This window comes from Camponotus floridanus, unplaced genomic scaffold, assembly GCF_003227725.1.
Source record: "Camponotus floridanus strain SB8 unplaced genomic scaffold, Cflo_v7.5 scaffold68, whole genome shotgun sequence".
NCBI lineage: Eukaryota > Metazoa > Arthropoda > Insecta > Hymenoptera > Formicidae > Camponotus > Camponotus floridanus.
In genome coordinates, this window is record NW_020229836.1 from 622,144 (window position 1) to 1,123,027 (window position 500,884).

The 500,884-nt window shown below is 35.8% G+C and overlaps 28 protein-coding genes across 41 annotated transcripts; 13 read left to right on the plus strand and 15 right to left on the minus strand.

The window, feature by feature from the left end:
* Window positions 1–6,487: 6,487 nt before the first annotated feature.
* LOC105258560 (lipase member H) lies at window positions 6,488–9,260 on the minus strand. 2 transcript variants are annotated; one of them, XR_003123534.1, is made up of 7 exons: window positions 9,072–9,260; window positions 8,932–8,986; window positions 8,700–8,845; window positions 8,373–8,615; window positions 7,405–7,602; window positions 6,905–7,051; window positions 6,488–6,800 (listed from the first exon to the last, which is right to left on the minus strand). XR_003123534.1 is itself a non-coding variant. In XM_011269890.3 (7 exons), exons 1-7 carry the CDS (start codon window positions 9,151–9,153, stop codon window positions 6,764–6,766), a joined length of 918 nt encoding a protein of 305 aa, XP_011268192.1. In that variant the 5' UTR covers window positions 9,154–9,260; the 3' UTR covers window positions 6,488–6,763. The 2 variants fall into 2 exon arrangements, 1 of the variants encoding a protein (XP_011268192.1); XM_011269890.3 differs by having other exon boundaries at window positions 6,905–7,061.
* A 111,302-nt stretch (window positions 9,261–120,562) lies between these two features.
* Window positions 120,563–227,788, plus strand: LOC105258561 (zinc finger CCCH domain-containing protein 13). The gene is made up of 8 exons (XM_011269891.3): window positions 120,563–121,215; window positions 128,445–128,792; window positions 141,004–144,542; window positions 223,269–223,484; window positions 225,531–225,691; window positions 225,923–226,134; window positions 226,755–227,030; window positions 227,376–227,788. The coding sequence occupies exons 2-8, from the start codon at window positions 128,630–128,632 to the stop codon at window positions 227,561–227,563; spliced, it is 4,755 nt and encodes a 1,584-aa protein (XP_011268193.1). The 5' UTR covers window positions 120,563–121,215; window positions 128,445–128,629; the 3' UTR covers window positions 227,564–227,788.
* A 1,397-nt stretch (window positions 227,789–229,185) lies between these two features.
* On the minus strand, window positions 229,186–230,805 carry LOC105258562 (transmembrane protein 234 homolog). The gene is made up of 5 exons (XM_011269899.3): window positions 230,660–230,805; window positions 230,063–230,166; window positions 229,790–229,941; window positions 229,540–229,699; window positions 229,186–229,466 (listed from the first exon to the last, which is right to left on the minus strand). The coding sequence occupies exons 2-5, from the start codon at window positions 230,076–230,078 to the stop codon at window positions 229,384–229,386; spliced, it is 411 nt and encodes a 136-aa protein (XP_011268201.1). The 5' UTR covers window positions 230,079–230,166; window positions 230,660–230,805; the 3' UTR covers window positions 229,186–229,383.
* A 2,467-nt stretch (window positions 230,806–233,272) lies between these two features.
* Window positions 233,273–234,394, minus strand: LOC105258564 (intraflagellar transport protein 20 homolog). The gene is made up of 3 exons (XM_011269903.3): window positions 234,246–234,394; window positions 233,562–233,716; window positions 233,273–233,477 (listed from the first exon to the last, which is right to left on the minus strand). The coding sequence occupies exons 1-3, from the start codon at window positions 234,367–234,369 to the stop codon at window positions 233,364–233,366; spliced, it is 393 nt and encodes a 130-aa protein (XP_011268205.1). The 5' UTR covers window positions 234,370–234,394; the 3' UTR covers window positions 233,273–233,363.
* Window positions 234,395–234,606: 212 nt separating this feature from the next.
* Window positions 234,607–236,481, plus strand: LOC105258563 (BTB/POZ domain-containing adapter for CUL3-mediated RhoA degradation protein 3). Its single transcript, XM_011269902.1, has 4 exons — window positions 234,607–235,097; window positions 235,332–235,644; window positions 235,933–236,131; window positions 236,209–236,481. Exons 1-4 carry the CDS (start codon window positions 234,935–234,937, stop codon window positions 236,398–236,400), a joined length of 867 nt encoding a protein of 288 aa, XP_011268204.1. The 5' UTR covers window positions 234,607–234,934; the 3' UTR covers window positions 236,401–236,481.
* A 1,490-nt stretch (window positions 236,482–237,971) lies between these two features.
* Window positions 237,972–248,583, minus strand: LOC105258567 (probable protein phosphatase CG10417). 2 transcript variants are annotated; one of them, XR_002192895.2, is made up of 7 exons: window positions 245,394–248,583; window positions 244,407–244,683; window positions 243,431–244,244; window positions 243,217–243,334; window positions 242,540–242,995; window positions 241,906–242,200; window positions 237,972–238,060 (listed from the first exon to the last, which is right to left on the minus strand). XR_002192895.2 is itself a non-coding variant. In XM_011269904.3 (6 exons), exons 1-6 carry the CDS (start codon window positions 245,502–245,504, stop codon window positions 241,958–241,960), a joined length of 2,019 nt encoding a protein of 672 aa, XP_011268206.1. In that variant the 5' UTR covers window positions 245,505–248,583; the 3' UTR covers window positions 241,185–241,957. The 2 variants fall into 2 exon arrangements, 1 of the variants encoding a protein (XP_011268206.1); XM_011269904.3 differs by lacking the exon at window positions 237,972–238,060 and having other exon boundaries at window positions 241,185–242,200.
* A 206-nt stretch (window positions 248,584–248,789) lies between these two features.
* Window positions 248,790–249,734, minus strand: LOC105258569 (chitin-binding domain protein cbd-1). Its single transcript, XM_011269908.2, has 2 exons — window positions 249,669–249,734; window positions 248,790–249,462 (listed from the first exon to the last, which is right to left on the minus strand). Exons 1-2 carry the CDS (start codon window positions 249,673–249,675, stop codon window positions 248,969–248,971), a joined length of 501 nt encoding a protein of 166 aa, XP_011268210.1. The 5' UTR covers window positions 249,676–249,734; the 3' UTR covers window positions 248,790–248,968.
* A 9,982-nt stretch (window positions 249,735–259,716) lies between these two features.
* On the plus strand, window positions 259,717–278,931 carry LOC105258568 (heparan sulfate glucosamine 3-O-sulfotransferase 5). Its single transcript, XM_020029784.2, has 5 exons — window positions 259,717–260,108; window positions 261,512–261,604; window positions 272,357–272,450; window positions 274,860–275,076; window positions 275,169–278,931. The coding sequence occupies exons 3-5, from the start codon at window positions 272,392–272,394 to the stop codon at window positions 276,042–276,044; spliced, it is 1,152 nt and encodes a 383-aa protein (XP_019885343.1). The 5' UTR covers window positions 259,717–260,108; window positions 261,512–261,604; window positions 272,357–272,391; the 3' UTR covers window positions 276,045–278,931.
* A 12,079-nt stretch (window positions 278,932–291,010) lies between these two features.
* On the plus strand, window positions 291,011–300,973 carry LOC105258570 (rotatin). The gene is made up of 28 exons (XM_011269909.3): window positions 291,011–291,464; window positions 291,547–291,731; window positions 291,836–292,006; window positions 292,075–292,220; window positions 292,354–292,612; window positions 292,723–292,881; window positions 293,036–293,140; window positions 293,232–293,753; window positions 293,835–294,293; window positions 294,373–294,582; window positions 294,657–294,863; window positions 295,035–295,208; window positions 295,285–295,420; window positions 295,602–295,832; window positions 295,981–296,242; window positions 296,382–296,557; window positions 296,656–296,898; window positions 297,019–297,242; window positions 297,380–297,667; window positions 297,774–298,011; window positions 298,091–298,259; window positions 298,339–298,535; window positions 298,614–299,338; window positions 299,420–299,624; window positions 299,749–299,960; window positions 300,077–300,217; window positions 300,282–300,411; window positions 300,484–300,973. The coding sequence occupies exons 1-28, from the start codon at window positions 291,416–291,418 to the stop codon at window positions 300,756–300,758; spliced, it is 6,498 nt and encodes a 2,165-aa protein (XP_011268211.1). The 5' UTR covers window positions 291,011–291,415; the 3' UTR covers window positions 300,759–300,973.
* A 583-nt stretch (window positions 300,974–301,556) lies between these two features.
* Window positions 301,557–309,313, plus strand: LOC105258571 (active breakpoint cluster region-related protein). The gene is made up of 13 exons (XM_011269910.3): window positions 301,557–302,048; window positions 303,551–304,025; window positions 304,394–304,628; window positions 304,823–305,102; window positions 305,178–305,357; window positions 305,432–305,647; window positions 305,815–305,934; window positions 306,044–306,288; window positions 306,637–306,901; window positions 307,077–307,359; window positions 307,534–307,804; window positions 308,103–308,274; window positions 308,363–309,313. Exons 1-13 carry the CDS (start codon window positions 301,935–301,937, stop codon window positions 308,783–308,785), a joined length of 3,279 nt encoding a protein of 1,092 aa, XP_011268212.1. The 5' UTR covers window positions 301,557–301,934; the 3' UTR covers window positions 308,786–309,313.
* Window positions 309,314–312,186: 2,873 nt separating this feature from the next.
* Window positions 312,187–315,954, minus strand: LOC105258572 (tyramine beta-hydroxylase). The gene is made up of 10 exons (XM_011269911.3): window positions 315,612–315,954; window positions 315,391–315,544; window positions 315,157–315,303; window positions 314,607–314,854; window positions 314,227–314,380; window positions 313,681–313,944; window positions 313,334–313,564; window positions 312,920–313,048; window positions 312,643–312,817; window positions 312,187–312,369 (listed from the first exon to the last, which is right to left on the minus strand). The coding sequence occupies exons 1-10, from the start codon at window positions 315,752–315,754 to the stop codon at window positions 312,224–312,226; spliced, it is 1,791 nt and encodes a 596-aa protein (XP_011268213.1). The 5' UTR covers window positions 315,755–315,954; the 3' UTR covers window positions 312,187–312,223.
* A 3,743-nt stretch (window positions 315,955–319,697) lies between these two features.
* Window positions 319,698–326,541, plus strand: LOC105258573 (putative phospholipase B-like lamina ancestor). The gene is made up of 7 exons (XM_011269912.3): window positions 319,698–319,876; window positions 322,838–323,099; window positions 323,229–323,378; window positions 324,030–324,276; window positions 324,545–324,801; window positions 325,147–325,393; window positions 325,583–326,541. Exons 2-7 carry the CDS (start codon window positions 322,984–322,986, stop codon window positions 326,201–326,203), a joined length of 1,638 nt encoding a protein of 545 aa, XP_011268214.1. The 5' UTR covers window positions 319,698–319,876; window positions 322,838–322,983; the 3' UTR covers window positions 326,204–326,541.
* A 1,760-nt stretch (window positions 326,542–328,301) lies between these two features.
* LOC112639483 (formin-like protein 20) lies at window positions 328,302–329,797 on the plus strand. Its single transcript, XM_025413540.1, has 2 exons — window positions 328,302–328,325; window positions 328,397–329,797. The coding sequence occupies exons 1-2, from the start codon at window positions 328,302–328,304 to the stop codon at window positions 329,795–329,797; spliced, it is 1,425 nt and encodes a 474-aa protein (XP_025269325.1).
* Window positions 329,798–330,388: 591 nt separating this feature from the next.
* On the minus strand, window positions 330,389–338,016 carry LOC105258574 (glutamate [NMDA] receptor subunit 1). Of its 3 annotated transcripts, none has more exons than XM_011269913.3 (17): window positions 337,823–338,015; window positions 336,856–337,042; window positions 336,191–336,442; window positions 335,628–335,822; window positions 335,458–335,558; window positions 334,956–335,129; window positions 334,618–334,731; window positions 334,316–334,475; window positions 333,865–334,081; window positions 333,562–333,696; window positions 333,209–333,366; window positions 332,594–332,828; window positions 332,263–332,411; window positions 332,005–332,162; window positions 331,590–331,762; window positions 331,105–331,358; window positions 330,389–330,828 (listed from the first exon to the last, which is right to left on the minus strand). In XM_011269913.3, exons 2-17 carry the CDS (start codon window positions 337,030–337,032, stop codon window positions 330,583–330,585), a joined length of 2,898 nt encoding a protein of 965 aa, XP_011268215.1. In that variant the 5' UTR covers window positions 337,033–337,042; window positions 337,823–338,015; the 3' UTR covers window positions 330,389–330,582. The 3 variants fall into 3 exon arrangements, with proteins under 3 accessions (XP_011268215.1, XP_011268216.1, XP_011268217.1); XM_011269914.3 differs by having other exon boundaries at window positions 337,839–338,004; XM_011269915.3 differs by having other exon boundaries at window positions 330,740–330,831; window positions 337,823–338,016.
* A 1,644-nt stretch (window positions 338,017–339,660) lies between these two features.
* On the plus strand, window positions 339,661–344,982 carry LOC105258576 (monocarboxylate transporter 12). Of its 2 annotated transcripts, none has more exons than XM_011269916.3 (7): window positions 339,661–340,524; window positions 340,947–341,209; window positions 341,675–341,818; window positions 341,898–342,193; window positions 342,503–343,161; window positions 343,605–343,825; window positions 344,704–344,982. In XM_011269916.3, the coding sequence occupies exons 1-7, from the start codon at window positions 340,109–340,111 to the stop codon at window positions 344,880–344,882; spliced, it is 2,178 nt and encodes a 725-aa protein (XP_011268218.1). In that variant the 5' UTR covers window positions 339,661–340,108; the 3' UTR covers window positions 344,883–344,982. The 2 variants fall into 2 exon arrangements, with proteins under 2 accessions (XP_011268218.1, XP_011268219.1); XM_011269917.3 differs by having other exon boundaries at window positions 342,506–343,161.
* LOC105258588 (UPF0547 protein C16orf87) lies at window positions 343,671–347,651 on the minus strand. Of its 3 annotated transcripts, none has more exons than XR_003123528.1 (4): window positions 347,456–347,651; window positions 346,534–346,722; window positions 346,002–346,342; window positions 343,671–343,836 (listed from the first exon to the last, which is right to left on the minus strand). XR_003123528.1 is itself a non-coding variant. In XM_025413529.1 (3 exons), exons 1-3 carry the CDS (start codon window positions 347,504–347,506, stop codon window positions 346,112–346,114), a joined length of 471 nt encoding a protein of 156 aa, XP_025269314.1. In that variant the 5' UTR covers window positions 347,507–347,651; the 3' UTR covers window positions 345,358–346,111. The 3 variants fall into 3 exon arrangements, 1 of the variants encoding a protein (XP_025269314.1); XR_003123529.1 differs by having other exon boundaries at window positions 343,826–343,844; XM_025413529.1 differs by lacking the exon at window positions 343,671–343,836 and having other exon boundaries at window positions 345,358–346,342.
* A 394-nt stretch (window positions 347,652–348,045) lies between these two features.
* LOC105258577 (40S ribosomal protein S15Aa) lies at window positions 348,046–349,665 on the minus strand. Its single transcript, XM_011269919.3, has 4 exons — window positions 349,558–349,665; window positions 348,874–349,008; window positions 348,470–348,635; window positions 348,046–348,195 (listed from the first exon to the last, which is right to left on the minus strand). The coding sequence occupies exons 2-4, from the start codon at window positions 349,004–349,006 to the stop codon at window positions 348,102–348,104; spliced, it is 393 nt and encodes a 130-aa protein (XP_011268221.1). The 5' UTR covers window positions 349,007–349,008; window positions 349,558–349,665; the 3' UTR covers window positions 348,046–348,101.
* A 475-nt stretch (window positions 349,666–350,140) lies between these two features.
* LOC105258579 (E3 ubiquitin-protein ligase Ubr3) lies at window positions 350,141–375,681 on the plus strand. Its single transcript, XM_011269923.3, has 28 exons — window positions 350,141–351,096; window positions 352,591–352,804; window positions 353,024–353,152; window positions 353,630–353,892; window positions 354,037–354,281; window positions 354,591–354,708; window positions 354,802–355,208; window positions 355,288–355,443; window positions 366,945–367,126; window positions 367,376–367,515; window positions 367,640–367,782; window positions 367,996–368,162; window positions 368,240–368,483; window positions 368,693–368,849; window positions 369,102–369,350; window positions 369,644–369,796; window positions 369,938–370,098; window positions 370,244–370,724; window positions 370,904–371,049; window positions 371,194–371,340; window positions 371,567–371,875; window positions 372,014–372,242; window positions 372,399–372,611; window positions 372,856–373,124; window positions 373,351–373,707; window positions 373,946–374,077; window positions 374,198–374,337; window positions 374,529–375,681. Exons 1-28 carry the CDS (start codon window positions 350,853–350,855, stop codon window positions 374,644–374,646), a joined length of 5,913 nt encoding a protein of 1,970 aa, XP_011268225.2. The 5' UTR covers window positions 350,141–350,852; the 3' UTR covers window positions 374,647–375,681.
* On the minus strand, window positions 357,376–365,809 carry LOC105258578. Of its 3 annotated transcripts, none has more exons than XM_011269922.3 (9): window positions 362,516–362,778; window positions 360,516–361,132; window positions 359,931–360,072; window positions 359,471–359,611; window positions 359,171–359,388; window positions 358,663–358,883; window positions 358,323–358,561; window positions 358,035–358,164; window positions 357,572–357,905 (listed from the first exon to the last, which is right to left on the minus strand). In XM_011269922.3, exons 2-9 carry the CDS (start codon window positions 361,026–361,028, stop codon window positions 357,572–357,574), a joined length of 1,938 nt encoding a protein of 645 aa, XP_011268224.1. In that variant the 5' UTR covers window positions 361,029–361,132; window positions 362,516–362,778. The 3 variants fall into 3 exon arrangements, with proteins under 3 accessions (XP_011268222.1, XP_011268224.1, XP_011268223.1); XM_011269921.3 differs by having other exon boundaries at window positions 362,637–362,777; XM_011269920.2 differs by lacking the exons at window positions 360,516–361,132; window positions 362,516–362,778 and adding an exon at window positions 365,228–365,809 and having other exon boundaries at window positions 357,376–357,905.
* Window positions 375,682–378,246: 2,565 nt separating the features above from the next.
* Window positions 378,247–379,968, minus strand: LOC105258580 (small ubiquitin-related modifier). The gene is made up of 5 exons (XM_011269924.3): window positions 379,767–379,968; window positions 379,539–379,607; window positions 379,378–379,455; window positions 378,884–378,955; window positions 378,247–378,537 (listed from the first exon to the last, which is right to left on the minus strand). The coding sequence occupies exons 1-5, from the start codon at window positions 379,779–379,781 to the stop codon at window positions 378,478–378,480; spliced, it is 294 nt and encodes a 97-aa protein (XP_011268226.1). The 5' UTR covers window positions 379,782–379,968; the 3' UTR covers window positions 378,247–378,477.
* An 8,520-nt stretch (window positions 379,969–388,488) lies between these two features.
* LOC105250839 (protein AATF) lies at window positions 388,489–390,360 on the plus strand. Its single transcript, XM_011257152.3, has 2 exons — window positions 388,489–388,786; window positions 388,888–390,360. Exons 1-2 carry the CDS (start codon window positions 388,590–388,592, stop codon window positions 390,218–390,220), a joined length of 1,530 nt encoding a protein of 509 aa, XP_011255454.1. The 5' UTR covers window positions 388,489–388,589; the 3' UTR covers window positions 390,221–390,360.
* Window positions 390,361–394,201: 3,841 nt separating this feature from the next.
* On the plus strand, window positions 394,202–396,388 carry LOC105248411. Its single transcript, XM_025413567.1, has 3 exons — window positions 394,202–394,777; window positions 395,322–395,462; window positions 395,600–396,388. The coding sequence occupies exons 1-3, from the start codon at window positions 394,711–394,713 to the stop codon at window positions 395,731–395,733; spliced, it is 342 nt and encodes a 113-aa protein (XP_025269352.1). The 5' UTR covers window positions 394,202–394,710; the 3' UTR covers window positions 395,734–396,388.
* A 2,994-nt stretch (window positions 396,389–399,382) lies between these two features.
* Window positions 399,383–406,544, plus strand: LOC105250841 (gonadotropin-releasing hormone II receptor). Of its 5 annotated transcripts, none has more exons than XM_011257156.3 (9): window positions 399,383–399,937; window positions 403,073–403,349; window positions 403,465–403,613; window positions 403,812–403,917; window positions 404,002–404,209; window positions 404,403–404,526; window positions 404,796–404,928; window positions 405,459–405,621; window positions 405,848–406,543. In XM_011257156.3, exons 2-9 carry the CDS (start codon window positions 403,101–403,103, stop codon window positions 405,958–405,960), a joined length of 1,245 nt encoding a protein of 414 aa, XP_011255458.1. In that variant the 5' UTR covers window positions 399,383–399,937; window positions 403,073–403,100; the 3' UTR covers window positions 405,961–406,543. The 5 variants fall into 5 exon arrangements, with proteins under 5 accessions (XP_011255458.1, XP_019882946.1, XP_011255461.1 ...); XM_020027387.2 differs by having other exon boundaries at window positions 405,730–405,862; XM_011257158.3 differs by lacking the exon at window positions 399,383–399,937 and adding an exon at window positions 401,463–401,730 and having other exon boundaries at window positions 405,848–406,544.
* Window positions 406,545–408,498: 1,954 nt separating this feature from the next.
* On the plus strand, window positions 408,499–417,681 carry LOC105250842 (cartilage oligomeric matrix protein). The gene is made up of 15 exons (XM_011257160.3): window positions 408,499–408,819; window positions 409,366–409,539; window positions 409,623–409,858; window positions 410,586–411,534; window positions 411,608–411,693; window positions 412,027–412,090; window positions 412,929–413,136; window positions 413,336–413,464; window positions 413,755–414,031; window positions 414,135–414,287; window positions 414,590–414,962; window positions 415,155–415,508; window positions 416,078–416,305; window positions 416,526–417,038; window positions 417,319–417,681. Exons 1-15 carry the CDS (start codon window positions 408,744–408,746, stop codon window positions 417,435–417,437), a joined length of 3,939 nt encoding a protein of 1,312 aa, XP_011255462.1. The 5' UTR covers window positions 408,499–408,743; the 3' UTR covers window positions 417,438–417,681.
* A 304-nt stretch (window positions 417,682–417,985) lies between these two features.
* LOC105250843 (C-Maf-inducing protein) lies at window positions 417,986–447,107 on the minus strand. The gene is made up of 9 exons (XM_011257161.3): window positions 444,979–447,107; window positions 425,599–425,784; window positions 424,012–424,434; window positions 423,687–423,835; window positions 423,521–423,610; window positions 423,191–423,443; window positions 422,008–422,265; window positions 421,541–421,841; window positions 417,986–421,107 (listed from the first exon to the last, which is right to left on the minus strand). Exons 1-9 carry the CDS (start codon window positions 446,305–446,307, stop codon window positions 420,983–420,985), a joined length of 3,114 nt encoding a protein of 1,037 aa, XP_011255463.1. The 5' UTR covers window positions 446,308–447,107; the 3' UTR covers window positions 417,986–420,982.
* A 5,146-nt stretch (window positions 447,108–452,253) lies between these two features.
* On the minus strand, window positions 452,254–472,043 carry LOC105250844 (xaa-Pro dipeptidase). Its single transcript, XM_011257162.3, has 9 exons — window positions 471,774–472,043; window positions 467,876–468,074; window positions 462,462–462,701; window positions 456,620–456,681; window positions 456,485–456,529; window positions 453,322–453,591; window positions 452,770–453,214; window positions 452,538–452,689; window positions 452,254–452,457 (listed from the first exon to the last, which is right to left on the minus strand). Exons 1-9 carry the CDS (start codon window positions 471,797–471,799, stop codon window positions 452,415–452,417), a joined length of 1,482 nt encoding a protein of 493 aa, XP_011255464.1. The 5' UTR covers window positions 471,800–472,043; the 3' UTR covers window positions 452,254–452,414.
* A 3,899-nt stretch (window positions 472,044–475,942) lies between these two features.
* Window positions 475,943–487,411, minus strand: LOC105250846 (HAUS augmin-like complex subunit 3). Its single transcript, XM_011257165.3, has 11 exons — window positions 486,981–487,411; window positions 486,705–486,905; window positions 486,412–486,630; window positions 486,151–486,337; window positions 485,865–486,079; window positions 485,659–485,787; window positions 485,178–485,517; window positions 484,868–485,097; window positions 484,617–484,785; window positions 484,397–484,532; window positions 475,943–476,706 (listed from the first exon to the last, which is right to left on the minus strand). Exons 2-11 carry the CDS (start codon window positions 486,884–486,886, stop codon window positions 476,690–476,692), a joined length of 1,824 nt encoding a protein of 607 aa, XP_011255467.1. The 5' UTR covers window positions 486,887–486,905; window positions 486,981–487,411; the 3' UTR covers window positions 475,943–476,689.
* LOC105250845 (GSK-3-binding protein) lies at window positions 480,329–484,316 on the minus strand. Its single transcript, XM_020027388.2, has one exon. It carries the CDS (start codon window positions 481,831–481,833, stop codon window positions 481,258–481,260), a length of 576 nt encoding a protein of 191 aa, XP_019882947.1. The 5' UTR covers window positions 481,834–484,316; the 3' UTR covers window positions 480,329–481,257.
* Window positions 487,412–500,884: the final 13,473 nt, after the last annotated feature.

Genomic DNA, 500,884 nt, shown 5'->3' on the forward strand with positions numbered 1-500,884 from the left:
TTTAACAAACTTTAATTCGACTTAATAAAAAATTTAATTTTATTTTAATTACCAATATGCAAATAATAGATATTAAAGAATATCATAAAAATCCTCAAGTTCTTTAAGGTTAGACATTCTTAAGAAGATGTGTCATTGCGTACAATAGAATTCATTGACCGTTAAGCCGACTCTACGAAATGTCGCAATTTTTACGAGGCGGTCGTTTAATGCGGAAAAAAATCTCATCGCTGGTCTCAGAGATTGCATTCGCGTCGCGAGATGTCAAAACGTCACGCGACATGCGCGACGTTCGCAAGTGCTTTTGCAACAAAGTGCACTTCGTCAATGCTTTCTAGCGGCCTACACGTCACTGACCTTGGAAAAGGTCCACTTTGAGAAGTGGACTGGTGGTTCGCGCGCGTGGGTCGGTATCGAGAACGATCCGTGAAAAATGTCCAAGTCAACTCGGAGTGTCGGACAGGTTTTGGTGACCGCCGAGAGTATAAGAGAGCTACATTGCCCAGTCGTTTATCCCTAGATGGTGATCCTGAACATGCTCGTTGTTCCACCATGAGAAGTAGCATGTGTCTCTCGCGAATGAATGCATATCAGTGCAACTAAATTATGCGCGCTTCTAGGGCTCGTTTAAACTCGGGACACTGCTAGCGCTTGACAGATGCGCGTGTCCCTTTTATGCGTTCACGTCTCTTATCCTCGTGCAACGACAGAGTTTGTGATTATAACATACATAACAAACTAAGATTTCATCAATTTTTTCTGCATATTATTATTACAATAACTCGATTGTGAATCTCCGATTAATGTTTAGATTCGTGCGTCGAAATTCCTCTCAAAGCAAAATGTTTGGAATATAATTATAATGTCAATATTGTGTGAAATTAAATTGCTACGTCAATTATGTCAATATTGTAGAAAATTAAATTGCTACATCAATTAGATGTATCGAAATAAACGAAAATATTATAAATCAGGAAATCTAATGTAACAAGAGCGATTGATCTATAAGTAAAATGTTATTCCTTGTTCAATTTAAATTGTGATAATGATTTATTATTTCCACCGTGTTTCGGCTATATTTTATTACATTTTGTAGAATAAGATAACTTTACGATAACGCAACAAGATTTTAGAGCAATCAACAGTTTCATTCGGTGGCTGGACACGGCGTTCGTTTTAACAAGATTCCGCCGTGCCTGCGCTATCCTTGGGGGCAAAACGCAACGGTGTTACGCACAGAGAATAAATTTACATTCACGAACGGCGGCGGCTTTCAACGAGTTCGCTAGATAAAGGCGGTTCATTATGTGCCGCATTTATTACCCAATGGCGGTTCTTGATCGCCTCACGATTGCCTTTAATCCCATCGTCGAGATCGGATCGCGCCGGGATCTCGCGTAATCGCGTTACCGACTTCCAAGGACCAAAACACGTAAGTATCCTATCCTCGTCCTCGCACATATTCTCGTTAAAGCGCATCGAGCATTACAATGTTTGTCATTTTGTACAAAACTCAGGTCAGGGATGCAAAAATCAATGTGTCCATGAACAGAAAGTATAATGCATGCATCGCTTATTGATGAAGTGCATGATAGAGTCGCGTTATTTGTAATCGCGTGTTTTTTTTTAAGGGAAATGAGATACTTTTAATAGTAAAAATATGCTTGTATTATAAAAAAAATATATAGCTTGTATCTATTTCATTAGCTTCTTTACATATGGCATTTATAATCTGCGATAAAATTTAAGATATAGCATATATATTATATAGAAACGGACTGATATGACGTATATACGTATAATACTTTATATAAAATTTAAAAATTTAGTAATGATGTTATTAAATAACCGTTATTATAATTGCAAGAAAACATATAAAAATAGATATAGAATCTATTATTGGCTGCAAATTGCTGGCGATGAAAAATGCGATTGAAAAAGTATATACCTGCTTAATCACATAATCACATAAATGCGATTAAAGCCGCGACTTTGTAAAACGCAATAGTGGGATTGTAAGAAAGGGCCTTTCCACGGGAAGTCGCGCGAAGCTGTCTAGATGCGCGTGAAATTTTTGCACCCCGCGTATACACCTATCAATACGATACACACGCATATGTGTCTATATATGTGTATGTGTGTGTGTATATCTATCTGCTCGGGCTCAAAGTTAATCTGGATTAACCGGTCTTGAGCTCTTCACGGTTGAAGGGAGAGAGGGGTGAAAGGGGTGGCAAGAGGCGGGACAAAAATCGAGATCAAAGAAATATACCCTCTGGAGAAGAGAGACTAGTCCTCTTTCATTTTCTCTTTCTCCCTCTCTTTTTCTTTCTCTCTCTCTATCGATCTATCTATCTATCTATCTATCTATCTTTCTCTCGGTTGCACCAGGCTTGGAGTCGCGGCGGTAGGCACATCAGAGTCGAAGCGCATTGTCGTGCGGTGCAATGGAGAACTCTATTTCTCTCTAAATCTCTCTCTTTTTCTCTTGCTCTCTCTATTTCTGCGCGTCTCTCGCGATGATCAACTCGGCGATTATTCCGACAACGACCACGCGCAGTTAAAGCTATATCGCTCTGGAACAGACACGCGAAATATTTTGAATCGCACGAATAGTCTTGAAAAAAAATGCGATTGTAATTTTGAAAATAAATTAAATTACAAATAGTCTTGAAAAGTAGTTTAATCATTTCTTAAGTTGTATCTTCTTATCTCGTGATTTTAAGGAAAAATTTTTCACTTTTGAGTTAAGATATTATCTTAGTTTATAGAACCATCTCTATTTTTCGAGTATTATGTAAAAGAGTAAAGAAAATGTTTATATGTAAATAATTCAGAATTAGATATATTGAAAACTTATTATGTACTTATTTAAATAGATTTAAAAAATGCAAAATTTTTAAATTCGGAATTTGATTAAAGATATTATATTTCGCGTTATATAAAAGTCACGACAAATGATGGTTTCGCTTAAAAATTTCTTTACACACTCGTTTGTATGTACACGACGCCCAATTTTTTTATTATCAGAAAGAAAGTATTAGTGGAATATTACAAATACGATCGTTAACGCAAGCGCTCCATGTTTCAACGACGATATCTCATAGTAAGCATGACTTATACCATTCTTATCCCAATCGCGCGAAGCAGATGGCCGATCTCGTGCACGTCCAAGCGATTTAAACCCTTTTCTTTTTAATTATTGCTTCTTGATGGACATCATGTGAGGCGCCGCGATGCGCAGTCCGATAATGCTCAAGCATAATGTGTAATAAATCACGAGGGGATGATCTTCGTACAACGTGTGATATATCGTGCTACGCTTGTTATAGCAGATGTTCGACACGATCTTCATTATGAGACGAGTGCAATGAAAAAGAAGATTCCGACTTTATTCTGTCATATTTTATCTCAAAGTATAATATTTTCTGCACAATATCTGCAGCTTCGAAAGCTGACAAATTATTAGATCTATTTAATCTATCGAACAATGAGCTCAGTCAAATTTACAACTCGTAAATTGAATTAAAATGTAAGACTTTATATAAGTGCAAACTGGGATAATTAAAATATAATTATTTTTTTATTATAATTAAAAGACAATTTTAAGAAAGATCGAAATAAATTCATTGAACAATTCTTTTTTCTTCTCTATGCATGTATAAATTATATAATAACTTATATATAAAGTTAAAAGACACAAAATTGGAAGTATAAAACATTTTTGAAGTAAATATATTCCCTTGTTTCATATTGTTAAAGATTACATAGCCTATTGTCACTTTTATTTAGCACATAATAATTTATATACAAAGTTAAAAAAAAAACAAAATTGGAATTAAGTAAAACATCCTCGAAATAAATATATTCCCTTGTTTCATATTGTTAAAAATTATACAGCCTACTGCCACTTTTATTTAGCGCAAAATCTGATATTATTCGTCGGAAATGAAGATGGAGATTCAAAGTTAACAAGGCGCGAAGATCATCAATACGTTGCACGGTTAAGGATAACACCGCGAGCATCCCGCGTTCCTTTTCCAAGCATTTCATCGACTTACAATTAGAATTCGTTTGCGTGCGTAACGCGCCTTTGAGGGCCGGCTTTTAATTTACCGCCAATGATACTAAAGTCGAAAGGCATCGTCCGTTCACGCGATTTCCAACTTGAAGTCATTTCACCTTCATTCGCCGAACTGGAAATTTTCTATAGGACGATACACGGCTGGATTGAAAAATTTTGCTCGAAACTAATGTGATCACATCAGAGGTAATTTTTCTATTTATATAAAATAGAACAAAAATGCAGACAAAGCAAAGAGCAATAAAACGGGGGATTCTAATAATGCTTATATGATATTCGTAAGGGATTCTAATAATGCTTATGTGATATTCTTAATCTTATAGGACATTTTTCATGATATAATTTAAAAAATTAATGTATTAATTTATTATTATGTAATTGCTATTTATTTTATACATTGAACATTATGTTAACAATTACAAATTTATAAGAAGGAAAATGTTCAAAACGATTAAAAAAGACTTTTAGTTTGCAATGCTTTAAACAACTTTTCAAACAACGTATCGCTAAATTTATTAGAGTTTATACATATATATATATATATATATATATATATATACATATATATATACATATATATATGTATTTGCATATATAGTTTTCCAATCGAAACCTGGATCATTCTATAAATATTCCATTAAATTTTATTTTCCCTCGTTGGTCGTGATTAAACGCGACCACAAGTGCGTTAAAATTATATAGTCGAGTTCTACCTATGTACATCTCTTCCTTTTCTTTCCGCCTTCTTCCGTTGCGTTTCTTTAAATGAAATCCGCTTTACAACGATGCAGCTGCACGCGACGTTCTCAGTAAGAATTGACACAATCAGTTTCTAAAAGAAACGTTCATAAGGCAACCGAAAAAAGAAATGGAATAGATAAAAAACGCAAACAAGCACTAACCACTTTCTGTATCAAGCGTAATTATATTTAGTAGACTAGTTAGAATGGAAACAAAACGAATAGCAGACGCGATAATTTTACGGCAAAGATTCCCTCAACATTTGATCTTCGAAGATGACGTCAACATAATATATATATTTACATATATATTTTCAATATATATGTATTTTATTTAGCAATTCTTTAATATAGAGGATAACTCGAATTTTTAATGTTAGTATCTTCTATTTTGCGATGGTAACTTGTGCATATTCAAATTTATACAGTACTTTAAAAGCTTCGACTCAACATTTGCAATCATAATAGTGATACATATCTTTCGAGGATGTCTGCGGAATGCGTGCGAGCACTCGATAAAAGGATTGTCCGTCGAGGGATGGAAACAATTTGTATCAATTATTCATGACGATCGGTGTTCAATATGAAATTATAATCGGTCGTTCGTGCGTCAGTCAACCATATGTATAAATTGGCTCTTAGTTCCTCATATACGTGCGCGCAATATATGTGGGCGGAAGTGCCATTTATGTATCCGAAACAAAGGCAATATATTTGATCGTGGCAGACAAAGGAATGCATACAACTATTTGCGTCCAATGCCATAGTTTATTCGGAGAAGCCGACACTTTTATCCTACGTAATTGCGTCTTTTAAAAACTGCATTAATGCCGTGCCTTGCATATATATTTTAAAATTATGAATGTAATTATTTTTCCTCTCTCAATAGCAATAATATTTATAAACTCAAAATTTTTGTCATACTGTATCACAATAGTGCGATATACTTATAGTATTTTACAATAATATCAATTATTAATTGATCATCTCATGTTCTTTTATATGGAGTGATAATGTTTGTCATAGAACGAAGTAAATGAATGAATGATTCTGTTAGAATTTTGAATAAAATCTCAATATTTAAATGACCGGAAGCAATGACAAGAATCTGTTTATATTGCAATGCATTTAATGCGTTCAATGCGATGCATTTCTCTCTTGTGCGAATAATATAACACTCATATGACGTAAGCACTTAACCGAGCAAAAATCGTTTAAGAGTTATCTTTGTTCTATTTTGTAAATTATACTCTTTTCTCTCCAAAAAGAGAAAAGAAAGAAAACGAGATGTTCTTCGTCGTTCAACTGCCATGGTTTATTTTATGTGATTCTAATGTACGTCTCCCGCCAGTAATCAATGTCTCCCTTAGCTCTCATTAAGCCGGAATTAGTAGCGATATTCCTTATTGAAAGCGCCGAGTATATTTATGCGATGCGGCTTTGGATTTAGTAACTAGCTGAGAAATTGCGTACGACGGAAAAAATAATTATGATGGATTAATATAATCTGCGACTCATAACATCTTGTTCGGTTAAATATACGATTTGTACACAATTTTGTAATTATATGTATAAATATAGCTGTGGAAAAAAATTGTAGATAAGTGCTCGAGTGATAGATATTAAGATGCTTCATTTTTAGAATATTATATTTATTGTGCTGTATATTGCGCTACTTTCTTATTTCTTATTTAAAGAAACAGATTAAGACAAACATTCGAATATCAAAGCTGTTGAATAATTGTCTCGAAAGAAGGCTGATACGTTGATGCAGGTGATTGTTCAGATCGTGCTGTTTTATTTTACGATCCAACACAAATTAACATAAATACGAGGGCATTTCGTGAAAGTAGTTTCGGTGCCTATGATTAGCTCATAGAACTATTACAGATTATGTCACATTTAATGTCGAACTAAAAAAATGCATGAATAATTTTTATTATATAATTCCCGTAGAGAAATAAAATGATCCGTGTCTGCAAAAAAATATTGTAGATTAATATTTTTTATTATATAAAAATAATTTTTAATTTTTACGCTTACTAAATATAAATAAGTAAAATATTAATTATTATCTTACACATTCGATGCAGCATATCCAACGTTAGTCTGCAGGTTGTCTTTGCAGTCATTCTTTTTATAATTAATATAGGAAGAACAATTTACCGCAATAAATTCTGTAGGATGACGTTTCGATTCTGCATACAGTTTAACTGATTTTTGATGACTGCAAAAATCTAATAATAATAAAATAAATTTCTATATCGAGATATATTGGTTTAATTTAAATTTTTGTAGATTTATATCGAATGAATTGCAACATCGATAATTCTTCGAAAATTAATTTTCAAAATACTTCAAACAGTAATTGATCTTAGTTGATTAATTATATTTGAAATGTTAGTTGATTAAACATATTTGAAATTAATTATATTTAAAATATAATTACATATGAAATTATCTTGTTTTTAGTTTTATAAAATGTTTTAAATATTAAAATTTGTTTGTATAATATATTAGGCGGCAAATGTTAATTTATAAAGAATTAACGATAACATATTTTAAGACATTGGTTCTCACCAGTTTTGCTTAATGGGAGACCAAGTTTGCAACCAGGCTGAAAACGTGTGCCACCGTTTACATAATACTCCGCTGTTCCCATATGTCTAAGAGTGCCATATCCTCCGCTATCTGTATGAATGATATCGATCCATGTCGCATCTTTAGGTGTGAGATAGCATCCGAAAGGATAAAATAAAGGATTTGCAGGATCTAATCCTATACAAGATAAAAAATTTTACAATAATTTAAAAATAAAATGTTACTACAGATTCTTCCATGGATTTCTTTTCTTATTTTTTTTATTAGCAAAGATCTAAAAAATCTAAAAAAATCTATAAATTACTTAACCATTGATTATTTACATAAAAAGATTTATAATTATTTAAGTTGAGAATTATTAAAATAAAATAAATAATTTGCTAATATACATGTTGATAATATTATGTATATGTGTGTATATTTATATACATATTTTTTCTACTAATACTTTATATATGTATAATAAAAATATATAATATAAAATATACATAACTTATTAGTAAAAAATATTATTACATTATTTTCGGGCAAAGATTTTACTTCGGACAAAAGTCTTACTTTTTATTTTCATAATTTACTTTCTTTTATTTTTCATAAGATTACTATTATAAATTAATACTTTTATAAATACTCTTTTTGATATTTTTTTTACAAGTGGAACAAAAATATCTCAACAAATTTAAGCAAAAAATTGTAAATAGAATATATACATATTATCATCAAATAATTAACGCTTAAATATTTAATGTTGAGGATGAGCAATTATAATAAATAATAATATTAAATAATCACGATTAAACAGACTGAAACGTAGCGGATATTAAGTTAAAATATCTTTAAATTTATATATGCAGATTCTCCATTCTAATTATCATTTATCATCTCTTCTATCAATCAAGAAAGATTCCAGATGCTCTAAAAATTTCAAATTTAATTTAATTACATACCTGTGATGCGAGGTATTATGAAGTCATTGCATTTACCAACAAAACCAGCTATGTGAACACCCAAAGAGTGTGCGACAATATATATTTTCGTACTATCGAGGCCGCTATTTACAAGTAATCGCATACTTCGAGCGAATAAACTGCCCACTTTTTCGCCCTTTTGGAAGGTTTTTGTATAAAAACCGTCCGAATGTTTACTCCAATCGAGTAACACAACATTGTCCGTTCTTTCATAACAAAGTGCTGATGTGAAAAAAGTACTTTATTGTGTATTTCGCTTTCATTTAATAATAATCCATCATATACTCTATCATATAAATACGATACCTTCCATCATTACTTGGACATTTGCAACTTCCGGAGTTTCTCGATATCCAAAGACGTAAAAGATTGTTCGTTTATTTTCTAACACTTTTAACAACTTTTGTGGCGCTGTGATAGGGTAAGCAATCGTTGCTGGGGTCTCATTATTACTATATAGCGCAAAAATATTTATTTTAATTATTATTGATAATTATAAGACAAATAATGTTAAGGCACTCTTCTTATCAATACGAACCATTTATAATAAATGAGATTGACACCAGTCGCAAAATTTGAATCCGGCTGACTACCTATAAAAAATAATATACACACATAATACACACTTTTGATATTCACGTAATGCCAAGAAATGTAGAAAATAGAATACGTATTTACAGGAACATGAATTTCCTTCGCTGTACATTATCTTTGTCACGAGAAATGATAGAAGATAAAGATGTATATTAGACGTTAACATTTTGAAAATATTCTGCGAAAAAAATGCGTCTTTATATAGACTCTTTATCGTACGGATCTACTCGATATGGGAGAATGCCGATGTTAACGCAATATATACTAGTGCCCTCTCCACAGATATTAAAGATATATATCAGATATTAAAGATATATAAGTAAAAATGAATAAATAAAAGAACTCACCTCATTTATTCGCGCACACTTGTTAATTAATAATACATCGCCAATTGGGTAACAAAACACCATTTACGCATTTATATAATCTTTATTTAACTTTTTCATGTTCTTGTTACAATCATACCATATTTTCATAATTCATATATAATTTGCACATCAAAAGAAATGTATGTACAAAAAAATGTATTGCCGGAATAGAATTTCAAACTTATACAAATGAAAAATTATCAGGCATAATTTTTTATTTTTTCATAATTCATGAAAAATTATTATGTCATATTATGTCATATTAAGTATAAATTTTGAAGATTATCATGATTTATCTTAATTATTTCAATTTCAAAACAAAATTTCTATATGTTTCCTGCTTGCTTTATCTTTACTATAAAATTGGCCATAAAATTTATTTTCTTTTATTAAAAATAAAAGATATAATAAATATATTTTAATGTCTTTGTATCTTAATGTCTATTTTAAAATATAGACAAGAATTAAAGTTTCTATTGAACATAATTTTAAACTTACAAATTATAAATAAATAAATAACAATAAATAATAATTTAACAGTGTATATTTGAAATTCTTACATGTACATAATACGAAAAAATTAATATTTATTAATAATTAATCATTATTCGTTAATTAATGCAAATAAATATATATATATATATATATATATATATATAAAATTAATAAACAATATGATTTTATATGATTATATAACATAAAAAATTACTGTAATTGCCGAGACTCATTTTAACTTTATTTAATCAATCAAAGAATTATATTATTTGTATGACTCATCATATGGCTCATCTGTTTTTAAATCTTTTTTAACATTCTCTCTTTCAATACTTTTACAGCTGATTGATGTTATCTGAATTGATGCTGCACGGAGCAATGATATTGTAGATTTGCTAATAAATAAACTGCTGTATGGGAAAACGAGTGAAAACGCAAAAATAACAAGAAAGATTAATAGAAAAATAAAATTCTTCTCGTATTCTGACATTTTCACAAATTTAAATTGCATCGCGCGTGTCATGTATGTATATTGCATAACATAAAGAGAACCATTTACATTTATATAATTTACCTTAACCTTCTTTTTACTTTTGTTAAAATCATGCCATATTTTCATATGTAATGTGCACATTGAAAAAATCGTTATAAAAAAATATTGCATTACTAGAACAAAATTTCAAATATGTACAATATATAATTAATACAAATATCAAATACGAAATATTTTCAATTGAATTTTCAAGAATAATTATACATTTTACATACTTACTTATGTGCAAGTATTTTATATTAAAGACATATATTTTTTATTTTAAAGTAACCATATACTACTCCTCAATGTCTATCTAAAAATGTAAAATAAGAATAGATAAAAAAAAACTTTCGTGTATTGTACTTGTTAAAATGTTACAACAATTAATTCATCTAAAAACATATCAAACGTTTATTGCGTTTATTCGATATTACTAATGAAAGAAAAAGAAAACGATATAGTATCCGCTCTAGAAATTTATGACACAATAATTCTAAAGCGAATCTTCTAAGCTATCTTGATAGCTTACACGCGCAAACGGAAGAATTATCTGTCGCGCTTCCGTTGGTACTAACAATTACGTTAATTAACTCTGTCGCGTCTGGTCTTCTATACAGATATGTAAAAGCTTTCCTGTAGGCGTTGGCAGGCTTAACTAACATAGGAATATGTTCCTTGTCGTAGATACATCACGTATATTAATAATAGTGCGTAACGAATACACTTTAAATCCGGAGTATCAGCGCATCTTTCACTCTTACCGGCTTATACTCTGATAGGCTTGAATATCTGCAACCCGATGTTGTGATATCACGCCAGTTTCTCGTCCATTTACGGGGTGTTTCATCGGCTGAGGAAATTCACTCTTTGATTATGAATAGAAATGTCATTATAAAAAATCGAGAGTAACCCTACATTATAACGATCGTCTATCGCAACAATTTTCAATTTAATTTTAATAAATCTCCTATATATGCGTTAATACTTTCTTCAGTTTTCAATTGATAATATTTTTGGAGTGATAATCAATATCACTATGTCAATAACGAATTAATTAATATTTTAATTCTATCATCTTTTATTTGGAAAATAATTTTGATATTATTCCAATGTTTATTATCAGGATCTCAATTTTTAATAATTTAAAGAAAATCTATAAATACCGAGATACCAGTGGAGCACCTTGTATACGCGTATACAAATAGGCGAATACGTGGACAGTGCATATGTGATGAGTGGCGTGCAAGTTGCAAGTTGCAATCCGTTCAGCTTACATGTGGCGTGCTAGAGATTAAGTCGATCGTTTTTATCGCGCTTCAACGTGTTGCGACCAAAATTATGATCGATATCATCGGATAAGCACGAGAATTAACACGCTGCTCGCATGTTCTCGTAATGCATTCTTTCGGAATTGCAATTGCACCGCGACCGTCTCGTCGATGTACTCTGGTAGCATCTGCGAATAGCGTGCAATCGTGGCTAATGTGATCTACGCTCGCGAACAAGATCTTGGGAGAACAGGCATAAGCGTTTTTACAAACAGAGGATCTATTAAAAAAAACTCTTTTCACAAACAAGAGACAATCTTATCTTATCAATTATTATATCTTTGGTATCAGGAATTGAAATTTCTAGCATAATTTTAATAAATTTAATTCACGTTTTTCTAATTCTCTGATGTAGATATGAAAAATTTAGCCAGTGAAAATATTGGAGAAAATATTGTATAAATATTGTTTTTTGTATTGTTAAAAAGAATAATTATTTTAATATATGTATACATTAAAATATACATGATGAAATATGAAATGCTTCTTTTAATAATTTCCTATTTTACAAGCATAGAAAAAAGTAATAGATATAATCGAGATTTTTTCTGAAAAACTCATTTTATTTCTTACACTGATGAAATCTTATATAATTTTTTTATATAATCAAACTATCGTGTTTTTGGAGGATTATAAATTATATTGAATGTATTCCAAATTTAAACTAGTTACAATTATTTTAGCAATAGTAATTATTCTTTGTTATAATTGCATTTATTAATTTTTCCGTTAATTCTACAGAATGCATTTGTATCGGATGTTGAAACAATTTATAAATTAAATATTTAATATACATATAACTTAATACATTCATTTATCCGCTTTTTGTTACGTGTTTCGTGTGCGAAATGTAAGAAATTTCTGAAAAATAATTTTTGTACATAAATTTTACACCTAGAAAACATTTCAATCATACGTTTAAATCTTTTTAGAGTTTCATACGCGTACACGCCGTGCATTCTGTACTAAATAAATAATCCTTCCAGCCCGCCAGCACCTGGTCTCGTCGCGTCGCGCAGGAGCCAGGTCGAGTCCGAGGCCGGAGTCGGAGTCGGAGTCGCATCTGCGTGCGTGTCGCGCGGACGAGATTAATAAATCGCGCGCGGAGGCCTCTCCACCTTTCTCTCGCGCCGACGCGCGTGCTACCCGCGCAAAAATCTATGGGTAAGCCCATTTGCCGTAGGACCGCGTAAATCACCGTCATTGTCTTGTTGCTTTATTACCCTCCCCCTTGTCCAGTGGACTCTCATGGACGCGCAGTCGCTGCCACCGCGAGGGACGCGTCCACCAGCACAAGCGTGCGAGACGCGACGCACATCAGTGCGAGCACACGCGTATGCGAGCGTACGCACACGCTTATATACTCGCACGGTGCGGCAAACGAGGCGTTAGGGTTAAGTTAATTCAACCGGCTCGCCTCCCAAGTAGCCGCGCCGCGGAAAACGTGAATCGCTCGTCGGAAGTGCACGGATCGTTTCTGTATTACCCCACGGCGCGATGCGGCAGTGCAGAAGAAACTGCGCACAGTGTGGTGGCGGCCGCGGTGCCGCCAACAGTCGGGGATCTTTGATCATCAGAAAGGGATTAGGTGGATGAATATAAGTCAGTCTTCTCCTCCTTCGTACCCCCCTTTTCCCTTCTTCTGCTCCTTGTCTCTCTCTCTCTCTCTCTGTCTCTCTTTTCTTTCTCCCTTTTCCCTCCACCATCGTCGCCGCCGCCGCCGCCGCCGCCCTGCCCTTTCCACCCTACGCGAAAATGACTAATGCGTTTCGCGTACCCGAGAATTACCGCGGGGATAATGCGAAGGTATGGGAGCCCCGTCTGTCGGTGGTGCGCCTCGGGACGCATTATGTATGGTAGCCTAATTTTATTGCGCCATTCAGAGGGAACGCCGTGCGTTCCCATCGCGCGCGCGGGATTCTTTTCGCTATGGAGATTACGACGCGACTCCCAAGTAATATCGAAAATTATGGCCGGAGCGCATAGTCTCCTCAGAGACTGTCGCGAAGCGAAAATTCCGCCTCTTCGTCGAGATTGGCGCGGTTATTGTCGCGAAAAAGTGAGTCTACATACTTACAGCTTGCATTATATCTGAATTTATATCATATACATCGTTGCTAGAATGTTTATGCAAAAACTTTAGAGGCACATTGTGTGCATTAAAAAATGTAAAAAAGATAGTTTATATATACAAATATGTTAGGTTACTCATTGATTTTTAATTACAATTGAAAAATTATTCTAAGTATCTTAATAAGCAAGAAAAAGAATGTAATAATTCTAGTTTTAATTAAAATTTAATATAGTTATAATATTTTCTAATTTGTCTTAAATTATTAAATTTTCATTAAATTACGATTTAATAAATATCTGAAATATTTACCCTGTATAAATTAATATATCTATTTATATAGATTATTATTTTTTTAAATTTAGAAGTAAAAAACATTTAACAAAGATAAATATTAATCGCTCTAATAATAGTCCTGCATTGAATCTTTAGTCTTATTGATAACACTTATCGAATGCAATAATATATGTATTGTACCAGTCTTTAAAGAAAACTATAAGTTTATTACATATTTATGAGTCTTTTTGATCTGTATATGTAAATAGTTTGTTTGAAATATATCGGAAAAGTATTCTAACATATTTGAAACATTTTTTCATTTTTTCTTTAAAAGCTGATATTTAAATTTTAACGAAAAATTTTAAAGAAAAAGTGAAAAAAAATTATGCGTTAATTTTGTCCAGGAGTATATTTACAAAATGTATATACGCGAGATGCTGCCGCAACATCGCTGTCGAAACACAATGAACGGCTTTTTTTATGCGGTGTGCGTTTTCGCGACATATCCTGCGTTGTTACACCGGCCATCACCCTACACATTCGGACAATTTAGCGACCTTTTACGGTTGCAGCCTTACTCCGAGAAGAGTACAGCATCGACACACGGTATATGCACCGTTAACTCAAGCCGAGCTGAGTTCCGCCCCCGGGAGAGGAAGGTCGCGAACGATATCCACGACATACCGATTCCGCATGAGCGGACAGAAAATACGATACCGCATCTCTTCCTTTCCCCCGATCAACCCCTTCTCTTCTCTTCTTTCCCTCTTCGTCCGACATTCCCTCTCATCGCGTCTCCCTTTCTCTTTTTCCTTCTCTCGCTCTCGTTCGACCGTCTCGTTCGCTTCGAGAGTATATTTACGATCCAGGAAACGAAATGGCAAGTGCACGGTGTGAAGGCTCTCTCATTTGCAACATCACCTAAATCTTTAACTTACGAATATGGTTACCGTGAAATGGACTTGGACCGCTTTCGAATGACGATTTTGCCCATCTGCGCTCCTGAAAATCATCGGTTTCATTTGTTGTTGAAATGCATATCTTCTCGTCATTATTATCTTTCATCATTCTATGATTTATTTTAGATAATAGATTGTGATTGATAATAGATAATTGTTGTTGGGAAATCATTTTTAGATCTATCGACTTTATCAACTAGAAATTATAACTTAACTCATAAAAATCTCGATACGAAATACGTTGACAATTAATATTGTGGTTTTTACATAACATAGTGAAGATATCCTTATAAATTTTAAATGTTAAGATATGAAAAACTTAATCGTAACTGAAGAGATTTAAATTTGTGAAAAAATGCGATAGATATTTTAAGATTAATTTTAGAAACAATATTCAACTATATATAATAAAAATATGATAAATTAAAATGATAATGAATAATAAAATGACATGTTTTCATTTCACTTCGCAACAGATGATTTATCAGCACGTGGCATACCAAGCGCAATCGTCTTTGCTAAAACTGTTTTTCAGCCAGATGTTTGCAATTATATTTGAGATTACATTCAAAGCTAACTCTGCAAGCTTAATGAATTGACAAACATTTTATATTTTGTCAAAAAAACTTAAAGAAATTTTTATTGACTGGCTGAGATTTTATTCAAGTTATTTCATAATTGTTTTATTGTAAATTTATTTATATGTTATACAACTAATTAATATGTTATTAATTATAATATAATAATATGTTATTAATTAATTCTCCGCTAATGATTTTTATACAATAATAAAGAAGCCACAATTTTCTAATTTAATCAAGCCAAGAAACGATAACATAAAACTACAAGAGAGGATCCATCATTGTCTCCATGAAAGAAAGAATATATTTTTTAAATTTAATATGTTTATATTGTTATTATCACGTACACACATTTCATGATTTTTATGAGATTTTTATAAAGATAATTATAAACAAATTTAAAAATCATATAAATATATGAGACTTATAGTAAATATGATAATAAATGAAAAAAAAACGATAATAATATATTTTATATTTCTTTCTAATTTTGCTTATTATTAGAATAATATAAACTCAGAATATAATAAACAACTATTATTATTAAGCAATAGAACTTATACAATGAAATATACTTTGTTGAAAGAAGAGTTGTCGAAAGCATGCGGTTTCTTTCGTTCTTCTTCTCGCACGTTGGCGACGTTTCGCCCTCGTTGCTGAACATCTTAACCGGTTGCAGTTATAGTAATGACTATTCGAAATAGACACAAACCGACTCACACCGATATTCTTGCGCCTACAGCACGTGTCTGCAAGTAAATCGTCTCGTCAGCTGCGCGATTTTTTTGAAAATGTTACTGTAGCTTGAAGCTACTAAATGTGCAAACTGCGTTAATGGTGCAATGAGAGATTAACTAACAGTATAGTTATACCTCCTGTTCTGACGAAAACTTTTAACGATCTACGAATCATAACAAATGTGAGAATATGTTTAAGAAATTATAAATAGATATTAAATAATCAGATTCTGCGTTCTAATAACTTCAGTCTAATTAACATATCCGATTAGTTATATAATTTGAAAAAGCCATTTAAGATTATGCGATATTGAACTTTATCCACTATTCATCGCGATAAATTTAACAGGTATAAGATATGATAGGTAAACCGTAACATTAAGCCTCACAATATTTTAATTTAATTAATTTTTTATGTACTTTGCATATTTGAAATTTAATTTGAAACATATATATTATAATTTTAGTTAACGAAGTGTCAGAAAATGTTAAAGTTGATCAAATGTATTAAATGATCTGAATATTTGATCTGAATATTTAATCTGATATCGATTGAACCAAGATTACTATAATGTTGTTAGATAGCAAAATATTAAGACTGATCAAATAATGACGTATGATATTATAATCAATTTCAAACATTTTAATTCACTTGCTTAGCATATTGTACGAATCTGTCAAAATTAATTTTCGTCAAAATATGCATTTCACAAATTTTGTTAGAATGAATTATATAAACATATAAGTATACTAACTTATAAATCTTTATTGTAGACATTGATCTGTCAAAACAAATTTTTATTATCAAATATCTTCTATCCTCAGTGAAAAAATCAAATCAAATTATTACTGCTATTAAATTACCTACATTTAATCATATATTTCATCTAAACATTTTAAAAAGTCTAATGCAGCTAAATTTAGCCACCAATATACACTGATGGTGCGAAAAAAGGGATGTCAGGAAGTGCAATCTGTTGGTCCCACGAGAGCCGCGGCGATTTACAATCAGCAGCGGCGACAATGTCACCAGCAAACATTGACGACATAGTAGTCAGTACCACAGCATCCCCAGCGTTCTTACACGTCGCTCGGGATGCGCGTACATGCGTGCTCCGGCTTCCACACATGTCGCCGATGCCGACGTGAGAACACGAGCGACGAGGTCTAGGCGAACTCATGTAGATGCACTATTCGCGTGTAGTAAGGACATTCGGTCGGTCGGCCGAGTCGGTCGCATCGAGAGAAAACGAAGGTAGATTGGCGCAAGTGAAGCGAACAAAAGAGAGAGAGAGAGTATGTATGTGCATGTGTCCGATGCGAGACAAAGAGAGAGGAAAGAACGAGGGATACATCTAGCCGGAGAGCGAACGACTCAGCCAAGACTACAGAAAGAGGGAGAGCTGATCTCCGCGTAGACTAATATTAGTAGTAGTGGTAGAAGTAGTACTCTAGCGACTGTAGTGGTGAAGTAGTAGGGTGTACCTTACCTTACCTTCGGTGAGCGGAGGCCGCTGTCAGTTCTCCCGAGACCATAGGCTCGAGCCATCGCGAGATCTCCCTCTTGACGAACTTCCCACTGCACGACGAACGATTCGTAGCGTCTCGTCAAGGTGATACCTTGAGCGTCATCGGGAGCCCCGGTTGGTTCTCTTCGCGATCGCAAGATTCCACGAGGAGAAGGAGAAGGAAGAAAGAATAAAAAAACAAGTGGGTATCGAGGACATAGAGAAAAAAAATAGGAGAAGAAAGAGAAAGACAGAGAGATATGGAAACACGTCTTCGGGGGGGTGTCATCTTAAAAGTTACGTGAATTCTTGCGAAATTAACAAACGGTTAGAGCGTGATCAATTCGAATTCTTATTTTTTTTTAGGGAATATTTCAATAAATATTTTGACACTTTATTCGCATTCGATAATTAAATCATCTTAAAAAAACCGACTCGATTGAATAAGTCACGTGAGTCAAGCAACTGAGCCGGAAAGCATCGTTAGTTCATAGCAAATACTTCGCACGGTGGAAGTGACAGTGGAACTTTGCGCGTAAACTCAAGCAAGGACTACCGCTTCCGAATTGATCAGTGTCGAGAAGTGTCAAGTGGTAACGCGACGAATTTTTCAATAGGAGTCTTCAAAACTGGCGTTTTTCTACTTAAGGTAGGAATCATCATCAAGATTATTACGATAACATTCATTCAATTCAAGATCTACCTGTCATCAATCTATTCCACAAGTAATAAAAAAATAATTATTCTACATATATACAGTTTATTTCATTACTAGTATTTATTGTTAAACATGCCTTATTGTTAAATATCTCCTTCCAGTTAGATTATGTCATTCTTCTATTACTATGTTGGCCTCAAAAAAACGAAAGGTAAAAGTCCCACCTTTGAAATATCGTTTTCAAATAGAATGACAGCTGATACGTGGTAATGCTCTGTTGGCTTAATTATAATCTCGAGCGAAAGTGAATACAGTGAATGTTTTCAAACATGTGTTACGTAACATGCATGCTTGTTTCTTTTTTTTTTTACATTTACAGAGAAAATTATATACTTAGAAAATGACTTTCGTCTGTCTGATTTGTTCAAACGCTTGATCTGGCTGAGAAAACACGTATAGAATCGATTCGAGGTAATTTAACATACAGAGTTCCTTTATGGAAATGACGGAGCGTCGACTGACATTAGAGATTTTACTCTCTCTTTCGGTCAGCATCCGCGTGCACGAGCATGTGTACGCGCGCGTGTATACGTGTGCGAGCGTGCCGGAGTAGGACGATTTGTCAGTCAATTCCTTATCGGATTAGAGGCACTTAATGTACGATTATACCAGCGCCGGGCGCAGGTGCACCGGCCCTAATCTTGCTTCCTCCAGCTCGTGTTGCCCCTTGCTGCGTGCCGGCGTTTCCAGCGCCGTTCTAACACCAAACGCGTTCCCCGGCCTATCGAGATAGATTAACGCGGGGTACTCCTTATACAACGGCTCCGATAGCGATTTACTATAGCGATTTGCCGCGGTATTCTCCGACGATCGTTAACCTGCGGTAGTGACCTACGCTCTACGTGAATCCTGCTCTCTTTTCAGTTACATCTCTTTACGTTTTCTGCCTTTAAGATAGCGCAATACATATTCATTCTTTTGAAAGACGAAAATTATACGCTACAGGAAAAAATATTATATATTAAATAATATATATTAAGTATTATATATTAAATACAATTTTTTAAAAATTTTAATTGAAGAGAAATTTTAATTGCTTAATTAAAAGAGGAATAAAAAGTTGAAATTTATTTCATGTATATTTTCGCATAACACAAAGCGAGAAAAATGATACAATAAACAGCAATATATATATCCGTTCTTTTCTGAAAGAGAAAAAAATAATATACTGTAAAAACGATAGATAGAGAATATACATCTTTAAAAAGTTTGTCTAACAATAATTGTTTTGAATTATTTTACGTATAATTTTTACAAAATGCTAAATGTTAACAAAATTTATTCAAAATCTCTTCAATCGACACGCGTTGCACAGTGATGAAAGAGACTGCACTTAACTTGGAAAATAGATTGCTTTGCATTACATGAGCGAGCTATAGTTAATGCCGCGTAATTGTCGTGATGTTATGTACTGTATGTTTAAGCAAGTAACCTGGTGACATCTTTGCGGTATTATTACCGCAGTGATGCTAACTCGATGTACAACGTCTATGTAAGCGACCTCAACCTCAAAATTACACGCACGTTCGGTACAATTTATAACACAAAGGAAGGCTGTAAGCAGCTTATTTGTTAACGATTTATACAACTTATATAATCATTGTAATTTATTTTGAAATTTGAATTAATAATAGCATCATATATACGTAATAGAACTCTGAAGAATGAAAATCGAGAAGGTAAATGCTGCGTATTTTGTATTAATACATTTCAAAAAGAAGATGTAAATCATGAAGAAGACTTATTACGCAAGAATTTTATTTGTAATGGGGTTACTGCAGCTCTGCTTCGTTTGACACCAACTACTAACTAAATCACTTTCAGTAATCGTTTATTCATTTAAATCTAGAGTGCAATTAGTATCGAAATACGCTCACTCTCGCTTTCAACGATAAATCGTCAGTTTGCAATCACAAAACTGTCATCGGAAAGTAATAAGGATGATGGCGAGGAATCTCGCTGCCTCGCTCGGCTGGATAAACTCAGCGACTTTTTTAAGGCGAGTATTTCTTTGTTTTGTTTGTGTCCTTGTAAAGAGTATGGGTTTAATAGCTTTGCAAGAAGCATCAATGTGTATCTTTCTAATCGCTTTGCATTCTTGATGTGAATCCCATTTTGTCATAGATACAGACGTGGTAGTCTTTGTACAACAGAAGGCAATCTCTGTCGAGAATTCTCTTGTCATCCTTTTTTCGAATTGGTATTTTCTTCTCACTCCTTGCTTACTTACGTAAGCGTACAAAATGATCATAATAATATAAAATAACCATATTTATTGTTTATCTTTTGTATAAACAGTTTTTTATATTTTATTTAGAAATAAAATTAATTTCAAAATGTAGAGAAAAACAAGAGTGGAAAATATATATTCCATTTATATACACGAAAAATATCTATTATAATTTATTAATTGTTGTAATTAATAATTATTAATTGCTGTTTCTTTAATATTTGTATAACAGTTATCTCTTTTTATACTTCAAATTTGCAAGATAGAATTATGCTTCCATTTTATAAGTTTTCTTAAATATGTATATTGAGAACACATTGCATTAAAATACTAATTTTGATTGGAATAAAATCAGCACCTTTGATAAAGTCTAATGATGAAATTCCGAAAGAGGTCGTAGGTTCACGGGCGGCACCTATTTCTAACTGGATTGCACTCAGGTGGGCAATCAACAGACCGGCCAGCCGGTCGTTATCTGATATAGCTAATCTGGAATCTCGCAAAGAGCACGCGGTAAGAGACGCTCCATCGAATAGCGTGAGCATCGCGATTCCAAAACCCGCGTGTCACATCGTCAAGTGGTTTCCAGGAAACATCGGATTCCTTGCCTTAATGCGAACCTGTTCACTCGAAACGGCCCTCCTACGCCGAACAATGGTTGTGGGCATAGGCGTGGGTGATAAACGAAGGATACAAAGCAGATCTGACCTTATACGATTCGGCAGGGAGATAAAGTTAGGCTCCGTATAGCGAAGCATGTCCGGCACGACTTTGATTATTTCATTTTAGCAATTTTATGATTTTAGAGAAACGTAGATGTTCTTACATCGAAGTGTTTATTATTAAAATAAAATACCATAAGAAATTTTATAAATTTTGGAAACTTACTTTATTTGTATTCGTGCGTTTTTATTGATTTATGTGATTTTCTCGTATGGTTTTTTGCATACAAAAAATATCACATATGAAGATTTCTTTTCAAATAGAGTAATCATTCTCAATTAATTAAAGTTTATTTTAATAAATTCTTCATTTAATTTGCGAGATTTAAACAAATGACGTATGATTATACAAGGTAACTTGTAGGAGCTTCAAATTTGTCTGACCATTGTCTACCGTAACTACTTATAACGACTGCTGTTTTATAGACTCGCGTAAGACGCAGGTTCGTATCCCATGCATTTAACTTCCAAGCAAGATGTAAGTAGCGTGCAGAGGTATAACGAGAAGCGTCGAACAATTCTACACGTGAAACACCGCGAGAAAAGTCGGGTCGAGTCAGTCTTTAAGACTAGACGCGCGGTAGAACGTTTAATCGGCGGCATTTTAGTCCATCTTTTTCTCCACTTGCGTGGTCCTTCCAGGAGCAACCTCGTAATTTAACCTCGTGTTAGGTTGATTTTACAACCTGTCAGCAGACTTGGAAACATAGTTTACGCTTCGAAGAAAAGAGAGAGAAAAGAGGATCTTTATTCTCGTTGGTTGATACGCACGCTCTTAAGAGAAAAGGCTTGTGATTAGAATTAACAGATTAAAGGATTAGCATGTATAATTACATTTGTATATCTCATTATGTATATATATTTATTTTGTGCTGGTGCCGAAAAAAAGGAGCGCACGATGAGAAGAAAGAAACGGCAGAAAAATTTAAACAAAGAGACTGAATAAAGGATAAAGAAGAAGAAAAGATTTCAGGAGAAGACGGAAAAAATGTGAGTCCGAAATGACTTCGCTGTTCTTCAAGAATTCTTACAACCTATCGATTGTCAGGCAGCCCTTTAGCTAGGATAGGTTTTTTAGATACTGTAGTTTTACTATTTTTACGTTTAACCGACTATTAGCGATGATTCTTGGCAAATTCTGAACTATCTCTGTTTTCTGCTCTCCTTCTTTTTTTCCTGAAATTATTTTATGTTCTACTGATCCCTGCTTGTGTCTCTCTTTGTTCGCGCGTCAACTGAGTGCAAATATATACTACTTTTAATTTTGGCTAACTCGAGGAACGGTCAAATTAACTGGGGCTAAGATAAGGCTGCTTGTAAGTGGAGATTAATATAATCTCGACATCATTAACATTAAAATTAACAAAATTAAGAAAATATATTTAAAATATGTATTATATTATAACGTGAAAAAATATAAACTACAATCGATAGAGTTTATAAATAGGAATAATTTAAAATTTTATTTGTTGATTTTAATGTAATTTTTCTAGTAAATGTATTATGTAGTTTATTAGTGTCTTAAAATATTTGTGTACTATGTTAAATATAATAAATATTGAATTGACACATTAGAAGGTGATTTATACAAGCCTCAAGAATTTAATGATATGAAAATTGCTTAGAAGTTAAGGCTCTAAATTTAGAAAAAAAATTCGTAAGGAAATTTAGAATAATTTAAGAGAATTTAACAGAAATATATATTTTAGGACATATTGCCAAGTTTAAGCAATTTAATAATTAATGAGTGTTGTGCATTTGACAACTTTTATCAGATTTTTATAGCTTAATTTGTATCTACAATACGAAATACTACTCTTTCTCCCTCTTTCTTGTATGAGCGAGAAACTTGTTGCTTGAAATGTTATGAAACGAATTCCTAAACAAGAATTTAAAGGAGTGTGAACAAATGTCATTCATAAAATATGCGACGTCTTATTCTACATATTATCTAAACATGACCAAATTCGAAATATCACGCATAATGAATATTTTTTTTCACAAAAAATGCTAATATTTTTATGTAAATGTTTTATTTCTTTTTCAATAGAAATGGAGAATTTTTAATAAATTAAAGTTAATATGAAGGATTTAGCAAAAAAAATTTTTTCAGAAATATTTTAATTATGATTAAGTATACATGTTTTTATATAATGAATAAATAAATTTATCTCCCACTATTAACAGAAAATTGTATTTATATTTTTTTAAAGTTACTTATATATATCATAAGAAAGAAGAAGAGAGATTAATTATTTGCATAAAATTTAAATATGAAGAGATCTTACAAAATTATTTTGCAAGAAAAGAAAAGAAATTATTTGTCAATATTATAAAGTCACATATTTTTATCTGTGTCACTTTTATTACAATTTATGACGTAAAATATATAAGTGCCTTTTATAACACCTTTTCGCTTGATCTCCACGAAAAAGACCATAAAAATTGGTTCCTTACATTCTGTATATTCCTTCTGTCTTATTTTTATATTTCATTACGTCTCGACCTCTGGTCGGGGAGCGATTGCGAGGGAGAGAAAAAGAAAGTGCCGCAGGAAAAGAACTGCGTTCCCGCGAGGCGGGCGCCGGGTCTCTGATGTTTTGAGAGTCATCACCCGTCCAGCTGGCTTTTTGTCTCCCCGTGGAAGTGTACGCTAAGTAAAGGTTACTCGGCGTCGTGGTGCGCCACGTTGCGCCGCGAGACGACGAATGAAGCGGCGAAAAAGGAGCATCGCAACCGGAGCGGAGACCGTTGCCAATCTTCCGCTGCTTCTTCGAGAGCAAGTGTGACCGCGACGAACAGCGTGAACCATCGACGATGGATACGAGCACGCTTGGAGCGTGCGAAGGTGAGAAGGACGGAGTCACCGCCGTCGAGGAAAATGCGAAACGTGACGTCCTCTTTTTTTTTCTCTCTTTCTCTCTTTCTCTCTTTCCTTCTCCTTCTGGCCACCGTTAAACCTACGGCTACTACCGAGCGACATTGTCTCGATGCGCCGAAGCCAACCGTGAAAGCGTCGCTTTCGTCTCGCTCACAAACCCGACACGGAAGACTCGTTCCTGGGGCTGATCGTTAAGTGAATACAGACATGATGGTCAGACTTGACAATACGTTTGCTCTTTTTGAGTGAACTCAATTTTTATCATTTTTTTCTTTCTATTTTTTTTCTTTCAAGTCTAAAAGTATACGTTTTATTTGTTTACTCTAAACAAAAAATTTCAAAAAACAGGTTTATTAGACCTAACAGTTTTATTCCCCCTTATAATGAGATATTTCTATGGTTAATTAGTTTCTTATTTTACTATAAATCTCTTAATCTTCAATATAATTATAATGATATTCAAATTCCGATGCCAAATATTTCATAAAGCATTCAAAAATATAAAAATCTATTTTATAATCTTTATAATATTATTATAATTCTGTGTACGTGACTATTTTTCTTTTCTATTAAAAGGAGTTTTCTATCTATTTTATCTAAAATTGGCATCGCTTTGCATCAAAATAATTTAAAACACATTTATATTTAATTATCTAGTTACTGATCATGTTATAGTTGTCTAAATTTGTGGCAGCCAGAAAAGTAGACATTCCAATTTAGTGGAGGATATGTTCTCATTCGAGAACGTCTGAGCAAAAAATAAAGAGTGCACTCTACTTTTTTAACCTTGCAATCGGATTTTTTATTGATAAATCGAATCTTGTGGTCATGGTTGATTTTGAACGAACGAAATTCTTAATATTAATTTTTTTGTTTCGCTTCTTCTCGTCCTAACATTCAATCTCTACCAGAATACTATCCTCGGGATGGCAATGCATCGTTGCTACATATCATGCTTCTATATTATCACGAAATTTGATTTTATCCGATATACTTGAAATTATAATCAATGTTAATTTCATATATAACGAAATAATTCAAATATTGAGGACTCAAATATTTGCTACGTCTATTAATATTACAGTTAAATAGTTATAGGCATTTGAATCCTAATTAAAAATCGCAAAATATACTTTAGCTATTCATAAAGGAGAAATTAAGCCGTTAAAGTCGAATTAATCAAGACTAAAATAACCTTCTCTTATTAAGGATATCTAATATTTCAGTATTTATGGAGATCGAGTCGTATCTTTAGCTATATCTATCTGGCGCCAAACTTGCGCGGGCGGCCACTATTAGTTCTTGGAGAAAAGAAAGGGATCAAAAGATCGCGTAGCGACAGAACAGATTTACGAGCCATAAAGACGCCGTTCTACAATGGATGTCTTATGTACGCGAGTGGGTCACCATCATGGGCGCCGACAAAATTTATCTGAAAAAATTGCACATGACGCTAATAAATTTTATAAAAATTGTATTAACAAAATAATCGTCATTAGTCATGTGTTAATTTTATTTTGAAATTATTTATATTCGATCTTAATATTATAATGTATTTATATTATAAATACTATAAATATTACAATATATTTATATTATATAATAATAAATATTTCTCTCATAAAAAATAAATTGAAAAGAGCGAGGATTATAATATCCTCAAATTTTTTTTCTCTTTGAAAATTACATAAAGTAATTACTTTCAAGTGCAAATGTTCCAGAATTTGTTGCACATTATTAATAATATTTTTAGAAATATGTATGAATATCAGAAAAAAATGTCTTTCTTATATAGAAAAATTTATAAAAATATTTCATACTAATAAGTTATTTTTTTATAGAAAAATTCGCGATGTATTGTTTTTTTGCTATTTGCATTGCGACGCATATGGGGTCGGCGGTGTCTCGGTTTTGAGAAAATAATATCCTAAAACGATGGATTTCCATAACGATGCGTGATATCGGATTCAGCACTAAGTTTCTACGAGTTTCTACCAATATCTTTTTAATGGCTCGAAGACGGAAATTAAATGACTACTAAACAAATTTATGAACGAAAAGGTCCCGATCTGTCATCAGTGTCTGCTATACATACTCCTAGTTGGATGATCGTGGTGTAAAGGTAAATAGCTAAGAAATGGAAGTCATTATGCGAGTTTCTCGGAATTGATGTAGCTTTTGACATCTAAATTAAGTCCCTACTGTTCTCATCAGCATGTAAATTTCAAAGGAACCCAGATTATATTTGCTTGAATTAAAATTTATTTAGTAAATGAAGAAAAATCCAATTACGTTGTTCGGATAAAATTTTTATCCTTTTATGTAATAATGTTTTGTTTGAAAATAGCATTGTTTAAAAAATTCTCGTGAAGTAAAAAATCCTCTTATTTTTAATAGTTCATGAATCGCAATCTCTTTTAATTAACTTGTTAATATATTTGACATATTTTTAAATAAACCTCTACAAAGAAATAAATTACGTATTTATTATAAAATTTAAATCTCAACATAATTAGTATTAGTGTTTAGTAGAATTAAAAACTTTATTTCGATTTATGATTAGATCCTTAGCAACAAGAGTTACATTACGCGTTCTTAGCTTTGAATTGATAATACATCAAGCAGCCATCAGACGATTCTAATTTAAATATGTTCATGTGAAGGTAAAAATTTTCACGATAAGTAATCGTGTCGTGTATGTACTTGGTAACTGCTGTTACATCGTAATAGCCAAAGTGCTGTCTATATCAGTGTCATTGAGATGCAGCGTAATTGCATTTCTACAATCTGTCTCAGAGAATCTTCATTCTAATGATGGATTCTTTAATGAATCCTTGGAAGAATCATGTTACAATTTATTCAGATTAATAGCAAGTGCAACATAAATTTATATCACGTATAATGTTTCTGATTGCAAAGGAAAATAGATAAATATATGACAAAGTTTATGCAAGATTAAATCTCCTCGAAAGATTAATAGTTTTTCTTACACGAATACAATTTAAATTTCTATACTTGTGCTTATAATATTGTTTATAATTTTATAATTTATCGTTTCTGTCAATTTTGAAAATTTTTTACTTTGAATATTGACATTTATATTTCTGCAATCTGATATTTTTGCAGATGCAAATAGATAAATGATACACCGTATCATCATCTCTTTAAATTCAGACTCTTCGCGCGTCGTGTAAATCGCATGGTCGGAAGATGCGAGGAGGAACAAAAAGCGGTCTCAGCACGTCGCGTCGCGGTGCGGCCTTAAGCCTTTCAGGACTGAGAAGACGAGTGAAAAGAATCGCCTTCGGAGCGGGTAACCGAGCGAGCGGGCAGGTAGGAGGTCCATTTGCTGAAATAATGATAACCGTAATGACGAGACGGCCACGTCGCGGCGGCTGAGAGACAGCCGGAATTATTAGCCGCGTTTCCCGGTATCGAGGCGAGGAAACGTTTCCTGTCGCCGTTTGTGCGTCCCGTGCAAACGAGTGTCATCGGCACACATAGCTCTAAAAACAAAGCGCGCGCGCAGAAAAAGAGCTAATGCCGGGAGATTCCTGAGATAGAGGAGGATTCCGTCGACGCGGCCGGAACCTCACGAAACTGGTATATCATCACATTCTTTCCGCGTGCGCGCGAGCAACGAGTGAACGTAAATTTCTGCGCTTCTTTATGCTCGACAGGATGTTTAAAATCCACTTTGGCCTGCCCGGTTGCGTACAATGAGACCACCCAGCGTAAGAGTAATTCGCGAGTGAAGCTCTCAGCTGATCAATGTCAAAAGTGGCAACACATAGTGTCGCGCGATAGCTCGATAAGCGATTGAGGGTCTCTGTTTCAAAAAATTTTCTCTTCATTATTCTTTTAATAAATAGAATATTTAATAAATAGCATATTGCAGGAAGAAGAAAATTTAGACTTTTAGATGTTACTGTTATCTCTTGCCAAACATGACAAAAATATTTTTGAACGTTAGCATCACCGCATATATTAATTGTATAGGAATTTGAAAAACTACCCTTAGAAAATTATTTAAATTTAGAATAAAATTTTCTTAATTTTGTAAAAAGAAATAGAGATAAACTTTTCTGAATATGCTACATATTATACGACTGCTCTCTGAATAAGAATGTTAAGATTTTAGTAGTGCATTTACTGTATATGCAACTGATTACAGGTGGCAGGCTCGATCTACATTTGTCTATATTTGTCATGTCCCCGAGCGCGGCGAAAAGTCCTTGGGACGGCGCGATGGGGCTGCATTTTCTTCGATGAAGGGCAGTGGAGTATCCCGCAAGAGCGAAGAAATAGGACGGTGGGGGGAGGGAACGGGAGATAACGCGTTTTTAATGCGCATCGTCGGGCATTACGATCTCAAACGCAATAATAGAGGGACCTCCGTGAACGGAATGCTTATTCTTGTTAGGACATACTTGGCTCGACGTTCGTGTACGTTTTGCATCCCGTTTGTAATGCGCGTTTAATTGTGCGCGCGGAGGCCGCGACTTAATGAAGGGAATCAATCTTGCTCGCGCCGCATTCATCTCAATTCCGAGCACTGCGCGTCTGCTACGTTTTGTTCTCGATTTCAATCAACGGGACGATTCAACCGAGCCGCTCGACATCTAATCGTTCAATGGACCATTTAAGATCCATTGGAGGATTCAATGGAAAAATTTAGAAAATCGATTTTATTTATGTCCAAGAAAAATCAAGAATCATATAATTAAGAGAAGTAGAACCGATGAAAATTAAACGACCGATCTTTTCTTATTGAAATTTATATCGAAACAATATTGACAATTATTTTCCATAATAGAGAATATACTTTTCAGTGTGTACTTTTAGTTTATGCAATCTATTTCTTCCCAAACTGGCTCTTATGCCAATTTTGATTTAATTTTTGTTTATTTATTTGATCCAAATTCCTAATTATTAATTTTAATTTTTCTGATTACAATATATTTACCGATGAAGAATTATCGAGTTACTCGGTATGCATACATCTGCAAGGCTATTGGAGAGACAGGCGTATTGTACCTGCGAAATCGATCTGGACAGCCTTCGCCGACGCGTTTTCGCAACGCGTATACGCGTGGGTCTCGTTTCATGTAACGGCGATAATGCGGAGAAGGTGAAAGGAGGTGCAGCCAGACAAGGTAGAAGAAGAATTTCCATCTGCTGCTAGCGGGCCACTTTCGGCGCGTTATCACTTTCATTTCCAAAGTATGACATTTGTATTTCTACACGTGCTGATTGGCATTAATTCGCGTTAATTAGATAAGAATTTTATATGCATATACGTGCAGCACACATTTCGTAATATTAATTTTAAAGAAATTAATGATGATAAAATTCGCAATTTGCATAAATTATATCTTACCTTAAAAAAAAAAAGGTGTCAAATTTCATACCGCGGATAAATGATCGATGTTACGAGGTCAAAAGTCTTTGTACATAAAATGTTATCGGCGAGGAAGTATTAATAGCTCATGACACCTCTTTCGGATACCTTTTAAAGTTAATGCTATTTTCATGTAAACCTACGAGAGAAGATGAAGTACACGAACATTATTCGACTCGATCAAGAGTAATTGCAAGATGCGTTATAATACCGATCGCGTATTGAAGAAATACACCGCGCCTGTCGCCGCGACGATGAACGAGTTTATCAACTGCTTCACAATTAGCCGCTCTTCATGGAGGCATTTCAGCGTGGGCATCGTCGTTCTAGTAGGCCGTGTATCGCGAAGGTGAGAGATGATAGATAGGAACGAGATAATAGGAAGAGAAAGGGAGAATTCGCATGGGGAGTGCAGCGGAGGAGGACGAGGAGGCGGACGTCTCTCCGGACGGATATTTCTGTGACATCGAGACGTCCATAAGCTACTTATTGTTAGGACTTTAGCTGAGCCACGGTCATCCGTAGGTGTGTACGCGGTTTTATTCTGTAACGACGTCCTTGCACCTTCCCACACGGAGGACGTTTTATAGCGCCAACGTGCACCATGCTCGTTACGCTTTCGCTCGACGATAATGCACCGTGTCGCGTTATTGGGAACGAAAATCAAAGGGGTGAACCTGTTCGCGCTACTTGATGACACTATCGAAAGAATGATAAAGATGCAATATTTAAAAAAATATAAATGCATTTATTTAAATATCTTTAGGAATCAAACTTGAATACATGAAATAGTTTTTATTTTAAACAAAGATTTTAAATGTGTATTTATTTGATTTTAATAACTGAATATCGCGAAATTATTTATTCTAAAATTCTATTCAAAATTCTATTCCTCAATATATAATTAAAATATGTAATAAAATATTAGTAATATACATATATTTTAATATTCTGGTTATACGTCTAAAAAAATAAGGATGCATAGTTAATAATTACGAGAAAAATAAAGTTAATAATCCCGTAAATTACTTAAATAACCGATTAAAATTGAAGATAAGAAATCCGAGATAGGATGAAAACTTGAGACATATAATTTTGATGTTTTTTTTAGGAAAACATGAAAAGAAATAAAAAAAATGCAACTAGTTTTTGATGAGAAATGGCGTTATGCAATCCGTATATGCGCGCGATATAATCATTGATATATCATCGCGACACGTATCATTATGGGACATGCTCTCTTTGCGAACTTACGTAATCGCGCCGCTGCAAAGCGAGACGGGATCAGTTTTTGCGAGTTTCGCGAGCATTTCGCGCGATCCTCGCTTATAGCACGGTAATTTGGAATCGCGACGGTATAAAAACAGTCATATACTTCTAGACCCACATATTGAAACGGCTGTAAAGTACTGAGGGACTACTGCCGCATCGGCGCTATTGACGGTTTTAAAATGTTGTCCTGATGACTTAACTGGAAACTTTAAAACCAGTTTCCCTAATGACTTTTTGCGACCGAACGGGGCGATCGACGACAAAGACAGGAAAAAAGCACGGTCTATCACGAGTAAAGCACGAAGATGCTGTGTTTATTATGCGCAAGTGCTTGAATTATTAAGGAACATCTCGACATATCAAAAGCTAGACAGGCTACCTCGATCAAGAGGGTGGATAGTTGCCAAGAGAGGCAACTATTCACAGACTATTTTCACATTTCAAACAAATTTATCGAATAGCTGAGATATACATTATTGCATAGAGCAAACTTTTTCACAGACCAAACAATATTTTGCCACGACATTCGCATTTCGGCATTAATCGGTAATTTTAATCGGTAATGTACGCATTTTATTTTAATAATTGTATTATATTTATCGTACTATATAATGTATTAATTTAGTTGTATCATAAAATACGCAATACAACACTTTTAAACCTTTTTAATTTTTCTAAAATCAACAAAAAGAAGAAAAGATAAATAAAGAAAAAAAAGTTTGTAATTATATATATATATATATATATATATAATTTTTTAAATGTAAATTATCTGATTAAATATATAACATTCTGGTATTTCTGACGATATACATATTTTCTTATGCACCAATCTTAACAAACTATTTCGTGGCAGAAAGATCGAAGGACAAGTACTTTTTGTTTTTGTTTAAAATGATTGAACGTCGTTGATTTCTTCCAAATTGGCTATAATTTTGTTAATTATCAGGGCCGAAGGTCAGATCGTGCATAAAATATTTCTTTTTAAGCAGTATCACGAAGTGGTTTCGTTGCATATATAATCTTGCTGATAGTATAAATTTTTACGACAAACCGATGAAAGGCGAAATTTGCATTTTTGTAGACTTGTTCCACATTAATGTGTCTTAAGTATTATAGAATTTGCAAATTACCTCATTAGCAAAATAATTTAAATATTTCCACTTGTATGATTCTCTGTTCGCTGCTTTAAATTTGTTAGATGTTCACTTTATTCAGTAAATATTTAGACAGAGCGCAAAGTCAGTTCTTGCATCATAATTTTCCGCGCATAATTCAACGTATTCCGCATAATATTTTAATATGATATTTTAACGCGTTAATTTCTCGAAATGAGAAAGTTATCGTTATGATCTCGGAGATAATTTTCGTTGCGTTAGAGACATTAGAAACCGGAGAAAATTCACGACAGTTCGCGGAGATCATCGTCGAAGGTTAGCAAAGACGGCGAAAGCTCAAGGAAGCGGAACATCGACGCTGCAATCTCATACACGAGTTATCTTCGCGCGATGTGGAAGGTCGAGGGTCGTTCTCGACGAAAAGTGAGCCATTCGCCGGTTCATGCATCCGCGTGCAAAGACACAGAAACAGCAGCTGATTTGATACTACCACACTCGTAAGGTCAAAGATCGCCGCGATAGTTGTAGAGTTACTCCCCTTCTGAATTCGCGCTTTCGTCTCGAAAGGATGACGGTTGCTTCTTCGCGTCGACGAAATTTTGTATCACGGAATAGAAATAAAGTTCCTCTCCAAGCTACTACATTTCGATAAAATTAATGAAATCAATTCTATTAAAAAATCACTATAAAATATACTGAATAATTAATATCACATTTTTTCCAATTCTCTAATGTATTATTATTTTATCGAAACTATACTTGTCATCGCTCCTTTGAATGATTGAATAGCTAAGGTCAAAAGTAAGATAGTCGAGTGCGAATCGCGCGGCGGAAATGGTCGTTCCACTCGCGAGAACGACAGTGGCCGTAGACAGCGTCGAAGGTCAAAGGTGACGACGACTCCTTACCGTACGCCCACTTCTAGATTGTGCGTCCCGGAGGTGAATATCGCTGCATGATTGATAGGTCGTGTGTCTCGCCCCGGGCCGGTGCCTCAACACGGGCGCGTGCAGAGATGACGAGAAGAGGGTCCCTCCTGCCTCCCTCCTTTTAAAGAGAAAGGGGGAAGAGGCCTCTTGGCGCGCGAAGTCATAAGGTTAACCATTGTGGTGTACACGCCGCGGAGACACGACTACCACGCGAACGTGTGGCAGGGTGAAAGTTTATACGTCGCGTATTTCTCTCTCCCTCTCGAGCGAACGCGCGTGTGCGCGATGCGGTCCAAGATGATGCATCTCTGACGTGGTTTGTGGTTTCGCGCCGGACTTCGTGATTTCTAAGCATACTTAAGTCGAAAGTTTCGTATTTATTGAATTTTAATTTACTTTTTATAAATCATCAACATTTATTCGTGTAAACATTTCTAATTTCGATAATAACTCATATAATTGATATAGTTAAATCATTAAATTATATAATTTTCTCAATCTAAAATTAGACGTCAATTTTTTTATGTGTGAATTCTCCTCAAGCATAAAATAGATTTAACGAACTTTAATAGTTCCTCCTTTGAAAGGATGCTGAATCGTTATAAAATGTGCTATAAATCATAAATCACAGACAATTATTACTCTGTATAATTATTTACAATATAAATTCTGACTTTATGAAAAAAAGTAATAATTAATAAATTTATTAGAGACTATAAAACTACAAATATAACTTCTTTTATTTCTTAAATACATTATTAAAATAATAATAAAACGTCTTAATAGGTCTTTAAAAAAGTGATTGCGGCATATATGATTATACTATACAAGAATTCTGACGGCATCCACGAACTCGGCGCATAATTTAATGCGCGATTACGCGACACGGAGACTACGTTCGCCATGCGATCGCATTAATTTCATAATTCAAATGCCGCCTATATCACGACCTTCTTCGGACCCCTGCCCTCTCTCGACATCGTGGTCAATTCATAGCAAGAATCCCCGCGGCGGATTACAATAGCGGCTCCAATTTCCAGCGTAAAGTCGCTTGTATTCACGTGGCTATAATTAATAGCTACGACGGAGACATTTGGAATATCAGAAGGACGTTCGCCAACTTTAAGGTGAATTTACACGGCTAATTCTTGATTATTCTTTGAGACAAAAATTATTTACCTTTAAAATATAAAAATTGAAGAATATTATATTCTAGATCTTTGGAATTAATTAATTTAATTTAAAATTATTAAACATTAATTAATTAGAATAATGCAACATATGCCCTTCCGTTCGCGATTCCTCGAGATGTTCAGAATGTGAGATATAAAGAACTCTCGTAAATATACCGCAGGTATTTCTCCTTACAACTGGCAAAATAAATCAAACTGTAATAAAACAAAGAATATTCCAGCATCAATATACTATTACATTTATTAGTCTCTTTCGCAAACTAAACCGCGTGAATGCGCTTTTAGCGCGACGAGGCGGAATCGAGCGAGTCGAATAGCGACTCGCGCTGAAGCGGTACTTATACGCGCGCTTTAATCTTACTTATATACCAGGATTCGATGGAATTAATGGCCACGCCTCGTGCGAGCGCGATCTCTCCGATTTCCGGGGCCGCGGTCCCGGAAGAAGGAGAGATCTCCACGCGTGTGCGCGCGCGCGCGCGGTGCCGACGCACTCTTGCGATGCAACTTGCGGGATGTATCCGGGCTCTGGAATGTAGCGGGGACCTGACGTGGCGAGGATACTCGCCGAACGGAGCTTCCCCGAGAACGCGGAGGGGAAGTCGGGGCTTCGATAGAGTCGGGAGGCCAGTCTCGCCCGTGGAAGAAGGTCAGAAAAGTTAAGAGCGAAGTTAATTAGCGACCTCGTCGAAACTACCGGCGTTCGCCGTGGTCATCTAAGAGAATCGCCGCCCGACTTTACGTTTCTCCCCTCGGTAGGGATAGATTCTCTCTCTGTATCTAATCGAGACCTACAAAAAAGTCTAATTATACGGATATCTTTTTGCGAATGAGTTCGCAAAGGGACTTTTAGGAACATTATGTTCGGATGAAACTTAACGTTCCGTGAAATCATTCGGTCACTAATGTGACTATTGGGACATTTGATGAATTTAAATTCTCGTTGAAAAATTAAGGATACTCATTTCAAACAGATTACTTAAAGAATTTTGATTATTGATTTTTAAGAGCTATTATTTGAATAATTTGAAATAAGGTTTTTGATTCTCGACTTTCCAGGATTTTATTAATATACATAATTTATTAATAGTAATGAGTTAATGATTTATAATACATGGTTTCAAGAAGAAACTGGCATTTGGAGAAAAATATGAGTTTTTTTTCCATCAGAGAGTATATTTTTCGGTGTGATATAATGGTTAAATAATCAAGCGATTTTCTGAGATATAATCTCTGGGCACATGATTTCATGGATGAATTTATAACGTGTTGGCCATTTAAATTGGAAAGTAGTTTCGACCAGTTGAAGAAGCGTTATACAATCAGTCAGATTAATGATGCAACAGGAACCGTGATATTTAGTGGCAATAACGCAACAACGTCTCGTCGATTTGCGAGAGACGTTCGGGAAAGAATTTTAGATATCATTTTTTTAAAACATTGGATATTTTGCACATATCTTACGTTCGAATCTTTTAATTAATTTAGAGTACGTTATGTTGTAATTACACACAAATTGTAATATTAATAATTCTCTGCTTCTCGTTTTTTTTCTCTAAAAATAGTTCCTTTAAATACATAGCGTACATAATAATAGATAAATATATAGTTAAAATCTCGGTTAAATTATTTCGAGTTTGATCTTTCAATATATTGCTAAATTATGTAACGTTCGTTGCAGATCGTGCTAAAGTTGATTTATGATCGATTCTTTATTAGATCTTTAAGAGTCTTCATGTTAAAAATATATTTATTATAAATCAAAGGTTACTTATTTTTTTATAATTACTTAGTTGCATTTCAAATTATTTAAAAGGAACTTTTGCAATATTAAAGGACACCATTCGATAATCTGAACTGATTTATGTGGTTTGTGTCGCACACAATTGTCATCTCTTCACGAATGTTAAGTCGAAGACGAGAGACTGATAAGAATCTTAGTCTGCCGGGAACGAGAAGAGCATTATATAATCCTTCGTAATGCAGGGAATTCGAAGTCATCAAAGTATTCGTCTGCATCCACAAAGGTCCAACTTTCTCCTTCTCGGCGCAAATTTAACGGCCGTGGCACATTAACGAGGTCGAGGAGAAATCTTCGAGATGAAAATTTATGTACTTTGAAAATTATATTAAATCTTGATTAATTGATATATCGTATCAGTATTGCAGGTAATTCGCAAGTTTACTGTGCGCGATTCTGATTTATTCTCATCTAGAAAGCGTATAACTTTGTTCACACAGATTAAGCTAGCGAAATGCCGCAGATTATTGAACAATGCAAAGCAAATCATATTTCTCGCTGCACTGTCAGTAATTGCCATCTCAATGTGCAGTTTTCAGAGATCACCTCTACAATCGGCGGCATATGACGATGCGCGTCATTAATTCTGCAAATGCTCCCGAGGATGACCTTAATAATCGTGAAAAGCCACCAGCAATATACATAGTTTAATTTTATCACGAGAAGTATTAAATAAAGGTTTTCTATTGTCTGCGGAAAGATAAAGTTTAAAAGTACTTGAAACCAATATTCGTTAGTGTGAATTATCGCTGAATGCGATATTTTAATTAAAATTGGATTATGACGTTAACTTTAATAATGGCAATAATTTATAAATTCATTATTTTAATGTAAGATCAATGCAATTATCTATAATTATTAATATGTATTTTTACAATTTTAATAATTTTGAAAAGAATGTATCTTTTTTCGTTTCGAATCACTCTTAGATAATAAATATATAATTTAAAGTTGAAGTAGAATGCTATTATATATTATTTGAAAAATAATTTATATCGTGTAATGTTTTCATTTATTTGGAACAAATATTTTTTATGTGCATAGTTTTATAATTTGCTTCTTGATAGAAAATAAAAAATCTCTGAATTTTGAAAAAGTATGAGGACGATTTGTTCGGAAATGGAAACATAGCTGCATTTTGTATGTGAAATGGGTGCTCTTACGTTGGTGGTCTCAAAGTTCGCTCACAATTAATACTACAGGAAGTACAGTCATGGAGCGCGTGTACCGCGCGTGCGAATCCTTAAGGGCTTCGGAGATAATATGTGTTTCAGATAACAAGCACTGCACTACTGTACGCGACTTAACTCTATTTACATGTAAAGACATTAATTACAATATTATAGTTTAGCGAAACACGTTGCTCTCTTTCTTTTTCCTCCTCTTACTTCCTCTTTGCTTCTTCATTCTGTTTCTTCTCTTCGTTTTTTTCGTAAGTGGCCTTGGAAGGATATCATTTAAATGCGAAAGTATTCTGAGCATTTCGAAAGAAATCCTAGTAAAATTATAAAGATCCTAGCGGAACTAATTTTCGCAAAAAAGTATAATCTATTATGCAAAGTGTTAAAATAATAATCATAAAGAAAGGATCTCCTTTTCTTTCTATCTTTTTAGGATATTGAATATATATAATTCATTAATGTAAAATTTTAAAAATGATACCGCCGAAAAATATGCAATAAAGAAGTATCTTGCTTCCACGGAGAAAGAATTTTAATCAATTTTAGCCAATATTTTGAAAAATTTTTGGAATGAAAATTTTTTAAAAATTTTATAATTGAAATATATTTTAAAACACTTTTTAAAGGGAAATTTCTAAAAAATTTTATAATTAAAATATATATACATGTATAAACATATTAATACAATATTTAATGGAATTAGAATTATTAAAACATCAAAAATAATTATAGAGCGCTCTCTGATTATCGTATCTCTGAAATTATCGTATGATACTGTATAATTTTTTATAAGCTAAAATTTTATTAAACTATATAAGCCGTACATACCGTTAGCCGCGTTGTAAAATTTAATTTTTGTGTGCTTCTTTCTTTCCTTTTTTCCCCTATGGCTTTTGATACAAAATTATGCAAGCGTAAAACTTCCTCTAAAAAAATTACCACCCGTCGAATAGTACGTTGCTTTTCAAATCTATTACAGCCACAAAACACCAAGTGAGGTATAATATTATTGATACGGTATAATATTTCTGTAACGATCGCGTAGGAATCAACTGCAGTCAATGGACAGATCGATTCGCGAATTACTGAGTCTCATTATTGAACACTTCTTTTCCACTCTCATAATTTTTTCGGTTCCCATTATCATCTCGTTCAACAAATACGAATGACGCTTGAGCGTTATCGAATAATCATCCGCAAAATCATTGCACAGCTGTCTCTGATCAAAACGAAAGAAATTGCTTAATTCTAGCAAAAAGGATTTGACTTTCCGAAAGTCTTTTACTTTATAATCATTTACTTTATAAAATTTTTATTTATATTTTTTGTAAACAAGAATAATATTTTACAAATCATGAAATTAATTGCGTATATATTATCTTTACATTTTAAATTTTATGTAAGTTTTCCATATAATATATATATGATTTTTTATATAAAACGCATTATTCTTCTTTCAAATTTTTATATTTATTTAAGTCAAAATTGAAGTATCTTAGTCTCAAATATCGTATTTCTTTATAATTTAAAATTATCGTGATACGAGAATATTTGCAAGAGAGTTCTTAAATCCAATTTTTGGAGTCTGTTCGCGGTTTTTTATTATTTGCGAAAAAAATTATAAGATTTTACGATTCTTTCTTTCTTTTCGTGTGAGAAAAACAGCGATCGCGATGAATAAAGTCCTATTCCCCAACGAGGAATCCCCCCCGTTGTCAATTTTAACGAGATTACGGTGCCGTTGATTATACTAACGTCTCGTAAAACGCGTTAAATACGTGGATCACGATTATTCGAGTGGTGCGAATCGAAAAACGGGGAAGAAGACGCGCGCGATGTCAACGACCTTTCCGGCGCGCGATGATGTTCGACGGTTGTTACGTCGACGAGAAGCACCGAACGTATGTACGAACTGCGAGCTTGACCGCTGGTCGATCTCTGGCGAGGTCATTGGACCAAGGCCGGTCCTACCTGTCGTCCTTATACATGTAGCGATGCTTATACGCCTCCTATCCCCAACCGCGATCATAAGACGCCCGCAAAGTGCAGCCAATGCCGACTCGATGTTTAAAGATTGTTTTTTCATGTGCTCTGAGAAAAACGGGTAAAGAGAGAAGAAAAGAGAGAGAGAGAGAAAGAGAATCAGGTTATTACTTTGTGCAGCGAATATTGGTTCATGTTTATAGGAAATGTTCAAGTAGCAGCTTACAGAGATGATGAGATCGTAAGTAACCGTTCATCGTCACTGATCATTTTAGGTACGAACATTAATTCGACTATCTCGTTTCGTGAATACGTGGCTATAGCATCTATAGGAAATCTAATTGGTTACGGCCATAAATTGGCAAATTATTAATGACTTGCAATGTTTTTTGTCAAAATTATATTGTTAATTGAAAAGTAATGTTTCCAAGGATGGATTTCTATTCAAAATTACTTGATGACCTTCGCAAAAAATATCGATAATTATCTCAATAATATGCCAATTTACGTCTGTGGTAAATTAAATCTGGCCTTTCAAGAGTTGATCGCCAGGGAAATAAGATGAACACGAATCTTCCTAGCGATTATCGTTTAAATAAATCTCTCTTAATTGAGAATATCTCAAATCCTTCGCTTCCTTATCCACGTTTTCTATAAGATATTATTCGGGTAAAGACGTCCCGCGACGCAACGGGAATGCATGAAAGGAGATAAAAAAATTAAAAAAAAGTTTATATCACGTAAAACTTGACATCGTCACGAGTATTTTCTGGTCCTGAATCTGCCGTAATGTTAACGAGCGTATCGGGCTTATCGTTTCACAAAGCGAGAATAAAGTTCCTACGAAAACGATCGCAGACGCGCCCGCAAAATTTATTGCGGTGCTTTCACCGCGATGAGTTATTGGCTTTTACAAAATGATCTTTAGACGAGGTCCCCCCCGTCGTACCAGTCAACGTCCGCTCGTGTGCGCTTTACGTGCCAGGTTTCCAGCCGGTGATACCTGTTCCGGATACGTTTGGAGCAGAGGCGTAACGAGGGCATGAGGAGAAAATTTGGAAGTAATTACGCATCTGTTAATATCGTTGACAAATCTTGTAATCATCATGATTAATTTATCATGTGGTCAGTATCTCTATTATTAATAAATAATTTGTAGCAATTTTACATGGAAGGAAAAGAAAAAGACTGGTGATATTTGAACCGGTCATTCTGAGTACATGTATTGTTACGCCACTGGTCCTGGAATATCATCACGAGTTTATGCAATACGAAGGAAGCGAACGCGATGCAAGGTTCGTCAAGTTTGACAACGTGGTGCAACGTCGCATCTGCATCGAATGCCTAGCATTATAATATACAAACGTGGATTCGAGAACAAAGTCTAAGAGTAAAGAGAAAGAGATAGAGGAAGGCTCCCGTTGTTGTATCGAGGTGCAATGCCACCATTACTCTTCCCCGATGCACTTCCTGCTCAACGTTGGGTAGCTTGACGTCAATGCGTTCATTCATTCGTCATTGCAATTAACATGCATTAATGCACGATGATGTCCTATTTATGCAACGCGTCGGTAACTTGTACATTTCGCAAACGGATGTATATATTATATTTATCTCTCAACTAATAATAACTTTAATCATATAAGATAACAATTCTGTAAAAGATTTTCATTAAAAAATTTTATTTAATTTATTTTTTCTAATTTTGAAATTTATTCTCTCGGATACCTAAATTTTAATTAAACCTTTAATTAAAATTTAATTTTAATAAAATCTTAATATTTTGTATAAGATTTATTTACAAAATATTTAGTGAAATTTTTAATGATTAACTTTATCAAATGATTAAATTTTATTTCTAAAATATTATATTTTGAAATAATATATCAATATTTAATTCATGTAATAAGAATAAATTGAATATACTCGTATATATATATAAATTTTACAAAGGGATTTTAAAAAACTGTGAAAATTTATTATAAAAAAATTACAAAAGAAATCAAATTTTAATTGGATTCTGAAACTTTAAAAAGCTTTCTCTTTCTTTCTCTTTCTTTTTCTTTGTTAACTCTGTATAACTAATTGTAAGCATTCGTGCCAGTAATGAATTTGACTCGCGTGATAATGCGATGGTACTCTCGTAAACATAATTAGCCGGTGTAACTACGGATTGTGTAATTGCTCGGCAAAGGCTCTCGAGTATTCCAGCGACTCGTACAATTTGCGAAGCTAGACGCGCAGATTACGCCAATCTCTCCTAATGGGGAACACAACAATAAAATTGTCGAACATTGCTTGATTGCCAAGTCTGCGTTTCTCATCTTTTCTTTCTTTACGGTTGGCTTTTTATTTTCGCTAATCATTTGTCACTTTCCGCGAATGCACATTATTTTCTACCTCCCTTATGATTGCAAGAAATTTATTTTTCATAAGAATTATTTTTCCCACAGAACAGATCCCTTACTCTCTTTTATTTTTTCCTCTATCAAATCAAAGAATATAATAACGTTGCGAACCAAATTTTTCTCGAAATAAATTATACATTTCAATATCATATTGTATGCAAAAATTTCGTAATAATATTACGCGAGAGAAATGATACCATTAACGCTCATCGATTCTTCGATCACTCATAAATAATATTAATAATTTTAATTTCGACATTTTGAAGAAAAATCGGCTACAAGTCAGTATAAATGAAAAGAGTGATTTTCTATAATTTTGATATATCTAGTAGAATTAGACCCGATAGACTCCGATTATTTGAACGCGGAACGTTGATGAGCACGAAGATGGAAAAAGTAAATAACTTTATTAACGGTCGTGTGCGTCGCGTATAAACCCTGAGACTCGTTACCAAGTATAACCTTGTCGATTACTTTCAATTCCGTCTCCTTGGGCAAAATCGATTAGCGTTAATGACAAAAATGAGAAAGTCATTTATTTAATGGTATCGTGCCCTCACCCAGTTATCCCCCCTGAGAAAGAGCGGAGCCGACTCCTGTTACGGAACCTACTCTTACTACGCGTCGTGGAACCCTGTCCCTTCCTTCGATCGCTCATACCGGCACGATGTCGATGATCGAAAGCGTGGGGCCCGATCCCTCGCGGGACTTGTATCCGTGCAACTTCCTACACGCGAGCGCGCGCGGCGTGTTGTAAATAATCGACATCCGCTCGCAATAAACTCGTTGTAATCGCGACTCAATGGCCGTATGCCGATCGGCTCCCTATAAGATTCTACGGCTCCAATCGTGGACGCAGGCTGCGTGGCAGCTAATCGATTCCGCAATGCAATTTGAGTATCGAGCCGAGTGCTATTCAAAGTATCCAGAGATGCTATCAACAGATGTTGTACTTATTCACAGGGAAATTAAGTCCGTTTTCTCAAGTATTTCTCGCTGATAATGAATTATTGACAAAAATCAATACGCAAATTTTCGCTTTATTTTATATTACATATACAAAGATAAAAAATTATATATGAATAAATAAATAAATAAATATATATATATATATATAAATATATAAATAATTATATATATATATATATATATATATATATATTACGCCCCAATATAATGTACTGTCGATAAATGGAACAATTCTTCAAGTAAATTCCACGCGACCATAGCTTCAAGCACCGTTAAACAGCTAAATCTTTAATATAATAGGTATCTTTTTGCCAAAAAAAAAATTACTTAAACGTAATCACTGTTTAGAAAATGCACATTATTTTTAAAATTTATAACAATGTTGTGTATAATTGCTACGTTCAAAGATAATTATACGAAAAGTGAGACGAAAGCGATAATTTTTCAAGACAGAGTGAATTGTGACGGCTCAAAATACAACAAAAGTATGTGAGTTAAAACAATCTGTAAAATTTAATATCGAACAATTATTTCGGTAACGCTATTTATCTCGATTCATTTTTTCGACAATTTTTAGTATGAAGTTTTTGTGCGAGAATTATTGTATTTGAAACGAAAACGTAGCAACAATGTTAACGATCCATCGCTCTTTAAGGCGCAGGATAAGCGCATTTACTTCACTAGTCTCAAGTAGTTCGCGTGCAGGAAACCTTAATTGATCTATCGCTTTAAAGAGAACAAGGATTATTCTGCGGGCTTTAATGGTGTGGAAATCAACATGATCACAATACAGAGTATAAACACCAAGAGTATGTAGTGACAGATAAGAAACAAGTAATTACGAAAAAAATTTAGTAAATTTTACTAATGAACAACTATCACGCTGGTAATACATCTTCAATATATCACAGTGAAATAATTAACTGTAAAATAATTAACTGTATAATATAACATTGATGACAAGATTATTGTCACTGATAGTAATTTCTTCAGCATATTATGCTTAATAATTTTTCTGACACGATTTCATCATTGATAAAACCATCCTCTCGCTTAATATTTCTTTGGAATATTATAATCTATCAATATTGATAACGAGATTATTGATTCTAATATTATTAAACTTATTTTCTGTATAAATATAAAGTAACAATCTAAAAAAATAATTTGAAAACAATCTAAAAAATGCAAGCTTATTATTAAAATATTGATCAATTGACCGATCAAGCGGCGTCAAGACATACTAACGATTCACTCGCTATTTTTCCTCTATCATCGCATAGATCTACGAAAAATGTCTCAAGGAAATCACGTCATTTCCGGCGGCGACTGTTCGCCTTCCGGCGATAGTCACGTTCGTGAGATTCGAGATAATGTCGACGCCCCTTGAGCGGACGCCGGGCGTGTCTTTAAAATCGTAGTTTACACTTCGGCCGATCTGCAATTATCGAGTATCGTATCATATATATCGAAAGATCGTCAATCTCTCTTCTCCCCTGACATCTTACTAAATTGTTCCACTTTACTATCGCGTGAGAAAAGTATATTCTTCGCTGAGATATTGAAATAATAAGTTGTAAATACAAGAGCTTGCAACAAGGGTGGTACAAATCCTTTAAATTATGTTGTATATAGTTATTATCATTGTTACTGAAATACCGTTATTATTATTGTTACTGAAATACCGTTTGTTTGTGAATAAATTTAATTTAATTAAAGCGAAAATTTATTAGCAAAAGCTTTAGTTAAATGCTTAAAATTGTATCTGATTTTATTTTCATCGAATCGATTTTTTTAATCAAAATTGAACGTAAATTTTACATCAGAAAACTATTAGCGATTATAATAGAAATTTTTATTTTGTATTTGCAATCATGTATAAATGAAATTTCGGACTATAATGAGTCTTTCTGAGCGGACTTTTAATAAACTATTTATATTTTTCATCATGCATTTTAAATATATGATATTTGCATTTTCAGCATAAAACGCGCGGACAGAATCACAAAAAATTATAACCATATATATGTATATGCATATAAGCGAAATATTTTTATAAGTTTGACACATGTGTATTTTTTAGCTTTTTTCTTAAATTTATTTAATTGTTTCAATAAAAATTGCTAACACTTATTTTTTTACTCAGCGTGCATAATTGGTCATTTGTCAGTTGACAAAAGTAATAAAGTTTCTCTTCACATCATTTCTCTGTTTGACTCTATCCAGAAAGCAAATTGTGCAGTCGACATTTCTGGCTATTGGACAAAAATCATGATGAGATCAAAGCTAAACCTAATGGATAGTTGAGTCATCAAGCGCCATATAGCATTGTCTAACCCACAATTTGTAATTTTTCATTTAAACAAGGAAAATGTAGGTTTGGCAGGTATAATCGTGCCTAGAGTGAAATGATATCGCTCTAGGTCACTGAAATATTAGATAGCGTGGACTAAGCTCATTTATTTCAAAAGGAACCAGACTTCTTTATTATTTTTTAATATCTTCATATTTTTATATGTGTGGTTATTTTCTCCTATCATATAGGAAATAATGAAGATTAAATTAACGATGCTAATAATTAAATCATCTAAATATAAAAAATGCTACTCTGATTTTCAAATGTGTTTAAATATGTTCTGGAATTTGATCGTTAATAAGATTTGGATCGTTCTTCTTGGAGTACAATTAAATTTTGTTATATATATGTATATATATCGCAGACTTTTTAATTTTATAAATTTAACTTCTTTATAAGAATATTAAATTCTCTATAAAACAGTCTATGATGTTTTGAAAATGATTACGCCTTACAAAAATACATTATACAAAAAAATCTGCAATATTTTTAATATCATTTCTCTTTGTAATATATTTGATATTATTTTTATAAATCTATCATTTCGAGATTATAAAATGGATAAGAAAGAATTTAGTACTCACAGATACAGATGCAACAGACTTATAGAGCAGTACGATGTTGATCTATGAAAAAGTACAAATGTATATATTAGCCTATAAAAATATATATTATTTTAAATATAATTACTATTAAAAAAATTGTGTACAATTAAATATTGTTGATTTATCTTTTAAACAAATATTTAAAAGAAAAATTATACAAATTTTGAAAAAAAAAATTTGTTTACGAAGATCTAAATATTAATATATAATTCTCTTTTATATAATATATATAATTTTCTTATATATTATCTAAATTATGAATTTTACAATATTTATTATATCAATATTATTTACATGTCAATCTATTAATTATTGCAGCTATTTTGCGAAATATTTCAAATATTTCAAAATAAATCTATAAACAAATAATTCTACAAAAGTAATAAATAATATGTTAAGTAAATTATCAATTACTTACTCCACGATTGCTCCGCTATCGCCCGATGTTTCCTCAGGCTTCCTCTTCCTCTCTTATTCATCTTTTGTTGCTTCAGGGCACTCACTCATAGTTAATTATGATTGCTTTACATTCTCGATATTAATTGCGTATTTCATATTGCGATAGTCGAGTAAAACAATAATTATGTTAGCACAAAGTTACAATGCGTTTGAAATTTATGTCACTCACCGCGATATATACTGTCATCAATACATATATCGTCAATTAATATACGTTCTCGTTTAGAAACTATTATATCTCACATGTTGTAAATAAAAATCAATACACACACGCAATAGATAACATAATAGACACACACTTGTGATATCTACTTTGTCACTTGCGCGATATAAATAAATTATATAAATATACGTATATATCTCATATTTTAATAAACCGATATTCAACTTCTCTGAATTTTTATTATATGTAATTGACAGATATTAAACTAAGATGATTGATGAAATATACATTGTAGATCACATTTAACAATTAAAGATATTCTAGCGCGTTCGATTTGTCTTATAACCTTGACATAACATTTTATTAACGATTGAAGAATTCAAAACTTGATATCGCAAAATATATTAATGGTTAATTATTGCAGTAAATCTTCCAAAAGTACAGAAAAACTTCTCTGTATTGTATTATTATATTACTATATCCGCGAATACGTAAAAAGAAATTAATATACTATTCCTACTTACAGCACAAATAAAGTATGCAGGATGTTTCGATAAATAATCGTTATTTCATTGCGAATCTTTAATTGTTAAACGTGTAATAACCGTAGAGAATAATCGCGCTCCATGAAAAATAATCGACGACAAACGGATCACCTCACTACACACTCGAATCTCGCCGCGTGAATAATAACAAAGTGATCGCGCGTAAACACAGACGCCGCCGAATTTTGTGACGTATGTCATGACGCGCCGTGACCTCGCGCTGTGTATACGTCATGACATTTGCGCTGTATGCCTCGAACGAGGAGCAACGACGTGAAGTGCTCCCTGCGTCGTGTCGCGTCGCGTTAAATTACTGCGACAAATTACGTGATTATTACCCACGATAATTACAATTAACGAATCATAAGCGTGTCGGAACGACAGTTGTTTATCGAGGCAGGTATTTTATGTGATTTATTTACTCGAAACAAATAATATATTAGTTTCACGGATCATGTATTTGCCGGTCATTCTTGACTCATATGCGTAGTCGTTGCGGTAAGTGTACGAAGTTCGAATGTATTTGAATCATTGTAAAATCACGATTTTTCGCGTTGTTCTACCGTTATGATGTTAATAAAGAATACGTCGCGTACGATTAACGTCGAGAGTGCTATACGAGACATCGGGCGATCGTAATTAATCGTGTGATTCGCGAGTGAGTGCCAGCAACAAAGGGTAGAGAGAAGGAGGAGGAGGCAAGCATCGGGAGGAACAATTGTGAGGTTAGTAATATATATATATATATTTACTTACTTTATTACTTATTACTTGTAAAATTTCTTATCTGTACTTTAAATTTATTTCAAAATATTTGACATATTTAATAAATTATTTACATTAATTTATATATATATATATATATATATATATATATATATATAACCTGATTTTTGTATAAATACTAATAAATTTTAAACAGTCGAAAAATAAATAATATAAATTATTTTATATAAATCATTTTCATATATATATATATATGAAAATGATTTATATAAAATAATTTATATTATTTATTTTTCGACTGTTTAAAATTTATTAGTATTTATACAAAAATCAGGTTTTTTTCTTGTAATTTAAATTTTGTCAAAAATATATTTAAATCTTCATAACTATAATTATTCTTCATAAATATATTTAAATCTTCATAAACAAATTTTCTGTCAAAATTTATATAATTTTCCCTTTAAATATTTGTTTAAAAGATAAATCAACATTATTTAATTGTGCACAATTTATAAAAATAATATCAAATATATTACAGATAAGAATAATATTAAAAATATTGCAGATTTTTTGTATAATGTTTAATTTTTTGTATAATGTTTTTTCGAAGGTGTAATCATTTTCAAAACATCGTTTATAGACTGTTTTATAGAATTTAATATTCTTATAACCTAAATTTATAAAATTAAAAAATCTGCGATATATATAACAAAATTTAATTGTACTCCAAGAACGTTTCCAAATCTTATATTTTAAAAAGATATCTATTTGTAATATAATTCCAGAACATATTTAAACACATTTGAAAATCGGAATAACATTTTTTACATTTAGATAATTTAATTATTAGCAACGTTAATTTTAATCTTCATTATTTCCGTATATGAGAGAAGAAGGTAACCACGCATATAAAAATATGAAGATATTAAAAAATAATATTAAAGAAGTCTGATTCCTTCTGAAATAAATGAGTGCTCAACCCACGGTATCTAATATTTCAGTGGCCCAGAGCGATATCATTATACCCCGGGCACGATTATACCTGCCAAACCTACATTTTCCTCGTTTAAATGAAATATTACAAATTGTGGGTTGGGCAACGCTATATGGCGCTTGGTGACTCAACTATCCCCATTAAATTCAGCTTTGACCTCGTCATGATGTTTGTTCGATAGCCAGAAATGTCGACTGCACAATTTGCTTTCTGGATAGAGTCGAACAGAGAAATGATGTGAAGAGAAACTTCATTACTCTTGTCAACTGACGAATGACCAATTATCGCCGACACTTTCCCGCCTAGCATTCGCGAATACACATACTTCCTGCGGTCGGATAAGCATTCGCGACATAATAAAGTGACGCTTTCGATTCTCGTATCCCGTGGCACGTGGGTGCGGTACACATCGTGCATTAGGCGCGAAATGCCGTTGTATATCATAATGCTTGCGCGACCAACGACCTGGTCGACTGATTGTAAGTTGCATCGGGATCGTATAAAGGCGAATTTGCACGGTTCATTTTTTTTTTTAATTGTCATGAACAAATATTTCAAGCGACAGCAACGCAAATCGTGTAAACATCGTTTTCATAAATTCGATCATTTCTATTATTATTTTTGAGGGATTAATTTAATCACGGTGTTTATCAAAACTTTATGTGTGTATATTTGTTTGCATATGTTTTTTTAATTACATGATCAAATCGTAACTCAGAAATGTACAATTATTTTTGCGCGAATATGTTTCTTAAATTTATTTTTATTCTTTCCTTTCTTTAAACGATTTAGGAATGATTTCTGAAGAAGTGCAAATAACATGTAAATTGGTCTTTATAAATATTTCAGTACCATCAAGTTGACACAATGGTGTCACAGCCAATATTTAAAATGAATTTTAAAGATTGTAGACATAGTATACTTTGCTTTAAAAAGGACTAAGAAGATACATTCTCTACTTTGTTACTGAGTTGTGACGTGATTGTATCAACTTATCAAGTGTACAGAAACGAAAAGAAATTCACATGATTTCGTTCTAAAAATAAATCCATTTTTGAAATGCGACAACACAGCGATACATGCAAACAATACCTGCACACAAAAAGTTTCAAGTGTGAAATGATTATAACAATTTACGTACAAAATCATATTTACACTCTTAATTCTTTTACATTGTCTAAAATAATCTAACCGCTCGTGAAACGTACAAATACACATTGTTTCTATAAAATTTATTATTTTCAATAACTAATCAAAAAATAGAATCACATTTTTCACATGCTTAATTGTGTCTAAAAGATAAACTTGCCATTCTATGAGGAGCAAACCGTATAAATACGCCTTAAGGAGTTTGCTGTCGTGTGCGATGTGTGGTACGGCCTCTGGCCACTCGTACAGTACTTCTCAATGATGCATTTCCGGTTTGGTAGCTTGGCATCATGCTCGCGTAGCAGCGCGTGCTGCTATTCTTCGTCGTCGTCGTCGATGTCGTGGTCGTTTTCGTCGTCATCGTCGTCGACGTACTCACTGCTTACAACGGTTATTGCGCGATAGACACGTTAGCTTCCATTGAATTTATGTTCTATGTACTTCGACGTATTTATGAGCACTTCGTCAATGATCGATTTTTTTCTACCTAACCAGTCTCTCTTTCTCTCGTCTTCTTCCGCCGGCGACAGCATGCAACCGGATAATAAAATTAACGAGAGAATTAGTCTTATATTAAAATAAAATACGAGTGACTTGATGCTAATTTACAATATCAAATAAATGGAGAAAATAATGGATTTGTCTTTGATAATTAAAATTATTGTCGTTTTATAGTATACACACATACTAAACTTAATGAATGTATCATAAACTGGAAGCTGGATGTTTTATGCTACTTATTATAGCATATTACTTTTAATTATACAGAAGATCTCGAGAAAAATTTGAAAAAATTTAATAGCACTTATTTAATTTTGAATTTCAATCGTATCTTTTTAAATCTATTATTTGCCAATATAATCATATGCCTTAAACCAGTCCTGATCTCATCTGTTGATTGTATTAATCGGATTATATTAATCGTACTATTTAATCGTACGCTATCGAACCTTGGAATAAAAATAATTCACAATTGAAAAGAACATTACACATCGCGTCTTCGTGAATTATTTGCTCGAGCAGAAATGCAGTGGCGATTACTATGGGTAATGTCAGCTATGAATGTCAGCCCAATGTAACAAATGTCAATGACGTTATACGCTTTCATGACGTATCGTAGCGAGCGTTGATTGCACGTATGAGCACATGTGCAAGTGTATGATTTAATGGTACGACCTTTTATTGTGTATTTTTATCCAAAAGATTGAAATTCAATTAAATATAAATTTTCCTTCCATTTATCTGATAAAGTAAAATAAAAGGATTTTTAAATGCTAAATTCTCGTCATATTTATGTACATACGTATCAATTAAAGAAAATTAAAGATAAATATAATCTCAGAAAATAATATTAATTTTTCGAGCTGCTCAAATTACCGATAAAATATAAAAAGAATAATTCTATGGGATACAAGTTATATAATAATTAATATATATAAAAATTCTCTATGTTGTTTACCAAAAGAGTTTTCAATTATTTCTCGTCCTTCCATAGGATACAATTTTAGCTTTAGAGAGACGACGCAGGTTGATGACATAACTGTATCTGCGTTCGCGCGACTTCGGTGGTCCTTTTTTCATTTCGTTCGAAAATGTTACCAATGGACGTGCGTGATTGTAATTTCGGCAATACGAAGAATTCGACGCAGGAAGTCTCTTTCGTTTTCTGTTTTCTCTCTCCGTGTCTTTCTCTCTCGCGCGCGTGTTGAAAACCGCATCGACATTAAATGTAATTTGCCAGACTTTCCGGATCTCTTTCTAGTCGCCATAAGAACGGATCGGTATCGTCGCCGCTCTTTTGATCAGGCAAGACCTTGTCTCGACTTCTGCGAATCTTGCGATCTGTTAGCGATTAAAGTGATCTGTCAGCAATCTTGCGAAATCTGTAATAAAAGAGAGAAAGAATTAATTAATCCAGGAATTTATATGTCGCACAAAATTATTAAAAATATTTAATAAAAATATTTCTGAAAATAATTCAGCCAAATATTTTAACTGTAATACAGATCTAATTTAGAGCAACAATTAGAATTTATGGATCAAGCAGTCCTTGATCTTGATATCGAGACATGACGATTAACTGGTATTTGCATTTTCATTATGCGCATTCCAGATACATGCTCTCTAATCTTGGTAGTTACATAACGCACCGTGTATATGATGAATTACGCAACTCTCGATACTGCGGATAGACATTGGACAGCAGCGTGACAAGGTGTTCCGCAAATATAGACTTTTATTCTTATTATCAGCTCTAACGGATCGCGAAAAGTTAATAACTTGATATCTATATGTAGCTGAGAAATTAAATTTTGCAAAATACAAGAAAAAAAAATGAAAGAAACGATATTCATACGGTACATGTGAAAATTAATTATTTCATTACTTTATGGTTTTTCGAATAGCAGATATAATTGTTGAAACATTTTTTTATACTAAAAAAAATTATACTATTAACTATCGCTTAATGGAAAAACCGAATCCTTTCTTAAAAATATGATAATTACTTTCTCATAGGAAATGTGAATAATACTATATTATTTTATAAATATATTATTTAATGATGATTTATATATTCGTTAAAATGCTTTATCTTATATTTCGGTTTATCATGATAATTCTATTTAGTATTGTTCCATGGTTGTTCCATGTTTTCCGGTATTCTTTAATTGTTTTTCATTTTCCGGTTGGAAATTTTCTCTAGAAATTAATTCCGAAATTAATTAGTCATTATATCTAGTCATTATAAAAAAATTGGATTTGTCAATTTTCTTTTAAAAATATAATTATTCTTTATTCATTTAATTATATTAAATGAATAAAGAAAAATTAATTATTTCTTTCCTAGAAAAAGTAATTTTTTTCTGTTCTAAGTATCATATTTAGAATTATGCAATCGCTAAAATGAAATTGCAATAGGACCTTTTCTTTCACATTTGTAACGTTTCATCGCATAGATTCTTGCAATGATCGATTCAATTTCGAGCCATCTAGATGCACGCGCACGCGAATGCCTCGTCAACGTTTAACTGTGTTTTCATTTCCTGTCAGGAATAGGAGAGGAAAAAAAACGAAAGGCCGCGCAACGCGGAATGCCCACGCCCTTCCGACAGAAACGATCTCTACTATCGGGCAAGTATGCAAACTCCGATTTACGTGTCGGCGGATGGACAGCCTTCCGCAATAAGGAAGCGCTCGTTATGATCGATCTCGCGGATCCGACAATGCTCGGCAGATTATTCGAAATGAACATTGCAATAGTTTCTCTTCCTCTTTCAAGCCGGGATCTATGAATATTTTCTCACTAGCTGACGTAGTTTGCGTTTTAGCGTTTTTAAACTTAATACAAAAAATTAATAAAAATTAATAAATTAATAAAAATTAATAATTGTCGTCTTTATATACATATATCTACTTGCGACATTCGTGATTATTACTTTGCCCCTAAATAAAAATAAGTTGTATATTTATTGTTTACTATGATAAAAGTTAGATAGAATATTAACATATTCTATGTTAGATTTTTTTCACGTAATAGTAATATTTTTTATCATTCACGTGTTTGGGACGCTACACTTGATAAATTCGCAACTAGCCTATCTATCTGAACGAGAAGGGAAAAATGCAGCGGAGCGAAACGATCAACGTTACATTGCCTGGCGTCGAACGTTACGATTGTGACGATAACGTTAACTAGATGCCGAGGTGCTCTTCTATTTTGATGGAACGAAACATTCTCTTCCGAGAGAGCCGCGGTCCCAAGAGCGGCGATTAATCATCAATATTAGATCTAACATTCCGGTGCCGACGATTTATTGCGCGCACTATCGGTGAAAGAAAAGGAGGAAGGGGGGGAAAAATATCGATTTTTCCGAGTGTAATGCACGTATATACATATGCAAGTCCGGGTAATCTATGAACGAATATCAAATCAACGTCGAACATGCTCCAACATTTTGCGATAAATATTCCTTACATTTGTACAAGACTACGTTGTAGGGCAATACGCGATTTCCGGTGAGGCTTGTTCTAAGATTAAAAATTGTAATAAAGTTAGATAAATGATAGTTTGTGGAAGTCAGAGAGAGAGAGAGAGAGAGAGAGAGAGAACGCGAATTTATCTTAAAATTAATTAATTATCCTATAAATTATAATAAGGAAAAGCACGTGGAACGGTTATTTCCACGATCCGTTACACTTGTTCTGAGATAGAAATTGTTTTATTTTAATGACTGTTTTCGTTCATTCCTTTCATTCTAAAAAAATATAAAAGAAAATATTCATAAATTAAATATTATATAATTTTTTTAGGAGAAATTTTTATTATGAAATATATTACATTTTATTGTATATAATATATAATATTTTCACACAAATTACATATCAATTAGTCTCTCTGTCAAACATGTTATTAGACCGAGAAGAATTAATTTATTATCTGAATATTGTCCAATTTCAAATAATTGTCTAAAATCATCCTTGTCACTCAGTCATTTTATACGAAAAATTTTGATTACATGATATCATTATACTAAATGTATTTTAAAAATTATATATTAAAATATATTAAAAAAATAGATTTAAAATTATATATTAAATATATTAAAAATATATACATCAAAAATATATTTTTGTTATAAAAAGTAATCCTTATATCGAGGATGAAGGATACAAAGTAAATTGCCTTCTTTATACATGCACGTGAGATCATTTGCGTTTCATTAGTTCACGATCGTAATCTCAGAAACATTCCTGCGTTACGAACGAATAAATTTTGCGACGAGTCACATCGCACAGAACGCGCGAAAGCGCATCCCCCGAGGGGTTAATAACCACACAGGCCGTGCACCGGGCAAAAATGCGCCGTACATCCAGGAAGAATCTCGAGGATCATCTCGGCGCGTTCCGAATTACTTCGCGAGCCGGCTCGGAGCGACGTGTTATCGAGATCACGGTCGCTGATAATCGTTTCGAGTACAGCATCCGACGGTGAGGAGAAGGAGAAAGAGAGAGAGAGAAATAAGGGAAAAGAGAAGAGAGAGAGAGAGAGAGATAGAAGGAAGAGGGAAAGACAGGGAGAGAGCGGTCCACGTCGTGTCCACGGGGCGTGCACAGTTATCCGGATGATCCTCCGGTGGAGGATCTTCTACGGCGGTGCATTACGTACGGTACGATGCACCGAGCTAGCGAGGGCGCGGATATATAAGAGTTACGTCAGATGCATTCAGGAAGAGCTCGCGAGAGATGCACCGCGTTGCGCAACCGCGGAAAAAGCGCGCGCTTGGGAACGCGCCGCGATACATCGTGTGTGCGTGCGTACAAAAAAGGTGAGAAGGAATCCGTGTGCGTGTGCGTTCGTACGTGTATATACGCATCCGAACGAATGTGGGTGCCGTGGGCCGTGTAAACGGCACGCGCACACATGCACGTATATAAGTGCGGGGGCGGGTGGACGAGTACACACACGCCGGAGAAGTAACGTGAGAACTTCTCCTCTCGATTTCGTCGACGGTATTTCGACTTGGATAGATTACTTTGCGATCGATGTGTGTAGGAAGTATGGCGAGTATGCGTGTAGGGAGCCTTAGGTCAGGCACGATTTTTATCGCGCGTCTAGCGTAGAACTATGTATGTAGGAGAATGTATAGGGGACGAGGATTGATTGAAGGAGGAAAAATTATAGTTTGAGGAATTAGATGCCCCTCCCCGCAGAAATATGCGAAGAGTGATGTAAGCGAAAAGGAAAGTAAATAATGTGTGCGCTGTTATCCGTTCTCAAAAACAATAATTTATACAAATTAAATATAAGAGTGTAATATTAAATAATTTTTCCAATTATATAAATAATCAGATTTTTATCAATTTTGTCAATAATAAAATAACGAAAAACAATTACATGTTTATTGGAATTACATTGAAACTTGATTGACTAGATTCACGATTTCAGGGAAAAATTTTACCGTTTTTTTTTTAAATGTATATTCTTTCCAATTTTTTAAGTGATCAAATTTGTCATGATAAAATAACGGAATAATTGCATATTTATCAGAGTTGCAGTTGCGACTTGATTGACTTGTAAAGTCATTATTTCGGGGAGAATATTTTACCGTTTAATTTTTAAATTTAAATGAAAAAGACTAGAAGTTTAAAGGCGCGCCTGTAGATAAATAAGGCATGTGGGAGCGGATTTATTAAAATCAGCAACGTGGCGAAACGTAATCTACGACACGCTCGTATTTCTCATGCATTTATGTATGTCGAGCTCCAGCCTGAAGCCGAGCGACGCGTGCGGAGACTTTGTCTGCGATTCCATCTCGCTTCCGTTTCGGTTCGTCCGCGCGTAGCGGGATTTAACGATTTATACATACGGGTTTCTTTATCTTATGAAAAAATTAGTAACGTGCGCACACGAGAGGAACGCGGCGCATAATATATACGTGTCCTAAATGCACGTGGGCGTGCAAAGTTCATTGCGGACGACATGTACGAGTAACGTGAGAGCTAATCCGTCATTCCACACGTTGATTGAGATCATGCTGAGTACCTAGAGACAATTTCACTGTCAAAGCTTAGAATTGTAAGTGTGAAAATCGCTTATCCCTCAGTTCATCGAATATAAAACCTTATTATTATTTTTAAAATTTGTTGTTAGATAAGCAATGCAAAAATAAATTATAATTGTATACGTTGAAATTATAAAATGAAATATTATGCAATAATTCATAGGAAAAATAATATGTTGTAATAAATATTCAATTGCAATAGCACGTGTGTAATCTCTGTTAATTACATATGGATAGATTCATTTTATAAATGTTTCGAAATGTTTACTCACATGACATAAATATATATATTCCAGTTTTTAATTTAGAATATTCTAAATTATCTGTAGAAACATTTTGCTTCGTGCAATTATCTTTATTACAGCGGGTTTCTTGGCGATTAGGTCAGATTAGTGTAGCGTGCAGCTCATTACAAATTTAACGAACGCGCACACAAGGTGCGTTCCCACGAACGGTACATCTGCTTGTTTTTAGTAGTTTCACTGAGCGAGAATTCAGAGTGTGTTTTATTATGCTCTTTGCTTGTATCCTGAATCGTCCTCAATCGTGCGTCGCTATAACATCATCACTTCCGACATAGTGAATTAAAACGGTATCGTTTTAATCAAAGTCGATCGAGACTTAATGTCACTTTACATGTTCTTTATAATATGTTTACTCTTTATGATATTGCATGCAATTTATCGCGTAAAAATAAGACAAAGCAAATTTCAGAAAATATCCCGAGTCAAAATTTTGCTCTTATTTTCAATCTTTATTTTTTCGTGTTTATAGATTCTGGAGGATTTTTAGCTTTTATTTAGAAATTATATCTAGCTCTTATTTTACATTTAAATAGCAAACGAACAGTTTCCCATTTAAAGGTTTAAAAAAGGAACTTTTGAAAAAATTTTTTAAAATATAGAGTGATCTGACTGCTTAAAATATCAAAGTAAATAATTAGATTTCGAATATTGAGGTTAAAAAGAGGAGAAAAATTTCGATTTGGAATAGCATCTAATTATGTTCATATCTCTAATTATCTAGAACGTTTAATATTAAGTAGAGAATTATTATTTTAATAACTTTTAAATTAAAATCAGACTGTTTATAGAGAAAAATAAGAGATCAAAAATAATATCTTAACATACACAAACACACAAAATAATACAAGTATAATACGCGAAAAGTAAAATTTAATAAAATATAAATAAAAAAAATTCAAGGCAGTCTCTCTCATTTTTGTCGTTTGAGCAATTCTCGATGATCCTTCGAAGTGATCATCTGAATTTCGTTAATACGATCGCTCCATCAAGGCCAAACTCTAAAAATAAGGCACTTTATATTCCTATCAAATGAATCGCGCTAACAGCCACATAAAATAACAATCGGAAATGCCGGAAGGCATTTTACGATGTGAGTAAAAATGATATTATTCAAAAAATTAACCGTGAAAATGACTTTCATGTTCATGATTAATATTGCAATTATATTTCTTAATTGTCATTGCACATTAAAAAATGTCTAATAATTATTTGACATAAATAATACGTAGGAATGTCAAGTATCTTTTATGATTTTTGCATACATAAAATTAGATACTTTTTTTAAATGTATAAGTTTGCAAATTGTATTAAAAATTATATACATTAAAGTATATATTGAGAAACGTTAAAAATCCTCCTCAAGTGTTTCAATTTAGTATATATTTTTCTGTGTTTTTTATATATGTATTACTATAATTGTAATACATATATAAAAAAATGTAATAAAAAAAAATTATGTAATATAATTATAATTGTTCTACTCTTTTTATCAGAATAGTCAGTTTAAAATCAAATAACGATGCTTTCATTTGTAAGCATTTTAACTAGGATCGCGAAATTATAGTCCAACGAGCGAGATGACATTGTGATTCCTCCGATGACATATCCTTGAATGCAACAGTTACGTGCAATTTTTCCCGTCCACAAAAGGTCAGCAAAGAGAAGACAATGGTTCGTTTTACGTGCCCCGTCGAGATCTTATGTAATTTTTTTTTGTCCATTGTACTCTCGCGATATCGACCAAGGTGTTTCTGTATACTAGCACGAAGGAAATGTCGTAATATAGGATGACGTCGGTGTCCTTGCTGTGCTGTCATTACACGTGACTTTTAATGTCAATTTGCTTTGACTCCGGATACGTCATTCTGTAGGAATCACTTTGGAATTACCGATAAATTAAAAGCATGAAATTTTTAATTTTTAATTTCCTTCGGCAGTTTGATAATTAAGGAACTTGATGCAAAAAAATGTAAATTGTATGTATATTTATGTATTATATACATATGTATATATTCCAAATACATCGGACATGTATTTATTTTTATTTAGCTTATTTCTTGCATGCATATATATATTTTTCATCAAATATACTTATTTTATATAGATCTTTATTATGCACTTATAAAATGTTATAAAAAATTATTTCTTTAATTGCAAATATTTAAATAAAACACAAAATCAGTTTTGTACAATTTAAAAAATATAACTAAAGATTTATTAAATATAAAAATTTGAAGAAAAAGAAAAAATAAACTAGTTATATTTTTTTATAAATCCAATAATAGAAAAGAGAAATTACGATAAAATTTAATATCTTTTAAGACATAATATTAGCTCTTAGGGTTATTATTTCTAAAATTACTGCAACATATTTCTATTAAATATTTATCAATTTTTAAATTACTTTTCAAGAGATACTCCATGCTTTGGTAAGCATTCAAGAGATACTCCATGCTATACCAAACACATACATAATAATAAAATTAAATTATGTGAAGGTTGTTCATTCTTAATTAATTTTTCCTTAGTATTTATTCTTAATTAATTTCGACGGGGGCAAAATTTGCGAAATTAGATCGCTCAGCCAAAGAAATATTGCGACAAGAATAAACGCGATAGCGAGAGTTACCGATATATGAGATAGATTTAATTATGGGCTGAGGCTTTTTACGCGAATTATCGGTCCCCGGTCTCCCCAGGGGGAATGGAAATTGCGAGGCCGGACGCGCGCACGTGTGTGTGGGCGTTATCGATCGGATCCACGGGGCATTCCGGGTTTTTACGGCGGCTATTACTCCGGCCGTATTTCATTCGACGTATTTGCGGTTGTCGTTGATAAACGATACAGTTGTATTAACTCTCTTAAAATACAGGGGAGGCTATATGGTATCACAACCGCGCTCGCGATGCGGCGATATTAATAACTGGTTGCGTGTGCATCGAGCTGCATGTCTGCACGGACGCGTAACGATTGCGTAATTCCGCGCGGAAACAGATGTAAACGGTGCGTGATAAAGCGCGTATCTCCCGTGTATGCTTGCATACATCTCAATGATGCAATTATGGGGATGGCTTTTGTACGGAGTGCTCGGTAATTGCTTAAATCAAATCGGAAAGTTGATAAAAATTTATAATTAAGAAAAATTTGAAGAAAACTGTACAAACAGAAGTCTATTTATAATTTAAACAAAAGATATATGGAATAAATAAATATATACTAAGAATAAATATATACTATATTCATATTCGCATATAAATGCCAAGGTTAAGTGCATCTTGTAAATCACTTCACTTATATAATAATTTTCTGATGCCACGTGCTTATTTTTTTAAAGATATTAATCAAGAGATTTTTATTTTAATCTTCACTATTTAATATTACTGAAACTCTTTATTTAATAAATTTTATTTATTAAACTTCACACACACTATTTAATATTTAATTTAAATATATATTTATTTATTTCTATATTATAACAAATTGCATATAAAATATAATTCTATCTCATTTATCATTTAAAAAGTGATTTAAATAGTATAGAATTTTAAACAATACAATGCTGACTGCTTTTCAATGACTCATTGTTAGACTGAAAGTCGCCCATACGTATTCTATTCATAGTACCTGTCACAACCTGTGACCTGATCAGGCCCAATCAAGTGGGCAGGAAGTATTAGCGCACGCACGATCGCACAATGACACATTAATATACTAACGATATACGTACACATGTTCGATGCTGTTCAAGCGTCAAGCCACCGTAATAATAATTGTTCTGGCACACCTGACCCTCGTTAAATGCATTGCTTAATCGCTCGTTATTCCTTGAGAACGGCCCTTCACCTACTTTTTATTCGTCCCACGCATGCTGCTCGCTCGTATTCGCCTTGACGTTAGTTAGCTGAATTTGCAAAAGTTACTAAAATTATTTATCAACGCGCCTTTACGTGGATAATTAATGATCCCTTTTTATATAATTATTATTCAATTATTATTGTTTAATTGTTTTATATATATATATATATATATATATATATATATAAATTTTATTTTATAACATAGTTTATTTAATACACAATATATTTGATTAATTTTAATTCAATCTTAATTATAATTTTTAATATTTTATATCAAATAAAATTTTAATATTCGAAAATCACAATTTATTTAAAATATATATCACACATACAAATACACGAAATAATTACAATTACATTAAGATATGAAATGTTATTATTAAATTTCTCGATTTTGATTTAAAACACATTAATTTTAACTTCTATAAAAAATATCTTAAGAAAAATCAATATCAAATCTATCGGAAAATTGTTGTATACTAAACATATATTAATATACACTATACGGTTTGCAAGTGATATATCTCACTAGAAATATTCTCAGCACGAAAATGCGTATATATTCATACTATTACACAAGCTGAATTCCTATAAAAAAACATTTAAATATTCTCACAAAGAACTGAACTTTGAGCAACTTGAATTCGACGGATAATTATTCTCGCATATGATTTTCGCTAAATGGCTCGCAGGAATTTTCACCTTTGTATCCATTGCTTAATGATCGATTATTATATGCAGTTGCTTGAAATTCTGAATCGTTGAAATCGTAATGCGCGCAACGAAATGATGGACGCTTTAGATTAAAAGCTTACGCCATCTAATTACTTCCATGCAATTAACAACAGAATAGCGCGATTTTCTTTAATCACCGTGGATTCTGTTTTCACAGTTTATTTCTAGCACAGTTTATTTCAAGAAAGCAAGTCATTAAATAATATAAATATAAAGTGTAATACTGTACACATATTCTGAGAATTACGAATAATAAATTTTAAGCATAAATACAAATAATAAGATGCAAAATAATATGTGCAATTTAGAATTTTGTAAAATAGACAATAATTTTTAATATTCTCTCGTATAAAATTCGATTACTTTATTTTACAATTTTTTTGAAACAATGGAATGTAATTGTAATATTTCTTTACATCTTATTTTTTATCTAAATTATTTAATTAGCTTTAATATAAGATTTATTAAAAAAGAGATTAATGTGTACTCTAAGTAACATTTTGAGAGAGATATCGTATATTTTATAAATACTATACATTTCTTTTCTTTGTAATTTGCGATTACTTCTGAGACTACTGATGGCTGCAACGATAAAACATATCGTATTTTCAATCAATGACACCGACAATCAATGTTGTAGCAGATAAATGCTTCGATTGTGGCAGAAATAAATTGGCAAATATTAATTTTTGCCGAAGGTCATCGAGAGTCGGCGTCGGAATTCGCCAGGATTTTTTGTCGCACATGTTGCACGATTCAGTCGGGATACATCTCACGTGAGAAAATTCCCGTGCTCGATCGGGACTCTTCGATCTCGCGGAGGCCATGCAAACGCAATTTTACGCTCGTTAGGTAGCCAGGAGCAGGGGGAGAGAGGGGGGGTTAATGCATCCGCAAGGCAGAAACGCAACTTCGCCTCGTCTCGCAAAAGTCAAGGTCGCGGCGTGCGTGCAACGCGTGCGGCGCGTAATATCGGACGCGGAGCCGTTTCGCGACCGTTTTCCCGGACGTATATCCTGTCAAGGTCGTGCCACTTCCGAGAAAGGCCGCGGTTCGTTCGTGCCGCGCTGGCTCGTTTCCGCCGATCGCCGCCCGATCGATAGACCGCCGGGGTCTCTCCGTTTGAGTCTCTCGTTGCAAGCAAGAGAGGCACAAAACTATACTTAACCCGCCGGGTTAAAGGCAGAACCCTCTCCGGTTCGAGCGCGTGTCTCTGATTACGGTGCACGAGAACGTGGCTGTCGACCTCCGATGCCGCCGCCGCATCTCGGTCGTCGGTTTCGCGGAATGCGCCTCTCCTCGTGTCGAGGAAGTCTATCCCTGCGGTTGATCGCGCTTTCTCCACGAGACGAGAAAGTCGCAACACACGATTCCCCGAGGAATTTTTTTTGAAAACGATGACTGTTAAAATAAAAGATTTTCATTTTCAAGCCGTAAACTACCCCGGGAATTGTTACGGGAGATTTATGGAACTCGTAGAATACAAATTAAATAAACATCACGAAAAAGGAAAAATTATTGATTGATTGTATGTCAGTTTGGCTTAAATTTGCGGTACGTGTGATTGAAAAAAATCTATGAAAAAAATTGAATGATTTAATGACAACACTGATTCAATCTATCTATTTTAGAAAAAAGAGAAGAAGAGAATGTTTTTCGTCTAACATAAGTATAATTTAAAATTAATTTTTTCTCATATTTTTAAATAGTTTTAAAAAATAAATAGGTTGAAAAATACTTATTCTTAGATCTATCATTAAAAAAATATGTTATTCTCTATAAGTATTTTGTATGAATAAATTGATATTATGTTCATCAAGATTCTTTTAAACTTTTGTACAAAAAAATAATAAAAGAAAATTTGAACTTCGCAGGCTTCCTCAACTTTATATTTCTTCTCGATCTTCTTTTATTGTTCTTTTTTCGATTTACTTTAATCTCGAATTGTTGGTCGGATTATTAGCGATCGATAGTTGGACAAACTCTCGTGGAAAGGATTAATTCTGCCGTTCGGCCTTCTTTGCCTTCCTTGCTAAGGAATTAAATGGAATCGTCAATCATCGGATTTATTGGGATACCTCGTTAATTCCCTAAATTATCGTGCCGCGCCTCATTGTAGCTGTGGGTTTTCGACGGTTTCCTTTTTTTTACTGAGATGATACACGGGTTCTTTTTATCGGAGTATATTTAAGTGCTGCCCCTGAAAGACGTAAAAAAAATTTGAGATCATTTCCGGCTACGGCCAATCGACCTGTAGTTCGTGAAATTCGGCACTTACGATTTTCAAGAACGATTAAGATGACCTAGGAATTAATCGTGATTGATGATTGCATTTTGGGGCGCTAATTCAAATCGAATTAACGACTCGTGGAAATTGCCTACGGGTTAGACAGGTTCGAAAAATTGTCGGTTGTCATCAGTTAAACAATTACAGCTAATCAGATAGTTTCTCGACTTCTCAAATATGATAGATAAAATAATGATAGATAAAAAGCGTGTCGCATTCTTTATTTTAAAGATTTGAACAGCCATTTTTCACAAGCTTTTTAAAATTATAAAAATAAGTATAATAAATAAAACAGCTCTAGTTGGCAAATTATTTATATTTATATTTATATTATATAATTATTTATATTTATTATTATTAAATTAATAATCAAAGTCAAAGTTTATTTTTACGAAAACAGAAAGAATATTTTTATTTATATTAATTGTATAAACCATTAGATTACAATAGTGCAATATTAATTTTAATACGGGTATATCTTTGCATCGGCTTGTTTGATGTGTAAAATACCATAAGCTTTTAGAGTCGGAAAGATTTTTTGCAAAACGCCGACGTATGTTCTCGTGCGGTGTATTGTGAATTCTAACGAAGTCTCATACAAACTAACGAGAGAACGAAGCATCTAAGGGTACGTTCCGGTCCAGCCTTAGACACAAAAAGTGTTCAAAAACGGTTGCAGCCGCGGTTAGCGCTTTAATAGTTCCCCATCCGGCCCATCCGTGTGGCTCAGGATCTTAAGTGGCGGCATAGGTGCCTATAATAGGGCCCCTATGTCTGGCCCTTCGGGCTATTCTAGGTTCCTCTGTGAATTCCGAGAGACTGCCCGTAGATTCCACGATACGTCATCGTAATTCTTTCGTTCCCTGTATTCGAGGAACCGATCGAGGACGATTGATTTATCAGCCAAATTATGAAATCTCAGATATCGGCAGCTTTACGACGCGCAATTAACGATTTTATATATTTCCAAAAATAATAATCAAAAAAAGAGAGATAATTATATGGATTTACAACAGATTTATAATGGATTCTCGGGCATAAAGTAGGGAAGTGCATCGTTACGTCAATGTAACTGGAAACGTTACTGTCACGTAACGTAACATTGAGGTCGTTGAATAACCGCTGAAAATCAATTTAACCTAAATTGGCAAAACCGGTTTAGCTGAAAATTCTTAAATCGGTTAAGAACTCGCATTAATGCGCGATCATTAAAATTCGAGGAGAAAGGAGCGGGGAGATGAGTCTGGCAGATATAACCAATCCAACCAGGCGAACCTATACATCACTATAGTGACCAATTTAGGAGCACTGTTCCTAATTCTGCGAAGGCTGAATTTGTTTAGCGAGAAGGACCATCGCAAGCAAGAAAGGAGAAATTGGTCAGTAGAGAAAGCCAAATATGCACGGACTGCGGAGAGACCATTCATCGAATTTTTCAAACTTGATGAGAACGTAACATGCAAAGTGGCGTGTAAGAGCGTGATTTACAAATTCACATATTTTTCTGTTTCTGTAGACTATAGATGTATGGAAATATTTAAATTAAATTTTTTACTGTGTAATTTACGTAATTTGTTCTCGTTTGTTCCAATCCTAAATTATGCCGCATAATTTTATGTAGCTAAATATTTTTTATCTATTTTATAGCGATTATTTATTATAAAATTGCCGATATTTAGAGTGAATTTTAATTGATGCTTAACTTATTATTCGCCTCATAGGATGATGCTATGCTCTCTTTAGAATCAAAATGATCGATATATCGATGTGTATTAATATTACAATTTTTCTCTAACAATATATATTGTAAACAATAATAGTATATAAAATATTACAATATTATATAATATAATATATTATATTGTATTATATTATTGTCGTGCTTAGATGTGTATATATTAATATTTATATTAACTATAATCGACATTTACATTTACTCAATGCGTTCGCTCTCTTCACTGGCTCCGATGTACATATATCTCCCAGAATATAAAAGTTGGGACGTGATTCCGGGTCTCGTAACTTCATTGAAAATCAGAACCACTTTTCATCGCGCGGCAGCGAGCGTTAAATAAACGGCGTTAAAAAGGCATCACGCACATTCGTGCACGCAACCACCTGGAACGGCTCCCTCGTACTTAGATGCGAATTCACCTGCGGGACAAACACAGACTCGCTCGCAGACACGTACATATATATACATTTTGCAGCCGCGAATTCGCATGTACAAACTCACACGTACGCAAGCGAGATAATGTTGCGTGCCCCTCTCCCTTCTCGTCCCTCGAGAAGATGCGTGGCTCGCACCGCTTATAAACGTGCGTTTGTGTCGGTGTAGTCCACGGTGGCCTTGGCTCAATGTCGCATACTTGCCGACCCGGGGCTGCCAGGCCGGCCATGTGTGCCTACGGACACTGGGCAACCTTTATGTACGCGCGCGAAATGGCTTGTCGCGACGTGAGGGGACGTACTCGTGGAACGCGCGGTATACCCAGGGGTCAGCCGGGGTCAATATACGTGAAACAAACTTGACCGCGGTGGCAGATGGACTGTAATCGCCATTTGTCATGGCCGTCGCGAGAGCCGAGGAAGCACGTTGCTTAGATCCATTTATTAACCCTGGGAATGTGCTCGCTTCCTCTTACTCGTCTTCTTTTTCTTCTCGGTTACACGCTTCGCTTTTGTGTACGTGTAACTGGAGCAGACTTTTCTCGCGAGACTTTTATTGCCTCGGTTTAGGTTTTATCTGGAGAAGTAGTACATATCTTAATTTCTTTAATAAGCAGAAGTAGTCTTCGCTAATGATTATAATATTCCTTGCTCGATTGTCACTCTTGTTACAATGTATAATAAAATTGATAAATATGCATAATAACTGTATGAGTCTTTACAAGGAGTTTAGAATGTTTATCTAAGACCTGATTATCAAAATATATTTAATTAAATTTATCTTGATTAGGTCTCGGATAAAAAAGTAAAATAGATTTATTTCGCAAGAAGTAACATCGACATAAAATTTTACCGTTTCTTGTAGCCATCTTTTCTTGTAAGCGACAATATAAAAAAATGCAATTTACGCGTCACATTAAAAAGTATCAAAAATATTCAGCTTCCTCTATCAAATTCTTCCGCAGGTGCTTGTGCAGAAGAGTGATTATTTTACGCATAGATAAGATGCTACGATGTACAAGACGATGTATAAAGCGGTGCATTAGCGGTTAATTTTAGCGAGAGGACGTTTATCGTCAAAGCGCGTTTTTTTCTATCAACGTTCGAGGAAGCATTACTTATATCATTCATTACGATGGCATCGATCATTCTAAATAATAGCCGGTAGAGATTGGGCAGTAGCTGAAGAACACGCGAGCTTTTTCCTGGGAAAAAGAAACTTAGGCCTGGGACTTCTCTTCGTAAATCTATGTGATTTATTCCTGATCTCCTCCGTGGCTTTGATTTTACGAGCAAAAGATTTAGATTTTATACATCTGCGCGTGAATACACATAGTGCGCGCTCAAGAGCACCTAGAACCTGTATATGCAAGCGTATATTCGAAGGAAAGCGAAGCTGGACCACCGACGTACATCATTAACATACCAATCGCCAAACTCATGCGCAAAGTCAAAATAATGTAGTGCACGATAATTAAACATAAACGTAGCGAGAGAGGAAAGAGAAAGGAATTTTTATTAATTGTTAATTTTATGTCGATGGCAAGAAGAAGTTTATGAAACACAAATGACATACCTCCGATTCGAGTCGCCGAACGATAGGAATAACGGTGCAAAAATATCAGCGGTCCCCGAGCCGATGAAGACAATAATCGAACAATGCCTCGTTGACATATCTGAACAGAGAGAAATTTCACATTAACAGATATTAATCTTCAAATATATTTATCAATATTATTTTTAGTTTATAAAAACATTAATTTTATAGTGAAAAACAACATATTTTTTATAATATTATGGATTATAATGGACTGCAAATTTTATAGATGATGTAGCATTTTTTGGAGGTTGTTTTTCTGTTTATTCGAAAATGTGGCTATTTAATCTTATTTATGTAATAAAGATACAAGTAATATCTTTAAAGTATCAATACACCATTCTCATAAACATTGACGTACTTGACTTGGAAATGAGAAGTGAGTATCGCTACGGGGTTATTACTACTGTATGTATTTCACGAGACCGTCCCGTTCTACGTACCCGCAATTGTACCGGATATGAAGAGCGTGAAATGATTATAGATCTGTCGCTTTGGGCCTGCCAAATTACAGGCCTCGGAGTGAAAGGCGTATGCGTGAAGAAACGCCGCGATATATTTGCGAACGGTTACATCCGCGTGCCGCATATTGTGCGTACGCGTGCAAATACGCATGAGTAAGATTGAACGGAAACGGTAGTGCGCGGATTAGAGTACGAGTTTGTTTTGCGTCGGAATAAATTGCGCCCGACACAAAAGCGAGAAAATGTTTCATTCGTCCTTTCGGATCGTCTAAGATCATCTGATTATTATCGTTCACGCGATAGATTAAAGAGAAATTTATTTCGGAACATAAATTAAAATCTTATATATATAGCTTTAGTTTAGTTGAACTGAAAACATACTGGTTTTTTTTAAATAATTAAGCGAAAATTTTAAATTACTTTTTTAAAATGTCGTCGATGATGATTTTTATTGAAGATATTTCACTTATTCTTAAAAAAGTAATATCAGTGACAATATCTTATAAAATATAGAAAGTCGCACATTATTTGTCAGAAAATTAGATAATTATCAGTAAAATTGATATATTATCAAAAAAAATAAAAAACTCTATATACTATATTATTTTACATATAAATCGTATATATTATATAATGCATCAAATTAATTAAATAATTTGCAAAATTAAAATATTAACGGGAAATTTCCTTAGCTTTGCATATTCTTAGTTTTCGATGGTTTTTTCCCCTCTCTTGCCACTATTAACATACATCCGCTATTGTTGAATGATGTGTAGGTGAATAGGGAACCGGCACACACGGGAGGGAACTTCCATAGCTCCGTTTCCATCGGCGTAGATCACCGTTTCACCGCAACCTAATAATAGCGGAAGATAAAGACCCGCGATATATTGGTAAGAGAGACGCATAGACACGACGACTTCCGCATAAGGAGTTATTAATTGCGGCCCTCGTTAACGGCATCGCGATTGTACGAACAAGCGTGTGCAAAAAGAGTGGAAGTCGGGCAAACGGGTACGAGTTGCGTCACAAGCCGCGATTGTACCGATCTGTGACGTGGTGACGTGTGAGAACCGCTTTCGGTGAAACGCTCGTTTATCCGAAAATCGGCGATTGTTTGTCGACAATTGACATGTAACAGTAGATTACAGGAAGTACGAGTGCGATACTTTGTCACATTTTAAAATGCTAATTTTTCACGATTGTTTTAGATTGCATTTTGAGATATTATTATGATAGATCCTTATAAAAAGCACGCAATAAAACGGACTAATGAGCCAACCGTAGAGCACGTAAATAAATATCTTCTAAAATTTCTATAATTAAATTTTTATTAATTAATATTTATTAATTTTATATTATTTATTAATATAAAATATATATAATTTATTTAATTTATGTATAATTTATATAATTTATTTTTGATTTTTAATTGAAAGATTTTTTGCGAAAATATTAATACATAATTTGCATGTTGCTTTCTACGCTCCAGCCTGTTTTTCACTACGTGTTTTTTATATTATTTATTAGAGCTTCTTTTTGAAACTAATAATTTATTTATTAGACTTTTATAATTATTCTATTTAAAATTTTACAGTAAATTTTTATCACACACACACACAGAGATGGCATAACAGTAATTTTCAGTTATAAATATTAAATTATATTTTCGATTAAATTATACGATCATGCACTTATTTTTATTTATTCACATTATTCATTATTTATTATGCCATTTTTTCTCCGACAAGAAAGAAGGAACTTTTAATCATTAGATAGCACGTGCGTGTATATGTGCAAAGAGGTTCGGATACCAATGAAAATCATCTAACTCTTTAGTCATAATTTCCGTTAACGATAACGATAATTTAACAACATTACACACGGCATTATTAATCCAAGTATCGAGATGATAGCGAATGTTGGGACGATAAGTATTCTCAGGCACCAAGACGGCCGCGTACTCTCGTTGGAATGTGGAAGGGCCTTTAACTATTAATTAAATTAACGCTCGAGTAAGCAGGACATACGAGGAAGCAAAATGTAGAATGGTTCTCTCATCCTCCATTCTCGCTCGTTCAATCGGCTAAACGAAAGAATGGGCAAATAAACGATGGCCAGTCATGCAAACGTAAAGCAGGCAAATCTGATGTGCAAATCGTTTCTCATTAACTATAAGAGGAATTACATAGAAAATAAGTAAACCTCTCCACAACTATTTACTATAATATAAACAAGAATATATTTCTCACATATATGTTATAATGTAAAAAGGTTTCGCTAATCTTTTTCTGAGCGAGAATTTCATTAAAAAAATATAATGTAAAGTAGAATATAAATTATCGCAAATTCTGAACATTCAATGATAAATAGTTTAAGTAATTAAATGTAAATTAAATGTGTGTGCATATTGCAGAATAAGTTCAAGATTTTATCTGCTATTTATTTTTCTTTACAGTAATTCAGAAAATTGCTATCATTTTCGTTATTAAATATTAGCGTATCTATTATGAAAAATCTTAACGAATCGAAGTTGTTATTAATTTATAAGTATATTTATCATATTTAGATCGCTAAACGTATCTGTATCTATATGCAAATTTAATATGTAGATCTAAATTGCTTCGTTTAAATTCATCCACCGATGAAATTCTTCTTTTTACATTATGATCATTAAACTACAACGATCTAAAATTAATGATAAGCGTACACAGATACTTTCTCTGCCTCCTTATCTCATTGTGTACGTATCTTTCTATTATTTGACTATTGAGAAAACAAGGAAATAAAATTATTAGCATGTATCTAGCACGATTTTCACCGATAAAGTGCATGAAATAGCGACGGAATTTGCCGGAAATTACGTGAGACATAGATTATTATCGATGAGATAAACGATGACGATCAGCGCCAACGGAGTGAAAGTCGACCTGTATCCCTATCTTTAATTCCGCCAATTCATCATTCATCATACATTCTTTTTCTTTCGGCCGTCGATATTTTTTCGCGAATAAAATTACTTGCAAAATCATAAAGATGGATAAGACAGATTTGTTTAATTTATAAAGTACATACAAATCCTTCTAATATTTTGCTATTCCCTATCAATATATCATATAAGAATATTTCATTTTTATTTAATTTATAAACTTACAAAATACATATTGTGTCTGAATTTAAGTATGGTTTCAAAAATCAACTGCGATTATAAGATGAAGTAATTTTATGATTTTTAAAATTGTGTTTGCTGTAGCAACATAGTGATTTCCCGAAAGGTCTGATCTCTGAGAGTGCAATGTAATTGTTTATTCTCTGATTCTGTTGGCTTGCATTCATCCAACAATCGAATCTTGAACTAAAATTACAACTTTGCAAAGTCGAGCAACGCTTATTGGATCTGCCGGAAACCCTTTTGCAATTGCCGAAAAGATCGACATAAGTGCACCTTGCTACAGCTCGCTGCAACATGTTCGTAGCTCGATCGGGGTCTCGTTTCTGCGGCAGACGTGATAAGTGAATCGAGCCGAGTTGCACAACCTCTCCCTCTCTCCTTGTTCTCCCCCTTCCTCGAGTCATCTGTTGCATCGAGCGACGGAGAAGAGGAGAGCACAACCACGAGAATACAACCTGCACTCCCGTCTAATGAATAGTTGGGTCAGGCTGCTGCCTCGGTAAATGCTGAGAATTAACCGTCTGCTTCTTGACATTTCGCTCGGAAGAAGATCCTCTCCTCTCGCGGAGAGTCTTTCTCGCGATCTGTCTAGTCTTGCCACGTATATACTGTCTTTAATCCTTTCCTCTTTCCTTTATTGCCGGTTGTTAGATCGTACGAAACGATAACGGTTTAAGAACGTCAAGCAAACTCGCGCGAATCCAAAAGCCAAATTATCTTTTCAATAAGAACCAAAATTTAAAAATTACCACTAAAGCGGCTTCACCGAAAAATACATCTTGTTATGACATGCTTAATATCATCTGCAATATATTTTCAGTTTCAGGGTTTTTCAAATTCTTAAAGAGATATTATTAAAACAAATATTAATGAATTAAATTAATTAACAGAGAAAAATATATGTCCATGAATTATTATATATTCAAGTTGCAAGAAATCATATGCGAAAGTATTTCTTTATTTATTCATCAAGATAATTTTATAATAATTAATTTTATAATTATATTACATATTACATTTTGCGTTTGCTACCTATTTTTAATTAAATATTAATTGCCCAATTTTAATTGAATATTAATTACTAAATTTCAGTAAATTATATTTCTTTCAAACACATTAGTCAAAATTGTTTGTGGATTATTCTAGGTATCTCATTTGAATATATGCTATATTTAGCTTGTTTGAATAGCAAATGGCTTAATAAATAACGAAATAGTAGTCGCGCTGAAGGAGATATATGAAATATGAATAAAGATGGATATTTCTCTGAATTATACGTTAATCCACTATCCTTTTTCTCCTACATTCGCGAATATTATACGACAATAACACTAACAGCCAAAACTTTCGCTTAACGATTCTAATAAAAACTAAAATTCATTTACTGCGAATCGAGCACGAAAAAAAGAAACCTCTGCTCGATCTCGCTTCTCTTCGTAGTTCACCACTTTTCGTCTCATTTATCGTAGGTCGTTAGATATAGCGACCATAGATAATGGAAGAAAAGACGCCGATACGCGTTTTACCTGAAGTGGTTCAAGATTAAACGCAGAATCGGTCTCTTAATAGCCGAATCTCTTTTTCTCGTGATGGAAGCAAAACGCATATAGTCGCGATATATAAATGGTTTCTCAAAAAAACAATCGTGTTCCACGTGCATCTAATTCCCGGAATCTCATCGGTGTCGAATGCAAAATGATCAATATGCCTCTTGGTTCGCGTGCTCCTCTCTCTCTCTCCTTCTCTCTCTCAAGCATCTGTTATTCGCGCATTATGCATACATATGTATATGTTTTGCACACCATGCTGAATACGCAAATCTAGCATCTTGATTTAATACCATATCAGACCTTTGAATTAGCATAACTCGGACGAGAATCGCAGTCAAGGCGCAAAACAGCCCGAAATAAAACCAAAGACTAAACGTGATCGTGATCTAACGGCCTTGGTATTTTATGTGAGCGAGAGTGGCACTTTGTATGGTATCTCAAATTGCGGAATATCGCAATAATCAATTTTCATAACGCGCAATTCGTTCGAGCAGTTTTACGCTCACCCGATTGCGAAATTTTATGAATATGCATGATGACTCGGAATGACACTCTGCTTCAACTAGTTTAACGTTGCAAAAAGTTTATGAAATTTTTTAAATCATACCTGAGCAGACAGCTTGTTAAGAAAAAATAAAATATATGCAAATTTTTAATAAATTTAATTAAGGTATAAATTTTTAATTTATAAATCCATAATATTTAATTTATAAATCTTTTAATAAATCACATTTGCATGTTTTTAAGTACGATACGTATACGATCGAGTCTGAAATGATGATAGCGAAACGACAGGCTGTGTTTCACGTTGTATGCACAATCACACACCTCCTACGCGAGACCTATAAAAACTTATATTGGTTATATCGGACGCATTTCAACAAGCGAAAGGCGGTCATCATGATTGTACGTTGTCGAACAAATAACTCAATAACGAAAATACGTCCTACACACGTGCCATTAACCTTTTTAAAAGTTCGTCACGACAAACGTTTTGCAATTCAAGCCAGTATGTAATATGGACCAGTCAAGTGAAAGCGCTCTTTTGTTGTACAAATAATTCTATCAGCTACCTCCTTTTCTTCTCGTCTATTTACATCAGAAAAAGATGACAAATATATGATAACGTAATTTTTGCTTTATGATTATTTAACAAAATTAAAAATTTTGTTACAGATATTAATATACGTATAACAAATATTTAAATCTAAAATACATGTATATTGGCGCAAAAAATGTAAATTTATTTTACTATTTAACGATTGCTTTTATTCAATTACTAGATAAAAAGTTCATTTATTTCGACATATTAAAATGATAAACAGAATAATCGTCTTATATTACATGTAAGAAAAGAAATGTTAAAAAGAAATGTTAAAAAGAAATTAGTACTATTTTAAAGATAAATAAATAAATAATTCCAAATAATACATATAGTTTCATAAGAAAAATAAAATATAAAATATTTAAGAAAAAAAATACAAACAAGTATTTTGATTGAAAAAATTATTCAACAGAGAAATTAAAAATCCAGTAACTTTTTAGTTCGCTAATTAAAATGCTCATGCAAATTTTTATTCCCATTGATGCCATATGACAAGTGAATTATTATATAAATCACAGCAATTGAGCATAATTAATATCTTGTAAAATTCACGATGGCACGTCACGCTGATTCATTCGAGTGCACGAGGTCGCTTTCACGTGTGGGCACCATCTGCGTAACGAGATTAAGGCCGGTGTCATGCTCTTCGTGTGCTCTTAAGTTGCGTACATTACAGTGCATAATTCAACTGGTACATGTATATCAAATGAAATATTCTTCGTTGTCTATTTAAATCAAAAAGCATACTCTCAATAATTCGAGTACATTAATATATTATTCATTGAAAGTGTGGATGCTTTTTCGTCAAGTCCATATATAATTCTAATATATAATTTGGAGAGTACATCGTGTCAAAAATACAAAAACAAAAAAAAGGTTAAAAAATTAAAAATTTCTCATCTTTTTTACTTTAGTTTAGCAGATAATTGAGAATGCGCAATTTTATTACAATATAAATGTTGTAAATAACATAATTTACATATTGCAAAAGATGAAAGAATATATTATCAAATTTTACATAATATAAAATTTTTACATTTTTAATTAAATTAAACCAACCGTCTCTCTTTTACAATATTATTAAAATCTTTGTAGATAATAATTTTCATCGAACAAGTAAGCTTTAGTTAGCATATCTCATTTTTTATCCGTCATCTCTCTTGGGATAAAGCATTCAAATCTTACGTATTCTGTGTAAATGGTGGCAGTAGGCTTTGGTTCCGCTTTTCAAAGAGACAGCGAGGTCTCGGCCATCGACCATGATTTTCGCTCGCTCCTGTAATTTACGGTGGAACGTTCGTTATCGTCAAGAAAATGTTTTCTCCCCTCGTACGCATTTAATTACTCTTTCGTGCGCGTGCACACGTGGCAGGTAGTGAGATTAGCATGCCGACGATCAGCGTTGTGTCAGATAGTCCCGGGGAGAACGGCAGGGACGCGACTTCTCTCTTAACGTGGAATTATATAATAATGAATGAGGGAGCGCGAGTAGATACGTCTCTATCGCGGCCTTCGTCGTTACTCATTAATTGCGGACCGATCAACGAGATTAAGAAGAGCTCAAGCAAAAAATCACGTTGAAATATTAGAAATGGGGAACAATCGTACTTTTTTATTTGCCTCGTTAATGCTCTCAATAGGTAAATTTTTTCATCTAGTATGAATATAAACGGAACAGCGAAACGAAATGACTTTCAAAGCAATTTGAGATTAAACGATTTTGCATAAATTTTATTTGGAATAAGTAAAAAATTCGGATTTGATACCAACATTATGTTACATAACTCATGTTTATTTTATATCCTAATTAAAAAGACCAAATAGGAACATCCTACGATGACTTGATTAATTAAATTCATATGAGTTTGGGAGATGGGTAGAGGGATTGAAAAAAGCACCTGAGAATAAAATCTATAAATTAATCATTGTTTCCTTCTTCTTAGTAGAAATTAGTAGAAATGGGGAACAATCGTACTTTTTATATTTATCTCGTTAACGAAGAGGCTCGCAATAGATAAACTTTTTCATCTAGTATGAATAGAAACAGCGAAACGAAATGATTTTCAAAGCAATTTGAGATTAAACATATTTTGGATAAATTTAACTTAGAATAAATATAAGATTCCAATTTGATATACTAACATTATGTTACATATCTCATGTTTATTTTATATCCTAATTAAAAAGACCAAATAGGAACATCCTTTGATGACTTGATTAATTAAATTCATATGAGGTTGAGAGGGAAAAAAGCACCTGAGAATAAAATCTATAAATTAATCATTGTTTCCTTCTTTTGAGTAGAAAAGTTAGTAAAAATGTTAGTAAAAATTAGTAAAAATGGGGAACAATCGTACTTTTTTATTCACCTCGTTAACGAAGGGGCTCGCAGGTAGTTTTTCATCTAGTACGAATATAAACGCGAACGGCGAAATGAAATAACTTTTAAAGCAATATAAGAATATTAAATGATTTTGCATAAATTTAACTTGGAATACGTAAAAGATTTGATACCAACATTATGTTACATAACTCATGTTTATTTTATATCCTAATTAAAAAGACCAAATAGGAACATCCTTTGATAACTTGATTAATTAAATTCATATGGGTTTGAGAGGTGGATAGAGGGATTGAAAAAAGCACCTGAGAATAAAATCTATAAATTAATCATTGTTTCCTTCTTCTTTTAACTTTCTCGAGAAAGGATGGGTCTCATTCGCTTATAACTCGCGTTTAAATAGTGTGGGCAAATTATTATAATCTCGTGACGCACTGCTGCTCGCGTAATCGCCAATCGCGTCGGACAGACTACTACGACGACGACAACGACGACGACGACGACAACGAATCAACAAAGACCACGACGAGTCGAGGCGGCGTTATCATCGGAGGAATACATACTTTGATTAATGCAACATCAATTCTCGGTACGTACGAGATAGGAAATCCAGCCGGACGAAATTACAGCAATAACAATCTCGTTCTCGCGCGCGCTCCCGCGGAGGGACAGAGACAGAGAGAGAGAGAGAGAGAGGGATGAAAAGAGACGAATAAAAGAAGGTGGAAGAGAGAAAGAGAGCCGGTCGCAGAAATGGATGAGTCCGGCACGCAAATGCAACGCTACGTCGCGAAGCACGAGGCGGTATAAGAACGAGCGCAAACGTAGATAAAGGATCGCGCTCGCGCGCGCTACGCCGGGAACTATCATCGGTCGTATCGGACGTTCGCCGCCGTTGATTTAAGACGCTTGTCGCGGCGCCCGGTTGTTGCGATCGTTAATCGACGTTTCGTAGCTTAGTCGCAATTAAGCCCGACGGGCGCGCCAATCGAACGCATTAACGCACGCAATGCCCCCCCGCTCACCCCCCCCCCGCCCCCTCTCCCTCCCTCTCTCACTTTCCCCCGTAGCGTGCGAGCGTTCCCTCGTAATCGTCATAATTATCGATGATGACGGATCGTTCCGTCACACGCGCTAATTATCGCCAGCCAGGGCGGTCGGCGTCGCTGTGGGCGTAAATCGCACGGTGAACGAGCTCGCAGGACTTTTATCCCTGTCCCTTCGGGGATGTCTCGCGCATTTATATCCTACGGGCGGTTTTTCGCCGCTCGATTTAAAAAAGCGAAGATCGTAAGATCGATATATTTGCCCCCGTTATCCATCATGCGCACGTATGACGTAACGATCGCGCAAATCGGTCTCGGTGTCCCAGGACTCGTCTCGGGACGTCGTGGCTGGTCTCTCGCGTGTCTCGTGCACGCGATTCATATATTTGTATACATTATGCTCGGTAACGCAATGTATGGTCGACAACTGTTTGTAGATTCTTCGGGGCGAGTTTACGACACGCGTTTCTGAGGGGTTAATTGTTATGTAAATGACACTTTAATGTCGCCGTGATGGGATGATGAGGCGTTTCGTTCTGAATATCACGCGTCACGCGAGCCCTTGCTCCGATCAATGCGCTCTCTCGGTCGGTTGCACGCGCGCCGAGACTCTTTATTCGCTAATTATTTTATTGCCGCCCGAGGCAATAGTCGTCGTCTTCGCGAGTCGCGAGTACGACGGAGAAAAGGAGAAGAAGGAACGCGTCCGGCGTAAAAAGGAATCAAAAGACGGCGGGGTTGTTTGCGTAAGGCGACGCGGGCGCGTAATCATTACAATTATCGACACTGACAGATTATTCCGTCACTGCCGGTGAATCGTAATTATCGATCAGTCCGGTTAGCAGCGATCGGACGCATGGAAACGAGGAGTTCATGTTCCGTTACGAACGCTTAAGAACACTTTGAAATTGCGCCGGATTGAAATTACTCGGCGAATAATCCGCGATTAACGGTACCGTGATTTGTCTAATAAATAACTTGCGGAAATTCCATCTCAGCCCTCCCCCCTCCTCTCTCTCAATATATATATATATATATATATATTTATTATATTTATTTATTTATTTATTTATTTATTATATTTATTGATTTATTTGTTAATTAATTTATTTACATTTACTAATGGAAATTCCTTTGCTAGAGATGGCTAGAATAAACGCGGTCTTTTCTAAAGTGAAACTCAACAAATTATATGCAAATTACACTTGTCACGCGGTATTATTGCACGTGGTAGAAATACGTGGTATGGATACGATGGTGGTGGTGTGTATGTGTAGCGAGTGTGTTATTATATACATATCTTTGCGACGCAATATATGTATCGCCGTATGTCGCATTTTAGGTAATAACACATCCCCCCTTCCCTCTTCGCTCTATTCGTTCACATCCGCCTTTTGTAATAATTATACGAAATGCATATAATTTAGCATAGATATTGCATAGGTATTGCAACACCGATGTGTATACCGTATGTACAATGTCTGTGCCGGATAATAATACGTTGCGACTTGAAAATGGCGATTTACTGACAAGAGCCAAGGGGATTAATTTCTTCTCTCGATCACGTAAGCTGAGGTAGATACTCGCGCGATCCATTTTTGCCAAAACGAGGGCCACGCGTGCCACACCAACGTGAAATTAATTCTCAAGCCGGATTAATCGGAGGCAGGGCGGTCTCCGAGCTGATATTTCGAGGTCTTTAACCTGCCCTGCCCTGCCCTATTCGCCGCAACATGCGCGCGTGACGTCATCGAAGATATAAGAAGATGACGCGATCGGTCGATCGTGTGTGATGTGTGTGTGTGTGTGTGTATGTGTGTGTGGGTTAACCTGCTGAGTTGGCGCCGCTTTTCGATCCTTGTCGAGCATATCTAGCGATGCGTGTACACGTATATATTTGTCGGTTATCCGGGGAGAAGCTTGTCACGCATACGGGAACATGTTAGATTTACCGCGTTATCATGTCAGAGCGACAGGTTGTCTGGAGTCGTGTGTTCGAGATTGATGAGGCCAAACCTTTTTCATATCGCTGTAAATTTCATTTTATTAGACTCGTCGCAAATTTTTAACATGCAAGAATACAGATGCGGAGATTGGATGACACAAGTGATTTTGATTAGAGCAAAATATTTGCGATAAACTGAGAAGTAAGATTTTATAATGTGTCCTGTACACAGCTTTATTCATTCACTTGTCAAAACCAATGCCGTAGAAGCATAAAATAATTAATGTTTTAATATATAATTCTTTATTTACCTATGAACTTGAAGATTCATTTATATCCAATGGAGCATAATTGCAATGTCTCGCAATGAATGAAATTATGTAGAATAACATTCTTAAATAGAGATTTCTTTTGGAAAATATTTTGAAAGAAAACAAACGTCATTATTATGAGAATCTTTATACGATAGCTGCTGCAAATGCACTTGGAACTAGATAGGCTTTATGCTGCAATAACAACGTCTTGATACGAGAGCTAGAGCGAACGAGCGGCCGCGCATTGCTTTACATTCTGACTTGGCCGTCGTGTTTTAATGATACAATGGGGCCGAACTCGCGCGCGGCGAAGCCAGTCTAACCCGAGGCAACCCCCAATGCGACTAAATAGGTATCGGCGAATGAGAGATGCGTGGGAAGCCGGGGTCCGGCGACGATGGTGGGCGATCTGCCTACGTCCCGCTGGATAATAAATCTGGACCGGGGGGAGGGAAGAGGCGTCCGGGGGTCCGTTCTCAGTCGCGATCCAAATACATTTGTGAACGATGCCATTTACACCGACGTCGCGTTAACTCTTCGAGAAATCTCTCGCCTCTCTAATTGGCGCCCACCTGATCAGCAAATACTTGGGTGTATCTTCGTTGGATTATACGTAGATAAAAACGAAGCAAATATTTCTAACAGAAGGCATAAAAGAGAAACATTTTTCTTATTAAACATACATGTAGAATTCTAATATATATGTATTTTAAAATTATATTTAAAAAAATTGATTGCTTTTCTTATATCTTTATTGGCTTGATAATTAAAACAGCGATTTTTTGTCAATATTATTTATGCTATTCATATTTTTCATAGTTTATATTTTTTTTCGAGACATTCGTGTTATTAACAAAAATAAAAGAAAGGCAAACATTTTATTATTTTTATCCGTCGAAACATTTATCTCGTTAAACGTCAAAAGAACTTGTTTTTATGACTCATCATGAGTAATGCCAAATTCTTATTATGGGAGGAGTAAAATTGCTGGTCATTCACACGCCTACAAATCTACATGATATCAATTACACAGCAATAATATCAGAAAAAGGCGAAATTCTACATTGTATTTAGTCAGGTTATCAAAGATCAGCTACCCAGTGCCAGAGATCGAATTAAGATAGATTTTTATGAATTGTATGAGATATAACTGTAAATACATGTAATTTACATAGTGTTATTAAGTCGCTATTATTCCAGGACGATATTTCATATCGGACACCATTTGATTCTTTATGACTCGACATTCAAATATTTAAAACGCCCATTGCGGCTTTTCCTATCGGTTTATTTGCTATGCACCTTCTCAAAAATCATAAACGGTTAATTATCGAATCTAATAATATACCTTAAGCCCACAGAGCAATCATAACTTTATCAATTGCTAACGGTTGTTTCGTATGATTATGCTCAAGCTTTAGACAGATTTATTTCATGCTATCGTCTTCGATTGTATTTAAACTTGCATCTAATTGTTCGACAAGTTCGCGATTATGCATCCAGGATAATTTACCATTATAAGATTAATGAAATTATACTTTTTAAATACGTCATAATTACATAATAATTATCTTCTAATTCAACAAAATCCTTTAAGATCTTCTTCAATATTCATTATTCCTTATCCCAGAAATTTTTTGAACTTTTAAATGACTCGCACATATTAACTAAAGCAATTAACTTATACATAAAAATTCTAATTATATCTATCTAGGTACAGTGAGATATCTAAGTTATCGATGTTTACTAGTGAAGGTAATTTCGAGTCACATCAAGTAGCTTGTTAATTAGGTGTCCCGCGATAAGAACTAATCTCGCTGATCGTGCTGTTTAGAAAGCGCGCACGACACTTTTCCCTTTCGACGGTTGACAGGCGTAAAGTGATTTTTACGCATCGCTAGCGAAACGAAATCCACATGCAATTAATTCTTATCTCGAACTAATCGGTACTTCATTATATTACCGAGCGCAAGAACAATCGTTTGCGCACGGCAAATTTATAATACGCGTTAGTTTCGACGAGAGACAGAGAATGAGAGCAAGAAAAAGAGACAGATAGATAGATAGATAGATAGATAGAGAGAGAGAGAGAGAGAGAGGGAGAAGGAGAGGATGTGTGCATGATAATATATTGTCGTGCACAATTATACGAGGGACGCATCTCATAATCGACAAATTGCACTTTCGCTCTGCCTGTCAGCAAAAGACTTTGGTGCATGGACACATACAAGTCTTTTGTGGATTTAATTGGATCGCATAGAAAATAAAGCACTAATTTCAAACAAAATCATGAAAAATTTATTATGAAGAATTCAAATAAAAAAACACAAAAAACGATCGTATCTAAATTTTAATAAAAAAAAAAATTTGTAATTTTGTAAATGTTATCACGAAAAAATACGTTTGCAATGATTTAATCAAGTCGATTTTGGAATGAATAAAAAAGTGCTATAACTTTCATAATAAAATTTTATAACAAAATATTCGAGACTATAGATGTTAGAAATGAAACATATATAATACACTTGCATAATGCATAATGCTTTTCGTAGAATACATTAAAATAATTAAGTCTTATACGGAAACATTTCTTTGTCATCAGACAATCTTGCAATAAAAGAGAGATGCATAAATAATGTTAAATTAATTCTATAATAAAAATGCACTACAAGTAAAATTTTTGAACATGCGATAGATTAAAAAATATTACATATTAGTAAATATTATATATGTAAAAAGGAAAATTAAATCGCGATTTGTAAACGCTCCACAAATTTTCTCATCGCTACTACGCGACTGGCGAGTTCGATGTTATGTCATAGGTTGCATCATCGCCTTCTATTACTAAAGGTTGACAATGAGATACTGCCGTTAAAGTGGATGCTATTTGCATGTAAATTGGATCGACTGATGACTAGATCTTTAAACAGCCGCGGAAAAGCTTGGGCTAAGTACATAAATCGCAATATTTCTACCGAGACACTTTTTACCTTGCCCTAATTGACGTAGAGATTGTGCAAGAAGTCGGATTACGTAAGGTATAAGAATGATTCTCTTGAAGATGTAATACCGAGCATTTATACAAAATATTTGATTCGCCTGGCGGATGATAAACGTCATTTGTCTCTTTCGCGGAAAATAATTTAACGCCTCCGTAAAATAAAGCTAAATGATTCCCAGGATTCAAACAAGACACGTGCATCTTTAATACTTTAGCTGGAATAAATAATTCATAGTTACGTTATAAATTAGCTGAACACACACACTGAATTTTTTATATATTTCTTCTAGAAATATATATAAAATTTATATAATTAAAATCCATATATTTTATATAAAATAATAAAATAATTTTAATTTCCTTATAATAATTCTTACAATAAATTGTCCATTTGTCTACTTTTTTATGATTTATTTACATAATGGCTAAAAGTAACAGAGCGAATTTAAAAAATGATAATACCATTTAAGATTATGCAAAAGTGAAACTACGCATGCAACTATCGCACAAAAACAGTTATCGATTAAGTATTATACATGTCGACAAAAGTTGGCTTTAGCATCATTTCTACCATTTGTACGCTACAATAACGTGCATGCAAAATACATGCAGCGAAAAAATACGACCTATTTTTGCTTTTTGCTTCGATTATCCGTAAAATAAGCTGGAGTTTCTCTTGAGTAAAAAAGAATGGCCAAAATTTTTAAGCTTCTTTCGAACAGCATGTAATTATAATTATATAAAACAGCATATAATTATATAAAATATAATTAAAATATATAAAAATGTCGATATAAAATTTTGGAGATTCAGTTTTGATTATAAAAGTTTGAAACTTCATTTGCTCTTTAATCACTCCAGAAGAGAAAATCGCGACCAAGTCGGCTGACTTGTAGATTATCATTCCGCACGATTTGACTAACTGACTGTATTAGCATCTGACGACCGACCGGGACTATGATTAATTCGGACGGGAGACGTCGATATCGACGTGCATGCTCACGCTTGTCCCTCCGTAATGCGTTTCTCCCGTCCTCGATTCTTGTTTCCATCCACCAGCCGATAATACGGCCATTAGATATTTCCTCTGTTCACGTCGCCGGATGATGAGAGCTCACGAACGGCTGAGCATGGATTTCCTTTTCGCTCTTTTTCTTCGAAAGAGGATTAAAGATGACGGACGTGCGAGTTGTAGTTGCATCGACAAGCTTGTTGATTACTTTCTCGGAGACTTAGGTGTGAATTACGCTTGGCAGCCTTTAACCAACTTCGACCGACGATGTCTCTCTACTTAGATTACGTCGATCATGCTTTGCGACGCAAATAGAAGAAAAATTTAATTACGCGTGATTAATATTAATACACGGTGATTTTATACGTACATATACAAAATTGGAAAAACGTTGCTTATTAAGTGCTTGAATTGGTTCCGCTAGAACGATCGCGCAAAAATAAATTACTCCAAGAATGAGGAAATGCTAACTTTAATTATCATTCAAGTATGATTGAGTACGCGTTTTCTCAAACGTAATAATCATGTTGCATCTATTGTCAGGAGAAGAAGTTAATCAAAGATACTTGGCGTGCATTATATTGACTTTTTCATTTTTTTATACGTGTCAAATATCGAAAGGAGATTATGTTGTGATCGTGGATTAAATAATTGACGTGAGGTATCAAGTCATCTTCCTGTCAAATTTGTTCTTCCATCAGACTTCATCAATTTCCGTGTACAATTTCTCAAACTTTCATCAAGCAGTCGATAATTATTAAAAAACTTACACGCGGACTTGCATAACGCATTATCACTCTTTTAAAACATTATCTAGTTTGTCAGTTGAGTTGTGCAAGCGATAATAAAACTCCAGTGTCATCACTTGTTTGTACAGTGATAATATTCCCAGAATCATGGACAAGAGTTAATTTTACCATAAATGCTGTTGGCGTAAAAGGGACAAGTGACAATATTTCCACAGAGATAGAAAAATACTCGAATGATTATTATTAATCAAAAGAACTTGAGAGAAAAGAATCAAGTGCTAAATTATATTAATTATGCTACTAATATTCATATGCGGGCATAAATATTAAATTATTACCAATAATTAATTGAGTGATTAATAAAACCAAAATTAATGACAATGATAATCATCGCGGATATCATATAGGTTTTTAATGACACTTTTCAAATGTTAGCATATTTTTAGCATATTTTTTTATTTATTTCACAACCAAGAATCTGACTCGAGTCATCTCTGTTAGAAGAATTATATAACTGTTCTCCAAATATTGACAAGCGAAATGCATGTCAGCGGAAGAGCTTTCTATCGGACATGTCCGATGATTCTCCCGGACTTTCACGCGGGGAAGAGCCACTCGAGAAACTGAAAGTCATGTCGCGAACGATCACGATTTTCTCACGGCGGCTCTCGGAGTTATGCACTCGTCGTTTACACTGCCCGATTTGAGATAAGAATAGTTTATACACGAGTATCGATCTTCCGGCTTTTCCCCTCACCGTAACAAGTTGTTTACGAAGAACGCATGATCCTTTCAACAATATAAAAATTATTATAATCATTCATTTAATACTTGTTAATAATTGTTTATTGACCATTGCCTCGAAACATATTAATGCTAGATTGAAAAAAATTCACAAATATGCGATAATCGTAAAGTAATAATTCTCAATAGCGCGATTAACCGCTCCACGCTCAACCATATATCCGCCATAATTGCCAAGGCAGAAAGATTACGCAAGACTTCGCCGTGTATAAGCGATTCTTTGAAATATAAAAAGGATGTAAATTACTATCGTCGATTAAACGATTTATTTTACCCTTAATTAGATGCGTTAGAAATGTCGGCCAATTAAAGCAAATGTTTTATTACGTACAAACATCCGCTTCTGGGTCGCGTTCGTGTCACGGGAAGCCTCCTCTTATCTGCCTGTCAAGGTCGATTCTACGCCTCGTCGAAAATGCGACAAGTCAACGGTCGCGACAGGCTGCGCGTAAAGATAGAACGTATGTGTGGTATGTGTGAATGTACGGATGTTGCACAATACGACTGAGAAAATAAAGCGACAACAGATTAACGTATATCGTAGTGAGAGATGGATGCGTACTCGCATCGAGAGGAGAGATAAGATGCATCCAACGATGTTCGTGGAGAGAAGAGTGTCGATCTCCAGAGAGGACACTATTTACGATAATAATATAATATATGAAAAAGCTGTAGACATACAGAGAAAGACTTGGATGAATGAAACATGAGACTGAGAGTCGCCAATAAAGAAAAAATTTTAACAAAATCGTATATTATTTGCATATGCTTGTCATTTAAATTCTTCGTTTATAATTCATGCTTTTTGTGTATAATATTGTTTGAAATTCTGTTGAGATCTTCTACGATATTTAGATTTTCCACATGTGTGATATACGCTTTATATTTATATACTAAATTTATATACTAAATTTATATACAAAACTATATCAATAGTTGAAAAAGGGAGCAGGAGAACATGGGTGTGTAAGGACAGTTTTAGTGACATGCGCAAAGCGTGACGGGAATTCTATGTTTGGCGGTATCCGAATATCGTGAACATTCTTGAAAGAATAAAAAATATTTTGCGACATAAAAAAATAAAATTATAACGGAAAAGTACCTAGTGTTATCCTTATCACGACGACCAGCTAAGTCAACATCAAACGCTACGACCTGTACGAGGTAGAACATGTGGTTTATAGCGGTGAGATAGTTAAGAATAAAAGATAAATACGTAGAGAGAGAGAGAGAGAGAAAGAGAGAGAGAAAGAGAGAAAGATATCCAGTCTTCCCCCATTCGATCTACAACAACCCTTCTCCCTTTCCGTACATTTCCTCCTCGATCCTGCGTTTGACGCGGATATCGACGAGGCGGTCGCAAATAGTACCGCGGGAATTTAATGACCATTGCAATCGCAATGAATTATGTGTATGTGTGTGAGTGGAGATTCGTGTTAATTAGGATAAAGCCTCGTGTTTTTCATGAATGAATCAAGCGCCGTCCAACCGATGCGATGGCAGCCGGATACTATTCCCGGTGGTGATTCTTGACTGGTCGATCGCGTATATACACGCGCCTTCTTTAAGCTCCGCTCATACAAGACTTGACGGAATGATATTTTACTCGATTAACCTGTAACATTCTTTTAACTAAAATGTCAATGTCATCATTGCCATCGATTTCATATTTCTTCTTCCATTTTTAAAATGCTTCCTTATTTTTCAAGTTGCCTAAACATTCTGATTATTATCTATTTTCCTATATTTCTTTACATTTTATTTTCAACACCAAGATGTTTATATATAATATTTATAGATGTTTATATATATATTATATTATAATAAAATTATTTCTACATATTTTTAATAAAATAATACTTGATGAAATAAAAAAAAACTGCTAAGAAAATATGGATATAATGATGAAAATTTCGGGTTAAATCGATTAAAAATCTTATTTAATTAAATAATTTAATTAAATCTTATTTAATTTTCTACGTAAACAAAATGAAATTTCTAAATTCCGAATGATTTGATGCGACTGTCAAAAATGACAAATTTTTATAGTTTTGTGCAAATGCATTATTCCGATCACTACAATCGCGCATAATGGATCTTATATTTATGCGACGTATGAAGGACGATCTCCTGAAAATCTGTTGGCCATACTTCGCTGATGGACCTTCGTCTCGCGTATCAAGAAGGGAGACGTTACAGCTGGAGAACCACTGATCGCCCACGCTTCTCGCTACATTCATTCACTTCTGCATCGATCCCCCTCTTACTCTCGTCTCGCGCGCGGCATCGCGCGATTCGCCTTCGACTCGCGAGCGTGTTCGCATCGCGTGTCCGTGTGCTCACGGTTGCCTTCGGCCTCGCGGGCGTCTGTGCACGAGTAGGACGTCTCGGCAGGTGACGTCATCTGTCTCGTACGCGTTATCTGCGAGCGCGCGCGTGTCCTCGTCCGGTCGCGCGAAACGATCATTAATAAGGTTTATTACGCGTCGTCGCATCCACGATTCGTCAGCGCTCCGACAACGCTATCTCCTCTTTCGGCGACGAGATACGCGACACACGGGAGTACCGCATGTTGCGAGAGGCAGCGACGTCCTTTTCATTTTGTTATTTTTATTTTCATTTAATTTTTTTTTTTTTTTTTTTGCGAAAAATAGAGCAAACTATGCGTTCTGCTAAAAGGTGCCTACGTCTCGTGGAGCGGTTGTACGCGTAAACAGGAAACTTTTCACGGCGATTATTTCTGGAGTTATAGTTGTTAAATACCCTGTTCCCTTAGATTTATTAGCCTTAATTATCGAACAACTTCAGGAAATTAATAGTAGTTATCTTCATTATTTAATGGTGACTTCTCTCCATCATCACAGCCATTACTCCAATGAGCAAAACTATTTGTAACAATTTTTGTTATATTTAAAATTCTGGAAAATTGATCCTAATTTTATTAATAAGCTATAGACAACGTTTAATGAATATAATAAAAAATCTTTTTTGGGGAAAAAAAATTTTTAACGAGGACGAAAAAGTATACATTGAACTTTTCAATTCTTTTTAACAATAAATCACGTAACAAGCAACGTCAGCTGAGTACCAAGATATTATCTAGTCTACGATGTATAACACAATTGCGGCGGCTCGAAAAAATGGCGCTTGACCAATAACCTGGCTGTTGGTCCGAGCCTGGCAAGGAACATGCGGATGCACGTAGGTAGCCGACTTGTGGTTAATGATGCCCGCGCAAATCGATGATTCGTCAATGTCCGCCGCGAAATTGGAATTATCCGACGAAAGGGTGGGAAGGGGCCCAGACTTCACGCACGGGCCCGTCCTCCTGTCGGGAACTTAGCTGAATATTAAATGTCCCGCTGACGTGGATCTACCCCCTCACTTTCGAATGTGGGAAAAATCGAGACGAGCTAATCGGCGAGGGTTTCTCGCGTGTCGCTGCTCCTCTCTCTCTCGGGAGATGGACAAATCTCGGTGAAAAGAGACCGTAGCATAATTAAGGGCTTGAAAGCTAAAGCGGACGAGGTCTGTAATTTGTAAAGGCCTGCTTTGAGTACTTGAAGTCGTATGTAAAGTGGATCTTATAAATTATGGACTTGGTACATTTTTGCTCTTAGCCCTTTAATTATTAACCGTCTACGCGATGTAATTGGAATTAAGCGAAGAGTGGAAACATCAAGCAAAGCTTAATGCCACGATACTCTGTGCATTTAAAGATATGCTCGCACATGCTTAAATCTATCTTTTCTATATAGACATATTTATTTATAATATGCATTCATGCATTTCGATTGCAATTTTTTACAATTTTCCGCGCTTTTATTTATCACATTATTTGTAATATTTATAATTGAAAATAGTATATATATTTAATCTACAAGAGTAATATTTTAGAGAAGTAGAATTAGAGAAAAATTTTATGAATTTACATTCACTCAACGCTTACAAGATCGATAGATTTTTATTACTATCAATTGTGCGATCGAGCATCCTCTATTTTTTTGGATATTCATCATTTCGCGCGAGTTGTAGATGACATTTTCGCGGGAAACCAAGTCTGTCCGAAATGCGCGGCATCTCGCACGACTCCTAAACTTTACGGACATTGGGATATCATCTCCGTGATCAATGGCGCGCCGAGAGACAGAGGATGCGCTCTTATGGACTCCTCAGGGCTATAACTGTATCCACTCGGATAGCACGCTCGGATTATGGATGCACCGTTGCACGGTTGCGGAACAATGCGACTTAATGGCGGCGACCTGCGCCACAAGTAATATACCTCTACACGCGTGCGCTTATTTATTATTATATAAGAATGGAAGGCAGCGCGGGCCAACTACGCGGGCCCTCTTCTAAAATCTGAACGTGACGTTGCGCACACGTATACCGTTGTCATAATAGCATCTCCCCGGCTCGAGAGAGATAACTGGGAGGCGTTGCTCGAGAGCATTTCGATTCGATTCGAGGAGTTTGTTCAAACGGGCCACGTCGGGTCCATCTGGTCCTCCGAGAGCGAGTCCCTTTTCGCTAAATCACGGGTTGCCGACCTTTTTCGATTCACTGTTCGTCTTTCGGATACAGTCTCGGCCGCGTTCGAGTTCATTGCCCGCTCTTCGTATTAACCCCCTACAGTCATTTTTCATTTTGTGCAAACGCTGAGGACAGAAGCACTGTCACTAAAGTGACGTGAGAAAGCGTCCAAGAGATTGGTCGAAAATTTATAAATGAATACTCAGAGCCAAAACGTACTAGAGACATCAATCTTGAGAAGACTAATTTGTGATCCATAAGTAGAGAATTATATTGCGCAAAAAGAATTAAATTTGAACTTGACGAGATTAATTTGTTATTTAACTCCGCGCTGGATTAATGACTTTTATTTTCAAGTGCTTCTAGCCATATTAAACTAACATTGAGATGGTTATTATATACTCGAGCGCCAAAACATACTAGAGAGTCTTCCGAAGATCATAATGATAGTTCGTTGAGTCATTTGAAGTAGCCTTTTTTGAAATACACCATATGTCAACAATCTTTCCGCGGAACTTAACGGCCGTCATTCGTTTATTTAGACTCGAGGGAGCGTCGGCGATAGCCGATAACATCGTACATCCGAAAGTCGTAACGTGGCCACACCCGTTGTAATTTCAAGCCATCGCCGCTACACCTTGTGCGATACGGTAACTCGCGCGGCCCTGCATCATCTTCGTCCTCAATAGCACCAGAGCCCCTCCGAGTGTTGCACACATACGTACACGTGTACAAACCAGTCGCCTCGGCCAATCCAATCGGCCGGTTCGGACTCGCGAATGAATATATTGGTCCGATCGGGGAGATGCCCGATCGAGAAACGAAGTGTCCCATTTATCGCCGGGCACGCAACTCCATTTCGCGCATCCAACCGCGTATGAACGATTAAGCTGGCCGCGGAATGCAATACAAGGTAGTCGGTGGCAGAGAGAGAGAGAGACAGGGACACAGAAAGATCATGAGCGGGAAGGACCAGCAGACGAGAGAGGGAAAGAGAGAGAAGAACGCAAAGAGCCGAAGCGCGTGTGGTGCATCTCTCGGGGATCGGTGGACACCATACGTGCGAACTGGTGCGACCGGTGTTCATCGCGAGCAATCATTGCGTCGATCCGGCGGCGCGCTCGCGTCCAGAATGGTCGCACTAAATTATTTCGCTGTGCGATTGCGGTGCGATCGCTGTCGTATCGAGGCGCGATCACGATGGGAAAAAAGCGGCGCGAGCAACAGCGGGGTGAATAACGGCGGTTTCATTAATTGGCTGGATCTGTCGTTAAATACACAGAGAAAAACATCGTTCTACTGTCAAGAAAAGTCGATTGCTCAGTTTATTTTATTTTTTTAAGTAATAGTTTTCTTCAACAAAGAATACATTCTTGATAATAATCTTAAAATATGCTCATCATAAGTGTTAGAAAATCTCATTATCATGTACTCGAAAAAAGAATTTATTTTCTCTTCAAGAATATTGTAAAGTTGTATCAAAGAAAAATCAAACTTTATAGTAAATCAAATTTTTGTTTTAATTTAATATTCTTGATTGAAATACTGCACTTATTAAAATTCAGAATATATTCAATTAAATTTAATCCTCGTATACTTAAAATAAATAATGTTTACTTGAATACAGTACATTTTTCTCTGTGTATCCTCATCGGCCTCACGCGCTGAGGAATTAATAAAAAATAGGCTGTCTCCGCGGAATCCATTGCTAATCTATTCTACTCTATGACTCTACTCTTTCTCGAATTTCTCTGAGACGCGGAACCCTGAATCGAGGAAATAAAAAAGTATTGAATAAATAGCGTATCTCCGCTACTAATTATCCAAAGTATTCGCGATTAAGGCTTGGAATGTTCTCTACAACATGGAACTAACTAACGACTGCGCGGATATAATCTTGTTGAAACTCTTTCTTTTTTTCTTTCATTTTCTTTTCATTTATTTTATTTCTAATATTCTTTATAAGCTTATACACATTCTATTTTATAAATATCCTGTATGTAGCAAAAAAACATACTAACGTCGCGCAGAAGCTTAAGAATAAATTGGGCGCAAAAACTGGTCTTTATCGAATAAAATGTCTTTAGGTATAATATATTGCGATGAGAGATAATACTCGCAAATCTGAGGATTCATTAAACTTAAATCAACAGGGTATTAGCCCTCCGCGAATACGCTAATGAGAGTCTTAATCTACAAACTCGAACCTTTTACGATGGATATTTAGAGAATATCCGACGAAAAATATTTAGAGGTATTTGGCCACGTTATGCAACAAACAAATTGTGCAGAATTAAATATCTCTCACGAAAGATGACAGATGATTTCCGGGTGTCCGCGGGGAGTTAATTGGCCCCCGTGACTGGAATAAAAAGTTAACTCTTTTTTGTGACCCTCGACTGCATTTAATTATTTGCATAGAATTCATGTCATTTCATAAAAAAATGTATAGAAAATAATGTGTATATCTTTTAAATATTTATATGCTTAATTTAACAAGTGCATTTTTTCATTTTGTTTATTATTGTGTGTATAATTACTTTTATAAATTAATTTTTTCAGATTTTCAGACATTTTTTCTTTAATATTTTTTGCGAATTTTCGATATTTTTTTGAAGTGTATAAATTTTATATACATGTAACGTGTAAATATTTGACAAGATACAACATAAATCAATTTGCAAAACTTATACATCTTAATCATTATAATCAATCTCTAATATTTATCACAGAATTATGATATTAATGTAAAAGTCTTTAGCTGCATCTCATGTTTATGACAATCAATATCTACACAAATTTATTTATCTATGTAATCTGCGCGATAATTTACAACTAGCATAAAAATTGTTTGATACAACAGAAAGTCGATAGATAAGATGACAATTCTTTGCGCGATTCCAATCGATTTTTAAACACGCGGAAGTTCAACTTTTAATAGAAAAAAAAATAGTACCGCTAGAATTTCTAGATTCAAATCGTCTTTCTGTCATTATTATTTATTACTCCATACAACATGGTTTTTATTATTATGCACGCGTATCGCGTTACACGAACCGCTATCGATAGTGATCGCAACTTCGACGCGTCAGAATCATCGTCGTCCGTATTTCCGTAAAGGAGTTACGAATTCGTTAATAAAATTCACGATGGAAGCACATCGTCCAGTGCGTCGCGAGAAAACGCACAACCATCTGGACGAGAAATACTTCCTGGTGCGATCGTGCGATTCCATCGAAACTCATAATAGAAATCGCTATCCTTTACACCTACATAGCGAATCTCTTGACGAATCCTACGTGTCGCTAATTAAATGAGATATCGCTCTTCAATTTGTAGAATCTTTGAAATAAAGACTCATAATATAACGAAAACTTTATTTCATATATAAAATCGAAGTTATTTTAAAAACAGATTTTAAAGTCGTAGAATTATAGACAATCCTTTTTTGTAATTATTAATATTTTTCTAAATTTTGAAAGTTTGGTATATTTTAAATTTTATACATATATGAAAATATAAAAATTTATTTGAATGGATTTTTATTTTATTAGCATTCTTTCGCCGATTTTATTCATCGGTATTCTTGCTAGTGATAGACAAATGTCTGACATCATTAGAAATTTCACGCACGTTGCTGAATCAATCTATGAAATTCTTGGTAGCGATGGACAAGCATATAAAAAAATCTCCCTCGCATTTAATTCCTGAAGTTTTACATATTTCACTGAAATAAAAGATTAAATATAGCTTTAAAACTATAGTTGAAATTTGAACATGGAACACTTTTATTTAACAAATTTAACAAAGAAATTTAGATAAAAATTCAAGCAATAATAATTTGAAAATATAATATATAAAATTATATATATAATAAACATTTATAATACTGCATTACTTTTAAAGAACTTTTATTTAAATATACTTTAATATAATATAATATTTTTTTTAATAAGAAAAGAAATGTGAATCTCATATTGTATGCTTATAAAACTTCTTTGAAGAGAATCATTTGAGTTTTTCATTTTTTTTTTAAATTTATGTTTTTTGAATTTCAATTAATTTTTTTTTAAGTTATTCGTGTGATTCGAAATGTGTGATTTTCGGCATGCCCGTGTGTAAGGGGCTTGACTAATCGCCCGTAAATACGCATCCGATGTCCTCACAACTCGCCTCGCGTATTCGTAAACCATAAAGTGCTCTCGAGTTGAATATCAATCAGTCTGCATGGTTTCTTAAGATCTTATCGAATGATGAACACGAGCATCACGGACTTAACTCTCACGAGAAGATACGTGTTCGTACTTTCGGATCCTTTCGACGAAAACGAACGAGTAGGTCGGTACGAGAAATCGGTCGCGAGATTTCTCGTTCTCCTTTAGATGCGATGCAAGTATTAAATTCCTCGGATGTATTCAATCTTTTTATTTTCAAGACAATATGTAGCGGCGTCCTAAATACTTAAAATAAAAAATCATAGTGCAATTTTATGAACTTAATCACAAAATTTGTAAAATAACTAGATTTTATATTATTATTATATATTTATTTAATAATTAGATCTTTTATTATTATTATATATTTATTTAATAATTAGATCTTATTATTTATATCTTATATAATAATTGGATCTTATTATTTATATTATTGGATGATAATAATATAAGCGAGAAGACGTGAAAACGATATATTACGTAACACATTTAAAAATGATTTAAAAAGGATACGCGATTAATGTATGTATCAAATTTTAACAAAATAAGGATTAGCGTTTACATAACATACGAATAATCGAGCACGTTTAAATAAAAATACAGTAATAGCCAAATCGTAAATCCCGTAACAAAATCTCATTGAAGCCCACCCGTACATCCATTAATTTAAAGACTTCATTCCATTCGCGCGAAACGGGACACCGCTAAAAAGATCCTACATCGTAAATAGGTATAATCCTTTGCCGCGACATCCGCATGTCTCGTGACGAAGGAACGAAATCAAATCTGACAGATACGGCATTCTATTCTGGTTAACCCGTTTATATCGACGAGGTAAACGTCTTCCTGGTACGTTACCACCGAGGCGGGGGCGGCAGGAGAACGTCGGAATGACGATGGTGAGTCGATCGGATGCGTGGGACGTGGCCCAGGGCCTTCTCGGCCTTACCGGGAGATGCTGTTATCCTGTCCTCGCGGTCCAAGGTGTTACTTACCGCAAGGACACGAAACTGGCGCTTTTTGTCGACGCGAGAGCATGTCGGGGCCGCGCTTTTCAAGAGGACGACGCTGACCCCGAGTCTCTTGCTCGGCCACGGCGTATTACTGCATCGATAAAGACGCCCACGCCGGTCCCTCGCCGGTCTCTCCGCTGCAGGCGCCGTTCTATCTATTATAACGAAGCGGAATCGAAGCGGCGGCAGGCGAGGATATACCGAGAGGAAGAAGATGGACGCATTGTAACGTCACGCGCGCGCTTCATCCCGCGCGTATCTCGAGTCGGGTCGATGATACGCGCGCGAACCGGCCGCATAAATCATCCTCTAATCTCCGCTCTTACGTCGCCTCGCGATTATTGAGATGATCCCCCTCGACGTTTCAGGATAAATTTGCCGTTTATATTACGGAAGCATGCGCATTCAGAGATACGCGCTGTATATAAATTTCTCGACTCGGCATTTACGATTCGCGATAATTTCATTTCGCTTGAGTAAAGGGTAAATTAATATACTGTCGTTCCTCGTATCGTCGATTGAAATTAACGAAGAGCGACATCCATTTAATTGGAGTTTATAAAAGCAAATTTTTCTCACAATTATCTGTCTCCTCGAAATAATTGTAACAAATTTTAAATACATCGATTAAACTTGAAATTAAATATAATTAATATCCTTAAATGTAATGATGTTTTCATTATCAGGAAACGTATTCTAATATATCGAAAATAGTTATCGATAAAATAGCAATCGATGTCTCATTTTATAACGTAAAAAGAGCAGCTTATTTTAGAGCAATAAAAGGGTAATAATAAGGCGCTAATCTCTTGTCTAATTTGCACTATAATATATATGTTTATCAAAAATCGAAGTGCGCATAGGCGCAAAAATGGCGAGAGGTGGACGTAGTGCAGAGTGAGGTGAGGCATGGACGCGTGCCCTCGCGGTGATATGTCTCCGTACACGAGCATTCTCAAAGAGTGCTATTTATATCTCCTGACTGCATGAGCTAAAAGAATGGCCGAGGAGCGGGTTCCTCAATATGGCAGCAGGTAGGCCGCGCGCAGTGATTCAGAGCCGATTTTTCTGGCTGGACCAGACGGTGGCTCTATTCTCTGCCGTCTGCCGTCCGCGAGAGCGAGAGACCGTCATCTCCTTCATGTCTTCGTACTCGCGCTTCCCTCTTCATCTCGCGCCCTCGTTGACAGTTCACTTGCGCGAGAAACGCTGGATCGATTTATCGTCACTTTTCGCGAAGACGCGAAACAATATTTGTCTGACCACATTCAATCATTTTTCCCTCGTATTCTGAATTATTCAGAAAACAGTAGTAATTTAGCTAATTTTTTTTCAATTGAAAAGTATCAATTTTTATTTCAAATCTTATTAATTTTTGTTTTAAATTGTGCGAAGAAATTTAATCTTCTTCACTTTTACAAAATATTAGTGTTCTTCGTATTGATATGCTTGCTCACAGAATCATTTTTTAATAAAATTCGTGTAATAACATGTTTATAAACAATATAATTTTTGATATCGTTTCTCTTGATCTATTCTCTCATTATTTATCTATTATCGAGATATAAAAAATGATATAATTAATGTACGATGATCTCGTTGAATGAATTACCACGAGAATTTGAAACGTTTAATCGATATGATCGAGTTAATAATCGATACTGACGATTATCAGGCTGATCGCGAGCACATCGTGCGTCGTGGGTGTTAAGCACCTCAATTAATATTGGAGTGGCATCGGCGTAGATTTTACGTAGGCGTTCGGCATGCCAGACACGTATCCGTTAGCACGTTTTGCAGTCGTCGTGACAAGTAATGTCCCTTCGATCGACGATGTACAATCGAGATTCTTGAAAAGCCCGAATTTATGCGCGTTTATTTTTCGACGTGGACGCTTCCGAAATATTTTACCCTTGCAATTTGCACCCTATTGGACGAACGAAACTTAACAACACGCGAATATTTCATGGCGATCACGTATTCGTTGTAAATAAGATTTATAACGTTTAAGTGATCAGATAAGGTAAATTATTTTTCCTGCTCACGAAAAATAACAGAACTATAAATACCTTCTTATGAGTAGTCTCAAGTTGTAGCGTTACTGTATTTATACAGAATGTTTTAAGAAATCTGTTTTATCTTAATTTTAGCAAGAGATTCTTAATGTTAAAACTTATTTTTCCTTGAATCGATAATCTTTCCAATAAGCTTATAAGCTTCCCGAAAGAAGAAAAATGTCAAATTCGGTCCTTTCCCCTATCCTTCATCTCTTTAATTTCCAATGCTTCATCCCAAAATCCCATACTTCCATCAGCGAAGATTGATTCTATCCGTTTAAGTGATCAGATAAGGTAAACCATTTTTCCTGCTCACGAAAAATAACAGAGCTATAAATACATTCTAATAAGTAGTCTCAAGCTGTAGCGTTACTGTATTTATACAGAATGTTTTAAGAAATCTTTTTTATCTTAATTTTCGCAAGAGATTCTTAATGTTAAAACTTATTTTTCCTTGAATTGATAATCTTTCCAATAAGCTTATAAGCTTCCCGAAAGAAGAAAAATGTCATATTCGATCCTTTCCCCTATCCTTCATCCCCCAATTAATTTCCGACGTGTCACCCAGAAATCTCGTACTTCCATGGCGAAGATTGATCCGTTTAAATGATCAGATAAGGTAAATTACTTTTCCTGCTCACGAAAAATAACAGAACTACAAATACCTTCTTATGAGTAGTCTCAAGCTGTAGCGTTACTGTATTTATACAGTATTTATACAGAATGTTTAAGGAATTAATCTTTTTATCTTAATTTTAGCAAGAGATTCTTAATGTCAAAACTTACTTTTCCTTGAATCGATAATCTTTATAATAAGCTTATAAGCTTCCCGAAAGAAGAAAAATGTCATATTCGGTCCTATCCTTCATCCCCAATTAATTGCCGACGTTTCAGCCAGAAATCCCGTACTTTGATCGACGAAGATCGATTCTATCCTCCGTCCCGCGTTTGTAACCCCGAACCGGCGCGGCAAGTGAGCTTTCCGGCCTGCGGAAAAATCGCTTGCGCGCGGCTCGAGAGGAGGATATCCGATCGCTTCGCGGGATCGTTTGCGGACCGCTTACACCGACAGATGGGATTATCTGATCTTGAATCTAGCCGGGATGGCTCCGGCGCGTATAATTGCCATCGTCGGGCGAACGAGCGTAGCCTGGTGAGCGCGCTAGAGAGAGGGCCCCCCATCTCCTCCTTTTCCCTCTCTATCTACGACTCTCGTCGACTGAGTCTCGCGCGAGCTAGTCCGTCCAGCCGACGTTCCTCCTCGTTCAACAGCCGTTCGTTGTTGCTGCCACCGCCGGTCGCTGCCTCTCTAGTCGACTCGTTCGCCACCAGAGTCAAGGCTGTGAACCGGGAATGTGCGTGCAACTATGCTACCTGGACCTTTTATTCCTCCTGATATCCGCCGTCGCCGCCGCTGTTGCCTTCCCTTAATGTGGCTTATACGTTTTTAGCCGCCTATGCCTAGTAATAGTGTACGCGTTCGTATGAATCTCCACCGCGCGCATAGAATCCTCTCCTGTTCGATCCCGGTTTGATTTCCCAGCAGTAGAGCACCCTCTCTCTTTTTTCCCTCTTCCGTTTCCCCCGTTTCTCTTCCCGTTGATAACGATCTTCCGACGAGAAAGAGAGAGAATGCTAAATCCCCTTAGCACCTGTCCAAGTAGATAATAACGCCGCGCAACCTGATTGCCTGACTGTTACCTACCTATCTACCTACCAACCTACCTATCTAACTAATCCACCCACTTATCTCTCTTCATCTCCGCGCTATCTGCTCTCTCTTTCGCCGTTGATTCTCCCCATATCGCCTACATTGACCGCGTATTGACTTATGTCAAGGAAATTTGCTCGCGATTTTTTTTGAGGCTCGATCATGGGAACATTTCTTGCAAATGTAATCCTTGTGAATGCTCTTTTAAATCACTTGCGATTCAATCGTATTACGATTGATTTAAGTTTACTTAGTCCTCTTTCATTATGCACTTATTCAATATAATGAGAGAATATCTTGTTTATCAATTTAGTTGTATCTCACGGTATACTCGAGTCAAGATTTTATCCCACATAAGACGTAGTATAAGCTGATTCTCTTTAACTCTGTTTTTCTGCTAATCTCCATTTCGTATCGATATTTACTCTATTCGTGTCTAAGAGAGTCGCCGGGAGCGTGGTTTCTCAGCGACGCGATGGTTAAGCAACCGCTTCGTTGGAAATCATTGTCTCACAAGCCAAGTGGTCGTTTCTATCGCGCCGCGTGGGCCGTTCTTGCAGGGCCTGACCATTGTAAATAATAACGGGAACGCATATTAAAAAATTACAATACATTTATTCGAGTGCTCTCCATGGCCAAGAATGCCTCGCAATTATTATGAGAACTCGTTAAATGTTTTGCAAATATATATCTCACTTTCTTTATATACTGTAACAATATCTATGCATGAGTATCAAAGTTAGCGTATTTATTTTATAACATATTTTTTATATTTCTGTTACAGATAAGAGAACGTCAATGGATATTTAGGTATGTAATTTATCATATTTTATTGCATTTTATCATTGCTCTACGTATTATTCACAAGAAAGAGCAAATTAAAAATTGCTAGATTAAAGATATCATTAACTTTTTTTCTACATAATCATCATTAATACTAATTATCAATACGCGATTGATAGTAAAATCATACACATAGTATCAAAGATTAATTAAAATAAATAATAATAATAATAATTATTATTATTATTAATTTTTATTAATTAATAATTTGAGTTCCATATATATATTTATATATAAAAATGTTGAGGCATAAGAATTTTGCAGTATAAAAAATTAGTCTTCAGAGAAAATAAGGAATAAATGTATTTAATATACACACAATAAAACTCAACGACTATAAATCATCCTTACACTTAAGCCGACACGCCTCGGACAATCTAATCGCTTGGTATCTGTCACTATTCACTCGACGTGATGGAATTAAAACGTTTGCATCGATCATTAAATCGGCCCCTCGGCAGCTGCGGGATACCTTGTATGTACGGAAGTGGTCGAATATTTTGATGGCTGACAAGACGCGCGCTCGTCCTTCTTGAAATCGCCGTGATCGGGGCTTCGCGTGAATTATCCTCTTTGTCACTTGACAAACGCGGGCCACACGAAGAGATCGCAAAATAGCGCGACCTCGACGAAAGGACTCGCTCCTTTCTTTTATACTTTATTACTGTTTTATGCGATTTTTTGTCGCGCTCGTCTCATTGTCCGGCGCTTTTGTAAGTGCGCAATCGTACTGAATTATTCAGCCGATGCCGCCGTTGAAAGGGCCGATGATCAATGAACTTTGTGCCGCCGTTAAATTGTTAACACGCGCTTCCTCTCTATACGAGAGAGAAATACCGTTAAGATAATATCGATTATCACGCTCGAAATCTCCTCGCGAGGAGCAGGAGAAGAAATAATCGCTATTAGATTTTAATGAAAGTAAATGATGCGCACAGATATATCGATCTCGATGAGAGCTTGAGTTCTATGCAATTACAGCCTTACATTTTTTTTTCCTGGCGAGAATTGTTAGAGAGATAGAATACTTCGCTTCATTAAATTATCTTCATTCATCATCTTAGCAAAGATGATCAACATCCTCGAATTTTTTTTTTTAATTAGTGTAAAACGCTGCATCATCCAAGTATTAATCTGCAATAACGCGATTTTTAGGGATATATTTTAATTTCACCGATTAGTTCTGTGAAGAAAAAAAAAGAGTATATCTAATGTTGTATCAATTGTACAAATAGATACAGGTATTTGATTCGGAGTGTGAGAGCAAAAGAAATATCCGAGTTGAAATGTGCGATCGCATTCATGGAAAGAATTAATCGAGCCTCCGCGTATAATGTCGGTCACGTCTCACACACGATCTCAAAACGTCGTTATTATTTCGCGCAAGAAACGCGGAACGCGGAACCGGCCAGTGCGCGAATACTCAGAAACCATGTAATCCATGTGACGCATAGGTTCGCGGACACCCTTAATGGTACATATCCTGGTAATCTCGCATGCCGCGACTTTCGCGGGAGAACGAATAGCCGCGACGAGACAAGGAGAGCAGGATCTCTGAATAAAAAACGTCAAGGTCTCCGCCGCGTTGTGTCGTTGAAAAGAAACGTCAAGAGCCATTGGGCATGAATGCGTGGTCATTAACGAGCACCGCTCGAAAGTATCTCCTGCTACCGATTGATGAATAATATTTTTCGTCTTCTATAGTAAAACGAAATTTGTTCGACATAAAAGGAGATTCGTAAGATAAATTTTCATTGTATGATCACATTGATATTTTTTTTCTCGATTTCTAATATCATTTTGATTAAGATTATCAAACTTTTATTAATATTAATGACGTTAATATCGCAATAATAAATAAAATAAATTGCCACATTCTAATTAAAGTAATATTTATAAATTAATATGTAATAATAAAACTCAGATAATCATCATTAGTATCTCGGGTTTAAGTTTGAATGCAAAGATCGTCGTTAAATTACATCAAAGTGTAATTAACATCGCGATTACCGGTTCATTTGCAAAACTCTCCGTTGGCCAATTATGTTCATTAGATTTCCCGATGCGCGGTGACGCAATTCGTGGCGAACGCCGCCTCTTCGTTAATTATCCCTACGGGATTACAGGTTTTGCGAGTTCGATTCGGGAAAGTTGCCGCGCGTCTGATTTCCACGTAAGTCTCTCGAATCTGGTTCGTTCCTGATCAATTTCCCCATTGAGGACCGAATCTCCGAGACGATTTTTTTTTGACCTCATTTCTCTTGAATCAACAGACTAAACCTGAATGCGGTTTATTTCCATGCGAATATTGCGTAATCCGGCAATCATACCCGGAAAATATCGCCGGTTATTCACGCAACCACGTGTGTACTTTCACTGTCGTGGACCTCTTTTCGTGCCACCGTTTCAAATACACGGCGATTTCTCCCTTCCTCCTTAGTGGAATCGATGAATGTGTATATCGTGCTTTAACTCCATCAATCGATCCCGTTTAATCGGAACAGGTGCTCGGTAGAAATTAATGCCATCTTTTCAGCTCGCTCGATAATACTCTCTCAGCTTGTGATGTAATTTTTCGTGTGATACGAGCTATTCAGATCGATCATTTAACGATGCAGTAACATGCGATTATTGTGCATTAATACGTATAGCACCGTGCATGTTTGGGATTTTCAGAGTCATACAATAGCGTGACGATAAAAGATACGGTACACGTAATCTCAGCAAGGTAATGCTAGTTGAAAGTGATATTACGGTCCGATAGATTGTTGAGCTACGGAAGTTGAGATCGCTGTTGTGTTTGCACGTTATACAAATGCCGCATGGATTCTCTCTCTTTTTCTCTCTTTCTGTTTTTCCATCCGATCCAAAGTGCAACTACCAATTTGGTGCACCGACTTAAATTGGATATCTATGAAATGAAATTCTCCTGCATCGATAGATAGATAGACTCGTGCGGAGGAAAATAATAATGCTGCTTGGAGTGCCATTCTGATGTCAGGCATGACATCACGATTTCGGGCAACATTATTATATCAGCGATACCGTTAATATGATCACGATCACGGGGGTCAAATCATTGGGAACGTGACTGCGAGAGATCTCATTAGCAAATTCAATAATGTGCGTAGATCAAAATCGCGACCTACATTATTCAGATACGGAATGATTTCGACAAGTGTGGAAGGCGCTTTGCAAATGCGAGATTTCGGCCACAGAACAACGATGTTTCTAATCTTCGAAATGATGTCTGACAAATACGAGATGAACCCAAGACGAGGACGACGAGGGCGACGTTCCCGAGGAGAGGAGACGATAAGAGGATGGAATAGTCGAACCGGTAAAGAAATCGTGACGCGTATCGTAGAGAAAGGAGGATCCTACAACGGGTAGAGACCTTTAAGATCGCGAAGGAGCAAAGGTATGCTACATCTACATACATAAGCGTACACTTGCGTGTTTGACCCATTGTCCCAACTCGAGAAGACCTTACACGGTTCAGGAACACGTGTATAACATGAACATCATGAAATCGTACTAAATTATCGATTTTCCAGCGCGTAATCGACGATACGCTCTACTTATAGATCAAAATACGGCATTAGATCAGAATATTCTTAAATCCATAAAGAGATGAAAAAGGAGGAAACTTTCGCGAGTACGCAACGCACTTCTTGTCGAGACATTCCATTAAAGTTTCTCTATTTCTCTCACAAATTTAAATTTAAATTTAAATAATAATTATAAAAGTTAATTAAATTATGATCATAAAAAATTTAACTCTATTAAACACATTGAAATCAATCAAGTCATGATATTTTAATTATAACTCTCTCGATTAATTAACTGCGTCAGGACAAAATAAAATTAATTAAAATTGAAGAGATTCACTCAATTGACATTTTATGATTCATAATGATTGGATAAAATAAAAACATTCTTATTAAAAAAGAAAATTAACGTGAAAAAAATTTGTGCAATTAAATTATAATATGCATCTCTCTTTTTCACATATGATAGAATATAAAACAAAGTATAATCTCTATATTAAGAAGCAAAATGGATATATGTAATTAAATTTCAAATAAATATTATATACATACATATATAATTTTTAATGTTTAAATTATATAAAATTTTTTAACAAAAAAAGTAATAAAAAAATAATAATAATAATAAATTTTTTAAATTATTATAATGGTAATAAAATTTTTTAATTATTATAATGTTTTATTTGAAGAATATGTATGTTCATTTTATATCTTGACGTAGATTATACTAGAAAAATTAGATTACATTAGCAATGAAATTACAGCTACCGTATTATTGGCACATTGGAAAGTTAAGAGTCTCATTGTATCGTAATAACTACATTTATGTATTTATGACTTGGATACAAGCCCAAGATAATCGGTACATAGTTAACACCTGTAGTCAGACTTGGATAGAGTGATTGTTCGCTTTGTTAATGTGAAAACGCGTGCGAACAATTGCGACGGGCAAAACCACCCGGCTACTTTCGCCGATCTAACATCGACACAAAATACAGAAATATACTACGCGCGTGTACCACAATTTTCTTAATATCGCCTGCAACATACCGATTACGTTCGCGGTTGCACGAACTAGGTCAATTTGATTGACGGGTAAATTTTCGCGCTGCAACTGCAAAGAATTCTTAGGGTGGACGCACCCTTAAACCGAGGTTGTTGCCGGGTATATTTTATTACGAAATCTTGTATTTTTGCAGAAAATTTTTGATAAATTTGCAAGATGTTCCATTATTGATTGTAAGGATTGTATTTTTTTTATATATTTGAGGCCGATTTTCCCTTACTCAATTGTCATTTTATGATCCATAATGATTGGATAAAGTAAAAATATTCTTATTAAAAAAGAAAATCAGCACGAAAAATTTGTAGAATTAAATTATAATATGCATTTCTTTTTTCACATATGATAGAATATAAAACAAAGTATAATCTCTACATTAAGAAGTAAAATAGTAATTAAATTTCAAATAAATATTATATACATATTTATTTATATAATTTAATTAAAACATTTTTTAATTAAATTATATACAATTTTTTAATTATTACAATGTTTTATTAATTTTTGACGGTACTTGACTTCAAGATGGAGAAATGACGGGATTCCAATAAGAGGAGTAATCAAGTTTACGTCTTTGACGACGATTCTCGCGCCATTAGAAGGGATACCGGAACACAAATCCGAGACATGAACATTAGAGCAGAACTTTGCGAAATTTCACGAGAGAGCCGAGACGTGCTTTCAATTAACCGTCCGGCCGTCATTATCCTCTGAAAGTGCCCCATCTTCCTGCCTGTTACGTGTGTCGGCGTAGAATTGTAACCCGTCTGAGATCGCCTGCCAAAGATCACGGTAATTTGTAATAATTAGAGCCGCTCTTCCCTCTCCTCTGCCTTTCCTCTTCGGTCTCATTCTTCTCGTGCTTCTCTCTCTCTCTCTCTTTTTTACCGCTCTCCGCTCGTTCCCTCTCTCCCTTTCCTCCGTTCTCGGCTCAACGGCTCATACAGTGCCGACACCTTCCTCTCAAGCGTACACTGATATTACCGGTAAGATTGTAGGTAAGAAAAAGAGAGTGTACTTAGAGCCTCTATCATTTGTCCGACACGGTACTGCGCGTTTGCTCGAACGAGCATTCGACGACGATACGGGGCGTAAGATGAGAACGAAAGATTCGAAATTTGGTGTCGCAACGAGCAACGTTACAAGCATCTTCCTCAGTCCGGCGCAACGCTAATAGCGGCGAACCACAATTCTTAATTACGATTAGACCGACGCGTTTACGAGAGGACGCGGTCGAGAATCAGGCAGGAAATGATGCGGCAGTTAATCGTATTACGTCGGAATTCATTCCGGACGATGACGCGACTCTTATTTTTCACGAACGTGACAATTAACCTTACCATATACTTTGCTTCCTCCAGAATTAACTTAAAATCAACAAACGTATAAAACCTCGATCGCACTATCAAAACATGAATTACGTCGACTCGAGAAGTCTGGCTCGTGTATTATGTCATATACGCAAGGGCGCACTTTCGACTGCTGATAATAGATTTACGACGCGCTCTCGCGATGACGACGACGGATTTTACCCGGTGGACGAATGTCCCGCGGCGCAGAGTACGAGAGAGTGGTCGGACAAATTAAGTGTTGCCCCGACAACGGGGCTGAAACACGCGTCCGCACTAGAATTACATTCCCAGATACGGATCTACATGGGATTTGAATAATGTACATAGTTCTCTCCCTCCCTCCCTTCCCCTCCTCCGGCCGCTCGCGATTCCCTTCCCTCGCTTTATCCTCGAGCCAGGAATAACCAGTCCTCGCTAAGCGCACCATCGGTAAAAGAGCCGGGATGCTGCGCGTTCCGGAATACCTCTCGGTCGTTTTGGCGCGTCCTCCGCGACCCCGTCTAAACAATTTAAAAGCCGGCGGAGATCGGAGAACGGATAGCGGAGGTAAACGACGATGATCTCTCGGCAACAATGCGAGAGAAGGAGGGGAAAAGGACGGCCGGAGTAAGAGAGCTTCTTGGAATGATCTTTAATACGTTATACGCTAATGAGGCAACGGTGTACAGGAAACACGCGGCGAACGTCTCCGGCCGAGAAAGGTTCGTTTGCCTCTCCGGTCGGCGATCATTAATCCTCGGTTTGACCTTCGCGAATTTTAAACGCCGGGCCTCGTGTTCGCGGGCTGCACTTTCGTAATGTCTTCATTGTTACGGCCGAACGGCCGCGCTCCGGTCATGACACGGCTTTTACGAAATTTCAGCGGCCGCTGACGCTCAATTAACACACTGACGGTCAATGGACCGCGTTGTCATCGTCGTGGTATCTTAAAAAAAGGCAACTGCCGTCTCGATCGCCTAAGGTCATCGTTGAAGATCGCAGCGATTTAGAGATTACTTAATCCAGGAAATTATTTCGAAGCGCGAATCACAATCCGAAATATAATATTAAAAATCTCGATTTAATCCCTTTTTAATTCTAATCTTTATTTCTCGATTCTAGCATCCGTGAAAATCAACGCGAATCCTTTGATCTTTAGTGATATAAATATTTTAATCAAATAAAAAATGAGAATCTGAAATTAATTTCAGATTCTCATTTTTATTTGATTAAAATATATATCAAAGGATTCGCGTTGATTTTCACGGATGCTAGAATCGAAATAAAGAGTAGAATTCGAAGCTACGAGAAATCGACGCTCAAAGCATCACGCAGAAAATCACGCGTAAAGCGAGAATGCGTGCAATTATTGACGCTCGAGTTGGGTGGAATTTTATTCCAGGAAATCGGGAATCGAGAATTCAACTGGAACTGGAAACCTTACAGAAAGTCGGCAATTCTGCCATCGCGCGCAAAATTGCGCGAAGCGAGAAACAGCGCACTAATAACAAGAATCCGCGACCGATTATGCGGGAAACGGCGAATCGATCGGAATGATCATCGGTGCGCACAGGTGTGACTCGCGTGCGTTTCCAGGGGCATACTTAAACTCAACGCGGACTCGAACTCGCTGATTAACGCTAGGTGCCGAGAGCATATAAAATTGCTGGGAACAGGACGGCAAAGGGAGCAATCGGCCGATTCGCGCTGACCTTGCGTTTCCTTCTCGAATGTAGAATTTAGACGCGGCTGCAACCGAGTAGGGCGACGAAGCAAATGAAACGAAAGAGGAGGGAAGAAGAGCGGGAAAAAGGGAGCGCTGAATGTAAACCCGGAGGGAGCGAGAGAAAGGAAGGGGGAGATTCGACGTGAGGAAATAGGGGATGAGGCCTTGGCCGTAACATTACAGAGAGAAGCCCGCTGAGTGAGATATTACTGCCGTCATAATCTCTAATAACTACACAGAGCCCTTTATAACGCTTTCCAGTGCTTCATTGTGCCGCGGTAGCGAGCATAGTCTCTCTCTCTCCCTCCCCCCCCTCTCTCTTTCTTTCTCTCCGTCTCTTCTCGCATAATGTAAATGGTTTAGGGGAAGATCCGCGCTCTCGAGACAAGACGAGACTGTATCGCGTTGTGTTATCCGAAAAGAAACAGCAGGACTAGCTTTTATTGTCGAGGATGCTGAAGAAGGAAGCGAAAGAAGAGTGTCGAAATCGGTGTATAGTATCTCTCTCTCCCTCTCTTTCTTTCTCTCAGTCTCTTCTCGCATAATGTAAATGGTTAGGCCCAGGATCTAGGGGAAGATCCGCGCTCTCGAGAGAAGACCAGACTGTATCGCGTTGTGTTACCCGAGAAGAAACAGCAGGGTTAGCTTTTAGTGTTGACGAGGATGCTGAAGAAGGAAGCGAAGGGAGAGTGTCGAAATCGGTGCATAGTCTCTCTCTCTCCCTCTCTTTCTTTCTCTCAGTCTCTTCTCGCATAATGTAAATGGTTAGGCCCAGGATCTAGGGGAAGATCCGCGCTCTCGAGAGAAGACCAGACTGTATCGCGTTGTGTTACCCGAGAAGAAACAGCAGGGTTAGTTTTTAGTGACGAGGATGCTGAAGAAGGAAGCGAAGGGAGAGTGTCGAAATCGGTGTAAAAACGATTCACGAATCCGTGCACGAGACAGCTTACTACGTCATGCCAGAATTTAATTAGCTTCTGATCTGCTCAATAATGTGCACCGGACGTCTGGCTGGTTTCCCTTCGGTTTGACGTTCTTTACTGCCGCTCGAGCAAATTGCCGATAGCCTTCGGTTGTTTTCTCAAGTATCTCTCTCTTTCTCGTATACATCTATTTGCGCAGGTATTCCATCACGCGTCTCCGGCGCAATTTTATCGCCGTTTAACGCGATGTAATTGAAATTACGAAATCTCAGGTCTACTTATCTTCGCGCGCAGTGATGAGCGTGTCTCTTCGTTGCCTTCGTGGGAATATAATTCCTATATAAAGTATTAAACCTTTTTGATTTGTAGCTGTTATAAGAGGAAGAAAATGAATAAAGTATAGTATATTAAAGAAAGGATGGGTATGATGAAAAAGCGTATATATGCATTCATCTCATAGAGATATTTTTGTTTTAAAAATATACATACCATATTATCCATGCATCATTTCTGCCACAAAAATATTGTGGCAGAAATGATGCATGGATAAATATGAAAAATAGCTATGGATATAGGTATTTTTAATCAATCCATCATATGTTCCTTATAATCTGCCTTCTTAAAAATAGATCTTATCATTGAGGAAACATATTTATAATCTTTTAAAAATATAGTTCACATTAGATGTGTTAAATTTTTATTTATAACTATTTTTATAGAAACATTTGAGAAAACGAAGATACGTTACATTTACGTTAAATGGCACATTTTATCATTTATCTCAATTGAAAATTATTTTTCGAAAGTATCAGATTTGCAGTCCATGAAATTAAACAGGACTTACATCAGGATCAAAAATGAAAATTGTATTCTTTCGAAAACATACATATTTTTAAATCAAAAATCAGCATTTGTAGAAATTAGGAAAATAAACATATGTGTAATGAAATCCGCTCAGCTTTTGCGTTGTTTTTCGCTATGTCTGCGTGTATAGAACGAAGGTAAACGTATCTTCAAAATAACCGGAAAGTCCGTGTAGTCTATATGTATCGTCGACATTTAATTACCTTTGTATATGCAAGTATCGCAAACCCTTCGCGTGATTTTATTACCTACCGCGACTCAGATGCACATCCTGCTTTATAGAACACCAGGATACATCGGCTCCAATAGAGGCAGTAACATTTCCTCTTCCTTTTTCTAGCCTTTACATTTCCGCGTCCACCTTCCTTCGTACGTTGAAACCGAGTTCGTCCTCAAATAACGCCTCTGGCGTCGTCATGAGTGCTATTTACTTTATTTCTTTTATCAAGATTTGCCTTCCGTGCGATGAAATTGATATTCCGAGACGTAAGGGAGAGAAAGAGAGGGAGAGAGAAACGATTTAAATACCGGAAGCGCGCGCGCGCGCTGGAACTCGCATCGATCGTAGAATGATAATACATAGATTCTGAAATGATATGGACATTCTAATTTGTCGACTATTGAAGAAAATCGTTGTAACGGCACAATCGTTCGTAATAAAATAATAGATGTAATTGAAGAGAATAGTTCTAGGCAATTTAAATCTGTATATTCATTGTATCGCACGAAATAAAATAAATGATATCAGAGTGCAAATCGTGCGGATATTACGGTGATTTATGCCTTTGAAAACATTTGAATGTTAAATTTAAATTTTACATTTCTCCAAGCTATAATACAAGATATCCTATCTTCATTCCATCCGTATAAAGATCGACAAGAGAATTGTCTAAACGTGTCTTTCAAAGCAAAAATCAAAATTCCCGTTATATTATAAATGTAAAACTTATTATGTATAAGATTAATATAATTCTCAAACAGAGAGAGAAGTGACTAAGAAGTATCCTATAAAATTGGAATCGAAATCTCGAGATAAAACGTTCAATAGTTTAAAAATATTGAAATTAAATTTTTGAATAATTATATTACTTCTTGATTATCTCTTCCCATTATTTCCTATTATTAATGTACTACTTAATAATGTATCAATATTATATATGAAAATCAAATCACATCAAAATGACGTATCTAGAGTTTCCTGCCTTGTCCAGGAAGTAATAATACGGATATTGAGATACACACGCATTCGTCATCGAATGGAAAAAGAAATGCCAAGACTGGAACACTCTATCGAAGCTGGCGTGAAAACGATTCGTGAATCGGCCGCTGGCAAAGTGCACCTCCTTCGGTCACGCCAAAATTTAATTAACCTTTGATCTATGGTTGCAACGTTCGTTGCGTTTCATCGCGAGTCGCCCTCCTTCTCGAGCTGCAAACGTTTTCTTCTTTCGCTTCGACGTTTCACATAATCGATATAGATCAGTCATTACATGAACATTCACTTTATTCCCTTCGTCACACTAGCTTTGAGCGCTCTTTTCTTTGATCGAAAATATGAGAGTACAAGGTTTCCTTATAATTAATCCTAACCCGATAAATAATATTTTGCGCTAGAATAGTTTTTTCTTTAATCAAAATTATCACAGATTCGTCAACGAGATATCAAATAAAATTAAAATATTAAAATAATCCTTTCTAAAAAAAACTGTGGTGTATATTCTTAACACACATAGTCGCATTTGCATATAATTATTGATCACAAAGAAATAAAACACAAACGTGAAGAATATTGACACGCGAGATTAATGCAGCGATACGGGGTGTTCGCGGCAAAGTCGATCTCCTCTCACGGATGGCTCGGATCCTCGTGATCGGAGGTTCAGTGTGTTAGCGGTGTATCCGCGGCAACGATGTCGAGCCGTTTAACCAACTTACGAAGAAACCAGCGAGTGTCCCTCGCACGTTGCACCGTGCACGGGTATCCGCTGCATCCCGACCTATGTGCATCGGCGGCGGCGGCAGCTTACGGGTGTAATGATGTTATTTTCTTGTAGCCAGTAACTCCGGTGCCGGCGCAAAAAGAGGGCCCCACGGCAGTTACATGTTTGTATCACTTCGCATACCTGCCTCTCTCTCTCTCTCTCTCTCTCGATTTTAACTCTACCTCCCCTTCGCATACGCATTCCGCGCTCCGCGATGTGCTCCGTTACCGTAGTTACGCGTCTGGATGTCATTTAGGTCGGGGGAGGAGCTCTGTATTTTTGCTTATTTTTTGCTGGTACGCTAGATCGAAGACAAACGATCCACCACCGTCGTCGTACTTGATTATACGTCGCCCGGTTAATACGATGCACCTGCGCGTCCTCGTCGCGTCGCGTTGCGTCGGTGTAGCAATTAAAGATGTTTCGGAATGCCGCGAGGCAGAGGCGTCGTTCCAGAAACGCGTGCAACTAGAAATCGTTGCGACAAACGTTCCCCTAGGCCGTCTCGCATTCCTGAGGTGGACCTTCGTTCCGACGCGCTAGCCTGGATGCCAGCGGATACCCGGTGCGCATAGTGACCCTGAGCGCAATTTTCTTTTAATGGCCAACAACACGTTAGGAACCGACTAGAATCATGTTTGAGGAAATATAATCGAAACGTGATTATTTTTTAATTGTCTATTAATATAGAAAATTAATTACGCTGCATTTAATTAGAAATACAATGTACGATATATGAGAAATTCCCTCCATATTTCTCGCTTATAATATCTCGGAGATGGAAGATAGAGCGTAATCGTTAATAGTAATGTTTAATCAACTTTATATCTTTAAGTTTGAATTTTTAGGAGCGGCTTTTGAATAAAAAACAACGCTTGCGGGTTTCAATCAACTGTTACATCGAATCGCTATCGCATCAAACGCTCGCGCGATTTCAAACGCGTACAATAATTGCGTAAAAGTCAATTAATATCTTCAATGACCCACTTCGATCGTCTTTCGCTTAAAAAAGCAGATTCACGAGATATCGCGCGAGGAGGCGTTTTTCTCAACCGATGACACAGCAGTCTGTCGTTAAAAGGAAGTCGGCGATTGGTCAGGGACACCCCGTATGTATATCGACGAGAGAAAAGATTTCGATCGACCGCATTACGCGACAGGCTACTCGAGGTCGTGGAAAAAAGCGTCGCGCATTTCACGCACACGCACGCACACGCACATAATCTCTTTGTCGCTCTTCCTCCGGCGATGTAAATTCATGCCGATGTATATTTAATTTCCATAAGAATAATTTAGCGGCGCATAATGAGCGTTACGTTCAACAGCGTCCGGTTGTGACTCCGTTATTAAATCCTCGATAGAAAGTGAATCGATAAAGAAATACCGATCCACGATGTCCACCTGTCTACGATGCGTCATTCGCGATTAATGTACCTTGTTTTAGGGATTAGGGATATCCCGCAGGCTTTCCATACTTGTGCATTGTCGCTAAAAATGAGAAATCTTTGAGAACCAGTTGCTCAAACACCAATCGATTAATTTCAATTTGATATAATTTTTTTTTTATTGTCATGCGTAGTAGAATCTACTTTTTCCGCTTCTTTTTTTTAATCCTAAGGCAATCAAAAATTGATTCGTTAGATTATATAATAATCTCGTAAATAACTTTCGAACAACGTTGATGAAACGTACCAAGCAGAATTTAATTCTCTCGCTTGCGTGCACTATGCAACACGCCGAGACGTGAAAAACTATCGAACTTCTGGTGTACATGGTTTAGTATAGTGATTATACTGGAGGCGGCAGAACGCACCGCGGGCTACAATCGTCTGGCGCATAATTTTGAGCGCGCTTTTTGCGCCCAACTCGACTGTAATTTATTCGCTCGATATATTCGAAGTTGGAGAAGTACATATCGATTTTCATATGCTCCACTAGAGGCGTGCGATAGTTCACGCGCGCGTTGTTACGTGTATTATTATTTACACGTCCGTTACGTTCGAGAAATAACGAGAGGGACGATTACGGCAAATGCATGTGTGAGCGAATTACAAAACTGCATAAATATGCTTGCGAAAGTAAAAAAGAGAGATATTTGATTTTCATATGCTGCATATATTAATTTATAATTGATTACAGTGTAATTTACGCGTGATTTGAAAGATGTATATCTTAATGAAATATTCAAGAATAAAATTGCGCTTTTTTTACAATATTTAGAATCGAGATGGATGGTAAAATTTTCATTCCCGCCACTGCAATAATAATGTAAATCGATGATCGTGAAACGAGTCGGTCGAAAAAATGGTCTATCCTTGCAACGATGAGATCATGGTTGGAGGTCCGGAGATTTTTGTCTCGAGACTCGTTACAGCGCATCAGAGAATCGAACGGTAACCTCGGCGAGAAGGACCGTTTCGCGGATACGGTGTTGCTGTGCAACGGGGGGGGGGGGGGGGAAAGACGCGTATCTCCCAAGTCTGATCGCGAGTACTGATGTTCCTCTTACCTTGCCGCGAGGCACACTCGAATCTATAAGCGCCGAGAGAGTTCTTTCTCTCTCTCTCTTTCTCTCTCGGTATCGGGGGTATAACGGTGATCGCACGAACTCACGATTTCCATATTTCACCGGCGAGTCAATGGTATAGCCGAGTGTTTGATTTACGTAGTCCCGCGACCGCGTGATCGATGAATCTTTTCCCCGCCGATTAAACGTAAATTACGCCGGCTATGAAATCGTTATTGGATCCGACGATCGATTTCCCGCGAGAATTAATTTATCGGAAGAGAGGGAGAAAAAGAGGAAGACGGAGATCGGTTTGATCGCGGAGAATATCTGACGTTGCGGGCTCAGCCTGTCGGTTGAGATAATAATCGATCGATCTCCGAAGAAAACTTTGTAATTTAATTACGAAAGTTTAATGATCCTTTTTTTTATCTCGCACATAAGCTTTCTTAAAGTGCTCCTAATAGATTTATTTATTCTTTGACTTTTGTGATAGGTATATCGTATATCGATGCGAAATATTAAATGTTATTTCAAAATTAAATGTTATATCATAGAAGATTAAATGAGACCGTAGAATCATATTTCTTTTCTGTCAAAATTATAATTATCCATCAAGATTTTTCTCTTCATTTTTTAAAATAAAAAACACTATTTCAGGGGAAATCTTCTAGAATCTCCTACGAATCTAAAAAGAGAACAAGAGAGAAAAATAAAAACAAAACAGCGACGACTGGACTCCCTAAGGTCTGCGAGAGTGTCACGGATTGAGATATAAAACGGGGTCGGTCGGGGAACCAGGTCGAGAGCTATCCTCGATAAATGGCCGAGCGTAATTCACGGACACCGATTGCGATGAGAACGCGTGATTGATGATGGAAACGTAAGCAGATACACGACCGATTTCGCCTCGGCCATAGATTTAATGGATTTTTCAGACGAGTCCCAAAAGCGCGAAGGGAAAAAGGAGGAAGGAAGGGCAAAGGGTGAAGCAATTTATGGAGCGTTTCCCCCCCGAAAAGTCGGGTCCCAAATCTCTCCTCCCTTTCTCTCTCTCTCTTTTCGCGGAACAAATAGCTATCCGATTTTAGGTCCGGTCGATAATTTTTCGCGGCGTGGGCGATACGCCTGCTTCCTGCCGTCTCCGAGATGCTGCGCGAAACTTTTTCGGGCCCGGCACGCGATAGAATCCAAGAATCATCCAAGGATCGGTTTGCCCGAATTTGGTTTTCGGCGTAGATACTCGTAAATTCGTAGCTCTTACTCGTAAATTTTCTGCGTAGTCGCGCCGGATCATTATTTATGTGGCGCGCGACTAAAGGGATTCCGCTGATGCATAAAGTCCGGTCTCTCGCGACGGTCATTTTAATTTTTCTCTCTCGTGTCCGCGAGCGAATGCTTTCGAGTCACGTAAAGGCTCCAATAAACGCGATGACGACGTCAAAAAAGAGTCTCGTTTGAAAAATTAAGAGCTGATGTAATTCTATATGAAACTGCAATTTGTTTTTTATACAGTGATTTATTTTCATGCCACCCAAGAAGGAACGATTAATATCCGTGCACGAGGACTCGTTTCGTTCTTGTTACATTGTTCTTTACGATATAAAAACATTCTCGCGTCACGTAAGGAGTATTCAACTCGAGACTGCATTAAAGTCTTTCTTAAAAGTTACGAAATAATGCCGCTCTCCGTGTGTGAAGCTAGACAATACAACCTGTTCTTGATATCATGATTTATTTCCACATCGCTCAAGATACGAAGATCCAAATAATAGTATCGCGATCTAAGATTCCGGTGATAAAACGCAACTTTATACGGTACAATACGCTTTCGCGAAATATGAAGGATTCGATGCAAATATAATTACCACGCAATCGCGATATTTGAGAGACACTAGAAAGTGGGAAAATGATTGTTGGCAAATCGACATTCGCGAGACGTTTTGTGCAAATTCCCGGATGCATTAAATCTCGAGACACGCTTTTCATCATTGTTGACGATAATTGAGCTCGTTCTTCAACCAGCAATATAATAAAAAAATTTTCTTGCGCTTTCTCTAAAGCTATTCTTTTACATTCTTTACTGTTAGTTTCTATTCTAAAGTTTCCAACATCTCTTTGATCCCTATACTACTTGTATATAATTTATTGATAAAGAAAATCAATTATTTAAGAAACAAGAATCTTAAAAAACTAATTTCTTCTTTTACTTTATTTATCTTATTTATATTTTACATTATTTCTTGTCGCGCTTGCTTTCATGTATCTATTTTAGCTATATTTGATTTTCAATTGACATAATCATTTCTTAGTTTACTCTTTTTCTTGGTCGTGTTTGTCATATCCGCTATCCGTACGTGACTTGATCAGAGAAAGTGTACAGGTAATGACACTCGTTGCTCGTACGTGTAACACACACACCTGCATTTACTTATACAGAGCTCATTGACCGTTTGTTTATTTTTTTCCTTCTCTTCTAGTCGCAAAGTGTCGAGCATAATTATTAAGACTATTAAATCACGAGAAATCAACATGGTAACTTTCACTCTCTTCGCGTTTAATATAAAGCAACTTAGTCTATAAAATATTAAAATATTAAAATTGCCTTACATTTTCTATTTTTTATGCTTAAATAATTTAATTAATAAACATTTTTGGCATCGTTAATTTCCTCAGAAGGAATTAGAAATATCTTAATAGAAAAGAAATACATATAAAATATATATTTATATTTATTTATAAAAAAATGTTTGTCTCGAAAGCAGCTAACTTTGTTGCGCCCGTGAAAACGAAAGTATCATTTCTTATCTGTGTTCGATTTCTTGCGTTGCGCCATTCGTTACGTCACGGATTTTAGCACTCCACGACGGAGCGATTCAACGTCGTAATTAACTCCGGCTGAGAGAGGAGGCTGAGTTTCGCGAGCGTACACGTGCTCCGACTTACGCTCTCGGCTCGAGACGGAGCGGCGATGACGGAGAAAGTGAAAATAATTTCTTCATCGAAACCCGTCGCCCCTTTCGCCGTGGCCTGCCGGCATCAGATAGCGGGAACGCGGCTAGTTAAGACCGTCGCGGCTGTCCACCGTGAGCAAAGGACCTTCGTTGGCGCTCTTCATTAGCACGGCGGCAAGTTCAAGGCCGGCACGTTCCAAACCGAGACGGAGAAAGAGAGAAAAAAAGGACGGCGTCGTGCTCAGCCTTGAATGCTCTTTCATTTTAGTCACCATCATCATCGTCGTCATCATCATCATTATCGCCATCATCATCATTATCATCATCATCTCGAAAATCCCGTGGCTTCCACCCAAGTCTGTCTAGTCGTCACCCATTTACGCACGCCAATCACGGTGTGAGAACCGAGCTCGCGGTCTACCACGGAAGGGAAATCTCCTGACCCGCGAGTTCGCTTCTCTCCTAGAATCGTCGATCGTAAATCATGCGGACATGCGGACATTCCCCCGCTTTTCTCACTGACCGCCGATCAGGTGCAATCACGCTATCGCGCGGTTAGAATCTTTTCATCTCGCAGCATCTATAGATATACATACGTCGCCGACCTGGAAACGGGCCTCCGATCCGATCGATCCGATTATACATTATACTCTATTTTGAGCCGTTGCAAAATTGCGCGTTAATTTTTCTAAATATATAAATATTGTTGTAATTATATTGTTGTATTATTATTATAATAATATTAGACATAATAATATTATTATAATTAAAATGTTAATTAAATTAAATTAACTGTGAAAACGTTACGGAAAATGTAAAAAAATATCATATTTAATTTTTGTCACAGTGAAAAGAGTTATAATTACAAAACTTATATTTACCGCTACATTTTTTATCGAGATTATGTAAAATAATGAAACGTAAAATAATTAACAGATTATAAATAGAATATAAACAGAAACAGAAACAGAATATAAACAAAAATAGAAACAGAATATAAAGAGATTATGTAAAATAATAAAATAATCTCGAGATAACAAGATTTTAATCGAATAGAAAGCTATGAGTGAAATAGCGAAATTATGCATTCGAGCTTCGAGTCTTGTTACATTATCCGTCGCGACACATTACGTTTTTTGCATATGTAAATGAGGCAGGGCGAGTGCCGCGGAAGGAATTAATCAAAGTATTGTAACGGACGTAATCCGTGTAACTCAATAAGCCCGGCAGCGTTGATTGAGTAGTAACCCGGGGACATTTATTAGACCGGCGCTTTGCATAAACGCATTTTTCCGGGGGACGGACGGCGATGCTGCATCGAGGGTGCGCATCTTAACGATCCGCCTTGCTGCCCCATCATCATGCTACGCAATAACTCTCCTCTTAGTGGCGGCATGTCCAATGTGGAGCACCGTCCATCCGTCCGTCCACCCCTCATCAGCTAGATCCGCGGCACGTAGGCCGACTTTAAGGCTCAATTATTTATGTAGCCGAGAGTGAGTGCCGTTGATTCGCCCATGCGATGATTACGCCAATCATAATAGGTCTGTACCCCGGTGAGAAAGAGAGAGAGAGAAGGAGAGCGAGAGGGAGAATCGACATTGTGATTGGGCTTGCCACACTGGGATCAGGGCTAACTACCCACAGAAATCAAGCAAAATAGAAACAAGACCGATCCTCAATCACGTGTAATTGTACTCTGTCTGTTCTACTGCACACCAGTATATACCTCTCCTTGATACTTATATTTAGTGGCGCACAATTTTCTCTCGGTAACCCGCCTGCTGCGTGTCTGCTGCTCTCGGCCGGCAGTCCAGCCGCAGCAGCCCCCGGTAGCCTCTCTCCTCGTTATTTTCTTTATTTATAGTCATATTCGCTGAAACGCCGCGTATCATCTCAACGCCGCGCGCCGATACGCCGCACGGGGCCCCGCATAAAGTCCGAGGCCGAGATCTCTAACGTAAACACGCTTATCCGCCAAATCGATCGTAAAATATCCTGTTATTATCGGGGCATGCTACCGTCCGATCGTCGATGATCGCGAGTCTGCGCTCCATCGAGACTATAAACATTTATTCCCTCAATTATTTGTAACAATCTATAGAAACTTGGCCAAAGGACTAACGTCGACGGACCCTTTCTGCGCGCGCGTACTTTATTACACGTAAAAAGAATCGAGAAAGTGACTTTTCCTCACGTTTCTCTATAATGTTCAAAAGACATTCACAGGACATCCTGAAGATACCCAGAAGACATCGTTGGACTCCAATCCATCGATGCTCAAGGGCTAAAAAATGTCTTCTGAATACCTTCCGGATGTCTTTTGGGTATGCATGCTATGTAGGATGAATATGATCGCACACTTATATATTCGTTTTCGGCACATTTAGAGAATCGAACACAGAATACATATATATTTTTTAAATGACAGTTTTGTTGCTCTCTTATATTTAATGAGAACAATTATTTCTCGTTTTTCTCTTTGATTATACATAGTATCAAGCAATTTTGAACAGGTCAAATACACTACCGTCAAAAAGTTTAAAACCAAAGAAATTTATAAATTTCAATTTTATTTATATTTTCTTCCCAAAAAATAATGCAAACTATTTTTACTTTTGCAGTGTTAACATAATCCTTTAGCTATTAATTAAAAAAAAACAATCAGCATTTGTTTATAATTTGAATTATAATTTGCATTTTTATTTTGTATTTTTTCCGTGATCTTTATTTATTACTTTGGTCTGAAACTTTTTGACGGTAGTGAAGATGTCGAATATAACTTTGAGATTACATTTTACTACGTGGCTATCTTTGTTATTGAGCGCAAAGTGACGCATCGACCGAAAAGATTGCACTCAATTTCAATAACCAGACAGCCGCATTTAGCGCAAAACGTGTGATGAACACATCGAGGCCGAGGTCCATATCTCTGTTCGGTCTCTTAGCACCGTATCGAGCGCGAAAGCGTCATCGAGGACAGCTTCACCCTCGTCTAAACGGCCTCGCGCGATCGCCGGTTCACACCAAGTATAGCATTGTCCGTGGACCAAGTCGACCGTGGCAGGACGAAGCGAAGCGGCGAGCGTCGGCGATAGTCAGCGCTGTTGCTGCAGGTTTTTGGTGGGGGACCTTGACCGAGTGACGTTCACCAGCGGCAGCCTGCAATCGCGCAGGTAGGGAGAGACAGGTAGGTAGGTAGGGAAGAGTGATCTCCGAGAAGAGAGAGAGAAAGAGAGAAAGCGTTGGCTAGACCTGGTCGCTGGTGACGACACTGATATGTTTGCACGAGACATCGAACGCTTGACATCGTGTATCTTTCATCATCAGTCAACATCAATCGACATCAATTTTTTGAGCAAAATATTAATGAAGCGGAGATATCGCGAAACGATCGAGTCATCGAAGCGTTTTGAACGCGGTATCGAGTAGAATCTTACGATACACAACTGACAGATAGAGAGAAAGACGGGAAGCTTGCAGAAACAATGGTCAGCTCGAGTGACTAGCGCCAGCTGGACTTTGCCGATAGTGATGACACTGATATACTTTTTCATTATCGATCAATATAAGTCAAGACATCAAATTTTTGACAGAAATATTAATCAAACGGACATATCGTAGAATCATTGAATTTTTTTTAGGTGTATCGAGTGAAATTTATTGATACTTAATGATTAAGTATCAATATGTCAAAATACAGATATTTATGGACACATGCATTGTTCAAGTACACCGATAGAATATTGAAATTTCGAAAAATGCGCAATAAAATTTTTAGAATAAGCTTTAATCTCCTTCGATATATTTGCAGTTGGTTTCTTGAAGATCACTGAGAAAAGCGTATAAAGCAAATGTCAAAGTGCATTTATACGGATTTACTTTCTGTGTATTTTCTTTTTTATTCAGAATAAAGATATAGAATAATATTAACTTTCAATGTGAATACAAAACAATCGTTATAAAACAATCATTTATTATAATTTGTAATTATTTAGTAGCAATTTTATTTTAGCTACGTTTCTTGAAAATTTCTCATTTAGACAAACTTAATATTGATAAAAGATTCTCAATTTTAACAATGTATCTTTATTCCATTCATAATTTCTTTCATTTTCATTTAAGTTCTCTTCAAGGTTAGGAGAAATCTTGTTGAAAAAATGTTTAGAAAATTGGATAAACTTTAATAAATTAAAAGATTATATTACTTTTAATTAAAATGTTGTAATTAAAACTCTGCAATTCGAATAAAAATCTAAACCGGTAGTTCCTTTTAATATTGAAATTATGTGAGAATGTTAACTTAAACGATACATCGAACAATCACACAACATAACAAAATATATTTTCATTTAGAAAACCGATTAAATCGTCTAATATTTACCCTAATAATCGATGAAATTAATCTAAAAATTCGTCCTAGGCCACTATTTATCTACCACTAGTCGCGCTTCCCGGTGTGCGTACTCCTTGAAATCACTCTGTGTACGTCCGTGCTGTGTCCGTCCGTACCTACTCTCCTGCCTGTCTCTGTCGGTGCTTGGGCCCAGTGGGATAGGACGGTGTGCCGCGGTGGAAGGAGTAGTAAGCGGCCTACGCAGTTTCAAGCTGGGTCCCAGCTTTTATTAGTTCTTCGGCGCTCGGCGGAGAACGAACGGAAAACGAACGACGTGCGTGGTGCGGCGGCGGTCTGTGCACCTCTGGCTCGGACCCCTCATCATCCCCGAGTCGACCTCTGCAGCTCTGAGACACGCAGTGTCTCTTACGAATCCTCGGAGACGAGCCGCGCGAGGAGATACGAATAACAACCGTGTTATCGGCGACGAGCGAGTTCATCGCGAGGGATCGCGTAATATTGAGTGACTCCGAATACATGTCAGTGCGAGACAATTTAAAGGACCGAATTGCCGGTATTCGATCCTGGGTGTTAGACAACGTCTACAACGTCGACGAGTGTGTCGAAAATTGAAAGCAAAACGAGAGACAACAACGCGGTCGTTGATCGATGATAATTGGTGAATTAATCCCTCGAATCGATCTCGCGCGATCTACTCGCGGCCCGGTGATAATAGTGACAGTTGCCGAACGTGAGAGTGTTGAATTCGAATATCGCCACGAAGTCTCTCTCTAAAAAAACGAGAAAGAGAGATAGAATCCTCCTTCTTCTTCTCCCTCTTCTGATCCCGCTCGGGGAACCGATCGTACCTGAAGGGGTGTAACCTTAGGAGAATATCGGATATCTAAACGATCGGAATGCTACTGTGTCACTGAAGGTAAATCTAATATCGTTAGGAGCAAAATTTAACATCGCCTCGTATCGACAATGACAATGACGACGATGACGACTTGCTGCGACAAATCGATCGGCAGGATCGAATCGGGAGATGCGCTCGGTTTGATTCCTCGTCGGATCGCCGCGAATGTTAATCGAAAGGGAAACGGTGGTGAAGCGTGTCTTCGGCAGGTCGGGTAGGTAGGAGAGGTTCTGCTGCGTGCGTTCGCGAAGCCGAATAGATTATAGAGGGTCCCCCGAGAGCGAGAGCGAGAGTGCGCGAGTTATTTCGCGCGCAGATTGGATCTGCCGGCCGCTCTGCTCGACTCGGCGCTGGGCAGCCCAGCGGAAGGGTAATATCCCATTAACTGAAAGATCAATTAACTCGCGTTAACGGACACTTTAATCACCGATGTGCAGCTAGAGGCCTCTCTCGCGGTGCGCGCGCGAGCGCGAATCTAAGCGTTTAATCTGCCCGACTCCGAGATCGAGTCGACCGATCATACGCGCGAGCTCCCCGAGCTCCTACGAGGAGCGATCGCGATATAACACGCGGGGAGATCTTCTCTCTCGGAGAGGCGGTGGGACGAACAGGATATCGAGGAAAGGAATACGTATTATTCATTGACGCGGCATTAATATATCCGTGCGGATTGAGAATAAACATTTATGGAAATGTTGCCGAGCTTGTGTCTGTCCTCGAGGATCACTCGATCAGGATCTCCGAATTAATACGTCGAGAGATTTATGATTGCGACAAGTCGAGTTAACGCGTCTCTAAATCGTCGGCTCTCTTTCTCTCTCTCTCTCTGTCGCGCGTGTCAGATGACTTTTTTAATATGGATTTATAATATGACACGTGGACAAAATTTATATACCATCGCATTAGTCGATTAAAAATTCCTCGACAGTTTATTTCTTTAAAAAATGTGATACAAAAATCCCAATTATACGAAACAATTTTGCTCGTATAATAAAAATTATAAAATGTGATTAATTATGTACAATAAATTGTTTATTTTATTTTATTTTATTGTTAAAAGTACTTTAAACAGTTTAATGAATGAATATTTAGAAGACCTTTTTCTCTTCTTTTAGCCTCTGCTAAAATAATTTTATTTGAAAACATGTTTTAATCTTATTTGTAAAAAATTATATATATATATATTACGTGGGCACGACACATCCTATCAAGTATCGTTCACCGTAAATAGACTGGATGCGCAAAGGTCGATTGCTCCTTTTCTCCTGTTTTTCTCTCGCCCTCTCGCCTGTCCGCACTCACGAGATGAAGATTGCGCCCATCAGCCCGAGGTGCAAATCCCCTCGCTGAATCTCCGATACGGTTTTATCGCACGTTTCAGCGTACGGCGGGCGGGCGTGCGTCGCGTGTAACCACCGTGATAGAGACGTAAGGGTTTAAAGAAGACGAATACACGAGACGGTGCAACGATAAGCACCGGGAGGAACTTTCGGCCTTGACGTGTACAAAGTGTGTCAGTGTTACTCGCGCGCGAGCGAACGAGCAAGAGAGAAAGAGAAGGAGAAAGAGAGGAACGCTTTCGATGGGAATCACCGTTGCTGGTTCCATTCACCATAATGCATAACGCGTAACGTGACCCTTCGCGTCCAGATTTCTCCCGCTGTCCAGGACGGCCGCCTCGCATAATCGGGACGTGTGCAAATAAAGTAATCGCGCCTGATTCTTTTTCTCACGAGTCACGAGTACGACTTATATGTACGTATGATTTCCATTTCCATTTCTGGTATCCGCGTCATGCTAGCGCCGTACGTGTTCTATTAGTTTTGAGTCATATTTCCGCGGTTAAACCGACGATGACGGTTCGTTGAGAGGATATTTATTATCGCTTGTTAGAGATCGAATACACAAATCAATTACATTAATTTCATTATTACAGACATCATTTAGAAGGATTCACGTGTTGTAAGAAAAAACTGTGAAGTTATTTAACATCACGGATAATTATAAGTCTTGGTGAATCGAAAAAATTACAGTCAGTTAAAGTCACTACTAGTTCTTGTACCGAATCACGATCGGACAATCATGTTTACGACGATGTCCGATTTCTCGTGTTGAAACTTTATACAGGTAATTCTTTCTGTGTGATGTGGCAGTAATTTATGATAATTTCGCCCATCTCTTCAAACAACCGAAACACCAAATGAGATTGTGAATTCGTTAACTTGTAGACATTTTTAATGCCATAATGAAGTGCTGCAAATGCTGGAAGCTTGTTTTATGGTAATCGATGATGTTTCAACATAAAGGAACCGAGTATATTTCATAAATATAAATTCATTTTTGAAAATTTTATATTCACGATGTCGATAACCAGGTAACGATTTTTTTAACGAAGACCTCCTTATATCCGTGCGAGTGAAAGCGTGAAAAAATATGGAGCAACAGAAAGCCACGATGAATTTCATGATCGCGGGATGAACGACCCCAGGTAAAGAAGCCGAGATACGATTTACAGGCAAATTGTGTCGAGTGTAAGCGCGGGGATTCGTCCTGAGCGGAGTAGGCTCGATAGGTCGTTAGAGATAAAGTTCGTAGGCGAATCTATGTAGAGTGGGAAGAGCAGGAATTTTATAAGTGGTGCCCCATTCCGGAGAAATACGCGCGAAGGATCCTCCCGGCTTTTGCACGAGCGCGGCGCGATATCCTCTCCTGCCGCGCGCGATCTAAATTAAAATCTTTCCTCGGCCTCTCGTCGATTCTCCGACTGCTCGGCGTAACGGGTGACGGCTAAAAACGAAAGGTATGGGTTTGCGTGAGCGTCGAGAAAAATAAACAGGCGGAATCGCACGCGGAAACGCTGACGCTCGTGTAACGAGCTCGAGAAGCTCGAGAAGTATTTTTCTTTCAGTCACGGTATACGACGTTTGCGTAAATTTATCGGTCTGGCAATATTAACTGTAAAGTGCACCCTTCCATGGTAAAGAAAGAAAAAAACAAATCTCAGCATCTTATTTTCATGGACAAAGTTTGAGAAACAAGGAACCCATAAGAAGAAGAAAATAATTTTAATTTATATAAATTTACAGAAAGTCTTACAAGAAATTTTTATTATAAAATAGAATGTGTGTTATTATAATAATAAAATGTTATATCAATTGATTTAAAAAATTTATTAAGAATTAATTGTCGTCGATTAAAGTTTCTAATCCAGAGGGCTCAAAATTGAGAAAATAATAATAATTAAAGATACTATTTAAATACGAGAGATTGCATATAGAAAATAATTTCTTTTATTGAGTGAGGCATAAAATTATGAAAAGTGAAATCAGATTTTTGATTATGTATAGAGAAATTGATGTATAAATTTTTCTCTAAAACCCATGCGCGGACAAAAGTATAGTGTACAAGATGTAATCTAGAAATCTCCTGGATTTCAAGGCTGTTATTAAGCTACTGAAACTACATAGAGAGAATCTTCCAGAACACCGTGTATAAACCGGCTATGATTCTCGCTCCATTTGGATCCACTCGTGCTCTATAATCCAGCAGCAGCTTTCTAATAGCGGTTTGATCGCGATTGCAGACGCGAGCCTTCGCACCTTCGAGAGCCGGACGGATGCCCTTCGCGTCCGGGCGTTTCGCACTGATTTTATTATCAGCCACCTTCAATAAAAGTCAATGAAGAAGGTGCTAAACGTTTCGCGCGCGCGAAAAACGGGAGTGTTTATTACATCTTGGTGTTTGGATCCCTAGCTCGCGTAGGACTCCTAGAAAATAGCGTGGTATAATCGGCGTGAGTCTCGGTTGTTGCTTTTATTGCCGGCGCGCGTTTTTGATTTTCGCACTATTATCCCGTAACGAATGTGAAATATCTAAAGGAGAGGCGGGCAGCGGACCGTTAGAGGATTCGGGACGACGATGCCGATGACTTTGTACGCTTTTATAACACGTTCTGTCCTTCTATTCTTATTTTTCTACACTCTCGTGGGGATTCTAATTCTAACACGTAGGAGAACGAATTTTGACCGTGCTTTTGTCACGATCTCGCCGCTAATGACCAACGTCGGAAATGTCCGCGATATGATATCATCGCGAAATTCAAAACATGAACATTGTCGCGCTCTCTGACAGAGAAGGCTACGTTTTTATTATTCCCGCTCGGGCTGTTATGCAACACGAGGAAGCGACAAATAACATGTATTAAAGAATCCTACCGTGTATGTGTAACAGTATGCCCGAGGAAAGCAGATTTCTCATCGTCAATATTTGCTTGATAATAGTAGAGATGTACAATAAATAAAACCATTAGGTTTAATTTTACACACATTTAGAGAAATTAATAAAGATACTGCACGAAGTGCGATACTGCTAAAGTATAATTAATGTATATTATCTCTTATATAAATTGTACTGCGAAATTTGCAGACTGAGGAATACGATGTTGTACATTTTGTAATTTTGATTTTTATATATCTATATATTACTTACATTTTTATTTATACAAAAAGATTTTATTTACAAAAAATGAAAATTTACAGAAGAAAATTTATAAGAAATTAAAATTATCGTGCACTTTTATCGAAAGTAATTTTCCTTGTCAATTGATTCGATCAAAAAATGTATATAAAGAAATATATAAAATTTATATAAAGAGAAATATAACATAATATTATTCTTATACAATAGTAATAGTTTATATAGAAAAATAATATAAAATAATCTTATCATTTTTCGATTATGCTTTAACTGCGAAAAATATGATAATGTTCTCGCACGACTCTTCTTTGCTCTCCGTTAGCTATCTTAATTCCCGACTACTCTCGTAAGGAAGAAAAAATATTCGACGGGGAATGCGCGCAAGGTGGAATTAAAATCGTGAGAATATAGCGCCGTGTTTCGCTGCACTTAGCGATGTTTTTTATCCTTCCCCTTACTGTTATCCAGCCCCATGGAGAGTAAGGACGCATTATGGGATCCCCTCGTACATTAGACGCGGTCCTGGAGACCTGCGCTCCTTTTTCTCTTTCTGCATCCTGGATCGAATCGAACGTTTATTTGCGCGTTTAGGCGACTAGAAGACCCGTGGGAGTCGACACGCGAAAAAGGCCCCAAAGGTTGTAAACACTTTCGTCCCGAAAAAAAATATATTAACGTCAATTTTTATAGCGTTGATTCTCACTGAAGGTGAGCACGACGGGAGATTCTGCGATCTTGTTCGCCAAATATGGCCACCGAGCCTACCGCGAGTATCTTAATCCTCCGATCGGTCTCATTTGGAGCTAGCGTTTCCTCCCTCGCGCTAATAAAGCCGTTGAATGACGCGCAACCCCGTACACACGTCACTCGAGTGCGAGAACTCGCCAAGATGTATCACTCGGGTCAATTGATAGCCTTGAGAGATAAATGCGCGCACGCACAGGGTCACCTTTATTTCTTACAAGGGCAGATGCCGATCAGTAGACAAAAGCGCACTATGAATGTTAATTTCTGTTTCGGCGACTCATCTGAGAATCTTTTTGTGGTCAACAGTTCGTATGGCCTATTTAATAATTGAAGATATTCTCTAAAATAATGTAGTTTAATCTTTTATTATTGCAAATAATTTACTTGATTTTATTATGGTTTTTATATTTAAAATAAAACTAATTTCTTGAATTATACTATTTTGGGGAAATAAAAGATTTCAGGTGAAATTGTTGAAAAAATACAGTGGACTTAAAATTGTAAAATAAATGATAAATTTTTGGAGCACAAGATTTTTTCGCGATTTAAGTAAATTTTATTAAATTTCATGACATTGAAATCTCCATATTCAATAAAACACAACGTGACAAAGGCCAACTTGTTGAAAAAACAAAGTTGTTTTTACACGATAGCGCGAAAAACATCAGTGAAATAAAGCGCTTATGACGATAATGATCAGTCCCCTGACGCTTCCGCCTGTGTCGTCCGAGTGACTGTCGTCAGCGGTATTTTTAGAATCGTTTTTATATCGAGATGACCATGTCCTTTTGCTTTTATGCGTCGTAGTCTGGGATTGATTGCTTTATCAATTTACGTAAACTCACGAAAACGAATAACCTAACGTTTCGCGTGCGGTTAATGGAGCGATGATTTGGTATGTTTGATATTCTCTTGTTTTTCATTTCCAAGAAAAAGATTCTATTCCATATAGATGATATGCATAATTTCACACATTTCGTTTCTACTTCTCAGAACGTTATAAAATAACATACAAACAACCGCATGACGAGATGAATTATTCTTAAGAAAATAATTTCTAAAAATTAAGAGAATTGCTGGACTGAAAATTAGCAAAATATTATTGACAGCTAAATAATGTTTTTCATATAAAATAATATTTAAATGCGACGCAATACGACAAAATCGAAATGAGACAGTATAATTTATTCGCGTCGTTCGAGTCGGTGACGCGACGCTTTATTACTTCTGCTTCTATGAAATTTAAATTAAATGTCATTACATTTGCAGTATCGAAAAGAAAATCGCAATTCTGTTCAGACTATGACTAATTATGTAGCATAATTACGACAATACTTGATATAGACGGTATAGGAAAAACAAGTAAAAAAGACGAGGGAGAGGGAAGGAGGCCTTATCGCATAATCGTTCCTATTAGCAATGTTTTCATCAGCAAATCCATTGCCCGTATTGTGCACTGTCACCGTCATCCCTGTCACTGTCATTATATCGTTGCACGTATCTCGAGTATCTCATCTGCTTGCATGACGACAAAGAGAACTATTATCACTCGTTGCACGTTTATCATCGTCTACCTATAGTTGGCATGCGCCAGTATAGACACGTCGCAGAGAACATCACGATGCTATCACTTGTCTCTCTCTCTCATAATTCCACATGCGCACGTAGGAATAGCGTATATAGCAAGCGCAAACATATTCTCCTACATAAACTGCACTCTCATGACAACTGAGGAACAATTGTTCGGTCGGTTGAAAGTAGAATAAGTCTAAGAGAGCTCTCGTTACAATTGATACAGCCCGTCAGTTTATGCAATTATATTGTTTAACATTTGTTGTACGCTCAGTCGATATTCTGATACTCTAAAACATCCTGTTATTTGCATCCTTTTCAAACAGATGCTTTCGATCGAATAAACGGACAGTTTCATGAAGTAACGGTCGACAGGAGAATTAAACGCGCAAATCTTCGTCGATGAATTTATCCGTAGAATTAAGAGCGCAGCTTTTTTGCTTGGCTTACAGGTCGGTGATCGGGTCTACGGATGCGAAGGGAGATAAGAGCGAAAGAAAATTTCGGGGGTGAGGGGTTCTGGAGTGGGGTAGTAAAAGTGTAAACACCGGGAGCGTGTGACGGGGGGCAAACAAAGCGGGAAACGTGTCCTTAGCCGGTCGCGTGGCATGCTCGGGAAAAAAGGCGAAAAGGCAAGATGCTTACGATACAGCGTTCGGGATCATTGAGAAGGGCGGAAGGCTGCAATCTTCCCGGCACGCATTTGCTACCCCCCGTTGGGACCGGGGCTTCCGTCTCCGGGTGGAAGCCCGCCGAGAGGAGCGTCTCCTTCAATCGAGACGTCCACGTGAAGAGGATCGGTGAGTCCAGGCAATATCACACACCACATAAACTACCGATATCCTGCATATGTAGAGCGAGAGAGATCGAGAGAAATGGTGCTGCTTGATTTTTCGGGCCCGACGCGTACATCGGCTATAAAATAATAAATTCATATTTTTCTCGCGTATTTATATATTAATTAAATTTTGTAGATGTTTTTAAATCTCAGATAAATAAATGGATAAATAACGCGAAAAAATGTCAATCATTTTGTGCATAAGAAGTTTTATTTTTTTATTCAATTTTACGCGAGAAATGTAAAAGCCTATATTCAAGTCTAGATTTTAAATATATAGGCGATAAGCTATAGTTAAATTTACTTGTCGGCCTTTCGTGAAGGCCAGCCCTTCGGATTTCTTCTAACAGTATCCGCGCGCGTGAGGGCAGGATACCGTTTTGTCGAATTAAAATCTGATAAATTGCAAAGACGACGTGTTTGTAAGGACAATCTTCCGGAACGATTCATGCATACGCGGTCAGAATTTAATGCATTATAAAAGTGCACACGTGATGCCAGTTCAGAGAGAAAGAATGGGAGAGGAGATTGCGATTTTATTTTGCGATTTCGTGATGTCTTGAATTTCAAAAAAAAAATTACGGCCCAGCCGCAGAGGGCGATCCCAGATTATGGAAATTATTCGCGACGCGACTCTCGTTCTCACAGCAAACTCGTCTCTCGGAGATGCAACTCGTTGTTTCTGAGAAACACGGAAAATTATAAGGCGCGATCGTGCGAAATTCTACCGAAATAAAAATCCTTCATTTTTTTAAATTTCATCAAGATGAAAGTACGTGACATAGAGATGCGAGATTTCGAAATTTTTAACATATTTAATTAAAATGTTCGTGCTTTGTGAATTCATTTCCGTTGATTTTTTTCTCATTCGAATTTATTTCGGATTTCGAGTGGTATTTTGATAGGAATTCTAGATATTTTCTAGATACATTTATTTCAATTTATTAACATCAATTTTAATTAAAATTTTATAAATGTACTACAATCACTTATGAAAATAGTAGTCGAAAAAGTTCGTAATTTATCTTAATAAAAATCTTTTGCTACAAACTTAGTTTCTATGGATTCTTATTTGCAACATTTACAATTAACTCTGTGATAAATACGAATCATGCAGATTGTACGCAAAGATTGATAACAGCTACAAAAAATCAAACAATAATTCCTTATTAGTAACGTATGTTTAATAAACGTTATGTCTTTTATGCCAGCGTGATTTATATACAAATATGAGGAAAGATTCTCGGATTTCTCGAGTAGGAGTAAATCGCGCGACCGGCCAAGACCGAGATGTCAAGCAGTGCCATAGCGCTAAGAGCTATGTAATTCGCCTAACTTGTGTCTAACTTCCGCAATATCCCTCGATATCAATGTGTAACATACTTAATCAGAGCCTGCCGCGGACTAACGGCACGAAAATAATCATTACGCTATGCGATCGGCTAGTTTTCTCTTGCGTATTACCTAATATCGATTTTATTTAATCGTAGCTAATATCGATCGCGTAACAATAATTTTAACGACGACACTCTCTTCTTCCCAGAGAAAATGGTAAAAGACTCGATGACCTTGACATCGAGGTCGAGGTCGAGGTCGATGAGATCGTCGCTATCTTGAATCCGAGGAGAGACGATTTCATTGAAGGACGCGCGCCTCCTCTGTCTCTCGCAGTTCTCTTAATGCAATATGTAGGATTGTAATGGTATTGGTGTGTGCCTAGGACTCAACCATTCTTTCTATATCATTAGCTAATTATTAATCGTATTAATAATTCCCCTCTTACGCGTCGCGAAGTAAGCGTTGATTCATATTACTCCCGCTAAACTCCCAAACTTTTTGTCGAATTTTTAACACATGTTAAAGGATATGATACAAAATGCATTGTAATTTGCTGGAATCACTAATAAGACTGTATGTTAGCATAGATTAATTTTGTTAATGACTTAAAATCATTAATTAAAACTTTCGAAAATTCTATATTTAATATATATCGAATTAATATAAATCGAATGAAAAATTAAATGAACATAAAATTAAATAACATAAAATTCATCAAAAATAAATTACGTTTCGGTCTACTTTTGCGATACGTTCTACATAAATTGGCTCTAAAATTAAAATCTAAAAAGAAGACTTAAAAATAATTTAGTAAAAATTGATCGCAAATGATCTATTATAAGCCTCCAGAGTCCACACGATCATTATATTAACGCTCACGTAGATACACTAAAAGCAATGTATACGAAGATGTTTATACGCAGTTTCAGGGAAGCAACTTAATATGCCACACACTACGAGCCGTGGCCAAGTACGGGATAAGCACAGTAGATAAAGCTAAACGCAACGAACCGTCGCAAGTTACGAGCGTTTCCGCTTTCTGTGTATCGCCAACACGCGGCGATCGAAATTCATTTACATTCTCAACATCTCTTACTTGTTTTGACAGTTCGAATTATACCGGCGCAAGGGTAAAATTAATGGCTACCAAATCGAGGCAATTATCTTAGGATTCGACGGGAGTTTTATTTCAATTTATAGGTGGCATTATATTTTATAGTTGGCATCTCCGTTGGGCGGGGCTGTACGTAATTACATGCGCTGTATATTAATTTCGAAATGTCATGGAACACGTGCGTAATATTTTCGAAATATACCTTCATACGCGCGCACACATTGACAGTTTCTTAAAATATTAAATTTAATCATATACATTATTTTATTTCATATTATTATTTATTTAAATATTTATAGCTTCACTCGCGAAAGAGAGAGTCTGCATACATATATTTCATAAGTGATTTGTAATTCAAAAGTTATTATTTTGCAAAATATATATGCAATGAGATATTTTCAATAGAAAAAAATTGAATTGATTTCAAGCTCGTAATTTAATTATACATTGAACTGCATTATTATTATTATTCTATTAATTAGACCTTTAATGATATTGATTAGCATTGCAAACTGTTTCTAGAAATATTGAGAATATTCTTTCTCAATGATCTCTTTCTTCTTTTAGAATCGAAAGAAATATCTCGATCAGCAAGGTCGAGTGTCAATCGCACGATCGGATACGCTCGAAGAATTCTCACCAGTTCCATTCGCTTGTTATGATAACGCGGACGATAAAAATATGCAAAAGATGCTTCGTTCAATACGATTTAATGCGATCGACTCGAATCGGGAATCGAGACGTAATTAAATTTGAATATTCATCATCGTGCTCGCTTAATTCTTGATGTCGTCTCTGATCAAAGGTTATCTTTATTCTCAAAAGATATTCTAAATATTTCCGATTGATCGAATCTCAATCGAAATTATTTTCCATTTCCTATTATCTATTTTAAAGATTATTCTAGCACTGTATAGTGTACTTCCATATAATAATTAATTAATAATTAAAAAAGTAAAATAAAATGAAACATAAATATAATAAATTCGTTGTGATGTTATAATAATTCTTTATCGATCGGAAGATGATCTACGATCTACATCGTCCAGAAAGTGATATATTCTAAAATTAAGGGAAGATTTTGCACCGCGATAAAAAGTCGAATCGGCGTGATCGTACCGCATTTCTTCTTATACCAGTGTGAAGAATATGTTTCTTATTATCCTCCCTTTTTCTCGTTTTCTTTATTTTTTCGTCTTTCTCTCCGTTTCCCTTCTCGTCAATGCGGGCGGTCTCGGGAAGTCAACCTAGTTGGGCGCAGCATTGCGTTCGCGCATGTGCCCCTCGTCCAAGCTTGTTAAGGGCCCCTTGTATCGTTCGCATTATCCCGCCTGTTGGCGTTTCCTGGATCGTCGCGTGCTCCGCGATCGCAGAGTCCGACCTTAACCCGCCCGCTGCATCGGTGTACGCAGGTGTATGTATGTGTGTAACGAGGTAACGTGTGTAATACGTTTCGCGTTACGATCTTTGTTAGATCGCTAATGGATGCTGCACGGAAATCGCCCCGAGATATAATGCGGCTTGTGGAAAAAGTAGCTCTATCACTGCACAGGAAGTTACTACGGTCGAGTCTCCTTCTGTTCTAAACGATTATTTCTAGAGCGTGATCGTGCATCTCGTTTAATTTCGAGTCATTAAATCTGGCATTAGTTCTCTGAATTTCTTCTCTGTATTATCTTTCCTTGCACGTAGATGGTTGGAAAACAACGACGCGTAGCGACTTTGATGATAATGCGGCAAATCTACGTAGCGATCAGATTGCACGAGATGCAGGCAGCAATGTAAAAGTAGATACTCGAAGCACTCGCGAATGGACCGGTATCATGAGTCAACAGTATAGAGATCACATATTAGATACCTCGCATGTAAACCGCTATCATTAATGCTGTATGATCGCGTTAATCATCTTTTTTTTGTGGAGAAATGCCAATACGATTGCGAATTAATAGTCCTAGGCGTAAAAAGTGACATTAAGAAAAACACGGCATATTAATCTTCACTTCTCGTGAGATAATTTGTTTCAATTCTTTACGACACATCTATCATAGTTATTAAAGTTCTCTTGTCTTATCAAATATATATTTTTAAATTTGATATGTATATTTTGAAATTTATATGTATATTTTGAAATTTATATGTATATTTTGAAATTTCGAAATTTATTATAATTATTATAAAATTTCACCAAATCATATTTAATTCATATTTGAATTAATATGTCGAGCTTAATTTGTGCTCCTTGTAAATTCTATATTATAATAAATTTTTTAAATATTATAATAAATTTCAAAATTTCAAAATATATATTTTTAAATTTGATATATATATATTTGATATATATATTTTTTTTTGAAATTTATTATAATTATTATGAAATTTCAAATCATATTTAATTCATATTTAAATTAATATGATCTTAATATGTGCTCTTTATAAATTCTATCGTTTCATATTTTTGTCGTTCATTTCATCGTTACATTTCATTTGCATTGCTGTTACATTCGAATTCTTGTTTTCGTCGGTTGCGTAGCTTAAGTTTGCAAACAACCTGTAAAAGCGAGGAAATAACAGGATATTGGATAGACCGGTAAAGTTGAGAGCGTAGGGTTCGTTCTGACATCACTTTTGTAAAACGCATGCTTAATAGAAGTAAGAAATGGAGAAAAAGGGCAACGTGTAGCAAGGATGAGAGGTTACAGAGGTGAAACACACGGATTATGGGAATCCAAATTAACGGAATCCGGCCGTGAGCATCTATCCCGTGCACTTGACGCAATTTACAAAAAGCAACTCGACAAAATTGTACCAAATAAATGAAGCACTCGCTGCAAAGAGATTTTCATTGGAATGAATTTTTGTTTGCTGGAACGAATGGAGAGACTCGCAAAGATTCAGAACGAGTTCGAAACTCAACGAGGAAGCTCGTTGTAACGAGATTTTCTCATAGTTCCTTTGCTAGCAAGATCCGCGATTCGCGGAAGACACGTTGATCGCGACTAGTCGTCAGTGTATTACGACGGAGAAAACATATTCCTCTCGCAATTATGACATCATGCGCTAAAATCATTCATCAGTGTCAACGCTACGTGCTTTCTCAGATGCTTACTCGCTCAAGTGTTCGCGTTCGTCGCCGGTAATCAATCTTCGGAAATTAGCTTTCGCTTGTGCACAAACTTCTTCCTCGATAAAATCCCAAAGGTAAGAGATAATACGAAAAAGATAATGTAAAATGTAAAATTAACAGGAAATAATGCGAGGTAACGAAGATGTTGCGCAACGGTACAATTTTATACGACCTTATTCCGCGAAAAGGCCAGCTAACGAGAAAATGCTCGCGTGTTAAAAAAAATCAAGCGAAGATGTTTCAAGGAGATCCAAGAGAGATTTCCGCGGAGGAATCAAGTCGTTGCACTTTATGGTTCCGTTGCAGCTCGAAGCCGAAGTCTCGTATCGATTCACGCGACGAACTGACCGATACGAGGTGCTGCACGAAGTGTTTATGGCGTTTGCGGCCCTCGAAGCAGTAGGTCAGCTTCGCGATCCGCGTGAACTTTGACCCCGCGCAAGCGAGATTTGCACTTCCGGCAATTCTTTCACCCGCTTGCTATTCTTACCATACGTCATTCGAGAGCGATGGATTCGCGAAATAGTAACCTACATTCCATTTGACTAAATAATAGATGATAAAATGATGAGAATAATAGATGAGAAATGAAATGATATGAATTATATGAAACGATTGTAAATTTTTTATTCGGAAAATAATATTGCATAATATTGGGTTATATATTATTTAGATTTATTCATGTTTCCATATATCTTCTAATATTGCCAATGAATGTGAACATTTAATTTACATTTTTCATGCTATACTTTACATTATTTTACACTTCCGTGATTTACACTTTCTATGTTTCATAGATATAAATTGTATTCGTGAAATCCAGAATGCGGAATCTCGACATAATCGTCTATCGTATAATCGTCATTTACGCGAGCAGGTTGGACACGTCGAATAATAATTAATTCACGTTCGCGATCGATCGGATTACGCTAGCACGTAAATTCATCATTTCCGGAATCCCAACTGAGTTACATGTGTGCGCCGCAATTGAAAACGCAGTAGGAAGATATTATATATGAAGGAAATCGCCCAATAATTTTATAGCTCGAGAGCTTCCGTTAGCTTGAAACTACATATTGTAAACTACATATTAAAGTTTATTACAATGATATAACAATATAATAGTAAATAAGCGTTCAACGCACCCGTTTTTCATATTTTATTTGTTACTTTCATCAGAAATATTAAAGCAAATGAGGTAACAAAAATCAAAACGTTAAACATTTGAATTCAGAGATTTTTAATTTAATTATAAAATTTCTAGAAAATATTACAAATAATTTACGTACGTGCGTTCTTTTGTCTTTTAATAATACATTACGTATATTACATATATTTAATGTTTATAAATTTATATAAAAATATAACTATCTTTTATTGACTGTACAACGTTCCCAGAATATTGTCGAGAGAATGGCGACAGTGCACGGTCCTAAAAGATAACAATTCGTGAGAATGTCAAGCACGGTCTAGAGAACCGACTACGGCGGTGGTTCAGTGCGACATACATATGGTGAGTGAATTTATTTCAATGGAAAACGTTCACATTGTTGGCATGAATAATTTACTTCGGATCGATTCAGATAGGAGAAGTACTAAACGCGACTTTCACGTGTACAGCTTTTTCTTTTCTGTGAAGAAATTAAAGACACGATTAATACAAGTATAAGCTATTAATTAGTCAGCACTTTAATTTGCACAAGAATATGTAATTACACTTTATATATAATATGAAGGAAAAAGTAAATTAGAAAATAGCTTATTGAATATTTTAATTTAACAGAACACGCAAAAATTATCTCGAGAATATAGTAATCAGTAATCCATTTGCTTGATATAAGAATATGAAAGTCTAAGAATTTAAGAACAATTAATTATCGTCATAATAATAATTATCTACAAAATTTAAAAAATTAAAATTTAGCAATTTGGAAGAATGTTCTGATATTTTAAAAATCTAAAAATTTAACTAACTTTAAGTAGAGTTCAATTCAGAGGATCTAGAGAAATTTAATGGACCTAGCAAAATCTCGGAGAAGATGGGAATTTAAATAATTAAAAAACTTGAAGCTTTCTAATTGATATTTTGTAAATACGAAATTCTGAAAACTTTAAATTCTTTACAAACTTTAAATTCTAAATTCCACGTGAAAATTTTAAATTCTGCGCGATTTAAGATTTCACAATCTTGTGAATTTGAAAAGATGATTTTAACAATCTTCAAGGTTTCGAAAATTTTAAGAGCTTGAAAAATTCAATAATCTCGATGATTTGAAAATTCAACAATTTAAACTGTACTTAGATTTGATGATCTGACGACTAGAATGTCCTATATTCACGGTGGGAACTTGAACGATGGCTAACAACGCGATACCGTCGTAATGATATGTCTCATGCAAAATGACGCGCGTACGCGTCGATCTCCATCATGAATTCATCGAACGTACATGTAACGTGCCTCTAGTGCAAAATCTCGGCGCTAATGCCGTGATAATTAAATCGACTTTACGACTTACGATGCGCCTGAATATCAATCGGTCAGTCGAGCACAATGATTACATCTCGTTAACGGTCGCTCGTGGTATTGCATTAAATGACATTAGCAATGCTGAATGTTGCGAACAGAAACGCATCCTATGGGATAACCATAGGAGGAAACATAAACAATCTTGAACCGGTAAATAATAAGCTGATATTATGGCAAATTTACAAGTCCGTAATTGAAAGCATTTGAGTATAATCAGGGAGATGTGCCCATATATCAGTGCTTGGATTTATCACAGTGGTTTTCATGTTTTTAAGATCTATTTCTCATCTAGACAGAGCAGTTGCAACTCTATACCTCTTGACTTGACCCTTGTTTACAATTCAAATTTTATAGAGATATTCTGTAAAATGTTTATAAATATTTCTAATATTTAAACAATTTATATTTAAACAATTTTCATGAGAACTGACAATATTAACTTTTCTTGATTTTCTTGATTTTCCTAATTTACTTTATTGCTCGAAATATATATTTTGGATACAAGATTTAAATGCATTTATAAACTTTAATTTTACAGGAGCATATTTTTATTTTAAATTATAAAAAAATGAAGATTTTATTAAGAACTGAAAAGAATGAAGTCATTAAATACGACAAGGTGAAGCAAAAAAGTTTGAAAACCACTGAACAATTTTGCGCATCGCAGCCCGTTGAATCAATCATACGCTGTTCATGATCAGTTTTCTAAGCGCATCAATTCTCGCTACGTGCGCCACATTCTGAGGCACCATCTTCTTTCTCTTCCTCGTTTCTTTTTGCGCTAAAATCGCAAGTATGTTTGTGTTGTGCACGTTCGCGAAATATTTCTGCCGCACACAACCGAGGGATAATTAGTCTTCGGGGGAGCAGGATCGAACCGAGAATCGCCGCTCTCTTCCGCTCGTTTTAACCCGCATTCCCGGTGCTGGTGATGCGCATTCCGCGGTATCAGCGTGAGCTATACGCCTTATTAATCTCGATCCGCGGCAGATACGTCCGCTTATATACGGGTACACGATACTACACGACGGAAGCCCGCGAGCTGGAAACGCGTGTCCTTCGCCCGAGCTTGTCGTGTAATCCCGCGGGACTTGAACTCGCTGCGCGCAATTAAATCCAACGATATCTCAGGAGATTACATTCCCGCGTATGACAGTCGCGCGGAGTTCGCGCCACTGAATCTCGTAAATGACGCAAAGTTTGTCGTCTTAGTTAACGATTTACAACGAGCTCTATACGCTCAACAAGCCCCGGCGTCAGCTGATAATAGTTTCGGGAGGGAAAGCTTAAGGGAAGCGTTGTCTTCTTCAATATACATTCTTGTAAGAGAGTTCTCTTCGTCTTACGGGAGGATAATATCCTTAGTTATAATGAATACTAAATTTTCGACGGAACTTGTATAAAGCTTTCATGCGTTTATGCTTAAAAGACAGCTACTTCTTGGAATAGTTTCTTTCTCTCTCTCCCTCTGTTTCTCTGCCTCTTCTAACTTTTTTTATACGAGAAGTATATGGGAGAGCACGTTCGAGTATGTATAGAGTTCAATGGACACGTCCGACTAGACTGGTCGCGAGGAAATCGCGTTCTAAGTCTCTCTCCTTTTCTTCCTCGAGATGATGTTTCCCCGAAAGCAGTATAACTTAGCTAAACGCGAAGAAGCCCGTTAGACAGGACAAACCTTTAGGAGACAAAGCTTCGCGAGAGGCTGTTAATTGCGTGTTTGTGGAAACCGAGCGACTGGGTCGTAAAAGCACTTTCGTGTGGCGGCGTTTTAAATAACGATTGATGACAAGTTCTCAGGGACAGAGAGAGAAATACAACTTTCTGGAAATAGTATATTCTCCTCACGAAACGCTAGAAGAAGTAAGAAAGACCGATATAAATAATTAAATGCATTTGTATTGATGTGTAATTAATTAGTAATTGCAGATATCGTCGAAAATATAAAACGGAGAAAATCAAATATTTTAATTCATTTCGGAATAATTTTTTAGAGAATTTTAAAGAAGATTCAAGATTAGGCATTTTGCAATACTTGCAGTTACTGTAATTAATATTTAGAATTGCTTCTAGGTTGTCAGTTCTTCTCTTATTATTATTATTATTTTATATTGCAAAAGAATCATCTTCTTCTTTCATTCTATTGACTTTTTATTATGTGTTACACATCGTAGATTTTGTTATTTGGTACGAATGCGTTGAACGAGCGCGAAAATAGAATGAACGTGGGCGGCGGAGTAAACCATTAAATGTATTCGGGATTAAAGAAATGAATGCAATTCTGTGCAACGACGACAAGGACGACAAGGATATGCTACGAGATCAATAAATCAATTTTCATCTAATGTCGATTAACGTCTACCACGTAAGGCATGATGAGATCCGAGGTCGTCCGGCGTGGGAAGATGTCCACGGTCGCGGTGCTTTCTCCTTACGTAAGATAAAACGTCCGCGCGAATAAAAATGATAAATCGAGCATGTCGGGCCGCATGTGTAGATTGATTTTATCTGCAGTGAAAATTTCGTGGGAGACCTAATTAATGTCGAGGAATGTTCAAGGAATACAAAGCGATAAATTTGCTTTCAAAAGTATGTAACTGGATGTGAAGATATATTTCACTTTTAAATTAAATTCACACACCGAGCTGAGGAAACTTTCATCTGAATTATCGTCAGAATAATTTGGGTTCAACTGAAAAGATCCAGTATAAAAATGGAATACGTCTAATTCGTGTATAAGATCTCTTTAAATATAAAATTACTTTGAATATAAAAAGAAATAAACACGCGCGCTATGGAACTTTAGATAAATATAATGAGCTTTAGATAATATAATAAATCATTTAACGAGGCAAAGTGAAAGAATTAAATTTTAAGCTAAAGTACAACTTAATAAGATTTATCGATTTTATTTTTATTCGATTTTTTTTAATTGTCAGAAATGATTTATTGTTACGTTCGCAATACTAGCTTTTAATTTAAAATAGCATCCAATCTTGTTCAGCTGTCATTACTAATAGGTCCTTTATCTCTCTATGTTACTTATGATTATCATTTAAAAAGAAAAAGGAGGAATTTTAGTTATCTTTTAAATTAGCGCGCACCAATCTCGAGAAAGCCGACACAACCGTTAACGAGCTGTTAACGAACTGTTGATTAAGCGGCCCATTTATAAATATGACAGTGTTAATTACAAACATTATATCAATCGCGGATCGGACGACGCGGCGAATTAATGGCGGTCCCGATTCAGCCGAAGTAGCGCTGAGATGGAAAGATGGCAATTTCTTACGCGTCGGAATCTAGCTTCTAACGTGAACCAGCCGCTTCTACCGGACGCTTAATTAAACTCGATTAACATCTAACGATCATTTGCTCACTCGCTTACCATAAAGCGCTGATTTACAGACCCAACAATACCAAGTATCGTCACGATGCAATTTATTAACTTATCGAATATTCGCCAACTGTCAACTTAATAACACTTTTTTGTCGTTTTATTTGAAATTTCGAAATTGCATACCCAATTTCTATGCAAAATCAGAAGAACGATTGTTCAAAAAGAAATAAAAAATATTCATTTTTATTATTTATTGTCAATTTATTGGTCAACTACGGCGATATGCTACGGCCAATCTTCATCCATTTATTTATTACTCTTTATCATATTTTATTATTCTTTATCTCGCTATATGTGCTCATCAATTTTTTTATATCTACCGAAAATCCAAGTGGACGTTGCGTTGAAACATTTCAATTTACAAAGAAATCATTCTAAGCTTTTTTTATTTTTCGGGCATTTTTTTTCTCCATAATTTATACTATTTTCTCCATTTTATAAATGAACGGTATTATGCAAAAATAATCCAACAATAATATTTTAAAATATACCGAGTTGCAAAGAATTTTTGTTATTCATTGAAGAACAAAAATGTGCAAAAAAAAAATACACGATTCATTTCACTCGGATGAACCCCATCAAAAAATACACAATGCATTATTCGTATAATATTATTGAAATATTAATTAGGTACGAGACTAAAGGCCGCTGCGTACGGTGCGTGTTGCAGGACGTGGTGCACCGCGCGTAACCGCGGCTCTCGTGAGCGATGGAGAAGGTAGGTTGATCGCCACCCCGATTCACAAGGAGAGCATCACCGCGAGGAGCAAGGAGGATCTCGCGCAGGAGGCGGCCCTGGTCCTGCAGCAAGCGGGCAGTCTTCACTGCGTGGCGCGCGACAACCGACGCAGTCTGCCCGGTCGCTTCAGCACCCTCCCGGCGCGTCGTAACAAGAAACGCCCGGAGCTGCCGATCGATGTGAGATCTCGCCGCGGCAGCGACGAGAGTGCCGCGGACCTCGGCACCCCGCGGGCCAAGAAGAAGCCGCTGCTGGAGCGAAGCGTCAGCGATGCCGGCGCGAAGAAGCTAAAGAGCCCGCTCGCGCGCTTCTTCTCGCCCAAGTTGGAAAGGCGGCGGCAGCCGGTCGGTCGGAGTGTCAGCGACGCCGGCACCTGGACCCGTAACGGCGCTCAGCGCAAGCGGAGCGGCAGCGAGAGCGAGGGCTCGCACCTGAGCACCGTCAGCCAGCGAGCGAAGAAACAGCTGTCACCGATAATCGAGGCGTCGCCGCAGCACGTTGATCAGCAACCGTTTCACTTTGACACTTCGGCGTACGCGGACCGCGAAAACAATAACCGACCGAAGGAGCCTAAGAAGGGAAGAGAGGAGAAAGAGGAGCGGGCGAGCTCGACTATCGATGTTGACGACGTGACATCAGCGCAGGAATTTGAGACGAGAAAGACGATCGAAGGAGCAACGACAGCCGAGACGTGCGACGACGAACCCGATAGATCGTCCAGCCGAGAGGCGAAGGTGATCGAGCATCATATATTCGTCGAAGGTAGGGACGACGAAGAGAAAAGGGAGATCGCAGGAACTAGCCGTACTCCCTCACCTCCAAAGGACCGCAAACGCGGGGAAGACGAGGTCGATAAAGCGAGCGCGGATAGTATGCTACATAGCAGCCGCTACGATCTTCAGCAACGTAACCAGCAAGAGTCTACTATTCATAAGATGATTCACCGATTGTCCAACGACCGCTCGCCGCCACCGCAGCTGACCAGAACGATGATGTCACCGTCACCAGGATTCAGCCACAACAACAACCGGCCGTTCTCTTACACGAGACCGAACGAATCTTGCAGCCCGCCACCACCGCCGCAAACCAATGTCATCTACGCGCAGGTGCAACCGGACAAGAAGAAGGCGCAGCGAAGCCATTCCGATAGCGACGAGGGCCTCGGTCTCGAGAGGAAGGACTCCTCGCGCGAGAATAGTCCTGCGGAGAAAGAATATCGTAGGACCGAATACTCGTACAGCAGCGATCTGCGTCGCAACAATGAGATTAACGCCTTTAAATCGAGATACGAGGAGGATCGGAAGAACGGCGGCCTCTTCGGCAAACATTTGGATAGCACGAAGGACTTTAGCTCTAGAACGAACGAGATGACGAAACGTTACGAGTTCAATGATATCGATAGGCGTCTCTACGACAAGCCCGAGAAATACACGTCGACCGTGTTCGTGGATACTTCCGGCCGCGGCAGGGCCGACGGTATGGATTCCAAACGAAGAGATAGCGGCGAGCTGTCGTCGAGGCAGAACGAGAGCGGGATCTCGCACAAGACGTCCGAGTTGAGCGCGCGGCGGGATTTACTGGAATCCAGAATCAAGTCCAGGCTGCTTGCCGATGAGATGTTCGCCGCCAAGAACAGCATTAACGTGCCGGTGAAAAAGTCGAGCGAGCACGAGATAATCGACAAGCCGATCGTGCCGTCGCCAGTTACGCCGAATCGTATCGCGTCACCAAAACGATACATGGACACGTACATCACGGAGAAACGTACAAACAGTAATGGCGAGAAGTACATCTTCGAGAAGGAGATACACGAGGATAACGGCAAGGTTTATGGTTACGAGAAGAAGATCACCAATAAGATTCCGACCAACAGCTACCTCAACGCGAAACCGAAGGACGGCTACACCGTGGAAACCAAGACGGACAAATACGGCGACAAGTACATCGTGGAGACGCGCACGCACGAAGGTTACACCGATATCAATCCATTCCTTGGCGATCGTAATCGGAGCAGTCCGGAAGAGAGATTTCAGGCTGTCAGAAACGGTGGCAGCTCTTACAAGCCGTCGCATTATCTATCCGAGAATATCGACGCAACGACGAATCACTTTCGCAGCGAATCGCGGGAAAACGAGCTATCGTCGCCAATTATCGCCAAGAAACTGAACGAGCGCAAGTTTTCCAAGAGCGATGACTTCCTGGATCGCGAGAACCGGCCGATCGGACGCGTGCTGCCGAAGAAGAAGCCGTTCGAGTCGATCCGCGGCATCAGCAAGTCGACGCAGCGACTGGACGAGGTCGCCGGGGAGAACGCGAGGGTGCGGGCCCTGAGGAGCGAGTACACCACAAGGTCGCACGAGAACCTGACCAGCCACGCGGGATACGTGAACGCGAGACGACCGACCGACAGCCCGACGATGAACGGACGCAGGACGAGGTCGCCGTTCGCGAAGCGGCACCTGGATAGTTTGCGCGAGGGTCCGAACGACGACTACGACACCGATATCTCGCAGATGACCAGCAGTCAACTCGAGTCGAAATATTACAAGGAAACGCGCACCACGCAGAGATACACGAGCGGCGGGCAACATCCGATTCACGATGATTACGACAGCTCGCCGCCGAGGATACGCACCGATCGCGGGGGCTACAACTCTAGCCGATACGATTCGGACACCACCGCCAGGGACTCGATTCGCTGCGAGACGCGCTACGACGAGACATCGCGCACTCTGCGAAAGGAGCACCGCAAGCTGGACGACGATCCGAAGAAGCCGCTGAGGCGATCGCGCAACCGGCTCGACTACTTCGACGATTCCGATGATCCCCGAGGGAAGGTGTCCTCGGTCAGTCGGTTGGAGACCTTTGACGAGAGCCCGACTAGACCACCCAGAACTTATCACGAGGGCAAATCGAGGCACGCGCGGCAGGAGGCGCGGGGACATATCGAGCGCCGTCATCGTGAGACTCAGCTGAGCGATCCGGATCGCAAAGATCGACTGGCCGATTCCGGGATCGAGAACGATTATAGGAGAGACTCGCAGGAGGCGGACAGGCGCGAGCAACTCGAATCCGAGGACGAGGGTTTCGTCAGCCGACAGTTTATCAAGCACGAACGACGGCATACGGATCGCAACATGAATTTGACGTCTACTTCCGAGCAGCGTAAATACGACAAATACGTAAACGACTCGAAACCGCCGCTGGTCACCGCGAAGCCGCCTACCGGTGCCGCCGACAAGAAGTACGAGAAGAAGGTAGCAAAGAAGAGCGGCACCATGAGCAAGGTCAAGCAGCTGTTCAGCAAGAAGGAGAAGAAGACGAAGGAGGAGAAGGACAAGAAGAACGCGAGGAGCGGCAGCAGCGGTGCCTTGACCGACGACGAAGTGACGATGAGGTATCGAGAGTATCGCGGCGATCAGCTGAGGAGCGCCAAAAGCGCGCGGGATTTGGGCAGCGACATCAATCAGGTAAGAGAATCTTTTTTTTCTCTCTTCTACGGTCACCGTACGCGCGAGATTAACTACCTCGAGGTTAAGACGCGAAGCACATTAGGATTACGTCAACGATGACGGTTGATGATTGATCGATTTTCTCAGTTATCTGGGTCAATGGACGTTAAGCACGGTCAGCAGAATCGCATACGGATGCTTTAGGGTGTATCGTTATGCGTTATATTTCATTATATTTAACGTTTATTTAATGCTCCGGATTTAATTATTAAATTATTATTTAATTATTTAATATATTTAATATATTATTTAATATATTTGATTCATTAATATATTCAAAAATTGTTGTCGATTCATAATTGAATCGTAAAATGTCAGAGAGCTTAAGAGAGATGTATACCTGTTTATTTTATTTTATGAATATTTAATATTTTCAAACGATCATAACGAAATAATGTATATATCTTTGCGGAAGAAATACATCTTTTCGAGAAGGAAAAAATCTGAATACATGGATTATAAACTCAATCAGTTCAAGGTAATACATTATCGTGTTTCCGGGATTTTCCAAGTTCTCCATGCTGTTCGCAGGAAGAGAACATGCACGATAATATATCAAAATGATCGCGCGCGACCGCAAGTGATAGCGTTTCCAACATCATCTCCGTTACTCTGAAAAAAAAGAGGAGATAAGGCTCATGTGATATTAATCAGGATGATCATCGTGCGCGAGAATCATAGGGCGTTTAGCACCAGAGATTCCTGTTCCGTTCACGCCATATTTACGCGATTGTCGCGGATTAAAGGCAAGAGGGGCCGTTTCCACGTGCGATTTTGCTTTCGTGATCGTGGGATAATTTTCTCGCGATTTTTCCGCCGATTTTAATCTGTCGATGACACCCTCGATGTTCGATACGCATCGCGAACCGGAAGTTACCGGGTAATTGGGCCCCGAGCCGACTGCCGTTGCAATTGCGTCATGTCTAACTGTACACTTAGCCGGCCTTTAACCACCCAGTCGCGCTTTTCAGCAACTTAACGGGCGACCACGCGGCAGGATTACACCGTCGCCCACGCTCGCGTAGAAATATGTCCTTTTCGGAATATCTATCATGCAAACGTACGCGCACACACATACAAGCCGTGACAAGATAATGCGACTCCGCAAAACTAGATAGACTCTGACACGTTGAATCGAGTTGATTCGCATCGCACGTGTGACACAATTTTAATTTTTTAATTTCAGTTTGCATGATTTTCCATATGAAACAGATAAAAACATCATACGATATATAAAAATATAATAGTTACAACATAATAGTCATGTAACTTCTTTGCTAAATGTAGATATAATAATTTGATAAAAAATTAAAATGTGATAAAAGGTGCAGTAAATTTTGATTATATATAAACTTTAAATATTTTAATGTTGAAAGAAGAAAAGAAAAATTGGATACATATCGTTGATGCAAAAAAAATAATAATTTGAGAAAATTAAAATGCGATAAAAGGTGTAGTAAATTTTGATTATATATAAACTTTAAATATTTTAATGTTGAAAGAAAAAAAGAAGAATTAGATACATATCGGTGACTCAAAAAGAAATAATAATTTGATAGAAAATTAAAGTGTGAAAATTAAAGTGTAAAAGGTGCAGTAAATTTTGATTATATAAACTTGAAATATTTTAATGTTGAAAGACGAAGAGAAGAATTAGTCCATAGTTGGTCCAAAAAGAAGAAAAACTTAAAAACTTGGGAAAATATTATGAATTATGAATATTCATGCATGTACGAGACTTGTATACATGAAAAGTGAACTCATTTTTCTTTCTTAACACAATTGAGAATCTGAGAATTACCGAGTTTGGTTCATTTATCAATGGACAGTTACGAATGTTATGGTAGGCTCGAGAATCCTGTATACGAGGCGCACGATATGTTCGTCGATCTCGCGAGTTAAGCGGGATAGACGTTACCCCGTAACGGAGCTTTCGCTGTCGGACGTCGCCGGGATCCCGTATGAAGAGTAATGATACAGCGTCCGCGAGCGATCATCGACATGAAAGTCCACTGCCTCCTCTCTTGGGAAATAAGCCCGAGTCCCGCGCGCGGAGACTCGCCGGACGTAACATTTAACCCGAATGATAGATAATTCTCTCCGCTCGCGCACCGTGGCCCCAGGTGATTTTTCCTCGCAGTAAATCTCAGAACGATCGTTATTCCTCGATTGCGCAACTCGTCAAGCCGCTCGCCCACCAGGTATTCAATTTCGCGACGATCCGACAGCGCGCGATAAATAGAATACACGCACACAGATAGTATACTCGATGCAAACGTACGTAAAAAAATGGAGCGTCTCTTACATTCACGCTCTGATTAATCGATCATTTAATATTCCGATTACCACCGTTGTCCTCTGTTCACGGTGTAGTGACTCGGTCAATCTCGGCCGAGTGCTCTCCGCTCTAATTTCCCTTCGGCGAGTCCCTAACTCGATTACGCGCGCGAGCACGTGTTATTAACACGCGTTCCTGCCGCCGCGCTCATCCAAGTCGATTTACTGCGCGTTACAGCCGTAAACGATTTGCAGCGAAGGTCGCGATCGCTGCCGGCCGGGTGCTGTAATGCGTCATGCAAACGCACGAATATAAAATATCGAAGCCATTATCTAATTAGACGAACACGCCGTAAATAAGGACGCTTATGTGGTATATGCACAGAAAAAAAGGATATTCTTGTTTCGAAAATATATTTAGTTTTAACATGGAAATCTTGAAATGAGATTATATCGTGTTAATGAAAGAAAAATATATATATTATATTATAATTGCTTGAATAATTGTTTACTTGAATGAAGCCATTTTATATAGTTGAATCAAGAAAAATATATTCTTACGATTTAAGATTTAATTTTCTTGAATAGAAAAGAAATAGAAAATAACATTTTTAAATCAGAGATTATAATTTTCTTGAGGTGACAATTACAATATTAAAATAAGACTATAATATTGTTAAAATTTTAAATTATTAAATTATGAAATTAATTCTTCGAAGAAGATTATAAATTGTTGCGTATATACGAAACAATGAACGCGTTAATTTAAGTATATAAATTTTGATTTGACACTTATTTTTTTCTGTGTATATATCGCACTGCCTCTGCCGGCGTGGAAAGGGAGACAAAATTGCTCGCTCGTTCGCGAATGTTTCCAACGCGAGAATCGTGAGAGTTGATTGTGATGATGACTCTCGAAAGGACCCACGGTCCTCGAGCGAAACGTATTTATTGCCGCAAATGTCGGAGGAGAATCAAACGCTACGACTATCCATTTCATCAATCATTCGCAAATTCTCGGCGATAAATCTCTAATTTTTGCCTCAGGTAACAAATCTAATATAATTTACACTTCACAGCCGTAATTACTTTTTTTCACCTACTTTTAAGGAAAAATCTCTTTATACTTGATTAACAGTTTCGAAGCGGATGAAAAGTAGCAGAGGTAAATTTTAAGATTCGACGCGATCTAAAAGAATTGGCCTGGACAGCAGAATAATTCTCCGGAGATTGATACACATGCTGCGCAAGGCGTTGAATAGCTCTCGTAGATGCGATCACGCTAGTTCCATCGATGAGAGATTAATGGGCCACAGCGTGTCGTCGGCCGTTGGACCGAAAGCTGCCAACTCTAAAAAGAAGGCAGGCCGGTAAAGAAGAGGGCGAGCGTGAAACGCGTCCACGAAACGAGTCTCACGGCGAGTCGTTACACAACTCGTTACACACGACGCGTGACAGGTGTTCGTACGACGCGAGCGAATTGAACTAAGACGGCGTTTTGAATTTTACGCACTCCACTTGCGCGGAGATGATCGTAAACTAACGATCGTCGCCTATCTACGCGTGACCCGAGATGTACCTGGACTATAAGCTCGTTATCGGATAATTTATCTCATCGGACGATCTATTTGTTGAATCCGATTCAACGGCGACCATTATCCCCTTCGTCCGCATTTCGCGCGTCCCATTTTCTGTCATTCCGCCTCCGTTAATCTCCGGTGCTTTCGCACTTTGTCATTAATCGCGGCCACGTCGCCCTGGGACACGACGGAACATTTGCCTCTCCCCGCTGTTCGCCGATCATCGAAACCGTGCCCCTTCTTCTTCCTCCTCCTCATCACCCTTACCCTTCGTCTCTCCTCTTGCCGAACGAGTTACGCGACTGAGAGCAAACAAACCGCGGCGCATGCACCGACGAAGGTGCCTGCTCATTCTCGGCGGAGACTTCGTTTTCTCACGCGGCGGGACTTGGTTGCGCAATTTGCATGGCGCGAAATTATAAGGCGCTAAGTATCATTTTTCAAACGTGAAAGTTCCGAGGTCTTATTGGCCAATTTTATTACGGCTATATAACTCTGTGATATAAGCTCGGCTCGTTTCGAGAAATATAACATAACATTGCTATTTTTATAATAATATATATGTAAAATAATATTATTTTAAAAATACAGTTTTATATATTTACATATATTTCCCAACAATCTAACTTCAATGATTATAAATAGAACTAAAAAACATATTTTATTACATTCATAAAAATCATCATCTAGGTTCGTCAGAATTTTACTTTGTCTAAATAAAATAAATAATACAAGTTTAATAAATTAATTAATATTCAATTTAGAATAAATCAATTTTATATTATATAATAGTATAATAATTTGTCGAAGACAAAATATTAATTTCGATAACCCTCTCACCTGCGCGCACGTCGCGTCCCTCCTCGCAGGTGTTTGCGCGCGCGAATCGAGTAGCGTGTAAAGCTGGACCGGCTCGGTTGCGGCTGGAGGCTGCGCGCGCGAGATGATCGAGCATTATCGTATCTCGGAACACCCACGCGCGCGGCCGCCACGTCGCACGGCGACGAGGGAAAGAACGGGCATTGGTGTCGCGGTCGACCGATCCACGCCCAGGTGCAAAGACACATGCTCTTGCACGGAGGCGCGATGGTGCTTTCGCAACGATCGCCGGCGTAAAAGGAACCAGCGATGTCGGTAGCGAAAGGGAGAAACAGACGGGACGCTGATGGCGCGAGAGAGAAAGAGAGAGAGAGGGGGACGCGGGGGAGGCGGAGGAAGGGGTGTCGAAGAGGGCACGCGCAAAAAAGGCCCATTAACTTCACCGTAACCTGGCAGGAGAGGTGCGGATCCCCGCGGTGTGGCTTGCCTTATATTGCGCTAATTAATAATAAATGGCCGCAAAACGAAAAGAGTATCCTTTATTTTCTACCGCCGCCGCATGAAGTCCTCCCCCGCCTCTTTCTTCTTCTTCTTCTGGTTTTTTCTAGCCGCGTTTTTTTAAGGCAGCTCGCGTTTCTAGCTCCAGAGTCTCGTCCGCTTTACACTCGAAATGTTGAATGTCTTCGTTTCTCGCTTATGTAATGATCCGATAATCGTGAATCATTTCAATGTCTCACTTTCGTCACGCTTATTCGAAGAACTTGCGCGTTATCGCGTCGCATTCGCAGCCCTAACGTTATAAATCGTATCGCAGCGCGCTGTATATGTGTATATATTGAGTTGTAAGTTATGTTACTTCGCATAATCTCCGATTGTCCGTAGGGGATTTATCCAAGGATAGAATAAATCTGTCTATCTACGTATCTATCTGCCTACCTTGCTCGCCGATTAATACCACCGTTTCGCGGTAGCCACACTCGGGACAATTGCTTACGCATACTGTATCCACTGTCGGCGATGATAGAGTGTCGCGAGTGTATATTATTCAATCGTATAATTTTTCTTAAACGTTCAGCATCGATCATAATTTTGCGAACACGGTCTATTCGATAGAGAAATAAAAGCAATTTTTGACTTATGACTTATCCTTTTACTGCAAATTAAGATGTACAATAAATACACAAAAAGATTATAAAAATTTTTATGTCGAGATATAGATCCAGAGTTATATATCTAACAATAAATAAAATCGGGCTCTCAATAATATAAATTATAATAATGTGGATTAATAATAGAGGAAAACAAAAGATTGATTAAAGAATTAAAATAATTATTTTAATTTTAATTTTAAAATTATTAAAGTATATCTAAACTCATCTGATCAGCTGATCGCTGTTTACATAAAACTAATAATATTACTATAGATGATATCTTTACATGATAATTATATCATCAGTATATTTTCTCTTGACCATGTTTCTTCAATATAATGTAATCTATCATCAATTTAAAATCAGCAGCAAAATTATTAATTAATCTTTAAGCAAATAGATATTAATTTACGCTGTATTAATAATAAACCTTCATATCAAATTGTCGAAAAATATGCAAGAAGATTGTCCGAATAAAATATGTGAAAAATCGCGATGAAATGAACTCGCGATCGTGTCACGCATCCATCGCGAACACTTTCGATGTGGAAATTCCAATCGCGGATTGATCAGAAATCGGATTTCGTGGAGAGGTGAACGTACGAAGAGATGCATGCTCGAAAGGATCGGCGTCTATCGACGGGGGAGATCCCTGGTATGCACCGAGGCACCTCTTTCACCATGCGCACCACGTTGCAGCCACGAGCTGTGACCTACACACGGACGCGCACCCACCCATCCGTGACGCGAACGCCGCCGTCGAGAGAACCGTATCCCATTTCCATCGAAAGTTCACACTAATGGCATTTGCTCTACACATATCGCGCGCGCTGTGCGAGACCGCCAATCGCGGCCAATTACAATTTATTAGCTGGTGCGGGCGTGTTCGCGGCTTTCCAACGACTCGATATACCGGACTGAGCTGGCCGATATCGGTCATTTTTTATCCGCGTCTGCACGCATCATAACTCGATCACGTTCGATTTGTTATTGACGGGGGTTCAAGAAAATATCAAAATAAAATACAACACGTTGCGCGATAAAGCGTGAGGTGTGGAGAGATCGATGTAATTCGATCCTCTGTATTTTATTATGAACACTAAAATAGAAGTGCCCATAAAATAAAAGATAATTAAAATATAATATTAAGAGAGACTGAAAAAGAGGAAGTAATTCATTTAAGATATATGTAATAAACTACTAATATGATTTTTTTTATTGATATTAAAATAACAAGGCCAGATAGTACAAGATTAGATTCGACGATCAGATTAAGAGATTCTAATGACTCCGGTCGCATCATTCGTGTGGAAAATGACCGATGAGGGTGATGATAAAGAATAAATCGGAGCTAGGTAACGAGATGCTAAATTCCTGCGAATCATCGAAGATCGAAGCGTTATGCAGCGCGATATCGCGAGAGTATGAGAAAGATAGAAGCGATAGCAGGCGGGAAAACGAGGAGGGAAAAGGATCCCTAGAATATTCACGTTCGCGAGAGAGCATGCTTTGGAAGCTAGATGCACTTTATGGTAGGCGGATCATTCACACCTCCACTCCAGCGGAGACCAGGCCGGTTATTGCGCCTGAGTTAAAGGAAAGGACCGGGACTGGATAGGACATAGGAACTGGATCGCATTCCCCGCTCCGTGGGGCATAAAACCGCTGAGATAATATTGCCCGATAGGTTATTTATCTCGGGCTTAGGCTGCCACGATGCTCTATGCCCGGTGTGCCATCACGGAAACCTTCCGCGAGATTGCAGGAATGCCCTGCCACGTTAACTTGGCTCTCTCCTCTTCTATGCTGCTATATACGAAACTGCTATATCCGTGTAACATCCTGCTGGGGAGTTGGGGTACCGTTGATAGCCCTGAGAGATACTTGTCTCGGTAAAACCTCATCAAGAACTGCGGCTTCGATACGCGAGCGACGACGTCTCCTCAAATAGTACTCTTCTTTATATTTTTCCGAGGAAATAAAATGTTATGATAAAAAAGATTGCAGATGCGAAGAGAAATTATAAGTATTCTACATGAAAAATTTTCAGAAATATTACAAATTTTATTTTTAATCTCCGCATCATCCCGATAGATTTCATTAATAAAAATATAGAGACAAAATAAAATTAATTCATCGTCTCTCTTTTATCATTCATTAAAATAAAATTTGAAATTAATAAGAGATTTAAAGCTCTGAAATAAAAACTTTCTTTCTTCAATCGTGACACAAGGATTCTCGATAAGGACAAGTCGGTCCAAAATTAATTTAAAAAATCTATAGACGATAAAAAACTCAATTCCACTCGAGACGAGATTGAAAAACACTCTGAATACGCGACGTGTAGGTTTCAGTGTAGGTGTTGGGACGTAGGCGCGATATATCTCTCTTGTATCACACGCGGAATCGTATCCGCGAGGATCTGCGACGGTTCGTTCGTCGGCTGATTCGTGCGTCAGTTGAAGTGCCTATAAACGCGACAGACAAGGCGAGATATTCACTTTCCAATTTCTGTATTCCGCCTTCTTCGCGCCGTTTTAAGCAGGTTCGCCCGTCGTCCAGATCGGCCGCGATCGCGATTTGCATATTCAACGAGATCCGCCGATAGCTCCGCACGCCTCCGACTGCTTTTTCCGACGCTTACGTGTACGGGCTACGCGCATATTTCGCGATATCCGTCGGGCATTAAGCTAACTCGCGCACCGTTATGAAATACTTATATAGCAGGCGCCAAGAAAGTGGCGATCGGTCGCTTCTCGGAATTTTAAATCGCGATTGAAAACGTGGCGCGACGACGAGGCGCGATCTCGAATATAATAACAATTCGAAGAGAGAGGAAACGGTACCGGGGAATTTTTCACGCCGCTAATAAGCTTGCAAAGTACCGCGATTCCCCGTTAATGTAATTCTTAATCAGTCTCGATTCCCTCCAGCCTTATGAATCTTTCTCCCGCTCCTTTCTCCCTGCCCTGATTATAGCATTGTAGCGTAAGATGTTCCCACAGCGGCGAAAAAGTGTAGACCGGAGGTCAGTGAGACTCCAGGCGAGAGATCCGCGAAGGCAGACGTCGGCGAGAAACGAAAGAACGACGCGAGCAGGTTGCAGCCAAGATTTCCCTCGGCGGGGCGCACGCAGCACGGTTTCGTGCCAATCGTTGCACCGGTTAGAAGTAATTAATTACGCGAACGAGCGATTAATGATGCCTCGGAGCTGCTCGCGGTCGAGCGGCTCGCTCGCGAAACGTCATCCTTCAAAGCGCGGCTCGCTCGATCGACTGGATCCACTTTCGCGGGGACGCGATTTTTCCGAAACGCTCGATACCGTGCACGTCAGAGCTTCTCTTGACTTATCGTAAACGATAAACGCGGAGGAAATCGCATATGCATATGTAAATGTATTACGAAACGAAACGGTGAACATGCAGAAAGATTGTTGAGATTTCCCGATGATGATTTGCTTGAAATCGAAAGAGATGTAACGGTTCTCGATTGATCTTCTGTCTCGATTTCACGTGTCAAAATGTCCTCGTCAGGTGATGGAATCATCATTCGACTGAGAACTTTACCTTTCAAATTATTATTTCAATTTGAAAAATGATTATATGCGCATTTTGTAAGCTGTCACAATTATTTCAAGAGCTTCATCTTTCAAATTATTATTTCAATTTGAAAAATGATTATGTGCGCATTTTGCAAGCTGTCACAATTTCATGCACATGATAATTATTTATTTATTTTCTTAAATACGAATGCGATTTGGAAACGCACTTTTTAACAATTATAAATAGAAAAAGATGCAAAGGGATTTTATTTTTATTTTTTGCGGCTGACGTAGGTAAAAACAAAGCGATGCATTAACTTTGATCACGGCTTCGAAAAAATAGCCGCGTCACGTGGCACACTTTCCATACACGACGTTTAACATAAACAGCCGCGCTTAGAACACGGCGCGTCAGGTGCGACAAGATTCCCCCATCGTTGCATCGTTGCATCGATTGCGCAGGTGTAGTATGCCATTGCCGCCTCGAGAGCCAAATAGGGAACGGTGAGGTGAGGTCACGGTGGTCGAGTCGGGTAGAGAGCCAGCGCAGAAGTGGCTGATTATCCTCGAGAGGAGGTGTCGTCCGGATGTTTTTGGTATTAACGAGGGTGGCGATCTGCATAATTATGCAACGGTCCGCCTGCAGCCCCGTCGCTTCTCCACATGCTGCGGGGCTGGAAGTGCAGACCAGTGCAAACGATAATCCGCATAATTACGCAATCATCGACATAAAGTGAGATTTTAATCATCGGCGCCGCTCGCGATAACATCGCGCGTGAACTCGTTAAAAGGGACGTGCATAATATCTCGCCGCGTATTTTGGATTTTACGACACTCGTCGTGTCAGGAAGTGACGTAAATCACTCTCCGATTCGCAATCGCCATGTTTACAACGTATATAACGCCGGATTTTACGATCTAAATTTGGCGAAACATTAAATGCACGCCTCTCGCGATTATCAATTTATTCAAAATTTATCATCTTGTTCTTTAAAAGCTAATTGTCTTTGAAACATTCTCCAATAAAGGATAATTAATTTTGAAAATTATCTTAAACCTTTTTCACAACAAACAAATTTATTAATCAAGAATATTAAATAAATTATTTTTTAATCGTTTTTAATATCAATATTTTAAATCGATTAATTATAAAATAAAATTGATTAAACATACTTGTCATACGTGTTTCACGGAAAGCTTGACTAATATAAAATTCCAATAAATTACGTATATTGTCATACGCATGAGAATGATAAATATTTTTGCAAATTTCCTCAAAGACATTCGCTATAAGGACGTGTCTACATAATGTATATAACGAGAAAACTATGTGCGAACGTGAGACGAATGCTTTGTCGTGCTGAATGGCCGGCGACATTATTCATCTCTTTCCAGAGGTAGTTCATCAATACGCCTCCGGTTGGAGGAAGGTCGAGTGGGTTGCTTATGTAATTATTAGCTTAGTTAGTTACGACAACTTCGCGTATTACGTGCGGGTGGTCCGTTTCGAGTGCTGCTGGCGAACGGTGGCACAATACCAACCTATACATTACTACACGTCGATACCTCGATCGGCGCGCTTTGCTCGCCACTTCCTTACACGTCGCGTACACTTTCTTGCGAGAGCCGTCGACTAATCCGGACATTAACATTCAATGCTTGACTCGTTCCAGTGTGTACCAGAGCAAATCGGGCAACCGTTTTTTCGCGACAGGTAGCAGTTATTTATATTAGCGATATATATACGTCAAGATATTTCCTTTAATCATATAAAATGTTTTTTTTTCTGTTTTTACTATTTTATTTCATTTTTTTATTTGTACGAGTTGATCAAGAACCTTAAGTATTCACTTGTTTTACAACTTGTTTTACAAACATACGATAAAATATTAATTGAGATACACTTGTTGGAAAATAAAATTGGTACCTGGATAAATATTAATATTCTTATTTTATCCTCCCAAATCATCTTGAAATATATTTCTCATTAAATTATATTATATTTCTATTATATATAACCAGTCTAATAATTTTCTTAATAATTTAATTAAGAGATTATCGAGGTATCATTCGAAAAATAATAACATTAAACAGATAATAGATTTTTTCTAAATTATTTCCATCAATAAGAAAAAAGATCCAATAAGAGAGAAAGAGTATTTTCTCTCAATTTATTATAATAATAAATGTAGATATCTTGTTTATTCATGTAATATATACAAATTAATATTCAAAATAATGACATTCAACTAATTGTCGTTCAATTAAATAACAAAATTTCATTCTTTTTTATATTTTTTAATGATAACGCGTATTGATAACCTTTTATTCAAAATTTCGATATCTTTAGAAAGAAAGAAACCTAGAACTTTGAAGCTTTCAATGGAATATATTATCTATCACTACCGTGTTTTAAGAATAATATTATTTGAAATTTTTCTACATCCTCTGCTTTAATAAAGAAAAAATTGGAGACGATAATTTAAAATTAAGATTAAGAGAATGCCATTAGTCTCCTTGCTGGCAGTTATTTACTCTCCCTAGCGAAATCACCGACATTCTCCAGTATCATTTACCAAGCATGCGCCTAGTTTGTCTAGATGCAAGATAGACTCCGGTCGCGAGAGTGTCTTGAGAGCTCGTTATCCGATTTCCCATTGGCTCTCGCGATGCCGCCGACGAAGATTGCCCGGATGTTTTGCATACTTCTGATTACGCGTTATCGATCCCGGTGAGCGAGAACCGAGCCTTGTCTCCTCGGGGTTACACGCCGGGTTTATTAACTCCCGTGTCAGTGTCCCGTGTCGCACTTTGTTACTACGTCTGACAACGTAATCTCGGTACATGCCGCCCTGATGCACGCTCGATAATCGATACGCCGATCGCCAGTGTCGTTGTCCAGAAGAAACATTGTGCGTAAAGACCAGTTTACCATCGACATGACTTTCGACACGATATCGCGGTATCCAATTCGACCATTCGATAAAATGCGCCGACCACATCTTCGTTATTTTGGAGAAAGAAAAATGTCTACATGAGAACACGTAATGGAAATTTCAGTTAATTAATTTATTATATCGATTTTTATTATGTCGTAAAAAGAAAATTTTATAAATCTAATATCTGAAATACAAATTATCATTATCAGACATTTTGTTCATAAATATAGCTATATTTATATTTTTATTAAATATAGCTATATCTATATTTATAAATATAGCTATATCTATATTTTTATTAAAATCTCGATTTTTCCAAGATTGTTAAAAACTCTTGCAAGACTGTAAAAATTGATATATCTCTTGATCTGAATTGAATTGAATTGGAAAAGGAAGAAAGATAAAATCTACTTGCCGTTGGAAAAAAATCGCGGATTAAAAGGATTAAATGCAACGATCAATTTCATACGAACAATGCTGAGTGTGGGAATGAAATGAATTAAAATTACTATGACTTACACCTGTGGGACGCATACGCGGAGCCATATGCCGAAAAAAAAGAACGTTCTCGCGTACAGCTTTCGAATCTCATACGTTGCATTGTGTATTGTGAAAGTGTCGTAAAAAGGCTGAAATTTATCCTTTAGCGCCAGCGTGCACGTACGAGACATACGCAGAGTCCGCGGGGTCACGCAGGTACAAAACCCCACGCCGTCATTTTGTTCCGTATATGTTAAGTATGTTACACGTAGATTATGCCCGAGCACATGTTTTAACTCGACATAATCGTATCCTTCCCCGTTGCGCGACCTACTTTGCAAGGTCGTGGGATCAAGCATCAAGCAGGTGCAGACAGTACCGTTTATTGTTTTTTAACGAAATTGCACGCCACCATATATTATATTCGGGACGCTTAATATATACATCTTGCGGTATTAAGCCGATCAATGTAATCAATGTAATCTTCGACGTTTACATCGTGGATTATTCGCCACGAGTCGGACAGACGGCGAGAGCTTTATTAGTGAAACCAGTTAGCGCAATTTTTGATAAATTTATTCTCATTCATGCATACCTCAAGTTAGAAGCTACAAGATGATTTATCTCAAATTTTATTTAAAATCAATAAATATTTTTAAGAGTAGAAAATAGAGATGTAAATAAAAAGTCTTATTTATTGAAAAAAAAATTAAATTAAATTAAATTAATTAACGTCAATATTGAAGAATCTACAGTAATAAAAGATAAATATTTCCCAAATATTCTAATTTGAATTATTAATGATATAATTCTTACATATAATTATCAATGATAAATAGTGTGAAAAGCTATATTTTATTATTATATATTCCATGATCGCGTTTACAGAGTGACAGAATCAAATTTTTTTCAATAATAACCTACTCAATACAAAAATGTGATAAAAAATACAAAATCACAGAATTATCCTGATTGACGTATGCAATATTCAAGATAGTAATTTGCGCGACGAGCATACCTACCTACTTCAATAATCTCCGACGATGTTCCCACGGAGAGAACAAAGCTCCGCAGCAACAGGAGCGACGCGCACTTGTCGACAGAGTTGCGAGTTCCGAGTCCCGACGACGACTACTCCAAGTAGACAAGCAGCACGCTGTTGCGCCATATTGCGAGGCGTATTGTACAAATACAGCTCTCGGTTGCGAAAGACAAACGATCGAACATGTCTAGGAAAGCCTAGATAAGTACCGTGTATGTAGGGAAAAATTCTATATAAATGACATTACCTGAGTCTACTTTTCCCTAATAAAATTCCTAATTTCCGCGATAAATAGTACATTTAAATATCAGTTATTTTTATAAAATCTCTAATGTTTCATCTCTTATTTGAAACGCATAAATACGCATTTCGTAATATCTTATGTCTTGTTCAAATAAAGCCGTCTAATAGATTCGTCCCGTAAGATTGACGATCTTGGTCAAGGAATCGCTTTCAAACCTGGCGAGGAGGAACGAGTCGATCGGCATGAAACAGTTCGTTTCACTTATACTTATTCGATATATAAAATGAAGGTCCCTCGAATGGTTCATGCCCGGTCGTTACCTCGTTTACTCAAACAGGAACGCGGCACCGATCGACCCGCTGCCCGATGCATACGGATCGATAGTCATCGAAAATTCGCGGCCGGCGATCGGTACCCGCACGATTCAGCCACTCGCGGAGCGTGCCAGAAAAAAAAATCCGTCCCCTAAGCCTTGCACGAATTCGCGTATTGTAGCGTACGATGGAGAAACTAGAAAGGCGCCCGCGCTCGCGGCCTGTTTCCGGCTCTGCAGACACGTGCATCTCGCGATTGCATCTGACGATTGGCATTCTGGAAATTTCCTGGAGACGAGAACGAAGGGGGAAGGAAAAAAGAATGAGATATCCTGGGAGAAATATCCGTTAACGCGAGTATTCCGCGGATCTTTTTACAAACCGTCGGCCTCGGCATACATTTCGTTTGTTTTCTTTTTCTTCCCTTTTCGTATGCGTCGCGCAGATATCGCGGAATGCGACGGTAACCGTCTTTTTCTCACATCATCAGCTGATTATCGGGTGTACGGGAGATCTCGCGACGCGCAACGTATCATTACAACGTCCGCATATGTCTGTAATGACATCGTCGACATCTTTCGCGCTCGATTGAACACCGGCGAATGAATGTCCCTCGTAGAAAACGACAGCGCAACGATTTTCCGTGAATGCAGCTTGCAAATTGCAATGTTGCACGATATGCGACGCGTTGATCTCCGCCAGCCTCCGTAAGAGGTTGCCGACTGCAAAACGCGACTGTGATTCACAATCGCAAGGCGAAATTTGCGCTCGAAACCTTTTCAACTTCTCGTTTTCTCGCGGATCGCAAACGCGATTTTCGCGCTGCTCATTTTTCCGCGGCTCGTTTGTAACCGCAAAGCATTACGACGACACGTACAAAGTGTTTCATCAAGGTTTCTCGTAGGACATCTCTTAAAACATTTTTGTTTCACACCGACGCAATTTAGAGAAAAAAAAAGAGAAAAAAGTGGGATAAGATGACGCAGTGGAAGTTTTTATTGAAACATGCTAAAGTATCTTTTTTTCCAATGGATAGGTTAATTAGCATTCAGTATTCATTGAATAGCCGTCAGTGATTGTTGCATGTGTAAACTAATCACATATTTACAGCGCATGAATAAAGTACATTTGAATTTAAATCGAAAAATTAAATTTAAAATTAAGTTCTGGAAATATGAATTCTCGTAAATAATTAAATTATAATTTATATGGTATTAATCACTAATTTAAAAAATAGAATAGAAGTTTGCAAAACATAGAAAGCAAATATTTAATAAAATTTAAATATATATTTTTCATAATTTTATTTTTAATATAACATTAAATAAAAATACATATATTATACATTTTTCAAAATCTCAAAAATTGATATTGATGAAGACATTAATTCTAATTTTTTATATTATTTTCTAACTTACAAACAAATTAATTTGCAAGCAACAATCGAAGAGGTTAATTAAAAAAAGATTGCGATTAATAATTACAAATATTTTCTCGTGTGTACGCAAAACATTATAACCGTCATTTCAACAGCTCGTTGACGCAACACTAGTTATTGTTGTGGCGTAGGCTCGCACGATAAATTATGAACACGCATCACATTGTATTCTCGTCGTCGTCGTCGACCTTCTGTCGTGCGTCCGCGAACGCGCGCGCGGTTCCCTACATTTTTACCCTATCGATATCCTATCATTATGACTAAAAGGGAAATAGCGGTAGGTATTATTATTGAAATGTCACGCGATCATGTTATTAAGCTGTCTCGTAAAGCATCCATTCGCACAACAAATACCGTCACGCGAAATCTCTCGTCGCACGCTCTCGCTCTATCAAGACGCATACATTGAGATAATGAATTGTATGCCCGACCGCGCACAGGTTTCCGTCACTTATGATAGTTAACGTGACACTTATGTTGGCAAGTATACATGTAACGTCAACTTTCTACATCTCTTTATTTATCTCTTTATTTATCTACGATATGATTATGTTACCGCCACCTGAAAGCACGAAGAGATTCTCGATTGATTATCGAACAGTTTTAAAGCGACGGAAATTATTAAATTATTTTCAATAGAAAGAAGAATAATTATCTTTTATGACACACGCTGTATATTTTTGTAGACATAATAATTTATTTAATAATATATTTGCTGTATAAGAATTACTTTCTGTTTTATGTACAACTTTTTGGTTTTTTCTTCGATTTCAAATTTCTTTTTAAAGTTCTTTTTTTAATGATTATTAATTTTTAATGATTATGAAATTTATTATGTCGCTTATCTATTGAGAATAGTATAAAATCTGTGAAAAATAGGCTATTATTACATTAGGCTATTATTATAAAAAATGCATCATCTCGAAAAAAACTTCACCAAATAATATCTATTGATTATTTTTCAAATTGATTATTTTTAAAAAGTTATTTCTCTTTCTTCTATAAATATTTTAATAAAAATTATTAGCATAAATATGACTAAATATCAATCATATTTATGATAATTGTAAAAAAGAGATTATTGAAATAATAGTTGAAAGTGCGATAAATGCCATTAATAATTTGTACAATATCTCAAACGTTATCTCGAACATCCGGTATAGTAAATATCAAAATCCCCTCGATCTCGCTCTTTATAGATACCTAACATAGCATTCCGATATTTCTCGTCGGGAAAAAATACAAAGGAGCAAGACTCTAGGCGTGATCGGCGATTAAGCAAGGGACACCTGCCAACCTGCCTGCCACGAGCTTTGCGAAATCCCGCGCCTCTGCGAATTGTTATTGACTGCGCCGACTCGCCTCGCCGAGAGGTTGCGCTCTGACAACCACCGACATATTCTGGGGGAGGTGTCAGGTCCGATTTACGATACGACACGAATGCCAATAGCCTGGCAGTGAACATAACTCATTTTGCCCCGTGATAGTGTGCAACGTGTTATGTACGTACTCTTGTACGTATCTAGGCGTGGTAGATTGTACCCTCTCTCCCTTATGTAGCTCACATATTCGATGTTTTACGGGTCCAGACTCGTATTGTTCTCCTCGTTTGTGCGAAAATATCGCGCTCCGTTAATGGAATAATTGCACGCGAATCTTAGTTATCCTAAGCTACTCTTTTAGCGTGCGAGCAGTCGGCTTAACGAATCCCCGGCATTGTTCTCGCGTGGAAATGATAATACGACTTGACAACCGAAAACATGCTCTGCGCGTTGCGAGATAAACGTTACTCCGGATTATGCAATAGAGAAGGATCAACTAATTTAAAACGCACTTAAGAAACTCGGAATGAGAACTAGATATTTTTATAATTGTGATTGTTTACGCAACATGCGATATCAAGAAAAATTTAGAAATTGTAGGATAAACAAAATTTGTTATTATCTGTATATTAATTACTTTATAAGTGATATTTTCGGTGAATAAAATTTCGTTAGACACGTTTGTTTCCGTATTCTTGGAATGTTACTCAAAATCGCGATGCATATTTAGAGTTTTTCTTCCGGATTCTTTGATTATTCTCAGAGAAGATAAAGAGAAGCGAGGTGTGGCAGGTTGAATGGGGCAACGTATACGCCTGTGCATTCGCATTGTTCTCCGTGTCTACGTAAAAGCATTAAGATCAGCCTATCAGCGCAAAAGGGTACGATAGAAATAATCATAAATTCTATTAGGTAACAAATGTTTATCGCAATCGTTTTACGCAGCTCTCCGCATGATATCCGCGTCGTGTTCCGACAAAAGAGATCTATTTTCGATAATTGTGAAAAAAATTTTTTCTCACAATTATCGAAAATAGATCTAATTTTTTTACGATATAAAATTGTAAAAAAGACGACTCGTAATGATATTTTAACGATAAATGTTGGAAATTACAACGAAATATTTAATAAAGCTTTTAAGAACCTCGTGTATTCATCATTAAATTTAAATTAGAACGAATGTTAAGATGGATCTTTTTTCTCGATCACTTTCGCGAATTATAAAACTGCGACACGACGTTACGCAAACCAATCGAAAACATTGTTTTTCCCAACCGGACGCTTATTATATATTAAGGCGTGGTAGATGAAATCGATATCGGACGACCGACAGGTACCGCAACAAAGATATAGTCCAGATAATCCTAACGATAAATCGACAAGCCATAAGTTTCGCCACGCTCTGGCACTTACGATTATTTCGTTATCGCTGAAAATGTATGCGCACAATTCCCTTTCTCATAGGCTCCAGCTCCATAGGGAAAAGAAAACAAACATGGGGTGGGAAAAACTGGAAAACAAATCGTTGCATCTTTCATCGAGATAGAGCCCGCAAATCCGCCACAGATTCAAAAGTCGATCTTTCTCGCGATCAGGTTTGTATTTAGGTGTGGTAGATCACGCTCATGTAAACCACTCGCATTTACTTGCGCCTGGCAAATCTGTTCGCATTGTGCTTCGCGTCGAAAAAAGTTACACCGTACATTTCAAGTCATGCATAAAAAGGAATGACTATTAATTAGGAAAAATTTTATCAAAGTTTATTATACGTTATAAAGATTGGGTGGAAAAAGTAAACACATTAATAAACACGAGTAATAATAAGAATATTATAAAGCTATTTGTGTCATATAAAATGTCATAAATATCGATATATTCAAAATTTAATTTTCTTGCTACACAAAAATAATTTAAATATAAAAAATATCTAGACTATAATCGTAGAAGAAAATTATTCAAATTATACAAAGGAACTAAAACTTTTAATTTATCTTGAAATTTTTGCAATACATGTCTTCCTGATGATTGCTCAGGTGCGTATGTGACATACACACGTAATAGATTCACGTTGTTTATTTCTGTACGCAAAGAAACACACGTGTCGCACGTTGCAGGTGCATAAATTCAACGTTCTTGGAACCAGGTTGCCAGATAAAAGATAAAGATACCTATCGCCGAGAATGAACGAGACAAAGAAAAGGAAGAAAAGTTTTTCGTAGAACTATGGTCCACCGCAAAAAGTGCCCGATGAAAGATAAGAGCGAGACATTTCGGAGCAATGTCGAAAGACGATAAAGTTCTTAGCTGTCGCGATCATTTGTCGGGACTACGATGGGTAGAAAGGAGTAAGGAGAAAAAAACCTTACGCGATTTACGACTCGCTGATACACGAATTGCTCGAAATCTAGTAGGGACAGACGAACGTGATCAGCCGCGTATCAACCTTCTCTACTAACCGCATGTCAGAAGAATTACAATCTACATAAAAAAAACAAAAAAATATTTAAAAAATTAATTATTACTAATAATTGTATTCTTGATTATTCTTTACTATTTTAATTACATAAATATAATATTGAAAAAAATTAATTACATGTATACTTAAAAATATAATATAGAAAATAATATTGAAAAAATTAATTACATACATAGAAAGTATTGAGAAAATTATTAATAATACAAATGTATACGTATAAATAATATATATTAATTTGTAAATACTTTATTAAGGATAAAATACATCGTAAATAATTAATTTAATTTTCAAGCGGTCTAAAAATTGTCACTTTTAAACATATTTTTAGAATTGCTCTTCTAAAACAAATATGCAATGGAAAAATGATTTGATGTGTTCGTGACTGAAAAATGTCATGTTCCATTTAAAAAAACGCGTGATATTCTTTCTTCGCACGGCGTTAACATGTGAATTGGTCGCGCTTACCGTATAATTAGTCAATACCACTTGCGTGCAAACCGATATATTCGGACTCGCCGGCGGTTTGATCGATAGACTGGACCCAGTTACAAGCAGCGTGTGCAAAACGAGAACAGGATGAAGATGCGAAAGAGGAAAAAGAAACGAAAAAGGAACGAAAACGAGGTCAAGTCATACACGTGAATTTCAAGGATACGATCAATTTCAGGTGAACCACTTTATTGAGCACTAAATAATATTTGGTTAAAAGTCATTATTTAACAGTGTTAACAATTATTAAAAGAAATAAACTACAATATTAAGTATATACTTAAAAAAATAGAGACACGAGATTTTGAGCTCTTTTCTAGTAAAGCTTATTTTTCAGAAATAGTCTCATCATCAGAAATTCATTGTCAGAGATTTTCACGTTTTATTGTTTAACACTCTCAGAATTTAGAAAGCTATAATCGTAAAAGTTATTAAAGATTGAGATGCATTTGTGATTGTAATATAATTAAAATACAATTGTCCCATTACGAATGTGAAATCAGTCATGTTAAAATTCTCATTAATTAACATCTAATTATCGAATTGCTGAATTATCGAATTGCTAAGTCTTGCGACCTAGTATACTTTAATTGGACAACTATAATCAAATAATAACGGAGAATTAATAATTCCATAAAAGAAGAGAGGAGAAAAGGGAATTCTCTTTTTCGACGGAGAGAAGCAATAATAATTACATTGAAATTAATGATGATACTAATTTTATTTCACTTTAGTAATAAATATAAAAGACAATGAGAAATAAATAATGCTTGAATAACTTTAAATGGATTTTATTTTAAACAAGATATTTTAAAAATCTATATGGTTTCGTGATCAAGTATTATTAATCGCGTTCGCGTTCCAAAAAATACATCTCAATACATCAATCATAATACAATGAATACGTGCTTTTACGAACGTACACATTTCAATCAAGCTGAATGATAGAAACATGTGAAGAACACGGAGAAAAAAAGACGAGGAGTAAAGAAGGATGATCAAACAAACAAAAGTAGAGAGAGAAAAAGGCAGGAAAAGAGAAGAAAATCGCGATCACGCAAACGAAGAATTGCGAAGGATAATACGTACGAGTATATACTCACGATTGTGAGGGAGGCGGACAGAAAGAGAAAGAGAGAAAAAGAGAGAGAGAGAGAGGGAGAGAGAGACTCTTCGGTCAGCTCTCACTTTCACAAAGTCACCGTGACCGAGATAAAGATGGTAGCGGGCGCGTCACTACCACCACATACGGTGAACTGACCACTAACGTCTCTGCACCATATATGGCTGTCATGTGTATGTACGCGATGAAGAGAAACATACACGTATCATATGTAACGTATATTACACATACACGTGCATCGCGCGCGGCACGGGTAGCCGTTCCGCATGTCGACAGATCCGAAAGGATCGATAGATCAGTCCTTTAATTATACGACCTGTACGCGAACAACCTGTACGGCCTCGACGATGCCCGATCGGATCACCGCGTGTGCCCTACTGGTACACATGACGCGTCACCGAACACGTCGACTGGATGTTAATCAAGGTGCAGCTCGTATTTGATAATACGTCAATCATCTGATACATGCATTACAGCTCGTCACGTAAATTTATCAATGTGCTAAAATCTCTCTACTAGAATTCGAACTTTTTATTGTAACTTTATCGTAGTTTATTTTTAATATATTTTTATCATCTTATTCTATTATATTTATAATAATCTATGTAATTCCTATTAATAAGTTTTTTTTTTCATGTTTTCTTATATCAATTACATTTTTAATTCCGCGATTTTCGATACAGTTAAAAATTTATATTAATATTTAAATTATAATTTAGTGAAATTGCGTTAAAATAAGCTAAAATTAAAATAAATTACGTTTTTATATGATATACGTGTAACAGACTCTCTTAAGTAGTATAATATATATATTAATCAAAGTTCAGATTAAAATGAAAATTTTATAATTAAATTAAGAATACAATTTTTTATGTAAACTTTATTAATAACAGAACCTTTGTTTTACCATTGAATAATATACATAAGAATAATAAACTAAGATACAAAATTTATTTAAAAGATTGTTGCACCTATTTATTCTTATAATTGATAATATAATTAAAGAGATTAATTTTAGAGCTGTTGAAGAAATAATTTATAATACAAGGTGATGTAATTTCGGGCTAAGATTCGCGATAATTTTTCATCACATGTTTTATGTTGACATTTTGGTGCAACGATAAACGATTTAAAATTCATTAAACTGCCAATTTAACGATGATGAATGCCCGATCCCTATAATTATATGCGTTAGGTTGTAAATTTGCCAAACTGTCGGACCGTGAGAGAAGCACAAATCGGACGTAATAGAATATTACTGTGAATCTCGTCCTCCCTCTGAACAAAAAATAAGGAGCGCACCTTCCCCGATTTATTATCCCTGCCAGTACTAAATAAGAGAAAGAGAGAGAGAAAAAGAGAAACAGAGAGAGAAAAAGAGATACATACGGCCAATAAGGGACGGTAAATAAGAGACACGAAGAAGCAACGAAGCACCGTTCGACACGATTAATCCGCGGATTTACGCGGGCCTTATTGGCATGCACGTTGGAATCTCAGAATACAGGAGGTGGCGGATGCAGGCAAGCAAGCAGGCGCGATTCGAGAGAAGAGGGAAGGGAAGGGCATTATTTCAAGAAGGAAACCTGACTCCTACGGTGAGCAATAAAAGATGCTGAATTTCGTAATATCTCATCGAGAGAAGCGATGGTGGAGCGCCGAGGAGGAGGCCCTTTGCTCCCGCATAAAGAATCTAGTATAGCCGCAAAAGAGATCGCGAACCTCTATTCTCTCTCCTTTTCCTTCCTTCTTCCTCTCTTTAGATGCGCACATATGTCACGACTCGATATATACGTCGCCAGATTCTGTTTATGAGTGACCACGTCCGTAGAAATCGAAAGTAGAATCTCGAAAGATTCGCCATAAGTGGCGCCGATTGCTCGCTCTCGAAAGACCTGTCCTCTCGTACCCTATATGGATTCATAGATCTAGCCTCTGATCTATTCTCGATTATGACTCACACATCTAGCGTTATTTTTCTCGCCACTTTTCTCCTAACGATTAAAGAAAAATAAGATTTTTTTCTGAAATCTTTTTCCTCCTCTTTCTTATTTCCTCGCATATGTACGATGCATGATTCGATGTTTAAAAACACATATTTTACAGGTTTATATCCTTACAAATTTTTATATATTTTTGATATTTTATATATATAATATTTTAAAAGTTTACATTTTTATAATTATTCTGCAATTATATCGCACATTTTATATTATTTTTAACATTTTTAATATTTCTAATATATCTAAAGAAACTCTGAAAGTAATGTCTTAAAAATGCAGACTTTGAAAAATATAATAGTGCATAGAAATCATCTGGAAGATATCAAAATACGAAATATCTTTCAAGTGACGAAAAATTTGCATGATAAAAACAGTTCTATTTGTCATAGATCCTGCATTGTACGACCAAGGACGGTACGAGTTAATATATTCCTCTGGTGTCTTTACAGTCTTCATTCATTTCGTCCTCGTGTTTTATCTCTTTAGTCGAACAAACGTTTCCGTTTTATCGTGCGAAAAAAAGGAGAAACGTGTCCGCGACTAATTTGCAGTGACAATTCGTAATTTTGTTACGCGTGTTTTACATGATTTAGCTTTCAAGGCTCCCGATAGTATTTAGTACATATTCTTAAATTATAATTTACAACTTTTATCTTAAAATACTTTAATCAATTTGGAATTAAGTCTTTCTTAAAATAAAAACCTATAGAGACATTGACAGATTTTTTATAAATAATATATACATATGTGTTTGATGATTATTAATTATTATCTTCAGTTTGATAATTATCACGTATTATCTTCATATTAAAAAAATAATTAGAAAATACATCACATGTGATATGTTATGGATAAAAGTTTTTTAATTGATTGTCAAGTGGACTTTGCTATAATAATTTAATCTTAATTTAAAATTAAATTATCAAAACGCTTAGTGTTATATTCAGAATGATTTGTCACATTTAGGTAGCATAATCGAAATTAGTCAGATAATCCCCAGAGGAAAAAAAAGTTGCGATAATTTTCATCGGAGAAACCTGTGGTTATAATTCATGGATTGTTATGCTGATTCGATGGCGTGCATATTGTCAACGAAAAAAATGCGAGATTTACGAGAGTCGTACGGGAAACCCGCGTCATCCGATTATAAGCTACTTAATGCTGGATTAACTATGCTCGTCTGAACAACATCGCGTCTGTTGTATGATGCGAATTAGCGCGAACAACTTATTCTGCCATTCATCTTTTCATTTTATTCAAAAGATATGTCTCTATCGGCAAAGAGTTGGCAAAAAAGTATAAACTTTAAGCGTTTTATATTGATCCCCAAATTTCCAAAAAAAGATATTAAAAATACTTAAATGTATAATTAATAATATTTAAATATATAATTAAGAAAATATATGCCTCGAAACAAAATTAAACATATGATGTATCCACTTGGATTTTTCTCTACTGATTAAAAAATAACATTCTATTTTAAAAGTATCGATATAATTATAGTCGTGATTTTATATTTCCTTTTTCCTTACAAACACTAAAAGTTGATTCCTCTTTTTATAATTTTATATTTTTTTAATATCTTTGTAATTTCTATAGTTCTCATATGGTATGTCTAGGAGCTTTTTTATCGAAGGATCGAATGCAATCTATCTATATTTATCTATGTATAATTTATTTCTATTACAAGATTCTGTCATTTTCGTTTTTTCTACGATTGCCTGATTATCATACGTCTGACTTTCTGACAGCTGGGATATTTGCATCAATTGCGACGTAGTCGTTCCCTCTTCCTCCGCGGAGAAACTTCACATTTAACCGAAAGGAATTCAGGACAATGACTACTATAAGGTCTTATCGTTACGGCCGAGTGTTTCTATTCTCGCTCGGACTATACCGTGGATATTATTATGCCAACCGCATAAATTACGATATCGACAACGCCATAGGTGTTTTGCCGAATGTTCAGCTTAGGGAAAGTAAAACTGCCGACGGTATATTTTCATTTGCTTGGCGTGCCAACGCGACGGGCATATATATTACGTAATAAACGTCACACGATTTTCGTGAACAGGCTCAAGATAAACATGCGGAGAATAAAATGTTAATTTTATTCGAAGGGCGGGTTTATATTAACATGACACGCCGCGAGTCGGAACTCGTGAATGAGCGTTCGCACGGTACGAATTCGCTGAGAATATTATCAAATGCTGTGATCTCTGCATAATTTATCGATCGCGTAAGCCACTTAATGACAGATTAAACGCCAGCAATAGATTACAGGATAGCCCTTTGCCTTTCTCGTGTCCACCTTCGCTTCTCTCTTTGCTATTTTGTTTTAAAATGCACGTCGCAATATTTTTATAATCAATCGCGAGGCGTTACTTGTATCGAAGAAGATCGTCCGACGTGCTGAACAATCGCCATTTTTTCGAAATTTCAGCATTTGATCTAATCGGTAGAAATTTAGTGGAAGAGTTATATTTATCCGAGATCGTGTCATAGATCGATGCTGTCGAATGCAGCTCTGGGTTCGGCTCGCGTTCACACGGTACGAATTCGCGGAGAACAAAACGGAACCGTACTTTCAATATCGCCTTCACCTGTGAGGCGGTCCGTTCGCCAGCACCCGCGCATACACTTGCACCTGCTCGCGCGTGAATACACGTTAGGTGGTACCGCTATCACATATAGGTATCACGCGCGTCCCACGTCGATTATAATAGCGACGAGCACACTGCTGAATCGTAGCTGTAAACGTGTCGGCGTGTCTCCTGAAATATCTAAGTGACCAAGTGCATCTGTCAGGCGATCGATACTGATGCATGGTATGATTTTATATTACACGAGGTGTCTTGTAGAAGTTTCTCAGGAAAAGTAATAACGAATACTTCGCATTGAAATTAAAAGTTGAAATGAGAATTTTCTTCCTTTGATTCTTGAGAAACTAATTTAATATAATCCAATATAAGAATACAGAACAATTTTTTAATTTCAAAGTACTATTATGTGAATCCTATTTTAATATTTAATTTTCTGCACGTATTGTAGAATTTTAGAGCATTCCGATAAATGTTTACCTCTTCAGTATTTTTCTTAAAAAATATTATTACGAATGTATACATTTTAAAGATGGTTATGACTATCATGTATTCACGTTCATCGTTATTATTACTTTAGATACATACATATTATTCAATGGAGTTTTATTGCATATGTCGGTTGCTCAGTATGCACCGACAAATATGCAACCGCAAAACACAAACCACCAACGTTCACCGCATATAAACAGATATACGCTTTAGCATAGCCGCAATGCTTCTTCGCGAGGGAGGTAAGGAAAGTATTTAGTACTGATGTACGAGCGCATACTATACTCTATAATATTGCCATAACTTACCGATATGAATCTCTCTTAATTTTTAAAAGCACAAAATATTAAATTGATAAATAGGTAAATATATCACTGCGGTAACAATTATATTTAATATCCAAGAAGATCTTTCAAATGATCAAAATTAGATTATTACATAATAACACAGCTATGGTCGTAATAATATAATTATGTTAATTTCGAAATATATCATTCTAATTTTTTCCCCCAAGTATCTCTTTTATGCTGGATTTTTTTTCTTTGCCGCAGAAGAGAAAGATACAGTCAGGTCTATACGGTAGCCACGCCCCTGCCCGCGGTGCAACATCGACAATATATTCGATGCGTACGCATACAAATAGAATATATATACATACACATGCGCATACTTGCGTCTATACGACTGCGTAGTGAAAACGAAACCTATATCTCTGCGAGATCTGCACCGGCCAGGGTTAGAGGTTACCCCTCCCTGCCCCTCTTGCTCCGCATGGGGAATTGCTTTATTTAATAAGCCGCGAAGGAAGGACGTTAATAAAGCGGCCAGTGATAAATAACGTGGAAAGCCGAGCCCGTTCACGTCGCACCTACACCTCCCCGCGCTTTTCCCTCGACACGTGAAGAATTTTGCCTTGGTCTCCGTCCTGATACTTTAGTCAAGCAATTCAGTTAGCAGGGAAATACGAGGGCAAGATATCGAGAGGAAAGGCATTCAATTTAATTTTAATTTTCATTCATCACTTGCGTATTCTACGAGATCAATTTACTCCGCTCTAATCCTTACTTAAATCCTTTTATCCGACATTAAACATACTAAGGAATTTTATAGATTTCGTAAGTGTAAATTATAAAAATGATGTTTACGAGCCTAGACTTTATATTCTCGCACCAGACGGTAAAATATAAGTTACTATACATTAATAAAAAATACAATTATACAATTGTAATAAGCCTATTATATTGCATTGTTTGTATATATATAGTATACATATATAAAAAATTTAGAGAATGCCTTATGAGAGATTATCACATTTATAATGCATTACGGAAGGATATTTTAGTAGAAAATGAAATTATCATTTTTGCGTGCCTCTAGGATATCTTGAAGGATCTGTGAACGTGCGTGGAAGAGAAAATGTAAGATAGTCGTTAACCCAGTGAACTTGACTGCGCGTTCTACGCGAGCATCACGCAAAAGAGGCAACAGTCGTAGAAAAGGAGAAAAAGACTGAGAGACCATTGATAGTATGCTGAATAATTTTCAACATTTTATTCTTATTAATTATTATTAAATTTCGCTTTATATTTTAACAACTTATTTTTGAAATCATTATTAATCATTAATCGAAATTATTAAAGCATTACTTTCAATTTTAATACCTAAAAAATGTTAATATTTTCAATTGCACATTGCTGATTTTTACCAGCAATAGTTAATTGTATAAGGGAAAATGCACATATCAAATGATCTGATTTTTTTTCTCACGTGAAAACCTTTTTTACCTTCGATGCCACAATGAATGAGCCGAAGGAACGACCTACCTCAACCTCGCTCAACTCTCGATCGCGTCTCTCGACCTCGGAACTCGTCTTAGGTCCACACCCACGTGATGTGTACACCGCAAGGTTGCCTCCTCCGGAATGAAAAGAACGGGAATCCTTCGACTATAAATTCAATGTGACGCGCCGCAGAATTTCGTTATCGTAAAGTTACTTGTATCACGTACCCGCGTTGACGATTTATGCGACGAACACAATTGTTTACGCACTTATGCATACGCGACTTTGCATTGTAAACGTGATGCGTAATGGGATTATCATCGCCGATTTATTAATCGAAGCCGGTTTTCAAAACGTCAATTATTAACGATCGAGCAATTATTGCTACATCTATAATTGATAAGGTTTATATCTAATATACGAATAAGAGAGATTAGAGAAAAAAGATGAATTATATCAACAAATTAGATTTCAACCTTTAAGCAGTCCATTTTTAAAGAAATTTAAGGACGCAATCAGAAATAAATATTATATATCAGTGTGTGTGTTTTTTTTAAATTAATTTTAATTTATTAGAAATAAATTAAAATTAATTTTTAAAAAACACACACACACTGAGGACATTTTTTAGCTTAAAATTCGATTCGTCCGGTATAGTTCCATTTACTTATCATTAACTTAATTTTTTACAATAACATGTTAATAGCGTAATTTGAAAACTACAGTCTGATTCGACGAAGCAATCAGATACTTTCTTCCAATTATCGAAACCACCATCTCGAACGCCTGAAAGTGAACACGAAGCTTTCCATTATTATACGCGATTGTCCTATACGAGTCGGATTTAGGAAGGGATAACAACCGGTGGCCATTGTTCGTTCTTCTTGTATATCAGGGCACATCTGCGGCGCGATAACACGATTCTTCGTACGCACGCAAGAAAGTGATTACGACAAATTGCCGGTCAGCGAAATCACTTTGCGGCTCGCAGAAAATTTGCGGCCGGGGAGAAGCAAGAAGCGTGTGAGCATACATCGGCGAGCCTCTAAATGAATTAGAAACGCGTTGTTGTGCGTGGAAAGGTCAGAGGGTGATGGATCTCGCTGCAGTGATGAGAAAAGATGCATTTTCGATGCAACGATGTTGCTTATAGAAATTACTTCGCTTATAAACGCAACTAAAGGTCCACTCGATAAGAAATATATTGCGCGATGTAAATTAAAATCTAAGTAGTAATAGATATTACTTTAAAATTATATATAATTTATTTTAATTTATTGTAAAGAATCTAATTATTTCATTGATTTGAAAAAAAACTATGCAATTTGTAAAGTGAGAAGAGTACAAATTATATAACAAATTGCGACATTTCAGTACGTGTAGAAAAAATAATTCGTGAAATTAAATGATAAATTAATTACGAATATTTAATATCGATATATGTTACTATAATTTCAAGTAATTTAGCTTTATTTTTTTTCGAATCACAATCAAAAGAACTGAAATGGCTAGGTTTGCTCTAATGAGGAATCAATTTCGAACGAATCTCATCTGATGCACACTTCTCATTCGGGATAGTTCACTTGGTCATTTCGTCACGCGGACTATGGCGGTAGAACGGCGAATAATGGTATAATTAAACACCGCAGAACCGCGACCGCTTTGCAAAACCGCAACCGATTGATTTACAGTAGTCTATGGACAGTCCACGAGCCGCAGAACGGGTCTTAGGAATCCATCCAGGCATGTACAATGTGTCCCATAAATATCACCGTTACGAACTTCTTGACTAATTTAATGTCCCTTACAACAAAAATGCAAAAATATCAATTATTTCGCAGTTGTAAGCAGTGAAAAGGGTCATAAAATTTCAAATTTGAAATGAAATAGAAAAAAAATAAGAACCGCAAAGAATTAATAGTGTGTGAAGAGAAAGCTGAATTCTTTATGTAATTTCCAGTAAACTTTACGTAAAAAGAATTTTAATTTTAAATTCTAAACAGTTAGGTCTACTTTAAATTATATATTTTAATTCTAGACAGATATATATTTTCCAAAGCAAAATGCATTCGATGAAAGCTGTCGCGCTTTTAAAAAATTATTGTAAAGAGAAAATTAATTATATTTCAATAAAACGTCATAAATGTGAAAGGGAAATAACGACAGTTCTGCAGCACCGTGTATACCCGCATGCACATTGGCTCGCGTCAACTCGCGCACACGCAATTAATCGTTGACATTTACTCCACTTTGTGGCGCTCTCCTTTTTCGCGGTGCGAGTCCTTCGGCTATCGGCGATTTTTTCCCCCTTTTTTATTCTCCTTTTTTCCCCTTCGATTTTCTTCCCTCCTTTGCGGCACGCACGGGGAAGGCAGGAAAGGCGAGTGGCGTGCTACATACACATACGCACACGTGTATCTACGCATAGACACGCCGGAGGGAAACGAGTTCGTGCATCTCGGAACGCGAATTACCTGTTTTACGTGCCGACTGGAACTCCTTGAGAAGTTCGCTCGAGTTTTCGCGTAACGTCAGCGCGCGTTCGGGCGTCAGCGGTGCCGAACGGGACCGGTTTACCTGTCTCCTCCCCCTCCGCCCTTTTAAATCGCGTATATCTATTTACTACAAAAACGTATGAATTTTTCATAATTTTACTTTCCACGTGGCTACAGCTAATTTACGAGTTCAGCACGAGAATTTTATCTCGGTTGACTACTTTTAAAATCTACACTGTCGTTGATCATGCACGAAATAATCTTTACATAACACACGTTATAACACGATAAGCTTTTCTCTTTTCTTTTCTATCTCTCTCTCTCTCGCTAAATTGATTTATTAGACAGTAAGTATTTTCTCCTCTCGATTATAGTGTTGTACGAATAACATCGAATGTATAATTAAAGGTAAGATAGTTTGGTTCAATGATTAAACACCTTGATGGCTAAATATCTTTCTCCGCTTCTCATTACGCATGCACGTTCGCGGGCCGGCAAACTCGCTCTCGCACGAGTTTTCGCGCGTTCCCAACATGACGGTTTAGAAGAGACGACGGGGTTGTAACAGGCCGCGAGTGTAAGTTGTAACATCGGAGGACTCGTCCGGAAGACCTGATACCGGGCGTGGTAACGGCCCCGATAAGAAACGATAACTCGCACGCCAATGACAGTGAGGTACGGCTACACCGTGCTCGACGCGGTAACTCATCCGGAGATGGCACCGGACGTCGCGCGATTAATTACCGCGATTAATAGTAATTAATAGAGTTGCCCCGAAGTAAGCGTGAGCAAGTGCCGTTCCTATCAAACGTACGATTTCTTTCCGGAGGTAGGTGTGCGTGCAGCTCGCGTGCAACGCGAGACGCTTGCGAATATCAATAGTTTCACTTAGCCGTTAAAGATATATATACATATGTATTAAGTATACTTTCGTTTAGTCGAATAATGTATATTGTCGAGGTATCGCGGTACCTAATCCTTTTATTTGATCAATGATTATTAAGATATTAATACTCGATGCACCTACTTAGTTATTAATATAAAAATATTTCGGTGCATTATTTAATCGATTAGTATAAAAATCTCGACACTTTTATTCAAGCAATAAATATGCATGAAAATGATTAAAGTTCGATGCCGCAATTTGAAGTATCGATATCTAATACATTTATATTTTTAAATATTATTTTTAAAATATCATTAAATATTATTTTTAAATATCATTTAAATATTCTTATAAAAACTTATAAAAAAATATTAAATATTAAATACCATTCTTCAATATTCGGTATTGATGCTTTTTACTTAATGGTGAAGTGAAAGTATATTTTTTACACTTCAACACTTTTGAACCTTCTTATTTCCGATTCTGCTTTACTCGATATCTATTCCTCATCGTGATATAATTATGTAATTACGTGTATTTTAATAATAATACGTGTTTTAGATTTAGATTAATATATTAGATGGCATTAAATAGCGGAAGAGAGTGAATCTATTACGCGGGGATTCAACATTACGCAGAACATGGAACACGACGATATGTTCAACATGATTATATCCACGCCGGTTATAATCGTTACGTCAAAATAATCATTAACAACCGAGATCTGACATGACAATTAATTGCGTTTACCTAAACATGTGCGATGTGACGTTATTTATTCGCGCGTCTCGCTCCTCCTGATTCGCGGCGCGCGTAGCAAACAATTTATCAAAGAGTCGCGACAGAGCTATAATTATGTAAATAATTACTGTTAATCAATCCGGAACAGGGGTAACGTCCTGTTAATCTAATTAGAATTTTCTCAGCTTGCTAATTTTTCGTTACACTGTTCAGGATCCTGAAGTCGACGTGAATGTTAAATGTTTAATTCATGTTTTATGTCCTCATCTTTTATATCCTATCTTCTATGTCCTCATAGCGCTGTTATCTTCCTTATTAATGTATAGATTGAGCGGCACACCTAGTGTATAATCTAAAGACACTCATTTGAATACCAAAATCGAGATCGTATAAAATAAGCTATATATAGTGTCTCACTTTGAAAAGAGTTAACTTGTTTGAGAAATATAAATCAAAAAATAATCTCTGCTCTAATGAAGCACACATACACGTGCGCACAATATATATTTCCACTCTAAGCTCGGAAAAATTATTAAATTAAACTAACTCAAGCTGAAGTCTTATCTCAATTACGCAGAGAAGATTACAGAAGAATCGGACAAGAGAGGAATCGACGATCAAGGGGGAGAACGATCGAAGAGAACGACGTGTGTTTCCCATAATATCCACATCTTTTCTCCACTAAAATCGACACTTACCGGATTCGCGAAGTAATTCACGCCGGATGTATAAGTAGAGAGTTCAACGGCGGTATAAATAACCGACGATCATTATAGTCCCCAGGTATCCAAGTGCGTGTGTGCGTGCGCGCGTGTATTCGCCACGGTATTCCTCGCGCTGTTGGCGCAGGTATAATTTCTCATTATGCAAATCCCGGAGGACCGTCCACGCGCGTGGTTACCGGAACCTCCGACGATGAACATTATGAGATCGTGCGTGTCGGCACTTTCGCGCTTTGAGCGCGGCACCCTCGCGCCGTTTTTGCGTTTTTTCGCAGGTCCCCGCCGAGGTTTGCCACCGGTATTCCGCGCGTGGAACGGCCTAAGATTTAATAAGCGACGCCTTGATGTCGTCGGCCTTAAGCGTTTCCCCGGGACATGACAATTAGCGCGAGATATAATTAAGTATAATGAGATTGGGGTCGCGAAAAAACACCGCGGGATAAAACTGGACTCTCATATATCAGACGTTGCTTTTACATTAACCGAAAATGACGATTTCAACTTATCGCATTGCATTAATGCACGATGGACGACGGTAATAAAAGATAATTTGAAAGATATTTAATAACCTCGTATATCTCGGCGAAGATTAATAAACGTCAATTTCCATAACGCAACATTGTGTTTTTGTATGAAGCAACCCAGAGATAAATGTTATCGGTGCATCAAGAAAATAATTATTATAATGTAATTATATGTCCACCATATAATTATAGTTTGAAATGTAATTAACTATCTTTTTAATCATATACATTAATTATATTCTTATTGATTTGTTACGTTTGATAAACCGTGACAGGCTTTTTTCCGATCATATTCGCTGGACGGCGTATATCCCGATGATATGGATACGTATTCGCACTTCCGATATCTATCTGATTACTATTAGAAATCCGAGAAAGTAGTCGAACACGTCATTTTTTTTGTCGCGTACGTTGGTCATTAAGTGAATGTGTTTCCGCACCTAATGCGGAGACTGAATCATAGAATGTACTGTTTATGTAATCTGCGGCGAAGTACACACCAACCGGAAAAATCACATAACGATTCGAGATAAAAATAATTACATTACTACGACGGCAAATTTTGTGCAGAGATTAAAAAATATAATCTTTTGAATTTAAAATTAATATAATTTATGATACAACGTTTAACTGGTTATTTTAATTTAATTTTTATTTCTTATATTTTATCTTGTTTTATTTATATTTACTTTTATTTCTTACATTATAAACAAAGACAAAACAAAATCAATTTATTATTTTTTTTCATTACATCGTGGGAACATAAAATTGATATAGAGAAGATAAAATATTAAATAGATATAATCTCTATCTAGCTATAAACTACGCGTCTTTATAGTTTCAGAGAAATACATAATTAATTAATATTTATACGACCAATTTGATGTCGTATTCTTCAACAAAAGACGTATCTAAAGTCGAAAATTATTAGTATCAATTTTTATTCTGGAATGCGCAATCGAACGGCCTTTCAAGGAACTCTTAAATTAAATCATTCCTCTTTTTTTTTGCAGGTGAGTAAAAAGAAACGAGATACCTGTTCCATACATCAGAATCGTTTATGGGTGAGTGAATCTTTTTAAGCGGAAATGATTACTAGAAATGATCACAGATATTTCATTGAGAAAGAGAGAGAGAGAGAGAGAGAGAGAGAGAGAGAGAGAGAGAGAGAGAGAGAGAGATGCTTATGTCATGTCGTAAAAAATCCTGATCTTAAGAATTTATGGAAATTAGCAAACAGTTTTATTCTTAATTAAAGCAAATTATGTTCCAAAAAGTTACAAATTATTTTTTAAGCAATTATAATTTTATATATAATTTATTTTAGAACATAATTATTAAACAATTATATATAATAATATAGTAATAAAAAAAGAATATATAATGGCCGAATATTACAGATTACTGTAATATTATAAGATACATTATGTCATAAAAATTTAGAGACATCCTTGTTCTTCTCCCACGTTCTTCTTTATCCGTTGCTCAATTCGCACTTTCTAAGTACAGGACCCTTGTAGGATTCTACATTTCCAGTTTTGATATGCAAAATAAATCTTGGAAGAGAGAGAGTAAAATACAGAGAGAGAGAGTAAAATACAGTAACACATTTTCGCGCGACTGGATACCACGAAGCGATCGAGACGAAGGAGGAACGCGAAGTAGGTCGTGTGGTGGCCGTGTATCTTCTCGTTCTCAGGAATTTTAATCGTAACAGCCTCTTTTGCGCTCAATGCGCTCTTGGGACTTTGACAGCTGTTCTCTTCGCGCATCGGTCGCGTATATATCTCCTCCCTAGATACATACGTGGGCATCTCTCTCTCAACTTGTCCCGGTGCGCGGCAAACGCACCGGAGGCGACTCCATCTCGAAAGGAATGTCGTTCGGCGAAGGCGCGTGGGTCTGCAAAATATATATCAATGTGTGCCGTTTCTCTCTCTCTCTCTCTTTCTCGCTGTTTCTCTCTCTCTCTCTCTTCCTCCCTCACGAGCCCACGCTTTCCATCCCTCTCGGATACGCATCGCACGCGGCATCAGCGTGTCCCTTCGCCGAAAGAGACCGGTAAGACGTGCCGTATCTTGCAAAATCGCGATTCCTTGCGCAAACCCGCTCGTCATTTCCCCGAAAGTATCCACTGTGGACGTCGGTTACGAAATCCATCAACGTGTCAACCTGTTCTGCCTTAACCTCGATTTCACGCCAGGAAACGCTTGTTTTCGCGTCTGCTTCTCTCGCACTTTTTACTTTTTACTTTTTCGAGTATTATACGAGGAACGGCAGGAAATGCAGACTGACATTTCGCGTAATAATCTATAATCATTTAAATTGTAAATTTGAGAAACGTACATCTTGGCGTAACTCTCTTAACGTTTGATAGCATAATTGTTATTAGCTTTACAGCATTATGTCGGATATATTGCATTAGCTATTTTTACCATATAGATTTAGTAATTTGCATTTATATAGCGATGTAAAAGTCAAGCGTATTCTACCGTAGGCTTTTTCGCAAATTAATGTCCGAGTATGGAATCTAAGACGGCATTACGGCGATCATTTAGGCATTTAATGAGGCATGACGGACGCAAGCTTCTAGGTCAAAACTGCCGCCTTCGACCGACACGCGCGGGATAGGAATAGTTAATTAGAGATCATTAGACGATGAGCACGATCTCATCATTCATAACACGCCGCCGCTACCGAGGCGGCTTGCGCAATCGATATATTACGTAACTTGTCGCGCCTATCGATCCCGGTGCGATTCACTCTTTCGCCGTAAACTTCAATAATTTGCGCGTGTATTTTCTTTCGCACGTAAACATTCGATGATTACCATCGCGTAATGCTCGATCTCAAAGATATCTGATTGAACACGAGATAACTGCGTAATTACGCGAGTCACGGAAGGAACGCGTCTTTATATCGCCTCGGGCTCCACGATAATGCAACTGGTATTTTGATTCAAATGCACGTCGCATCTTTCGGAGACACAAGGATGTACAATAACGCCAGATCGATAAATGATAAAATGATAAGTAACGTCTTATATTAGAATTAAATATTGTGAGAATAAAAAAATTATAATAAATTTCATATAATTCAACTTTGAAAATAGCGAGATTACATTTCGACGTAGGTGTTCGCATTCGGCTGGACCGGATCGTATATTTTTATCTCAAACATCTGCAAAACACTCGTCCGTGAAATTGCCCAATTCGCGAACAGAGTAGACACCATTCGACTAATCGACCATTCGTAAAGTGATTGACACGTGGCCTCGCGACATCCGTCGTCTCGAGGAGAAAAGACCGAACATCCGATAGAGACAAGGCGAAGAAAAAATAAGAGGACCCTCGATGTGTCCATTTAGAGGCGATTAAAAGGCTCGGAATGGCTCGATCGACACACGTGAGAAGGAGTTTGACTCGCTCTTACAAGACGAGTAGAGTGAGAGTGAATTCGAAAGCGTGAGCGACCGGTTCGCCGCATATTTCGTTGTTGCGCGTCTGCCAATAAATGATACAGCCGAATCGACCTTTTCGCCAAAGAGAATAGCAAGATCGCGAGGGAAAAAATGACGCAATGCACGTCCTAAGATGCGTGATAAATTTTCGGCAAGATTAAATAAATTTTTCATTATTAATATTTGAATATTAAATATTAAAATTGCGATAAATATTTTTTATAATACAATTATTTTTCGAGATAATTATTAACATCAATTAACACAAATGTGACGTAATTATTAATCGCATTATTGGTATTATTTATCGAGAAACGATCCGCGCGACTTACGACATCGCTTGCAAACTCTGTTGTTAAACGTACGATGATGCATTTAAGACAGAGATAGACTGCGATTGCCACATGTGCATCATCCGTTATGGATGTCGAGCGAGAGAGGTGTATCCTTTTTCGCAAGACGCCATATAAGGATTCTTGCAAGGTGGCAATAACGAAAATATTCGATTCCTCAAATAACATCGCACGAGTATTGGATCCGATTTGCAATAAACGCAAGATCAATACACGTATGCAAAAAAGAAATTCGCGAGGAATTCTCGATCGCCGATTTAATCTCATTAACATATTCGGCCGCATATTTTATATATATATATATATATATATATATATATATATATCGGATATAATCAGAATTGAAAAGTGTATAAAAAGATTATTTAATGAGGATATCACCTGTGAGACTAACTTTTTCGAGGATGTGTTTATGTTGCGCATTTACAAGGAGACTATTGGCAGCCGATTGGCTGACTATTGGCCGATACTATTAATCTTAATTGCCATCTAAAGACTGCTAATTAACAACGCTTGTCATTTGTTTTTTGTCGATGGCCGCGCTCCAGACAAAATGTATCCTATCACCGCCTGATTATGCTTTCGCGTGATGACTATCTTCGTTCCTCCATTTCGGTATTTTGTAATTATCAACTGTCTATAGAAAGTATAACCATTAGAGAAAGGATGAATATATCTCGGTAAAGTAATCAAGTTAAGATTACATTATCGCTCGCCATTAAGTTTAATAGCGCAGATTCACCTGCAGTTTGAAAACGAAAAGATGATTCCTAGAAAGATTATATTGTATTTATTTTGAATATCTTTCAACGTGTAATCTCTCTTCGTCAGATATTTCTAACGTACATTACACGGTTTTACTATAATCGATAGATTTATTCACATTTTGATACTAAAGTCGTGAATCATACTATATTTTTTATTAATTTTCTACTTCCCATTAATGTTTATTATAAAAATCAACCGTATAAAATTTGGAAACGTTTTTAAAAATTTTTTATTCAATATTTTACTGAGAAATAAAATTATTAATAATTATATAATTAATAAAATGAAATTATTAATAATTTTATATAATTAATTAAGTTTAAAATTATCACTGAAATATATCACATTGAATATAAAACTGGTATAAGTATAATCGCTTAATCATATCGATAAATTATTTTCAACGAGTATTTTATGTTTGTCAATATTTATGCGCGCGAGAGTCGCATTAGTCGTAATGAATGCGTCTTGATATTGCGTTGATCGATGCGTATTTTCTTAATGAGGGATATAAGTGTATAGCCGCGGCAATTTGTCGAGAGGTCGACAAATAATAAGATTTCCTGGAAGCGGAAAAATTACCGAGGAAATGTCGTCGTGCATTAATTGAGCGACACAAATTCCCCCTTTTTCCTGGCACGTTGCAAAATCCTACGCTTGCACATAAATGCACGATCACGCACGCGAGATAGACATCTGGCATTCGCGTTAAGTACGTGCTAGATAACGATACGTTAATAAAATAAATTCCACACTCGATAAAAAATATAACCATATCATAACAGATATAAAAATGTAAAATTATAGAGTATTATGACTAAATAAAAAAAGTCCACTTGCAAAAAATCAGCAATTAGGAAAAGACATGATTCCTTTTTCTATTAAAGTTTGTATATATATACGTGTGATTAGTTTGATAATATACATTAAAACTAATCGGTTCTATCTAATATGCATTTATTGTATTCGCTAAGCTTTCTAACTCGAAATAATACGACGAATGAGTTCACAAATATCCCGTATCCAACTCGTGACCAAACGATTCGCTCTGACATCTTTAATGGAGAACTAACGAGTCGTAGCAACTTTCCAGCAATACGCGATGGAAAATGATTTCCGTGCGCGTTAGTAACGTCTTTTATAATTGATTAGAAATGTAGCATAATGTACGGGGGTTGTACTAAACGTGAGGAGTGTTAACGTAACATTGCCGCGAAACATCTTTAACTCTGTGAGCGAGCGAGAGTCGTCTAATTTCATGACTTTGTAAGAAGCACAATTGTATACTTGTAGAAATCGTAAAATTGATTTATAATTTCTGTGTGTGCCAAAGGCAATATGTCATGTTTCAGCAATAGTGAAAATGATTGAAATTAAAGATAAATTACAATGATTAAAAATATCTTATAAGATAATAATTACTTGAAACAATTTATTATATTCTTAAATAAATATTTTTCTTGTGATTTAAATCTAATTTAAAGCTAATGAATATTTATTAACATTTCATCACGTTAATACATAACTAAGTAAGATAAGATATTCTCTCGCAAGTTTGATACATAAACTTAAGCGGACGCATATCGTTTATCAAGACCAAAATGTACATTAAAATTTACATTATGCAACTGAGATTTAATTAGATACTCTCTCCACAAGAAAACCGAGCAATCAATTTCATAAAAGCATAATTACGCAAAGCGTAATTACAATAAATAAAATACATAAAATCTCACTTTACGATACACTCAACTACTGTAAATGATCTAAATTGAAATCTAGTCGCGATAACAAAAATGGATACATTATTTATGAGCCATTTCGTTGATAAGTAGAAACAGATTCGAATGGTCAGCCACGATGATAAAGAACCAGGTCGCCCTCCGGAGGCCGTTAATCACCGACATGCTAGATTTGCCAGATCGAAATTTAAGGCCCGGCGCGCAATCGGCAGGCTCCGGTAACCGGTCGCGAGACGGTAATCGTGGCAAGGCCGTTTCGCGATCGGTGGAGCGCGTCGGCCACCAATGGAAATTCAGCGCGAGTTACGTTCGCGTTTCGAACACGAGAGTGAATTCCCCGGGCAAAATCGAGAGTGGACACGGCCCGGTAAGCGTAGCCCCGTCATAACTGTACGTCCGGCAAAGAACCAGGTCAAACCTGGGACGGCGCAGAAATGGAGAAGTCGATGCGTGAGTGCGATGCGTCTCCTCTCCTCTGCGTATCGGAGATACCGTTGGCGGAGAAACTCCATTCGCAGATGATCGATGCACGACGCGTAAGATGATGATTCTGCGACATCTCGTTTCGCTAAAGAATCGCAAAGCTTTTTTGCGGAAAAAAAATGTAAACAAATAATGCATATATTTTTGAACTAATTAATAAATTCAGATGTGTGCACACAGAAATAAATCGCAACTTTTCTGAAGATTTCTTTCATTTAAAGAATCATACATATAATACATATATTTATGAATGAAAATGTTTTTTAAATTTATGATATACTCCGCAAAATATTTCAACAAATCCTTAAGATACTTTAATATATTCTCAGATTCTATTATAGTGCAATAAAAATTCATGCAAATGAATGGTTAGGCAACAGCTCCAAGTTACACAACAAACTCAATTATCAGCTGCCTTATCTACATAAAATGCAAAAGCAAACACATTTCTTGTGTAGCACTTAATATGTATTTATCTACTTCAGTTTCCATTAAACTCAACTATGGTATCGTATTATCTTGATACACAATGTACGAAGAATAATATAAAGGTAGCAATTATTCAGACATTTCAAGTAACATTTCATCGAGTAATATTATTATTATATTTATTATTTATTGTATATACAAAAGAGAGGGAGAGAGAGAGAGAGAGAGGGGCAAAGAAAAGACGAGACGAGGGAGAACGAGGCGAGAGAGACGGGAACACGGCAGGTAAAAGGAAGGCGTGGATCATTACGGAGCGCGCGGCCGCAGGCCTCGTAATTATAAATTCAGAAAAAATGCTAGCTGTAAAGGCCCGATTACCGCGGCGGCGCGATGTGTACGCGTATGTGTCCGTGCGCGAGGGAACGCGGATTCTAATTGACCACTTGCGATTGCACAGTGCCAGCCGCCGTTGCACGTCTTCATCCCGCCGTGGCATGATACCTCGGCCGCGTTCACCTCACGCCACACGCATGCATATACGATCAAAACGCCCGAGTAGGAGAGGAGGATGGGTCTCGGATTCTACGATGTATCGCACGTCGTTTAACACTCTAGGGGCCTTCGATTTCGCGCGATAAATTCACCAGCCAACGGAAAGAGAGACACCAGCAAAGAGATCGATCGATCGATCGGACTGCATATACGTCGCGATCAAAACGCCCGAGTAGGAGAGGAAGATGGGTCTCGGATTTTACGATGTATCGCACGTCGTTTAACACTCTGGGGACTTTCGATTTCGCGCGATAAATTCACCAGCCAATGGAAAGAGAGACACCAGCAAAGAGACCGATCGATCGATCGGACTGCCCTTGAAATTGGAGAAGAGATACAGCGATTGCTCGTCCTCCTCGTTGCGTGCTCGAAATTATATCGATACGGCAATTAAATCTCTGTTGATCGGCCAGAGAAAGAGGGAGAGAGAGAAAAGGCAGTGTTTATAAGGGCGTTTACGCTGCGAGCAAACCCGCAGGAATCTCCCCGAGGGACGCAAACTTGTCTCTAACGAGAGCTGCGGTTGAATCGAATTAGCAAAATTATTCGAATCGGTTGCTTACGAGGGCTTCCGTCAGGCCCATCGCGCGTGCTATCTAACGCAAACCTGCCGCGGGCCGCAATAAAGCTCTGGAATGTCGCGAGTAATACGAGCGAATTACGATCTCGATCGCCATGCAAGAAAGTCGCCTAATCGCCCGCGTCGATCGTGCAATTCGCAGGCACGCTTCTCATTGAATAGTATTAATCACGCAACGATCGATCGATCGATCTTTTCTCTTTCTCTCTCGAAGAATTCACGAAGAAAACAAAATAGAAGACTTCCGCAACCTGTAAAGAATCCCATTTTTTATGATGAGCATGAGATTCGAATTGGCGAAATTATATCGAAAAAAACGTCTTGATGAATATCTCATTTTAAAATAATGACGGTTTAAAATGAAGGAGAATAATTAATAAAATAAACGAGAGAAAATAGAATCACAATAATTGAATAAAATAAAATAGTAATCCAAAATAAAATAATCTGATATATATATATATATATATATATATATATATATATATTAGAGTACGAAGTATATAAAAACGATTATTTAATAGTCAAGCATAAAATTGATCTTGCAAAAGATAACATACGATTTCTAGGAATTTATCACAATTGACACGCTAATGGAAAGCGTGAAATAATAAAGATTTAATTCAAAGCGGACGAGAATTCGCTCAAGAGAATTAATCACTTCCGGCGAGAGAGACATTCATCTCCCTTTTGCAAAGAATCCATTGACTCTCGAGCGAACTAAACCGGAAACGCAAGAAATGCGAGGATCGTGCGGCGTGTATAATTTGGTGGCTAATGAGAACCGCGCGCGAATCAAATTAGCGAAATTATTTAAATTTCTTGCCACCCGGTCGTAGAAGAAAAAAGAGAGAAAAAGAGAAGCGGCTGAAGAAAGGATGCAGCTGAAATACTAAAGAAAAGATCGTGCGAATGCGTATTCCACAGGAAATTAACAGCGAAGAAATCGTGCCGAAGAACAGGCACAATGGCGTGAAATCGGAATCTAATAGGAATCGGTAAAACGACCGAGAAACTAATCGCTTCCGGTGACTTCGAACGTGCATTAATGATATACCGATTTAAAAAAAAAAATGTTTAATTTAGAACTCTCTAAAAGGATCAGCTGATCAGCTCGAGATATATACATAGCATGAATTTTTAATTGATTCTTATTAATATAATCTTAGAAAATCAAAATATTATTAAGATAAAATATATATGAAATACTTAAATCACACGCAAAATATTTTAAACGATATTTTAATACGCTTTTTTATTTCACGCCTATTTGTATGCCTCTTAAAATTAATTGCTAAACATTGTTGGACTTCTGCAAATCTCGTATAGTGCACGCATTGTTATTGCAACGATATCGTTAGAGGAAAAAAGAGCTCAAACTAATCCATAGATAAAAGTATACGAGACCTGATACGCTTTTATATGAGTACGCAATACGCGCGACATCGAGGGCATCGACATCCGAGAAGGAGCGAGATTAGCGGCTGATGAAAAGGTGGGGTCTCATCGGATGACGTTTTAAGTGCCGATGAAATTGTACGGCCGATATAACCGCGCAGCCTCCGATCCTCTCGGGCCTCTCCTCTAGGGCGGTGTTATATAGATTCCGCGCCGCGAATTACCAACACACACACGCACGCATACATAACATACACCTGGTCGTGGCATGCCGTGCACGCGTGCTGTGCGTGCGCGCATACAGCCGCTCCAGAATATAATGCCACTCTTTCGCGGCGGCTCGAGGCATGAGAACCGATTCGCCATGGGAAGTTGCTATCGTGTATCGATTGGTTCGAAGAAGGAGAAAGAGCACCGAGAGGACGGAGCGCAAGAAAGAAAGAGAGAGAGAGAGAGAGAGAGAGAGAGAGAGAGAAAGAGAGAGAGAAAAAAAGAAACTGAGTTCTAGAGAAAATCCCCGGAGGAATGGATCTCTCCCTTGAGATTTTATATGGGCCCTTTACGTGGATTTATCGTGAGCGCGCGCGTACCCTTCACGCGAGGAGGGAAGAAGAGGAAGGAGAGGAACGTGTGTTGTGGTCTACACGTCGCGGGATAAGATATTTCACGGGGAAGATGAGGAGGGTTAACGTAGGGTCGCTTATATGTACCCAAGAATTATTAAGGTGAAGAGGGTTCGGTCGTCGTGCAATTGCCGATCCCGACCGCCATTCCACCGTTCTAATAGACGCCACCCGAAAGCTATCGCTCGCACGCTATTCTCAGTCACCTGTAATAGACAAACGGAGATAAAACGCGCCCCTGTCTGTTGCCGCTCTAATGGACGGACTTAGGTATTTAGATTCTTCCGCGAAGGGACGTCAGTCCGGGTCGTTAAGCTCACGCATCGCGCTTCGTTCATCCCGCACGAGAGAAATTGCCGGAAGTGCGAGAAGATTTGTGCTTTAAATTAATTATTAATCGACAATAGTCGAGTTACAGAAGCAATGTTTTTTAGAAAATTATTAATTTTATTAAAATAAGCTCAGAAATATGTAAAGAAATGTTAATATAATTCAATAGATTCTATGTTACATAAAGTAATGATGATTTAAAAAAAAAGGCAAATGATAATTTTTTAATTAAAATCCTTTTATTAATTTAAAATCTCAATAAGTTTAATTTTGACACTATTGCATATCACGTAATAGCACAGAAATTATATTAATTCTAAAAGCATTCACATATTGAACAAAGTCTGCGTAAAGTTATCGTCCAAAAATTACGTCACATGCGACTTTTAAATTATAAGCTAATGAAATAATAACGCGCACAGGAAGTCAAATGCATTTCACACGCGCTGCACGCAAAGTGCGGTCAAATGCATTGTACGCCACGATTCTTGGTCGCGGCAGAAGTGGCAAAGCGCGGCAGATAAGTACGCACACCACGGGGTGGATGCGCTGGAAAGGGTTATAGATTATGCCGGACGTGACAGGGGGAGAGGGGAGGGAGACGCGCGAGACTCTCACGCGCCAATAACGACGGCAGATGTAAAGACGCCGCCACCATATGGTCCCCGCGATCCGAACGCAACGTTGCATAATCTGCGACGCGGTCCACGACGACAGAGGCCAGGCAAGCGTGTCACGCATCTGTCTATCCGCGCGCGCGGTGCGTGCAACGCGTACCTCTAGCTGCTCAGTGGCGGGCATTCGTGGATTAGAATAGAAATTTCTCTGTATTTTATCAATAGAAATGGAAATATTTATACTTTTTATCAACGAATTTTATCATCAACATTGTCGACGTCTTTTAATTAATTAATTTCATCTAGAAATTTTTTTCTCGGAAAGAATATTAATATTTATAATAATGTTTAATTTATAATATTAATATTTAATTTTTATGGATATTAAATTTTTATTAATATTACATTTTTAATATTTTAATATTTCTGCATCAAAAAATCACTGAAGAAATCTGAGCTACAGAGAATAATTTGTAATAAAATGTAGAGGAAAAATGAGTTCATATAAAAGTAACGGCATGAATAAATAATTAATGCGTTGCTTTTGCAACTCTCCAAGCAAATTAACAGGTGGCAGAGAATAAAGGGCTATCTTTCACGATTCATGACTCAACATCTCGGTTGTTGGAATTGGGGTAAGGTCAGTTCCCGTTGACCTTTATGCCCGCAATCCTTGGATCGTCTACGAGAACGTCCTCCGCGGCGCCCAATATGGATGCTGGTTGTCCTAGTTGCATGGAGCATTATCCTTAGCCTTCATAGACCGTACATGGGGAGACCGTCGTGTGTGTCCCCGTGTGCCATTTATATCGAATGATAAATAAGGTCACGAAGAAATGAGTGGTTAATTTATTATAAAATATAATCTTCAAGTGTAAAGAAAGACATATTCCATTACGTCGAATCGAATTTTACAAAGTAATCTATTGCTAATATTGAGCATACATATCATCAAGAATTTATTAAAGCAAAAGTATCTATTATATTAATTATATTATATTATGTTTCACAAAAAACACTACTTTTTAATCCATGAAAAATGTTTCGAATTAATTATAAGTAAGCTATATATTTTTATAATCATATTTCTAATTTATTAACAAGAAACTTTATAAAATATTATTTTAACTCCTAATTCTTACATTAATTATGATTTCATAATTTTTCGACATAGGAAGCAATATCCCCGGATTTTTTCAAGAACCATCCTCGTTTTCCGCGAAAAAGAAATGCTCGAAAAGAGCTCGATTTATATCCATTCTAATCTAATTCATTGAATCTTGGACTGCACACCGATCAGATTCAATCGCCGCATAACGATCGTACAGCTGTCGTCTCCGTTATGTTTTACAGCCGCGCATTTACACTCGAGCGACCACATACCAGAATCCTACGCGGAATCACCGACTAAGAGGCATCAACGCGTCCAATGTTCAATCGCCGGCGTCGGCCGGTCTCTCAGTTCCGTCCGGTGATTATGAGGACGGAAATGGGAGAGAGGAGCAGAGAGAGAGAGAGAGAGAGAGAGAGAGAGAGAGAGAGAGAGAGAGAGAGAGAGAGAGAGAGAGAGAGAGAGAGAGAGAAAGACAGAGAAGTCTTAGTCCAGGGGCGATTAGGTCTCCCCTTTTCTAAATGCGGGAGACCGCGCTTTCCCGTGGGACCTGCCGCCGCGGCATTCCGCGGCTATGCATAAACGGTTCGTGCATCGGGGGGACGGGGGATGCAGTAAATTATCACTATAATAACCCCGCAGAAGAGCGGATTGGATTTCTCACACGATCTCTCTCCCTCGTCGTCTCTTTCTCTCTCTCTTCCTCTCCGTATTCGCGCTTCCTCCTACATCTCGATCCCTCCTCCCCCTCTTCTCTCTCTCTCTTTTTCTTTCTCTTTCTGTCGCAGTCCCTGCCGCCACCACGGTTTACACCGTTCGCAGTGTTTACACGCGGCGGCGGTTTTATGGGAATGTTAATGGGTGACATTCCACCCTCCGAGCGGAGGAGGGGAAAGTGCGGCTTGTCGACCGGCCGACCAGAAAGCCGCTTCATCCAATGCTCGTCATCTCGTAGCGAAGTTTATTCCGCGACCACCATCGCGCGCGCCTATTACAGGTTCCTGACAATCCTTCGTGAAAACCAAGTCTATCGGCCAAGCCTACCGATCAGCTGCTTGGATCGATCTGCCAAAAAATAAATAATCGAAATTTCCGAATTTCTTGATTTTTCGACATGGCGTCCATTTCGAAATATTATTCCTCTAAATCAATCTCAATAAAGAATTTTTGATGAATAATAAGGCCAAATAAAATAGGCTCAGTACCATGATTTTATTAGCACTGACCCTAATCTTATTTATTTTATTATATGATTTATTATATGATTTATATGATTTATTTTATTATATGATTGACTTATTTTACATATCAAGAGTATGTAATTGTAATAAACAAAACATCGATGTAATATTATAAATATTGGTTCCCTGTTTAGGAATTTTTAATCATTTTTATTTACATGATCCTGATAGATTTTAGATTACATCTTTTGACATATTAAATGATTAGAATTCTCTAATTAGGAAAATTTCTAGATTAAATAAAAAATATACGATATATTTTGGGCGAAATATACGAACATATTTTGGACAGACACGAAGCGATTATGATGATAAAAGAGACTCTCGCTGTGTCGAACGCATATCGAACATCGGCTGTAAAGTTTCCGTGACACAGGTATCGACCTTCGCTCACGGCAGACTGTCTTGGAGGATGCGTGCTGCGTTGCACAGGTGATAAAGTTCAATTACGCGCTTCTCGTTTCCTCGCGACGCGTGTATCGCGCTCACGAGAGCGCGTAAGGATGCAGAACCAATTTAAGGAGAAACTCCCGCACTCGTCCAAACACTCGTTATATAAAGCAATTATACGATTCCGTGAATCGCGCGTGCGATTGTCAACAGTCTCGTAACTCCCTGTCGCTTTCAGGGCTGACCGCTCGCAAAAGAACAGGCGGCTTTCCATTCTCCAAGCGCGTTAAGTCCGTCTCTCCCTTTCCCTGCAACGTGTTAACGACAACGATACAGGGCATCGATATGTGAATTGCTCAAGAAACTTGTCTCAGATCGCGGGATAAAGATTTTTATATACTTTGATATTTCAATACATTACACATTCGGTGCGAATGCTTTTTATAAATATTTTATTAATGTTACTGTAAGAAAAATTATTAGTTAAATTATTTTAATTAAAATTAAAAAGTAAAATTATTATTATAATTTTAATTAAAAAGTAAAATTATTTTTCATTTTAATATGCATTATATAGTAAAATATTTTTTATCAAACTGACAATACTCGAATATCGATGCACCCTTTTCCAATATTACTCAATAATTCGCATTAATACTGTCGCCAAATGTCGATAATTATATTAATTATGAATTTTAAAATCCTAAACATCCTTTTTCAAACTGACGATACTCGAATATCGATGCACCCTTTTCCAATATTAATCAATAATTTGCATTAATACTGACGCCAAATGTCGATAATTATATTAATTATGAATTTTAAAATCCTGAACATCCTTTTTCAAACTGACGATACTCGAATATCGATGCACCCTTTTCCAATATTAATCAATAATTCGCATTAATACTGACGCCAAATGTCGATACTGATCCCGATATATATCAAGCTTAGACTGGCTCGAGTCGCGCATAGGCGCGTGTACGCGTCTATGACGTCGTATCTTGCTCGATCTCTCGTTTCTTCCGTCGTTGTAATTGCGAACTCTCTCGCGGCTCTCAGAGAGCGACCGCCATCGCTGCCGCAGATGAGTTATATCGGCGCTGGTCAGGCTCGCACGGTGGCCTGCCGTGATGGGGCCCGTGTACCGAGGTGAGAGTGTTCACCGGGTCTGACACCTGACGGCCGCCGGCCACAGAAAGGAGATCGTTCCTTCTAACGCTCGTCCGCACGCCATTTACGACCGGCGACGGAAATTATCCTCGATAAATAAAAGAATTTTCAACGCCGCCCCGAGAGTGTATTTTGCTCAAAAGCGCTTTGGCGCTAGATACATTTTTTTATTTATACGCAAATTATTTGGTACTAAATAAAGGCGGAATAAAATTTGAAAGGTTAATGTAACTCTAGAAAATACGTTTTAAAAAAATTAAAATTATATTCTAAATATAATTTAAAATTATAGAAATTATTCTTATCAGTAAGTTTTATCATAAATTTCTCGTTAAATATGTGACAGAATTTTATGCTGTTTTTGTAGATTTAAATCATTGTTCGTGAAATAAAATTAATGAGAGAAAATAAAAAAAAAATAGATAAAATATAAATCCTCAAGATCGCACTCTTCGATATGAAACGCAAAAAAAAGCAAGAGTTCGATGTGAAATATGTAGCCAGTAGTGTAGACTTGGCGCGCAATGCCATGCCATTCAGAATCATCGGACCAAGCGAGTTGTCGTCCCTAAGACGTGAGTAGAATAACGCGCAGTCCTAGTGACTCTCTCGAATGTACATTACCCGTCCAGGGGATATGCCGGGGAGATGATATCGGCGCGTAAGCAAGGGCGGTGCTTTTTCATGTCACTAACGACTCTAGACACTCGCACGCCACGGCTCCGTTACTAACAATATCTACCTCAATGGATTATTATGCTGCTCCGTCCGTCCCGACGCGTATATGCGGCCGTGATATTCCAACCGGGGCGCATTGTGCGGATTTTTTTACGCGGCGGAGGCCGCCGATAAGCGAATCAAGGAGGGCAGGAGGACGGGAGGAAAACGCGTCGATAATCATTCGATTTCAATGCGACGGGAATATATATATATATATACATATACACATTCTTTATGCGGCGAGAGTTGTGCACGCTATCAACGAACGCGCCTTACATAATGCTCGGCCGAGCACAACGAGAACAAAGGACGCGTTCTCAGGGACGAATTGTGCTCTCTCGTCGGATGCTTAACGCGCGCCGCTACAGTTGGCCAAGTCGATTTGCGCGAGTCGCCGCCCGTAATGATCCGCTGTCCAGACTAAGCCTCGCGCATCCCCGCGACTCGCATCCTCCCGTTGTGTCCGTCTGCGCATTTATAAATATTCATGTAGACATCTCAAGGCCCTCCTGGTCAGCCGTCGCGCGTTTCAGGACAAACGCGCGGTCGAGTAAGGTTCGACTCGTCTGAAAACGGTTGCGCGTAACGCAACTAGTTGAATTTAGAGTTGGCGTAATGTTGAGGCACATTCTTGTTAGAGGAATGATAAGAACCTTTAGTTTTTCGATCGTATTATCTGACACAAGGACGACTTGATTGACTTAATTTGTGTCTCGCGCTTTTCGAGTTCTAATTCTTGTAGCTGAAATATGTAAAAGTACTCTGATCTCTTGCAATTTCTGGTATTCAAACAGCGTAAAAGAAGATTAACATTATTGTCATTTAAGTAAAATGCGAGAAATTGTAGTATCATCCATTTTATACTCGACATATTTGAAATAAATATTTCATTTTTGAAATAAATATTTCAATCTGTCATTGCTCCGGTTTGAAAAATTCTTCGGTATAATCTTGCATTCGATTAAGATCTCTCGCAATTCATTTTTGCACAAAACGAAGACAAATAAAACTCCAATGAACAAAATTCATCATCGCGATCAAAGAAATTTTTAGTGACACGCGAAACGCGATTGAAATCGAAATTCACCTTGCTCAGGTGGATTAATCAACGCAACTAGTCGATGAATTTAGAGTTGGCATAATGTTGGCACATTCTTGTTAAAGGAATGATAAGAACCTTTAGTTTTTCGATCGTATTATCTGACACAAGGTTGACTTGATTGACTCAATTTGAGTCTCGCGCTTTTCGAATTCTAATTCTTGTAGCTGAAATATATAAAAGTAATCTGACCTCTTGCAATTTCTGGTATTCAAACAGCGTAAAAGAAGACTAACATTATTGTCATTTAAGTAAAATGCGAGAAATTGTAGTATCATCCATTTTATACTCGACATATTTGACATAAATATTTCATTTTTGAAATAAATATTTCAATCTGTCATTGCTCCGGTTTGAAAAATTCTTCGGTATAATCTTGCATTCGATTAAGATCTCTCGCAATTCATTTTTGCACAAAAGATAAAACTCCAATGAACAAAATTCATCATCGCGATCGAAGAAATTTTCAGTGACACGCGAAACGCGATTGAAATCGAAATTCACCTTGCTCAGGTGGATTAATCAACGATCAAAGTCGATCCAATTACATTTTTCAACCGAGACGGAACTCGATCTGGAAAATAGCTATTTATAAACAACCAGAACGACCGAGAGTGAAAAATGCAATCGACCCCGACATCGGCACTTTAGCCGATGACCTGTGCGCCAAATAACCGATACTGAACTTGAGCAGCGGCGGCGGCGGCGGCGGCGGCGGCGGCGGCTGAGGTTTAACAACCAGGTCAGTGTTTTTCGCTCCAGTTGTGTGTGTTGATATGTATAATCTCGGTAATTATATACCATCTAGCCGGTGAGGATTTGCCCGTCGGGCGGCGCGCACTCGGCAACGAGGCGCCCGCATTTTATTTCGTACTCCAATCACAGCTGATTGGCACTGACTGTTATTTGTCGAGCGAGAGCCGAAAGGAGCAAGGAGGAGGTGGAGAGAAAACAGACATTCTGCTTATTCCTGCGATAGCTCACTCCTACGTGCTCCTCGCAATCTCTCGAGGCACAACTCCCTTTCTTGCTTACGCGAGCGAGAACCTTTCGGGCATTAAACATACGAAAGGATAACACTGTCGGGGAGAGCAGGGTTTTGAGATTGCTCGACGTTCTTTCTCTCTGTCTCTCCTGTGTGTTGAATTTCTACTGAAATAATTATCGTGCTCGTTAAAGCACCGATAAGTATTATTACTGGAATTATCGACCCGCCGTTCGCATTTGCCCCGCCGCGCGGAAATAAAATTATAACGGTCTCGTTATAGCTGACTATAAAACAAGTGTTTCGATCCCTTATATAGCGAACCCGCAATGGTATTCCCGTGCAATACGTTGCCGGTGACGCGACGAAAGTGACTTTCGCAAATATACAAAATATGCATGACAAAGTCGCGTTGTCTCGTGAAATAATATTGTCGAACGATTTTATGTCTCTTACGTTTCTCCAGATAATATTTAACGCTGTAGCAAGATAATATTGGTCACTACACAGAGAAAAATGTATTCAAGTAAATATTATTTATTTGAAGTATATCATAAGTTATATTCGCAAATATATCATAAGTTTACCACAAGCATTAAATTTAATTGAATATAATCTGAATTTTAGTGAGTGCAGTATTTTAGTCAAGAATTTGGAAACAAAAATTTGGTTTGCTTAAGAGTCTACAAGAGTTGACGTAAAGTAAGTTTGATTTTTCTTTTTGATACAACTTTACAATATTCTTGAAGAGAGAATAAATTCTTCTTTTAAGTACATGAGAATGAGATTTTCTAACATTTGTGACGAGTATATTTTAAGATTATTATCAAGAATATATTCTTTGTTGAAGAAAACTAATACTTAAAAGAAGAAAAGTAAACTGAGTAATCGCTTTTCTTGGCAATAGAATGATATTTTTCTCTGTGTATATTTTTATAGAATTTTTACAAAAGTTTTTTATTTTAGAAACATTGGTGCACAGACTTTCGAAAAGAATTAATTTTTAATTAATTTTTAATTAATTCCCTGAATTAATTCCCTGAATTTTTTTAATTAAAGAAAAATTTAATGCAGAGTATGCTTTTGTCGCTGCGAAAAATTAATTTTACAGCACTTTCAAAATGTCCCGTTAAAAACATCCGAAAAGACTTTTCGAGGGATGAAACATAAATTAGCAGCTAATGAGACATATGATGATTGGGCGTCTCAATCGGTGTGCGCATTGAATCGCGTTACTAGAGAGTCTCGATTGATGGCACCAATGCATCTACGCCGGCTACGCATCGTTGCATCATTCATGAGATTCATTGAGCCTGTGCCAGTTTGTGTTCCGGGCCCGCTGCTGTTGCTGGCGGGCCTGCTTGAAATGTGTACGCTCGAAAAACCGGTCAAGATGCCACGGGAAGATGCCAAATCCCCGATTAGCATCCATTCATCGGGCAGGACGTTGCCTTCGTGCCTTCGTCTCCCTCCTACCCCTACTTTTCTCGCGCTACTATCGGCCGGTCCCTTATGGTCGCACCTTCGCCCGCGTGCATCCGTAGTGATTTGCTCGCCGCATCAACGCGGCATAGGCAGCGTATACGTGCATTACGCTCGATCCGGTCGTTAACGACTTCATCAACGACCGGGTGATAGCGTAAAAGACGAGCCGAAGACACGGGCGAAGATAGCTGTCGAGCATGAAAGAAGCGTCTTCCGGCGGGCACGCTCGCACACGAAGGGGAAATAAAAGGGCCTGCTGTTTGTCGAAGGACGCGACCGGCTTCTTGCTTCGCGATCCTTGCCGTTTCTTTGCCATTGGAATTGCGGATATCTTTTGTGTCGATATAATCTTCACTCGCAGCGAGGGAAGCGTTTCCTTCTTCCTTCATATTAAAATGCAAATCCTTGATCAAAAAAAATAGAAATACTCTTCGAATAATTTTAACAATTTTAGCACACAGAAAAAAATTCTTTAAGAGTGTCATGCTTTAACAACTAAAAGGTAGTTTTACATATTATTTTATTTCTATTGTGTATATAGCCTTTTTAATTTCTAATTTTTAACTTAAAAAATAATCTTTCAACTCCTCCAAGATTTTTTTTGTTATTTAATATCTGCTGCACATATTTAAAATTATCTCAAAAAGAGAGATTTATTCAACGACCTAAATTGAAATGCATTTTGCATAAAGCTACTGTAAAGAGGCCAAGAGTCGTCTTTGCTGCAAACGTTCGATGATGTTATGTAACTTACGTATGGTTAAAGACCGACTTTACGGTCACTTGCGAGTGAAAGTTGGTGGGTCAAAGAACTGCCATAAGAGAACCTGTCCCAAAATTCATAATTATTAAGAGTTATTCTGCGAAATTATGACCGCAGATATCTCAATTATTGCAATATTACCGGTTATAAAATTGCAATGTTGGCAGTCACGTATTTAAATATATTTTAAAAATAGATAAACATTTTTATTAATTAAATATCACATGCATAATAATTGTGCAATATATGTCATTGCTACAAGCAAGTTTTTTCTAAACTAAATTTCTTATTCTAAACTAAATTTATTAAAAATTTTATTCTAAACTAAATTTCTTAAAAAATTGATTAAAAACGTAACTATAAAAGGCACTAAAATTAATGCAATTTTATTTTGCGATGTGACAATACGATTTTTAGTATTTTTATACAGAACTACTAGTCTTCGATATTACTGTGTTTTTAGGTTCATACTATTTATATTACAGACATTTTCGTGGACTCGCTAATTCCTAATTTTTGTTCTCGGACTTTCTTGTCGCAATATTGCTCCATAAAGAACGAACATCGTACTAATTAAACGATCGTTGTAAAAACGGACGTTATATCAACGGAAAGTCCTGACTAGCAAAACTATCGCTATAATTCACTTTTATTACACGAGCGTTGCAGCAGCTGTGTGATTCTCAGCTTCATATACATGCGACTATAAACGCGCAATCGAAGGTTGAGAACGACCGGCAGATTCTTATAAAGGGTAGACCGAGACGTATCGGACGAAGCGACGGCGATGGCAACGGCGACGGTGACGGCGATCAGCGACCATAGTCTTATCCCGAGTGAAAGAAGGAGGCGATGCGGACGGGCGATAAAGAGCAAGAGATGGGAGAAGCGATAGATAAATATATCAAAGCGGATCGGAATGCGCGTCTCATTGAGAGGGAGGCCCGGTCGATCGAGTGTTGTAGCACCCCTCTCGTCTCCCCTTCTTTAGAAACGCGCGCGTCATGAGAAATTGCTGGTTTTCCCACGAAGAGCTCGGCACGCTACCGGGACCGCACAGAGCAACGCAACATCGCGTTCGCAAATGCGCCTAAAGGTCCCCCGTTTCGCTCTCCCGTCTTTGTCTCTCCTTCTCTTCCCATCCTCTCTCCGCCTGTTCCTCTTCCCGCTCGCATCGGAAATATAATTGGCGCTTTGCAAATCCATTAACCGGCCCCGTGTGGCAAGTGGCGTTGCCACGGAATTACCGCTGGGGCCCCCGTTAAGGCTCTCCCCTTCCCGCCCGTACGCACTAATTCATAGTTTCATGCCTTCCCGCTGCTTAAAGACTTAATGGAGGCCGCGCGCACGCACACGCGACCGCCGACTTGTGTGCACGGACCGTGTACACGTGGGCGCAGAAAAACGACACCGCTTCCGTTGAGGAACACGTCGTAAGTGTTACAGCGTTTGTATACTAACGATATTTCACGATCTACCGCGTTTCTCCTTTTTCCCCCCCCTAGTACGACATCTGCGGGAAGATTTCTCTCACGGGGAAATAAGAAAATGAAAACGTATCGTGCGTATCCGAAAAAATTTTAATGCATGTCATTAGACACACATCGCGGATTTCTTTTGATTAATCAAGCAATGCAAAATAAATTATACAAGGTAAATTAATTTTTCGACGTATCAAAGCAGTCGTATTTGAAAATTGCAAAAATGAAAAATGGGCAAATTTGCAATTTTATATATTTGTGAAAATGTTAGATACACGTGTTATATTATAATCGAATAATTTAATTTTATATATGATTGTACTTGAAATTTCTCGCTCGTATAGAAACATTAATTTTTCTTAGATGAAAATTTAAAAAATTATTTACATTAATACATAATTTCATTATTTATTCACGGCTCATCTGTTTATATAATCGAAGCGAAAGATCTGGTTACGGTCAAACATATATCCAGCATTTCCATCTCGCCTCATGTACATGTGCTTAAAGCTTTATTTTTACCTAGATGCCTCTCCGGCATTTCGCTTGACGACTCATACAGCAATGTTTGCGCGAAAGTCGCTCATCCGCAATGCTACGCGAAGGATTGGCTAGATAGCAAGGATGTATTTGAGGCTACCATTAAGGCTGGTGATTGATAATGCCCGCAGACCCGTTCTGCGCCATCGCGTCCGTCCGATCAAGGTCTCCCTGGGTGCGCACCGATCGAGCAAAAAGCGAAAAGGGCGAGGCGATCGGTCGGTGCGCACCGACGCAAACCGAGCTGCAAAAAGCGAAAGAAACCGCATCTCTCACTGCATTGTCACTGGTCGCCTTCGCCGCGAAGCCCTCTCCTCCTTCTTCCTTCCTTTTTTTCATTCTTTTTTTTTTCCTCGTCAGGCAATTACCGCTAACATCGGCAGACGGCTCGGACTCGTAATTATCGGCGAAAGTGATAAACCGATTTCTCCCGGGGGCGATCGCCGGCACATTCCTAGATCTTTGATCTAGAGAGGCGTGCGGTTAGCGCGGCTGACTTTGCATCATCGGGATTGCTTCGTATCGCGCTCCATCGTCAAAAGGAAAATTGTTGCTATTGATAATTTTATATTCAATAATGCATTATTCACGTACGAGACACACGTGGACCATTAATTAAGATTCCCATCTTTTATTTTTCTAATTGAAAAATTTAATTCAATCTTAAATTGAAAGAAAATGATACAAAATTGCAGATTTATCGTATTATCAAATTTTTCAAATCCCCGTCAATTTTTATTCCTTCCTAAAAATAAAGTGATGGAAATTATCAACGAAAAGTTAATTATCGTCGATCATATCGATAAAAATATTGAATTTAAAAACAGCATAACGCTATTCTATGGACAGAGAGCCATTATTATGAAAATAACCGGCCAAGTGACGTAAAAATTGCATCGGTGTCATTTTCCACGACAGCAGATTCTAACAACAATAAGACACTCTTGTGCGAGGCGTATTATCCAGAGGAACTTTTCGTCAACAGAACGTCGCGGAGTCAAAAGGTGCGCATCAACACTATTACGACAATCGCTAGAATAAACAGGCACGTTTTTTTTTTCGCGCGTGCTAGGCGTTAAGAATGCATTAACAGAATACGCGACCTTGCACCTTAAACAGGCAACGTAATAACACGCGCGGTTCGCAACAGTGCGCTCCACGACGACCGGTGACATGTGAAAGGAAAATTACGGAGATAAAATAGACGTAGAGCGCGGCGCTAGGAGAAGAGGGCCCTCCTCTTCGTTATCCTCGGAATAACGTCATAATGCGTCGTAGACATAAAGGCAAACGATCGAAGAGCGCAGAACGGGAGGCGCTCGGCGAAGGACGCGCGATATAAAATGACAGAACGCAAGTCTCTCTCTCCGCGAACCGGGGATGACAATGCAGCTGCTAACTAGTAAAATGCTAATATTTGCTTAACCCTCGACGAAGGTGGGGAGGAAAATGCTCTTTCTCTCTCTACCTGTCTGGTTGATATCTAGCGAAGAGAGAGACACGCAGCAACGACAAAGAGGGAGAGAGAGGGACGGAAAAGAGTGACGCAGCGTTGCGTATCCTCTCGGCGATATTTTCCGTCGGTAGAGATCGAACAGTGTAAGCTCGCTTGCTTGCTTGCTTGCTTGCTTGCCTGCCTGCCTGCTTGCTCGCTCGCTGGCAAGTCGCATCAAGAAAAACATTAGACGAGTATACTTGTACGCGGGAGATGATTCGACGGCTTTCGTGAGCGACGCCGAGGAAAAGTAGTCATCAAAGCGGCCTCTTCTTGCTCATCTAGCCTAGTTTACAACGCCGCGATTTATTTACCCGTTCCACGGTATCGCGCGAGAAGCAAGTCCAACAAAGTCGCCGCGGGAATTCGCTCGTCGACAAATAATGCGAGTCTTCGTTAAGCGTCCGTTAATGTCCACTGTTGGAGTGCGTATAAAGTATATAAACATGGATTTGCATATCCGGGAAAATATTCAGAGACAGAAGCGATAAATTACGTCGTGCTTCTTAAGTAGCATTCTTGCGGATTTTAACAAAGAAAATTAATATAAATCGTTTTGTATAATGAAGAGAATAAGGAGTTTTGTAGTGTAGAAAATATTCTTCCTTGTCCCTCTGCTCTTAAGTTATTTTTGCAGAGTATTTTTATAGAAAATTTTCCAAAATTATTTTTATTCTGTTTTTCATTTTATGCAAAAATTTTCAAAATTATTTTTATTTTATATTTATATTTATTATTTTATATTTATATTCTCTTTGCTAGAGGGTATATAATTAAGAGCTAATCAAGAGCAGTTTGTAGCAGTATATAAAAATTATCCTACCCCTCTATTCTCTTATGGTACAACTGAAAGTCGTAAAAGAAGAGTCGTCAGATGCTCCGAAACAATGTCCGCTGTGTATGTATATCTGGCGCAAGTGCATATCATCGCATCGGCATTAACCAGGATGCGAAAATCGCCGGGGCCGGATTCCCGGATAAGTATCCCCGGTTGAGACTAACGAGCCGCCTTTAACTTCAGTCATCCGCGAGCGAAACAGCCGTCGACACGTCACGTTCCATCGGCACGTTTTACGAGCGCGCGCAGCGAACGCTTAGAATTTCGAGAGGCATGCGAAAGATTGTTTTCTGGATCCCCGGCTAAAGCGAGAGACGAAGAGAGAGAGAGGGAGGGAGAGAGGGGAGATGGACTCGCGAGAGGTTTTCCTTCGGGTCTAGGAAACGTCCGGATATGATAATAAGCGAGGCTCGCGCCAACGTTGTACGTCGAGCACGACGTCCGAACCCCTCGGGGCTACGTACCGGGCTCTCGCATCAACGGAGAGAGAACCAGTCCTCTTCCCTGAAGTCGCTGTCACGACCACCGGGAACGTCTCTGTTCCGCGTGGAACATCTTTTAAATCTCGCTTGCATCGCGAGAGAAAGACAGAGAGGACAGGGAGAAAGAGAGAAAGAGTCACGCCTCTTCGATCCGTTCCGCACAATATGCACCCAATGTTGGATAAGCGCGCATATCACGCAGAGGGTAGGAAGAGATTTTCAGTAAAACCGACTCACTCTCATCCGCTCTCGCTCGCCGCGCGATGATATTATTCTACGTAACGAACGCAACGAGCCTTGGGAAAACGCGATCGTCGGCGAGACACGAGAATTTACGGTCGATAAAACGCACCGATGTAAACTAACTGATGAGTATTAAAAGACCTATGGAAAGATATAAATTCCAATTATTTTTTGCCCATAATAATTAGCCTACCTCTGATTGCGATTTGACATCAGAGGGTGAAAACGACATCGTGTATGGCGAGATAGTTGAATGAAAAATATATTTCAATCTACATCATCAATATTATCGTTGTCGCGCATCAAAGCGTCATTTCGCGTAAATACCAACGCGAAGCAAGGTGCTCGCTATCTCTCGGGATAACGATTTTACGTAAATCGTAGCAAATTAGCACAACAGCGTAAACGAAAGCGAACGACCGCCACGCTTTGACGAGCGGCGTCGTGCCAGGGCAATTAAACAAGAGCAATGAGAGGCGCGAGAGAGACGAGAGTAGACGAAGAAAGGCGGTCACGAGCGCGTCTTCACGCGCGGCACAGTCTTCAATTGCGCAAATATTCTCGGGGAGCCCCCAATGGAAGGAATTAGCATAATGCCGGGAAGCATTAGGCCTGTGAGCGCAAATTGTGCGGCAGGCATCGAGCTCAAAGAGACCACGGGGTGTAAGATGGAGAGGGGAACGAAATAAGAAAGCCGTGGATGGCACGGTAGGTAGATAGGTTGGTAGGCAGACGGTGAAGATGCCCCCGCGTCCGCGGCCGAGGAAAAGTCGCCAGGATGGTTAGCGAAACGAGGATGCCTCTCGTTCGCATCCGACTGTATTCGATCTGCCAGACCCGACAGCCGCAGATCCCGCTTAAACTGTCGCTAATCGTTGTCGGTCGATGGGAATAAATTGGCGATTCTCGCTTCTGATCGATTCATAATTAGCATGTTTTTCGATTATATAAAAATATGCGACGCAAACACAATATTTCGTAAATTGTTATTAAAATCAGTTTTCGCGCTTTAAATTTTCGGTCGAAATACTAAACGTTTTTCTCGCAAAAATATCTTTTTTAGAATGAGTCGAAGTGACAATCGTTAACGCAGCATTTGAAATTCAAAACAGAAGAATCGAATTTTAAGAGCGCAATTAATTTTCAATGTATTCTCACTTTATCGCTGCGCGCGATTAATATTCGCCTCGGCTAAATCGATGTTGCATACGTAATCCGACATAATCTCTCACTAAAAAGGAGGAAAAATACATATGAAAAGTCTTATAATATCAGATTGCGAGCTACATCGTTCGATGACATAAAATCTCTTTAATCCTAAATCCATGTATCGCGACAAGCATGATTGTCTTCTTCTTTTTGTCACACGAGAATTAAATATAAAAGCGGATCGAATGCAGTAATATTGAGCAAGGATTCTTGTGTTTTTATGATCTCTTCCTCTCTTTTAAATTTTCAAATCCGCCAAAGAATAATAAAATATAAAAATGCATTATCTCGAATATAATTAAAAAATTAATAGATTAATTTGAATTATATTTGCATAATTACTGAATAAATGTTTTTTCTTCGTCTGTCTAGTAAAAATTGTCACTAAAATTTCGCATCCCTCTTCGCTTTGTTTGTTTTCCTCGATATTATATTTTATTTAAAAATTATCGAAAAAAATCTGGTCGAATAAGAGCGCAGTAACTTGTAGGATTGGAAAAAAGAGGTCATACTGAATCGACATTCACGATCGTCTCGCGGTCGCAGGCGATTCGCGTTAACGACAGACCAGCACGAAAGTCCGTCTTATCCGAACGTGAAAGTGTTGCGAGGAAAGCAGGTTATTACAGGTAGTTACAGGTAGTTGGGAGCAGAGCGTCGAGCGCTCCTTCGCACTTCCTAAAGGCCGTTCCTCGGTACCGGTGAGACCGGCACTCCTTCCTTTCCCGTGACACACAATAGCTGCCGCTCCTTTTCGCAAGTTGCGGTGAACTGATTCCTGCGGTTCGATGCCCAATGTATCGCGACGAGGACGACGGTGTACGTTTTCGCGGTGTAACTGACCTGTCCCGAGGAAACCTTAGTTGCACCGCGAAAGAACCGCAAACCTCCTTCCCCGCCTGTTCAATTTTTTCTTTTACCTTATTGTTAGCTGCACAATTCGAAGTCGGTGCCGCGTTGCATCGACGAAAACGTGTGGCCACCAGAGGAAATAATTTTCGCGGATTAATATTGCCAGACCGAACGCTTTGCCGAGGAAATGTCAGGGGAACCGTCGAGACTCATGGGAATTCAAATTCCTATTGGACTAGAAATAATGACAGTCATAGTAATAATAGTATTTTTAAATAATGAAAAATATTTTATTATACATGAAAAATATTTTATTATATTTTTAAATAATGAAAAATTGTTTTTCTTTTGAAAAAAGAACACTAAATAATCACTTGTAGAAACTTTATAAAATTTTATATATTTGAATGTGTGTGTAACAATATTTTGAACCTGTAGAAGCATCCTTCTTAACTCGAATGAAAAATCTCCGGCGAATTTCAGATAATCCTTCCCAGATTTTCAAGCACGACGCTATCGTAAACGTCATTCATCGCGAGGTCAACGACCCCGCGAAAGCGGCCAACGTCCGCTGCCGTCGAATTCATCGAATTTGCAATCGAATTTGCGACCCAAGCGGCTCGTCGCTCCTCCGTCGCGACACCGATCGCCTGAGAATTGAGCTCTCGCGGTGCGCCAACGACGAAGACGACGACGAGGACGACGACGAGAGCGAGCGGAGTAGTAAATCTGAATCTCATTGCGCGGTCGTTTATTCGCGAGACGCGCGACGTGGGGTAGGGGCAATTATGGGGGCATGAATATTTATGGAAACCCGTGCACCGTGTAATCTTTACGAGACACAACGGCCACGGGACGTCACCCGGTCGATCGGCGCGATGCTTCACGGTTTACTTTGTCGGTGCGCCGAACTCAATTACCCTCGCGCTCGCACTCGTAATACGTAAGATACGGGACGAAGGACGGGACATCTCCCTCTTTGCCCCCCCCTCTCGCATGAGCGAAGAAGCGATCGATCCCTCGCTTAAGTGGCTACCTCGGCTGTACACCGACGGCGACTCGCTGACAAAAGGACGCACGATGTCTACGCGCCGTGGCGAATGCGATGTTTCTCCTCCTATCGTGGCGGAGTTATTCAAGGGGAGATAGGGAGAATTAATTTCAGCGCTGCGCGCAAGTGGATAGAGAAACGCATTAAAGCTTAATGCGATGCGAGAAATAGACGGAGTGCCGAATCTCGATTTCCGATCTGGAATTTTGTCGCTTCCCTCTCTCTTCATTTCTCACGACGCAGTATGCCTGATGGATGAGTAATTTGAAATAATTAAGGAAATAAATAATTGACATTTTCAATATCAAGTAAATGTTTTTAAAATTATAGATATTTTTTTAAATTTCATCAGCTTATTTTAGATTTTTTAAAATTATAGATATTTTTTAAATTTCATCAGATATTTGAAATAATCTATCTAAATTTATATAAGCAATTTAGATAGATCGTAGATTATAATTTGCAAAAAGTCGACTTTTACATCGATTATGTTTAAATATATTTTCTACTAATACAGTTTAAAAGAAAGTACTTTAGCATGATATGAGACAATCTATTCTATCGGGGAGACGTTTCCCCTTAAAATTTTTTCACCATCTTAATTATGCTCTCCTTAGGATTTCATTTTATCGCTCACTTATATTATACCGCGCCCGGTTTCTAAAGCGTCCTAATGCAACCGTTTATTTCGCTCCACCACCTTAGGGCCCCGGGCCCCGATTGCAAACGACCGAACGATGGTGTGCGGAACGTCGCTACCGTGGATCATCCCGTCTCGTCGTCTCTCTTTCCAAGACACAGATATACACGTGGAACGGGCTAGTTATCCCCGTCACACACGTAATCGCGCGCGATAAAGTAGCCCGCGGCCCGACAGAATGGTCCTCGCATTTACGACGGCGCGCTCGGGTCTTTTAATGGCCGACCCGTCTAATTACTACCCTCGCCCGTAATACGTAATGAACGCTACGCCCGCGTATAAGCGCATGCCTCGTCTTAGAATTAGTGGCATAATTACCCCGATCGCGAGTTGGCAGGACGGTTATATACGGTGCGCCTCACGTTACGCAACGAGCGTACGTGCATGCATCGGGACGCGTGCATTCGTCGTCGTCCACCTTTTTTTTTTCAAGCATCTCGCTGGATTTAGTGCTGTTAAAGCAACTCTTAACGATCTCACTCTAACAGATTATAAATTCCGGATTACAGGCTCCAGTCTCTCTCTCCTCTCGAGTTTGCGGTAAGAAAAATTGTTGATTTACGATCGACAACATGCTTAGTTCTTGGTCTTGACCAGCGGCACTTTCCGCTCCCGAGTTGCTTAATTAAATGTTTACAATTATCTATTTGTGTGCTTTCGTCCCGTTTCCACTGATTAAAATTAAAAATATTAAAATTAAAATTAAAATTAAAAATATTAAAATTAAAATTTAAAATATTAAAAAATGAGAACAATAGATTTGAGACAATATTATAGTTTCGATTTATATATTTGATGATCTAAATAACGTTTTTATATCGTGAGATAAATCGTTGAACATATTACGAGAGAGAAAGAGAGAGAGAGAGACTATCGTCTCACCTACGTACACTTCCTTCACGTACTTAACGTAGCGTGATCGCAATGCTATTGTTACGTACGCTTATTCTCTAATTAGCATGACCGTTACGTGACTGGTTTTACTAATTAGCGTATTATTAGGAGGCCAATCGTCCGCTTTCAGACTCATTCAATAGCAGTCATTGAGAGCGAGGATGTATGCCTCGCTCTTGACGTAGAATGCGGAAATCTCGATTATTCCTCTCGTAATTATCTCTGTTATTGTTGGTTTAATCATCGACTTGCTTCCTATCTGTAGGCAATTTGTCAAGTTAACGAGATTCTTTATAAGTGAATGATGCGGTTTTCGCAACAAATGCATCTTGGAAATTAAAAGATAGGAAAAGAGCTCTTTGTTCTTAAATATAAATATAAATCGCGGAATCTCATCACAAATTGAAATTTGTAAACGTATGTCTTCCCTATCGGGAAAATAATTGCGTGATTAAGCAAATTATATACAAATCAAGATTATAAAAGAATTAAATGGGAAAAAAATAAAATATTTAAAATAAATCATGATTAATTTCGATGAATTTAAACAGTGCGAAAAAAAAAATGTATTCGAACATATTAATATCTATAATTTTTTCAATAAAAATATAACAATTTTTGAAAAAAATAAGATTGCACAAGATTTCGAGGACGTAAAGCGCATCTCGTCAATCTCGCGACTGCATAATTAATAAGAGCTACAAATTAAGCTATATTCGCAGCGTTAATTGCAGCAGAAAACTGAAAACAACTTTATAAAAGCAACCTGGGCATTTCTTTTCGATCGTGCCCGCTGACATTTAGGAATGTAACTCGTAGGAAGATCTCGCAGCTACGGGCGCGATCCCTGATTAAAGCCTCGGGATAATTTCGAATTATCCCTCTTTCGTCTCGGAAACGCATTCCTCGCGCCTATCATCTCCGCTCGCGCGTTACGTCTGCGCGCCGCCTCCGCCGCTCTTCTACTAAGCACGTCGTAAGTCAGACGGTGCATTGTTCCCATGGTGGTGCACCGCACGTCGGCCGCGGGTATCGATACGGGATACGCTTCGCAGCCAATTATTATTGCCATTTAGATAAGGAACGCAGTTAGTTAAGGCTGGAGACCTCTAACGACCGGGCGTATGATGTATGCGCCTCGCTCGAATAGAACCGGCGATCTAGAAGAGTACAATGAATACGCGTCGAAGCTTCTTCAAAAACTAATACGTATATTTAAAAGGCTCCGCACGCGAAATGAGCGAATCCGTTAAGGAACCGAATAAAATTATATCGATGAGATTAACTTCTCGTTGAAATAAATTCGCGTTTTCACTAGGATCAGCAAACTGCAAATAATTATATATTAAGGAAATATCAATTTTAAAATTTTAAGAAATTTTCACCAAAGGTGAATAATTGAGTAATCCACAAAGAACGATAAATCTTTACGATTCGGCTGTTAAAGTTCCATCTCAATACTCGGAAAATTTCACAAGCAAATCACAAATATTCGCAGTAGACCAGACGATAGTTAACAAAATACTCCGCGGGGAAAGATCGTCAGATGCAAATTCTGCGAGCGCGATTAATGAGGGGGCCCGGGAATTTAATTACGAAGAGAAGAGACACAAGCAGGGGAATCGGGACTACGCGAATCTCAATGAGAATTTCGCTCCTCGTTCGCGCTTGCTGATTACGGGACTTAAGAGCGAGCCGGAGGAAAGTTTAGCGGTTTCTCACAGTCCGGCAAAAAGCGTGATTCCGAAGCGTGCGGTCGAGGCAATTCGCGCATTGCAGCCTAATTCAATCGAACTCCTCGCAACACCTTCTTCATCCGCCATCGGATTGCACCATCGAGAAGAAGCCGAAAGGACGAGTATATTCGCGCCACCGAGAAGAAAATTCGCTTCTCTCGGCGCGACCGAGATCGTGGATACGCGGTTGCGTAACCAAAATATCTCTCCTTCTCGCCGCTGCATCCTTTTTAAGGGGCAACACGTGCTTCTCACCTCGATCTGCCCACGTGCGCTTTGCACAAGCATCCTTTGGTCAGATAATCGTCTAGAAAATTGAATTATGTCAGGTTTAACGCCAAAATGACCTGACTCTCGAATAAATATCTAAGAGACTAATCACCGAGAAAGTTTAATCTCTGATAATATAAATTAGTATATATTATTGATTTATTAATAATGTGTTTTTTATTCGCATGATTCTAAGAGAATCACTTTTTATTAGTTAGTCTTTAATTTTTAAATATCAGTCTCTCGATAATAATTATTCTTATTCTTTTTCATAACTACTTGTGTATAAATATACACTTATTTCAGTTTTAAAATATAAATCAATTTATAAAATCATTTTTATATCATACATTTAATAAAAATATAATAGAAATATATATCGTACAAAAATTCTCCAAAGAGAGATTATTTGTCCTTAATTCTAAATATTCTTGATTTCTTGAAGAATTAATTTTTAAAAATACTTAATGTGTGTATAAAAATTATTAAGTATGTAAAAGATTAAAAAATTAATAAATTATGATAATAAAATTTTCATTCATCCTTTCATCTCAAAGCAATATGCGAATAAATCGAATTCTTTCGAGCTGTCATCTGAAATGACGACGATAATTTGCGGAAATAAGCGAAAATAAAACTCCTTCTCTTTCTCTTTCTGATTCTCACGCTCGTGCATCCACCACTTATGAAAGCACTATCGTACAATTTTTACGAGACGGATAGACGAGAAGAGATCGTCTAGGACGATCGTCGGGGTTCCGGGAAGACGAGTTGAGGAACTCCTCAGAGCATCATTCTCTCCCCCTTTGTACACGACGCAGATCTCATCTCAACGAGCGCTCACGTTACTTGTAGAGTGCCAATTCCGGAAAGATTCTAGACGATGATCCCCTAAGCGAACGTCTTCCTCATATACGTGACATTTGTTTGCCTCTGCGAAAGCATTCGCCGCTGCTCAAGAACCGACTTTACTGATAATCGAGAGGATCGATGCGATTGGACGATGTTATGCGTTACTGAATCAAGTATTGCGATCTTTCGATGGCGCCCCTTTGATGGCGCAAAATATGCAAAAAATAGAAATACATTCTCAACTTTTTTTACGGAAGAAAATTATGTATAATTGCTATATTTATTTTTAAAAAATTCCATTATAAATATTCTAATATTTTCTAAATAAAAAATCAGGCACATATTATTCTTAAAAGCATTATTTTTACAAAAGGGAGGAAAGAACGCACAAGTTCGTATTAATGTAAAAATGCACACACACGTAATGTAAACACCACGTTCATTTCCCAGACATCGTCTAGTATTACAAGTCGTAGTTTTATGAAATGAGACCCAGTACGCTCGCGGACAGCCAATTAAGCGACCGCACGATGGCCGGGGGAACGTGGCCATCGTACGCGAATAAATCGCGCGCGTGTCCGTGCGGCAGCGTGTTCACGTGCACGCGGGGCCTTCGCCGCGCGTCGCTATCTCGATAATAGAATGATCTATCTGCGGCGAAAGAGCGAGAGAGAGAGAGAGAGATCGGCAACAATGAGCGGAGCCGGGATACATACCTTCTATTCCGCGCGCTATCGCGGCCGCAGGTACACGCAGGGCACTTGATCTGGAAGCAAGAAGGTACCTAACCCTAACAAATAACAATACGGTATTGCCCTCACGTAGTCGGGCATCGAAGGGCTCGGGATCGGTCATTACGCGCCGCCCGTGGGGTGCTCAGTCGCGAGTTAGGGTAAATACACCAGTGAACGACCGGTTAAGAATTATTGCCAGATCAGCTAATCTCTTCGCCAGCTGGAAATATTTCGTGCACGACTTTAATTTATAAATAGCACTTTAATTTATAAATAATTATTAAGAAATGATATTTCTCTTTAATATTAAATACACAGAGAAAAATATCATTCTACTGCCAAGAAAAGCGATTATTCAGTTTATTTTTCTTTTTTTTAAGTAATAATTTTCTTCAACAAAGAATATTCTTGATAATAATCTTAAAATATACTCATCACAAGTCTTAGAAAATCTCATTATTATGTACTCAAAAGAAGCATTTATTTTCTCTTCAAGAATATTGTAAAGTTGTATCAAAGAAAAATCAAATTTACTTTACGTCAATTCTTGTAGTAAGCAAATCAAATTTTTGTTTTAATTTAATATCCTTGATTAAAATACTGCACTTACTAAAATTCAGAATATATTCAATTAAATTTAATGCTTGTGGTAAACTTGTGATATATTTGCGGATATACAAATTTATGATATACTTAAAATAAATAATATTTACTTGAATACAGTATTCATTTTTCTCTGTGTATAAAATATTTCAAAGAAGGTATGCTTATATAAAAGCATTTATACATTATTTTATATCGCAGAAATTTCTAAGAAAAAAAATATATAACCCGTTCTACCATCGCATTTCTCTCTCGATCGCGCACAATCTAACACGAATCTGATTTTCGAGTACAACAATGGTCGCGCATGAATATAATACACCCATCGTCTTCGCCTCCTCTTCTATCAAGCCTTCCCTTTGCCCCTTTGATTCGTCATCCCTTTCGTCCCACCGCGTGTGATCCGCGCGGCGCGATTTTCAATAGTTAATGCACCATGGATGAAGCCCCGTTCAATTACTCGCAACACGATATCGTTGCTATTTATTGTAGTCCGCCAAAGAGCCGAGTCCTCTTTCTCTCCTCCCCCATGCTCTATCATTCCCCTTTCTTTTCCTCTCCTTTTAGGATTCTATTTTTTTCCTTCTCCGTGCGCGGTCACGATACTATTCTCGCTACGCGTTTCCACCCCAACATTACTAAGCATGCGGGAAATCTTTATCCATTGTCCTTCCCGTGAAACTCCTTTCAGGGAGTCACCAGCGAGGATTTATTCCCGGCCGTCTTCGCTCTTGGACGACGAGAGAAATAAATTATTCATTCGCGTGCGTTATTGTTTACAAAATTATGCATGTTTGTCGTCATTTTATCCATCTATTAAAGTTTATTATTTTTACGAAATGTTAGCATTGCATTCTTAAAAAACAAAAAAAAAAACGCAAACCACAGCATCCTGCCGGTCGTTATCCCACCCGGTGAGGAGGATTTTACGCTCGTAGCCGATATTCCGCGAATCTCCGAAGCGGAGGAGAGCCTCCTTTATTGCGGGTGGGAGATTATCGAGGGCAGATATCGGGGGTTCTCCGAGTCTCTATTCCGCAGCACGGCGTGCAGGATAGCGGGGCGACGTTGTAATGGACGATCGTTCACGGACGGCCTTTCACACGATAAACAATCGATACCGACGTCCTGTCGTTAATCCGGAATTATCGTCCCGAGGCGCGGGGCGACGGTGGAAGATCGGGGAGCAGGAGGAGGCTGCGCGCTGTTATCGAGAGACCAGGAAGCAATTGGAAGAGCCCTCCGTGCCTTCGAGTACTTGCCGAGGATTCTCTCGAGTTCCTATTACCGATCGACTCTCGCGAAGGAAAGCGTCCGGTCGGACGCGCGATCCCAATCAATTCATTCCAAAGATCCGCGATTATTCTCCTTTTCAAAAACACTGTGGAGAAAAATGAGCGGCTGACGGTCGCTGTGTCACCCGGCAAATAAACGATCGCTCGTTCCGCGTGATTACCGAGGTGTCCTCGGACGAGGTGGAGGCTAAGAACCCATCGAGATGCGGCACTCGCGGCGACTCACGCTCTCCGTTTCGATCGCATCTGATTCCTCTCGATTCAAGTACTACCGGTTCGTGTCTCGGGAGTATTAATAAATCTTTGGGGGCTCGCGTTGAGTAATTCACAGCGAGATGAAAAAAGGCCTACGAATAACGGTAGAGTGTAATATAATTGAAGAGATCACTATGATAATTATAACGATTAAATTCCAAGTTTCTAATAAAATGTAATTCGCTTTGATCTTTTATCTTTAGATCAAAGTCGTAAGATTGAATTGTGGAAATTTTAATTTTTTCTTCTTCCCTTAATATTTAAAAATAACTTGGATTTTTCGCGTTTGTAGGATTGAATAACCTTTCACGATACGCCAATAGCACCAATGCCAATTAGTAGTTTAGAAATCATCATTTGAATGAATGTGATAGAATTAAGGAAGGAAAATTGAATTACCCACGGTTAAAATTCAATCTTCGTTTCTCTATTTGCATTATCGTTAAAATTGGAAAGCAACGCGCAATTATTCAATTAATCGACTAGGAATATTCATGCAATCGGATTTTACTCATTACGCAAATTAGAAATGAACGTTGCTTTCTCGATATCAATGATATAGTTATTAAATACGAGAGAAAATGAGAGAAATCATAAATGGTAGGAAATATAAATCGATTCTACATTTGCGCAGACGAACTCGATGTAATAGAAAGATGGGAAAATTTAGAAGGGTATGATTGAATCGACTAATGAGGCGCATAAAAATGTCATTCGACGTATTACGAGTCTGTTATTAAATAAGAGCATTCATTATTATCATCGCTAGTTTTCTTCCATTTCTACTTGCTGTCTAATTTCGCGACGCTTTATTCGCGCTCGTAAAGACGCTAGCGAGATCGCTGCATTAGCTAATGAAGCGATCTGTTCTGATTGTCTTTAGTGCTTAATTTGCCAAGTGTTCAATATTCCCAACCCTACGTTTGCTTGTACGAACGGAATGGATTGGATATATTGAAATATCTGTTTACGAAGAGATGATAGGAATGTGGATCAAATATTTAAAAGCCAATTAATCTTTACACGCATTTAAAGTTCAGTGTCACGTAAATAAAATAATTTAATAACAGAAAATTTAATTTGTCGTAAAATTTATCACTTAACATCCATAATAATTTCCACGATTTATAAATAAATGCTTAATTGATTTATAAATAAATGCTCTCTTCTGCAAATTGAGGGAAAAATTATAAGTGTATATATTTAAATTAGAATTTATCGAACGCATTAAATCGAAAGAATCTTAGATCCCGAAACATCTATTGGATGGAAATGCTCGAGCAAAAGGACAAGAATTTGACGAAGAATATTGGCGAATGATTGGCTACCTTTTCCGGTGGGGTCGAGGTAACGTAGATTAAAAGCGAAAGGAGAAGACGTGACGGAGGAGGCTCTGCGTGCCTGCCGGGGATAGATGTCTCTCTTGACATCTTTTTCAGAGAAGCCCGTTGAGAGAGATATCGGCGGTGGATACTGCGTCACGCGGGAAGAGGAGGTAAAGCAACTCTTCTTCTCGCGTTGTTCATCCACGGCACGATGATGGTTTCTCACAGGCTATTACACGGACGGCGGCCATGTGTATCACGTGCACACCGACACGTGTACATCGCAATAACAATAACACAACGGTGTCCAGGTTCTCCGCAGAGAGAAAGAGAGAGAGAGAGAGAGAGAGAGAGAGAGCGGAGGAAGACAGAGAGAAGTCACTCTCCGCGCGAACAGAATCCTGAGCTGCCGAGGAGTTTGCGGCGAGTCGAGGAGTCTAGGCGAGATAGATAAGGGGTTAAGGAGGTTTAGCCGTGAGATCGCGAGGTTCTCGAAATAGTTGTACCATTAACGGAGTCGTCCCGTGCGAAAGCACCAGCGCGGTTTTCACAGCAGACAGACTCGCTCGCGCGCAGCCCGCGGTATCTCTCGCGGTAATTGAGATAAGTTTCGGTCATTTAGCCGCGAATCTTCTTCCTCTCGATTCTCACAACTCGAATATACTTTCGTGCGGCGAATTGAAACGCGTATTTCGCTCATCCCAAGATCTTTTATCTCCCATTCGTTCATCGACAATCAAAACATCGTGCTATTTCGAAAATCCATCTGCGAGCAAAAGGTATAGATTGTATTTTTCACACATTAAAAGAAGCTCATAAAAACATTTTTTGATCCAAAATCTAGGTATTTTATTATATCTTTTAAATATTTAAAAAAAGAATTGATATATTTTGAATTGTTTAAATAATTATTCGCGCATGTACTAGTCAATTTGCATCAAAGTGGTATTTCTTATGATACTTATTATGTCACTATTTTAAACATTTGACGATTCGTATAATAATACGTCCACGCAACAAGGAAGATATTACATTGTCGAGAAAGAGCGCCGACCTGCTGCGAAGGCGGCAACGCACATTCCGACCACGTCTATCCACTAGCTCCAACTAGATCGTCCGGCCCACGCGTGCGTCGGCGTCGGGTTCGAGAAAGTATCAATGAGGAGCAGGCCGCGATCTGCGCGCGATTCCTGGAACGATCGCGAGCAGATAAGTTCGAGCCCCGAAGACCTAAACAATGCCGGATATTCGTATCACTCGTGGGATTGCAGATAGCCTCTTCATCTCTCTACTTCTTCCGCCACCCTGTTCTTCTCTCTCTCTCTCTCTCTCTCTCCTCCCGCATCTCTGGCTCTCGCGTAGAGCACCGCTTTTGCCGCGAGGAGTCGCCGACAAGGCAGTCGCCGATCGCAATTTACCGATACGATTCTACCTGCCGCATTGCGCGCCAATTTCCTCTCCTATGCTTTCTTTCTCTCTCTCTCTTTCCCTCTTTGTTTTTCTTATTATCTCTCTATGTTCGTCCCTACGTTCCGGTCTAAGCCAGGTTAAAATCCTCGCTTAGAGTCGCCCGGTCGATTTCCACCAGGTGATACGAGGAGATACGTCTTCGGTAACCATCCGTAGAGCATCTTCTAAGCGAAGGGGATACACGCCGGTCGACCGGCTGATCGGTCAATATGTATCGTGCTGGTCGCAGCCGAGTACACGATGCCGTATGTGCATCGGCAAAACCGGCAAGGGGAGAAAGAGATACCAGGGAGATACGGTTCTCCCCGCAACTAACTGCGGCTCTATTACCTATTCGCTTCGTACCTGCGAGTAGCGCCGAGCAACTCACGCCGCGTGAATTAGGATACCGTCTGTCAGAACGAATACGAGACAAGCGGGAAGAGAGATGTTTATTATACCCGCTGGAAATAGACTCTCTCCCTCTTTCGAGTGTTCATCGTTGAAAAGATCAAATTGGCCAAATTTTTAAGACTGCTTGAAAAGAATCTTGAAGCGTATGAATTATACTACGTACACTTGCTCCTTTCGTTGTATTATTATAAAGCATAGAAAAGTAACAAAAGTTGTGACACTATATTTTTTCTAATTATATATCCGGAAATATGTATGAATATATTAAATTTCTCGAAGATAATTTTTAATAATTGAAATTTAAATATTGGAATTGATAAATATCGTTATAAGCTTTCGATGGACGCTTTGTGATAATTGCGCATTATATATCGTTGCCAAGAGAAAAGTAGACGTTCAGGCCAAGGCAGCATCCGCAGTACATGTCGTAATCGACAACAGCTGAGCGAGAGTATCTCGTCACGATCGAAATAATTAATATTCATCGAGGCACCCATCGGGGCGGTCGTTCTCGTTAAAAGTCCTTGCTCGAGCCTCGTACGTATCGCACATACGCATCTTCTCCCCGCGTTCTTTCACACGATGTCTCCCGAGGTGATCGCGAACGTTCGATAAAGTCTCCGTTCGTCGCAAGTCCGCGATGTCATTTCATCAATTATAATTACTCCCGAAGGCGAAATGAGAGCGTGAGCGCATGCACTCACAACGGAGAGGAATCTCTCTGAACATTCCGATGCCAACACTCAAATATAACTCAACGCAGAAAAGTGTTGCATTTGGCAATTAATTTCATTAGATATATTTATCGTTTCTCCTAATTTAATAGTGAAAAATGTAATAAAATAAATGCGTAATTAATTTTTTTCACAAACGTTTCTTTTTACTAATGTTTCAATCATGTTTAATAATTGTTCATTTATTACGATATCTTTACCTTCTTAAAATATGAAAATACCGAGAAAGAGAGAGATAGATAGATAGAGAGAGAGAGAGAGAGAGAGAGAGAGAGAGAGAGAGAGAGAGAGAGAGAGAGAGAGAGAGAGAGAGAGAGAGAGAAATGTGCACAATTTATTGAATTAAATTTATTAAATTGCAACAACGTTCATTATTCCGTATTTTAATTAAAGATTTTCAATCATGGAAATGATGTTAAAACAATATCATTAATTTAAATGAGTGAATCCAATATTCGGATTTAATTGTTAATCTTGTTTATACAAAAACAAACATGCATCGCGAATTTTCATTGATAGTCAAAGGAATTGTTTTATCGAAGCATAATTTCGAATATTGTCGGACGCTATACGTTCCAAAGAAAATAAACCGCGCACGTGCAAGAGAAAGAGAGAAAAAGAGGGAAAGCGTCCTTCCCCCTATGGTATGCCGTTGATTATTAATGACCGCGATGCTGGTCGTCGTCGAGAGCGAAAGCGAGTGCACCCGGTACCCTTCATCGACGCGATCTCCTCTTATAGCTTCGTTTACCCTCGTGCTTTAAAACTCCTGGTTGGCCATCGGTGATGAGAAAGAGGACGACCTTGCATCGCGAGAATTAGAGAGAAAGAAAAAATTATTTTTCTCTTTTTTTTTTTTAATTTCTAAATATCGATAAAAAGCAAAGAACATGTTTCTTCGATTCACAGAGAATTGCATGTTTAATTTTATGAATTAAATTTCATACATGTATGTGACTGCTGTTATGATTACAAAAATTAAGTACGAATAAAATAAATTCGATAATAAGTTTTTAAAAAAGTTTCAATAAACGAATAAAACTTGGACAATTTGTATAAATATAATGAAATCTCTCATCACAGATTATGCAAAACTCGTCGCATCATAAAAAATCTGTTCTCTATAAAGTTTCGTAATGTTTGCAAATTTTTTTTATTATTTGCAAGATATTTTCAAATATGTTTACATGTAATTCCTCGATCAATTAACTTTAATTCTTGTTCCTTCGCAATTTTAATCTCTCATTTTATTATTCCATTATATATATTCCGAACACTATATCGAGAATCATTTAAATCTTAATTAATTTTAATTATCTTCCATAGAAATATGTCTTGAGAGATATAAAGATAACGCTTTCCATCGATATCCACGATGCTTCGCAGATCCTATCGCATCTAAACACAGAGGAATCGGGAGGCGGCGAGTGGGGGAAGCAGGCGTAAAAATCGTAACGGATTCCCTTTAACGCATGGAAGCGCGTTATCCTCTCCAGATGCGCATTCCTGGTCAAACCGCATCCCGTCCTCCGCCGGCGATATTCAAGGTGGATGTTTCTTGCAGCGCGTCCCCTCCCTTTTCTTTCATCCCTTTTGCTTTCCTCACCGCGATTATTTCCAACCTGACTCGCTCCGCTCTGCAAATCTTTCTCTCTCTCTCTCTCTCTCTCTCTCTCTTTTGCCGTGTGTACGGTCACGGTTACGCAGTCGCACGCGTGCATGCATCGGCGAACCACTGTCGGATCCCGATACGACAGGGCTCCAATGCCCATTACGTACCCGTTCGTTTATTTTGCGGCTTTACGCGTTACAGATCTTACTATAATGCCCCTTTGTACAGAGAGCGCCGGGATTCCATTTTCTTTATTACGCTTCTTGCACTATTGGCAATATACCGAGAGAGAGACGTGGCCTACTCCATCTCTATTCTCTTACGACTGAATCAACTCGACACATTACGATGTCAATTGAAGGCGGGATTTGTCTTTCGTTTATAACAAAAATACAGATTTGTAAGTTTCTGTAGAAACCTATTTGCTCTCATTCGAATATTCGAAATGTCTGTGAAAATACTGTATCGGACACCTAACGCGAGACGTCAATCCATCGATTTAATATTCTTAACAATCGTGACATATTTCGATCGATTTACAGAATAAGATACACAAGACAAAAAAAGTGATAGGGATGCATTTCCTTTCCACGTGACTGTTCAATCGAGTAGGAAAGTCATTGTATCACCGTGACGAGAAATACGCGGCAAAAGAACGAGAAGACAGGGAAGAAACACGATTCGCTCGTGACCGATTTTCTTTGCCTACCGGCGACGAGGACAGCGAAGAGGACGACGACGATGATGATGAGGCGGCGGTGGCGACCGTTCGCGCAGATGGCGGGAGAAAATCTGAAAAGGAGTCTAGCGGCGAGCGGGACACGGAAAGGGCAACAGGGGGGAGGGGGAAGGAGGGGTGGGGGGGTGGGATGCCGGTTAAAGTCGTAAATCGCATCCCTCGGAATTTATGCGTAATCTACGGTGACCTACGGCGGGCGGTTTAATGTTGCAGAGTTATGCGTCGGGGATGCGCGCACGTATACACACGCACGCATCCCCGTGTGCGTGCGCGCAGCGCGTGCGAGCCTGGGCATGTAAGCGACCTAGCCCAATCTCGACGGCCCACGCCGAGTCGTGAAAGAGAGAGAGAGCGCGAGTAGCCGCGCATAACGCATTCCCCGGACGGAGGAGGCGGAGGAGAGAGAAACCGAGGAGGAAGAAGAGGGCGAGAAGGAAGGAAAAGAACGCGTCGAGGAGGAAGGCCACGGACGGTATAAGAGTTAGCAGGGCGGTGCGTGGGTCACAATACCCTTAGGGCCTTCTCCTCCTCCTCCTCCTCCTTTCTCCACCCCTTCCCCGTTCACCGGGGAGCCCGGCTTTTTCTTCGTTCTCGGCATCACTCCGACCTCTTCTTCGTCCTCGTCGTCATCGCGGTCCTCCGTCGTAGTCGTCGTCCGCGACTCGTTATGGAAAGGCGCACACGCGGGATATTGTTGCTCGTATATATGGAGAATACGGCGGGGAAGCGCGCTGTGCTTGTACTATGCAGATGATTCCGCGATATGGGCTATTCATTGCGAGTCATTTAAGAGCTTATTTCGCGGTGGGTACGCGCGCACGTGTACGCGTGATATGTTATTATATTGCGTATTGAAAGGTCCGGCGAGCACGCACAGTAAGTCGCTAGAAAGAAAGGATAAGAATCGATGCACTATACGGAATCAGCGTCCTTTCATGCGCCCGTCTAGTACCTCGTCAGAAAATTCACGATAACTACGATTTGCTACACGGACGATGGCAGAAATTGCGAGAGAATGGCTATACAATGCTATTATACGTACAATGCTATTATGTGTATATACAGTTATATGCAATAAGGATTTTTAATACTTTTCTTTACAACACAGTAAGATTCAGCTTCTTCGTAAACATGTGTTTATCTTTCAATCTTTCACATGTATCGATTAGGTCCTCGTACATGTTTCTGATGTAACAATTCTAAGATGTAATTAGTTAAAAAGATAGCGAGGTAAAAATTTCATGACATTTGTAAATACGTCAAATGGTCCATGACATGTGAGACCTCATGACATCGCAAGAGCCTTTCGTTTATTCGAATAAAAATAGTTTAGATAAAGATATATATTTCCAATAAAAATTCTAAGATGTAATTAGTTAAAAAGATAGCGAGGTAAAAATTTCATGACATTTGTAAATACGTCAAATGCGGTCCATGACATGTAAGAGCCTTTCGTTTATTCGAATAAAAATAGTTTAGATGAAGATATATGTTTCCAATAAAAATTCAAACGAGGAAAAATTAATTAACGCGAACTCTAAAATGATAGATTATAAATTATAGACGCTCCTTATAGGAGTTCACCCACATGCATGGGATATCATGCTTCGATATCTTTCCGGTATTCTGATTTCATTGAAGAGTAGCGCGTAATCGTCCGTCGATTGCGTCAATGGATTCATGAGGGAGATAACATTCCGATATACGCTGCGATACTTCCTGTATGCAGTTTCCCGAGCGCGTTACGTGTGGCGACGGCTTCGGCGGCCTTCGACGGCGGCGATTACGATCGTCGGCGCGGTCTTTGGCGTGGATACCGATGAATAAACAGGGAGAGTCGTGATAAGCGCCCGGAGCCGTAGCACGCCAGCGCGCATTATACATACGCGAGAGCGAGAGTAAATGACGGAGGTGGCAGCGCTGATGATGGTGATGATGCAAAACGCGATGATAATAATAACGACGACGTGGACGTCGTCGGGAATGAAACGGACACGCGTCTGTCTGGCCTGCTCGCATCCTCCGCTTCGAGGGGGAGTTTTTTTCAGATCGAGCTTGGCCTCGGGAAGGTCCTCTGATGTATCTCGTGATTCTCGAGTAGCGACGAAAGGGAGAAAAAATTAGCATTAACATAATAAATAACGACAGCATTCAGCGCATTCTTATTTCTGTCAAATAAATTTTATAAAAGTTGGTTGTGTTGGAGGAAATTGCGAGATCAATCTAGGCTACACAGAGAAAAATGTATACTGTATTCGAGTAAATATTATTTATTTGAAGTATATCATAAGTTTGTATATCCGCAAATATATCACAAGTTCACCACAAGCATTAAATTTAATTGAATATATTCTGAATTTTAGTAAGTGCAATATTTTAGTCAAGAATATTAAATTAAAACAAAAATTTGGTTGGCTTGCTACAAGAATTGACGTAAAGTAAGTTTGATTTTTCTTTGATACAACTTTACAATATTCTTGAAGAGAAAAGAAATTCTTCTTTTGAGTACATGATAATGAGCTTTTCTAACACTTGTGATGAGTATATTTTAAGACTATTATCAAGAATATATTCTTTGTTGAAGAAAACTATTACTTAAAAAAAGAAGAATAAACTGAATAATTGCTTTTCTTGGCAGTAGAATGACATTTTTCTCTGTGTACGCGATTGGATCAACCCGATGATATAAGTTCCATTCAATGTTTCCTCACTATCGTATCTATTCGAAAGTCTTTATGCCAAACGCGTGCCGCGAGTGGAGCTCGTGTTTCTCACATATTGTTCGGGTCGATACATAGTGTACATCCGATCGTACGGGAAGACACTCGAGAATGATACGAGATGCTCGCGTGTACGGCATTTAAGATGACGCCAATTAGGTGGCTAATACGTTTCCCGTGTCCATTTTGTTCCGGCTATAAATTTCCCCTGGATTGGATAACGGTTGGAAGAACGAGCTATCGGGATCCGCGAAGTAAATCATGCTCGGAGAGGTCCGGATGGCGACAGCGAGGTTACATAGAATGTAATGGCGTTGTACGGAGATAATATGTACTTCGGAAGGCGCTGGATGTAACGTGCGATTTTTCTGTTTCGCCAGGAGGACTACAGTCAGCGCAGACGCTTATCGACACCCAGCGGCAGCCCGAGCCCTCCCAGACCGACCAGACTTTCAAGATCTACCGGGACTCTTACCAGAGAGGAAGAACCCTTCTGTAAGTCCGGCAATACCCTGACCAGGGACAACCAGACGCGAGGTGCGGAGAGCAAAGGCTGGTTCAAGTCCCTCTCGAGGAAAAATAAATCCAACGCCACGGTAAGTTTTTCTTATACTTTTTCAGTCTCTAATTTTTTAAAATTATATCACAAAAATTGATCGAGGATTATTAAGAAATATATCTGCGGAAACGTTATTATTCGATTGATGGTTAATTTTTTTGCGCAATAATAAGTTTAATCTACTTTTCTTAAACTTGAGACATTTAATCTTGTAAAAGGTCGAATTAAGAGGTTTAATGCATTTAATTTTCTCAAAATTTGCATACTAAATTCTTAGATTAAAGTGGAAAATCGCGGAAACCAACTCTACAATTAAAATTATAAAAGTGTTCAATATTCGCGATTGATCGATAGGTAAACGATTGCGAAAACTTGATAGAATGAGTCAAGTTTAACTGCGGCAGTTTCGTCCGGAATTACCTTATTAAGAGCCCGGTAACTTCGTTAATAACGGAATACCAAACATTTCCGTCGATTAACGTCATTCCGAATGTTCCGAGTTCGGGCGGAATAATTAAAACCGATGAGGTCCTCAGAGACTCGACGAATGATCTCTCTCGGAAACCGGCGAGAGTTCAAGTGGGCGAGGGAGGTATCGTATTCGATATCGACATCGTCGATCGGAAACGCGACAAATCATCCTCCGCGAGCCTAGGATCTTTTTCGTGGATATTATCCGATAACGAGCGGGCTCTCTCTCTCCTCTAGATCGTGCCCGTGGTTATCTCGCGCGCACCCAGGCCGGTACGCATTCATCAGTCAGAGCGCGGGTCGCTGCGCGGAGCCATTAAGGCAGCGCAACCTCCAATTACCGGTTTGATTAAATGCTTAACTAACTCCGCGCTCTGTAGTTTAATTTAATCGCGAGATTAAGTGCCGATCAGAGGAGGTTGCTTGCCTAGCCCTATAAGCCCGACCATCGTCCGCACGCCCGCCCGCGCGGGAATAATCTCTGTCAGGTCCCGATTCTCTCCTGTGATCTCTTAGCCTGAACCGGGGTGAGGGGAGGGGAGAGGGGAGGGGGAAAGATGCTCGCGCTCGCGCGCACAACTGTGTTGCCGCGCTGGAATACTCGCGCTCGCGCGCTCGTTCGAGATGATTGCGTGCGTATGAATCTCTCGCCGTGGACGATGATCTATCGGATGAGTCGGCCCGGGGAGAATCATGACTCATGAAGGCGCCGTGCGATGCAACCACGGGGGGAGGCCTCGCGATTTTTGCGAGCCACGGGAAGAATATGGCTTTGTACGCGCGATTTTCTGCCGGTCGGTCGAGAGGCGCGAAGGGGGCCTCCTGGAGTCCGAAAAATTCGCGACCGACAATGGACAGGCCCAGTTGTACGGTCGACTCCTCGTCGCTCGTCTCGGAGTCAATTGTCAAAGAGGAGTCGGGCTTGCGTTATTACCTCGCGTCGTATTTTATTTTCCTCGAAGCCCCGTTAGTAACTCGAAGCGTCCCTTAATCCTTAATCTTATTATCCTATAGAAAGGATAATAAGATTATTTCGAAGTACAGGCATGATAAAAAAAATTCTCTTTAGAATATATTCATATTGTCGCAGCATCGTATAAAGATGCGGATTATGTCTATTGAAAATCGATTCAAGCGGTATTTTGTTGAATTTCATTACAAAAGATTTGTCAAAAATGTTTGTGTCAAAAGACTTAAAAATAACGTGCTTGAAAAGATGTAAAAATTTCTTTTATTCTCAATTCTTAAACTTTTCTTAAACTTTTCTTATACCGAATAGAAGATTTTGAAGATTGATTTCTTTTGAAAACTTAGTTGAAACTATAGTCAAAGTTAATCGAGATTGGCAAAACCACCCTTAAAAGTCGGGAAACTGAAGCAAGTATGTGCTTAACTATGAAAATTACATATTACCACGGAATAATATATCATTACAGCGATACGTTTCAATCTATCGCACTCTTGCAAAATCCGTCTTCTGTTCATGAAATTACAACGTTCGATAAATCGATATTTGGAATAAGCGGGCGTAATTGTTATACGCAGAAATAATCTGCGCGCGCGGCTATATTTGGTCGAGATCATGAATAATGAAGCGTCGATAACTTTGCAGCCAGTGGATAAAAAGCCGAGAATACCCGAGAGCGAGATCTTGACGACCGGCACCGAGGATGAGGAAGCTTCCTCCGCGCCTGAACGAGTTTCCGTGCAAAAGAATCTCCGCTTCTTCGGCGATACGGATCAGGAGTCCGTCTCGTCCAACAGAGACCGCAGGTAAATGCTATAATACGAACCGTGTATACGGCTATATGCGATAAAATATTTTGCGCGCGAGTGATTTCAATGTTTGCTCTAATTAATTTTTAATTTATTTAAAATATCGCAGCTTTTTCTAAAGCAATTTCTTATGAAAAAGAAAATAAAACTGCACATATATCTGCTATATATAATTGAAAATAATTTTATATAATTTTTCTGTACTATCAAAATAATTACTTATTTCAGAAACAAACGAATTAACGACCACGCCTGCTCAAGACGTGATGTCACAAATTCAAACCGCCATAATTTAGGTATCATATCAGCACCGAGGAAACCTCCGAGACTCGCTGAGAGCGCGTTGTCCTCGGGCGAGAGCACAACGGGCGATAGCAGCCAGCAAAGTCAAAACTCTCAGAGATCACAAAGATCTGTTGTGTATCTTCATGCTGCTACAGGTATGATTTATTTATTTATATTTATATTTTTCATCCAGCATTTTATTTAGCATTTTTTAATAATTATTTTATTATATTATTTTTTCGTATTGCTATCTGTATATTCATATATACAAAATTTCCCTTAATAGTTTAAAAGATATTTGAAAATTCAAGATCCTAAACTTCATTCACATGTTAAAATTGTCAAATAATTTTCATGCTAGTAATTAAAAAAATTTTTTGCGTACCCGAGAATTGATATAATTTGTTATAAAAATATATATTGCCCAATTAAGTTTTCATTAAAGAAATATCGGCTCCGTTGTAAATTAATCCAAGAATATGTGTTTAAATTTTTGTAATATCTTATATGGCTTATATAACGTATATTACCGCTATCAGTAAAGGATATAGTCTATGACGTCCATTATTCAGTGAACGTTCGAAATTGTGTAACACCTGTTGTATTTGCGTCATAGAAAACATGAAAAGTCCCTTTCTTTCTCTTTCCGGTTAGCAGTTTAAAGTTATTTAACTAACGAGTTGAATTAATATTCGATAGTGAAAGTACGTAAAATGTCGTCAAGCATAACCGCGCTCCGTAATTGCGATTTAACTTTGATATATCTGCGTTCCAGTCGGCGAAATACCGGGTCCGAACGAACGACGCCGGGCGGCGAGTCGCGAGGAGTTAAATCGACCGTTGCAATCGCACACGAGAACGGTGTCGAGGAGTGTGAGCGTCCTTGCACCGTGGAAGCCGCGACATTACAGGGAACCGTTCGAGATCAACTACGATCAGCAACAGCATGCGAAACCGATCGCGACCATGAGACGCAGGCAACGGAGCCGCGAGACCCTCAGTCGCCGAGGAAAGGAAGCTCGGCGAAGCAAGGATAATCTTTCCAAGACGAGTAAAAAAAATATGTCCTATTCTCGAATTATACAAATGTCCTACCGTTAAATAAGATGTGTAAATAAATTCCGAAGGATTAAAGGAAATAAATATGTTTACTTTTGATAACGATAGATTCGTCCAATTTTTAATTTAAGACTTAATCATTAAGGCTAATTAAGTGTAACTATCTTATTTTGCAAGTTCTATTATATTAATTTTGTCTGCAAATCTTTAGCCTTATTTATAATATAAAGAAAATAATTTTATTTGTCTTGTATTAGTCTTAAATTATATAAAAAGTACGAATCTAATCTAAAAAATCTTAAAAATTGCGATGACAGAAAATAAACAATCATTGCAGGTACGATTAACCGCAGTACATTGAAATCGAAGGACAAGCAGAAAGTGGATAGAACCGTCTCCACGGAATCGCTGGCCACAAAATCGCGAGGTTCCAAACCGGAATTGAGCAGGTCCACGTCCGTGCCACGCGACCCGAATAAGAGCGCAGGATGGTTCAAGCTGAAGAGCAAGAAATCTCGCGCCTGAATTGGACGGCCATTGATCAATGCTAGTCTCTCGAGTAAACGTAATTCTCATAATCTCGTAGGCGATTAATATGCGTCGATATCCGGCACACGCTGATTATTAATGATGCGACTTATAGATATAATATACACCGCTCTTCTACTTTTTAACACACACGAGCATCGCGATCGCGCGGGTTTCTAATTTTTTAACCGAGTATAATTGCGCATAATTGCGGCAGTAACATGCAAATTAATTGTTATTAGCATGTTAATCGATTTCGCGAATTTATAGAATTATTTGTGTCGTCTAAGACACAAAAATTCTTATGCGTAAATATATACGTAATATGGAATAAATACACTTATCCAAATAGATACGTGCGGAAGCTTCGAATTCAATTGCTCGTCAAATTAATATTGTTATACTTTGCGCATATTAAATAAATATAACATTTCTTGTAACAACAAAGAAGATTGCAAAATCGAATATATATGTTTTTGAAGCATAAGTTTAAATACAAATTGTGTACTTTAAAATGAGAATTTTCTCAATATATTAAATATTACATTATTTTAATAGCCTTCTCTCTGCCAAATTTAACGAATTAAATTTGCCACACAAGATGAGAATGCATTTTTAAGACACATTTACATATTATGAATTAACATTTTGTTGCGTATTAACTTTTGAGTCTTCTCCGAGACTCGATAAAAAGTATTTTTCGCATTTCATATTTTCATATAATTATATGTGTTGCGCATATCATGAGAAATTAACGTGTCATTTCATTTTACCGTGAATCAGAGTGCCATCATCATTTTTTACCTTTCTATAATATATATGTACTTACTAGATAAAATTCAAGAGAAAATATTTTCCAGAAAATATTTTATTTTATCGCGACAATCGAAAGAATATAAAACACGGGCAGTTTGTATGTACGACAATAATCATTTTTCTGTGCATAGATCCATCTTGTTTTTGCATGTTTATTGTATATAAATCTTTGTGTTAATAATCGTAATTTTTAATTGATTCTTAATAGAACCTTTCTAAGAAACTCTTGTCGCTACATTTGTGGATTACAAATTATAGTTATATATTATACAGTTATATTGTTCGCAATATAACTGTACTATAGTATATAGTATAACTATAATTGCAAACTTTTATATGCAAACTTTTCATATTTAAAAAATTTTTTCTATTTCTGATAACATGTATGTAAAGGAATAAAACACGCAATGTTAAACATTATCTGTTATACTGTGATACGCTTTTGCGTGTGAACAAAGAGGTAAATTAATTATGGCAACATAAATAGTCATCTTGCACCATAGCGACTACTTCATTCCTACTTGGTGCTACTTACATGTGTATGTGTACATACGGATCATAAACAATTTGCATGTAAATATCATGAATATATATATTAACAATATTGTATGTAATTACCAATAAAATCTATTATGTATTAATATAGACAATACTTTTTTGTGAGCATAAAATGCGTTAAATAGCGTATAAATCCACAAAAACTGAGAACGTTATATTTTGTAACACAATTAATAAACAAAATGAAATAAATTAGCATATCATTAATAATAATAAAATATATATAATAATAAAATACATTGATATTAAATATATATTCCATGATATTTGTGAAATCAAGCATGATATCGCTTTATCTTGTTTGTTGAAATATATAATAATATATGTGTTAATCATTGTAGTACTCACATTATACAAGATGGGTGTAAATTAATTGACAGAGCTTATGAATGGATTGGAACAGGAAGGATAATGATGCATAATTGTTGTCTTAAATGTACAAGTCATGATTCCACAGTTTTATTCAATTTATCCCAGCAGCACAATGTTGTTCCAGACAGGATAAGTATCATTCCCAAATAAGTATCTGAAAAATAAAACAATCGGTCAAAATAAATAATACATCTCCTAAAAATAAAAATAATTTTATATATACTTACTTTTATGCACTTTTTCTTCACCAAGGAATGAGCCTGTCATTGCAGTGAATACAAAGGTAAGGGAATTTGAAACTGGCACAGCCAGAGATATGTCGGTGCTTTGCAGAGTAAGAAAGTACAACACCGAGCCGCACTGGTTGAGCAAAAATGGCAGGAGATACTGTGTAAAACAATAAAATCAATTATAAACATAAATCTTATAATATATAATTATTTGGTAAAATATACCAGAAACAAAAATATGACAAACTTTTAAATTGGTAACGAGAAATGCAATCTCTTTGATAAATTGCTTATAAACAGAGGTGGCTTTGACAGTCTCCAGACCTTGCGCACCTTTTTTCATAAATGGATTAGTGACTCCCCAAAGAACTGCGACAACACATAAATATAAAACAGAATCTGTAACATAAAGGAGATACACACGTTAATATCTTTCCATTTCTACTTTTTTATTTGCATCTAATAATTTGTAACAAAAAGAAAACAAGTGTGAAAGTTTATAAAAATTACAAAATCTCACCTATAGTAACTGCCATTCTTTCGTCGTTTATATAACGTTGAAAATATCACAGGCGTAATGAAAATATTATCATAAGAATTTATTTAATTCACGCGGCACGAATTCTGAAACACATTACAAATCGTGACAGTTAAAGATAGGTTAGGCAAATGCTCGATCATTTCGAGACTTTATGGCTCGAGATCGAAATCGTAATATTATTGTTTTATATATATATATATATAAACTAGACGCTCAATAAATTTCAAACGATCGACACCATGGACACGTAATGGACGTATATACATGGTCTCCCCCTATGGGGGAAAGTGAAGCCAACATTTAGAAAGAGACAGATAACCTAACCTAATCCACCTGTTCTTTATCTTTTTCTGCGCAGACGAATTACAAAAAAAACAAAGAGAGAGAGAGAGAGAGGAAACGAGCCCCTCTTTTCTCGCTCTCTTTCTAGATGTTGCTTCACTCCATTACATGGCAATTAAAATAAAGGACATTCGGAGTCCATGATTGACACGAAGAATTAACTCCCGCAAACGCGAACCGAAATCACAATATCAAAAAATCACAATATTTATACAAAATAATTACTATACATACATATTTAATACATCACGAAAAACCTCGATATTTTACGAAAGAATTTATCACACGTAGAGTCCTTTCCACCATAACAATCGCGATAAATGTCACGTAAATACGGAACGATAAAAATACGACCAACAACCGGCGAAGCACTGTAATTTGATCCGAGATTTATCGAAAAGCGATATAAAGTAGCGTATATTTGCGAAGAATTTTAAAATGGTCGAAAATAGTGGCAGAAATGCAGATATGCAAATGACATTCGAAATATTTTAGTAAATCTTAAAATAATCTAAAAATAATTAAATTATATATGTACATATATGCAGCGAATTATGATAAAATTACGAATTATTAAAAAATATGGCCGCCAAAATGGCAAAGCAAAGTGCAGCATACACACCTGGCTACGATTTGTATCTACTTTAGCGGGAAAAGAACGTGAAATAGACAAAAACGATTTCAAATGTGTAGAGACTCAGCAAAATATCGAAATTGCAGCCACAACGATGTTTTATGATTAAACTCGGAAAATAAATGTCGGAGATCTAAGAAACACTTGCAAGAACTTTTCACGCGCGAAGTTCTTTGTCGTCGCGATTCAAAATCTAGTGAAGAATACTACCATTTTATAAAATTCACTCTTTTTCTATGCTATTAAGGTGCAATTTCATTGACGCTAGAAACCAGCGGCAAATTAAAATCACTAGACTTTCTCTAGATTTGGCGTCAATAAAATAAAGTTCAAACAGTTTCAACTTTTTCAGTGTGTAAAGCGGCCTTTTCATTGACGCTACTTTTTAGCGTCAATGAAATTGCACCTTAACAGTTGGCAGCCCTACGAGATAGGCTGTGCAGCATATAACTGCGCGTATATAAAATAAATTTGAAATCGCTTCTAGCTAACCATCTTCACGCGATCGACTTTATTTGAATTGCACGACACCGCATCGAATTATGATGCGGCGCCGATTTGTTCGAACGTAATTCGGGACATCGCGATGCTGTATAAGCGTCGAATGAGCACAAATTGTCACGCAAATATGATAAATCACATCTACTCACCGTTCACCGGCTGTTCCACAGGCTGCTCCACTCGTTCGCCTCGGGACGTCCCATTCCGATCTTGATGCACACGATATCATCAACGCGAACGCGCGACACTTTATTCGGCACTCCCGATATTCGCTCGCATCCGATAATCATCATCAAGGGCGCAAATAATGCGACGCGACTTCGCTCCATCTTCGCGATGACGCCATCACTGAATGTCGTCAAAAATCGCTGTCGCGCGTTTCCATCGACACACTATAAAAGTCGCGCGATCATCCTTCGACACTTTCGATGCTCGTTCACTCGCGATATTCGTTTAAAAACGGTTAAAAGACACGAAAAATGCGGACGTACGACGATCCGTGTAACTGCGTATGACTCCAAGTCACGTATGACGCGTATGACGTAGCAGTCACGCGCCAACATGGCGGCCGAACCAGTGCGCACTGGTTCGGCCGCCATGTTGGCGCGTGACGTCACTGCGACGTCATACGCGTCATACGTGAATCGGAGTCATACGCAGTTACACGGATCGTCGTACGTCCGCATTTTTCGCGTCTTTTAACCGTTTTTAAACGAATATCGCGAGTGAAAGAGCGTCGAAAGTGTTCAAGGATGATCGCGCGACTTTCATAATATGTCGGTGAAAGTGCGCGACAGCTATTTTTCACAGTTCAGTGATAGCGTGATCGCGAAGATGGAGCGAAGTCGCGTCGCGTTATTTGCGCCCTTGATGATGATTATCGGATGCGAGCGAATATCGGGAGTGCCGAATAAAGTGTCGCGCGTTCGCGTTGATGATATCGTGCGCATCAAGATCGGAATGGGACGTCCTGAGGCGAGCGAGTGGAGCGGCCTGTGGAACAGCCGGTGAACGGTGAGTAGATGATTTATGATATTTGCGTGACAATTTGTGCTCATTCGACGCTTATACAGCATCGCGATGTCCCGAATTACGTTCGAACAAATCGGCGCCGCATCATAATTCGATGCGATGCCGTGCAATTCAAATAAAGTCGATCGCGTGAAGATGGTTAAGCTAGAAGCGATTTCAAATTTATTTTATATACGCGCAGAGCTGCACAGCTTATCTCGTAGGGCTGCCAACTGTTAAGGTGCAATTTCATTGACGCTAAAAAGTAGCGTCAACTATTGGTTGAACAAAGAAGTAAGTAGTTGCTTACTGTTTAGGTGCAACTGTTTAGGTGCAATTTCATTGACGCTAAAAAGTAGCGTCAATGAAAAGGCCGCTTTACACACTGAAAAAGTTGAAACTGTTTGAACTTTATTTTATTGACGCCATATCTAGAGAAAGTCTAGTGATTTTAATTTGCCGCTGGTTTCTAGCGTCAATGAAATTGCACCTTTACCATTCTCAAAACATCAATGCATTGTGTCCAGTCGGTTGATTGGCGAACACATTTTTATCACTATTTTTCACAAATGTAGTAATTGGATATCGCATCTAGGAATCTGTCTACTCAATGACTAAATAATCAATATTTTATTTTCAAATATATATTTATATGTAATGACAATTTTAGAATTTTAAAAAAGCTAAATCCTATAAATGTCGCTTTTTATTATAGTAAAGAGCAAGTGTTCAATAATTTAAAAAAAATTTATGAAAAAGTAATTAAAAGTTGAATACGTTAATGCAACGGTTTTAATTCACTGATAAATGTTCGATAGTTTCCAATTGTTCCATTTCTATCTTCTTTAAAGAATCGTATTGCACTCGTAATCGTTCCAGTTCCATGGACTTTTCCAAAATTAAAGCCTATAACAAGAAATAAGCTAATCGATCGAAAACAAATAATATGTATTATTATTATCATTAAAATCATTTTAATTATTTCCAAACCTGCATTTGCTGCTTCTGGGCTTCTCTTTGTTTCTCAATGGAACGCAATACGTTCCGTGCACCGATTGTTTTCATTTTCTCCTTTTCTACTTCCTTTCCCAAATCGTCCAATATTTTGATGAAATCATCGGAATTTTTCTCAAATTCGGTAATCTCTGCAAAGTGAAAATTTTCAATTATCATAATGATGGATAAATATTTTTAAAATAAAATTAAATTTATAACAAGCTTGCAATCAACTTGATAAAATAAATTATATATTTTTGTGTGTAATTTTAAGAACTGCTCGATTCTAATATCGAGTTAATTCATTTATTTCATATATCACATAACATTACGATATATTGGTTTGTATTGAATTTCCCATATGTGTAAAAAAATTCAAATTACATATATGTTTCGCGCCACGATGACCGATGGAATCCCACTCAGTCGCGAAAAAGCGTTCCAATTGACGAGATAAGATCGGTGTTCGTTAACGCAATCAAATGACGATAATTGTGAGGGAGCGGACGTGTATCTTTCTCGTGCAGATACTCATCGAATAAATAATGAATGCAGATACATGTGAATGGTGAGAAGATTCGCGCGGTCGGTAGAAATAATCAGGTGAGTGTCAAAGAGAGAGAGAGGAGCTAGAGTGACTTCGATAATATCGCTCGTCCGCGAATCAATATAACTTACTAGACACGAAATTTTGACACTCGTCCTTTAGTTTGTTAGATTGATTAGCCGCTTCTGGCTCTAAAACACGAATCTTGCTAAAATCATCGATGTAAATACCATACTTTGTCAATGAGTCCGCCATTTTCTCGCGTCTAAGATAATAAAATCACGTGAGGTTCATTCAGGATAATCATTCTGTATACTTTTTCATTCAGATAGTACAGCTGATTCTGATTGGTCCAATTCGCCGCCATTATTTCGAGTGTTCGACGAGAAACGTATAGATGCGATCCGCTGTTGCACGCGTTGCGACGCTCTTGACAGTTTTATAAACCACGATCAAGAGCTGCTGTCGCATTCGCCGTTAGTTCTGGTTAGTTCATAATAGCAGTACATAGTTCTCTGTGATGGTAATGAGCGGTAATGAATGAGAGAAAATGAAACGACGTGCGGACACGTCGAGAGCCGCGTCTCTTTCGCTTTCCCCATGTCAGCGAATATAAAGCGACAGCTGATCGATGCCACCTCGAGCACGCCCGTAATCGCGCCCTGTCACGTCGTCGTTTCGTCGCGAAAGTTTCTTTAGATATCTGTCGCTTGTATACACACGCAGCGTCTCTGATTATATCGACAAAATCGATATACGGCTCTTCTACGGTCGCGCGTCGTCGCGTTAGCACTCGCCTCGGCTCTGCCAAAAGTTCGTTATGTCGGGCGAGCACAAGACGGTAATTAAATATCCCTCGGAGTATGTCAAACTGAACATCGGAGGCTCGCTCCATTATACCACGATAGGCACTTTGCAAAAGCACGATACTATGCTACGCGCTATGTTTAGCGGTCGCATGGAAGTGCTCACTGACTCCGAAGGTGAGGTATCTCGGTGTCTTGACATCCTTGATATCTTTGATATATAATTTGAATTGTAATAGTCTTGAAATATTTTTAAATCGATAAACTGCAAGGCAAACTATGAAAAATATATTCCTTTGCTTGATCCCTTAGAAACGACGAGCTATTTCATCTGCTCTAAGAATATTTCTCAGACACTCGACTCTACATTTTATTTGTATCTTTTCATTTGTATGATTTTCTTTCTCATAGGCTGGATATTGATCGATCGGTGCGGCAAACATTTCGGGACGATTTTGAATTTTTTACGAGACGGTTCAGTTCCATTGCCAGAAAGCACGAAGGAAATGGCAGAGCTATTAGCTGAAGCAAAGTACTACTGTATCAGTGAACTGGCCGAGTCGTGCGAGCAGGCGCTCCTTCGAAAAGAGCGAGAAGCGGAACCCATCTGCAGAGTGCCCCTCATTACTTCTCAGAAAGAAGAGCAGTTACTCATAAGCAATACTACTAAGCCTGTAGTCAAGCTGCTCATTAATAGGCATAACAATAAATATTCTTATACGAGGTAATATAAAATGCTACTTGACAGTGGAATGTCAATGATATTTATCAATTTTTTATTTTTATCAATTTTTCTCATCTCTTATGAGCATAAATTAAAGTATAACGATGTAAAACTGACATAGTGTAAAGGCAATATTATTTCTTGTATAATTTGTAGATTAATAATACTTTAAATTCACAAAAAAATGATAAGAATCAGTGAATAAAATACATTACTCTTGATATAATACTTTATATATTACTATTGTAATTGTAAGCTTGTTAAAGAAAACTAATCAAATTTTCACAGTACATCAGATGACAATCTGCTAAAGAACATAGAATTATTCGACAAAATGTCGCTTAGATTCAGTGGTAGAGTATTATTCATCAAAGATGTCATTGGCTCCAGTGAAATTTGCTGCTGGACATTTTATGGACACGGTCGTAAAGTAGCCGAAGTCTGCTGCCATTCGATCGTCTATACGACTGATAAGAAGCATACAAAGGTAACACTAGACAGTATATACAATGATAAAATGTTCAATCATTGATATTGTAATTGTGTAATTAATGATACTTTTAGGTTGAATTCCCCGAAGCTCGAATATACGAGGAAACATTGAACATTTTGTTGTACGAGCATCGAAATGGCCCGGATCAGGAGTTAATGCAAGCAACGTCTTCGCGCGGTGTAGTACCCTGCACGTCCGACGAAGAGGAGGGTGAGCGTTCGGGCTTAGCCCGCCTTCGCTCCAACAAACAAAACACCAACTGACCCAGTCTTGTTCTCCTCAGTCCACCGCATACCGCGATCCTCAGTGTCGTTCGTTCTTTCAAGACACGAATCAATATAAAATAAAACAAAACACAAAGTATATTACATGATACTTGATCATCCTCGGTTGAATTTTTTTTCCTTTTTCGTCTCTGTGCGTGGAACACTAGAGGAAAGCTAGAATTAAACTTTTATCAGCTCACCTCGATACATTTCTTATATCACAATCTTAATTTCGCGCATAATTATATGCTCTGATTGTTGAAAATATCTATAAGCAAATACACGTAAAAACGCCAACCCCGTAATTAACGCAAAATGGAATGACAAATTTATGTGACTTTAAGTTTCTTCGTCCTTGCTATTCTTGCTATATAAACGTATTTATAAATGTACATAAATGTGCGAATAAGGGAATGGCATCTTTTATTAATTTCATTCTATAAATCATATAAATGTAAGCGTTCTGTGCGTTTACTATTCATGTGCCAAATTGTTACATTAAATTTGCGACAGGAATAAGTCCAAGTTGCCATTCTATGACTGAAAAAATTATTTATGAATTTATACTCTATAACAACTTTTAAGCAGTCACTTAGATTAATCAAATTGTTATGAGAAAAGATTTTTGTGCAAAATTAGTACTGCGTTGTTACCTGTTATATAAGTATTATTATTTTATTATTTTCATCATTATCATTATCGTTGTCTCGTCATCATTATTGCATTATGATAAATCATATCATGATTTATTAGTTATTATTACTTATTCCTACATCATTATTATCATAATAAATTTTTCTTGTGTTTATATATATTTTCTTATATATATAAATTATATATATAAATCTTATATATATAAATTTGCATAATTCCAATAAATGATTAAATATGTTATTTGCTTTATTTGTAAATCCAGAATTCTATTAAACTGCTTAAAGGATGATGTGGAGTAAACACTGCCATTAAAATAACGAAAGTTTAATATCAATTAGAAATGATTTTAGAGACGCGTTTAAAATATGCGTCTTTGTTATTTCGATTTCATTAGAAACATTAAACGTATAAAATGTTAAATTACATATATTTAAAATATATATTTAAAAATTTCCAGCTTGAATGAATAATATAATATATAAAAATCCGAATAATTTTGGTACTTTTTCATATGGTTATTTATCGATATTTTTATGACTCGATAGGCAGCTCATGTGACAATATGCGCAGCCATACGTAATCTCACGTACTCGAGATCATTTAACACTTCGTATGCACAATTGTATTTGCATAAAAGTATGCAACGTTGAACAATTTTGTGCTACGAAGGGCATATATTTTATGTTTTTCTTCTCCTACGTTAGATTGCAAAAGTTATCCGCGGATCTTACAGTATACATATCTGATTTGGAATAAATAAACTTATTTTGAATTTTTTTACTTTATTGTCATTCCACACAAATACATATTAAGCGTTTTCCAGCTAGTAACATAGAGGACACGGTGAACCATTTCATCCTTGTGTTTACATTCGGCAATCAAAAACTAGCTAGAAAACGTCCGTTATTTCATTGCTGCCGTAATTGTCATATCTATAATGATAATTATTTTATCATATCGATTTGTATAAATCTCTCGAGTGACATTTGGAACCAAAGTATTTCTGAAATCAATGTGAGTAAATATTTATTGACCATATAAATATGACGATAGAAAATTATAATTTTTCATTTTGCGATAATAATAATAATAATAATAATAATAATAATAAAAATAAAAGATAAGTTTGCTCAATTTTCCGAAGGTGTTAAATGAGTAAAGATGGAATGTATAGAAACAATTACAGACTGTGTGATCTATACTGGCATAAATATATATTCAAATATACAAAGAAAAATATAAGTATATATATATATATTTTTTGCCTGTTTTTTTTTAAATATAATATGTAATCCCCCCAAAAAATTAATAAAGGGACCATATATATCGCGTTACATGCCTGCATTGTAGGATTCATTCATATCTCTGTAATATGTATGTTATACATTAAATCGAATATATCTATGTTAAATAAAATAATTTATAAGTTTTTCTGCCCCTTTTGCACACTTATAAAAATTCAATTGTAAGAGATTAAACAGATAATAGAATATACATCATGAAATGTATCTCCTCTAAATTTTAAAAGATATGAGATATTACAATTATAAAATTGAATAAAAATTAGAAAGATATTTTTATTGCAATATAAAACATGCATTTATGGTAATAAATAATGTGAATTTTAAATAAGTAGCAAAGCTAATTCTACAAATCATACAAAGCCAGATTTGTTCTGTTATTTGTTTAAATATAATTAATAAAGAAATTAATTTTATTAAATGCAAAAAGCGCGTGCAGACTTGAGCAAATTTTTGTACCATTTTTCTCAAATTTATTTTACAATATAATCCATCTTTTTTTACGTAGGAGAAAAAAATAAAAGCTTGAAAGGAGAGAAAATGGAAATACTAAATTGATTCGAATGTGACATGTATTATGAAACAAGGTATTATTATACATAAGTGTGTGTATATATGATGAAGTTTGCAGTTAAAGACAGTATTTTTGGGGCGCAAACCTTTTTTCTTGAGACGGAATCGAATGTACATACACATGTTGCGGAGTTTGTCAACCCCTGAATTGGAAAGGCACATCAGTTCTTTCTGGATGACACTAGAAGTACCGTACGTCTAATATCGATACGCTACTGATCACCTTGCAAACGGTGTTTACATGAGAGTATCGTGATTGCTTTTGCATTTAACTATAAATAATATTTTTTCAATAAAATTACTGTCTACACTAACAATCGCGATTACATGAGCATCGACAGAAGAATATATATTGGCGGAAAATGTCAAATATCGCAAAGATGTCACTGGGTCGACTCGCTATTCTCACATTTCTATATCTTCTACTTTCATTTCATAGAATTTTAATGTAGCTTTATATGAATTTCTACAATGTAGAAACACAAAAATGTTCTGCCATTTCTGTGATTAAATCGAAAACTTCTATACAATGTGAAAATCTTAGTAAGTAAAAACAAAAAAAAGATATCAATATGACAGATGATCTTTAATTTATTCAAATAATATTGCCTATTTATGGTTAATTATTATATTAACCGTGTAATGTAAGCTTCAATAAAATTTGAAAATATGCGACGAGTATTGCAATTAGTGCGCATGTATGTCAGATAGTTTATTTTCTAATTCGAATAAAATCGCATTTTCTTTGACAAATTCTTCTTTTTATAAAGACATTGTCTGTGCTTAAAATGCGCTTCATCAATCTATTCGTATTTATGTTGGGTAAATATTGGCTGGAGGAGCGTGATGTAGGCATATTTAAATATATCTAAGAGCAAAAATTCATAATTCTCATTTAATTACTGTTAAAAGCTGATTTCTTTTTCAATAAATTATCGAATCCTCCTTATTTTCAATAGCTGTACAAGAGATACATTTGCTCCCAGACATAATATGTTCTGCCCTCTATTTTGTGTTTATCAGAGTACTACAAGTATATATATTTTGCACTTACTATAATACTATAAACATTTCGCTTTTAGAAAGAATTTTGCAGTTATGACGACGTCACGGATACTCTGCATTTATCAAAGTATTATAAATATCGTGGGATAATTATATTTTAAATTTAAATAATTTCTTTTATACTTCACAACTATATAATGCGTTTGTCAAATTTACCACTTTCAACTCTGCAATTGCAATCCTTTGCACAATACAAACGCCTTTATCGTTTTCTCAAAGCTCTACAATACATCTATACAAGACTGTATAAATTTACAAAAAACACTTTTGATACATACGTAAATTTCCAAATTTAGATTTCTAAAATACATAGCACTTGACGTAATTTAACGCGAATACATTTTTTTTTGTTTCTTTAACATTATCATTAATACAAGATCACAAATTGGTAACGCGTTATACGCAATTGCCTTAATTGTACAATAGTTAAGTTTAAACATCTTAAGGCTATTTCACACACCCATCCATTCAACCATTATATACCCAAGGATTCAAAAATAAATTCTATTTCGTAAAAATAAAGAGATAATGTATCGACTTACATATAGAAGTTTTATAGTCTACATTTATAAATATATACATTTATACTATGTGTAACCTCTAAAAACTCAAGGAATATACTTTGTAAGTGCAGTTGGAGCAGATGGGATGATATATATGGAAAAATCTAAAATTTTTTATTATCTGATTATTAAACGCAAATATGTGATGATCCTATCTGATTATTCAACTCAAATGTCTTTTTATAATATATATGTAATTTATAAACATAAGATATTATAAAAATACAATAATCAGAGAAATCATAACAATTTGAAATAAATATTGCAATGATACAATTATTATTAAATTAATTATTTATTTATTTTATGTATAATAAACTTATTTATGAGAGTGCATGTTTTTTATTCATATAATAATACAAATTTTATTCAGATGTGAAAAAAAGAAAAACACCAGATAGAAGAGAATCTGATTATATATTACATATGCAAATTCTCGTCTGTATCATTGCATTATTTATATAAAATAATAATAGTTAATAAATGATTTCAGTTAATAAATGAAAGAATTAGGTATGAAATTATATTAAAAACAATTACAATTTATATAATAATGTGTTATAAGAGATTTTGAAGTCATAAAATTTCCAAAGAATAATTGTATTATACATCTTTTTATGTATTAAGAATATGTATTATCTGTTATATTATCATACTTTTAAGTCAGTAATTACTTATGAAGAAATGGATGAGATTTGTGTGAGTTCTATCAAGATTATGTTTACTATTATATAATTAGCATTTTATTTATACGACACAATAAAAATGTTAGCCCGTATATGTTGAATCAGTTTTCAACAATGAAATGCAAGATCAGATTTCAGATCAGAATATGGAATATAATCATGACCAGTCAAAATGTTTGCACTTTGCGCATCATAAAATTATGAAAAAAAGAATCGCGTTATATCTTTCTTCTTTTTTAGATCTTGTAGCAACTTTCAATTTCCAATGTTTATAAGCTCGATCAAAAAAGAAAAAAGAATCTTTAATAAATCTTTGCACATGCATATAATCTTTCTCATATTTAGAAAGCTCAGAGGCATCAAACAGTGTTATAGTGTTGTAGTATTAAATATATATGTATATGTGTGAGATACGATCTTGAGAAAAAATTGAAACACTCTGTATAATGATTTTTTTTATTTAAAAAAATGACTTATATCTGTGTTCACTAAGAAAACGACATTATATCATTCCCACGTGCTCCAATGGAGCAGTCTCTGTCAGCAGCAATCAACACATTAACACACCTTGCACTTTTCATATGCCTATTACTGCATAATCGTCGTTTCAACTTTTTACACAGTAATATAAAGTTGTTACATAATTGTACAATAACTCACATTAATTTGTCCGCTTCCGGAGATCAGTTCATGACACGTGGTGACTCTTGATTTACATAGCTGCCTCGGTCTTGACGCGTTTACAAGAGTTTACTGTGTTTTCTTCCGCGATGCACTCGTTATTTTCCTCAACAGCTGGTGAGATTGACCGCTTTTTTGTGACGCATACTTCAGCAACGGTGTTACTTTTAGCAGTTGCGGCCGCCGGCATTGTAAACTTAACTATTACGGCAGTCATGTTGTCGCAACCTGTTCCATCACCAAGAGTATCCGGTGCAAGGCAATGATCAAATAGCTGAAACATTAGATTAAACATTAGATAGGACGTTAGATTTTCGATTTATATAAAGAGACAGCTGAAAGTTTTCTGAAGATGAAAAAAAAATATACGCGCCCGTAAATATTGGAAAACTTTTTTACTCAACCCAATTATCTAATTAGGAATTAAGTTTAAAAATAAAATTTATCAAGACAAAAGAAAAAAAATATAAAATGTATAAAATATATAATATATATGTATAAAAATATATAAAATGTATATGTATATATAAAGTGTGTATATATATATATATATATATATATATATATATATATATATATATAAATATAATGTAACGCGCGATTCTCTCCATACCTCTTCACAGATTTTCGAGATGTTCTCGTAATTTTGCGACAAACGAGTGCGCACGAACTGGACAACGTTTTGACTGGTCATAAAGTTCCATATACCATCGCATGCGAGCACCATAAATTCGTCTTTTGCTGGTTCAATCGTAATATGCCTTACGTCTGGTAAAGCGGAAATCATTTGTTCTTCGGCTGGTAATACCATATTTTGCTTATACGAATGATCACCGAGCGCCCTCGAAAGATTGAGACCGCCATTCACTCTACCGTCGCCTGTCACTTCTCCACCTGCTTTTACTATACGTTCCATTTCTGGTGCGTCTTCGGGTTTGTGATCCAAGCTAAGCTCAACTGCCTGACCATCTCTGCATAAAACACATCGAGAATCTCCAGCATTGGCTACATATAACTCGTTTCCTTTGAGTATCGCTACCACTGCTGTGCATCCGCTATCCGAACCAGGCTATAAGAAAACGTATTATATTTATATTTTTATATTATGTATTATATATTATGTATTATATATTATTATGTATTATATTATATTTATATTATTTATATTTATAAGTAGAAATTTTTAAATCGATACGCCCTTCTCTTTTCTTAATTTTGCTTCTATATAATATAATAAATGAAATAAATTTTTACGAATTTTATAGAAAAAAAATTAATATATATTGTTACCTTTTCTATGTTTATCATAATGTCAGGATCCTCATCAGAATCATCTATATCTTCTTCTTCGATTTCCTCATCATCATCGGTTTCATCTTCGTCAATATCTTCTGTATCATCCTCGTCACTGTGATTTAAGAAAAAAGAGAAAATGCAACAATTTGGAAATAATATTATAATACTTAAAAATCACATTTTTGTTCATTGATGTTATAGATCTTACCTTTCAGGAACACCATCAAACGTCTCGTCATTTTCATCATCGTCCTCGTCTTCTTCGGAATCATCACTGTCCTTTTTCAGTAAGCTTTGGTAAAGATCCACAGGTTGAATTCTTCTTCGACCACTGCTAGTTATTCGTTCTTGCTGATCTGCATCACCATTTTCTACGGGAGTGCAGGAACTGCTAGATACATTGTCTCCTCCACCCTTACTGCTATCTGCATCTCCGATCCTTTTCAATTCCTCGCCATTAACTTCCACTTCGTTCACATTAGACTCCGCACATGGCGGCGTCTTGCCGGGACTCGAAACTTTCTCTTTCACGTCCTCCGAACTGTCGGGCATATCCATTGATTTAGCAGGTTCTACATCCGCAGTAGATCCTACTGGTGGTGATACATGAGCAGCATTGCCATTGCTTGTCGTCGAATCTAGTACTTGCTCGGCTTCATTGCTTCCTGGACATTCGGATTCTTTTTGCTCCACTGTGCTAGACAGAGTTGATCCACACGGTTGACTGGAACTACTAACATCTGTTTCGTTGGTATTCCAGGCAGCCGTAGTCGACGAGGATGACGATGATGGAGGTGGTGGAGATGGCGACGACGAACATCCTGCGCCAAGAGACGAACAGGTTGCTTTCTCTCGTTCCCTTCGACCTCGCAGGAAAGGACTCGCAAATGCGCGCTTCCCGCACTTCTCACCTTTCAGGCTTTTTATATGAGTGTTCAACATCTCTGACTTATACTTTGCCATTACTTGCTCCAACGGCATTGTCGCTTCCATACACAGATTACTAACATTCTCTTCCTCATCTATACGTAATGTAATGTACGAAGACAATCTTATTAAAAATTTACTCGCGCGTGTAAGTAAGAGAAATAAATTAACACTTGCAAAATGCGCAATTAGAAAGATTATCTGTATAAAAGTATATCCCGTAATAATGCATATTCTTAACATGAAAAAAAACGCACCAGACTCGTTGTCACCTTCTTTCTTCTCTGTCGTTGATGTTTCTGCAAGTTCATGGAGAATTTTGACTACCTCTGGTTTTGTGAGAGTAGCATCAAAACCCAGGAAAGCATCTATTAGAGCTTGCCTGATGTCCCCTCTTTTGTAAGCTTCCGTCTGTTTAATGAAGTCAGGAAGGTAACGCGAACAATATGTTGCTACTTCATGTCCACCATGACCATCGTATACGGCGAACAGTGAGCAATTGTCATCGAAATCTATGCAACAATTGTGTGCATCCTACAAATAAACAATTGTAGTTAATAACTTTATTAATTTCGATAGAATTTCTTATTCACATTCTGTGATATAAAAATCTCTACATTACAAAAAGTCAATTCAGATGTCGATATAAAGTTTACTCGTAGAATCAAATTTTTATTCAGGTAACCGATATAATTAAAATATTAATGTGATTAAGGATTAATATCATGATTAATAATAATTATTATGCGGTATAATAAATAACAATTACTATGCAATAATACAGTATTATCGTGTAATAATTTATAATAAACTAATAATTGGTACATTTTTAAAACTGTACATGTATCGAAGAAATATTGTTGATAAATTACATCTAAAAGAGAAAAATGTAATCGCGCAATGTTGAAAAATATCGACTAATGCGTCGCAAGGAACACATTTGATAGAGATATCTCATTTATTGACGCAGAAAGGAGCGAACATCGTCGAAGCGAGCGTTAATCGCATCATGCCCAGAGTTCTCGGGCGTCGTTGGTGACTCGCCGATCGGCGCCGGTTTCGCCGGGTCGCTTCAAAACTCGTCGAAACGCACCGGATAACGGTGCGTGAATACATGCATGCATGCATGCATGCATGCATGCGTGCGTGCGTGCGTGCGTGCGTACGTGTGCGCGCGCGCGCGCGTCGCGACCGCGTTGTTGCCGCCGCTGAACGGGACGGGCCGACGACGGGTTCCCGCTTACCTCCTGACTGATTCGCCAGCCCTGCATGGAGCTCGCGCCGTACGCGACATTTTTTCCCGTTTCGTCGCTCGATTCCTTCTTCGTAATTGGCTCCGACAGGTACGCTCCCATCTTTCGAGATACCGGCTGGCCGTCGTGTCGTTCCCGCGGCGTCCGCGTAATGTATCGCGATATTCCGCCAGAAAACAGAATCTTCGCAAGCGTGATGAGCGCGGCACACAGTCGTTAACTAGCCTCTCATGACCGGTTTGGCTTTCTGTTTTCCAGGACGCTGCTGGCGCCAGCTGGGCCGTCGACACGACACGGCGCGCGCTTTCGCGCCAAACTTAAAGCGACGTGCGCATGTGGAGCGGAAACGCGAGCGACCGGATATGCGTGCATTCCGCTCTAGAGAAAAATAGTCATGGCCACTGCATCCACGCCAACTCCATCCGCGACTTTTATTTCAAACAACAGTGTTTTTATTATTTTACAATGTCTTTAGATTTCTTTATACTATCCGCGACTTTTATTCAAGCAAGAACGTTTTTATATTTCTTCATATTATTGTTTACGTATATTTATTAGAGACTAAACTAAGAGAATAACGATCGCGACTAATGTATTGTTTATGAATCGTCAATGTGCTTATGTCAAGTTCAATAATATATAATGTTCGTTCAACAACGGTATGTACGTATATATTTATTTAAAACATTGAATCGAGCGTTCTTCAGCAAACGAGACAGAGTATAAAAGAGGACACAGTGACATAAAACATTCAATTATTTCATCTTTGTTTACATTCGGCAACCAACAAGGATAAAAATATCCTCGCTAAAAAACGCTCCTTGATATTGAAAGATTTTTCCTTTTTTTTTTTAAATATAAACATCAAATATTATCGTCAAAAAATATTTGAATCTCTTTAAATGTCCCGCTCTTCCCTCCAGCGGCGCGAAGTGGCAGCGCGAGTACAAATTTATACCGTTAGGAGGGAGGGAGAAAGGTGGCGAGTGGAGGGGATAATCGGAACGCGCGCGCCGGGCGCTCAAGCTCAAGCCCGCCAGTCGTTCGGCGAAGCTCGGGGAGGTTAGGTCGGGTCGTACAGTCGGTCGCGAATGCTCCGCGCACCGCGACGATCGTCGTCAGACGTCGCAGCGGATACGCGGCGCGAGTACGTCGTCGTCGAGTAGCGAGTAGATTTTTCACCCCGCAGTCCCTCGCGCGCCCTCGCTCGCTGGCGAGCGTTCGCCGCGAGCGGCAGTGAAGTCGATCGTTGTCCTCGTCGCAGAAACGGGGGCGAAGCCTCTCTCGCTGCCCCGCTTCATCCCCGCGCTTCATCGCCTCTCATCCCTTCAACGACGTCTCGTCTCGATCGCTGCAGCCGGCTTCGTTGGCTTTTACGTCGCAACATCCGTGGACACGACAGCCCCGAAAGAAGAGACGAGGATAAGTTAACATCGTGTATTCCCGGCCTGGTGACCTGACCTTGGATCGGCCCGATCAGGTATGTTACTTATGTTTATTTATGTCGGTCGCGCGATCATTTCTGCCAAGTGAGCTATATATTCTCGTCTGTTAACGTCCGATATGACGATATTGGAATTGGTTTAAAGCGGTGCATGACAGCAGCACGCGCGCTGCTAATTCCGGATGCTTAACGCGCGTACGACGTGTCGCAGATAAGAGGATTTGGAGCTCTCTTGATGTTAGGCTTAAGTTGTCTCGACTGCTCGATATGGATGTGAACATTCGCGGGTTCTCGATAGATTATATCTCGACCGATTAAACGAAGCGCCGTATATCGATCTCGAAGCTCTTGCTCCGCTATTGTGAATCTTCTTGCGGTTTCAGACGCTCCTGTTACTGCGTAGTCGGGCGATTACGGGATGATTGTTTAATCGAAATTAAATTGGAAAAATTTTCGTGCGGTTCTCCCCGTTAGCGGTTATTATTTTTCTTTAACTCGTGTCGCGGGACAATCACACGAGGGGATTCGTGCATAAAATATCCGAGGAAAGTTTACTCCGCAGCGAGAATGTAAGAATTGTTGGGCAAATGAGTATTATTAATTATGTATATATACTCGCGATATATATTAAACTCTTTCCGTTTGTCCGTTATCACGCAAAGCCCGTTAGGCAGCTATTTAACTGTCGCCCCACCAAGCGCCGTGTCTGACTCGACGCTCCGTCGTCTACTGCTGGTATACATGTAGTTACAAGGGACCGATTTTACTACTAGTCAATCTCTCTCCCTTTTTCTCTCTCTAGACACGCGAAATAATGTTCCCTCGCATGGACAAGTCGTTTCGCTGAATGAGTAAAGTCATCAGAAAATTGACGAAGTTAAATATTATATGCATTTTACATGTAATTTGCACATGCAATTGGAAACTCAAAATTTTTTAAATGATGCCATTTTTGCGATTATCTTCCCTAATTTTTTTTTACTTTTTTTTAAATTTGTTATAATGTAAAATTCACAATGGAAAATCATCAGAAAATTGACGAAGTTAAATATTATACAATTTACATGTAATTTGCATATGCAATTGGAAACTCAAAATTTAAAAAGTGTGCCATTTTTATCTTCCCTAATTTTTTTTTACTTTTTTAAAATTTGTTATAATGTAAGATTTACAATGAAACGGGATGGAACTTTCAGCACTCTGGTATTAATCGAGTTAAATAAGTTAAGTAATAAATTATATAATAACGCATCGCGTGCGCACCGAAAGATTTCATTCAATTTATTCGCGCGTTGATCCTATTTCGCGACAAGTTGCGAAGTAGCAGGTCGATGGCAAGTGTCCAAACGGCAAGCGGTACAAGTGTACGTAATCTTACAACTATCAATTTTAATTATCTAGTTTGATCCGTTCATCTAGAAGTCATTATTTGTCCGATACAAACTGTTAGACGCGCCATTCAAGGAATTCGCTTTCGATTGACTTTTCTAAGTGGTATTTTTAAATGAGAGAGACAAATCTAATTTCAGGAATATGCTATTAAGAAAATAAGAAAAAAAAAGAAATAAAAGTTTTCAAGTTTCTCTCTCGTTCCCTAAATTAATCTTTAAAAAGCAAAGGGACATTTGTGTCGTGAAATTCTCATATAGTAATCGAATTACGGCAGTAATTTTGCAAACTTTTTTAATTTTTATTTCTCCCTTATTCTCGACTCGCAATCAAAATTAAACTTCTCATACCAATCGGATCTTGCGTGTTACATTTTTACGCGCGAAAATGGGATGAAAAATTACTTTTTGACTTAATCTCGCGGTGCGGTTGATAAAATTATCGCGGGACGCGAGGGGCGAATCAGATTCTCTATCGTTCGCAAGATAACTTGCAATCGTCCACATATTCTGCATTTTTTAATCTTATTATTAGATATGAAGATCGTGATTGTACTCTAGTGAATATTTTCGACAAATCTCGCAATACTTAACTCGTACTAATCGCATTTGATAGATTTTCTCGTTATTTACACAGAACGAAGAAAAATTTAATTCAAACATCATAATTCAAACATAGTACTAATTCCAAGCAGAGGTGATTTAATAAAGTCTCTCTATCCTTGATAATTAACCTATTCGCAATTCCCACCTGTCCGGTTTCGGACGCAATCCTGGCATGTGGCACTGAAGCACAATCCGCTGGAACAGCTACGTAGCTGCTTCACACCATTTACACATTGATAGTATAGATTGCAATTGTTGACATCGTGAGATATCTTAATCGATGGGTAGCCATCGTTTGCATTTCCGGGACAATCGATGCAACCGGCAGCCCATGGCCAATCGCAATACTGTTTCAATAGATTAAAATGCAACTTTTGTGTCTTTTTATCATCTATCCAAGGACAATCCAACGGATATCTTTTACCCCAAGAACACTTGTAGGCCTTTGTGCAATCAGTTTCGTGTGCGAGAATGACCGTTTCATTTACGTCATAAATCGGGCATCTTGTGAAAATTTGGCGCAAGTCTTTCTCCCGAATAGATTCAGATTTATCTTGAGCGAAATCTTTGTTCGCGATAACGTTCCATAATGCCAGGAAGACGATGGCAATTATGTATATTCCTATATCGAACAAAAATTATGATGAGAGATAACACGATTAAATTATGATTCAATCGAAAATAATCGATATTAATTATATAAATTTAGATTGATAAAGAAAGATTTTACAGAGTAATATTAATATCTCGATATCTCTATTAATATCTCGCTTAATTTTTTCGATCAAAGTCTTATGAAAGAAATATCTTGAATATTTCAATATTTACCCTTCATCGTCTGCTGAATCCGAACTTGAAGAGAGGAAACCGTCTCGATTGATCTCAAATGCGTGACTGATTCAAGTTAGGCGGATCGATTCTATAAGTACCCATCATCTTATCACGAAAATATGATTATCGCTTAGATAATATCTAAAAAAATGATAAATGATATGTTTTATCATTCCAATTAAATATTTTCAAGCTAAATAAATCAAGGATTGTTAGATTTCTGTTTCGTGCGAAATTGATACGAGAAAATAATCGGAAATTGCGACGACGTTTCACTTTTGACGGAGATCATTTTTGCCATTATCTTTGTGCCCGTTTCTCAATCGCGCGAAAGCATTAATTAACGGTGGGTATTTTACCCACCAGACACCACGAGTCCGCGTGTCAAGCTGCCATGATATTAGAGTATCGTCCCGCAAATCAAATGTAAACTAGTTTATTGTTCGAGTTCCGTACCGCGAAAATTGCAACAGTTACCGTGTTGTCCGGAAAATTATTCGCGCACACGTGAATGTTTTTTTTTCTCTTTATATATTTATTATTTTGATAACGTAACGTTGAAAAAAAACACAATTATCCACAATTATACACAGTTATACATAATTTGTTGACAAATGAAAATCACTACATTTTTAACGATAAGAATTGTTAAAGGCACATAATTTGCGCAATCGAGTTACAAATTAATGTTGGCCAACATAGAAGTTGGAATTGCATTTACGTTTCTATTAAAGGTCTATCCATTATTTGTTATTTTATTAGCCTATTATTATTTCAGTGAATTTGCATTGCTGGAGTGCGCATTATTATTCCACGAGTACGGTTGTTATACTAAACTGCACGTGTTCGCGTATGAAAATTTCCATATCTATAACTCTCCGTATTATATAATATATGCGAAGAATTATAATGCTGACGGCTACTTACGAAAATGATGAAGTTTCTATCACGCGAGAATAAAAAAAATAGGACAAATTTATCTCATCGAAGGAAGATTATACATAAAAAAATAAGAATATACATTTTTTACTCGATATTTTTTATTTCTTTCGCAATCTCGTTTCTACCAAACAAGCTGCAATTGATTCACTCGGATATCGATGCTCGTTTTAATCTCGTATTACGTGAGCCATTGTCGTAAAAGAACTTTAAACACGGCATCGATAATTTCGGCGGTACCATTCATTTTTTTTTTCTCTGTGACAGAAATATCTGGATATTTGAAACCTGTGGCTTAGAGGTTTATTAATAGCAATTTTTCATCGAAAATATTCTCCTTTTCTCGATTACTAAATTTTTCATCGGCTGATAGTAAAATCGATAAATTCGCTCAGAAATATGCGAGAGAGCCTTCTTGAAACAGAAGTCGAAAAAGGAGGTTAATGCTTTTTTCGAGCACTCGCAATGTCGCCATATACGTGGGACGTCCGCGTCGTTTATAAAACGGGTGGGTTAAAGGGTTTAAAAGGACAGAGAGAGAAAGAGAAAGAGAGTCGCCAAGTATCAGGGAATATTTAAACTTTGGACGAAGCTTTTTCGAAGGCATCAGCTTCGAAGTTACCAGTACGTGATGTGCGATCATGACGATATAAAAGTAAACTTTGTTCCGATCGAACGCGGAGACCCAGTGATCTTTGGTGCTCTTAAAAGCGTGCGTGTAAATGCAGCGTGCTCAAAGTTATAAGGCAAGGCTTTTATACCTTTCTCCTTTTTCCAAAAATGGAATAAAAGCAGTGTTTTAAATCATAATCTCATAATACTTATATATCCATTGAAATCATTAAATGATAATTGCTACACAAAAAAAAGAGAACAATGTTTTGATGTTATTATAGTAATAAAATTTTATAAAAAGTAAACAATATCGGACGCTAATAAAAATACATTTGACTGTGTCAAATTGAACGGACAGTGCAAAGAATTGCATCAATCATTTTGACAATCGAAGCGGTGCGTGAAATTTAAACATGATTGATTAAAGCACTCTAAAGTTTCGCGAAACTTTGCAATTTATATCGTTGTATTCTGTTCTTTCTCCGTAATTTATTGATGGCAAAATAATCTGAAATTTCCTGGACCCGCATTATAAAATTCAAGTATTTGTTGTTTCCATCCAACAATTATTTTTCTTGCATTGAATATTTAATATTATCTGGCATTAAAAATACAATAAATCTGTTTTACTATTCAATCTTGAAATTTTGTAATCTCACTGTTTTACAAAAAATTGAGAGAACAATTTTAAAGAATTTATTTTACGTTCTCTTTTTTTTTTCGAGGAAATTCTTAAAATATTTAAATTCAAGTAAGATATACTATCATCGGAAAACTGTAATTTCGATTCTTCTTGAGCGCTGACCCGTAAAAAGTGACCAGTCTTATAAAAGCGCGTTCTTTTCTGCTCACCTGTACGCGACGGGATTCCTTCGGCGATGTTCTTCGAAGTGAACGACATCCAGGTCGGTCGGAAACCCTTCGATTTCTTAGCAAAACCTTTTGCGAGATGCCTCGCCACATTTTCATAGCTCGCGAAATTCGTTTGCTTTTATCATATGACTTTATGTTCCTATGCAATCTCATTTTAATTTTCAATATTTTAGCAAAGAGGAAATCATTTTGCGTGGAAAATACATTCGTTTGAAAAATACAGATTTATTCATGTAATTTCACATCGGAGCCAAGATTGATCCTAATTTGATATCTTTAATTGGCATGCAACATTGTTTACTGTACTCGAATGATGGAATAAACTTTTTGAAAATTTGATTTGTGACCCATTATACCGTTTTAATATGAAATAACGATCAATGATGATTTAAAAATAATGATAAAAGTAAGGATAATAAGAGCTGTGCAGAGAGAAAAATTAGAGATTTTTAAACTTAAAAATTTGACAATCTTCTTTTTAAACGAGACATTATAATTGTTAAATTTTAAAATATGCTTAAATTTCTAATCTTTCTCTTCATCTGTGCTACTTACATAACTTGGAATTAAAAACTGTAGACTAAGAATAATCTAATATATAGCAAAATAGCGAATTTTTGCGAAATGGTACATTTATAATAAAGATATTAAGTCTCTCGTTGATCAATTAGAGAATAACTGGGAAAAATGCTTCTATCTTCTAGTCGGAATATACAGCAGCCTTTTACGAGCGTTGCGTATATCGTGTCCTATTTTCCTCATAATAAGATACCGTCTCTCGCAGTATTGTACGTTTCTTGCTTCGTTACCAGCAATTTCCGCATAGCAGCAAGTTGGGACGCGCCTTGCGAATCGTAAAGCGGCGCACGTCGCGCAAGCACATCGTGATTCAGCTACCAGAATCAATTTTTAACGCACTGTGCGTTCTCTCTCCTTCTCTCTCTCCCCTTTCTCTCTCTCCTTTCTGCCCTATTTAGTCCTGGATTTTCTTCTTACGGTATGATAGACATTTTCATCGTATATAGAACGATGAATCGTAACTTTAACGATGAACAAAGAATAGCTGCTTAGCCAGACGAAGAAATTTCCTCTCAGGTTTATATGTTCAAAGGAAAAAGCTCGAATCGAATCGCGTCAAAAATGCGTTATCAGAAGTAGTTTTGTATCTGTGACGCACTAGAAATCAGTAATACATTCTACTTCCGAATTAGGCATTTTCAGACGTTTAGTAGATATAAAAAAATTAAAGTTAAAAAACATACAAGTTATAAATATTAATAATATATAATATAATATAAATTATATAATATAATATAACATAATATATAATATGATTATTATATAATTAACAATTATATAGTATAATATAATTATATAACATAATTTTATATTTTTTGACTTGCAGTCATGATGAAGAAATAATATTATTAATATAATATAATATATTTATATAACATAAATTATATAATATAATATGATGTAAATTATGTAATATTATTATAAGATATTATTATGTAATTAATAATTATCTGCAATAATATAATTATATAATATAATTTTATATTTGTTGACGTATAATGAACGAATATTGAATACGATACGAGCTATAATTCATCGTTTATGCAACAATAATTTCGATTTGATATAGTAATCAAAGCAAGTCCAATAGTTTTAGATCAATGTCGAGTTCAGCCTTATGTATTAGTTACAAAGGACGCTTATGAAACTATAATGCTCGTGGAAAAGCTTAAGCTATTAAATCTTTTATCAACAAAGTCAACTGGAATGTTTTTTTACGTATGTATTTATTATTTTCTTATATAACGCGATACACCGATTATCGATTGCGCCACTTTGCCCTTTGTTTTCTTTTATTAACGGATATCTTTTATTACTTTATTGCGCCGTCGTGACTTCTCTCTTTTGGCAAACTTCGCGTGCGAACTGTGATAATATACTCCTTAGCATAATTTTTGTCAAGAAACAAGTATCAACCCTGCATCGAGCGAATAACCTAATTTTACTTCGACAAAGATAACAATTTCTAGGAGGTTTTACTTCCTCGGCAACTTTGTTTCGAAAAATGCAAGTAATCCTCGTAAATAGATTTCTGATACAGGTGAATAGAAATAAGATTCCTCGATAAAAACATTTGCTGGCAAAACGTTATCGTATTTTCTATCGCGATGCGAATTATTTATGGAGATTTATGTGGCACATACAAATATCTTACAAAGTTGAAGCTCCCGATGAGGTACGTCTACGTTTCCCTTTGTTTAAATTGGATATTCCACGAAATTCCCAACGTATACGAACTTTCCGAATGCTGTTTACACACGATGCATTCATTTATATGCATATAGTCTCAACACCTGACCGTCTTTAGAATTCGCCGAAACATGAGAAATGGCGGATTAAAATCACAGTTTGTCTTTGATGTTTAACGTTGAACTTTCAACATTGCAAGTTTCTCGGCGTAAGTTGAATTGACTGCAATAGTTGCTCGCGTGTTCGGAATCTCCAAATTCGTTCTGTTCGTATTACGCCATAATCGTCTCAAAGCGTACTCGTGGCTCATAATTAGCGGGTTTATAAAGTAAGGCGCTTAAATTTACACGAATCGAAGGCAATTTTCGACATTTTCCCTACCTTACTCGCTCGCGTCGAATGTTTCTTTTTATTCAGACCATTGACATCTGAATAGATAGACAGAGCATTAGCTATCGATTAAGACGAGGAGGGCTTTGATATTCGCGATAAGGGGATAAGGGGAAACTCTATGAACTTCCCGGTTATTCCCGGTTATTTCGGAATTCGATTATTCCCGATCGGTTAATAAATCTCCAACTTCTTTCATTCTAACATCAAAGTTCAGCTCACATGTTGTGCAAAGTTGTGTTGTGACTAATGTCATATTATTTTTATATTTATTATATTATTTTTAAATTTATATATATTATTTAATATTATTTAATATATAATATATATATTTATTTATATATTAAATAATATATATAAATATTATATATATATATATGTATATATGTATATTTTATATATTATTTAATATTATTATTTTCATATTATTTTTATATTTAGCGGCGTTAGCGATTTTCTCTAAATAAACACTCTTTAAACATTTCTGTGAAAATCTAGTTGAGAATCGATGATGTTAATGGAATGGTCAAATTGTGCCAAATAGTCAAACGTTGACGGAATTAATCAAAGTTCATGCACTCCCCCCTTACTGCATTTATCAGTTATCCCTCTCAAAAGGCTCCGTCTATCTATTCAGATGTCAATGATTCAGACTACAATAAGTCTTCGTTTTTGCCCGACTGATCGTCTCGATCTCGCACGAGAGAAATTTACTCCGATGATTCTGATTACATAAATATATTTAACATCATCATAGAGTTACGTTAAGACGGCATAAGAACGCTTCTCGAGACGCGTAGCCTCCCCCCGAAGCATCTCGGAAGCCCTTTATTAAGCCTTTGCCCATTTCGTAGATATTCAACGAGCATACATAATTTGCAGCGAGCTCCCACGGTAAAAGGTTGAAGATATGACGAATAATTCAACGCTAACATACCGTGCAATTTGTCTTCCATTGTGTGTACGATTTATCTTTTGCGCGTGACTTTATACTTAATAGTCTTAGGAGTCTTCTTACACGCAAGTTTTACGACATAATGTTTATCGTTCAATTAGTAAGTCGCTTTACTTTGAGATGATTCTCATCGCGTCTCGCGTGCGTTCGCGAAATTTCATTAATTCGTGATTATCTTTTATTGAAACTTTTTGTTCATTTTCCCTTTAGCCTCAACTTTCAGTCTGAAACGTCGTAAACTGCGTATACACGTGGAATAAAGAGCGCAAATGTTTGCTCGCGGTGCAACGCGACTGCGTTGTTTGAAGTTGTTTAAAGCAACCGTACAATACGAACGGGAAGCAGCGAGTTGCAGTTTCTTATCTAATCCATTAAACTTGATATCGGAGACCTTTCGCACGTAACGTGGAATCGAGACGGAGAATCGCTCGGGGCTATACCGCACGTGCTTATTTGTGCGGACGGGCCGAATCATTGCCACGTAGAAAGGAGGAAAAAAATTCCGATGTTATACGGTGAAACATCAGGGTACGTACGGTGGGATTTGTAGGTAAAATATGACGTGATATCTCTCGTTGTGTCGGAAGAGGGAAAACTGCTCGCGGCTTTCTTCGAGAAACTCCCCTCCGTCCGTTGTGATAACGCGAAAGTTGGACGAATACAAGCGGTCGTTTCTATCGTCCCGATAGTTTTGCACGTCTGTTCGCGGAATATATATTTGACCCAATTCTTGCTTCCTTTTTTTTATATCTTTTTCCCCCCCATTTCCTTTTCCCCTCCCCCTCGTGTGACCGAGCACGCTCGTGTGCCCGATACATGTGTGATTTCGACGAGGGTTATTACGCAAATGGCGTTGAAAAAAAAAATAGGATATCGACGTGCCTTCCCTTATGTAGGACACTCCACACCGAGAAAGAAACACCGAGGAGAAACGTCGAGAAGGAGAGGAAAAAGAAATCTCGAGCCACAATTTGACGCGTCGCGTGCATGGTCGGCACGGAAAATCATGTGATCGCAAAGAAATGTGTGACTGTGCTCAGCTGTAAAAAGTCGCGTGTTACGCGATCAGATGTCTTATTATAGGTGTCCATGCTGCGTTGGAAGCATGCAATAATTACGCGATTATGCGCGCGACAGTCGACAGTTCGTTATTTATCGGTCAATCCGCGAAAGAAAGTTTTTCAACAGGTTTATAAATAACGCGTTGCGTTTCTATAACCTAATGCCGGCACACGCCAGCTGACTATTTCGCTATTATTTTCACGCCAACGAGCGCTCGAACGTCATTCGTCGGGGCTGAATGAATCGCCGAAGGGGCTCGCGATATTTTCTACGAGTATTCCGCGCACTTATGACACAAAAGCCCGGAAATTTCCTCCTCTGTACGTGAAATTGTCCGCGTGTGCGTTAAATTTGTCCAACGTTCTCTCTTTTCTTCAAGCTGTTACAAACATGTTTGTAACAGCATTATATTGTAGTATATCCCGAGACTCATCGTTCCTCGTTCTATGAATACAAAGAAAAATGTATTTTTTCATATTTTCTTATATTTTATTTCTCTTTCGTGGAGGCGCATCCATAGAGAAGCGTGTGTTACGAGCTTCGGTAAATATCACGCAAACTAACGATGTTGGCCGTGCACGTTGCCGGACATTTATAATGTAAAATTCTTTTGTTTAGACTTTATTTTTTCTTTGAATACGTACAAACATATAAACAATACGTACAAACATGGAACAGAAAGGGATGGAGGAGGAGGGGGGGAGAGAGAAGAGAGAGAGAGAGAGAGAGAGACTTGATATCCTTATCCGCAGGAAAATATCGATTTCCATAACTATTCGTATTTCACGCTATGCGTGTAACAATTTTATCCGTGTGTCCGTGACGCGGCAATTAATTCGCGTGACAATGATTGAAGCCATTAATTTTCAATTGGTCCAATCGACTGATTACACATTAATCGTGGCTTTATTAATTAATCACAGAATCCAAGGATAACAGAGAAGAGCGTTATCCTTGGATGAGTTACGATCCAATTGCAATATTTATGCTAATTTGCGATCTATATCACGTATCGAAGGTGACATTAAATACATGTTTGCTGCGCTGTTTTAAATTCAACGATAAGCAGTCGTGGGTGAATGCAATAAAAAAAATATTATCAGATGTAGGCTATGATAAAGTTTAATTTATATGAAGAATATGAATTAATCGTGAAATAAAAAAAAAAAGGAAGAGATAAAAATTGGTGAAACAATGACACCGCAGCCGCTGTTCCAAAAGCTCGTTTCAAGCAGAAAAATTCTCGGCAGCTTTTCGCTAGACTTGCCGCTATTCCTTCATCTCGACGCCGAGCTCTATCCCCGTTCCAATTTGCTCGGAAAATGTTTTTCCTCGTGCCGTGACTCGAAACCGCGAACGGGAACGACTGGGAAATTGTAAGAACGTCTTCGCGCGCGCACTCGGACAAGACGAGACGATCTTTTTCTTCCGATCTTCCCGACATATATTTTCTCTCTCGCTTGATTTTCAAATCTTCAAGTTTTCGATTATTGAGCGCGAACGTCGAGATTAAAAAGAATTGGAAAAATCACAAAAATATATATTTATATTTGACTTGAATCGTAAATGGATACATTATGTTTGACGAGTATTACATCACGAGGCTATATTGATTCAGCGACAGTCTCGAGTCAGAATTCATCTTGTATATTAGCTTGTATACTCATCTTATATAAACACGAACATAAATATATATACAATGTATCTTGCGTTCTATAGTTGTAAGAGTAAAACTTTGTGAATTTAGAAAGTTAGCGAGGAAATCAAAGTCAGGGGAGAATCAAAGTTAAAATCACAATATTTATCATAAAATGTCAAAATAATAATTAAGAAAATATTAAAAATATAAAAATTTTTTATTTTAATATCGAAAAAAACATCAATATTTTCTTATTTATATACAGAATGTTCTGAAAAGGTATGTCAAAAATTTAAGGTGATATTTCTCACACCTGAAGGATGAAAAAATGTTATATGGACATAGGTGCGGAATGCTTATTTCAGGAATTATGATATTCAAGATCTTCGTGAGCGTATGCAAGTTGCGAGACAATCCCGCTGTATGCCAGGCATTTTTGAACGTGTCCATGAATCGACATATCACTGCTTGTATTCAGGAAAATGGTGAACATTTTCAACATTTATTGTAAATAAGCCTAATTAAACGATTGTCGTCTACAATAATTAATCCTAAATTTTTCCTTATGTAAGTAATACAGCAACAATATTTTCAACATAACTCCCGAAATAAGCATTTCCGCACCTATGTCCATATAACATTTTTTCATCCTTCAGGTGTGAGGAATATCTCCTTAAATTTTTGACATACCTTTTTAGAACACTCTGTATATATATGTACAATTGTTTGAAACGAATAGCGAGAAGAGTGAACGTGTATCCTTATACTTTGCAAATATTGACTGTTCGAAATGCTCTCCCTGATCTATACTCAAATATACATATACAAAGTATTTCTCCGCATTATATTATATTTATATAATATCATCATTAATAATAAAACATTTCGTATTCCATAATTTTGTATATATTACATGTTATTATACAAAATTAAAGTCATGTATATTATTCATCCGCATTACCTGAGCGAGCATTAATCTTAATTTCTATCTTTTTACTATTTCTATTATTTCTATCTATCTATTTCTATTATTTATTATTTCTATCTTCAAACAGGAGCACGAAGCAATATGTATTACATTCATATTATAATTTTTTTTTGTTTCAGTTGACACAGTTTTTAATGAACATATTGCCGAGAGATGTCCATTTAAACCTATTTTTTACTCCATTTATTTACCACTCATTATGTGTAAATCGCTTAATTTTGCTCGATAGTTTCGCATTCCTGAAAAGACACTGCAAGTACATATTTCAATTCGAGAAGGAAAATTCAATATATTACACGCATAAGATGAAAGACATTCGTCAAACTACAAACGTAAATTTGATTTCAAATGTAAAAAAAATCACCTTCAAATTCATTTTACAACTATTTAAATATAATGGTTTCTTTTCTATATCTTAAATAAGTATAAAATTGTCTCGATGAAGAAAGCCAGATGATGGCAAATACTAGTAGTAGATGCTTTGAATAAACTAAAATAGATATCATGCGGAGGAACAAACGATCGAAATAAGAATCTGGATAGCAAGATATAATTAGCACCATCGAATCCGTAGGACAAATATATAGTTATCATTCAAATCACCTATGAATAGTATTTGATGGCAGCGAGACTATGAAAATTGCAAAGAGCCAAGACAAATGGAAAATTGTATTCGCATCTAATGCGTGTCAGTTCACCACAATTCCGGTAAGTTGATAATTAAGTAATTGAGTTTAGTAATTCAAGAGTAAAGTAATTCAAGTTTTTTAAATTAATAAGTAGGTTGTAAGAGAGGATCCAATAACATGGATTAAGTATGATGATTATCAACATTGTTAGCATCCACTCAATATGGGAATAAATTTACTGAGTTTGCTGAAAATCGATGACACGTGCCTAATACCTCCTCTTTCATATTACATATCTTTTCCTCTTCTTTCATTATGTTCTTTTCGACCTCTACTTCTTCATCTCCGTTGGCCTTTTTTTTTATTTTTTTTGACTCTTGATTTCCTTGATATTTCACGTCCATGAATCTTTTGTCATATTTCCGTTACCTGACAGGGACTTTGTTATTTTTCTTAACATTCGTGATAGTTAACTCGGCGATCTACGCATCAATAATATAATCCAGAAAGACTCGCAACTTCACGATTCGTATCGAATTATGAATGAAAGGCAGCGATATATGTACGTGTAACGAGACTGGATACGTGTCCTCTCAGGATGTCGGTTTTCGCCGCGTATTTTCTTATTTTAGCTTAACTTAAAGTTTCTGCGCAATATTTGTACGTCTTACTCTATATCAAAAATCGATAATCATTTCCTTAAATCCTTAAATTAGTCTCGGAAATTGAATCAACTAACTAACTGAGAGAATATTCTTCTCACGAGATTCATCTTATAATTAAACAGGCGGCAGACAAGAAGTGCACGGGTTTGCTTCCATCCGATTCCAATTAAAGGCTTCTCAGAACGACGTCATAATATTGCGAATTTCTCCTTGATGCGGAAACACGAGCACAGACGCGAAGTTTTCCTGTCATCTATGCATTACCCATAAACTCGTTTCCTTTCCTGGATATGGATCGATTACTTCGGCTCGAGTATTTTCGATGATCGAACAGTGACGATAAAAAGAATCGACTCTTACTTCATATCTTTTGAAACATAAATAGTAATAGACGATCCGAGTTGCTCCGAATAAATATGGGAAAATCATAGAAACTACACACACTTATATTATTATACTCTATTTCGTTAATTCCAAATTATATCGGTTTCGACATCATAACTACAGAATTGATTAACATTCCGTGTAATATTCTCCGCGATAGCGAGACTTTCGATCATCGAATTTCACTTATCTTCAGTTCTGTTTTCGCGTACGATACCAGAATCCTAGAGCTGACTATTCCGGCGATCGCAGGAAATTGAAACTGTTGCCTAGCTTAATCTCATTTCGAAGATTCGATGATCGACAAACTATGCGCGCGGATTAACTTTTTTAATATACGAATATAACGATAACTTATATTGCGTATAAATTTTCCGATTTATTCATATATATTAGCTGTTTTGATTTAATTGACAAATTTTTATTATTGCAGACTTTCGCATCCTCGACGTCGTCATGTATGGATCTTGAACTTCCATTCCTGATAAATCCCGAGGATTTGTGGAGCTAGACGCGATGCAAAAAGGTAAGTTTAATACTAGAGTTTTTTCAATAATTTATCTCTTAATATTCGTGCGATTGGCATATTAACGTTCAAAAATACCGTGTATATTTAATTAGTTTCGTGTTGAAGAATCCTGTTGGTAATAACTACTCGTTATTCGATAATAAACAAACACTTGACAAACGTTGCGATTACCCTGTTGCGCTCGGATTTGGAATCCGATCGGAAAAACAGGAACGAACGATAAAGTGTACATCTCCATACACACGTATATGCACATGCGCGACTGCACGGTACGTGTACCCAGAAATAATTCAGAGAGCCTTCAACATGTGAAAGACGAGTTACGATGTAACATATCAATTCGAATGTCCGCGAGCGAGAACGGAATTTTTCATATAACAATACTTCCGTCGACGATGTTTTTTGCGCGAATTAATTATCGAGTGGAAAAAAATAATTATACGTAATTACAAAAAGTGTAAAACCGCTTCGTAAACGTTTTTATCTTACGTATAAAAGTTTTATATATTGTAGAAATGTCGTCGGCCCTGGTTTTCCTCCTGTTATTTATTTAAGACGATTTTACTCGAGTCCCATAAAGTAACAAGTTGATCCAGCTTTCGGTAAAAGCTGGAAACTACGATGTAATGAATTTTTTATCCATAATTAAAATGAATCTATAATTAAATTGAATTAAATCTGAAGCTTATTATTCGATCGATCGTAAACGGTGAGTTCTTTTTTAAACGATAGGAGATCATATTTTCGCGGGGAAGTTGCCATCATAGTTGGGAAAATTCACGACAATGTGAAAAGTATGGGGGAATTTAACCGAGAGGCGTAAGAGAAATAGGTTCGCTCGGGGGTAGTTTCCGGGGAATTCCGGGATACTCTTCTAACGGATACATCGGCATTTTCGAGGATAAAGGAGTCTCCGCGATACGATATCGAACAGTTCAGTCTATCTCCTTATCGGAAGCAGAGAACGTAAAGTACAATAAGGGAAAAGCGTATGCGCCCGATCTAATTTCGGATTGTTGTATTTGTACGCATAATCTCGATTGTTATCCGAAGGGACAAAAGTCTGTTCATTTGCATTAGATAATAATATAGATAGATACGGTAATAAAACGCGATCGAATCATGTGATTACGTGTGTATTGTGTATGCGTTTGAAACTGTTATTTAAAATAAAGCGCTAACAGTTTTTTCCGCTTACTTTGGCAGAATCTCACGCTCACGTTTATTTAATTTGTCACAGCGGACGAGCAATTGCTAAATACGAGACAACATTACTGCTTCTTTTTTTTTAGATGTTTGAGGGAGAGAGTCGCTTCATGAATATTTTAGTAGCGCAAACTCGAGTCTCCCTCAACGTAAAAATAAGAGGACTGCGGAAGAGAGCGCGGAATATTTTCTGAAATAAGAAAAGCATTAATATATTTCTTTTAAGAGACAAATGGCACATGAAAACACTTTGCGTGTTGCTCCTCGCGATACATTTCCCGTGAAAGAAATTCTCCGTTGCCTTTTTTTCACATATAGAAAAATGTCGGCATGAGGTTTTAATTCCGCAGCGATTAATTAATCGTGCGTAGAAGCGATCAAATTAACGTTTACGTCTCTCGTCGATGCCGAGCTCATGCGTAAATTGTGAGAGGCTCGTGGGCGTGTAAAGTGCGGTACAGATGCGGGAAGCACGTGTCGTTGCGTTGCGATAAAAAAAAAAGATGATGCGTGAAATCGCGAATTAGTGCCGACGCTCAAGTTAACACGCAACTCGACCGCATATAAGGATCGTGGACGCGGAGCGTGTTTCGGAAATCGCTGCCTCCCTTTCGCGTAATCGCCCCGACAGAGACCCCCCGATCGCTTGAATCAGTGTCACAGTAATTCGTGGGTGGTTTCGTTGACCTATCGGATTGACCCTGTAATCGTCAATCGCTTTGTTATTCCCCTTTTTTTCCGATATCCACCCACGCGACCTCCTAACTGCATATCCTGTTTCCCTTTGCGATGAGATATCTTCCCACCTCTTTATACTATCGATCTACGCAATCTCTCCGAACCGGATAGGCAATGCTTTAACGAGATAAAAGGCATTATGTAATAGAAGAAAATACGATGTGATGAGGCTATTATATAATCTACATTTTTGGCCATTTAAGGCTTTAATGATTCGATTAACTAATCCTTCTTGCAACGAGTTAAGTGAATGGATTATTTCTATTATACGTCCTGTCTGCGAGCCATTCTCGCGAGGAGTAGATTTCCGTGGAACAACATTAACGAGTAAGTTGCAAAATGTCCGGGAGAAGTTGAGCCGGTGGCTGAATAGATTAAAGCGCAACTACGTAGAGTACACGGGGTATCCGACTTCTAAGTCTCTCCCTTCCCCTTCCCCACCCTTCGAACCTGTACAAAACTTTTCGCGATTGTTAAAGTATTAACTCACTTTTAAAGCGGCTTTACTTTCGCGCATTTTTACCGGCGCAAGGTCTACGCGAGGCGGCAGACCTCTAGGAAGTGTACTCTCCGGTAATTAACTTAATTCACGTCCTCCACTCTCTATATTATACGTGGATAATATCAAGCCAGTGATAATGATGCGATAATCGTGTTGGTGCTCGTTCTCGGCGTTTCATAAAACATTTTCATACGCGTTATCGTTATTTTTATGATAACTTTCGATAAACTTATATTACGCTTCGCAAAGCATCTTACGTTAAAGAGGAATGGAGATTCGCGTCTCGCATTTCCAAGTTTTTTTTTAACTTAACTATGTTTTGAAAAGTATTTAAAATATTTTTGCAAAAAGAATTCGCGATGAATTTTATTTACGTGCCTCTTGGAAATTATGTGGCAGTGCATATACAGAGTGTTTCTTAATAAATGCGAAAAATTTTAGGAGATTCTTTATCGAAAATTAAAGGGGGTTTTTCATATAATTATATAAATAAAAAATCCCTCCCTGTGAAGTTACACTCCTCCAAAAATGGGGGTAAAAATTAATTTTTATTTTTTTTTCAAATTTGAAACAAAAAATTAAAGAAATGAAATTGGATGGATATTTTTTACTAGTAGTTCAAAAAGGTCTTCCATATTGTTATAAGGGAATGAAACTAGTAACTTCTATTCAATTTTTTATTAGAACTTTTTAATGGGCCGAAATATGGTCATGAAAATATGCATTAAAAGTTTAATTTATTTAGAAACTTTTTTATTTCTTTTATTTTTTTCATAAAATCAGTAGTTTTCAAGAAAAAAAAATACGTTATCGTACACAGTACAATGTTAGCATAGATTTCGAATTATGAGAAGTTAAATTTTAAAATAAAAATAAAATTAGAGTAAATGTTGGGAAAATTGGAACAAAAACAAAATTATAATAAAAATCTAAACACCTAATTTAGCACTTATTAAGAAACACCTTATATATAGGGCGTTACTTATTCTAAAATATTCGGTTAAACTTTTCCAAGTATATTCATATTACATTTACATTAATTTAAAAAATTCATTTTTTTATTATAATCACACTAATTAAAAGAAGTTGGCGTTATAGACATTGGAATGAAATTTACCGGTATATTTTAAAAGTATTCTGTATATATATATATATATATATATATATATATATATATGTATATATACAATGTTCCATTTCGCAACAAGTTCCATCCTGGAAAGAATTTGAAATCGACCTTTCCCAGACTAGAACTTGTTTCCTCGCATCGAACTCTCTCTATTTTCTCCTTTTCTCCGTTGCGTTCTTTTTCCGTGTGCGAAACTGACGGTAAAATAAATTCGGATGCTATCGGGATGGGAATGTATTTGCAACGGGGGTCAGTCGAGTGGCATCCACGTGAAACGACATTATTCGCACGAGAGCGCGAGCGTAACAAAAGTTGGACAATCACATTGTGACATTTAGCCGACTCGGTCACGTACGAACTTCAAACCGCAAAGTTCTTCTCACGTATGAGCTCTAGATGTTGCTTATTTGATAAAGAAATGTAAAAAAAAAAACGTTTCGGCCACGCTTAAATGAGCTGGAAACAATTTTCACTGATGTTTGGAATCGGGAATAAGGGAGGTTTACTATTGCTCATGGCGTTTACGAACGTCGTAAATGCTTTCTGACGCCCTTAAAACTTAACGATGACCAGATAATCCACGTGCGTGGGAATAAAACATCTTTTTTTCTTTTTTTTTTTTTACGATCGAGCGTAATTCTTCGAGCTGTAAAATGGTATGCGGGATAATTTACGCAGCTTCACCTTGCATTTGCCGTAAAGCGCGATAATAAAACTAATGATGCCGTCTTGCCAACTCCTCGAAGGAAATAAAGATAAAATTCGTTTTTCGTGAAACGGAACCAACGAGATATAGAGGTAGACCCTTCTTCCGCTACGCGTCTTCCGACCTTCCAATTCGATTTCGGGTTTCGCGGTATTCGATTACAAACACCTATGCTCTTATACTCGATTACAAACACCTATAACGGTAGATATAGACCGTTAACAGACGACGAGACAGAAAGAGAGAGGAGAAAGAAATATGCGAGGGATATGAATGTCACGTGTGAACGGGAAATACTGTTTCATTCGTTCACGAGCTCACCACGAGGAAGGCATGCACCTTATATTAAGCTTTTATCGCGGCTGTAATGCATCGGCGTAATGCGCCGCGAATTATGTCGACGACCCAACTTGCCGTGCATTAAACTTCGAAAATAAAGAGCTTCGGTTACCGGCCGCGAGCCGTGTAAAATGGATAGTTATTAGTAGTTGAAATAGCTGAGATGAAATCACGTTTTTTTTTCCTATCGAAATAAAATATTGGGCGAATAATCACATCTCGATTTATTCCGGTCTATTAATATCGACGAAGATCAAGGCATCATTTAGTTATGTCATGGTATTATAAAACTACGATCGTATTATCGGAGAGACGCATGAACTTCTGACCTGATTGTAGTTCTTTAGCGATATTCATAAACACGCCGGGACAGTCGAATGAATTTACTGAAAACGAACGTCAGTTGTATCTACGATTTCACTCGCTTTAACCGCAATGAATATTTACTTCCGTTTACGTTGTTCGTTTCCGTTTTTTCGAAAATTATGAGAAATTAATTAAAGCGAGGGGATATAAATGATGCAAATAAACGAATAAAATGAACGCATAGTTGAACAGCACATATACACGTTTCTTTTTTCACTTCCGTGAATATTCATGAACGTGTGTGAAACGGTCGTATCGTGAAAATGATAAATTCGTTATTTGATATCAATGTATATTTCATAACGTAGCTTTGCTTTTTGCGTCGCTTATTAAAGAATCGCTCGCGAAACATTCCATCACGATCCGCTCGAACCATACAAATTTTCGCGAACGAAACGCACGCTATTAATCAAATACCATCTGTAGCGAACGAATAGGATTTGAGGCAATTCTCACTGATGAATTACCCTGGCTAGTTCAACTAACGAAGTGAAAAAAACTCGAGAAGGAGGAAGAGCATTCTCTTTGTAGCAAGGAACGCATTAATTCAAATCACTTTGCGGCTGGTACGCATTCTAGACAACCGGAACACGATTATTTACACAAGCATTTCGGCTAATATGTGTCATCCACGCTTATCCTCGCGTGGGCGACGCTACGCGCGCTCGTCTGATCAATACGGGCTTTCACTACTCGCGGAGCGAACGCGCCAACTCATTCATTCACGACACAGACGCAAACATGCAATTTGTCTATTCCGTTTGCGGGCCCTTCTCGGATATACGTAAACGTACGATTAATCGAGTGGATTGTGATATCGGAAATTGACGAGGGCTTAATCCGAGGACGGACGAACGTATCGCGATACAAGTTGTAAGCTGATTGAAAAATGTCAAGCGGATTGTCGGACACGATTAAACGCACTTGCGTGTCTCCGATCGATGTCTCGTCGTCCGTTATTCGTTTTAAGGATAAAAGCGAGGTCAGGTCGATCGCCAGTCAGAGAGACCTTGACTCAGTGGCCGTACTCAGTGGCGAGTGCGCACGCGTTTGATTTCACCTTCTCTCTCTCTCTCTCTCTCTCTCTCTTTCCTCTCTATCTCTCTCTTTCTATCAGTCTGACGGCAATAAGCCTGGACGGAACACAGAGTAGATATCCGCGCGCCGCCACTAGGCCCCTCTCTACTACTGTTACTACTACGTTTACGCTTGCTACCCTCTTCCCTCCCCTCCTGCGCGATCGTTCGTATACGCCTACGATACTCCACTCACGTGTACGACACGATTCTCCTACGCAACGCAATTAATGAATACGTCACGAAGAGGTCTGCGCCCGACGCTCAATTCCCTGACCTGGCCTCCTACGCTCGACGAGAAGGTAAGACCCTCGGGCGATTTGGAATAGGAGATTAGAATAATCTCATCACTCCGACGATCGATTACCAAAGACGTCTCTGTTTACGTGCTTGAATGAAGAACTCGAATGCGATTGTCGTTCGTGTGTATCTTCGTTTTATCGTTTACGCGATTGTTATTAACCGCTGGGAATTAGCGCTCTCTGTGAAGGTTATTAATTGCCCCATTTTTATTATATATACAAGCAAAAGCGTTGTTCAGGGTTGCCACGTAGCCGCGGCTATTAGTATGCATAACAGTATTTCTTTTTTTTTTCGCGCATCTTATTTCAGAGCTTCGGCGTCGTCAGAATAAATAACGAGAATTTCTTAATTTTTTTCCGCCGGGAAACTTTATTGACTATTAAAAAATTCAAGGGAAGAAGAGAAAAAAAAACGCATGTATTAAATAAATTCACCTCGATCGCGAGGGAGCGGAAACAAATTTAATTCGATTAAAAATTCATCGTTTAAAGGACATAGTTTGTACATGCCCTCGATGTAGTCGGCAGTCATCGGAAAGAGGGAGAGCGCGTCGCATCTTGAAAAAACTTTTACGATATGATTGATAACACGCTATCGGTTTTCTAGTCGAGTATAATGGATGCTTTAACACCTGGTTCGTGTTATGAATAATTATGTAATTTGCGGCGAAATGTCGGGAGATCCTACCGCGGAGTATATCGATCAGACGCCACAATTATCCGATATCAACGTACGCGAAACTGTGCGGGGAATCTCATTTCCTCGTATGACATAAAATAAATTATTACGTGGCCGGATGTATACAGGAATAGAATTCCTCGTAATCTCGTTTCTCCACGTTCGGAAATTCTTTCACGATCCCTTTTAGCATTGGCGCTTTACATTGTTTATATATGCGGTCGGACATACTAAATAACCCAATGGCTACAGATATACAAAGTGGAAAAGGTCAAAGGATGCGCCGAGATAACGGGGAACGCGCATCCCCGTCCTTGAAAAGACCGAAACGTTCTAGTTGCACAACGGTCGCTTTCCAAAGTTTTAAAGCGCACGAGCTGTATCTAACCCTGCAAATTACCATAATCGGGTTTGCAGCATCGATTACGCGAACTATGTGGCCGAACCTCCGTTCACGCTACCTTCAAATTCGTGCTGCCAAGGGCTATGCGCCCGCAAGAATCATTTTTTCCCCGCAATACTTTAACCGCGAGTATGTAAATTAGGAATTTTTATCATTGTCAGATAAGCCGTACATGTAAAGCGTACGAAAATTCGTTACTCGGGTTCGCGTGTTTATGTTCGTCCAACTGTTTATATTCGCCACACTTTACCGAAGTTTGGCCGAATACGAATAAACGGTCGGGAGAAAACGTGTGACACCTACAGAACTTCAACGTTACGAAAGAATCGAACAAGTTCAAGGTTCACTTTATACGTTGAAACTATAACGACCATTTGACCTCTGCGTCCCTAGAGCTACACGGCGGAAATGTGTCGATGAAGAACACTCGATGAAATCGGAAACTATGTCAAGTGTCCTTGATAAAAGAAGGAGAGGATGAGGCAGAGAGAGAGAGAGAGAGAGAGAGAGAGAGAGAGAGAGAACTATAAGAGAGTGGTATTGCAGATTCTAGAAATCGTGAACTGAACCGAAGAAGTTTCTCGTTAGCTTCCAAACGAAAATCAGTTAAGGTAATCGAATCTTTTCTAAAGGACCTCTCATCTTCTTCTTTCATTCGGCTTAAGAAATGTAGTTTCGCGCTTAATTTCGTGCTTGCGTTTACGAGGAGGCTTCGAGAGATAGCGTTTATCTAGGAATGCGCGACCCTTTGCTGACAAATGGCGCCTTATCTCGGCGATGCCGCCTTTTCATCGGTCCAGCGAATTATTCGACCCTTCGATAAGGGAGAGAATAAAGTTTGGGCACGGATCTCGAGTACCGCGCGCTCTTATTTAAGCAGACGGCTTAACTCCGTCAAACTTATTCCGAGCTGTCTTATCTCTGGCCACGTTCAATTTCGAGAGCAATCCGACGTAATCGCTAATCCTTTGTCGATCCTGTCCTCCTAGAAACGCGACGTTACCTCGTCTCGTTCCTCGACTCGAATTTCTGAAACGTTCTGCGCGATTCTGAAGAATCCATGTTAGATTCAAGATAGAGAAATAGCTTTTCGTATTTATATACCTTCGTGTATGGTCGATCGGAAAATATTTCCCCTCGTTTCTTTTGACCGATATGTCAAATTCACGATATACTTGAAGTTTCTGGGAAAGTATCGATTGCAGTCGCTATATCTATCGCTATTCGTCGACACGGCGGGCGAACTTTTAGCGTTTTCGCGTGCCTCAGACACATCGACCGGCAACTTCCAAAGCGATCGTTAAAGTAGCGGTACCCTCGAACGATTCTTATAGGCGCCGTTCGAGAATCATGCAATTTGCTGGAATTTGCATTTTTTCTCCAAGTCTCATCAAAGTTACCCGGGGGGGAATCATAATTGCTTAACATTATAACGTCCTTAAGAATTTTTTTGCATCTTCGTTTTCAATGGGAAAGAAACTGATATTTAATACATCACAGTTTATCATCGCGTCTTCCCTTAGATATTATTTGATTAATTTAAAGTCATCAATTTTAAGACAAAGTCGAGGATAAAAGTTGGCCTCGTTGCTGTAAGAATTATCTTCCAATCCTATTTTCCATCCTCTTAGAGAGAAACGCGACGTTTGCATTTTCAACTTTTTAATATCCTCTTTACCCTAATTCTTCATTTCCATGCATAAGATTATCTTATCCATCTCCGACAGTGCTCGCTTGTCAAAAAAATAGCAATTTTCGTCTAGTCTCTAGGAGAATAGATGGCGAAATATCCGGATATAGCGCGGTCTTATTCGTCCTCCTTCCTGTCTCTCTTTTTTCTCGATGAATAGAATGTAATTTCACTTCCGTCGCTAATTCCCTCCTTTTCTCCTACGGCTCGCCGTGTCGTGGGAGGTTACGCAAGCGAAAGAATGTCACGAGTTACATCACATGCCCCGTGCCATGCATTCGACATATCGATTCATCCCCCATCCGTGACTCGACGTGACGCGACGCGACGTGTGTCCTTGTTATTTCGTGCAACGGTCAGACGGTCGCCAGACTGACGTAGATGAAAATAGGCAGGCGCATTTAGAACAAACGTGGAAATCGACAGCCGAGCGACCTCCGTCGAAGCACGCCGGCTTTGATCGATATGCATTCTTGCGATGACGATACATTCAAGGTCAGCTATATCGAAGATCGACCCCAATTTTTTTGCATTTTCATTTTATTCTTACGTCTCGCACTTATTTTATAGCTCGTGTCTCGTGACGTTCAACATCTTTTAATTCGTGATAAAGTTTTGTGTGCGCCCCACTTATCGCGCTGGCCCTTGATTGTCTTTTTATTACTTTTTTTATGATACATTCAGGTGAGCCGTTAGAAATTTTTTATTTTACATTTTATACATTATTATATGTACACAGGGATGCATCGTATAATAGGGACAGATATAATGTGATAATGCATAGATCGTCGTTCCCGTGTTCCCAGATAGAACGTCGCGATATATCAACGAGCGTAATGGTACACGTGTCGTAACGTCGTAGATGAATGGATATGCGTGTTTATACACCGTTGTGCATCGTCGCGTCGGTTTTTCGAAGAATGCACCGGCGAACAAAAGTCTGAATACATATAGCTGATAAGAATAATCGTTTCGTGGAAATGAAATTTCTGCTTATTCATGAGAAAGAGACAGAGGGAAAGAGAGACGTAAATATAACAGACTGGAGGACATATAGAACATAAATCGATATCGTTTCTCGAGGAACGTAACATTTATAGTCCTTTAGAACCTATCGACCTTAATATCGACGGACGTAACAATATATATAAATCGATACGCCGTGCATTTTGTCGAAGCTTGAGAAATGCGCGCGATTCGAAGGAATAAGATATATTCGAAGTGCACCCTTACGCACGGAGCTTTTAACAATACTGCGAACCGGGAGTTTGGAATGAGAAAAGTTGCTATTCACCTCGCCGAGTGATTCTATTTACGCACTGTATGTACAAGTTACGAGCTGTGCAACTGGGTCGCCGAGAGGCGTCTCTGAAAGGCGTTTGATTTCCCATAACATCGTTCTAACGATTGTCCCTTAAGATGCAGCCGTGATTATTATGTATTAAGCGTAGTTTAAAATTATCGCGTAATTATTCAAATTATTCGTGCATAATAGAATAATAACTTAAACATTTAATTACAGTGCATGTGTGTGCGTAATGGATTACATTTTCGCGAATAAGATTTGCAGTTTAAGCGCTTTCTCTAACGATGTGTGCTTTGCGTGGTTTCAGAAACTCCGAAAATGTGAACGTCTAAAGAAAGGCAGATGCTCAACAAGGCGCGGCCTCGTCAAGAGTGGTCTCCTCAATCTCCCATAGATGTCTTGTAAGTATTAAAAATCACCCTGAAAAGCTGCGCGAGATAATATATTTCGCTATATTCCGGTTCGTCCGACTCGATTACATCGAGATCGTATCCGGGAGCTCCGGATATGTAATTAGATGATTAAAGTTTCCGCTTATGTTCTCCCGACGAGAAAATTGCCAGTTCTCTCCGCGTCCTTCTATTAAATTAGATGAAGTAATATTCAATTTTCGCGAAACGGAAGATTGTTTGTCTCTGTTTTCTTCTTATTTTTAAATTGCCGTTTTTAAATTCTCGTAATTCGGGAGCGTCGGATCCCGAGCAAAGTGAAATCAGCTTCGTGCCTATGGGATTATGAGATATTAAAGCGCTAAATTTAGTTGGCCGTATAATTATACGTTGATGCGCTACGACGATAATGAGTAAATAGCGCGGTCGTATTCGATGGCGAGGAGAACGGACACCCCTGGCAGGGGTCACAACGACGCGGAGGGCAATTCTGGAAATTGCAATTTGTCCGGATAACACGGGGCCGCGTATTTCCCACGGAAACACCTCGACTCTGCCGCGCTGCGCCTCGGCACAAAGCAAATTTTAGCGAGAAAACTTGCGCGTCAAAACTCCCGTCGTGGCAACGAGGGTGCTCGGCTCGACTATATCGCGAATGTTGTTTCGAGCGTTCTCCAAATAAAGGTATAATATTAAAACATCTGTGAGAAATACATACGCGCGGAAAAGTCTCGTTCGCGGCATCAACCATCCGTGTACTTACGGATACGGAAAATTGTACAAGGAAGCGCACACTGCCGCATATAAATATCTCCGCAATCTCTCGCGAACGTGCAAAGTTTTCCAAGATTCTCGAACGGAAAGGAGAAGGAGGCGAAAAAGGATAAAGGCGAGGCGATTTCGTTACCAACGACACGACAGATTCGCTAATTGCAACTCGGGTTGCAATTAAGACCGAACGTTGAGACGAAAAATATATACTTGTTCTATTACTCTCTCTCTCTCTCTTTCTGACAAAGCAATGAGAAACCAATAATGATGTAACGCGATGGATTAAGGCTATCGGCGATAAACGTTAGAGGAGCCATTACGTCGGAATACAAAATGCAGCCACATCAAGTTTAGATTGCGCTCTGTCTCAGGGGTACCGACCTTTCTGCATCATTTATAGCGAATCGATCCTCTGGTCTTCCGTCCCTCCTTCCTTCGCCTACGTCTCGTTTCACAAGTTCGTTAGCTATTCGAACTTTAAGAGCTCGCGACTACGACTAGTTTCGTCACTTGTGAATTCCGATTCGTTCCGTGCTTCATCCTCCGCGTGTAACTTTTACCACGAGATCTTTATTCGCTCGGGAACATCCAATTTACATGCCTGTTGCACTAATTCTGTAAACGCTTCAGTTAAGATGACAAATGCAATTTGGAACAAGTTGGAGCGTGCGAGAAAACACGTCTAATTTCGCTTCTTTTATTATCCATCTAGACTATATTTCGAGAGCGATAATAACTGCGAGGAAATAACGTAATTATAGTCTATATTATAATTAGAATACACACATCGAAGAGAGAGAGAGGGTAAAAATATCTAAAATTTAAAATATATCATCCAAGAGATATAGCTCAAGAGTTTAATCGTGCCCTGATGAAGACCCATTATTTTTCGCTCGCGCGACAGCATGCGGGCCGATGATTTATCATTCTCTAAGAGAGAGAGAGAGAGAGAGAGAGAGAGAGAGAGAGAGAGAGAGAGAGAGAGAGCCACGAAATCTTAAACGGTTCGCGGTAAACGTTGGTAAATCCACCGACACCGATCGATACTTTTGAGCCCGCATTCAATGGTGAACGAAATTAGCAAGCGCGGCATTGACAACCGCTTTGTTCGTCCGTCACGCGATAAATTTGCACCGGTAACCGTAGCGTTTCGTGTAAATGCCAATCAGCTGCGCATAATTATCAGTCACGAGCCACTGCGGTGGTTCTAAATTGTTTCGAATCCTTCGAAATGGGCGAAAAACAAGTGTTCTACGCCGTAAAATAATCAATTAATCTTAGACATTTGTCGGGAGATGAATTCCAATAAATCAGACTTGAAGTTGTAATGGCCTGCAAGTTGGATTAGAGTACCGCGCACATCCGCCCTGCACGTTACACTGTAATAATCGACGATCACGGCGGGGTTTAATCATTCCTGCCTCGCCTCGACGAGGAAAGAATAAATTAGAGACACCGTCCGTAACTAACGGCGTTGTTGCGTGCCAAGAAAGAGGGAAAAACGAGGGAATAACACGATTGCCCTTTGAAAACTGAGCGGATATCTTTTTGATCGCGTATGAAGATGAGGGGAGAAAAGGAAGAGCGGGACAAGACGGAATACACTTTGAATATATCTGAAATAACGACGTTTCTTCGTGCTTGTCGCAGGTGGATGTCCCGCTCCGCCATGAGGCCGGCCGAGGGTGACGCATCGTCAGATTGCATCTTGATAGTCGGCGTATCCAGGTCGAAGATGGCCGTCGCTTTCCTGTCGGTCGCCCTGCTATCCCTCTTCCTCACCTTCCACATACTTTACGACAGCGCCGTTTACAGCCTCCACGCGGTCTCCGCCGTCGAAGGACGCACGGTCGAGCTGGTCTCTCAGGTACGTGTCTCTCCGACTAGAATTCCATATCGCGTTAATGTCTCCAAAGACCTTCACGTATGGTCTGCCACTACTGCGGTGATTTATGGCAGGTACGCGCGACGCCGCCGCTCCTCTTCTCCACCTCGAAGGTACACTTCCCGCGAACGAATCGCCATCTCCCTCAGGCCATCATAATCGGCGTACGCAAATGCGGCACGAGGGCGTTGCTGGAGATGCTCTTCCTTCATCCGCAGATACAGAAAGCGGCCGGTGAAGTTCACTTCTTCGATCGCGACGACAATTACGGGAAGGGTCTGGAATGGTATCGGCGAAAGATGCCCTACTCCTTCAAGGGGCAGATCACCATCGAGAAGAGCCCGAGTTACTTCGTGACCCCCGAGGTGCCCGAGAGGATTCGCGCGATGAACGGCAGCGTCAAGCTGCTGCTGATCGTGCGGGAACCGGTTACCCGAGCTATATCGGACTACACGCAATTGCGCACGCACGCCGCGACCGCGTCCACGTTAATCAACAACGGCACGCCGCAACTGCAGCAACAAACGGCGCGCACTTTCGAGGAGCTCGTTATGCGACCCGATGGTACGATTAACGAATCCTACAGACCGGTGGCCATCTCTCTCTATCACACTTACATGCACCGCTGGCTGGAGGTGTTCCCCAGGGAGCAGATCCTCATAGTGAACGGTGATCAATTGATCGAGGACCCGGTACCGCAGCTGCGCCGAATCGAGAATTTCCTCGGGCTCGAGTCGCGCATCGGCCGGCACAACTTTTACTTTAATCACACCAAAGGTTTCTACTGCCTGAGGAACGAGACCTCGGAGAAGTGTCTGAAGGAGAGCAAAGGGCGCCGTCATCCGCGCGTCAGTCCGATGGTCGTGACGAAGCTGAGAAAGTTCTTCAACGAACACAATCAACGCTTCTACGAGCTGGTCGGCGAGGATCTCGGTTGGCCGGAGGAATAACCATCGTGGAGAGCACCGACTCGTTCGTTATCGACGCGGGTCGCGCGCGCATCCAGCGACGAGCACGATCGTTTAACTAAAATCGAATGTCCTCCCCTCACCGAAGAAGAGACGCCATTACCGATCAACGGTGGACTCGACCGCTGCAAGCCGAAAAGAAGATTCCAACTGACGTTGTCGATGAAGATTCTTCGGGATTACATCGTTCCCATCAGCGATACCTCACCTGATCTCTTCGGGGACACCGACAGGATAAGTAGTTTATTTATTGAAATAGTTCATTTAGCCCCTTGTTTTCGAGAAAGAGATATAATGGGCTGATGCTTGACGACGAGAGCATCAATGGATGCACGCGAAAACAGCGTCTTGTTATTGCATTATCAGTGTAAAGCGTACGCGTACAATGATGCGAGAACGCTTACGTTGGCAACCGGCAACGTAGTAGACGGGGTAAGCACACAGGTGAGAATCGCGTGTACAGATACACGATTTTTGCTTGTGTGCTCACTTCCTCTGTTATGTTGCCGGTTGCCAGTGTAAACATTCTGGCGTCATTACGCGTATACAAAGACACGCACACATGAAAGTACACGTACACATACATACACATATATACACACACAAAGTTACAATAACGCCGGCCAAAATAAAGTAGAGACGCGGATCCGCGAGACAAACTACAATCGCTTCGTGGATCCACGAGGCATGCGGATCACATTGGTCCGTGACTTTACATATCAATTTTACATATCGATAGTTTACATATCAATAGGTTAACTAGTTCGTACGACAAAGATTGAATATTTTTATAATCCACATTGGAAGTTGTTATATCGCTTATGTCGTTAAGGATATTACATAACGCGAGAGATCTCTCGCGGTGATCCAAAAGATCGAAAGTCTTATTGCGCCTCGCGCATGCACGATCCACTATCATAGAAGATGAAGCGAAAGACGAGGAGGGAATGGGAAGAATAGGGGGGTAATCGAGAAGGGTAGGGGGGTACGAAATAATTACGCCAATTCGCTTTTTTGCGAATCGAAAGCAAATCGAAAGCTCGGGCTTTTATTTTTCGCCGTCTCTCCAATTTTATTTCTTTCCTCTCGCGGAAGAACGCGAACGTTCTTCTCCATCGTTCTCTGACACTGGATATCGGCGCAAGCGTTCCTCTGGGAACACGAAGAGAAGTAGGGTGGAATCCGACCAACCGCGAATAAACTCGTCAACGGTTCGAGAGAGGCTACACCGTAGAAATCTTGATAATCGATTATTTTCCAAATCCCGATAGAGAGCTTGTAAACGCGCGCATATAACATTTTACATACACATGTATCAGTAATTTTTATCGAAAGAGAGATCGAAGCGAATGGCTGCGTTCAGCAGGAAAAGCTACTTTGCAACTGTTGTAAAATTCGTGAAATTCTGATTGGTGTATGCTCTTAGATTCAGCCAAAATTAAGGGCATACACCAATCAGGCTCACGAATTTTACAACAGTTTTACAACAAGGCAGCTTTTTTTGCTGAACGCAGCCATTGTCACGCGAGCGATAAGAACAACGTGGCGGAAATGTGTCAACATTATCTCGACGTTTTTGCCGAAAGAGTTGTGAATAATTACGCGAGTAATTAATAATTCGGCTTGACGTCGACGAGAATGATGAACGCCGCGAGATGGAAATTGAGATAAACGCCCTGCGGAGTCTGTTCGCGGATTCTAAGATGAAGACGTGTTAAACCTCACGATGACAAATTATGTTGCAGCCGTTTACGCTCTCGAGTAATTTTCGAGCAGAAATTTACATCTTTTTTTTCACAGACTTCAGGCAAGAATGACCGTTGATAAGAATCATTGGGTGCATTCGGAAGCATTGGTTTCTACGTTTGAATTCACCAGTTCACATTCGATTGCTACTTGACCGCTCGGTGAGCGGTTGTGCTTCTGGATGCACCCATTGCGACGATTATTAACATAATCACACGCATCTACAATCATTGAGAACAGGAGCGGGATAAAAGAAGCGCGAGAAACGACAGCTTGTTGCTCAACGACAAGTTTTTCTCTCGGAAGGATACGACGCCATAAATAATCCGCTTTACGGCGCAAGTGAATCGTGCATGCGCGACAAAGTGCATCGTGCGTTAATTCGTGCGATAAATACGCGGTCGCTTAAAGCTCCGATTCAGGCGGCCGGAGATCTCGGGAGTAATTCGCGATTCGAAGCCGAGTGCGTCAATTTCCCTCGCGCTACAGATAAGGAACACGACTCCTAATGTTTGACATCCTTGCGAACGGGTTCAAACCAACCGAGAAAATTCTGTTTGCGACGATTAAATTACTTTCAGCGAGAAGAGAAAATGTTTATCTATAGCACACTGCGAGAGACGACTAGACGAACCTAGTTTTTATTTATAGCCATTTAAAAGTCAAGCTTCGCTTTATCCCGACCCCGTTAATTATCTCGTCTCCGCAAATTTCCTTAGCCGCCGCAAGTTACACGTGACTCGATGATCGGTTCCTAAAGTTCCCAAACTCGACAATCTCGACAACATTAATTTCTGGTCCCGAGCGACTCAAAGAGAATCGCTTCGCTGATTTTCCTCTTCGCGCACGCGCTTCGATCTAATTTTTGCCCGAGGTTCCGTAAGAGTTGTAATTTTCATCAAAAGCGCTTTGTTTTCTTTTATTTTTACTTAATTAGGCTAATCAGTTTACAACTTCGTAATTATTACGCGCGGTTTAATGACTCTTGATTAAATTATTCCGTTAAAAAGAACTGCTTAGAAGAATTTTTCTTTCATAATTTCTTCGATGCTACGTGCAAGAAAATTTTGAAATTTTACTCTAGTCAAAGTATAAACTTTGTGTTTCGAATTTTTCACGTATTTCTTAATTTTAATTTCTAAAAATATGCAAAAAAAAATATAAATTTTATAATTATCTCTCTTCTTAAGTTACCTCATGAGACATAGATTGCTCGAACATAAATCTTTCGGGATTAGAGATTGAGAGGGAAAATACATATATATATCTGAATACTTATTCCTTCCATTCTCGAGTAATCTTGAATCAAAACGAGCGGACAATTGCTGTTACAGGTAAATTTTCAATTACTAGGTAGGCGATCGCGGCGTGACCGAGGACGAATTTGAAAAAGTCACGCCATCGAAGTCCCCTTACAATCTTCCAGTAACCTCGCAAATATTCAATTCCACCTTGACTCGATGACCAAGCGAGTTTGTATATTACACGCGATCGCCTTTCTTAGCCTCGCTTAAACGCACGCAAAAACGCACATTTTCGCTCGATATTGCTCCTCGTGACGAACGAAGGGATCGCGTTTACGATTTTCGACTTTTGCAACCAATTAAGAAACTTGTACATACACTTTAGAAGTCACGAGAAGGTACTTCTCGATAAGAAGCGTAACCTGGTCACCTTAATCATCTCGCATTACGCTCGGTTACGCTCGTTTAAATGATGGAAAAAATATTTTTTCAATGAACCTTGTTACGTTCTAACGAGCATTTTTTTTATATGAGATTGCTGCAACGTTCGTTCATTGATTAATCGTATTCGCTGCTCTTTACCCTCCGTGAGAGGTGAATCGAGATTTCTCGCGAGCGAGAATTTGCGCAGCTAAATTGTCGCATATTCGATTATAATAATGTCTGAATGGAGACAGAATTATGCAACACCAGAGAAAGAGAGAGAGAGAGCAGACATTCATTCATTCGAATATCAAATTTCGCGACTTTAATCTCGTTCGAATCGTCTGTTGTTTCGGGTGTCATTGAAATTACGCTGTGAAAAAATATGATCTCAAGCGCAAGGCAAGATAAATATTATTCCTATATATACATATATATATATATATATATATATATATATATATATATATATATCTTTCTCCCTTTCTATCTCCATCTCTCTCGTTACTCTACGAGAGGGAATGGGTAAAAGTTTCATTCCCCGGCGCGCATCGCGCGATCACGATATTCTCCCTCGGCCTCCGCGGCCCCGGTCTCGGGCCATTCACCCCGACTTTAGCAGAGTTAACACCCCCTTTCCTCTCGACGAGTGTTTTTTTTCCTCCATCCCGTTCTTTTTTTTCTATTCGTCGATGTCCGGTCAATCTACGAGGGATCTCGCGCGGCCTTTCCATTTTATGTAACAAATATTTCCAACATCAAACGTTACACATGGCGTGGAAACTCTGCAAATCCCGGTCATCTCTCCCCGTGTCTTCCGAATGAAATATGAAGCGCGCAAGAATGCGCGACGTCGAATGCGTCATACACTTTGTTACGCGTGTCCGTTGACCCATAAATGTAATATACGCGTCGTGTTGAAAGTAGAAATTGAATTGGGGTCTTTCGGAAACAGCTGCCTGTGCCCGGATAACCTCTTTGCTCCGACTGATCGATATTGCTCGCCATTCACGCGGACGTCCGGCGAAATGTACGCAGATCCGGCGGATCCCTCTTGTCCTTTTCGTCTCCATTACGGATGCACCCTCTACGGAGCGGCCGAGATGAATATGTATTTTCCAGCGAGCTCGCCACGCGAAAGTACTGAAATTTGTAAAGACCCGTCCAGACCAACGTGTGGCTCTGTCCCGATACCCGTTCCTATGCAACCTGTTTCCTCGCTTTCCCAGATAATAACGATCCCGCGTCCAAGAGGTTTAGTCTTGAAAATGATGAAGACGCATCTTTATGCCGAGTTGTTGTCGAGGGGGAAAAAAAAATCAACGAACGACGAAACTTTTTTTAACGCTTCCTTTTCTTCATATTTTCCAGTTTTCTCTTTCTTAATATTAATATCGACGCCCGCGGACAATGAAATTCTCTGACGCGACGGTCGCGGGAGGCGCTTCTTTTCGCGTGTGATGAATATGCATTTTATGCAAAATGCAGCCGCATTCGCCGACTTCGAAGTCGAAGAGGAAGAACTAAGGCTTCGTAGGAAGGAAAGGCCCGCCGCCTAACGATCTCGCATAAGTCGTCGCGAATGAAGGAATTATGCAGGATTATAAGAGCGTGGATTCTGATCTAATTACGCCTGTGAATTCGAATATTCGCATAACGCGAGGGTGACTGACCTCGTCTTAGGGCTCGCGAGTACAAAGAAAGATGCAACCGCGTCAGAAAAAATCAGATATGCATAGATAAAAGTGAGAGGAAGGGGAGCAATGTCCTCCCCGGGGGAACGGATGGGAGTTTTACGGTCGAGTATCGAGTATCTAAGCGCGCATGATAAAATTCAGGATCGATTCTCTCTTAATAGCGTATTACTATGCGATACTCTGCGTGGGCGACGGATTACTTGGGTCTCGCGGGATAATAATAACGCGGTAATCAACCTTCGAGAAGTTTCGCGGAATAACGACTTAATAATGCACGCGAAACGCTGTCGGAATTCGCGTGTCGAATGGATAAACGAAATTGAATTGCAACATTCACGGTCATTTTGATAAGTCACACAATGCACTGTTTGGATCAATGATATTTATCTCGGAAGAACCGTTTTTTTTTTTTTCGCGATTTATTATAATATACGAAAAATATCCGCGTTTCTTCCGCGTTAATACGATATAATTGCGCAACTTATTTGAACAAATATTGCGATAATAGTGATAACACCCCCCATGTATACATATTTTCTCGCGTTTCTGTGACGGAAGTAAAAATGGTGGATTATTCCGACAGCCGCGGAATACGCGAAACTACAGCCGAAAGCGGGAGAAAAGCGAAAAAGCGTGAAAACATGGGCTGTTATCCAACGAAAATCTAATTAATCGCTCGCGCAAACTTTTTCACACACAGTTTGAAGCCCGGAACCTTTAAAATTTTTCGACCCGATCTCCGGAACGAAAAACGGACACAAAGGTCATTCATTTGGGCATTTCACGTGACAGCAATGAAAGGAAGGCGGGGAGGGTTACCGGAAATACTCTAGTAAAACGATTACTCGAACTCTTTACAATTCAAATTTTGCTTTAGCGTTTTCAGAACAATTCTTCGTTTGTATTACACAATCGTACATGAAAGTATAAATCAATTTCGATACAAACGGGTGTTCTCGAATGGTTTTTATAGACACCTCGAGCGCAAGCCTCGAATATCGAAGAACCGATGCTATGTACATACATATCTGTACAACCTCGTTGAATAATCGATGAGAGTCGCTCGATCTTCGTTTGTCCCATTGATCGTTACCCTATTTTCCCTCAGTTATTTCGTTGCCCTTCGTTGCTACGATAATCGGCATTGAACAGATCTGGATCAGTTAGATCCGGAAAATTGCGGCCCATAAGCATATCGCACAGCCGATAATTCTTTTCTTTTCTCGCAGGTAAGATTTATCTTTATTCGGCCTGTTGAAACACTATCCCCGAAATTTATTTTCTCTACCAGCGGGTAAATTTCGAGTATTCGGATACGAGTATGTCTCCTCAAAAACTTAATATTTTCAGAAACAAATATCAGAGATATATTGTCGAATCTATCTAGCTCTATCGAGTTCTAATGTCGCAAAATTTATGGACAAGGTTGCGAGATAGATTGCACGTTTTTTTTTTTTCGAAGAAATTGACGCAGAAAGCTTCGAATCGCACGAAAGAAGAAGGGGGTTAAATCATGGAGCGATGAATAAAACCAAAGACATTAATGAGTAAACAAAGAGGATGCATAAGAATATCTCTTTTTGAAGAAAGAGTGGCATGCATTCTCGCGCTCGTAGCGCTAGTCATTAAAAGAAAAATAACATATCATACTTGATAAGATGTAGCATAAGAAACATTCAATGATCCTCGGATCGTTCGAATCTATACTTTGATGAAATCCTCGGATCATTGAAATTCTCGAATTATATATCGGATCCGCGAATTATCGAAATCGTTGTGAATCGTTTCTTCGTGCTGTTGCGCCTGCCACGATTTTTGTTGCGTGAATTCATTCTCGTCAAGCTTGAAATTACATTTCAATCACACAATTTGATACTTGTGAATCTCTTCAATAATATATACTCGATTACGTCATTTTCGTACACTGAGAAAAATAATCGGTGAAAAGGTAACGAACGGATATTATCCGATTATTAATCGATCACTTTAATCGGATATCTGATCGGAAAGTTCCGAATTTTGAACTTTTTGATCAGATATCCGATCGATTGATATTTTCTGATTGGATATCTGATCGATTTCTTTTTTTTCCGATTAAAGTGATCGGTTAATAATCGGATAATATCCGTTCGTTACCTTTTCACCGGTTATTTTTCTCAGTGTACGAAAATCTAATTCAAAACTATTGCCAAGGCATCGTCAAAATTCGAAAACGAAAAAATTAGGTGATGACCAAGACTAGAAATGAAAAGTACGAGAGATATACGACAAGCGGCAACCTGCCAACGAAAGAAAATTCACTCGAGGAGGGTCTATGAATGAAGGAACATGCGGTGTATATCTACGAGTACAATGTGTACACGCACGAGCTGTACAACTTGCGCTTGCCTTCCGTTCCTTCTTATCGGCTTTCGCGAGTCAACAGCGACAGCCGGGGGTACACTCTCCACCACGAGATATCTGTATAAGAGAGCGTCTCCATCCCTACGCCCTACGACTCATCCCATTTCCTTTCACCTTTACCGTCTGTATCGCGCACCCCAGGGGAGAGCACTGATTTATTTAAAAGACGAAGTCGATGTTGGCGCATCGCCCTCAGGAAGAGTCGCCGCTCGATTTTCGGATACATCTCCATTTTTATTTATATATATATATATATATATATATATATATAAATGAAAATGGAGATGAATATATATATATATATATAACTGTATTTATATATATATATATATATATAACTGTATTTATATATATATATATATATATATATATATATATATATAATTATATTTTATAAAAATTAGCACACATCAATCAATATAAACATAAAAAAGGTACTTTTAGAATAAAACTATATATATTGATGTATATATAGCTTTACTCCAAGTACTTTTTTATGTTTATATTGATTGATGTGTGCTAATTTTTTTAATTATTTTTAGCGATCCTCTGCGTTTAATTGGGTAAATTTATCACGCACTTCACTCGAATTAAAATTTTTAATCTGAACTTATCATGGCAAATATACTTCATTTTCAATTAATGAGATTTCTCATATTATTGAAATTGTAGATTATATCTTGTGCATTATTTTTAATCTTCGCTTATGATATTGTAAATATTATTGAAACCTCGGCTCTCAACCAACTAACATTTTTTCCATATAGATTGCACTATCTATACGATTCTTTCAAGATATCAAATGATCCTCCAAGGAAATTCCTCCGATCGAAAACAAATAGGGAGAGAAGAGAGAATAATGTATATTTGTTCGTCGTTTATATACGACTCTGCTTTATATCACGAAACAATGGGGCGGGCGCAACTGACGTTCTGTCGACGAAATATCAGATATTTTATCGAAATGGCAGCTTCTCGAACGCCGAATTGTCTTTCGAGTTGTTGACTCGATAAGATATTTGACATATTGTTCGCGCGAAGAATGCTAAATCAGAGGTGCACAAACTAATGCGCATTCAACTCGGTGTACAGACCAACTGTTGTTATTTTTTTGAAACGTATAAATAGAATTAAGTTAAGATATAATATTCTATAAAGCACTCTCTACACTTTTACTTGACGAGAAAAAATGTACAGACATTGTTACGTTTTAAAAAAATCAAAAATCATGTTATTTTATATAGAATTATTTCTGTCATATCAATTTATCTCTTTTATTCAATTTCGAATATCGATATGTCAAAATATTGTATATTTTATTTTTCTAGTATTAAGTTCGTTATTACTACTGTCACACTTGCAATCTATTTTTATAACGATAAAAATTGAAGCCACAAAAAAAGAGATGATATATTGATTAGTGCGAACTGGGGCCAGCATCCTTTTTCGAGAAGAAAGATATAATTAAGTGTGGAAAAATCACAAAGTTTTTTTTTTTAATTTTATTAACCCGCTCGTTTATTCAATTATATCGTTTATTCAATTATATCACTTGTGTGTGTGGGTGATTTGTCTTGATATATTTCTGAAATATTTGTCCGGGTGACACAAAAGCGAGTTTGCGCGCCGCTGGTACAGGCGTAAGAGAATAGATATAAGGCCCTAGATTTACAAAGAGCCGTAGCTGTACGTTAAGCAATAAGCCATGCTAAAAAAAAAAGACGATACATATCAACAATTGCCTGTACGGTGTAATACGGTGTCATTTCTCGACACGTGCACCGGATTAAGCGAAAACAAAAAAAAAATATCACAAAAGCGAGGTGTCCGTGCAAAGCCGAAAACTATCGAGAAGCGATCGCGTTAGTTAGGAAAAACGAGAAAATGCTGTTGTATCGTGTATACGAGATTTCTCGAAATGCGATTATCCGTATATTTACGAGCTATAGTGGTTGAAATTTTTCAAATATTCCGCGAACACTGTAACACATATGTAGCGTAACCAAGCTAGGTACTGTCATCAACATTTGCAAAATGTTTTTATATATTTATTCGCAGCAAATATTTTTGCATACATATATAAATATATATATATATATATAAAACGAAATCTTCAAAGAAAAAAAAATTTCTGTTGAAATTTTAGTGGCTTTTTGCTCTAAAAATACACGAGGAAAACATAACGGGGACGTAACAAAAAAAAAACGCGAGAGGATTGTTTCGTAAAACAGGGAGCTTTCTGTGTCTCTCTCTCTCTCCCTCCTCAAGAGAGCGCGAATTAGTACACGCGAAAATATCGATCGTCCCGAGCCGCGGCGTGCAAAAAGTGGCAAAAAAATTGGATCGTTCCCGGAAAAAAAAAAGAGAGAAAACATCAGCGGACGGGGCTTCGTGTCCGTCTGGCGTGGCCGCATTTTCGTCGAGAGAGAGAGTTTAGCCTCTGGCGGAGTACAAAAGGCTTTTGCGCGGTGACCCGGCAAGAGTCGTCGGCCGGCATTCGTCTAATCGGCCGAGAATTGATTCCGATAACACACGGAAATGACACGACGCTACGACACGCGCGATTTGCATCCGCAGGCGGGAAATCGGCCGGCAGGATCGGTCGAAGCTGCACAAACATGAGGGTTTATGCAAAAAGTCTACATGTACATACGTATGTAATTAGTTTTTATTTTACATCGTAACCAAAAGAGATACGCTTTTTTCCTCGATGGCTTCTCGATCGTCGAAGGTGACGCGCAACCACCTCAAAATTGCATCAAATTAACGCTATAGTTCAAAACGAGTACATATCATTAGTTTAATAATGACGCATAGTAAATAGATTTAATAACGACATTAACAATTAATTTATTATACATTTACTCGTATCTTATACATATATATATATATATATAATATACATATAAAAATTGATATTGTATGTATACATACATCTTGTATGTATACAATATATACATACATACATACATACGTATATGTATGTGTATGTGTGTGTGTATACACACACACACACATATATATATATATATATATATATATATATATATATATATACACACAAGCTATCACATAAGTTTTAATAAAATGTGTATAGAAAGAAACGAGAGAGGGAATGCGTATACCTTGACGATTATTCGTCGTTCCGATATGTGAACAGAAATACGAACTAAACTGTTCCGATATCATTAAGGGTCGGTCGAAACCAGACAGTATTTTAAATGAGCGTAAATAGCGATCGTTAGTTACATATTTATACCGTTTAATGTCGATAATCGGTTTTATGTTAGAGTTAGTTATTTATTACTTTTCCCCAAAAATATGTTTTCCCACGAACAATTAAGTGTACCAATGAGCTCTACTTAAAGAATAAAAATAATTTACAACGTTTATTTTTCTCGCGTAATAAAGTTGTAATTTTTAAAAATCAAAAATTCTAAATTTCTGCATTTTAATTATACAAAGCTGAATGTTAATTAAGCACAATTGCGCTTCCACAAAAAGAAAATTTTATAACAACTTATTGTTATTGAGAGATTTATCAACAAATTATATATACATATATACATATTTAACTATTATACACGCGTATTAATTTGACGCCGAAAAATCCTTGTTTTAATTAATTGTCATGAAGCAACTCTTCCTCTCGTCGACTTTGCTCTAGATCGAAAATAAAACAAAAATATAGCTTATATTCACAGAGAAACAGACACATGCGCGCATTCATGCTCACGCCTACACATACACGTACACTCTTAACCAAAATATTATCGTTATCGATGTCTACGGTAAATTGTTAAACCAAGGAACGAAGTGACAATGAATCTCAGAATCGTTGTCACTCGGACCGACTTGTAATTAACGTTTAATGATATTTATTATTTTTTTCCCCTAATAGCATATATACCGTGTATGTGTTTCCCGTCGTGATATTACCCTGCCATTTCCTCTTTCCTCGTACCTCGGTAGGAACTTTAAGAATATCGAATTCTCGTGTCGCTTCTTACTCTCTTGTACCTCTTAACGGGCGCTCCATTAGACGCTCGGCGTCTAATCTAATTAATTAATTCCCTAATACGTTGTACTTGGTCCGATTGTTTAACTGCATATACGAGCCAAAGTCGATTCTAGCCGTTGTTATGTATCTGTGTGATTGTAAGACATCAATTTTACTTCGTATCGGATGGCATTGCGACGTCTCACCCCCTCCTTTCCCCCGTCACATCGAGTATATTTGTTTGGTGTGCAAGGCGAGAACGCATACGTGTTGTGTACTGTATGCACAGACGGCGATGATGTAGTATGCATACAACTCGAGATTTTGCTCATACATGAAAAAGATGCAGGATAGAAATAAAATTCAATAAAAAGAACGAATACGTATTAAAGAGTATTAAAGAGAAGAGTGAAAATCTACATAAGGTAATGATTACACCATCGCGACTGAAATAAATCACCAAAGTTTTTATAACAGAAGAATACACATTGAACGCTTTTATCGAGAATCTCTATGGACGTATAATTAATTTGAAAATGTAAAAGTAAAGATATATTATAATTGATTAAAAACACCATTGCGCGAAAATTGCAATAATCGGATTACTCATCTCGAGTACTCAGGGCTGAGATTTTGCAATGCAGTCATCGAGTTAACCCCTTCTGCTCGATGAGATATTGCGATTAACCAGCAAATATGACTGAAAAAGATGCTGTCAGTTGATTTTTTATTTAAATAGGCAACGAAACTTTTATGAGACTCTCGGTGTACAAAAATATCTTTTAGGTCGGTTAGCTCAAATAATTAAATGTAAATAAATTCATCACGCGAATTATACGATTATGCTAAAAATACTCGAAAAAAAAATTTTAAATTACACATATAGCCATTCTATTAAGAATAATTAAATCACAGAATCTCATCAACGGAAATTACGTGACGAATTTGTGTATGTTATATATTTGATAGAATGCAATTTTATCGTAAAATATTTACATGCTATCGTTACGAATTCATAGGATAATATGTGTGTAGAATTAAATTAGATGAATAAATTGTGATTTACATAATTTATATCTTTGCATTCCTTTATATATACATATATACATATCAGAGATCGATAAGAGAGTTTTATTATTCCGAGAGTCTCATACGCAGTATGTGTTAATATATTGTCGTTGGGAAGGGGTTAAAGGGATCAAAGAGCTCGTAGCTTAACCACGTATATAACCACGCTTCCATCGCGTTTCTGTGCACATTATTGTAAATCGCGGACGAACGCGTTATTAAAACACTGAAATCTATATTATTTTCTCAACTAAAACGATGCTAATATAGCTAGCCTATTATACTTTTAGCATGTAAAATATTCAGCGAAACGAATGATTATTTGAAATATTTTTGTTTATATACATATGTGTATGCGCGCGAGTTTTATATTTAACAAAACCCCGATGAAGTTAATTGATAAATAAACTTGTTATACATATGTATACATTTTTTATTTGTCAATTAAACTCGGGATTTTGTCAAATATAAAGCTTTGCATAAATCAATACAAGTTGATCAAAAAATTTGAATTGGCAGGCACGTGGTAAATATTTTGTTTCTGTTTTATGCGTCTAAATAAATTGTAATTTGATAATTGTGACTTTTTTTTCTTATCGAGTTGGGTAAAGTTTGCTAAAAAAAATGAGAAAAATGAGTTAATTTTCCAATTATTTTATAATGTAGAAAACACATTCGAGTTTAATTTCGTCTCGCTGAATATTATTTAAAAGCGATAGGCATGCGAAATTCAACAGAAAAAAGTAATACACAATTTGCGTTCGTCGCGCGACCAAAATCATATAAAGTAACAAGAAGCAATAATCTTCACACGCGCGTAATAAAAGTCAACCCACGATTATAAAGAGGAGACCGAGCTCTCGCTAGTAAGCACATTTTAATCAAACGTGTAATCTTCGGCGTATCTCGTCGGTGTGGATTTCGGGAAGAATCTTGCGAAGAAAATTACTTGCTGCGCCGCAGATTATCCGGAAGAGACGAAGAAGGAGAAGAAAGAGAGAGAGCTCTGTCGAATCGAGAGTGAGACAACAAACATCGAGATACGTATACGTCGCATCGAAAGAAGATGCAATCGATTTCTGATAACATGATGCAGACGTGCATCACTAAAAAATACATCATATGTACATCGGGTTTTATTGCGATCGAGATGCGATTTTAACGCGGATTCGCTTCGACGAACGATCTATATAATAATAGGAGAATATATCTCATTTTCTCCGCATAATTTCATATAATAAAAAGATATAGATAATAATCAGCCCGCTTATACATTTCGCACACGCAGTTATATATATATATATTATATAATTACGTAATTGCGTGAGAAGCGTGCGTGCGAGCAGCAACGTGCTTCATTGCGATCATCTCATTGATGGCTTATTTCCGGCGCCCCCGCCGACACAAAACGTCGTAAATCATGTTTTTATGGCAACATTTGTAAACGACCGAATAACGAATCGAATTGCGAATATGTACACCACATTTCGTTAAATACGTTATTATTAGCGTAAATGAGAGAGAAAAAGAGAAAGAGCACCTACGAAGCTCGCATCGCGCGTATTTATTCGGCACTTTACGTATCGATCATCCCGTAATTAAAACGCAAAATATTTTTATATATGATGTTTCATCTTTACGAAATTAATAACGAGATCTTTTCGGATTTATTTTCAGTATAATATATAATTTGCGTTAATGTTATTCGATTGCTTTCGTGAAAGAAAGATTGTCAACATGATCAATTATAAATCCGTTTTAGGCATAGTTTATTAAATTTACTTTACATGATGTGTTGATTACAGCGAAGAAATTTGAAAATTACGAAGTTATAAAAATTGCTCAAATTTTACGGGATGACGACTCGGTTTTTTTAGCGCGATAAAGCTTCGAGCTTCATAGATACCCGATATACCGAAAGTTATCAAGCCGAGCAAAGTTACGTTCGAGAAGTCGAGCTCTGGTGCTAAAGGCGGTAATATTTCGGTGGCGATCAACGACTCGATGATTAATCTTAAAACCTTTTGTATGTTTATATGCAGTTAAATGATATGTACATAACTATGTAATTCAATGTCGTAAAATTAAACCGATTGTAATATCTACACGTACCTCGTTTAGCGAAAGGCATGTGCTTCGAATTATCCTTGTAAAATTTCATAAGACGATATTAAACGGAGAAATCCTTTGAGAAACTTTCGTTGTTGTCGATCGTTGAAAGAAGTAGCGGTAGAATTCGTTCCATCTCATCTTCTCGATTTTTACGCGGCACAACACATAAAAATGATTTAATATTTATTTACGTTGCAAATTTCCGTAAAAATTTCCTCTCTCGTAAAATAACGATATATCTCGCGCCGATACCGCATGAAATTCGATTGAACGTTTCTGCGGCGCATGCGCATCGCGCTGATGCTGTCACCAGAGATACGACCGCGGAGTAGAAATTATACGCGCGCTGTTTCTAACGTGATGAAGAGAAAAACGAGCGGCGCCCTCTATGGAGACGTTCATCTTCGAAGTTAAAGACTTGTTACTGTTGATAAAGTGCACGCACATAATTTACCGATAATTTACGGCAAGTAATTCTACAAGCGATCGCTATTGGTCGCTGCAGTCGCTCATTTTCATCGCCTCGCACATCTCATTATCTCGTTCATTATTTCCGACTTTGAAGAATGACAGTGTCGCTGTGAATTTGGCGGTTAAATTTTTGAAGTTTATACGTGTGACAGATAACCTGCGACGACGTCTGACAGATTATTATTGTTTATGATGTTAGCCACCGCGGGAATAACAGCCATACATGTTAAAAAATTAGGTAAGAAAGTAATGTAAAAAAAAGGATTCAAAATTTTACATATATATATTTTTTTTTGAATACATATTAACGTTGCTTTTAGGCCATACAATTGATGAAATACGACTGCGAGCTTTGGACAATATTATTTCCAAGTATGATCTCGGCTTCGTGTGCGATTGCGACGCTGTCAAGAAGGAGATAATTCAAAGACTGTTTAATTGGTTTTCATTCGAGGTTGCTCCAGAGCCAGAGAAAGTACTGAATTTATTACTGCGGCTGGCAAAGGTACTTGGACTATTTCACTAATATATTTGACAAATTATTTTGTAAAATATTTTGTTATGAAGAACTTGCTATACTTTTATTTAACATACAATCTTTATTTTAAGACAGATGCAAAGAGTTACTTGAATGCATTTGGGAAATTAAAATTTCAAAATGAACTTTACGAATTGAGAAGAAAGCTCTCTTCTGAATGGTATGCAAAATTGGATGAAATTGAGGAAGCTGTTATTCATCCAGAAAGAAATCAAATAAATGGATCAAATATAAATACAAAGGTATGAAAGTATAGATATTACTTTTTACATATGTATTATGAAAAAGGATAAATATACTCATATTGTAGGATTTGGCTATAAATGCAGTATGTCCAGACTTTGATAGACATAAAACACAAATACAAAATCATACTAGATATAAAAGTAAAGATTATGAAAAAGAAAATCATGACAGTTTACATGATATTTTTACTCTGCCATCTTTCTTGGATAGGTAAGATAATTAATGCAAATTATAAAAATTTTACTATTAGCTAAATTATAAGAAAATAAATAAAATAATAAAGAATTCTCTCTCTAGTTTGTGTATATTCTACTAACATTAATACATGTACATTTGTGTGTAGTACAATACCACTTGATGTAACATCGGAACACGAGAATGGTACTCAAATTTCTGAAACGATAGAAGGTGGTATAAAATGGCTAATAATGCCATGGCAACCATTAGTTACATCAGATAAAGGAGTACTTACTGCGGTTGAGGAAGCTCTTAATAATACTATTGATATTAATCATATATTACATACATGTCAATTTATAACAAATGTTATGATGCAAGATTTCCCAGCAGAAGTTTTTCTCCAGCGACCAGCAATAGTTATGGTAAATGATGTTTCTTCATAAAATATATTTATTATTCTGAGTAGTACAAATATGTAATTTAAATGTCAAAATATATAATTTAAAAAAATATGTAATCTAAAACATTACAGATACTTCATGGACTTCTTAAATCAAGTACTAGCATGTCAGAAACTAATGTTGCATCTGTGGTTCCAACTGTATTAAGAACTTTGCGTAAATTAACACGTTCCTTAAAATTTCGTATTTACTATTATTGTGAACCATGCGTGGCAAATAAAAAGCAAAAGGTAAATAAAAATGTGATAATAATATTAACAATTATATTTTGCTTCTTTTGATATAAAAGATCTATTTAATTTTATTCCTTAACATTGTAACACAATTAACAAACTTACTTATTGGTTATGCCTTTCTAATAATATTTTCATTATTTATTTACAGTTACTAGCTAGTAAATTGGATAGCAATGTTTACACATCTTCGGAAGCTGGAGATGGTCCAGATGGTGGTTTTCCAGAAGCAAATTATCAAGCATATCAATCAACGGTAAATATTATTTTAATTTATTAAGTTTTTAATATTCTTCAAGTTTATAATACTTAAGATTCTTTTATCACATAATAATACTATCTTTTAGGGAACTAGCGATAGAAGTCAGAGCATCAGTGAGAATGTCGATGATTCTGTCTTGCAATTACAACAGATGCTTCTACCAGTTTATTGTATAGAGTCTCTAAAACATGTTCTTAATCAATTAAGTTTACCCATCGATTCTACTTTTCCTCTACGAAATATCAAGTACATTACAGATCTATCTCATGAATTAGTACAATTACTTATAATTAGTGTAATGCCGAATATCTGGCTCTGCAATGATGATACAGCATTAAAAATAAGCGACGATTTGAAAGCGCTATTTAATTTAATGGGGGAGGTGATGGAATACTTTGAAAACTGCAGCAATGTGGATTATTTAAGAATAACCTATTTGCATCTTACTACTATTACCATGAAGTTATTAAGCAGTATTGTACCATTGGAACTGGCAGACACTGTTATACCAAATAGTTTAAAAACATCCATAGCAAGTACTATAATGGATGCACCAATATATCTATTGTATCCAGCATTGCATTCCATGCTCTTGGAATATACTCGAGTAAGAGATTTTATTATATTTTTCTATTTTATTTATTATTAATAATTATTGACTAACAATACAGTCTTCTTTTATTTATAGCAATTTCAAGGCGTTAATCAGATAGAATTAGTAAAACTATTTGATGAAACTAAAACTGTTACAAAGTCTATGCAAGCAGCTATCTCTGTATTAAAAGGTTCATTAGAACAATCACCTTCAGAAACTTTAAGAATGTTATACACGTCTAAATTAAGCTTGTTATATCATAAAAATTTAACTATTGTAAAGATTGCTGTAAAGTTTTTACAAGATATTTCAAAATATTCTCTAAGTGATGAAGATTATGCACTAGCAACAAAACTGACATTAAATTTATTAGCGAACGGAGATATAAATGTTCAACATGCCACATATGTCGAGTGTTATATTCTGGTTAAAAGTATTTTAGGAGTAGAATATAACAAAGATAAGCTATCCTGGAAAAATTTGATGTTTTTATTTGAATCAAATATTTTGACGGAGATTATCTCTCATGGTGCTATAAGCGAGAACAAAAAGGTAATGATAATTTTTTAAATCTTATTGCAATGTGTACTTAGTTTTATAATGCTTAGTTTTTTATTGGTTTGATATTTAGATAAATGAAATATCAAGAGATATGATAGTGTTTATGCTGAAAGGGAGAATACAAATGGGTGAAACTGGATGGTTGAAAACCTTAGAAGCTTTTGTTCCTGTGCTCTATCTTTTACAGTGTCATGCTGATACCAATACAATTTTAGGTCAGTGTGTAACCAAGATATTTGATCCCGATGTTTCCAACAGTATACAGTTGCCATTTATCGAGGTGATTTGACATAGTTGAAGATATATTTTCTGTGTTCTGGTTTTTATTATGTATTATATAATTCTTTATTTCAGGTATTAAAGGGCAATTTAAGATTTCTCTATTCACCAAACAGTGATATACGGGAAGAAGCGTTATGTCGCTTAATCTGGCTTCTTGGGAAGGAAAAGGATTCTGTCCAAAAATTACCACGTCTGTCATCTTTACATGGCTTGCCTCTCAGTTCACTCTGCATATTTGAACGTAAAATCTCCGTTAAGCGATCAGAAGGCAATTATCAGGTTATTTATATTCAAAATATTTAAATCTCTTGCAGTGTCGTGATTTTTATTTTTATTTTATACAAATATATACTAGCCCTTTATATTCAAATAAATCTATTCTATTCTTTTAGAGATATACGAGTATAACTTTAAATATTATTTTTATTAAAAAAATTATTTTATTTACAGAGGAGCAATTTATTGTCAGTATTGGAAATGTTGAACGAACCAAATGTGGATCCTAAAATACGGAAATCAGCATTAGTTCAAATTAGCGTGATGCTTTCTGATACTTCTCTGCACAAATTGTTTATTAATCAAGGTGGACTGCCTTTGATTTTGGACATTTTCAGTAAAGCTTTGGTAAGCTATTGCACTTTACAAAATAAGATATTATAAACACATTTCTTTTATTTGACCTAAAACATGTGATTTTTAGATAGAAAAAGATTATATAAATTATCCAGATTCTGTGATACCGATAATCAGTATATTAAAACTGCTCGTATTTTTTGAATGTTCTGTACGACATGAGTTATCTATCAGCACCACTGTTCTCTTTAACATCATAAGAAGTACGTATAATTCACTACATATAATCCCATTTTGTCCTAAAAGTTTATATCAAAGACAAATACACACACACACACACACACACACACACATATACATACATATATATGTAATGTTCCATTATTATTTTTATTTTATAACAATTTTGATTCAAAAAATGCATAAAAATTTTTCAATTTTTAGGTCTTTTTTTATTTCCAAACAATGAATGTATAAAAACTGATGGTGCGCAATTGCTATGTTTACTTCTCTATAGTGAACACATCATAAGAGTTAGTGAAAAAGCTACATTAGGGGAAAACAGCATCGCGTCACATATTTCATTACCTTATATTGTTGTGACAAAGATGAAATTGCCGTTTGCGTGCAAATCCCATTGGAAAACGAGTCTACATAGACGATCTGATGTGACATGTAAGTTTACAGATAAGATCTGTATTAGTAATTTTTTTTTACACAACTGGAGAAAACTGATTCTGATCATTTTTGCATGAAAAGTTGCTTTTTGTTATCTTCAAGCTATAGAATGGAAACAAGTAAAGAATGTTTTTTTAATTTTTAGTACTTCATGGTAGTAATCCAGTAGCCTTAACTTTTATTAGACAGTATTGGGCATGGGAATGGAATGATGGTATAAACATGTTATGGAAAAGCTTAGATGATATACAGAATTCTGAAGTTGCACAGAAATTGATTATTCTTGAAAAGGATTTTCTTTCTTTGCAGTATAGCTTTTCTCAATATTGTTGTCAACAACAACTTTATAATATTCAAAATTCTACTGCGCACTATAGTGTTACATGTGCATTAGATTATCTTACAATGTAAGTTGCTAGCAATCTCTCATCTTTTAATTTTAATTTTCTTTTTAAATAATCTCTCATTTTTTAATTTTAATTGATATCAAGAACATTGTTTGCATTGCATTATTTACTAATTTTATTTTAATTATTTGATTTTTAGGTATCTAAAATTTTACAAGATACTTCAACGTAATAACGAAAAAGAGATAGATTCACTACCTTGGGAACAAACATTTGAACGATTTCTATTATCACATCCCTCTAGTAAAGAAGACTGCGACTTATTTGTAGATGTTTTAATCTTTTTGCAATTATATCTAAATGTGGCAAAAAAAGGTGAAAGGCTATAATTCATATAGCGATATCTTTAGATATCGCCGTTTTTTACGTAAAATTATATTAAAGGATGTTAAATCTTTTTTTCTAATTCTCAGGGAAAGGATCATGGATCAGTAAGATTATGAAAAATATGACAAGATCATTAGCAGATTTATTTAAGAACTTGGAAGTCGATAATCAAAATGTACATCAATCTATATTGAAATTAGTGCGTACATGTTCCGCGATCGAAAAGATGCAAAAGTCCAATGGCGAGCCTAAGAATACTTGGATTAAATTTGTAGAATTTGTTGTTTTGACACTATGTTTTGGGGATCAGCAACATTTCTACAATCTCGGTTAGTATTTGTTGAAGCTGCCCAAATTGTAATTTCTACACAAATTTTTGTTATAGAAGAAAATTGATTCTGTGAAATTTAATGTTATAATCTTTTTTTTTCCTTTTTTATTTGTTATAGCATATCTCGATTGGCTGCTAACATGTTTGACATATTTAATTGGACAGTGCGAATGGGGAAATCACAAGAACTTACTATTGTCTCTTTGCAACACTCTCATTGAACCAATCGTGTCCTTTCATGGCGCTGGTACAGTTAGCTTCATGGGTTTATCAATAACAAGAAACTCAATAATATGTCTTAATCATTTATTACATCAAATGCAAGTAAATTTTAATAAAAATGTGAGTATATATCGCGATTTAATAGTATTTTGAAAACGATATATTTATCGATTACAAGAATTAATCTTAATTTCTCGATAATTTTGCATGCTTTGATTATTATTTCAACATAGTGAATAATTATTATATCATTACAGTCATGGGTAGGATTTTGGCACGAAGAGGGTCGCTCATTAAATGTGTTACCTATGTTATGGCAAAATCGAGATCCCTTGGTTCGCGCTTCGGCTTTGCAATTATTGGCAGGTCTGATGAACACAGTACATACTGTGTCACAACTCCTTAACGCAATCGCTATGGCGCCGAGTGATCTATGTCATACGTTGCTTCAATGCATCGCGAACCGAGAGGAATCTTGTTTAGTTAGAGAACAAGCATGTATCGCATTTTGCAATATGCTGAAGAATTCGATGACTTATCAATGTGTAAGTATAATATGTACATATTTTCTCTCGCAAAAAGTATGAAAAAAATATTTATATATTTTAAAGGATTATATTGATCTTTAATTATAATCTTTCTTTTATATAGGATGATTCTTTACAATCGCAAGCCGTTCTAATATATGTCGAACAATGCAATATCTATCATGAAATCGGTGTATTATGTTCCAACATTTATATGTTGACTACTCTAGACGCAGAACAATTAGAATATCGAAGAAATAACGGCAAACCAACTTTCATACAGAGTGGGCAATCTGGTTGCTTTTCACTGGTACCGCGCATCGTATCGTATCTATACAACTGTCAGGATGAATTACAAGCATGTAATTACATTAATTATATTCTTTTAATGATGCTCTCTGTTGTATAATTTATAATTAATTTTTTTTTACATTGATTCAGTCTCTGGTAGAGATTCGGAAATAACTGACGTGGATAGTTCCATGCAATCAATCGCGACGCCTTCACTCATCACTGCTGCTTGTAATTTATTAAACAATTTAATATTCATCGGATTACACGAAGTAGTTCGGCAAATCTATGAACATTCCATTGATAAATATTTATTTGGGTATGTACATGGAAAGATATCTATAAAACATTATAATTATTTTTCTACAACTGAATTGTTTTATTTTCTTTATTTCAAGATGTTTGAACGAAATTCCGAAAGATAATGGAAACAGAAAGAATTTAAGTCATTATTCTGATGTGCTGGAAATGTATATTAGCATTTGTACAGTTCTAATAAATTGCATAACGCACAGCAATGAATACTCAGCTGTCGTTCTTTTTTCCTCGGACTCACTGTACACTTTATTTCGCTTTTTAAATATAGATTTGTATCGTAAGTATATACATTTATTTTAAATTATAAATTTATTTTAAATATAAATCTTAATATTTACTTACATAATTTATCCAGAATCTGCCGAACCGCATCTGATATATCTGCGCAACAGATTGTGGACAGAAATTTATAACTTTGTAGCTATGCTTTCGTTAACGGAAGACCAGCATTTCGAAGCCATTCAAAGTGCGCTAGAATTATGCGGACCAGAAATTGTGATGGCTTCCACCTATTTTGCAATAAAGGACTCGGCGACAGATTTGAGAATGAATGCCATAGGTTGCTTAGCCTTTCTACTGTCGCAAGAGATTCAGAAAGATTCGCTAGAGAAAAACGACGTTTCTTTATTACGGACGACACTCGATACGATACTTGATACACGTGTCGCGAATGAAAGCAAGGATGATAATTTGCGAGATGTCATATCAAGTGTGAACAAGTTGTCAATAAGAGACGCGAACGTGCATTCCAAAAAAACGAACGAAAGTGAGAAAAATTCGTATTCGATAGATAAATCATTGAATCAAGAACAGATTACAATAGGAGGCGAATTATGCGGGCTCTTGCTACATCTTTTTATTGCTCATAATTATGCGAAATCCAAAAAAAATTGCAAACAATCAGAAGATAAGGATCTCATTGTAGGAGCTCTGACTAACTTATTGTATGTGTCAAAGGAAGCAAAACGAGTTGCACTACAGAATGATCTTCCTGAAACAGCATTGATGATTCTTAAAGAACTATACGTTAAATTGAATCTCCAACCATTTGAACTTTATAAGAAACAAGTAGAGAAGAAGGTAGGAAAATGTTAGAAATTTTATTCGAAAAACGTCTGCTATCCTTACAATTTCTCTAAAAAAAACCACTTCTTTTTACAGACTCATCCTCTGTTACATGATATAAACTGTATCTTCATACTTTTGATGAACTTCATGTATGGAGATGCAAACATTAAGGAGACTCTAACAAAAAAAGGTTTAGCAGATGTAGTACATAAACTGTGGGCCTGGATAGCATTAAATAAAACAGTATCAACTTCTGCTTTGAAATTGTTGGCGACGTTTACAACAAAATGTAATGTTGGTAAGATGACAAATTAATATAGCAATAAAGTATTACTAAAGTATCGATAAATATATATTGATAAAGTTTACATATTTTTTATCATTATGCTATTTTTTTAATTAATCTGTTACATTTTTTTAAGCCGCGCAATCTTTAACATTAACAACAATATTGCCGGGAACTGGATTAAGAAAAACGCCAAATACGCTCGCCTTAATACATGTTATCATACAAATGGCAAGCAAAGAAATCGAAAGAGCTGGTCAAATTTTTGATAATCATAAAATGCACTTTGCTTTCCATATTTTACGAAATGCGGTGCATGTTCACGAATGTAGAGTTTGTATTTCGAAGGTAATTGTCACTATAGTTCATTTTTATTACACCAGATAGGTTTAAAACATTGAATGTGATATGAATACTAAATTTTAAATTGTCAATTATGAATTAAAACATTATTTATTTCACAGAGTAATCTTCTTCAATTTTTTACTAAAATACATCCTATTATTACTAAAAGGATAAAACCATGGCCATTAGTGGAGATGTATTGTCTAGAATTTTTAATAGATTTTACTTATTATGAAGAAGGACAATTATGTGTGCCAAAGGTAAAAAACACATAAAAAAATATATATGTATTACTTTCTTAATAAATACATCATAATATTTTAGGCTATTGATGCTTTAGATGTTTTAATACATTTAGCAAAGTGTTCATCATCATCAAGCAAAGTTCTCGCAATATCGATTCTACGCAATTTAGCATTCAACATAACGAATAGACCTCGACTCCTTAGTTCAGGTAAATAAACTAGTATTGTATCAGTACTAATTTATTTAATATAAATTGTATTACATCTTTATTAATTTTCAGTGGACTTTATCAATTTGTTACACGACATTTTTAAGAATGGATCGCTGTATGAAATCAACCTTGCTGGTTCCACGTTATGGTCCTTGATTAGCAATAATCAAAAAGGAAAACTCATCGCACGAAGCGCAGGATTTTCTCAGAGTATTCGAGAAGCTCTTGGTAGATTTACATTGTCGAGTATCGATGCCAGTAAACAAGAGCAAGAATTAGTGAAGGTTTTGCAGTATGTGCTCACCATTCTCAGCCCAGTCGAAGTAAAGAATGGTAGTACATAAAATTTAATCGAAATTTTTCCAAACAATCGAATGTTGTACATAATTACTTATGATTTATATTGAATTATAAAATAATCCAATGATGTAGTATTTTTTATGAAGCATTGTATAGTTTTTATTGGAGATTCATTTTGGAGAAATGCAGTAATCTATAAAGTGTGAAAATAGGTAATTAAACAACATACGTTTCTTATCGATGATTTCTTTTGTAATAAATCTACATGCTTAAATTTATATATAATTTATATATACAAATACCAACTGATGCTAACTTATCTACACAACTATCTACATACTTATCCTAATCGTCTTAACACATCCTATCCTTCATTCAGAAGAATATAAAAAATTTGTATATATATATAAAAACTAATGAATTTTTCTGAGAGAAACCATATCTTATTGTTTAATTTAGATATGTTAAGACGTTTTATATTTAGATTTGTTGTTTGCTTAAATTCTTCGTATTTATAGTAAAGAAATTTAAAGAATGCATTTTCTATACTTTTAAAAATTAAATTATTTCTATCTTTTTTTTTTAATTTTATATTCTATATTTTCTAATTTATTTCAAGAATTAGAAAGAGAAAATTAATTTTTAGAATTATTCGAAAATTTTTCTATTCGCTGTTTATTAATTATTTTATTAATTATCAGTATTAGTCTCGCTATATTAGAGAGTACGAAAAGAGGATCGATCCAATTAGAAATAGGTATGTATGTGTCGAGACGCACGAATAGAACGTTCTGTTATAAATATAGACAACGCGCGCGCGGGGGAGTTATGTTGAAGGCGGTATAGTGGCGGCGTCATCGGCACGCTAGAAGGAGGGGAGAGGAAAAGATCGGAACGTGACCTACGCAGGAGATGTCGACAAGATGACAGCGGCCGTATGATTACGCTGGATGGCTGGCTACGCTGTTGGGCCCGCCACGAGAAACCGAGAAAACATCGCACCGCACCTTGAAGGTGCGCCAAGTGCGCCTATAAATAAAGGAGTTGAGTGAACGAAGAGTACGCGAGACTTGACATCGTCGTCATCGTCGTGGGTGCCGCGCCCTCGTGCGATGCGCACGACGGCACCGTGAGTGCTGGTGGTGGTGGTGGTGGTGGGACTCGTCCGAGGAGGAGTCGCCGACGAGGAGTGTCGTCGTCGCCCACGCGCACCAGGAGGCATGAGCGTGTTCGGCGACTTTCAGCGTGTCTGGGTGCAGCGGTTCCCGGACAGCGCCTTGCCGGCCGCCTGGGAAGAAGACGTTAGAGCGAATCTCGTCAAACATAAGCAGAAGGTGAGTATAGTTGCGATAATCCCTCTTCGGAGAAGAGATCTCGCGAGATGAAATATTTCATCTTTATTAACGAGAGCCAGAGTGAGGTGTCGTGCGGATTGTGGATGTGTTGTGATGAATTATGATAAGGTAAAGGAATAAGAATAAAGTGAAACAAGGATGAAACTTGCATAATGACAGTTTGTAATAATGTTGCAATACTCAGGTACCTATTAGATGTGAGCATATGATTATTATATATGCGTGCAAAAAAAGGGTCTATATAATTCAATTACTATCCTGAAGTAGTTTGATGACTCATCAAATAAATAGACTAGAGCAACCAATTCTTCTTGACAAGCCTTGTCAGATTTCTAGAACAGATAGGAGTAAACATTTGTGGCGATCATGAGTTGCATGATTAAGGAAGCATAGAATGAATGAGTTGAGGTGTTGCAATGTTTACCAGGCATTTATTAGTCAGATTTGAGTGGGATGTTTGTGTTTGTATTGGTATATATGATTCAAATAGATAGTGAAGAACTCTTAGAGAAAGAGAGGAAACACGCAAGTTGAATGCTGATATGGAAAATAAAGAACAATGAAAAAACTAATTTCATACCACTTATGATAAAAACTTAATCACATTTAACTCGATTAATATCACATAGAGTGGCTTGATGACTCATCAAATTAATTGTAACTGCAACTTGCTAGTAGCAGAGTATCCGTAACATTTAGAATACCAAAATAAATTATTTTTTTTGTATATAACAACATTTTGATAAACAAAAAAGTGAATAGTATCTGAAAGAAATAATCAGCATTGATTTTTTATTTTCAATTTATTTCAATTCAATCAATTATCATCAAATTGTTTGTGAATTATTGTAAATTATTTCTATCGTGTCATCGCACATTTAAAAGCAACTATTTTAATTGTATTTAAGTCACTTTAAAAAATTGTATGTAGTATATATATATATATATATATATATATATATATATATATATATATTAACCAACTTTTATTAAAATTTTATTAAAAGAATATAATAAACGTTAAGAAGTAAACGTTAAGAATAGCAAAAAATTGTATAAATAGAACAATTATTTTTGAAAAATATATTCAATATGTTTAGAATAAAATATATAGTTTTTTTATGAAATATAATTTTCTAAAATACTTTTAAAATAACTAACTTTAAAAAATTGTAGTATTTTATATATATATATATATATATATATATATATATATTAACCAATTTTTAAAATTTTATTGAAAGAACATAATGTAAACGCTAAAAATAGTTATTATAATTTTAAATAGAACAATTATTTTTTAAAAATATATTTAATGTGTTTAGAATAAAATATATAGTTTTTTATGAAATATAATTTTCTAAAATAATTTTAAAATAATTAATTAAAAATTTATAAAATTCTTTATTAAATAATGAGAAAAGCTTTTTGAAAAAAGACATGTTGTATACAATATATATGTTCTTATATTTCTTTTGCAGGTGACAGCTTTGAGAGAAGAACTTGAAAAAGAAGAATTTTATGTGGAATATTTAGAAAGATTATTGGCTGATGTCGAACGACACAAGCAGCTGGCTAACAATTCAAGTGCGAATATATCTGAGAATAAACAGGAAGCAACGATAGAACTGCAATCTCAACAGGATTTTCAAGCAACAGAAAATAGCTTGACAGACTCTTCGAATCCGACTAATGTCGGATCGTCCGCTCCTATTGTGACGGAACGGGATGATATTAGCAAATTTCAAGACAAGTGCGTGTCTGAATTGAGTTCGACTCTCGGCACAGCGGGCAAGAGACCCAAGAGCGAGATACCGAAGAGTCCCGAGAAAGTGCCTGAACTTAGGAGAAACAGTGATCCAGATGTGCCAAGTAATTATGTTACAGTAATCGAAGTTACTGGGAGCTCGAAAAAAGATAAAAACGAAGAATCTCTCAAGGAAGAGGATGAGAAAGGTAATTTTTTTAGCTTATCTTGTGTAAATTTTTTTTATGATACTTTTTATAATTGTCTATATAATTATTATAGTAGCTTTCTCTTCTTATGATATTAAGAAAAAGATTCAATAAAAAATTTAGATAAATTCACAAAAAAATTTCACTTATATCATTTAAAGTGATTGAAAATTAATTGCAGAGTTCTACAAGAATACTATCATTTTTGCTTTATATATATATATATATATATATATATATATATATATATATATATACATATGATGTAAATTATTTTGATGGAGTTTAAAAAGAATTTCAAATATTTATAAAGGCAAATAATCTTGTTCTTGAATTTCATATGATGATGTTATTTGTTCACTAAATAGATTTAGAAAAGGCGATCAACGAGGATGGCGAGGATGGCGACGCGGAAGCTTCAGAAGAAGAGCCTTATTACGACTCAGTAGCCTTGGATCAAACTGGAGAATATGTCTACATTGACGCACGCGTCCCCATTGTTAACAGCAACAATGGAAACAAGGCAGCACCTCGAAGACCTCCGTCATTGCCAGATTCGCCGGGCAATCAGAGTAATTATGTCAACATCGATTATTTTATACAGTAAGTCATTTGTCATCTCTTGCTTCACTTCAATTAAAGCATATCAAAATCTTTAATCACGCGGAGTATGCGTGCCTCCCCGAGTCATCTCGAGCATATGTATTTTTTTAATTTATTGATTGAATTCACGTACGAGTACTCCCGGGTTAAAGTGAAAATATGGAACATGTATATGATACGTAAATTATTTTTAGACACAGAGCGGCGATGGACAGCGAAGACGAAGAGGGCGCCAATCCAGCGCCCCCGATTTTGCTACGAGCTCTCAGTACGGACAACGAAACTGGCAGCAGCGATGCCGAACCATTGAGTTTAAGCGAGGGCAGCTTGGAATCACCAACTCCGACGACGCCGCGTAGACAGGAAAAGAGCAAGGATCGCGAGGATGACAGAACGTCGATGGTCAAGTGTATTGTGAATTCAGTAGTAGAGAGTGAAGCTGTATATGTGGAATGTTTAACTGTGATGTTACAAGTATGTAATTATTTTGTAATTTGAGTCACAGTTTATTTAAAATACATGTGTATCGCTATCTTTGTTTGCTTGTAGTATATGAAAGCTATTAGAGCAACTTTAACAACATCTCAACCAGTCATCTCGGAGGAGGAATTTGGAACAATGTTCTACAAGATTCCAGAACTGCATGCTTTGCATCAAACATTTCTGGATGGTCTTCGAAAGAAGACGGAGAAGTGGGATAGTAAACCTTCTATAGGAGAACAATTTAAAGTATATTTAATATGCCATTTATCTCGTATAAATTGAAAAAAATGGAGTAATCACGTAACGCAACATAATTTCAGATTATGGCCAGTAATATAGGATTATACGGTGCATTTTTGCATAATTATGGTCGTGCGACCGACACCGTGCGACGATGTTCTGCTCATTCCACACAATTCGCAGAGATTACCAGAGATATAAGACTCAGAGGTTTTCCAAAAGGTCCGGGTTTGTCACTAGAAGATCTGTTACATAAACCAGTTGCGCGAGTGCAAAAGAATGCTTTAGTTTTACATGTAAGTATATATAATATTTATTTATAAATGAATTCTCTTCATATGCGTCAACGTAAAGTGCGATTTCCTACAATATGACTGATAAAATTACTAGAGAGATAAACTACTATGAGTAAATATGTCGTAATCTTCAATTTATCTTATATTTTTTTTTCATTGTTTTCTAGGATCTTCTGAAACATACGCCAGTCAATCATGCGGATCACGCGCCTCTATCAGAAGCTCTGGCTATGACCAGGAACTTCTTAGATGAGTTTAATATTATTCAGACGAAGTCCATGTTTCCGGTAAGAAAGATTCAATATGTAATATTATACTTTTGCAATATAATATTATATTTTTTCTCGTATAATGTAATTGTTATATTATGCATAATTGTTCTGTCTTTCTGCTTAGAGTCATGATAGAGCTCAACGAAGATTAGTGAAGAATTCGTTTGTAGTCGAACTTTCGGACGGTCACAGAAAACTGAGACATCTTTTTCTCTTTAACGATGTAATCGCCTGTGCGAAGTACAAAGCATCCGGCAGGGACAAGTTCACATTCGAATTAAAGTGGTATGTCCCCGTAGCAGAAGCGGCTGTTACAGAGGACGGCGTAGAGCCACGCGAAGCTAGCCCTGCTAACGTGGTAGCTTTGAGGTAAATTGATTCACAATCCATAATAAATTATATTAATTATAAATTATATTGATTATAAATTATATTAACAGTAGGAATTAATTTTACACACACACACACACACATATATGATATTTTTATTAATATCGATATATCGATAAACTTGTTATTAGATTTGCTCTCACACATCCATTCAACATCTTATAAAATACAATCACTACTATGATAAAAATCGTAGTAATGATAATAATGACTCATTGTTAAATCACCAACATATCATTATATTAATGAAACAAACAAACGAACGAACTTTTTGATTAATCTAATGCCTAGTTAAACTATTATAAGTAATGAAAATTGTTAAAATAGATCGCAAGCGTGTACGGTACGCGATCAGATATTGTGGGAGGAACGGAACGATGAGAAGCGGATCCGATTGGGTGGAAGAGGCTCGGAGAAAAATCGTAAGAAACTCGCCGAACTCGAAGCGCAGCTGGTATTAGCTTCGCCAAACTTGGTTCTACGCGTTGCGCATAAGAGCCAGCAAAACCGAGTGCAGAATTCCTATACTTTCTTTTTGTCCAGCGAGTTTGAACGTTCTCAATGGGTGGAGGCAGTAGACGCGTTACAGCAGGTATCGAATCTCATACTATTATAATATAGCTCTTATATTAATAATATAATTATTAATATATACTTAATCATATATTTTATTTATATGTTATGTTATACACACACACATATACATATATACATAAGCTATATTTAAAAAAAACGAGGAAATTTTTCATTGTTAACATATTTTACAGGGTGGACAACCTCCAGGACAACTGCCCTTGTCGATGTACGAGTTGCAAGCTTGGGTTACCGCTTGTCGGACATTTCTGCAAACGGATATGGGCAGCTATCTATTGAGATCGGGACGCGACGAGAGCTTGCTGCTGGGTGATCTTCACCTAACGCTGCTCGGTCTGACTCCACCAGGTTTAGACAGAGTGAGCGATCTATATATCATCGTGGAAGTTGACAGCTATGGACACTACTTCAAGAGAGCACGAAGTCGCGTCGCCAAGGGTCAAGCTCCACTTTGGGGTAAGATATCTTTTTCACTAGAGTAAAATTCTTTTTTCTTTTACATTTGTAATATATTAATCTTACATAATATTCAAATATTGTAATCTTCAGCAAACATAGATAATTGTCTATCTTAAAATTAAAATTCTTTATATTATTGATTATAAAATTTTTTATTTGTTTCAATTACAGGCGAGACCTTTGTGGTAGAGTTGGAGGGAAGTCAGAATGTTAGAATCTTGTTGTATGAGGAGTGCGGTTCACGCTCGCTATTGCGAGGCAAATGCATTCAGCGGTTGAGCAGATCTTGGTTGCAATCCGATCAGGTGGAGAGATCATTGAATTTGGGTCCCACATCGTTGGATGTAGCGCTACGTTTTGTTCCCAGCGAGGTCACTCTGAGACGAGTGCCTTCAGCTAAACCGCAAGGCTTATTTGGCGCCAAGATCCAGCAAGTGTGCAAGTAGGCGCAATTTTATTCGAGTTAAAAAAATAAGAAATTGATTATAATCTTTCGTTAAATCTTCGGCAAAAAAATATTACTTATACTCAATATTCAAATCAAATAATTGGCGATTGAAAGAAATGGAAAGTTACTTATTTCTTCCTATAATAAAAGTGAAATTACTAAATATTTCTTAATTTATACACACATATACACATACGAAATATTCCAAAGAAATATATATTACTATTACTTAAGTAATTAATTTACTTTAATATAAATATATTACTATTAAATGTATTACTTTTTGTTCCAGGCGAGAGAAACGCGACGTGCCTTTCATAATAACGGCATGCGTGAGAGAAGTGGAAAGACGAGGTGTCGGCGAGGTAGGCTTGTATCGCGTTTCCGGCTCGGCATCCGATGTAGCAAGACTACGTAAATCATTCGAGAGTAATTCGTATGAAGCCGAGCAGTTGCTTAAAGAGGTACGTTTTTATTTTGCATGCTCTTAATAATTGTCGCGCAAAAAAGAAGCTTTCCACATTGTACTGATATCTTTGTGTGAATATGTAGGTAGACGTGCATTCGGTGACGGGTGTGCTAAAGCTGTACCTGCGTGAAATGCCGGAGGCCCTATTCACCGACGCCCTTTATCCGGCATTTCTGGAAGCCTTCCAAACGGGCGATCTGTCACGGGGCGCTGCTCTACGCCGCGTCTACGATAGTCTGCCCTCCGTCAATAAAGCAGTGATCGATTTCCTGCTAGCACATCTTGTTCGCGTGAACAAGCATGAAGCGCAGAACAAAATGTCGCTTCATAATTTAGCCACAGTGTTTGGACCCACGTTGTTACGACCTGGCACTAGTAACTCGCGCAGCGATGCCAAAAGTCGCGATCCTCTCGCCGCCGGTACCGTCGACGTGATGGCGCAGGCCGGCATTCTTTACTGTTTCCTACAGTTACACATGCAACAACAGAACAATCAATCGCTCTAGTCGACAAAACCCCTCGGTCCTTTAGAACGGATCCCGCGATTAACATTGTCATTTAATTTGAGATGGGTAGGTAATCGGAAACGCTGCAACTTTCTGAAGCAGACATCTATCAATTATTAGAAACAGTTATCAAATCTTCCTATTTAACAATATAATTATATATCATATAAAAATAATGTGTTACATACATCGCAAATGATACATCAAAATACAATAAAAATAGAAATATTACGTCTTTAAAATTTGACAACTAGATTGATCGATTATCGATTTAAATTTAGGTTATCATTCAGGCATCGTCACATATCACCTTTCAGTTTTTTTCTTGCTTTTTTTCTTCTTTCTTCCTTTCTTTAATGTACCGTTTGTGATGTATAAAACACATCTTTTGTATGTTGTATAATTACATCGTCAAATCAGAAGATTTGACAATAATCTATATATCCCTTAAATAAAAGATAAATGTGACATTGATTCCCGATAGCGAGAGATCTCTTAATTTAATCGTAAAATATTAATTAAATTAATAAAGTGAAAAAGGCTATTTTTTTGAAATATAATAAAGAATTATATATTAATAAAGAATTCTTGATTTTCTTTATTATATTTTATTTCTTTAATCCTTAAATTCTTTATTATATTTCAAACAAGTAATCTTTTTACTTTATTATTTTAATTAATATTTTATGATTAAATTAAGAGATCGCTATCAAGAAATCAATTTTTATCCTCCAGACGTCTATCGATAATTTTGTATTGCGCAGGTTGGCACAATAATACAATTCGGTTCCTTTTGTAGACATTAGTTTTGCAACCTATCTTCCCTTTCGTGCAATGCTGAACTAGAGATCGAAAATGTATTAAGCAAATAGACTGGCTTTGATGGAATCTTCTACATGAAACCTCTATATTCCGTACGCGTGCAAAATAACGTAGCAAAGCTGCTCTTATAGAACGATATATGAAACGTAATAATATATATACATATATATATATATATATCTTTTTAATTTTGAAGTTTATAATATATTTTTTACTTTGTATTGTTCGAGCGACGATGCCACTCGCGCACGATCAAATTGACAACCCTTTCTAAGATAAGTTTTTCAAGAGAAAAATATAGTGCAGAAATTTCAGATGAGAAATTGACCAAAGAGGATTAATTTAGATTAGCCAAAGCGAGCAAATTGGTTGAAAAATTGTATTAATACTTTGTATATTAAGAATATCTCCTGCAATTTATAAAGAAAATTATAAAGAGAAAAAAGATTTTTATTAAAAAAAAATAGAGAGTGTCTCTCTCTTGAAAAGATTCTAAAAGGGTAAAATAAAAAATCTTATGTCTGATCTAATCTTAAGTCTGAAATCGAAACTTTAAAAGCCTGAAATTTATGTACTAGATTTATGCAATCTCTTTCGGGCGCATCAATGCTCTAAGAAATTAAGTACTTTTCCATGTGATGTGTGTTCCTAACAGAAAATCTAACTCTTTTTATATGAGCCCTTTTGTACTCTTTGCAACAAATAAGCTATTGCTTTAAGTAATATGGATTCTGTACTTTCGTGTTTCATCTTGCAAAAGCATCCAGGGGAAAGAGAGAAAGAATGTATGTGTGTGGTTTATTGTTCCTTGGAGGTCCTATGAAATTCAGGGAACGATGTTCCTCATAGTGTGCAAAAAATTGAGCATTTGCTTTATATAATATAATAATCGTCCATTCCATTTCGGCTCGAACTCTCTACCAAAAAATGAATCTACCAAGAAACGGTTCGAGCCTTCGTGCAAAAAAAACTTAAGAGATTTGTCACAAAAAGACATACGACTGCCTCAAGAATAAGTCCTCCTTATTCCGTCAAAGCGCTATTTTTCGACTGTACTTTCGTAATATAAACAAGACTAGTTTTTCTTTATTATCGTCCAATTGCAGCTTAAGAGAGAAGATGCTAAGACAAAGATCCTTTCCTGTGCGTATATAGAATGTCCCGAAAATCGCTTAAACGAAAAAGATGCTCTAGAAATCAGAAGAAAGAAATCAAGTCAAAAGTGCAGAATAAATTTAGATACGACTTTTTGTTTTTGGCAGATTTATTTTTAAGTTAATAAAAAATCATTATATTTTTCTCTTTTTGTAATTTTGATTATCAAAATTAATTTTCTCGAAGAAATAATCCTATATGAGAAAGCGATTTATATATATATATTTTGTGATTTTTCCTTTTTTGCTTTTTTATACAATATCATTAATTTTGTTAATAATTTTTGGGACATTCTAATCACCATAAAGAGAGAGGAAAAAAACGCGGATTTGGCAGTACAAATTAGTAGAAATCGGTACATATAGTGTACTGTGCATTACGCCAGACCGTTTATGAAGTTTACAATAATTATAAAGTAACATGCAAAAAAGCACAAAAAAGAGAAGAAAACGAAAAAAAGCCAAGTCTGACTATAAAAGTGTTCGATAAAAACGAAGACGTATGTAAGAATTGTTTACGCTCGACGTATAGTAACTATTGTACCTCGTGCGTATAAAGGCAATCGCGTGCGTGTTGTGCTTGTTTGTATGCATGTATTACTACCTTTCCTCTCCCGTGTATGTATTATACCGTAAAAAAAGTACCGCATAAGATTAATTTTGATATCGTCGTAGCGTTTAAGGTCCGCCTTATTTTGTACATTGATACAAAGTGTAAAAACGAGTTTCCTCGATTATTATATTTGTGTATTATTATTATTATTATTATTACTCCATTATATATATGAGATAATTATCATCAGTATACTATTTGTTATGAAGTTTGATCAAGCTAGCTTGTTCGCAGCGAGACGCGATGTACTGCCAAAAAAAACGAAAAAAATCATTTAAAATGCATAAATATACTGAAGGTTTATAAACTTTTATATCGATTGTATTTATTAGATTTATTATCTTGTCTTAACGAGATGTTTTCGATCAAAACAAATTGAAGGTTCATAAATTTATAAACTTTGATATCGGTCAATATGTATTTATTAGATTTGCTACATCTTACTTCGAGGTATCTTCATCATATTAAATTTAAGTGAAAACGAATTCGATAGTTTGGATTATTATAACGAAACTTTCAAATTTTATTGCGAAAATCTTTGAACTTTAAGAATCTTATAATTTGATATAATTTATAAATCTCTTATAATATAAAATATTATTATTAACAGTTTCTGAGATAATCGAATATTGGCATATTAAATAATATTATTAACAGTTTCTGAGATAATCGAATATTGGCATATTAAATAATACAGTAGCAACTGTTTAGGAGAGATTTCCAAAGTTTTTAAGTAAATAATTTTAAATTTAATATGCTTTAAAAAGTCTAAAATAACAATTATTTGTTTGAAATTTCCTTGAAATATTTATTGAATAATCGAATAATTAAAATTTTAAAATAAAACGTTCACACTTGATCCAGAATTTCTTGCTCAAGCGAAAGCTCCACACAATTTCTGGCTGGGGGTGGCAGAGGTAATCTAACGGGTGTCGCCGCGATATTGTCCCATGAACCAGGTAATCGAGAACCATCCGAACTGTTACACTGCATTCCTGATAAATCAATTATAAATAAATTATAGAATATTTATTATACAAAGATTAAGATTAAACATTGCAAACGCGATTGATTAATAAAAGTATGATAAAGATATACATTTCTTTTTATATTTTATATCAAAAACTTTTTGTATTATGTGTCTACATATTTATTGAAAACAAACTTGTCAAAAATTATTAGAATAAATTCAAATTTTAATTAGAATTATAAAAGACTCGAAAGAACAAATATAAATATTTAAATTTAAAGTTTTCAAAAGCGTGAACCTAAAGGTGCAGCTTCATAGAGATCATGAAGAGCTTCCACGCGGATTTTGGTCCATTCGATACTTTTGTAATTCGTTGAGATGCCCTTTTTTGTGCTAGTGTCTTGATTTTCCCATTCTCGCATGTAACGGAAGTACGTCTGCAGAGCATCGTCGCTTATAGCGCTTTTGCACACCTGAATAATATGGAATTTTTTTTTTTAATTTGTGTGAACGAATAAATGCCATTTTATTTATATTTTATTATTCCCTTTATTTTGCTAATGATCTTAATTTACCTCTAATAGGGCGTTAGGATAATAATGAATGTAATTAACGCACATCTCGTCGGATATAGCAAAGCCGCCAAGGGTTACGTTATCCCTCTTGATGGTATTGTAAGTACACATAGTTATCAGAGAATCTCCCTGTAAAATATTTTATTTGTAATAAAAGAGAGAAGGGAATTTTATATATTATAAACTTAATAAATGTAAAATATTAGAAAAGAATTTTCTCTTATTTTTCATTCTTTTTTTTTATTATGATGTTATCTGCCACTAATTAACAAAGAGACTATAATCACTATAATCTTATTTTTATTTTTACTTTTAATTTCCTACATATGAATTGTTTTATTTATTTATCTCCTATCTCTCTTTTTTATTTCTATATTTATTTCTTTTAACTAACTTTTGTGTTTATTTTCTTACAGGCAAAACGGTCACCGGTTTCGGCAGCAATCTGATCTCCTGAAAATGAGTGGAGTAATGATTATCATAGTTCAACGGCGGTAATTCTTCACCATCCCTTACGTGACGGGTGATGACTTTTGTGCCCGTCAAGTGCGTATGTAGTTGAGAGCCAAAAATGTGTATACCACTTTGGGGTAATCCAACCCCGGTGCATTCCGCTATACAGTGACCGGATAGCGTGAAGGCTTCCTAAGGAAATTAATGAAGCTTGATTTATTAAATCTACAAATCAAAAAGCTTCAAATCCAGGTATTTATTATTCTCCATATTTTTCGAAAAATCGATCAATCAGTTTTTTTCTTCACCTGTCCCGCGGGTATAGCCATCTTATCGGTGTATTCGAGTCCAAGCTCGATCACACCAGCATCGTACTTTCTCAAAGATTTGGTGAGAACAAATCGGATACCGGAGGAATCGATAATGCCTTGATGTAGTTCGGGATTATTATAATGCACTTCCAACATGACATAGGGATTAAAATTAGCTCCGCCAATAGACAAGCCGGTTTCTTCCGGATATACGAATGCATCGGCACCCATCGCCCATGCCGCCATCACCTTCTTACAGATCTACATGGATCAAAATGAATGGGCTAGATCGAAGACGTATTTTTTGCTCTCAAAAAAAAGAACATTCGATATGAAAAATTAATCATCTATATTTAAGAATACAAACCAAGAAAGAATATGAAGCCTTTAATTATATTTAAATTTTGAAAATTTGTCCGTAATTAATAATACGGAAAACATATATTAAAATAATTCGAACATTCAACTTTAATGCCTCAAGAAATAATAATTTTCTATTTATGCAATATTGTTGTTGGTTCCGTTTCATGAAAGGACAATTACCTGTGTCTTTGCTGGTCTATCAATTCCATCGCAAGGACCATCATAACTGGGCATTTCTTCATTTACGGGGCCCGCACAGTGAAAGATTTCCATATGATGTACGACGTGTTCGTTTCCTGCTTGAATGGCGGGGCCGAATTGTAAGATGTGATGCCTGCCGACAAATATATTATATAATATTATATAATATTAAATAATATTATTATATAATATTAAAACTCTTGACTGATAAAAGTATTAATGAAAAATCTAATTCTGAACTGATCAATGAATTCGAAACAAATCAATAAGATTAGAAGATAGCAATGATAGATCATATGATATGCAGAAATCTCTCTCGCAAATTTAATAAAATACATTTATATCTAAACTGTACGCACTTTTGTTTCAATACCGACGGTAATTTATGTACGCGACACCAATAAGTGGTTTCCTGCTTTGGTACTTGGACATTATGGGCAAGTAATTCAAGCTGCCAAGCATTCGCAGGGAACTCGGGCTTCTTATGAGACACTCTGCGCAATTCCGTACGGGACATGCCGGATGCTTTCGCGTCCGAAATCCCAAGCCCGGTTAAAGAAGACAATGGTCCGCGGCCGCGGAGCCACACGAGATGCGTAGTACCTCTCTAAAAACGCGAATATTTTAATCTATTACGATTAAATTCTTGAGAAAAGAATTCTTTAGTCGATATGAGTCTAAGACTAGAATATTTTATTACTCTCTGTTCTCCTATCAATATAAATAATAATATATATGGAGAGTTGTTATACGTGCGTATAAAATTTCGAATTTCGAATGTTCTATTTCTTTATCAAATCACTTTTATAAAGTAAACGCTTTGATAATCAAGTATATTACATATCACATTAAATTTTTTTATCTTTTAAATTTTGCGAATTTCCAAAAATTATAATAAGATTTACTCGCCTCAATAATATAATCGTGTTTATCGCAGGTGTCAAATTTGCGAGAGAAGGTGAACTTTGTGACATTTCCGCGTCTTTTCCATGCAAAATTCTTGCAGTCTTGCTGGCTGTCCAGATGTAATTTCCCGTCGATATCCGCCGACGAGTCCTGCCAATTATTAGCAGAAGAACAAGAAAATGAATTTGATATATTATACACAACGATTTAATATTTTTATATCACTAAACATTTTACTTGAAGATGAATCTGTTGATGCCAGTCAGGCCATAAGACACAGTAATCAGCCGGCTTCAGCTCTCCGTAGTCAGAAAATCCGATCGCGAACCAGCTGCTATCGTTGCCGATGTAATGAATCTCTACGACTACCAACTCGTTCATTAAATCCACCCTGAAATATTTGATGCTGAAATATTCGACGATTACAACAACCAAGACAATCTTGTTCGAAGACGCACTTCCAATTAAAAGTCGCCTCCGAGCCGAGAGGAATCGTGTGAATCGCATTTGCAGGTACATTTTCAGCGACCGAGAAAGGGTGTCGAGACCAACTCGAGTGGACACCCACAAGAGCGACCAGTAATAGCAAAATCAACATCATCGTCGGTATGATTAGATCCTCATCAAAACTCTCGAGTAAATTCGCTGAGCGATTCGTCTTCAATTTAGATTTTGAATTAACTCAATCTGGATCTCTTAGAGTCGAAATAGAATTTATCTCGGTTTCTCAAACGTCGCTCACTTTTGCTCAAGATATTTTTGACAAGTTGTTGATTTTATAAGTTATTTTATCACGAAGAGCCTGCGAAGGATGAATCTATACTGATGATCCTTGAATTGCGAGAACTTTCGTACTCTGGAAGGGAATCCGCGCTTGCGAGTTGATGCGAAATGCGCATGCTCCTGGAGATTCAAATCACACACCCTCTTCCACTAATTTAGAAAAATCCTTGAGGGGTTTTTCTTGTATAAATTGTTCGGAAAATAATAGTATAGTTTCAATAATAATATAGTTTAATTTAAATTTAATTTTAATCTTGTTCTTTACGTGATAAAAGTTGCGTAGAAATAAGTTCGTGTCATGTTATAATGTTATGAAATACCACACAGTATAATTAAATAATTAAAAGATAGAATAGAATAAAATTTTTGATATTTTAAGTCAATTACAGTAATTTAAAATCAATTTTTTAACATATTCTATAATATATATATATATATATATATATATATATATATATATATATATAATTATTCCATATTATATATAATTTAATATAATCCACTATATTTCTGTTTTTTCGTCATACAAATTTATCGACAAAAAATTCGTATTAAACAGAATATAATCTTATTCGAAATTAATTAAAAGGAGATAAACAATTTCCGATAACCGATAAGTTTGCTGATGAAGAAGGAGGAATTAAATACAGGCAGATTGCCAATTTATAAAGTATGAAATGTTTTAAAATATATCAGATATTTTAAAATTTTCGATAGAGATCTTGGAATCTATGGAAAATTTTATAAAAATGTCCTCTAATCTTCAATGTATATAACTAAGAAAACTGCAAATATCCTGATTTATGATAAATACCCTGATTATTTATTTATGATAAATATTTATTATTTTTTGTCATTTAAGTTTGCTATATATACATATTAATTCTCATTCTACAAACTTTCTTTTCTTTGTTTTTAAAATTTTCGGATATGAAAGAAATATCGACTCCGAATCGATCGGAATAATCGCGATTGAAATTAAAATTAAGGTATTTCAGGGTGTTCTCTATCCATAGGGAGGAAAGGAGGACGTCTTAATAATCGAATATTTTTCTGAGGAATATATTGCATTCCATTTGTGGCGCGTGCTTCGCGACCGGACTACAATCAGGAAATTCCACAGAACGCTTATTGCGGTCGAACTCCTTACTGCGTATTATTAACGCGGGAAACAATTCTCGTGCAGAGAGATGAATTGCAAGAATGCCGTTTGCGAGACATGCGAAAATATTTTTCGTTCTAACTAAATATGCACTTATTTGCATAATAGCATAAGTAATAGATCAGCAAAACGTGCGAATTTTTACGTATTAAACAAAGTGTCATCGTTGAGTACGAAATATTCCACTTCGAGAGGTTTTTTTTTCAAACGTTTCATTTTACAAAAGTATTTCATGAGCAAGCAATAAAGTTTCCTTTGATAATTGTATGTTAAATATTGTCAAGATATGATTTTTTTTAGAAAATGCTACAGTTTCTAATAGAAGATAACGTTTACAACTATTCAAATTATAATGCTCTGCACTCGAGAAATGAGTGATTACTTAATAATTAAGAAATATATTAATTATGACAATTAGCATTATTGGCGAGATCTACATTTCTAACAGTTTGTGTATATCGTTGATAATAACTTCAACAAGATAGACAAGACGCCTGTGGCTGTCCTCGCGCACCGATTAAACCTTTAAATTGGAATCAATTAACTATGGTCCATAAAGTTGTGTCGCTCGCCATAAATAAGTTATCATCACACTGTAAAAAATAAATACACAACCAGACCGAAAGGATCTAATTTCTGAAATCAGAGACAGATGCAAAGTTTTTTGAATTTCAACTTTCACATACACATACATACACATATATACACTGTGTATATTAAATATGATAATGATAAGATAAGTTAAAAAGAGTCTTTATACAAAATCTATGAAGTCATCAATACGTATATAATCTTTTTTGTATAAAAATATTAAAATAAAATCATATGAAGATAAATGCTTTACAAAAATATTTTTTATATCAAAATATATGAAATTTGATTTTTGTCTCTCTCTCTTTCTCTCTTCTTTTATTATTAAAAATAAAACAATCAAATTATTCAAGAATGTGTTTATTTGTGTGTATCTGTTACTAATTCAATTCAACTTTTACCTTATATAGGTATTGATTCATCTCGATAGATATTTTGACTCAATTATATTAGTTATATTTTATAACTTAATAGATGTTTGTTGTCACTGTAGTTATTAATTTTACATTTTTTAAATTATTATCATATTAAATGCATATATATGTAGAATGATATATATATAATTGTATTAAATATGAGGTTACTGCATTTTAAATATGATAATAATTTAAAAAACGTAAAACTTAAAAAATATTTCTTAGAAAATTTTGCACAAATAATTTTTTTTTTTTTTGAGGAAGATAAAAACTAATTGAGAAACTTATTATATGCAACGATAATATGTAATATGTATGTATAGTATATATGTGTATAGTGTATAGTATATTATAGTATATTATAGTATTATAGTATTATAGTACACGGTAAAAAACATTTTGTATTTCTGTTAAAATTTTCTCGTGTAAAAACTTTTGTGTTAAATTTTTAACATACTCTTATGTTAATGTAACATATTACCATTGCGTTATTTTGACATTTCTGCGTTGAATTAATATTCACCGTTTCTAAGAGTTAAAACAACATAATTAATATGTAAATGCACGAATTTTTGATAAAATATCTTATATGTTAAAATGAACAGATAAGTTGTGTTATTTTTCTCTCTATAACAGTTTCCATATGTTAAATCGACATATCTCTTCTGTTATTTATCATAAATATGTAAGAATAACATTTTCTTTTAATTAAATTTAACATTATAAGTATGTTAATTTAACTTAAACTTTATTTCCAGATAAAGTTTAAGTATTACACTTTTGTGTTAATTTTTAAACATATTACTTGTGTTATTTAATTACATACTTGCCTTCTGTTAAATTAACATTAAAATTAGAGTGGATAAATTGGGACATGTGAAATATGTTAAATTTAACACAAAATTTTTTACTGTGTAGTATATTATTATACTATTTTTTACTACTTTCTTTTTCCATATTCTTTGAGAATTTGCAATTACTCTAGAATTGATTAAAATCTCGAAATTGACTAAAGTATCACAAATGATCAATTGTCAAAACTTGCATAATGCACGAACATAATGATTCCTTATTTGCAAATAATCTATTGCAAAATTTGCAATTAATTGGAAATTAACCTTTGCAAAAGAATTTAATAACTATGTTGCATATGTGTCTTTAAATTTTTAGTGGAAAAAATTCTATTTTTTGTATGAAAACGTTTAGAGATTATATAATACTGAAGTTGGACTATATTGCAATCCAATCCAAGTATTATAATGCTTTGTTTTAATTATCATTTGATTTAAAAAGAATTTAAAGAGTAAAATTTATATGAAATATGCTAATTTATATGAATTGTTCTAATCGCTGATTCTACAATATAAATATAAAACTTTACAATGTGTTAACTAGAGTTCTCCAAGACTTCTCATGTGACTCCTCTAAGTATATTCTGATATCTTTCTTGCAATTCCCTATACTTCAACTTCGTCGCTTGGGCTTCGAAGCCGGGACAATGACGCGGCGCGACGATCATGGTCGTAGTGGGGATTGTAAATGATGATGATGGCAGGGGTAAAGAGGAAAGGGAACGGCACGAAAATGCTGACGACCAGCTGGCGGCGAGTCAGTCGGTATAGACCAACGTTCACGCTTGGATTGGAGTATCGGAGCAACCAGTCCAGGAACATATACATATATGTATGAGGAATGTAATCTGTGTCCGATGACCCATTCATTACCTGTATACGACGCGCTGCAATTTACAAACTGCCAAATTTCATCCAGGGTGAGTGAATAATTCAATCATGAGAAAGCCACGTGCACGATCATCTGGAAAAGACTAGACCGGCCTAAGGGTCCGATTCCCGTGCAATAGACGCACGAAAGTGATCCTTACAAAATCAAAGATCGAAATAAGATATATTATTAATCTGATTTTATACAAGAGAGAGAGAGGGAATTTAAATCCTCAAACCAGTTTTGATAGATAACTATTTAATAACGGTAAAATTTTTTTATTATTTCTGCCGCTTTCAATAGTTTCCCGATGAAAAATGTACGTCTGATTGTGCTTGATTTCGAAAATTAATGAAATCCATTCTACAGATATGCAAATGAAAATTTTACATAAATTGAAAAAATATTCTTTCGATCCTCAGCATATTTATTTCTTAATGCGATAACTACAAGTTTTGTTTATAATGTTTTGCTGTTTTTTTCCGGGATATTGCGTATACTTTAGTATTTCCGTCAAAGATATTAAAATGCATAATGCACATTAGTGCAGTAATGCATAATATATCAGTATTCTTCACGTAATCTTTTTTTATGCATATAGCACGTACATATTTGCTTCATGTTGAAATAAAGGTCTTTGATGATTCATGGTCATAATCGCGAATTTTCCGTCGTTGGCAACGAAACTGGAAGAATTCCAATGATTGAATGATATTAAAAAAATATTAAAAATTTGATAAAAAAGAAAAGATTTTCGATTCTTAGCGTTTTCTTTTTTAAATTTGATTGTTATCTTACGGATCGTTATTCTCTTTTGTTTTAAATATTAAAAAAGCAATAGAACGAAGAAAAGAATAGAGTGATATTTGTCTCTTTTTAATATAAAAAATGAGAAAAAAGTTCAAGAGATAACTTCAAATAATATAAAACTATTTATAAGTCTTTTACAAGTGTTAACTTTGAATAGGACAAATACAATCTTGTTCTTATATCTACTTTTAATTATTTATTTCAATGCTAATAATGAACATGTCGTAATATTATTAGTTTTGATTAGTTAGCAACTAAAATAATCAATAACCTTTGAATTATGTAATATAAAATATAATATGACAATTAACAAATAAGTAATATAATATGACAATTAACAAATAAGTAATATAATAAAGATTAAATATATATAATAAATATTAATAAATATATTAATAAATATTAATAAATATTAAATATACATAATAAATATATATAATAATTAAAGATAGTGATAAATACATATCAATAATAAAAAAATTTATATATAAGAAAATGATTTTCTGCACTATGGCGGAAGAATTCAATTATTGAATAAGCTACAACAATAAACAAAATATACTTTTTTAACGAATCTCATATCAAAAATAAGTCACGAAACTTCCTGAACTTAAGACCATTTTTTCCGCGAAAACATAAATCACTTTTCTGTTATAATTTTCCAAATAATATATAACAACATTTTCCAAATATAACACATTGCAGAAAATTTTCCTCATGGCTGCGAATCAAATCGCAAAGCCAATGATTAAATATTGACTCTCTTATTTATACTTCGTGATAAGTTAATTGACACAACATACACATGTCGTGTGTCGCTGCCATTTGTAATAACTATTCAGTTGCTTAAAAATGTACAATGTGAAATTTACCGTGTGATATATGTAATGTTACTTGCAGAGAGAGATAAAACCATTGATTTTTATGTACCATTTTATGAATATCTGTCGATCTTTGTCAAAGCCATTAAAATCTGTCATAAGAAAACGATAAGCGTCACAAATGGCGCGCCCCAACTATTATTTGCAAAGTCTTTCGCAAGTCGCGAATTATGACACTTAGAGAGAAAATATGTTATCTCATTGGCGACAAAATATGTGTGCACAAATACTATTTTTATATCTCATTCCGAATATTCTCATTTTCGAATATTTGTCTGAAATTCTTTCAAGTTTTACACATTTTTTTTCAATTTGACAAATAGATTGAAAAACAAATTAAATTCATATGTATAATTAAATTTTTTATAATTCATTAATTTCTGAAAAATTCGTATAATTAAAGAAACAAAAAATAATTTAATCTTTATGAACATTTATATTTTACACTTCGTGTTAAACTCGCTTAATTGGTAGAAAAAAATCGCATGCAATTCTTATATAAAAGAAAATATTTATACCGTTTGTATATATATATATATATATATATATATATATATATATATATATATATATCATATTTCATTAGGAATCTCGGAAGCTTAACCTTCAATAAAGATAAACAATTACGTAATATATGTGTGTAAAGTTGATAAAATTAGTAAATGCATGATGATATTCTCCAGAAAAGTCTAATCACAAGTGATAACGAGCAGACGAAAATCTTAGCCTTCATTTTCGATTTGCAAGTGACTTCGATAACAATTTTCAATCTTCTAATAAATGATTTGTATTTATTTTATCGAACCTTTTTTTTCTATTTATATTTGCAAGACAAAAATTCAAATATTGAATCATATTAAATTTCATTTATATAAAATTTTTATATAAATTTTGCGAAACATTTATGTTATTATTATTTTTGAAAGTCTATGAAGGAAGGGGAGAAAATTTTATTTATTTTCTATAGAAAAATCTTGACTTTTGTCATTATTTTTTAAATAAATAAAGTAATACAAAAATTTTTATTATATCTCAAACCATTTTTCTTTCTGTCATGACAAAGCTAAGTTAGCTGATTGTTAAGTCAACAAAATAGGATACAACAATGTGCGAGATTGTGGGATATCGGAAATGGAAATTTAACGAACAGAAGAAAAATATTTAAGTATTCCATTTTTGAACATTTCTTTTGTAGATAAGAAACGGCACGTGGTTGACAAATTGTGTTGTAAAACTGTTTATCAATACACTACTGCTACAATAAAAAGTAATTTCAAGAAAATAGAATGTCCATAAATTTCCAATATATATTGTTACAGTCGCCGGAAAAGAAGCTGTAGGCGATCCTTGAGAAGAAGCACCATTGAAAACCTGCGGCAGATCAGGCGTCGGTAATCGATGGGTTGATAACGTTCTTTGTGCCATTCTCTTTTCGTTATCAGGGTGTGTAGCTTACCTATGAGCCATGCTGAAGGTGGTTGGAGCCTCGTGGTTGCAGACTCGCATCTCCACCTACATCCTCGTGGCCGTTGCTCTCATCGGCATCGGCGCGATCATCCTTGGCGAATTTGACTTTTTACAGTAAGTAAACACTGATTTAATGGTCAACAAATCTGAATAACAAATAATTGTTGAATATATGAAAAGAATAAACAAAATTTTGGCCAAAATTTTAATAAAATATTAATATATATAAATTTATTTTATTAGTGTTGAAAAAGATGGAATCTACTCGGCTACCGTATCATGGAATCACAAGGGAGGATGTCATATCGAATTTTGGGGTCAAGGCAACGACCTCGCCAATGTGAAACTGAATGTCGCCCGTGCGTATTATAAGACCAGCATCTTTGAATCTGGGTAGGTCAATGTTATTAAATAGAAAAAACTTAAAGTTCTCTTTTGAAGATATTTCCAGCGTCGTTAAAGTACATGGAACTCTAAAGAGGCTATCGATAAACACGTCTTTATAAAGTCGCAAATGTTACTTCGTAATTTATTTCTATGAAAATTAGATGAAGTGATGAGAGATAAAGTTTAAATAATCTTATATATTTTTGATTTTCAATATAAAATTTCGATCACATTGAAAAAATATATTGAACTTATTATATATATTGAAATTTAGCGCAAAATCGAACTCTTTATATTTACAATTAATAAATTATTCTGAATTTACTTGAAGAGAAACAATAATTTGTATTGATTTCATTAAATTGATATTTGTAAAATATATATCGCAATCCTAATAAATTCTAATTTTACGCGATTAAAATGAATGAATAGATTCTAATGATTGAGAAGCAAAAGTTTCACTTCCGTCATAATAATTTTATAATGCTATTTATAACTCTGCATATAATTAATCTTGTAAAAAAATATCTTTTAATGCGTAAATATCTCGGAAAATTCGTAGGACTCATATGTTCGCATATGTCAAATAAGAATATTCTACAGATATCGCGTTTAATATGAAGTAAACTAAACATGGCGAATCGCGATATATTCCAGATGGTCCATCATCGAAATAGAAACATCATCCAAATATCCGGATGACGTGCAAGCTTACGCGGCTGGTTTATTAGAGGGTAGTCTAACATGGCAATTGATCTATCATCATTGGTACAATACTGTCAACACCGTTTGCGAGAAATGGGCTGCGGAATGTTGGGAATTGATGAATTTCTTTCGCGAAAATACTGCCATTGTTCGCAAACGTGCCGAACACTTGGCAGCCACAGATCCATTTTGGCACATGGTAAGTTAAAAGAGATAATATTTGAAAATTTTTTTATATATTACAAGTATTTTCTACGATGTCAAACATGATTAGTAGATTAATTTTTCTTCATATTGAAGCTTTTGAGAAATTATATATTTATATATTTTTATTTTGTTTTTTTAAATAAAAAAGTCAGTTAATATAAAATTAATTAAAGCGAATATTCTTGACTATATAACATCGCGAAATAAAATATTTCAAATTTTTAAAAATTCGAAAGAATTTATGTGTCTTCCAATTACAGGTACGATTATTTTATATTCAATTGGACGGCTTAGAGGCTGGCTGGAAATACGCGGTTCGTCGTAGTCGGCAAACAGTAGAAATAAACACGGATCATTTCCTCTGGCTGGCAATAGCTGCAGATCTACCGGATCTCGAGCAAATGGTGAAGAATTTTAATTCTCAAAGTAACTGCATTAAAGGCATGATTTTCCTTAAAAGTCTACCTCGCGAAGGAATGGAGCCGTTGATAGCTATTGGACATAGCACTATTGCACCGTAAGTAATCCTTATTCATGATATATACAAAGAAATAAATCATTTTTAGAAATATTATCCTATAAAATAAACTATTTCGAAGATATATAAAAGAAGCATCTTAGAAATGTTACGTAAATAATTAACGTCTGCATTTAAATAGAATATAATGAAAATGTCTTGTATCATAAATGTCATAGAGATTACTTTTAGAGATTTATGCTAGAATTTAATAATAATTTTTAATCTACAACTTTTGTTCGCTACGAGGATACTCGAGTGTAAGTATGTTATCGTATAAAGATTAAATAAAAATATTGTTCGGTTATCGGACATATCGCAAGCCATTTCATGTTTTTTTTACAGATATGCTAAAATGCTGAGACTGCTAAAGAAGTACACTTTTGGTTATCACCTATTGCCAAAAACTTCCGACCAGGTACTTCTCCCGGTACCAGGCAGATCCGTTATAATGTCATCTTATCCTGGTGCTCTATCGTCCCATGACGAGTTTTATGTAATTCAAGGTCAGAATCATGAATTGATTGTTGCCGGAATTCCGTGGGTAAACGCTAACCGCAGTTTGTGGAATTTTACAAATGCAAAAGATCAGGTAGATAAAACTTGGCTTTGATTCTTATAGTTTTTTTACAGTTTATTCCAAAAATGTCGAAAGATATTTATACACAAGACAATAATTTATGATGAATTTATATAAAAAAATGATTTGTTTTTTCTGTTGACTTCTTTAAGCGGAATATGTTAAAAGTCAGAAGATTGTATTGATTTTCTAATTCAATAGGTGATGTCATCCGTGAGAGTAATGACGGCGAATCGTTTGAAGACTAACGGGCAACACTGGTTTGATAGCATATCGAAGCAAAATAATGTCAGTATAGAACGACAATGGGTCATTTTAGAACCGCGTTTTGGTACGATTTTGCTTATCAAGCCGGGAATCACTCGTAAGACGCAAATCAACAAACAATTTGCTGGCAGCTTTTGGATTACCGAAGAAATTCGTTTGTACAAAAACAATGAAACTAATAGAAATTCTTATGATACGGTAAAAAACGACCTGCTCGCGAAATTGCAAGCTAACGTCACTACAATGGAACAATTTATGAGATTAATGCGAGGATACAATCACGAGACATCTATCATCAAAAACGAGGAACAAGCGCAAATTTTGACTTACAGAGGAGATCTAGAGAAAGTAGCTCTACCATTTGGTGTGATTGATGCGAAGATTGTGCTGGCCGACATCAATGGTATAGAGACTTTTGAAGCCATTTCTGGACCGAGCACATTAGGCTCCAAGCAGCCGTTCCAATGGTCGAAGACTTTTCCCAACGTCTCGCATGTCGGCCAGCCCGATATCTTCAATTTTGATAGCGTTACTCCTCTGTGGGTTTGGCTTTGAATGATTTATTTTCAAAAGTAATATTTGATGAAATACTTTAACAATAGAATTTATCAGATGAAATCTGTAATTTGAACAAGTTTTGAAACAAATTCAATATGAAGTCTTTAATTTGGATAGCTTTTAAAAGGGGCAAATTTGATATAATTATTATAAAACAATGTCTATAATATTGGACAACAAAATACAACAAATATATCTGAAACACGTATAAATTAATACGTACGCATGTTATATGCGTATTTTAATTTTATAAAAAAAATAAAATTAGAAATAAACAGGAAAAACAATTAAGACAATGTTTACTTTCTTAAATCATCGATTCATCTATAATAATTTTAAACGAAAAATAATAATATTAATAATGATGAAAAAAGGGTTATATAACACTTTAAATGTTATAAAAAACAGAAAGATGACAAATAAAATACAAGCAAAATAAATTAACCTACTACAAATTCAAAGTAAATTAACTAATTAAAAGTTTAATATTTAAGTAAAAATTGCAGAGCTTGAAAATGAAAATAAATCGCGCGCATGAAATGATATTCAACAGTCAGTAATTAATGATCCATTAATTATGGAGAGATGAATCAATTTTTAATGTCTTTATTATATGACTTCGATTTTAAGCTTATAAAAACAGCTGGTTCATATGTTAGCCACCTGCCGTGTGAAATCTGTAACAAATAAAACAAAAAATGATATAATGAAGTATTTATTCCCAACCTATTTATTTATTTCCACTCTATTTTATTTGTTCATAAACAAAATGACAAATGTAAATATATTTCTATCCTTCTTGTTATTTCAAATAATCATAAAATATTTATTGTTAATGTAATATTTATTGTTTTAAAAAAATGTAAGAAAAATACCAAATGCACGTGTCGAAAAATACCAAATGCCTGTTGTCGAAAATTATTTATTACAAAAAAGTAATGCCATATTTTAAAAAAACAGTTATTCGTTTTATTACCATAAAATTTTTTTTTTACAAAATTATATTTTAGTTATTTTAATCTAAAAAATAGTTATTTTAATTAAATAACAATTTTATTTAATATTTAATTAATTAAATAATTAAATAACTAAATAACATGAATACCATTGCAAAATATTTGAATTGCAATTTTGTTATGAATATTCTTTCTTTTTTAATAACAAAAATTAGTTTTCCTAAACAATCGTTGAAAGATCTTTCATCATATCTATCATTCGTATATAATGTGCAAAGTACTAAGAGAGACTTTTAAATATATACTCACAAAAAATAATTGCAAAGAATAATTACAAATGATATGCGCAATGTGCGCATCTTATTACAATACTGCAATAATTCTGCTGCTTTTATTGCCGGGATAATTTTATTTTCGAAACAGTCTTTTCCCCTCATTATATAATCAGTGTATAATAACTTATTATTTATTTTCTCATCTTAAATAAAATATATTCTTGCAATAAATAATATTAATCATACATCGTAATGTTCTTTTTTTTTAAATAATGATATTTAAAGGGAAAAATATTAAGAAACGCAAAGAATATTTTATAATCAGTATTATTTTAACATATGGCATTTGTATAATAATGTGTGGTACTATTTATGTAGTACTATATATATATATATATATATATATATATATATATATATATATATATTTCTAAATTCATACACGAATTTGTCACGAATTGTACACTTATTTTCATAGAGAAAGGGAGAGTTTTATTCTATACATTCTACTCTATACATTCTACATTTGTATACAAAAATAAGTACATCTGGAAGAACGAAAAAATATTATTTCCGCATTCCATTATTATAATCTTCTTAATTAAATAGCAACTTTATTTCAACATATTTAAATCGGGAAAGATGTGTCTTGTAAGAAGAAAAAGAAATTTGACATCGTACTATTTAAAACCCACAATTTCGCGGTAAGTATAATACAAAGTTTAATAAGCTGTAACTAGCACTTGGGTTAGTGGAATACTATTAAACGAATTAAATGTCTTCGGGTAGGGCGCATAATAAATCAGACAATCCAAAACGTTTGTATAAAAGCGACTGTTTTATTGCATCGCTAGCACATGCGAAATGCTTATGCTGCCATCAAGATGGGTAAGTTTTAACATTGCTATTTCATCGCAATTTTCCATTCTGATATTACAATGTATTATTATAATTTTTAGGTAATATTTATTCTGTTGGTGATCAATTGCATCGATGCACGTTGGCCGCGTGTCGTTCGTCAAGCAGGGTATTCTTATCAACGACCCAGCGTGCCATTTTCATTACCAACAGGCAATCAACAATCTCAAATAGTATCTCAACCTAGTTATTCTTATCCACCTCCACCACCACCTCCACCACCACCACCACCACCACCACCACCTCCACCTCCTCCACCACCACCACCTCCACCTCCTCCACCACCACCTCCTCCTCCTCCGCTACCGCCGCCACCTCCTCCTCCACCACCGCCACCTCCACCAGCGTATATACCACCTCCGGCCCCGCCCCCGCCTCCACCGCCGCCACCACCTCCACCACCACCTCCACCTCCGCCACCGCCACCGCCTCCGCCACCGCCGCCGCCGCCACCACCAGCATATATACCGCCTCGGCCGCCACCGCCTCCTCCACCGCCCCCGCCTCCACCTCCGCCGCCGCCTCCTCCGCCGCCGCCACCACCTCCACCTACTTATTCTTATCCTAGTCCACCGCCACCTCCACCCCCGCCACCGCCGCCGCCACCACCTCCACCTACTTATTCTTATCCTAGTCCACCGCCACCTCCACCCCCGCCACCGCCACCACCACCTCCACCGCCTCCGCCACCGCCTCCGCCTCCGCCACCGCCGCCACCACCAGCATATATACCACCTCGGCCTCCGCCGCCACCGCCTCCTCCACCGCCCCCGCCCCCACCTCCGCCGCCTCCGCCACCTCCTCCGCCGCCGCCACCACCTCCACCTACTTATTCTTATCCTAGTCCACCGCCACCTCCACCCCCGCCACCGCCACCACCACCGCCACCGCCTCCGCCACCGCCTCCGCCTCCGCCACCGCCACCGCCGCCACCACCTCCGCCTCCGCCACCACCTCCGCCACCTCCGCCGCCTCCTACACGCCGGACATATCTACCCCCACCTAGACCTACACGCCCACCTGCTACATATTTACCACCTTCAGTATCAACACCTGGACCCACGTATTTACCGCCATACAATCAAGGAGCTGCTGTTGGATTGTCGGGTGCGTCAAATGTAGGCGCCTCTTTATTCCCTGCTAGTCAATTGGGTCATATTTCAAGTCTCTCAAGTGGTTTTCCCACTTTTCCGGCAATCGGCGTGGTGAAGTTGAGCGAGCCAGCCGGTGGCTCGAGTTTTGCAACTGCCTCGAGTTCAGCTAGTGCGTCCAGTGATGCGTTTGTGCAGCAAAGTCAATCCGTACCTGTTATATCTATTCCAGTTACACCAATTAAAAATCCATCTGCAGATTATCCTGCTTCCACATCAGGATCTTCAGTTACTTCGGGATATCCTTCGTCTACGCCTTCATTTCCGTCGCCTACAGCAGGATATCGTTAGCACCATTGATTAGCTGAATTTTCCGAAAATTATTTAAATTATTAGTTCTCATTTATTTATTAGATAAATTTCGACTAATTAACCTATTTCATATTAACGCAATTATATATTTTTTTTATTTACATATCAATATATATACACATATATACGTATTGCATTGATGTGAAATATTTTAATTAATACTAATATTAGATATAAAATATTTTAATTAATACTAATACTAGATAATTATAATGGAATTAGGTATAAAGAAAATCTTATGTAAAACAAAAACCAATTATATTTCAACATATTTTTACAATTGCCAATATTACGCAGTGATGCAATTTACTTTAATCACTATATAAATATATATATAAAAACGCAAAATATTTCTTTATTATAGCAAATAAAATTTAATGGCTGGTTTTTAATCTTGGTTGTAATATTTTCCTCATATTTTAACAATAAATAAAATGTTAACATAAATGTGAGAAAATATTACTAAATTTTCTTTAATTATATATATATCTTATGTTCTTAAAAATTATCTGAAAATCATTTATACAAAATCAGCAATTTATATAAACTAATATTTTATGTATACTATGATCCAATAAATATATTTCATCACAATCTCCTATAAACATCTAACGAGCGGATGATTAATCATCTTAAATACATCCGCCGTTTTAAATATATTTTTGCGATCATATTTTGCTAGTGAGGAAAAATTTTATTGTAATAATCTACTAGAAGACGCAATATTTCTTATTCAGTAAAAAACTACACATTAATGTGAGATATTAAACTATGAGGTGCGACACGTCGGCGGTATAGGCGGCTGGCGACAATCGAATATCGTCAGAGCGAGAGATCGGTCGTTGTCTCAGGTCACTGTCACCTGGCCAGGCGCGACCCGGACTGCGTGAACCTACGTTTGACCTAGCAACCGTATCGACCGCCAAGCTCACTGTCGCGGGATCGTTCAAACCATTGCTTTGAATCCTTCGTTGACAGCTCTGGATTGACGCTCGCAGAGTTTTCCGTTTCTACTTATGACAAAATCCAGTAATTTACTAATTAAAAATGTGCCAAGTCTATAATTTATAAGAAACATGAAAGCAATGTTTCCAAATGCAACTTTAAACAAATATTATATTTACCACAAGTCATACATTAAGTCATAAATTAATGTAAATTGATTTTAATGTAAATTTATTATTAATGTTAATTGATTTATTAATGTTAATGTTTATTTCGATTATAAAAAAAATTTCGATATAATTTCATCAAATTGATTATGTCAATTGAATTGATTATATTACCTCGATCATCCCTCGCCATTTGTCGGCAGCATGTCTAGCTAGTTCCATCTTTCTCTGTTTACGTAATTGATGTTTCTTGTATACCATCTCAATTATGATTAGGCCAACTCCACCACCAATACCAACGCCGACGACAATAAATACCCCCGCCATGTTTTCCAAACCGAGGGTGTTCGGTGTTTTCTCAAACTGTTCGCATTGTTGTACGTTTCCGTGTAAGATCCAGAGATTATCGAGACTCTCCATGAAACCACCTAAAAAAAAACATTGTTAGACGCATTAACGTTAGATACTTAATATACTAAATTAAACTCATTGTCAGTGTGCAGTTTCTGTCGTGAAATATTTTTAATATTACGTTATTATAAATTAATACCATAAATTATAAAGATTGTAATTATTAAAGCAAAAATAAATTTTATCACATAGAAAATAAATTAAAAAATGAGAACAAAGCGGATAGTGTTGAATTGATGCGAGCTTACTTTCGTGAAAATCTAAAATCGCCAATGTCACAGCATCCGCCCAAGGTGATCCTTTTTGCAAACCGATCCCGTAACCCGAGCGGCCAAATAGTTCGCCAGCCGTCACCAATTCGCAATCTTGAGCTGCTTCAAATTCCAATCGGGAGCTATCCCATATAAAGGCCATTAATTTTCTGAAAAAGTGATAATGTGATTATTTAATAAAAAAATATACAAGAAATATATCAAATAACATGTTATTAATTATAAATTATGCGGATAATTTATTTAATTAATTACTTTATAATATATGAAATTAAATCAAAATAAGATTTAACAATGTACATATTTTTAGGATATACATAATACTTTAAGAATTTCAACATAAAATCTAAGTGTTACAGAGGAAACCAACGATCCAAAAATCGATACTCACCCGATTTTAATATCTCGAATCGCTTCTTCCGCGGTATCATAATTATTCGCCTCCATCGTACGATACATGTTGGACAATTCTACCTGGCGTCTGAAATACATATCCACGGCAGATCCCTTCACTGTCGCGCACGTCAAGTTCTCCATCGTATTTCTCAGCTTTACAAACACAAATGTCACAGGTATATCAAATTATTCACTAATACGTTTGTTTCATATCCAGTGTGTTTATTTTCAGAAAACAATTAGTTATTCTCACTCGAGCGTCGTTGATGCCGGTGAGCTTGGTCTTGGGTCGTTCCAAGACGAGGAACGCGGCCAAATTAGCGGTGTACGATGCGACGATGATCATAGCGAATCCGGCCCATACCATTCCTAATACGCGCGCAGAAAAACTTCGTGGAGTACCTGTAGATTTAATCGATTGAGATATGTAATATAAACAAGAATCAATTTTTAAGATATTCTTTGATTCAAACTTTGAATTTGAAATCGATTTTTCTGAGCTCTATTTTTTTCTTCTCTCCAAGTGATATCCAATTAAATGAACCAAAAAAAAAGAATGTACTATCTTTAAAAGAATGTATTACCTTCTCCTATACCGCTGTTTAATAATACACCCCAAGCGAACCAAATAGCACTGGATAGATTGAGCGCATCTTCCTCGGTGCCATCAGTGTTGGCCAATTTGAATCTACCAAAGGGTGAAAATCGATCGAGTAAATACAGGACTAGTGCCACTACATGTACCGATACCATCACCAGAATCCAAAGAGTGTTGCTGAACGGTTGTAAAAAGGATACCAGAGTAGACGATCTCGATGGCTGAATAAATAAAAATCGTTTAATACATTAATATTTATTATATAAAATGATTTATATATGAAATTATTTAGTTAAAAAAAGGATGAAACTACAGGATGAAAAATTTTAATTAATTTTGAAATGTTATGCTAGAATGCTACAGATGAAAGAATATTCAATTAAAAGTATATTATGATTCTTATATTACAAAATTTTCTATAAAATATACATTTATACATATTATTATTAAAAAAATAATTGTATAAAACGCTTTTATTTTTAATTTTGAAATAAAATACTTGCTTTTTTGGACTGTTTCTTCTATGATATAAGATGTAATATTAATATTAATATTAATATGTAATAATAATTATTGCAAAATTAATTTTAGATATATGTACCTTCTTCTCAAGGATAGTGATACCCTGATATTTAAAAGGTTTGCTGAATTCGATAAATTCGGCACGTTCAGGATTGATTGTCAATGGCGCAACGATCATGTCGGCTTGTTCGTTTACAATCTCACCAATTAGACCGGTCCATTCTTTCTTTCCTCCGACTTTCATATATCGACAAAACATGAAAGAGATAGAAAATAAAAAAAATAATTCAAATTATTAATCTTTCGACGTTTAAAAATAAGAATTTTCACAAACTAAACGATAAAATTATTTTTTAGATTCTTTTATAATGTTTTCTTTCTTTAAATATTTTTCTTATGTATATGTATCACAATTCTAATTTAGTTACTTACTTGAACTATTTTTAATCATGTAACTGCCAAATTGTCCATCAGGCGATAGGGCCAAGCTGTATGTAAAATTGATCGTTTTCGACAATTCTTTCAATAAATCCATACAATATCCCTTACAACAAAATATCCGCGTGTCTGTAAATGAAAAAGATAAATTATTACATTTTATAAAAAATATTAAATTTTAGAAACCTAACTATCCTACTATCTTGACGTTCCTCTTTTTACTTTAAAATCTTAGAAGTTGGAGCAAGATTTGTTACGAAAACTTGTTATTTTGTTAATTAGAGAGCAGCAACGTACTTTCGCCATCCGTCGTGTTGAAATGAGGACACGCAATCTCATCGGGCATGCACTTGATTTCTCCGTCAACCAATTCGCGAACGTAAACGAATGGCTTCTCTTCGATTGTCAGCACCTTAAGATGCGTAGGTATCATAAAACCCTCAGGTTTGTTCTTTACACGACCTGGCCATATAATGTTGGACTCGTTCACTCGCAATTTCATTCTGGTACTGTTCTATTACCAATTTGTGAAAGTAATAACAAATGTTATATTTGTAATTTCATTATTTGATATAGAAATATAATCTTCTTTGTTTACAAGATTTAATAACGTGTAATAACGTGTTTGTAGCCGTCTTTCATTAATATCTTATTAATTCAAATTATATATTAATTAATTCAAATGTCTTTTATTAGGTAAGGCAAAATTATAAAATTGTGAAAATCGCTACTGGAATTATTTACTCACAGTGGGACAAAAATACTGGCCGACAGACACTTGCGTCTTATTGTTTGGACTTGCATACTGGATATTAACTATATCGTACTCGGCGTATATGCGATCACCATTATCATCGAATGCCACTTGACCCGTTGCGCCCTGTGGTCGTACCTGCTTACGAATGTACCTAATTGAGAAAGAAATACAAAAATATATATAAACAATAATACAAAAATAATCGCAATGATGGATTATTCATTAAGATTCATTAGGACTTTATTTATAGTCATATTTATCAGAAAATTAAGTATAAAAAAAAGAAATCGTACTGAAAAAGACTCTTGCCAGTTTCCCATATGGAACCAGAATCGCTGCAATCTTTTGGCGCTTCGGTGATCTTTTCCGTTTCATTCATTTCTCGTAAGGCAGATACGAGCACGTGCCTATAATAAATAAAAAAAAGAAATAAATCCTTTATTAGCAATTCAAAATTTCATGATCAGACCAGCTCTCGATTAAAAATTAGTAAAAGATATTCTTTATCTTTCACAGCTAATTTTCAAGAATTGTTAATATCCGAATTAATTTTGAAAAAAATCGATTTTGAATAGACTAACGAATTTGAAATATAACACGATAGAAATATGGATATGTCGGAGATACTGACAGACTATCGGTGATGTGTAATTTTTCTTGTGTAGCGTTGATTAATTTCAATCCTAATAAGCCTTCTGGTGCGTTCGGTGCCTCCAAAGCTTGTTCGGTAACAATCCACACATATCCAGCACCAGTCATATTCAGGGCGGCAGCATCCCTGAAGATCACTCTCGCGTCCGTTTTCCTATATTTCACACATCCAAAGATATATTTACAGATTTATTTAAATAATTTATTTAAATAAATTAATAAATTTCCACAATTTCAAAGCCTAGGTTGCTTCACAAATCAATATTACCTCGAATTAAAAACTTAGAATTTAAAATATGAGAATAAACTTTGTATAATATTAATATTTAATACTATGCAGTTAGATCATTGTATTATATAATTAGAATAAAGATGAAATAATTTATACTTTATATTTATACTTTATATTATAAACTAACATTTCTTCTTCTATTCTATTACAGTTCCTAAAGTAAATGCTGAGAATCACAATAAATACTTACGAAGCATACATGAGGCAAACTCTCGACTGTGCGCCTTTCATTTCTATCAATTGCTCCAGGAAGTTGTTTAATCCTGGTTCAAACTCGATGACTGATTCAACCTGAAACAGTGATGCAGTAGCGTACAACAGTATATATTCTTGCTTGTACATACATCTGATGCAACATACGTGCACTTTGATTTCTACGTCAGCTTCCAAATTTTGCGATGTTGTCTGAAAACGTCCGAGAAGCGCACGACCGTCCGTGTCGGAGCTGTGGATGAAGATGATCTTCATGTAGTTGAAATACTTCAGCAATTCCACCCAGACGTCTGCTTGATGCGAATATGGCGGTACAGTTCGTAAAAATGAGACGTGGATATTCTGCAAAGACATTACTTCACTTATTGAATAATACAACTGGATAACGTGTGCAAGAGATGAGAAAGTTTAATAATTCTTAAAATTCTTAAATTTTTGGAAACATTGTTTTGCATACAATTAGAAAAATCTAGTTTGAAATATTAATTTTTTTTTTTATTTATTTTATTGACCATTTTCGTGATAAGTCACTAAATTAATTTAAAAAAAAATAATTTTTAAAGTCTAATTAAAAATTTTTTAAATTTATTTTTTTGATAAATCACACATCCCTTTCGCAGGAGTATTAATTTGTATCACCGTATTCATCCAATTGTGTTAAACATTCATGTTATTTTGTATACATGTCTTTTTTATTTTATTCTGTATACTTTGTCCGAGAAGGCAGAATCCCTAGACGATATGCCGATCACGGGTATATGATAAAAGCCGCTGGTATAGGAAACCGCAGCCGGTGACAAGTCACCGATAAGCGGATGTGACACCACTACCCCATACACCTGTTCAGCTATCAGAGATTTGCAGACGCTCAGTGCAGTTCTGATCGGGTTGGAATCCATCTCGATTACCGTATGCTTAAATGTGACCCCTTTATTGACATATTGGAAATCGAAATTGAGATGCTGAAACATACGTAAAACACATGTGCACTACATCTATAGATGAATAGATGTTGAATGTATTGAATACACAATATACGAATGTCGCATATTGTATAATATAAAAAATCTTTAAAAATAAATTTAACATTTAATAATAAAATAAATTTAACATTTAATAATAAAATTAACATGTATATCTTTAACTATTATTGACTATTATTATTTAACTATTATTGACTTATACTATTTTGCACATTTCTGTAAATTGATTTCAAATATTATTTATATTATTAATACCAATTAAATATATATATGATTGAAAAAATATACATGTCATATATTTATTATAACATATATTTGTATGACAATTATGTTTTTACTAACATTTTACTATTTTTCTAGGAATATCTCATCAATCATAATTTGAATCTTACATCGACTGTTTTTCCGAAGTGCGCTTTACTCTCGTTGCTGGAGAAGACGCCGCCAATCTTGAAATAACTTGGATTATTATAATTCATTGTCTTGGCGATGACGAGTCCTAAACGCGGAGCATTGTGTAAAATGATAAAGATGAGCGATAATACAGTCCTCACGTGCAATCTCTTCATTGTGCAGTTACTGCAATAAACAAATCCACGAGGTAAGTCAACGAATTAGTAATTTTTCGATAATTTTTAAAATTTGTTAAACGCGTATGTTTCTTTTCAAGAATTTGACATTTAACGCTTATAACTAATTATAATATTATTTTGAAATAATAATTATTATTAAATTAATTTATTTCAGTAAAAAGGTATCATGTAAACGAACAATATTAAATAATCGATTAATTGATAACAATTAATTAATAACAATCTTAATCTTTTTTAATGTAGTCTTATTTTAATTTAAAAAAGATAAATCGTGTTTGTTATTTTAATACAACATGTTTAAGTTATAAAAAACTTATGTCAGTTTTCTTTTTAAAAATGGATATATATATATATATATATATATATATATATATATATATATAAAACTCATTTTCAATTAAAAATAATACTTTTTACTGAATTTTATTTATTGCTAAAGATTAATTGAATTATTGATGAGTTAGTATCCTTCTCTACAATAAACAGCCTCCGCCCTTTTTTCAATAAGTTTTTTTACATTTTTGTAACGTCAACAAAACATACTATTTCAATGTCCTTATGTTTACATATATTACCTTCCTTTTTTGTATTTACGTTTATGTAAATAGACGCTTATATATTTTTCAATATAGTTCGTCATATAATTGATTCTTTTACACACATTCTACAGATGCATATTTGAAAATAATAATTGTTATATTTTATTGAAAATTTCATTAATTTTAATGCGATTCATAAATTTTAGAATGAGACATCTCTTACTTACGTAATTTTTGACGTACTTTATTATATGCACTCTATCTTGGACTTCTCATCCGATTCTCTGAAGCGAGACGGATGTCCAAGGATCCAATCGGGATCTACTATTCGTCACATATCAAAACTGATCCGCACCCAAAGGAAGTACACCTTGGAACAGCCCAAGTACTAATGCCGTTCTTCGAGATAAAGCGCGAGCGCGAGGTATGTAGCAGATTTGTCATCGATCCAGTCGGATGCTGCGCATAGAAGTTACCCCCATCACAGGAGGTTGATTATTGAGAAATCGCTAAATTCAAACAGGGTTGATCGCGGTAAAATGATATGTTTAAATATTTATTATCGATATTATTATTTCTATATTCTATTTTTATGTGTGCTCTACAAATTTTTTGTTTATTATGCAAGATTTATCTTAGAAGTAATTCTGAGATATTATTTTGAAAGATAAATTGATGAGATAACTTAATTTTTTCAACAAAATTATCAAATAATATTAAATAACAATAAACTAAATAATAATAAATTAATAGCATATTAATAATTTTTTTCCAACTTATGACTGAATTACATTCGGCAGCAATTCGTAAAACAGTCATCCCTGCGTGCATTTCCCCTATAATTGCTGTTTGATAATTATGACAATCGCAAGGACAAACGATGCACGCTAGATTACGTAATGATGAGCGAAGGTCGACATCAAGGAGACAATTAAACCGCAATGCGAAGCTTTTTAATGATAAAGATTTCGAAAATTTCCGATGACTGGCAATCTCACTTCAATCGGAAAAAATATCAAATATTGTTCTTATTTAAATGACGAGAGTAAATTTTGATACAATCATCAATGTAATGCTATAACGATTCAGCAAAATACTCATTTACATTAATCATACTATTTACTCAGTTACATTAATCATATTTGTTCATTTACATTCAATTACATTATGAGATATCGCATCAATAAATTCCACAATTTTAAGAAAGTATATATCATATTATTTAATGCTTATTTACACATTATATAAAATTCTTATATAATAAATATTTTTTGGTAATAATTATTACATATTACATTAAAAAGCGACCATAATTTTTTTTATAAAAATGTACTTTTTTGTAAGAATTATTGAGATAATATTTTTTTGAAACAAAGATTTATCTAGTTACCAGTATTCCAAAGACAAAGTGTTTCAAACGTAGTAATTTGTAATATATCTTCTTTCATGAGAAAGTTTTACATTACTATATAAATGTAGAAATATGAATTAAATAACATCAATTTTTCTTTTGAGCTTTTCTTTTGAGTCTTTATTTTCTTAATGCAATCAAAAAATCTAGTTATATGAAACTTTATATACAGGCTTCAAGCATAATGATTCATCATATTCTTGTCTTTATTGAAAAACTTTATATTTTCTATAGATATACAATTATATATCGAGCGTGACGCAGAGTCTTGTCATCATCTAAGCAATTTATATGTTTTCGGTACAATCAAGTTTCATCCAATTGCCAACACTCCGGTTGCTAACGCTCTATATGTGAGTTATTTGAAATATAGCTTGACTTGTTACTTTCTCTCTTAAACTTATACTATTTTTCCATATGCATGTAACCCAGTTTTATGTTGGCCAAAAAAACGATAGATTGTTTTGTTTCGTGTTCGTTATATATATATATGATGCACACGGTTTTTCCTCTGTCAGTGCGTTCGCACGTGGGTGATTTTCACGAAGATTGTCTTTGCGCGTCAGCACAACCGACATGTATCGATCCTACTGTAAATTTCCAGTTAATGGCAACCCTCCACCACACAGACTGCGTGCGCACCCCCGAACTCACCGTGTGTTCACCGAGAGTCTTAGTCTACTCTACAAGGTCGGGAGAAGCGTTTTGATAATTAGACAAGAGGATCCTGATCGCATCAACTTTTTCACCTACTCCTGCTCATTCAGTTTAAAAGCCAAATCAAGAAGCCTCGAAGCCCCACTGAGGGGCTCGACGAATACAGTAAGGAAAGGAAAGAAACGAAAGGGGTTGCATACATCATTGTAACGGCACCATTACGATAGGTGAATATCGTTTACTAGGTAGAGAGATAAATTCGTTCTCCATTCAGTGGAGAAGAAGGTGAATCTGGTGTGGAGAGTGATCGAGGAGAAAGCTCGAGGAACCGTCAGACGACTAGAGAAGAGATCAAAGTACAAGTAAACCACGGGCGACCAACCAAGTAATATAATCCAATGCATTACGGTTCCCCCGGTTCCACAGAGAAAGCCGCCGAGGAAATATGTCGCTACCACGGGAATGGAGCTTTCAGGACGCGTGTCGGGCATCGAGCCTACTGGTGGACGCCGACATCGGCGTCATCCCAACGGCAGCGTCCTCCCAGGAGATGGTTGTCACAGGCAGTAGCGCGATAATCGACGAGAACATGAATAATCAACCGGCGACGCAGCTAGGCTCGCTCTTCTCCATCCATTCGGCGCCGGTGTTCGACCTGAGTGGCAGTGTCGCTGTCGGGGCACCGTCGCCGAATCAACCAGGATCTCTGGCGGTTCAGGCAACGGCGACGTCAACCCCGATCGTGCCGCCGCATTTGCAGAGTCCCGAAGGCACTTTGCTCGAGGATGAGGACAATGACAACCTGCTGACGATATCTAGCCTCACTGCCCGGCCGCTCATCGCTAAGTCTAGGGAGCTCAGGTCAGTGTCGGGGAATGCATATCCGAGGTGCTATCAAGAAGACATCGATTAAAAATTTCACAACATTTGCAATAGCAAATAAAGCATATACTTTCAAAAGTACTTCAGTTTTAACAAACGTTGACCTATTTCCCTTAAGTTAATACGATTGTTTCTTCAATTAAATTGATACTTCTACAGATTATTTTTTTAATATGTGAAATATCTTATCGCGTTCGCCAAGTAATTTTTTCTAAAATTTCTCTTTCAATCTCCAAATATATTAGAATGTTTTCCAAAGAAATGCAATTGTTCAAAAATCGTATAGCTACAGTAAAAAAAATCGCTGTGTATTATGTGCAGTGTATTCGCAAATAATTTCATATTTTCGTAAATTCGTGAATAATTATTCGTTTGAATAACAATGTCATAATAATGTTTAGGTCTGTCAAGTGTATAGCCCCGAAAGGAAGAAAATCCCGACAAAGAAACGAGAGGAAACCTCGAAACACCACGTACGTTCCTCTGGATGGTGGTTACGGCTGGGTGGTGGTATTCGGCGCCTTCTTCGTGCAGTTTTGGGTGGCTGGGTTGGTCAAGTCCTATGGCGTGCTCTACGTCGAGGTCATGGAGACTTTCAAGGACTCGTCTGCTTCGGTCGCATCCTGGATACCGGCGATTTTGACGTGCCTATGTCTAGCGCTCGGTAAATCTTCATCGTAAAAAATTCTATTCTGTTTTTATCGTCTTCTTAAGCAGTCGATTGCCTGAAATTACCGGTACTTGAAATTTATTATCAGTTGATTACTTGTTTGTTTTTGGAATTTATTAGTTCATCAATAATTTATTAGATGATTGTATACGAAAAATTTTTGGGATTCAGAAAGTTTTATGGAAACTTTTGCAAGATGCTTTTTTAAATACGTTACGTTAATGAATATTATTTTATAATACTTTACATTTTACTTTTCGTGATTTTCGAATCACAAATATATATGTAAATATTAAATAATATAAAATTTTCATCCAATAACGTTGTAGTATACAATCTTCCTTTTTTAAAAATATCGGCAAGAAGCTCTTCAACCATAAATCAAAACTCAATTTTCTACTCTTTCTTAATATACATCAATATATCATTTTATGTATTAAATCGATATTTCAATTGCAGCTCCGGTAACGAGTATGCTCTGCCAGAAATACAGCTGTCGAACGGTGGTTTTTGTGGGAGGACTTTTCTGCGCTCTAGGACTTACAACTAGTTATTTTGCCACGCGACTGATACACCTCTTTTTTACATTTGGAGTGCTAACAGGTTTGTTAAATTATGCTTGCTTCTATTATGTTTCCTCGACACTTTAATGCATAATTATCGAGGAAAAAAATCTTTTTAGGTATCGGCGGCGGTTTGTCCACGACGCCAGGTATAATCTTGGTGTCGCAATATTTCGATAAGCATCGTGCACTGGCTAACGGCATCTGTGTATCCGGCACTGCCGCGGGTAGCTTCATGTTCCCGCTTCTGATCGAGTTTCTGGTGAAAGATTTTGGTTTCCACGGCACGATATTGCTGTTGGGCGGTTGTATGTTGCATGTGTGCGTTAGCGCGACGCTATATCGGCCACTAGACGAAAATTACGCACCTGAGGAAAACGTCTTGGTAAAGATCGAGAACGAAATGAAAGAGCAGGTGAAGATTTTCAATAAGTTTAAAATCTTCTCAATTTATACATATATGCATACATACATACATATATTTATTATTGATATCAATATTTATTAGATACACCACAGACTATTTTTTGATATCTTCTTTAATATTATATATTTTACATATTAAAAATATAAAAATCTAGTTTCTCAGTTTTGCTAATTTTTTTTCTTTAAATATATTTTCTTCTATTGTGTCGTTAGACAAAAAAAATATAATCAATTTATAATAACGATTAGTCGATAGCCTAGTGTAAGAAGTGACGATGGATTATAATTTACTTTCTAGCAGGATCAGGACAAGTCGACGCAACAGAAACTGGAATTGTTATTCGCCAACGATCCAACTGCCCGACACAATATGTTGAATGAATTGTTTCATCAGAACAGCGGTGTGGTGGCAGTCGAGTTGACAGATAGCGACGAGGAGAAGGATGTGATGGGCGAGGGTCTCCGCTTGAAGCCCATTTCTAAGATTCGCAGTTCCAGCATCCTGCACAGCGTGGAAGATCTATCGACGGATTCGACATGCGTGTACAAAGCAAGATCATCGCTAAGATCGTTGAGATCGTCTGTGACGGCGATGGGCCCACCAGAACAACAACAGCCACCGCCGTCGCCGCCAAGCAGATTGCCATCCTTGACACCAACAGCGACGTCGACGGAATCCAAGATCACGTTCATGCAGAAACTAACGCGCTATATCGATCTCTCGTTGCTGAAGGATCCACAATTCATCATGATGTGCATCTCCGTCTGTTTGATGTCCACTGGCAGTCCGTACATGCTGTATTATCTGCCAGCGTACGTCCACGCTGCCGGTTACACTAAGTCGGAGGCTGGTTATCTAGTAGCTATCTCCGCTGCTCTCGACTTGTGCGGTAGACTCGGCCTCGGCTGGCTGTCGGATCTCAAGCTATTTGATCGACGGAAAGGATATATCGGAAGGTGAGCGATTTTATTTACGCACGACATGTGCTTTTGTCTTCGTGAAATCTAATCCAAGCGTGAAAAAATGATTATGGAATATGCCGCATCTCGATTATAAAAAAAAATAACAAACTTGATACCATATAAAAAATTCTTATCTTTATAATAATATTTCTGATCACATTTTGTCAAATATCACAAAGATTAACTCTAATATTTGTAATCGATTCGTTTCTATTTGTTTTATTTTCTGTTCCGAAATTACCACATGTGAAAACTATTTTAGGATCCTGGAGATTCTATTTTACACTCTCCTCAGTCTGAATATTAAATAAACAGACAATTAAGTATCTTGAAACGATATTTTTAGCAAAATTCTTCAATGCCTAACAAAGCTTGAAGGAAATACGGATCAAAGCATAATTATTTATACCGATGTATTTTCTGTTGTCATCGAGTAGTGTAGTGGGTGCCGGCGTGGCGGTCCTCGCAATCCCGATGGCTCACTCCTTTTATGTATTGGCGTGTTCCGTCGGAATGTATGGACTATGCCTAGGTTGTTGGTTTCTCCTAGTTCCCGTCCTGCTCGCCGATCAATATGGCACCGACAAAATATCGTCCAGCTACGGTCTGGTGAGGATGTTCCAGAGCTTCGGTGCGATTTCCATTCCACCACTCACTGGTACTTTTCAGCTGTAGAACTATATACTGTTATTTTCCAAAAGCAGTCTTTAAATTTAATTTTTCAAATAAATATTCTTTTACATTAATTATATTCACATAATTTAAATTTTTATTAATTATTTTAAAAATCTAGAACTGTGGGGAAATAATGCACGAAATATTTCCCGTTGTACTCTCAGAAACAACAGCAAGAATATTGAATCATACTATATATCATGTTAATTATGTGCACATAATTATGTCAAAGGTGCGAAGATAAAAATATAAAAGCTGCATGCGCGCATACAATATATATCAGTTTATGGGGGATGCTTTTTAGTTCAATGATTTTTTTATGATGAATTACCTTGAGATTATTATCAACAGCTTTTTTCGAGATATTATTTTTCTTCTCTTAATAAAATTATTTTAATTGATATAATATTGTATTAATATAATTAAAGACTAGATCAAATATTATGCAATCAAATTATATATTAATATATAAATTTGAAATCGATTTTTCCTTGGAGAAAATTTCAAAAAATATCACATGTTAAAGAAAATCCATTCAAATTACAAATGATTAAAAGTGGATATTTTCACAAATTAAACTTTATAGCAAAATCCTATATTTCTTATTTAATTACAAGTAAATCTCTAAACTTAATTTTGTATGAAGAAATGATATATTTGTTTCTAACATCAAATTTTTTACATTAAGAAACATAAGCTAAAAATAAAGAATTGAAGAATCTATCCCTGAAATGATTGCACACACATGATACTCTTTATATTTAAATCAGCATTATATATATTAGCATATATATTTATTCATTTTTATAAGATTCTCTCCTATATAACTCCTATATAATTCTCTCCTATAAATTGTTCCAGGTTACTTGCGTGATGTAACCGGAAGTTATACCGTGTGTTTTCTGTGTATGGGTACATGTATGGTTGTAGGAGGTTTACCTCTACTTTTGGTCAATGAGAACCAGACAGATCCAACAGCAACAAAGCTGCCCGTAAACACCGAGAATAACAATCGTCAAGAAGATACCGTAAAAGAGTAAATTATTTTGAAAATGTGATCGTTGATAATGTGAAGTGATCTAATGTGTAATAGGAAAATAAATAAATCATAACAGTTGTCACAAAAAAAAAAGAAACATTATTGCGTTTATTGAGCTTTTTCCAAGTATTAATAAACTCCTATTCATCGATTTGTCATTTTCCATATTGCAAGTATAGTATATTTTTGCAAAATATGCAATAGGTTAATTTAATTTAAATAAATTAAATATAAATTAGAAATTAATACGTTCATTGTAAATGTATTTTATCTGTCAAATTATTCTTCAAATATTTTTGGCATTTTTCTTGACATTTCAAAGTTTAAGTACTTTCCAATCACATATTATTTCTGATTAATCCAAGTAATCTATTGAGAGCTTCATGAGAATAATAAACATGTTAAATATAAATCCAGTTTTAAAATAAAATCTTTTTATCTTATTTATCTTTATTATATACATCTTTATTATATACAAATCTTTATTACCATAATTCAGCCCTTAATATATACGTATACGAAATTGATATTTTGGAGAATTGTACACAACATTTAAAACGACGATGACAAATGTAAAAAATTATTTTACAGATAAATCTATGTATTTATGTAAGTAAAGTACACATTAGGTCATGACTTTTACGTATTTTTAATTTTCTTAATAGGTAAGTATAACGGTTGCTATAAAATAGATTTGGAAGATTTTGTTAAACTGTGATGTCTGTAAACTTTAAAGTCTGTATTTGTATTCCATTAAGAGCTATATATGGCAGTCATGATTACAAGTCTGACGTAACAATTACATCACTATATGTAATTTTAATATCGGATGAATAAAATTCTGAATTTGTGAGATACAAATATAGGCAGTATGAATGTGCCAAGAGAATGCAAAACAATAAAATTACAAGTCTATATATCTCATATACAACAGTTTTGAGATAATCACAATTATCAATGAATAATAATCCACAATAGCATGGTAACATAAAGAATATTAAATTGATTAGAGACTTTTTATGGCAGTTAATTATGTTTGTAGATAAATCTGTATAGGGACTGAAATCGATGTATATCGGTAAATTTCCGATGCCATAGGAACTCGCATTACACTGCTTACCTTTGTTTTATTTGCGCCTCACTACGCCACTGTACGTAGTAAAGCAATCGTGTTGAACTGATGTCAGATTTGTCAAAGAGATACGCATGTATCTGTATCTAATTTTAATTTCATGTAGGCTTCCAAGCTACCACTCTCATTTTGTTGTTCAGTTCTTGCAATATGAGAGAACAAGTGAGTTGTTTCTCTGGAGATAAACCATTGATCCCATCCATTTCATCATCATCATCACCTACTCCACTATTACTGCCACTTTTGCCCTTTCCCTTTCCTTTCCGCTTCTTCTTTTTGTTCAACTGCCGACAATCAATATCATTTGCAGTATCTATAGTCCGTCTGATCTAAAAGAACAGAATAATTTCTATATATAATAATATGAAATATTTTAGATAGAGAAGAAATATATTTTATATGCAATAATATTAAGACAGAATATACTATAAATACTGTATAAATCTATGCAACTGAGTATTACTGTAAAAATAATATTTTATTTTCTATAAATATTCTATAATATAATTCTAATTATTACTTTGGTATTTTTTTTTGTCTGTTTGTCATATTCCAAAGCATCGTAATAATTTGGTTTCTCGCGTTTAATACGATTAGTTCTCCTTGTCTTCATCACTCCACCATCAGGACTTGGTGGACTTTTGATGGAATTGCGCCGTGCATTGAAGAAGGAATGTCCACAGGGACAAGCTTTACAGGCAACAGGTACCTTATAAAATATAATAAAATTATAATAAAATAATTAAATTTATACATATATATATATATATATATATATATATATATATGTATGTGTGTGTATATATATTAATATATTTTTATTCAATGCACGAATTATGGCAAATAAATAAAAAAAAAAATATATATATATGTATATATATATATATATATATATATATATATATATATATATATATATATCAGCAACAAGCAAAAAAAATTTATTTTAATGTTTATTAATAAAAATATTATTAAATAAAATCTTTTATATATAATCAATATATTATAAATATAAATTATTTAATCATTTTCCCCTTCTTTTTAAATTAATGTATTAAATTCAATCAATATTCGATATAAGCATGTATGTGTGTGTGTATATATATATATGTATGTATGTATATATATATACACACATATACATATATATATATATAATGTAATATATATACACTTAGAAACAAATCTACAAGAAAAAAAAAAATTATATTTTATTTCTTATTCGTATTTTACATATATTTTTAACATCAAATTTATCTATGAAAAATTTACTTAAAATAGAAGATATTTGATAAGCACATAGCAAAGTAGAAGAAAGGTAGAATTATTCATGGCGGATTGAGAATATTATAAAACACAAATAATATATAACTTTACGTATACGATATACTATATTTAATAAATAAATATAAATATGTACGAAAGAGACCATTTAAAAATACCTGTTGTTCGCACTTGGGACATCCTTTGCTAATCGTCTTAGTTTTGGCCATATTTCGAGCTGGACTCTATTGCAATGATAGACAAAGAGATTATACCTTTCAATTCAGAAATATAAATATATAGCAATCGTAACAAAGAAACAAGCGATTGTGGCTCCTTCAATGCAGTTACTCAGCGCCGCCAACTATATGATATTGAAATATCGATGTGTATGCACGCGCGCGCGCGAACTCTACATGTATAATATTTAACTACATATCAATTACACAATTTTTATAGAAAATTTCAACCGAAAGGAAAAAAAATACTTAAAATATTAGTAAATTTGTTTTTTTAAACATACATTTTATGAACTCTATATTCTCTGTATTAAAGCTAAAATAATATTTAAAATTATAGATTTGGATCGTATTTCAATCATTTTCAATTTAAGGAGGCCTTTTTAATATCCTATGTGTAAAAGTTCGATTGAAAATTTAATATTGATTGTAATCAAGAGAAAATTAAATATATCTCTCTTTATAAGACATAAACGATTTTCTTATATAATTAAAAAAAAAAAAGAATCAAAATTTAAACAGATAGGTACTTGGATTTTGGAACAGTCATACAAGGTTTTTATTCTTTATTTATTTAAATAAAAATTTAAAAGAAGAAACCCAATATTTTCCCTCCAAGATGTTTTCTCCTAGCTTCTTCATGGTCCATGATTCCTCCACTAGTGGTCAATACGACATATCTAGAATATAAATATAATATATGTAATATAACATAATACAATATATAGTACAATATGTGTTACAGAATTGTTTACTTTAAATTTTTGAATTTAAATAGATTTGTAATTAATTTTTATTTTAAATTTGTTTTATTACTATTTTGTATTATTATATGTAATTATCTTGATAATTTATTATAAATTATCAAACAATATAAAATTGCTTTAACATAAATATCATTATAATCATTCTTTATAGACTAAAATTTCGTATTATTTACAGACATGCACTTACCCGAATTGTCGAGAAGGTAAGAGATTGTTGGTCCATTTCTCAATATCATTGATTGGTACATCAAATCTAGGAGAAATAACACCACATTTATTTAACCTTCCGGTAAGATTGACTACCACTTTTCCACTGCGATGATCATCCACAATTTCGAACTCTCCAATATATCCTGTATGTAACAAAGATATTTATTTAAAGTATGATTTCAAGTCTTTCTTCATACATATATAAAGAAAAATTATATATTTTTAAAGATAATAAAATATGTAAAATTATACATATAAAAGTAATGAGATAATAAAAATATATATATGCAAAATTATATTTATAAGAAATAAAATATACATTATTATATTAATAATAGTATATTAATAGTATAAACTTTTCTTAGTACTAGAATAACTCACCATGCTTCATCATGACAGTCAAGAATTTGACAATTACTTTGGAGCAGGGCCTCAACAGCACCTGTCGTTTCCCACGCTTTTCGGCATTGTTGATAGACTTGAGAGCATCACTGAGAACATTCATACGCACCATGGCTGAAAATCAAAATCATGGTAAATATCAAACATATATGTTCACATTGTGCAGTAATGTATAAATCATTTTATTATAAAAACCTAATTTCTTCTAAGAAAAGTTAATTCATAAATTTATTTTATTACAAGTCAGTTAATGAAAAAATATGACTCTGTTGTATAAATCAAAACTATTACATATTTCTATTCGCGATCCTATTCCTTTTTTAATTTTCCTACGATACAATCTAACCTAAGTTAACCTGATCTTTGTGAAAATATGTATCTACAAGTAATTGGATTGATTATTGCACAGGTCGTCTAAAAATATAAATAAACCGATTGTTTGATAATTATAAGTATTGCTCTCTCGTGTCAACGCGATGTAATTTTTTCAAACTAAGAAAACAGCTGCATAAACGACGATCGCGACCGGTTCACTTTGCATTTCAATATTTCGCCGATACTTGGTCGCAATCGCGAAATTCGATCACTAAGATACGCGGATGGATTTTATATATCCTTTATCACATTGATGCAAATCCGATGGGTTCTATCACGAAAGATTACCTGCGATTTGTAATTTGTTTATTACAATACCATACACGCACGATTTTACCCGAAACGTAAAGAAAGAAGCAGCGAGGCTAGGGTTGCTGACCAGCTGGTTAGAGACTAGCGTCGCTAGGATTTTTTCACGCATGCGCCTAGTTAGAATTTCACAGTTTTGCCATTTCAAGAAAAATATCATTGCGTTGGGCAAAATCTGCTCACATGTAGAAATTACAATTTTTTAATCAACGATATAAATAAAAAGTAATAAAATTCATTAATTCGATTTCCGAATATTATGCTACGCATGATCAATTAGATATTTATAGAGTTTATAGAAGATTCAAACCGTCCAATGTCCAATCTATAATATCCAATAAGAAGCTTTGTTTCTTAGGGATATTATATCTATAGAATAATAACGTCGAAACAACTTTTTATTGGTTTCGCCATTTTTGTTCTAAGAATCTTTGGACCAATCAGCAAGAAGTCACCCGTGCCCAAACTCGTATTGGCCGAATTCCGTAAAGCGCATATCGCGTATTTACCTACAGTATACGTGACGGATACTATAGGTACGTGCGCGCATATGCGCTTTACGGAACTCAGCCATTAGAGGATCTTCGCTTATATATGTTTCACCTCACCACGTCAATAAAGCAGCTCGGTCAGTCGGATTGTCGAGCAAGTAGCAAGTGGACGCGTCAGTGGGACTTGACATTGGGGACTGGCTGATCGCCTGATCTCGTATTAGTCGTCTTGGTCGCCAATTTCCTCGGCTCTTCCCCTCGATCGATCGACTCGTTGATCGATGATCTGTCGTACATAGTCTGTCCTCACGTCCTCGCGTTATACTGTATCCGCATCTATACCGTGTCGTGTCGGTCATATCGTGTCGTGCTGTTCTGTACCGTGTCGCGTAGGGGCATCCACTGAGCGTGATCCGTACGGTATATTCGTCGCGGACCGGTGCCCGGAGAAGACTCCAGCTAGAGACCCAGAGGGACGACGGATCACCGTTCATCTCTTGCGATTACCGCACCGTACGTCGTGGCGCCGTGACGCCGCGACGCCGCGACGTTAACGGGCTTCGTCGGCGACCTCATCTGCTGTCAATCGCAGCGGTCGCGCCGACGACGAGGGCAACGTTTCCCGGATCGAAGGGAAGAGTCGCGTCCATCCACTGCTGATATGGGGCCGTTCGTCGAGCGCTTGGTCCTCAGCGCGAGCTCTTTCTGCTTCGGGAATAAATAAAACTCATCTGATTCTCGAAGAGTGCGACGTTCCTTTCTAAGATAGACAACAGGCTCAGGATGGCGTCGACCTCCAGCAGCACGTCGCCCGATGTCCAGGTGCTGATGGGCAAGGGCAAGCGAGGGGCGGCCGCCTACATCAGCTTGACCACGGGTCGAGACACCGGCGGTTGTCCACCGTATCTCAACGAGCTGCTGAACGTCCTGTTGAACCCCAGCAAGCCCATCGACGATTGGGAGACCATCGACTGGTGCAAGTGGTTGATGGCCGGTGGACGCACGCCCGACGAGTTCGCCAGTACAGGTGAATATCCGCGATTATGGGATATCTTGCAATGAGAATTTCTGGAATTTTTCGCGAAGAGTTATGTGTCTTGAAATTGTTCGCGATAATACGAAAAATTCGGACTGCAAAATTGCCTTTGTAACTTGTTAACATGCATGAGACATTTTGGAGCAGCTTGGAAAAAATTCCTATTTATCGTTGTTATTTCTTGTTCTTTTATTTGTTGTTTTAATTATTCAACGATGCGATGGATGATGCGATCAACACGGAAAAAAATTGTTTTATAATCAGCACCTTTTGTAGTTTGTGATCAATTATTAACATTTTATGTGCATAGGAAACTCTATATTGACACAAAAGTTGATCTTTGATTAGCATATTTAGCTTTTTGCATTAGAATATACATAATGTATAAAATATACAATGTAACAAAATTATACAAACAGCAATTTATAATATTTTCAGTACTTGTCAAACATTTCTATTAGATATATATTTACAATAATAAAAATTATAAAAATATACATTATATATATATATATATATATATATATATAACTATATATAACTATATATACAATATATATGCTATATATACAACTATACATAACTATATAACTATATATAACATATATATATATATATATATAACTTATAATATTAATATTTAGAATATTTGTGGTTTTGATAAATTGTTTAACTATTAATATCTAAAATTATAAAATTCATATGCAGCATTCAGATATAAAAATTTATAAATAGATTTAATTTTTTACATTTAAACAATATAATTTGTTTGCAGACAAGATTAAATATCTTTATAAATTTTGCGATTGAGTTATTGTATGGTACTGGTGGAACTACATTTTTCATTTTAATAAATAATTCAATTCAAAGTTAAAAACGTTTTATTTGACATCACAAGATTTATAAAAAAGTTGTCTGGATATAAATATACACAAATTGCGTATTTGGCAGTGCTAAATTTTTCAGATAAACATATAGTTATGAGAAGACAAGTATAGAGTTATAGCTATAGCCGACGCGAATTTAACCTAACTTGTGTTACAAGAATTACATTGTACTTTCTGTTCCAAATGTTATATAAGTTAAAGAAAACATTGAAAGGAACATTAGTTTTTATAGATTTATTTTATACAAAAATAATATAAAATATATATCAAAACTAACATGTATAACTATAGCATTACTTACATCACTTATTGTTTATATTTTGTATTTATATTATTAAGAAGAATTAACTATGATTTTAAACATTTCAAAAATAAATTAATTTTTCCACTTTTATATATATTTTATATTCAGATATTAGGATGTTGAATTTAAAATTTTAATAATACAATGAACATTATTAACAAATTACATAATTACAGAATATGATAATTACAGAAATATACTTTTATAGAATTATTTTCTAAAAGAAATAAGAATTTTATTAGGGATAAAAACGCTCATTTTATTTACTAACTAAATTTTTGCTTTTTTTTGCAGTACGTACTTATGATAATGCTACTACTTGTGGTCTGGTATGGACACCAAACTTTGTAGCATATCGCTGTCGTACATGTGGCATATCTCCTTGTATGTCCTTGTGTACTGAGTGTTTCAAAAAAGGAAATCATCATCGTCATGATTTCAATATGTTTCTCAGCCAAGCAGGTGGTGCATGTGACTGTGGCGATACATCTGTGATGAAGGAGACTGGGTAAAATAATTATCAAAAACATCTCACACAGTAATGGAAATCTGTAGAATATATATTGAGAGTATTTCCCTACTCTATATATATATCTTAATTTTTTTAATATTACTGATTTTTTTCAATGAAATTTTACAAATATTTTAATGAAATACAGCAGATTTCCTTACCGAGATTTGCCAAATATTTTTTTCATCAGTTACTAATTTATTTTTTATGTTACAGATTTTGTGATAGGCATGGGCCAAAGGCAGCTGTAAATAAATCAGTCGCACCATCAGATCTGATGTGTGTAGCCGAGGCAATGATGCCCAGAATTATTCTTCGACTTATACAACATTTACGCGAGAATTGGTATGTTAGATATACATTTACAAAAATTATTATTAATTTTTTTAATAATAAGTTTAATAATGGATAGTGATTTTTTTTTGTTATATTTTACAGAGCATATATGAAATTTGTAAAAAATCTTTATCTAGTTTTAATTTTTTCATCTAACAAATTGATATTTTATAATAGCTTGCATACATTCTAAAATTATAATTAAATTAACTTGTGCCATATAATTTAAAATGGCTACATTTTTTTTAAGTTAAGAAATTTTTGCGATGCAGACTTATTAGGACTCTGTCTTAATTTTCGAGATTTAAAATATATTTGTAAAATTTCAGAATCATTTTTAAATTTTATATATATATATATATATATATATATATATATATATATATATGTACATATATGCATAAAAAGATATTCACTTAAAAAAATAATACTGTAATAATACATATTAGTAAAAATATTATTAATTTATTGTTTTGTGCATTTTAGTAAAATGGATGTAGATTATAGAGGTGCTATACATGAAGCAGATTCATATTTAACTATGCTGCTCGATTTAAACAATATGGGCGCATTAATGAGACACGTTATGACATCAGCTCTCACGAATCCGCAAAAGTATCGAGGTCTCATGGATCCCTCGGTCTTAACGGGACAATCCGAGTATGATAGTTATTGCCAAGATAGCAATAAAATATATCAGCATGCCGTAAAATCGTTGCCGAATCCAGAACCACCCGATGAATATAAAGGTAAATAATGTAATTGATATTGTAATTTGTGGACAATTACGAAAATTTCGATAACTTTAACAATAATTTCAACTCGATAAAAATTTAAACAATTTATATATATATGCTGTATTAACATTAATGACGAGATTTGCTTCGTTTCAGAATGTGTATCGCTTCAAGAACACTTGGAACATACCACATTCTTGGAGGAACTGATGTTCTGGACAGTTGCTTACGAATTTCCGCAAAAATTGGTCTGTCTATTATTGAACATGTTGCCAGATCCTGATTATAAGGAAGCTTTAACCCGCGCCTTTGTGTTGCACTACAGTAGAATCTCTATGATGCTCGAGCGTTCCACAGATCCCGATACGTTGAGCAATAGAGTAGTACATGTTAGCGTACAGGTAATTTTATTTTATTAAACTTAGATAACAGATATTGTGAATATTTCATTAATCATAGTCTATACAATTTCTTATAACACAAAACACAAATTACTATACTTTCATTAATATAATTGTATTAAAAAATTGTTTTCCAAAAAAAGTGTTAGAGCATATAATGATCAAAGAGAAAAGAAAATATAAATAATATTTATTCTCATTTTATATAATATGAAAATAAGATTTTCATTTACAATGTATTTATTTCTTTTCATATATTACATATATTTTTGTAATGTCTTAATTTTTAATTTTTGTAAAACTTTTTAGTTGTTTAGTAACGAGAAGCTAGCATTAAGGATGGTTGACCAGTTAAAATTGTTACATGTTATGGTTATCAGTTTGAAATACATGATGAGCAAAATACTCATTGAGAATACCTTGCATGGTATGTATAGATTCTAGTCTTTAAAATTACAAATTAGACTAGAATGCATGAATCCAAATCAAAGAGCAAGGATTAAAGAAAGATTTATTTCAGATCCGGATAAGAACTTTCATTATGTCGTGGATTGTGGACGTCAAGTGATGAAGGAACATTGTTATTGGCCATTGGTGTCCGACTTAAACAATGTGCTCTCACACAAACCAGTCGCAGTCAGATTTATGAGCGATAATACTCTCTTGGAAATGTGGTTCGATTTTTTGTCCATGTTTCAAGGCATGAACGTCAACCAAAGAGAGTTGAGCCAGCATGTCGAATTCGAACCCAACACTTATTATGCAGCGTTTAGTGCGGAATTGGAGGCTAGTGCGTACCCAATGTGGGCCTTAGTGTCGCATCTTCGCGGACCTGAAAGTGCGACATTAAGTCGACGAGTACTCGCCTTTTGCCTCACGGCTTTGCAAGATTGGTTAGATGCCGTGAATTATACTCATCCAAACGTAGTAAGTACAAATGTTTGCTTCTGTTCTTGTGTATGTATTGCATTAGAAACTTATTCATATTTCTTTTCACTTTTTTCAGAGTGATAGTCTGCAAGTGTCGTTTCATCTGCCGCTTCATCGATATCTCGCCGTGTTTATGTGTCAGGCAATTAGACAACAGGGAGCGACTCTACGCGAGTTACTACCGCCCACAGACATGTTGCATCTCCTTATGATGCATCCACTGCGAGTTCAGGTGAGTACTTTTTACTTCTTTTTTTACTTGCATTGATCCTTCGTAATTCCATGATATACAAGGCTAACATTATAATTCATAAAATTTATTAAACAACAAGATAAGAAAACTAGCGTCTTCGAGCCACAGCGAATGATAATACCTAAAAATTCTTTAATTGTACGCGAAAATTTAAACGAGAACAAAGCATATGTATATATTTTACTTGGTGCAGTTACCAAGATATATAGATTCTCATTTTTGAGAAATTCTATAAAAACCCTCTTTACCGCCCTAGAGAGACGAGAAAAATATCGAGGCGAAGTCGAATCGGGAATCAAACCCGAGTCGTTCGCTTGCCGGGCGATCTTGGTAAATGCACCAAGTAAAATATATGCACATGCTTTGTTCTCGTTTAAATTTTCGCGTACAATTAAAGAATTTTTAGGCATTATCATCCGCTGTGACTCGGAGACGCTAGTTTTCTTATCTTGTTGTTTAATACATAACGAGCCTAATTCCTTTCGATTTAGTATAAAATTTATCTTTCAATGCTTAGACTAGAGATTTAAATTAAAAAAAAATGAACTAGAAATTGTTCGATTTGATTAAAACAAATTATCAAAATTTTTCAATTTGCGAAGAATTAATAACTTGAACTTATTTTCAATTAACAGCACTTATTAACATTATATTAACTTATATATGTCTATAATATATATTATTCGCAAAAATTTAACATACATACAAATGTGATTATGGAAATTTATTTTGAAAGACTTGTGTGCATTTATAGTTACATGGAAGGAAAAATTCCTGTACAATATAAAAATATTACAAAGTTGATTATTCAATAATATCTACTACAAACTAAATCTGAAAGACTGTTTACAAAGTCATTACAAACATAAAATTTCAATGTAATAAAAAAGCAATTATCGTATGATATATACTATTCTAATATTAATCTTAAATCTAAGATGAAGTATTTTCTTATAATCTTTAATCTAATTCTGAAACAAATTTTAATGATAACGAAATCGAATTGTAGAAAAGAAGTGACAATCTATCAAATACTCATCCACAATTTTTAAATCCATGCAATATGGATATATATATATATTCAAATAACAAAAACTGAAAAACAAAAGAATCTAATTCACATATTTGATGATAAATCAAAATTTATATCAAACTTTAGTTATATTTCACACTTATAAAAAACACAGTATAAAAGTCATTAATTTATAGATCCAGAAAATTTTATACATAATTTTAATTAACATAATTACATAATTTTTTCTGCTGATATAACTTTTAAAGCTTTATGTTTTATGTTTATTACTTCAATTTATTTATGAATTCTTATTTTAGTTATTTTATATTTTATTTAATTCACATAAGAAAACTTAAAATTTGTGATTGTAAAATTTTGATATAAATCAATTACCTAACATTTTTATTAAACAAAGCTGTTGAGTTCAAGACTGACGATATAAGTTATTAGTAAATTGTTGATTTTGGGATATGCATGATGCACTAGTATACATATGATTAATTTATTATGAGTATTAATATTTAATATAAAATGAATGAAAGAAAATCTCTATTTAAATGTAATTATAAAGAAGAGGGAACTTAAATATAGTTAATCTGAATTATTGTATGTTAATTTCATAACAAGGATTTTAATTGGTAATCAGATTTCCATTAGATTTCCAACAAGATATACATAATTGCAAATGATCAATCAATGTGTTTTCCATATTTCTTAAAGTGAAAAATTATTTTCGTAATCGCATTTTGATTCGAAATATAGAAAGTCTAAAGTAAAATCTCATAAAGATGGAAAGTTTTAAAAAATTTTAAAATAAAATTATTTTATATATTTCGTTTATTAAATTTTATATATCAATATTGATTTTTTTTATTATTTACTTTATTTATCAAAGTTTTTTTTTTCCATAAAACTAAAACTTTCGATCTCCAATATTTTATACACAATGACTTGACGATTCATTGCCTTCGTTTATTTTGATACCTACTCCTTAAGGATGTGAAGTCCTTGTGTGTATATATATCCTAGTGTATATATATAAATCACAGGTTTTTTTAATGCGTTATTTTGATGAAAAGTGTGAAAAATTTTCTATGAGGCTGTTATTTCGTTCGGAGTCTCCAGAACTGGTGGTGTTGGTGGTAGGTCGACTTGTAGATGTGGCGCGAAATCATAAGTGATCAATTTTAAAGCGACAAACCCGCCTGATTTTCTTTGACCCTTGTGAAAGATACCAGCACCCGCGATCGGTACCGGTGGGTCTGGCACAATTGGTTGAATATCAAGGAAGGGAATCGTGCTCTGCGCCGCATCCTTTCGTCGATCGCTTGGTGCGAAGTTCAAATATTGATTCACCGCAGAATCCGGTACATTCTGCAGGAATTCGCGAATCGGTATGTCGGGTTCGATAAACTTTAGCTCGGTTCTGAAAGTATAAGTCATAATGAAAAATTGAGCTTTAAATCGATGATAAAAAAATAAATGAATATTTATAAATTATATGAAAATTTGTATCATATTAAACTTAAGCTGGAGAGAGAAAGACTTTACTTACCTGTCAGTAATGTCGTTGCTATGCCAAAAGCTCTTTTCCTCAGGTTGAATTAATAATCCGGACGTGAAATTGAACGGAGTCACCATTATTTCCAAGTTTAGACGGCTACCAACCATTCGGAATCGAATGCCTAAATCAGATTTTATATTATTGTATATACTCACGTTTATATATAATTCTATTTTTACGAATGATACATATTAATAGTGTTACATTTTATATTGAAAATACATAATAGACGAGTTTCATAAAATTTAGATGTCAATTAAAATCGATTTTTCGAATTACCTGTCAGGAGATGATCTTGCGACGACTGTAAATCATCGAGGTCCAAAGCGCGTTTTTCCCACACGAGTCTATGGTAATCAATATCACTTTTAACGTTAAAGTCCGAGATCGAAAAGGCATCGACCGGCTGCCATTCAGTCGTAGACGTATTAATTGCTCCTCGTGGTAACAATTGGCCCTCTTGGATTTGTATATGAATAATTTTATTTATCTTCTTTAATCTTATTCCCGTTATAACTCTGTCAATGAATAGATATTATATTTTTAATTTTATATTGCATATCATTTCAAATTCTATTAATTCTTGATTTTTCCATTCAATTGGCTACACGATTCTTACCTATTATTTGAGATATCGGACGTCACGGATCGGAGACTAAAATATCGATCGGAACTCGTATTATGATCGTCGCAATAACAAAAGCAATAACTGCAATGCCAGAAAATCCATCGCCACCAGCTATCGACTTTGGTCGTACTTCTGCGACATGTATTTTTGTTTCCGTAAACGATACCATTTTCATACTCGATATATTCGTACCGTCTATGGCTATCTTTATCCTAAATGAATAATAAAATATTCGAATTAATTGGAAAATATCATAAGAAAATATTATAAGTCTACTTTTGATTACGTTATTTTTTCTAATCTCGAAATTCTAATTTTTCAGTAATAATTTTAATTGTTTAATTTGTCCATTTTATGTAAACTTGATTTTTAAATTTGTTAGCTCTTTTTTCTTCGTACAATACAACTGAAATTTTTTCAACTTAAATCAAAAACTTCTTTCTGTGGTATACAATTTTTATAAAGGTCACTTATGCATCTTGAAACTAAAAATACTTACTGATGGACAAACCCACATATCAGAATCGATGTACTCGCATTGCACTATCTTGCCATTACACCGACGTTGTTGCGCGCAAAATTGATTCTTAAAGCAACCGTGCACCTTACTATATGTGTAATAACCGCAGTTCTCCTTGCACGTGTTTTCATTGTTTAAATCTACTTCGTTTACAATGAATCCTTGAAACAGCTGTTCCAATTCGGTATAAGTTTTATCTAAACAAATCAATATATAAATTATAAATCATATTGCAATTGAGATATATAAATTAATTATTCTGTTTTTAGGGAGTTTTACCTAATTTATGTACACTGGGATCGCATCTCCAAAGATCTCTCGGGGCAAAAGCCATTGCGACTTTGACGGCTCTTAACGTTTCGGACATCCTGATCCCATATTGATTTTTCAGCGTCTGAATCTCCTCGTTAAAGTTATTGCCTGTGTTAAATTCAGGAAATTAGGTATATTTATGTATCGTAATCGTGCATCTCACTAGCTTTTTCGATTCAGACGATTCGGAAATAAAAAATTTCATTTATTTTTATAAATAAATTATTTTGTAGGGTCTTATCGCAAATTTCTAATCTTTTATTTTGCAACATTTAGCTTTTAATTTAAACATCTATTTATCCAGATGCGTTTCAAGTGGGAGTACGAGCTCGCGAAAATTGATCTTAATTGTACAATGAATCATGTACCACGTCAAAAACACAATACATAGGGTGTATATTTAAACGTAATCGTTGGTGCCAAGTACCTTCGTTGAACAGACGAAGTAACATGTAGGAGAATTGGATCATAGTATAACCCTTGATCTCTGTCAACGCCACGGTATTGTACAAATTGTACAGCAGTTGCTGCGGCGATTGCATCTCATTGCACAGTTGCTGTGACGCTTCCTGCACGTATAAAAACACTTTATAGATATTTCGGAGACGTTGAATATATTTATGTAAATTGAAGCATTCAAAATTAATTATTTATAATCGAGAATAAACGCATCACAACTAATTCTCGGCTGACATCATAAATTTGCTTTTATAAACTTTCTCGATATCTATAAAATTCTAAAAATAACAAAATCGAAATCGGCATTTATCATAAAGTATATCGCTAAACCATTTGTATCTTGTGTGCTGAACAAACATTTACTTTCTTCCAGCTTATTCTGAAATTGAAATATTTAATTTCAAAATAACACTACTTTAATAACGTCAATCAAAACATATATAAAAAACTTATAAATCCCTAATATTCTTCAGAAAAAATTCCTAAAATCATGTATTTTTCATACTGCTAGAATAGGCCCTTAAGAAGACACGCAGCTGCTTCGGCTAGATACCTGAAAAGCCGCGATGAACAATTTTTCGTTGACGATCAGATTCGTGATGCGATCAAGAGCCCTCGGGATCGCAGCATTCGGATCCCGCAGGATCGTCTCGGCGAAATTTGCCAACTGTTTAACATTGATCGGTGCATCCAGATCGACAATCTCGCGCTGCATCTGCCTGAACACCCCGTACAGGCCATTGACGCCTTTGGCCTCGGTCTGGGCCCGGGCCCAGAGCCACAGGGAATCCAAAGAATTCAGATAATCCCGTCGGTTCAGGGGAAATCGTTCGTCCACTTGGTCTCCGAATCTCTTGTATGTCCTGATAAGATACAGGTACTTTTCTTGCGCTTCGGCGTTGATCCATTTACGTTCGTCAGCCAGATCTTTCTTCAGCTCCTTCTCCAGATGAAATAGAGCTTGTCTAACAATAAGCACATCAACTGTCGACGTGTCATTCTTGATCGTGGCGAAGGCTGCCGCAGCCAACGCTCCCAATGCTAACAAGCACGTGAGGTATCTCATTCTTCCTCTTGGAGTCGAACCTTCAACGGTGACTCACACGTTTATAATTCACTTAACAGAATGTCAGTTTCTCTCTGTGTTTACCTTTTTGATAATTTTCGTATCTGAAGACGCGGAAAGAAAATCAAAGATTGGAAAAGATATTATAAACGATATTATAAATTTTATTCTATTTATATATATATATATATATATATATATATATATATTTGTTGTTGTTGTTATTGTTGTTATTATTATTATTAATAAATTTTTATTGTAGAGATATACAATTCCAAGTATAGATTATATTCTCGATCAAACCATTCGACCTTTACACATCGGTGCGATCGTCATTAAGCGGAACGATGAATGTGATCACGGTCGGGGGGGGGGGGTCATGATATAAGAGAGGGAGGAGACTGTTAATGACGCGTTAGTGTATGATCTAGAACGGCTAGGAAACTATTGGGTGACACTGTTTTCGATGAGGATTAAATAACCGCTTGTGTTAACCGCAGAAACGTCGTGGAATATTTCGCGAAGATTTCTCCTTCCTTCTTATTTTCCATCTTCTCTTTTTTTTCCTCGTAACTTCCAATCAGTTCTAAGCTCTTAAATTTTAGAGAATTATGAAACTCGTCATTGATTTCATAGAAAGAATAAATCCGCACTCTGTACTCTTATTTATTCTTAGCATTAAAGATTTGAAATTCTTATATAAATCAATGAAAATAGAAAATTCAGAGTGATAAATTTAAAAAATTGAAATATTGATTTTAAAATTGAGAAAACAGATCTTTTTACACTTGTAGAAATTATTAGGCGCATCTCATTCCTACCAATATTTTAATAATTAATATTCTTTTTACATGAATATAATTAATTTTTAAAGACACTAACAAAAAATAGAATATTTTTCATTTTTATACCGACACTTTTTTTTATGTCTTTTGTCATATCTGTAATTAATGATAGCGAGATATTATAATTTGAAGATAAAAAATTTTATGAAATTCTTAAAAAATAACGCAATATTTCTGTCACTTGTGAGATGAAAGTTGTAAGAAAATTTCGCTAAATCTGAAAGTCGACCATTTCGTTTCAATGATTAATCGTTTGACATTCACTTTGATGTTTCATTCTTGCGAGCAACATAAATAATTATTATCTTTTATATAACACAGACACAAACATAATTATCTCTCTTATCAGTCAATAACCAGTGAATGAAACGAAGTAAATGACTAAATAAAATCATCAAGCAGATGAATATAGAGAAAGATGAAGAGACGTAATAAAAATAAAAAAAAACTTTTAAAACTTTTAAAATTTTAAAGAATATAATACCCTAATTTTCAAATGTCTTTTAACGTTAATTTAGTGTCATCAAAACTAAAAAATACTCAAAGGTCATCTCGCCATATTTGAGACACTTTTTTCCGAGATATTTTATATAATTTAAATTAATTCTTTAATACTGTGTATATTCAAACGGATATATTTACATGAGCGTTCTAATTCATTTCTCTTTAACGCGTTCTTTGTTATTTATGTTTATTAGAGGACACAAGTTGAACGTTTGAAAGAGGGAACAAAGTTCTGTCAATAATTTCGTCGACAAGGCACCTTTTTACATGTCCGCGGAATGCGGGACACTATACTGCGTCTCGAGACCGCAAGAGCAATACACATACACACGCACGTAACTAATACAAGTCGTCGAACACGCACGTTCACCGATCGGCCGATCGTACTCGACTGAGTTTCACGTTATGCGTCAATGTCTTTTACCTAGCATCGGTCCCCCCAAGTTCTCCTCATGTATACCGAACTCGTAGTGGTGTCCCTCCTTTCGCGTCTCATTCGATGCATACTGCATACGTATCCACGAGAACGCGAGAGAATGGATGCGAAAGATATTTGCATGAAAATTACTTTCAACAGAAAAATTATAAGGATAATAAATATTTTTATTGAAATTGTGCGATATTGAGATAAACAATATTAACACTTATGTGTAGCAACAAGTTACATTAAGAATTATGAATATTAAAAAATTATAAATATTAAAATTATTAGAATTATATATGTGATATTAATATTAATAAAATATATCATGAATATTACATAGAAGATTAAAAGATCTTGTATATAAAAATATTGAAAAATAGAAGAAAGTTATATATTATACAAAAAATTAAAAAACCTTGGGCATTAGACAAGTTATTATTCGATTATAATTTGTATATTGCAATTCTTTTCAACGTTATATATTGTAATTAAATCCCTCATGTTGAAGTTCTGCTAAAATCCATTGATGAATATATATATATAGATTTGCTCACTCATTGTTTTCTCTGAAGTTTAGTTTGCGAAAATTATTCATTTTCAATAGCTGATTATTCGAAAATTGTTGATGTTTCCGCATTTTTGTTCAAGATGACAATTTTAGAAAAATTTCTTTTCCTTGTAATAAATCATATTCGAGATAGAAAATTATAGATCGTAAGAAACTGTGTAGAGGGCGATTTAATATATAATTACAATTGAGATTGTAGCTACAATTTCCATATCTTTTAATGCGAATTTAAGACGATTTGGAAATAAAATCCGTGCACATTCTGATGTCAATTAACTTGCAACGATTTATAATCGAACGGCTTGCGTTAATTCATGTTATTTATCGCGTATCCGGAAAGAATATCAAAAAATGACAGACTTCCGGCTGACATGATGTCCGTTTTTTTGTCTCTTTTCGCGAATAAAATCGCAAGTAAAATTGCAGTATGTCGAGCCTCATAACAGTCATTTGATCCAAAGTGCGATACCACTTCTCAGTACCTAATACCCGCCCGCACTTAATAGATACAATGGGGTTCCTGTTACGATGTGTTATCGAGTCATTTGTTCATAACACGGGATGCCCAAGCTCGTTGCAATTCAACGTTTCATTCACGTTCGCATTTTGCGGCTTGTCACCTGAAATCTAGATTCACCAGCTGGGAAAGGATTCCGCTTATTCGCATGACTTTGATTCGTGACTAATTTCTCTATAATAACATCACATGACTTGTCTCTAAATTGACACAAGTTTACATAGACAGCGCGTATGTCGAGGACAATGCCGACGACAGTTCTTCCTGTTTATCGCGCGCTCTTTGGATACTTACCACGAACGGGCCGTTATTTACACGCGTGCCTACGCATATATATATAATTATCGCACCCTTTGTTACTGAGTCATGACAATAAACGATAAATGACAAATTGGAGAATAAAGAAAAGCAGTGAAAATAAATAAAACAATAAAAGATAAGCGTAATAATAAAATAATAAACTGATGAATTAGTTGAGAGAAATAGTTAGATTATAAGTGCTAAATTTTTTTATAAATAATAAATGATATAATAATGAGTTAAAAAAATAAATTGAAAATATAAGTTGAGAGCAAAGAATATTTTGCATCTATTTGAACATAATAATCTTGAATATCATCTGCGATGATTTTAATTATCGATAAGCGTTTTATTTATTTAAGTGTTACGATGCACATTTCTCGCAGTTGAAAGAATATTTAATTTTCTTATAATCTATTAGTATTTAAGTTTAGATACAACGCGATGAATGAAATAACTTTCATAGAAATAAGACATATCAATAAAAATTCTTTATAAAACAAACTCCCATGAGAGAAATAATCGCACTTATATTGTATATATTTTATTTCTAATAATATCGCTTCTAATATGTTTTAAATCGCATATAAATAGCATATATTTTAAAAACATAATCATTTTCAATGAAATAAGAGCAAGTTAATATATCGAAGATTAAATTTTTCGAGAGAACAATTTTATTTACAACAATTTTATTTTTTTTATATTATTATCATTAATATTAAAGGATAGAAATATCTCTCCACATTTATCTCTATATTGCCAAACTTTTGATACAACGTCAACAATAGTAAATTTAATCTCTTTATAGAATAAATTTAATTTCTCGAAGTATATACATTTTATTTTCCACAAAATTGATGACTAGATACATTCATCTGTATCTAAAAAAAATGGAACAAAGTCTCTTTTTCAAATCGACAAAAAAGGAATAGGAAATTATTTATATTTATTCACCAAGCTGTCTAATATCAATCGGAAAATCCACCGATATCTTTTCAACTATTTTAACAAATTGCAGAATCTCTGCATATAACTTACCTGCATCTGATTGGCCAGGAGCATCAGAATACTTCTGTTGTACACCTGATGTTCGGATGGCACCATCATCCTGTGTATTGACTTTAAAACGTCTGGAAGTTCTCCCAATCTTGGCGACACGCAAGATTTTGCAAACTGCACCATTGTGTACCTCTCATATCTGTCCTGATTGTTCGCATATATCTCGAATATATTGTACAATCCGTGCACTTGGCCGATGTAATGATCCAAGTCTCTCAGACTATTATCTAGTCTATTTTGTAATGGCAATCGCAGCAGCAGCTGCGTCAAGATCGTGTCGGTCTTGGTCTCCATCCGTTCTTGGTATTCGTCGATCTTTTTGGAAACCCGATCGATACGCTGCCGCAATTCTTTCTCCATTCTTTTCACGAATAGAAAATCACTCTCTGACTCGTGGCTGGCATGAGGCCGGATCATTTCCCAGGATTCCAAAACTTCCACTACCGTCTCGCGACCTAGCCTGATCATGTCCAACGCATCGTTGAGACTAACATCAAAGCCATAGCTGTTGTTACAAATTAGGACCAGCACGAGGATCACAGTTTCCCGGAACTTGGCCATTTCGGGAGGAACATACAACGCGAAATAATAAGGTCAAAGATATCGGTAACTGTTGCTGGCAACGCTAACACGCCGGGACTAAAGGCTGGATGAAACGACCGTTAACAGACTGAGAAAGGCAATGGATAGATGGTAGGGGATATCCCGGCCGCGGTATTTGAATGGAATGGGTCTGTTCGTTTTAGCTGCGTTCCTGCTTTGTATCTTTTTGTCTTTTCTCATCTCAGCACGAATATGTGTATATATATATATATGTAAATATATAATACAAGTTTTTTAAAAAGCATTGCATTTAAAAAAATTGTAGATATAAAAAACAAAATGATAAATTAAAGCCTAGGATACAAATCCTAAAATTTATAAGTAAAGTTTTGATACAATTAATTGAGATTAAAAAGAGATGGAATAGATTTTTGAATATATTTATATAATATGTAAAGATATAAAAGATTAGTTTTTTTTTAAATTAATAATTTTAATATTTTTATTTAATAATTTTATTTTGATTTCGAAAAAAATCCTTTCTTTTTTTTCTGAAAATATTTAAAACATGCATTAAAAATTATTATTTTAAATTCTGTTACACATAATTTATTATCTGCGATAATTAATAAAGAAGAATCGTTAATATATATATTATATAAATTACTATATTAGAGGTGAATAAGTTAGATGTAGGGTCTATCGCGCATGTTTAATGGAAAGATGCTTATGCAATGCGTTTGTATTTCTCTTATATAAGTTTGTATGCAATGGACTTCTGCACATTACATGAGATACGCGATTAGATATACATGTATATGGTATATATGTCATCAAAAATTGTTTTGCTAACACAATTTAATCACAATGATATATCGTAAAAGAGACTGTGTGGAGATAAAGTGTGTATTTTATTAACAGTTTTTTCGCATTCTTAGGATGTTTATAATCGCCACAATGTCGTTTTCACATATAATTAATACCATACATGTTATAATGTAATGTAATTATGTATAGAGAAATTTTTAGAAAACTATAATTTACTGAATATATGGTACAATAAAATTATATATCAAGATTTATAATATATTTTCATTATAAATATATGTATTAGATACATAAAATAAATTGTTTGTTTTGTTTTTGTTTTCAGGTGGCTTTTTATGAAATCTTGAATGGATTATGGGTTCGCAACGGACTCCAAATAAAGGGCCAAGCAATGACTTATATTCAGTGTAATTTCTGCAATTCCATGGTAGATGCAGATTTGTATCTGTTACAAATTTGCGCCACGAAATTATTGCCAGATGTCTTTCTGAAAACTATCATCGAAAAGTAATGTTTTTCTGTTTTGTTTATTTTTGCGTTCAATTTCAATAATATGCTTATATCGAGTACAATAATATATACTTATATAATTTCTATAATTCGTGATTCTTTTATAGAAATAAAATATGTTTCAATAGTTGTGAATATTTTAATTACAATAAATTTATATATTTATATAAATAAAAATATGAAAATAGCTTTAAATCCTGTGAATGTATGTATTATCATTTAATACATTAAACAAAATTTGTACAGATTTCATGTGAAGGAATGGATGAGTTTATGCTTGTATAATGCTCCACAAAATGAATATCTTGAGGGCGAGCACGATACGCCGATGTTAGAGAGTTGTCTAACATTCTTGGCTACATTAGTCAACGTGAGAACAAATCTCGGTGAGATTTTAATTAATTTTTCTTAAGAATTTTTTAAAAATTACTTATTGTCTATATTTTTTAAAAGTGTAAAAAAATAATTAAAGTGATACTATCATTAAGCCATTTATTTTTCTTGTTCCAGGCTTATCGGATGCTGAGATGTCTCGTCTTGAAATGGTGACTCTATTGTGTATGGGTGATAAGACACATAGCCAACTAATGGAACTGATGCCAGAACGCTGTGGAACCACTCAAAACAGAGACTTCGAATCTGTCCTGGCTGATGTAAGTTGTTGGTGAATTATGTTTCGTTATTTTAATTTCCTTTCAAAAATTTTTTTCCCCTATTACATATCACAATTTTGTGAATTTTAAATATTAAATTCGATATAACATATTTTGTCTAATTTTATATTTTAATTTTAAATTAAACGATTTTAATTTTTATCTTAAATTAAACGATTTTAATTTTGCTTTATTGGCATAATGCGTTTACAGGTAGCGCAATATAGAGCTCCGAATCTTGAAGCGAGTGGCAATATGCAGCAAGGTATGTACGGACCGAAGCCTCGGATATGGGACGAGCTTTTCGATCCTTTGCATGTTTTGTTACGAGCAGTGCATAGGAGAGACTTCCAAATATCCATGGACCGTTTTACGGAATAGTACGTTTATCAGTCAAATACATATGTTTATCTTTAGAGAATAGTCCGTTTGTGTTAAGTATATTTTTCCATTATAGCGTGAAGCAATCAGGCAAACTGAAAAACAGTGCTACTCCTTGGCCTCCATTTAGGCATCCCGCTCCGGTATCGTCCGATTATGATGATCCTCGGATCGTTCTACGCACCAGAGTTTTTCATGCTATGATCCTGATAATACTGTATAAGGCTGTAAATGGGCATAATATATCAGAGCACGTTATGGCATTAGCTGTTTATCTTCTGGAGATGGCGGTGATTACTGCGGATTCACCTGATAAATCTGTAAATAACTTTGACTTTCTAGATTGTTTAAAATAATTTCATCTCTTTTCAGATTTTTTTTAATCTAAATAATAAGTAATAAAATATATAATAGTAATAAAAATAAGCAAGAATGATTTATTACTTATTTATTTCTTAAGAGACAAGTGTTCTTAATATCTATTTTAAATCTATCCATGTGATTAATTTGGTGATATAACCATTTCTAGGTGAATCCTTTATGTCAATATACCCGTAGCAGCTTTCGCGTAATAAAGGATATGAATTTAGGTGGATGGTATAAAAGTGACAGTTTGTCCGAAAATCTGAGGACAGTGATACCTCGAGTGATTCTAGTCCAAGAGTCGGAGCCGAATAGCTCGGACAGTAAGTATAATTACAAACATCAAATATTTATGAGTATATTAAAAACATCAAATCTCAATATCATTTTTTTATAACGTGATTTTCTAAAAAGAAAATGTTGATAATATATAGAAACAAAAATATATTTGACATACAATATAATACAATATATTATACAATATGATAAGAATAATCTGATAACGAGTCTCAGCAATGTGTTGATGTATAGTAACATTCATTTAAACATTCATTAATGTATTTAATAATAATTAGGTGAATTTGAGTGGGAGGTACAAGGAGAAATGAGCGAAGTGACAACATCTTTAATGCTAAATGACAGTACCAACTATAATAATAGTACGAAGAAAGACGCTCTGAAATTTTTAGAATTTTCTATGAGGAATACAGGAGACACTGCGAGGAACGACAATAGTGTATCGAATGCGAATGCAACATCTTTGTCGGCTTTACCACCGTCAGTCGAAAATGCTAGGCCCTTACCAGCTTTACCATCAACAAGTGGTTAGCAGGATTTTTTATAAATTATATATTTTATAGATTATATATAGCATGATATACATTTTTAATTCGAAAATATTTATTTTGCAATAATGAAGAAAAGATATATACATATATATACATATATATATATATATATATATATATATATATATGTATATTGTGTATATTGTTTAAAATATATTCTATCAGAGAGACATTCATAATATCCATTATCTGATTTTTTTTAGAAGTTTGATAAAATTTTTCTTAGAAACTTAAGTACACAATTGTTACCATATTTTATTACATTACAGTGGAATATAATTTGATTGTACCTGAAGATAGAATCGTTGCTATACCTCGTAGTAACAGTGAGGATGACTTAAGGATATCTCTGCAAAGAGCTCTACCATCATCTGGAGAAGAATCTATGGCCCTAGCAATAGAATCGCCCCCTTCGCCAAATAGTATGTGCTTACATTTATTACAATATCATTTCAATATATATCTGTTTTAAATTTATTTCTAATAAATTTTATTCTAATTTTAATATATGACTTATAATAAAATTTAGTTATTTTATATGATATTCTTTTACTAATAATTAGATGCAATTGGCGACCAGCCTGCGTTACCACCTGCTCCTCAACGTCCGGCAGTTATGGCCGGAAATGAGATAATCGCGGCACATTCAGTTAACTATAGATCTACAGAAATCGTTCCATCCACATCAAACCCTCACAAACATTTTAAAAGGAGAGAACCACAGGTAATATGATATTTTTTTATATATACGTATACACACACACACACACATTATATATATATATATATATATATATATATATATATATATATTTGTACATACACAATTCATATATTTTTTTCTTATAAAATATCCATATATCTTTTAGGCTGGATCGATGCAACCACAAACTGTAAAAGTAGGAGAAAGCATAATTTCCCTGCTATTGAAATTACATTCTCAATTGTCGGGTGTACCGGATAGCTACAATCCTGAACAGAGTGCAATATCAGATAATGAAGCTAGTAGCAGCAGTAGCAGTAGCAGCAGCAGCAGCAGTAGCAGTAATAGTAATAGTAATAGTAGTAATTCTTCCGCACTGAGTGAGTCGCGGATTGGCGATGGGCCATTCTTCATATCACAACTACTCAGAAAAATAGCGGATTTAGATCCTATATGTAAACAAACTATTATCGAGACTAGAAACAAATTGTGGCCCCGCATGCAAGAATGCGAGGAGGATGAGCAGCGAGAAAGAGAGAATCGCGAACGAGAGGAGCGACGAAGAAGAGCAAAGGAGAGGCAACAAAAGCTGATGGCAGAATTTGCCAACAAGCAGAAACAATTTATGGAGAAAGCAATGAAGACTGGTAAAATAAATTTATATATATATAAACTGTAAATATAAGTTATTACAGATAATTTTATAATATAATAGAGTTCTATACTTTAATTTGTGATATTTTATTCAAACAACAAGAATATAAATTAAAAAGCTTTGATTTAGTTATTGAATTACATTGATCAAATGCTTATCTCCTTTTTATAGAAGAAGCAGGTGCATCTGGAATGGATTGGGATCAGGAGGAGAACACAACTAAATTAGCTAGTAAAAAAGAATACGATTGTGTGATATGTAATCAAACTACCCCCAGTAGCGAAGATAAACCAATGGGACTTGTTGTATTAGTTCAAGTAATGCATTTGTTTGTTTTCATGTTAATCATCGAAACATCCTATTATCTTTTTCTCACATAAAATGATATTGGTATTTTAATAACATAAGAATTTTATATTTTATAATATGAATTAAAATATATATGTGTTTTCTTGATGTAGGCAACTAGTATCATTGGCCATGAACGACAAGAATCAGACAGGCTAATTCTTCCCACATCCGATGAGGATCCATCTATACCGAAGGGAAATACCCGAGGGGCTTATTTTGACCGCAGAATGGACGAAATGAGTCGTTTATTTCACACGGTAAACGAATAGCACATATATATAACATGCATAATAATAATATACATATATTTTTGACACTTTCAGCTTTTTATATATTTTCTTCAGTTCTATGAAATTATGATATATATAATTATGTTATATGAAATTATAAACAATACTTCTTTATTACATTTTCTATAATTATTATTCTTATTTTCTATAATTATATTTTCTATAATTATTTGTATATTTTGTAATCTTGCAGTTTTCGTGGCTAGTCTCGGTGAATCTAGGCTGGGAAGGCGGTGTCCATGTACAAACGTGCGGTCACCACCTACACTTAGATTGTTTAAAATCCTATTTGGAATCTCTTCGTAGTCAACAACGACAACAGAATCTGGCAGTAGAACGGGGGGAGTACTTCTGTCCGCTTTGTCGACAGTTAGCCAATTCTGTTTTGCCGTTGTCGCCACAATTAGGCGAGTGCTCAGCAGTGGTGCGATCTCGTCACGCTTCCACAAAGACTATATTCGCAGATTTGAACACGTTCCTCAAAGAGATACAACGAAATCCGGTACCTACAGAAAACGTGAAATGTTTTTCTTCTTTTATGAACTTTTTATTCATTATATATTTTATCCATTATTTCGAATAATTCATTTCGATAAAATGTCGAATACACATTGCTGAATATATTTATTGTTTATTATAGATCTCTTCGAATCTAGCTGTAGCGATGGGAAAAGCGATGGAGGATATGACGACTTGCACGTATCTAAAATATAAGCAAAAGAACTGTAAACCTAGTCACCAAAGCTTGTTCCTTTTCGTAACTTCAGTAGCTCGAACCAATTTTGAGATCGAACTCGTGCAGCGTGGCGGATCGTTGTGCGATTCACCGCCCACTACGATACCTCTAACGCCTAAACGCGATTGTATAGGTACGTTAACATCTCTTGACGCACTAATTTATCAATCAATATTTCACCTTGTCCTTCCATTTATTTTTTCGTACGCATGTAGTACGTTTATTATATTAATCTATAGATTTGTACGAACAAACTGTAATCAGAAAGATACTTGTATTTTTCTTTCAGTTGCGCTTCTTCACGTCTTGGCCATGCATGCTCGTGTACTTGTTACCTGGCCGGTACATGACGTGTGGCAGCAGTTGGCTATACCGCTGATAGAAGAACCGACATCTTCGTTCGCCTTGACACCATGCGAAAGAGAGGTTCCTTTACTCCTGCGAGACCCGACTGCTATGCTCATTCAATTCATATTGTTGTTGCCGTTGCATCTGGATCAAAGTATGCGCACATTTCAATATTATATATCAAATAATCTCGATTTTACATTCACTCTAACGTTGCGACATTTTCTAATTAAAATTCCTGAAATTCTTCATTGTAGTTATATTTGCAGTTGTAGTATTATGACAAAAACAAATGATTATACGTATCGTTTTCTTGGACTATATGTCGAAATAGATTACGTGGCATATATCCGGAATATAATCGAGCAATAAATAACTAATGTATCCTTTTTCCATAGCGTACTTCTCGGGCGTGGTAAAGGTCCTTTACAACTTGCTGTACTATCAAGTAATACTACAGATAAGCTGTAATTTCTCGCGAGCCGAACGAAACACAATCTTGAAGAGGAGATATAGCTGCGCTACCACGCCCTCGGAGACTATATTAGCCCAAGTTATCGAATATTTTAGTGACAGCGGACTTTACTCCGGTACAGATGATGACAAGCCGTCTACATCGTCTTCGCCAACTTACGCCAAAGTGAAAACGCACTGCATCGAACAACAAGTACGTGTTTCAAATCGAATATTGTTTTGATCTGTAAATTTTTTTCCAAAACAAATATTTTCTAAAATATTAATTTATTGCAAGATATGAATTGTCTTGGGCATTTATGTAATAATTAAGCGATAACAATTTTTGAAAAGAGATAAAAGCTTGCTTCAGTCGAATATGTTGCAAAATATATGTATTATTTATATATCCATTTTTCCGTCGATCGATTTACATTTAGATCCAGTCGTTATGTTTGCCGTTTCTGCGAGTAGCTTCGTTGCTGCGTTATCACTTGTACGAACAGCCTTTGCCTCTAATCAGAACGCCGCAGAGCGAGTTTGTAAGATTGGTGTACTATTTGGAGCTGGTCACAGAAGGCATGAGTTGGGACAGCTTCGATTCGACAGTGGCCTTAAATTGGCAAGAACCAAAGGCGAGCGTCTCGGTGCCACTTTTTTGGTGTGATCAATTACTCGGATTTCTTGCCAATTGGCAAAATCATCAGCCAGTCCGCGGCCTGATCGTGGAACAGCATATATCTTGGCATATGCCGAAGTTGCTCAGTCTCCCGAGAGAATACGAAAAGATCTTCACGGTAATCCAGTAGTTAGAAAATAATATACCTTGTGTTTAAAGATATTAGAAAAACTCGATAATTAATACGACTATATATATATATATATATATATATATATATATATATATATATATATAGTATATAAAGTCTATATATAGAATATTTAAATTATAAGATTTAACTATTGTGTGTTCGTATATCTTTATTTATATTTAATAATATATTACTTTTATTTCCATGTAATCTCTTTTTTTAGTACTACCATGAGCGGCAATGCAGCCAATGCCATTCTGTCCCGCAGGAAATTAGCATCTGTTTGTTGTGCGGCACTATCGTCTGCCTTAAACAAAACTGTTGCAAACAGATGAATGTATGCGAAGCTATTCAGGTGAGCATCTTTTATGTATATACGCAAAAAATATCTACGCAAATATTATCTACGAAGCAGATTTATTTATTATTTATTTGTAAAGAAATTTTATACAAATATATTTTTATACATTTGTAGCATTCGATCGATTGTGGAGGCGGAACTGGTATTTATCTCGTAGTGACTTCGACTTACATTATCGTGATACGCGGTCGACGAGCGTGCTTGTGGGGATCTTTATATCTTGATGATTTCGAAGAAGAAGACAGAGATCTAAAGTGAGTACAATTCACGAAATAATAAAAAAAATATAAAATAATTAAGTGCCGCTTAATAGTCTAAATACAATCCTTTCTCTCTCTTTTTCATAAAACAAATTATTAGACATTTAAAAGTAGAAATGATATCTTATTTATACTTGATATTATCTTATATTATAAATTATTATAAATAAATTTTATTGTTACAGACGTGGTAAACCCCTATATCTTAGCCAGGACAGGTATCAACTATTGGAACAACAATGGCTGGCACATAGATTCGATCATACGAAGAAATCATGGGTCTGGCATCGCGATGCTTTGTGACCCCTCACGATGTTATTACGTCTCACTCATCTCTCTTAATCTCAGACTCCAAGAAGACTTTCTCCCTCTTTTCTTTTTTTTCTATCTTGTTCTTATAATTCCCGCAGTTATTTTCATGCAAAATGCCTCGCCCTTTCGTAGTAATGCCCGCGCGCTTTAGAGACTAACAGAAATAGATCGCTCTTAATAGATATTATATATTTATTATGCAGTTGAATAAATATAGTAGGCATATAAATGACAAATGAAAGTATTACAAAAAAACACACTTGTCTGAAGAAAAGAATAAATTTTGTTCATATAGTCACGCGTAACTTGATTAATGCATATTATGTAGAAATTTTATGTATTTTACGATGCTCTCAAATTATAAAACCTTGTACATTTTATTTAAATATATACATCGGACCATTCCCAATTTAATATTTCCGCATAATTATCTCTGAAACAGTGGTTAAAAAAAAATTATTAAAAGCTGACGTCTCTTTTTCAAATTATATGTTAAACTGACAAATAGTCGAAATAGAGTATAATTTGATTTTTTTTTAAATAGCCACTAATTTTAGTGATTATTATAGAAAAGATTAAAGTGAAATGCGTACTCTGTATATACATATATAAAATACGTCCTAATAATATACATATATAAAATACGTCTTAATAAAAAAAAAGTACTTATATAGAATGTAGCGTTTCTACTTTATAGGCGAAAACAATATTCAAGTGATAATCGCAAAGAGATAAAACCCGTGTGTAGTTTTGAATAATTGAATTGTTTTAAAGATAGATACAATTTTGGATTTATGTTTCCTTATTTCTGAAGCACTTTGCAGATTGTATGTAAAGCAAACGCAGATTTTTTCGCGAATATTTATATTTTAGCATTAATGTATAAAATATACTAATTTTCCAAATAATATTGCTATGAACAAGATCATGTTACTAGAAATATGAAAGAAATGTCGAAGACTGACATCTTTAAATCTGTATTTATGCCCAACGACAAAGATACTAGAATCTATATATAATCAGAAATACTATTTTATTTACACACCCCTTCCTTCTCGTTATATTTAATTTTTATAGAGAAATAAAAAATTAAAAAGGAAAACAAGAGATGCGAGAACGTGTCGAATCCACTAAATGTCGATCAGAAATTTTTGTCACGTGACAACAAGCGCATGACACGATAACAAAATCGATAATTTCTTGTTTTGGAATATAATATAGAATAGTGACCATTACGCCTAATATCAATAATACGTGAAAAACATTAAAATTAATGTTTTGTTATATAGATTTATTACTGTTAAGTCATAGAAATTATGTACATGCATAAAATTTCAATCCGGATTCTCCGATGCTATAGATATATAGAAATAATACTAGCATTTTTTAAATATTTTATTCTTACATTATAAATTAATAGTTGAATATATGATTATATATGGTTATCTATACATCTATCTATCTATTATAGATTATATATCTAATAGATGATACATAATCTATTAGTAATATATACTATGTATAATCTATATATGGAGGGATTATATATAATTATATATTATAGATTTTATCCATATCATAGAGATAATTCTTATTTTTTTATCTAAAAATTTTACTTTTTGGCAGTATTTTTTTTCTTTGCATTAATATATATCGGAGAATATTATATTTTTATATTTAATTATTACTGGACATTAAATTCATTGTACTTTTAAAAATTATTAAATTTATAATTGTGTACAAGCATAAATTTATATTTACATTTTTGATCAATTACAAATGGTTACACATATCTTAATATCTTTAAAGGTTCTCTTAAAATTATTAGAGAAAATTTACTGTATAATTAATAATCTATAGCATCGGAATTTAGACGTCGAAGAGAGAGAAAGAATCCGCTTCGCAAGTTATCTCTTTAATAATCTTTACTACACCATACATGTCGAATGAAATATTGATTTGCGGCATATCGCTTGTTATCGTTTACGAGACAATTTATATATCGGATATTTTTGAACAACAGAATAACAGATATACGTAAAGTATTTCACACATATCTTATAACTTTAATTTTAATGACAGAATTTTCAATAAATTTTAATTTTTTTTTAAAAGTACTTGCTGGCAATAATTTTCATGAACTAAATTTTTAGGGTAAAAGAAGTTATGAACTAAAAATTGAATTTAAAAAATTAAATTACAAGTTTGATTAATTTTAAATTTTAAATAAATATATTGTATTAAATATATAAATATATTTCATTTAAAATATTAGATATATTTTAGATGTGATCTTTTAATTTCATATTTAATTTTTTGTTTTTCTTTGTAATTCAATTAATGACCATTGGTTCTTGATATATTTCAATGACATCGTTCTCCATTTCAAATTAAAATTGATGCAAACTTTACTGTAATATATTCATAGCACATTAAGAAATATATAATAAATTTTTATTATAAAGATATATATATATATATATATATATATATATATATATATATACAAATTAAAAATTGATAGGCAAATCTGTCATTAAAATTAAAATTGCGAGTTATACGTAAATCATTCTGTATATATAAAATTTAGACTTTACAAATTGATTCCAAATTCTCTATATATTTTAGATATGTTTGTGAAATAGTTCATTTTTGTATTGTAAATATGTAATAATATAGCTTGTTATATATTGCATCATTAATTAATGCTCATAAAATAAGACTATTTGTATATTATTATTTTCAAAAGTATCTTCTTTTTTGCTTATAGTATATAAGAATCTATAAAACTTATATAATTAAATACCCAAGAATTAATATCTTATAATTATTAAATATGTTAAAAGTATAAATAAAAATGAGCCTTGAATTTTATTATTTCTCTTATCTATTATTAAGAAATAACAATATTTATTTACTTTTTTGAGTAATCATATTTAAATAATACAAATATCATATGCAATAATGATAACTGTATCATTTCCATTTTATATTCTTCTCATGTTTTTAAATTTTTTATATAATTTTTATAAATTTAATACTTATTGCAAAAGTTAGTCGCATCATAGTTAAAAAGAAATTACTCGAAAACGCCAAGAATAAGTTTCTGAAGAATACCCAAAAATTATTCGCACTACATGTATTATGTCTTATAACTAAAAATATTCTAAACCTTCTAAAGAACAAGGTATATTATATCAATTCTAAGTATTTCTAAGTTCAAAACTTGCGCTTCACAAATAATTTTTATTATTATTGCAGTTATTCGAAAAAAAAAGGTTTACAATTACACTTCCTTTTATTATATCTTAAATGTAACAATTTGTTATATCATATTCACATCTTTTTTTTGTGTATCTACTGTAATACATAAAAAAAAGAGGAAAAAAAAACTAAAATTTCCAAAGGACAAATACAAATGGACAAGGAATTTGTCACATATGTGAAACGCATTTATAATGGCGGATAATTCAGTTATTCTATTTCTGAAAGTTGCCTTGATGACACACTAAAAAGACGGAAACAGTGTGCAATGTTAAGGCATAACTGTCCGCATGCATGTTTTACAAAATGATCTGGGGATTTGTTGGACAGCCTCCCCGGCGATGATTCTTGATACAGGAATGTAAGACAGCACACACATTTTATAATATCGTATGTGAATTCAAAAAGAAATTACTTATTATTTAACCATTTGTGTTCGTGTGTATATAATATGTATATGCATACTTATAAACTTGTCCATCTTTTTTTGTTTAGTCACTTTCACTTTAAGAAATATTAGAATCAAATAATAAGCCTTTTTTTTCCTTTGTAATTGAATTAGTGACCACCTGTTTGTTCTTGATATACCTCAATGACATCATCATTCTCCATTTCAAGCTAAAATCAATTCAAATTTTACTGTAATATATATATATTCACAGTGCATATTAACAAATATATATCTAAATAAAAATACATCTCTATTCTTATACACGCACATATATATATGTCATATATGTACAAAGATTCCCAAATTCACATTTATGTTTTATTACAGTTAATATTTTTCTGAGTATAATTTTAAATTTATCTTTTAAAATATCAAATATATTTAAGATATTTAGATATAAAAACGTTCTTTTAAATTATAAATTAATTAAAAATTCAGGAGTTTTAACAAAGTTTCTAAACTATGATATTATTTTTCTATTGATTCTGAATCAAAATTAAAAAATTACTTTACCTGCTTTGGTGTTTCATCATCATTGATTCTTTTACCATCAAAAAGAAACCTAAGCGATGTCATAGGTACCCCCTGAATAGAATTAAATTTATGATTACATATGAATATTACCACGTTTAAATGTGTAAAAATTTAACAATTTTATTCTAATTATTAAATCTTATCTTATTATTAAATTCAATATGTGAAGCCTCTCTAAAAGTTTAGAGATTAATAAAAATATTAATTTTTCAAACAATTATTATCCACACAAAAATTACACTATATTTACTATAAGAAAATTATTACTGTCGCATAAAAAATAAAATCAAAAAGCTATATAAAGTTCTCGACACACAATTTCTGAAAATGCATTAGCAAACTAAACAAATATATTTGTCATCAAATGAAAAACTATATACACTTATGATTGAAGTAAATTCATATTTCTATGTTATTTTTGAAAAATTCTGCAGAATCGCTTTAGCGTAAAACGAAAAACGAATAAAACCTACCACACGATCACTATAGGACTTCTTCAGCTTGCCCATTTGAGTGGTCATCTTTACCCTAAAATGAATTTCATTGCTGTCCTGGAAAAGAGGAGAAAGAAAAAAAGAAGGAATATCTCGTGCATTCGCTAACAAAAGTACTAGTCTGAGCATGCATCGCTTACATTTCCGACGACTTTGAGTTTGATGTACTCTGAATTTGCGTCACCTGGGCCGGCTTCGGGCTTTTGTTCCTAGTAGTTACACAGCAAGGTTAGAGCGCTAGTTTAAACACTCAACGAATCGGTGTAAAAAATTAACGGATTAATCGTCGCCGATCGCATGTTCGCGGCCACGATGGAGGATGACGAGGTCGGGAGAATCGCCGATCGCGCGGTTCTCGGATTGCTTACCTGATTGTCGGACATCGTTATCAATTAAATTACAATAAACTTCTTCACCACGCGCCAGAAACGCTAACCAAACACAAGCTCGCAATATGGCGCCCGAGCTTTTGTCAGTTTCACAACCTACTCGCCTCTCGTTTCGTGCCGGGAACGAAAGATCGTAACGGTCGTCAAGCGTCGTTCGTAAACGTATCCGTTTTTCACGATACGAAAGTTAGATTAGGTTAGGTTGGAAGAGTGCTCGGATTAAATTAGGAAAGTCTAATATCCCTAGGGCGAAAGATATGTTCGTATATGAACCATAGCTCGGACATGAACCATAGCTCAGATACGAACCATGTATTATTATCGCCTGTAATGGATTTAGTTGACGTCCACTTTATCAGGCGGCGCATTAGGACAATGTGCTCGTTAAAGCGAGGTGGCCGCTCTCAGGTTTCTCTCTGGTCATATCTGTCAACAGCGTGGAGGCGATGCGATGCGCATGCGCTCAACGCTGATTGGAGCTGACCGAAGCCGACCGAGCGTGCACAGAGAGACTGAGAGATGTCGTGGCTCGCTTTATCCCTGGAAGTGATACTTCCTCTATGAACATTAACAACAAAATATGAACTACAAAACAAATGTCTACGAAGGTTCTCAGAGGATAACATATATGTTCCTCTGATAATATAAATAATATAAATAAAAATATAAATAATTTAATTAATAATAATTTATTATATAAAAATATTAATATGTTCTCTCTTTTCCTTGCTATTATTTATATTATATATTTATATTATATATTTATATTATATGTATAAATATTACATTTAAGTGTGAGTCCAAGAAGCAAATTTCGGATATTCACTGTAAGTCAGCCGCTCTTCGGGCCATCGGGACGAGATTTAAACGGTAGTGCCGCGAAATGGTGTAGAATTTTATGCAAAAAGAACGAAATCGCGTCTGGAAGTCGAGATATAAATTCGCTGTTTTTCGTCTGCGCGCGGACGGTCGAAATCGTGCACGACGCCGTGCATGTTGCCTGCCTATCTCGCGCGATATTCACTGTAATGCGGCGAGTAAAATGGCAAGCCGAATGTAATCGTTCGATTAATTTATTAAATACTTATATATACCGAACGAAAAGATGAATCGGAATGCAATCGTTCGATTAATTAATTAAATATAGATACTACGATCACGGCGAAGCGGTAGGCGGGTCGCTCTCCGAAACATGATGGTGGTTTGCGATATATCGCGATTGTTCCGTGATACATCAATCGTTCATAATTAATTAATTTAAAATAAAATATACTTCTATTTAAAATGTCGCGTGTATATATAGTACGCAAAATATTTCGGCAGAGAATTATCAATTAATATCATATGTTTGGCCTTGACGACGTATAGCAAGCGGCTATACATGTCATAGCTTTGCCATCATTCACACGGTGACACTCGAATATAGAAAAATATTTAACAACATGATAATTAAGTAAAGAGCATTAAGAGCCCACTAAACCAATTCGTTTCTTATAATTTATATTATCAGGAGAATATATTTTGCGAGGAGGTCGATGATGCGTTGATGACCTCTTTACAAATCATGTTCTCCTAATAACGCAAGCGTGAAAATTTTCGAAAATTCGTTTCTTATTATTTTATATTATCAGGAGAATATATTTTGCGACGAGGTCGATGATGCGTTGATGACCTCTTTACAAATCATGTTCTCCTAATAATGCAACCGTGAAAATTTTCGAAAATTCGTGTCTTATTATTTTATATTATCAGGAGAATATATTATGCGAGAAGGTCGAAGATGCGTTGATGACCTCTTTACAAATCATGTTCTCCTAATAACGCAAGCGTGAAAATTTACGAAAATTCGTTTCTTATTATTTTATATTTTCAGGAGAATATATTTTGCGAGGAGGTCGATAATGCGTTGATGACCTCTTTACAAATCATGTTCTCCTAATAACGCAAGCGTGAAAATTTTCGAAAATTCGTTTCTTATTATTTTATATTATCAGGAGAATATATTTTGCGAGGAGGTCGATGATGCGTTGATGACCTCTTTACAAATCATGTTTTCCTAATAACGCAAACGTGAAAATTTTCGAAAATTCGTTTCTTATTATTTTATAATATCAGGAGAATATATTTTGCGAGGAGGTCGATGATGCGTTAATGATCTCTTTACAAATCATGTTCTCCTAATAACGCAAGCGCGAAAATTTTCGAAAATTCGTTTCTTATAATTTGTATTATCAGGAGAATATATTTTGCGCGGAGGTCGATGATGCGTCGATGATCTCTTTACAAATCATGTTCTCCTAATAACGCAAGCGCGAAAATTTTCGAAAATTCGTTTCTTATAATTTGTATTATTAGGAGAATATATTTTGCGAGGAGGTCGATGATGCGTTGATGACCTCTTTACAAATCATGTTCTCCTAATAACGTAAACGTGAAAATTTTCGAAAATTCGTTTCTTATAATTTATATTATCAGGAGAATATATTTTGCGAGGAAGTCGATGATGCGTTGATGACCTCTTTACAAATCATGTTCTCCTAATAACGCAAGCGTGAAAATTTTCGAAAATTCGTTTCTTATTATTTTATATTATCAGGAGAATATATTTTGCGACGAGGTCGATGATGCGTTGATGACCTCTTTACAAATCATGTTCCCCTAATAACGCAAGCGTGAAAATTTTCGAAAATTCGTTTCTTATTAGTTTATATTATCAGGAGAATATATTTGGCGAGGAGGTCGATGATGCGTTGATGACCTCTTTACAAATCATGTTCTCCTAATAATGCAACCGTGAAAATTTTCGAAAATTCGTTTCTTATTATTTTATATTATCAGGAGAATATATTATGCGAGAAGGTCGAAGATGCGTTGATGACCTCTTTACAAATCATGTTCTCCTAATAACGCAAGCGTGAAAATTTACGAAAATTCGTTTCTTATTATTTTATATTTTCAGGAGAATATATTTTGCGAGGAGGTCGATAATGCGTTGATGACCTCTTTACAAATCATGTTCTCCTAATAACGCAAGCGTGAAAATTTTCGAAAATTCGTTTCTTATTATTTTATATTATCAGGAGAATATATTTTGCGAGGAGGTCGATGATGCGTTGATGACCTCTTTACAAATCATGTTTTCCTAATAACGCAAACGTGAAAATTTTCGAAAATTCGTTTCTTATTATTTTATAATATCAGGAGAATATATTTTGCGAGGAGGTCGATGATGCGTTAATGATCTCTTTACAAATCATGTTCTCCTAATAACGCAAGCGCGAAAATTTTCGAAAATTCGTTTCTTATAATTTGTATTATCAGGAGAATATATTTTGCGCGGAGGTCGATGATGCGTCGATGATCTCTTTACAAATCATGTTCTCCTAATAACGCAAGCGCGAAAATTTTCGAAAATTCGTTTCTTATAATTTGTATTATTAGGAGAATATATTTTGCGAGGAGGTCGATGATGCGTTGATGACCTCTTTACAAATCATGTTCTCCTAATAACGCAAGCGCGAAAATTTTCGAAAATTCGTTTCTTATTATTTTATATTATCAGGAGAATATATTTTGCGAGGAGGTCGATGATGCGTTGATGATCTCTTTACAAATCATGTTCTCCTAATAACGCAAGCGCGAAAATTTTCGAAAATTCGTTTCTTATAATTTATATTATCAGGAGAATATATTTTGCGAGGAGATCGATGATGCGTTGATGACCTCTTTACAAATCATGTTCTCCTAATAACACAAACGTGAAAATTTTCGAAAATTCGTTTCTTATAATTTATATTATCAGGAGAATATATTTTGCGAGGAGGTCGATGATGCGTTGATGACCTCTTAACAAATCATGTTCTCCTAATAACGCAAGCGTGAAAATTTTCGAAAATTCGTTTCTTATTATCTTATATTATCAGGAGAATATATTTTGCGAAAAGGTCGAAGATGCGTTGATGACCTCTTTACAAATCATGTTCTCCTAATAACGCAAGCGTGAAAATTTTCGAAAATTCGTTTCTTATTATTTTATATTATCAGGAGAATATATTTTGCGACGAGGTCGATGATGCGTTGATGACCTCTTTACAAATCATGTTCTCCTAATAACGCAAGCGCGAAAATTTTCGAAAATTCGTTTCTTATAATTTATATTATCAGGAGAATATATTTTGCGAGGAGGTCGATGATGCGTTGATGACCTCTTTACAAATCATGTTCTCCTAATAACGTAAGCGCGAAAATTTTCGAAAATTCGTTTCTTATTATTTTATATTATCAGGAGAATATATTTTGCGAGGGGGTCGATGATGCGTTGATGATCTCTTTACAAATCATGTTCTCCTAATAACGCAAGCGCGAAAATTTTCGAAAATTCATTTCTTATTATTTTATATTATCAGGAGAATATATTGTGCGAGGAGGTCGATGATGCGTTGATGACCTCTTTACAAATCCTGTTCTCCTAATAACGCAAGCGCGAAAATTTTCGAAAATTCGTTTCTTATAATTTATATTATCAGGAGAATATATTGTGCGAGGAGGTCGATGATGAGTTGATGACCTCTTTACAAATCCTGTTCTCCTAATAATGCAAACGTGAAAATTTTCGAAAATTCGTTTCTTATAATTTATATGATCAGGAGAATATATTGTGCGAGGAGGTCGATGATGCGTTGATGACTTCTTTACAAATTATGTTCTCCTAATAACGCAAACGTGAAAATTTTCGAAAATTCGTTTCTTATAATTTATAGTATCAGGAGAATATATTTTGCGAGGAGGTCGATGATGCGTTGATGACCTCTTTACAAATCATGTTCTCCTAATAACGCAAGCGTGAAAATTTTCGAAAATTCGTTTCTTATTATTTTATATTATCAGGAGAATATATTTTGCGAGGAGGTCGATGATGCGTTGATGACCTCTTTACAAATCATGTTTTCCTAATAACGCAAACGTGAAAATTTTCGAAAATTCGTTTCTTATTATTTTATAATATCAGGAGAATATATTTTGCGAGGAGGTCGATGATGCGTTAATGATCTCTTTACAAATCATGTTCTCCTAATAACGCAAGCGCGAAAATTTTCGAAAATTCGTTTCTTATAATTTGTATTATCAGGAGAATATATTTTGCGCGGAGGTCGATGATGCGTCGATGATCTCTTTACAAATCATGTTCTCCTAATAACGCAAGCGCGAAAATTTTCGAAAATTCGTTTCTTATAATTTGTATTATTAGGAGAATATATTTTGCGAGGAGGTCGATGATGCGTTGATGACCTCTTTACAAATCATGTTCTCCTAATAACGCAAGCGCGAAAATTTTCGAAAATTCGTTTCTTATTATTTTATATTATCAGGAGAATATATTTTGCGAGGAGGTCGATGATGCGTTGATGATCTCTTTACAAATCATGTTCTCCTAATAACGCAAGCGCGAAAATTTTCGAAAATTCGTTTCTTATAATTTATATTATCAGGAGAATATATTGTGCGAGGAGGTCGATGATGCGTTGATGACCTCTTTACAAATCCTGTTCTCCTAATAACGCAAGCGCGAAAATTTTCGAAAATTCGTTTCTTATAATTTATATTATCAGGAGAATATATTGTGCGAGGAGGTCGATAATGAGTTGATGACCTCTTTACAAATCCTGTTCTCCTAATAATGCAAACGTGAAAATTTTCGAAAATTCGTTTCTTATAATTTATATGATCAGGAGAATATATTGTGCGAGGAGGTCGATGATGCGTTGATGACTTCTTTACAAATTATGTTCTCCTAATAACGCAAACGTGAAAATTTTCGAAAATTCGTTTCTTATAATTTATAGTATCAGGAGAATATATTTTGCGAGGAGGTCGATGATGCGTTGATGACCTCTTTACAAATCATGTTCTCCTAATAACGCAAGCATGAAAATGTTCGAAAATTCGTTTTTTATTATTTTATATTATCAGGAGAATATATTGTGCGAGTAGGTCGATGATGCGTTGATGACCTCTTTCCAAATCCTGTTCTCCTAATAACGCAAGCGCGAAAATTTTCGAAAATTCGTTTCTTATAATTTATATTATCAGGAGAATATATTGTGCGAGGAGGTCGATGATGAGTTGATGACCTCTTTACAAATCCTGTTCTCCTAATAATGCAAACGTGAAAATTTTCGAAAATTCGTTTCTTATAATTTATATGATCAGGAGAATATATTGTGCGAGGAGGTCGATGATGCGTTGATGACTTCTTTACAAATCATGTTCTCCTAATAACGCAAACGTGAAAATTTTCGAAAATTCGTTTCTTATAATTTATAGTATCAGGAGAATATATTTTGCGAGGAGGTCGATGATGCGTTGATGACCTCTTTACAAATCATGTTCTCCTAATAACGCAAGCGTGAAAATTTTCGATAATTCGTTTCTTATTATTTTATATTATCAGGAGAATATATTGTGCGAGGAGGTCGATGATGCGTTGATGACTTCTTTACAAATCATGTTCTCCTAATAACGCAAACGTGAAAATTTTCGAAAATTCGTTTCTTATAATTTATATTATCAGGAGAATATATTGTGCGAGGAGGTCGATGATGAGTTGATGACCTCTTTACAAATCCTGTTCTCCTAATAATGCAAACGTGAAAATTTTCGAAAATTCGTTTCTTATAATTTATATGATCAGGAGAATATATTGTGCGAGGAGGTCGATGATGCGTTGATGACTTCTTTACAAATTATGTTCTCCTAATAACGCAAACGTGAAAATTTTCGAAAATTCGTTTCTTATAATTTATAGTATCAGGAGAATATATTTTGCGAGGAGGTCGATGATGCGTTGATGACCTCTTTACAAATCATGTTCTCCTAATAACGCAAGCATGAAAATGTTCGAAAATTCGTTTTTTATTATTTTATATTATCAGGAGAATATATTGTGCGAGTAGGTCGATGATGCGTTGATGACCTCTTTACAAATCCTGTTCTCCTAATAACGCAAGCGCGAAAATTTTCGAAAATTCGTTTCTTATAATTTATATTATCAGGAGAATATATTGTGCGAGGAGGTCGATGATGAGTTGATGACCTCTTTACAAATCCTGTTCTCCTAATAATGCAAACGTGAAAATTTTCGAAAATTCGTTTCTTATAATTTATATGATCAGGAGAATATATTGTGCGAGGAGGTCGATGATGCGTTGATGACTTCTTTACAAATCATGTTCTCCTAATAACGCAAACGTGAAAATTTTCGAAAATTCGTTTCTTATAATTTATAGTATCAGGAGAATATATTTTGCGAGGAGGTCGATGATGCGTTGATGACCTCTTTACAAATCATGTTCTCCTAATAACGCAAGCGTGAAAATTTTCGATAATTCGTTTCTTATTATTTTATATTATCAGGAGAATATATTTTGCGAGGAGGTCGATAATGCGTTGATGACCTCTTTACAAATCATGTTCTCCTAATAACGCAAGCGTGAAAATGTTCGAAAATTCGTTTCTTATTATTTTATATTATCAGGAGAATATATTTTGTGAGGAGGTCGATGATACGTTGATGACCTCTTTACAAATCATGTTCTTCTAATAACGCAAGCGTGAAAATTTTCGAAAATTCGTTTCTTATTATTTTATATTATCTGGAGAATATATTTTGCGAGGAGGTCGATGATGCGTTGATGACCTCTTTACAAATCATGTTCTTCTAGTAACGCAAGCGTGAACATTTTCGAAAATTCGTTTCTTATTATTTTATATTATCAGGAGAATATATTTCGCGAGGAGATCGAAGATGCGTTGATGACCTCTTTACAAATCATGTTCTCCTAATAACGCAAGCGTGAAAATTTTCGAAAATTCGTTTCTTATTATTTTATATTATCAGGAGAATATATTTCGCGAGGAGGTCGAAGATGCGTTGATGACCTTTTTACAAATCATGTTCTCCTAATAACGCAAGCGTGAAAATTTTCGAAAATTCGTTTCTTATTATTTTATATTATCAGGAGAATATATTTTGCGAGGAGGTCGATAATGCGTTGATGATCTCTTTACAAATCATGTTCTCCTAATAACGCATTTAAAAAAAAAAAAAAAAAAAAATTTCGCTAACAATTAATGTTCGAAATAATTTACGCATTGCCATCCGCGTTTTGTGGGCTCTTAATGCTCTTTACTTAATTATCATGTTGATAAATACATAGAGCCGTATTATTTACCAATTTATTTTGAAAAATATTTATTTCATCTTTGAATATTACAGTATCTGTCGCGATTGAATAATTTATTTATTTTCAATTTACACACATAAGTATTTAATTGTTATATACCACTGGTGCTACCGGCATTTCGTGCACATAGCACGGAACAAATCCAGAAATTGTGCAATTATATATTACCCTCTGAGAACATTCATGGACTTTGACTTTATAGTTCATGTCCATGTTTTGAATGTCTATAGAGGGAGTATCACTTTTGGGGTCACTTCATAGCTTGGACATGAACCATAGCTCAGACACGAACCATGTATTATTATCGACTGTAATGGATGTAGTTGACGTCCACTTTGTCAGGGAGCGCATTAGGACAATATACCCGTTAAAGCGAGGTGGCCGCTCTCAGGTTTCTCTATGGTTTAGAGAGTTTATTGTGTTTTCTCTCATCTATGTGTTAATTGTATATTCTATGGTATAACTTGAAGGTTCTGTTTTCAGGACGTTGTTGCCACAGATTGCTACGGGAGGTTATATTTGTTTGTACACGTGTTGGAACCGTCTCGCGTAAAAGAGAATGGCTGGAAAAAATTTCGTTGATGAAATAAATGCCTTCTTTACGCAAAAATCGGATTTTAACTCCGATGAAGAACCGGAAGAGACAAAGGCGAAGGTGGTGGAATATTACGACAAGGACGATGTCTCAGAAGACGAGTTTCGACAATCTAAAATTCGCACACAAAATATTGATACCTTGGACGAAGTGGATGAAAGGTAAAGATATTTTATCTTTGTGCAGATTAGTCTCTTGGTAAAATTTTGGCTGATGGGATGTTATATGATTTATTCACACTATTGATTTATTGTTAAAACAGATATGCTGGTAAAAAAGTCTCGAGGAAAGATATATATAACGATGAGGATGTTATGAGTGAAGATGAGATGGAGAGTGAAACCTCTGAAAACTCTGAAAACTCTGAGGAATACGTGAAAGATGAAGAGGTGGAAAGTACATTAGAACAAAGCGAAGATGAATTTGACAACGATGAAGAAGAAGAAGATTTTCAGGACTCTCAAGATGCTGAAAGTATGTCTAATACAGAAGAACAAGATGAGCATGATATGGATATAGACAATTCGCTTAACAATCAGAAAGAATCTACTATTAAAACCATGTCTGAAACAAATGTTAAGGCAGAAATAGAAAAAGGCAATTGTATCAGGAACCAGCTTAAGTTTTGGGAAAATTTACTAGAGATGCGAATAAAATTGCAAAAGTGTGTTATAATTAGTAATCAAATGCCACAGTATGATATACATAAGAAACTTAGGTCAGATACAGAGTTTATGAAAAATACCAACGAGATTACAACTAAATTGTTATTAAGCTTAAATAACATGTTGCAATTGAGGGATCTCTTGTTAAAACAATATCCTGAAACGAAAAATCTGTGTGTCAGTTCCAAGAAAAGGAAAACCGGCAAAGACGAAAATACAAATTCAAATGATCCAATGGATGAAGAAATACCTTCTGATATAGAAGATACATTAGAAAAAGAATCATCTATCGACGAAGACATGGAAACGGAAGAACCAGTACCTCGAAAACGTCTTAAATACAATGATTGTGAAAAAGTTTTGCAAGAAAATCATGATTCCTATAGAGAATATAGAGATTCTATAATAAAGAAGTGGAATGACAAAACACGGATTGCTACAGGTTCACTGAATAAAGGTTCGAGTCAGACTACACTTAAACAAATTGAATTTGCCATGAGCGACATAAGCAAATTACGAAAGAAAACTCAATTAAAACGCTCTGAATATAACATCGTTGGTAAAGCTTTATCAAATGAAGATAGCGATGGTAGAAGAATTCAAGAATATGATCCGGAAATTTATGATGACGATGATTTCTATCATCAGCTGTTAAGGGACTTGATAGAGTATAAATCATCTGATGTGACAGATCCTGTACAACTCAGTAATCAATGGATCCAATTGCAAAACATGCGTAAAAAGATGAAGGTGAAAGTCGATACTCGCGCGACGAAGGGTCGGAGAGTGCGGTATAATATTCACAATAAATTAGTCAATTTTATGGCACCTGTCACAGTGTACGATACATGGACGGATAGTGCGAAGAACGAATTGTACAATTCATTATTCGGTAAAATAAAACCAACGGAAGACCAAATAAAGCAGTAATGAAAATTATGAAAATCTAAATTATTAAGTCATAATTTTACCTTTGTAATATACAAAAATTTATACAATATATATATTGACAAATAGATTTCTCAATCTATCCGTTCCATGATGTAATCGGAATAATCTAATTACTATTTTTTTAAATACAAAAATGTATTCTTATATCGACAATAACTTTATACTTCTTTAATAAATTTGAGTGTCTATATTTTTAAATAGTATTAATATTTCGAATCATTAATATAGTTTAAATTCTTTTATTGTAAAATAAATTATGTTGTTAATATCGTGAATCAATTTTCTTATGATTATAGAATTTTGATTTCGGCTTTATTAAGCTAATTTATTGAAATAAATTAAATAAATTGAAATTTGACTCAAATAATAATTAAAAATCGAAATTGGCAAATTAGAGCCATAGCGCGGTAGTTGAAGCGCAGGGAAGAAATAACACTTCCTTCTTCCTGATTAATTGTACAGTTCAAATTAAAAGTGGTTATATGAACCAAAAATGAGTAGTTACATTAAAAAAACGAATGTTTCAGATCTTTTGATCCCTCTTCAATGCGATGTCAACAAAATGTATTACAGAGTGTTTAGGAGATGATACATTAAAACCACGCTGTAATCCTAATTTGCCAATTTCGTTTTAATTTTTAATTAATTTATTGAGTTAATCAATAGAAAATTTTAATTATAATTAATAAAATTGGGATAAAAAAGAGAATGCAATTTTTAAAAGATGCTGTAATGTATGATAATATTTGTTTAATTTTATAAATATTGTATATACTGTGGAGTATTATATAAATGATACGAATGTTAATTAGCACAGTTCAATAATATAGCGTAAAATTTTTGTAATAAAACAGATATATATACTATATAAAAGTATGTTATATCTATTGGATTTTTAAGTAAATATCAAATCATAAAATTTAATGTAATATACAATTACTTTATATAAAATATATTTTATCTTATTTCAGGCTCGTCTATATAATCCTATTTAGACTTTTAAGAATATATATGAAAAAACAACTAGAACTTTATCAAAAATATTTCTGCAAAAGATAAATATATATTAAAAAAATATAGTATCAAAAAAAGATTAGAGTTATATATATCTCGAGATTTATATTTTTTATCAAAGATTTCTATTATAAATAAAAATTATTTGAGATGCGTGTTTTATTGTGATATAAAATATCTATTTTTAAAAATATGTATATTTTATGTATTTTCACACGTTCATTGTGTTTCTAAGTTACTAAAAGACTGCGATTAACTATCATCAACTTTTGTCGTCTCAATTCTATCATTTAAACCTATGACCTCATTCTACTTTATTATGTAGCATAAATGTGATATCACCATGTGATACTTACATGACAATGTGATATCAAAGTAACTAGGGACAAAGATTGTTCCGAAAAGCGTATATTATTCCTGGCATTCGCAAAAGATCTTAAACTAATTAGATTTTAATAAGACTTTGTGTATATACGAAATAAATTTAGTAATTTTTTATTTAATGCGAAAAATCAATTTATATAATTATATAAGATATCAATAATAGGATATCAATTTTATATTACATAGGATTATATACATTTCAATTTGATTAATGCAACTCAAAAACAACATTTCAGACGTTTCATGGATTTTTTTATTATGGAAAATTCTTATGAAAAGTGAAATATTTGTATTTGAAGTACTTGCCAATAATCAAAAGAATGTATCGGTTAGTATGGCGATGATAAATAAGAAACAGAGCAGACAGTTTATTCTCGTGTGTTTATATCCAAATTAGTCACAGGATTAATTATTAAGAATAATTATAGAGAAATAATGGATAAAGGGAATATCGATATATCTTTTGTCTATAATAATTATTACATCTTTAATAATTATGTTTAAATGATTAACGAGAAATCGTATATAATGTCATATGTATAAACGTTCACGAATATAAAAATCATGATGACAATACCAAGGCAAATTAAATTATTTTTTATTTAAAAAAATAATAAAATGTTTTTATTTTTATCTCGAATTACATGTAATTATCTCTTAAATATCGTTAGAAAACTGTAGATAAGAACAACTTAAGAATATAAGAACAAGTTATTACGATTATCGATTTATTAACCGATTAGTTATATTATTATACATTTAACGTTTAAAATGAAGATTTTTGAAATATTGATTACTTATGCTATAAATTATATGAACATAATGTAATATCACTGTTACATTATACTTTATATATTCATGTTGCATTTTAATCATAATTCTTATATAGCACTTATTCCTATATCGCGTATTTTAATTAAATCATACTCTCTCTTTTGCACTTTCTTGTGTAAAAATTTTGCTTTATTTTTAAGTTGGTATGTCCTGCGATTTATATCGATTCAATCAATTGAATCGATTCATCAATTATAAAATTATATTAATCTAGTGATGCATACTTGATCAAATGATTCAAAACACAAAAATTTATAGATGATCCCACGTGCATTCATGATTCATGTGCGTGAAAGTATAGTAAAAGAAAACATCGGGTTATCTTCTCTCTTTTATTATAATTAATGGCTAATTTACAATATCTCTCTGTCAATATTTCCATCGCAAAGATTTATATTACAAAATGCTGAGATAAAAAGAAAAATAGAAAGAGATATATAAAAAATAAAAATTTTGAGTGTTATTAGAATCGATATACAAACGAAAGCGAAGCTGTTAGACAAACTCAATTAACGAAGTTAATCTATCAAACTAAAATTTGACTGCTAATTTAAACATAATGTCAGTGTTCGAACGATATTCTTTAATAATATCCATAAAGAAATTTCGATCCTGTACTAACTAACACTAACATACTGAGGGAATTAATCTCGAGACCACCCAATGAGATGTATGTAATATATTGGCATGCAATTTTTCAGACTCACGATCATTGAAACAAAATTGATTTTAATGAGCTCGTTATATAAGATCACGACCCAGCAAACACCAAGTAACAGTTATATAACTGTTACTTGGTGTTTGCTGGGGAGACATTGCAATTATCAAGCAGAATAAAAAACATAGGATGAACTATTAAGTTTAACAAGATGTCACTGTTTCTTATAAGTGATTATTACAATATAAAAGCGAAATAAACTTTATTATTTATCTTAGAACCTAAAGGAAAAAAATAAATTACTAAAAGAAAATAAATTACTTTTTGTAAATAAGATATTTTTTTATCCTGATACAGATTTTTAATTTATATTATAATATTGTAAAAACGAAAAATTAAACACATACACATGTACTAAATTTGCTACAGGAATTTCGCTTTGTGGATGATTTTAAATTTCAATCTTATTTTAAGCAAAATAGAAAAACACATGTACTTATAATTAATAAATCATTTGAATAATAAGTTATTTATATAGACATTTTTTATATATAAATATATATGATTATATATAATTTTATCTCTTCCTCTTCATGTTATAAAATTTTGCATTTTACGAAGACAATAATTATTTAATTAAACAACACGTCCTTAATTGTCGAAAAAAATAAGTAAGAACTTGATCATAGAATTAATTTTGACGTAATTTATTACAATGTTATGTACTGTCCTCGATACGTCCTATCAGTGGCGATTTGACACTTGACCTTTGTCGCCGATCTAAGTGTCTGCGTCGGTGGATAAACTTTCCCGCCGAATCCACAGTTCCTTGTCGTTCATCGGGTGTTTAATCATACCGAATTCCGTCATCGATCACGTGTAGATCGCGTTTTTCTTTGACATTTCGTGAAATTTATACTGTTCACGCGTACAATATTTCGGCGTAAAAGGTGAATGATAGATAAGTCTGCTTTTTTTTTTATGTCTCGCCATGATACGAGATTTTTTCCTCGATGTTTTGGCAAGCGATATGCCAGTATACGCAACGAGAAAACAGATTGAAGACATACATGTGGAGATAATTCGCGATCGCTTCAGGAATCCACGCGCCAAGTGACGCGCGGAAGAATCACTCGCGAAAACAATTAAGTGAGAAAAGTTCGCGTTTTCACGCGTAAATCACATGGTACTTTTGCTCTTCAAGATGCATTCGGAGATAATTCATATTGACACAAAGCGTGTTTATTGATCTTTAAGTGTGGACGACTCGATCTATTTCTAGTTCTAATCATAACTGAGATTGCAAATCACTATTTTATCTAATATTTGGAAAACATCGAGAATTAGCGGATATCAAGAATAAGTGAACTCGAAATATATCGAGATTCGAACTACGAGATTACGCATCGATAAAAAATTGTTTATTGAATTAAAATTATATCCTTTTCTTTCCATCGGGAGAATTTACGATTTATGTATGTGCAACTTTTCCTTTCAAATTTCGTCTCTTTCTTAAAAATTTCATCGTGGAGAGCTTAATTCATTCGCACGAAGTGAATCAAAAAGCGATCACGTCAGAATGCGAGTCTTGTTGATCGTCGGGCTAATCATCTGCGTTGTCGATGGTAGCATCATACCAGATGAAGGTAAGGATTTCGATTCAACTGAAAAATATTTTTCCGATTTTAACGTCACGAAGTACTTTGCATTACTTCTCAAATTCATGCCCACACATTCCCCCTTTTTATTAATTAACATAAACGTATACATTTGCAGGAATAAAAGATTTTTCCCAATTTTCTTTTTCATTTATCCAATAATCTAAATATCGATTTAGGATTTTATAACATTTAATACCATAGCTATTATTACTGCTATTACTTTTTTTCGATTTAAATACGTTTGCTCTATCGAAGACTATTTCCGGTTCGATGCTACAAGAAACTTGGTAGCAACGCGAGATTGATGACTAATACATAATATGGTCATTTTTTGTCTTGTTTATATCGTATCAACAATGTGTAGATACAGTAAAAGTGAGACATTTTTCCACCATGTCAATATTGATTGAAATTTCTATTCAATATTAATTCTTATATTTGAAATCCATTTTCATCATCCATTATTCAATGTATATGATATTTTTTTATATTATTCTATTTATAATATTTTTTTATTTTATTTCGATAGCCTTAACTGCGAGACTGCAAGATGTATGGAACGAAGATGAATTTATCGCCTTGTCCAATATCAAAGCCGAGAAGAAATCTGATGCGAGCAATTCGATCGAGACTCTATGGGCCTATTTGGGCGCACCTATTATGAAAACCTGTAAGGAAACAGATATAAAATATAAACAGAAAACCAAAATAATGCTTATATTCGATTATTGACGAACAAAGCGAAGAGGCCAATTCCTCAGGATTTCCCTAATTTTTCACATCACGAAACGTTGATTCCCGTTTCAGTTATACTTTATACAGAGAGCCTCGACGAAAGTAGCCAACGCAACGCCGTACACATCAACGTAGATTTCTTCGCTGTGAATACGCCTCTGAAGAGCCTGATTATCCTGGTACACCAAACTGGTGGACCAACTTGAATTAACTCTCGCGTGGATGTGTACGTCAATTGCATCTATGAGGATTCCATATCTCTCAAGAAAACTTTCCGCGATATAGCCGAGAACCCGTCCATAGAAGTGGTAAGAGTCTGAAACATTTATCGTTAGATTAATATTCTTAAATAATATATTTAGATGATATGTATTTTTCTACATTGTGTCAGTGTATTTTATTTGCGTTGGTTAAGGAAATTGAAAGAGTACAAACGCGAATATATCGCTTTGAAGTCGCTCCTCGAGCGTTGAATCTAAAATCTCTGCACCCACATCTTTTTACTTTTCCGTTCTGCTCGATACTATTTTCCACTGTCGCTTTATTTCCTCGCTTTTACGATTTTACGACGATTTTTTATTTACGTGCTGTTCGTGACGTCCGCAAATGTGGGACGACGTCTTTCGAAATGGTTAGCGAGGAGCAACCTAAGCTAGTTGCTGCTTCTATTACGCACATCTGGCTGGTTTATCCAACCCAAACACAACAATTCCTGATTACTTGGATGAACTAAATTCGTTTCAATTAATTACTCGTGCCCTATTTCTGTTACTTGCGTTATCGACTTTAAAAATATTATAATATGTATCATGTAAAACTTTTAATAAATATACTCACTTATTTAACTGAATAACTTATTTGATTGAAATTTATTGGATTGAAACTAATATTTATTTATTAATAAACATAATATTTTAAAATCTTTTTAGTTCAGAGAACGAAGATACCGGGCAAAAGTGTATCAATCCAACATCTTCAATGCGTTAAAGAAGGACGAGAATCTGTTCCGGAAATCGTTATGAAGCAGCTTTCGATATTCGAAAATACAAAATAACCAGACTGCACGAAAACTTATTCTATCGATTTCAATGGATATGATCAAACAAAGAAACCTACTGATCGATCTGACGAGATTGATGATAGCAACGGAATCACCAGCGAATCGGACAGGTCGAATCAGAATAACGATTCTGTACCGTCCACTGATCAAAACGACACAAAATGTCTCAAACATCATTTGAACAACAAAAAATCTCCCAGTAAGAAAGATCAGTACACTCATTCGAATGATTGGCAGAAAAAGAAGAATTCGCGACGTCCAGGAAGCAATAATAAACGTGATAAATATGATCCAGACGACTCTTCTGATTCATTTTCATCGGGTGAGACAGATAATCTTGAACCAGGATCGCTTTCTTCACCATTTATTTACACAGTCGTTTTATCATAATACGTATTGCGATACTGTCATTTGCTGCAAGCAATTCTAATATAAACAAACCAGAAAAATTAAATTAGAAAATAGTGAAATTAATTCTTTACAAAATAATTCAGAAAAATTAAATAAAAGCAAAAGAGGATTTGATCTTCAACTTGACCCCAGTCCTAGATTTAAAAAACAAATGGCATTTATAGGTGGAGGTACTCTTGCAGTTACCATTGGTAGTACTATTGTTGCTAGCGCGGCTTGTAGTTTTATTCCTATAATAGGAACTGCTGCTTGGCTGGTGGTGCTGCATTGGGTGGATTTATTGGTGGAGGCCTTATATCTACGTCAATTGCAAGTACAGTTTAAATTAAAAAGGTGGGAATAATATTAAATTTATTCCCATTTTTATATTTCAATAACAAGATATAATAAATAAAATTAGAAGAGAGTAAAAAAATAGTAAAAACTAATAAGTATTTTAAAGCAATAAGTTTAATCACAACTGGAATAGCAATTTAACTGCATATGGCAATAATTCAGCAACTGATGCTTTAGCATCAGAAAAAATAACATAATTAAAAGAACAAAATAAAATAATTATAAATGGTAATACTTTAGAAATGAATAGACATAAGGAAAACCATTTAATAATAGTTAATAAGTGATATTTTGTAGTATGACGGGGTAATAAAAAGGAAAAATGATCTATGTTAAATTTCAAAATGATATTCAAATAAATAAAGATAAATTAATTCAATATAAGGATTATGCATTTATCTTGAGCAGTTAATAGTTTAGATTTAACTATAAATATTTCAATGGCTAGTAATACTTGGTATTGAAAATTAGATAAAAATGAAAGATTTAAAGTTATCTATTGTTGAAAAAATGAGGAAATTTACGGAAATGAGAATAGTTTAAGACTGGTTGAGAATAGTCTAAGACTTTTTCTTTTCTTTTAACAAGATTATTAATTTTATAAATATATAAAGTTCTAGCAAAAATACATAGAAAAAGAGAGATATATAAAAAATAGAAATTTCGAGTGCTCTAATAGAATCGATTCATAAATGAAAGCAAAGCTATTAGACAATCAATTAATGAAGTTAATCTATCAGGCTGAAATTTGATTGCTAATTTAAACAGAATTGCCAGTGATCGAACGATATTATTTAACAATATCCTCAAAGAAACTTCCATCCTCTGAACATTAACATACTGAAGGAATTAATCTCCAGACCACCCAATGAGATGTAGGTAATATATTCGCATGCAATTTTTCAGACTCACAATTATTGAAGCGAAATTAATTTTAAGGAGTTCGTTATGTAAGATCACGAGACATTATCAAGTAGAATAAAAAACGTATAAAGTGAACTATTGGTCTTAACAAGATATCACTGTTTGTTAAGTGATTACTACAATATAAACAAAATAAACTTTAGCGTTTATTTTGACGCCTAAACGAAAATAAAAGAAAATCAATTACTCCTCTTCTTACAAATAAGATATTTTTTTTATTCCAATACACATATTTAATATATTATATAATATAATATTGTAAAAATGAAAAATTAAACATGTACACATGTATATATTAAATCGGCTACAGGAATTTCACTCTATGAAACATTTTAAATTTTGATTTTATTTTAAGAAAATTTTAAGTTGTATAAGAAAATTTATACAAAAACACACATGCACATATAATTAATAAATCATTTAGATATTAAGTTATCTATATAGACATATTTTTCCTCTTCATGTTATAAAATTTTTGAATTTTATGAAAACAATAATTAATTAAACACCACGTCTTTAATTGTCGAAAAAGATAAGTAAAAACTTGATCATAGAATTAATTTCGAAATAATTTACTACAGTGTTAATCTTATATTTCTTATATTATAGCTTTAAAAAATATGTGTATCTTTAATCTTTACATAAAATTTTTAAGGAGAAAGTTATTTATGCATAAATTTAAGAGATATTTATACATAAAAATTTTATGTTGTTTTTACCCATTCCTAATATTGAGTATAATGTACGAGAATCTATCTTTTGTCTCCGCTCCATCTTTAGAAAATGATAGTGACAGAGAATCAATTCAATTGTAATATAACGACATACATCCGCAGATATTTTCGTCTTTCTAAATAGACGTCCAAGATCCAAGGCTCGAAGACTCTCGTACGCGTGCGGTTCATTCACATTAATTTCGGCTTCCGCTATAAATCTTCGCTCACATTCCGGATGTGTGCTCGATTGACGGCACTGTCCCCAACACGTTAGTCCTATCAGCGGCGATTTGACACTTGACCCTTGACGCCAGTCTAAGTGTCTGCGTCGGCGGATAAATCGCGAACCGTCCCGCGGAATCCGCAGTCCCTCGTCGTTCATCGGACGCTTAATTATACTCGCGCCGCACCGAATTCCGTCACCGATCACGTGTAGATCGCGTCCCCCTTTGGCATTTCGTGAAATACTGCTCACGCGTGCGATGTTTCGGCGTAGAAGGTGAATGATAGATAAGTCTGCTTTTTTTTTGTGTCTCGCTGCGATACGAGATTTTTTTCCCTCGATGTTTTGTCGAGCGATATGTGCCAGTATACGCAACGAGAAAACAGATTGAAGACATACATGTGGAGATAATTCGCGATCGCTCCGGAATTCACGCGCCAAGTGACGCGCGAAAGGATCACTCGCGATTAAGTGACAAAAGTTCACGTTTTCACGCGTAAAGCACGCGGTTCTTTTTCTCTTCAAGGTCTATCCGCAAATGATTCGCTCTGAACATAAAACGTGTTGATTCATCTTCAAGTGTGGACGACTCGACCTACTTCTGGTTCCGATCATAGCTGAGATATTGCAATTCACTATTTTATTATTAATTTATAATTTGGAAAACATCAAGAATTAGCGGATATCAAGAATAAGTATACTTCAAACATCGAGATTCGGACTACGAGATTACGCATTGAGTAAGGAATTTTTTATTGAATTCAAATTATATCCTTTTCTTTCCATCGAAAGAATCTATGATTTATATGCAACTTTTCTTTCAATTCTTTTTTTAATTTTTAATTTATAATTATTTCCAACAAACAGAAAATAAGTATATTTGTTAGGAAACATTTTCCTTTTTTATTTGCTAGAAATAAAAGCTAAAAATATTTCTAAAGAAAATTGAAAAAAGCAGTCATAAATCGTATTTATATTGTATAAAAAAAGTTATCTAACATCATCCCCCTTGTCAAGAATAATTGATCGATGTCGTTGCTATCAACGTTTCATATCAGTTATTCAGTATTTGCGGAAATATATAATAGCGAGTTATTTACATAGATATATATATTTTTAATTTCAATTTCGAGATATTGAAAAATTAATTTTATATCGAATGTTTTAAATTTGTTTACAATAATTATAAATATATTTCTAATTTCTAATTATATTTTTAATCGTGCGCTTGTTCAATTCTAAATACATTAATCAGGTTTTATTGGACAAATTGCATTATATCGATATGTCGATAATAAGCACAAGCGAGGGAGGATTCTTAATTGAACCATATCAACAATTCTATTCGATAGAATCATATCCTGCGAGCGATTACGTCATATAGACAATCCTGTACAAATTAATCAATATTTTTTAGTTTTGTCACGAATTATGTATTAAAACATAATATGCGTCTTTGCATTATTATTACATAATTTCATTCTCAAAGAGGCTTTTGATTTTAATCTAATCTAAGTGTGTTATTGGATGAAAACATGGTAGTTTGTTTGCAAAATAATTGCGTAAAATTTGTTTGGCCAAAATGAGATAAATCAGTGTCGTATCGACTTCGTCTGCGCATTCGTCTGCATTATATTGTGGAAATAACGAGAACCTAGATAAGGATCACGACAATTATTGATTCGTCGTTGAAGAAAATTATTTTCCCCTGACATATATGTTGAAATCTTTTATCGGACCTTTTATACGTCGAGAAGACTTTCTGCGTTTTAAGTTATTCGATTCTTAGCAATTTCTCCCAAATTTATTTGCATGATCCATAATACAAACTTTTGTATTTGTTGCTGTTTAGAAAAATAAGATGATATTACGCTTAATACTGTTTTGCAACTATCTTCCTACATTTATCCGCAATATATTATTGATAATAAATTAATGCTACAAATATCTGTATCGCTCAAATCCCGAAAAATCATATCGAACTACGATAGAATAAGGCGAATTGAAGAAAAACAGCTCATTAGTGTGATATCTTAACGTGTTCCCCCGATGATGCACTTTGCGCTTCGGGGCCGAAGTTTAGTTTCGTGTCTCTGGCGCGTGTTTAGCACATGATGCGGATTTGGTACTTTGAACGCAATCTACATTCTTGATATTTAATATTAAGATCCTCGCACAGTAATATTGCGAGGGATGCATCTCGTAATCTCTCGCCATATATCTGTTGTTTTCCTCTTTGCGTTTCACTCGGTGAAAAAGTGTCGTGCAAATTGTAGTCACTTCTCGGAGCAGACTTCTTCATAATACATAGTTACAAAAGGTTGTAGACTAATTGGAGCCTCGATATCTCCTGCGATACGAACCTGCGCTGAACAGGCCTCGCCAGGTCAGGAGAAAGTAAACCGAATCAGTATCACAACGCACCCCGCACGACGAGGGTTGATTGTCCATCAATAGTGCGCAGAGACGAAGCGAGTGAATCTCTCGATTCGGCGAAGATCATCTTGAAATATATAATAATATTTTGGCCTCGGTACGCTCTGTATAGTTCATCTACAGTGTTCTCATCATAAACTCCAATAAATTCGATTCCATTCCAGAAGAGAGTTTAATTTATTCTGTAAGATCAAAAAATTTAAACGCTTTATGAAATATTATGATACTCTCTCACACATGTATAAGTCTTTCTCTCTTTATAATATTTTCTATAATATTTTCTTCTATAAAATTTTCTTTTTTTAAACATTTTCTTCATGCCAAGTATTTTCTAGAAAATATACACACGTAAAAATTAAAAGACTGAAAGATTCTTGTAACGCATTCCATTTTTTCCAGCTGCCAACAATCAATATACAAAAATTTCTTTAAAATTTTTCTTAAACATAATTTATAGAAAATTAAAATAAGAAAAGGCTTCGGGCCGACAAACGCACGTTCGATCGTTTCTTTATGCGTTTAAATTTGTAACCGTTATTTAGGTTCTCATGACTTCCTTTGTTTCATGCTTAGCGTTTATTTTTATAATTTTGTATGACATCGAAAAGGATCTGTAGAAGATCGAAACGTGCGTTTGTCTCTTAAAATGTATTCAATAATTTTGTGCTCTGATAGATTTTCCTATTAAATTTACTTTTCAACCTTAGTGGTTTGTCTTTGCAGTTTTAACTTTTTTTAGTTATTTCGTACCACCACCCTACGTCACGGCCCGAAGCCTTTTTTTATTTTAATTTTGTATTATTACTATAAACGGACCGTTAACATCTCTAATTTTTTTAATTTTTATAATTTATAGATTTTTTACGATTTGCTTTTTAATTGCGTTTATATATAATTGCCCACGCATCTAATTGAATCGAAAGCCGTACTTAAGTATAACGTAATCACTCGGACCTTCCTCTCACTATGTTTAAAGGCCAAGTTGTTAACCATAAATAAATCATTCATCAGCCTGGCAAATATTTGTATCAAATTGAATCGAATTTTGTATTTTCAATGCAACGCAACCCTTTGAAGGTGGCTGCTAGGTTTAAAGACCAAATCGCTTACCACAAATAAATAGACTGACAAACACTTGACGATGTATTTCTCCGCGAATTGTTACATGTTCCGTTGAAACGCCTCGCGAACATACTAGATTCATTGTTCTGATCTATTGTTTCCTAAACTTTCGGAGCTAAAAGTACGAATGTGAGGTATCTCGAATGAATGCGCATCGCAATCAGACATATTCTCATTCTTCGAGATTTTCTTCCGCCTTTTCTAAATTTTAGACAAAGATAAGAAGAAAATTTAATTAATTCAATATAATTGAAGCAGAGAAATAGTTGCGTTGCAAAAAATGCTTGTTTTTATGGAATCTAATGCGATGATTGCAGATGAAATAATAAGCTCATCCTCAACGACATGCAGAACGCGATACAGTTAAGCGAAGTCGAAAGTGAGGAGAGCCTCAAGTGCAATGACACAATGGAATTGCCGGATGACTTGCGATTCAATTCTGGTCACCTTGTGACAATAGTCACTTACAGTATCTTAATGGTAATATCGGCCGCTGGGAATATTACCGTGCTAATAATGACTATAATAAAGAAGCGAAAATCCAAGTCTCGTATACACATCCTCATAATGCACTTGTCAATCGCTGATCTTCTTGTAAGTATTTAAATTGATACTATTAACTTATTAAGTAATTGTTGTTGGTCATCGATAAAAACGCATTCGCGGGGGAAGAAATTGAACATAAAATTTTATCAAATTTAATTATTAGGTGACATTCTTAATGATGCCACTTGAAATAGGATGGTCGATAACAGTATCGTGGGAAGCCGGAGACGCGATGTGCCGTATAATGGCTTTCTTCAGGATGTTCGGCCTATACCTTTCATCCTTTGTAATAGTTTGCATAAGTATAGACAGGTCAGCATGTAATGATTTCGATAAACCGAATATTTTATATGATACGCGTGCGACAAATTTCTCTTCTCTCGCGTTGATCATGATATATCCAAATAAATGATACATGTAATAATATATAGACTGCAAACGCGGTTATGGTGCATTTGAGATCTTATAATTGCATTTAGAATATATCTTACGTGTAACGTAACGTTACAGGTATTACGCTGTGAAGCGGCCTCTTCAGATACTGGACGTTTACAGGAGAGGAAAAATAATGCTGATGCTCGCGTGGGTTGGCTCCGTGTTGTGTTCGTTGCCGCAGGTGCCCTAACTTGCACATATTGCTCACGATTTCTCGCTTTCATTATTCGGCAAATTTAAGCACATAACATTCTTTGGTCTCCAGATGTTGGTATTTCATGTCGGGACTCATCCAAATTATACTTGTTTTACCGACTGCATAACTTTCAACTTTTTCCCATCGCACCTGCACGAAATTTCCTATACTTTATTCGGCATGTTGATGATGTATTGGTTCCCTCTCTTCGTAATACTGTACACTTATAGCAGTATTTTTATGGAGATTTGCCGTCGATCCCAAGAGAAGAATGAAGGTACGTCCGATATGATTTACCGCGCTATGAAAATTATTCATACATGAAACATATTTTACACTCTCACTCATAAATACACATACACACACAATGTTACATTATTTCTTATTTTGTTAGTAAAGTTCCCTATATCATGTTATTTAATGCTCGGTAACAAAGTAAAGCGATTAATCAACAGACGCTTCTCTCGCAGATAAAATACGTCGTTCTTCGAGCGGTTTTCTGAGTCGAGCGCGAATACGCACTTTAAAAATGACGATAACCATTATCGCCGTATTTCTTATCTGTTGGACTCCTTATTATGTGATGAGCGTTTGGTGAGTGACTATTTTTCAATTTCCACATAATCTTTTTCTTTCGTCGCTAACTAGAAATCACATTCCGCAAAGTCAGCAAAATCAACCGAGTCGATTATGCAGACGCAAAAATACTGATTTTCGCGACCAATGTTCATGGTCACAGATAGACTTATGCAAATTCAGCTCTATTAAAAGAAAAAAAATGATGATAATAATAATAAGATTCCAGTAAATTTTTTACTTGAAAAATTCGCTGGTAATTTGCGATTATTGTTGAATGTAAATAGGTACTGGTTGGATCAACCATCAGCCCAGAAAGTCGACAAGCACATTCAGAGAGTCCTCTTTTTTTTCGCGTGCACCAATTCCAGCATGAATCCCATCATCTACGGTATTTTTAACATACGTCAAAAAAACAAAGTAAGTATTTATTATCCGAAACAAACAGTATGCATGTGTGATATCAACTCTCGTAAATTTTCTTCTTAAAGATTTTTTCTAAAATAATTACCATTATAATTATTTTGCTTTTTCTTCATTTTTTATTGATTTTAATTAATAATTTTTATAAATTTGTTCAAATTATGCAGGCGAGAGAGAAAAAGAAAGAGACAAAGCTTTGCATAATAAGCTTTCAATATACATAACGATTTTACTCTAATAAAAATTATAGTCAATCGAAGCGTGAAATAGAACTCGATACAAGACGAATTCGTATAATCATTTTGTTAACACGATTATCTGCGCCCATGTATTGTTAACGCGTGAATGGTAAAGTTTCATCTTATTTAATTTTATCTTTGCAGAAGCGAACTTGCGCTACTACTTGCAAGAAGAAAACATTAAAAAGAAAATTACTCGAGTTTCTATTAACAATTAAAACGTATACTAACACATTTACTTCTCTTTCCTACTAATATGTTCAAGCTACCTATTATTTGTATTTCCAGGCAAAAACTCAATCCCATCCTCTTCTCAGGCCCATCAACACAACTATGGAACTTCCAGTAGTCACTTACGCCAAAGAGTCCATTTTCACTATTTTCGTAATTGCCTTGCCGATTCTCTTTAACCCCTCGACTTCATATAACAGACGCTCATCGCATGATCATGGTAATTATGTGCGTCCTTATTTTATCATGTTATCTTTGCTTAAAATTGACAAATGAAAACATCTAACGAAAAATAATTTCATTGTTCTTTCCATGGGGAAAAATGAAGGAAATGAAAGCGCAAGTATGAAAGACGATACAAAAGGACGATGCAAGGATGTGCGAACTTTAGATTAGACGAATTTTCAATCTCTTCCTTACGAAAATCTCTACTTTCTAATTTCTAGAATCCGATTCGTACAACCACAATCGAGACTCGACTTACGCCGCTGTCTCTGTCGGTCAAGCTTCTCGATTGACGATGAACACGACGTTCGCCAGATCGAATAGATGCGTCTAGAAGAATGAACTGATGCCTCGGTGTGTATTTACATCTTATGAAAAAAGAAGTAATCGTGTGAATTGCCTCGAATGACTTCGCCGTCCATACGCAATGCAAGCCTTACGTAGCGTCGTGTACAATAAAAAGTCTTATATTTATATATTTTCAAATATATAAGATATTAAGCTACAATGATAAACTGTGATCGCGATCGAGTTACTCGATGGATCCTTGATGCAATGTACAAGAAGACGAATTTTCCTCGGTGAACTATTATACTCGTTCATCTCTAGATATATTTATTTTGATGTTATTTAAGCTCTAGATAAGAATGATTAAGTGATTTTTGTACGTATTATGATATAAGCAGCGTTTCGAGTGTGCAAACAAATGTGCAACTTCGTTAAATGTATGTGTTCCTTTTTTTTATAATTTTGCAACGCAAGATTGTACAAACAAGTGAGCTATTTATAGCACCGCTATAATTCTGCATTTATAATTCCATATTTTTATAATGGAGAAAAAAATATGAAGAAAATATATATATATATTCGCGTCTTGTCCGCATATTTTCCTCATCACTTAAGAGCCTTAATTGGAGCCTTATATATAAGCTTAAAAATTGACTTATCATTTTTATTTATAAATATTTTTGCAGATAAAAAATGAAATAAGATATTAATTTATGTGATACACGCGACGTACAAACGCACATACACATGACACGTGTGTGCAAATTATTCTCGCGTAATCGTAGTTTAATGTTACGCGATAACGTAATAATGTATTTTGATTCGTAAAGTAATCATTATAAACGCTTTTCTCAGAATCGAACGCATCTAGATATGTGCCAGCTCAGTCTCGATTGAGTTAAATCTGCGTGACTCCGTATCGGGTCTGCTGTTACATCTATCAAATTCAACAGCACATTGTATCCGTAATGCCGCTTAATTAATAAAGGAGAATTGATCGCATAATTTAAAATGGACTGCAAAGTCTCGGTTGGCCTCCGACTCGGTTAGAACGTAATTAATGACGAAGACGAAACGGCCCGGGGTCGAAGCGATCCCTTTCGTTCCGCGTGTTCGTAACGGAACGTGTACAACGTGGACGAGAAACACGGCATAACGTATCGAAATGTAAGACGAAGGCACTTCGCCACGTTATAATTAGCGAGGGAAATTGGGAGAGAGAGAGAGATGTGTCTATCTTCCATCAACAATGTGAAATTACAAACATATAAAATCAATGCTTCCATTAAAAATTATTTTTAAAAAATTGAAAAAAGAATTCATACAAAAATTTTTAATTATATTAATTTTTAAATAAAGTCACGGATCTTCAATTCGTAAAATTTGCGTAATTATTTTGCAAAAAACTTTATATATATATGCATCATACGTCATAAAAGATAAATTTTTCTCTCTTTTATAAATTTTCTGAAATTATCGTGATATTTGGAAGAGATTGTGCTCGATTATAGTAAAATTAGTGTATAGTAAAATTAATTAATCGCGTTTCGGATACAATTTTCTTTAATTTTTCAAAGTCACCGTGTATACTGTCGGAGGAAACTAGGCTTTGCTGTGCAGCATGTTTAAAACTGGTGTGGATGGGTAGGTGGGACCGCTTCCCACTTACATGTAACTGGCACACGAGCGACATTGTTACAATACCTGTTACAAGGTCCGCATCGAAAGGATAGTAAACTGCCATCGAGAATGGAGAACTGTTTATCCCCACTGAAAAAAAATAGCACAATGTAGCGACAGTTTTATTAAGAATACATTGAAATAATATGTTAATATACTCTCGAATGATTGTATTAATTGATTTCGCTGAAAAGTTTCCTCATGCCACCGTAGAAGGAAGAAGAGGATTAATTTATATTGGCGCCGACTGTATTTAATTATTTGTGACTCGATGAATATTTCTGCTATGACTATTTCATATCGTAAGAAAAAACAGTCTTGTAGGAGTGTGTGTACAATATCGTCACAGGAGTAATGTATTAGTGACATCAGGATTAATCATTCAATCATCAGATCATGCGGCAATAATATTGCTTACTCTATTATCCATTTCTATAACTTATATATGAATGATTATCTATGAATGATTATCTATCATCTAATTAAATGTATCCAAAATTTTATACAAAAGTAATTTATTAAATCAACATTTTAAAAATAAAAATAAAACCCTTTAAAAAGTGAAGAAATTAAATCCTTTATCCTAAATTTGTTGTCTCAAAATCGCGTGGTTTTATCATAAATTTAATCGGCGCATAAAAATCTTCGTCTATTAATTTTTATTTATCTCTATCTTTTATTCATGAAACTGGTTTTATCAAACAGTCCCTCTCTCTTTCGCGCTTTCACTCCATCTTTCTTTTCGAGATAATCATAATAGCCAATTTACCGTGATAAATCCTAGCAATCCTAATAATCCTAAATTCATATTTTCTCTGCTCGTTACGTATCAATGCAAGTAGTACCGTACAAAATCTCGTTCGTAAAGTCGTACTCGTGGGCGACGTATAAAGTCGCGGTCAGTTCGTGTCCGCGTCTCAGTCGGCGGCCGTGCCTTCTGTATCCGCGCGTGCCGTCGTATCCGTCAAAATCTTCCGCATCGCGATTTCGAGACGAGACATCGAGAGGAAAAATCGCGTAACGAATCGACATCTTGAACAGAATTAGGAAGAAAAACGTTTCCCTTCGAATTTCGTCTCTTTTTCTTTCTTAAAAATTTCATCGCGGAAAGTTTGATTCATTCGCGCGCAGAATTGGAAACGCGTCAGGATGCGAATCCTGACCGTGTTGATCCTCGGGCTACTCATTGTCTGTGTTGTCGACGGTAGCGTCGTACCAGACGAAGGTAAGGATTTCGATTCGAAATTGAAAAAGTGGAAAATATTTTTCCGACTTAATATCACAAAGTATCTTGCATTGCTTTCGAAATTCACGCCCACATTCCTCTTTTTTTATTAATTAACATAAACATATACATTTGCAGTAATAAAAGATTTTTCCCAATATTCTTTTTCATTTATCCAATAATCTAGATAGAATCTCGATAGGATTTTGTAACATTTAATACCATTCATAGCTACTTCTCTTCGATTTAGATGCGTTTGCTCTATCGAAGACCATTCCCGGTGCAATGCTACAAAAAACTTGATAGCAACGCGAGATCGATGACCAATACATGATACGATCGTTCAATTCCTGTTTATATCATATCAATCATGTGCAAATAAATTAAAAGCGAGATATCCTTCTATCGATCAATATTGATTAAAATTTCTAATCAATATTAATTATTATATTTTAAATCCATTAATTTCATCATCCATTATTCAATGCATATTATATTCTTTTTATACTAATCTATTTATAACATTTTTTTATTTTGTTTCGACAGCCTTAACTGCAAGCCTGCAAAATGTATGGAACGAAAATGAATTTATTATTGCTTTGTCCAATATTAAAATCAGGAAGAAATCCGGCACGAGCAATTCGATCGAGACTCTATTGGCCGTAAAGTATAAACAGAAAACCAAAATGGTGCTCATACTCGATCGACGCACAAAGCGCGGTGAGTCGACTAATTCCTCAGGATCACCTCAGGATTCCCTTAATTTTTTACATCACGAAACATTGATCCCCTCGTCGTTTCAGTTATACTCGAGAGCCTCGACGAGGGCGGCCGACGAAGCGCTGCGCACGTCAACGTAGATTCTCTCTCGGTGAATACGCCTCTGAAGAGCTTGATTATCCTGGTGCACCAAAGTGGTGCACCAACGCGAATTAACTCCCGCGTGGACGTATATGTCGATTGCATCTACGAGGGCTCCATACCGCTCAAGAAACCTTTCCGCGACATAGCCGAGACCGAAGACCCGTCCATAGAAGTGGTAAGAGTCTAAAATGTTGATCGTTAGATTAATATTCTTAGATAATATATTTAGATAATATGTATTTTTCTACATTGTGTCAATTCGTGCATTTTATTTGCGTTAGCTGAGGAAATTGAAAGAGTACAAACGCGAACATGTCGCTTTGAAATCGCTCCTCGAACGCTGAATCTAAAATCTCTGCCCACATTTTTACTTTTCCGTTCTACTCGATATTATTTTCCGCTGTCGCTCTCTTTCGCTGCTTTTACGATTGCACGACGATTTCTTATTTACGTGCTGTCCGTGACGTCCGCGAACGTGGGACGACGTCTTTCCAAATATGGTTGACGAGATCTAAGCTAGTTGCTGTTTCTGTTACGCGCACCTGGCCGGTTTACCCAACCCAAACACAACGATTTCTGATTACTCGGATGAATTGAATTCGTTTCAATGAATTATTCGTGTCCTTCTGTTATTCCGACTTTATACATTGTCCCTCTATGATTTCTTCCTATTTTTGTTGCAATTTACTAAGTAAAATTCTATATATATTTTCGCAAATATCAAAATAAATATACCATTAAAGATACTATTACATATGTATAATGTAAAATTTTTGATTATATCATAAATATATACTCATTTTTTAGCTAACAACTTATTTAATTAGTGATTTACTCGATTAAATTAATATTTATTTTAAATTAATATTTATTTATTAATAAACATATCGAAATTCTTTCAGTTCAGAGAACGAAAATGCCGGGCGAAAGTGTATCAATCCAACATTAATGACGCGTTGAAAAAGGAAAAGTGTCCCAAAAATCTAATCGATATTAAGCAGTCTTCGATATTCGAGAATACAAAACAACCAGATCATACGAAAATTAATTCTACCGATTCCAAGGGATATGATCAAAAAAAGAAACCTACCGATCGACCTGACGGGACCGATGATGATCACGGAATCAAGAACGGATCGGCCACGTCGGATCAGAGTAACAATTCTACACCGTCCACTGGTCAAAACGACACAAAACGTCCCAGACACCGTACGAATAAGAAATCTCCCAGTAAAAAAGATCAATATACTCATTCGAGCGATCGAGAGATCGCACACAAGAAGACTCCGCGACGCCCAGGAAGCAATAATAAACCTGATAAATATGATCTGGACGGTTCTTTTGATCCTTTCTCATCGGGTGAGATAGATAATCTTGATCCAGGATCTCTTTCTTCGCCGTTTACTTTGCAGCCGTCCACTACGGGAAATTATCCCACTAAACAATTGAAGAAACCGTATCAATTAGAAACGGAATCCAATGGATCGGATCAATATGGCTCAAAGAAACCTGGACGATCGGACGAGACCGACGGTTTTGACTATCCAGATGAGTCATCATTAACTTCGCCGTATACTAAAGGTACTCAACATCCCGACAAATTGCATCAAACAGATTCGAGACCCGATAGATCCGATGGATTGGATTCATATGAGTTTAACAAGAATCTTTTTCCAACGTCCGATAAATCTGACGGTTTTGTATCTCGTGATAAACTTAAGCGACCTGGTCGAAGTACAAGTCGTCCAGGAGTATCCGATGGATTCGATTATCCGGACTCGGACGTGTCATTAACTACTAAAAGAGTGCCCAGAAGAGGTGATATTGGAATCCAGAGTCTGGATGAAAGAAGTGAGTGAGATATAAGCGGGCATCAAATTGCTTTACATTATTCAAAATTTAACGCATGAAAAATATTTTCCAGTCTGCCAGACCGACGATCAAATTGTGAAAACCTTGAACGAATTAATCAACGCCACCAGGAAACTCTGGAGGGAACTGGAATTAAATGTAAGTAAAGCAATTAATTCTTAAATTTTAAATTAATGTTTTAAATGTGCTATTCATGTGTTGTATTAACAATAATGTGTTGTCATAACAATAATGTTAAAATTAAGATTAATCAAACATCTTATATAATTTTCCAATGTTTCGCTTCGAAAAAATAATTAATAAAAGATAATAAACTAAATTTAAATGATTATAGAAAATAAAAATTCTATTTTCATTACAATATGAAATTTGAATTTACGTTTCATCATTAAAATGCTTTGTTAAAAAAAATACCAATGCATTATGTATTCGTTATTTATAAGAAAAACAATTTTATTTGCCGTTTTACAGAGGCAGGAAACTCAACATCTTCGTCAATTGATCGAAAACTGCTCGGCGTGTCGTACACCCATCGGTGAGTGACGTTCCGTCGTATTGAAAGGACACGTGCTCGAAAATAACAGTTGTCTTAACTTAGAAGCTAGCCAAAATCGCACCGTAATATCACTTGAATGATTTTATCTATCACTCTCGCGTCCTTGACACTCTCGAATTTAATCTGTACGTGCGGCAGTTGTCAACGGAAATATCTATTTATATGCAACGAGTTGTATTAAGCAATCTTACAACGCAATAAATATCTGTTGTTAGAAAAATTCAACTTTGTTGTAACTCTTATATTCTTGTGTTGCGTAGTCCACAACATATATTTTCGCTTAAATCGCTAATCTCTTTCGACGTGTGGGTAGCGGGCTAATTTTTAAAACACGATGCTTGTATCTATAAACAATCGTTCGATAATTAATAAATATCGCATATAATATTTTTTTATTCTTCCGTCATAAGCAATTTTATCGCAATGCAATTATTGAAAAAAAATTCTCACTCTCTTGTAAAATGACATATTTTTGATATCTATCTGTTCGACTTCCATCTATCTGCAGAAATTAAATTAAAAGTAGACAGCTTTACAACTGCATCATTGTTGTCTCCGTATTGTCCCTATTCTAAGTAAATCGAGAATGCGCAAGAGATTCGCGATGTCCATCCTAAGTCGATCTCATTTAAATATAATGCACGTATATCACTTTGCACGTGCACGTACGACACGCTGGGGCGTCGCATAATTTTCCGGGGCTCGTGCCGGGCCCGCTCGACGGACGCGTATGGGAGATCGGAGACCAAAAATATCCCGAAAAATTGGCAAATTCATTCAATCGTCACTCGAGCCGTGATCCCGGTAATTCCCGTAGTGACACCACCGCCGCTGCTCTCGTGCGACCCTTCACCGTGCTACCCCGGCGTCGAATGCCGCCTCACACCAAGAGGACCTCAATGCGGCCCCTGTATCCGCGGTTATACCGGAAACGGACGGGTCTGCTCCAAAATCAACGTCATCACCTGCACCAACCGGCCGTGCTTCCAGGGAGTGCGTTGCTACGAAGTCAGCGATGGTTACAAGTAAAATTACCATCACGCATGTTGTCCGAGGCTGTAAAATAGATAAGATAAAAATATATAAAAGCAAGAATTTCTCCGAAAGAATAATGAATAATAATGAATACCTTAATGATGTATTAATAATACCTTATATAATAATGAATACCACATGTATTTCATGAGATCATACGTTGCATTCGAATATAATTCTCGTTTCCAGATGCGGTAGATGTCCTAGCGGATACACCGGCGATGGTGAAAGATGCGATAGGCATAGAAATGCTTGTGAAAGTCACCCCTGCCATCCGGAAGTCAAGTGCTATCCGACTTACAATCCGCCGTACTTCAAGTAAATAGCGACATACTTATTTGAAGTTCTTAATATTAATTTATTCAATTTCTTTTTGAAAAACAAAGCTAGTTTTCTTTAAAAATCTTATCGAAAATTAATGCAAATTAATAAAATTTTCTTTTAGCACATATGAAGAAAAAGAGAAACTATAAAAAATAATCAATTAAACCTTCACGTCTCTTTTTAAATTCGTAATTTTTTCTTTATTTTGTATTTTTTTCGAGGCACAAGAAGCTATTCGAATATCCGTCTTTCATCTCATGTTTCTTGATCAATTTTGAATACAGATGCGGTCCATGTCCATTGGGATATGTGGGTAACGGTACAGTATGCCTCGATGCGAACGAATGCGAGCTGGCTCGACCCTGTCATCCCGGAGTACGGTGCATCAATCTCCATCCCGGATACAGATGCGACAGGTGTCCGACAGGTTACACCGGACCAATGACGGAAGGTGTCGGTGTCGAGATGGCCAGGACGCGAAAACAGATTTGTCAGGATATAAATGAGTGTGACATCAACAACGGTGGATGCCATCCTAATTCAGAGTGTATCAATACGGAAGTAATACGGAGAAATTTTTCAAGATCTTAAATTATGATTTGCAGAGAAATAAATTTCTATTTTTCGTTATTATTTATACTTTAATTGCTCGTTATTCCTAAAGGGATCCTATAGATGTGGTTTCTGTAAAGCCGGCTACATCGGTAATCAAACAGTGGGATGTCATCTTCAACAAGATCTCTGTCCGGATATGGTAACAGTCTGTGACGTCAATGCCAATTGTATTGCCATGTATATCAATGAATATTCATGCAAGGTAAATGTCGCTGTTGTATCATCTAAAGAAAATTACGTAATGACAGATTGAAAACATTATATGTATAATATAAATAAATTTCTAGAAATAATATATTTGAAAGAAAATGTAATTAAGTTTCTCACATTTATAATTTTTTCTAAATTTGCAGAATTTTAAAAGCTTTTATTAACAATTATTATTCATTTTATAGATTTAAAATTAGAAACAATGTACGGATTATCTTTTCTGCCATGTTATTTATAATTTGATTAAAATAAAACATTAAAATATTTATTAATACTTTGATGCATCCTTTGCAGTGTCGCGTCGGTTGGGCCGGAAATGGATTCGTCTGCGGTCCTGACAACGATAGCGACGGTATCCCCGATAGGGGTCTGCATTGTCATGACCGACGCTGTCATTCCGACAATTGTCCGACGATACCGAACAGCGGGCAAGAGGACACCGACGAGGACGGGATCGGTGATGCTTGCGACAGTGATGCCGATAATGACGGCGTATTGAATTCACCCGACAATTGTATGTATCATTATAATCCGAATCAGCTGGACATGGATAATGACAAGATCGGCGACGAATGCGATAATTGCCCGAGGGATTTGAATCCGAAACAGGAAGATTTAGACGACGATGGCATAGGCGATGTGTGCGATAGTGATATGGACAATGACAGTAATTATCGCTATGTTTAATTTTTAATATTAAAAAAAAAAGAATTTCCAAATTTCTGTGAATTAAACAGGAAAAAGGAAGTAAAAGAGACATTCTATATTTTTCCATCGTAAAATGACTATTGATTGAATCGTTATCGATAATCAAGGCACGAATGATGCGCCACACTATACAATACTTATAATCCTTCAGATGTCCAAAATGCTCAGGACAATTGCATTATGGTGAGGAATCCTGATCAGCGTGACACCGACATGGACGGCATCGGCGATGTCTGCGACAATTGTCCAACGATCAGTAATCCCGATCAGACGGATGTTGATGACGATGGCGTCGGGGACGTCTGCGACACGGATGCGGACCGCGACAGGGACGGTGTTCAGGACGACAGGGACAATTGTCCCGATTTGGCGAATCCTGGGCAGAACGACATCGATCACGATAACATCGGCAACGAGTGCGATGATGACATCGATGGTGATAATGTAATCAATACGATCGATAACTGTCCTTATGTGTACAATCCGGACCAGCATGACATTAATCGTGAGTAATAAGTCTTTTCTTGTAACATTCATGAACAATAATGTGACTTTGCTACGCTGAAAAGATGAATAAATTTACTTAGTATATCAATCATTAAAATGTATAAAAAAGTTACTATTTAAAAATCTTAATCTTCTTTCTTAATTTATTTACGATGATAATTATGTATGCCATCTGTCATATAAGAAATCTAATATAACTAATTGTTATTATATTTATAAGAAAATCAGGCATACATAATATTATATTAAATAATATAATAAATATATTTATAAAAAAAGAAGATTTAAAAGGATCATTCAAATAGTAGTTTCAATTATAAATATAGCACAGTGAAATCTCATTGAGAACATTTAATTAGTGATGATGATGAAATTTTATTTATTATCCTAATCAATAAAACATAAAATCAAATAGATGAGCAAAGTGTGAGTTTGCATCGAAGCTCACTGAAATATTTATTAATCTTCAATGAAATCTTGTTACTTTTAAATGATTTTCACTGATTCAGTTTAAGACAGTTTTGATTGACATTGTAACGTTTATTACTTATATTTTGCATTTTATAGATGACGGTATCGGCGATGCATGCTGGAATGATAATGACAATGACACGGTTATCAATACCAAGGATAATTGTCCCAATAATAGTTTAATATGGGCGACAGACTTCCGAAAATATACGACCATCAATCTGGATCCGTACGGTGAATCGCAAAAGGATCCTGTATGGAAAATTCTTCATGATGGGGCTGAGATTTCGCAGCTTCTTAACAGCGATCCTGGAATCGCTATAGGTGAGTTTATTTTTATCTCATTAAAGACATATATAAAAAAATAGATATTCGTACATATATTTTGCAAATTTCGTAAAAATATTTCTTCTCCGAAAAACATTGTTTCTTTTAATTCAAAGAATACGAGAAAAACGTATAAAGCTTTTAATTAATTATTAATTAATTCCACAAAAGACTATTGCGCTAAATTTGTTTCATCTATTTGTCTGTTCACGTCAAGGGCCGGATGAATTCACTGGCGTCGATTTCGAAGGGACCTTTTACATCGATGATCAGGACGACGATGACGATTTCGTGGGCTTTGTTTTTTCTTATCAGGATTCTCGACATTTTTACGCTGTTACTTGGAAGATGAACGAGCAGGTTTACTGGATACCAACTCCATTCCGCGCCGAAGCCGATCCCGGGATTGTATTGAAACTCGTCCAGTCGGAAACGGGACCGGGCGAAATACTCAGAAATAGTCTTTGGCATAAGTATGACACTCCCAATCAGGTGAAGATTATCTGGACAGATCCAAAGAAAATGGGCTGGCAGCAAAGGGTGTCATACAGATGGCATTTGATACACAGGCCACAGATCGGTCTGATCAGATTCTGGCTGTATCAGGGGACGTTACTGATAACCGATTCCGGAAACCTGTTCGATTCGACTTTACAGGGCGGCAAAATAGGTGTCTACTGCTTCTCGCAAATGAATATCATCTGGTCCGATTTAATGTATAAGTGTGCAGGTAAAGCCTAGCAAGCAATCCTACGAGCAATTTCTATAAAACATGTTACATAAAACATCGTAATCAACTATTTCAAGAATTCATCACTTAAAGAAAACTATAAAAATGTTTTTGGTTATCATATTAAATGTAGTAAATACTTTTTTAGAATTATAGTAAAATATAATAGAGATAAAATAATCATCAGACAATTCATATAAGAAATAACTGTCACTAATAGTTACCGAAATTTTAAAGTAATTGGCATATTTATATAGCTAAGAAATTAATATTATTTCAGAAACCGTGCCTCGATACATATGGGACCAATTACCTGATAATCTAAAGAAAGAAATTCAAGTGAAGGTTGAAACAGGTCATCAACAACAAATAGTACAACGAATGAATTACGATTTCTAAATCAGATTCTCGGTGAAGAGAACGAGTCAATAAAGAGTGCAGGGATTACAAGGAAGTTTAAATCTTCGTAATTTTAATTTTAAAATAATCACGAAATTATATCTAGGCGAGTTATAATCAATCAAATTGCATATTTTTGACGCGTTTAAATAATGGTTTGCATAAACTTGCAATTCTTGATGAGAAATTTTGTACATTTCTTAGATATATATCTTGTAACACAGAAATATTTAATATTCCAGAATGTATGATAAATATATATTTCTTCTATTTAACCTATCAATTAATTTTTATTGTGTCGGAAATAATTATTTAAGTATTATTATCTCAATTTCAATGTTATTATAAAACGAAATATACGTACTTTATGCAGATATTAGAGTATGTACAGAGTCGCGAGATACATCGATTAATGTATGTCATCATCTGAATTGTATAAAATCATAATGATTATTGTTCCATTTTTTTATTTCTCTAAGAAATGCAACTTTCGTAAAAATTATTTTCGTATTTTAATAATAGAGCAAAATAAAATACTAATTGTTAATAGGTATATTTTCCATGGCATCGTTACTCATTATAATCAATTCACTTTTCAACATGAGCAACATCGATATAACATAAAATTATAAGGAACTTCATTAAGCTCTTTTAACCTGTCAAAAAGAACTGAAGAGGATTAGTAAGACGAGATAATTTAAGGCGCGATAATTAATATTCTTTTCTCGATTAAACACTTTATTCGTATGAAAATGTCAAAGAAAGATACGATATTAATAATTTAACGCTGAAACTCCGATCACACACATTCTCGTAACACATCTAGAGTAATAGAGTATGTCTTACAGATTTCACCGATAACGGCTACAGAATTACATGCGAGGAAATGAATTTGAGAATAAAACTTAAAGAAACTGTATATCGCGCGCGCTTGGCGAGTCGCGAGAGCCAAGAATCAACGCAGAACCGCAGAGATTTCATTGACAATGAGAAGTAAGAGACCAACGAAAGAGACGCCACAGAAACGGATGGTGTGAGGTATTAAATTCGAATTTATTTGCCTCACTCAGACAGACGTGACGCTGAGGTGAATTAACTCGAGCGATCGTATATATTCTCCCTAAGTTAATATAATCCTTATTGAAATTGACGTAAACAGTCTTCTTACAATGCTTGTTCCCTTGCGGCTTTTACAATAATTTCGAGACGAGAAACTGCGAAACTGTCGATCGTCGTCGCCGCGATTACCGCGACGGCGGCCTTTTATCCTGCCGCCCTTCGAAGGGCGCACCCTCTCTTTCTCTCTTCGTCCTAATCCGCGCTCTAAACTCGAGATATCGATCATCCCCTAAACGCGTGTTCGCGCTAATACAAGAGTTGGATCGTGCGACATACATGTAATATTATATTTTTTTACATATTTATATATATGCATATATATTTTATATATACGTATATATATATACACGAGAAAGGTTCTAGCTAGAGAATAAATTATTAAAATCTACGCATAAAATTGTATTAATAATCGAGGAGAAACAGGAGAGGAGGGAAAACGTTTTTTCTTAATTGTCTACTTATCTATTTACACTAGGGAACGAAATGCACGAGTGCGACTCCGCGTCGTCCGCGATTCGAAGCCTCGCCCTTTACACGATAAAACGCGAAGCTTCACGCGCGCGCTCTTTCTTCATTTTTTTTTCTAGAGTAAAATTGCGTTCGCTGACGCGATGCGACGCGACGCGCACGTTGTGGCAGTGGTCGCTCAGAACTCGCTGATTAAGGCAGTTGGGCACGCCTCGAACGGAAAGGAGATAGCCGAGTGTGTCCCTCGCGAAAGGACACTTCTCGCGAGAGGATCGATTTTGCAGCCGCGGTCCAGCAGCGCGCTGACACTCGATTGGGAACAGTCTTTGTTTGGAAGATCATGGAATCGTTATCGCATCATCATCATCATCATCATCATCATCATCATCATCATCATCATTATTAATGTAATCTTCTCTTTTATTGGCAGGATGCTTACAATCAATGTCGATTCCAGCGGATGATGATTTGATAAACCGTCCAACGACTTTTCTAGTCTGCATACTAAGAGAAGTCAGCTTATAGGCAGGAAAAATTGTGTGCTTTTTGTATTTTCATTGTGTGAAACTATGCGTCAATAACGTTTATTTTTGCCATCATCGCACTCCGTTAGAGTTAGAGAGTCTTTTCGCGACGCATCTAAACGACTTCCAATTTCATCAGCGCGAGTAGTGAACGTTAGCGACGTGTGCTTTTGATAAACGAAACTCGAATAGCGATGTTCTTAATTCCCATCAAAAATATTAATATTAAAAAATGACATATGCAAATATAAAAAACGCAATGGATCAGATAAAAGGATGAAGATATCGCGTTGCGTTTTTAACGTTACTCGACATAAATATGAATAAAAGCAATTCGCTTTTCTAAAGCTAGAAGTAGAGGAAGAACTTGCTAAAATTATCATTAAAATTGATGCTCGATGAAGTCGACCTTTAGACTTGTGTAAAACACAAATGATCGATTAAACACGAATCGTTTTCGAATGAAAAGTATCGAGGCAATCGTGTTATTGGACGTGTATGTGTGTGGGGGGGTGTATGTGTGCGCAATATTAGTGCGCAAAGCCCTTTGCCATGTTTGAACAGAACGAAGAGATACATGATCGCGTCGAAGAAGCAATTATTAGAATCGAGGAATATGAGTCGTTTGCACGGTAAATTCTCGGAATGGCATTCCGAGAATTTACCGTGCAAACGACTCATATTCCTCGATTCTAACAATTGCTTCTTCGACGCGATCGTGTATCTCTTCATTCCGTTCAAACTCGTATTTCATGCAAATATCGCTCTTTGCTTATTCAAACGAACGTGCGCCTTCTTGGAAATTGACGTCTTAGTTCGCAACGTTGGAATGTCTCTGAAAAGTGTAGTCTTCGACGACGTGAAAGGAACGTCTTCAAATTAATATTCCTCGCGACGGCATCGTCGAATCGACTCGCTGATTCGAGACTTTGGAAGAGAACTTTTGTCTAACGTTTCGAATAAGTAATATCTAGAAAATGAAAGGAAGATGCGTTAATAAACGCGCGGATTTTCATTGACGCGTTCGTCGATCCATCGCGCGTATTCTTATCGCCCTCTGGAAAGATAAAGTCATCGATCGCGGTTAAACCGTGGAAGTATAAGCATCGTCGAAGATATGATAAAGATTCGATAGAAGACTCTTCATTCATCCTACACACACAGTGTCCCCTAATATACTTCTTTAGTCCTCTCTTGAGTTTCATCGACAATGGTCCATTGTTTTGTCAGATTGCGACCTAACAGGACGAACAAATTTATCGCGCTCGATATCAAATTGATTACCGAAAATACGGACAATAACAACGTCACTTGGTATCGGCAATCTCTCGAATTGTCTTCTCCGAACGATAAAGCATCTTAGCGTTGCTTCTTCGTTTTCATATCACGACGATCGCTACCGTCGATGGGCGAAGTGCTGGACGTAACCTCGGGTCACCAGGCCTCCGTATATCGAACATCGAATTCTTGCAGAGCCGGCAATCGCTTCTTCAGCGACTCGAATGTCTGGGCTGACAGCTTCGTGCTGTTTAAATTCAGCTTTCTTAGGCTGGTTAATGCTGCAACAGAATAGCAAAGCATTTTTTTAAAGCGACGAATTAAAAAATTTCGTCAAAATAAATAAAAACTCGAAGAGTTAATATATATATATATTTATATATATATATATATATATATATATATATAAAAATCAATATATATGTATATTAATTTAGATAATATGAGAAATATATTAATCCAACATTTCTTGCATTCTTTTCATCGTACGCATTCATATTCATGATATTCATTGATATTTATTTAATCAATCTCTAATTATGCTCTTCAATATACAATTCTTGATTTTTGATAACTAAAACTTAAATGAATATTTGACTTGATTGATGGATAGTCGTTTTTCAAAACAGTTTGAAATTATTAATTATTAATAAATTTTTTTCAAGTCTAATGATTCAAGTTGTTATTAAATTCCTTCGAAATGAAGATACTTACAGGCCAACGTAGAGATGCCTTTGTCAGATACGGGCGTCTCGCAGAGATTCAGCACCTGCAGCTTCTGCAGATGCTCGCTGATCATCTGTAGGCCGGCGTCGCCGAATTGCGTGGCCCATAGATTCAAATATCGTAGCGCCGGCAGCTTGATCAGCTGCTCCGCGCACGCGGATGTCACAGAGGTGAAGGCTAAGCTGAGGCACTCGAGATTACCGAGGGCGCGACCGCCCAGCAGAAGGGCGACGTCGGCGTCGGTCGCTCGCACCGGCAGCGTCAGTTTACGCGGTCCGCCCTTTTGTTGCTGCCAAGAACGAGATCAAACGCGCGCATATAAGCGTACACGAGCATGATAAGAGCCTATAGTTTATCATCGCGTTCATCCAAAAGAAACGAGGCACAAAGCTCGAAGACGCGGCGCGCAATTTTCCGCGCCGCCTACCGGAATAATGATTCGCGACGTTCCTTACCAGCTCCTGCAGATTCTTCTGCCTTTGACAGAGCGCGACGTAGCGCTCCTTCCCGGATTCCGTAGACTCCAGCGCGTTGACTATCTGAAGCCTCGCCTCCTCGTTCGGCAGTAAACGCCACTCGAGCATCAAACAGAGCGCCTCTTGCGCGGCGTCGCAGCCCCGCACCGCTAGTAAAATGCAATCATCCCCCGCTTGCTTCTGTAGGGACGCGATGAACCTCTTTCGCCGATAGCAACATGTCAGCAGAGTTGTCAGCTAACGTGAAAGTAATAGAGCTCTATTTACACGTTATGTAAATGTATATTTATTTGTATATTACAGATAAATTAGATTGGAAATAGTTCTCTTCCGAATTGCCTGTTAAAATTCCTCGACGATCAAATCAGTTATGTAATCCAGAATAAAATTTATTCGATCGAAACGCTTTCCGTTCCATTCACTTTCCCGCAATCGTCACGACAGACCTCATTAATTCCGCGCGGCGATGGCGATTCAGTTCCGCGATAACATTCGAGAGATTGGAATGGATGCTGCCAATATAGGTTTCATTGAAGTCGAGCGCGCACGCGTAGCCTCAAAAGAGCCAATTCATGAATATTCAGATGGACCCTCGAGTCGCATGAGAATGATCGTCGCTCTATTTACTCGAGATGAATTGTTTCTGAACAGCAAATCTTATTGTGGTATTGTGGTATTATCGCGAGGAGGCCGGGGAGACGTGATTCGAAATGCCTGGCTCGCTCGAGATATACCGAATGCGCTGTAATCATTTCACGTGTGGATAAATTCGGTAGCGATAAGCGCGATAATTGCATATCCGTCCGCGTCGCTCTCTCTATTCGCCGTTAGAGATATTTATATCTCTCGCCGAGTGTGACCCAAATGTATGTTTAAAAGAGACGAATGTTTTATACGAGATCGTAAAGAAAGGAAGACACATAAATGTCACGCTCGCGTGTCTTTCTGTGAGTTTTTTCATGTCTTATTAAAGATTTAAGATCAAGAAAACTGTCCGCATGTATGAAAGGATCTTTATAGGTGTAATTATATTTTATAACCGAGTAAAACTTTTAAAACCCCAAAAAACCGCTCGTTTTTATTTTTCGAAGCGCGTTAAACGATCTTAACGATACGCGAAACGTGACTGTTTCGGAGGAAGAAACAAGTTGAAATCTCTCACCATCTCGCCGAACAGCTCTCCGCGATCTGGACAGGCTGGGCTGGACGGCGCGGCGATATGGATCCAGCCTGGACGCGGCTCTCGGACGGGCAACAGAATGCGATGCACTATGCATCTCGGGTCTTTTGCCAGTCGTTGCATCACGCACATCAGCACGGACTCCTGAACTTCCCTCATGGCCAGAGCTTCTTCCGGGAACGGGACAGGCTGCAAGAGCGCCCCGAGACCCGGACGCCAATCGGAGTACTCCGATCTGAAATGTTATTTCTCGAATTTAAAGCTGGAAATTCAGAATAATTAAACGAAGAGTACGAGTTATGCATTGCTTACGCAATATTCAAGACGAGCAAGTAGCACTGCAACGGCGGCAACAACGGCTGCTTATCGTCATTAGATGATCTGCGACTCGACACTTCAAATCTGCGAGCAAAATCCATGGCATTGTTGAAAGTCTGGAATTGTGATTTTCGCTTGTAACAATGGACATGACACTTGCCTGTGGAATATAGCCGCGACGCAGATGGATACGAGATTGGGAAGTACCCTTGGATGCGGACAATCACTACCAGGCCCATGAACCGACGAGATGTAGTCTCTGATTGCCTGCTCGCCGTCGTTGTTTTCGTACAAAGCCGCCACAAAGACCTATGGACATATAAAGCAACATTGCATATTATTCATCATAATAAATCGGCCAAACAGTTAAAATGACTAGAATAGCAAAAGTTTAATAGATTCTTGATCTAAACTCGATGTATAATCAAGCCGTAAATTAAACTAACGCCAGCCAAAAATAATGTCGTCCACTTTTCGGCGCCTACCTGCAGCAACTTCCTCATGTCCGGCGACTTGCCAAAGTCAACGGTGTGCTTCAGGCATCTCGTGATCGCTGGACCGAGCATTGGGACCAGCTGCGATCGCGGATGCTGCTGTGCCAGTCTAGCGAGCGCTCTTGCGAGAGCCGCCGGTGGGGCTGCCTTTTCCAGAAGCGGCGCCACCACAGAGAGCACGGCCTCTGCCCAGCTCCTGCGATCGCGAACAACACCATCGATCTTCGCATTTGTCTCCGAATCCGCGTTGGGTTCCTCTAGAAGTTTAGCGACTGCCTCCAGTGGAGCACCCGCCACTCTTTCGTCCTGGAGCGGCGTCCACAGAGCGAAGTCTACCATGGTGCGTAATTCGCGCAATATCACCTCTTCTCGTGTGCTCATAGACACCAGATGTTGGTACTTGAAGATGCTTTTCTGATGAACAAACAAATCGATTTGACTTATCATAACTTTAGTTTGTTTAATAATAAATTCATTAATCAGAATTTGAAAGCAAGGAAGTTTCTACAGATGAGAGAGAAGAGAGATGTATGATTGAGTATTATTATAATAAATGATTATTATAATAAAAGAAAGATTATTAATTGAAAGATTATTATAATAAATAAAGTGATGTATAATAAAGTAATATATTTAAATATAATAAACATAGAACATTAAATATAATAAACATAGTAGAAATCTTATTTTTTTCAGGTCTATCATGTTACGATTTTCAATATCAACAAAGAATAATTAACTAAAGAAATCATATATTAAAGATTAACTCGAATTTAAATATAAATCATTGAAATGAAATAACTGTCTCTCTTTAAATAAAATTAACGATATTCAACTGTCAATGTATGGACAATGTTTCTAATGGAGATACGTCCGTAAACAATACAATTCAATTAATCGTTATGATCAATCTAAATCGCTGCGATTTACTCGTAAAAGCCGCGATACGAGAAGCTGCTTATTAACTTGACTGTCGGATATTATATTGTTCACTACAACTGTCATAAAATACGTATCCTAGAGATTTGATGCAGCCGAGGACGATCGAGAAGAACGTTTACTTCACGCGACGTTATTACTTTCTGTTTCAGTCTTATATTGTCAGACGTTAATAACGACCGTGTTTACTCGCGTTCAACTGCCGATCAACATCAGAGAGAGCCGAAATATATTGAAAAATATTGAAAAAAATATTTGATATCAGCGTTTGTTCATTCGCGTGAATAACATTGATCGTTTTCGGAAAAAAAATCAAATACCACGAAAAAAAATACAAATACGGTGCTCTATTGTTCACCTAAAATGTTACAAGTTAAACAAAATAAGAAATCAAAATTATTTTTCTTTCCAATATTTTTCATTGTCACTACCAATAAGCAAGCAATAAACAAGCAAAGGCAAATTTTAGCAATATAATCAAGTAAAACGTTAAAACCAATTTAATTTTAATATGAGATAATAACTTATATAATTTGTTATTTAAATAAATATAATTTATCCTTATATAAAAAGTAACGTTCTCTATAATTATATTAATATAAGTAATTTGAGTATATCAATGATATTTTTTTAACGTACTTTCCACAAGATCGAGTGATACCACTGGTCCCTCGTATAAGCGTTGCTGGCTTGTAGAAGAAGCGAGCCATCCGGCAAAACGATGCTAAGACAGTTCTTATATGTGGGATCCCATCTGGCGACAACGTATTTTCGGACCTCGGACATGCTGCTGTATGGAACAGGTTGTTGAAGGAAACCCGTGAGCTGAAACAGACAAACAAATAAAATTTGAAATTGGGGAAAGAAGCTTTCGCAAAAAAAAAAAAAATATATATATATATATATATATGATTGCAAAATGTCAATAATATTATCGAATTAACATCTTATTTTCAGCTTGTTATCATAGTTTAAAAAGCTTTATGCAAAATTCTGATACGCGTACATAATCCCCATAATTCACGGAAATTACATTTCAGAGAATACAGCGTATGAAATAATGTAATTAATTATATACATGAACTAATCTAATTACTTACAATTAGTATAATCTAGCTTGTTATATAATGAAACTGCAAGATAAAAATAATGTACTATCATAACTCGTAATCAAATCGGAATTATTCTGTATTTATTCTGAAACGTCATTACAAACGGTAAAAAATTTTCATCAATAACATTTCGCTTCCGAGAAAGAGGAAAGAACGATAATTTTAAAATAAATGTGTTATAACTTCAAAATGGCATTTCGTTATTTATTGCAGAAAAACATAATTCAAAAGAGATTTATTATTTTTGTACCTTTATCATCAATCATTTTTCTCTTTCAGCTATTATAAGTGGAAATTATTAATATTAAACGCACAAACTCAACAAATAAATGCCATTGCTGTTTATATAATTTATTTATATTTAGCGGATATGATAGAAATGTTTGTATAATATCGACATTATTTAGTGAAAATTATTATTATAATTGAAAGAAAAAGTGCTATGCAAATTTATTTGCAGCATTCTTAAAATTAGCTAGCATTAGCTAATATATTAAAGAGAAAAAAGAGCATTATATATTAGCCCTTCGTTTATATATTGTAGTATAAATTATGATTTAACATTGAAATATTAGATGCAAAAAGTTCATCATTTTTCTATTAAATTTTATTTTTCTCTTTCCTAATTTATAAATTTCTCATATAGGGAATTGAAGAAATTTTCTATAAATGGCAAAAATGTATTGAAGAGTGAATAATCATATATATAATGAATAATAATTATAATTAATTTTGATTAATAAGAAATTATTATTCAAAGTTATTTCAACTTTACTTGAGATGCGAGTTTTTCTTGCATCGATCTAATAGCAGCTTCGAGTTAATGTCAACACAGACTTTCGGCGCGCAACTGGTCTCTAGAAATGACGTAATCACACTTGTCATAACGAAGCGCATGAATGTATATAGAGCAGTACACCGACGAATCTGGCCGTGGCAATAAAAAATAACCGACTCGAACAGGAAGGAACGGAACAGACGCGGAGAGAGCCGGGGGAAGGAGGAAGAGAAAGAAAAAAAGGGAGAAAAAGGGACGATGAATTGAGGGAGAAGTTGCATAATACGATCTGATGAGGACAATGCGCCCTGGTTCGCGCATCACCCCGGTCGGTGTCTCGGGTTTCCGAGACTGCACAGGGGATGACGTAGTCGTGCGTGCGTATGTATGAATACCTGTGCGTGAATGCCGGGCAGCTCGCCAGTGTGCCAGTGTGTAAACGTGATATCGGCGACTAACACAGAGACGCGAGTACCTGCGTGTGGAATAGTGAGTGACGTCAGCACGGGGCGAATCTAGGCCGAGGGTTGAACGACTGGTTGGAGCAGACTTGGCCGAATCTAGGACGCCGCATCCCCTCGCTAAATGCGGCCCTCGCGAAAGCGACACGGGGCCGATCGCGCCGGAATTCGCGCAATATCTTTTGCGCGCGCGAGCGATCTCATTTCGCGCTTTCCGTGTAATCAGGTGTTATTCTTTGTGCATTTTGTCGGAGAAAGGGGAGCAAGATGGAGGAGGAGAGAGAAGATCCATTGAAAAGCTGCATCATGCATCTTTCGATGCCGTGCACCGTAAGAACAATGCGGATAACTATTCTAATGTGAAAAGAGGAAACAACGAAGTTTTATACTGCGGCAGAAATCTCGAGAGCTACTCATTTAAATAAAAAATAATGATCGAGAATGATTTACTCGCTTTGTTCGACTCGATCGAGTTTGCAAATCGGAATAGCTACGCTGTTTATGATAATTAAATGACTGCATTGACAATTATTTAATAAATGCAAAGTAGATAAGCGTCATATTTTATGAATAAAAATCATGTGTCAATTTATATTTATTAAAAATCTATGCATTTCGACGTTTAAATAAAAATTTGCTTATGGAGAAAAAATGGCATTTGTGCGTAATGCGCTAAAAAAAGGAGCACTTGCCGTTACAAAGGGCGCGCGCACGATGTGAATAATATACACTGCAACTTTTTGTCGTATCTTCTGATCCAAGGTCATCTTTTGTAAACGGCTTCGCGCTCTTTTTATGCATCTGTGTTATGAAGACTGCCATGCATATGCATGCATCATGCATATTCATGCGTGACGCAAACGATAACGAAACTTACTGCGCCCATTACTTAACTGAAAGTAACTAAATTTCTCATACTCTGGTAATAGTCACTTGATACTCGCGAATATTATTTTCGTAACTTTCCTTTCCCGGCCTCTCCTCGTGTATTTAAATCGATATTTTCCGCGCGATAACAGAATACGCCTCGTGCATATTATGAGCTTCTATAATTAATGGATAACGCTATACCGTAATACGTACAACACGGTAACATCAAGGCTATCGAGTGTCAGATTCAAAAGATAAACGAGTGAATGACACGCGTACGGGGTTTGCTTATAATTCTCTCTTTGCGTTATACGTGTACGTAGAATTTCACAAATGTGATATGCGCAAACTTAACTTACTGATAGCTTACTCTGTGATCGAAAAGTAAATCTTTGGAATTTAATTACTTAAATAGTCGTTAAATAGATAGAGAGAAACACCTGCCAATTATTTACAATTGTTTTTGACACTATAGAGAATCTTCTCTTTTGAATTACAATATCCTATTTGTAGCTCTTGTGACATGCGATTGCATAATCGATGAAAATGCGATCAATCGGAATGTAAACGCGATGAGTCGCTCATTAACATCTGGCTCAGAGACGGAATGATAATGTTGCATTCGCAATATTGTATCAATTACACATTTAAATACAACAGGACACCGGCGATTCACGAGTCTTCCTGGGTGTTGCGGTTGTGCAACTGCGTTAATGGACAATTGCGTGATGTGGAAAAATAGAAGTCAGGTAGATCAGCACATTATTACTCATAAATAATACTACAGTATTTTAAGCGCGGCGATCATTATGCTCAATTTTTGCAACGCCGGAAAATGAGACGCCAATCTACCACGTAAAATAAAAAAAACTAATGTGAAAATTTGCAAAAAGTCTCTCTTGGATGTGAAATAATTCTAATAATTCTTCTAATAGATAATTTTAAAAATCAAATAAATTAAACCTAAAAGAAATATGTATAGAACTTTTACATGATAATGAGTTTGAATCCAGCCAAGAAAATTTAAAATTATAATGCGAATGTTTTTGTATCGATGAAATTTTACGTCTACATTGATCGAAGAGAATTTACATTTATTATAATTGTCACCGGCTTGCAAAAGCGAAGTTCAAAAGAAGACCGGAGATATGACGTACAATCTGTCTCTTGCATTTCTAACGGGAATATAATACTGCGACACAAACTCCACAGTTACTTTCCTAGAGTATCGTCGCGCAATTCATTCGTTCCTCCTGCGTAATGCATTTTTGTACAACAGGAAGTCTCTCGATTTCATATCGCGATAAAAGTCCAATTGTAAAGGAAGGCGGAGATGTCGCTGGCACGTGTTGCAGGATACACGTGGCCAATTTGTCGTGAACACACAAGGTACGACGCGAGTCGTGATATCGTGTCCCTATCATTTTCTCGTCATCTATTGATTATAATGTAGCATTATGCAACTTTAGGTTTGTACAAGAGAAGCACAATAATGAATAAAACGAATATGCTGATTGCGAATAATTTCGACAAAATCGTATTAAACCTGCTAAATATTACAAGATTTTTTAATTAAATTAAATTCCTGTTAAACAAATAAATTGAAACGAAAATTTATTTCAATTACTCTCGCAAAAGTACCGAACAATTATTATCTCGCGTTTTATATATTTAATTTTATAGAGAAGAAATTATATATTTTTTTTATATGAATAAGCGAATTTTCATATGTACATATAAAAAGATCTCTTTACCTCCCTTTGTAATAGTAGGATTAATCGAAGAAAAGTACAATCGGTCAGAATTTTCATTCGTCGATTATTTCAGACATTCAGAAGTGAGGTCGTTGATCCGAGTCGTCGCCTTTAATTTCGAAATGAATACACGTGGATCGTGCGTTTGATAAACAACTCACTTACAGCACGGAAACGAATAGGGCGCTGTCCGTCTCTGTATTGTTGCAAATTTATCGATTCGCGTGTTCATTGTTTTCCCTCGTCCTTTTCCGAACTGCACATGTATTCCTATATTTAACGAAGTTTATGAGTCCGATGCATAAGAACAATAGAATCATTTTAACACTTTTATAAATTACTTTACACAGTCTATTTGCAAAATAAGCACAAATATTTATCGGAAGATACATTGTTTTTCAATTAGAAATATTTCAAAACTATTGTTGTTTGATGAACAATCTTTTCCGTGTCGACATTTTACTCTTTATCAATATTTCTTTAAATAAAATTTAAAATAAATAGTAAAAAATATGATTGAAAATTTTCTTTGTAAAAAAAATAAGTAGTAAAAAATATGATTGAAAATTTTCTCTGTAAAAAAGTGTCGTTTAGGCACCGTCCGTTAGAAAAAAAAATCATCGAATTGCCGTAGAGAGAACGCCTGTAATACACACATTGGCGCCGAGATCTAAAAATAATCCGCACCCGTAAAAGCATCGTCGCCGGCCCATCGCATCGACGAAAACAATACAAGATAAACGAGACGAGCGGCGAAATAAATCGATTGTTGGCGAGTGATAGCAGATTGCGATTCGAAATATCCCCGGGAGATTGGTAACATATAACAGTTTTCCCAAGCGAGATGATGTACGGCGAATCGCGAAATTTTTACGAGATCGAAATTGCGTCCGGCGCGATATTTATCACATCCGTATGTTTAATCGTATCTCACATATTTGTTAGTTTATTTGCGATATGAAATGCAATAATAAAAGTTCCAAAAGCCGCAAAGAAACACGCGTGTATTATTTTTTATTTGCGCGAAAGATTGAATGGCAGTTAAATAAAAGTTCATCTTACTACAAAATAACGAAACGAACGGAGCTTATTAAAAAGTCACATCGCGATATACAATGCATAGTTCTAATGTGAGTCACTCCAGTGTTCTTATCAAGGTGACATCAAATATATTTCGAGTTCAATAGCGATGCTGCAATCGACACGTTTTACAGTATCTTTTAAAGAATTCTCTTCATCAAATTTTCGCAGAAATATCTTGATATTTCTGAAAAGTATTCCGAGAATTTATTAAAGAAATGGTTCTTAGTTTGAAAAAACTATTTATTAATTTATATGAAAATTATTGTCATAAATATATATTTTTAAAAAAGTGCAAGAAAATTTGACTCAGGTTTCTTCAACTGTTCAATTTTGTTTAAATATATATTTTTTAAAAAGTGCAAGAAAATTTGACTCAGGTTTCTTCAAAATCTTCAACTGTTCAATTTTGTTAAGTGATATAAATAAGATCTGTGTATTAAAATACACCGACAGATCGAACAGTCAGCCATTAGATTCGACGTGAAACCACAAGGCGCGTATTGACAGCCGAAAGGTTCAGCTGTCGGTGACATTTTCCTTTTTCGGTTTATCTGGCCGAAATATAAATTCCTGCATTTGCGCGTAGCAGTTCACTCCACCGTGAATAAGAGCTCTCCGTCTCTTTCTATATCCCTCCTTGTCTCTCCTTCTGTCATACATCAGTGAATGCGGAACGCATATGTTCAGCCAGTAGAAGCGGACTGGATATGACATGTGCATACGCGATGATTTATCTTCCTCCGTTTGTGACGACCCGTATAAGCGGGGATATTTCTTCGGAATTGACCCTTTAACTGCTTTCGTGTGGTATATACGCGCACATGTATATACTTATACACACACACACACACACGAATACGGATGCATATATCTCTCACGATTCATTCTCGTGCACGGCAATTACGTTATTTCAAAATTGTTACGGATTAAAATTATGTTGCAACGAAATTCTTGCGAAACATGACGAAATTTGATGAACGTTTCAGTACCACTGTAAGCACTAATGCTCGAATTATCGAATAAAATGAAATCTCGTTGCGTTTCATTCGTGGGGCTAATAGAATTTGTTGTAATAAGGTGTGCAAACATGCTGGCAGTAGTTTCAATTAAATCTGTGTTTCTCCGCTTCATTCATTGATAACATACAAGTCGAATCGTTTCAGATTTTTTAATCTTTAAATACACGGCACAATCAGTTAATTCGTATTTAATCTATTTTATTTTAAGAACGCGCTTGATTATATTCGTTTTTTCTCGAGATAATCGTTTATCTATATTAATTAACTCGTAACATTTACGTCAAACGTCGTCAACATTTACCACATATCGGACATATTTTTTGTACAAATTTTTATGATAAATGTATTATCGTTCGTGCGATTTACATAACATTAGGTAACAGCAAATCAAGTTTTTTCATTAACCTTTATTACACATGCGTCGTTTAATACGTTCGATCGAGAGCCACGTTCAATGAGCCTGCACATAATCGCAACATAATAAATTATATACTTATAATTATATACTTATAATATACGTATCGATTTAAAATATATAATGTTTCGATCAATTTTATGCGAAAATTCATTCCGTTCTGATTACAGGGCTCTTTAAAAATGAATCACAATCTTAAGTCTCGTAGAAATTATGTCTTAAGGAGTTTCGGAGAGAAACATACTGTAAGAATTATTATCTGAACGACAATTGAAATTTTTCAACGCGTCCTTCCCCCCGCACCCCATTTCTATTCTAGTCGCGCCAAATGTTTGGCTGCCAAACGATGCGGGACGGTTGCTTTACGAGTTCTTTCATGTTCCAAGAGGCACGAAAACGAGCTAGTATTTTTACAGCTACTAACAGCGGCGCCGTAAAAGCTAGGCGCTGCGTCACTCTGCCATTGTTTTATGTGTTTTTCGCACTTTATTTCAGATAAAGCGGATATGCGAATTTCCATGCGCGCGTGTCACGTTAAGCGTCGTTGAATGTTCTTATTGCAAATTCGTAAAAATTTATCGTCACGGAAAATCTGCATACAATAAGAAGTGGCACGAATCGCTTGCCATTCTTATACAATTTATGTCGCACAAAGACTGCGCGACACTAAAAAAAAGAGAGAGAGAGAGAGGGAGAGAGCACTTTTAATGCGGTTTAAATAATGCTACATGAAATTAATAAATTAATTTTCGCGGCAATTAATAACCGTGGCACATGGCTCTGATTAAAAGGGGAAAAAGAAGAGTTACCGATTTTCGTACTTATTAACTAACCGGGAGTTTGAATAACCTAGTCTCCATCCCTCGGGATATTAACTTTCAAAGTTAACTCCCCTTTTTTTAGCCTCGAGTTTAACGAGTTTTATAACTACATTCTTGAAATTTATACATTTTCTCGTATCGAAGCAGAATCGCTAATGAAAGTTAAACGTTTCTCTCATACTCGCCCCATCGTGAGGAGGACGATTCAAACGCGCTTACGCGTCTCCCATTTCGTCGCTAATTATAATACCGCTGATTGTAAAATATATTGCATTCATCACATTATTTCACGGTGCTTTGAAGCCGCTAATTGGAAGCTATTGAAATTTCGCGCTTGCATTTTACCTGAGAAACAGTCAGTTCTGGGTCTTTTGTCTATTCATGCTCATCAGCTGCGAAAACGATTTAACTTGTCGGAACCGTTTCTCTCTGATACTCTAAGTTACTTTGTGCCTCATTAACGGAATTTATAATAATATATAGAATTTACGTATTACGGAATTATACGGAATTTATACGTAATATACAGAAATTTGTGCGGTATCTAATGATATAGAATACTCTTACACACCTCTGAAAAATAGAATTATTTCTGACATTACACCTATCTATTTTTTTTTTGTTTATTTTATACATTGCTTTTATTCGGCAATTTCGAAAAAAAATTCTGTCGCAGTTAAAAAATGTAGAATGAAGACGTTTCAAGAAGAGAGAAAACGCTCGAGCTGGAGTATCCTCGTATTTTCATCAACGATAGTTTTGGCGTGCCGTCCGTATTTCAGTGATTCAAATACTAATAATTCCATCATTCGCAACTGCGTGGAGATTTGAGAGCGATGAATATCTGCGGCGATTGTCGGTCGCCTCGCAATGCGCAGATATTTGCACAACAGCGGCTTCTTTCTTTTCTTCTTTAATACGAATTCCTTACCTTCTTTCTTTTTCCACCGTTTTTTTTTCATATCTTTCAATTATTTTTCTCATTATTACACAGTTTTTCTTCAAGTTATTTGATTGTTAGATTCGTATATCTTAATGCAAAATTAATAAAGTTTTTCTCATTCTCTTTCAATTATCTTTCCCATTATTTTACGCAGTCTTGAAATTATTCCATCACTCGAATCGTGTATCTCACTGCAAAATTAATAAAATATTTACTCTATTAGACTTCTACGTTTTATTTCTTCATCACGTGTATATCTCTCAATCTTTGGCTTGGATGAAAGCCAGCAATTAATCAGAATCCTTCACAATTTCTCTGATTTTTGCGCTCCGCGCATATGTATCTCTTCTATATTTCTCTCCTTGGAAACTCCTTTATAGAAGAATCTTTCTTCCGTGCTTTGGCGAGGGACTCTCGTCGATGGCATCCACGGTCACGAAAAGCGAGCGGCCGACAGGTATTTTACAAGACGTTAGCGCGAAGAGCAAGACAGCCGCTACTCGAACACGTAGCCCAGGGTCAGCTTTGACGTCAGTGAAACACACGCCTCGTATACACACGCATGCATGAACGCACGTACGCTCGCTCGCACGCATATTCGCGATAGCGTTGTTATAGAGAACTACGTCTGCCACACGCGATCATCGTTCACGATAGCATTGTCATCTACACATAAGTTTGTCCAAAACTGTTCGTACAGATTCCTTCAAACAATATATTCTTTCAACAAAAATGTCAAAACACAAAAATTTGCAAAACCTAAGAAGATAAAGAATTATTATAAATTTTACTCAAGAAGATAAAAAATTATTATAAATTTATATTCTTGATGACTTTTTTAATTAGATGACTTTTAATTAGATAACATGTATAAAAAGATGCAATCTCAATGGCCTCCTTCATTTTTATCGAAGAGAACTTTCATCTTTAAATTGACCAAAGAGACTACGATTTAAAGGGACATCTTTTCTGATAGACTTCTGGGGTACTCACATACATGTATGTTTGTGCTTATATATATGAGTGTGTGTCGAGATGCTGTCGACATTTGTGTCACCGCGATTTGTCTTGTCGATCTCTTTCCGGTATCTCCTTCCACGACAATGAGAAATGTCGCCCTGACGATATTTCGCGGTATGCCTTCGGTTAGCGCGGAATCGATTGCGTGAAGAGGTCAGAGGCCAACCCGCGTGAATCTCGGTCCCGACAAAGATTCGGAGATGCGCGTCATCGCGTGGTTTGCACGTGAACAGAAACGGCGTGTGCCGTGCGAGGTGATACTGCGAGGATTTTAACCCCATAACTCTCACAGATCAATCTTTATATTCGACACTTTGACGTTTGAATGGCGACTATATATAATTTTTGTTCATCACAAAAATACGTATTATATAAAAAAAAAATAAAAAAATATTCTCCAACATATTTATAGAATTCATTTTTTTCATTTCCCTCTTTTTTAATTTATTGAAGAAACGTAAGAGCGTTCGTGATTCGTTTGCTTAATCTACGCGGAAATGAATTTAATCGCGTCTCGAGCGAATGCATTTAAAATTTGCATTCGATAAAGGATTTAGTCATATCATATATAATGCCGTATAAGATAATTTTTCAATATTTTACAATCTTTAGATTGACATGTTAATAGCATGTACGATTAATATTCACGGCAATATTCATCGAAGAGCAATAAAAAAAGGTTAAATAATATGTTATAAACATTGTAACATTTTCCTTCCTCGTTCAATGACAAAACACTCAACTTGAATGTCTATTATTTGGGTTGCACGTGATTGAGATACTGGAATTTCCGACAATATCGCTATCTCTGTTCATTGATAATATAATTTTTACGATAGAGCACATGATTGTTTTTTTTCTACAAAAATGAATAATATTCGCTTATTTTTTTACACGAGCATTTCGCAGAGATTTATAGCATTGCTATTGCTGCGTTTTATTTAATGAAGACAAGATAAATATCAAATGTTAACGCATTTACGTCAATAGTATCCCCACGACGGTGCATAAACAAGAAATCTAGAATTTGGAACCGTTTAGATAAATAATAATCGTGAATTTCAGGCACACGCATGAGTCAATAATAAATCCGCAATTATTTGCAATTTCTTAATTATATATTAATTATATATTAATTATATATTAGGTGCTAAATATACGAATTAGATTAATTACGATCCTCGCTTATCTGTCAATAAAATGACTGCGGTGTCATAATGAATTCAATTACACCAGTTTTTTTTATTACAGCGCTCGTCATTGTTATTCAATAACGCGCAAACGAGTAAGAAACCACAAATACACGCTAATAATGACTGTATAATAATTTATCCGTAATAGTTTTTCTATAATAATTCACAAACGAGCGAAACATTTCTTCTTAGCCTTGAAAAATTTCGTGGTGGAATATATTGATAAATTGACACGCATATATATATATATATATATATATATATATATATATATATATGTTAATCTACCGCGCGATTCTACATAAAAATAACTAATCAACGAGCCGGTTATCAATATTGCATCGGCAACAGCTACATTTTAAAATCTGTCAACTTTGTCGGAGTGAAAATATGATCATCTTCATCTTTTTTTTTATTTAAATCGCCGTATGAAATGCAAATATTCAAAACATACGTCATCTTGGCTGTTTTTAGAAACTGCTTATTATTTTCGATTATAATAATTGCAGCTATATTTGACGAAACAACCGCTGCCAACTGCACTTGCGCAGTACTCAAGAAAGAATTACCTCTGTAAATACTATTTTCTTTTATTGAGTTTTTGAAATATTCATAAATTCCCGTATTATGCAGTTCTTTAAATGCAGCAATTATAATACGTCAGTTACGTCTGAATCTCTATTTATATAAAACATTTTATATGCGAATAAATTTTAATCATATCAATGTAAAAAAACAACATATTAAACCTTTAGTTTATATCTATTTATAGATTTTACGATATATCCAACCGTAAATAGCGCCCCATAAGAAAGACGCGATTTAGAATCAGACGATTATATTTAGTGCTGAATAGTAGCTATGAAAATACGGAGTTATGCATAATTATAAATAATAACTATCACTATTTTCAGAGCTTCCTCTTCTTGTCAGTTTTAATCTATTTACTATGGCATAGCATGAATCCCTCGATCTTTCATGCTATTATATCGACAGAACCCGAAATAATCCGGCGACTAAATTTGACTGTCTCATCCTAGTCAAGTTCGTTCATTGAAATTACATCGTCACAATTTGAGGCTAAGTTTGGGTCAACTAAATACAGCCGTCTGATCGATTAAAATTTACGTTGAGTGCTCGGGACATTCAATGTAACATTTTGCAAATCTGGAAATAAATAATTCTATTTCAAACTTAAAAATTCGCTATAAATATATTGCACGTAGATATATACAATATAGCGTCTCTCTAAAAAAGTTATATCAAAGAATATTTGTATACATTAAATGTAATTAATTATATCAATACTGGAGTAATCAAATATAATATCCATATCCTGTAAACTATACATTAAACATTATACATTAATATCCTTTAAACTATACTGGAGTAATCAAATATAATATCCATATCCTTTAAACTATACATGTGTTATAACAGGATATTCAATCCGGAAGGAAGGAATATATATTAATAATTATATATTATATATATTATATAATATATTATATATATTTTATATATATATATAATATTATATTATATATATATATATATATATATATATATATATATATATATTAATAATTATAATAGAATTCGGTGAACGATATTATCGTATCGTTCACCGAATTCCGTTGATGTAAGGATAGCGTGTCACTCGACATTCAGCGAGAAGGAAAAATTGATTTCCACATGCGAGACGAATCTTCACTTCGAAGAAATCATTCGATTTTCGAGGAATAAAAAACGAATTTCCCTCATCTTTCATACGCACATCGCGAGAACGCGGCCTATCCGCATAAACATATCGCATATAATGATATGCGCGAGGGATGTCGGCATTCGCTGCATTACGTCATTCACTCGTCTCGACTAGAGATCGAAATTGTGTTAATTGCACACGTATGTCTCCATACAAATGACAAACGCGACGAACAGCGACGACGGCCCATTAGCGGTATATTTGCGCCGCGAGAAATTCTTTACTCTTGCGCCACGTAATAATCTAATGGCATCGCATACGAGTATTACCCCGGGACAAGTTTCCTGCCCATCCTCAGTTTATGCTTCGTAATAAATGGAGCGCGTAAATGCCAAAAGCCGCACATGGTTAAAAGAGCCACCCCACAGTTTATAGCTTCGATTTAACGCGATTGTAACGCATCAAATTACAATAGCTACGATCGATATACATATATATGTATATATATATGTGTGTGTGTGTTTCTATTAATTTTCATATACCATGAGATAGTCGAGAATTAAATTCGTAAATTTCAAAGCCTTGTTGAATAAGCACAATCAAGAATATACATATATTACGTTATATTATACAGCAATTAAATTCTATAATTTGCCAAGTTACTTTGATGTATCAAGTTTGCAAATTATTTCTTATACTTCTTGTTATTATTTTTTATATATAAATTTTAAATAAAGAACATTTTTTAAATAAAGATCGAAATATTTATATCGCCTCATACTTTGATATAGACTTGTCTCTCAAATTCCTGCATCTTTATGTTGTCACCTTCTTGGATATTGCAACCCGTTCAAATTACGTCGTTCAACTTTTCGCCAAACTCAGGTACGTCAGAGCCACGTAAGTATTGTCAAATGCGTCACGACAATGCAATTTTGTTTATCGCTTAGTCATCCGAATAAACTTGTTATTATATGCATATTTATTATTATAAGTAAAAGGTAGATCGGATAGAGATTAAACCAAAGCAAAACGCGATATATACACCGGCAGAACGTCTCGATATTCTAATTAATTTGCAATGTTTGCAACGTTAATACGTCTCGTGCACGTTTAGCTGCTTCACACTGTTTATTCTATCGATGAATTCTATTAACATATAGAGGTTTCAATTTTCCATAATGCAATATGCACACGTGCGTACAAATAACAGATTTCATTTATTATTATATTCTGTATTATTGATACAGTTGGTAATTTCCATGCGAAAAATTCGAGAAAATTTTGTATAAATTTGCTCACTGCACAAGTATATATCATTCGACGAATAATCGTTATATCATTTATATCCGCATTTATTTCTACCCGGATTATGACAATTAATACACGATCGCGTTTTTTACGAAAGAGGAAAATGGCGATATAAGAGCGGCGGTTAATGTGCAAGCGATTTTTCCATAATACATATGACCGTCCAGACTCGAGAGCGCCTCTCGCGAAGAGTCAAGGGTCGTACGATGGATGACGCACGAGGGGACATTTCGCGGCCTATTCTCGATTTCCGATTTAAATGGAGTAATACGCGGTATTTTTACGATTCGCCTCGCACTGCCGGGCGATAAAAAGCCACGCCGGGTTATGACGACGACGATTTTCCGGCGGCACAGCCGTTAAAACTCGAACGATAATTTTCTCCCCGTGCAATAACGCGGGGAAAAAATAATTGCGTTAGTCAATAGCTTTATACGAGCGTCCTTTGCTCGCGCCTCGCGAAAATCATCCTCGCCAGCTGATCGCGCGAGGCGCGTTATTTCCCACGTGTCAATCCCGTGCGATTACGAAATTATCCGTCATGAATTAAACGCTTACGATCTAATATCGATACGCACTAGTGCAAGACTATTATCTCTTCTTGAGGTGAAATTGATAAAACGAAACTCTTTCTTCCCAGTGAGCACTGCTCTTTTTTTCCCCCAGACACTGTTATCCAAAGTTATTCCGAGCCAGCGATAAAATAATGCTTTGAGAAAGTATATAATTATATTCCTTATAAATATAAATTATTAAGTATATAATTACATTCCTTATAAATATACATATGATTATATGACTCGTGTGTTATTTTTCATTTCTCGAGTTGTTGGATAGACAACTGACAATGAGTTTGAAGTCTGATTGAACGTCGTCATCGCGCAACAACATTTGTTAATTGAAGCGACAATTACTGACCGAGTCAACGGTTTAGTGAATCGAGGTAATGAGTGAGATGAAGTATACAAGGGCGCGAAGCGATGTTTACGTTGTCCGTTGCTATAGCAGTTCTATTAATACGTCGTTCCCGTATATCGCATACAATATTAATTTAGAATATCGCGAAAAATAATACGCATGTATGTATAAATAATGAAAAAAAGATATATAAAACGAGAACGAACGCGTATATTTTACATTCACACGAGGTGCAATACACATAGGAGATACACGCGACAAAACCGAAATACTGGGATGCCAAATTATGGGACGCATGGCCGATTTGAATGAAGCTAAAAATACATTTTGCGTCATATGGTTTATCGTTGAACGTCCGGTTTAACGAACGTTTTGTTGCCGAACAAAGGCTGCATTAGTACAGAAATATCGCGCTCGTGTGCACCCGATATATACACGGTATAGATATATGTGCATAGATTACACCGTGAAATTTTGTGCCGTTCTCTCACCTTCATGCAGATGTGACATATAATAAAGTGCATCCCATTGTCCATACGAAATCTCGCAATTAAATTTATCGAATTTATCCCATCTGGGGATGCGCGAAATATCGGATGATACAATAATACTCTTAAATAAAAATACGCTTAAATATCAAACGCAATCAAAACCTACGTTTCCGCAGTTCTTTGTATTGTTTTTTTCAATTATAAATCAGAGTAAAATTTCCTTTATTTTTCGCCACATAAAAATTTCATGAAATTATGTTCATTAAAATGATAGAAGCTGTGTCATCGTTGCACGATTACATAGATAAAATAACTATGAAAAATTATGAATAATAAAATAATAATAAACGAGAAAAAAATATATAAAGTAGAATAAATACAAATATTTATAAATTATAATCTATTATTATATGCATGTTATAAGTAATTTTACTTTCCTTGCAATTTTCTTTTTTTTTAAATTGCAATATTTTTTGTTATACGATTTTATGGCGACTGATTTGAAATATAATATAGCGCATAAAACTGCAAAGTTCGAAAGGAAATTTTTTTTATTGTCAGATGAATGAACGATCTATAAGTACAGCTCGTCAGAAAAAAATTCTTTAAATCCTTAATTTTATTGCGCATACAATTGGAAACTTGCTCGATTGTTGCCTTTATCGTCGAAATAAACCTTCGATCTCTCTTTATCCTGCCAAATAGGCACTTGGCTAGTCGGATTAATACGATTCCGTTTACTGTTTGCCGTATAACGAACTGTACCTCGCATCGGAAATACTAATGGATCGAGGTCTCATTAGTGAATGTTGTATCACACGCTATTGACGTTAGTCACATATGACAAGGTATTATATGCGAGAGATTGTTAATTATTTAGCATCTAACGTGCATGTGAGAAGAAGAAAAGAAAATTAAAAAATGCATAGTATTTACGTTATTTTATAAATATGGATATAAATACTTTGTTTAGCGATGCAAATTATTGTGAAATATCAATGACGTCTGCTTATTTTCGTCGAAATTTAGAAATTAAGAATTCCGCATATTAAATACGCTCTTGACGTAGATTCGATGCTAATTAAAGCAATTTATTTGGAGAATTTGCAATAAACCTTAAACATATCCCACAATGTGCGTTCTATAGATCTTGTGCCTTCTATAGATCGTCTTTGTCGATTTCTTTGATCTATAAATAAATGTGAAAAATATGTACGAATACGCATCATCGACTAATATCTTATTGTTAGCTGAATATTTTTGGTACTGACGAATTTGCCTTTGACATTATCGATAGTATATGAAGAAGTATCAGATGATATCAATACTAATGGCATTTAATATCGAATAAGTAAAACGAATATCGGGAGACCGATCTCTCCGCGATTCGATTGCGTCAAAAACATCGTCGCGACTCTCTCTTATCGGCTCTTCGCTCGATTAAACCATAACGGGAGGAATTGACAATCAGCGAATGTTTTTTTGGCACATGCCGTCATCGTTTCATCCTAATTTCACGTAAGTGTGACGCACAATTCGAGTCGATCAAAAAGGTAAGGTCACTCGATCAATGATAATGATCGACGAATCAATATGTATCTCGATGGTTCCTCGAAGAGAAACGACAGCGATTAAAAAACGCGCAAGTTTCGAATTCCAGTGGTGCAAACGGTGTGTTCAACACGCACGATTAATCTCCCAGAATTCATCGCGATCGAATAATCGGAATGTTATCGAAGTTTTATCGATAACGAGGCGGGTTGTCCTTGTGCGTTACCGAGAAAAGTTCTCGACGTTCGTTACGCGTTTAGTTGGTTATATATTAAATCATGCTGATATTGTTCGTTATTATTATTTTTGACGATTTTACAAATTTTATTAGAGAATGCAAATTTTATTAGTTTAAATCGCACTAATAATTTCTGCATTTTTAATTATTGAATTTTATTTCTATACGAGCGTGAACATATGACAAACGAACGTAAGAATTCGACAATTTTGTAAAATAATTTTGAAAAAGCGAAATTGCGCTTTACTTGCTGCAAATGATATCATGCTAAAAATGAAAAAGGACACGACGTATACTTGCAGATTTTTATGACGATGATTTGTGTCAACGAGATAATTGGCAGCCCGCAGGAATGAATTGAGAATTTTTATAAGAAATTTATGCTATGATAATTATTTTACACAGAGAAAGAGAGTGAGAGAGAAAGAGTATGGCTCTTATCAAGGTAGGAGTCGTGTATAAAGCATCGCTACGAAAATAGAACCCATCACAAAGTACCGCATCAAGTGCTACTCCATGTAACGCGTTCTCTTCTATAAAGCGAAACGATAAATTGCATTTCACCGAGATGCAATAGTGATGGCGGTCCCGTAATCGGCATCGTGACTGCGCGCTAAGAGAGGAAGGTAATGAATTTAGTCGGTTTTTTCAACGTTTTTCCTCACCCTTTCTACCTCTCGATCGCAATTACGTAATGTCGCCCACCGGAATCGAAGGAACGAGGCGGGGGAAGGGAAGACATCCATCGTTGCACTTCGATGCAGCTGCGACCGCTGCTCTCCTTCCTTCATCCGCGATGCATTTTGTCATATATAGCGTGTGCTCCATAAATCGGCTCCGACGATGTAGATTGCATTCCGATACAATGCAAATGATGGAAATAGAGAGAGAAAGACGAACGGAGGAAACGCGTAACACTGTTGCATCGGGATGACCGACCTCCGCGGATTTTATTGTTACATACGAACGCTGCTCCCATCGATAACGAGAAATCGGAATCCATGATGGGGACAGAAATACAGGGAATAATGCATATTCTAACGACCTTCGATATTTTTTCGATTCCGAATCCGTAAACGTCATACGAGATATTTAAGTATTTCAAGGCGTTACAAGAATTGAAAATCTTTTTATAACGGAATGATAGATTAATCTGGCGGTTGATTAAAATGATAGATGAACTGGCACACCTTTACACCGAAAAATAGTTTAGAAATAAAGAGGATAATGTAATGTGTGTGTTACACGATCGACGATAGCATCCGATTTGCTCAAATTTGAGGCAGAGATGAAAGGCTAGAGCGTTGCTAAATTATTTTTGCGAAGCTCAGCTCTTCAATTATAAAAATTCGTCAAAGGAGTCAAAGAAGGATTATGAATGACGATAATGAAATAAGGATACTTCGCGGTATAAGTTTAAAAACCTGCGATAAATGAATTTTTTGTACGAAAAGTGATTGAATAGATCAAATTATGAAACGTTGAAGTAGACACAATACACGAAATTATATTTTAAGTTTTAATCATTTCCGAATTTGCTTGTCACTTTCAAAATAAATCACCATTGTTGAATCAACGGACGGTTGCTGTGAATTTTTACGAAGATAATTAACTTTTGAAAGACATGGTTGAATTACTGTCTCTCTCTCTCTCTCTCTCTCTCTCTCTCTCTCTCTCTCTCTCTCTTTTGTTGAAAAATAAATGACAGAATTTCCTGTCGAGTAACTAAATCATACCATATCGATATTACCGTAGTAACCAGTAATCCGTGCCGTAGTAACCAGTAAATAATGATACAATACGCGGAGATGGAGACTTATCGTTACACCTACGCACGTTAACGTAACAAACTCGGAAACGACCTAAGCCGAGAATAGAGACCTCGAGCGGAGTCGCAAAATTATCTGGCGTTAATCGCGCAAACTAAGATTAATATTATTAACTAATACATGTCTCTTTAAGCGCAAATGCGTGTGGAATCTGCGAATAAAAATATCTCAAATTGAGAGATATATATTCACGGATTCATCTTTCTCGCGCTTTAATCATAATATAATTATATATAATTATTTTGCAAATTTTTATTATATATTTCATACATTATATATTATATATTTTGTTATATTAATTAATTATATATAATTATAATATAATATAAACCATATCCACTGTTAATTCTCTTTTGTCAATTTATAAAATCGATATTTATCGCGACAAAAAAAAGCCAAATATTTTGCTTCCTGTCTCAAGAGATATCGTTTAAAAACTCCAATTTTAAAACATGATAAAAGAGTGCTCGATAAAACTACGTTTACGCTAGAGATAAGTAGACTCACCGTCTTGGAGGACAGACAGGCGTCGTTGAGATAGAGATGATGCGTCTCCCAACGTCGCAGAAACTTGCTGGACAGGATCTTCCTCACGAGGGTTCGTGTATGATTCAGATAGCACACCTGTATGACGCCTTCCTCGAGTGGCTTGAATCTGGGCCCGGCCGGACCCGGACTCGGGCTCGGGCTCGACGAACCGCTGGCCGACGAGCAGCCCGCGCTCTGCCGCTCCAGATTCGGGCAGGACCTCGCGGCTGGCAGGCAACCGGTCGCTTCGAGGACTTCGGGCTTCAGCGAATCTATACCCGGGCTGCTGTCCTCGCCGTACGAGCTGCAGGTATCGGCAGGCGGGGATTCGACGCTGGATCGCAGACTCGCGCCCGACGATAACTGCGGCGAGCTAGTGCTGGTGGTCTCCTGCCGCATCGCGCCGCCATTCACCGACAGAAAATCGTAATAGGGTACCGCGGAGGAGGTCAGACCGACGGTGGACGCGGCTGCTGGACTGGACGGCAAGGACGAGCCGTCCTCCGTCTCGGTCTCCGCGTTGCAGGCTTCCTCCTCCTCGTCGTTCTCTTCCTCATCCTCTACGTCGTCGTCATTCTCCTCCTCGGGCTCGCTAAAGCCGTTCTCCAGGGACGGTATGTCACCGACGGAAGCGGCGGCCACCTGGGAACTCTCGACCATGTCGATTTGCACCGACGACGACGAGATGGTCGTCGCCGTCGCGTTCACGTCCTGTCCATTCTCCTCGCTACGGGGATTTCTCGAGGACGAGGTGGACTCCATCGTCGACTCGCTCGCGGGCGACGGCGACGTCGAGGAGGAGAGCACCTCGCCGTTGTTCAAGCTCGAGGAATCGTTGGAGCGAAGGCGTAGCATGAGTTTGCGACGCCAGCTGCTGCCGTTGCTGCTAGACTTCTTCGTCGGTGATGGCGCGGAATGCAAAGCGGCCTGGTGATTTTCGTCCTGCGCGATCTGTCGCTCGTTGAGATCGGTGGTGCCGTTCAAAATGACAGTTATCCCGCTCGGCGATGTCAGGGCGTCCGCTCCGGGCGACAGGGGTTCAGGATCCAGGTAATCGGCGCGGATACCCGGCAGAGTGTCCGTGCTGCTACCGCCGGACATCGAGGCCTCCTGGTCGATGTATCTGATGGAGGAGTTGGAGCTCTCGCTGGTCGCCTCGGAGCCACGTCGATTGCATTCGGTCGCATTGGACGTTTTACAGGTTGGCGACAGGATAGCGTTGGTCAGCGACGACTTGCTTGCCGACAGCGACGCGGTCGACACGACACTGCGCGACGATCGCGTGAAGGGACTTTGGAAGCAAAACATTGCGCGTTTAGCGAGCTTTACCCAGGGTGATTTATCCGGCGCGATTGTACGCGATTCGCTATCTAGAAGAATTTCTTCCAGTTTTTAGATGAGATTAGAGAACGGCGACAAAGAGAACGCGCCCCGAACGCGTGGTAGTGAGAGTGTCTTTGTTGTAGTTGTATCAACATCAATCGTATCGCCGACGCGGTCGGATAGAAGGATTTACGCGCTGCTTGTTTTTCTGCCTGAACTTTCCCGCACCTCTCCGACGCCCTCGTAGACCAATAATCCTCCGCGTTGGTTGAGGATACAGAGAAAGAGAGAGAGCTCTTTGTTCTTCGGATCGCGTCGCAATTTCCCCGGTATCTATCAACCGGGTTAATCCCGCGTATTTCGACCAAGATTCAGTCCCTTGACGTTCTTCTTCCACCCTCGCAGGGTTATCGTCCGTCGCGATTGTTCGGATACACGAAGGAGGGGGATCACTTGAATGTTTCGGAGTCACCAGCGATCGACCATCGCAAGAAAAAGAGTGTATTGACCGGGCGTAGCAGTCATCGAACCGACGAGTATCTCTTCGCGAACGCGAGGTCTTCGAACATCTCGCGCCGAACTCAGTCACTCATTTTTTTGCGCGCACGTTGAAACGCGCCTCGACACATCTTCGTGGGCTGCGCGGTAGGCGTGTTGGTCCGACAACACTTAACGACCTAATACCGACAGCATCTCGTGTCGGCGCCGAAGCTTTCGGAGTCGATGCCACCTCAAATGCTGCGCCCTGAGAAATGACCTTTATCTGTCTGTTTGCAACAGGATTGCCCGCGGACTACAACGTCGGAGACACTACATGCACGTCGAAGAAATAGAATTCAGGAGAAGGCGGATGATCCGAAAAGAGAGAGGAACAGGAAGAGAGAGAAAAGAGTAGAGAAAGAGAGAGAGAGAGGGAGGAAGGGAGGGGGAGAGAGAGAGGAATAGAGAGAAGGGAGCGAAGAAAGGGACAAGGAGAGAACGCGCCAGGCGTGTTTCCGACGTGATACGTAAATGTCTGACACGACTGGGGACGACAAGACAGGTGGGGACGACCAACAGAGAGCAATGCGAGGAGAGGGCGTCGCGGCGCACGGCGTCTCGTCGATCGATGACTAGTCGGCGAGTTCGCGCGGGATTATCGCACGCTCGTCGTTTGCTCTCCGCGTTTGTTTCTTATCGCCGTGTCTCTAGGTGCGCACCGTCGACCGTCCCGAGGCTTAAACCTGAAGGCGCTTGATCCCAATTCGACTTGAAGTAGAAGTCTGTCCACTTATGACTCGGCAAGAAGGCGATATTTTCTCTCTCGTTGATTGGATCGCGTAATCTCCGTACACCTGGTCTCGTTCACTCGAATTGTTCAGCTCTTTTCTTTTCCTCTCTCTCTCTCGTTGATTGTACGTCGCCGAGTCGGACTTGATTCATAACGCAGGTCTGATTACGACGACGTCGTCGGCATAATCGTCGATCTGTTTCCTGTCGACGGAAATGATTATGATCAGCGAACGTTGTCCTTCACACCGATACAGAGACATATTTTCGACGTTACATCATCATCATCTGTCTCAATTCGCTTATAGAGAGGATTGAAGAAAACGGATAGAAGATCCAATCCGATTAAATTGATCGATTAAACTATTTTTTCCTCCGTGTGAGCAAAGATGCCACATCGATCAACAGATTACGGAGCTAAATTCGTAACGTTCGCTATGCCGATTAAAATGGATCGCGTTGTGTACACGATTTCGCGATTAGATAGTACCAATAAACGCTTATCACCGCCAATTTTTTTTCGTCTTTACAGCTACGCCGCGTGGATTATTCCACTGTGTGTATTGTAGAGTAAATTCAAGAGACCCTGCTGTCTGTGAAATATCCCGATTCCACCTTGGTAAACTTTCTTACGAAACTTGTCATCTGCAGCTGATATTTGCATCTGAAGGCAAAATTTCATGGATATCGATGTAGTAGTTTAATTTTTTTTAAATAGAACCTTGTGATTATCGTATTTATTATCTTGTATTTTCTATCTCGTCCTTAATGCATCGTAGCGTAAATAAAATTCTCCGAAAAAAGTTTTCCGAAACTTCTTCACTTTACAAACTTTAAATGCGTATGTATGCCTACATCGCAAATGATATCACAGGCGAATTTAAGATTCGCGATCGGTCCTTTTAAAGAAATTGAAAATAATAAAACTAGAGTTTTGCCACCAGAATGTACTATTATCTACCGTGAATCGAATTTCGGAGCAGTTTATCGTGCAAACTTCTTCTCGTCTCGCAAAATCGTTAAACGCCGAATCGTCGCTTCGGAAATAAAAATAGCAACGTCACAATCGACTCTGGAACAATTCAATCGTCTCTAAAGCGTGTGTAACTTTGAGCCCAACTCTCGCTACGTTTCGCTCGCAATCGCGTCCTCGAAATCGGAGCACGTACTTTTACCTCGTCCCGTTAGAGCACAAGCGCACATACACGAGCACAACAAAAATATCAACACGCAGCTATTCGGAAGTCTATTCGCAATTTCTGTTATCCGTCTTTATAGTAATAGAGCCACGACTTTTGTCTCGATCGCGAGTTTAAGAGCGACCGCGACTCGCAGCGGCCGTTTCCTCGCGACGTGGATCACTGACGGCAAGCGCGGCGGGCTTTACTCTCGCTCTATCCCGCGGCCGCTCTTTTTCTCGCGACGCGAGTTCATCCCCTCCTTCGAGTCCTCACTTCCTCTCTCTTTCTTTCTCTCTTATTCTCGCGCAATTCCGAAATTATTTCGCGTCCGGAAATAAATCACGCTCGCCTTTCCACGTGCGGATCGTGAAAACACGCGCTCGTCGTGCTCGTCGGGCGCCTTTTTTCCCGTCTTGTTATCGCGAACGGACGGAAGAGCGACGCCGCGTCTGACGTTTCTCCGCGCGCGTGCCGCACGCACTTCCTCGACCGTAAATAGCGTCGTCTCTCCTCCCGCGGCGCTTCAAGTACGCCACGACATCGGCAGCATCGTGGCCGATCGCTACGTTCCCGTTCGCTCCTTCCACGTGAATCGGAGAAGCAGCGGAAGCACGATCAGCGTCGCTCCTCCTCGCGAAACGCGATGACCGACTGCGCTCCTTTACCACGAGGTCATCGTCGAGGTCTCTCTCCTCGACGTCGATCCGCCGACTCGGTTGCTACCCGACTCCCCTCGAGGCCGCGAGAGTGACGTCTTCTTCCCCGCCGACAATCCTCCCTCCTTCTACGGCAGCGGCGACGGTTTTAATTATTCGCAAGCCACGATGCTGGGCACCGAGGTCGATGTCTGCAGGTGGTCGAGAAACGTACGTCACCAATGTTAGCGACGACAGCCTGACGGCTGTCAAAAGATAAAGAGGAACAAAAAGAGAGAGAGAAAGAGAGGGGAAAAGAGAGAGAGAGAGACAAAGAGAAAGAGAGAGAGAGAGAGAGACAAAGAGAAAGAGAGAGAGAGAGAGAAGAAGACACGTGGTGGACCTACAGGTCACCCAGACCGTTTGCCCCGCGAGTAACACCGAGGTATATTCGACACGCCTCTATCACGCCTCCGATGTCGTCGCTGCTGGTATCCCACCTCGTCGTTCTTGTCCTTCTCGCGCTTCGCTACCTCTCTTGCGCATCCTCGTCGTCGGCTTGACGAACAGTTGCTTGTTTCGACGACAATCGTGGATCACCACCAGCTAACACGCGTGCGGTCACGCGACTCGTCGATATGAAGACGCGACGCCAAAGACGACAAAGACCACCGCGACGGCGTCAGCGGGCGTCAGGCATGCGTGTTGGAGAAGCTACCGACTTTCATATCTGTCTGTCACAGTGTCCATCATGCTTCCCTTTTCTACCCATATTTATCCCTTTACGTGCTTTTATCTCTTTCGTTTCCTCTCTCCGTCTGCCTTTTTCGGTGAACATGCCGCATAGCCACGAGCTGATTCACAGGGATTACCAGAGTTGCTGGTGCATACGTTAATATAACGAGTTCGTTGATCAAACCCGTGCGATGATATGCTTGGAAGAAGCTGTATAAATGTCTATAAAACGCTCTTTCATGATTTTTTCAATGTCTCTACTGTTAAGAAAAGGATCCCCTTTGCTCTCATGATTTTAGCTCGAAAAGAAAAACATTACATGTATCAAATGACGATGGAAACCTTCAGCTCTTTATCTGTTTTTCAAAAATGTGTTTCCGACAGTCCAAATAATCCGCAAAGTCTCGCAAATAAATCTTCATCGATTCGAATATAAATTTTCGAAATCCTCTTCGATTTGTGCGTAAGCCGATTCTCTTCCCGATTCATTCAGCAAGTTTTTAAAATCAGGTTACCAATATATTGTCATCGTCACAACGCCGAGTTTTTTGAAAATAATCTTCAGAAGGAGGAGCAAAAAATCATTTAATTAAAAAAAAAGAGAGAGAAAGGAAAAAGTCAAAAGTGTCGATGAGCTGATAAAGCATGTCTGCACGCTTCCACTTACAATTAGATCGTGCAGCTGAAACACGAACGTCGCAGCGCACGCTGTTGACACTGCAGCATTGTAATGAATTAACGCGCGTGCACCAGCTTTCTTCTTCTTCCTTCCCTTCTCCGCTATCCCGACAAGAATACCTGTCCGCGTCGTGACGGCGTTACGTCAAACGCGAGACCTGCGCTCCACATTTTCGCGATACGTATTTATAAACCGATCACGAACACGCCGCTTTGATCCAAATACAACTCGTCAGCGTTCGCGGAAAGATAGTCGATTCTCATCTTCTTCGAGATTCGAGGTTTCCTAAGTGGATTTCTCTACAAAACGAGCTCGAGTGTCTTCGCGAGTGATTGGATTTGCGTCACGTTTATATGTACATGGAAGAATTTCTAACTTACGAAGATTTCTGAAAGATAAATTATATATAACATCCTCTCTTCTCGGTAGAAAAGATTAGCTAATAATATATTTTCAGACCTGCGCGATCTAATTGTGGTACGATGTCCGTTCCTCGTTCCGATGTCTTATTTTTATACAAGCGATCGCAATTTCTTTGTCGAGTTGCGCGCTTTCTCTCAACCGGCTTTCTCTACAATATTTTCACCAAATCTCTTCATGTGAATAGTGATAATGCGGCTTGACGTCAACGCTTCCTTCGTTATCATTCGCTCGAGGCCTATCGCTCGCGTCACCAAAGACGAGACAAGTTTATTTAGAAACCTCGCAAATTTTTCCGTAGACTTTGGTTCGTTGACGTATCGACCGCTTTATGCTATTCTTGTGAAATTCAAGACGCATGTTGCAACACGCGAACGCCGCTGGTACGTTTGCCACGTACACGTCGGTCACGCAACTGTAAGGCGCCGATAATAGCCGCGCGCACGCACGATAATAACCGCGCTTAGATTTCATCCGAGATGGACGTGAGGGATTCACTACAGTCTTCAACTATAGTCGGCATGCGCCAACTTCCACGCGAGTATAAAAGGTCATGCGATAAAAGTATTTTCCAAATTAAGCTCTAATTCTCACGATTGTGACGCTGTCTATGCGTGTCCGTCAAATTATTTTCATTTTCAATGTCAAAAGTCGCTAAAACTGCTCTGAAATAAACGTTGCCGGCGAAGAATGATTTTTGCCCGCTTTCTAATCTAAGTCAATGTAAAACTATTGCTAGCGCGAGAATGTAGGTTTGAAAAACCTTGTTACGCGATAACCGATATATATTTAACATATGTAACGTAAACATCGCAATGACGACATAACATTACAGCATCTTAGAGACTCTCTCTCTTGCGCTTTATTATGTATCAAATGTTACATCTATGTATAAGTATATAAATAATAGTAAATATACAAATATACACACATATGTGTGTGTGTATATATTTGTATGTATAATATATATATATATATATATATATATATATATTTGTATATATATAATATGTATGGCTTAATACTTTATAGGAAATTATATAGGTAGATTTTCTTATCACAATTATCTTCCGTTATGTAATTTTATCCGTCCAGTATTAATAACAAACAAATTATTCAACTTTTTGAAAACATTTGTGTATTTTCTGGAAGGTTTTTAAATTCTCCGAATTATCATAAATTGTCTCTATGCATATATTCCTCAATTTCTTCGATCCTGAAAAATATGCACGTAAAATTTAATTCTCTTTGATCAAATATTTACAGAAAATAGTTTATACAGAATGGAATGCTTACGTGCGAGGAACATCCGTCATATTTTCTACTCCAGTCTCCGTTATAAGGACATCATCTTCTATCCTGACGCCACCAAAACCGCGGAATCTTTGCAATTCTTCTTGCACGAGGAATTTTGACTGATCGGGATTAGCCAGAGCTGCATCCAGCAACTGTAATAAAAAATATTTTACTTAAAGATTAATTTTGTAAGACTTTTATAGACTTACATGTTAATTCTTTCTATACTTACGCAATCTATGAAGTAGCAGCCTGGTTCTATCGTGAGGACCATTCCGGCGAGCAGTGTACGAGCAGTTCTTAGCTTCCTTACTCCTGCATCCTTCGAACGTTCAGGATGATCGGGCAGATATCCGCCGACGTCATGCACATCTAATCCCAAAAGATGCCCCAGTCCGTGAGGTTGAAATACTTCGTTCAAACCTGCTCTCATCATATCCTCGACATCGCCTACCAACAGTCCGCCCTCCTTCAACGACGTCAACATGACTCTGTTTGCTAATAAATGCATGTCCGTCCAGGCGATCCCCGGCTTCGCGGCCGCGATGACCGCGTCGCGCGCCTTCAATACTGCATTGTAAATTAACTTCTGATCCTTGGTGAATTTTCCGTTGGCCGGAAAACTGCACGTAATATCGGCCGCGTATCCGCAATAATTGCCACCCATGTCGAACAAACTGCACAATGTAAAAAAATATATTATGTCACACGAACACGCAACAAATTGAAATACAAATATACATGAACATGAAGAGAATAAAATTATTTCCAGCGGAAATCTTACCACATATCTCCATCCTGTATTACTTTATTATTCGGCGCACCAGCATGACCATAGTGTAATATGGAGGAATTATGTCCGGATCCACAGATACATGTGTAGGACACGTGCCTGCAGCCCCCCGTACCGTATATATAATGCAGAAACCAAGATTCTGCCGTATATTCCGGAGTTCCAGGACGCATAGAACGCATAACGACCTTGTGCGCTTCCGAACTTATCTTGCACACATACCGCAATACCTCAATTTCCTCAGGAGATTTTATTACCCGGCTATAAAACAAGAAGAAGAGAACTTATATAAATATTACATTATATATTATGAAAACTGATTTTTTATTACAAAATTACAAAATTTATTCAGTTTAGAGTACAATGCTTTTTTATCATTTCTTACTTTATTATTAAACCGAAGAGATGTAGTTCAATTTAATTATAATTTTAACCGTAAATTTGTATAAATCCACATGTCAAACACGAAATACAATGTTATAAAGCATCTTCGGCAGCATCTAAGCTTTGCGATAAGTAAGATAACAATTTATCGTCGTGATCTACAAATTTTATCAGTTTTGTATAATCTAAACATGTTACTCGAAAGCCTAATTTTCGAATTTGCCGTTTTCTCATTATCTGCGGTCCTATTAAAAATTTCGTGTTCCAGCAATAATATTCAGGCAAATGAATCAGAATTACTGTATTGACGTTTTTCTTTTTGTGTAAATTCAAATTGAAAACTAGCGTCGACTTTAAGAGCGGATGTATCAAAATATCTAAAACATAAAAATTTATGAGAGGCAACCTGTTTAAAACTACGCTTCTGCTCAACTTTTGTTCGCCGCCAATTAAATGCGCCAGTGGTTTGTGTATTTTATTAATAATACTCCTGATTCTTATGTCCAAATCTAAGGACTTTGCACTTCTGTCTAGATTAATCGGACCGCCTTGATAATCTTTACATTCTAACGACATGCTCGCATCGAACAGCTTTAATTTGGTTTTTAAACGATTAACAATAGGCGCGTCTCTTTGAATTTCCAGCCTATTTACAAGATACGAACTAAAGACTCTATCTAAATATTTGACAGGATATTTTTCGAGATACATGCAAGAAAGGAAAATGTCTAAGACATCGTTCAGTTTCAAATCTGCGAATCTTGCGGATATTACTTCATCAAACTTTTTCCAAAATTCGGTCGGATCCGGCGGTTGTATATTCAATAATCCAAAGGGCGTAAGCATCGAAGACAACAAAGTAGGCGAAATTTCCATTCCGTGTTTTATAAAATATTTTCCACATTCGGCAAGAACGTATGGATTTCTGATCTTTAAATCTTTGCAATAATCCATGATAGAAGCGATTAAATTAGGATCTCTCGTCTCAGTGCCTGTATTTGTTATGTATCTTGCTAATGCCTGCTCGATATTTTCATCGATATATTTCTTCGTGCGTAAACTGTTAATAAAATTGACGAGATCCTTTTCCGTAGACGTAGTCATGCTCACACCTGCCCATTTACTGGCACTTGATAGACATCCCTTTGAAGACTCTTTCTCGTGAAGGCAGTCCAATATATTAGCCATCTGCGTGCCGGACAACTTCAACCATTGTTCCGAAAGTTTCTTCTCTAAGATAATTTGTATCATGTCTTTACTTCGTTGGAAATATTTTAGCGATCTGAATAACGGCACCAATAGATCCGATTTAATATCCTGCTCTCTACACGCCAAACCTACCCATAACGTGTCGACGCAATTTCTGTACTTGGGATCTCTAAAAGAAGCCAAAATTTTTATCGCTCTGATTAATTGCAGCACAGTAAATTCGCCGTCCGTGGCTCTAATCATAATTTCATTGCACATCAAGTCCTTGTAAATGTTCGTCGAAGGATTAAATTTGTCTCTCTTCAGCGCTCTCAATCCCTGCAGTATCATCTCGCTATCTCGACTTTTGACAATCAGATGTACAAGTTGTCGCAAAATAATGTTCCTATTAATGATTTCCGCGGACGATTGACCACTTGACAGGGTTTTTCGATATCGATACCATCCATTTTCTAATTCTATCATTTTCTTTAAACTTTGGAGCGCTATTCGACAGCTGATCTCATCAGCCAGCTTATTCTCCGTTCCTTTATTCATGCTCTTCGGATTTATCGCGTCTAAAACCTGTTCTACGTCTGTATTTTTCAGATCAATATCGGGGCAGAAAAGAATCGCTGTACCCTCATTCGTTTCTATACTAATACTGTGCTTTAAGGGCTTCATCACGCTTGTATTGGAAGGAGGAATATTTTCCTTATAAATTATTGCAGATTTTTGGTTTTTATTCGATACCGATATATCTTTTTTGCTTCTATTACCAAAGAGAGCTTCGATATTGGTAATTTTTCTGACTATTAAAGGAACCTCTTGTATATGTGTACCTTCTTGCACAAAGATGTTCGTTTGAGTCAATTGTGTTCCATCATGATTGTGTGCGAACCATCTTTTTTTAAATTTGGAAATCAGGCTACACGGTTGCACAAATGCGTTTGTAGGAAATTTTCTCCAGTATATATGATTTAAGACTATCATCTATAATAATAATCATAAATATAATAAAAATGTTATATGCAAGTTTTCCTTTTTTACCTTTTTTCCTTTTTTTTATTTTCGAAATATATTATAAGCACCGCATTATTCAATAATTTTTTTCAAGATCTTCATACTTGTATACGGAAAATTAAAAACATTATAAATGCGAGAAGAGTAATTTTAATTATTGTGGCATGTACAAAGTAAAAAAATACATAAAATGTATAAAATATTCGATATCGTAACCCAATAAAAAGTTGTCAGAGATGTACCGATGCAGTATATAATTGTATGACACGACCAGCCGATGGCGACACTGACTCTTTCAAGCAGTTGACACGCGATAATCAATAAAAAATTAAATTTAAATGACAAACATATTTCTTATTTTTTTAATAATAATGAAATATAAAAACGCGCATTTTCAATCGTCTTAATTACATTATAATTTATTTTAAATCTATTTGTCTATAAGACTCATTTGTCATTTCATTCTCCTCTCTCGCACATATACATAATACATAAATGTAAAATTCATTATCAACGCAAAATATATGTATACATAAATGTAGTACATACACATACTCACCATTCACATATTTCCGGATACAGGATACTATTATTTACTTTGAATCTGCAATAAAAAACTTGAAATTAAATTGTCTTCGACAATCATATATTCGTATTCACATTAATGTAGTTTTATTTATGTCATATTACTCACTCGCCGATACCGTCGAAAACCGCTTCGCGTGCCAATAAACCGCTATCGCTGTTTCTGCCGCTCTGCAAAGATAATTCAATCGTTCGCATCACAATTGTAGTATTATAATGGGGCAGATACATTTAGCCGATCAAAGTAAGAGTATGCTTTTTATATAATCCCTTAGGTCAGAATAATAGAAAAAGCATTCTTTATTCGGTCGGAAGCGAAACAAACGTTTCCGTGCAATCGATTTCTACATCACGCAGGATACACACGTGATAATGTTATGTATTTCAGTAGATGATAATGTCAGTGTAAATCCTGAATGCGTTATGCATTAATTAACTGATTAATTAGCACGTTAAATTGGCGAATCGCAAGAGCACGTATATATAATTAATATCTAAATTTCAAATTATTTCCGTTTATAATAATGACTCAAAAAGTGTTTTCCTGTTATAATAATTTCTCCTTTATATAATAATCATATTTTTACGTGATTATATACTTGATTTTTGATGTATATAGTGTGTATGTATATAGTGTATATGTGTATACTTAATATACAATGATTCCTTGTGTAAACAATTATAAAGTTTATTTTCACATGGTTGAATTACGTGGCTGCGCATAACGTTAAATTAGTGGACAGTTTTTGCGTATACCCGCGTTATTATGGAATATATTAGTCATTTTTCGCTGAGTAATAGATAAAAATGTTTGTATGCCAAGTAGCGAGTAATGAATGCGCTACATCAGCATTTGTTGTATCGGATATTGCAAAAGATCGTGCAATATGTCGCATAAAAATACGCGGTAGCAATACGTGTTTTAAATGTAATCGTAATTATATTCGTGGGACTGCTATATAGCTTGTCTATAAAAGACAAGTGTCTATCAATATTGACAACGCGTACGTCCAAACTGGTATAAGACTAATATAGCAAACTATTCTTTACCAACAATAGACTAAACACATTATAAGTTACAATTCTTGATATCGCCTGATGATTCATAATTGTAAGAATGAAAATATCTTTCAACTACGCGCGTTTTCCACAAGAAACTTAGTTATCTTTAATTCTCGAAATAGTTTCGATTATAAAATGTTCTCAAAATCGATATTAATACCGATATTATTATATTCTCCGAGAAAGAGAGAGTGTGTGATATTTATTACGTAATTCATCTTTGAAAGGTCAGATTCGAGAAAACCTTTATCATCTTTCTTTATATAATTAGATAGTTTATTCTGTGTCTCTATAGGTAGATATTTTGATGTCGTATGTATCTATATATATGTGACAACACGGTTGCATGAAAGCATGAAAGGTTACATTATGACTCGCCCGTCGTCGATTATACCCGTGCCTATTTCTGCCAAGCTTGAACCTCGGCATTAATCTTGCGCCTGACCGGGATCATGATGTAACGTCCTGTGTGACCCTATAGTTCCCAAACTTGTCTCATTTGGCATGCAGAAATACACACGATATACCCCGCCTATCGGTAATCATAAATTTCTAACCGATATCGACCGATATACATACACTCCGACAAGGCTGTAAGAGATAAACGGGGAAAAAGGAAACATATATATCAGCATATCAACGAATAAATTTTTCATGCATATCCAAGAGAAATTACACGTGCGCCAAAAATATTGACTTTAATTTCAACGACAAACACGATGAATAAGATATGAAGCTCATTTTTCTATCAATAAATCTGAGAATTTAAAAATTGAAGATTTAAAACGAGAAAGCATTCTATCATTGCTTCTGATGCAACAACAACAACAACAACAACAACACACACACACACACACACACACACACACACACACACACATAATATATGCGATGTAATGTATTTCCACTGGCATGAATCATTTTGTTTCCATTGGCGTTTATCAGCCATTAAATTAGCTTTGTCATGCATGAATATCACATTGTCGAACTGTAATCGGCTTGGAGAGTATTGTTTGCAAACAATCCTATGCGGTATAATTAATGATTAAAGCGCAAGAGGTAATTTCTCATATTAATTTCGTATTAATGATATAATTTAATATTTTCCAAATTAGTAATTAATTGCAGTTCTCATCTCATCATATGCAAAATGAATTGGCTTTATATTATTTTTTATTAACGGCACAAGGCACGGTAATTTAGAATGAAAACATAATTCGCAAGATATCTGAGTCGTGCCGTAACTAGCAACATTTGATTTCATATATCTTACATTGTATAAGCGTTACGCTAATCTTTAAAAATAAACCAGACTAAAGATTGAACGTAGTCGTCGTTTCTTTGCAACAAATAAAAAAAAATCTCGATTACATACGTACGCGAAAGTTGCGTAAGTATTGCACTTAAAAACAGACTGGATCGGTTTCCAGTTTTTGAATTACATCGATAAATCGATTTCTAAATTGGCATTAGAATAATTTACAGAAATTATGCGACATGTATTTTCTCGTTAAACACTCGTAAAATCTCAGTGACAAGAAAAATATGAAAAAAATTCTATAAACTTGCAATTATTCATAAATTTTATAGGTTTGATTAAATATCTTTTCTAATAAAAAGATAATGCAACATACATATACACATCTTAAAGCTTGCAAAAATAAATTTTGTAATACTAATCTCGATCTTGCTTATTGATTGAACGCTTCTTTACGCATTTCAATCTACATAGTAGCAAAAACAATTGTTTACGGCAAATGCCGAGCATTGTTCCATCTCTTATTCATGCCGAACGTCTCTGTGCCTTTCAACAAAATAATTTTCTTCGAAGCTATTAAATATTGATTTTTCCGCTGTATTTCGTTGCGATTCGATTTATTGAACGGCACTGAAAATAGAGGGAAAATTCAAGGCTGTAGCCCCTGCGTGTGGCACTACTAGAGCTCGATATCTATACTAACATACAAGTGATAATACGCAATCTGAAAATGCAAACGCGCAAAATAAAATTCCTTGATAGTAAATATTTTCCTTTTATCGTCATCGTCATCATTATTTGCCTATCTGACGTAATAAATAACTTCCACCGTTAGTATGCAAAAAATTTAGCATCATAAAAGCGCATCATAAACATACAAAATTGTCGAACACACGGATCGACTTTTGACACGAAAAACAATTTAAATTCTTGCATTAATGACATTTGTAAGTTTATTATGTTTTTGATCGATCCGACATCGCTAGATACAAACACCGACTGTTTTATGTCAATTTGCCTGACGAGACAATGACGTGTACTATACACAACATGCAACTCAACGAATAATACAAGTCGGCTAATAATCGCGTATACAGTACAATTCCTAGAAAACATCTTCGTTCTGGCGTGCACACACGAACCTTCGTGAATTTCCGGGTTTCACGTAAATCATGCGGGCGTCTCTATGCAATCGCGCAATGTGTGCGAGTCGAAAATTTTAAATTACTTCAAATTGCTCTAAATTGCGCGGTCTCGCGCGACCAGTATATTAGCAAAATTAGTTCCGCAAATTTGAATATGTCGACGATGCTAATGTCGCTTACGTGTCAAAGGTACATGAACAAGGAAAAGTGCAAGGATTGCTTTAACGATATAACATATTTGATACATAAGTCACATGAACGTATTTGATATATAGGTCACATAGACTTTATAGTATTCGAGATAATCAATGTTCCTTGTTGATAACGATAACTCATGTAATTATTGATAAACTTATATCGCAATGTTATCGCGACAGAAAGAGAGAGAGAGAGAGAGAAAGAGAGAGAGAGAGAGAGAAGGCTTATATATAAACAATTTTTAAAATTTTTTTCTAAAATTATTTTAAAAATATTTTTAAAAAAATGTTAATATATACATATATTTAAAAAATGCAAGAATGTAAAGAAATATTTTATACTTATTGTTAGATAAAGTCAAGAACTACTTGACTCCAACTGATTTGAATGCAATTATTTAAAGTTCCATTGTCCGAATGTTGTAGTATCTAAACGCCCTATTATTCACAAACGTTCTAATATCTATATAAAATATCTCTACATGTAAAATATTTTCTCTATTTCTATTAAAAAACACGTACACGCGATTATTTTCTAATGATATAGATATGAAAGAAAAAGAATATAAAAAAAACATTAATGAGATGTAGTAATGTGCGTTTACAAAAAATTTTGTTTGATAACAAAACATGATATAACGCATAGTCATCTCGGAAAATTACTTTAAATATTTATAGAGTATGACTGATTTCTTATTAACATATTGTCCCTACATTTTGTGACCCAAGTACTTGTATTTACTTACTAAAAGCGGAGTACCTTTTATATCACCGGTTCTAATCGATACGGGAAGTCGACTATATTTTTCAAACTTTGTGTGCGAAATTTATTTGCGGTGGCGCGTTATCAGATAAGCATTTCCACGTCACATAGTAGTACGGGTCGAATCGTTCGTAAATAGTGCCGGTTACCCAGTTACATTGTCATTGATGCATTGCCGCTAGGGACTACAAATTGTTGTTCGTTAGATAATGACAGGTTGAAAAATTCATCGGCTATTTTCCAACGCGAGTTATGAACGCGACATATGTGCTAGAACAAAGCAGCTATGTAAATCGCCGCGAATCGGTCGTTTTTGCTACCAGGTTGCACGAAGTCGCAGATGGAGCAAATATTCTATCGTATTTTTTCATACTTTTATCGCGTAGCGCGTGTTATCAAGCTTCAGGTGAAATTATTCTACGCAGTATCGTACTTTTTTTTTTTCATAAAATAACGTAGCTTTACTTCCGCTTATTTTCTGAAAATAAAAATTAACAAAACTGGGCTTGACACACAGACCGAGATAATGTCAAAACAGGGAAAATATAAAAGCGAAGTGCAGAAAATAGAAAACAAATATGATAATTCGAGCAAACAATTCGTTTACTTTTTCACTTCTTTCTACTTTCGACTTTCTCGAGAAATAATAAAATATACCGAATAAAAGCGGCATATCTTTACATGCATCGTTTATTTGGTAAACGAAAGTGAGCCGGTCTGAGGAATGCATTCTGGGATTCTGCTAAATCTACTGTAATTCTAATCCGCGTAGCAACAGGGCAATATTTAAATGCGCGTGCAAATATGTACGGTATTTCCACGAGATATTACACGCGAAATTTTTGCAACACTCATTTAGCGGGCTCTGTAAACACCAGCAGAATTGGTAAGTCATCCAGTAAAGGCTATGTCAGACGGTGCTCTCACTCGACAAACATTCACCGAGTCGTGACAAATGTCGTATCGTGCAAATGAAGCAGGCTCGCGAAGCTCCAATCGCAGATGACAATACGACAAAAGTTCGCAGGTACGCACGTACGGAATGCATTTACATTCGTCGAATGTTTGACGAAGGAGAGCGTTTCTGAAGCTGTCTCGATGCAAGCGACTCACAACCAGTCGACCGATGTAACTTTCTCGACACATTGTAGAGGCAGACAGTCGCGAAGGAGGCGAAGGTAAACGTCACGAGGCACGCCACGGCGGATCGCTTATTGCGAGACACACACACACACACACACACATACACACATATATTATACATGTGACAGAAGGTGCTCAACCTGAGGATATTTGATAGTTTCATTTATTTCCATTTTGTAGCTTATCGACACCCATATATTGCTAATAGTAAGAAATGGATCTTTTTATTATAATACATAGAAAAAAAATTGTTATTACAAAATCCGATGGTCATTCTAGGTTCCAAAATATTCTCAAGTTGAGCATATCCCCATGCCTGAAGAGAAGGCAGGCGTTCATCAAGAGAAGTGGTGAGTATTTATCTGTTCCCAAGCGCGACTTACCAGCGTGAGCAAAAGGCGCGCTCGCTTTTCCTTGAGCACGCGCGCAATCTCATCGGTGTAGTAAGTCTCATCCACGCAATATCGTTCCTTGAATTCGTCCAGGGTGTATAATTTGCCTTCCCAAATCGCATATTCGGGCGGTAACCTCGGCACAAAGAGGATCGAGACGCCGTTGTCGAGGTCGAGAGCGCCGTAATATCCTGGCTCCTCGGCTCCGAAGCACCATTGGAAAAACGATTCCTGATAAAGAGGACAAATAATGTGATATAAGACAAGTTACCGGAAAGCTCAACAATGCTGAATAATGAAGGAGTTTTCGAAACAAATGTCGCATAAGAAAATGACGGCAGAAAATATATAATCTAGTACCTTTCTAAGTAATTATCTAGAAGTGGTACACGCAATACTTTCGACTATTACATGGAAACTTTTGCGCTAGATAGAAGTTGCGAAAGATGTAAATAAAGATAAAAAAAATAAAGAAGGTATAATAAAATATTCCTTATTACGAGATAGTTGTTGACGCGCGCATAATTGAAATGGAAAACAATGTTCGATGAAATAAAGCTGTTTACATCGATGTTTACGATGTCACTAAACAACGCTTCCGTTTTTAGAGCCAAAGTCCATTCTCGAAAACGAATTTATTTACTCTCTCGAAACAAATAGGTCATCACGCGATATTACGTGAAAAATCGATACCTTTATAATGTTCGCCGACCGTATTTGAGAAGATATAATGATATTATTCCGGGGCCACGTCATCGAATCCACGCCAGGTCATCTCCCGGTCGTTGTAGGATTTTTCTCGACGACTAATAGACGACGTTTCACAATTGTACGCGAGGCAAAGTACTGATGTCCATTTCCCGCACGAACAAAGGATACAAATCGGACTCTCTCTCAATAGCCAATTCCTTTTTTTTCTGTTATTTTTTAACGCGTCAAAAATATTACAATAGATTCCCCGTGGCAATCTCACGCCCGGCTGCGGACCTCAAGTTCCTTCGACTTCGAAAAACTTTGTACAGGAAATAAGATCACGCGAGTGTGTCCGTACGCGACCATCTCGACGCTTCCCCTTTACCTGAGAAAGGCGAAGCGGAAATGCCATTTCCACTGTTCGGCCCTTTTTACCAGGTCAAACCGTCGAGATCGAATCATATAGATGCACATACATTTCGTGGTTGTAAATCATTGATGTTCCAGGTTAAAATTTTCTAGATTTTCAATAGGAATTTTTTAGATTTGAAATAGAAGCAGAATTTTATGTGATGAAAAACAAGAAAAATCAGACTTTGTCTGAGAAATAATAATTATTTGTAAAAAATCATTGGGGTGTAACATTCAATCTCATTTATGTCAAATTTTATTGTAATGAACTTTTTCTCCATTTTAAATATACAGAATTCATTGGCTGAGTTATATATTGATTTTAATTAATTGATGAATAAAAACAGATCAAAATAATTTAAAAAAATATATCTCAATTATTACTTTTTACCTAGAAAAATATATGTTTAATCATGCTCTGAGAAAGATTTTATTTATATTATTGGACGTAAGAAAGAATAATCCAGGGTTAAAAGGAGTATGGTCGCATGTGATGGGAGAACAAAGAAAAAAAACAAATGTGGCAGGTGCAGTTGCACAAAGATATGTGTGTATGTGTATGTATGTGTGTATTTTGTGTGTGTGTATATCTTTTATATACGATGCCACAATATCGTTTTAATAACATTGGCGGAGGCAGCTGCTGCTGTCGTCGTCATAAGTTCCAAAAAATCCGGCAGATCGGAATTCCAAGGGTGAAGCTATGAGAAATGAGTCGAGCGAGTCGTAATGCGTTGTGTTTGGGTTCAAGAGCTGAGCCTTCCTTCACTCCTTCTTCCCTTTCTCTCTCTCTTTCTCTCGCTCTCTCTCGCTTCTCTTGGTCATTCTCTCATTTCCGTCCGATGCTGGACAAGACAGAGATAGAATATGAGGAGAACGAGAGAGAGGAGGGAGAACGTCTTGAGAACGATCGGCCATCAGGTCAACGCGCTCTTGGCGCAACCAGCAGGTATTATCTTAAGGTGTCTGTATGTATATGCATATAGATATGTATATGTGTATGTGTGTGTGTATGTGTGTCTTGTAAACGTGTGCAAATTAGCAGGGATATCTATATTATTTTCTGTAGAGCTATTTTGTATTAACGCGAATAACTTTCATAAACTTTATTTACAGATCTGTATTTCGTGTACGGAATATTTCTAAAGATTATATAATAATTTACTTAAAAAAAATTATCGGTGCTTTTTTTATTATTAATTGGGTTCTTCCTCTCCGCTCAAAATTCGGACAAAGCCGGGAACGTGAACACGGCATTAAGATGCACAACTGCATTAAGAAAGAATTCGGCGAGGCGAAAGGGGTCTCGTATTGATCGCAGAATCCCGCAACAATGTATAGGTACCACGATATCGAATTCAACGCGAGTACATCGTTTTAACTGGCGAGAGCGCGCTGCGCAACAAAGAAACGAGTGATCCGCTATTCGCCAAATTAGAAACTGGAACACCACCTTGATTGCACGCATACAGGATGTCCCAGAAGCACCGGATGTTCCCCCAACCGCGGATTCTACAACAAATTTCCTGCCTATTCATTTCTGTGGAAATTTTTGCGAAACCCTTGTCATGATCTAATATACACGTATTTTCGAATCATCGACGTTAAATATGTATTTTCAAAAAATTTAAGCGTAGATTAAATTTTCCCCTGTCAAGATTATAGAAAATAATACCGGAAAACGCGTGTACGAGGATACAAAATATTTTCTTCTATTCAACTCGAAACAGGGCTCCCACGAGTTCGGTCTAAACGTCTAGAAAGATCAACAATGACGCAAGCATAGTACAAATTTGAACTGGTCTGGCACACCTCGAGATAATATTCACGCGAAAGCCTATAGCACGTATAAAAATGCAATAAAAGAACAGAAAACTAATTCACCAATCCAACATTTTTCTCGGAAAAGAATTCGTTTTGTTTTAATTTCTACTGGCTCCATTTTCTCATCATAACTTTAACTTCCGAAAATATTATGTGATTAAGTCGAATTCTATCGAGCTTATATATTTTTTACTTGTTCATCTTACGAATTCATGAAACAGAATAATTTCGTCACGTGCATGAATTCATGATAACATTGAATGCAATCTGGACTGAGAATCGAGACGCGATTGCAGATCCAACCAAATAATGTGATTTTAACAGTTGCGTGTTTAATGAGCTTGTAAATTAAAAAATAAATTAAGGAACAAAAAATATGGACAATTATTTTTAGATTGTCGGGAGTAATAGGCAATCACAATGAGCAAATTTTGAGCAAGGCAAGCAGTTTGTACCACTTGTATTCGCGCAAAGATAGCTCACTAAGCATCGCATATAATCGGCTCGAGTTCCATTTCACATGAAGAAAGAGAAAGAAAGAAACGGAAAGAGAGAGAAATATAAAAAGAACGAGAGAGAATGTGCATACATATGTTAAGAATTTTATCGTGAATTTAATAAACTTATATTCTCTGGTAAAATTAATAAAATTTGTATTAAAAATATTTTAAGAAATAAATGAAAAAATATATTTATAACATGTATAAATACAAATGCAGTTTTACTAAAATAAATAGAAAAACTCTTATTTATTTCACAATCTATTTCTCGAAATATTCTTGGAGTACTTCTTGGAGTCCTTCAAAAATTGCGGTCAAATCCCAAACAATGCAAGCGTCTGGAACACAAACGAACGAAACGGTCGTGCGTTTTTCTAGAGTGTGCTGTCCGAACGGTACCTTCTCGGTTCTAGTAAAGCGAGTTTTAAAGGCAATCTGCCAGATCACCCGTCTGCGCGCCAGGAGCGTGTCTCGACCGGATCGTCACTCGTGCCATCGATTTTCGGAGTCTCGCGCTTTGACAAGAACGTGTTTTCGTCGATGTAAATATAGCGAATCTCCATTTACCAGAATAGTTTAGTGGAGTGTAATAGTCTAGAGTTCGTGTAACGGAAGTTTATAAACTTCCAAATGGAAATTTTTATTCTATTTACCATCAATATGAAATAAATACACAGATTACTATTGTAAAAATTTCAAAAAATAAAAATAAGGGAGCAAAAAAATATTATTGCATTATATATGTGTATACGATACAAAATGGTAAATTAAACGATGCTAATAAAATATTGTATTGAAAAACTTCGAAATGATATATACTTTAAAGCATGCACAATCTTATTTTGCGAAAATTTTGCAATGCTTATCGCATGATAAGGCCGATAATAATATTTGGCCTCCACACATCTCTGACTGGATAAAATTATCTGATATCAGTCAGACTGTGTGGAATAATTTCTGAAAAAAAATTCCATAATGAATGTAATAAATTTTTACTAAAATTTTTACTAAGTATAGTAAAAATAATTAGTAAAACAAATTAGTTTAATGCAATTTAATCGGGAAGCATTTTTTAAATGTACTATTGCATATATCAAGGTTTTCTATTACGTATTTGCATTTCACAACATGTGATAAGCTTTCTGTAAATAATAAAAAGTATGAGAGACTTTTCTGTAATGATCAACATAATTGTTTAATGTATCATCATATACAGTTAATATGTTATCAGCTCAAACTTCCTGCAACCTTGTACAGTCATTGTGCTATTTTTATATCGATTACTACCGATAATTTACATTTCGTATATAAACATATATAACATACGATAAATCGTCCGAGTTCGGCGAATTGAATCCACATTTATATTCACCCGCGATTTTAATCTCTCTCGTTGAAATAAATCTAATGAATTTTCTCACATTGATAGCTATGGTTATTGAACACTTTGCGGCGAACTCAATTGTCTTTACGGTCGTTACCTCGATAGGGACGTGCGACAGAAATAGTCGTAAAAGTCAGACCACGTAATTGCGGTTGAATCTTTGGAATCCTCGTCTTCCATCGGTCACACGATCGGTTATTTTGTTTCTTACGCGATACACCTAAGAGATTACGAAAAGGAAAACACTTTCTCGTTCCTTCGATCGCCATTCACACAAATATTATTATGTTCGATGATATCACGATCCAGGAAATTCCACAATATGATAAAATACTCTATTGTAAGCGATATTTAGTTTAAAATTTTAAGCATAAAGCTCTATTGTAAGCATAAAGCTCTATCGAGATTTATCTTTTGAGTCCACATTCAAAAATTTTTACCATTCATTTTTTTTTAATAAAACCTTTTTATCTTGCGCGTCTAAAATACTTTGTGCATGCTATTTTTTAAATTACCCGACTTGTATAGTTTATATAGTATATTTTCATCGACCTGGCAAATGTTAAAGGGCATAACAGCAAGCAAATACATACCTGTCGGAAGGGCCAGTTTATGTCGGTATCGTTGAAAGGAACGTCCACGCCACCCTGGAGAAGGACGAAAGTGCCTGCGGCAGAAGCTTCGCTCTTTGCACGAAGACGTGAGATGAGTCGATCGCGATTATTGCGAAAAAGTGACATGGGTACTTTTAACGTCTCCTTATGTCGCCAGAAGTGAGATCCTGTAGCGCATCTGAAATTATATTTCAGATATATCAATAATATGTCGACAACAATGTATTATTGTAGAAAATAAAAAATGATTGCGTATATGTAAGCAATTATGTTAATGCTAATAATATTATTCCAATTTGGTATTCAAACTTTTATATCTTTTATCATTAACTTTGCGTTATTATTAGAAACCGTTAAATGCTAATACGAAGACGTTAAATGGCATCTAATGTTACGATACGCCGCTCGCAAATAATTATTTTGCTTCCGATAATATCGCTAAAACTTTCTAAAAAGAAAGTAGATCCGTCATGTTTATCGCTTCGTTGTCAGCTTACTCATCGATGCCTCCACTTTTGCAACGCCTTTAACACGTGCATTTAGATGATTCATAAGAGTTGCATCACACAAAAGTGATGAATCGTGTACGTAAAAACTCTTATAAAAAAAAGTAAAAAAAAAAATTATACACACGACTTATAAATAACTATTTTACATATAATTAAGTAGTCTTGATTTCGTGCGTATCTGCAGAGATTTTTCTTCGATAGATTAATTGTAGAATTGATTTGAATAAATCGTAAATAAAGATGACGCAAAAGAGATGAAAAGGTGTGCAGAATATGACTAGCAAGCATACTAATTTTATTAATTAATTAGCATACTCGTGCAATTTAAAGTCACTATAAACGATGTGCAGAATATAATCTCGATTAAATCTGAAATATCCATGACGTTATCGAAACTTTATAAAGTAATTTATTATTATTCACGCTTTTCTAATTTTGTAAATTTTAATAAGACAGATAATGATAAGATCGCATATCTCGCTCACTATTTGACGGTTAAATAAATTACACAGTGCGAGAATAAATAAACTGCATAATAGGATGGTTGGTTTCGCGCGACCTCGCGCACATGTATATGTATTTGGTTTATATTTAAGCCGTGTCATTGGACGGCTCGCGTTTCTTGACTGACACAATTCTTGTTCTGCCATATCTTCGGGACGAAACGTATGACAGCATACGGGAAACTTGGATGCACTAACGAGACGCACGCACGTAATGCGTATGTATATATATATATATATATATATATATATATATATATATATATACTCGCTGTATCTAATTGTAAAATTCCGCATCCCCGTGTTGTTGTATTTAAGCTTTCTTAATCTCTACGCGTGTACTAATTTAGACGCTCGGAATCGCACGCGTGCGTCACTTTTAACTTATCTATTCGAAAATTATATTTAACTTGGCAGTTCATACTGCTAGAGAGAGGAGAGAAGAATTCATATGCAACAATGTGGAATATAAAGTCATCTATTTATATACGTATTATATATGCGGTACTTAAAATTCAATGTTTTAATATATGGATTTTCTAATTGAATCACATAAATTAAATTTTTTAGAAAAACATATATATATATATATATATATATATATATATAAATTGCTAAAAATATAAATATATAAGAATATATAAATATATTTAAAAAAATATATAAATATATAAATTGCTTATTTTTATTTTTGTTACGTATTTAAGTTAGGTCGGATATGTAGAGCAAGATAGAGAGGAGCCGCTATTCGACATCGAATAAAACGGTATGTTCTCCATGAAAGAAGTGAAAGCATCGTACGGGTCAGATGCATCGAGTATCTTCTGTTAACTTTTCGCATAAACACTTCCGTCAGCTTTCGAGTTTTGTGCACGAAATACATCGCCGTAAGTATCCAATATGAAAGTTCCGCGCAAAAATATCCTCGAAATACAAGGCAAATTTTTCTGATATGACGAATCAATAAATCGCTCGTCGTACGTTATTGATACGTACGAATTTCGTCTCTGGCGGCGTTATGCAAATAAAATTTGATATCAAGCAGACACATTTCACATGAGCATTTTAATGCAAAGCAAATGGAATAAAGTGACATCTTCACACGCTGATAGCGTTACAAAATGTCACGTTACAAAATGTCACGTTACGTTTCTAACTAAAATATTAATGTGATTATCTAATCTCGTGGACAAGTTGTTTTCTTTCGACAATGTTACGCGTTGCAATAACTTTATATATAGCTTTTAGTTTTATTAGAATCGTTCTTATCATATATAATAACACTGTTACGATAAATAATAATACTGTTTATCGACGAGAAAGAAAAAAGACAAATCGATACGCTGTTACGTAAAACCGTTGACATTGAAACATACAGATGAGCAATTTGGAGTGGCTCAAAATTTAAAGGTCTGTAAACAGCGCCGATAATAATTTGCCGTTTTGTTTACTGTGATACGACTTACGTGACATGGCGACAGCTGCGAAAAAATCGATAGTACCATGAACCTCGTTCTACTTCATATTATCGAGAATCAGATTGTACGAAAAGAATGTAAGTCGAAAACGATGTAGCTTTTCACGCCAAATATTTTTAAGTAACAGCAATTATCAATAATTTATTTAGTAAAAATGTAAAAATAATAAAAAAAATAAAAAGATTGTAAATAATAAAATAAAATTATTAACATCTTTTTAATCATTCAATGACATATGAAAAATTGTTACATCATTTTTAGATGCAATCTTGTGCTATTAAATTTGCGTTTCAATTTGCGGTTAATCTACAAATAATTCGCAGGAAAGTTAAACGCTAACCTCTCGAAAATTGCTGTGTAAACCGAAATATAAAAACTGTCTGTATTTTTAAAAGATATGATCGTTTCACGCGAAACGACCGTGTTCACGTTTAGCATAATTACGAAGAATGTAAACAACACGTTTTTAAATTCCACACGCAAATCTAGCAACCTAGAAACCTTTTTAAAGCAATTGTTTTCTATAAAAAAAATTCATTCTTCGCGGCCGCGTGACATTAACAATATGTCATGTCTGTCAATAAGTGCAATTACATACATACATGTAAAATCCTTGTATGTCAAATTATTATTTTTTACTTAGGATAAAAGATGTATAGATCGAAAATAATTGAAAACTATTATCTCTCTTTCTCTTTTCTGTCTCTTTTATTATTATAATACTTCTGTTATAAATATTTCTAATATAATTATCACTAAGGATGAATTAATCAACATGAAAAGAAACCTTCAATTATTTCGACCTACTACATGCAACGTTACGATTAGAATCGCGAGGCATTTATTACAGTTTCGATCGAACCCATTATTACATCCCGTACAAGTGCTGTTATCAGACAGTCCAAAGGTCAATGCGATTCTAACGGAGCGAGCTTCGCGGAGCGCTATAACCTCAAAATCTGGTCGAGGGGAAAGCGAGCACGATCAAGCGCGATTCTAGCCGTGGGCAAACTCGAGCAATTTCGCAATTCAATCGCGCGAATACCATCGACGCTCTATTGCATTGTTTAGTGGCAACATTATCGCAAATTCGTATCGTTCGTTCGCAAAATCATCGATTGACTTCTCTTCTTCGCCAGTATAAAAACAATTGAAATTAATGTTTTGGATAATTTCAAAATTAATTTTTCATATCATATATAAAAATAGATCGCCCTCCGAACACTCGGAAATCATTTTCGCGCACGACTCTGACGTGAAAAAAGAAGCCTGTATGTCGCATGTATTTTCGAGCTGAAAGGAAAAAAGTCGCGTGTAAGCCTGCTACTGCAAAGGACAACGACACGATGAAAACAACACGGTTATATAAATCATATAATATACATACGAGTCCGTGTGATTAGTCTCCGCCATGTTGTTTGTAGATGATAGCCGTGGTATATGCGTTGCCTCCCGTCAAATCGTCTTGTCGTAAATGAAGCCGTTGGCGATGATCGGGATCGATGAACAAGAAAACGACGGTTATTGTCCGCGAGGTTATCGGAAATTATGTTTCTTTACACGTACGCACATCGCGTATCACCTCCGTTATCGAGAGCAACGATGACGCGTGATCATCTGATAGCTCGGTCCGTCGGTCACGTGATCGCTGTCAGCTGACTGCGCCGCTCGGCGACCGACAGCAGCCGATGACAGCCGAGCGCAAGCACGTGATCATCTGACAGTTCAGCGGGTGGTCGCCGACGCGCGGCGGCCGACAACAGTCGATGATGGCCGACGGTGGCCGAGTCCGAATGATGACGCGATCTGACGCAATAATGCCGCCGTAGCATTCTTGTATGTTTATCAATTTTTAAAGATACTATGTGTTTTCGTATTTTTTTAAATAACACTTAATGTATTGATATCGTAAAAGATATAAGTGTTATTTAGAAGCATGGATTTATTTTTATTGTATATGTATATATTATATAATACAAATATTATTTTCGTTCATAAAATAGATAAATAGAAGTAAAAATAAAAGAGATAACGAAACTCACAGATTATTTATTTATTACGTCAGAAATGTAAGAAAGATTTTTTTGAAAGATGAATTCGAGAATTAAAAAAGAAATCAAAATTTGAAACTATCTTCATTCTAGTTCCATTAGCCACAAATCTCGGGCAACATGCCGGAAGACTAACTGTGATGAATATGTTAATAAGAATCGAAATCATTATAATATAATGCATACACATTGTTTTTTTTTTAACATGCAACTAGGTCGCATCGCGTTTGCTATCTCGCATCGAAATCTGTGTCAAGACAGACAAGGTCGATATCTGTTATTAGATGTTCGAATTGTTGACTTATGACATGTGTCGCTGATTGTGCCGAAAACAAAAAAGATTTATATCAAACTTGTCGCTTTATAATTGCGTATAAATGGAAAAAAACTTTGGACATTGATAAGAGATTTTTTTTATTGTTCGAGTGGATCTCTTGTTTCGTATCAATGAAAATATTATGTATTATTAGTATAATAATCTTGCGATAAATGTAGATTGTGATTTACGTTATCTCATGCATTTCGAGAATGACGTAACGTCTATTGATCCGACGTTTCTCGGTTGGATAATGATTGAAACTTGATGATTCATTATGAATCCGATTCACATGCGTTTATATTTTTTATTATTATATATATTAATAAATGATCAGATATTTTGCTTTATTTTACCGAAAATATCTCGAAATGTATATGATGAATGGAGTTTTCTTTCGATGATAGATATCGTTAAGCAAAAATCGCTTAATGTGAAACGCGATGCCGTCTCGCGTACAATTATAGCGCAAGGTTTTCTTTCAAACACTATAGTCGATGTAGAATCCTATTCTCAGTTTACAGACGACAGGCTCGAAGAAACTTGCCTGAAGGTCACGCAAACGTTACACGTATTATATAAGGTGCTATTTGTTAATGCGAAACATGATAAAAAGTATCTAGTTATCATCGACAAAATCAATTATAGAAATTGTTGGAACCAACATTGCTTCAGACTGAAAAAAAAAAACAAAAAAGAAAGATTTTATATCCTATATGAAAAAAGGCATGTGACCTTGAATTATTGCCGTTTTTCCGCGATGCCGATTGATTCTTTTATTGCGCTCAATTCTTGTTGTGAGCAGCTGTCATTTGCGATTATTACAAATTTTGACAGCTTGTGTGACAGTGAGAAATATATATACAATAATAAAATATGGGTCTACCAAAAGTGTGGAAACCCCTAAATATCTCGGAAAATATACGTTTTACAGAAAAGTGTTTCCAACAAAAGTTGTAGGGTTTAAGAAGATCTATATACTGATTCTATCAGTTTGACCTTGGATGGCGTCGTCATGGTCAGGTCAAGGTCACATTGACTTTTTTAAATGACACCCCCTACATTTGATTGCATATTCTTATAGCTTAATTCAAGAGCTTTCCAAAACACTATAATAATGTTCATTTTTATTAAGTACTTTGCGAGTTATGAGGGTTGAAATAATTTCTTAATTTTACATAAACCATAAAATATCTAGTAAACCATTCATTTTTCGATTATCTTACCTTCATACTTTTATGTACAAAATAATGAAAGGAATCAATTGGTGTAAAGAAAACATACAGTTGTTTTTAAGAAAAAATATGGAATTGTTAATTGCAAATTACATATTTTTTCTTAGAAACAACTATGTGTTTTCTTTACACCAATTGATTCCTCTCATTAATTTGTACATAAAAGTATGAAGGTAAGATAATCGAAAAATGAATGGTTTACTAGATATTTTATGGTTTATGTAAAATTAAGAAATTATTTCAACCCTCATAACTCGCAAAGTACTTAATAAAAATGAACATTATTATAGTGTTTTGGAAAGCTCTTGAATTAAGCTATAAGAATATGCAATCAAATGTAGGGGGTGTCATTTAAAAAAGTCAATGTGACCTTGACCTGACCTTGACGACGCCATCCAAGGTCAAACTGATAGAATCAGTATATAGATCTTCTTAAACCCTACAACTTTTGTTGGAAACACTTTTCTGTAAAACGTATATTTTCCGAGATATTTAGGGGTTTCCACACTTTTGGTAGACCCTGTATATATAATAAAAGGGAATAAATGGCGCGCGCTTTGCGTTGTCTAGTTAATTAAAATTCGCAAACTTTGCATCGAATCGCTTATTGTTATTTTTATCAGTTGATTGGAAAACCTTGATATAACAATAAAGAAATCAATTCTTTCAGGCAATTTAACTCTTTATCACAGTCCCTCTCCTTGGAGATGTTTTATCTTACAAACCGCTTAAATTATGTACAGTTAATGTGACAATATTCACGTATATTAGATACGTAATAAGTTATCGCGTATTTTCGAAAAATCGAATGAAAATGATATCAGATGAATATTTTCAAAAGAGTGATCTCGATAATCAAAAAATATCACACTTCGCTGAAAATGTACGTGATATATATATTGTATATTTATATAGAAATATACGAAAATATTACAAGAGAAAATTTTAAATACGCTCCGTCTCTCAGAAATTCTCTACATTATTATTAATAGACAAATATTTCTCGCGCGAATATCTCTATTAATGTAAAATTAACATCTATGTCACACGAATCGTGACGGCAGATGGTAGACAAACGTATAAATGGACGTTCTTGAATTAGGTCAAGCTAGTTTTCCACCGTTTATTTTCGCGCTGCGTATAACACATGCGTATCCATTGATTATCTCGGTTACGCGATAAAGCGAACAGCGAACGACTCGGTAAATAGGATTATCCGGGAAAATTTAATTACATAAAAGAAAAGTAAGAAATATATATATGCGTGTACAATCATACACACATATATACACACCTTTTCACATATCGATACGTGTGTGCTACAAATTTGCTTTCTGACGAAACGATCACTTTGTTAGCCAAGATTTCGTAATTCATAATTTCATGTTTGCATCGAATAAACTAATAATTAAATAAATAAAATAAACAGTTGAATTTACTTGTTGATTTGTTCAATTTCTAGAAACACAAAAGTACCGCCAGTATTCGATAAAATCTTCGACAATGACCACGTTGACATGACTCGCGAAAACAACCGACTCCCAACAATCTTTCCTTTCGAATGCTGTCTCACGATGACATTTGACTTTTCTATAAATCGAGCGAGCTTGTTAACCTTTCCAATCCCGGAAGTTTCTAATTATAAATGATAAAATATTTATGATTTACGTTCCAGTAGCAATTATTATACTATTAGAATATATATATCGCGCATAACATTTTGAAATATTATTTTTTTTACAATTCTCAAGTATCTATTATTATTAAGTACTATAAACATAGTATCATATTATTTAATTATAAAAATGAAATAATGAAAAGTGAATAAATATTAAAAAGATAATATAAAATATATAAAAATAGATATGGCAAGTATAATATTATAATATAGTCAGGCGCTGCCAAGTTTTTCAGTTTAAATTGTTTAAATTAAATTGTTTTAAAATGTTTTAAGTCAAGATTCTAAATAATAGTGTCATTATACATATACGCAACACAATTGTGTTGTATCGACAAAACAGCTGCCTCGTATCCGAAGAATGAGCATCAATTTCTAGAAGACACGAGTTAACATTAAATGACTTGCCTGAAATCGACAGCCGACCCTTTTCTTTCTGTCTCTAGTTGCCGCTTTCAAGCCAGAACCGTCGAATAAGTGGCTAGTAAAACTATGTTGGTTTCATTTTACACCCGCAAGGATCTTTAAGAACCATAATTTATAGCTGCTATTATTATTAGTCATTATCGTGCAGTCAACTCTTTTGTGAGAATTGTTAGGAAACATTGTAAACAGCTCTCTTGCTATACGTTGATGAGAAAAATCGAGCTTGCGAGGATTTCGCTGCGTATTAAAGGAAATAATGTTCACAGAACCGGGATAATAAACGCTCTTTGCAGGATATCAAATACCGTCGTGGAAAATCCAAGATATATCGCGGTTTCATGTAACACACGAACGGTTTATCACAGCGTTTCGCGGTTACCATCAACGTGAGATAAATCGACGAACGTAAAGCTAAAAGCAAATTTCTAGAAGCTGGCAGAGAATACCTTCAATGCGCGCCAACGATCAGAAGGCCAGTGAACTGCTGACTATACAGAGTATCCCGTTACTGTACCGCCGTTTCTGACGATGACAGACCTTCAGTTTGACGAAATGCTCGAAGTCAATATGTATTATTTAAATAAATTTCACGAAAGTTTATAAGGTGCTAAGCGCTGCAACATAAAGAAATTTGCAAATTTTTAAAATTAAATCAAGTCATATTACAATTAAAATCTATTTGAAATTAATTCGATTATAAAATGAAATTTCTCATCATTCGTTTACACAGTAAAGTATCTGTGACTCAAAATACGTTAGAATCTCGCGTAAGATAATTTTATAATTAATTTTCAATCTTCCGCCATCAATCAAATCGTTAAAGATCGCGTGCAGAGGAAGAACGATAATGACAAGGCATCCTATATGATGCCACGATGTATTTATGGCACGCTCCGTCGTCGGACACCAAACAGAACCGTTTGACGCCGATGTTTAATGACGAAGAAGGAAGTGCAAGAGGATCGGGTGGAAAGTTTTCGCGCAGTCGACAAGAATCTGCATGGAAACTTTGAACTTGTTTATTTTATACTTAAGACTTGTCGGACTTGCGAGCCCAACGATCACAACGAGATATAGTTTTCATAATGCACGATCCTTAACGACGAACTTAGAAAAGAACGAAGGATTGCGCTCACTCGTAATTATAAAAAAAAAAAGAGACAAAGAAATGACCAATGCACAACTTTTCCCACGCACACACATATATATACATACACGTTCGCACATACACACTCGTACAGGCATACAAGCATCCTTTTGTCGGAACTGGAATCTTGACGCAATTCGTTCACTCCGCTCGCGGTAGGTACGCGCAATATGTACTAATTGCTAAACTTATCTAATTAGCCGAATAAGGTGACAAACGTCGTCGAAAATCAACGCCGAAGTCACGAACGATCGTTTCTTAGTCGCTTCGTATCGCTATGTACAAGTGTGCCGTTTCATTGCGTCACCATGTCGCGACCGCATTTTACCATTGCCGTCTATAATAAAATCCCGGACGCTGCAGTTGTGACGTCACGCAAGCTCACGAATAATCGAAAGCTTCTACGAATTGATTGCGAGGTTTAAGAATAAAATGGACGCCGCGCTTTTTTCTCACCAACGACATTAATAAGTAGCAGTATCACACGTGGAATAGTAATCGTCTTCGATTTATTTATATATATATATATATATATATATATATATATATATATAATTGTGACGTCACACAGCTGCCCCCATGAGGATTTACTACAGATGTAGATCTTATCTTTATTCACACGCGAAACTAATCACGCGACAATGGAACACTATCACGCTGCGTACAATGATCTTACATGTGTGGATACAATGTGTATGTAACATCAACAGTGTCTCTCTTATGTATAGCGATCGATAGCGATAAGTAGCTATGCACTAAAACATGCACAGAAAAAGAGATATACATATATATCTATAAACCTATACGTTATTATTATACATCATGATATTATTATTCGTATATATTGTATTTAATGTGAGAAATTTTCTGCCAATTAAAGATTTATTCTTTCTTGAATGCTCTAAAATTGTTATTAATTATATTTGGATACACATATTTCGAATAATATTTTCAGGAATTGGATCAATTGGTTACTTCCTTCGATATTTAAAGAGTTAATTTAACATGTCATCTGTTGTTCGGATCGTTTAGTTTGGATTGCATCAGAAGTCTGTGTCAACTAATTTCGAATAAGCCAGACGCCATCGTTGTTTTGATTACATTAAGTAAAGAAAGAAAAATGTAATAAATCTACTGATAAATTCAAAGCGTATTAATATAATTGTTCAATATGATATTATTATATTTGTTTTGTAATGAAAGTTTATCTGAGCCTCGCACTGACTGCTGTTCATAGTCTAATTTTAAAAGAACGATCGTAGTTCGATACAAAAAAATCTCTTTACAGTGTTATATTTCGGATATTAAACACGCAAAACGAAAATTGTCAATTAATTCATAATTATTACTATTTGTTACAATTTCCCTCTTCTTGTTAAATCTGCATTAAGCATATTTGGCGTATTCGAATGCGAGAATTCTCTAATCCTCAAGGTGCGGAATGTAATACAGTCTGAGATTCCATCGTCAAGTAGTTTGCTACGAGAGGTAAATACAGCGAATCTTGTGTTCATTTATTGATTTACTTAACAAACGCGTCGAATCATTATCTCACGCAAGAACTCGTATGAATATTCTATAAATAGAGTTGCCGTTAGAGAATGAGAATATCATCTGCGAAGAAACCCGCAAGTTATGTAGGTGATAAAGATGAGTTGGCAGAGCTTCTCTTAAAAAAAAAAAGTATCTGAACGTTATATGAAAAATCTCAACGTTGTCAGTAAGATTCTTTAAATTTTGGAAAATAATATCCCCTTTAAAATACAACATCAATTTTGCACCAAATTCCAATGAAATCACGTAGGTAAAATATTGAAGGCGCAATTAGAATATATAATAGAATATACAAGTATCGAAAATTAAATGTCAAGTATCGAGTTCTGCTTAGACGTCACGATTCAATTTGTGCGAGCGAGAATCGCGGTTAGTATAATCAACGATCACGTCTTCGCATTATGTGGCGAAAATATTAGGGACGTGGTCGTTGAGAAAAATATACACGCTGATCTCATTTATTTTTTCGTGATATGCGATCGGACAAATCGACTGATACGAGACGAGATCGACTTTGATAATTTGGACTCGGTTTAGTTCCTGACACATAGCCGCGTCCTTAAGAATACAAAATATTGTCGTTTGGTGAAAGCAGCAAGAATAACAAAGAGGGTAGAAAGAGGTCGACACAAAAACGCTTACGCCTGCGAAAATATACCGTGAGAATTAAACTGAGATTTATCGTACAAATGGAAAAGTCTCAAAGTCTAGTTGAAAATACAATTTCATTTATTTATGAAATTATATATTCAGAAAAAAATAACATACATAATTAAAGTTCATAAACAAGACTCAGACTTGTTACGATTTTAAAATAAAAAAAAATATTACGAAATTCCATTTGATTATTTAGAGCAATTTTGATTTGCTCGAATATTAACAAAGAGATACAAATGTCAAAGATGTAGATAATATTAGTGTCGCGGGGAAATCGGTGGAAAAGAAAAAAATAGGGGGGAGCCGAGGTAGAAAAGAGATCGTGAGGGAGAAGGAAAGAGAACGTATGTGTCAATGTGGACGGCAAAGTACAGCGTAAAAAGAGACTTTCTATTACAGATATACCGTACCACGATCGTTATTATTTGTTGAAATTAAACTATAAAGCATTCGAGTGCCAGTCGCTAATTTTGATGAAAAAAATTATATCATACTAAACAAATGCAATTGTAATCATTCAATCGTTTGTCAATAAATATTTCTTTTTTCATCTAATGCTAAATAAACAATAGCTTACATTCGAAATTACTTGATATAAATGATCTTGATGCAATTCAAACTAAACAACATTCTGCACAAATTCACAAACGTAAAATAATGTGGAAAATCAAAAGGAGTAATTAAGTGAAAAATCGTTCTAAAAATATTATTCGAAATGTATGTGTATACAAATATATAATTTTGAAGCATTAGAAAAATGCTACAATTTCTCTTTTAAGTTTTCTTAAATTTTAAATTCTTTTCATTACAAGTAAAAAATAACAAATCTTTAACCAACAAAACTTTTCAATATACGAATAATAATATTATAACGCACAATTTTTTAATCTTTCTTCTCTGTATCTACAAAAATTCATTTAGTACTTGAAGCAATAATCAAGAATTCGCAACGAATCAGCTGTTGAAGTCTATACTGTGATAACAATATTGTCGGTATACATATTTTAATAAACATCGAAAACGTATCGCTCAAAAAAATAATACTATAAAAAAACGATATTTTTTAAAAGCAATATACAAAGAAATACATCCCTTGTGTATGGATTATCGCCAGCGATATTTTTCGATAATCTGAAATGTCAACAAACATAATCAACAGAGTTCTGAAAACATTTCGTATACGGATTCTGATTGTGAGTAATAATCGACTATCGAGTTGTCGTTAACAAAATTAATAATTATCGCCAGCGATATTTATCTACTCGAGATACGACATATATCGTTAACACAGTACAGAGCAATGTTATGTTACGGGAAAGGAACATCTCCGCGTACGCTCGCGTCTTGCATGGAGTGAGTGGCGGCGCGGCCATAAGTCTTCCACGTAGGCCCGCGTCGAGCGTCGATACGAGACGACGGCGATCTCGGCCGAGGCATTACGAAGCGAGCTTTAACGCGCAGCGCCGACAACGCAGCGTATTTACAAACACGGCCATGTAAGGCGAGTTCTCGCCTAATTGTATCTACGCGCTCGCGCTTCTCACCAGCTATACGCCTCGCGTTGACTCCCACGTTTTTCTTCCGCCGAGAGACGCGAAGAAAACGCGCGTCTTCGTGTTTCCTCGCCCTCTCTCGAGCCACTTTTCTGAACAGTTTGTCGCCCCAAATCACAAAGGAAAACGGACCATTTCGGGAGAAACGTCTGTAAAGTTTTCAAAAGAGTAGTATTCAAAGGTACCATTCACGATGAGAACAATAATAAAGTAAAGTCGGAGAGAATTTTTTTCGAGCACTCCCGCCGCACACCTCACAGTTCCAGGGGCTCGTACATCGGCGGTAGAGGCTCGTCCTCGGAATCGTAGAAATACGGTTTCCTACGGTAACCGCCGTTGGATCGTCGCTCGTCCTCGTCGTCCACCTCCTCGTCTTCGTCCACCTCCGAGCTCGAGAACTCGTCGAGGTTCGCTTGCAGCCTCTTGACCGCCTCCTTGATGAGGCCGCCCTCGCGCAGCAACTCCTGCAGCACCTCGTACGGGTCGTCGTCCACCCTGTTCCTCTCGGTCCTCTTCAGGTGGCTGTGATAATGATGATGGTGACCGGCGGTTACGTGATTCTGCTGTTGGTGAGATTGGCTGCTGGATCGCAGGCCGCAAACCTCGCAACCCGCCGCCGGGTCTGCCCAGGAACGCGCCGGTATCCGGTACGGCGAGGGTCGGCTGTTCTTATGACTAACGCTGGACTTGGCCTTCAGGCTGGACAGCCGCAGATTTTCCTTGATCTGCGACACCAGCAGGTCGACGTCGCGCGTCAGGAATGCGTCCGCCTGCGCCGCGCCGTCCGGCATCACTCCGATCAGATACGTCGTCTCCTCGGCACTCGGCATCTTCTCACTGTCTATGTTTTTCCGAGAACACGGATGTTTGAGCTGCAAGCTTACCACCGCTTGGTAGTAAATACGCAACGGAAATCTGGACGGGGGTTTCTCCCTGTGTTGTTATTGTTGTTGTTGTTGTTCCCTCTCTTTCTAGTCTTAGACGTTGCGTCGTCCTTTTCTTTCCGCGCTGATAAATCTCTCTCTCTCTCTCTCTCTCTCTTTCTACCGATGTATCGTGGGTCGACGTTCTCTCGTCGACAACACAACAATACGGACGGATCGTGAAGGTAAACAGAGAGGAATAGAAAACACTGCGTGCGACTTGTTCCTGCGGAAAAACAGTTGTCAACAATTGAAAAATAGCGGAAAGACTTTCTTCCGAATGAGGAAAACTGCGAGCCTACTTCTCCTTCTCCCACGATGAAAGGACACTGCCGTTGTCGCTCTCCGATAATTAACGCGAGTCGCTCTCCCTCTCCCGTCGCCGACACGTCAACAATAATATACGACAGTGGCGTATATATATGTCGTATCCGGCGACGCGTTCCAGCCGTGCGTAATCGGACGGGACGCGCGTGATTCACCGAATAAATACGCGGGACGACACTCTCTTTCACTTAACGTGCGCTTGCTTTCGAAACAACGATGACGACGACGACGACGACGAGTCGTGCGTCGAGGCGCGTCTGACTGTTGAATGAATGTCGCGCGGCTAATCTACGCGCATAAACAAACGCACACTAGCGCGCCGCGCAGCAGGTACGTGTACACGTACACGTATATGCACGCACACACTCGAGTGGAGAGACGCTACCACCAGCAGCGCATTGTTTTGCTTCCAGAGACGATCGAATACCCGAATCCTCGACGTTCTCTCTCTCTTTCTCTCTCTCTCTCTCTCTCTCTTTCTTTCTTTCTCTCCTCGACGACGAATCAGTGAGACGAATTGCACAACGCGCACACACGCATCGACCCCGCTCCGATGAGGTAACGCACCAGGGGAGAGAAAGGGGAGAATCCGCGCGGTGAGAGCGAGCCGATGATTCGCCTCGACTCGGAAAGATAGTACCTCTCGCACTCCCACTTTCGAATGAAATATATATATCGCAGAAAGTTCAAGAATGTCTTACTACACCTTGTATCTCTTATTTTTATCGAGGTAGTTATTACAATTCCGTACGCCGATTATTCTCGTTTCTCACGGGGTTGCGAAACTAATCGAAGCAGGCACGCCTCGTATAGTTTCGGCCCGAGTATGAATTGATTACCGGCACTATTCTCACAGATTTCGAGTCTTGATAGTCCTCGCCTCGAGGTAATTTACGATTTATCTCCCGTCAAGGGAAATGTTGACAGGTATCGGACTGTCAACACACACTCGTATAACAGAATGTACACACACGGCGCGTTAATTGTTAAATGTCGCCTCGCGTTTTCTCCTCTGTCTCTTTCTCTCTCTCTTGTTTCGCGTCCGCCGTCGTGACTTATTGTTTCGCGCGACAAGCAGGTTCTCTGGCGCACACGAGCGGAGCCTACGACAGGCTTGAACGAGTTCGAAAGAGCGAAGAACGAGCGGTCGTCCGTTTGCGTCCGCCAGCCATGAACCTTCTACTCTGTTATTATTGTTTTGGTCGGGCGGCGCATGCGCGTTGCCTGTCCCACTCTGCCTACCCGGCGCCCCTCCGTCACGGCGGTCGTGTAAACAAACCGTTAACTCACGAGCCCCGGCGAATCGATAATACTCCTCGCCACGCCGCTTCCCCGTTCCGCGATCTTTCTCTCTCTCTCTCTCTCGCCGATCTATCTTTTTCCCTCCCTCCTCTCCACCGTCTCTCTTCCTCGTGATTTTATTCACGGGGAAAATGACGTGTACCGCATCGCTTCGAGTTCCAGCCTCTGCCTTTTGTATTTATCTCGCGAGGAACGCCGCGAAATATTTTCGAGACGCGTATCGTTTGCTTATGACCTTTTTGTGTACATACGTACATATATATACGGCTCGGGAGCGGGGCACGGTTTGAACGAAATACTATATCGATGGAGAGGGGAGGACGAGGAGAGGAGAGCGGAGGACAATATCGATGAGAGTAAGGGGGAGAGGGAGGGACATCGATGCGCGCGGATCAAGGTTACACTTGGGCACTTCTTCTACGTCATCTCTCGTCGAGTTTACACTCGACATACGCATGCGCGCAGCGTGCACGCATACACGCACGCATCCTTGAAACGAATCATTCATTATCGCATCCACGTAACGCGCTGCATGTGTCATGTTTCTAAAGATGCAAAGACAAGCAGCATTTTTTTCCTTCTAATAGCATTAAAGAATTCGAGGAGGATTAGAAGAGAGCGAGATCAAATTTGGCGCAATGTGCGATATTTTGTAATTTATCGAATATATTGTATTGTATTGTTTTAACTTATGATTTTAAGAAATATAAAAATATACGGAAACACTAGTACAGAAAGAGTATTCATTGAAATCTATACAATTCAATCAATTGATGATGATCAATTCCTTGACTTATAATCGACAATTTTTAAAATTCATTAATTTACAAATTCGGCTTACTTTCCGTAATGTGTCCAAAATGAGATTCGTTTGCTTTTTCTTTCGCTTCCTCATATCTCATTCTTAACGCATCTGGCTCTGCCAAGAATCTCTGCCATAAAATGTCCTTCTCGCGTTCTAAATTGGTATCCATCCTCTATAATATGCCAATCATTAGCAAACAATAATCTAATATTTCAAATCTAATGATTCATTAAACATAATATAATTTTTATTGTACCATTTGTTCTTTGAATTGATTTCTAATCCTTGTTAAATCTCCTTGTATTTCTTGAATGATTGCGGATATTTCTTCGTATGTATTGCTTATTTCATATGAAATTGGCCTAAAGCTGATTGTCGGCCCGTTTTGTATCTCAGCCATATAATCCTTGTTAACTTCATCCTCTCTAATTTGATAAGAATTGTATAAAAATGACATACTATATTATTAGTTGTATTGTAATATTACTAAAGTAAAATTGTACTTACAATTTTTGTAATTCATCAATTTTATTTATATATGTTTCCAACATAAATTTCTTCTTCTCCATATTATCAACCATTAGGTTATCATATCTTTTCAATGCCAAAGAAAATGATTTGTCCGAAGTATCGTTATCGAGCATCATGGAAGTGAATATTTGATTAAATATATTATAAGTATTTGAAGATTGTGCGATGACAGTTGCATATTCGTCTTGTTGTTGTTGCATGACTTCCTACATATTTTATGTATTTCTCATATGAATGATGAAATTATTAAAATACTGAGAGAAACAGTGAAAAGTGAATTACTTACACATCTTGTAGAGGACAGTTTATATTCTGTAGTGATGTAATGATGAGCATCGGCAATAAATTCAGCAACCTCACGTAGAGAACAAAATTGCATCTCCATTAACATACACAGTAAATCCACATAAACATGTCCATGCTTTACTGCGAGAGAGTGTAAATTCCTGAGTTTTTCTAGACGAGATTTTCTGCGTTCGAGACGAGCAAGAGCATCATTCCTCAAGATTTTTAGCGTCTCCATTTCTGCAAATTGTACTACTTCTTCAGAAAATTGTTGATCCCGTAAAAGTTCGACATTCTGCTCCAGGAAATCTCTTTTCATGCTTAATGTCTGTATTTCATCTCTGTTAAATAATAAAACATTATATTTAAATATAGTGTTTCTCCTTTTTCTTTCATGCTCAAATAATAAGATGACTTTGATTGTTTTAGTGCAAAATTGCCAAAATTCTAAGCAACCAAATATTAATAATATTGTTACGTACTGTAATTTACTATCCCCAGGTACCTTTAAAATTCCATCATTACAGATATCTTGCACACACTGTAACATTGCTTTATAAGACTCCTCTTGCACATTAGCACTAATGTCTTTTATTCTAGAATTTGTCAAGCTGTAACAAATAAAATATATAAAATGAATGTGTGTAGATGTTATACTTAATAAAATTTTTTAAGGAATAATACTTACGTGGTTTTACATAAAAATAACTCGTACATTCTTTCATCAACTTGTTTCTCCCTACTATCATTTATTAGAAATATATCCAAATTTTCTTCTTGCTCTTTTTTACTATTGTTTTCAAATTGCTTTTTTATATAAATACTTAGATAATGATTATAAAGTTCTACTTGTTTAATAAACAAATCTATGGGCATTTGCGACCATAATATTGGATTACCTTGCTAGAAAAGAAAATGGAAAATAATAAAATGATTGAATAATGAGAATCAATTATAGAACTTGAAATAATTACATTTTTAACAGCATCTGCATATATATTCAAAAGATTATAAACATCCTCAGAGAATTGAGAATTATTTTTGTCAAATTCTTTCAGAATTACACTACAATCATCATATGCTTTTTCTGTTTCAATCTGTTCTTTAGCCAATATAGTTTCCATTTCTTCAATGTCATCATCCAACTTGTTCTCAATACCCCTACAACAAACATATGCCTTTATATCATTTAATTAACAACAAACATCTCAATACACAATTTTCTATGTTCTTACTTTAGATTTTTTGTGCTATGCTTCAATGTTTGAAGATATTCCTCGCTGTCTTTATAGCTTTCCTTCAATGTTTCATACTCTACAAACAAATCTTCTCTATATGTATCGTCTATACTGACAAGTTGGAGCAAATCTGTATATTCTTTGGTTGCTTCCTCCAACGCAACATCCAATGCTTCATTTTCTAGCCACTCGCCAGCATTTTGCAATGAATTTTTTCTGTAAAGAAAAGAGATAGACTGTTGTGAAATTCTATTCTTCAATCAATCATAACTATGCAAAGGAAATCTTACAATTTTATTTCCTCAATAGAGAGGACATTGGCGTTGCTCACATTCTTACAGAACCACTCCAGAAAAGGCTGCGTGTTAGGATCGTCACAGACCTTGCTCAAAATCTCCGATGTGATCCCCGATGACAGATCCGGTCGTAGCCCACAAATCTTATCATAGAGCTGTTTACCGGTAACGCTCATCTTGTCTTTTTATAAATATCTGTCACAAATTCTTTCTTTTTCTTGTTTGTTTGAAAAATATCATGTTTTACAATGTCTTGATTGGATAACTTACCTATCTCATCTCACAACACATACTTTCGGTTCTCCGCACGAAGAAATTTGAATGGTTTTTCGTATATTTTTTATTCCCTATAAAATCATTGAAAACCAAATGCGACCTCTAGTCGCACACATAGATATTAGACCCTAAGGATAATACAGTAATCGTTCATGTTTAACATTGACTTAACTCATGATATCCAATGCACGACAAATTATACTTGCGTTGATTAGTATTCATCAACACCGAACTGTTAATCGCGAATACAACACTTTCACACATTTTTTTCGCAAAGAACGATATACGAAATACAATATTTCGCGCCTCGCGTTTCACACAATGCGGCAACTTTTTTGTTTAGTATCGCCATCTACATTCGCGTTAAACGCCAGAATTACGTAGTCAAATACTTTTCGATTGCCGGTAAAATCATCATTTTGTGCATGTCGGTAAATTGTTAGAATCACGTCGGTAAATTGTTAGAATCATGTCGCGCAAGCATGATCTTTTTATTTGTAGTATAATAAAATATGTAATTAAAAATTCATGTAAGAAACGTATTTTTAATCAAATTACATATACTTATTCCGTTACTCTAATACTTGTACGTTAACAGATTTAGGTTACACACATTGCATAAAGCTTCGATATTTTGCAATCTCAATTTGGAGAAGCACGTGCATTCCTTTCGATAAATGTCCGCACAAAAATACATCGCATTCATAATTCACTCTTATATTTAAGATCCTCTTAAGTAAGTTGGAAAATACAACTATTTTACTAACTGAACGGAATCTCAAGACGCGATCTAGATTATTTTAAATATAAATATATATATATATATATATATATATATATATATGTATTTATACATAAATATATATGTATATGTATATACATAAATGTTTCGTGTCACGATAAATCTTGTAAAATCATTGATCTTTAATAGTATCTCGTCAGTGAAAAAAAATGCTTTCGAATGTTACACTTTATGTAGCAAATTTTTTATATTGTTCTATTACAATTTTCATAACAGCAAAATATTTAATGCTTGATGCTTTATATGTATATATAATACAATGTGCTAAATTATAAAGTGTAACATAATTAAAAAGTATTACTATTATTAGTCGACTTAATTGCAAGCTATTCCTAATTACTACACATGTTTATTCGATGCATCTTCTTCTTCAAATCTTTGCAATGTTGTGATCTGTCGCATTCCCAAGACTATAGGGACTCGTGCTTCTTTCTTCTTATCGTTTTATCATTCTTTTACTCTCTTCCATCTTATTCAAAATATATAATAATTATTAACTAAGTATTATAATATATTATAATATAATATAATTATTATATTAATAATTAATATGTATAATATATATTAATATATAATATATATTAATAATGTATAATATAAATTAATATATATTAAATAATATATATTATAATATATAAATAATATATATTAATATATATAATTAATTAATAATTATTAATATAATAATTATAATTACGGTATCTCTCTTAGTCTGACTCTTTCTCTTTGACCTATCCGGCATGGGTGACCCTACCAGTAATTAAGGCCGGTGTTTACACAGTCTTATATTTAAAATCGTTTTAAGTAAAATTTAGAAAATGTTTATTATTTCATTGAGATTGAACAGAATTTTAAGATGCGATCTAAGATTATATTTAAGATGATTAAATATAAAAACAAATTGTATGAATACCGGCCTACGTTACCACCGGCATAGCTCTCCGGATCATTAGAGTACTCAAACCTCCTCACCCGGCAAATGCCTTCGTTAAGGTGGAGATACCATCGAAAAGGTACAATTTTTTTATTTTATTTTCTTTTAATATAATGTAGGTTTTTCAAATTTTCCAAATAGAAAATATAATACAAAGAATGTATAAAATATACATATATTATATATATATTATATAATTATAAAATATTATAATGCATAATTACATAGCTTGCAGTCATATAAAAATATATTACAAAATATATATTATAATTATAGTACAATTTATAAATTGGTATCAACATCAAATAAATATGTATTCAAATTTATTCAAATATTTTCAATAATACGGATAATGATGTTGAGAGCACACACACATTCTTGGACTTACAATAATACTATATATATATAGAAAGAAAAAAAAGGAAAATTCGAAGAATAAAATAATTTTTCGAAAAATGAAGATATATTTTCCATTTTTCGACATTTATTCAAGATTTATTTTCTATTGTTACAAATATCTTTTACACATAATTTTGTTATCATTTTCATAATAGTATAACTTAATATATAATATTTTATTTTAACTCAAAATACAATAGTTATAAAATATACAATAGTTAATAAATTAGAAAATTAATTTAATATATAATAATACAATCAAATTGAAAATATATAATGTAATACATAACAATAAAATATATATTATATATAATACATAAAAAATTGTTATGTAGAATATATACATAGATTACTTTACTACATTACACGAAAATATCCGCAATACGTACAACGTAAAATTGATTAGAAATTTTTAGAAAATTTTTAGATTAGCGTAGCTGATAATCTATCGCGACTAAAAAAATCATTAATAAATTTATCACTTGTGTTCCTCTCAATTAAGAAAAAGTAATTTTAATGCGAAATTTTAATTCATTTTATAAGATTTTCTAAAAGAAATGTTTGATAACGCGGAAAGATAAGTAAAACTTTGATGTTACCCAACAATTAAATCAGAGAAAAAATTAAATTTCGCGGTTTAAATTTCGCGAATATATATGATAAATAAATAAATTAATAATAACAGTAATATTTAACCACAATACACATAATTTCTATAATAATCGGAATACAACGTGCGCAATATAATTATTATCATTTTGTGCGACAATAAAAATATTGCAACATTAGAGGCGCATTTCATATAATTTGCACAATATTATAATATACGTAAGGAATCAAACGCGGATGCAGAATCTAATAGTCGATTTCTTTTCAAATATACAATTTCATGTAAATTTCGCGATCAAAATTAAAATATATATCTTGTTCCGCGAATAATTGCAAACAGGCTAAACTTTAGTATCCTTATGCCTTAAAATAATCGCGTTATCGCCACGCTCAATGAAGAATAACTGGCCCAACGATTAGACCAGATCAAAATCCCTCTGCCGAGTGACACGCTGGTTAATATCTGACAGAGAGAAGAACGATTCTAAAAGTGGGAAGCGACTTCAATTTGTCTTATTTCTTCTATTTCGGATCTCGTGAAATCGATCCACAACGGATAGTTAAGTGATTCATTAAACATCAGAAGCTTCTCTACAAGAAAGAACGAAACCCCGATCTTTCTGATTGCTCCCGATAACAGCGATTTTGGCAGCGGATTAACGACTGTTACCCTTCTTATCATTTTCAATATATAATATTAAAATTCGCGTAAAAAAACATCTTCTTCCATTTTAAGAAATCTTTTCTTTTTACTAAAAAATGACTGGATATAATAGTTTTTATATACATGTTACAATCAAATATATTTAAAGGTAAAATGAAATACATGCGCTTTTATCGTTGCTTGATTAAATGTGTGAATAATAATAATTTTAGGGTACCAAATTTGCTCAAAATTCGAGACAAATCAAATCTGATAACAGCAAGATTAAAAAAAAATTCAACTTGAATATTTAGCAACATCAAATGAAAGATTATCAAGAAATTAATTTTTCTGTTGCATTTAACAGTTAAGACTTAGCACGTAACAATAATTTGCAGATATCTTACTGATATCAGAGTACCCATCCGATTTGTCTCGAATTTTTTAATTAATCACACATTTTATATTATATCATGCATTCCTAATATATTATTAAGAATAATATTAAAAAATAGTTTTTCAAATATGTCACAATTTACGCACATGTATTTTATTATATGTACACTCTTATCTAAAATAAACTAATTATAATATACATAAGATAGTGGAGCATCCAGTAATTCCTGCAAGTGGTTTCTTAAAAGAGACCAAAAATAAAATTAATTCAAAATTAATTAATAAAATATACTTGTTTGTAACCATAATTTTTCAAATAATAAAAATTTTGCACAAAAAACTTATTAAATTAAATTTATATTTGAAAAAGTGAATTTTATCTATTATATCCATTTTTGAATTATTATTTTCATTATTAAAATAATAGTGATATTAATAGGAGGATATTAATGGAAGAACATTTTTAACAAAAAGAGATATATCTTCTCTCAAGAACATTTTTAACAAAAAGAGATATATCTTCTCTCAAGAAATATATCTTCTCTCAAAGTATAATGAATTTTGTAATTCGATTTCAAACAATGTACGGTGATTGTCGTTAAATCACTGCCAAAACATTGTTTCCAGGAACCGCCACGAAAAACTGGGTTTAATTCCTACTCTGTAATGAAACTTTCAATTTTCAATGAGGCATCGAACTAAGCGTTGCGGATAGATCTCACAAAAATCGGCGAGAAATAACTTTCCGCAATGAAAATCATTTCGATTCTCCGCCAGTACAAACCGCGCATTTGCTAGCGTCCACCTGACATGAGGGACAGCGATAAGGCTTCTTCGTCGAGACAGCGATCACATCCAAAAACGTGAAAAGAACGCAATTGTTTGCAATATAATTTATTATAAAATCGTAAATCAATAAATCGTAATCTATAAATATTTAACGCGATGCGAAATTCTCGAAATACATTAAATTAAAAACGATAATCAAAGAAAATTATTTTGTTTTACAGATTTTAATTTCCGCATGATTGATAATGTTTAATATTTCGCAATATTTTATTTTCGAATATACTTGTGTTTTCTATAATATTAAAAGAACGACAAATTTTACGTAAAAAGCTAATATATAATTATTGGGTTAACATCGTGTTTTTCTTGATTCACTTTTATTTAATAACCTTTATATTATGTAAAAAAATTTTTTTTACGGTATTTGCGCGATTACGAAAGTTTCTCGAATTTATTAATAATCTTTTAGTATAAAAAATAAGCTATCCAAATATTTGAATAATTTTGCAATAAAAATATTCAAATAAAATATATCAAATGTGTTAATTAAACAAATTTTGTTATTGTACATATTCACCTAATTTCGTGTAATGTACAATAGATTTCTTTTACATTATTACAACTAGATTATAATTTCTATACAATTGCAAAGAAAATTATGAAAAATAAAAAATAATATAATTATAAATTTATAGATATAATTATAATGTTAATTACAATTTAATAATTGATGCTATTAGTATCAATATTCTCAACATAAAAAAATTGCAAAATTTTTATTATTTAAAATGATTATTCAATGATAATCAATGTATATAATTTCAAATAAGTTAGAAAAAAAAATTATTTAAATTGAATTACTTTTGTCTCTCAATATTTTATCAAATAAATATTATCATATTAGATACTAATAACATTCACCTTTGAATTTAAAATTGTATAATTTAAAAAAAAAATACAATTTTTAATGATAAAATAAAATATTAATACAATTTACAAAAAATAAAATATTAAATTTAATACATGTTATACGTATAATAAAATGCAACTTAAATGTACATTATGTATTTAAGTTACATTTTTTACATTTTCCATACATTAATTTTTTTTATTTTTATTTATAGTTTTTTTATAATTAATTTCAATTTTTATATATAATTTATTTAATTTTATATGAAATAAATTATATATATATATTTAATTTTTATATGCCCTAATAGCCCTAACAATCTTAACAACCCTAACAGACCTAATAGCCCTAACAAGCCTAATACGGACCCCTGAAAATAACATATTTTTATGTTTTTTTTTTCTTGAAAATAAATTTAATTTTTATATGCTTTAATAGCCCTAACAAACCTAATAGGCTTAACAAACCTAACAGTCCTAACAGCCCTAACAGACCTAACAAAGACTTAACAGCCCTAGCCACTCTATTTGCTGGCTTACGCCAGCAGAAATTCACGATCAAGTGAAATATGGGGAATCCTAATTAGGAATCCGTGATAATGAAAAATTTAGGAAGCCCTAACCGGAAATTCGTGATAAAAGGAAGCCTTAGCGGCGCAACACATCTTTTGGCCAATATTGCCAATATTGATGTATTTTCCAAGCCAGTTATCTCTGCTTCTGGCTATATTCATTTTGACGACTATTTGTTTACGATCGTACGATATTATGATCGTATTTTAACGTACGTCATTCAGTCGTCAGAAATCGCGAAATAAATTATCATGCATAAAATATAATTAGCATGCATTTTAACTCTCGGTCGGCGGGTTGCTTATAAATATTTTTATTTTTTAGATTAAATATTTAGAAATTAAAAATCTATTTTTAAAATCGTTTTGTAAAGGCCCATATATATATAATGGAAATAAATATTTCATGTATGTCTATATCTATTGTTATTTTACAAATATTTTTTTCTTTTACTTTAATTTTTACACGTATTGTCCCGCCAATCAAGAGTTAGAAGCAACGGATTTCTTCATGCATTAACAAATCCTTTGCTTCAAAATAAAAAGTTGTCACTTACCGGCACTGATGCGCAACAGCGGAATTGATATTGAAGCTATGTTGTCTGTAACATACAAATATAAAATGCAAATTATATCAATGTTCAAAATAATTAATATTTTAAGAAATTATTATTGGACTCATTGAATTTTATATCCGATGTACGCAATTATAAATAGATGTATAAATATGAAATAATTTTATAATTAATTTTTTTTAAGTCGAAACTTTTATAGAAAAAATTATTATAAAAATTTGTCAAATTTCTTCATGTTTAAATCATTTATATAAATCAAATTAATTAATTTATATAAAATTAATATAAATAATAATACTCACCATCAGGTTGTTCCGCTGGTGCAAGATGCCTTTCCTAGGCCTGCTCCTCCTCTCAGATCATCTGGGTTGGTTACATCTATAACATACACATAGAAAATCCAAATTATAATAACGTCCAAAATAATTAATATTTCAAAGAATTATTATTGTATGTATTGTGTATCTTATATTCAATTCATATAATAATAAGTAGATTCATAAAATAATTCTATAAATTAAAGAAAAACATTATTAATAATTCTTTAATAATTTTATAAAAGCTTATATCTTTACAAGAGATTATAGCTTTTATTTAAAAATCTTTTTCTCTCTTATTTAAATCATATAAATAAACAAATCAAATTAATTGTTGCGATTAATTGTTTGATTTAAATTATAATAAATATATTTAATATTTAATATATAATTACAAATAAATAAATTGCTTACCAGAAGGTTGCTCTGCCGGAGCCTGATGCCTCTCCTAGGCCTCCTCCTCCTCTCAGTTAGACGCGCGATACTTAATGGCACTCCCGCACTCACGAGCGATATTTTTATATCGCTATTTTCGCACTTTTACGCGCGATACTGAAAGGCACTCCCGCACTATTCGATACGATTTAAAATTTTCTATTTTGTCGCGCGATGTATATATTTAATATATATATATACTTTAAACGGCACTCCCGGTTTCGGTACGAGCGAAAATCCCGTTTCAATTGTGAAAGTGGGATTGTGAAAAAGTCCAACGCGAAAACGCGCTAACGCGATGACACGAAAAAGCTAAACGCGAAAACGCGGTAACGAGACGCCGCCGTCCGCGACACGTTGACGGCACCGACGACGAAAAGAAATATATATATATATATATATATATATATATTTTTCTTTTTTTAATAATATTTATGTTTTTTTTCTCTGAAAATAAATTTTAATTTTTATATTTCCTAATAGCCCTAACAAACCTAACAGCCCTAACATCCCTAACAGTCCTAGCAGTCCTAACAGCCTTAGCCGCCTTACTTGCTGGCTTACACCAGCAAAAATTCGCGATAAGGTGCAATTTAGGGAGCCCTAATCGGAAATTCGTGATAAAATTTAAAGAGCCTTAATCGCGCAACACATCTTTTGGTCAATATTGACCATGTATTTTTCAGGCCAGTTATCTCCACTTCTGGCCATTCATTCTGACGATTCCGACTAATTTGTTTCAAAAACGATCATGCGATATTATGATCGTTTCTTTAATGCACGTTATTCAGTCGTCAAAAATTACAAGTTATAAATTATCATGCATAAAAGATAAAAAGCATGCATTTTAACTCTCGGTTGGCAGATTGGTTAGAAATATCTCTATTTTATAGATTAAATATTTATCGATTAAAAACCTATATTTTTATAAAATTGTTTTTCATAGAAACCGATATATAATAGAATTTTAGAATATTCCATGTATGTCCATCATACAATTGCAATAAAAATATCATCTATCTTTATTAAAAATATTTTTCCTTTACTTTTTCACTTTAATTTTTACTCGCGTATTGTCCCGCCAACGGAGAGTTAGAAGCAATGGATTTCTTCATGTATTTATAAATCCTTTGCTTCAAAATAAAAGGTTGTCACTTACCGCCACTGATGCGCAACAGCGGAATTGATATTAAAGCTACGTTGTCTGGAACATACAAATATAAAATGCAAATTACATCAATGTTTAAAATAATTAATATTTTAAGAAATTTATTATTGGATTCATTGAATTTTATGTCCGATGTGCGCAATAAATAGATATATAAATATAAAATAATTTTATAATTAATTAATTTTTTCAAGTAGAACCTTTAGAAAGAATTATATAGAAAGAAATATTACAAAAATTTTCCCAATTTTTTCTTGTTTAAATCATTCACATCAATCAAATTAATAAATTAATTAATTCATTTATATATAATTAATATAAATAATAATATTCACCATCAGGTTGTTCCGCTGGTGCAGGATGCCTCTCCTAGGCCTGCTCCTCCTCTCAGATCATCTGGGTTGTTGCGTCGATCTATAACATACAAATAGAAGATCTAAATTGTAATAATGTTCAAAATAATTAATATTTTAAAAATTAGTGTATGCATTGAATTTTATATCTGACGCATATAATAATAGCAGATTAATAAAATAAAATATTACTAATATTTCTTTAATAACTTTATAAAACCTTTACAAGATTATAAATTTATATAAAAATCTTTTTCTTTAAAATTCGTATTTAAATCATATGAATAAAAAAATCAAATTACGATTAATTGCTTAATTTAAATTATAATAAATATATTCAATATTTAATTTATATATATATATATATATATATATATATATATAATTGCAAATAAATAAACTATTTACCAGACGGTTGCTCTGCCGAAGCTCGATGCCTCTCCTAGGCCTCCTCCTCCTCTCAGTCTTAATCGCGCGATACTTTTAGCGGCACTCCCGCATTCACATGCGATATTTTTATATCGCTATTTCCGCACTTTTACGCGCGATACTGAACGGCACTCCCGCACTATTCGATACGATTAAAAATTTTCTGTTTTGTCGCGCGATGTATATATTTAATATATATATACTTTAAACGGCACTCCCGGTTTCGGTACGAGCGAAAATCCCGTTTCACTTTTACAAGAGTCATCTTCGAGTCAACAGGTCGGGAATTCAACGCATCTTACCTCCGAACAAGAGTTAAGTCCGAAACGGAAGAAAACTATCGATTGATGGAATCAACGCGAATGGAGTTCACTCGACTCTTGTCCGCGCCTAATATCCTATCTCAGACGGAACAAGAGAAGGGATCCATTAACGACGATTCCAAGCAATCGATCGAATCCTAACCGATCCGTACCGAACTGGAGCCGAAGCAGAGCGTGACCTCAATCAGCCGGACTTTTGAGCAAAAGCTCAAAATCGCGCCACATACACAGTACTGGCATCCGCATGCGCGCCGGCATCACCTAAGTGCCGCGTTGCACCAGGCGTGAGACAAAGATCGTTGCAGCAACGACTCAATGAACATCCCAGTTAATTGACGTCGGAAGATGACAACTCGATGACATATAAATGAAATTGGGATTGCGAGAAAGTCCAACGCGAAAACGCGATGACGCGATGACGCGAAAAAGCTAAACGCGAAAACGCGGTAACGAGACGCCGCCATCCGCGACACGTTGACGGCACCGACGACGCGAAAGGGTACTTAGCTTCCTCTTCAGGCTCCTTGAGATTTATTCTAAATTAAAAAATTTAAAATAAACTTCAAGGCACCATCCAAGTACTAAGCCCTCCCACCGCGACAAGGTGTACCCCGTGGGAGGGTTATATTATATATAATTTTATATATAATATAATATATAATTAATAGATATATAATTATAAATCTTCTTTATAAAACTCAAAATAATTCATTTTGTAAAACTAATTATTATGCGTAATGAATTTGTTGAATTATTGATATATATATATATATATATATATATATATATATATATATGCAATACATGTATATTAATACGATTATAGTCGAAAGTTTAATATAATTGAAAGTCACGATACAATAATCGTTTAATTAATAATTAATTTAAGAATATACGACGTATTTCGCACTACGATCTTTATTGCTCGAGTGTCGCTTTATGAATGATACGAAGGCCATACGTTGTACGACTAGCGCGCTATTGTTTACGTCAAGATCGAATGCCGTGTTATTGTTCGTTCGTCATATCGAAATATATTGTATTATATTTTATATTACAATATAAGGTAATATAAATATGTTAACGTACGTAGGATATTTCGATGACAAACAGATAATAATATCAATCTTGGCGTAAACAATACGTATTTTTATTATATTATATCATATTATATTATATTATATTATATTATATTATATTTTACATATTTTAATACAGCAAATAATTTTTCGATATTGATCGCGATCGCGTCTAGAAAAGAATTTAACGGAGCGTCTTATACTACTACTTTACTCTTTGAGTGTCATCGCGCGAATGATAATAGAACCGAACAAATTAATCCAAAAGACCGTGTTATTATTATTTTTGTACCGAAACATTTTTCAAGACTATGGCATATAAACATATAAGAATATACATATTTCGCACTACGATCTTTACTGCTTGAGTGTCGCTTTGTGAATGATACTAAGACCGTATGACTAGCGCGCTATTGTTTACGTCAAGCGAACGCCGTGTTATTGTTCGTTCGTCATATCGAAATATATTGTATTATATTATATTATATTTTATATTATAATATAATATAATAAATACAGCAAATAATTTTTCGATATTGATCGCGATCGCGTCTAGAAAAGGATTTAACGGAGCGTCTTGTATACCACTACTTTACTCTTTGAGTGTCGACGCGCGAATAATAATAGAACCGAAAAAGTTAGTCCGAAAGACCGTGTTATTATTATTTTTTTATCGAAACATTTTTCAAGACTATAGCATATAAACATTAGCGCGCTATTACGGCACCAAGGTCGGTTATTGTTTGTTCGTCATCGAAATATTTTACGTATTTTAATATATACATATATGTATATATGGAATATATTTAAGTATATAAAAGTATTTTAGATTACATAGATTTTTTAATTATAGGATTATTTATTAAAAGATTGATGTATGGAGTCTTTCATTATGTTTAGATTCATGATTCAATTATTTTATTGTGCGTTCTCACAATTCAAAATATTTCAATGATTGAAAAATAAAGCATCGCAGATATATTGTATTTGACTCTATAAATATCTATAAATACTAAAGAAATAATTTCTGCTCGTAAAAATCGATTTCATATCGAAATAATAATTTATTATTTTAGATTTCTGTTACTATAATTCTTAGTTGATTAAATGAATAAATTACGATTAAATGCGATAGAGAATTTTTGTCGCGATTTGTATATAGATATTAATTATGTGTTATTTATAAAAGTTAATTAATCATATAGTTATAATAAATAATTTTCGGTGTTGATCGCGATCGCATCTAGAAAAGAAATTTAACGGCGTATCATTATATTACTCATTAAAAAATATTAGACAATAACATATAAAATTATATAAATATGAATAAATATGAAATTATATAAATCGTTTCATAATCGGCATGCAGATATTACAAATGCTATCTGCATCTGATTTATATAATTTTTCATATGTCATTGTCTAATATTTTCGAATGTGTAATAATATTAATGTCACGTTGAAGGTAGATTAAAAGATAATCCGAAACGTTCGTATTTATTGTATGTATTGTGACGAGTAATTTGAAATATACTAATAATTTGAAATATAATAATAATTAAAAGAGAAAGGATTTTTCTTGTGCTCCAGTTATCGCGCTTTTTATTGGCTCTTAGTTATCAATTGTTTAGTTAATTTTTAATTATTATTATTTGAGCCAATTTTTTATTTTAATTTTAATACTTATATTATTTAATATTTAAAAATAATATTTAAAAATAAACTAGAATATTTTTTGTGTTATAATTTATTTTCAATGATGAACCGTTGTGATAAAGATCACGTAAAAATGGCGGTGGCGATGGTGATGATGGATGATGTGTGATTAATATATTGTATCAAGGAATATATTAATAATTAATTATATTATTAATACAGGGAGAGAAAGACCACCAAAACTTTAGATTTGTATTAAAAATTTAGCGTTTTGCATTATCGATACTTGTGTTACTGACGGAAAAATCCAAAATAATGTTACCTACTGAAAACATTCATGATTAGCTTCGTAGTTCATGTCCACGTTTTTATTTCAGAGGGCGTATTGCCTTTAGGAATTACCCAAGTGATCTATGATGTTTCTTATTCTTCTTTCTGATTGAAATTAATTGAGGCAAATATTTTTTTAATTAAACGGTAGTATATATTAAATTACATATAATAATGGCGATGGTGGTGATAGATAATGTGTGATTAATATATAATATAATATAATATCGGTAATATATTTTAATAATTATACTTGATAGATAGATAGATAGATGATAGATAATAGATAGAGAGAGAGAGAGAGATCACAAAACTTATTTATATTACAAATTTATTTAATATATACAAACGTTTTGCGTTACTTATGTTATCGACATTTCGTGTACGAGGCATGGAATATAATCCGAAATTATGTTACCCATTGAAAACATTCGTAGATTTGACTACGTAGTTCATGTTTATATTTTTTTGTTTATAGATGCATTGCTTTCAGAGATCGCCTAAAAACAGACTATGACAAAACAGAGTGAAAACTATGAACAATTTTGTTGTTTGTTTTATAGATTTTAAAAATGGCTTTTCGTATGCTACATATTTGTAGAGTTGTAAATAATTTGATAAAATGTTCAATCTGTAAACAATGGTAACCAAATGAAATATATCATTGTCTCTAAATCATTATATGTAATTAACATATAATATGTATTTAAAATTAATTTATCAATTTAATTCTAATAAAATTATGAAATTTTTTCAGGTATATATTATTGTTTTAATATTGTTTAATTTATTGCTTGTCAGTCATTCACATTTTTAAAAATAGTCACTTTATTAAATAATGTGAGAAACTCTATGTTCTTTGCGAATAGTAAGTAGAACTTTTATGGATATAGCATTTTGATAATAGTTTATATTTACAGTAGAAAATAGTTTGTATTTCACTGTGCTTTTGTTCTATAGACCTGAAGATGAATTATGAAAGGGTGTGACAATATCATGACCAGGAAGACGCAGAGGTAGAGCAAGAAGAGTAGTGAAAAGAGAGACCTAAATAAGGAGCAAATTATTGCATGGGAAAAATTCCAATAACAATTTTCCTGGTCTGAACTCTGTGTTAGAGGGAAAAGAATTAATTCAACAGCTGAAACTGCTTGTAAATCTTGAAAGAAAGCAAAAAACA

What these genes read in the sequence shown, in the direction of transcription:
- LOC105258568 (XM_020029784.2), top strand. Translation starts at nt 272,392, where the DNA reads ATGCTCAACAAGGCGCGGCCTCGTCAAGAGTGGTCTCCTCAATCTCCC. An exon ending in CAATCTCCCATAGATGTCTT is followed by an intron (nt 272,451 to 274,859) that starts GTAAGTATTAAA and finishes TGCTTGTCGCAG; the next exon opens with GTGGATGTCCCGCTCCGCCA. An exon ending in CGGTCGAGCTGGTCTCTCAG is followed by an intron (nt 275,077 to 275,168) that starts GTACGTGTCTCT and finishes GATTTATGGCAG; the next exon opens with GTACGCGCGACGCCGCCGCT.
- LOC105258579 (XM_011269923.3), top strand. Translation starts at nt 350,853, where the DNA reads ATGGCGTCGACCTCCAGCAGCACGTCGCCCGATGTCCAGGTGCTGATG. An exon ending in CGGATTCACCTGATAAATCT is followed by an intron (nt 368,484 to 368,692) that starts GTAAATAACTTT and finishes AACCATTTCTAG; the next exon opens with GTGAATCCTTTATGTCAATA. An exon ending in TTAAAAGGAGAGAACCACAG is followed by an intron (nt 370,099 to 370,243) that starts GTAATATGATAT and finishes TATATCTTTTAG; the next exon opens with GCTGGATCGATGCAACCACA.
- LOC105258561 (XM_011269891.3), top strand. Translation starts at nt 128,630, where the DNA reads ATGCTTACGATACAGCGTTCGGGATCATTGAGAAGGGCGGAAGGCTGC. An exon ending in TCGTCCAACAGAGACCGCAG is followed by an intron (nt 225,692 to 225,922) that starts GTAAATGCTATA and finishes TACTTATTTCAG; the next exon opens with AAACAAACGAATTAACGACC. An exon ending in GTATCTTCATGCTGCTACAG is followed by an intron (nt 226,135 to 226,754) that starts GTATGATTTATT and finishes TCTGCGTTCCAG; the next exon opens with TCGGCGAAATACCGGGTCCG.
- LOC105250841 (XM_011257156.3), top strand. Translation starts at nt 403,101, where the DNA reads ATGCAGAACGCGATACAGTTAAGCGAAGTCGAAAGTGAGGAGAGCCTC. An exon ending in TGTCAATCGCTGATCTTCTT is followed by an intron (nt 403,350 to 403,464) that starts GTAAGTATTTAA and finishes TTTAATTATTAG; the next exon opens with GTGACATTCTTAATGATGCC. An exon ending in ACGCTCATCGCATGATCATG is followed by an intron (nt 405,622 to 405,847) that starts GTAATTATGTGC and finishes TCTAATTTCTAG; the next exon opens with AATCCGATTCGTACAACCAC.
- LOC105250844 (XM_011257162.3), bottom strand. Translation starts at nt 471,799, where the DNA reads ATGGCGGAGACTAATCACACGGACTC. An exon ending in GAGACTAATCACACGGACTC is followed by an intron (nt 468,075 to 471,773) that starts GTATGTATATTA and finishes ATATAATTTCAG; the next exon opens with ATGCGCTACAGGATCTCACT. An exon ending in ATGACGGATGTTCCTCGCAC is followed by an intron (nt 452,458 to 452,537) that starts GTAAGCATTCCA and finishes CATATTTTTCAG; the next exon opens with GATCGAAGAAATTGAGGAAT.
- LOC105248411 (XM_025413567.1), top strand. Translation starts at nt 394,711, where the DNA reads ATGCGAGTCTTGTTGATCGTCGGGCTAATCATCTGCGTTGTCGATGGT. An exon ending in TAGCATCATACCAGATGAAG is followed by an intron (nt 394,778 to 395,321) that starts GTAAGGATTTCG and finishes TTATTTCGATAG; the next exon opens with CCTTAACTGCGAGACTGCAA. An exon ending in CGCACCTATTATGAAAACCT is followed by an intron (nt 395,463 to 395,599) that starts GTAAGGAAACAG and finishes TTCCCGTTTCAG; the next exon opens with TTATACTTTATACAGAGAGC.
- LOC105250843 (XM_011257161.3), bottom strand. Translation starts at nt 446,307, where the DNA reads ATGTTTTGCTTCCAAAGTCCCTTCACGCGATCGTCGCGCAGTGTCGTG. An exon ending in CCTGTCTGTCCTCCAAGACG is followed by an intron (nt 425,785 to 444,978) that starts GTGAGTCTACTT and finishes TGTCTGTTTCAG; the next exon opens with CTCACGGGTTTCCTTCAACA. An exon ending in ACATGAGGAAGTTGCTGCAG is followed by an intron (nt 423,836 to 424,011) that starts GTAGGCGCCGAA and finishes ATATGTCCATAG; the next exon opens with GTCTTTGTGGCGGCTTTGTA.
- LOC105258567 (XM_011269904.3), bottom strand. Translation starts at nt 245,504, where the DNA reads ATGGGAGCGTACCTGTCGGAGCCAATTACGAAGAAGGAATCGAGCGAC. An exon ending in AGAAGGTGACAACGAGTCTG is followed by an intron (nt 244,245 to 244,406) that starts GTGCGTTTTTTT and finishes CATTACGTATAG; the next exon opens with ATGAGGAAGAGAATGTTAGT. An exon ending in TTATGATAAACATAGAAAAG is followed by an intron (nt 242,996 to 243,216) that starts GTAACAATATAT and finishes GTTTTCTTATAG; the next exon opens with CCTGGTTCGGATAGCGGATG.
- LOC105258576 (XM_011269916.3), top strand. Translation starts at nt 340,109, where the DNA reads ATGTCGCTACCACGGGAATGGAGCTTTCAGGACGCGTGTCGGGCATCG. An exon ending in GTGCCTATGTCTAGCGCTCG is followed by an intron (nt 341,210 to 341,674) that starts GTAAATCTTCAT and finishes TTTCAATTGCAG; the next exon opens with CTCCGGTAACGAGTATGCTC. An exon ending in TACATTTGGAGTGCTAACAG is followed by an intron (nt 341,819 to 341,897) that starts GTTTGTTAAATT and finishes AAATCTTTTTAG; the next exon opens with GTATCGGCGGCGGTTTGTCC.
- LOC105258571 (XM_011269910.3), top strand. Translation starts at nt 301,935, where the DNA reads ATGAGCGTGTTCGGCGACTTTCAGCGTGTCTGGGTGCAGCGGTTCCCG. An exon ending in CAAGGAAGAGGATGAGAAAG is followed by an intron (nt 304,026 to 304,393) that starts GTAATTTTTTTA and finishes TTCACTAAATAG; the next exon opens with ATTTAGAAAAGGCGATCAAC. An exon ending in CCGAGCAGTTGCTTAAAGAG is followed by an intron (nt 308,275 to 308,362) that starts GTACGTTTTTAT and finishes GTGAATATGTAG; the next exon opens with GTAGACGTGCATTCGGTGAC.
- LOC105258588 (XM_025413529.1), bottom strand. Translation starts at nt 347,506, where the DNA reads ATGGCCAAAACTAAGACGATTAGCAAAGGATGTCCCAAGTGCGAACAA. An exon ending in GTCCCAAGTGCGAACAACAG is followed by an intron (nt 346,723 to 347,455) that starts GTATTTTTAAAT and finishes ATATTTTATAAG; the next exon opens with GTACCTGTTGCCTGTAAAGC. An exon ending in AGACAAAAAAAAATACCAAA is followed by an intron (nt 346,343 to 346,533) that starts GTAATAATTAGA and finishes CTGTTCTTTTAG; the next exon opens with ATCAGACGGACTATAGATAC.
- LOC105258563 (XM_011269902.1), top strand. Translation starts at nt 234,935, where the DNA reads ATGTCGGGCGAGCACAAGACGGTAATTAAATATCCCTCGGAGTATGTC. An exon ending in AATAAATATTCTTATACGAG is followed by an intron (nt 235,645 to 235,932) that starts GTAATATAAAAT and finishes AAATTTTCACAG; the next exon opens with TACATCAGATGACAATCTGC. An exon ending in CTGATAAGAAGCATACAAAG is followed by an intron (nt 236,132 to 236,208) that starts GTAACACTAGAC and finishes TGATACTTTTAG; the next exon opens with GTTGAATTCCCCGAAGCTCG.
- LOC105250842 (XM_011257160.3), top strand. Translation starts at nt 408,744, where the DNA reads ATGCGAATCCTGACCGTGTTGATCCTCGGGCTACTCATTGTCTGTGTT. An exon ending in CCAGAGTCTGGATGAAAGAA is followed by an intron (nt 411,535 to 411,607) that starts GTGAGTGAGATA and finishes AATATTTTCCAG; the next exon opens with TCTGCCAGACCGACGATCAA. An exon ending in GGCGTGTCGTACACCCATCG is followed by an intron (nt 412,091 to 412,928) that starts GTGAGTGACGTT and finishes TAATTCCCGTAG; the next exon opens with TGACACCACCGCCGCTGCTC.
- LOC105258562 (XM_011269899.3), bottom strand. An exon ending in TTCTCGTTACCAATTTAAAA is followed by an intron (nt 229,700 to 229,789) that starts GTTTGTCATATT and finishes TGTTTTACACAG; the next exon opens with TATCTCCTGCCATTTTTGCT. An exon ending in TGAAGAAAAAGTGCATAAAA is followed by an intron (nt 229,467 to 229,539) that starts GTAAGTATATAT and finishes TTTATTTTTCAG; the next exon opens with ATACTTATTTGGGAATGATA.
- LOC105258573 (XM_011269912.3), top strand. Translation starts at nt 322,984, where the DNA reads ATGCTGAAGGTGGTTGGAGCCTCGTGGTTGCAGACTCGCATCTCCACC. An exon ending in GGCGAATTTGACTTTTTACA is followed by an intron (nt 323,100 to 323,228) that starts GTAAGTAAACAC and finishes TTATTTTATTAG; the next exon opens with TGTTGAAAAAGATGGAATCT. An exon ending in TTACAAATGCAAAAGATCAG is followed by an intron (nt 325,394 to 325,582) that starts GTAGATAAAACT and finishes CTAATTCAATAG; the next exon opens with GTGATGTCATCCGTGAGAGT.
- LOC105258577 (XM_011269919.3), bottom strand. Translation starts at nt 349,006, where the DNA reads ATGGTGCGTATGAATGTTCTCAGTGATGCTCTCAAGTCTATCAACAAT. An exon ending in GACTGTCATGATGAAGCATG is followed by an intron (nt 348,636 to 348,873) that starts GTGAGTTATTCT and finishes TGTTACATACAG; the next exon opens with GATATATTGGAGAGTTCGAA. An exon ending in TTACCTTCTCGACAATTCGG is followed by an intron (nt 348,196 to 348,469) that starts GTAAGTGCATGT and finishes TTTATATTCTAG; the next exon opens with ATATGTCGTATTGACCACTA.
- LOC105250845 (XM_020027388.2), bottom strand. Translation starts at nt 481,833, where the DNA reads ATGCCGAGTGCCGAGGAGACGACGTATCTGATCGGAGTGATGCCGGAC.
- LOC105258570 (XM_011269909.3), top strand. Translation starts at nt 291,416, where the DNA reads ATGATGTTAGCCACCGCGGGAATAACAGCCATACATGTTAAAAAATTA. An exon ending in GATCAGAAGGCAATTATCAG is followed by an intron (nt 294,864 to 295,034) that starts GTTATTTATATT and finishes TTTTATTTACAG; the next exon opens with AGGAGCAATTTATTGTCAGT. An exon ending in GCATTAGATTATCTTACAAT is followed by an intron (nt 296,243 to 296,381) that starts GTAAGTTGCTAG and finishes TTTGATTTTTAG; the next exon opens with GTATCTAAAATTTTACAAGA.
- LOC105250839 (XM_011257152.3), top strand. Translation starts at nt 388,590, where the DNA reads ATGGCTGGAAAAAATTTCGTTGATGAAATAAATGCCTTCTTTACGCAA. An exon ending in TTGGACGAAGTGGATGAAAG is followed by an intron (nt 388,787 to 388,887) that starts GTAAAGATATTT and finishes TTGTTAAAACAG; the next exon opens with ATATGCTGGTAAAAAAGTCT.
- LOC105258560 (XM_011269890.3), bottom strand. Translation starts at nt 9,153, where the DNA reads ATGTTAACGTCTAATATACATCTTTATCTTCTATCATTTCTCGTGACA. An exon ending in TCTCCCATTAAGCAAAACTG is followed by an intron (nt 7,062 to 7,404) that starts GTGAGAACCAAT and finishes TATTATTATTAG; the next exon opens with ATTTTTGCAGTCATCAAAAA. An exon ending in GGATATGCTGCATCGAATGT is followed by an intron (nt 6,801 to 6,904) that starts GTAAGATAATAA and finishes ATTTTTTTGCAG; the next exon opens with ACACGGATCATTTTATTTCT.
- LOC105258578 (XM_011269920.2), bottom strand. Translation starts at nt 365,809, where the DNA reads ATGGCCAAGTTCCGGGAAACTGTGATCCTCGTGCTGGTCCTAATTTGT. An exon ending in TCCCAGTGTACATAAATTAG is followed by an intron (nt 359,389 to 359,470) that starts GTAAAACTCCCT and finishes TGATTTGTTTAG; the next exon opens with ATAAAACTTATACCGAATTG. An exon ending in GCAAGATCATCTCCTGACAG is followed by an intron (nt 358,165 to 358,322) that starts GTAATTCGAAAA and finishes AATCTGATTTAG; the next exon opens with GCATTCGATTCCGAATGGTT.
- LOC105258574 (XM_011269913.3), bottom strand. Translation starts at nt 337,032, where the DNA reads ATGAAGAGATTGCACGTGAGGACTGTATTATCGCTCATCTTTATCATT. An exon ending in CAACACGACGGATGGCGAAA is followed by an intron (nt 333,697 to 333,864) that starts GTACGTTGCTGC and finishes TTTCATTTACAG; the next exon opens with ACACGCGGATATTTTGTTGT. An exon ending in AAACAGCGGTATAGGAGAAG is followed by an intron (nt 332,412 to 332,593) that starts GTAATACATTCT and finishes TTAAATCTACAG; the next exon opens with GTACTCCACGAAGTTTTTCT.
- LOC105258572 (XM_011269911.3), bottom strand. Translation starts at nt 315,754, where the DNA reads ATGATGTTGATTTTGCTATTACTGGTCGCTCTTGTGGGTGTCCACTCG. An exon ending in ATCAACAGATTCATCTTCAA is followed by an intron (nt 315,304 to 315,390) that starts GTAAAATGTTTA and finishes AATAATTGGCAG; the next exon opens with GACTCGTCGGCGGATATCGA. An exon ending in TGGCTATACCCGCGGGACAG is followed by an intron (nt 313,565 to 313,680) that starts GTGAAGAAAAAA and finishes TAATTTCCTTAG; the next exon opens with GAAGCCTTCACGCTATCCGG.
- LOC105250846 (XM_011257165.3), bottom strand. Translation starts at nt 486,886, where the DNA reads ATGAGCGTTACCGGTAAACAGCTCTATGATAAGATTTGTGGGCTACGA. An exon ending in ATGCAGATGCTGTTAAAAAT is followed by an intron (nt 486,080 to 486,150) that starts GTAATTATTTCA and finishes TTTCTTTTCTAG; the next exon opens with CAAGGTAATCCAATATTATG. An exon ending in ATTGATGAATTACAAAAATT is followed by an intron (nt 484,786 to 484,867) that starts GTAAGTACAATT and finishes TTATCAAATTAG; the next exon opens with AGAGGATGAAGTTAACAAGG.
- LOC112639483 (XM_025413540.1), top strand. Translation starts at nt 328,302, where the DNA reads ATGCTTATGCTGCCATCAAGATGG. An exon ending in TTATGCTGCCATCAAGATGG is followed by an intron (nt 328,326 to 328,396) that starts GTAAGTTTTAAC and finishes TATAATTTTTAG; the next exon opens with GTAATATTTATTCTGTTGGT.
- LOC105258580 (XM_011269924.3), bottom strand. An exon ending in AACTCAAAGTCGTCGGAAAT is followed by an intron (nt 379,456 to 379,538) that starts GTAAGCGATGCA and finishes CCTCTTTTCCAG; the next exon opens with GACAGCAATGAAATTCATTT. An exon ending in ATGATGAAACACCAAAGCAG is followed by an intron (nt 378,538 to 378,883) that starts GTAAAGTAATTT and finishes AATTGATTTTAG; the next exon opens with CTTGAAATGGAGAATGATGA.
- LOC105258564 (XM_011269903.3), bottom strand. Translation starts at nt 234,369, where the DNA reads ATGGCGGACTCATTGACAAAGTATGGTATTTACATCGATGATTTTAGC. An exon ending in GTGTCAAAATTTCGTGTCTA is followed by an intron (nt 233,717 to 234,245) that starts GTAAGTTATATT and finishes TTCACTTTGCAG; the next exon opens with AGATTACCGAATTTGAGAAA. An exon ending in CCCAGAAGCAGCAAATGCAG is followed by an intron (nt 233,478 to 233,561) that starts GTTTGGAAATAA and finishes TTCTTGTTATAG; the next exon opens with GCTTTAATTTTGGAAAAGTC.